We start from the raw sequence: 576,716 nt of genomic DNA on the forward strand, positions 1-576,716 counted from the left end.
GGAATGGAGAAGAGGGATGGACATGTACATGTTGAGGGGAAAAGACAACATACAAAGCAATGGGGTTTCCCCAAACAATTTGGAAAATATGGAAGCCATGGCTGACCTACTATGGCCTGACTCTCACGGACTCGCAGTAGATCTGGGGGCCTGGGGGATACCGGGGAGAAAGGGAGAGATGAAGAGAGATCCCATTGACAGATGTTACCCGTTATTGCTGATTATTTCGTTACCAATATTTTTTTACCTTGCTGTACGTGTAATGAACAAAGAAACAAGATGCCTTGTGTATCAGGTGTGGTTTTGCAATATGAATAAGAAAATGCAAATACATACATTCCCCAAAAAAAAGAATGAATAACGAGAAGAATAAGCAGAGAGAACGTGAAATGGGAGAAATAGAGTTGGAAGAATATAAAGAGAAAATGTATAATAACTCAAAAAGACAAAGTAAGAAAGATACTAAAGTTCAAGCTTTAACAAAAGAAAAGAACCTGAAACATGTTTTTAGAAATTTAGGTGGGATGATTTGTGGTGATAAAATCACGAAAGGGGGAGTTGATGGAGCAGGGGAGAGACACAAAATGTTGTGTACCCCTTGTAAAGTCCTTCTCTCATAACTGTAATCATAATAATTTTGTGAAGCATGGCAACTAATCAACCAAGTGCACATAAAGTAGGCACAACACGTGGGAAAACTAATTGCTGTTTTGCTAAATATTAATTTGCTAATAAAAACAATGAGTCATACAAATATAGAGCTGTGGATATAATTGAATAAACGTGTGTATTTTATGCTTACACTAGAAGTTTTGTGGCAAAAAGAATGCAGATGGTGAGTAATGACGCATATTTGTGTGCTTTTGCTAGGTAACAATTAACAGGGAAAAATTCTATATCTAATTTCTGTTGTGTTTGTTTTCATATTAGTTCTCATTGAGGCCTGCGCGGCCTAGTCTGAAAGTGGCTGTTTAAACGAGACAATGAAATTCGATTCCGAAAGATGGCTCCCAGGCATGTGTGGAGTAAATGAGAAGTATGAGTGAAACGGCCCATGCTCGGAGCAACAGATGAGATGTGCCAAAGGATGCTTGCATTTAAAAGCCTGGGAAAGGAAGGAGTTGAAACGTTATTATGTATAAAAGATGCAAGAAGTGCAACAAGTACAAATTTGAACATTAAGTCATGAGAAAAAGCCTTGGGAATGACAGGGCAAAATCATGAACTGGTTTAAACAAGGAGGACATGAGGTGATCATCACCACCCCTCTAATTGACCAATGAGAAATGAGTGCGAAACCCTAAAAGTTTCAATTTTGGGTTAGATAATTAGTGAAAAGGGTATAAAAGAGCATGCGTGATTGAGGGAAAAGAGGTTGGGTTCCGTGGACTTTATTGCGCACCACGACATGCTGTCGGTTTGAACAATTTTTATCGTGCAAAAGACTTATTAATATTTTGGACTTTAAACTTTTGATTGGGCAAAGAAAAGAGATCGGTCGTGGAGACTTTATGTCAGGAGGGAGACATCGAGGAGGCTAGAAAGACAGTCAGCTTGGGAACCGGTTCTATGCAGTTCTGTCATCTTCCTATGACAGATTGGTAATATGCTTTCTAATTTTTCATTTCTTAAATGTATTAATTAAATGTTAAAATTGTTTTTGTCTAAAGAATATGCTATTTTCCTTACCTAATGAATTTTGTAAAATATAAACTTGAGTCTGTTTTCTATTAGAATAAAAGTCATGACAAATTAAATGCTGGGAAGTTATGGGAATATTGTGATTGAGTTGGACTTAATCGCCATCAACTGATTCCTACTAGTTGGTCCATCGACCAAATAGCGGAGTACCTTGATGTTTTATTCCTCCTGACTGTTGAGTATTTTTGAAATGTACATAATGTATAAAATATAGACTTTAGGTTGATGAGGTACCCCGCTTATCCAGCAGCTTGCCTTCTTTTTACTGATTCAGGGGCAGTGTGAATTGGTGTGTGTATGTGTGTCTCGCGGTGCTATGGGCCCCACCGACGAGTAAAATAAGTTGCTCCTGGGTTAGTGGGATGAGTTTGAGGGTTGGTTGGAAGCCGCGCTGCGTCAGATTTCTTGGTAGCAGAGGTCTGGTTACTATGGGTCAGTTTGGAGATTATTGATGTTTTACGTTTAACACTATGGGCCAGATGTAGGTAGCCAAATCGGTAACGGCCGAAATTACAGAATTTCGGCCGTTACCGACCGGTATTTGGACATTGAGATGTAGGGCTCCCAAAAACTACAGAATCAGTAAATTTTCCGATTCGGTAGATTTACTGAATCGGTAAACATTCCGGATCGGTAAACATTCCGAATCGGTAAATATTCAGATTCGGTAGGTTTACCGAATCGGTAAATATTCCGAATCGGTACATTTTCCGAATCTGTAAATTTACCGAATCGGAAAATAAGAAATGAAAAATAAGACTCTTGAGATGTAGGTGACCCCATAAATACCGAATTTGCTTCAAATTCGGTATTTCAGAGTCGGTATTTAGCATTGATTGAAAGCAGGTGGTAACCAGGTACAGGCTTTAAAATAGGGCCCCAAAATGCAATAGTGTAACCAGAATGGCGGCATTATACGTCATAGCAAGGCGGCTACGGCTACAGGCAGCAGGAGAGAGGGAATGGAGAAGGGAGCAGCAGGTCTACAGGCAGAGGATCACACTCTTCCAACTGACTGAGCCAGAGATACTGCAAAGGTACAGACTGCACCCCCAAACCATCCTGGACCTGATCAGGGACCTGCACCCACTCTTGGAGCACCCAACACCAAGGGCGCACGCCATCCCACCCCATGTGCAGGTGCTCTGTAGCATACACATGCTTGCATCTGGGAGTTACCAGAGTGTTGTTGCTGCGGTAGGTGGGGTGTCCCAGAGCTGCCTGTCCCGTTTCTTCAGGAAGTTCCTGGATGCCATGATGCAAAGAATGGAGCATTACATCCGCTTCCCGGACACTGATGCGGACCTGCTCAGGACTAAGACTGACTTTTACCTAATGGCACATTTCCCACACGTGATTGGCTGCATTGATGGCACCCACATCCCAATATTCCCACCTGCTGCCTCTGAGTACATGTACAGGAACAGGAAGCCATCCCACACAATAAATGTACAAGTAATCTGTGATGCCAAGTACATGATCACGGACATAGTGGCCAGGTACCCAGGAAGCACCCACGACTCCTACATCTTCCAAAACAGTGGGATCTACACCCGCCTAACAGCCGGGGAATTTGGTGAAGGATTACCTTGCCCCGTTTGTCCCCACCACAGCCGAGCAGGCGCTGCCGGGGTCCAGCTTTTAATTCACCATCTTGAGTGAGGAGCAGGCGAGCGGTTTAGTGCTCGGCCCCTCCCACCCGCGCTCCCATAAAAATCACCAAGCTCACTCGCGAGCACCGATTGAGAGTGTGTGTACGCGAATGTGAGTGTCCTGAGGCGGAAAGCCGGGACGGGTTGTGTGCGAGGAAGCATCAGTGATTGCTATTTTAAAATTGCACCTGTATCTTTCTTTTTGCACTTTCTTTGTTTTTTAATTACTTATTGAGCTTACTAAGGCCATTGCACTGATTACTAGGTTTTGGCCACCTTGTTCTTACCTTGCCCCGTTTGTCCCCACCGCAGCCGAGCAGGCGCTGCCGGGGGTCCAGCTTTGAATTCACCATCTTGGGTGAGGAGCAGGCGAGCGGTCTAGTTCTCGGCCCCTCCCACCCGCGCTCCCATAAAAATCACCAAGCTCACTCGCGAGCACCGATTGAGAGTGTGTGTACGCGAATGTGAGTGTCCTGAGGCGGAAAGCCGGGACGGATTGTGTGCGAGGAAGCATCAGTGATTGCTATTTTAAAATTGCACCTGTATCTTTCTTTTTGCACTTTCTTTGTTTTTTAATTACTTATTGAGCTTACTACGGCCATTGCACTGATTACTAGGTTTTGGCCACCTTGTTCTTACCTTGCCCCGTTTATCCCCACCGCAGCCGAGCAGGCGCTGCCGGGGTCCAGTTTTTAATTCACCATCTTAGGTGAGGAGCAGGCGAGCGGTCTAGTGCTCGGCCCCTCCCACCCGCGCTCCCATAAAAATCACCAAGCTCACTCACGAGCACCGATTGAGAGTGTGTGTACGCGAATGTGAGTGTCCTGAGGTGGAAAGCCGGGACGGATTGTGTGCGAGGAAGCATCAGTAATTGCTATTTTAAAATTGCACCTGTATCTTTCTTTTTGCACTTCTTTGTTTTTTAATTACTTATTGAGCTTACTACGGCCATTGCACTGATTACTAGGTTTTGGCCACCTTGTTCTTACCTTGCCCCGTTTGTCCCCACCGCAGCCGAGCAGGCGCTGCCGGGGTCCAGCTTTTAAGTCACCATCTTGGGTGAGGAGCAGGCGAGCGGTCTAGTGCTCGGCCCCACCCACCCGCGCTCCCATAAAATGATACCTCCACCCAGGAAGCGCAGTGGACGAGCGCAGCGGGCGCGCCGGCAGCGCGCCGAAGGCGCACCAAAGGCAAGCCCATCTGCGTGCGGCCGGCTGGGGCCAGGGGCCACCACCCCTGCATCACTCCCTCCACATACAAGGTATTACAGCTCTGAGTCCCTTCTTAGCATGAGGACTATTGGTGAAGTAGGCTGCATGCACTTATTTCAAGTTCTGGAGCTGCCCGCAGTATGTCCCCTTTGCAAATATAAGCTGAACACTTCTCAGCAACATGATGGTAAGCAGGATTATAACATGCTACTCTTAAACTGTAGGTCCTTACCTAAACACAGGACGGAAGTGGCCTTGTTGCTGGAGGACCATATGCCAGATGCAGTCTTCTTAACAGAAACCTGGCTGACGCCAGACTCCGACCCTGACATAGTATCAGCACTGCCCCCGGGCTTCCAAATTATATGGAAGGACCGGGTTGCAGGGAGAGGAGGGGGCGTGGCAATAATATATAAAGAACAGTATTTATGTCGATGCTCCTCTGATTCCATTCCAGACTGCGAGAGTCTCGCATTCAGCATTGAATTCTCCCCCAATAACTGCTTCTCAGGTACCCTCATATATCGGCCGCCGGGCCCCCCAAAGCAGTTTCATAAGGCCCTTCCATCGATTATGGCCGAGTCGGTCACAATCTCCTCCAATTACACGCTGCTAGGCGATCTTAACTTTCATTTTGACGCTGCCTATGACCACGCTGCAACGGAGCTGGCGGATGATCTGGCGGCTTTACAACTGGATCAACTGGTCGACTCTGCCACCCACATTAAGGGCCATCTTTTGGACCCAGTTTTTAGTAACTGCTCCGAGCTCAAGGTGGGGCCCCCCATAAGTCTTCCCTGGACCGACCACTCACTTGTCCCCCTTACATGGTCTATATGCAAGGCCCCCCACTTAACCCCCACTGTGAGGAACTCCAGAGACTGGTCTAGACTCTCAGTAGAACCTTGGTCTAACAGTCTTCTGACCTCCAGACCCCCCTGTAATGGGGACCCTTGTGCAGCCAATCGAGAATATGAAGAGTGGATCTTGAATTCTCTTGAGGCCACACTCCCCCTCCGCAAAACCACTATGAAGCGGTCACAAAAAAACGCCCCCTGGTACTCCGGGGAACTCAGGGGAAAAAAACGGCTCTGTAGGAAGATAGAAAGAAGGTGGCGCTTGGATTATTCCACGGACGAGAAAATCCTATACAGAGAGCCTATAAATATGAGGTAAAAACTGCTCAATCAACTTACTTCTCAAAACAAATTATGAGGGCAAAATCCAAACCCAAAGAAATCTTTCAGATAGTAAAGAGCCTAATTAAACCTCCCCCTCCATCCATGTCCATGTATAAAACTACGGCCCATTGCAATGACCTGGCAGAATTCTTCCATCAAAAAGTGTACAAAATCTACGCCTCCTTTCCTGTCATGGACCCAGATCTCACTGCTCAGGCCCGGTCTAGTCCGGCGGAAACCTTTTCTCAGTCCCCTGCAACCTTGGATCATTTTCCATTGTTAGAACAGGATTCCCTGGAATCCCTAGCACGTCAAGTAAAGTCAGGGTCTCCATGTGACCCACCCCACCTGAGGCAATGGTCTCGGTAATTCATGTTGTTCTCCCCACCATCATGAACCTCCTTAACTCCTCCATTACCTCTGGCACAGTCCCGCCCCCTTGGAAGCAGGCCATGGTGCGTGCGCTCTTGAAGAAACCGAATCTGGACCCTGGTGACTTCGGCAGCTCCTGCCCCATCTCCCTGCTCCCCTGGGTGAGCAAAATTCTTGAGAAGCACATCAATATACATCTGATGGATTTTCTCGAGAACAACCAGTTGCTGGATGCCACCCAAACGGGCTTTCGACCCAGACACGGGACTGAGACCGCCCTACTGGCAGTCACCGAGGAAACCAGAAGGATTCTGGATCGAGGGGGATCAGTGGCAGTGGTGCTCCTCGATCTGAGCGCAGTATTCGACACGGTTAATCACGATATGCTGCTGTGCCGCCTCTCTGCCGTTGTCGTATCAGGCAGGGCACTGCTCTGGTTCAAATCCTTCCTGAACAATAGGTCCTTTCAGATCTTCGAGGGAGACACGTTATCCTCCAGCAAACCTCTGAGCTGTGGGGGGCCGCAGGGTTCTTCCTTGAGCCCTGCGCTATTTATCGTCTATATGAGACCCCTAGCTGAGGTTGTTCGTCCATTTGGCATTAAGATCATTTCATATGCGGACGACACTCAGCTAGTGGTCTCCCTAGCGCAGGAGGACGGCCAATCAGCACAAATGGGGTTAATGAAATGCTTGGAGGAAGTGAAAAGCTGGATGACGACATCCTCCCTTAAGCTTAACGGGGACAAAACGGAACTGATGCTCCTGGGTCCCGTCGGTTTAAAGAACATTGACTCCCTATGGCCTCCAAGCCTAGGCACTCCACCCGTACCTAAGGATAACATGAAAAGCCTGGGGGTATGGCTGGATAAAGCCTTGACTTTTAACACTCAGGCCATTAAGCTCTCGGCGACTTGTTTTGGCCTCCTCAGGATGCTGAAAAAAGTCATCTCACTCTTACCTATGGAAGCCAAGCAAGTCGCCGTGCAAGACCTGATCCAGTCCCGACTGGACTTCAGTAACGTCCTGTATCTAGGCGCCCCCAATTACACACTGCGTAAGCTGCAGATTATGCAAAACTGTGCGGCTCGTACACTGCTTCAGTTGCCACGCAGATTGTCAGCCAAACCTGGGCTGAAGAGCCTACACTGGCTCCCGGTGCGGCAACGAATTTCTTTTAAGGCAATGTATATATCCCACCAAGCTTTTTGGCAAAAAGGCCCGGTAATCAGCCGTGAGCTGATTACACAATACCATCCGAGAAAACACCTCCGCTCCAGTCAGGCCTTTTTAGCCACAGTTCCCAGAATCAAGAGAGCTAGAGCCGGCGGCAGGATGTTCTCCTACAATGCCGCTAGACTGTGGAACTCGCTCCCTCTTCAAGTCAGGGCCAACCCTAACCTGCTCTCTTTTCATAAGCAATTAAAGACTTTTCTCTTCAACACTCACAACTAGTCCCCCAAGTTGACTGTTTCTGACAAAGAGAGCCACTTTCTTGCAGCGCTTGGACGCCCCAGGGCAGCAATCACGCTTTATAAGTCCACCTTTCATTTCATTTCATACCTGCTAGGTAAATTACTGTGTGACACTCCCTTGATAGATAATGCACACGTATGTTTATGTGTGCCTGTGAGTAATGTTTTTCTCATTCCACATTAGGGTATGGTGCATATGACCTCCGTTCCTTCGTCCTGACACCCTACCTCAACCCCACGGCCCCCAGCCAGCGAAGATAAAATGTGGCACATAAATCAACCAGGAACATCATGGAGCGCACCTTTGGCCTTCTGAAGAGCAGGTTCCGCTGCCTCCACAAAAGTAGAGGGGCACGGCAGTACTCACCAGTCATATGCTGTAAGATTATTGCAACTTGTGCAATGTTGCACAACCTCGCTACTAAGAAGGGCACCGAGGTGGAATTGAGTGACTATGAAGACCATGACGATGACCAGGCACTACCTGCAGCCAACACAGTAGGAGTACCAACACCGACAGACGGCAGACAGAGACGAGCAGAGATCACACACAACTACTTTTGAGTAAGTAGAGAGACACAGCAAGGGTTTAAATGCAATAAATCCAGTTTAAATGGCACTACGGTAAATGTCTGAGGACACATTTGTTACATCCTAAGTGTGCCTAGCAGAACTGGGCGGACAAGGGTTACCTCACCCTCACATGTCCACTCGAATTTGGCAGCCTTACTGCCTGCGCCCATGCACTGCACTGCGTGATGCCTGTGGTTGGGTTTGATCATTGTCTGCTGTGCCAGCGCCTGTACTCTGGCGTCTACTGCTCCTCCGAATTTTCGGGATAGGGGTGCTGTTCCTGCTACGGTTTTGTCTGTGTCCCCTAAACCTTCACCTCCTGTGGTGGCTGACTGGTTAGTCAGCAGCACTTCCATTGCTGTAGTGACTCTCTCCATCCCCCTTTTGAGATCTGTGCAGCAGTGCACCAGCCCCTCCTGCATTGCAACAGAACGGCGACACAGCAGTGAAGTTGCCGTTGCAAGACGGTGCATGCCCCTTGTCTGCTGTTGCATGCACTGCCTCTCCCTGCGCCTTTGTGCGCGGTCCTCATGGAGTTCGTCACAAAGTGACATCACACACTGTGACATGTCCCAGACCCCATCGGCCATGTCCCTCATGCTGTCCGCCATTGATGTAAATGTAAATGTAGCCGTACTTGTAAAGCGCACTGATACTCCTGAGTGTCCTGGCGCTGTACTCATACCGCTAGGGAATCCTTCCTGGTTTTTCCCCGTGAAATGTCCACTCCTGGGCATCCCCAGGGTGCAACTAGGCATCCCTAGCACTGTAGGGGGCCGTTGTGGAGACTAAGCAAGCTATTGCCCAGAGTTGCAGCGTGGGACCCATGCTTAGAGTAGGCACCTAGGCGAGAAATCAGGTCCGAGGAATTATGAGCCCAAGATCTGCCGAGACCAGCCAAGGCAGGAATTGAACCCTGGTCTCTGGCCAGACCTCTGCATCAGGGTCTGCCGCTCTAACCATTGAGCCACACTTCTCCATGATGTGATCCCCCGGTTCATGGTGTCAATGTTTTTGTTCATATGGCGCATTTTTCTGTGCACTGCACTAATTGCTTTCGCCTGCAGGCGCTGCTCCTTGACCATTGTTGTCTCGAGGCCACGGAAGACACCGTCATCATGCCCACTCAAGCTTGCCTCCCGGACCCTACGGCGTCTTGTGCCTCCGGATACAGTGACAGTAGTGGACGGAAGACCAGCTGTATTTTCTGCCATTGACTCTATTGGGATCTCACCCTCCCTTTCCTCATCAGAGGATGTTTGTAAGATTCTTAGCGGGGGAACGTCATGCCTCCTGGGCCTGCAGATTTCTGACACCTCTGAGTCTGCTGGTGTGGCAAGTTGTTGTGGCTCATGTTGTGGTGAGTCAAGGAGCAGATGAGATGATGGCAGTTGCATGGTGGCTGCCTCTGGTGTGGCAGCTGCTTGTGTGCAGGGTGCTGGAGGTGTTGCAGTGATGGGCCCTGCATCCCTGGCTTCTTCCTCACTCCTCTCACTTTGGGGTGGCCTCTTCTCCCTCTCCTGCATTGTCTTGCGCAAAGTATCTCCTGTGGACAGATATGGACAGTGGCTTAGTGGTGCTTTCACCGTGTATTTCTATAATAAATCACATATCATTTTCACTATTTCCTGGTCCTCCCCTGTCTCTAATTGTATTGTGTGGCATGCCTGACATTCTTTCATGTTGCCTGCTCTGATGTGAATTCTTATGACTACCACTCCCATAATGCATTGCAGGTGGATAAAGAAGCCTGTACTGGAGTTCCTCAACACACAGCCACATTGGGGGAGGGAGACAGGCAAGGAGTGAGGAATGATGGACATGTCCCTCACCTTTCTTTGATGCAGCTCGGGCTGAGATGTCTGCATCACCAATTCCTACAATGCTCTCTGGCTCCAGTGTGGACTCCACGAGCTCTTCCAGATCCATGAGAGCAGGTGCCCTGTTCTTTCCTCCACCTGTAGCATTGGCCTCTTTCCTTCTTGCCGCCAATTTCTTTTTGGTAATGATCCTCAGATCATACCATCTCTTCTTCAGATCGTCCACTTCCCTGGTTGTCACTCCAATTGCGTTCACTTTGGACTGGATCTCCAGCCAGGTGTTCCTCTTCACAGCCTCTGCTACCTGCAGAGACTGCTTTCCAAAAAGCAAAATAGTGCTTTACCACCTCCTCCACCAGCACCTGAAGTTCACCTGTGCTGAACTTCATCTTCCTCTTCCTCTCTGCACCTTTCCTCTGGGAGTCTTGGGAATCCATTTGTAACTCCTGCACAGCTCAGCTTCACAACAGCCTGTCAGTGTGTAACTGCTCTCCTGGGTGATCAGTTACTCTGCACCTGCATGGGTGTGGCCACTTCCTGGTTGTGTGGTGGGGTGGATGCACAGGATTGGTTTATTGCTCTGTTGGTTGGCTGAGGGGCGGGGTGGAGGCACGTGATTGGTTGGTAGCTCAACTGCTTGCTTTTTTGTATACCGAGTCGGTATTTACCGAATCGGTATTTACCGATTCGGTAAATACCGATTCGGTAAATCCCATTCATTCCTATGGGCATCCAGGCCCATAGGAATGAATGGGATTTGCCGAATCGGTATTTGCCGATTCGGTGAATACCGACTCGGGGATTCCGATTTTTACCGAATCGGTATTTTTTACCGATTTTTTTCCTACATCTCATTTCCCTTTTCTAAAATACCGAATCGGTAAAATTCGGTATTTTAGAATCGGTAAAAATGAGTTACCTACATCTGGCCCTATATGTTGAGTTTGTATTACGGTATATGTAGTTGGAATTTTGAAGCTTCCGGGAAGTAGGGAGTGGATATATGTAACAAGGTAGTTACATGGAATTGTGCATTGTCTAGTTTCAAGTTCATAACCCAGGAAGGTGTTATGTTAGGGAATTCTTGTGTGAGTCACGTTGAGTGAATCGCATTAGGTATTCTTCTGAAACTCTGGAGCCCGATTTTTTAGAAACAACAGGGCTAACTGATGGTTGGAGATTGAGACATCCAGGCGAGATACACTACACACACACATCGGCTGCTCACAACACCCTATCCAGGATAGATTATGTATTGATACCAGCGGCTCAGGTAGCAACGGTCCGAGAGGTTCGGCATTTGGGTAGGGGAATCTCTGACCATTCGCCGATATGGCTCCGAATTGAGATTGACCAACATGACGTAGGCAGAATAGCCCCCATAAACGCATGGCACCTAAGGGACCCCACCACCAAGAAAGAAATCGTCACATGCACAGAGAGGTACTTTCACGAGAATGCAGAGTCTGTCGATTCGGCTCTGACCTTGTGGGAGGCATACAAGACAGTCGTCAGAGGAGAGGCCTTGTCTTTAATTGCAGGGAAAAAAAGGAAAAGTCGGGTAGAAGTAGACCGAGTGGAGGCGGAGGTAACTAGGATGGAGACTGAGGTATCCAAGGACGTGACCCCTGAGGGCACACACCGGTTGCGACTCCTTCGGGATGAATACAGGAATCTAGCTAGAGATAGGGCCAAATCCCAGCACGCGGACAGCCAAAGCAGGATATACGAACACGGAGATAGGGCGGACAAATTGATAGCGTGGCTCGAGAGGGGAGAGTAGGCGTTTAGATTGGTGCCGGAACTGCGGAAAGGGGACTCCGAAAGGGTAACTGACCCGCAACTTATAGCTAATGAATTCTCAGAGTATTATGGTGAAGTGTATACCTCCACTGGAGGATTCACAGAGGCAGAAAATGCGGCCATGATACATGATATTCGTATGCCCACACTATCAGAGGAGGACCAGAAATACCTTGATTTCCCTCTCACGAACGATTAAGTGCATTCCAGGAAAGCTACTGGCCCAAACGGCATTCCTGTAGAACTGTACAAACTGAGTGCGAACAGGCTGGCTCCGTTTCTCCGTGCTATGTTTGCTGAGAGTAAAGAGGGGGGTCAGCTCTCCTACGGTCAACGGGTAGCTAATATCGTTGTTATTCATTAACCAGGGAAGCCTAAGTCACACTGCTCGTCCTACAGGCCCATTTCGCTGCTAAATGAGGAGCCTAAAATTCTGGCGAAACTTCTGGCGACGAGATTGGCCAAAGTCATTACTACCCGGGTTCACCCAGATCAGTCTGGCTTTATGCCACGTCGGAGCATGGCCCTCAACCTGCAAAGGCTGCACGGGATATTGGGAGGTGCCCCAAAGATTCAGGAGCCGGCGGTGCTGGTGTCTGTGGATGTCACCATGGCCTTTTACAGGGTCGAGGGGCCCTACTTATTTGCAGTTTTGGGGAAGATGGGCTTCGTCCCGGAATTCATTGGCTGGGTCCGTCTCCTATATGCAAACCCTCTCGCCAGGGTGGTGGTGAATAATCAAAAGTCCGCTGACTTTTCTCTGGGCAGGGGCACGAGACAGGGGTGTCCCCTGTCCCCACTATTATTTGCCCTGGCACTTGAGCCGTTGGCGGCGTGGGTCCGGTGGGACCGGTCGATCAGAGGACTGCGTTGGACACTGGAGTGGGAGGATAAAATTTCACTTTACGCCAATGACATCCTGCTATATCTCACCACCCCTAGGGAATCCCTGATCTGCTTTTTTGACGTGCTTGCTATATTCGGGAGATACTCCGGCTTCGCGATTAACTGGTTGAAGTCAGTGCTTTTTGTCCTTAGGGGAGATTTATTTATTTAAGAAGTTTTATATAACGCTAGCCTAACCGGAGGGTATCGGAGCGCTTCACATCGGTTACATACCATAAGAAAAGATAGCAGCACAAAGTACAGTAAGGCAAGACAGTTCAGCAATAAGAGTCACAGTGCCAAAGCGGTGGAGGGTCCATATCAAGATCCTGACTGACTTCGGATCCGGGGAGGGAAGTGTGAATCTCCAGGCTCCAGCTGCTCCTATCTGTTCGTCAGGGATCGGTCAAGAAAAAGGATTTTGAGTTGTCTTTTGAATTTGGCAAAGGATGGAATAGTTCTGATGTGCGGGGGAATAGAGTTCCAGATTTTAGGTGCTTTGCCGGCGGTTTTCTGTTTTCGTGATTTTTGCGGGATGAGGAGTAAGGTGTTGGAGCTTCTGAGGGTCCTGTTCTGGCCAGCTTTTTTGAGTTTGGCCGCCAGATATTCGGGTTTGCCTGTGTGAAGGGCTTTGTGGGTGAGGCAGGCTGTTCTGAAGTTCGCCCGCAGTTCTATAGGGAGCCACTTGAGTTCTTTGAGAGCAGGAGAGATATGATCAAAGTTCTTAACTCCAGTGACCATCCTGGCAGCCGCATTGAGAGTTGTTTTCAGGGGAGCAAGGTGTGTTTCAGCTATTCAGGAAAGGACTGCGTTTCCATAGTCTAGTCTTGACAGCACCAATGCTTGGGTGGCTTGCTTAAGATCTTTGGGCGGGATAAAAGGTTTTATTTTGTTTAGAAGCTTAAGGTTAAGGAAGGCACTCTTCGCTGAGATCTTAATGTGCTTGGTCATGTCCAGTTTTGAGTCTAGAGTAATGCCTAAGGATTTAACAGAATCGGCCAGGGTGAAGTTCCCGTTGAGCGCATCAATGGCTTTTATCCACTCGACCATTTGTGGATTATCTTCTTTGTTCGAAATGAGGAGGAGTTCGGTTTTGTCCGGGTTTAGTTTTAAGTGATTATTGGACAGCCATACTTGCACTTCTCTTAGTGACTCGTTAAGTCTCTGGATGTCTTTGGCTGACGAGATTTCCAAGTAAATTTGAGTATCGTCTGCATATAGATGGAAAGGGATGTTTGCTTTTCTCAGAAGGGTGGTGAGGGGTTCCATGTAGATGTTGAAGAGTTGAGGGGAGAGCACTGATCCTTGGGGAACTCCCCTGTTGACGGGATGGATGTCGGACTCAAAGCTTCTGATTTTGATTCTTTGGAAGCGGTTGTGGAGGAATGAGGAGAACTATTTGAGGACCACCTCGTCTAGACCAGCCCTCTCTTCGAGGGCCGTGGGGAGAAGTTTGTGGTCTACCGTGTCGAATGCTGCTGATAGGTCTAGGAGAATATGTAGGCAGCATTGGTCTGAGTCCAGTGATTTGTGAATGTCATCTATTATGTTAAGGATTGCGGTTTCAGTGCTGCAACCTTTCCTGAATCCCGACGGATGAGAGTCAAGAAGATTGGTGTTGTCCAGGTGTTGTGTTAGTTGTTGGAGTACACATTTTTCTAAGATCTTGGAGAGAAGAGGAAGGTTGGAGACGGGTCTGAAGTTGTTTAAGTCATTTATGTCTAGGCCTGTTTTTTTTAGCAGTGGGGTGACTTGTCCCACTTTCAGACAATCCGGGGCAATACCAGTTTTAAGAGAGCTATTAATAATCCTGCACCAGAGAGGGGCTAGGGAGAGATTCAGCTTTTTAGTGAGTTGAGCCGGAAGGGGTTCTAGGGCGTGTGATGAGGGTTTGGAGGTGGAGATGAGTTTAACTATCTCTTCTTCTGGGATGGACTGGAAAAGAGACCAGGTTTTAGAGGTAAGAGAGGGAGCATTACCCAACACCTCACCCTGGCTGCTTATAGGGAAGTGAGGTGTGATTGGTGACGAGGGATCGTTCGATCTTGGAGATCTTATCATTGAAAAAGTTGAAGAAGTTATCGCACCGTTCTTTGGAAGCCGGCCCTAGGGACGTATCAGGTTTGGAGATTTGGCGTCTGATGATATTAAAGAGCTCCTTCGGTCTGTTTTTTGGGCTATCAAGAGCGGAGCAGAAATACACGGATTTTTAATTCTTGATACGTCTGTTGTAATTCTTCCGGACTGTTCTAAGTTGATCGTGATGAGTGGTTCTGGGCATGGTCCTCCACCATCTTTCTGTGGCTCTTAGTAGTCTCCTTTCATCGCTGATGTCTGAATCGAACCATGATCTGGACAGAATAGGACGACTTTTTTTTATTTCAGGGGAGCAAGTTGGTCAAGCAAGGTTACCATGTTCGCCTTATAGAGCGAGATGAGCAAAGTTGTGAGGAGCTCCGTGTCACTAGGTAGGAGCAGATTTAGCCTCTCTTCCATGACATCCAGGGGAATCTGGGAGAGATTTCTGGACCATTCGAGGGGGTTCAAGGATCGGTGACAGGGATAAAAGTCTTTGATTAATGTGGAATAGGATAAAGTGGTAGTCTGAACAGTCCACTGGAAGAATATTGTCAATCGTAATTGCAACCTGGTGGGCGATGATGGCATCCAGAGTTGCACCTTTGTAGTGCGTTTCTTCTGAGCAGTGTTGTGAAAGATTATTGTCACAGAGGAGGTTGTTGAGAGATTGAATTAGAGAGTTGCTGGTCTCATTCCAACGTAGGTTGAGATTACCCAGGATTAGGAGATCCCCCGGTGCTCCCAAGTACCTGCCCGATACAGATTGAGCCGGTGGGATTCCGATACCTCGGGGTTTATGTGACGCTGGACCCGCGGTTGCGATATGTTAACAACCTAGACCCCCCACTGAATCGGCTCAGGAGGGACGTGGTGAGATGGAAAGCACTACCGCTCTCTCTCATGGGTAGGGCGGTGCTCTTCAAGATGATGGCCCTCCCCTGATTCCTGTATATGCTTCAGAACGTGATAGATCCGGTGCCGGCGTCCTATTTTGGGGAAATTGAGGCCCTTCAACGACAGCTTCTTTGGGAAGGCAAACCGCGCATTGCCTTCTCTAAACTCTCCCTTCCCTGGTATGATGGTGGAATTGGCTTGCCAGATCTGCGGAAGTACTATTGGGCCTCCCAGCTGGCGGCAGTGAACCACGCTTTCTACGGGTCTCCCGGTGACCCCGGGTATGCTATGGACCATGGAATGGCACCAGGGGGCGACTTCACCAGGGCGTTATATGCCAGGGTTGGCCGATTTCCACTCATCGGACCGTCGGCTCATGCAGTACGTGTCTGGCACGCAGCTAATCGACATCTTAAATGGGATGGAAAACTCACACTGGCCACCCCACTATGAAGCTCGTAGAAACAACTGGGCAGCTTGTGGAAAACAAAGGGATTTGATAAATGGGATCTCATCTGGATTATGCAGATTAGGGATGTCTGGGGCAATGACGCAATTCTTACATTTGGTGCCCTTCAGGGAAAATACCATCTACGGGAGAGTGATCATTATTGCTACCTCCAGGTTCGGCATGCACTGCTTACTCATGTCCCCAGAGGCACTACACTCCCAGAAGCCTCCCCCCTGGAGGATCGAGTGTTAGACGGTCACCTCCCGGAAAAGACCATTTAATTAATATATAAAAAACTCGTCAATAACATGGAAGACCCGCTGGTAATTATTAGGGCACAATGGGGTGCCGATGGCATGGAATTAGATGACGAGGACTGGAGGGAGGCAGTCTCCTCACCAAAGGTAGTGGCTATTTAGATGAGACTCCGACTAGTCCAGTTAAAGATCTTACATAGGTCATACGTCACGGGGCCCCAGGTGTTGCGTATGGGTCGGGCGGAGGGGGGGGAGTGCCTGAGAGGGTGCGGGGAGCTTGGAAGCTTCATGCATATATTGTGGCACTGTGCAGCGATACAGGATTATTGGAGTAAAATGCATGGTACGATGCTAGAGGTGTTGGGGGTGAAGATGGCACTGGAGCCTCGAGGATGTGTTTTAAATGTCTGAGAACCCACGGATCTGAGTGTGAATGAGAGACAGTGGGCAACCCTGGCATGTATGATTGCCAAGCGTAACATTGCCCAGTTGTGGGGTGCTGGTCAACCACCACAGGTCGAGAAATGAGTGGAGGACCTGGATTGGTGCATGTACAGGGAGAGGTCGGTCTACGTTGCTAGGGGCTGTCCTGCGAAGTGGGGGAATGTTTGGGGAGCCTGGAATAGGTATCGTGGTAATATTTGTGCTCCTCCAGTTGTTCGGGACGAAGCGGTAGCACAGGAGTCCCCGTGAACCCCAAAAAGTTATTCTGTATGTATTATCCTGTGGTATGGAAAAGTATATAAGACAAATGTGAAGCGATATATGTCACCTGATGTTTTTGTTTGTGGTTTTTGTTAATAAAAAGATTTATAAAAAAAATAGACATGGAGGAACTGATTATCAGAACCATTGGGACAGAAAGGCTAAAAACATATCAGCATGATGAGCTGATGTTCATGTGTAAAAGTATAACTTGGAGAGCTAAGAATCTACATGATAAACTAGAAGAAACAACAAACGAATTAGGGATAGAATGTGCAAAAATAAAATTATTACAGAAACCTTACAGAGTGGATTTCACTGAAAAAGATATAGATAATTTGAACACAGCAGGAAGATTGACCCTGATAAAAGAACTAATTGTATTACTGAGTAAATGGGGAGATGTAGACTGATGGAGAAGCAGGTGGATAAAGAAAAAGGAAGTGGCCAACGATAAAACATCCTTAGCTTTCCCCGTTAAGGAAAAGGAACCAGTAGTAACAGAATATCCCATGAGAGAAATACCAGGAGGAGGTTATGTACCGTGAACTAGACAGGATATATTATCATTTACAAATGATTTTCCAAGATTACGAGAGAAACCTGTAGAATGGTATAGACAAGTGGATAGGTTTGTGAAAGTTTCAAAGGTGTTGTAGGAAGACTTAGATGGATTGTTTGACATAGTTGTACCTGCAGATTTATGGACAGAATGTAAAATTACACTTGATTGGCCAAAAGAGTAATATCCAAGAGATACAAAAACAGGTGCTCCAGGTCCGGAGGTAATGAGGAAATATGACCAAGTCATAACATTTTTTTAAAATAAAATTACCCCAAAGGTAAAAGATTGGGTAAAGATTGATAGAACTACTCAAGAGCCTAAATAATCTTGAGTGAGAAGGATATGAGTCATTTTGTATATCGGTTTGTGTTTGGTTTGAGACCTGAAATAGGTGACATGATAAAACATCACATGATGTGTTGGCTATCCAGTTCAGTTGAAGAAGTCTTGAGGCATGCAACATATTGTAGTGATGCTATAGAAGCTAGGCAGCATAAGCTTAAGGAAAAGGCTACGTGGACACAAGTAAAAGTTGCAGAACGACAAGAAGCACAATTGACTAATCAAACTAATTAAGTGGGTCAAGCAAAAATGAAAGGTAATATTAATAAAGGGAAAGGGCAAATGAATATAGATGAGGCTAAAAAGCAATGGCCATGTCATAATTGTGGAAAGATAGGGCATTGGAAGAACGAGTGTAAGTTACCCCCAAAGGTTAATCCTGAAAATAAATCCTTGAATCCACAGGTGCAGAATGAGGTAAATAAACAATCACCACCACAGCAACAGGTAGTTATTCAACAGAGTCAGGTGCCACTACCACCTCTCCCACAGAGTGTTAATCTTCAGAAATACAGGGCAGAGACAGGATTCTACGGAGGAGAGCAGGTAAAAAGATCGTTGCGTGCAGCTGCTGTACCGCAGTATTCGTTGAGACCGGATGGAAATGAGCGATGAGAGTTATTGACGGTGCCTAGCAGAGGAAGTGGAGTGCGTGCTTGGCCCAACTCTGGAGGTAGATCAGTCTGGTCCTTTTGTGAATGGAAATGTGAATGGTGTAAACGTTACTTTCCTAGTGGACACAGGTGCTACCCATTCTACAGTTAGATCAGTAGAAATTCAAAACCTTCCTCTCTCAGGAGAACATATCCAAGTTGTAGGTGTAACTAACAGGCAGATTAAAACCCCACTCACACAACCCGTGGAAGTGGAAATTGGCTCTTTCAAAGAAATGCATCGCTTTGTAGTATGTGATAGCAGTCCTGTAAATTTGCTTGGATGCGACATACTCTGTAAAATGAATTGGGCCATTTACTGTTCACCAGATGGCATTGCTTTTCAAACAGCAGATGATGATATTCTGTATAAAATAACAATGTCGATAATACATTCAGAAAAGAGTGAAACGTTCCCTGTATTTGACAAAGAGAAAATTCCAATTGAATTAAAAGAAACAGCAGGAAGTGAGACAATTGCAAGAAGAGGCAAGTGATGCGGAAAAAGATAAATGGATAAAAGCAGGTTGTAGACAAAGAGAGGAAGATTACATTTGGGTATACAGAGATGAAAGACTAGTCATGCCTGATAGCATGGTCTCTAACATGACCCGAATGTACCATGGACAGGCACACATTGGTAGGGATGCAATGATTAGACTTTTCAGACAGATTTGATATAACCCCAAGTTTTGTATGATAGCTGAGAGCTTATGTCAGAGATGTCTAATATGTCAACAATTGAATCAAGGAAGAAAAACTGTTGTAAGTCTGGGAACCATAGAACGGGAGGGAGGTCCTTTTACCAGAATGCAGTTAGATTTCATTGAAATGCTACCATGCAATCGATTACGTTATGTTCTTGTGATCATTTGCTTGTTTTCACAATGGGTGGAGGCATACCCAACCAGGAGGAATGATGGAGTTACTGTAGCAAAACTCCTTTTAAGAGAAGTCATCCCAAGATATGTATTTCCAGTAACAATTGAAACAGACAGAGTAAGTCACTTCCAAAATGAGATCATACAATTGATATGTGAAGCATTGGACATTCAACAGAGATTGCATTGTGCTTACAGAACAGAGGCTTCTGAGGTAGTCGAACAAGTAAATGGAACAATCAAAAACAGATTGGGAAAAATGTGGTTGGCCACGGGACTTAAATGGCCTGATGCTTTGCCACTTGTTCTAATGACCTTAAGGAGCATACCAGACAGAGAAACAGGTTTGAGTTCTCATGAAATACTGATGGGACGCGTAATGAGACAAGCATTTGTACCTGTCAACAAACTGCTGACTATAAATGATGATATCATACTGGATTATTGCAAGGGATTGTCTGACGTGGTGACTTCTGTGTTTCACCAGGTTGGAACTGATGCGAGTACTCAGGAAAAACATCCAGCTCATGATCTGAGTCCTGGAGATTGGGTTCGAATAAAGGTGCACAGAAGAAAAAACGGCCTAGTTCCGCTCTGGGACAAACCACGCCAAGTGATCCTGGTCAGCACCACAGCAGTGAAGTGCGCGGGTGTGAAAAGGTGGGTTCACGCCAGCCACACAATTCGAGTTCCAGAACCTGAAGATCGACATGTGAGTCGACATCTGGAAGAGGTAAATACTAGTTCAGACTCAGAAAGTGAATCAGACAAAACTCCAGATCCGGAAGTTCGACCTGTGAGGCAACATCTGGAGATATCAGATACAAGTTCAGCATCAGAAGCAGAGATCGAAATAGTTGAAAGCACAGATCTTGAAGATCGACCTGTAAGTTGACATCTGGAAGTATTAAATACCAGTTTGGACACTGAAAAGGAACAAAGTTAAACTGGTGAAAACGAGAACTCTGCAAATCAAACAGAGAATTCTGAGAATAGGAACGTTAATCTTGAAACTGGTGAAAAGGAAATAACTCACGATGAGGATGAGACTCCAAGCACCAGTCATGGAAAAGTTCCTTGTAAAAGAACTGAATTAACAAAAGAAAAGCAAGATTTAGTTGTGGAACCTGAAATCATAAAGTTCAAAATAGGAGGAAGTGAAATAAGGTCTGAACCAGAGTCTGATGAAAGTGAACGAGAAACAGCTCTAAGAAAAAGTCTTAGAAAAAGAGCTTGGAAAATTGAACGTGGGATAATAGAGCCTGAAATTTAAAATCCAAGAAAAGGAGATAATTGGCCTAAAGAGATTAAAGGACTGAAGTTCAAATTGATAAATGTGAATAGAAATCAAGAGGAACAAGTAAATGAGATAACCAGTCAAAAGGATCAAATAAAAATAAAGACATTTTGCAAAGGCCAAAAAGAATGAAGAGACCAAACCTGAAATATAAATCACCTGAATGGACCTATGTTGCACTGCCTGATATAGAGGAAGTTGAAAGCAGTCAAGAGATCCAAGGTAACTTTGGTGAGTGAAAAAGGTAATCAGAAATAAACTGTGTTTGTACTGGAAACCAAAGGATGACAAATTAAAGAAAGGTCGATAACATAGAACGTTTTTGAAACATTATATAAGAAAAGGATTTTAAAGGACACATTTTTTCATGTGCAAAGAAGTGAAAGAGACCTTACAAAAGAGAAGGATTTAGAGATTAGATTAGAATACTTGTAAAGCGCATGGCTGCCTCGACAAAGAGGCGTCCCAGCGCTGATGCAAGGCAAAGTGAGGGACAGGGAGGGATTAGAGTTGAGAGTACAACCAAGTCTTCACAAGGCGTCTGAAGACCTTGTGATCAGAGATGCAGCGGATGTGTAGAGGAAGGGAATTCCATAAGGTAGGGGCCAGTCGCCTAAAGGAGCGGCCCCAGATCTGGTCCTTCGAAAGCGTAGGATTCGCGCAAGATTAAGATTAGCCGAGCGCAGACACATATTTTAGTGTGGAAAAGACTTTAGTTATTGTCTGGAAAAAAATGTCTGAAAATGGTAATAGAAGATCTAAATGTGCTATTTTTCGTAAATGGTGTAGAATGTGGTTGATTTGCACAGGTTTAATAATGCTTATATGGCTCATTTTAGCAATAACCATTCCTTTAACATGGAGAACAAAACAACAAGAGTGAAAAGGTACATGATTTGAAGAGTGAGGTGAAATTTGTAGATAATACTGAGCTTCATAAAGACAGATCAATTCATGATTTTTCAAAGAATGTTTTTACTAGATTATTGTATGAATATGTTGAAACCATGGACATTCGTGACTGCTACGTCTGCATGCAGTTACCAGCATCTGTATCAGAGGGAGTAGCATATCATCACCTTCCTTTGACTTATGGAATACCTTGTAGTGTATTAGCTATTTTTTTTTTACAAAACTAGAAAATTAGAATATTGTTATTTAGATTTAGATTAGATTTTTGCCACACTTACAATAACACATGGATTGAACAAAATGAAAGCTGGTAAAGTTTGTGGTGAATATTTTCTGGAAACAAAAGATATGACTTTAGAATATGCTTTTAAATATAACCTAACATGCAAAATGCGTAAAGAAGAAAAGGTATTTTTAGATATGGTTGAGGAGAGGAGAATTAGATATCAAAGAAAAGCAACTGAGAGTAAATCGAAAACACCAATGTGGAATTTTGAAGATGAAAACCTTGAGAAAAGTAATATTAATGTAGCAATAGGTTTAGATTCACCAAAACAAGGGAAATTGTGTATTGGTAGAGATAACACTATGTATGATAATTATTTTGTGGATGCAAGTGAACGTAAAGATACATACATAATCCAAGAGGTATAGGGATTTAAAGGTGGAAATGATCCTGTTTTTCCTGGAATTTACTTTATATGTGGAAACAAACAGATCACTGGTATGAGACATGTTATGTAGGTCTGGTCTGTCCCAAAATAGTCCATGTAGATAGAGGAACTAAAGGAGTTCAAGAGATAGGTAAACCATTAACACATAGAAGAAGGGAAGGTTTTATAGAAATAATAGGTGATATTTTTGGAGCATTGATACCAGCAGTGGGTATATCATTGAATGCAAATAAAATTCGGTAATTATCAACTATAGTAGATAATTTATCAACAAGTACTGCCGGAGGAATTTTAATGGTAAATAATCGAAATGGTTGCCATGAGAGCGATGGTAATGCAAAATCGGCTTGCTCTTGACATTCTGTTAGCAAAAGAAGGAGGAGTTTGCGGAGTATTGAAAGTGCAACATTGTTGTACATACATTCCTGACAAAAGTCACAGTCAAAGATATATTAAGAATATTACTGAATTACATGAAGAAATTACTCCACTGGAGGTTGATGGTGTTCTAGAGAAACTTGGTAAGAGTTGTTCTGCTGTAAAGAAATGGTTTGCAGAAATAGGTAGTTCATTGGTAGGGAAAGTACTAATACCAGTAACAATGGTAATATTGATAGCATTAATATTTAGATTAGGGAGTATATGTATTAGAAAAAGAAAAACAGAAAAACAGATAAGAATGAATAACGGGGGGCATGGCTAAGCTGCATGGCGGACTAGACGTGTCCTGCCGTAGCTCTCTCAGCCCACGAGAAATACTGCCTTTATCCTGAGCCACCGGACGGCCCATGGAAGTGCACCCCTGTGGAAGGTGGGGGAGCACCGTGTGGGATGAGAATCGGGTCATGGGGGCCCCGTTTGAGGCAACTCTGGCCATAAATCCAGGAGAGGAGCGGACGTCATGAGGTGATAATATGGCGGCGGAGGGGGAGGCGTAGTTATGCGCCCGGGCAGAAAGACACCGAGGAGACTGAGGAGCCTCACCGTGTTCCCTCAGAGGGGCTGTTAAGTAGAGGAGTGATCGGGTGGCTGGCGGAACCGTGCCAATTTCTTTCCCTCCCGCCCCACACACGCCGAACTGCCGAGGGCACAGGAGAGAGCTACAGAGAGCGAATGGTTGCGGTGAGGCGGCGGCCGTCGTCCCGGGAGGGGTGGACAATGTGTCATTGTGCTAGCACCCAGCCCCTCTTGTCTACCTGAAGATCGGAGGCCTCCGTTGAGGAGTGCGGCCAGAGACAGTGAGTACAGGTGATCCTGGGATGACCGAGGTGCCGGGGGAGGGTGCGGAGACCTCCAATCCTCTTTCCTCTCCAGCCCCCCCTCCTTTGGCAGGAGCAATACCAGTGTTTAGGGCCACGGAGGAGGAGTGAAGGAAATCCTTGGGGATCTGTGAGTGTGGAGGGTCTCTGGAGCTGTGTCCTCTGCTCCCCCTCCCCCATTACCCCCTCCCTCTCGCCTTTCAAGATAGCTGGGCAGCAGAGACACCTGTGAACAGTGCCGGAAGTGGAGGCCAGAGGCGAGGCAGTCCGGCCAGCTGAGGTTTGACCGGGTGGTGCTCCTGGGCCATTGAAGGAGAGGACAAAGGACGGGTGCCAGGACTGAGATACTGGAGGCCTGAGGAATGCGATCTGGCAACGCGTCAGGAAGAGTGAGCCAGCAAAAGACGGTGCCTGTATAAGGCTAGTGGACACGAGGAGGTGGTGGGGCTGACCCGCAATCCAGGACAGTGGTGCTAATGCCAGTCGTCGTGGGAGTGTCTGTCATTGGCTAGGGCGCCACTGGACAACGTGGGGCGGTCCATACAGGACACCGGAGGTGAGGAACGTGAAGCAGGCAGGTTCGTGCACACGGCCGACGAGTCCTGATCGCCAGGGGCGGGTGGATGAGGACAGTCCACGCGAGGTGAGGGGGCATAGGAGCTGAAGGTAGGGGTGGCACCGGTGCAGGTGCACAAGAGGGGAAATACATCACGAGGTGGCCGGAGAGTCACTGCAAACCCCTTAACATTTGGGGAAGTAAAGCCTGCGGTTCAGCCTAAGACATACTGGCACCTAGGAGAGAGATCACCAATGGCGCGGGACAAGGACACTAAAACGCAGAAGCAGGGCAAATAGGATACATTTGCTAGGTACCTACAGTGGATGGAGCCCCCTGCAGTGACCATCACGGAGGCGCCGGACAATTATGTTCTCCTTCAAGCTTTCCGCTCCTCCAAGGAGGCCCTCGAAGGTAAAATCGACGGTATCAAGATTGATGTCAATTTGCTCCGTCAAGATCTACGAAATGTGTCAGAAAAAGTCACGCAGGCAGAGCAAAGAATATCGGTGGTGGAGGACACTACGCACACCCTCAGAAAGGTTACAGAACTGAAAGCGGCCATGAAGGAGGTACTATGGAAGGCGGACGATGCGGAAAATAGGGCAAAGAGGAATAACCTCTGCTTTATCGATTTTATGGAAAACATCGAGGGGGTGTCTTCCTGACAAGTGGATACTAGACACCCTACCTAACACACACTTCTCACCATGCTTCATCAATCATTGAGAGGGCTCACCGGATTCCGGGGGCAAGGCCCCCAGTGGGGTTGACGCCAAGACCATTGATTGCGAAGTTTCTAAACTATCAAGACCGGGATCTCATCCTTCAGGGGATTCGGAAGAAAAGGGAAATCAAGATTCACAATGCCAAAATCATGGTGTTTCCGGATTATTCACGGGAAGTCCAGAAACAGCGCAAATTGTTTGACTCGGTCAAGGACAAGTTGAGGCAGATGCAAATTACAAACATGCTTCTTTTCAAGATAAAACTGAAGGTGATATGAAAGGCCAAGACAATGTTTTTTATGACACCAGAAGAAGCATGGCACTGGATTGAGGCACGTCCGATGCTTAGAATCTGCGGACTCAGCGATCGCCCAGTGGGAGGGCCCCAAACAGACGTAGCAGCCGTCCCCGGACACAGAGGACTGAATGGAGACCTGGTGGGACATCTCAGAGAGTCCCTAACAGAACGACTTCATATGGCAACAGATTGGGCCTTGGGGAGGACCCCAAGAGCGTCGGATTCTGAGAGCATCTCGCTGAGGGGCCGGCACCACAGGAGTCGTGTGGGAGATGATGCAGCCCAGCGGAGGTCGGCTGGCTGTACTGACCAGGACATCACCACAGATTCGGAAGGGGAACATCCCCTCAAGCAAGACATTAACCTCCTTGAAAACCAGGGGGGGTTGGATATGGTGGCTGGACGGGAGGCGCAAACTGAATATGGAGAGGTGGTCGAATGATGTGCCAAGATGGGCTGGGAGAGTGATGCGGACAGTAAGCAGCGAGAGGAGCTTCCTTGCTTCCCTTTTTGTGTACAGTTTTCTTTGTGTGTGCTTACGAGTAATTTAATTTGAAGGTTTCCTAGTTGGGGGGTGTGGGTGACAGATCTCTCCTGATCCAAGCGACAAAGTTGGTCACGTTGACCTGTGGGGGAGTCATTTGGGTGGGGGTTGAGAGTGGGGCGGGGGAGGTGGAAGGGAGGACGGGGTGAGTTTGACATGGTTTTCTGTAACAAAAACAAAAAAAAGGAATGTCTCATGTAGTTAAATATTTGTTGGAGCCACTCACGGGGGAACAGGGGGAGGGCACGATACAGGGGAGGCGCAGGGGGAATGCGGACATGACAAGAATGACAGTTAATTTTACTCCCCATACTCAGTTTTATCATGGAATGTCAACGGAATGGGAAACAAGGTCAAGCGGGGGTTGGTAGCGGCATATTGTAAAAGGCTGAAACCGGAGGTGCTACTCTTATAGGAAACGTACTTTAAGGGTACGAGATGCAATTTCCTGGGCAGAAGACCGTACATAACACTGGCACACGCAGGTTTCTCCACTGGGGCATGAGGGTTCGCAATACTGATTAAGAAAAATCCACCATTCAGGGTAGAACGCACCTGGAGCGACCCCAATGGGACATATGTGGCAGTACAGGGGCTATGGGACAGGAGACACATTACACTTATCAGCATATATGCGCCTCCTAGGCTACAGAAGCAGACGATGGATAGACTGGCAGCCATTCTTCTTGAGGCGAGTTCTAACACCCACATTATAGGGGGAGATTTTAATGATGTGATAGATCCTACATGGGATCGCACATCGGTCCATCAAGGGGGCCCCAGAGAAACCCCACTCAAACAGTTCGTAGGCACATTGACACTCACTGAATTGTGGTGGAAACAGCACCCCCAACTAAAGCATACTCCTTTTATTCTGGGGCTCATAAGACATTCTCGAGAATAGATTATATATTCACCCTGGCAGGAGAAGTAGGGGAAATACAAAGAATCGAGTACCTAGCGAAGGGTCTCTCAGATCATTCGCCTATATGGTTAACAGTTGGTGCGCAGTCACAACACAACCCCAGGGACTGGAAACTGAATTAGTGGAAGTACGAGACCTGCAGGTGTCCCTTGATCTTAGCGTAGACACAGAGTTATACTTCAAGGAAAATGTGGGATCGGTGGACTCAGCTATTACACTGTGGGAAGCCTACAAAGCAGTCCTCCAAGACAAGGTGTTATAATCTCCCTACTTGTTACACTCCTTTTCCCCCCCGCTCCCAGTTTTCCCTTTGGTTTACCCTTAGAACCTTCAGGTGAAGGCTGCTGTAGAATGTTGGGGCTTTGTGAGATTACCTTGGCACTGGCAAGCTGAGGGTACTGCTTTTCTTTTACTGCTAATAGAGAAGTTATTACATACCTCAAGCATGGATGTTTACTACATTTCTGGCGACGAGGACGGCATGCTGTGTCAGGGACAGCGCTGTGCCCTTCCCTGATGCTGTTTCGCTTTGCTGGTAGCCTGTAGGACAGGGGTGCTGGTCCAGTCAAGCTGACGATCGTCATCGGAAGAACCCTTTCTTCGCCTTCCTTTAAGCCGTGAGGTACTTGTCGTCCTACATCAACATTATTCTAGTCACCAGTCCCCTGCAAGATTTCGTCAAGGCCCTCTTTGAGCCCCCGGGCTTTTTGCCATCCTGAAGTCCTGCTGCTGCTGGTGGGCATCCTGGGGCTTCGCCTGTGCTGGTGTTGCTTGTGGAGGCGTAGTATCGCGGGGAGACCCATTCAGGTCAGAGCGGCATTTGGGGAGACGAGGTTCCGTTTTTCCAAGGAGCCAATTGACTGTTAAACTGCTAGGTGGGGGTCCAGCGCCGCAACGGAGAGGTACAGGGAAGTCCCTCCGCAAGTCTTTGAAGGCAGCGTGGAGTCCAACGGGTCAAGTTAGCGTCAAGCTCCGTGATTCTAGGGTTGGCAGTCAGAAATCTGGCAGCGTATCGGCTCCGAACTCGCAGAGCAAACGCTGCGAGGGGCGCGAGCGGACGAGCACTCCAGGGAGCCCTGTCAGTGCGTCGGGAGTTGGCCTTGCCATCTAGCGGTCTCGGCTGTCGTGCGAGGATCCACTGCAAGCCTAGTGGTTTAGACAGCCCTTCAGCAAGTAACAAGCAGGGATTTTCAAGCTTAGCCACACGTCTGGACTTTTGAGGTGCTCCAGCCTTCGGCATTTCTTCAATATAAATTTTCAGTCAGAGTCTTCACCTCACAGGAAGTTCCCGCCTCTAACATTACCCCTTCCTTTCAACGAAGGGAGAATCAGTAGCATAGAAAGAGGACTGTCTCCCTAATAGAAAAAAACAAAGTGGATTTCCAGCATTTTCTGTATTCTAGTCACTATTACACAATGCCAGTCTTATTTTATTGCTGAGCTCATAAGGGGTATAAATTGCTAAAGACTATTGTGAAACTCCTAAGTACCGAGCAGGGGTGCAGTAGCTGTATTTTTACATCATTTTTCAGGTATAGCAGCAAGTAGACTATGGCAGGTGCAGGGATGAGTCAGCCCCCCCTTTTCTGAATGAGTTAGGAGAGCCTGACATACCATGAAGGAGGTGGGAAGGAATTTTTAAGTCCTACTTAATTGCCATAGGGGGAGGTAACTTCTCAAATGTTAGAAAACAACACATACTTCAGCACAACCTGGGAATTCAAGGGAAGAAAATGTTTAAGTAGATAACGGGAAGATTAATAGAGGATGAACACAATGAGGAAGAGGAAGGGGCAGATGTGTGTGAATATACGTTGAGGAAATTGGAGGCTCACTTTAGAGTTAAGTTGAATGTGGTTCTAGAAAGGCACAAGTCCTTCAAAAGGGTCCGGAGGAAGGATGAGAAAGCAGCGTCATATGTGGCGGTGTTAAGGGGCCTATCTGCAACATGCGAATTTGGGGCCTTAACAAACTCCCTAATCAGGGACCAACTAGTGAGATGCACAAATGATCTCAAGGTTCAGGAAGAATTACTAACAAGAAGTCCTGACCTTGAAGAAGCCATAAGCATAGCTAACGGATTAGCACATACGGCTCTGTGTATGAGGGAGATGAAAATTCATGAGGGGGTCAGCAAGGAAAAATGTGAGACTAAGAGCTCTTCCAATGAGGAGCCAGTGTGTAAGGTTGTGGATAAAGTCAAAGAAGCTCAACGTACTAAGACAGAAGGCTTCTGTGTGTCAGATGTTGAAGTCCAAACCATCTGGCTAACAATTGGAAGTGCGCCGCTAGGAATGTAATGTGCAGAAAATGTAACACAAGGGGGCATTTTTCAAAAGTATGCAAAGTGTACAGTCCCAAAATACATGCCATAGAAAATGTGGAGAGAGAGGAGGAGGAAGAGAAAACGTATGTGTTTCAAATTGATGATGTGAATGTGGATGAAGATACTAATTATCCTACGTGTGGAAAAGTTCCAAGTGTATGCAGATTCATGCTCCCCGTTTACCCTGGTTGACAAGAGTATTTTTGAGGAGAAGTTCTCAAAACATAATTTAAAGTTAGAAAAAGCAGGTGTATGTCCAACTGGATACAATAGGGAACCCATTCCGTTAGAAGGAATGGCCAGAATGAGAATTTCGTTTAAGAACATACAGTGGGAAAGGTGCATGTTACCACACAGGGGTCAAGCTTGCTTGGGTGGAAACATCAGAAGGAGTTAGGGATCACCTTAGACCCCAATAATAGAGAGCAAGTCTTACTGGTGGAACCTCCCAGGGTCTGTGCCAATTTCACAAATGAATTTCCAGATGTATTTAATGACATTGGTGCACAAAACTCGTTCTATTCCTCTGCTCATGAGAGAACCGTTGAAACTGGAGCTAGAGAAACTGGTCAACCAAGGGGTCATCAAGGAAATTGAAAGTGCTGCATGGTTGGAGCCCGTAGTTATTACAACCAAGGACAGCGGGCGGAATATAAGACTATGTGTGGACTTGAGAGATTTAAATGCCAACATCCTAGTAGACAGATATCCTTTACCTAGAATTCATGAGATGCTGAGCACAATTCAAGGAGCAAAATTATTTAGTGTACTCGACCTTTCATCGGCCTATTACCAAATAAAGCTCCATTCGGAGTCACAGCCTTTGACAGCGTTCACCACACCTTTTGGCAATTATAAATTCTTGAGGATGCCTTTTGGGTTGGCGTCTGCCGCCTCGGCCTTCCAACGGGTGATGCAACATGTCCTAAAAGACTGCTCGAAGACAATGTGCTTCCAGGACGATATTCTGATTTATGGTACTAGCGAAACAGAACACAACAACAACGCCACGAAGGTTCTCAAGAAACTCAGGGAAGTGGGGTTTACCACTAAAGAGAGCAAATGCAAACTAGGAGTAAGCTCGGTTGACTATCTGGGGCACACGATCTCAGAGGAAGGCATCAAACCAAAGATTGACCTGGTAAATGCTGTGAGAGATGCGCCCACTCCCTCATGCAAAGAAGACATTTTATCATTTCTAGGGCTGGCTGAATACATGGCAAAATATATTAAGGACTTTGCACTGATGTCACAACCCCTTGGAGATATGATCAAAAAAGACAACGTGTTCGTCTGGGGCAAAGAGCAAGAGATGGCGTTGGCCAGCATAAAAGAAGCAATCATCAAAGCACCATTCATAGGAAATTTCAATGTGGAGAAAGACACTATAATTTCAACGGATGCGAGCAATAAAGGCATTGGGGTCACTCTAGCACAAAGGATAGACAATAAAGTAAAGGTGGTAGCCTTTGCATCCAGAACGCTAACGGGAGCTGAGACCAATTATTCAACGGTGGAAAAGGAGGCGTTAGCAGTCTTTTGGGCCATAAAACATTTCAGTTTCTATGTATGGGGGGTGCCATTTGAAGTACACACAGACCACAAACCATAGTTGTCTTTGTTCTCAAAAAAAGATATGGAAAGCATGACCCACCGTATCGCTAAATGGGTACTTGGCCTTCAAGGGTTCACCTTCAAAATGTTGTATATTCCTGGGCCACAAAACAAAGTTGCAGACTACTTATCCAGGGCTCCAGTGGAGGGAGCTGATGAGGAAAGAATAAACATCGAAAAAGTTTTAGAAGTAAAACTGGCAGCGGTCTCGAAAGATCAATGGGACTCACATATGGAGCAGGACGAAATGTTAAAGAAATTCAAGTCCTACATAATAAAGGGGTGGCCCAGCAAATGCAAGGACCTCAACTCGGACATTCAACCCTATTGGAACGTGAGAGAGGACCTGCTGTCGGTTGACGGGAGGTTTCTCCTTAAGTCAGGGAAGTTGGTTCCACCGGAAGGGCTAAGGAACCATATAACTGAGATGACACATGAAGGACACTTGGGGCGCAGTCTCAGCAAAGCCAGATTTAGAGCTGAGTATTGGTTTCCGACAATGGATCGACAAATGGAAGACAAAATGCGTGACTGTTACGCATGCAACTTAAGCGGCAAGTCAAAAATAACAAGACCCGCACCTCTCATACCTGTCGAAGTTCCCAGTGTCCCTTGGGACAAGCTCGGGTTCGACATAGCAGGCGCTATACATGCGAGAAGTCCTCAGGAATGGTACCTTTTGGTGCTCATTGATTACTACTCAAACTGGATTACACAGAAATTTGTTAACAACATCAACACAAAGTCCCTGATTGCGTTCTTAAGTGATGTATTTTCGAGAGAAGGCATCCCCTCTACTATGATCACCGATAATGGAGCACAGTTGGTCTCGGAGGAAATGAAAGAGTTTCTAAAAGACAGTTCTATAACCCATGTCCGAACACCTCTGTATTGTCCCAAGGCTAATGGGAAGGTGGAAAGAGCAAACCGAATGTTAAAAGAATGAATTCAACTGGCGGTCAAATCGGGGAAAAACATGAAGGAGGCCAGCAGAGACATGTTATAGTCATACCATACCACACCCAATTTAACTACAGGTCACTCGCCCTTTGAGTTGTTAAGGGGAAGAAAGGCGGGATCAAAGTTGTCTCCCAACTGGATGGGTCAAAAGGATTTGGTGGTGGTTGATCAGGAAGAGACCAGTAAGAAGATTGAATACAAACAAAAGAATTACAAAGAATGGTACGACAAGAAATGGGGTACCAAGTATAGGAACTTTAGACAGGGGCAAAGAGTCTACATCCGAAACCCTTTCAAGTTAGGTAGCAAAGGTGACAAATACTTTGCTCCAAAGAAAATCAGGTATGTTAAAAAGAATGTGGTCATTCTGGAAGATGGTAAAATGTGGAGCCAAAATCAAGTAGGCCAGGAAGAGCACGCAAACCAGGAGGTGGGGATGTCCTCCGACCCGGGTTTCAGGAGGGAGGAGTGTCAAGTTAGAAGAGGGACAAGAACCAGATGCTCACCGAACTGGCACAAAGAGTACAGAATGGTGTGATCATTTCAAAATCCTCTTCCTCTTGCAATGCATAGGGGTCTTCTGCGCAAGACCAAGGAACCGTTATTATCTGGTTTCCCCTTCTTTTGTTTACCCTCTGCCTTTTCATCTCTCTCTCTCTCTCTTGCATTCATCTTCACTCTTACCCTTGCTCTCCCCTCCCCGTTTTCCCTCTCTTTGTTTTCCCTAGTGAGGATGATGTGTTATAATCTCCCTACTTGGTACACTCCTTTCACCCCCCCGGCTCCCAGGTTGCCCTTTGGTTTACCCTTAGAACCTTCAGGTGAAGGCTGCTGTAGAATGTTGGGGCTTTGTGAGACTACGTTGGCACTGGCAAGCTGAGGGTACAGCTTTTCTTTTACTGCTAATAAAGAAGTAATTACAATTCCCAAGCGTGGATGTTTACTACACAAGGCTCAAAACATCATCGCACATAAGAAACGTAAAGAGACAGAGGAGGTAGAGAGGCTGGAAACGCAGCTCCTACATGTCGAATCTCAAGCCAGCACAGGAGACGATGTCTTCAGGTTAAGAAGACTGAAACTCCTGCAGAGTGAATACCTTGCGCTGGCCAAAAAAGACGTGTGACATGTAATACAAGCCATGCACAGGAGACTATATGATGCCAGTGATAAAACTGGTAGACTGCTGGCCTGGCTCAGCCGGGAAGAGATGGAAAGCAGGTGGGTGGTGAGAATACAGATGGAGGGAGATCAGGTCCATCAGACTCCAGAGGCGATAGAGCAAGGGTACTAAGAAAAGGCCTCTGGCAGACACCGATCAGATACACGCATATTTACAATCTGTGCAGCTCCCTAGATTAGAGTCCAGTGACGCACAAGCGATGGAGGCAAAATTGACAAAAGAAGAAATTCTAGAAGCCATAGGCCAGATGAAAACAGGGAAATCCACGGGTCCTAATGGACTTCCGCCTGAATTTTTTAAGCAGCATGGAGCGCTCTTTAGCACACATCTACTACAGATGTATCTGGAGGCACAGGAGAGGGGCGCATTCCCTGAAGATTTGAGGATGGCGACTATTGTGGTGATACAAAAAGAGGGGCGTCCGCCACAGAACTGCGGTTTGTATAGACCCATCTCCCTCATAAATATGGAGATGAAGATTTTGGCTAGAATTCTGGCCAACAGACTAACTAAAGTTATAACAGGACTTATCCATAAGGACCAGACGGGTTTTATGCCTCACAGGTCAACAAGACTCAATCTTAGACGGATTGCCAAGTGGTTGGAAGTGGTGCAACATAGGACTGACCCACACCTTATATTGTCCTTAGATGCCGAGAAGGCATTCAACACGGTCCATTGGCTGTTTCTTATGGCTGTACTGCACAATTTAGGATTTGGTCCTGAGTTCAGGAGATGGGTAGCCCTTCTGTATGAGAGACCATTAGCTAGGGTTAGAATCAATGGGGTAACGTCCTGGAAATTTTCAATCGAAAGGGGCACCAGACAGGCAACTGGCACTGGAGAGGAACCTGTATAAGGTATTGGGGGATTTCCGTTTAGATGCGGACTGTTGGGCATCCCTACCCCTAACACTGCCCGGAAGAGCAGTGCTCTTCAAAATGATAACCCTCCCTAAGTTTCTGTATGTTCTGCAGAATACCTACCAGACAATCACAGAAGAGGAATTCACTAAAATTGATGATATCCTGAGGAAATTCCTCTGTGGAGGGAAGCCCCCGAGGGTGGCGCTAGGGAAGCTGCAATGTAACCATTATATTGGTAGCATTTCCCTGCCGGACATACGGGCCTATTATTGGGTCGCCCACTTGATAGTAATCAACAAATGGGCCTTTGGAGAGAGGGATCAGCCAGCATATGCGCTTGAGCATACTCAGTTCTTCTATAGGTCATACTCTCACTATCTTTACGGAGGCAAGAGTGTTACAAAATTGTTACCGGCCACACAAATAGCGATTATGGCATGTAAAAAGGCGGAGAGGCGCACAAAATGGGAAGATCGGGTGACCAAGGAAACGCCGCTTTGGGTGGGAACGCGACTTAAGGAATATGCCAAGCTGAAAGGCTTTCAGAAGTGGGATCTGGTTGGTATTACCCAGCTTAAGGACATAATATATCGAAAAGAGCTGGTGATGTTACTGCACCTCCAGCTAGAATATGACATGAATAAGACGCAGCATTTTAAGTATCTGCAACTGAGGCACGCATGGGGGGCACAGCAGATTGATATGGAGGGCCTCCCGGAGTATGCCCCGTTAGAAGGGCGACTTTTGATGGGAGACATCGGAGAGAAAGCAGTGTTGTGGACTTATCGGACAATCATGAATAACACACCTGACCCAATGCGGAAACTGAGACTACAATGGGAGGCGGATCTGGGAGACATAGAAGATCTAGATTGGGAAATGGCCCTGATGCACCCAAGGGAGGTGGCCATTACATCGCGGCTGCGATTGATTCAGTTGAAATATTTGCACAGAATGTATTATGACAGAGCCCGACTGCATAAGATGGGTAGAGCGGAGTCTCCCAACTGCCTGAAATGTAAGAACCTGGAAGGGATCTTCTTTCACACCATTTGGGGAAGCACACATGCATAGCTATACTGGGGCACACTTCTGAAGGAATTGGAACTTATATTGAATGAATCCATACCCCCAAACCCTGTGTTTATTCTGCTGGGCATACCCACGGAGATTGATCTCCACAAAGTAAAGCTGATACTGCTCCAGCTGGGTCTGGTAGTATCCAAGAGAGACATGGCGACGGCCTGGTGGGCGGATACTAACCCGACACTGGAGGAATGGAGAAGAGGGATGGACATGTACATGTTGGGGGGAAAAGACAACATACAAAGCAATGGGGTTTCCCCAAACAATTTGGAAAATATGGAAGCCATGGCTGACCTACTATGGCCTGACTCTCACGGACTCGCAGTAGATCTGGGGGCCTGGTGGATACCGGGGAGAAAGGGAGAGATGAAGAGAGATCCCATTGACAGATGTTACCCGCTATTGCTGATTATTTCTGTACCAATATTTTTTTACCTTGCTGTACCTGTAATGAACAAAGAAACAAGATGCCTTGTGGATCAGATGTGGTTTTGCAATGTGAATAAGAAAATGCAAATACATACATTCCCCAAAAAAAAGAATGAATAACGAGAAGAATAAGCAGAGAGAACATGAAATGGGAGAAATAGAGTTGGAAGAATATAAAGAGAAAATGTATAATAACTCAAAAAGACAAAGTATGAAAGATACTAAAGTTCAAGCTATAACAAAAGAAAAGAACCTGAAACATGTTTTTAGAAATTTAGGTGGGATGATTTGTGGTGATAAAATCACGAAAGGGGGAGTTGTTGGAGCAGGGGAGAGACAAAAAATGTTGTGTACCCCTTGTAAAGTCCTTCTCTCATAACTGTAATCATAATAATTTTGTGAAGCATGGCAACTAATCAACCAAGTGCACATAAAGTAGGCACAACACGTGGGAAAACTAATTGCTGTTTTGCTAAATATTAATTTGCTAATAAAAACAATGAGTCATACAAATATAGAGCTGTGGATATAATTGAATAAACGTGTGTATTTTATGCTTACACTAGAAGTTTTGTGGCAAAAAGAATGCAGATGGTTTGTAATGACGCTTATTTGTGTGCTTTTGCTAGGTAACAATTAACAGGGAAAAATTAGAATGGTGGGAGATAAAAAGAAGGGCTAAAATTCTATATCTAATTTCTGTTGTGTTTGTTTTCATATTAGTTCTCATTGAGGCCTGCGCGGCCTAGTCTGAAAGTGGCTGTTTAAATGAGACAATGAAATTCGATTCCGAAAGATGGCTCCCAGGCATGTGTGGAGTAAATGAGAAGTATGAGTTAAACGGCCCATGCTCGGAGCAACAGATGTCAAGGCCAGCTTGGCCTATGAATGGGAGATGTGCCAAAGGATGCTTGCATTTAAAAGCCTGGGAAAGGAAGGAGTTGAAACGTTATTATGTATAAAAGATACAAGAAGTGTGACAACTACAAATCTGAACATTAAGTCATGAGAAAAAGCCTTGGAAATGACAGGGCAAAATCATGAACTGGTTTGAACAAGGAGGACATGAGGTGATCATCACAACCCCTCTAATGGACCAATGAGAAATGAGTGCGAAACCCTAAAAGATTCAATTTTGGGTCAGATAGTTAGTGAAAAGGGTAAAAAAGAGCATGCGTGAATGAGGGAAAAGAGGTTGGGTTCCGTGGACTTTATTGCGCACCACGACATGCTGGCGGTTTGAAAAAATTTTCTTGTGCAAAAGACTTATTAATATTTTGGACTTTAAACTTTTGATAGGGCAAAGAAAAGAGATCAGTCGCGGAGACTTTATGTCAGGAGGGAGACATCGAGGAGGCTAGAAAGACAGTCAGCTTGGGAACCTGTTCTATGCAGTTCTGTCATCTTCCTATGACAGATTGGTAATATGCTTTCTAATTTTTCATTTCTTAAATATATTAAATAAATGTTTAAAGTGTGTTTGTCTAAAGAATATGCTATTTTCCTTTCCTAAAATTTTGTAAAATATGAACTTGAGTCTGTTTTCTATTAGAATAAAAGTCATGACAAATTAAATGCTGGAAAGTTATGGGAATATTGTGATTGAGCTGGACGTAATCGCCATCAACTGATTCCCACTAGTTGGTCCATCAACCAAATAGCGGAGTACCTTGATGTTTTGTTCCTCATGACTGTTGAGTATTTTTAAATGTACATAATGTATACAATATAGACTTTAGGTTAATGAGGTACCCCACTTATCCAGCAGCTAGCCTTCTTTTCACTGTTTCAGGGGCAGTGTGAATTGGTGTGTGTGTCTGTGTCTCGCTGTGCTATGGGCCCCACCAACGAGTAAAATAAGTTGCTCCTGGGTTAGTGGGATGAGTTTGAGGGTTGGTTGGAAGCCGCGCTGCATCAGCGCTGTACGCCCGGCCGCTATTAGCTTTAGGACCGCTCCCTCAAAGCCTTCAGTGCCATGACCCGGCAATCGGAGCACGACTTCTTGTTATGATCGTGCTCCAGGCACCAAATACACACCACATGGGGTCCATGACTGACGTGGTGCGGTGACTGTTGGCGAAGAAAGAAAAGAACTGGCATCAGCTTGCCCGGGTGGAGCTTGTATAGACGACAGGAACGTCATGATGACGATGAACTTGACGCCTATGACGTCACACGGAGTTGGCTGACACCACCTATCGGTGTGCAGGGGTACTGCTATCAAAAATCTTACAGATCCAGCCTGATGCCTGGACATTCACAGGTAAGGAATCTGCGGCTAGATGTCTCTTTCAGATCTAGATGTACTTACCAGCCGGCTAGATTATATGAAACAGAGAGCAGACAAACATGACACCAGATTGGAGAAGAAAACCGAGTCTCCAATGCGGAGGATGGTCAAGCGGAAACCAAAGAACACATGCTGTGAAAGGATAAAATCGTGGATCTAATAAAAGCCAAGAATGAGGACCTCGAAGTGCGCTCACAGTGCAACAACCTCTGGATCACCGGAATCCCCGAATCGCCACCTGTCACCACCATGGATAACTTTGTGGAAACTCTTCTCCGGGAGATCTTTGAAGAGGCTCTGTCGCAAGTATTTATTGTGGAAAGGATTCACAGCTCTTTGTGTCCAGAGCCCCCACTGGGCGCTCTGCCATGGCCCATTATGGCATATTTGCTTAACTAGATGGACAGAGACACTGTTTTGGGCCTAGCCCGTGAGCGTCAAACTATTAATCACCAAGGTAACTCAATATCCTTCAACCCCGACTTCACCATGACTGTTCAAAATGCCAGAAGAGAGTGCATACTGTTTAAGAGACTCCTTCAGAAAGCGGAAATTCCACATGTACTCCTCTACCCTACCAAATTGCGTATCATTCAAGATGGAAAACCACATTTTCACGGATGCCAAGTAAGCCCTTAGGTTCACAAAGCAAATTACCGGGAGGCAACGCTCCTCAACTTGTTCACTGAACCACTCCAGTGCCAACTCCATAAATGACAATGACTGACCTTCTTACAAATATGGAGTTGCTGCTCCTCCGGGGAGCATGTGGCGTGCCCCAGGCAGCTCCAGGCACAGAGATGTAACCGCCTATGCATTATTAGTTATGGCCTCATGTTTTTCAATGTTAATACTGTTTGCCTAATGTTACTGTGTTGTGTAATAGGGACGATGTCCCATCTGATCACCCAGCCTGATATGGTGGGGGAGTTTGTTCGGCTCTGTCCTGCCTCCTGGGATGTTCCCAATTAAATAATTCTGGGCCTGTTCCTCGGTCAGGGTGGGGAGAGGGTTTGTGGGTCTCAACCATTGTCTAGGGTTGGTGTGGGTGGGCTTCTTTCTAACTGTATTCCTATCATCTCTGTTTCTAGTTTCCTTCATTCCCACTGGTGTTGTATTGCGGCACACATTGCACACAGTACTTCATGTAAAACACTGCAGCCCTCAACGAGCATCACACATCCCCAGAAGCAATCTGTAAGATGACATTAAATGCCTCACTTGGAACATTCGGGGCCTTAATGATTACTGCAAATTCGGCATGTTTTCTGGTTTGCCAACAGAGCGACATAGGCATCCTCCAGGAGTTCCATCTTACTATATGGGCTGCACCTGGATTGAGGGCCAGATGGTGTGGTGAAGCATACACATCACTCTACTTTTACTATGCCAGAGGGGTAGCTATTCTCATTTGTAAAGGTTTGCCATGGCGCTGTACCAATAGCGTCATAGACAGGGACGGCTGATATATGATAGTCACAGGTGAACTATATAGACAGCCAGTAACTTTGGTGATGGTTTATGGGCCAAACACAGAAACACAGGATTTTTTTGCGAGTAGTGGAGATTGGTGGCCAACACTGGGACCGGGGCTGTGATCTGGGCGGGGGACTTAAATGTTGCACTTGACGATCGACAAGACAGATGTGGGATGTCGCGCAGGCCCCACCCCATTGAACCTTCAGTACTCAACACTCTCATACACAATAATAGTTTACTGGCTATCTGGAAGCTGACACATGAAGGGCAGAAGGAGGGTGCCTGCTTCTCTTCCTATCATAACACTTGGTCTAGAATTGACAACTGACTGGTACTAGGGATGTTAACACATGAGGGGCTGAATCTACACACTTGGCCTGCATGCTGTCGGATCACACTCCGGGGCTGCTGTCATTTACGATCCCTCAGGTTCCCCCCCAGGGCCTTCTCCTGGCAGCTTCTGCCCGGGGCATACACATTGAAATCTGTATAAGGTCTGTGGTGCATGAGTAGAATGCCTTTGCTGATATTGTATTTGGATGTTGGCTGATGTGGAGGGCTTAAGGTGGTAGCTTGTAAGTGAAAATTGTGCAGCATCTCTGGCCCTAGGCCCGAACAGGCAACTGCCCTTGTCCTCTCAGCCCAGCCCTTACCGGCAACTGCCCTTGTCCTGTCCACCCTTAGCCTCTCTGAGCAGACTGAGACGATGCGAGGGCTGTGGCTGCAGAGTTGCTTCAGCAAAGCGTGCCTTCCTGGAGACATGTGGATGGGGGAATCACGAAAAAAGAAACGAACTCAGAGAATACAGCACACTAGGCACTATGTAAGCGCTGCACTGCCAGCAATCGTGGAGAATTAGCTCCCAGTTTTGTTTATCAAGCGCACTGCACAGAGACCTTAAATGACGAAGCAATCACCTATACAACGGCATAGTATGGCCTGACCATGGTAACTTAACGTAACAAGCATGGGTAAAGTCAATACATCCCCCAAAGCAAGAGCTATTACCTTTACCAACTCCTTGTAGAAGAGCAAACGATAATGTATGGGCAGAGCAGAGTGGGTGGGACTACAACTCGGGCCATGAGAGGGAGTTTTAAGGTTGGCTCATAAAAGCCCCTCCAAGTGTGAAGGAAGCCCGTAACCTACAACTCACTGACCAAACGACATAGGGGCAAGTGAAAAGTCAGACCCGCAAGCCAAAGGGGGGACCCACAAGCATCAATGAAGCTAATACGAACTTGTACAAATTTGAGGAGAGCAAGCCAAGAAATTAACAGTGCGAGCCAAGCCAGAGTCGAGCCAAGAGCCTAGCTAATATCTTAGAGCCGGGGCACGAACCGAACACTGAAAATATTCGCCATGTAAATCATACAACAAACATCACGTAATATGATAGCCTCTTAAAATTCAGTGTATTTCTTTAACACATGTAACACGACATTAATTTGTCAGATTATAGCACTGAAAAGTACTAGTTTCTATACATCGACTAAAAAAAACATTCCTGGTCCCTTTAGCCCACCCTAGCGGCAGTGCCATTGGTGAACTTGATGGCAAAACAGCTTTCGCAACCTCTGTGCACGGCCTAGAATAATATAGAACATTCTTATAATCTATCAACACAATACGTTTCGGAACGGCTGATATTTTGAACTCATATTTCAAAGTGCTTTCATATCAAATATAAAGAAAAATGAGTGCTGATGAAATAAAATATTTGCCTAAGATCACATAAATTACGTAGGGACGCCGCGGTTTAGCCATGATTTCAAGTTTCACTTTACTTTCTACAAATCAGCCTCTGAGTATCTATCCGTCTCTTCTTTTTAGGTCTTAGACAAGCCCTTTGATTAAAAAATATATATTTTTCATATTTAAAGGGGCTTTAAGCCATTCGTCTTCATCTATTGATGTGTTGACATGTCATTCTCACTTTGCTTCCACCCACAACAACATACAGCATGGGGCAGGAGGTAAGCCCATTTCAGCCACTTGACAACTTCCTGTTGAAGGACTGCATTTTGCTCTTACACAAGAAGCACATCCACTCACGATGTAGCTCTTTTCAGTGCTAGTATTTATTCTTACTTTACTTCTTTCGTGCTGCCCTTGTGTTTAGAGTATGAAGAGAGAGAAAGCGTCCTGCTAACAGCTTTTCCATATTAATTTGTGCCTAGGGCACATTTCAGCGTTATCAGTTCCAGTCTCCTGCTGCTGCTGGTGTAAATTCCCTTTGGAGTGGTCTTTTTATTGTTTCTCTGACTGCTGCTGTTAATCAACATAACAAAATTGTGTTCATTTGAGACTGTTGTTCATGATGTTGTCATTTATTTTCATTTGTATGCATGCAATAAAGTGCTTTTCTAACTGCATCCCTATATGTCATGCGTGTATATATTTTAATTGAGGGGTGCAGTTTTATTTACAAACCATTTAAGTCTGCATGTTAATCTTGTATAGCCTTGTAGCTTTCTTTCTGTGCTTGTCTGTCTCTATATCCGTAACCCAATTTCGTTTTTTTGTCCTGCTAATATGACTTTCTAGACTGCTTTCTGTGCTCTTTTATGTTATGCTTATACAGGATTTTAAACTTTTAGATTACTCATTTTAACTCAGTTGTTTATTCCAATTTATTTTCCAGCCCGGGCATTTTAAATACCTTCTCCCCTCTCAGCATTGAGAAAGTACTAAGCCTAACCAAGTCTACTAAGCCAAGATCCCCTCGAGACCGGTTTCCACAGGTTATACATCTTGGGCCAGATGTACGTCCCTATTTGCATGCGTAAACGGGTTTGCGACCCGTTTGCGCATGCAAAATCTAATAGGGCCATGTACAATCCCTATTTACATAGTCCCAATTTGTTTGCGACTTGCTAAATAGGAATTGCAAGTCAATATTAGGAAGGGGCGTTTCAAGGGCATCCCTTCCTAATAGCGAGTCAGAGGCCTTTGTCAGAATGTTTTGCGATGCAAATTGCGTTTGCAAAACACTTGCAATTTACCGCCCTCTGCAAGAGGGTGGTAAAGCACTCACAAATGGGAAGAAGTCCCCAAGGGATCCCTTCCCCTTTGGGAATGCAGGGGAAAATATTTTTTAGGGGCAGGCAGTGGTGCCAGGGACCACTACCTGCCCCTAAAAAATGAAACAAAAACGCTTCATTTTTCGTTTTTTAAATGGCTCCCATTTTCCTTTAAGGAAGACCGGCTGCATTCTTTTAAAAAATTGCTTTATTTAAAAGCCTTACCAGACATGGAGGTCTGTTGAGTCCTGTAGGCCACCATACCTGGGAGGGCCAGCCATTCCTAATGGGGTCGCAAATTGAGACTGCCTCATTTATATGCATGAGGCATGCAATTTGCGACCCCATTAGGAATCGCTAACAGTGACTCTGACACTGTTGTACATGTCATTTAGCAACTCGCAATTGGGCGCAATTTGCGAGTCGCTAAATGACATGGTCGTACATCTGGCCCCTTGTCCCTGAGATCAAAAGCAATCATCTTGTTGGAATCTCCAATGAGATAACCAATACAGGCTACTTTCTTGTAGGATAGAAAAGAGCCTCCATTCTTCTACTCTTAATAAAAAATACTCAGTCTTAATCCACAAGATCCTAGCAGTTACAGACCAATCTCTTTGTTACCTTTTCTGGCTAAAATTATGAAAAAGGCAAATAATCTGGAACTAACCTCTTTCATAGATGTTAATAATATTTTGGCCCCAAACTATTTGGATTCAGAGGTGCTCACAGCACCGAATCGCTATTGTTTGCTGCCTCAAAAGAACTGAGGGCTGCATGGATTAAAGGCATTGTATGAATCTAGAAGGGTCTAGACACAGAATAATTATTAAAAGACCTGCTTGAAATTCTACTAGAGAAGGTTACCCCCAACAACAGACAGCTGACCGCCTTCCTCGAGACGAACGGATCCCTCGACCCCTCGCAGTCCGGCTTCAGAGCCAACCACAGCACCGAGACCGCCCTCATCGCAGCCACCGACGACATCCGGACCCTGCTCGACAAGGGGGAAACAGTGGCCCTCATCCTCCTGGACCTCTCCGCTGCGTTCGACACCGTCTGCCACCGCACCCTAGTCCAGCACCTCAGCAACATCGGTATCCAAGAGAAGGCACTGGAGTGGATCATTTCGTTCCTCGCCGGAAGAACACAAAGAGTCCGCCTCCCCCCGTTTTGCTCCGAGGCCACCGAAGTCATCTGCGGCGTCCCGCAAGGATCTTCACTCAGCCCCACCCTCTTCAACATCTACATGAAACCTCTCGCAGCCATCGCATGCCAGCACAACCTCAACATCATCTCTTACGCTGACGACACCCAGATGATCCTCTCCCTCACCAGAGACCCCGACACCGCCAGAACCTGCCTACACGAAGGGATGAAAGACGTCGCCGAGTGGATGAAGGACAGCCGCCTGAAACTGAACTCGGACAAGACGGAAGTCCTCATCCTGGGATCTTTGCCCTCCGCCTGGGATGACTCCTGGTGGCCCCCAGCCCTGGGCACCGCACCCAAGCCAACCGACCACGCACGCAACCTGGGCTTCATCCTGACCACTCCCTCTCGATGGCCAGACAAGTCAACGCCGTCTCCTCATCGTGCTTCAACACCCTGCGTATGCTTCGCAAGATCTTCCGCTGGATCCCGACCGAGACCAGGAAGACTGTCACCCAGGCACTCGTCACCAGCCGACTGGACTACGGAAACGCCCTCTACGCCAGAACCACAGCCAAGCTACAGAAAAGACTCCAGCGCATCCAGAACGCCTCCGCCCGACTCATCCTGGATGTCCCCCGACGCAGCCACATCTCCAGCCACCTGAGGAACCTGCACTGGCTCCCCGTCGACAAGAGGATCACGTTCCGGCTCCTCACCCACGCACACAAGTCTCTCTACGACCTGGGCCCCAAGTACCTCAACGACCGCCTGACCTTCTACATGCCCACCCGCCAGCTACGGTCCACCAGCCTCGCCCTCGCAGCCGTACCACGCATCCGAAGAGCCACGGCCGGAGTAAGATCCTTCTCTTACCTGGCTGCCAAGACTTGGAACTCCCTCCCCATCCACCTTCGGCTGACCCAGGACCATCTCGCCTTCAGGAAACAACTCAAGACCTGGCTGTTCGAGCAGTAGCATACCCCTCCCCCCAAGCGCCTTGAGACCCTCCCGGGTGAGTAGTGCGCTATACAAATGGCATGATTGATTGATTGATTGATAACAGTCAGGCCAGCATGCACGCCCAGATACTTATCCACTCTACTAAACTTAATTCTGGGGCAACCTATAGTAGTGACGAAGGCTCATTGTTTGACATTTTTATGCTTTTATTTCTGGTTGTGTTTAAGGGCTGACCATATCATCTCTATAACTGCCTTTTGCATTATAGAGTGAGAACATTGTATACCACTGATACTAACTACTGTACTTACTCCTGAATCATATTTGTGGGTATTCTGGTATGTACTGCTATAAATCTCAATAAAGACGGTTACAAAACTTTAAGGCCTTTTTGTTAGTTCATGTGGCAGTCAGTGATTACTGAACTGTTCTTAGTTGGATTATTTACAATGGGAAGTAATGAGGGTTAGTGACTTATATACTGTATAATACAAGTGGAACATCAATAAAGGACACTATACAGGTAGAGCTATACCCTAAACTATATGGGTCAAACTTTAGAAGAAAAGCATTGTAAATTCTCAGCTGCTCATGGCTGTGCAGCCTCTGGTTCTTATTCAATGATAAGGAAGCCAGAAATGCCTTACGTTGTACAGGTAAGCATTACTTGGTGCTGAATGCAATGTGCCCTTGTAAAAGACACCACTCATAATGCACACATTCGCAATACACACTATCCACATGTACAATCATACAAGAAAGATCAGGATAAATGAAGGGTTCCTGTTATGGGTGTCTGTGCACATTTAATGAGGGAGGTCATCAAAAACCTGCCTCTTGCTGAATCAACTGCCACTACCAATTACTCTGCCCCTAGCCTCATGAGAAGACCAGAAGGAGGTCGCTTTGACGAGACAAAAACACCAAGGGGCGTCCCGCAGACCGAGACTTGCTCTCGCGGTCAAGGTGATTTTCAGCTTATCGACCTGACCTTCGTGGAAGCTGTGTGTCTCAACTGGGGCTTTTCGGTTGGCATTTTGGAGGTGATCTATTGATCAGAGGATCGGCAGGTGGGAATTGGAGTACTACGATCAGGTAGGATCTAATTGGTTTTCTTTTATGGGGTGTGTGTTAGTAAAAAGGCCATTCACAAATGTCTTTGGCAGATAATGTGAGAACTTTTTCTCGTCTTTTGCTTTTGATATAAGAGTCTCTTCCCGTTATTGTTAAAAAGTATTTGGTAAACATTCCTGTTGTGAGCACCTTTCGTGCATTATGTTGTTGCAACAAGAATAGAGTTGTGGAAGAAAGCCCTCTAGAAGGCACTCTGAATTGTGAAATGTACATTAAATATGATATTTCTTCCATACTGTTTAGCACATTGTGGAACAAATATTTGAAGGCAGATGCCAGTTTACGGTGGCCACTTAAATGGTACCTTTGATTTAAATAAACTGAAATATGTAGAAGAGCAGCTCTTTAAGGGAAAAAGTAGGCAGAGTATATTTGATGCAGTAGGGTTATGGAGAAAACAATTTTAAACAAAAACAGATTAAAGATGTAAAGGATAGGAAGAAATTTGAAGAACAGAGTATTATACAGAAAATTAAAGAATTACAATTAAAAGCACAAGAAGAGAGTGTAGAAAGTGATGAGAGAAGGGTTAAACTTTAAATGGAAAAAGTATATGTGGCCAGGGCACTCCCTGATTGCCTGAAGGCTGTGGCAGCAACTGCCATTTCAATCAGACAATCAGCAGGACTTGTACTAGATCATACATTGATGGTTTGTTCTCCATTCAGTTGATGTATTATTGAATCAAACTAAGACACATTTGATGAGTGCTCGTCTTACTGGGTACGAACTCACTTTGTTAGCACCACACATTACACTTAAACGCAGCCTTACCTTGAATTCAGCTACTTTGTAGCCATTGCCCTCTGAGCAGTACAGTGATATACATGACTGTATTTTTACCACTGAAGAACAAACAAAGGGTTGAGTGGACCTAACTGACATGCCCTGCCTGATGCTCAGGGTGAATTGTATGTAGATGGCTCCTGTTTTAAGCTACCAGATGGCACCACAACTGCAGCTTATGCTATTACCACACTGCATACAATGGTGGAGACAGCATGGAGAGTTAGTTCAAAATTTGCTGACTGCATTAACACTAACCAAGCGAGTGGCTATTGTCAAGTGTAGTGCGCACCAAAAAGTATTAGATGATGTTAATTATCACATTCCTGATGAGGATGTACATTTTAAAATTGCCCAACAAGAGACAGCTATAGCAGAAATGACAGTTGAAAAATTACATTCTGAATTGAAAGAAATAATAAACACAGAATTAAGGGAGTTCACAGAGAAAGATGTCAGATTAATAAAACATGCAGAACATGTCTTTTTCGAATTAGAACCAGATGATGTGCGTTCAAGAACACCATCAGTTGCAGAAATGTTACTAATAATTGGAGATAAACGGAGTAAAGTATTTTTTTTGATTGAATTGATTGAAAGTTTATGTAACTTTCTGATCAGAGGTTCACAGAAACTGAATGAAAAGAACAGAATAATGCAGGAGAGTAGCAGTATAACATTTCTAGGTTGTCCTATTGTACCGAATCCAGCTAATATATATTTTTTCACATTCCATGTGCTGAAGAATGGCTTACTGGTATTGATTTTGTCAAGTTCATGTCACAGTGCTATTGCATGAGAATAGTCAGGAATACTTTCAAAAAGAAGATGAGTGTCTGGGACACATAATTGGAAAAGGAGATAGAAAGGTGTCACCTAAGAGAGTTGAAATAATTCATCAGATAATTCCACCTCAAATTCAGAAAGAAGTCAGGATGTTTTGGGGAATGGATGGCTGCTGTAGTGAGTGGTTACCAAACCTTTTCCTAGTGGCTAACCCTCTACTGAGGATGACACACAAGGATGTGTCTGATCCGCTTCCATTGGACAACAATTGCACAAAAGCATTGCCAGAGTTGAAAGAGAAAAAGTGTTGCGCCCCGGTACTAGGAGTGCAAGTTTATTGAAAAGAAAATACACCAATTTGTAGTGAGATGGAGGGCTGCGCCCTCTCAGTGCCTGTTCAGAAACATGTGACGTATTTCCCAATGACCCTTGACCCCAACGTCACAGAAATGTCCAGCTGCCTTAATTTAGTAGCTATGGTAAATGTCACTCACAAGAAATGTCTGAATTCATATGCATTGAGCTTACAGCCAACAAATGAAATTGTTGTGATGAAACTGAACCTGAATGTCTAGGTGTCATGAATCTATGTATAAAGCCAAGGTTAGACTTTAAGGATAAACGTCTGATTGAGGCCAACAATGTCCATTTTGTAGATTGCCTAGGTTTGAAAGGTAACAATGACATATTAGGAGCAGCACACACTGTGCTCCCTATATATTATGTTGTCAAAGCTTCATGGCTTTCAGTAGTTACATCAGCCCAAAATTCGAAATTGATTGCCCTTACCATAACAAGCAGTAGAACTGCTCAAATGAGAGTCATTATTGTCATGAGAGAAACAAATGCTAATTCAGTTGTAAATATTGTGTCCTGTTAGCATATACATTCAATGGAATTTTCACAGGTAAATTTGAAAAGGATACTGTTTATTTAATGCTGATGTTAATGACTTAAAGGTCTAGAAGAGGTACAAGAAATGGTTTTAAAAGCAGAACAACAAGGTTGTATCAGAACAGAATCTGAGAAAAAGGACAACTGTGTAGTAGCAAATGTGTTATTGCAAAAACTGATGCCCAGGTATAGATTGCCAGTTTCTTTGAAATCAGATCATAACGAGGTCTCAAAGATGATGTGTACAGAACCACAGATTGGACAAAGATTAGATTGTAGCTATCTGCCTGAAGTTTCAAGCACAATAAAGCAACACAAAGACAGAACAGAGTTACACTTTGCAAAAGACTGTGTTTCAACATCACTGAAGTGGCTTGAATATGTACATGCAAATGCACTTGTGAAAAACACTGATGAACAGACTAGCCATTGCTGTGAAGGTCTGGCTGATGTGGAGTGTGCAGTTTCTCACCAGATTACAGCGGCTCCACAGGATCGGCATAAAAGTTGGTGTCAAAACGTTTATCTGAGAGATGCTGTGAAATGGAAAGGCCTGTTCCAAATGATCCTGCGAAAAACTGTTGTGAAATGTGGTGGCCTTCCAAATTGGGTGTATGCCTCTCACACACTATTGCCCACATGCATCAAGGGTTTTTGCATTCGCAAACGGTGCGAATCGCAAAAATCGTCCGTTTACGAATGCAAATCCCTTTTTTGGGATGCATTAAGGTTTTGGCATTTTTCGCAATTTGAGAAATCACAATTTATTTGCGATTTCCGAAATTGCGATACCATTTAAGAAATCGCAATTTTGCGATTTCTTAAATGCAATGCATGATTTTTTTTAAATTGCGAAATCGCAAATTGGAAGTGATAAATTACCATGAAGTTAACCTTCATGGTAATTTACGAAAAATTTCATAAATGCACTATAGTGCATTTTTGAAAGTTTCATTTTAACCCCTTCCATGCGTCGGACGGCCGGCGGCCGTCCGACGTCACGGTGGGCGTGTGCGGAGGACGGCCGGGGGCCGTCCGAACCACGCCCACGCCATAAATCACCCGCACCGCGGCGGAATTTTCGCCGCGGTCAAGGGGTTAAACACACACATGCCCTTTGGGCATGTGTGTGGGAAAAAAGCACTTTAAGGTACATTTCAGGGGTGCAGGGGGGGTCCTTTGGACCCCCCCTGCACCCTTGAAATTGCATTCTCATTTTGAGATTCCTTAATTGCGAATCGCAAAATGAGAATGCCTTCACATTCATTCCTATGGGCCTCTAGGCCCATAGGAATCAATGGAAAGGGATTCCTTAATTGCGATTCGCAAATTGTGAATCGGAATTAAGGAAAATTAAGGAATCGCAAAAAAAAATTTGATTTTTTCATGCATAGCCGTTTGCGAATTCTTAATTGCGATTCCTTCATTTTCGCAATAAAGAATTCGCAAACGGGAACATTGATGCATGTGGCCGTTAGGTCCTGTGTCCCCCTGATAAAACAACTCCTCTTCAAGAAAAGATGCCAGCAGTGATCAAAAGCCAATAGAAGAGTGTCAGTCAAGCTGTAAGGGAACACACACAGTCTGAAGCAGCACTAAAGTAAACTGCACTGGAAAAGCAAAAAGTGAAAACTGACTCAGATGAAAGCAGTGTCAAAGAGGTGAATGAGTCAGGTGCAGCCTTTGAAGGAAAAATAGTGCTGTGGGCCTACGAGTGGAGGTAGGAAAAAGCTGGCTGAAAGGGTAGCCAAGATGTTTGCAGTGTTCCCTTGAAAAATAATTCGCACCCATAGCTGAAACGTCTGAAACTGATCCAAGTGAAAATAAATGTAAAAAGCTTGGATTGAAATCGTGCAAAGGATTGATGGTGCTCTATCGGAGTTTTTCAGCACCTGAGTGATCAAATTGCATGGAAAAAGTTTAGAATGTCACATTGAAATGAACAGGTGTAATGTGACGCTTGAACTGTATGAGCCACCCTGATGGCAAGCTGATAACAAAGAGTCAAGAAATGCTGAAATAAATAACTGAGAACTGTCAAGAGCTGAAGAGAAAGGAATCAATGAATGGAAATAAGAAGATTTGTGGTGCAGAAAACTGCTGACACTATCCGTGTGTGCATTACTTGGCTTTGTCCAGGATTGAAAATAGAATCTGAACTTTCCACCAGTTGGCCCAGAAATATTCTTTTTTTTAAAAGCAATCTCTTTAACAATCCTTCAGGCTGTTGCAGATGAATTTGTGGATGACCTTCTTTGAAGTACTTGTTACACTGATTTTTCATTGCTACAGTTATCAATGAACTGCAAGTCTTCAACAATTTTTCTTTTTACTTTTTTTACTTTTTTAGCATAGACTTTGTTGAGGTGAAAATGTTGTTTGATTGTTTCAAATGTTTGCTTTCTTTCTGAAATTCCTCATTGACTGATAAATGCATTGGACATAAACTATAAATACTCTGAAAAGGAACATTTTTGCAGCGTTTATTTAGAGACAATACAGTTAAAGACATTGTTGATTTTTGGATTCCAAACATAGAGGAAGAACGCCTGGATATTCAACACCCTACGTCAAGAGAGACTAAACATAAATGGACATTAATTTGTTTGGCGGAAAGTTTATCTAGTGTTATGAGTATTTGTGTAAAAGCTTGGTTCCTACATGTGAAATGTTCTATGCATACACTTGTATGCCCAACACCTACACCTGAACATTATTAATTTACTCTTTCACTGTTAGATGAGAAACATAGGTTTTCTTACCAGAAAAATTCATTTATTCGAATGTTGCATTATGCGCATAGTAATGCTAATATTTTCGATTGTTGGGTTTGTGGATTGTTGCCTGCACACCAGGAAAAAGGGGGACCACTTCTCAAACAACTCCCATTATCCCACAATGGCTCTTTGATGGCTTGGTTTGGAGTCTTGTGGGAAGCACATGCAAATAAGATTTTTAGCTTTGATATAGGAGGTCTTATTAACGAGCTGAATATAGCATGTTATCCAGATGATGATGGTAACCCATAGGCAAAAAGATCAGATTTAGAAGTGGAGGAATATGGTGGTCATGGTGATTATATCACTAAGTATGTTAATTTGTTCTTTTTTAGGCTTTCTGTATTCATGACGTTTTCTGTATCTGGAATATATAATTTTTATTATTTAATTAGACAAAATGTGTTTAGTAGAGTCTAAAAGGAGGAACTGTTCAACGGTAAAAAATGTATTCTGTTAAGTTAGCCACTACTCCTCTTCCATTTTTGTCTACCAGCTCCCATTTTGTGTTTCTGTGGGGCCTCTTTTTGCAAAGTCAGAAGTTATATGTTCACTGAAAGCTGGTTGTGCTGATAATGTTTACGTGCCAGAGTAGAGGCAAGTGGCCGGCGCCGGGGCAGCGCCCCACAAAAGAAACTGCACACAGCAGTTCGGGCAACAGGAATGTAAGAAGACGAATTGACAGCTTTCACACAATTCGTCTGTTTACATTTCCGGGCCGGCCTGAGCCTCCAGCGCATGTCAACGCACAGCGCACGCAGGTGAGAGCTAGAGTCCAAGATGGTCTGACTGCGCATGTGAGAGAGGAGCGTTGCTCCTCACTCACATTCACAAACCATTAGGCATGCTGTGCCTGCCTAGAGTACTACAGGCATCTGAAGATAGGCTTCTGCTTGGGCGGTGATGGGTTTTTCGCAAAGTCGCCCCATGCCCTATCAGATGCCAGGATACACAGTAAATAAGGGTCAGCCGCCCGTCCCCCGTCCCATCCAGTCTCCTAATTTGGCAGTATTTCCTGTTGAGCAGCAAAAGAAAAGAGTGGGGAGAAGTAAGTTCCACAGTGCAGAATAGACGTGATGCGACGCGGGACCGCAGGAGATGCCTGGTAAGTTTTAGTCATTAAATGAACCCCCACGACCCCTCCCCGCATGTACCCCACCCCCCAGTCATGCCGGCCGCGACTGCTCTGATGACACTTGAAGCACTAGAGCGGGCATTAATACTCTGACGACACTTGAAGCACACCAGAGCGGGCATTAATACTCTGACGACACTTGAACCACACCAGAGCGGGCATTAATACTCTGAAAACACTTGAAGCACACCAGAGCGGAGAGCGCGGGCATTAATACTCTGACAACACTTGAAGCACACCAGAGCGGGCATTAATAGTCTGCTAGCAGCACCTTCAAGCTGGACTCTTAAAGGATGGTGCTCTTTTAAACACGGCAAACAAATCAGTACATGTAGACATGAGGCCGGTGTGTGTGGGAAGCTGTCATGCGTCTGTTCAAAATGCCATGTCCTCGCTCAATCACACGGTGTGATCATAGGCCCCCGTGCACTGATCAACCAGCAACAGCTGGGAGTACTTAGATCCAAGCACAACGCTACTGGTGTGCAACGCTATCTATTTCACACTGTAGAGAGCCACCCGGCCTCTAACACACAATGTATCCACCGATGCACGCATCCCCACACCCTCGGGCGGGCTCGCCTCGAGGTATAAAATAAACAAGTGGAAGACCGCTCGGGGTCTTTCCAGCATACCGGCCAGCTGTGTGTGTCCTTGTGTATTTGCTGCTGCTAGTGACCACGTGCGAGGCCCTGACCTCGCCCCGTAACATTGGTGACGAGGCCGGTACCGTCCTCGCGTGTGCCCCGCCACCTGCTGTGGACATCGGCCATCCTCCGCGGGCGCCGCTCCAAGCGTGCCGCCTGCACTGCCCAGATTTGGCCGCGGAGCCCGCCCGCTGGGGCCGCTCATCTATTCCTGGCCTGCCTCCTGTGTCCCCAGCCTGCGTATTGGCTCGAAGCCCGCCCACGCGCCTCCTCCGCAGGAGCGTGTTCAGCCGGCGGGTTCGCCTCACGCGAAGACCGGGTGAGTGCTCCCGCTGTGGCCCCGCCCGCGCGGCGTGCCTGCGGCCTAGTCGAGGCCCCCCCGCGCTGCGCGCACTCTGGGCCTGCCTCTCACCTCCCAACCCCAGGCGCGTAGCCCTTGCGTGCCGCATCGCGCGCGCTGCCCCGGAGGGGGAGGGGTGAAGAGGAGCGACGGTGCACGTCGGCTCCGAGCCTGTTTTGGCCATCCAGCCTGCCCCGCTCAACGTGAGACGCGGATCCACGGCTCTCCCTCTCTCTCTGCTTTGACTGCTCTACTGTCAGCATCACCGCGCTGTGGTCTTTCCCCGGAGTCACGGCCCAAAAGGCATCAAGCATTGGACAATCCAGGAGACATTCAGGTTCAGTCACGGTCCAGATAAAGCAACAAGCATTGGCTAACCCAAGTGACCTCCTTTTCCACCCTACTGCCTGCTACGCGAACCCTGTTTGGCCCCTGCGTATCAACACACGGCCATCAGTGGGGTGCACCACCTGCCATCCCTGTTTCTGGAGGTGGAGTAACACGTGCACACGACCGACTAAATGACGGACCCCGCACAAGGAGGCGCGGCAGCAGCGCCCGCGACAGGCTCAGCGCCACCGGGTTCCGCTGGTCTGCCCCAGAACCGCGCCACCGGCCCACAGCTGATTGGACATGCCCACACAGGGGTCGCCCCCCTTCCCCCTTTCAGCGAGTCAGCTGACCCGGCGACCCCGGCACTGCGGTGGAAAGCGTGGCTTGGCCGTCTTAATCTGTATTTTAAAGGCACCCGTGAGACGGATGGCACGGTCAAGAGATCTCTCCTGATCCTCTATGGAGGCCCCGAAATATATGACCTCTTTGAGACCCTCCCGGAAACAGGAGGCGAAGATGACTATGACGCGGCGGTCGACGCACTCAACGCTCACTTTGACCCCCAACTGAACAATGACTATGAGAAATTTAAGTTCAAGAGGGCTTGGCAGACGGAAGCTGAATCTGTTGACATGTACTATGCCAGACTGCGCCAGCTGGCCAGTAGCTGTCCGTTCGCTAACCCGAGGGAAGAGATCAGAGACCAAATTATCGTGGGGTGCCGGTCAAAGTTGCTCAGAAAACTCATCATCAGACAGCCAGGGATTACTCTAGACGAAATACTCGTCCTCGCTCGTTCCCACGAACGGTCGGATTCAAGGGCCGATGAGATGGAAACGGCACTACGCTCACCCATGGCCCCGCCAGCCTCTCCCAAGATGGCGCCAATCAAAGAAGAAAGGGTGGACGCGTTGCAGAGAAGGCCGCAAGGCAATCGCCCACGCCAATGGCAGTCCCGAGACGCCCAGTGCGCATACTGCGGTGGAGACCATCCGACGACAGCGACATGTAGCGCCAAAGGAAAAACGTGCTCAAAGTGTGGCAGACTTAACCACTTTGCAGCAGTATGCCAAGGAGGGAGATACAGACCTAATGCCCCAGGTCGCGTGGAGGATATGGACCCAAGTCCTTCACTCAAAGAGTGAGGCAGCTGTCGCTGGAGCTGGAACATCCGCCACCCGATAGCCAAGCTCAAGAAAGAAGGCCGTGCTACGAAGATGACGATGATGACGAAGTATACGTAATATCATACATCAGCAGAATATCCACGAAGAGAAGACCACCACCCATGTGCACGATCTCGGTAGAAGGTACAGAAATGCGAGCGCTCATAGACACCGGGGCGTCGGTGAATGTGATGGACTCCGAACAATACGAACAAATGTCACCCAGGCCCACGCTTGCTCCCTCGAGCACGCGCATCTACACCTACGGTGGCACTGACCCACTACCACTGCGAGGGGTCATCAGCACCACCATCGTCAATGGTGAATATTCAACGGAAGCTCGATTCCATATCACCGACTTACTTTTTTAGCATAGACTTTGTTGAGGTGAAAATGTTGTTTGATTGTTTCAAATGTTTGCTTTCTTTCTGAAATTCCTCATTGACTGATAAATGCATTGGACATAAACTATAAATACTCTGAAAAGGAACATTTTTGCAGCGTTTATTTAGAGACAATACAGTTAAAGACATTGTTGATTTTTGGATTCCAAACATAGAGGAAGAACGCCTGGATATTCAACACCCTACGTCAAGAGAGACTAAACATAAATGGACATTAATTTGTTTGGTGGAAAGTTTATCTAGTGTTATGAGTATTTGTGTAAAAGCTTGGTTCCTACATGTGAAATGTTCTATGCATACACTTGTATGCCCAACACCTACACCTGAACATTATTAATTTACTCTTTCACTGTTAGATGAGAAACATAGGTTTTCTTACCAGAAAAATTCATTTATTCGAATGTTGCATTATGCGCATAGTAATGCTAATATTTTCGATTGTTGGGTTTGTGGATTGTTGCCTGCACACCAGGAAAAAGGGGGACCACTTCTCAAACAACTCCCATTATCCCACAATGGCTCTTTGATGGCTTGGTTTGGAGTCTTGTGGGAAGCACATGCAAATAAGATTTTTAGCTTTGATATAGGAGGTCTTATTAACGAGCTGAATATAGCATGTTATCCAGATGATGATGGTAACCCATAGGCAAAAAGATCAGATTTAGAAGTGGAGGAATATGGTGGTCATGGTGATTATATCACTAAGTATGTTAATTTGTTCTTTTTTAGGCTTTCTGTATTCATGACGTTTTCTGTATCTGGAATATATAATTTTTATTATTTAATTAGACAAAATGTGTTTAGTAGAGTCTAAAAGGAGGAACTGTTCAACGGTAAAAAATGTATTCTGTTAAGTTAGCCACTACTACTCTTCCATTTTGTCTACCAGCTCCCATTTTGTGTTTCTGTGGGGCCTCTTTTTGCAAAGTCAGAAGTTATATGTTCACTGAAAGCTGGTTGTGCTGATAATGTTTACGTGCCAGAGTAGAGGCAAGTGGCCGGCGCCGGGGCAGCGCCCCACAAAAGAAACTGCACACAGCAGTTCGGGCAACAGGAATGTAAGAAGACGAATTGACAGCTTTCACACAATTCGTCTGTTTACATTTCCGGGCCGGCCTGGGCCTCACAGCGCATGTCAACGCACAGCGCACGCAGGTGAGAGCTAGAGTCCAAGATGGTCTGACTGCGCATGTTGCTCCTCACTCACATTCACAAACCATTAGGCATGCTGCGCCTGCCTAGAGTACTACAGGCATCTGAAGATAGGCTTCTGCTTGGGCGGTGATGGGTTTTTCGCAAAGTCGCCCCATGCCCTATCAGATGCCAGGATACACAGTAAATAAGGGTCAGCCGCCCGTCCCCCGTCCCATCCAGTCTCCTAATTTGGCAGTATTTCCTGTTGAGCAGCAAAAGAAAAGAGTGGGGAGAAGTAAGTTCCACAGTGCAGAATAGACGTGATGCGACGCGGGACCGCAGGAGATGCCTGGTAAGTTTTAGTCATTAAATGAACCCCCACGACCCCTCCCCGCATGTACCCCACCCCCCAGTCATGCCGGCCGCGACTGCTCTGATGACACTTGAAGCACTAGAGCGGGCATTAATACTCTGACGACACTTGAAGCACACCAGAGCGGGCATTAATACTCTGACGACACTTGAACCACACCAGAGCGGGCATTAATACTCTGAAAACACTTGAAGCACACCAGAGCGGAGAGCGCTGGCATTAATACTCTGACAACACTTGAAGCACACCAGAGCGGGCATTAATAGTCTGCTAGCAGCACCTTCAAGCTGGACTCTTAAAGGATGGTGCTCTTTTAAACACGGCAAACAAATCAGTACATGTAGACATGAGGCCGGTGTGTGTGGGAAGCTGTCATGCGTCTGTTCAAAATGCCATGTCCTCGCTCAATCACACGGTGTGATCATAGGCCTCCGTGCACTGATCAACCAGCAACAGCTGGGAGTACTTAGATCCAAGCACAACGCTACTGGTGTGCAACGCTATCTATTTCACACTGTAGAGAGCCACCCGGCCTCTAACACACAATGTATCCACCGATGCACGCATCCCCACACCCTCGGGGCGGGCTCGCCTCGAGGTATAAAATAAACAAGTGGAAGACCGCTCGGGGTCTTTCCAGCATACCGGCCAGCTGTGTGTGTCCTTGTGTATTTGCTGCTGCTAGTGACCAGGTGCGAGGCCCTGACCTCGCCCCGTAACATTGGTGACGAGGCCGGTACCGTCCTCGCGCGTGCCCCGCCACCTGCTGTGGACATCGGCCATCCTCCGCGGGCGCCGCTCCAAGCGTGCCGCCTGCACTGCCCAGATTTGGCCGCGGAGCCCGCCCGCTGGGGCCGCTCATCTATTCCTGGCCTGCCTCCTGTGTCCCCAGCCTGCGTATTGGCTCGAGGCCCGCCCACGCGCCTCCTCCGCAGGAGCGTGTTCAGCCGGCGGGTTCGCCTCACGCGAAGACCGGGTGAGTGCTCCCGCTGTGGCCCCGCCCGCGCGGCGTGCCTGCGGCCTAGTTGAGGCCCCCCCCGCGCTGCGCGCACTCTGGGCCTGCCTCTCACCTCCCAACCCCAGGCGCGTAGCCCTTGCGTGCCGCATCGCGCGCGCTGCCCCGGAGGGGGAGGGGTGAAGAGGAGCGACGGTGCACGTCGGCTCCGAGCCTGTTTTGGCCATCCAGCCTGCCCCGCTCAACGTGAGACGCGGATCCACGGCTCTCCCTCTCTCTCTGCTTTGACTGCTCTACTGTCAGCATCACCGCGCTGTGGTCTTTCCCCGGAGTCACGGCCCAAAAGGCATCAAGCATTGGACAATCCAGGAGACATTCAGGTTCAGTCACGGTCCAGATAAAGCAACAAGCATTGGCTAACCCAAGTGACCTCCTTTTCCACCCTACTGCCTGCTACGCGAACCCTGTTTGGCCCCTGCGTATCAACACACGGCCATCAGTGGGGTGCACCACCTGCCATCCCTGTTTCTGGAGGTGGAGTAACACGTGCACACGACCGACTAAATGACGGACCCCGCACAAGGAGGCGCGGCAGCAGCGCCCGTGACAGGCTCAGCGCCACCGGGTTCCGCTGGTCTGCCCCAGAACCGCGCCACCGGCCCACAGCTGATTGGACATGCCCACACAGGGGTCGCCCCCCTTCCCCCTTTCAGCGAGTCAGCTGACCCGGCGACCCCGGCACCGCGGTGGAAAGCGTGGCTTGGCCGTCTTAATCTGTATTTTAAAGGCACCCGTGAGACGGATGGCACGGTCAAGAGATCTCTCCTGATCCTCTATGGAGGCCCCGAAATATATGACCTCTTTGAGACCCTCCCGGAAACAGGAGGCGAAGATGACTATGACGCGGCGGTCGACGCACTCAACGCTCACTTTGACCCCCAACTGAACAATGACTATGAGAAATTTAAGTTCAAGAGGGCTTGGCAGACGGAAGCTGAATCTGTTGACATGTACTATGCCAGACTGCGCCAGCTGGCCAGTAGCTGTCCGTTCGCTAACCCGAGGGAAGAGATCAGAGACCAAATTATCGTGGGGTGCCGGTCAAAGTTGCTCAGAAAACTCATCCTCAGACAGCCAGGGATTACTCTAGACGAAATACTCGTCCTCGCTCTTTCCCACGAACTGTCGGATTCAAGGGCCGATGAGATGGAAACGGCACTACGCTCACCCATGGCCCCGCCAGCCACTCCCAAGATGGCGCCAATCAAAGAAGAAAGGGTGGACGCGTTGCAGAGAAGGCCGCAAGGCAATCGCCCGCGCCAATGGCAGTCCCGAGACGCCCAGTGCGCATACTGCGGTGGAGACCATCCGACGACAGCGACATGTAGCGCCAAAGGAAAAACGTGCTCAAAGTGTGGCAGACTTAACCACTTTGCAGCAGTATGCCAAGGAGGGAGATACAGACCTAATGCCCCCAGGTCGCGTGGAGGATATGGACCCAAGTCCTTCACTCAAAGATTGAGACAGCTGTCGCTGGAGCTGGAACATCCGCCACCCGATAGCCAAGCTCAAGAAAGAAGGCCGTGCTACGAAGATGACGATGATGACGAAGTATACGTAATATCATACATCAGCAGAATATCCACGAAGAGAAGACCACCACCCATGTGCACGATCTCGGTAGAAGGTACAGAAATGCGAGCGCTCATAGACACCGGGGCGTCGGTGAATGTGATGGACTCCGAACAATACGAACAAATGTCACCCAGGCCCACGCTTGCTCCCTCGAGCACGCGCATCTACACCTACGGTGGCACTGACCCACTACCACTGCGAGGGGTCATCAGCACCACCATCGTCAATGGTGAATATTCAACGGAAGCTCGATTCCATATCACCGAGGGGAAGAAAGGCACACTCCTCAGCTGTCACACGGCCGAAGTCCTGGGACTAGTATTCTTCGCAAACCAAGTCCACCAATCACACGCAGACAGCATGTTACAAGAATTTCCAGCGCTTTTCAGTGGCCTAGGGAAGCTCAAAGGAAAGAAGGTTCGACTACACATCGACACCTCTGTACGCCCAGTCGCCCTGAGACACCGGAGGGTACCCTTTAATCTCCGACCGCAAGTAGAGGCTGAGCTCAAAAGACTAGAAGATCTAGGTGTTATTGAGAAGGTGTCCGGACCGACTCCCTGGGTATCCCCACTGGTCGTAGCGCCCAAACCCAAGCAGCCTGGCGCCATCAGGCTGTGCGTCGACATGAGGCTCCCCAATGCCGCTGTGAAGAGAGAGCGCCATATCACCCCGACGATGAATGACATTGCCACCGACCTGAACGGAGCAAAGTGGTTCTCCAAGCTCGATCTCAACGCAGGGTACCACCAGCTGGAGCTTGAACCCGAAAGTCGATACATAACAACTTTTTCGACTCACGTCGGACTCTGACGATACAAGAGGCTGAGCTTCGGCGTGTCATCTGCCGCCGAAGTGTTCCAGAACGCGATAAGAGAGGTCCTGTCGGGGCTGAGCGGGGTAGTCAACCTGAGCGATGACATCCTCATATATTCCAACACGCTGGAGGAACATCACGCCCACCTGAGAGCCACGCTGCAAAGACTGGAAGAGCATGGACTGACCCTGCACAGAGCGAAGTGCTCTTTCTACCAAGAAGCTGTCGACTTCTTCGGATACACATTCACGCGGGAGGGTCTAAAAGTAGACCCGAAGAAGGCAGAGGCAATCCGGACCGCGAGCACTCCACGGAACCCATCCGAACTGCGGAGTTTCCTCAGAATGGCCACCTACTGTGGCCGGTTCATCCCCAATTTAGCGGCCCTGGCAGAACCATTGAGGGTGCTCACGCGCCACGATCAGGAGTGGGAATGGACATGCTCAGCGAATCAAGCATTCCAGGACATCAAAGCAAGCCTTCTAGACAAGGCGGTAATGGCATACTTTCACCCACGCCGGAAGACAGAACTAATTGTGGACGCTAGCCCGGTGGGCCTGGGAGCTGTGTTACTACAAGAGTACGGCCGAGAGGAATGGAAACCCGTTGCTTATGCAAGCAAAGCCCTAACCGACACAGAGACTCGATATGCCCAGATCGAGCGAGAAGCCCTGGCCATTAAGTGGGTGTGCCAACACTTTCATCTATACCTGTGTGGGCAGGAGTTCACCATCGTGACCGACCACAAACCACTACTGCCACTCTTCACCGGTTCCTCCAGGCTTGCACCGCCACGGACCGAGCGGTGGGCCGTTCAACTGCAGGGCTACAATTTCAACTTGGTGTTCCGTCCGGGAGCACACAACCCGGCGGACTATCTGTCTCGACACCCAGATGTGACGAGGAAGGCGCTCCCGCTCGCGGATGGACAAGGAAGAATTCGTCCACATGGTATCCCTTGCAGCATGCCCGGACACTCTGACTTTGCAGGAGATAGGAGAGGCCACTGCCGCTGACGAGACGCTGACTCGAGTCAAAAGGGCCCTCGAAGACAATAGCTGGACTCGATTCCTCGACGGAGTCCAAGGTTTGAGACCGGAAGTGAGCCACACACGACAACAGATCTGGCAGATCCGAAATGAATTAAGCGTGGGAGATGAAGGGGTCGTGCTTCGAGGACACCTTATTGTTGTGCCCGAGAGCCTCCAACGCCACATGCTAACCATTGCACACGTGGGCCACCAAGGGATGGCCAAGACGAAGGCCAGGCTGAGGAACAAGGTATGGTTCCCCGCCATGGACAGCATGGTAGATGAGATGGTACGCTCCTGTCACGCTTGCACCATCACAGGACTAGAACCGGCGCCAGCCCCGATCATCACGGAAGAAGCACCTCAAACCCCGTGGACCCACCTGAGCGTCGACTTCGGGAGCTTCCCGGATGGCAGACACACACTCATGGTGATAGACTTGTTTTCAAAATTCCCTGTGGTAGAAGTCATCCCGTCAGTAGCATTTCCCCAAGTCGGAAAGGCACTTTATCACAACTTCCCCACGATAAAGTCCGACAATGGGCCGCCATTTCAAGGAAGAGACTTTCAGGCTTATCTAGACAACCTCCGGATACGGCACAGGAAAATAACACCGTTATGGCCCCAAGCTAATGGGGAAGTAGAACAACTTATGCGGACCCTTAACAGAGCCCTCCGGATCGCGGTTGACAGTGGGAACGACCCGGAGGCTGCCCTAGATCAATTTCTAAGTGCGTACAGACAGACCCCACACAGCACCACAAAATGTGCCCCAGCACATGTCCTGTTCAAAAAAGCACCACGAGGCAATATACCGACAGCACCCACCTGGACACCAGAGACAAGGAACAGCAAAGAAATCCAGTCGCGGAGGCTCCTAACTAACCAGAAGGCGAGCGCTGCTCGGCACGCGAAACAACCCGGAATACGAGGAGACGGCGTGGTGGTTCAAGACCGCCATCCAGGGTGGAAATTCCGGACCCCTTTCGAACCAGAGAGGTGGACAGTTGAGAGGGTTCAGGGAACCATGGTGACAGCACGCCGAGGCCGTCAGACTGTCACCCGCAACATATCCTGTTTCAAAAAAAGTAGGAGGGCCGGCAGGCATTCCAGCCAACACCGCGGAAGCATCGGGCACCGAGCCAGACAGCCAAGACGGAGACGGACCGTGGGCCGAAGACCCCGCCCCGAGACCGAGCCAGGAAGGGCCTGACGAAGGGGCCAGCCAGCCGGACACATCTCAAGATAATCTGTTAGGCCCTCCGTCTCCAGTGCGGAGTGCTGAGGCGATCCCGGCTGGGGTCGCCGGCTCCCCCGCATGCAGAAGCCGCCGATACCATCTGAGGCCCAATCCAGGTCCAAGCCAGAGACTAAGAGATTTTGCCTGGACCTCACCATAGAAGAAATGTTTCTAGAAACGAACTGAATTGAAGGAGGGATGTAGAGAGCCACCCGGCCTCTAACACACAATGTATCCACCGATGCACGCATCCCCACACCCTCGGGGCGGGCTCGCCTCGAGGTATAAAATAAACAAGCGGAAGACCGCTCGGGGTCTTTCCGGCATACCTGCCAACTGTGTGTGTCCTTGTGTATTTGCTGCTGCTTGTGACCACGTGCGAGGCCCTGACCTCGCCCCGTAACACACACGTAGCTAATCTTCATTCTGGAGTGCACCACTGTTCTTGTGCCTTGTACAGGGCGTGTGGTGCGCACAGATCCCACACTTCATGCCCACATGCGGTGTACCTGCACGCAAGTTATGTGACTCAGTCTGGCCAGCTGCCGGCTTGTTTTGATATTCATTATGCTCGTGCTAATGCTGGAGGTCAGTAACAGAGAGGCATTGGGGAGAAAGTGGTTAATTAGAGGGTACAGATAATGATTGTATCAGTTGTTCGCTGCAGTTCTGCCGTCCCGGGTTCAAAGTCACTTACGGGCTTTAGCGAGTCAGCAGCTCGCGAGACTTATGCAGGGGATTTTCTCTGAAATTTGAGCAGTAGAGAAGTGGATTATCCAATAGCAATAAAGCTGCTTGAAACAGGGGGTGGGCGCCACCCAGTCAGAATGTGCATCACTGAACTCGTTACTGTGCTCGTAACAGCAGAGCCGGGGTTATGCCTGATTATCTTGGCTTGTGGGTGCACAAACGAGGGAGGGCAGGGGCCGTCTCCACCTGTTTTCATTTTCTGTGACATCATGCTCCTTTTAATGAAACTTTTCACGTTGTTCTTTTAAATCAAATGTACATCACTAAAAACCAGTTTGTAAGTGTATCCATAGAAATCATAAGCACTTGAAAACACTATTTCTGTACTGTACAGTAATCATTCTGTAGCCTTCCAGTGATAATGTTTTTAGGGCTCGGCCTACGCCCACGAAGAGGGAGGAGTTTCGAGCTCCTAATGTTAAAGAGAAAAAAAAAGGATCTCTAGGGCTTTGGCGAGACACATTCCTTAGTGTGTTATGTAATCTGGCCAGTGATTCGTCTTCGCTGTGGTGTCTTTTTAATAGCCTTGAAGTGATAGGCTAAATGTCGTTTTCGTCGGGCATGTGTAGCATTTTTCGTGCGTGTGCGCGCAAAGAAGTACATTAATTATAATTAGGAGCTGTCAGGGTGCCTCCGTAAGTGAATCCAGATGGCCGGGCGCGTTCACCATTCAGCAGCGCTCAGCGCGCAGCTGCTGCATGCCAGGCCGGGAAAGGGCTTCATTAGTTCAAGAACAAGAGTCTGACGTTCTGTCATGGGCTGTTCTTTTAATCTCAGTTTCATTTTTTTTCTGGAATGGTCCGTGGCCGGTGTGAATGGAATTGTTCTCTCGAGTTTATTATGTTTTTCTTTGCAGCAGCTTTTGTTTTCGGAGCTGAGGTAATGAATTGCAAGCTGGCAGGCAGCACCTTTTAGAACTGTTTGCTTTCTGGGCAGAGTCCTGCAGCGGTGTTGAACTTCAGCATAGTCTGACAGCCTGCTGTATTGTTTGTATTTTCCCATACTGCCTGCGTCAACTTTTTTCCACACACGAATTTCCAACAGTTTTGTTCTCTCTGAATAATGCGCCTTGTTACTTCCTTCAGACAGCAAGCAGAGTTTTAAAGGAATGATTCAAGGAGCCCGTCAGTTGTTGACACAACGAAAGGTGAGGTAACTGTTTGCTTGCAGTTACGGACCTTCGTTTGGGGTTTTTATTGGTATTGTTTTTCCTAATGGGATTGGTGTTTGCGAGAAAATTGACTGCCCACAGCTGCGCTTGTAAGACGCGCCTGGCAAAGCGTGTCACGAGGGCTGCGTGGGGCTGATACAGATGCTCGCGCCCTATCAACATTGGGGACTGTATATTGACCGTCGTGCTGAAAGGCGGAGCAACAGAAGTAGGTTTCCGTTCTTGACTTAAATTCTATTCTTCCGAGCTCTGGGAGAAACCCCGAATGGAATCTAGGTATCCTGCTAGTTGCAGCGTTTGCGCGATGGCAAAAGAGGAAGTGTGCTAAGTTTTATTTTTTTTATTTTTTATAAAGTAAAGAACATTGGTAGGAAAGTTTGTAGAACTCCCCAAGTCTAGCAACTCGGAACACATACTTTGATTATGTCGTTTTTAGAACAGTCTGCCAAAGAATTCATTTCACAACTTGTAATAATGTCATGCCTTTTATTAGGCATCACCTAACTCGTGTTTTAGTCATCACAGGAAAATTGTATTATTTTGTTAGTGGGTCCAAAAAAACAACCACGCGCCTTCTACACACAAACTCATTGCACGAGTCTTCTTGAATAGATGCAAATGTTTTTCCCAAACGTTCTCAGAAGAATTTCTGTGACGTCTAACTGTCTGATGTTGCTTCCTTCCTTCCTTTATTCATTGCATATTAATGTTTTCTTATGAGCTATGTACAGACCAGAGCCGTGCAGTGGAAAGTTCGTTGTGTGGACTTCTGTTGACATTTAATACTAACAACCAACCCTCCAGACCCTCTTTTTTTTCATGCCTTTCCATTCTGCTGATGTTTTTCTAGTTTTTTTATCCGATCCAGCGACTATCGTTAAAAAGAAATGTTAACAGTTTTTTAAACTTTGTTCATAACTTTTTGTCAAGACGCAGTTGAGTGCATAGTAACTTAATTAAGGCTATTGAATTACTATTTCTTTCAGTACTGCTTCACATTCTATTTTTTTTAACGCAGCATTGGTTTTCGAGAACAATTATTGTTTTTGTGACATTCGATTACACCCAAGAGCTTTTCCTACACAATACGGAACTCCCACCCGCCTTTCACAATTCCAATCCCAAACACAAGTGCACAAGTTCTTGCTGCTGAATTTTGAAAAGGCACGTGAAGTGGGAATCAGAGTGCAGAATCAGAGTGCAGTTTGAGAGTGCAGAATGCAGTTTGAGAGTTGAGACTGCAGTTTAAGAGTGCAGTTTGAGAGTTGAGAGTGCAGTTTGAGAGTGCAGAGTGCAGTTTGAGAGTGCAGAATCAGAGTGCAGTTTGAGAGTGCAGTTTGAGAGTGCAGAGTGCAGATTGAGAGTGCAGTTTGAGAGTGCAGATTGAGAGTGCAGATTGAGTGCAGTTTGAGAGTGCAGAGTGCAGATTGAGAGTGCAGTTTGAGAGTGCAGATTGAGAGTGCAGATTGCAGATTGAGAGTTGAGAGTGCACGTTGAGAGTGCACATTGAGAGTTGAGAGTGCAGTTTGAGAGTTGAGAGTGCAGTTTGAGAGTTGAGAGTGCAGTTTCAGAGTTGAGAGTGCAGTTACAGAGTGCAGCATGAGAGTTGTGAGTACAGTTTGAGAGTGCAGTTTGAGAGTGCAGTTTGAGAGTGCAGTTTGAGAGTGCAGTTTGAGAGTGGTGTTTGAGAGTGCAGAGTGCAGTTTGAGAGTGCAGAGTGCAGTTTGAGAGTGCAGATTGAGAGTGCAGTTTGAGAGTGCAGTTTGAGAGTGCAGTTTGAGAGTGCAGTTTGAGAGTGCAGTTATAGAGTGCAGTTTGAGAGTGCAGTTTGAGAGTTGAGAGTGCAGATTGAGAGTTGAGAGTGCAGTTTGAGAGTGCAGATTGAGAGTGCAGATTGAGAGTGCAGTTTGAGAGTGCAGTTTGAGAGTGCAGTTTGAGAGTGCAGTTTGAGAGTGCAGTTTGAGAGTGCAGTTTGAGAGTGCAGTATGAGAGTGCAGTATGAGAGTTGAGAGTGCAGATTGAGAGTGCAGTTTGAGAGTGCAGATTGAGAGTGCAGTTTGAGAGTGCAGAATCAGAGTGCAGATTGCAGTTTGAGAGTGCCGTTTGAGAGTGCAGTTTGAGAGTGCATAGTGCAGTTTGAGAGTGGAGAGTGCAGATTGAGAGTGCAGATTGAGAGTGCATTTTTAGAGTGCAGTTTGAGAGTGCAGAGTGGCAGTGAGTGCAGACTGAGTGCAGAGTGACAGTGAGTGCAGACTGAGTGCAGAGTGACAGTGAGTGCAGACTGAGTGCAGAGTGACAGTGAGTGCAGAGTGACAGTGAGTGCAGAGTGAGTCCAGAGTGAGTGCAGAGTGAGTGCAGAGTGAGTGCAGAGTGACAGTGAGTGCAGAGTGACAGTGAGTGCAGAGTGACAGTGAGTGCAGAGTGACAGTGAGTGCAGAGTGGCAGTGAGTGCAGAGTGGCAGTGAGTGCAGAGTGGCAGTGAGTGCAGAGTGGCAGTGAGTGCAGAGTGACAGTGAGTGCAGAGTGACTGTAGAGTGAGTGCAGAGTGAGTGCAGAGTGACAGTGAATGCAGAGTGAGTGCAGAGTGACAGTGAGTGCAGAGTGACAGTGAGTGCAGAGTGACAGTGAGTGCAGAGTGACTGTAGAGTGCAGAGTGACAGTGAGTGCAGAGTGACAGTGAGTGCAGAGTGACAGTGAGTGCAGAGTGACTGTAGAGTGCAGAGTGACAGTGAGTGCAGAGTGACAGTGAGTGCAGAGTGACAGTGAGTGCAGAGTGACAGTGAGTGCAGAGTGACAGCAGAGTAACAGTGAGTGCAGAGTGACAGTGAGTGCAGAGTGACAGCAGAGTGACAGTGAGTGCAGAGTGACAGTGAGTGCAGAGTGACAGCAGAGTGACAGTGAGTGCAGAGTGACAGTGAGTGCAGAGTGACAGTGAGTGCAGAGTGACAGCAGAGTGACAGTGATTGCAGAGTGACAGTGAGTGCAGAGTGACAGCAGAGTGACAGTGAGTGCAGAGTGACAGTGAGTGCAGAGTGACAGTGAGTGCAGAGTGACAGTGAGTGCAGAGTGACTGCAGAGACAGTGTGTCAGGGTGCACATTGTGTGAGTGTGCAGAATGAGTGTGCTGGGTAAACAGTGTGTGACTATGCAGGGTGACATTGGGAGTGTGCGGGTGAGCAGTGTGTGAATGTGTAGGGGCAGTGTGTGAGTGTGCAGAAAACACCACACACACATACACCACACACACATAACGCACACACAAACCACACACCTCAGTCTCTCAACACCACACACTTGTCACCACTCAACACAACACACTCACCACCACACTCACTCCCCAGGCTCACCCCCACAGACTCACCACCACACACTCACCAGCACACAGAAAACAACACACACAACAACACACCCCCAGCCGTCAATGAATGCTTTCACCATGCACAAACACCAACAACCATCATCCATCTGTGCACGCTTTTACCAAGCACACACCCACCAGCCGTCAGTGCACCCTTCCACCAGGCACACACACCTCCAGCCGGCAGTGCACTTTTCCACCAAGCAATCGCAGTATGGTACACTTTACTTTTAAACATATTCATATAAAGCACAGCATGCCACCATTGGTAAAATTACAATTCAACCAACATACTTCCACTACACACCACATGCACACACTCCATAACACATGGCAAAAAGACATTGGCATTTACAATGCCATTAGCTCAAACTCAAATAAATCCGAGCCCGATTGCATTTCTAATGCTTGTTTTATTCAGCTAACATGTCTAAGAGAGCCCACTCCCAATGTCGGACGTAACAGGGTCAGCTCGAGTTACCTATTCAGTATTTTATTTTTGACACAGTAATCTTTGTAAGTTTGTGAAACCTTGATAGGTATGGTGGCTGCGGGGGGAGGTTTGGGGGTGTATTGGGCAGCTGTTGGTGTACAGCATGCAGCGACTTATCGCCGTTTTTGCTTCACTTCTGTCAGTGAAAGTATGCAAGTTCATATTTTTGTTATTCATTTTGAACTTTGCTGCAAAGTATATTCTAGTCAGATTTTGCAAAGATCTTTATTTACTTCATTTGAGCTGATAAGCGCTGACTCTCGCATAGTGGCAGCCTCATTCACTGTGACCAGGAGGGCTATTTGTACATCCAGGGGAAACAATTGATCCTCACATGCCCTCAATAAACACCATTTCGAGACAGAAACTCTAAATACTGGACTTTAGATAAGAGCAGGTCCGAATTACCTCTGCTAGCACCGTCATCGATTCAACACGTTAAAGAGGTAGACAAGACAGAAAGGACGTTCAAACGGACATGACAAGTGGAGACAAGTATCCCCCTCTTTAACGTGTGTGTCACCGATGATGGTGATAGAGCCCCCTGGTCACAGTGAAAGAGGCTGCTGCTGTGGGAAGCGCAATGCTCTTTCTCGGGACAGGACTTACTTTTAATCATCAGACTTTATCAGAGAACGAGAGTGAGTGAGAAAAGCAGCAATATGTGACAGCAGGAAGTCAAAGACAGCAAAATAGTGGAAAATGGAGAATGCAGGGATGAAAAGTACTTCTACAAGGATGGGAGGGTCAGAAAGAATACATTGGTGGATGAAAAGCGGACATGAGGTGAAAAAAGTATAGACAGCCTTTGTATTCAGCACCTTGGCTGTCAGTGTGTGGGTCACAGAACACAAGTGAGGGTTATTGAGTGCACTTCGGAAGCACACCCCCATTAGTGCAGGTTAGTAGGCCGTGTCCTGAGCTTACTGTGGAAGCTCACACCATGTCTTTGTGGTGTGTCCCCTGGCTGACAGTGTATGGGTCACAGAGTGTATGTGAGGGCTTAGTGAGTGAACTTCACAAGCACACCCACCATTAGTGCAGGTTATTAGGCCGTGTCCTGACCTCACTGTGGCAGCTCACACCATGACAGTATTTTTGTGGTGAGCTCCCTGGCTGATAGTGTGTACGCCTCTGTATCACTCTCTACTTCAAAAACATAACAATAGAAATTGTTCTGTCGCCAGCCCCTGCATGGCACTGGCAGGGCCTAGCTTCAGAAACATTTCTATCTACATGTTGTTATATGACATCCCTTTATTAATGTAATAACTGCATTTTCACAATTGCTTTATTAACTTTCCTGCGTCTCACATTTGCTTGAAAATGCACCATTTACCCTCCTTAAGATGTTCGGGCTCGCTCGCCACGGTGCACTCTGACAAAGTTTACGCCTCACCACTTTCAAATCTCATCAGCCACCACTGGTAGAGGCCCTTGTAGGAGAGTAGGGCCTGCTTTCCTATGGTCACCCCATTTTTTGCTTTTTGCTTCACTGGTTTTCGACTTAATGTGGCTGTGGGCCTGCTAATCAGACCCACAGCCCTGCTGTTCTCTCTCTAAATTTCACACCATGTACTTTAGGTATATCACCAATTGGATATTGGATCACCTTATAAGCCCCGTACAGTGTACTATAGGTACCCAGGGCACAGGTGCATCCAAGGCCTACCAGGGGCTGCAGCATATCTTTTGCCACCCCTGGCTGGCCATCCAAACTGACACAACTGGCTGATCACTCAGCTGGGGCAAGGTCGTGTAATCACCCCTTGCTTAGGTATAGTATTCCTATATCTACCCTTATATCTAGACACATGTACACCTATAAGTCACTCCTATGGCAGGCCTTAACAATCCTAGAGGCAGAGTGCTTGGTTTTATGTGAGATGAGGCTCTAGCATGAGCTGAGCCTGTCAGCAGCTTTCGGAACCATGTCCTTATAGCTGTTCTAGGATATTGCCATACCATATACTCTTTAGAGCATTATGAACCTCGCAATTAAATGCTAACTTTGGTTTGGCTTTATCAAAACAGGTCGTGTAAGGTGTCATACGCTTTGGAATACTACCCCCTCACCAGTTCTGGCGACGGGGGTAGCATTCCACCCTTCTAGAGGGAGAACACATGTTACTTCCCACTAATCCCGGTTAAAGTTAACCAGAGCCTCAGCATCATAAAATGGATGCTGCTGCCACAGACACAAGTCTGACCTCCTGCTGCTGGGAGTCCTTCCAGCGAAGGAGGCTTGGACAATAGGTTTCCTGTCTTGGTGGTGCTAGCACCTCCCAAGACAGGCTATAGTGTATTGGGGCAGGGATGGCTGAATGAAATGAGACACTGCCTGGGGCACACAAGGTGTCCCATGCATAGTCCAGTTCAAACCGGTGCTGGGGCACTCCAGCCCCAGCTCTGGCGCGAAACTGGACAAAGGGAAAAGGGTGTAACCACCCCCTTCCTGGGTCCCACCCATAGGAGGGACCTAGCAGGTAATCCAGCCCCTAAATTTGGTATATAGGTAGGAGCTGAGTCCCAAGACTTTAGATTTATCCTGACTGAAACTCTGATACGAAACTCTGGACCTTCAACATCCTACTCGACGTAGAAGACTGAAGAATCTCCCTTGTGGTCAAGGAGTGACCACCCTGCACAAGCAGGCACCATCAAGCGATCAACGGTTTGCTTTGTCGACGCTCCTGCCGGAGCCCGAGCACAGAGCCTGACAAGACCCGGACTTCCAGACTTCCTTCAGCCCGATCCACAGCCACAGCAAAGCTGAGACCCGTGGAGGCGACGCGAGACCGTCCATCTTGGAAAGCCAGCAAATTGCTTTCCATGCAACTTCTGAGGCACCCTCGAAGTTGTGCATTGGGGATTCAGAAGCCCCAGCCCTGAGCACCAACTGCACCGAAGATCAGCCCTCCACACTCCACGAGTTCTGCGTGGGGCCCTTTTGCATTTTCCTGCTCGACGTGTCTGTCCGGTCACGTGCCCGTTGGCTAGTGGCCTCTGTGACGATGAAACCTTTGATTTACAACGCTGGTGTGGTTGCTCCAGACTGGCCCTTGCTCCCCTGAAAAGGAGCAGCCCATCAGACCTTGCTGGTCAGATTAAGAAGCCATCTTCCTTTTCTGCATGGGTTGCCTTTGCCAAGGCTTGTTGACTCCAATCCGGAAGCCGACACCGCCGACAGCTAGATCCTTCGTTGGACAGTCCGTGCCCAGCTCCTGGTCGTCGTCGACACCTAATTTTTTTTTTTTTAAATATATTTTTATTGCAGATATGTAATTACCCATGTATGCCATTCAGCAACTTTGTAACCAACGTTTGTGGTCCTTGTAACAGAAACATTTGAAGTACACAGCCATTCAGCCCACAACCCAGGGGTCGGGCGGCACTTTTCAAAGTCTTAACGCATGCAAACGTTTCACAGTAATAGAACCAGATCTGGCTAATATATGGAGGACTGCACCTGCTTTTCTTTTCTCCCTCCAAATTCCTAACAAACAAGCTAAAACTACCCCCGGAGTTGCCACTAACCGTTCTACTTTGTTGCTCCCTGCAGCTCTCCTTTCCCTCCCGGTTCCCTCCCCCTGGACATGAGTAGTGGTGTGGGCGCTTACCAATCCGCTTGATATAACTCAACTGATTTGTCACTGGGTCAGCAGGAGCTACGCTATAATGGCAACCATCACGCAGATGTGAAACCTACACTTCCTCCTCTGTCAACTGGCTGTCCTTCAAGGATTGGACCATGGCCTCCCAAGACCGAGCTACCTCCAACGCCTTCTCGTGACCTGAGCGGGTAGCCTTCTGGAGCTGCACCACACCCTTGCAACTAGCCCACTTGCAGAACTCCCCTCTCCATCCCTCAAAGGACGGGCCCTCCTTCGCCTTCCAATGCCAAGTAATTTCGCGCTTCGCCAGCAGAAGCCCTAAGTCAATAAATTTGCTGGTTACCTTGGTCTTGGCCGTATGTGGGAACCAGTGCAGCAAGCAGGTGGCCATGTCATACTCTATGTGTCTGTCTGTGATCATGTTCAAAAGCTCCCCCACTTCCTCCCAGTAGCCCCCCACGCGTGGGCAAAGCCATAGCATATGTTCTAGCTCAGCACCCTCCTCTTGACATCGCGGGCATGCTGCATCCTGGACTTGGAAGTATTTCCGGACCTTCCCCGGCGTTAGGTATGCCCTATGCAATATACAGTACTAAATTAGTTGGAAACGCGCGTTCCTCGTGCCTTTCCATGCCCGTTGAAGGATTTGGGCCCAAGCGGTATCCGGTATCTGTCGACCTATATTTGTTTCCCATTTCGCTTTAAGGGCATCCAAAGGATGCATGCCTTCCCGGAGCAACCGGGATTGGAGGCAGGTCACCGCCTTAACCGTGCCCGCCGCCATCACTACATATTGGCAAGCAAGGGTTTCCACTGGTTCCATTTTCCCGGATTTCCAGTGCTTTTGAATCGCAGTCGTGACCGCAGCATGAAGCAAGAAGTCCCCCTCTGGCAGTCCAAACGTTTCCTGCAGCACCGAGAAAGGCACCAACTCCTGGTTCACATACAGGTTCCCCACCACCTGGACCCCCATCTGTTCCCGGCCTGCCAGCGGGGTCCAGTCCCCACCATGCGGCAGTGCTGTCAGCATGCCCAATGATATCTCCGGTGCGTATGGGTGGGAAGTCCTTGCTCGTTTTTGCATCCTATTCCAGCAAAGTCTGAGGGTCTGTTCTTCCCTCAGGTCCAGCTTTTGCTGCAGAACTATGTAGGCTTGCACATAACGAGGGATTCCCTTTCCCCATCCACTCTCCGGGCCTCGATATTCCCTCGCCACATTTTGCTTTAAAACCTGCAATTGGGCCGCCAAATAATAGAGTTCAAAGTCCGGCACCGCCAGGCCCCCTTCCGATCTGGGCCGCATCAGTGTTGCCAGAGCTATGCGCTGCCTACCGCTGCCCCACATGAAACCCCCCATCAACGACCTCAGTTCCCTGAAGATTCTCGTTGGGATCCAGATCGGGAGTGTACGAAAACAGTACAAGAGTCTGGGGAGCGCCACCATCTTAAGCAGTGCAATTCTGCCCAGAACCGACAGAGGAAGTGTCGCCCAGAACTCCATGCAGTTTTTCAGACCTCTAATACCCCGGCCCACATTACCCTCCAGTATATCTTGGTCTACGTGATAAATTCGGACCCCCAAGTACGTGATACATGCTGGTTCCCACTTAATGGTACCCAGTGCAGCCGGTGGAGAAAGGCTCCGTCGCACAGGAAAGAGGCATGTCTTGGACCAGTTCACGTTAAGACCGGAGACCCTCCCAAAGCTGGATAACATAGAGGTCGCCCCTTGTAAGTCCTCCTCGGGCGCCCGGAGAAATAAAAGCAGATCATCAGCATACAACGAGATGTAGTGCGGGTCCCCCCGATGCATCAGTCCATTATAGGATCGCCCCATCCTTGCCCGTGCCGCCAGGGGTTCAAACGCCAATGCAAACAACAGGGGCGACAGCGAGCATCCCTGTCTTGTGCCTCTCTGAATCGAGTATTGGTCCGAGATCACCTCGCCCAGTCTCACCCTAGCTGTGGCCGAGGTGTACAACACCTTCGTCCATTTTACAAATCCGTCACCCAGTCCGAATCCATCCAAGACTTTACAAAGGAAGGCCCACTCCAGGCTGTCAAACGCCTTCTCTATGTCCACCAAGAGCACCGCCGCCAAGCTCTCATCGGTCTGGTTATCAGCCATGACTCGAAGAAGACGGCGAATGTTCGAGGCTGTGCATCTCTTGGGGATAAAGCCCGCTCGGTCCGTGTGGACCAGCGACGCCATGTGTGGTAATAACCGGGACGCCAGTATACGGCTCAGGATTTTGTAATCCACCGACAGAATGGATAGAGGCCGATATGAGGCCACATCTGCTTCCAGCCGTCCGGGCTTCAGAAGTGGGACTATCAGGGCCTCGCGCATCGATCCCGGTAGGCGACCATCTGTCATCGCTTCTTGATAAACCTCCAACAGGGCGGGGGCCAGTACATCAACATATTGAGCATAGAATTCGACAGGTAGCCCATCAGGCCCCGGTGTCTTGTTCTAGGCCATGTGCTTAATTGCCACCCGTATTTCAGTCAGTGTGATGTCTCGACCCAGCCCACTGGCGTCATCTTTCTCTAAGCGCGGCAGGCGGAGTTCCTCTAGATACTCCTCTATGTCCGCGATTGCTTCCCCTCTCCTGCTGCTATATAGAGCTTCATAATAAGTGGCAAAGCGAGACAGCACCACCTCCTGGGAGTGGGTCAGGGTACCATCTTCCAGTGCTATCTGCATGACTGGCCCATTTCGCTGCGCCGGGTCGGCCAATTTAGCCAACAGCGCGCCAACCTTATCCCCCTCCGCAAGCACTCTCGCCAGGTACTCTCTCTGGTCGAAACATCGCAACCGTTCCGTTTCAGCAGCCACTTTCTCTTTGGCCTCAAATAGTTGCTCCTGTAGGGATGGCAACTCGGGCCTCCTCTGCTCCAGTCCTCTCAGGGTTTCATCCGCCTTTGTTACAGCATCTATTACCGATTTCCTGGCTCCCGAGTACTTACTAATGCACAGCCCCCTGACAACCACCTTAAAGGCATCCCATTCCACTGCCCTCGAGCTTGCTGTGCCCCAATTTTCCCGAAAGTAGTTGCCAATACCCTCACCCACCTCTGTCCGAAACACCAGGTCTTCCCAGAGTCTCAGGGCGTAGGCGCCCTGTCGGGATCGCTGTTCTCATCCTCTGCCAATCCATTGACATCAGGAGCGGGTTGTGTTCCCAGATAGTTCGAGCAAGGTACTCAGTGCGTACTGCCAAATGAGCTAACAGGGGGGAGCATAGAATAGCATCAATCCGGAACATGTAGGTCATGCACAGAAGAGAAGAATGAATAGTCCCTATCATGAGGGTGCAGAGCCCGCCATACATCAATAAATCCCCAATGGTCATGCCAATCGGATCTAGCTTTAGCTAATGCCTGAGCCGGTGCAGTCGACAGAGGAGGGTGTGACCTATCCATGTCTACATCCGAGATAGCATTGAAATCCCCTCCCACAATGGCCGGGCCAGCCAGCATGGGCGCCAGCGTTTCAGAGAGTGTATCCAGGAAACGAGCCTGCTCAGTGTTCGGGGCATATATACTGCACAATACAACATCTCTTCCATACAGCCTGCCCTCTACAGCTACAAAGTGGCCGTCCTGATCTAATACCGGTTTAGTGACCTGGAAAGGGATCCCTGCCCATATCCATATGAGTACCCCCCTGGCAAACGCAGAGTAAGCTGCACTAAAGACTTGGCGTCTCCATCTCCGTTGCAATGCCTGGCCCTCCACCTTGGTGAGATGGGTCTCCTGCAACAGACCGATGTGCACCCCCCTTCGCAATAAGTAAGCATGGACTTTATGCCGTCTAGACATAGTGTGTACGCCTCTCACATTCCAAGTGATGCATTTCAACTCATGTAACGTCCCCATCACTGTAGGTCCGCCCGCCCTTCCCAACCAAAATAGCAGCGCCCACACCATTGTCAACCCCCAAGAACTCAACACCCCATAACGTCCCCTCTACCCACCCCCCCAGGACAGGACCCAAAAACTCAGACCCCATCCAAACAGTCACAACAAACACACTGCGATACCCTGCAGTAGTCACTACAGGTTGCCTTAAGGGCAATAGGAATATGGTTCAGCTCCGATGGGCAGCAACTCCGGCCCCCGCCTCCGGCCCTACAAACCCCAAACAGCAGCATGTGCGGTTATAGCAGTCTGATACATTACCAGGGGTTCCCTCCCCTCAGAATGCAGGACCTAGACATATTGTGAAATGGTTCGTCTACAAATCATCCGCCGATCTTGGAGTCACTTCCGGTCCCATGGTGCTGTCTACATCCGATAATTCAGCTCCCGATTGTCGTTTATCCGCATCCGAGTCGGAACCTCTGGTCGAGTCCTCTCCTTGCGATCCTGTTATTGCCGCCGTTGCCGCCAGCGCACCTTGCTTGTCCGCCGCCAGCTGCGCCTGTAGAAGGGCCTGTTGATTTTTGTTCATTTTCCGTATACGTTGCGATTTGCGTACCCTTGGCGGCTTCTGTTGACCTCGGTCCCCCCTGCCCCTGTCCCTGCGATCAGTGCCCGCCCTGTACGTTTCCAGCCACGTCCAGGCTTCGTCAGGGGTCAGGAAGAAGTGGGTCGACCCATCCAGGATGATTCGCAGTTTGGCTGGGAACAACAGCGAGTATTGGATGCCTTCGTCTCTTAGTTCCTTCTTTATGGTTAGAAAAGATGCCCTATGACGTTGTACGTCCTGTGTATAATCCGGGAAAAGCGTGACAGTGCCATTTTCCACCCGAAAGGGCCCTGTCAAGCATGCGTTCTGAATCAGTAAGTCCCTATCTTTAAAATGAAGGACTCTAGCAACCACAGGTCGAGGTGGGCGGCCCTGCAAGGGTGGCTTGGTCGGGACCCTGTGCGCTTGTTCTAGCGTGAAAAAAGGGGAAAGGCCCTCCGGGGCAACCTGCGTTTGGAACCAGTTCTCCAAGTATGCCGCCATGTCCGTCCCTTCCACTTTCTCCGGTAAGCCGACCACTCGCATGTTGTTCCGTCGATTGCGACTTTCTGCATCCTCGGTCCTCTTCTCCAGTGTCGTCAGGCGCTGCAGGGCATCCTCCAATTTGCGCTCCACTGTCACCACTGCCGGCTTCAGGTCTTGAGTCACCAACTCCGTCTCTTTCACCCTGTCCACCAACTTCGAGTGGTCGGATCTCAGGAGTCCCAGCCCCGCAGCAACCTGTGATATGTCATTATGTAAGGACTCCTTGGATGCCGTGATCGCCTCCAGGATTTTATCCAACCGTGCATTCAGCCTACGTTCCACTCCTGAGCCTTCATCGCTCCCTCCACTGGCTTGTGCGTCAGCTTGAGCACCAGTATCGCCCGCTCCAGCCGTCGGTTTCATTATGGTCTATAAAGTCCGTTCACTCCTCATGAAAGAGCTGCCCACGCTCCCAGGAGCACCCGGCGATCGTCCGGGCTTACACAGTCAGTAGCGACTTTCAGTCTCTGTCAGGGCGCATAGTCCCGAGCCCACCAGCGACCCACTTCAGGTCAGCTGTATCTGCAGCCTCCAGGGCCCCCAGTTATCTCGCCCCGGCACAGGTATATGGGCAAGAAATCCTCTGGTACCACTTGGCCGTGCCCACCCTGTTGGCAATGCGCTCAGGTCCCTGCGGACACCCTGCGTTCTCTCCAGTGGTCGACTTCGCCTCTCGTCACCACTCGGCTGTATCCTGCCACAGGGGCTCACGTGCAGGGGAGCTCACAGTTCAAATGGGCCCCGCGGGTCCACCATCAGCCCTCAAATCGAATGCTTTCAATGACCTCTCAATGTGGCCTTCGCTCATCAGGGCACGGGGGCAGGGCGCGGGTATCGTCACCGCAAAAAATCGGCTCCACCACAGTGTCTACGCTATCGTGCGGGTCCCACCGCACCGTCCGCCACCAGCCGCGTAAATACAATGTTCAGAGGGCACCGCCCACACGAGCGCTGCGGGGCTTCAGATGGTTATCGACTGGTCCTCGGTCGCCCTCCTAGGTGCCATACCATGGGTCACCCTTCCAACATCAGCCCGTGTAGTAGTAGGCACGGCACCCCAGTGTCCTCCCACACTCTATGCACACCGCCTTGAAGTCACCCTCGCTGCGCATACAGCACTGTATGCCCGTTCCAGCCCTCACCGGTAGTATTCCCGGTGCAGGTCCCCGTTCACTCACTCACCGGGGCACAGGAGCCTCCAGGATCAACCGGCACGTCCCACAATGCAGTTGTCCATTCCAGGTCGCTGCAGGGCGCAAGTGCCGATCAAGCGGGCGGCCCGCGGCGATATCCTGGCCGTGCTCGACCCCCTGGGCTGTGTTCCAACTCTCCGTCCGCGCCGGGGCAAGCGTCGCACCACCACCGCGCCGTGCACAGTAACAGGAGCGTCCAGCCTCCTACAGCCGCAGAGCCCTCCGGAATAGGTGCTCAGGGCCGTACCTCCAAGCCGATCCCGCAGCTGGCCGCCATCTTGAGTTCACTCTCAAGCCGTCCGCTCCTCGGCACTCTCTGGTTCCCCACATTCAGCTGGGGCAGTCCCCCAGTGCCGGCAGCCAGGTTTCCGGTCATTCGTCGAGTCAGATGGCCAGCACCCCTCGTGTCTTGGGCCCTGGGTCCTCGGCTGCTGGCTCTCCGGCCCCGGGTCACTGCCGTCCTCCGATACCGTCCGCCATCTTGCGGATCGTCACAGTCGTCCCCGGCACTTCGCCCGACTCCGGTAGCTCAGTAAAGCCCTCCGCCGAGGTCACGAGTAGCCGGGGATGTTCCCCTGGTGTTCCTACACGTCCACCAGTGTTGTGAGTTGCGGGAAGGATGATTATGAGGATAAATGGTGGGTTCGGGCACGGAACTCCCGGCTCACTCCGCCGTCCCCATCAGCGCCGAAACCACGCCCCCCCCCCTCGTCGACACCTCATGAGGCAAGCTTCACAACATCACCTGATTGCTTCGCGACATCGCCTGGTTCCTTCCTGGTCACTGGCTAGTGACCCAAACTCTGTCCCCTCTGCTTCACTTCTCTCCTGGTTGCCTGCAGCATCTTTCTCCAAGGCTCCATGGGAATCAGCGACGAAACCCGACACTTTGTCACCTACACACCCACTTCCTGTGGGTGAGGTAACGCGAGTATTTCGGTACTCCTGTGGGTATTGACTATCCTAGTGTCCTAGTTTAAGTAGCTTTTCCCTAGTCCATCCGGAAGTGTCCTAAAAGAACTAGTTTCCATTTCTTTCGTTCCCATTCTAACTCTATGGTAACTTGCGTGCATGTAAAGACACTGCACGCGCATCCCGTGGGGCTCCTGCTCTCTATCCATTGGTAGTACAGTGTAGCCCCAGCGATTCTCCAGGCCCTAGGCCTTTCCTTTGTTCGTGACGTGGTTCTTATACCACTATTTTAGAATATGGTTCGAAGTGCCCCTAGGGCATTACTGTATTTTGTGCAACTTATTGTATTTTAATTAAGTATCTTGTTATGTGCTGGTGCCTCTGACCTCATAAAGAGTTCAGAGGATTGTGTTAGAAATAAATACATATATATTTTGATATACAACCTGTGGGGTGTCCTTTCACTTGGTATTAAAGGGATTGCATATGGTAAAACAGCTGGCTTCACATGCCCTCTTGAGTTTAGCCTAAGACTGCTTTGTCCATGCTACCACTAGGATAGCTGGTCTATAAGATTGACTTTACAATCATCACCATAAGGGTTGTTTGGACTGGTGCAAGGTGCTCACTAGAATAGTGAACATCATATACCAAGCAACTTCTCACAGCCCTGCCCTGCCGAAAGGCCCGAGCATGCAGATGTTCCTATCTACAAGCCCACCGATGCCTGTAGCTACCCCTGCCTATCTATAAAAGTGGCACGGAAGGGGGTTTATCAGGATTCAACAGTTCAGCATGTACGCATTATGCAAAAATTCCAAAAGGGGTTGTGTAAACATTATGTAACAATGACAAAGGGGTTTTAGTGCTCGTCTTACTGTACCAAAATGTATAAATACTGTGTTTTAACCTGAACTTGTCAGCCCCTTCCGTTGAGCACTTGAAGTGACTGAATGATGGGACTCCTCTCATGAGTGAAATAAACTTGTATTTTGTTCCCACTCCAGTGTTGATCCTCACTTTCTGAACTCGTAGACAAAGGGTGTCACTGCACCATTGAGACTGATAGAAATCTCACTTCTACACTGTGGTGTACTGATATAACCAGGGCCACTGGAATTATGCAGCAGTGGAGGGACAAATTATGCAGCACAGTGGAGTAAATAATTCGGCAAGAAAAGGAAATTATGTGGCATATTGTGGCACATTTTATGACAGTATTACTTCAGCATTTTGAATTTTTTACTATTGTTAACAGTGTGTGTGCATTGGCTGCACCTCATTAATACCAGTTTAACCCTCAAAAATAGAAATAAGCAACAGAAAGGTGAGCTGTCAAGCATTGCAAAGGGCCTTCTACTGCACAGCAACATTTGTTGCTGCGTTTTACGTAAGTTTTGAACCATTTCAGCTATAAGCAATTTTTTTCATTCAAACCTGCTGATTATGGAGGGGATGGTGAAATGTGTGGCAAATGCTGCAAATTTAGATGCAAAAAAACGATGCAGCCACAGAATCATATTATGGCCATAGATTAAATTTATAAGCTACATTATGGATAGTACCAACCTAATTATTCCTTTTTCTGAGAAAAATGGATCATGGTATTTAAAACACCTGTTAGGTACAATGCTATGAAATGATAGAACATTCAGTGGAATGCACTATGTAACAATGCAAGATGCATGCACATTTCCTTTCTTTTTCCTGCTTCTTTCAGCAACACTCTGCCTTTTGACTCTGTTGGACCAATGTCTGTGGCTCACTTTATTTGTCCTCACTGAACACATCACCATAATTTTATCAAATCAACAACATGGTGTTTAATTTGTGCAGTTCGTTGGTAGTGGTTGGCACAAGCACTCAGTTTTGGACACCAGGGGTTACTTTTTAACGTGAGAATTTGACCAGTGCAATTGAAAGAAAGACAGAAAACGAGGGGAACAGAGTCATAGGAAAGCACAGACAAAGGGAAAAATGAGAGCGGAAAATAAACTTGCAAGAGTGAAATAAAGAAACAAGAAGAGTAGTATGGAGGAATAAAGTGGAAAAGGGTGAAACCAAGTGTTCCCTGCCTCGGTACTGAGCAGCCTTGAGTTCGACAACTCCAACAAAGAGCTCCTTAAAGAAAATCTCAACTACACACACATATAATGTGTGTGTAGATCAACACATTTTGTTTGTGTTGGAGGTTTGTCTCCTCCACTACACAGCCCATGTTAAGGGCCTACTTCTAGCCATTTGTCCATGTTGGGGATCTGTCTCTGTCACAGAGCATTCACAAATAGTGTTTCTTTCTTGATTTCCAGAGGCCATGACCAGAGTTTGCCTTTTTTGTCTTTTTTCCAGGATAACAGTCTGGGCCCTTTTACTATTACAACTGGGCAAGTCTTTGCATCTAGAGAGTATCTTACCACGCTCCGTCAAATCTAATTTCAACATTGATACCGCTCTCATCATTACTTCTCCACTGATGCCTTCATCCCCACAATTTCAACTACATAAATGTCTATCATCCATCATTAAAAGGAAAAGAATCACTGATAGCATCTCATCTTTATTGCTCTATATACAAATACAATCCATGCAAATTTAAAAGTCTCTGGCTATTTACATTTTCATCATTGTTTTCTATCAAATACCATTTAATACACTGCGTATCTATGAAAATATTTTTACAAGTAAAATACTATTCCAGGTACCCCTTCTGATTCACACATATCTACCGAATGAGTCCTGGTAAAGGAAATTCATATACTTCCAAGATAATTTTTTTTGCAGATTTAGATATAGCGCAAACTCGACCCGAAAGTATTGGAGCGCTTTACATGAGCATCAGTTACATTACACAAGGACACATTCGTTATTGTGGTAGGCACGGGGAGATTAACAGCCTGATTCATCATTCTCCCGTTTTGTGAGCCCCTAATAGCGATTCATAAGGAATCGCTATTAAGGACTTGCAAAACGGGATTCATGTAGGAATTGCAAAAAATATTGCGATTCCTACATGTTCCTTATTTGCGATTAGCAAATTGCTAATCGCAAATAAGGAATAACTCCCCATGCATTCCTATGGGCCTACAGGCCCATAGGAATGAATGGGGAGTTATTCCTTATTTGCGATTAGCAATTAGCTAATCGCAAATAAGGATGCGATTTCAAGGGTGCAGGGGGTGTCCAAAGGACACCCTGTAGCATCCCTGAAATGTAATCTACATTGGTGTTGCGCAAACACATGTCCAAAGGACATGTGTGTGTGTAACATGCAACTTAGAAAAATGCATTTAAATGCATTTTTCTAAGTTTTTGCTATTTACCACGAGGTCTGACCTCTCGGTAAATAGCGGCCCAAAATTGCAATTTCGCAATTTTAAAATGATTCATTAATTGCATTTAAGGAATCTCAAATAGAGATTCCTTAAATGCAATTCTTCGCAAATGTGCGAAATCTTTAATAGCGAATTTTGCATTTGGGATGATGAATCCCAAATGCAAATATTGCACTCGCAAAAGGCAAGATTCTGAGAATCTTGCCCTTTGCTAGTGCAATTTAGCTTGATGAATCAGGCAGTAAGGCCCACATGCATCATTGTTACATTTTGCACTTCCTAATTTGCGAAAAATAAGAAATCGCAAATTAAGAAGTGCAAAATGCTATGCATCATTATTTTCGGTATTCATTTGGGATTCGGTAAAAATCGCAATTTTTACCGAATCCCAAACGAATACCGATTTCTTAAGTAAATTTTCGCAATTCCCATTGATTCCTATGGGCCAAAAGGCCCATAGGAGTCAATGCAAATTGCGAGTGGCACTTAGAAAATTTCATGGGTGCAGGGGGGGGTCCAAAGGACCCCCCCATGCACCCCTGAAATGTATTTTTCGCATCATGTTTCACACACACATGTCCTAAAGACATGTGTGTGTTAAACATGAATGTTGAAAAAAATACTTTTTCACCATTTTAAACACTTTTTCCAAATTTACCGAGTGGTTCAACCACTCGGTAAATTTGGCACCCTAATTGCAAATTTCCACTTGTCAAAGTAATGATGCATTGCTTTTAAGAAGTCGCACATCTGCGACTTCTTAAAAGCACCCGCAATTTTAGAACTCGCAAAAATATTACGAATTCTAAAATTGCTTCATGCATCCCAAAAAGCACTTTTGCATTCGCAAACGGACGATTTTAAGGAATCGCACCGTTTGCGACTACAAAAATGCTTGATGCATGTGGGCCTAAGTGATTTGCCCAGAAGCACAGGATGTGGAGTCGACCCAGAGGCTCGAATTTGGTTTCCCAGCTCCAAACTCGGTAGTCTAGCCGTGAGACCACATCATCTCCCCAAAGATGAGCATCAGAAGAGTGAGTGAGATTCAGGGGAATAATGACATTTGTTAGTCCTGACCAGTCTTACTGGCGTTCCTAATAAGCAATACAAGGCTTTGGTTTTCTATAACGTTAACCTAAAAGCATCCTCCTCATACAAAAAAAAATCTATGCTTCACAAAAAGTTGCACTTTTGAAAATGTGAGCAACTTTTTTTTTTTGGGGGGGGGGGGGGGGGGGGGGGGTTAAGGGGGGGGGATGCTGCCCGGGTTTATTTTTGGTCCCAAACCGACCCTGGAGTCGTTGGGTCGCCATAAAACCAGCGTTTGTGCCAGGTCAGGTGACTTAAGTCGAGCAGTGGAGTGTGTTGACCGAAACTAGCTTTCTGGGCTAAGAAGAACACGCTTAACAATCAAAAGGCAAGAAAACTGACCCGAGGCCCCAGGCGTGGTGCGTTTCCTTTGTTTTTAACTTAACTACGCGTCACCTGACGTCGTCATGTGAGGAACACGCTCAGGAGGAGGAACCGGTCCCGAGACCAGGAACACAAAACTGAGGGCACCCGACACAACGAAAATTTCGACACTACCGACGGGGATCCGGCGCTGACTGCGTCTGCTGCAGTAAGAATGGGATTATCTGCACGGTATATCCCTCCGCCTACCGCGGTTCTTCTCGCGCTGCTACTGTCGGCCTCGCTGGCCGGTGGAGACAGCTACGAGCCTACATGGGAATCTCTAGACTCCAGACCCCTCCCGAGCTGGTATGACGAAGCCAAGTTCGGGATCTTCATCCACTGGGGAGTGTTCTCTGTACCCAGCTTCGGAAGCGAATGGTTCTGGTAAGACGACCCCATATGCATCATGGGAAGTGTAGTCCGTATTGTGCTTGTGTGGCACAGTCGCAATAGTGACGTGTAATATATTTCCCCTGACGTCAGTGGTAAAACGCTCTGGATATTCGTTAGAAAGTGTAGTGTGAGTACACTTTGTGCATAGTTAAGTAACTCATTATTGAATTGAATTAAACAGCCCGCTGTTATGCCTCAGGCGCTAGCTTGACACGTCCGAGTATGGATTGGTGGAGGCTGATGGGAGCGTCATCACGCCTGACAATGCTTGGGATACATGTTGGATACATTTCCAGTATACTGGAAAGGAAGCTAGGGCTGGTGTTGGTTAGCGTTGTCCCTTATCTTTCTCATAGCATTCCATCAGTGCTTTTAGTGCTTTTGGGGAGGGCAGCATGAATTAGGCTGTAAAAGAAGCAACGGTAGGGTGACGAGAATTTTAAATACCAAAACCGGGACATTTCATAAAAAATAGAAGGATTACAATTTTACTTCAACTGAGTACACAGAATGACCGTGCTTTTCAGCAGAGTATTACAGAAGAGGCAGTAAGAACATAAATAAAATGCACGTTTTAAAATCAATAGCATGTCTGTTAATTAAATTACTTTCTTTATAATATCTGATAACTATGCCTGATTTGGAAAACATAAAATGGCACCGCCCACCGTTTTTAGTCGACCCTCTCTAAAAACTGGGTCATGAGCAAAATTTCCTAAAATCTGCCGGGACAGCTGGTGAAAAACCCGGACTGCCCCGGCTAATCTGGGACGCCTGGTCACCCTAAGCAAAAGGCACAAGCAGGCCAAAGGAAAAGAAGTAATAAAAACAGGCATTATTGAGTGTCCTGTTTCCAAATGGTGTTATTTTGAGCCTCATGCTAGATTAAATTGAAAGCACGCAAGGAAAACAGGCATTTGCAATGCAATAGGTTTTGCATTTGTTAAAGTTAAAGCTGTTGGTGTTGAAATTAACAATGTTTTTTACTTTTGTTTTTAGGTCAGGCCTAGCGACCACGCGCATGCTCTGCGAGGCATGCTGTTCTAGATTATGCAGTAGAAGCCCCGTCCACTCTCCGCCCATATTTGTCATTGGCTTGTGCCAGTGTCCGTCTTAAATGCAGGCTTCTGATTCATAAATAGACTTCTTAGTCCCTCCTTGCGCCCCGCCTTGTCTGCATTTGTTACCGCCCGTAACAACTGGACCTTTTACTTGGCTTGTTACATGGTCTGCATTGTAAGTTGGTGAGCTTTATTTTGTTTATTGACACTGATGGGGACATTGGCGGCTGCTTTTTTTTGTATTTACACGCTGAGCGTGGCGCCCGCTTTAGGGACACTGCGCTCAGTTTAAATCTTATTTTTAAAACTTTGATGTAGCGCGCGGCACACGCTCTCTTTATTTTTTTTTTTAACTTTAATACTGAGCGCCGCACCCACTTTCAGGCACACCGCACTCGGTTTAGCTATTTAAAAAAAATATAATTATGAGTGCGGCGCTCGCTTCACGGACACCGCGTTCTGCAATACAATGGATATTGTTTTTGCAAAACTTTGAACTATTGGTATTGTAAATAACAATGCCTTTTAATTTTGTATTAAATGCATTGCCATTTACAATGCCGATAGCTCAAAAAATCTCAATTGCAAGACCTATTGCATTGTAACTGCTTATTATATTTGCAGTGGAAGTAATATATTTGCATAGCACTGTTGCCAATGATATAAGAAAGCAAAAGTAGAAAACATTGTCATTTTTAAGGCCAACAGTTCTAACTTTAAGAAATGCTAGAGCTATGGCATTGGAATTGCAGGCAGTCTTGCATTTGTTGGAGTTGGAGTTGGAGTTATTGGCATTCTAAATGGCAATGTTTTTTACCTAGCCATGTTGCATGGTGCAGTACCATATGTGGCCAAAAGAGGTGCCATTGCACCACTTTTGGTCACATATGGTACTGCACCCTGCAGAAGATATGGCAAATCCACCCTACCCATAATGCATTGAATGCAAGACAATACCACAAGTACATTCAAATAGCTATGTCCATATATACAATTAGTAGCTTTGAAAGAATTATTATATTAAATCTGGATTAGGTTATACTCTGTGTGGAGCTGATAAAGGGAAATGTATAGAAGGTCTCATATAAATGTGAGATGTGCTTGTGAGTAAAGTAACCACTTCCAGCCTTGCTTAGGTCCAAGAGCGTGTTCTGCCTGAAGCCCTTTAAGAAAATAGTGCCATGAGACTGTTATTAAAACCTAGGGAGTAACAACACATAACGGGGTGTCCACATGGGAGGTTTCAATAAGAGACAAGGCGGTATTAAGGAAGGACTACTAAGCCTATTGACCAATGAAAAGCCACCATTTACTGAGGACAGGTACCAGGAACCTATTAAAAACATGAGCGGAAAGTGGGGGAGCTTCATGCCCATATCCTAAATACTGGTATATAAAACAAGGGAACCCGTATAGGTAGCGAAGGACCTCGGGTAATTAGAATTATAAAGCTAACAAAGGTCCAAGGCTTATTTTGAATATCATGCAGAATAATAAGCACAGGCTTCGAATAAGAACTGTGTCTTTACCTCCAATGTCCAGCCGGACAAGGACATTGGAGGTAAAGACACAGTTCTTACTCGAAGCCTGTGCTTATTATTCTGCATGATATTCAAAATAAGCCTTGGACCTTTGTTAGCTACATATCCTAAATACAGCATGACTCGAAGAGACAGCGCAAGCGCTGTCTAGGAGAGACCTGAAAATGAACGCTATCTTTTTACATTTTTTTAAATCCACATCTATTTATTAAAAATAAATGTAAGATAAACTCATTCTAAATGCTTTTATGATGCAGCATCTAAATTAAAACTAAGTTTATTCATTTTTTTAAATATTTCTTTTTATTGAAACAAACATCAGCAATAAGTTACATTACAGAGGATAAGGCACGGTAGCTGAGTACACTCCATGGGGCCAAAGTAAAGAAAATATCCAAAAACATGTCAGAATTTCACGGGGAGGGGGTTTCATCTGGGATTGCGTTTACTGGTGGCGTACAGATGTCTCCCTGGAACTGTTCTGTGACTCCCAAATCAATGACCGTTTCTGAGGGCGTCCCCTCGCTAAATATGTAGTTTTCTCCCTGAACATACACCAGTCCAAGTTGTTTTCCCACTCTACCAATGAGGGGGGCTGTACTGCCCCTCACAGCTGGGCTATATTCCTTTTGGCAATCATATACCCCAGCGTGACCCACTGCGTCTGTGAGTTGTTTAGGTCCGTAGGCTCCCATATATTAAGCAAACACCTTCGTGCCTCCGGTAAGAGGGAAACTCCAAGTACTCTGCATATAGTGTTATGTATATTGCGCCAGTATGTGGTGACCTGCTCACATTCCCAAATAATATGCATAAATGTACCAACCAGCCCACATCCCCTTTTACAAAGCCCTGAGTCTGAAAGTCCCATATGTACTAGCCTTGGTCCTGTAAGGTAAATCCTATGTAAAATCTTAAGTTGTACAAGCCTCAGGCGAGATGGGATCGCGACCTCCCTAGGGGAAGACACCGCTGTCTGCCAGTCTTCCTCGTCTAGCTCTATTCTGTCTTGCAACCACTTATCTCTAAGCGCCTCTAGGGAGTCAGTTCTGCGATTAATCAACTTTTTATATGTTAGAGAGATTGTTTTATCCGGAAGGTGGCCGTCAAATATCCTATCCTCCAGAGGGGAAGCCTCTGAAGGTTCTGCCTCTCCAGGCAGCCATGACAGAAGGGCATGCCGTACCTGACCATACCGAAAGTACTCCGATGGGGCAAGTTTATACTCCGCCTGCAATTCCTGGAATGATTTAATCTTCCCCTTCCTCCAAATATCCTTAACCACAGAAATGCCTATGAGGTCCCACCTATCGAAGCCCTCAGTCTTCCACAGCTTACCAAGCATTTCAGAGTCCCAGAGCGGAGTGGCCATTGTCAATCTATTTCTCCATCCCAAGGAGGCCGTAGCCGCATGCCAGACATTCACAGAGTGCTTAATGGGACTGTCAATGGCACTCCGTTGGGGCGGGAGTATAAGGCCCTATTGTAATTGTTTCCTGGGAGAAGCAGTTTATCCATGGCGTATCCTGGGTCATAAACCCGGCCATAGGTGCCGTGGTTAATTGCTGCTAGGTGGGCTGCCCAATAATATCTTTTAATATCAGGGAGGGCGATACCTCCATTGTACCAGGAAAGAGTCAATTTGTGTAAGGCAATGCAAGGTCTCCCCTCCCACAGCAAACTACGTTGCAAACTCTCAACTTCACAGAAGTAACTAGAGGGCACCACATCCAAGGAATTTTGCAAAGCATAAATAAAGCACGGGAAAAGCCATCATCTTGAACAATGCCGCTCTACCCAATAAAGAAAGAGGAAGCTTCTTCCAGTTGGATATATCCCTCCTGAGCCTATCAAGAGGAGGCAGGAGATTCCAAGAATACCTAATTGAGGGGTCCAGAGACACAAAGATCCCCAGGTATTTAAACCCTTTTAAACTGACTTGTATAGGGCAGTTCCTGGGAGGTACCGGAGGGTCACCCCGCAAAACAAACAAGACAGACTTACTCCAGTTGATCGATAGGCCAGAGTTCCTCCCAAAGGAGGCAAGAACGTCAAAGACCACAATCAAGGATGTACGAGGGGAGGCCAAATAAAGTAAAATACATCAGCATATAAGGAGATACGGTCCTCCCACTCTGGAGACCACCACAGACCCTTGATCGAAGGCTCCCATCGCAACCAGGCGGCCAACGGCTCCATAGCCAGTGCGAAGAGAAGGGGGGACAGCGGGCAACCCTGTCGGGTTCCCCTTCCCAGCAGAAAGGCAGATGATACCTTGTTATTCACTACCACTTGTACGAGGGGCTCCGAATACAACAGCCGATGAATCCAGGGCCAAACCCAAACTTAGCCAATACCGCCCACAAATAAGGCCATTCAATCGTGTCAAATGCCATAGTTGCGTCCAATGACGTAATTATAGCCGGCTCTCGCAGTGCTTGGGCCCTAGCCAAAACTCCATGTAACCTACGCAAATTCAAGGCCGTATTTCTGTGGGGCATAAATCCTGACTGGTCGGCATGCACCAGCTCAGTAATAACCTTAATCAACCTATTCGCCAATACTTTGGCCAAAATCTTTGGCTCTCCATTAAGCAGTGAAATGGGTCTATATGAGGCACAGCTGGTCTTGACCTTACCCTCCTTGTGTATCACTACTATCGATGCGACCCTCTGATCTCTTGGGAGAGCCCCTACCTCACGGGACTCCACAAACATTTTCCTCAAATAGGGCGCAAGGCGATCCGGTCTAAGCTTGTAAAGCTCCATAGGGAGACCATTAGGGCCTGATGCCTTGCTGGAGTTCAGTGAGCGGATAGCTAAAGCAATCTCGTCTGTCGTTAGGTCACTATCCATAAAACTTTTATCCTCTGTGGAAAGATGCGGGAGTTGAATATCTCGAAGTAGCAGATGAGAACCAGACTCCGGGTAAGGAGAGATCGAAGTATACACCGTCTGGAAGTGTTTGGCAAATTCATCCACAATACTCTGTGGGTCTATAAGCTTTTCCCCCTCCACCGTCAACAACTCAGGGACCAGTCGACTAGCCCAGTCCTTCTTATCCAGCCAAGCAAGGAGTTTTCCAGCCTTATCTCCCAAATCATAGAGCCTACCCTGCTGCTCTCTGCCAAGCTGCTTCGCTCTATCTGTGACCAAATTTTAGTAGTCGTGCTGTTTTTGACGCAACTGGTGAAGTTTACTTTGCGTCCCCTCCAGTTCAAGTCCATTTCCAACCCTTCAATCTCAGTCTCCAACTCAACCACCTCCTTCTGTTTCTCCCTCTTGACTCCATCTATTAATGATAACGCCTGGCCCCTAACAACCATTTTCAAAGCCTCCCATAGGGACAGCGAGGAGGAGACCGAACCCTCATTTGTGACAAAATATTCTTCTATTTGGCCATGGGTTTATAGGGGCCACTCGCCCCGCGGAACTACTATTCACCACTACGTGAATCCAAAGTGGAGAATGGTCCGATATCCCTCTAGCCAGATGATCGACTCTCATTACATAAGCAGCCTGGGCCGCCGGCACCAGACAATAGTCCAGGCGCGAGAGACTGTTATGGACTCCAGACTGAAAGGTATACTGCATACTATCAGGATGTAACAGCCTCCAGCAGTCAACCAGACCCATTGCGTCCATAAAATCAGGCAACCACCGCATCGTTCCCCCAATCTCTCGAGGAGGATGTCTGTCCGCCATACCAGAGACGACCACGTTAAAGTCGCCTCCCAACAATAAAAGGCCGTCTGGGAGCGAAAGGAGGACCGACCCCAAGTCCGTAAAGGTTGTACTATGAAGCCCTGGTGGGACATAGACGGAAAGGAAAGTCACGAGGTGACCCTCCCACCTACCCGTGACCCCGCTGTATCTACCCCTACCGTCCTCCCAAACAGAGGTAATTGACAATGGGAATATCTTGCGGACCAACACCCCCACCCCTCTAGAACCTGTTGTAAACTCCGAATGTGCGATCAATTTATAACCCATTCTATGCAGTGCGTTGCATAAGTTGCCAACTAGATGCGTCTCCTGCAGTAGAACCACGTCTGGCCCCTGCCTTTTAAGAAATTAGAGAACAACACTCCGCTTGATTTTTATCCCCCAAACCGTTAACGTTCCAATTCAATACTTTTATATCCCTACCCCCCATCGTCCACCCAGCGCCACCTTCCACCCTCTTCATGCCATGTGTACAGGAAAGACATAATGCTGATGAACACTACAAACCTGAAAACATAAAAAACTAACGTTCCCCCCCGATTCCCCTCCACCCAGCTGCCCTGCCCATTGGGCTCAAAACTGCCCGCTGAAAACTACAGAGTGCCTGTCGCCCCTAACACTTCAAAGAAAGAAAAAATTGGAAGAGGATCTTGTTTTGCCACCCCGGCCCCGAACCCCTAATACAACAGCAACACCCCCGTGCCCATAGGTGCATCAAAGAGCAGCAACATCACGGCAGGTTTTTCAGAATCTACTCGGACCCCAATACATTACTATACGTAAATTGCACCATAAGGATCAGAGGCCTTCTCATTCCTGTTCCCTCTCCGCATCCCCCTCCGCTCGAACCGGCGAGTCGGTGCCATCCCGAGGGAGGGTGTCCAACCAATCAGTCACGATATCTGGATTGTCAAAAAACCAAACCTTCCCACGTACCTCCACCCTCAACCGTGCAGGAAACATCATGGCATATTTCAACCTTCTATCCCTCAGTTTCTTTTTACCTGCTAAAAAGTGCAACGCAGTTTCTGCACTGTCTACGTGAAGTCCGGGGAAAAGGAAAGAGTAGAGTTCTCAAACTGGACGGGGCCTCCGATTCTTGCCGTCTGTAGGATAAGATCTCTGTCTCTAAAGTTGAGAATTCTGGCAATCATAGGTCGGGGTGGGGCCCCGTGCCGCGGCCTCCCCCCGGGCACCCTGTGCGCACGCTCAATAGTGAAAAAATTATTGAGGCCTTTAGGTTGAAGATGTTTAAGGATAATGGTCTCCACGAATAAATCGGGGGAAGGCTCCTCCGACCTCTCAGGCACCCCCAAAATGCGGATGTTGTTTCGCCGGGCCCTACTTCCATACTCATCCAGCTTGCGTTCCGTCAATTCCTGAAAAGATTTAAGCATACGCACATCCTGCTGGAGCTGGGACACATCCTCCACCAGACTGGTGGCTTTAACATCAAGCGACTTGACCTTTTCATTGACTTTCGTTAGGTCAGCTCGTATGAGGTTCACTTCAATCGACACAGTGTCCAATTTAGCATCAAGTGTCACCATTTGTTGTCCCAGTGAGGATTTAACCCCATCTATGGCTCCCATAACATCATGTAGCGTAATTTCACTCCCTCGGTCCGACAGCACACCCACCGTCGCGGTAGGTGAACCCATTACGGATGGGGAGCTTTTACCGGTCCAACTTGTTGGATTGCACTGGCTTCGAGGCCCTCTGTCCCCTGGGGGAATGTTTCTCTCCGTCCTGCCTGGCAGCCATCGCACGTACCCAGCGGTCCCCAAGTACAGTGTCCCTCTCCGGCAGTTCACACCGACTCCTCCACTCCACAGATTGCAGGCCTCGTTTCCTTTAGACCATATCCAATGCAAAACCCCCGTCACGGGGGAGGGGGGGGCGGTCTCCCCTTGACACTTCCTCTATAACTCAGTCAGTCCTGCAATTCTACACCCCGCCAGACTCATACACCTGGGTCCCGCAACAGACAATGCCTGCGCAATCTCTTCTCACCTGGCGGGCCGATCTCTCACACTATTCAATGCCAGGGAGTTCACGCTCGTGGGCAAGCGCAGCGACCTCCTCTCACTGTTCAGCGCTGAGCCCCCCAGAGCATCACCAAATGTCCAGCAGCACAAACGTCTTCTCAGAGAGAACCGAGGCGGGTGGAAGCCACCACAACTCCCCAGCTCATCCCCACTACACCTCACAGCTGCGGGCCTTCCTTGGCGTCAGAGCAATGTCCCATTCAGAGCCCACACACAGCAGGACCGCCACCATTCACGAGGGGGAGGCCCACACTGCAAAGCCCGACCCCCACTCACCTCCCCAACCAGCTCAGGCTCCAATGTAGCGGCTCTCCCATTTCCAAGGTCCCAGGGCCCTGTTCTCACAATGGGCCGTCCTAGAACCACAGCCAGATGAGAGGGAGGGCCGCAGTGTTGAACCCGCCCGCGTGCCCCCCTTCACGCAGTGACCACACCGGTAATAAGGCGTCCAGGAGACCCCAATCCGCAACTCCTGATGCGGGCCGAGGCTCCAATTTGCATGAGCCCGGCACTTCCCCACACCACAAGCTGCTCTCGCTCCACGGTCGGTGGGGGGGGGCTCAAGGGTCTCCACTGCACACATGCAGGCACTCAAGGCTGCCTCCGCTCCTGCGAGCCGCGCTCTTAGCGGATCCAACCAGCGACCTCTACGACAGGCTGCTGCTGTTGTTGCACTCCGGGGCGGGTGCAGCAAGCACTCAAGTCCCCGGTCTCCCCCCTCCGCAGGCCGGAATTTAAACTTGGCTCAGTTTCATCACAGCGCGGCCCCGGACTCCCAGAATCGGCCCCATCCGCACCGCTCGGTCTCAGCTATTGCGTCCTGGGCAGGATATGTCTCAGGATATCCGGGCCGGCTGACGGACTCGGCGGAGCCGAGAGTCTACGCAGCCATCTTGGGTCGTGTCGTAGCTCCTCCCAATGAACACTATCTTAATGTACGATGATTGCAGCGGAAAGAGTAAAAACGATTAAATGCATAAGGCTAAACAAAATCTAGATAAATGTTCAAATATGTTAAAACCGGTCTTCTGCTGTCCGTGACTAAAGATTATGTCTAACAGGGGTTTATGGTGTTTGGCATAGCATTGTTCCATGATCTCGCTGAAACAATATGCCTCCTGTGCAGATGCCTTCCTGCCATCTCTTGCACTTACATGATGAACTCCTAATATAGACCTTGAATTTGCTCTGTACACTGGGCTCATCTCTTTGTGCACTATCTTGTTAGAATTTCCACAATATTCTTTGCTCCTTGGGGCATGTCTTTATTATAAAATGCTTCATAATTGTATAATATGTTAGACCTTCTTAAACTGTGAATAGGTAAAAATGCTAATAATTCACAATCATTCAACCTGTTGCTGTAAGGAAGGGTCACCACTCTAAGCCTCTGGAATGAGAATGCAGAGGTGCTGCTATGGCTGGGAGCAGGAGACTTGTACCACTAAATAATACACTGATGTATGCATACATGTCAATGCCAATAGACCCAATTCAGGCTGACTCCCTCTTGAAATTGCCTCTGCTTCAAAAGGCATTTTTAAAAAGAAATTTAAATTGTACAAATTGCTTGGGAGTCCCCGGCTTCCAGTAGTGATACAGTGGTGGTCCTCAGGAGTCAAAAGTTTGGGAACCACTTGTTTAGGAGATACACATTACACTCATCTTAGACACTCTTTAACCGCATGCGTGCGGGCGGAATTCCGCTCGCACGCTGAGAATTTGTAAAGCGCATGTTACATGACGAGCTGGGCTCGTCATGAGCGTGCGAGGAGGCTACCTCATGACGAGCCCAGCTCGTCATGAGCGTGGAAGGGGTTAATCATCCCAAATGCTATTGAGCTGCATGGAAGCATTGCTTGACCTCTTTCTCTATAGTGAGTAAAAGGCTAGTCCTGGGGACCCTTTGGCTTGCACTACCTTACTCTGGTGTTTGACTGCCTTCAGTTTCAGAAGAACCCTTTTGAAGTAAGATATTTGCAAATATTTGCTCCAGTTAAATCTGGTGTGCTCAAAAAGACAAAACATTATACAATACAAGGCCCACGGTGCAATGCAAGACCAATGCTATTACAGCCCAGGTGCAGACATGATCGTCTTGATACTGCTTTGTTGGATTATTTTCAAAACATCTTTTTGCTAGCGTCATTGTTCGTTTCCCTGATGTGTTTAAATTGGTAACAAGACTGTTTCAGTATCTGAAGGGAGTGCTCCAGATCTGCTTAGCCAGTCCAAGCTTTTTGACAGCAACCCCTTGATGTCTGGGATTTGAGGTTTAACGTTTCGAGATTATTGCTAATTTGTGCATACAGTTAATGGAACTGTATAGTTTTGATTTTTAAGTACCTCCTATCACACAGTTCAAGCTGTCTGTTGGCAAAAAGGCATAATGTCAGCTTGGAGTAGGCTTATAGCCTGTCCATTGGATACTATTGGTTGGCTTTACTGTCACCCAATTGCTTGCTTCTCATTTATTAGCTGTGTAGGCTTTTCTTCCTCATCTTGAGTTTGTCTATCCCCTAGAGCATGGACACATTTCTTTCTCATTCCTGTGCTTCTCCCCACCCATTCCACGTTGCGGTCTCTTACCTGTTGCTGCTCCCTTTCCACCCTCACCCTCCATGTTGCTCCTGTCCCACCCGCACCCTTTGTGATACTTCCCCGTCTTTTGTGAAGCTTCCCCCCACCTGCACCCTGCGTGTTGCTCCCCCCGCACTTTTAATAAAAGTGCTTGCAGTGCTTGTTTTTTTATTTACCAATCCAACTCGGTAAATAAAAAAAGGGGGTGTTGGCGTCATTTTGTAGACATGCGCATGCATGGTGTGCTCAGCTACAAAATTACATAACGACTGCATCATAGTGCCTTTTTAGGTCTCGGCTAGCCGCGCGAAGCGCGTCTCCGCCGAGCCCCTTTTGTCGGCATGTGTGCTTCCCAGGAGACAGTCCTGGCTGCGCGCATCGCCTTGGAGGCGATTTGAAAGTGACACGCGCACGCGAACGAGCGCTGCGGCCAGGCGCTGGCTCCTGGGAAGCACACACGCATGCGCATACACACACAAGCGGCCACATACATACAGAGATTCCCCCTCCCACACACATACACACGCGCACGCACACAGACACACGAGTGCTGCCCCCCCACCCCCCCTCGCACACAGACACACACACGTGGGCGCCCCGCCCGTAACGCCTCAGCTAGAGACGCCTTCACGGGCCGGACAGAGCCCCACCGGAGGAGAGCCGCCAGATTGCCCCAGGAGCCCCGCCTACGCCCGGACAACAGACAGCACCCCCGACGGCCCGCAGAGCCCCTCGGAGGCCCCGCTCCAGCGCCGCATCTCTTCAACGCTGCCACGAGCCGGACCTACCTCCGGGCCTCTGCTGAGCCCTGCCGGTCCACAGCTGTTCCCCGCATTGTCCGCGGCATCCCGGACCCAGGTACTGTTTAGTGTGTGCTCGAGGGCGCCGTCACGGACTCGAAGGTCCGCCCCTCATGAGATCTGTTTGCAGTTAACCCCTTGCAGGGCACACACGGAGCTCAACACTTCGCCTCAGCAGGAAAAATGAACAGCACATTTTAGTTAAGCCCTAAATCTAATTTACAGTAGAAAATATTTAGGCACAAAATAGTTTGTCACCTCCCGCATATGCACTTCCTGTAAGGAAGCTGATATAGTAGTGGACTGGTTTTCCCTATCCTAGATGAAGAGCCGTATGTTATTCACTTGCCTAATAAATAGTTTAGGCAGCGGCAGGCAGTCACCTTAGTCCTTTCTTTATTTCCATAATACTTGTATCGTGGGTACTCGCTCTTAACTAATACATTCTAGGTCGGCACATCGAAAGCGAACAGGAAGTTTATCTCCCCAAAGTACCCCCAACACGGCAAACTCGTCACTACTACAGTTCAAAACCAGTATTCTGCCTGGCTGTACAATGTCCCCTGACCAGATCTATGCCTAATTCGTGCACGATGATTGTGCCTGATTGATATATGGCCGCGGATTTCTTTAGAGATGATAGGCGCCAGCTGCTATATATATATTTGTTTGCCGTTTTATGTAGGAGAACGCGACCCGAATGTATTGGGGCGATTTACATGAGCACCAGTTACAGTACACAAGGACACGGTCATGTTTTTTGTTGTTAAATTGTTAGTATGTTCCTCAGCTAAACATGGGAAAGAAAGATACCCGATCGTTGGGTATGCAAACTTAGCTGAGTGCAGACGCGGAGACTCGCTCTTTGCCCAAAAAGGATCTATCGTATAACACACTCCTTTCACTTATACATACAGCACACACACACACTCCTATCACTTACACACACTCACAGTCCACACACACACACGCATACACTCTCCTATCATTTAGACATACAGCACACACACATTCACACAAAATAACCCACCCATTATGTTTTGGGAAACTGAAGGCAGTGCATTAAGCTGCAAGTGTGGCTTTGAAAAAAAGATGGCTGCTTGTCGATGGGAGGTACTAAGCCTTGTCGTCTTCAACCTTTAGTAACACCAATACAGACTTAGCTAAAAATGTAATGCAACCCATTGTCATATACAATGCCAATAACTCAAACTTTAATGCTGCGAGACCTATTGCATTGCAAATGCTTGTTGTTGCTTGTTTATTACAGCCTTGCTGCACTACATCGGCAGGCCTTGAAAAATAAAAATCTTGCTAGACCTGCTGGTCTAGTAACTTGAATATTCAACTCATCTTAACTGTAATGCGCTTGACTCATATTCTGGTCTCAAAAAGTGTGATCCTAGGCAAACTTTTTGTTTCAGTAAATTGTCTTTTTCTTCATTATCACATTTGAGAGTACTTTCAAATATGTGAGAACAGCATGTCTGCTGTACAATAAACTATTTTGTTTAGTTTAACAGACTAAACATTGCTCCATGTATAATAAGAATTTAGTTCCCATATGGGGTAAGATGAACCCTCACTTGCTCTTAGTTCAGTAATAGCATTGTCATCAGGGTGGGGGCAGAATTGTTTATCAGTTGACATTTAGCTGCTTCGCCGCAGTGCACAAACCGCCGCGGTGCTGGCGAATTTGTCGCATGCGCAGATCGGACGGCCCCAGCTGTCCGACGCACACGCCGACCGTGACGTCGGACAGCCGGGGGCCGTCCGCATGGAAGCGGTTAAAAACTTAGATTTTTAATAAATGTTTTACAAAAGCAAGATGTGGTAGGACACTTTCTTTAATGGACAGCACATTTTCCAGTGAAATGGCCACAAACCGTACCACTGACATGTAGTTTTTCTGATAAAACTATATATCGATAATGTGTGGAAATTGGGTTACAGCAAATATTTATCATTTGCACATCACAAAGTGAAATGTTCTGAATTGTTTTCGTCCTATTCTAGTATTTGTTTCCATCATACTTCCGAATAACAAAAAAGGCTTCCCTAAGTGTGGATATATTTTGAAATATTTGTACAGTACATTTACAATTTACTTAAATGTTGTGTGTATGAAGCAAACACCTTACGGCCTTTAATTTCACAATCCCTGTACCCCAGCACGATTATCGGACAGTTCACTTTACAAAATCCTCTAACTTTGCAGTCTGAGAAAGAAAAGTAAAAACCAGTCTTCACGATAAAATAAGCATCAATTTGTAAGAAGACATACGTTGACATTTGATCTCTGTCTGAAAACCCAGCAAATGTAACAAGATAAAAAAACTATATTTGAATGCATCTTTTATTTCCCCTTCACTTTCTGAATGAGCATAACACCTGTACCTTTCCAGCTCCTGCCCTCTCGTCCTCAAAATAGCTCGCCCTGACAAAATCTGACTCGCCATAGCGACTGGGAGAGTAGATTTGTTGAGGCCTGTTCGTAGGTGCTCTACAGCATAGCTAAAAACTGTTGCCAACGCCAATAGGTCCCAAAGGTGTGACCATTTGGTTTTGTCAGTGTTTGTTGAGGTGATGATTGCTGTCTGATTTGTGACTTTTGATAAAATACTAAGCTTTGTAATAGTTTCCAACATTGGTATTCGAGGTGGGGTAGCCACTGAAGGCCTGAGCTAGGCTTGAGCCAAATGCATGGCTTTTGCTTAGCGTGAGGTCCTCTTGGACCCTCAACCACAAAATGAGCTGAGCCTTCGTTTGACTTCTGCCTGCCACCTGTGCTCTCACCTCATGCGCAAGCAAATAAAGAAAAAGCATTGTTTTTTTTTAATGTAAAACCAGTGAGAAAGAGACGCCCATCTAGAGGCTAAATTGCACTAGATGGGATGAATTCTGCCTGCCACCAAACGATGTGATCCTAGACAAATATTTTATTGCATCATGCCCCCTTTTTCTTCATTATCGGTAATGAGAGTATCTTGAAATTTATGAGTTCTGGATGTGTGCTGTACAAAAACCTCTTTTGCATTTAATTTAATCAAATATAAAGTAAAGTAAAGTCCACATTTGTAAAGCGCACAATCACCCGTAAGGGTCTCTAGGCGCTGGGGGCCGTCGGGAAGATTAAGCGAGCTATTGCCCAGAGTCACATGGTGCTGGGCTAACCTGCCGCCGGAGCCGGGGATCGAACCGTGGTCCCCAGATTCCAGTGTCAGTCGCCCTGGCCGCGGCACCACACCTCTTCCATTATAGAGTATCTTCCAATATAGTGTTTCTCCTTGTATAATAATTACATATGCCACATATAACGCGTGACTTGCCTCTTAGTTCAATAAAGCATTTTCAATAGGTTGAGGGAGGGAATGTTTCTAAGTTCATGTTTAATAACTTTTACTAAATTCTTCTCAATGCAGTGATATAATCTGATATACTCCGGTGTAATCCAAACACTCGTTAAAGAAATGCACTTTCTTTTAATTTTGAAGAGGCTTTACCACATTTTTAGGTCTCGCCAGAGAGACCTATTGTCAGCGTGATGCCTCCCAAGGGAGACAGACCGGGGCACGAGCTGATTGTGGTCTGTGGACGCGCACGTCCAGCCACGCGCACATCTCCTGTCCCGAGGCAAAAGCATGCAGTTTCACTTTCGCGTCGACACTGCACTTACACCAGGCTTTTAGTGGACACGTAAACAACACAGCATTCAACATTTAAGTCTTTAAATGTTTTAAATGTAGATATACCCCACTTACCAGCAATTGTGGTGACTTTGCGCTGGTCTCGTGTCTTCATCGGCATACTGCAGCACCGCGAGGGCCTCAGTCTTGATCACAGGAGCCCCCTAAAGTCTGCATCGCCGCCACTGTGCACGAGCCGCAGATCCAGGAACAGCGCATGCGCGAGCAGCCCTCGCGCTCCTATCCCCCCTCTGTCTCCTCCTCGGCCCGGATGTGGAGCACAGGTGCCGTGATGCTTGTTTCCATTCCACCTAAAGCCCTGTTCCGCTCCGGTGAGACACGCCGGGCAACTTTTCACTGCCGCTTCTGGGAGGAATACAGAGACGCATAATAAACAGATGGGGAAGAAAAATAGGATAGATTGTGAAAGAGTCAAGGTGACCGAGGGAGTGAGAAAGAAAGAGGCAAAGAGAGAGGGAATGACAGAAAGTAAAAGAAAATGCACGAGTGAGATGGGAAAGCCTGTGTGAGAGAGAGAGCGAGGGTGCGTGTGTTAGAGAGAGCGAGCGGGGAGAGGCACTCGTAGTAGCCAGGAAGGAGGGGACTGCTCAGTGTCCTCTGATCCTACTGAGCAGTTTGGCAGACTGCATCAGGGAGGTGGAACCGCGATGGATGCGTTGGGGCTGGCCGTGGGGGCCGCTACTGTGCTGGTAATTCTGCTCATAACCCAGTTTATGACACTCCGACGTGCTGCAAGCAAACTGCCTCCGGGGCCGACCCCTCTCCCCATCCTGGGGAACCTGTGGACGCTGAACTTTACCCTGCATCATGAGACCCTCCTGCAGGTACGTGGAAGCCTCAAGGTGAGCCGAGAGAGCGCACTACGAATGCCTTTCTTACATGGTGAAGTACTAACCCCATCTGTTGCACTGAGGGGTTAGAGACGAACTGAGCTGACGACTGAGATCCTGTATAGGAGCACTGAGCTCCATGGAAACGTCCAATCTCCTTTTAACCTCTAGTAGTTGGTATTTGTGGTGTGGTGTGGTGAGATTATGGCCGCAAATACGCAGATTCGGAGTTAGCGACCCTAAGAATTCGTTGTTTTATGTATGAATCCTGGGCTTTAAGTGGGTCGGTTCCCGTCGGTGCTGAGCGGTCCTCAGCATGCCCTACGCGAGCCGACACTTCGGGTCACCAATTCTAAAGCAGACAAATTACCCACCACACAACGCCTTCTGGGCAAATTGAATAACCAATAGCAAACACTGCACTGTGACAATCCTTTTTGTGAGGATAGGGTTCAGGGTGTCTATTAGGATGAAGATAGAGCACCATAAACTCCGTTCCTAAAGAAGATACCTGCATTCCTAACCAGAGCAGACAGTTGCAGATCTGCAAATCTCAACAGAATAACCCCATGTCTTCTTACGTTTGTTTTTCCAAGATGCTGGGATGGCTGAATGGGGCAAGCTGCATTTAGTATGTCAAATGTACAGAGCATGGCCAAGGTTAATACGTGAGGGTTTAATGTGCTAATGCATGTAAACAGCATGAATGTGTCAGCACATTAACACCAGACCAATTGGCTTTGCCAATGCCATTGCTTCTTTACTGCAGATCCATGGCACTTCGTAATGGGGCCAGACTAAGAGCCCCTGCAGCCTCCTTTGGGTTGTCCCATGGCCCTTCACCAGCTTAGCTTCAATCATCACGTTAGCCGTTAATTGGCAATTCAACCGAAGACCCTGCAGACGGCCTTCACCCCTTCTCCAGCGCATGGATGCCCCTAGGCTCGTAAATCGCGCTTTACAATTCCCAATAACATACCATAACATTCACCGCGGCAAGTCAGAACAGTGCCATGTCACTCTCCTGTGTGTATTCAGCAACATTCTGTATTTTTTCCAGTATGTTTTCTACAAAACATTTACAGTAGTGTTATCTGTAACCTTATCTTAAAGGTGCAACAATTCTGATGGTATTAAAATAATGTATGCAATATGAGAAAGTGTCACATTGTAAGTTATCTTGTGCATCCTCCCTCCCCCCCACACGCACACAACGGAAACAACTTGAACTGCATTATGGTAACTAGTTTAGGCGTGTATTTTTGCAGACGTAGGCAGTGTTGCAATATCTGTGTTTTTTGCGGCTGCCAGTGCTCTGGCACACCGCTTTTTATCTTTGGCCAAATACCTGAGAGGATTCAGATTTTTGGTGACTTACTTTTCAACAGGAAAGAAGCATACGTCTCCCAAGAATGCCTGAATGGAAGGGGCCTATCAGCGGCTGGCAGCACCTTGCAGCACGACTCACCCAGCAAGATACGAAACCGCCCACAACGGGTGCTTTTCAGAGGCAATAGAAACATGCTGCTTGCTTTTATTGTGATTTACATGGGAAGCAGTTACATTACAACAAGCTCAGACTCATTGTTGGGAGAGTAAGTGATTTGCCCAGAATCACAGATTGTTGAGCAGGGGCCAGAGCTCGAACCTGGTTCTCCAGTTCGAAGGTCGGCGGCTGGGTGGGCAAAGTATTTAATTTAAATGCAAATAGAGCTGAACCACGCCCCTTTTTAGCTGGTTTTCTGTTTCACCACGCCAAACCCTCACCACTGGAAGATCTCAATCTGTTTACCCTGCTCAAGATGCTGAAAATGGAAGTACACATGGCAAGACATGGGAACCTTTTCTTAACTTGCCTTTTGCCCCCCCTGGTTTTTAGGTCGACTAATTTTAATTACTCGAAGCCTATTATATCTGAACCAAAGTCTCTTGAACCAGCGGATTTCCTGCAATGCATGTGGTGCATTCGAGCATGAAGCTTCCCCATGTGGTGCATTCGAGCATGAAGCTTCCCCAGGCGCGCGACTGGCCTCGCACACCACCATCAAAGGCTTCTGCTCCCCCTCACTCACACCCCATCCCCATATGCTCCTTTCCTCCCTCCCACTCGCTCTCTCCCCCGCCCCCCACCCGACTTGTTTGTTGTTCTTTGCGGCCCGGCCGCGCAGCCAATGCTTGTTTTTTTCCCTTCTCTCCCAGAGAGTCTAAATGAGGTGATTTATGGTAGTTATCCGTCTTAAGGGTCATCCATCAACTTTTAGTTGCTAGTCAATCAAAGCAGCAGCGGTTTGCTTTGAATCTAGCTGAAACGTTGTCAGTCATCGCATGCAGGTATGATCTTTTGTGGTAAAAAACATTATCTCGCGCGCAGAGTTAAAGGAGCAGGCTCCGTTTTTTTTTTTTTTGTTTTTTTTTTTGATGACCAGGGTACATTGTGTATCCTATGAGGATGCGAACAAAATTGTAAAGTAAACATTTCCTTTGCATTTTTGACCTGCTTAGTAAAATGCCCTCGGGAGGGCACATAGAGGCCTGTAAGAAGATCTGTGCGGTGCCACATTTTAGAGAACTAAATCTCAGTTACGGTCAATAGTCTGTGTGGCTATCATACGTGGCCTGGTGAAGTTCTCTGGTGGTGGGCGCTTGCTTTCTGCACGTGCTCATTTCAGTAGGAGACTTGAGTCGGTGCCTGCAAACATTTCTTCTAAGCAATCTTCTTGGTGGATAAAGACTGGCACAAATAAACACATTTCCTTCAGAAAGTGTGCTGTGTTAGTAAGACAGTTACCAAACTGCATTTTCTTTCAAGAATGACAATTTTGAAGACAACAACGACCGAGATGTCTGTGTAACTCGCCCCTTCATCCTAGTGGCTTTGCTTGTGGGTTTGTCAGAAGGCTTCGTAGTCATACCACTTTCAACTTTTGGGGAGATTTTAAAAAGTGCCTTTTAGCAAATTTACATAAAGTAAGCCATCGGATACATATATTTAGTTGTCAAACATGATCTGGAAACCGAGAAAAGTGCTCAACTGGTTAAGTCCTGCCCCCAAACCTCATAACATGGGGTCTAATCCCTTTTTTCTATTTAGAAAAAAAAACATGATTCTCTGAAAACTTCCCTGTTTTCCTTTCGCTCCGATTGTAAATGTGTATTTTTTGTACTCGGCACCACCACAGCACCACTCAGCGCCACCACAGCATCACTCAGCGCCACCACAGCATCACTCAGCACCACCACAGCACGACTCAGCACCACCACAGCACGACTCGGCACCACCACAGCATCACTCGGCACCACCCCAGCATCACTCAGCACCACCACATTATCATTCAGCACCACCACATTATCATTCAGCACCACTCAGCACCACCACAGCACCACTCGGCACCACCACAGCACCACCACAGCACCACTCAGCACCACCACAGCACCACTTAGCACCACCACAGCACCACTCAGCACCACCACAGCACCACTCAGCACCACCACCACAGCATCACTCAGCACCACCACAGCATCACTCAGCACCACCACAGCATCACTCAGCAGCACCACTCAGCACCACCACAGCACCACTCAGCACCACCACAGCACCACTCAGCACCACCACAGCATCACTCAGCACCACCTCAGCACCACCCCAGCACCACTCAGCGCCACCCCAGCACCACTCAGCGCCACCCCAGCACCACTCAGCGCCACCCCAGCACCACTCAGCGCCACCCCAGCACCACTCAGCACTACCACAGCACCACTCAGCACTACCACAGAATCACTCAGCACCACCACAGCACCACTCAGCACCACCACAGCACCACTCAGCACAACCACAGCACCACTCAACACCACCACAGCATCACTCGGCACCACCACAGCTCCACTCAGCACCACCACATTATCACTCAGCACCACCACAGCACCACTCCGCACCACCACAGCACCACTCAGCACCACCACAGCACCACTCGGCACCACCACAGCACCACTCAGCACCACCACAGCACCACTCAGCACCACCACAGCATCACTCAGCACCACCACAGCATCACTCAGCACCACCACAGCATCACTCAGCACTACCACAGCACTACTCAGCACCACTCAGCACCACCTCAGCATCACTCGGCACCACTCGGCACCACCACAGCACCACTCGGCACCACCACAGCACCACCACAGCACCACTCAGCACCACCACAGCACCACCACAGCACCACTCAGCACCACCACAGCACCACTCAGCACCACCACAGCATCACTCAGCACCACCACAGCATCACTCAGCACCACCACAGCATCACTCAGCACCACCACAGCACCACTCAGCACCACCACAGCACCACTCAGCACCACCACAGCATCACTCAGCACCGCTCAGCACCACCACAGCACCACTCAGCACCACTAGGCACCAACACAGCATCACACAGCACCACACAGCACCACTCAGCACCACCACAGCACCATTCAGCACCACTCAGCACTACCACAGCATCACTCAGCATCACCACAGTACCACTCAGCACCACTCAGCACCACCCAGCACCACCACAGCACCACTCAGCACCACCACATTATCACTCAGCACCACCACAGCACCACTCAGCACCACCACAGCACCACTCAGCACCACCACAGCACCACTCAGCACCACCACAGCATCACTCAGCAGCACCACTCAGCACCACCACAGCACCACTCAGCACCACCACAGCACCACTCAGCACCACCACAGCATCACTCAGCACCACCTCAGCACCACCCCAGCACCACTCAGCGCCACCCCAGCACCACTCAGCGCCACCCCAGCACCACTCAGCGCCACCCCAGCACCACTCAGCGCCACCCCAGCACCACTCAGCACTACCACAGCACCACTCAGCACTACCACAGAATCACTCAGCACCACCACAGCACCACCACAGCACCACTCAGCACAACCACAGCACCACTCAACACCACCACAGCATCACTCGGCACCACCACAGCTCCACTCAGCACCACCACATTATCACTCAGCACCACCACAGCACCACTCCGCACCACCACAGCACCACTCAGCACCACCACAGCACCACTCGGCACCACCACAGCACCACTCAGCACCACCACAGCACCACTCAGCACCACCACAGCACCACTCAGCACCACCACAGCATCACTCAGCACCACCACAGCATCACTCAGCACCACCACAGCATCACTCAGCACTACCACAGCACTACTCAGCACCACTCAGCACCACCTCAGCATCACTCGGCACCACTCGGCACCACCACAGCACCACTCGGCACCACCACAGCACCACCACAGCACCACTCAGCACCACCACAGCACCACCACAGCACCACTCAGCACCACCACAGCACCACTCAGCACCACCACAGCATCACTCAGCACCACCACAGCATCACTCAGCACCACCACAGCATCACTCAGCACCACCACAGCACCACTCAGCACCACCACAGCACCACTCAGCACCACCACAGCATCACTCAGCACCGCTCAGCACCACCACAGCACCACTCAGCACCACTAGGCACCAACACAGCATCACACAGCACCACACAGCACCACTCAGCACCACCACAGCACCATTCAGCACCACTCAGCACTACCACAGCATCACTCAGCATCACCACAGTACCACTCAGCACCACTCAGCACCACCCAGCACCACCACAGCACCACTCAGCACCACCACATTATCACTCAGCACCACCACAGCACCACTCAGCACCACCACAGCACCACTCAGCACCACCACAGCACCACTCAGCACCACTCAGCACCAACACAGCACCGCTCAGCACCACCACAGCACCACTCAGCACCACCACAGCACCACTCAGCACCACCATAGCACCACTCAGCATCACCACAGCACCACTCAGCACCACCACAACACCACTCGGCACTCCCACAGCACCACTCAGCACCACCACAGCATCACTCAGCACCACCACAGCATCACTCAGCACCACCACAGCATCACTCAGCACCACCACAGCATCACTCAGCACCACCACAGCCTCACTCAGAACCACCACAGCCTCACTCAGCACCACCACAGCCTCACTCAGCACCACCACAGCCTCACTCAGCACCACCACAGCATCACTCGGCACCACCACAGCACCACTCGGCACCACCACAGCACCACTCGGCACCACCACAGCATCACTCCACACCACCACAGCATCACTCCGCACCACCACAGCACCACTCAGCACCACCACATTATCACTCAGCACCACCACAGCACCACTCAGCACCACCACAGAATCACTCAGCATCACTCAGCACCACCACAGCACCACTCGGCACCACCACAGCACCACTCGGTACCACCACAGTACCACCACAGCATCACTCAGCACCACCACATTATCTCTCAGCACCACCACAGCACCACCACAACACCACTCCGCACCACCACAGCACCACTGAGCATCACCACATCATCATCACTCAGCGCTACCCCAGCATCACTCAGCACCACCACATTATCACTCAGCACCACCACATTATCACTCAGCACCACCACAGCACCATTCAGCACCACCACAGCACCATTCAGCACCACCACAGCACCACTCAGCACCACCACAGAATCACTCAGCACCACCACAGCATCACTCAGCACCACCACAGCACCACTCAGCACCACCACAGAATCACTCAGCACCACCACAGCATCACTCAGCACCACTCAGCACCACCACAGCACCACTCGGCACCACCACAGCACCACTCGGCACTACCACAGTACCACCACAGCATCACTCAGCACCACCACATTATCTCTCAGCACCACCACAGCACCACCACAGCACCACTCAGCACCACCACAGCACCACTGAGCATCACCACATCATCATCACTCAGCGCTACCCCAGCATCACTCAGCACCACCACATTATCACTCAGCACCACCACAGCACCATTCAACACCACCACAGCACCACTCAGCACCACCACAGCACCACTCAGCACCACCACAGAATCACTCAGCACCACCACAGAATCACTCAGCACCACCACAGCATCACTCAGCACCACTCAGCACCACCACAGCACCACTCGGCACCACCACAGCACCACTCGGGACCACCATAGTACCACCACAGCATCACTCAGCACCACCACATTATCTCTCAGCACCACCACAGCACCACCACAGCACCACTCAGCACCACCACAGCACCACTCAGCACCACCACAGCACCACTGAGCATCACCACATCATCATCACTCAGCGCTACCCCAGCATCACTCAGCACCACCACATTATCACTCAGCACCACCACAGCACCATTCAGCACCACCACAGCACCACTCAGCAGCACCACTCAGCAGCACCACCACAGCACCACCACAGCACCACCACAGCACCACTCAGCACCACCACAGCACCACTCAGCACCACCACAGCACCACTCAGTGCCACCCCAGCACCACTCAGAGCAACCCCAGCATCACTCAGCACCACCACAGCATCACTCACCGCCACCACAGCATCAATCTGTGCAACCATTCAACAACTGGTTCAAATATATTCTCTCAATGTTTCAAGCTTTATTACAAATGTCACAAAAAGATGTTAATATTTCACTTCTGTTCTTGGATTTTCATCACAATAAAATACACTGAACATAATCTTCACAAAAGTTATTTACCAAAGTATAAGCTATTGCCATTATAAATTACAATCACTTTTATTTAAGTATTGATTATTTAAAAAAATTAAAAGCCATTGTTATTTGTAATATCAATACATCTAAGTCACGTAAATACAAAACATGTTGCATTACAAATGCTATAGGTGTCACATTTGCGAAAGTTTTAACTATTGGCATTGTAAATGACAAAGCTATTAATTTAGCTATTTTCAAAACCAACACATAAATAAAAAAATTGTCATTTACAAGACCAATAGCTCAAACTTTCATAATGCGAGACCTATTGCATTGCAAATGCTTGTTATATTATGTTTGTTGCATGATTTGCAAGGCAAACCTTTTCATGGCTTGGCCCTTGCACAGGCTCTTAGAACCAAGTCAGACCCATTGCTTGCCTCTCTCTTTTAATTAGTTGGCTCATCCACCTCTTTTTCGCATAACTACTTCTCATTATTGGTCTGTATGCAGTGTGAAGTGAAAAAATTCACATTGAAGAATATTCAGCTCTCGTCATAGTGAAGAGAAGCCCAGAAAGTATTACATCGAAAGAAGATTTTAAATTTTAAACTTTGTTTGAAAAACATTTACTTTCAATGATATGATATTTGAAAAAAATAGTCTGAATAATGTTAGGAAAATTCTAAAATTGTATGAATAATGCATCATTAGGTTTAGGTGAACAAAAATAAAAAAGAATATTTAAAAAAAAGAATTAAAGGTTAAGGAGCACTTTGAATTGGGATTGTTTTATGTTTAGGAAGTGCACTTGCTTATCAATCGTGTGCGGTTTTCCTAAAAAATTTGTGAAACCATATTGCCATTTGTCAACCAATCATGTAAAACCTTACTCAAGACTGCCCCAGCCATGGATCTGCTGGGACATACCTGACCAGATGAATGTCGTCCCTGCTTCATCAAATAAGTCTGGAAAGAGTGGACCGATCTTCATCCTGTCTGAGTGGTGACCAGGCATGGGTGCCCCAATTGAAAGACATAAGGGGGATTACCACCCTGGCTGACCCATGGATCCTGGGTGGAGATAGCCTTGAGCATTATAGTCCTCGATATTTATCAGAGGTCAAATGAAGCCTAGATAACTGTGGGATAACATAACTTAATCAGTTTCTAGAATCATACAGAGTTTACGGAGAATGGACTGGTTAAAACAAGTCCCCTATTTTTGCCTAACCTAATCAGGTTGATTTGGCATTCTATATTAAGATGCTGGTGGTATACTCGTGGCTTTTGGATAGATCTCAATTTCAAAGGGGACCAAGGTGCATTCCATCCCAGTATCTTTAGATTTCCTACACATAAGAACTTCCTCTGTGACCAGGTTTACAAATATAACACCTTTTCATGTGGTAATTAGTCTGTTGAAGGATAACCTTCGTGTGAAATGGCAAATGACTATCCTGTTGGGAGCACCAACAGCATGCCAACCCAATCCTTTTGAATACAGATAGGTGCCAGTTCGAATATTGGTGGTGTTTAGTTCCATACTATTGTTTCACAGAACTGAGATATTTTGACTGCGTGAAAGGATGTGTCAGACCACATTCAGGAGACCACAGGCCAGGACATGGCTACTGGTTCACAACTGTGGGGGTTGAGGCCTTATACAACTTCTGTTCTTAAGCCAGTTTTGCTATTGCTATCGCTCTCCAAACTGGACCAAGTTTCCACATTTTCCACACTTGTCACTCAGAAGAAGCATAGTTAAGCAGTCACAGACTTAGGGAGATTAGTATGGGGGTCATTCAGGCTTAGGAATAAATGCCACCTCCACCAACAGCGCATTCAGATCAATGCCTAGTCTAGTCCTTCTCTTTGTACATAAGACTATTACTTTATAACATAAAAAACATAGATTTCCGTAACACATTCAATAATACACGAAATTCCGGACTCACAGGTGTGAGTCTTTATGCTCTTAGTGGCCTCTGCTTATTAGGCTTTTACTGTCTCTAGTGGGTCCTGACCTTGTAGCACTTAGTCTCCTGGGCCTAGGTCCATTCAGCCTCTCATCAAATTTGTAGTAGCAGTGCAGAGCAATGTTTGCCCCCCCCTGCAGTAGCAGGATATCACCAACTTCAGTCGGGAGCCTCCACGCGGCACACAGCAGCCAATTGGCATTGCAGCCCTGCGTTTTGCCTTTTCGCTGCAGCCGGATTTCCCCAGCAGCAAGCAGGAGGCTCCAGGAGGCCTACAGCAGTCCTTTTAGAGGCTTCACGGCAGCCAGCTGCACTGCTCCATCAGTTGAAGGGGCTGCTGCAGGAGCAGAGACTTCTAATGGCTCACTTGTGGGTGACGACAGCAGATCAATTAAAAAAGAACAATTGACGGACAGAATGCTGATCAATGTCATACATTCACCCCAGTACAGAGAGCTGGGCCTAAATCCATCGTTATTTTGCTCACCAGGCCATTCCAGTTTGGACCCAGCCATATGCAAACCAGTCTTGACCCGTTGCCCAATGGGAACAGTCCAGCCCAAACTGCCAGGCCAGGTTCTCCATGGACTGGAAACAAGCATCATAGGACCGGTTTCGGGCTTTCATTTGTTTGCGTAGCACTTTTCACCCTAAGTGGGATGGGTATGCCGAGACGTGGGTCCCTTGCTGACTGTGCCACTGGATTCAAGATAACCTGCCTGATGAAGGGTAATAGCCAGAAACCGGTCCCAGGATGCTTGTTTGCGGTCCAGCGAAAACTTGGCTTGACCTGGACTGTTCCCATGAAGCACAGGGTCAAGACTGATGTGCAAATGCCTGGGTCTAAACTGGGGTGGCATGGTGAGCAAAAGAACAATGAATTTAACCCAGATCTCTTGACTGGGGGTAAATGTATGATTTATTCACCTGTTTGGACAGCAGATCTAGGCTTGATTCAGCACTCCAGTCGATACTTGACTCATGTTGCAGCTCCCTTGACTTTTTCTTCTTGGATGGGCCGGCCGCACATCCACAAATGGTAGTTCCTCTGTGCTTTGAACTTCGCTATCTTCGGCCCCCAGTGCCTAGAGGTGACAACCTCAGTTCTTCATGGGGCACCCCAAGGTACCTCTTGTATCACTTAGTCTTCAGAATTGGTCTGACCTAACAAAAAACTTGGCAGTTTTATGATCACACAGTCCACTTATAGGGCACACAGGCCACCCACCAGCAGACGTTTATCACAACTTTAGTCGAGTCCATCTCACAGACTCGCCACTCTGGGACCTGATGTCTACAACAGGGTTAGTCAAAGAAGATCGCACTGTTCAATCCGGCAATTCAGCGAGTCCTTCTGCACTTTTGCTTAGTTGGGTCTCTGTGAGATGGACCCTACACCAGGGTCAATTAAAGCAGTTCTTCCACGATCTGCTCCTCCTACAGGTCTCCTTGCTCGCAGCTAAAATGTCTTGCCACTCTGGACAGTCAGTAATTGATTCTTAAGGTCAGAGTTCAGGTGAAGTTCTCTTGTCTCAGGGGAGTTGGCTGTCAGTTTGACACCAACCCTTTGGCTGTATAGTAAGCAGTCTCTCAATACTCTGTGGTGTATTCTGTCTTCATTAGAAGAGACCACAACAACGAGCAACAGTGGTTCTTGAGCTTCCATCTTTATACCACCTCTGTAGGTGGCGAACGTTGGAGGTGTCCTGGCCAAGCCACCTTCAAGGCCTGGCCTTTTTCTGCAAAGATGCTCTGCCAGCCCACCTCTTCTCCAGGTAGAAGTACAAAGCGGTGAGAACAGGTTGCGCCCAGCTATTTATGACCCCCCTTTCAGATAGATCAGGAAGCGAGACAAGAATGTTGGCCCCTTCTGATAACTCCTTTCCTTAACAACAGATAATGCAGGCCTCACCTTGTACCCCCTTCCCTCTACCTAATGTCAGCTGCAGTCAATTACAGCCCCTTGTATCAGAAATGGCCCTGGAACTTCTAAAGAAAGCCTGTCACCTCTTTCTTCACCTTTGCATCTGGGTTGCCACTTCCTTCTAGGAGATGCCAGCAATACACTTGTACTGTCTGGAGAAAGCAACTTCGCCTCCATCTTGTACTGTGGTCCAGGCTCTGAGCTTTCAGAATGGAGCCCGCAGGCCTGTATCTCATTTGCGCAGCTTACTACTAACTCCTGCACACACGCAAACTGACAACAGACAGGATGTCACATTAATAATGTTGTGTTCATTAGGAGCTGCAGAATGTTTAGATGAATGGGCCAGTAGGTGTGTATTCATGTCTCACTGGTTAAAAAGCCTGTTACTATAATGTATTCCCACAGTATACTGCCACCTCCATACTCCACACCACTGAGGGTGCACTTGGTGTGCCCCTCCTAGTTATTGATTATGTCTGGAGCCTATCATTTTCAAAGATTGGGGCTAGGTCAGTGAGTGCATATAGGTTTAGTGTGTGGCATGACCAAAATAAAAAAACAAAGAACAACTGAATGCAGTTTGTGCACACATGACCGGGAGCATGACTGCGTATCGTGCCAGGGGCATTCTCGTCCCAACAATAAGTAATTTCTATCTTTGCCTCTCTAACCTTGTGGAAAACACACACTGTCTTTCAATAACATTAACTTGTAATTTGTTGTTTTATACAAACCTTCATATTGCATTTCTGTTGTTGCTATCAATAACAGATGTTACTCTTATCCAATTATTGGTACTGAATTTACTGACCTTGGAAGGATGGAAAGCTGGGACTGCCTTGCTGGTATTCGAAGTTGTGGCTGCTACTCTGTTCGTTGATCTTGGTTGCTAGAAGATGGGGTATAGTGTGGCATGTATGGGGTGAGATTTAGTGTTGTGCAGGAGTGAAGAGCGTTGAGAGATACAGTCATATTAGCTGATACTTGTAATTGTTATCCTTGGTTGGAAGAGTGTTAGTTTATAGTATGGCTTGTGTGGAAAGAGGTTTGCATTCCTCTTCAAGATCCAGTGTGGTGCTCCGATTATATCCTGAGAAAATTGTATCTGTGGTTAATTGTTGAGGGAAGCATTGGGGGGAAGAGTGTAATAATAATATAAACAATAGCCACCCATAGATAGTATCAAATCAATACCTTAGTTCAGCTAATAAAATAATTTCTTTACTAGCTTTTGTGACTGAAGATCATTTAATGTGGAGTGTAAAATCGAGGTTTGAAAACAACTGTGTTCAACTTATACCTCAACAAATCTTAGCTCTGTTCCTCTGAGCTCCCGTAAACTACAGGTAGAAATTAGAGTTGGGTAGTTGACTGCCATAGGGTGGGGGCAGAAGTGCTTCAGCTTGAAGGTGTTTAATTCCTCCATATACCTTCACATGCACCAGGCAGTGTTATGAATAACTTTTCTATTGAAGACTTTAACAGGTGTACATTTTAAGCGAAAACCCAGATAACTGGATGGAGGACATAGGAGTATTTTTCCATTACCCCCCTGATACAAGTTGATAACTAGTGGTTTACAACATCAACAACGCACAAAATTCCGTCTCTTGGATTTTCTTTCAATGCTTAACCTATGTTTGTTAAAAGACAAAAGGTAAAGCTTTAGCGGGGAAAATCTATCACAAATTTTCCATCAACAATAACACCTCAATTGCTATTGGATATATTCAAAATTTTACGTACAATACTGTTGTAATCTCTTTTCCTGTACTTGGTACATCAGTTATGTTTAACCCTGTAATGTTGGGGAGGTGTGCTGTAATCTCTTTTCCTGTACTTGGTACGTCCCGTCCACCCCTGCCCCTGTACCCCAGTGGACTTTCCATTGTAAGTCTACCTTAGAATGTTGGGAGTCCACAGAGATGGGTCGGAGAGTGGATGGCTAATAAAGAGTTCCAGAAAACTTACCTGGTCTGGTCACCTTTACTTTTCAACAAATACTTATGTATAGATACCTTCTACTGAACACCTCATTAAATCAAAATATGCGATGTGTATAGTACATATACTTTAAGACACATTTATTTTATAAAATGTAATATGACAAACTCCCAAAACCTTTCAAAAGAGCTATACACCATCCTTGTGTAAAGTATGTAGTTGTATCAAAAGATGGTCATTATATGATTATTCGAATGTGATCCTTATAGAGCTAGTGCACTGTAGCGGAGAGCATTGATTAACTTGTGTATAAGACATCTGATTGGATTTAGATAGCATTCCACAAATCTTCCTTTTTAATTCTTTGCCGCTGACTTCTCATATTATGTGGTCAAAACTTAACTTAGAGCCCATACTTACCACATACCTTAGTAGACCCCATTCAAAGTTTCACACTTCACTACATAAATTGTAAGACCAATCTAAATATGGTATTAACATTTTCCTAATGTCAGGTGGTTCCAGTTCATGACTCACTGTATGTGTCAGGCATGGATAATGCATTGCATTGTTGTATTGTACAGAAGTATTGATAAAACATTTCATACCCTGGTCAAAACTGCAAACTCCACCAATCGTCAGGGCGCCGCCCCTTTTGTGGTGCATGGTTGGAAGACCTTTGGATGTTGTATCACCTGTATGGGAGATGGTCAATGGGGTGCAATGAGATGTTTCAAGCACGGTGTGGAAAAAAATGTAGTGTCATCAGGAATCCTAGATTGTTTTTTGTTTATTTTTTTAATTTATGAAGGGATCAAGTTCCATAGCTAAGCCAAGTGAATTAATAAGAAACTGTGCCAGATCGCACATTTTTGAAGAGTGAGACTATCAAAAGTCCTTCAGAGAAACTGTAACTATAAGGCACACCTCTCGAGGAGTGTGTTTAGTAGGACACTCGATGCAGGAGATATTAATTGTGTCACCTTAAGGCCTCCTCAAAAGCTTGCTTCATTTTGAGCTGATCACTGACAGTACTGACCAAAGGTTAAGTCATGGTGAGGAGTGAATCATGTGACGAAGCATTCTACCTTAAGTGGGTGGGGGGTTTCATTCTTTTAACCCATGTTTCTAAGGCCCAGATGCATGAAAGGAAAATCTGGTCGCAAAGGGGCAGATTCTCAGAATCTGCCCCTTTGCGACCGGTATTTTTGCATTTGGGATGCATCATCCCAAATGCAAAAATCGCAATTTAAGGAATCTCTAAATTGGGATTTCTTAAATTGCGATTACATTTAAGGAATCGCAACTTGAGATTCCTTAATTGCAATGCAACAAAGTAAAAAAAATAGCGATTTCACTAATAGGGGGAGCAAATTACCATTTGCAAAATGGTAATTTGCAAAAACTTTGAAATATGCACTTTTGTGCATTTTTCAAAGTTTCATGTTGCGCGCACACACATGCCCTTAGGGCATGTGTGTGTGCAACATATGTGCACAGATTAATTTCAGGGGTGCAACAGGGTGTCCTTTGGACACCCCTGCACCCTTAAAATTGCATTCTCAATTTGCGATTCGCTAATTGCTAATCGCAAATTGAGAATGTCTTCCCATTCATTCCTATGGGCCTCAAGGCCCATAGGAATGAATGGGGAGGTATTCCTTAATTGCGATTCGCAATTTGCGAGTCGCAATTAAGGAATTTTAAGAAATTGCAATTTTTTTAGCGATTTCTTCATGCATAGCATTTTGCTATTCCTTATTAGCGAATCCTTATTTTTCGCTAATAAGGAATCGCAAAATGGATGCTTGATGCATCTAGGGGTAAGTTCCTTGCGTAGAAAGGCTTCGATAACCACACATGTAAATTGAAATATGGATCTGCCCTGGTAATTTGTAAATAAAACTTAACTACCATTATTTTGTACGGATATAAGAGAGGATAACCATTTAGTTTCTAACTCATCAATACTTCTGCAGACCTTTAAGCATGTGGAATATAATGCATATGACTGAATGGTTAGACTAACTACAATATGTAAAACACAATGTAGAACTACTGTTTCTAGGCTCTGTTCAATGTATAGCTTGCAGTGATTGAACGGTATCAGCAAGAATGATCATCAACTGGCCATTTAGCACACAAGGCAACATCGGACGGATTTTCAGGCAGTCAGTATAGTTATGGCAGGTTAAATGATAACGTGATGGCATTTAGGAGAGCAAGGTAAACACTGAGCAAGAGAAGAGCAACCTCTGAGGTTTCGGGCAGTCCAGCTTTAAATCTGAATACCTCTGAGGAGAAGGTCAGTGAGTTAAGCAGTCTGCCATTGAGGTAGAAGGCAATCCATTTTAGAGCAGTTATTGAACACCTATGTGCTCTTCCCTCTGTGGGAAGAATGATGATGAACCGTTTCAAAGGCCAGTGGGCGATGAAGTAGTAGTATCCCACTCCATTTGAGTCAAGGATAGTTTTATCATCCCAAGTTGTTAACAGCATGGCTTCAGTACCACAGGCAGGTGAAATCCAATTTGATAATCGGAGACTAGGGCTTTTTTGTCCAATAAATACTGATATTTGATTGTAAGTTGATCTTTCAATGTGTGCTTAAACATGGCTCATTAGTTATCATTGGTATTTGGAAAGATAGGTAAGATGTTTTCAAAACCGGTTTCGTGTAAGTAATTTTTATTTTTGATTAAAAATGTTCTAGCCACTAATGAGAGATGGATATTGGCTCCAGCCGGTATTTGAATTGGATGTTCTCGCGTGCATAAGCAAGTGATCCAGATGAGCCATGAGCTTTTTAGGGTTCACAACTTCTTCAGAGATTTCGTGGTTAAAACAAACTACTTTGGACCTTAATTTGTTTTGTGAGTTAGAGGATATGTACTTAAGGGAGTTTGTTTGCCCTCCTTTTATATATGTGTCTAGGTCGTTCTTTAGTAACAGCATTAGATTCTCTGACTTCCTGGGAGTGTGTTTCTCTCGAGTTGAGGCATTCAGGTTTCTGGAATAAATTCATTAATTATTTTATGCAGTTCTCGTACTAGGCAAGAGGTTTTTGAGAAAAGGTGGGAGTAAAGGCATATTTTGCTTTTTTGATGGTGGTTTTTATCAATCTGTCACTCAATTAATTTCTAGAGTGCATGGCTACTCCTAAAAGAGTGTTTCCCAGTGCTGTCCATAAAAGCAGGGACAACAGTAAGCTCAGAACCACCAGGTTTTCAGTAGTTTTCGAAACTACAACTGCAAAGAACACCTACAAAAGTTCAAGGTGAGAACATTCTACAAAGTAGGACCCGGAACAGCAAAATATATAGATTCTGAAATTGTGTTGCAGTGCCAGTTCGTTGTTACTGCTGTTAAAAAGCACAGGAAAGACCTGCAAGAAATGCATTTTATTTTCTTTCAGGTGTCATCCATCCAGAGTTCAGATTCATTGATCTAGCATTAAGGAGCATGCAGGAGAGGAAGTGAATAGATTTCAGTGGCCCTTTGTTAGTGTGTGATAGATAAACTAGGGTTCAGGGGAAAAAGAGGAAGCTAATGCAAGAGCATTATCAAACACAAGAAAGCTTAATAAAGATTCTACATGGTTTGAGGGAGAAGCAGATGAGGTTGAGTCAGGGCAGGTAGTTTAGGGTACGGTTTACGAAGGAGTGGATACATGAGGAAGAGTTGAAAGGGCCAGCATGCGGAGAAGAATGAGATGAGAGGGTTGTGGTGATGGAAATGAGGAGTTAAGGAAGAAATTGTCTTGGAGTCGGGAGAACCTTTAGGGTGAATGCAGGTACTGATGTGCTGGAGAGTGAGGGTATGAGTGAATGTGGAAGTTAGATTCTTTGATTGCCGATTTGCACTGTGGGATAATGTTAAAGAGTAAGGTATGTGCAGGGTGCAGAGATTGGAGAACTGGGGAGAAGAATGGGTTCGTTAAAGAGGATTAAAGCTGAGAATAGTGAAAGGACAATTGGAATGGTGCTTAATGGGATGGGGCCGTGAGGAAGTGGTTGGCAAGGGTTAGTGTAGCTTAAAGTAGTAAATTGGAAGAGCAGGCAAGGGTGTTAGGTGTGTTGAAAAGTGAGGGTGATGGTACTGTTGAAAGCACAGGATGGGGTATGGAGTAGATGTGCATCCTAGGAGGTGAGAGTGATAGTTTTTGGCACTGTTTCTGTCTGGATGTTAACATAGTGCCAGTTTGTTTGTTAACGTGGAGATTAAGTCTGAAGCTACAGACAGTAAGCTACAGGAGAGTACTTGTGTCAGTGGGTATGTTTGGGCCAGTGGATCTCAGCCACCATATTCTACCTGTGATAATTAAATGTGTTGTTTTAAGAAGGAGAAGTAGATGCTTGGCTTCCAAGGCACCACTGTTGTTGCAGCGTAATTCTGTAGCAGTGGAAACTTTGCCACCAGATCCGACTTGCATTATTAAGCTGCATTGTTGTAGTTTGTTGTAGCAGAAGCTCAGATTCCAAAGACTAGATGTTGGTGGTGGTTCTGGAATAGTGGGTGTTCAACCACCATGTTCCATTTGGACAGCTATGGGGTTAACCACAGTAGCTGATCTATGTGCTTCACTCAAATACAGAGGCGTTGCTACCCAGGGGGATAGCAGAAATAAATCTCTGGGGTTCATACAAAGTTGAGAGGTTTCAAGCCAGGATAGCCAGAGACAACCGCATTAGGTTGTCTGTGATGTCTACCCAGAATCTGACATCTTGTAACAAAGGTTCATCACTGATAAACACTGTTTTAGGTCTATGGGATCTACCTAAAAGTGAACATGTTGCCAACAAGGATAACCATAGACAACCACAGTAGTAGATCTAAGGGATTTAGGCAGAAGCAAATATGTTGCCACCCACTATAACTATTGGCAACCAAAGAGGCAGGTCGAAAGTGTCCACCCAGAAGTAGCATGTTACAGCCCAGAGGGGTGAATTGTGCTCCCAGACAAGATGCATAAGCTTGAAAAAAGCAGGGCATGCATTTCTGCAGGTGACAGCGTACACCTTCATGGTTACCTCACCTCATCTCTCAATCTTGGGGAGTGGGGGGGAATACATTTAACAATGGACTCCGTAATAGATAGATTTGGGCCCCAACTGCAGGCTCCTCCAAATCTCTCATGTGCTTATGAATTTGCCCAATCCTTGGGTCTGTGTGACATTTGACAACATTTTCACCATGATAAATAGAGCTACACCTCCTTCTCAGGGGGTGCGTAATCCTTTTCTCAACATGATTATGTCTTAGTTCCAGTGGCAAAGGTATGAGCGATTGCAGATGGCCACATGCTCACGAGGATACCATCGAACAGCCTCCACTTGAAACCAAGATGCATGGGGCAACCCAGTGGAGACGCACATCTGCTGATTTTTTTTTTTTTAATATATTTTATTAGTTTTTCAGCATTTATATTCAGTACACAATTATGCAGTGAGCAAAAAGAAATGACACACTTATTCCATATAGCTATGTAACGACAGTATAGTACAGTGATAATACACAGCAGGGTATTGAACACGTATCACATTTCTTGCAGTAAATTTGATGGAACTGTATGTGTAGAAATGGAGGCTGTAGAGAATAAGATGTCGCTCGGTACCGATATTGGTGCGCTCTGGGGTATGGGGATGAGATGTGATGCGAGGCGGCATGTTCTGGCAATTGCTCGCCTTCCCCGGATCTCTCCCGACAGTCAGTGTGTGATGTGTCACTTAGTATATTGTTGTATCGGGAATGCTGAGGGCTAGATGGTTATCGACAACCAATACAATATACACAATTTTGTAGCAGTCGTGCCGATGGTAGAACTACCAGGACATCGTAACTTAACCATTAGGAAAGAGATGAAATGGTATGGGACAAAACGGGGAGGAGAAAAAACCTCTCCAACATTATGAGGTGGTGGGGGTGGAGACTGATATACAAAAAAATAATAACATGAGGAGAATGGGATGAGGTTACATGGCTAGTGGGTCGTGAAGTGTGTCAATGTATGTCTGTGGAGGTAAACCTCCTAGTCCGTGACTAGGGTATTGGGCGATAATTGTCCTGTGGGGCATGGGTTCCTCTCAGGGGAGGGGGAGAGGGGCTTAGCAGTGTCTAACAGGCACCAGGGTACCGGTGCCAGGAGCATGGAGGTTCTAAGCGGTTATCGCATTACAGCTCTGCAGCGATACCTCCCTGCATGGGTATATGTTGCGTCTTACACCATATTCAAAATGAGGGGGTGGTGATGTGGGCGTGAGGCTTTCGTCTCACCCGGTGTCCAGGGCCGGCTCAAAAAAAAGGGGGGCCTCATCTAGGTGATTCCCTGGTCCAAACTTGCCTGCTGGAAGGATTTCAAGGTATCATCCCAGAGTTGTGCAATGGGGAATTTTCTCAGGCCCGCTGTCTCTTTCCGGTGCAGTGTGGCGCTTTCCGCTCTCGCCCAGTTATCAAAGGAGGCATACCAGTACTTGGCATGTGGGGGTTCATTCTTTTTCCAACGTTTGGTGAGCAAGCGTTTGGCCGTGACGAGCCCCAGGTCCCAGAACCTAGCCGGCACCCTATTGAGTTTAGTCCTCCTGTACAACCTCAGGATACAGGCCTCCCATGTTATATGTTATGTTATATGTTATGTTATATTTATTTTTTATATAGCGCGCGGTGACTCAAAAAGAGTATCCCGGCGCTTTAGCAGTGAGACCTACGACGAGATAACATAACACAGCAGTAAAACAAAAAGGGGGAGCTCAATAAAGAAAAAGGGGAAAAAAGCCTATAGAGTAAATAACCAGGTCTTTAGACCTTTCCTAAAAGCAAGTAGGCTGGTGGCACCCCGAAGTGTCAGCAGCAGAGAGTTCCACAGCTGTGGTGCCAACAGTCCAAAGGAGCGGCCTCCAATGCGAGCTCTTTTCACACGTGGCCCCACCGCCAAAAACTGTGACTCCGATCTGAGAGCGCGGGCCGGATGGTAGAAAGCCAGTCTCCTGTGGAGGTACTTCGCTCCCCCAGCATGGAGGGCTTTATAGGCCAGAGTCAGCGCTTTAAAGATGATCCGCTTGCGGATAGGCAGCCAATGTAGGGCCTGCAAGAGACCCGCAACACTGGCACGCCTATTTAAGCCATAAATGGCTCTCGCCGCAGCGTTCTGCGCAACCTGAAGCCGCTGCAGCAGATACTCTGGCAGGCCCAGGTAAAGGACATTCGCGTAATCCAGCCTGGACCCGATCAAAGCCTGCACGGTCAGTCTCCGATGTTCTTCCGATAAAAGGGGTAAAAACTTCCTCAGCACCTTGAGGAGGCCAAAGCAGGTGCCCGTCACCCCAAGGATCTGGGCTCTCATCGTCAGGCCCTTGTCCATCTTGACCCCCAGGTTCTTAGCAACTAAAGATGGACGGGATGGTGGGAACATGTTGGTAGGCCACCAAGTTTGCCAGTCAGGATCCGACGCACACCCAAAGAAGAGAGCTTCAGACTTCTCAGAATTGCACTTGAGGCCACTCAGATGAAACCATCTAAAGACAGCCTCAAGGCAATCCCGGATGCTCTCTCCATTAAAATCTCCTCCACTCTTACAAGAGAAGAGGAGCTGTGTGTCGTCAGCATAGGACACGATCCGGGCCCCAAAAGACTCCGTCAATGCCGCCAAAGGGGTCATAAAGATATTAAAGAGGGTCGGGCTCAGAATAGAGCCCTGCGGGACCCCGACACCCAAAGGCGGCATCACAGCGGAGTCCGGGGAGGCCCAGACCGTTTGTCGGCGGTCAGCTAGAAATGATGAAAACCAGCTGACCACCGTCCCCCTTAGGCCAACCTCATAGCGTCTAGCGAGAAGGCCCTCCTGGGGAACGGTGTCGAAGGCCGCCGACAAGTCTAACATGACCAGCATGGCCTTACCCCCAGAGTCCAGGACCCCTTTAATGTCTTCCGACACCTCCAGGAGCGCTGTCTCTGTGCTGAGGTTAGGGCGGAAGCCAGATTGAGTGGCATGCAGAATCTCGTGCATTTCCAGAAAATTGGAGAGCACCGTATGTATGTGCTTCTCCAGAATTTTCATAAGAGCTGGCAGGAGAGAAATCGGTCTGTAATTGACCAATGCCTCAGGGTCGAGGCCAGGCTTCTTCAGCAGGGGAATAACCATTGCCTGCTTTCATGCTAGCGGAACCAGACCCTGGCTCAACGAGAGGTTCAAAAGTGGATTGGCCAGTGGGTTTAAAACTTCCGCCATTTTTGATAGAAACTTAGCTGGGCAGGGGTCCAAGGGCGACCCAGTTTTAAGAGTGCCCATAAGCCCTAAGGAAGCAGAGGCTGAAATGGGGGGGAAGATTGCCAGCATCGGGCCCGATGACACCGCCGGACGCGAGCCGTCCTCGGTGCAGATAGACCCTACAGGCGCCACCAGATGAAAAGAGTCCTGGATAAGCTTTATCTTGCTGGTGAAGAAGTTAGCAAGATCCGCAGCCCAGGACTTAGGGGGCAAGTCTCGGGAAGCATTGGAGCGGGGAGCTGTGAATTCTCTCACTATGGAAAAGATTTCCTTACAGGAGTTGGAGGCAGCCTCTATTCTCCCAGCAAGATAAACCTTTTTACCAAGGCGAATGTCCCGCTGATATGCCTTAACCGCTGTTTTATAGAACAGTTTTGCTTTAGGATCATATTGAGAGCGCCAAGCTCTTTCCGCCACCTTGCAAGACTGTCGGGCGGTCGACAATGCCGCAGTGAACCAAGGGGCCGATACCCGTTTCGGTGTTGAGCGGGGGGCCATCACTGGGGCGAGGTCATTAAGCCTGTCCAACAGCCAGACCTGCAGGGATTCAAGGTCCTTCTCCAGATCTCCTGAGAAGGGGCACGGATGATCCAGCGCAGCCTGAGCGAGCATCGCCGGGGTCACAGAATGATAGGCCCGGAGGGCACGGCACTGTTGCTGAGATACGGGATTGGCAGATCTCATTATGCCTTTAACCAAGAATTTGGCTAACCTGTGCTCTGACCAGAGCACCGGAATAATCTCCTTAACCTCCAAAGGAGATGACGAAAAGACCTGGTCAAGGGTATGTCCCTTGTCATGAGTGGGTCCCAAAAGATACGGGATCAAGCCCAAGGGGGCAGTGGCCTCCAGAAATTTGGTGGTGTCCGGGTCTAATAAGTCATCCATGCGGAAGTTAAAGTCTCCATCGACAATACATTGTTCCGTTTTCAGAACCAGCCCTGATAGGACAGACTCGAACTCTTCAAAGAATGTTCCAGATGGACCGGGTGGTCTGTAGACTAATAGACCTTTGAAGGATTGGTGAGGAGCCAAGGTGATGGAGAAAGCAAGGGACTCAGAGCCGCGGATGTCATCTACAGGCAGAATGGAGCAGGCCACACTTTTCTTCACCACCAGAGCCACTCCCCCACCCCTGCCCTTGAGTCTGTCCTGCCTAAAGACATTATAGTCAGAAGGAATGGCGGCAGCCACATCGGGATTTGAGAATTCCCCCAGCCATGTCTCAGTTAACATGAGGCAAAGAGGCTTTTCCATGTCTAGGAGATCATAAATATCCTGCGCATGTCTAGCCACAGATCTAGTATTGAGCAACATACAGAGATGCCCAGCGTGGTCAATCTTTTTGTTGGGGGGCAGAAACACAGCACAGCTAGGGCGCCATCCGCAACCAGGGCAGCAGCACTTACCCCTATAACGACCAGGGAAAACAGTACAACAATCACCCGAAGAAGGTTGGGAAGGGCGTAATAAACGTAGCTCACATGGTGTATATCGGAGCTGAGGGGGCCCTGGGGCTAAAACGCCCAATGGCTGAGCCCAGCCCGCCGCCCCGCTCGCCTCCGGGACCCTGACGGGCGCAGACGGGCTGGACTCTGGCGTGACTCCGGCGATGGTCCGGCGTATCCGCTGCGCGTAAGCATGACTCCCTTATGAGGAGGCCGTCGCCTGAGCCACTAGACCGTGCAGCCCGCGCCCCTCACCCAATATGGCCGCCACAGAAGCACTGTACTCCTACAACCAGCCCACAGGAACCGGGACCCGCAAAGCGCGGTGAACTACACAATTATGGTGCAAGTAAGGGCGCTAGAAGCTAAAAACAGGGAATATGTAAATAAACAATAAAGCAAATATCCAAAGTTTTTTTTTAAAAGAACGCCGCCAAATTGCAAATACAGCGCGCGTCAGGTCAGCAGAGCGCCATGTAGCGCTCAGGTAGGTCTCGCGTCCGCTCGTACATCAGCGGAGCCATATGTGTGGCAGATCTGCGCCAACGCTCTGTGTCAGCAGGGTTGTCCCCGTGTTCCAGTATGCTTGTATAGTGGGACATGTCCAGAGCATATGCAGGAGGTCCGCTCCAACCAGGGAGCATCTTGGACACCCAGTGGTAGCCATCGAAAAGTACCTGTTGATCTTATCTGGCGATAGGTATGCGCGGTGCAGAATATAAAATTGTATGATTTTGAAGCGGGAGTTGCGTGGGACATTAACAGGGCTGGCTAGCACCATTGCCCATTATTTGTCCGTCCATTCCCTCCCCCTATCCGCCGCCCATTTGTTCCGCAGCTGTTGGGTGGAATGTTGTGTGTGCATCAGGAGGGCCTGTGCTAGCCAATGGACTATGTGGGAGCCATTGCCCATAACATGGAGGTATTGCACGAAGTGGTGTGCTTGCAGCTCCTCGGATATGTCTCCCCAGGGGTTCGCAAATGTGCGTATTATAGACGCATGGAGGAGAAACTGTCCAGCTGGTTGGCCTGTGTCTCTGATCAGCTCTTCAAAGGGGAGCAGGACGCCGTCCGCATATAAATTTCCCAATGTTTCCACTCCAGCCTGCACCCATCTCTCCAACTCAGCCTCCGTTACCACCCTGCCCTCTCTGGGGGTGCCTAGCAGGGGGAGCACTGGGGCATAAGGCCTCACCTCTCGAGTTAGTTTCAGGCTACGCAGGAAACCTCTGCGAGCCACCGCCACGTGCAGCTGCGATGGGCAGGGAACCCTGGTCAGGGGTGGAACAATGTACAGATCCGTGTGAGGGTCCAGGTGATGGCATCTGTGGCAGTATCACCTGAGACGCACATCTGCTGATGCAGTGCTTTGTGATTGATGAAAGCTGTGGTCAGATAAATGTTACAGGAAGAAACCACAGACTACTTCAGGACAAATATGTAGTCAGTTGACTTCCCCATTGCCGTTTGGAATGTGTACAAGGCAGAGACGAAGGGTATTATCAGCATAGGCTCACATTGAAAGAAAATGTAGGCTGAGACACTGGCCCACATGGAAGTGTCTGTGTCCGAATTGTAGGATAAGTATCAGGAGGCGGATTCAGATAGGAATCTCCCACTCCCCCTAAAAAGTTAAACATGTGAGACTCCAACTCCAACTGCAAAATCTAAGTTTCTCGTAGATGAATCTAAAAAAGTATGGCTAGCAGCCATAGCAGAATATACAATCAAGGTGACAAAGCATGTAAACTATTGTACTGGTTGAGTCGCAGTGAGGGAGAAGCTAGGCACACCAGTAACCTCACAAAAAGCAAATAGTGCAGCCAACAGATTGTCCAGGGGTTTTCCCAATACTTCCAAACCCTATGTGGTTCAGGGTTGGTCCAGCCTCCAGATGCTCTGGGCACTTTTTGTTCTTCCCTCCCACTGTCATGCCTCACACAAGATGGCACAGCTCTGCTGGCTGAGGCTATGACGATTAAAAAAATGTTTGGAAGCCATTTCCCACTGTCATCTGGTAAAATGCCGGGACCAAATGGTTTAAGTGCTAAGCAGGCTTACTAGCCTATGCCCAGTTGTTTCTATTTGGGGTTGTGAGGGAAAAAGAGAAAGGGGGACACGATCAATAAAAAGCAAGGACGCACTAAAAAAGGGACTCTTGCTGGATATGTTGGGAAGATGCCAAAGTCAAACAGAAGGTAGTGGGCGATAGTTGTGTTGATATAGTTCCGCACCTTCCAAGATCTTGTAGATCTATGATAAACTGTTGGAGATGTACCTTTTTAGGGGTACACTGGTGGTCACCCTCTCGTCCACGGGTTCCAAAGACTAACAAAAAGAGATTGGCACTGGAGTTGAAATAAAATAACAAGTTTATTAATTACTCATGAGTGGGCCCACATCCACACAACACTCTCAAGTGCTGCAGGAGGTAGTACACTGAATTCACAAACCAGGTGCACTGGCAGCTACAAATCCCCAGCACATACATTGCTTAGCTATGTCAGGAGGTCAACTACAATACATGCCACAAGCAGAGTGAAAAGGCAAATTGCAGAGTACGAAAGAATTACTAAGGAAACAAAATGGAGACCACAGCCAAAATGGCTGTAGCTTATGCTAAGTAAAATATTACACGTTTCCACAGATGACCCGTTTAGCATAAGAGAAGACATTTTCTTATGCTTTAAAAGGGGTACGATAAATATCATGGATGTCAATTGGCATCATACCATACATTTCTCGTTCCATTGCTGAACGTGCATTTACATTTTGGACATTCGTTTAGATGGTACACAAGTAGTACAAGTGGAAATACAGGGGTAGCAGAGCATTAGTCCACATTGTATGCACAAACAACAAGAGAAGACAACTACAATAATTATGAATAAGGCCGACAATATTTTCAGGCCCCATACAGAAAATAAGTTCCAGAACCATCCAGTCCACGTCCATGTTCCTGAGTCTTGATGTATCTCAGTGGCTATTTTATGCATTTTGGAAATGGCATCATTCCACATACCCAGCAGTTGGTAGTGTTCGCAGCATTATGAGTATGATGCAACATTTGTATGAAAGTTATTAAAATATGACATTCGGTGCTTCTTTTTATGATAGGGAAGAGTGAAGTAATAATGTTCTGTGGGGACAGGAGTAGTAGCATAACTAACTACACTTCTGAATGGCCGATAGCTTTGAAAGGTTTCTAATATGGCCGCCATGAATCTGCTAGTCCTCTTTCTCGCTCCAAACACCTTTAAAAGCTTGATACAGTCGTCCTTGCAACCGTATGCACATTTTTGTGCTGCACGGACGTGGCCATGCGGCTAACATAGGAAGTCTCCACCAAGTTTGGTAGCTTATTTCACTCTAAATTATATATTATCATGATTTATTTCAGATACTATATCGAATGCAATATTAAGAACAGGCCACAGAATTGCAGGGCTCACCGTTCAATCACTCCGTTACTCACTACGGGGGTAAAACACTGTCCAAGAACAAGGTGACTAAAATGTTAAATTGCTTATAGTTCTAGCATTTTTTTACAAAAAGTCCCAATAATTTCAATTGTATATTTTCTATATCTATTATAGCCGGCAGTTCAACTGCATTACCATGATCTGACTAGAGTAACGCTGGTCTTACCATGAAATAACCCGGCTGGGTTAAAACGCCTGAATACGAACAAGGTAACCAAGATGTGATATTAATCATAAACTTAGCACTAGTTGAAATAGAGAACCATTTTGTTGGGATTTATAACTTGCATTATACAACATGTTCAGTTGCCAATAAATATAAGCGGTGAATATGTCTGGCTTATAGCGATAGAGAAATGCAAGTACCTCTTACGACTAGATATAAAAACAACCACGCAGGCGAAATGAATAACTCTTGATGTCACCTTTATGAAAATAGAACATTCAATTATCGATTTATGAATAATAACTGCGGCCGTGTAGACCTGCTTGAATTCACTAACTCCCCTTCTTTGCAGAATTATAGATATCATTACAAAGACTAGTGTTGTTCACATTCCTTTTTAATCATTTAAATCGACAGATTGTGAAACGTCTTTTTGTCTGCGCCACTTTCGTGCTTCCTCCATTCATTGAAGCTGAAGCAACATTGTTCAGAAAGATTAAATTGTAAACGCTTTCTTGCTGCCTCATCAAGGTAAAATGCATCTAAAATATTTATGATTGAAAACAAGGGCAAAAATAGATACAGATGAATTTATGGAATAATTTTAATTGTCCTCACGTATAAATTAAAGCTAGTCAGGTCAAGAATAGAGTACGATATCTATTAAAACCTCAACATTGAGGTATGATAACTATCGAGGAGGAGTGCTGAATCAACATGACTAGTTCCTTATATTCTCTATTTGAGCTTGCGATAAAATCTATGCATCAAGTTAATGTGAGAGAACCAAAAACATATATATATGGTCAATTGGATCTTTTGACTTTATTTTGGCTTATTAGTCCATTTGCCAAAGAAAGACATAGGGCCAATGCATGCCTGAATTTGTAAATAAACTCGACCTGTGTAAGTGACCAACAGGTAAACACAAGATTAATCTAGACTCAAATATGACTGTCCAGAATTTGTTTCAATATCAATTAATGGTCCTTATTTGAGTATATAGAAGGTGATTGTTCACTTTTAGAAGTTATATCTTTAATCAGAGCTGCGAAATGTTTTCATTTTGTATTTAACGTTAGAGGGCTGAATCAGGACACAGTACTGTGCTGTGTGGTGGGTTCGGTCACCGCATATCTTAAAACTTGTAATTCCTTGCATAATTGTATTTTTCTCTGCACTTATTTGTTGCACGGAACGTGCTTTTAAAAACGGCATTTGTGCTTTTAAATGTGTTCCCAGTTGTAGTGGGCTTTCAACTTCCTCAGCGCTAACGCGGTGTCTGTAAACAGACCCGCCTGAAGAGTAGCGCTGGGGTTGGAGACGCTCTAGCTTTTCTCGCAGCGCCAGCGTCTAGGTCTCCTCCCTCCCTCACTTCCTACATTAGGACGGAAGTGATGCTGGCCTCGACACTAGAGGGCTGAATCAGGACACAGTACTGTGCTGTGTGGTGGGTTCGGTCACCGCATATCTTAAAACTTGTAATTCCTTGCATAATTGTATTTTTCTCTGCACTTATTTGTTGCACGGAACGTGCTTTTAAAAACGGTATTTGTGCTTTTAAATGTGTTCCCAGTTGTAGTGGGCTTTCAACTTCCTCAGCGCTAACGCGGTGTCTGTAAACAGACCCGCCTGAAGAGTAGCGCTGGGGTTGGAGACGCTCTAGCTTTTCTCGCAGCGCCAGAGTCGAGGTCTCCTCCCTCCTCCCTCCCTCACTTCCTACATTAGGCAGCATGGTGAGTCAGCGCAGCGGACGTGCGCAGCGGGCGCGCCGGCGGCGCGCCAGAGGCAAGCCCGTCTGCGCCCGTCCGCAACCAGCCGCGACCAGGGGCCACCCCCCCTTGCCCCCGGTATAGCTATTCCGCTATGGCTTTAAGGTCCTTGGCATCGGGAGACTATGACTTGAATGAGCGGATCCTTGAGAATCTTTTGGAACATTGGCTATTGAGAGATGAGTTTGTGGTTAAGCGGGAACTTGCTGCGCCGATTCCCTCCTTTGATAAATCATGTGGACTTAATATTAGACTCCTGAATACCCGCTCCCTGCAAAAACATAATTTAGAGGTGTTTACCCTGCTCCATATGAGTGATATTGACATCTTCGCTCTCACAGAGACCTGGTTAGGGGATTCCTCTACCTCGGACATTATTGCGGCCCTTCCAGAAGGCTACGAGGCCTTTTGGCATAATAGACAGGGAAATGCAAGAGGAGGTGGTGTGGGTATTATCTTCAAGAAACAGTACAGGTTCACTAAGGTCCTGGCTGAACATCTTGAGGGGACAGACCTACTGGGGGGTAAAATCCTGTTTCAAAACTCCTGTCTACTGCTTATGGTTGTGTATCGTCCCCCACAGTCCCCCCCTACTTTCATTGACCTTTTCATTGAGGTTGTTATGGATTTATGCACCCGTTATAAAAGGGTACTAATAGTAGGTGACTTTAATTTTCATTGGGACAATCCTCAAAAAGATCCCTTAGCACGCCAGTTGGACTCTGCCATGAAAGCACTCGACCTTTGTCAGCTGGTAGATTGCCCCACACACACTAAAGGTCATATTTTCGACCTAATTTGGTCATCACAGCCATTAGCCACACAGATAAAAGTCGACCCTTGTATCTGGTCTGACCATTTTCTAGTTAGTTGCTGGGTCCCAAGCAAAAGTCTGCCATTGCAGTTACCATCCGATTGGAGATTAACGCGTGACTGGAAAAAGGTTGAAGCCAGTCATCTGGCTTCCGCCTTGGGCGCAGTCACTGGCACTAACCTCCATTTTAGCAACCTGGCACAGGTGTATGATCAATTTACGGCGAGCCTTCACTCTGCCTTTGATGAAATTGCGCCAGTGAGAAAGGTAAAAATTAGAGCCCATGGTTATGGCGCTCCCTGGTTTAATGATAATCTCCGGGACTTGAGGAAAAAGCTCCGCCAAGCCGAGAGGAGGTGGCGGTTAAATTACAAACCAGAGGACCATAATTCATATAAAATCCTATTCTCCTCCTATAAATCTGCCATCATGGAAAGGAAGACAGAATTTTATGAGGGCAGAATTCAGCAGGCCACAAACAAGCAAAAAGAAACTTTTAAAATCTTGAAAGAGCTCAGCCACAACACGGGGGCAAAATCATCAGCCCCCCTGTTTGATTGTGACACCTTTCAGGCGTTCTTTCTTGCTAAGGTTGATAAAATCCTTATGGAGATAAAAAACTCCTCAATCAGCCGTGGCTTTACTCCGCAATCTATAGCCCCTTCTCCTCTGGAAGGCCGCCTTGTGAAATTCCCCCCACTGGATGCTCAATCTCTCCTTCCTCTTGTGTGTCGGGTGAAATCAGGCTCACCAGCAGATCCATGCCCCCCAAGAATTTTCCAACTGGCTCTTCCCAGTTTGGAAGGCCCAATTCTCACTCTATTGAATTCCTCTCTGGAAACTGGATCTCTCCCTCCCGCGCTGAAAGAGGCAAGAGTCACCCTCCTACTTAAAAAAGCCAGTGCGGATGCCTCTGCCCTTTAAAACTACAGGCCAATCTCCCAGCTCCCGTACTTAGCCAAAGTGCTGGAACAACATGTCCTCAAAACATTTTCCATCTTTCTTGAGGAACATAGTCTATTACATCCTAGACAAGCTGGCTTCAGAGCCCATCCTAGCAAGGAGCTGGTGATGCTATCCGTTCTGGATGAGATGAGGGTCATGGCAGACAAGAAAGTATCGAGTGCCCTGATTTTATTAGACCTGTCAGCGGCATTCGATACGGTCAACCACAAAATCCTCTTGTCTCGTCTTGCTAATGTGGGTATAGTGGGATCTGCACACCAGTGGCTCGAATCCTTCTTGACCAACCGGACTCAGAGGGTACAGTTAGGGGATCTGGTCTCGATCGCCGGCCCTCTGGTTTGTGGTGTCCCGCAGGGCTCGGCGCCGTCACCCTTGCTTTTTAATCTCTACCTCCAACCATTGGTGGAGACCTTGGCTAAATTGGACTGCCAGGTCTTCAATTATGCAGACGATACTCAGCTGCTTGTACGGATTAACAACTCCAGTGCCTCTCAGGCACACGTACAAGAGGTGCTGCGTTTCACAGCAGGTTGGATGACCGATAACTCTCTTAAAATAAATCCTGATAAGACGGAGATCCTGGCCGTTCCTTACATCAATAGTCCCTGGTGTGACCTGTTCTGGCCGCCGGAACTGGGAGTCATCCCTAATCCAGTTCCAGTGGTCAGAAGCCTGGGCATTAAAATCGATGCCGACCTCTCTATGAGCAATCAAGTGTCGGCGGTGGTTGGCATCTGCACAGGGATATTGAGGTGTTTGCGAAAACTTGTCCTCTCCTCACTACCAACTCCCTTAAGGTCATTGTTTCCGCCACAATTCTATCTCGGTTGGACTATGGGAATGCCCTGTACATTGGCCTCCCTTGGAAATTAACAAGGAGATTGCAGGTGGTGCAGAACGACGCGGCACTGTAAAAACAGGGTCAGGGACAATCAATATTTGCCCGGCGGTATCGCCTCTTTAACCCACAAAATCTTAATCAATGAAGAGGCAGGCGCTGGAGACTGGAAGGCAGGAAACAAGGTTTATTTTCTCCGGAGGAGAACACATCAGTTCAGACAGCCAGTATCGTCACGAGGTGCTCTAACCGCATCTCTGAGGCCTGGCCTCTTATACACAGTTTATGAATTTTATTGCAGGTAACACATTCTTGTAATGCTTTGAAGTATGAAAGGACATCCTCGGAATCTCCCCTTCAGGCCCGTTCCCACACGCATTTACAGTTGAAGTCCCTACCCCGGTTACAATAGGTGATGATTATCGCGCAGCTGGACATTCCGCCGATTCACGGAATGTGTGGGGTTGATCGGATATCATAGGGTGGGGGCTTTTGATCAATTCGAGGGTCCTTTAATTGGGGGAAGCTTCCTACTGTACGGGGGGGCAATAAACAGTATCCGCAGAGCTAGGTGACGGCCTGGGAACGAGGAAGACAAACGGGCACACAGGAAAGGGGGTTTGTATCAAAGGGCCTGGGACCATGAAAGGAATGAAGGGAGGTGTCGCGCTGGGAACAGGATGGGGTACTGAGGCAGAGCTGCGCTGAAGAGGGGTTTATGACCCAAGGCATGCGAGAGCGGGGGGGGGGGGGTTTGTGAGGGCGAAGGGCTGTGCTGGGGGCCAGCGGCGTGCAGAGGGTGGTTCTGATTGAGGCACCTAAAATGGTGGGTGCGCACGACAAAAAGTGTGGCATCAGGGGAAAAGGCAAGATGGCGCAGATAATGTTTACCAAACCGTACTAATTTTCCACAGTCCTCCCTTTAACATATCCAAGACATCTTGCTGGCCTATTTCCTATCCCTGTCTACTGTGGCGGTCATAAGTAAAGAAGTAGGAACCTAGGTGGAGGAGCTATAAACATTACATTTAAAATCTTTCGTCTTAGGAGGCGGGTCTATCGATAAACTCGTTTGCAGGAAAGTCATAGTAATGCAATATCGGACAAAAAAACGATTCTGTAGTGAGAGCATTGAGTACATTTCATAGATGCTTATAGTCATTCGGAATGTGAACTGATAGGTTATTACATATGTAAGTTCTGTTCATATTTGGTTGGAGCATAATCAATACAATGGTGGCTGGGAGAGAAATGAGACGTAGGAAAAAAACAATAATCAGGGGTGTCATTGTTCGAAGGGGAGGTCCTATTGTCATGGACCATTATTAGTGAGTTCTCAGCATTCTTTGTCGTCTTCTGTTGGCACGGTGGAGCTATGTGTCCAGCTCTATTCTAGGTCCCGCGTTGCAGGGCATGACCTTTTCCTCGCTTTCCTGGTCTAAAAGGTCCTTTTCGCCCTGTGTCCTTTTGAGTCGATTGTCAAAAAGTTCAGGTGGAAGAAGTGTGTGTGTGAGTAGTCCTTAGGGTAGGTCGGAGAAAAAGGGATGGAGCAGGGCCAGATCGGGAACAGACCAGAGGGACGGAAAATTTTGGTAGGCGGGCCCATGACCGAGTTCAGAGAGCGAGGACTTTTCGGCACATGTTGATCGTCGAGCAGGGGCATCAGGTCAGCCCTTTCCTCTCATTTTGTCGGAAACAGTGCCTCGTCCTGCAAATCCTTACTGTCGCGGTCTCGCCTTGGCCAATGTCGCAGATGTTCCACGATCTGTAGTCAGGCCGCGTGCTCCCACATCCGGTCTCTCTCTCCACCGACAGTGGTACCCTTAAATGAGTTTGAAAAGACAGTCTTTAGAGAATTGGCAGAGGAAGGTAATCACATAAGTCTATTTCTCTCCCAGCTCCAAGTAAATGAGAAACATCCGTTATTTTGGGGTTCACAACCAACATATAAATAATTGATGATGGGCTTGCTGGATTTACTATAACTTTCCTTCGTAACTATTTCTTTGGTGTTTGTTGGTGTTACATTCATTGTCGTGGTACGAGATCTGGTACCTATTCATTGCATTTTGTTTATTACAATTACTTCTGGCAGAGACCCACTTTCCTAGTACGAGCCTTACGAAGCTATACCGTTCTCCAGGGCTTTATATTTTACGAAAAAAAAGTGCAACGTGCTATCACCATGGTCTGATAGGTATCTTAATGAGGAACGAACATAGGCTAAACAATTTTCCATTCGATCAATGCATCCTACCTTTCAGCTAAACATTTTACTTCTAACAGGGTTTATTGCTACAATTTTCTTCATTTTGGTCTAATCTTAACTTTGCAAACATCATTCTAATTCCTACATGGTCTCTTACAACCTGACTACTTCATTAAAAAACCGAGGTCTTATGGAAAACAACTAGGAACATAGCAAACTGTGGTGAGGGACTATCGTCTTGCTTTGTGTCATGAGGGCGTTATCTAGCAGAAGGCCACAGTTCAGTTGGTAAGCGTTCAGTGACATTTCTCGAATTCTAAACTCTGTAGCTTGCTCATCAACAAATCATTTCTAGGAACAACGGCTGGCCTGTGTTAGTCATAAGACGACCCATCTCTTACAACCGGGGGTGAGGGACATTTTAAAAACTCTCGTCCGGGGCAGCTGATACAAAACCGAGGGCGTTCTGGGAAGATGGGGATGTTTCGGTCACTTTTACTGTCTGGGTATTGAGACAATTCGGGACGGGGAAGGTCGCGTTATCTGAGGCATTTTTGTTTATCATAGAAGCCACTGACATGTAGTTCCCTTATTACGGGTCAGATTAGGGAACCTCAGTCGTCTTACCTGTCCTTTCCTTTTTGGCCAATTCTAGGTTTCATCAATATTTAGTAGAAAGGAGAGGTAGTGACACGGCATCAAGGTGATTTTTATTTAAGACAAATTTTCGCAAATACTTGCGGTAGCTGGAGCCAATTGGGTGGTGCACCAGGGGTGGCGGTTTTGCCAATTAGGTGCTAGTCGTTCAGGAGAGTGAGAGGGTGGAGGAGAGGGAGAGAGAGAGAGAGAGAGAGAGAGAGAGAGAGAGAGATGTGCAACAATAGGCTAAATAGTACACGTGCGACATAGGGAGTGGTCGTGTATTAAGATAGGCTATTCAACGCATTACACAACATGAGACATTACGGGTCTGTGTTAGAATTTTGAAAGCATGCAGTTTGGGACGGACGAGCATTAGGCCGGGTACAGGGGACATGCATTGAGTAAAAAGGCACCGTTGTGTCGCACTTCTCGCACTCTCGGTCCTTTGACCAGTTAAGTCAACGCTTCAGTCACTCAAAAACATTCTCTCATAGTTTCAGACATACGTGACATGTGCCCATTCACGCAACACGGATTAGGGGGTGATCGTGTTTCATCATGTCATACAACTTATTGGCTCTTTTGTTACAAGAGTAGTTTGTGGGCGTGTTTTGGTGCCACCTTGCAGCGTTAGTCCACTTCATGTTTCAGACATGGCGAGGCTTCAGATCTTCACCATACCTCAGTCGTGATTCCAATGTAACCTGTAGAGGGAGGAAAAGAGGGGAAAGGAGGGGGACAACATTCGAGCATATCAAATGCATGGGCACGAAAGTCCTTTACTTACCACATACTCGTCTTATCTCCTCGGGATAGAATCCCTGGGGTCTTGGTTTCTGAAGCCAGGGGGGGGGGGGGCAGTGTGTCCTTGTAGGCCGTGTGTAGGGAAACGTTAAAAAAATCGGAGGCACTTAGTGCGAGGCATCTAGTTGGTAGATGTATCTAGCTGTCTGGGTCCTTAAATCTTTTTCAACGCTGTGATGTTCTAAGGCATATCAGCTCTTCGGCCAACTCTGCTCCCTAGTACCTTTGAGTGCCGTACCTTTATAACATTCTATCATTTACACCGCTTCACTTTACCCGTCCTCAGAAGTCGAGGTCCTTCTCCATGCGTTAGTTCCTGTGCCAGTCGCATACTTGGAGGCAGAGTATCGTGTCTTAGATTCGATCCTCCATCTGGGGCTGAGCAACCATCTTCTAATAACCTTAAAAAAAGAGAACAAAGCAGGGTGCACAAAAAACTCTCCCGCTGATCCCACATTTTAAAAAAAAAATGCAATACCTGTTCATAGTTTGGAAAACCTTTATTTGCACAATCGTTCAGCATGTAGATATGAGAGTGTAATCGTATTTGGCCGGACACGGCGATGGCTGAAGCACGTACAGTAAGGGGGGTATTTTGCAGCCTTGAGAACATTAAAAAGGGTTTATGTAGTCATTTGCAGGAAACTAAAAAGGTCTATCGATAGGTGAGGGATCAAGGAGCATTCATTTCATAATTGGAAGCACAGTCAGGCTAGTTGTAATCAAATTTCCTATATGCATACCGTGGGCGTGTCACAAGCGAGGTTATGTATCGGCTACAATAATATCATAATAAATCGTACATTGAAAACAACATTTTTCACGAGGTCCTTTTACATGTTCGTCGAGTGAACCCTCCCTCGTTTTCGTCAAGTGTACAAAGGATCATATATATCTCAGAACATCGAGTCTTTTTAGCTAAAAACACCACGAGGTGTTCGTAAGTTCTCATTGATACCGGCGCCATTTTGGGCGGGGCCGGGTTAGTCCGGAAGTAGCATCAGGGAAAAAAATGTTTCCTACAACCGGCGGTTGGACCAGAGTCCCTTTCGGCAGTTCAAAAATTCATGCTAACAGAAGGGGTGGCTACGTCGTGGTTATTTCGTTAGCGACCAAGGCAGTTGTTCCTCACCGGAAGCCGGCAGGGGCCGAGGGCTCCTGGGACTTTTGTAGAATCTTCAAGGCTGTGGGGATGCTGTCGGAGGTGGGGGCTCGTGCCCCGGTGGGCAAGCGTCCGGGTTACATTGCTGGTCAGAGTTACTTTAGTGGCCTAGACCCGACTTCCAGGGGGCCCAGACGCCATTTTGAGGCCCTGCAGCAGCCGCCCTTCGTCGAGTCTGCAAGAGTGGAAGAGGCCCTTAGGGGTGAAAGAAATGGAAGACCGTGCCGTAGGAGCAGGACCTTCGGCTAGGGTGCAGCTGTGGTGCCCCCACCTGGGGGGGCGAGGGAGACTCGTTCGCGCCGTCTCCCTCTCCCAGTGCACCCCACGCCGCTCCTTCTCACGGGCATACATGATGGCCACTCCACATCCCGTGCTCCACAAGTACTCTTGAGGGCCATCGTATGTCTTGTGCTGCGCAAGTATGGCCGCCGTTGCATGTCCGGTGCTGCGCAAGTATGGGCACCGTTGCATGTTCGGTGCTGCGCAAGTATGGGCACCGTTGCATGTTCGGTGCTGCGCAAGTATGGGCACCGCTCGGCTGGAGGATTTCGGTGCCGGGCCGGGGGCTGGGAAACCTCCTATCCGAGGAGGTGGGAGAGGCCCGTCCGCGTCGCCTCTCCCTCCCAGCCCACCCTGTACCAATTTCAGCAGAGGTATTTGTGATGGCCGGACCGGGGCTGGGAAACCTCCTATCCGAGGAGGTGGGAGAGGCTCGTTCGCGTCGCCTCTCCCTCCCAGCCCACTCCACGAAGAAGAGGATGGGACAGCCATTTCATGCCGGGCCCGTGGTGCCTCCTGGACATTCCACTGGCGATTCGATCGATGGCTGTCGGCAGGCCCCGCCCCACACGTGCTGTGTGTTTCACCTTCCGGATGGGCGTGACCGGTGACCTGCGGCATTTCGGGAACTTCCGGAGTGGGGGTAGGTATTTTGTTTGGACAGGCATGTCTGGGTAATGGGGGGTTGTCTATGCTGGCCTGTAATTGCTCCCTTTTTTTTTTCAGAGTGGGGGGGGGCAGCAGAGAGTAATCAGTCCCATTGCACTCGAAGTTTGAGCTCATTAATGGAATGTATACTAATCTGTCCGAGACTACTCTGTGTATTGTTTCTGTAGGTTATCCGAAAAGGGTGGCTTTTTGTGTTAGGGAACAGTAGCGGTAGTACGGGGTTTGTCACCGGGTAACTTAGAGCTAGACTGGGTTTCCCGTCTTAGCGTTGTTCGATCTATGAGGACTCGAACATGTCGCTGAAATCGGTCTGGCGAAATCTGTGCCATCGGGCATAATCAAACGTGGTGGTTCTATCTGGCCTGTCCGTGTCAGTCTGATTCATCTTTGTCTCGCGCCTTTTCCCTTTCTGCCGGGCTGTTATTCCTGTCGGCCCTCTGCTCCTACCCTTGTTCAGTAGAGTCGGGCATTGGGCTTTCCAGTGCCCGGAACATTTACAAAAAGCACATTGGTTTTTCCCTAAGTCTGGTCGTCCTGTGCGTAGTGTCGGGAGATTACTTTCGGGTCGTTGTGTCTTGGGGTTGTCCTGTCGATATATTCCTTTATCTACTCTGACTTCGTCTCTTTTCTTTCGTTGCATTGCTTCTTTGCGCCACATACCGAGACTGTCGAGCATAATAGGCGTTGTCTTATTACTACAAAGGGCTATTTCTAACGTTTCTATTTTATCAAGATCGAAGGATCCTATCAGTGGCCACTGTTTCTCTTGATTTTCTTTGGTATACCTGTGCCACAGCTTACTATAGGCTATGGTAACTAATCCATAGTTTGTGAACATGTCTTTATTAGGGGTGCCTTCCAGCGGAGCTAGATGGTCCACCTCTAATAAACGGTCCGGGCTGAACCAACTACCAATCAGTGGGGAGAAGACAGACATGACAGCTCACAACGAGGACAAAAAGTCAGCACTGCCTATCTTATCACTGCGTGCAAAGACTAGACAGAATATTTCTATTCTACGTTGTTTGCAGGCAGTGAATACCTCATGAACCAATATCAAATAGTCAATAAACAACCAGTGGGGAGAATAAGTAGGCCCGCAAAAGGTCTGCGTCCTCTACCCTTTCACTATCTGCAAAGAGGAACCTGTTCTTTCCTGTTTGTAGACAGAGAATCTCCAGAAAACAATCCACGAACAGTAGTTCGGGGAAAAAAACAATTAATCAGTGTGGGAGAGGGAAATCTCCCGAAAACAATCCGTGAACAAATAACCAATCAGTGGGGGAGAAAGATAGACACGCTGGCTGCGTTACCTATCCTTCACTGTTTGCAAAGAGAAAGAGCCTGTTGTTTCTCCGTGTGCAGACAGTGAATCTCCAAATAAGTCAACAAAGAGTAATACTAGTATTTTCCGAACCATTAAACAATCATTTCGCAATTCGTCGTGTTTACACGACCTTACCCGGACCGTATGGACAGTTTCTTGTCTTCCGAATCCAGCGCCCGATCGTCCTCTTTTCCTCGTATTCCTCGCGGCACTCCTGATGGTTCCCAGTCAGGACCGTAGATCACTCGAGAGAGGTCTGTTCGGAACCAGTGAAGTTCGGATGATCGGCTGCCAGACGAGGGTCTATTGGGCAAGAGCTCTCCCGATCGTTGCAGTCGTTCACTCTGTCGTCAGGACCTCTCCCACTGGATCCACGTGTCGCTGATGGGCCCCATGCTTGGGACGCCAATTGTAAAAACAGGGTCAGGGACAATCAATATTTGCCCGGCGGTATCGCCTCTTTAACCCACAAAATCTTAATCAATGAAGAGGCAGGCGCTGGAGACTGGAAGGCAGGAAACAAGGTTTATTTTCTCCGGAGGAGAACACATCAGTTCAGACAGCCAGTATCGTCACGAGGTGCTCTAACCGCATCTCTGAGGCCTGGCCTCTTATACACAGTTTATGAATTTTATTGCAGGTAACACATTCTTGTAATGCTTTGAAGTATGAAAGGACATCCTCGGAATCTCCCCTTCAGGCCCGTTCCCACACGCATTTACAGTTGAAGTCCCTACCCCGGTTACAATAGGTGATGATTATCGCGCAGCTGGACATTCCGCCGATTCACGGAATGTGTGGGGTTGATCGGATATCATAGGGTGGGGGCTTTTGATCAATTCGAGGGTCCTTTAATTGGGGGAAGCTTCCTACTGTACGGGGGGGGGCAATAAACAGTATCCGCAGAGCTAGGTGACGGCCTGGGAACGAGGAAGACAAACGGGCACACAGGAAAGGGGGTTTGTATCAAAGGGCCTGGGACCATGAAAGGAATGAAGGGAGGTGTCGCGCTGGGAACAGGATGGGGTACTGAGGCAGAGCTGCGCTGAAGAGGGGTTTATGACCCAAGGCATGCGAGAGCGGGGGGGGGGGTTTGTGAGGGCGAAGGGCTGTGCTGGGGGCCAGCGGCGTGCAGAGGGTGGTTCTGATCGAGGCACCTAAAATGGCGGGTGCGCACGACAAAAAGTGTGGCATCAGGGGAAAAGGCAAGATGGCGCAGATAATGTTTACCAAACCGTACTAATTTTCCACAGCACGTCTGGTTTTTGACCAACCCAGACGGACTCATGCTTCCCCCCCTGCTGGCTAAATTACACTGGCTACCCATCAGGCAACGAGCCTCATTTAAGGGCCTTAGTGTAGCCCACAAGGCCATCTACGGTCGAGCTCCAGCTTATATTAACGATCGGGTGACAAGCTATATTCCGGCTCGGACCCTACGCTCTTCCGTAGCTTGTCGTTTGGTCAATCCCCGGTTCCACTTGGCCCGTAAAGGCGGCATTGCCTTCTCCACCTTGATTCCATTGCTTTGGAATGATTTACCTGACGGTCTGCGTAAGGAATCTGCCATCCTTCCCTTTAGGAAAAAACTTAAGACTATCTTGTTCCTGGAGGCACTGACCACGAAATAACTCATTCACTTCAGTCCCGCACATTGTCTGTTGTAATTCTGTCCTTTAGAAGCGCGAAGAGACCGGATGGTGAGCCAGCGCTATACAAAAACTAACTAACAAGATAACAAGATGGGTGATATACTGTAATTATATTGCAACTAGTTTGATATGTTTTTTACGAATAAAGAGTAATTACTTTTTGTTCTACATTGTAATAGGGGTCAACATTAACAAATATTACTGTCCTGAAGATGGTCTCATGTATGGCAACGTAGAGACCAAAACGTCGATCTACACCTTCTCTTCCATAATTTGTTGTTATTTTTAGCAAGAAGCAAGGTGTCCACAAATGTTACAGTGAAGGCTCTTAATTGATATTGTTACCTCTCTGTCACATTGTTTGTATAATGTTTACAAAAGTACCCTTTTTTGAGTAAGATAAAACTGAATATTTTTCTATATACACCCTCTCATTGTTTTTATTTGCTCTATTTACTTCTACATTGATGATTTGGATCATACATGAAAAGTTATGATCTTTTGATTTGTTATCACCATTAGACTAAGGTAGCTGGAATTAACCACCACCTAAGGTAATCATTCATTTGACCTTACAAACTTAGTACATTCATATTCTAAACTAGAATACGTGAATAAATCCCTTGAAGGCACCTGTACCCTATCATCAGGAGTAGTAGCAGGCAGTAAATTTCGAGCCGGAGTTACTTCCGCCACAACCCACTTTATTGTAGCAATGATGATAGCAGTCCAGCCCAGTTATGAACATTGTATATTTGCTACAGATTTTCGCAGCACTCGATTTCTTCTCCTTAGGCATGTTCAGCTTGTCGGCAAACAACAAAACAGATGACGCCCTAAGGTCCTGGGCGGGTGTTGGTTTCTTCACTAATGTTGAGACAAGTAGTCACTAAAAGGCTACCGCCCTTTGTAGTCAGTCTTTAACCACCCAGAACAGTGACTCAAACAGTCTCTTTCTGTGATGAATTCTCTTTCTTCCAGGATCGAAGCTGATATCTAGATGCACCAGGGGTATTGTGGTCCGGGAAGACTTCCTCAGGTCCTTCAGATGACGCTGCTCGTCCTCTCTCAGTGACCAGGATGTTGCGGTGATCTATCAACGCAGCAGGGCTTACCATGGCATGTGGCATGGAATTGCCAGGCCACAGATCGTGGCCTTCACCCTGCGACCTGTCTGGAAGGGCTTCCCGTACCTGCTGATAAATAGGAGACACGCTGTCAGTTAAATGGGACAAATAGTCACTCATCAATATGTGGGGAACATCATGTATAGGGTGAGGCTTAGGGACCCCCAAATATTCATGGGCCTGCCAAAGACGATCTCATATGGCGTAAGGCCAGATCGTGTATGTGGTATCGATCTGGTAGGAAGCAGAGCTGGGGCAGTGCATCAGGCCATTTCAAAGATGTGGAAGCCTGTATTTTAGCCAACTTCAATTTCAGGGTGGAGTTGTAACATTCCACCAGGCCTGCTGATTGTAGGTGAAAAGCGCATGCAATTTCTACATAATCCCTAGCCTTTTCATGGCATATTCTAGATCTTTCCCAATTAAATGAGGTCCGTTGTCCATTTGCAGGACCTCAAAAGGTGCAGTTGTTGTCGCAAACCCTCCTGTTGGAGTTCGTGTTTCCTTTCCAGGATTATACTGGAGACAGACCAGACAAGACTGGACTATATTTTTAGCAGTGCCAGCAATATCAGGATGATCCCAAACTTGCATAAGTTGTTTTGCCATTGAGGAAGCACCAACATGTGCCGGCCCATGTGCCATGTGAATCAGGGGGTATAAGTATGCTATAGGTAACTTCCATTTGGTCAGATCTTTATTCCTCCAGTAGCCCTCATCATCCAGTGTTCCCTCCTTAGACCATCGGTCTAGTTCTTCAGCAGAGGCAGATTGTTGCATGTCCAGCACTTCCTGTCTGGCATCATGTCAACGTTCAGCTTGTGACTTCACCACATACATGGATGTGGTGCTTCGCTGCATTGCGATCTCACGGGCTGTGTGATCTACAAAGGAGTTACCTGCTTCTATTTTATCAGTCACTTTCTTGTGTGCACTACACTTAACAATTGCCACTTTCTTAGGATAGGTTTGGGCAGTAAGAAGATTATGCACTAATTCTCATGCACTATCTGTGTCCCATGTGAGGTGAGGAAGCCCCTTTCTTTCCACAAGCGATCAAAATTGTGTGCCACCCGTAATGTGTGGTGGCTGTCGGTAAAAATATTGACAAGTAAGTCTGTACTAAGCTCACATGCTCTCATCAGTGCAATCAGCTCGGCCGCTTGGCCCGACTTCTGTGGGATGCGAGCTGTCTCAACTACTGTCTGAAGTGTTCTAATAGCACAGGCAGCAAATGTAGTGCCATCGGGTAATTTCAGACATGAGCCATCATCCCATAACTCCCCATCAACACTAGAGAGAGGTGTATCTTGTATGTCAACACAACCCTTTGTTTGCTCTTCAGTGAGGAATATACAATCATGTAACTCTGTGACTGAGGCTGAGTAGCTGGAAATGGTAGTAGTGTAGCAGGGTTTAATGTCAAACATCTTTTCAATGCGATATGAGGTGCTAAAAGTGTCAATTCTTATCCTGTCAAGCGAGCACTAGTCAAATTCTGTGTTTTCGTTTGATTTAGCAAAGAATCAACTGAATGGGGTACTAACACAAGCAGTTTATGCGACAAAACTATTCCTTCACTCTGACGTATAGATACAGCCATTGCTGCAACCTCTCACAAACATCCAGACAGTGCATGAGCGACTGGGTCAAGGACAGCTGAGAAATATGCAGAAGGACGTTTATCACCGTACATCTGTGTTAAAACCGAGAGTGCACAGCCTTCCCTCCCCTGTACATAGAGTGTGAAAGTCTTGGTGTAGTCTGGAGTTCCTAATACTGGTGCAGAACAAAGGGCTTGGCGTAATTGTTGTAAGGCATTCTGACATTCAGTAGTACATGGGAGGGGCATCGGAGTCACTTTAGTCAAAAGGGCCAACAAAGATTTAACAATGTGCGAAAAACTGGGGATCCACTGCCTACAAAAAGAAGTACTGCCAATCAGTGCATGGACATCCTACTGAGTACGGGGCACAGGAGTATCTAAAATGATCTGAATGCGATCTGGTGTGAGTGCATGTCCCTCCTTAGACAGGAGGTGACCCAAATAGGTAACCTGCTGTCTACAAAATTGCAATTTCTTTCTAGAGACTTTGTGATTATGTGATGCAAGAAATGATAACAATAACAGTGTTCCTTCATTACACTGCTCCGGGGTATCTGCAGTTAACAAGATGTCATCGACATATTGGATAAGAACCACCCCTTTTGGTACAGGAAAGGAATCAAGTTGTCTTTTTAATGCTTGACTGTAAATGCTAGGACTCTCTGTGGAGCTCTACAGAACCGGAATTATCTATTTTTCAACGTAAACCCGAAATTATAATCTTTTTGTTTAAATTTCTTTATTGGGAGTATTACATTTCATGATACATAGTTACACATCAATATTAACACATGTTGATAGGAGAGTGCAGGCAGTTGAATGGTATCATTGCATCACAGAACAACCATCCCATCTTATATTTTACATCACGTGTAAGGAACAGCCAAATGAAATGGGAATTACACTTCAGGTGGACTATCCCGTGCATTGGTAGGTTGCCTGGTGCCTGCATACGTGGGTTTCCCCGAGGAGTGGGTTGGTGTTCAGTCCGCAGCTCTATCCCCGCAAACCTTCTTATATAGTGTCCATGATTGCGTTCCCAATACGGATATGCCAACTACGTGGGTGTCGGGGGAGGAGGGGACTTAGAACGGTTAACTGAGGGGGGAAGTGAGGGGGAAGGAGGGGTCGGAGAGCCTACGGATAGTATCTTGGTAGTTGCCTATTTCATGGCTGATTATGGTTTCCTCGTTAATGTGCTGTGGTGTCGATAGCGGGGGAGAGAGGAGATGGGGGGGGGTTGCGTCTCCCATCAGGGACCGGGATGTTAGTCCGAAGGAGCCGTAGTACACAGTCGGCTCTACTCTTCACACGAGTGCTTCGTATTAGTGTTTGTTTGCACCATGGGGGACAGGGGTGAAGTTTGGGATTGTGTGGCCATGGGAGATTCCACTGGTGTTGCCTCTTGAACAAATTGGAACAGGAGTTGTGCCCATTCCACAGAGTTTACGCATCCCCTTCACCTCCTCGTCTCTCAGCGTCTCCTCCTCTGCTGCCCCACACTTTTTCACGGTGCCTATCCAGGCTGCTTCTGAGGGTCCTGTCGGGGCCCTCCAATGCATAACTATTCCACGTTTCGCTAAAAGAATAGCTAGGAATGCAAACCTACATTGCACCTTTTCTTTCTTCCACCCTGTCTGCCGCAGGGATCCTCACTGAGCCCTATGCTCTTTAACATCTATGTGAGGCCCCTGGCAACCATTGTGGAAGACGCTGGTCTTTCCCTCTACTCATATGCAGATGATACTCAGATTATTTTCTCCCTCTTCTCGGCTGAATCAAATACTTCATCTGTTCTTAAACAAGGACTCAGCCGAGTGGCAGAGTGGATGCAGGCGAACCTCCTGAAATTGAATGGAGACAAGACAGAGGTGGTCATTCTGGGCAAGCATAAGCACCTTTGGAGCCCCTAACATTGGCCGCCGGAAATGGGTTCTCCACTCCTTCCAGTTACGCAGGTACGCAATCTTGGCTTTGTTCTGGATGACTCGCTCTCCATGCGGCAACATGTGGACAAGGTGGTGCCCACCTGTTTTTCCATCTTAGGGTGGCTCCGGAAAATCCTCTGGATGCTCCCAGTTTCGACAAGGCGCACTGTGGTCCAGGCTTTGGTCACCTCTCGCCTGGACTACGGTAATGTGCTTTATCTTGGAGTTACCTTGGAGATTCAGAGGAAACTTCAACTTGTCCAGAACTCGGCTGCTCGCCTCCTTTGTACGGTCCCGCGGAGATCCTCTATCTCCCCCTTTCTTAAGGACCTTCACTGGCTCCGTATTGAAAGCCAAGTCAAATTTAAAGCCCTCTGCTTTATGCATAAGATCAAGCAAGGACTGGCTCCAGCCTACCTACAGTCTCTCGTCCAACAATATTCCCCATCTCGCCTTCTCAGATCTTCATCTCAAGGAAACATTTTGATCCCGCGTTTCAAATTGATGAGAATGGGTGGACATTCCTTCTCTTGTGTGGCTCCTAGGCTGTGGAACTCTCTCCCGGTCACACTGAAACTTGAACCATCCCTGATGAAATTCCGCAGAGACCTTAAAATCTGGCTCTTCCCTCAATAATTAACTGCTAGTTTTAGCGCTATTTCAACCGGCGCCGGGAGACCCCATGTGGGTAGCTGTGCGTCTTATAAATTCAACTACAAATACAAAATTCAAATACACCTGCGGAAGACACCCAGGGCGCATGCCACCCACATAGAAATGTTCATGAGGTTGACTGTCGCCCTGAGTGTCTGATGTACCCTATCCCAATACTGTTGAATTGTGGGATAGTCCCAGAACATGTGCTTAAAATTCGCCTCGGGCGTCTCGCATCTGGGGCATGCAAAATGTGTATCAGGGTAAAAACGGTGGAGCCGGTGAGGTGTTAAGTATGCACGATGTAAAATATTGAATTGAATGTTTTTGAAGCGTGCGTTCCTAGAAACCTTTTTTGGGTACTCCAGTGCCTTATTCCATTCTTTGTCATGGAACACTCGTCCTATCTTGTCCTCCCATTTCTGGCATAGGGCTTGTAAGGCCACCCTGCGTCTACCACCCCCCCACTTTAACGTTGTAAGAGGTGTGTCTAGTTCTTGAAAAAAGGAGCAAGGGGGTATCACTGAGAGATTGGTAAAGGAGTAGAGCAGTCTGTGTACCATAATCATCTTAGCTAGCGCTACATGCCCTATGGGGGCCAAGGGCAGGGTCTTCCAGAAGATGACCGCCGTACGTAGCCCGGCCAATTTCTTACGATGGTTCCCCTCGTAGAGGCTCTCAAGTGAGTGATACAGCCTCACTCCCAGATGTCGGGGTGCCACAGCATTCCAACCAAGTGTCTGGATTTCTATTGTTACCTCCGAGGGAGCTAGGTGGGGGCTTAGTGTAAAAAAAGATTTTCCCCAATTGACTTTAAGTCCGGAGGCCTCTGGGAAGCCTTGTAATATTGTCCATATCGGTTTACGGTTGCTTGTGATATCTCGTACATAGATCAAGAGATCATCGGTGTATAGCGATATGCAATGTACTGTCTGCAATTGGAATGCCCCAGGCCTCACCCCCCTGATGCATGTGAATGGTCCGGGGCTCCACTGCCAGGGCGAACAGGAGGGGAGGCAGGGGACCTTCCCTGCCTCGTTCCCCGCTCCACCGGGAACTGGGTTGAAATGTACCTTCCCACTCTCACTGAAGCCGTGAGGCCCTTATAGAGGAGTTGTGTGTATGCTAACCGGGTTGGACCGACATGAAATTACAGAGGACAGCAAATAGGTATGGCCATAGTAGTGTATCGAAGGCCTTTTTGAGGTCCAGAATTAGGCATGCGGCGTGTGGGAAGTGATCTTTTGCTCTATCCTGTATATGGAAGAGTCTGCGTATATTCTGGGACACGTTGCGTCTGGGGAGAAAACTGCTTTGGTTTGGGTGGATCAACTGTGGGAGGACTTGGATGTACCGGTCCCCCCAAATTTTCCCTAAAATTTTACAGTCCGCGTTGAGGAGGGTTATGGGTCTGTATGAGGACGGGAGTGTGGTTTGAGGAATGTTACCAGGGTAGATTCCCTGAGCAAACCTGGAAGTTCACCTCTTTGTAACGCGTCTTCATACATGGATACAAGCCGTGGGGTCAGTTGGCCTAAGAAGGTGGTATAGTATTCGAGGGGAAAGCCATCCATTCCTGGCGCCTTACGTCGTGCCAGTGCCCTGATTGCGGGGGTTACTTCTGGGGATTTTATCTTTGTCTCTAACGCCTTCCCATCCGCAGACGGGATGCTAGGTAGAGGCAATGAGTGGAAGAACGGGGACAACACTGGTCATGATGACTGTGGTGGAGCCCGATAGATTCCTGTGTAATAGTCGTTGAAAATGCGTAGTATGTCTACTTTTGACTGTTTAGGGGTATCCGTCGTGTCTATCAATTCTATGATTGGTCTCTCCCCTGACATATGCTTTTTAACTGAAACTTGGCTTAATGCCACCAGTATTCTAGCCATTAACCTTGCTATGCCCACAGAGTATAAATTCATTCAACTCGATAGGCTGGGAGGAGGTATTGGAATTGCTTTTAAAGCCCATCTTAATGTCTTATGGACCTCCTCTATCAGCAATGATACAATGGAACTGGGTATCTTTAAAGCATCTGTGTCTCCAACAACCTCCTGGGATGGGGCCCTGCTTTATAGACCACCTGGTCCCAAATCTAAACTCAATTTTACCATGGCCCTCACGGAGTTTATTGCCATGCAGGCCATAGCTTCAAGTAACTTTATTCTCCTGGGAGATTTTAATTTTCACGGAGAGGAAGTGGAAAATCCTGATGTAACGAGGCTTTTTTCCAACCTGAGCGACATTGGGCTCAAACAGATGGTGTCCGGCCCGACACATACGGCCGGCCACACTCTCGATCTTATCTTTACCAGTTCAGAACAGCTGGAAGTATCACAGCCGCTCCCTCTTGTCTGGTCTGATCACTACATGATCCACTTTTCCATTCAAATGTAATTAGAATCTGAATGTAGGCCCAATCCTACGTTTAAAAATGGCAAAAACAAACAGCCATGGCATAATCTTACTCTGGACAGCTTCAAGGAAACCTTTCCACTTGATACTAAGTTGAATGACCAAGATCCCACAGCCATGCTATCCAGCTTGAACGCGGCCCTAACAAAAACATTTGACATAGTGATCCCGCTAAAAAACGGAAATCCTCCGCATAGACGACTCTCAGCACCCTGGTATTCAGGTGAATTAAAAACTCTGAAATCCAAGTGTAAAGCACATGAAAGGAGATGGAGAAAGGATAAGCTACCGGAAGATAGGGAAATCTATAAGGCTTCCTTATCCCACTATCATCGAGCAATAAAAACAGCTCGCTGTTCATATATGCACTTGAAAATTTACCAATCCAGGAATTCCACCACGGCTTTGTTTGACATTGTCAAGGATTTCTCCTCCCCTTTAGCCTGCAAACAAACTCCACTTGAATCCCAATCATTATGTGATTCCATAGCATCTTTCTTTCATGATAAAATTGCCAAAATTTACGATAACTTCCCTATTAGTCACTCTAACATCTCCTGCTTAAATCTGAACTTGGTAAACCCCCCTATTCCTACCAAGGGTACTCTCAATCAGTTCAAGTCCATTTCACTCGCAGAAATAGATAACCTATTGTCAACAGCAAAATCTGGCTCACCAAGAGACATCTGTCCACTGAGCGTAATGGCTCTCCTATCCCCAATTTGCGCCCCCATCATCCAAAACATTTTTAATTCTTCTATTTCTACCGGCGTTATTCCAACTACCTGGAAAGAGGCCTCTGTCCGCCCCATACTGAAAAAAACATCTGCAGACCCCCATGAGCTGAATAACTATAGACCAATATCCCTGTTAACACCACTAGGGAAATTATTAGAATCCTCAATAAACACCCAGCTCAGTCAATATTTGGAGGCCAATAACATACTGGATCCCTCCCAATCAGGATTACGTACTGGTTTCAGTACAGAAACAGCAATCCTGGCTGTTACTGACTCGCTGAGGTGGACCCTCGATGCTGGGGGATCCGCGATCCTGATTCTTTTAGATCTCTCCGCTGCGTTTGATACGATATCTCATCAACGGCTAGCGGAGAGACTGACGGAGTGTGGCATCGGGGGTAAAGCTTTTCAGTGGCTGACTAACTTCCTAATAGACAGATGGCAGACTACCTCGCTTGGATCATTTGTTTCAAAAAACAAATTCCTGCTGGACAAGGGAGTACCACAGGGCTCCTGCCTGAGCCCTACCCTTTTTAACATGTACGTAGCCCCCTTAGCAAAAATTGCTCAATCTTTCGGCTTTGAGATAGTCTTGTATGCCGATGACACGCAGCTACTATTTCCCATAGGAAAAAACATCATGGACGAGAAACTCCGTTCCTCGGGTGGTATGCTAGCGATTGCTAATTGGATGAAAGAACGGTGCCTACAACTGAACCCCGGGAAGACAGAGCTCATGCTCTTAGGGAAGGATGGCCGATTCTGGACGTCGGAATGGGGCCCCCCCCAGTTGGGAGAAGCGCCTACACCCTCCCCTTCAGTGAAAAGCCTGGGAATCCAGCTGGATGCCCTGCTAAACATGAAAGATAATGTTAAAAACATAGCAGGGACATGCTACCATAACCTACGCCTTCTACGTAGAATCATCCCCTATCTTCCTTTAGAACATCGCCGTACTGTGGTATAGGCCATGGTAGTGAGCAGGCTAGACTACGGCAATGCTTTGCTGGCGGAAATAGGTACCACCACTCTTGCAAAACTGCAAGTTATACAGAACACCGCTGCCAGAATGGTTTTGAATGCGCTGGCTGGATCTCCCTCCCTTCCTCTGTTAGGCAGTTACACTGTGGCTCCCTGTCCAAAAGAGATCTGTTTTTAAGGTATGCTGCCTCTCCTTTAAAGCATGTAGAGGTGAGGGGCCAGCATATCTTTATAATAAACTTTTTAAACAAGTACATGAACGTAACCTAAGATCTAATGACCTAGCCCTCCTGAAGACTTCGCGTATCAGGCTAACCCGTACAGGCGGCAGAGCCTTTTCATACATCGCCCCTAAATATTGGAACTCCTTACCGATTGCTCTGCGGCAATCTAGCTCCTATATGATCTTCAGGAAACAACTAAAAACATTCTTATTTAAACTCAGTCATGATATATTACGTTCTGTTTATGTCTGCCGGATTTCCATTGGTAAAGCGCTGAGATGCCCCTGGGTGAGTCATGCGCTATAAAAGAACACAATAACATAACATTGGTTTCATGTCCGTATCCTGTTTGGCAAGCCAGGCTAGGAGTGTTCCCGCCCTGTTTCCCTCCCGATGTACCCGGGCGGCATAAACTCTGAAGTAATATTTGCGAAGGTCTCTCATAGTCTCCGCATATGATGTTTTAGCTGTCACCACTTGCTCCCGGGTAGCTGCCCCTTTATCCATGCTTTTTGTTAGGGCCGCCAATCTTGTTTCCGCAGTTTGCAGTGACTGCTCTAGTGTTTTTCGCACTGCTACTATTTGTTGGATGCAGTGTCCCCTCGCCTCGACCTTAAACGCGCCCCATTCTATCAATCTAGATGTGGCTGTGCCTGCATTTAGTACGTAGTATTCCTGAATGTGGTCGCCATGCGTGCTACAGAACGTCTGAACAGTGAGGCACTCCCTCAGCAATTTCCACGTGGGTACGGGGGTGGGCTGTCTCCATCTGAGGATCACTGTATGTGCGTCATGGTCTGACAGTACTCTGCCCAGGTAGTCAGTGTGTTGTATTTGGGGGAGCAGTGCTGCGGAGCAGAGGAATCTATCTAGTCTCACCCTTAGATTGTGTGAGGCGGAGTAAAAGGAGTACATCTTGATGTTTGGGTTCTTTTCTCGCCAGGCGTCTACTAGTGTCCAGTGGGTCACCCAGTTTTGAACTTGCTCTGTCTGTTTCAGTGCGGGGGACTGCGCCGGAGGGGGATGAGATCTATCCACACTGATGTCTAGGGTACAGTTATAGTCCCCTCCCAACAACCATGGCATTGATGTGTATTACTGGCTCCAGTAAGGCCGTTTCAATATTGATCCTGCTCCACATTGGGGCATATTTGCTTCCGAACAGTATTTCTCTACCCTCGTAGAGTCCCGCTAGCAGGGAGTACCGACCTTCTTTGTCTACTACTCTTGATTGTTCTCTGAAGGGGATCCCAGGTCGAATCCAAATCAGGGCACCCCTGGCGAATGCGGAGTATACTGTGGTGCAAATAATACCTTGCCATTTTTTACACAGGCAATCCACCTCTGTCGCCGTCAGGTGTGTCTCCTGTAGGAGAGCTATTTGTGCCTGCTGCCGTTTAATGTATGTGTAAATCGCGTATCTTTTGTTTGCTGTGTGCATGCCCCTGACATTTAATGTAATGACTTTCAGATCTTAGACGCCATTTCGACTAGCGTCTAGGTGGTGTTTCTCTTGGCTTAGTGCCCCCTTCGTCCCTCGTGCCCTCCATCCGCCTAGAATGCCTGCCACTTGTATATGAACCATATTTCTCTATTCCATGTATATACTCGCTCCCCTGTGAGCATTGGAGGGGATGTGGAATGAGGGAAAATTAAGGTGAACCAACGGGAAACAGTCCCAACTCATAGGACCTATCGCTCGAGGCTATACGTCTAAACTGCACTTTTGGCGCAGGATGCATTTAACTGCTAAGAAGGTGTCCCTTTGTTGTTGAACAGCCCGTGAGTAATTTGGGAATAGCATAACCTGTTTGTCCTCCACTCAGACTGTTCCCTGTTGTCTTGCGGCGCGGAGGATAGTGTCTTAATCCTGGTAACGTAGCAGTTTTAGGAAAAATGGTCGGGCGGTGATCCTGCTGGTGGTTTTCAGGCCGGTACCCGGTGTGCCCTTTTTATGGAGAAGAAGGGGGTCAGATCCCCTGCCGGTGTGAACGTCGCGATCCATGTGGTGATGTATCTGAGAGGGTTAGTCCCTTCCACTCCCTCCGGCAGATTGAGGATGCGAATGTTGCTTCTGCGGGATCGTCCTTCTAAATCATCCGTTTTGTTCTCCAGGATCTTCACCTGTGATTGCAGATCTTTCAAGGTGTCTTTTTGTTGCTGTATTTGCGGTTCCAGAGTATGCAGCGTTTTCTCTCCTTGTTTAACTTTATCTGCCAGCTTCCTGTGGTCATCCCGGAGCAGGTTAAGGTCTGTGGCCAGTTCTCCGAACTTATGCTCCATGGTTACTCTCGAGTGTTCGATTGCAGCTAGGACTTTGTCCAATTTGTTCAACATGGACTCTGAGTTTGAGGGCTCCTCTCCCAGTTTTGTGGTGTTGCGGGTCGTGGATGTTGTTCTCGGGGGCCCTTGGGTCTGTGAAGTACCCGTTATGCGTGGGCGCCCCCTGGTGGTCGTGTCCCTCGCCGATGGTCACTGGTGGATGCTTGTGTCACTCTCCTTCTGCGGAGGCCCAGAGGCTTGTGGTCAGTTGTGGCCTATGTTTCTTCCCGTGTTTTCCCCTCTCTTGTTCCGGTGATTTCTCTCAGCAGTCCCCCGGTCACTGATGGGCGATGCTCGCCGACCCTCCTGGCATGCGCCATGCGCCCTGCCCTGTATTGTAAGGGATTTCTTCCACTACCCCCACTTTAATCAAATCCTGAACAATGTGTGCTAATGCTTCTTCACCTTCTCTGGATATATTTTGTATTGGGGCAGTCAAGGCAATAAAACACCTTCCTTTACTTGGAATAACCATTTGACCCACATCAGTATCTGATCTAGCCCACAAAGTACAAGGTAGGGACGCCAGAGCGGCATCCTCATTGATAAGACAGGATCTCTCAACCATTGGATAATTGTCATTTAAAATAACACACACACCTTCCAGAGAACAACGTATTGTAGCACGAAAATATTTAAGCATATCGATACCCACAATGTTGTCCAGTGTGTTAGGGGAAAGCAAAAATGGACATGCTGCACTGAATTTGTCAAGTCTGAATTCAAGTGGCTGAGAAAGCGGGCTAGGTGTAGGTGTTCCATCGCATTCTATCGATATTATCATTGTGCCGGACAGGGGAGCACTAGGAACCAATCTTTTAGACAGAGCGCTACGGGTAGCCCTCCTGTCAACCAGAAACCGATCAGTAGATCCGAAGACATTTGCGTCAACATAAGGACCCATTTGATCTACTGGCACCACAACCGGTTCCTTACCCCATCCTAGGCATCCCTATGTGTAATCGGAATCTGCAAGTGCACCAGCAAAATAATCAGACATTTGATATTGATTTTGTCTATCAAGAGTAATTTCGTCCTTGTTCAACTGCCTCAAACCTGGGACGAGCTCCTGTACCTTCCCTGTTTCCTGAATTCCCTGGGCGTCCTCTCATACTACCCCTTCCCCGCTGGCACTGCTGAGCTCGCAAACGGGGGCACTCAGAACGCCAATGTCCAGTCTCTTTACAATAAGCACACTGATCAGGGGACAAATTTGCTTGAGGAAGAGGTGGCACCCCAGGTGTATACAGTACACGTCCAGCTCTTCCATCTCCCCTAAATGGTGGACCATATTCTTGGGCCAATATAACTTTTGTCTTTAATTCTTTAACCTTCTTATCCTCCCTGCCTTTTGCTTCCTGTTCCTGTCGCGCATAATATTGGGCCATGGTCAAAAGGGAAACTGGGGAAGACGTGGTCCAAGAACTCTCACTAGCCTTTAAGCGTCTAGCTATTTCCGGTAACATATACAAATGCTTACCCATATCATTGGCCAATGACTGGCCGCTAAAATCATGGAATGTCTCCTCAAATCTTGAAAAGAAATCAGAAACAAACTCATCCTTTTTCTGTTTACAGGACGCTAACCTAGTCCAGTCTATTTTCTTCGGGGGTATGAGAGTCTTCAACTTGTCACAATAGCTTTAGAAAGATCTAATATCTCCTGCTGAGGTTTCTGCGCAGGCTCTCTTTCCACATCCTTTTTTTCTAAATGTTCCCAGGTATCGCCAAATGCCACATTCCCATCTATTGTACATATTGTTCTCCAACAACCAGGGGGCAGAATAAGCCCAAAGAACATATCAATATCTGGCAAGGTCATAGTGCAGGAGCTGATGGCTCCTTCCACCTCCTCATAGAAGGCGGCAGGATTTTTCCTGGATCAGGTAAAGCAGCCTTAAGAGCCATAACATCTGCTTTGCTTCAAGGAGTGTAGACCCAATTATGGGGCCCATTCCGGGTCAGAAGGGCACCTAACGCGATCTGGCCGGAAAAACTACTAGCTGTACGCGTGTTTTCCGCCCACTCGTACAGCTGAACGACCGAGCCAGTATGATGCGAGCTACGTGAAAATCGACGACCGAGTCGTTTTCGAGTCCGTACCGGACCGTACGTCTCGGTGGTAAGCTAACCGTGGCGTGCAATGGATGCGATTTACGACCGAGCCAGTATGATGCACGCGTCGGACAGCCGGTGTGAGCCAAAGTGTACGGCTCGCAAAACGTCCGGGAAGTCGCCTTTGGGGGTCCGCGTCAGACCCCCTGTCACCCGCAGCCCTACGACTTGGACACATCTCCCCAACACAGGCATGTATGGTGTGGATGGCACCGACGCGTACCCACTGTATGGGGCGCCCTTGCACGAAACGTAGCCATTCAGTAAATGTAAGCCCATGTACGCGTCGTACGACCGGCTACCATTGACTTCTATGGGAGTCCAACCGAACCGAGTCCGGCAGCATATGGCCGCATCGTACTCGCTCGGTCGGACTGCAGGACTCCGGCTCGGTCGGAAAACACCCCGGTTCTGGCTCGGTCGGAGAGCTTTCTGACCCAGATCGGATTCGGCCCCGTAATGTAAAATATCCCTTTGCATCATCCGATGTTTTATCATCATTTTTTCACGCACCTTTCGGAGGAACATACAGGGGTGCATCTTCACGCATTGGTCTCATAGCAGAATCACTACTGTTGGGATCATTCGCATCCACCGGAGTACCCGTCTCCTCTGTCTGAGATTCTGTTGTCTCAACGCCTGCTTGTTGCTTTTTAGCTAATTCTTTTTCCTTTTGCATTTGTAATGTATCATCCCGTAATTTAATTGCTTGTCTAATTGTGTCAGATATTTTTTTGAAAGGGTAAGTCCCATCTCTTAACTGCCTATATTCTGTCTTCAAATCATTTGGGCCTGATTCATCAGAGATATGTTGCCAATTATATAATATCTCCCAACAAAACTTTTCTACGAAATATAACTGGTCTTTATCTTTCCAAGGTTGAACCATATTTGTGAAGATCGTCGCTGTAGTAGTCCGACGAGCTTCCTCTTTAGCAGCAGTTTTTAATGTATCTTTTTCTCCTTTAGTCAAAGTAGAGCGGGTATGTCGCCCAGATTGCCTGTCTTTATCTTTATCCTCTGAAGAAAAATGCTACTTGTCAGAAACATCATCCTCAGGGGCCCTTGGAGTGGGAAATTTATACGGGGTGGGGGTCGTTCTAATAGGATGCAATCATCCTGAGGCGTATTAAGTAGTGGATAGATAGGGCGCCTAATAGGATACTGGCCATTGACCTCTAATCGACATTCTCTATCTTCCTTTTCTATTTTTCTCTTCATTTCTTTGTTTTTTAATTCCAGTGCTTTTTAGATATCGTTTACCGCTGCTCTTTTTCTGCTACAGCTTCTGCTCTCTTCGCTCTCTCTCACACTTCTTTATCCCACATACGTACACAATCAAACATATCCTGTCTACTCTTTCTTTGAAATAAACAATGCTCTACATATTGAAGCTTTTTAGAATCGAATGACCCATTCACTGGCCATTGTAAATCCGACTCTATATTTGTCTATTTGTTCCACCATGAACCATACATTATGGGAGAAATACCGTATTTAATATATATATCTCTCTGTTGGGCATCCTTCTGGAGGAGCCCACTGGCTTTGCTCTAAATTTTTCTTGGTACCACAAGAGCAGCAACACTACTTACGGAGTGTGCTGAGAACAGGCATGTTTTTACAAGTATATGTAAAATATTACTACTCCAAACAAATATTCCAAAAGGAGAAAAATCTCCACATTGCCTGCCTTCAGTCCTTGCAAAGAATGAATTCCAAACAAAAAACCAAACCAAGCAAATCAAAAGTGCCGCTTTAGCGACCTTACCAAACAAAAGTCTCCCAACTCCCACCTGCTGATCTCTGGTCGACCTAATAGTCACCGCAAAAAGTACACCAAAGAAAGCCCCAGTCGAGACCGGCCACCACCTTGAGGGTCAAATCGGGAAAACCGGAAAAGTCATATTGGCCTGCAAAGACCAGAGTCTCCTCATGCAGTGCGCATCCTACGGAATATTTCGATCCTCCTTCGAGACCACTCCTTCGGATGGCCGCTTCTCCGATGGGGCCCCACATATCGGGCGCCAACTGTTGGAGATGTACCTTTTTAGGGGTACACTGGTGCAGGGTCACCCTCACGTCCACAGGTTCCAAAGACTAACAATAAGAGATCGGCACTGGAGTTGAAATAAAATAACAAGTTTATTAATCACTCATGAGTGGGACCACGCCCACACAAGACTCTCAAGTGCTGCAGGAGGTAGTACACTGAATTCACAAACCATCGTCCCTTTTATACCATTTTGTTGCAATGTAAGCATGTGAACAGAAATGGAAAGAACAAGTTTAGAAATAGCTATCAGCAAACCAGGGCAGATGAATGACTACGTGGTCAGCAGAGTGGGAGGGGGGAGTAGGAATGCTTATGGCAGCCGTAAATGGTCAACAGTTAACATCTGAGACCAGGTGCACTGGCAGCTACAAACCCCCAGCACGTACATTGCTTAGCCATGTCAGGAAGTCAACTAAAATAGATGCCACAAGCAGAGTGAAAAGGCAAACAGCAGAGTACAAAAGAATTACGAAGGAAACGAAATGGACACCACAGCCAAAGTGGCTGTAGCTTATGCTAAGTAAAATATTACACGTTTCCACAAAACAACTATAGTGACACGAACAGGTATTCTCTATTTAACAATCAAATTGATATCTAGTCTTGGAACTTAGCGGGCTGCTCCAAAAGTGTAGAGAACATTTTGTTTCTTGCCCCTATAAACCCCCACACAATAGGTATACAAGAGATATAACTACCACATTCGAAGTGGGATATTATTTTGTTGTTGTTAGCCCTGCAAAGAAGTATAGAAAAGGGCACGCTAGTGGTGGCATAGCCAAATTATTGAGCTTAATTTATTCATGTTCTTCTAAAGTGTTCTATCACCCTTCTTCAGTGCTTACTTTTTTGTAAAAATATAGGGCGAGATTATTCCATGCCCCAGTTATTTTGGCGAATATGTATATACCGCCTGGTAAAAAGAATGACACATTCCTAAAAGATGGTTTTTATTTTGTCAAAGAAATTGCAGAGTAGAAGAGACCAGTAATATAATTGTGGTTGGTGACCTAAATGCCACTATCTCCAATCATGCGATAAGAATTTTTACTGATGATGATGAAAGAGAGTAAGCAATGTATATTCCAAGGGTGCCCTTTCCATTGGGAACGAGAGTACGTAAGAGAGGGTTGCCACTGCTGGAATCATATAGGGAGTTAAATGCCATCACTGTGAATGATAGAATAGAGACTGATAGTCCGGCCTGTTCGACCCATAGAACGTCTTGTGGTTCCACGATAACTGATTACATCATAAGAACTTATTCTGCCTTTTCCCATATTTATAAAGGCTGTGGCAGTAATTGATAATAATTGGAGTGACTATGATATTCTTTCTTTTCCCCATTATGGGTAAACCCGAGGGTATCTCGCACTGGCAGATTGGAGATGAAGTGGAGGTATAGTTAAAGGTCACTAATGGTAGGGTATCCAGGAATTCAGCAAATAAACGTACCATATGTAGTGATCTAAGTTGGGCAGTAGATGCAGTTCCTGCACAAGGTTTGATTTCAGCAGGTTCTTTTATTAAACAAATGGAAACATTTGTAAGGGCTAACTCGAGAACCCAGAGAAAGCCTGCATTGAACCCCAGATGCAAGGGAAGAGTCTCAATACGGGTTTTACTCTTAATAGGTTGATAAATAAACTGCGAAGACACAGACTTATTTTTCATTCCAAGAAACGTAATAAAATCATTAACTGTCTTAGAGGGAGGAGAACTGAATGGATGGTAACACAAAAAAGGAAAGTAGCTGGAAAACAAAAAAATTGTAGGTCCTTCTGGAGTATTATTGGGGAATGCCGTAGAAGCACATATAAGCCGAAAATTATCATCTTGAATGTTGATTAGAATAAGTATATCTTGGCCTTGTATTCCTCAAATAGTTCTGGGGCCCTTTTAAGGGATCAGAACCTGTCAAAATCCAGTACTATAGAAATGGGGTTGAGGCAATCCCTCTCTGTTCATCTAAGCTACAAATGAAAAATATTATTTTGGGCGCAAGATGTACAGGGGCAAGAGGGCCTGATCAGTTGCCTATCACTGTGATTAAGTTAGAGGATGATTTATGGGCGACCTATGTGGCTGCTTAGTTTAAATTATGTTACATATCTGGGGATATTCCGAACTCCCGGCGGGGTAGTATTATATTTCCATTATATAAAGAAGGCCCTAATAATATACCTAGAAATTATAGACAAATTGCGCTTTTAGACGCAACTAGGAAAATCTTTGCAAAATCTGTATTAATTCGTCTACAGGAGTGGGTAAAAGAAAAGCAAATCTTGCCCTCGGAACAGGCTGGTTTTCGACACAATTGCTTGACCCTACATAATATTTCCATGCGTCACCTCAAAATGGAAAAGTATATCCTGAATCGGGGTATGCCAGTCTACGCGGCATTTATTGATTTTTCTGCTGCCTTTGTCTGAGTGGACAGGCATACCCTGTAGAGGAAACTTATGGATCTGGTTATTCCAGGAGGTATTTTAGACTAACAGGAGCCTTGCATACAGGACACATGGTGCCAAGTAATGTTGGGGGCATTACGCCCATGATTGGAGCAAAAAATGGTTTAAAAGAAGGCTGTTTGTTTGCGCCTCGTCTTTTCTCACTATACCTGCCTGATTTGCCATGGCAGATGGACCGTGTAGGAGGAGACTCCCCCAGTGGTTGGGTCCTACCCGATAGTGATTCTCCTATACGCAGATGATATATTATTTGACTTGACACCCAGAGGGTTTGACTTGACACCCAGAGGGTTGCAGAAGCATCTTCATTGTTTAGCAGCCTTTGCGTATCGTCCTTACTTTAAAGTTAATGTAAATAAAAGTAAAGTAATTAAATTCCAGAGGAAGGGAGCCCATCGGAGTACAAGCTATATATGGTTCTTAGGTTCTGTCCTTATAGAAAGAGTTCAATCTTATCCATACCTAGGGAAAATTGTATCAGAACATCTGAGCGAGAGAGAACATATTGTCTATTTGACAAACAAGACTTTATCTCTTGCAAACCCACTTTCGGCATTCTACAGCACTACTGGCCGAAGGCACTTTATTCACTTGCTGACTGTTAACAAGACACAAACTCCCCCTACACAATTATATGGAGTGGAATCTACACAACTAAGCTCTGGCACTTTATGAACAAAGTAGAAGGAAATACTTTGCGATCAATTCGTAATAAAAACACTCTGGCACAAAGAGGCACTATGTAGCAATTTTATTGTATCAAGTTTTATCTGTTGGAATTGTACTGTTGGTCTCGTTGTCAATCAAAACTTTAACACCTTCAATGCTACAGGAGATTTTTCTCCTGTGCTGCAAATGGATATTTACCATTGTTCATGACAAGGTCAGCTCGTCATAAGCACAGGTCCAGTAAACTGCATGACGAGCTGACCTTGTCATGAGCATGGAACAGGTTAAGAAAATGTTGATCTTGGGGAAAAGTCCATCAAGCATCCTGCCAGCAATCAATGTGGTACTAAACACGTGATTTGCGGTCCGTTCCCAATTTGAGTAGGTGTGTAAACTCACAGGGGAAACCCTTTTATGGATAGGCATTCAGCCCACATGTGTCTGCCCGTCAGGGTTTTGGAGGATGGGATCACCTTGGAAAATCCATGGTATGACCACTAGTATCCTCAGCACAGGCTAAGATGTTTGTGGAACTCCAAGAGGAATTCAGCCTGCTGCACATACAGTTCTACCGATACCTGCAACTCAGACACTCTTCCATTCTGTACCTGACAAATGTGTTGGAAATATCTGCCTTCGGTGCTCTAAAGGCCAAGCTAACAATGTCACGGGTGTCAGTGGGAGGGAAAATCTCCAAATTATACAGGCTGCATCAGACATGGGCGACAGACCTGGGTCCCTTAGAGGACAAGGAATGAACTATTTGATTTATGGCACCAAGAGAGCCATTTCAGCTAAATATCAATTTGCACCGATTAAATATCTGAAATATTGAATATACTAAACTTCCCAGAGTGTTTGTCACATTCATTGAGCATCTTCTGCCTGCCTACCTCAGGTGCCAGATCGAGGAGACTTCCTTCACTCATGGTAAATTATACATCCCTTTTGAGGAGGGAACAGCGAAGGTAGATCAGCAAGTCCTGGTCCAGACTTTAGAGTTTATCCAAAAGCCTGTGATGCCGGACATTTTTGCGAATTTGGACTTTCCCAAGCCAGAGAAAACCCTAATGGGATTGGGTCTAGTGCTAGCGAAGCTAGACATCTGACAACACCGAGAACAATCAATCAATCATGACTTGTAAAGCACAGCTAATCACCAGTGAGGGTATCTAGATGTTGAGAAACCTCTGAGAATTGTGCATCTTTGGGAATTGCTAGAAGGCTGGGTTAGATGTATGGTGCCTGTGTTCACTCCCAATACATGAAGCTGGAATTGTCTAAAAAGAAAATACCAAAATATATGGCAAAAATTGGACTTGATACAGGATTTTTGGAAAAGGGGAAGAATAAATGCCCTGTGGTCCATTGGGAAAACTGGAAGCATGACGGTAGTGGGACTAATGCTTAGTAACTATTCCTGTTGAATTAAAAATGGAAGTTTGTCAAGCAATCTGTTGTCATCTACCTGTGGTGTTTTATCTTTTGAGATGTATTTTCTTGATGAAATGGCAATTAAAAGAGTCTTAAAAACAGCCCTGTTGGAGAAATGTAGCTAGGTTTGCAGAGGATGAAAAGAAGGAGTCTGCAGGGCGAGCTAATGGGCAGGAGTTCAGGCCAAAGGACATTTTCATTTCCCAGCCGGCCTTAACAGGGAAGTTGCCACGGGGAAGGACCCTTTAATCACTCTGTACTTTTGCTGGGCACCTGGACTGAATGCCCTGGGTAAAAGGTTAATTGAAGAAGATTGAGTGAACAGGTTGAGTAGCAGAACATGGCTCATGCACTGATAGAAGGGACAGAGACCTGGGGCAGAGTGTAGCAGTACATCAGGATCTGTGATAAATGTGGCCTAGAGGCAATCTCCTTGGCTTTGTGATTGGGTGGCCTAATTACTCCTGTAGGCGGAGGGAACGATAAACTAAAGCAAAGGTCATATAGGAGTGCTAAAATGCATGCATTTGTGCACGTTGTTGGAATGTTATCTAAAAATCTGTTTTATTCAAATAACAATATGAGCACTCGTACACTTAAAGGCATTAACAACATGGTGTGGTCTACAATTTAGTTAAATACCTGAGGATTAATCCTCCACACGGTTCATTCTGCGGTTTAGCCTGAGAAATGGGCAGCATCTGGGGTCAGTGGTCAAACAGTGGTGTATCTTCTATGATGATAGAACACAAGTTGGAGTATCCACTTGATGTGTGGAGCCTCACAGGGACGGATCCCGTTGTTATCTGTCCTAGTATGCATGTGGAATGTGTGGTACTGAGATCAGGAAATACAAAGATTAGGCATGGCACACAAGTGTGCCACAAATTCCATGTACCAAATGTACGTGCTAATAGTTATAGACACTTTTAACATTAGATCATACAACTATATCCACGAATGGTCTCTCATATATTGTATTCTGCCAGTTTGATCTAAACTTTAAAATTTGTGCTTCAAGTTCTTCTACTAAACATGCAACGATTTGAAAAACAAAGACCTAATTTTAGGGGAATTTTGAATCAGATGTACTAAGAGATTTTGTGATCGCAACCCAGTAACTCGCAAAATTACAAGATTTGCAACCACAAAATTCCCTTTTCCTATTGCCTTATTCTGATTTTGATGAGCTGTAAAATGGGGTTAGCAAACTGAAATAAACCACAATTTTGAAGTCGCATAAAAGGGGTTTTCCTTACAAATTATGAATTGCTATGGTATGTATCAATGGTTTGAGACAGCAATTCCTGTCGCAAACCATTGATTGGTTACCGACTGGTTTGCAAAGGAGAATGGGTCCTATTTGGATTCATTTCTGTTTGTGAATCAGGGTGGCAGCTTTGGAAGAAATAGGTAGTGGCCCAGGGGTGCTCCCCAGAAGTTTTCCAGAACATATTTTCCCTTGCAGACGATAATCCCTGTGATTGCAGCCAATCCAAATGATTGCAGCCAATCAAAGGTTGGTCACAAACTGCCACCCGCCCAATGAATATTAATTAAGGAAGTTATTCTGCAGCTCGCAGCAATTTGTTATGCCGTGAACCAACCTATTAGTACATAGGTCAGTTCTCAAAATCCGATTCCATTCATAAAAAGTCGGTGTTCAATTTGAGACCACTTTATGCAGATGGAATAATAGTGCATCAGACCCAAAGTATGCAGATTTATTGAGAGACGTTATTACTGTTTTTTCCTAGCTCATATTCTGCAATGTGGAACAAGAAAAAATCACTAAGAATATCCTGATTATTTTTTTTTGTGTCTAGGTTAAATTCTGTTTGATTCACTTTTGGACAGGTGCATGGGAGAGTAATAAATCTTCATATGAGTACAATTTGACAACATTTACTTATGCCCATTTAGTATGTGTTCCACCTGTCCAACTAAAAGTAGCTATGTTTTTTGACAAAATCCGATTAGAATATTGGTTTATATAAAGATTCTTGTCTGATGAAATAATTATCTAGAATAATAATCTTTGCATTCAATTTAGAGGGTACATTTTTGAGTTCCTAAAGTGTATGTTTTAAAGTTGTTTTGCGGTCTAAGGCTGTGCATATGTATTATTTGCTTCGGGCTGGCGGATACTGTAAGCCGCTTACTATTCCCATATCTGCCCTAGATTTTGAATTCGGGCACTCGGAGGCATTCTTGGAAGTTACATTTGTTTAAGAGATGTGATTTTAGGCACTTTTAAAATTACTTTTGTTTTCCTTTATAATAGGTACTATTGGCAAGGACAAAAAGCAAAGGCATATGTGGAATTTATGCAAATGAACTACAGGCCAGATTTCACCTACGAAGACTTCGGTCCGATGTTCACAGCAGAGTTCTATGATGCTGACGAGTGGGCAGATCTCTTCAAGGCTTCTGGTGCTAAATACATTGTCCTGACTTCAAAGCATCATGAAGGTAAATTATATATTTGTGACGAAGCCTATTAGGTACTAACCATTACTGATCATGGCTTCCCCTTTATAGCTGAGAATAGTACTTCATTTAGTTGCCATTTGTAAAGCACAGTGGGGGCATACACAAGTCTGTGTAGCTGAAATCTTTGACATCAACTTAAAGACTGTTTCAAAACCAGTGTATTGCTACGGTACTTCTGAATCACTGATATACTAAGAACTAGTTAGTTGGAAATCACTGGTCCGTGTTTGGCAAACCAGCTTATCTTCTAATAGGTCGGTTCGCCAAATATCGAGTCGCAGTAGGTCGCAATTTGACCTACCTCATGAATATTCATGAAATATATCACAAATTGCAACTTAGTATGATTCACAGCCATCACGGAAATAGTGGCCTGCTGGGGTCGGACCATGTCTTTAATTGCTTTATTACAAAAAGTAGAAACAAATGTTTATTACACTTTTAATCTTCATTTTTACATATATTATAATACGCTACACATTATCACAAAAAAAATTAAGCTAGTGCCATTATACATTAGTGAAATTATTATGTAATTATTAATTATTTATAAAAAATAAAACCCATTACAATTTGTCATATCAATACATGTACGTTAGGTAAATACTAAACATGTATATTTAATAATGCTATAGGTGTCACATTTGCAATTTTTAAAAAAAAATCCCATTTATAATAACAAAATGAATGCATTTGAAATTATAAAAACATAAACAAAAATTAAAAAATGTTTACATTTACAAGACCAATAACTCACACTTTTCTAATGCGAGACCTATTGCATTTCCAATGCTTGTTTTATTTGTTGCTACAATGCATGATTGCTACAAGGTAACCTGCTATTAATAACATTTGAATTTGGCTAAGATGAAATAAGTAAGATGGAATGAAAAAAAAAGAAAAACTAAAGCCAAGGGGAGTAGAAGTAGGTTTCATTTTGATTTCTTTATGGTCGATTTAATTATCTAAACTCAGCCAGAGGCGCTCAGTTTTGCTGCTTTTACCCCCTTTACCCCCCCCCCATTCTAACTTTGCTTGGTCACTTGCATCCAGGTATTCCTATACCAGAGTGTGTTTTTCTTTTTCTTTTTTTTTCTTTTTTATTGACAAACAAGCCAAGGTGGTTAACAATCTCATTTTGCAGAAATATAATGCAGATACATAACAATATACAAAAGAAAAAACAAACTATTAACATTTCCTATAATCATTATTTAGCCACAATTGAGCCCCAAATGACAAGAGAGAAAGAAAAAAAGGCTCGTAACCCTGGCTGGTTGGTAAAAACATCATCCCCTCAAAACATACATAGTCTGTAGCACTTGCAAATTTTACCGAAAATTATCCCAGATCTTAACAAACTTCGCCATTGCTTTCGTTCCTCTAATCTTGGCAAGTGAGCCTTCCATAGTATGGATTTCATTAACAAGAGCCCATCACTCCATCATATGAGGAGGATTCTGAGAGATCCAAGCTCTTGCTATAACCAATCTAGCACATGACAGGAGAATATTTAACAGATCTTTATTAGTACTGTTGGTGGAATGTATAGCCCATAGAATAGAAACTGCAGATATTGCAGAGTTGATCACTTGTTTTTGAAGTAAGATTATTTTCTATTGCAGACCAGTACTTAGTTAATGATGGGCAAGAATAAATCATATGTATGAGGTCTGCTGCCACCAGGCCACATTTAGGACATTTAGTGCGATCACTACCTAAGTGATTTTGTGACCATTTGGAAATTCTTAATGGAGTATAATATAGGTGACATATAGTCTTGTAAGATTGAAGCTTTAAGCTTGAAGAGTGAACCGCTTTCTTAATGTTCACTAAAGCAGCCGAAATATTCTGGGCTGTTACATTACATCCTAATCTAGTAGTCCATTTTAAAGCAAGTTTAGGACAATCATCCGTTCTATTTTGGCTAAGACACTTCTATCCCACACTAATTAATGATTTCCTATTCACCGACCAAAAACAGGTCCATATATCTGAACCACTCACTTCTTTCAAACTCATCTTACGTATTAAATAATCCTTTATTTGAATGAATTTATATCGCATAGTTTCTGGTAATTTTATACAAGAGTTTCAGTGTTTCAAATTGTAAAAAGCCAACTGTGCCATATAAGTCTCCTAGTGTCTTGATACCGTAATTAGCCCAGTCACGCCCGGATTTATCACTGAAAATACCACGAAGCCCTGGATTGTCCCAAAGTGGCAGATCACTATGAAAGAAAGAAGTACCGCAGTTGGTCAGTATCAAATTCCATATACGTACTGCGTCCCTCGCAGTCTTAAATTTAACACGTTTAAAATAGTTCGGATCTTGCTCTGCCAAGCATAAATTGGTGAAAAATATATTGATTATTAACAGCATACAGACTTCGGAGCGACCCAAAAAAGAAGCAAAAAAATACGCTCTGAAATTTAAGACCGCCCTTATCGGGTGGAAGTTTTAATATTGACATTGATCTTTGGGACTTTCTATAGCCCAAAATGAAACTGCTAAGAATGCCATCTAGTTTTTTAAAAAACAAATTATTAACGCGAAAAGGAATAGACCGAAAAAGGTATAACATTTCGGCAAGATGTTCATCCTCATTAAGTTTATTCGTCCGAGAATATTAAGCGGGATCTTATGCCATTTTTTCAAAAGGACGGCCACTTCTTTTAATAGAGGATCATAATTTAGTACATTTGTTTCCGTACTCTCAGAGGATCTCTTTACCCCTCAGTATACAGCAGCCTGACAAAGTCCCTGCACTGTAGAGTTAGGCTGGTAATTCATAATAACTTGAGTTTTGTTAATATTTAGTTTATAGCGAGAAAGGGCCCCTAAGTTGTTAGCTTCCTCCGTAATCCCTACCAGTGCATCCACCACATTTGTGGTATAAATAGCCAAGTCATCAGCATATGCTGTGATTTTAAGAATTTTATCTTCGTGCCGGATAGGTATAATCTTAGTTTGAATTTGAAGGGCATTAATAAATGGCTCCATAGAAAGAGCGAAGAGCAGGGGTGACAACGGGCATCCCTGCCGGGTTCCCCTTAAGATTGAAAAATTTGATGACAATGTCCCAGCATAGCTTATTTTAGCATTAGGGTCCCTGTACAATGCCTGTATACTTCTCAAGAAAAGACCTCTTAGGCCGAATTGCTTCATGACCTCCCCCAAATAATCCCACCCCACTCGGTCGAACGCCTTCTCTGCGTCTAAAAGAATCATACCGAGTGTGGTGAGCTTAGTTGCGGCTACATCAAAGGCGGTTAAAGCCATGTTGACATGAGTGGTGGTATCCCTCCCGACAACAAAGCCGTGTTGTTGATCATTACAAGCAGTGGCATAAGTGGGGCTAATCGCATTGCGATAAGTTTAGAGTAAGCTTTTGCATCGGCGTTAATCAGGGATATAGGTCTGTAGGATCCACACTCTGTAAGTGGTTATTTTATTTTTTTTAAACATAATTTTGGCTGTCTTCCAGGAATCCGGAGCCTTCCCTGTAGTACCGATTAAGTTGATAACTAGGCAGAGAAGTGGTAGAATTTCATCCGCACAAATTTTATAGAGTTCTATAGGGAGTGTATCCTCACCTGCCGCCTTATTAGAAGGGAGAGAAGTGACAGCAAGGCGCAGCTCCGTAAGTGTAACCTCTTCCTCTAATTGATCAATTCATTCCTGATCTAGATACTCTCCTGCAGGCAAATTCTTATCGATATATGTTTGTATTTGAGCCTAGGTACAACTACTCTCAGGGGTATACAGTTTTTCATAGTATGAAACAAACTGTCCCAGTATTTGTGCTGGTTGAGTGAACGAGGTATCATTAGGGCCCTTAATAGATTTAATTAGTGGTGTTGCGCAATCGTCTGCAACTTTATAAGCCAGGACCTTCCCAACTTTATCCCCGCATTCATACTGGGACAGTTTGTATTTATGTATTTTAAAACTATTTCTTTCCCTAAGCGAGCTTTTTAATGCCGCACGTGAAGTAACTAATTTAGTTTCTAGTAAGCCAATGTTTTGCGAGCTTTGCCCGCCAGTTCTAAGGTTATCAGCGAGTTGTTTTTCGAGTAACAGAATATTCGCTGTGGCCATCTTGTGCTCCTTTTTACGCACTGCATTTTGTTTAAATACGTATTGTTGGGCGAGTCCCCTAATAGAGGCCTTGCAGGCATCCCATACCGATAGGAGTGAGGCGGTGTTGATATTAATTTCAATAAATTCTTTAATATGTTCCTTAAGTTTTGCTACAAATACTAAATCTGCTAATAAATATCTTGAGGAACGTAAAAGGTCTAAATTCCGGTACCCTTTGGACTATGCTAAATGAAAGAAGTATGGGATTATGATCTGACGATACCCTTGGGCAGATCTCCATGTACCCTGAGTCAATAACTTTATCCGATGCCCATGCTAGATCGATTCGTGAGCACAATCTGTGTACTGTAGCCGCCACCAGCATTAGGGGCAACAATGTTGCTACACCAGCAAGAACTCAGTTAAAAGGTGATACTTTGGGGAGTAAGCTGCGTAATGGTGGAGCTAACCAGCATAAAGACACTGTGTTTGAGGACCCTCCTGGTGGTAACAGGGGTGAGTCTTTGAGCAACGCACTTGAGAGCACTGTACTCGAGGTTCCCGCAGCTGGGGAGCAGGAGCAAGGGGGCATGGAGCAGGGATTAAGTAGTACTGATAAGGACATTGCTATAGGCGCTGAAAATCCCCAAGCATTGGTTACTGTCAACCTGGAGTCTGACAATCTGGAGCAGAGTGGTGCGACACGGGAAATATACGACGACAGCAGTGATGGTGTAAATACTACTGCGGAGCATGTTTCTGGGAGCACGGAAAGAACCGAAGAGCTCTCTAACGATGAATATGAGGAAATTGTCGAAGAGGTAGAAGAGGGGGTAGAAGAGTCTCCTACAGATGCGGCAAAGCAGATACCTAGGAGAAAAGGAAGGGCAAAAGCTAAAGGCAAAGTCAAGAACAAAAAAAACATTAACCCTTCCACTCTTTCAACGGTTATTTCATTCTAAAATACGAGAGGTAAACCCATCATAGACGAGAGCCCATTGCGAAAGTGGATTCGGGCTAAGGTAGGGGTCAAAACTATGGCACTTCGACTATCAGGTACTAGCCCGACTGATACAGCTCTCCCACTCCAAGAGGTAAGCGGCAAATCTACCTTTCCCGATGGCTCTCTGGCGGCCAGAATTCTGGATACAACTTCTGCAGATGGGGGATATTTATAAGCTGAATCAAATGTGGCAATACTTGGGGCAGAAGGGACTAGTAATACTGATCTTACTCAAACTACCATCGCAACCCCTTCTACGATTTATCCAAGGGTTGAGGCGAGCGGAGAACATCTAATGGGAGTGCATACTTCCCCAAATTTACTCTCTAATTCCTCACCCAGCATTAACAATCCGTTAGGCTCTGCTCAATCTGAGAGCTCTTCTCTGGAGGGGGAGGGGCAAAAAGTAGAAAAGGACAAGACAAGCTTCAGGGTGGTTAACGTTGTAGATGATAGAGTGGTTACGATGTTGAATTTACTGAACGGTGCAGAACGTTTAGACGTATCAATTTATTTACAATGCTGCAAATTAGATGCTTAGCCTGGAATGTTTCAGGCCTGAATAATAAAAATAAAAGGCGTTTGGTTTACGAGGTGCTGAAAATGTACGATCCACATCTGGCTATGTTAACGGAAACACATATCTGCTTCAAGGATAAGAAATTATTGGGCCAACTGGGGTATGATGTGGTGGTATGCACTACTTAAAATGCTCCTATATGGGGCGTGGCGATTTTGAAGAAAAGGCAATTACGGGGGGAAGTGATTAAAACAGCTTCGGACAATGGCGGCCGATGGGCTATCGTTCAAATGGAGGTGGAAAATTGCAAATATGTTTTTTGTGCTTTTTATGGGCCTAATACTGATGAACCACGCATTTTTGACTGGCTGAATATTGAATTACTTGCTTGGGAGGGGGAACTGATTTTGATGGGGGATTTTAATTGTGTGATGAACTATGACCAAGATGTAACTAAGAGAGGCTTATTTCGACGTATGCGTAAAACTAGGGCCGCGATTCTGGAATTAGCACGGATACATAATGTCAAAGATGTGTGGAGGAATTTACATCCCGGCATACCTGGTTACACGTATTATTCCCCTCCACCCAGAGTGTATTTTTCATGTTTGCAGATTAACTTGAGGCCTATCTAAAAAGAATCACGTTGAATAAGGTTTTGTTTCTGCAAAATCAGAGCTGACTGTGATAAGTGCCTTGAAACATCCAGAATTCTTAAAGCAATCAGTGATTTTGCATTGCTTCCATCCAACTATCGATGGACCGGGTATGGAGCTCATTAAAATGTTTGCAGTACCACTGACTCTGAAATTGCTAGGATTGTTCCTAGCATAATAGGAGAAAGCTGTATTGGCCTTGCTTACCCTCTCCATCCCAGACTGCATGAAACATGTATTTGGGTGTTGCATGCCCCAAACAAAATCCTAAAAATTGTTGTTCAGATGATTCACCTTTTCTTATAAAAAACCAACACAAACATTCTTGCAACGATATTGGCCACTTGCATATCTAGAGTTATGGCTAAACTGGTTTACCCAAATCAATTGGGTTAATTTCAAGAAGATCACAGCTTGCCTTATCCATCAATTATGTAATATGACAGCGGTTGGTGAAGACCATGCTGAATTGTGAAAAAGGTATGAATTCAATATCCTGGGTCTACATACTTCACCTTCTGTGACTCTGCGACGTTGGCCCACATTTTGTGAGCTTAGCAGTACTATTATATGAGCTGATAGGCTGAAGGTGAACATACTTAATTTCTGCTAATTCAGCTGCAGCCTGGCACAATGCAGAAGGAGGACCATTTTGTTCCTAAGGAAAGGAAATGTCTGTCAGCACCTCATTTGGCGAGGAAGGATAACATGGCAGACCTGCTGAGCAGGCTCTCCTTGATAAACCACCAAAGGAAGTTTCGTCAGAAGATCGAGAAACTTTTCTTTCACACATAGAGAAGCCCAGAGATGGGCCTATTTGTAACGTGCTAGAAAAAGAAGAGATTGATATTTCGCTTTCTTGAACATCCGTCTCTGAGAATTGGAAATTCAGAGACACAGTTAAGTCATGCAACCGAATGGCCTACGTTATTTGGGACCATACTGTTATCTTGAACTTGCCTTTGGTAATGCTGTTTCTGAGGGATGCAACAGTTTCCTGAGATTCCTTACCAGCCTTCCTCATACCCTCTTGATGAACTATTGTCTGTGCTTATTTTCTTATCAATCTTTTGGCTCTACCCTCTGCATTGGCGCTGAGGGCGGTGTGCAGGAACAATGGGTGGAACTGAAGTCACTTGCTCCTGAGCTAGATTATGTGGCCCATCGGCATGGCTTTGGTTTAAGTTGTGTAAATTGTCAAGCAGCACCACGTAGTACAATGGCATGTTGTTGCTGGAAATCTTCAAGTGCCTGAGAAGAAATTTTATAGAAGAAATTTGCAAGAAGCAATGTGATTTACATCAAAAAGAACTTTACTAGGTCTGACCCAGCATATGCGGTGGAGCAGCAGCACATGGGGACGAACACTCTTCACACTATTCTATATTCGGCCCCCATGCATAAGGCCCCTGCCATCCGCTACTAGGGTGGTTTTTCAGGTGTGGCTGCAGGCTCTGCGAAAGATGGGGTAGTTGCGCAGGTTGTCAATTTGGCGGGCTTTCGAGATTGGGATTATATTGGGATCTCTAACCTGGGAGACGTGATGCGTGGTACGGTCCTCAAGTCTTTCCAGGATCTCCAAAGTGAATTCCAGATGCCAAAAATGCAATTTTTCAAATACCTGCAGTTTAGGCACGCTGTCCTCCCTAGTGTTATGGTTTTGAAGTCCCTCCCTGACTTTAGTCCCATCGAGGCTAAGTTGTTTATGGGCGACCTCCAAGACCACACAATTTCTAAGATCTACCAGTCCCTGGTGACAAACTAGCCCACTACACTGGATAAACTCAGGGTGACATGGGAGGAAGACCTTGGTCCTCTGGAAGGAGAGGACTGGACTGAGGCACTGGCTGCCCCTCGGGGTGCGGCAATAGCAATGCGCCTCTGGCTGATCCAATTCAATTATTTGCACCAGGTATATCATACTCGGGTCAGATTGTGGAGGGCGGTTCTGGTAGCTTCCCCACTCTGCCTGAGATGTAGTCAGGAGAATGGCACTTTGTTTCATACGGTCTGGCAGTGCACAGTGCTTACGAAGTTCTGGCAGGGTGTTCTGGCCTGCCTTGCTGAGGTTCTGGGGTGGGAGCTTCCCTCTTCACCTAAATTGGTGCTGCTACATATAATGAAGGGGGTGGGGGGAAACATTTATAAGCGCCATTTGATGTTATTGGGTCTCACGTTAGCCTAACGAGATATTGCAAGGCAATGGAAGGCGGCGGCCCCCTTCCCTGTCGGCATGGAAACATGGCGTAGATTTCAATATGGGCTTGGAGGCTCCCATTTTTAAGGCTCGGGGGTGTCCGCAAAAGCATTTTAAGATCTGGAAGAGGTGGGCGGACTATAGAGGCCTCTACATTGAGCCCATTTCTACGGGAGATGCTGCTATTTTGGGTTAATTGAGCAGGACACTGGTCCAGGGATCTAGAGATTCAGCCGGATGTGTCATCAGGGCGGTGGGCGGGTATTTGTTGCTTCATGTGTGCTGGAAAGTCAGTGCATGGGGGAGTTTTGTTTATGTATCTATTTATTTTTGCACAGTACATATATTAAATGTCAAAGAACCTTTTACTTTTTTTTCTGCTTATTGTATTATAAAATGTAGCAGTCCGCCTCTGGGTCACAGAGCTCTGCATGGTATTTGTACTTTGACGCAATAAAAATAAAAAAATAAAAAAAATAAAAGAACTTTAGTATAGGTAAGTAAATTGCTTTTAAAGACTACTCCCCAAAATTAAGTGGTGCTGTCCCAGTTTGTTGACTGTCTGTCAGGCTAGTGGAGTATCCTAAGCTATTACATGGAGTAGGTAGTAAACAAAATCCGCCCGTTGTTTTCAGTTTGCCTGCAAGGCAAGCCTGGCATATAAAGACCCCAAAATTCACTCCTCAGGCGTAGCAGAGAAACAGGGGATTTCTCAGTTTTCCATTTCTCGTGGTTCTTCTTGCAAAATGAGATCCAGAGAGAACCAAAGAACTTCCCATGAGCCTGGCAGTTGCCTAGTTCATGCCCTTTTCAAAACTGCCCCTGCTCCATTGTCGATTAGTGGACTTTTTTGGGTTTCGCCTGCCGAAAGGCTGCGCTCTGCGCAGCCTTTCAGCGCAGGTGAAATCCTATGTCGACACTAAGCAGTTCGGGATCGTCCCCCGGCTCTCATTGGCTAGCTCCATAAATGGAGGCTAGCCATTGAGTGCCGGATCTGTCCGTCAAGGCCGGACCAGATTCGGGGGCGTTCCCGAGATTTTTTCCCAGGGCGGAGTTACGTTTTTTCCTGTTCCCTCCCCTTTCCCGCCGTCCGTGTCCTCTCCCGCCCCCTCCCGTCGTCCGTGTCCTCTCCTGCCCCCCTCCCGTCGTCCGTGTCCCCTCCCGTCGTCCGTGTTCTCTCCCGCCCCCCTCCCGTCGTCCGTGTTCTCTCCCGCCCCCCTCCCGTTCGTGCAACCTTCTTCCTCAGTAGCGCAACGCCTCATCGCCTGAATGCCACTCCTTTGGTACCCGCCCACACTGACTAGCAGTGCTGAAAGTAACTGCTCACCATTTCCTGCTGCCTGCAACCCCTGCCAGATTTGCCAGACTTCGATGGATGCTCCTTGACGCTTCCGGGTCTCTCGAATATGACGTTACCAAAGAAGCGCTCCTCTCCCGCCCCCCTCCCGTCGTCCGTGTTCTCTCCCGCCCCCCTCCCGTTCGTGCAACCTTCTTCCTCAGTAGCGCAACGCCTCATCGCCTGAATGCCACTCCTTTGGTACCCGCCCACACTGACTAGCAGTGCTGAAAGTCCCTGCTCACCATTACCTGCTGCCTGCAACCCCTGCCAGATTTGCCAGACTTCGATGGATGCTCCTTGACGCTTCCGGGTCTCTCGAATATGACGTTACCAAAGAAGCGCTCCGGAGCCATACACAAAGCTTCCTGATAATCCCATGGTTAGTTGTCAGTTGATAGGAATACTAAAGACCTGTTCAGTAGGCATGGAAACAAAGGAAGTACAGTAAACCAAGCAATGAGTAAACGAAGCGGCCATCTTGGAGTGGGAGGATCTGACTGTAGTTTTAGCCAACGTATTGTACTTTCTACAACGGGATTATTCCACCGCATTAAATCCAAGATAGCGTTTCTATTTCACCCACGTTACCAGACTCGAGCGTGCCCCGACTAACATTGTAATGCACCACCCCGTCTTGCCCTTTAGTTATACGTATTGACGTCGGCGATGCTGAACTTGCCAATATACAACTAATTTGAATTCATATCTTTACAGTATCTTTAGCATAATTGCCACACTGTGGAAGGTTTCTAATAAAACCGCCTGTATCACGGCACACCTTAAACATCTTCGTCAACAATTGGCATTCCAACATGGCGGCATGCATAGTACTTCAACTTGGAAATGTGTTCCAACATGACGACTTAGACGGATCCCAACCTTAGTAACCAGACCACTCTAAAATGGCATATCAAACCTTCGCTTCCGTTCTTGTTTGTTTCCGGCTACGTCATGGGTGAGCGACCCGAAAAGTGCGGTGTGGCTAGGCTTCAACCGGCTTCGAAATCGGAGAGGTAGAGCGTGCTGTGTGTGGTCTTGTCCTGCTTGGCCTTGAATCTGTTGCGTTTTGCCCTCGGGGCCTTGAGCGAAACGGCGATAGTAGCTCAAGGCCCCGGACGACGGAGTTTGAGCAACGGTGGAATGGGGAAGATGAACAAACTACCTGAAAGGTAAGTTCAGTTTAACCCGTCGGGACGATGTATAGGAATGGAGTTATTCGGATCTAAAGGCGAGCGGTTAAAATGTAGATGGGTGTAGAGATGAAAGGGGTGTTACCAGATGGACATTATGCCACAGTCATGGATTTTTCATTTTCATGTCTTAATTTTCAACTTTGTTATATTCCCTGAAGTTAAAAAGTATTGCTACTCGTCCGCTGCAAACATGCGCCTTTCCAGTCTTCAACGCGCTACACGGTGGGTTTGGTCGAAGAGTCAGCACATTAATTCTAAGAACTGCAGACTTATGGGTTGGTTGAGGCTGTCTTCCTAGAAGCTAGACCCGACATCTCCGGTCATGTAAATGGAGGTCACTGCTGGGGGAAGGAAGCTGGGAGTTGCCCAGTCTCGGACTGATGTTCTAAAGGTGATTTTTTTTTAAAGTGATGTCTTTCCTGAACTTGGGGTGGGTCTAGCTGGTTCCAGAGATGGGTCTGTTTCAAATCCGGTAGGGTTTGCAAGTGGTTGTAGATTGCCTTCTCCATGCCCAAGTATGGAGACCAAAGATCACCTTTATTTGAACTCTCAAATGGTGGCCATGTTCCTTTTCTCTGCTGAGCCTACACCATAGATTTTACATTGATGCCTCTGTGGGTCGGACTGCAGACCTGAAGCGGACATTTGCAGCACAGAAGCAAATGTAACACAAGGCAATAGTCTCTTCTTCATACTTGTGTTATCTGAGGATCCTTCTTCAGTGTCGTATCATAACCCTAAGGGATTCATTGTTTCAGTGTCCTGTCACAGGCTGACACATTTAAAGGTATCTGCCTCAGGCTGTGTGTTAGAACTGTGAACGGTGTGTATCCTGCCCAAAGCTCTGCTGCTCACCATCTTTGTGGTGTTCTTTCACCACAGTCTACAGGCATGAACACATCACACGATTCTCTTACAAAATCAGCTACGGACCTGGCCCCTGCAGTTATGCAATTTTGTGGCATAGGCATTTCCCACATAATTATTGATTGCCGCTTTTGCCACATAATCCATTGTCTGCTGCATATTTCAGCAGAGTACCACAACAAATGTTGTTTCTAGCTCAGACACACCAAAAGTTCCTGAAAATGCAACATGTGTTTCCATACAGTGTCAAGCCTTTCGCACAGGTTTACTGCTCACCTTTCTGTTGCTCGTTTCTGTATTTGGCTGTTAAAGTGGTGCTAATGAGGTGAAACCTTTGCCCAGATAGAGTTAACGTGTTACATTTCCTGAATAATGAGGTAATACTGACAGAAAATATGCTACATTGTGCTGCATAATTTTGTGTCCCAAGGCAAGTCTTGAAGCTTTTCAAGCATAGGTAAAATATCACTTGTGTGCCAATCTGAGTATCCTCAAGATACTGATGTTTGCCAGATTGTGATACGTCATTTTTTTGCCTAGAAGTTGCACATAACATGGTTGAGAGTTCTGGGCCCTGAGATACAACCTCAAAACTAATAGGGAGTTTATATACGGATGGAAGAGTTGAAAACTGTACAAAACTTTAGCTTAGGTTTCTTTAAAAGTTCCACATAGCCAGTGCCACTGGAATTATGCCGCAGAGAAGGAACAACTTATATAGTAGAGTTGCCGAAATTATGTGGTAAGAAGACACAAATTATGAATGACTCCTTTCACTAAAGTACCCCGCGCCCCCAAAGACTGAATGGCAGGTACTCTGTAACTCAGATGGGAATCACAGACAGAAGAGAGAGACTGAACAATGACAATTATGAGAAAAGCAACATTGCCATTGCAAGCACATCATTCCTGGTAGGAAAATTAAACATTTCTCAGCTCTGCTCCACATGATCATCGACTTAATGGTTGAGTAGATGTAACATGGATCTAGCTAGGCGACCAAAAGTACAAAAGGCTTAAATAAAAAAAAATGCACAAAAGGCTCTTTGAACACTTTTGTAGTCAATTCTACCAGACCGGTGTCTGAAGTAAAAAGAAAGTGTAGGGTTTTCATGCCCATCTTCATTGAAAACTATTGGCTTCCATTACAGGGGAGGAAGATTAATGTACTCCAAATCATTACGCATGAAGCACTCTACAGGGAGTTCCCTGCTTAACCAGCTAAAAAAGAGGCGTGCAAAGCACACCCACAGAAGCATAAGCCTAGATCATTTTACTATACATATTATGCTACTTTCCATGTTTATAGTGGAAAGCGTATTCAACACCGCTCCTCTCGTGTTACATACTTGAGCCTGTATAATGCATTAGATGCCCTGTTCCACACTGCAGTCTCCCTAAACTGGGTGTGCTAGGTGCCACTGGGACAGTACTCCCTTCTACAGTCCAGGCACATCCTTACCCCTCCCTCTCTTCCTGCACGACTGACCAGCGTATTAGTGACTGGGGTACTAGCCCCTTGGTGGCTCTGGTCAGCCTTTCACTGCCATCCTGAGTTTGAAAGAGGGGGCAGTGATTCCCACGGCAAGCAGGTATTGTCAGTGAGTCAGTGCGTGCACACGACTGAGGGTCCTTGGGAACTCCTTGCATCCTTCAAAGCCCTCGGGAGTGCACTGGCCAGCTCTCTTTGGCTCACAATCATTGCACCAGTGCCCGAGAGTTCTCATTTCCATGGGCCCATGCCTACAAACTCATGAGGGAAGCACATTTGTAATCATGCTGTGCATATTGCTGTTACTGCACCTATTATCTCCTCAAATGGTTACAGTAATATGTGCTTTGTGGGGCTCGCAGTGTGTGGGGGGCTCGCAATGTTTGTGGGGGGCTCTGTGTGGGTGTGTGGGGGGCTCGCAGTGTGAGGGGGGCTCTGTGTGGGTGTGTGGGGGGCCTGTGTGTGGGGGGGCCTCTGTGTGGGTGTGTGGGGGGGCTCTGTGTGGGTGTGTGGGGGGGCTCTGTGTGGGTGTGTGGGGGGGCTCTGTGTTGTTGTGTGTGTGGGGGGCTCTGGGTGTGTGTGTGTGTGTGTGTGTGTGGCTCTGGGTGTGTGTGTGTGTGGCTCTGGGTGTGTGTGTGTGTGGCTCTGGGTGTGTGTGTGTGTGGCTCTGGGTGTGTGGCTCTGGGTGTGTGTGTGGCTCTGGGTGTGTGTGTGTGGTAGTAATTGCTGTCTGCTGAGCTCATCCGTAGGGTACAATCGGTGTCACATTTGCGAGAGATAAAGCTAATGGCAATGTAAATAACAATACCATGTATTTATCTGTTTTCAAAAACAACACATAAATACAAATTTTGTCATTTACAATGCAGATAGCTCAAACTTTTCCAAAGGCGAAACCATTGCATTGTAAATGCTTGTTTCTTCTGGTACAGGTTGAACGGAATTTCGTGAACTTTTATTGAAATTCACTTCAATGGAATACAAAAATAAAGTTGCCCAGCACTACAGACTAATTAAATGTCGTATTCAGCCCCAGTGTATGAGGTCCCTCCACCCTCTTGTGCTGCAACCCTAGTTCTGCCCCTTAAGGTAAACAGATCACTCTGAGCTTATGATTAAAATTACTTTTTCCTCGGATATTTCATTCATCTCATAGGCCTAAAAACATCTGGGAAGACTCATGAATTACATGTCCATATTTAGGTCAGAGACCTGAAGAGGAAAATCAGGCGACAAGTGGGGAGAATGCATGAGCCCCCCTCAATAATGAATCCCTCTCAACTATGTTTCATCAATTGGTTATGCATATGTAGCACTGCTTTTATTATATTTCTGCTATTTTTTTTTATCTTCTTGATTGAGGTGTAGCCACTTACCACATTGTGTTGCGGTAAAATTTTGTTTGGCTTTTTATTATGTTTATAAATTGTCAAAAAAGAATAAAATCATGAATAAAAGATATTTCATTATCTACTCGGCTACCCCGTTCACTACAGATTGTTATACTAAAAGTTCACTTTCAGAAGTCTCCGCAACAGAAAGGCGGTTGCTTATTTGTTTGTTTACAGAAGCCGTGTGATGTGATGTCCAATTTCAGTTGGTGTTTGGTTGGACCGGTGATCCTAGTAGCTTTGCAAGAGTATTTTATGAGAATAAATGCCCAGATTTTCTAGGTAATAAGTGCTTATATCCTATTAAAAGTCTTGAAGCCTGACTTTGGATCGCCATGTATCAAAAAGTTTCCTCCCTGCCATCATTCCTTACGGAAGGCATCAAGCGTCTGCACTTGTATTTTGTGTAACCTAAATGGGGTTGGGGGTGCATCTGGCAACCTAATTGACCGGTATGCTCTGTCCATATGTTGAACACAGAAATAAGAACTGGGTATCCCACACCATATGCTTAATTCAACTTTATTAATGACTGAGAATGATTAGGGAAGCCCTTCCTTAGCGGAAGCCAGAGCAGTCCTCAGGATAGCGCTTACCTCTGCGACACCAACATAGTGAAGTGCTTTGTCTTGCTGAGTGAGTTACTCGAACCTTATCTTTTTTGGTTGCAGAACTCTCTTGTATATGTGAACCATGTTCTCTGTAGACGCTGATAACGGGTGCTTTGTTTACCCAAATGGTTGACACTATCAACCTCTGAAGGATGTAACACTAAATAACCTTACTGAATCCAAACGGAGACTTTCAGGTTATACACAGATGATCAGCTCTGAAGTCCATTGTATGAGCATTCTTCGCTGTCTTGTCTGCTCTACGGTGAGTGAGTGGCAATGTCCTTTGGCAGGAGGTGTCGGTCCACAGGTTGATCTGGGTCCATGAAAGCGGCATCATCCATGCCTACGGTCCCTTTCTCACAGGTTGGGTAGAGAGTTGTAACAAGGGTGCCAAAGACCCCGAAAGGGTAGTGACATAATGGGGCCCCCTACAAGAAGCAAGGCCAATTCTAACAAAGTAAAACAATCGCAGAGGGGCTTGGGACGTTTCCTCCACAGACCGGATGTGCATGTTGGCCCCCCGGGCTGGTGCGTGAACATAAAAGACCCAGACCATGTCTAATCGTGTATTTGTAGTTTTCGGTTTTGGTTTCTGATGTGTTGCCTGCGAGTAGCACCTTGTTGAGTGATGCTACATTGCTGTACCCACCTAAGGAGAGGAAAGATGGCTTGTTATATTTTTTTTGTTTTTAGAATGAACGGTTTATTGCTTCAGGACGAATGTATAAAAGCTGCCTCAGTTATACATATATTTGGTAAACAACTAAGCTTTGCCAATAAAGCAGTACTCCACTGTACCAAGGCATCACGCTAAAAAGTGCAGAGGGTGTGTTATTATGGTTTTTGTGTAGAATTTTGCAGACATAAGAACTGGTTGTGGGTGGCTTCCTTTTCAAGTACCTTTCTAAACAGTTGCAGACATAGCTTAAAGAGGTGTAAACTGTCTGCCCCTGGCTGGGCACAGGCCCAAGATAGTGATCAGAAAAGAGACAAATGGGTGACTTTATCTAAAAGACCCTTCTCACTCTGATCAACAAACTGCAGCCCCCTTTACCGCCAACCATCCACCAAGTGGCAGTACCACAGGAAGGGCCTAATTGAATTTCTATAGGAGCCTTGCCTCCTTTCTCCTCCCTTCACTGTCTAGGTGTCCTCCCTCCTGCACCCTGATACAATTCCACTGTCGAGGAAAACAACAACAGCCTCCGCTTGTGCACAGGAATAGGCCAAGAACATCCAAACTGAAACCCACAGGCCTTCGTCACTCTCCTTTGCTTATCCATACAATGCATATACTACATTAGCCATATACACTACACAAATGCACACATCCTACACTTGTATGGGTTTAGATCACAAAATGACTACTCATTGGTGAGACACTTTCAGCCAGTGTAAAATAATTCATTTTAGTGAGTGAAAAACCTTTTGTTTACAAAATATTGAGAGGAGATCTTTAACCCCTTCCATCCTCATGACGGAACGGTTCCGTCATGAGCGTCGGTTGAGCTGTGCTCATGACGGAACCGTTCCGCCATGAGCCCATAGGCTCATTAGAACCTTCAGCACAGCGCGAAAATTCGAGCCGCCCTGAAGGGGTTAAATGACACATTTTCATTTCTGCACAAAATGCCTCTTGTGCAGTGTAGGTTGGGATACTCCAGACTGTGTTTAAAAGAGCTGGTACAGGCTTGGCACACAGGCAAGCGCTGTTAATGTTTAAATTATGTGTACACTTGGAATCACATGTTTAAGCTGCCTGTCCCAGATCTGACGCACGAGGTGTAATGTTTCTTTTTACAGCTTACATTCTCTGATTGTGTGCTATCTAAGAAAGCCTTCTCCCACTATACTCCTAAGACCCTGCATGAAAATGACATACTTTCTTTTGTCAGAGTGACCATCTTCTTACCTTCCATCCTCTCCATACCTCTATCTCTGAGTATAGCCTCCTCTCAGTCTTATGGCTGTTTGCCTTAATATTTCTTATAGTAGTTCTGCAATTGGCTGATACCTATCTTTTGTGTATCACAAACTCTCCTCTTTAAAACTCTATCCCTGTATCCTAACATTGCCTAACCTCCACCAGCCTATTTATCAAACCAGGCATTCACTTGAAACCACATAGCCCCCACTAATGATCTCACCTACCTGGTATTATATAATCTATCACAAAAAACTGGAATAAATGCATGCAATTTTTTCCTTCTTGAAAGTACATGACTAATTCACAATAACCAACAATAACTACTGTTTTAACCTTGGGTTCCAGAGTAGCGTGCTACTCACCGTAAAATGCTTCCATGCCTTGTCGGGGGTAGTAAGCACTATATAAATCCAATTTCTGTTTGTTTAAGAGATTTGTGTTTGTGAATACGTTCAATAATATTGAAAAGTTGTTTGTTGTCACTTTAGCGAATGGCCAAGGCAACAACATTGTGCATTTCTTGTTCCCTATGCTTGACTTTCTCTTTGAGAATAGATGTATTGCTTTCACCTTAAGGGATCTTAGATGTCATCTCTGCTATACTGTGCTGTGACTAGAACAAGATCTTCTTTGAGAGAAAGTCAAAGTCAAAATTTGCTTTATTCGGTTAAAATGTAAAACCATCAAAGCACAGGACATTATTTCATAATGTAAACAATCCCAATACAAGGCACAATATGATGTTTACGACCTATTACAAGATATACAACACGTGGCATATAAATATACAATTTAAAAAGTTTGTCGCCTTTCGAGGGCTCCTTTTAAAATCCAGTAATTCATCATATAAGTCGTCACACCACAAATTCCTATCAAAATCACAACAGATAAAAAGGACGGGGACGGTTGCAATTATGACTGTACTTTGTTTCTTCGCCTAATGGCCCCGGTGATGTAACTGGCTACCCCAAAGCACACCACTGATGATCCAAGCATTTGCAAGTAGGCCAACGCTGGTCTAACTTGCTCGAAGTTACGGCCCCTTAACAATGGCAAAATAAATTTCTTGCGCAGGGTAACATAAAAATTGCAGAAGAAAACCATATGTAGCGTATTCTGCTCAGAAAAGTTATCACAGGGGCAAGGCCCCAAAGCCCCTTCTTTAGAAAAACCTTTCGGGAATGATAATAACCATGAGAGCATGTTATACTTGAACCTCAATCAAACAAAAAGATGGTATGGCTTGTTTATATAGGTCAAGTATGGCTGGATTCCTCTTCCTATGCTCAATATTACAAAACTCCTAACTGAGGGTTTTACCAATTCCGCTTCCTCCCTTTTTAACATTGCCATGTTCAGGAACTGAGACTTTACGGCCTTGATAGCCATCTTAGCTAGTGCACTAGGGTTCGTAAACAAATCAGGGTTGCCAAGTGAATCCATTTGGGTCTTAATATAACGGATCCACGGGATAGCAAGGGTCCTATCTAAAGACATACAGTCTTGAATAATTCGTTGGTTTAAATTTGGAGGCTGCTGTGCTCAGATTCTCAGCCAACCCAGTAAAGGGGCAACAGCAATCTGATCTGAAATATAACCCGCCCCAAGGTCCTCGTGAATATTAAAAGTAGCAGCAGAAGGGGGGAGCGACAACACTTTTCTTAGGAAAACATTTTCTGCTATTTGGATTTCGCTCACATCTGCGTAGCCCCAAACCTCACTCCCATATAGTACAATTGGAACACATTTTGCATTATAAATTTTCATGTGGGCCGGGAGTGGTTTGCAGCCTAGTCGCTTTGCAAACCCTAACACCCTGTTGCCCTGGCAAGGGTATTCTTTTTATGGGCGCCCTGCATGACCCATGACCTTCTGTCATCAAAAAGAATCCCCAAATAAGGGAAGCCTGGGACTTTAATAAGCTCCTGCCCTTTGCAGAAAATTTTTGCCGTTTTTGCCCATCCTCCACCTAATGACATTGAGTGTGACTTTTTAAAATTAGTGACCAAGTCTAAAGAATCCATAAAATTTATAAAACAATCTAAAAGCGATTGTAGCCCTCTTGGCGTTCTAGCCACTAAGACTGCATCGTCTGCGTATAACAATGCGGGGATCATTTTTGAGCCAGCTCTTGGGATATCTTTACAAGATGAAATTAATTGATCTCCCAAGTTGTTAATATAAAGGGTAAACAGCAAGGGTGCAAGAATACATCCTTGCCTTACCCCTCGCTTAACTGGCCAAGCATCTGTCAAGCTCCCGTTCTCGTTATATCGGACCGCTGCCGTAGTATTTTCATGGATATAAGCCAAAAAAGATATCAATACAGGGTCCAATCCTAGGCCATATAGGGAAACCCAGAGCTTATCCCTGTTCACAAGGTCGAAAGCAGTGGAGAAATCCATAAAAGCTAGATGGATATCCCCCTGCTTTGCGACCGTGTATTTCCCTATCACCAGATGTAAATTAAGGCATTGGCCCGTTGTATCCCTTCCCTGTCTGAACCGATAAGTTTACCTTAAATACAGAGATCTCATTTAAAGATGTTTGCTTCATGGAACGGCTCAAAGAGGAAAGTCTTAGAATTGTAAAATATGATAATAAAATTGTCGACAAACATGGACAACTTAAATGAACCCTTCCCTAATTGGTTTTCTATTTATCTCTTTACCATCATGAGTTTGATTGGTAAATGGCTCGAAAATTATCAGACCCTGAGGATTCTTCTCTCATACCCATCTCAAGGAACATTCTCAGTGATGGAAACATGTTTTGTTTTCACACAAAAGGATTAGCACATAACAATATTATCATTCACAAAGGTTTAGTCCCATACCCTCCATGTTAAAGCCAATATTTACAACAAGCCCAATTGAAGGCAGCTGTGACAGCCAAGACTTATTTTTACATTTTACAGTATCCACTAGGTAATCAATTTTCTTGATGTTGTCAGACATTTGCTTGTGTGGCACAAAATAGGCCTGCCCTTGGTGAAGCATTAGCAGAAGCTAAGGGCCAAACACAGCATGGAGAATCCTTGTGCATGCTTTGACATCATTGGTTAATGCAATAGACGTGGAAGGGTGCACTTCCTAGTCTCTGACGCATTCATTGATAGTTGCAAAGTTATAAACCGCAGACTGTGGTGCCCACAGATACAGGATGAGGTTTAGGTGGCAGCCCAGCAGACGGTGCAGCTGTCTGGTTTGCTAAAGACATCTTGAGTGCATTCAGAAAGCTGACCTAGGAATGCATTCTGCCCATTACTTGCCATTGGCTTTGTGGTTTGTAACTTACAGTTTGAGGCATGTGAGCAGTAGATCACATGCTTTGCATACTCCTGCTATCTTGTGTTGGGTCCGGATGTTTGCAAGTTGTTTTTCTTCGAAGAAGTCTTTCCAGTCACGTGGTAAGGTGACTACTCCTTTCGGTGATAGTGCGCATGGGCATCAACTCCATTGTTTGTTTGTTTTTTTCCGACATTGGGTTTGGACTTGTATTGCTGCGCTCTGGTTTGAAACTGTTTTCGGGTTCATCTTGGTGCGTAATCCACTCTACCCGCGTCGGTATTGTTTTGTACGCGTAACCCACTTCTCTGTGTATCATATCGGGTGAAGAACATTTCTATTTCGATCAGAAAAATCCGTTGGCCTAACCGCGTCGGTCCACCTTGCAATCGATGGATCGGACTCCATTCAAATTCTGTCCTCGGTGCCACGCAACGTATCCGCACACTGACTCACACAAAGTGTGCAACTTGTGCTTATCTCCGGAGCACAACGAACAGGACTACGACACATGCAGATCATTTCAATCGTAGAAAACGCTCCACGATTGTTGGGCTCGAATTCGTGAAATGTAAAGCCAGAACATCAAATACACGCTGGACATCTCCGGTGAAGGATCGAAACAAAAAGAATTTGATGCACAAGGGGCTGAAGAGGAACAGGAAGAACATGTATCTATTTCAGGATCGGACTCTGAGAAGGAAGACAACATATTGAAAGGCCAACGTGCCGCGAGTTCTGAACACCCCTTGTCCCAAAATCCAATTCAAACAAAAGGCTTCGGTACCACCTCTGCCTTCCGGCCACGGTCCACAGCAAGAAGATGTTTCTAATGCCCCGCACCGAAACACATTGCTAAGCCTTTTGGCTTGGGATCGAGTCGGCCAAAATCAGGCACTGAGCGGAAACCTTAGGGTTCGAAGCCGAAAACTGCTTCGGAGCCGAAATCCTCGACGCTGAAATCTAAAACTGCATCGGAGCAGGAACCTTCTGCACCAAAAAGTCATTCCCCCCCAGCACCGAGGTCCTAAGTACCGAAACTGAAAAATGTTCCTCCGAAGCTGCAGGGTCTGATTTTTGATGCCACACTGCCTAAATCGGACCCAAAACAAAAGGAACTTTAAATTAATCCTGATGCAGGACATCTTCTTACTGAAACCACCTCAGAAGCGCAAACCTGATTCAGAGGACATACATGATACGATTCCTTTGAAGAGGAAAAATGTCAGTACATCCCATTCTCCTCCTCCTCCCACCTTCCCCTACACCACCTTAGAACACCAACTAACTCTCCACCACCACAGTCTGAGGATGATGATGATGATGGAGAGGGAGATATTCCTTTACCTGTAGATCCATGGAAAGACTACAGTTCTGATGCACCTACAGACAATGACCCAGACCTTTATCCTGCAAAGCCTTCCCCTCCTGACCACAATGTAGGGTATTTGGAATTACTTGCTAGAGCTGCAGAATATCACGGGGACAGCTACAAAAAGAATCCCTAGAAGAGGATATCTTGTTCGAAACTCTCAGTAGTACACATAGATCCAGTCATACTCTCCCTATGCTCTAAGGCATGATAAGACATGCCGAAGATATATTTAAGGACCCTGTTGGTGCTCGTATTCTCACTCCCAGAATAGACCAAAAATATAAGCCTGCTCCGTCGGATCCAGTCTTTATTAAGGGGAAGTAACCACTTGACTCACTGGTTGTCTCTAATGCCTGTAAACGGGCCAATTCACAAATCTCAGGGATGCACCCGACAAGGAGTCAAAATTATTGGACACTTCTGGTAAGCGAGCAGCCGCCCAGGCAGCAAATCATTGGCGCATAGCCAGCACCCAGGCCCTATTAGCCAGTTATGATAGGGCGCACTGGAACGAAATGGAGCAATTGCTCCAATATCTCCCAGATGGGCACAAAGCTAAAGCTCGGGATTTAGTACAAGAAGGAAAGCTCATCTCAAATTCATCTATTAGATGTGCTTTAGATGCTGCTGACACCGCAGCTAGAGAGATTAACACTAGTGTGTTACTTAGGAGGCACGCCTGGTTAAGGATTTCTGGGTTAAAACTGAAGTCCAACAATCCATTTTAAATACTCCATTTGATAAAAAGCATCTCTTCAGGCCCAGAGTAGATCAGGCATTGGAGAAAATGAAAAAAGACACTGAGGTAGCTAAATCAATGGGAGCCCTATAGTCTCCTTCAAATAGTTTCTCCTTTCGTCGTTCCTTCTACTGTGGGGGGTCCAAGACTGCATCCTCAGACAATACTGCTGTCTCGTACAAAGGTAATAATCAGTCTTCCTCCTCAAGGAGCTTCTTTAGAGAAGGATACAGGGGTAACAAGGGCAAAGGTAGGGGCAAGGGTTCCACACCATGTAATTCGCCTTCCCCTAACAAGCATTTAACACCTGTCGGGGGACGTCTTTTGCAATTCCTCCCCATTTGGCAATCCATAATTACAGACAAACGGGTGTTTAGAATTATCCAACATGGTTATTGACTGGAGTTTACCACCAATCCTTCAAACATTCCACCTCGTTCTCACAAAATGTCACCAGAACATCTACACCTGGTCAACAGGAAGCCCAGTCTCTCTTGCTATAAGGAGCCATGGAGCCTGTACCGTTAAAATATCAAGGGTCAGGCGTGTACTCCCTGTATTTTCTAATTCCCAAAAAGGACCGCTCCTTGAGACCTATTCTGGACCTCAGAGAACTAAACCACTACATAGTGTCAGAACATTTCCACGTGGTGACACTTCAACAAGTGCTCCCATTTCTACAGCAGGGCAACTTTATATCTACTCTAGAGTAGACTTAAAGGACGCATATTTCCACATTCCATTTCGTCCTACTCGTCGCAAATATCTCAGATTTGTGTTAGCTGGTCACCATTACCAATTCAAAGTACTACCGTTTGGAGTCCCCACTGCTCCCAGAGTATTTGCCAAATGCCTGGCAGTAGTCGCAGCTCATCTGAGAAGACAGCACATCCATGTCTTCCCATATCTGGACAACTGGCTCATCAAAGCCAGCACTTACCAGAAATGTCTCCAACACACTCAAGCCACAATTCACTTACTACACCAACTAGGGTTTACAGTGAATGCCTTGGAAGTCTCATCTGCAGCCCTCCAACATACAAACTTACCTGGTAGGCACCATAGACACTCAAAGAGCTCTAGCCTCTCCCAATGCAGCCAGAATTCTCAGTATTCAATCTCTTCACACTCAGTTTCACAAACCCACAAAATGTATCCAAAGGGTGGCCCTTCATATACCCTGTTCCACGGACAGTGCTAACAGCAGATGCATCGTTCATTGGTTGGGGTGCTCACTTATATGATCACACAATCCAAGGTTTGTGGAGTCTAAAGCCCAAAAGTCTCCATATAAATCACCTAGAAATACTATCAGTGTTTCTAGCGCTCAGAGCTTTTTAAATTCACCTCATGGGCAAAGCTGTCCTAGTCAGCACAGACAACATGACAGCTATGTACAATATACAAAAATGGGGGACACACTCTCTCCAACTGTCACGCCTAGCACAAGCCATTTGGAAATGGGCTTTACACCACAAGATTTATTTCTTGCCCGAGAATCTTCCAGGAGTAAACCATCAGATTGCTGACCTTCTCAGTAGACAGAGGCAGTAAATCCATGAGTGGTAACTTCATCTCCAAACTCTCCTCCCCTACTTTCAGGAATGGTGATTTCCTCACATAGACCTGTTCGCCACAGCACAAAATGCAAAATGCCCAGGCTTCGCCTCCAGGTTCCCACACCAGCTCTCCAAAGGCAATGCCCTATGGATGAACTGGTCAGAGTTATTTGCTTACGCTTTTACGCCTCTCCCACTCATTCCGCTGGTAGTTCGGAAGCTCTGGCAAACATACCTCACACTGATTATCATAGCTCCAACATGGGAACGTCAACCCTTGTTTACCACCCTGCTGGAGCTGTCAGTAGTTCCACACCAAAAGCTGCATCTCACCTCCAGTCTCCTCACTCAGAGCCATGGAAAAATCAGGCATCCAAATCCCAAAGAACTAAACCTAGCTATCTGGCTCCTGAAGTTTGGTTATTTACAATTACCACCAGACTGTATGAATATCCTAAAAGAGGCTAGAAAGCCTACTACTAGGGCATGTTATGCAGCAAAATGGAAACGGTTTGTTCTCTATTGTAACCATAACAATATCAATCCTCTTGATGCCTCTGTGCAGAACATCATCTGTTACATTTACAGCAATCTGGACTAGCCTATTCATCCATTTGCTTACATCTGGCAGCAGTAGCTATATACTTACACAACAGACAACACTTCTCTCTATTCAGAGTACCAGTGATTAAAGCCTTTATGGAAGGATTAAAAAGCTTGATACCACCAAGAGTCCCGCCTGAACCAGTATTGAACTTAAGCATAGTCCCTACAAGGCTAATGGGTCCACTATTTCAAGCAATGCACAGGTGTAAATTACAATTCCTCTCATGGAAGGTTGCTTTTCTCATCGCAATCACTTCACTAAGGAGAGTTGGAGAATTCCAGACATTAACTATACCAGAGCCTTTCTTTCAGCTTCACAAATACCGAGTGGTTCTTCGAACCAATCCTAAATTTCTTCCTAAAATAGTTTCTGCTTTTCATGTCAATCAATCATTTGAGTTACCTGTGTTTTTTCCTCAACCCGATTCTGTAGCAGAACGAGATCTACACACAATTGATGTTAGAAGAAATATACCATATTATGTGGAAAGAACAAAACAATTTCACGAAACAAAGCAGCTTTTTGTTGCTTTTTCGCAATCACACAAAGGCAATCCCATATGTAAATCAGGCATTGCAAGATTGATTGTGACATGTATCCAGAAATGTTATGTGATAGGGAAAAAAACTTTGATACTACCCCCTAGAGCACATTCCACTCGCAAAATAGGGGCTTCTATGGCCTTCTTAGGGAATATTCCCTTAGCTGACATCTGTAAGGCAGCAACATGGTCTACACCGCACACATTCACCAAACACTATTCTGTAGATATGTTAGCGAGGCAACAAGCTAACGTAGGCCAGGCAATACTTAAAAAACTGTTTCAAACAACTGCAACAACTACATGTTAGGCACCGCTTTGGGAGTATACTGCTGTATAGTCTATGCAAAGCATGTGATCTACAGCTCACATGTCTTAAACAGATAATGTTAATTACCCAGTAAGCACTTGTTCTTGGCATGTAGAGCTGTAGATTCATATGTGCCCATCCGCCTCCCCAGGTACGTGTGGTTGTTACAGTTCTCACTTTAAATACATACGCATAGACATCCCTATTCTACACTTACTAACTCCATATTCACACTCTGCGGGAAAACAATTTAACAATGGAGTCGATGCCCATGACTGGAAAGCCTCCTTCGGAAAAAAAAACAACTTGCAAACATCCAAACTCAACACTAGATGGCAGGAGTATGCAAAGCATATGAATCTACAGCTGTACATGCCAAGAACAGATACCTACTGGGTAAGTAACCAAAAGACACACAATTGATGGACGGAATGCAGAACAAATCAAAACATTCACCCCCCAGTCAAGAGATCTGGGTTAAATCCATCACGCTTTTGCTCACCATGCCACCCCAGTCAAGACCTGTCCATATGCAAATCAGTCTTGACCCTGTGCCTCATGGGAACAGTCCAGCCCGAACTGCCAAGCCAGGTCGACCCTGGACCGGAAACAAGCATCCTTAGGACCAGTTTCGGGGTTTCACCCCATATCAGCCAGGATAGCTTGATTCCAGTGGCACAGCGTACTGGGTAAGTAATATTATCCTTTTCTTGCTTTCCATTTGCTTGTTTTATTTGTTTTAGGCTATTCAGCTTGAGTTCGTACTTTCCCATGCCCAAATCTCATTTACAGTGTCCTTTCGAGGGCTCCCTTTTTGTAAACGGGCCTATAAATCGCTTTCTTATCTCGTCACATTTGCAGTGCATTCAAAGACCCAGGTCAAATGTCAGGTGTTGTCTTCCAAGGGTGCTTGTTTACTTTTCTTTCTCTGTCTACAAAGTGTGAGGAGTCATGTGACAATCTTGCTGGATACTGGTGGGTAGGAAAGCGCTTTTTCTACCACATGACAACATTTAACTAAACTGTGTAAGTATTTCAGAATATATTAGAATTAGGAACATAAACAAAACACATTTTTTGTTTGAAACAAATACTTAAATATTATCAGAACAAATCATTACACTAGGTGATGCAATTTCCACACATTCTCATCTGTTCACAATATAGTTTGATTAGTAAAACTGTATGTGCAAATGTAATGGTCATTTCAATTAAAAATGTGTTGTCTATAAAGCCAGTGTGCTACCACACCATGCATACTCCTCTCTACGTCACTCCACTCTACTTTGCACCACTCCATACCACTGCGCTCTATTCTGCGCCACTCCACTTGACACCACTCCACGCCACTGCACTCTGCACCAATCTACTCTGTGCCACTGCCCTCTGTGCCTCTTTACTCTACCCTGTACAACTATACCAGTACCATATGCCAATGCACTCTTAGCCCCTCTACTGTACTCTTTGCCTCTGCACTCTACACCACTCCTTCCAATCTACGCCACACCAATTTACTCTGCACCACTCTGCTCTTTGCCACTGTACTCTACTCCATTCTGCAATTTTTAGGAAGGGGATAGTATGTTTTCCATTTTTATGTACATATTGTTTTAAGGTTGAATCCTGTAATCATGAATTCAAGATGCCACTCTAATGATAAGGTCGCTCCAGTTTTAGAAAAGACAGAATTTTATTGGTGCAACAGGACTTTCTTGCAACATACGGCACCTCTGTGAAGACGCGTTCGATCATAGGAGATTTACCTCCAAATTGAAATACTCCAGAAATTTGTTCTGTCGCATATCCATTACGATGCAAAGTAGAGAACCTAACAGAATGTACAAACGAAATTGAAACTAGCCTTGAGAAAGCCCTGGCGCAAATCGCCACAGAGGGCGAAGCACGTGTCGGCTGTCAATGCTCAAATTTGCACCAATAAAATTCTGTCTTTTCTAAAACAGGAGCGACCTTATCATTTGAGTGGCATCTTGAATTCATGATTACAGGATTCAACCGTAAAACAATATGTACATAAAAATGGAAAACATACTCTCCCCTTCCTAAAAATTGTTTACATTTTAAAAACTCTAAAGGTCCAGAGTTTTGAGTATGTTTCCTCCGCCTTCGTAAGATTTTGTGAAAACAGATATAGCTCTGGAATCCTTGGACCTTCCCTTCTTATTTGTTATCTACTCCATTCTGCAACTGCGCTCTAGGCTAATAGGCTGATTTCAATGCACTTTACTCTGTAACACTCCACTCTATGCACCTGCACTCTACACCGCCTCTCCACTCTATGCCACTCTACTCTTAACCACTACACAACTGCACTCTGCTACTGCATTCTATGCCACTACACTTTACTCTGCACCACTGTACTCTATGCCACTGCTCTCTATGCCACTCTAAACCACTGCACTGTGAAACTCTACTCTACAACACTGCACTCTCCGCTTCTGAACTCAATGCCACTCTACTGTGCACTACTCCACTCTACTGCACTAAACTCCACTCTACATCACTCTATGGTACTCTGCTGTCCACCACTCTTTGCCGCTGCACTGTGTGCCACTCTTCTCTGTACTCTACGCCACTGCACTCTATGCCACTCGACTCTACTCAGCACCACTGCCCTCTGCATAGCTCAAATCTATGCCACTCCACTCCGTACCGCACCCCACCAGTTGATGCCACTGGACTCTGTTCACTGGGCTCTGCCACTGTGTGCCAGTCCACTTTTCACCACTCCACGCTTCTCCACTGCACTGTGCACCACTGCACTCTACTATGTGCCACTCTAATCTATGCCACTGCATTCTACAATGCTGCATTGTACGCCGCTGAATTCAATGCCACTACACTGTATGGCACTATACTCTATATCACTCTACGCTTATGTACGCTACACCAGTCAACTCTACTCTATGCCACTCTAGTGTATGCATGCCACACTGTGCCAGTGCTATTCACAACACTCTCGGCCACTCCATTCTACAACGCTCTTCACCATTCCACTCTACTACACTCCAGGCCACTCTCCTCTATCCCACTAACATTTAGCTATGCTCAACAGCAGCCACACTGGTGTGCAACATGGCTAAAAACACGTTGGCAAAGCCAATAATTCTTGCATAGGCGAGGCCTTTTACATGGAAAGGACACCTGACTCGTCTGTGCACTGTACTGATTTCAGAGAGCTGCAGTGCTTTGAGTGTGATCCAGCGATCTGGGACTAATACATTTCTACAGTCAAGGCCCAATTTCATTACCCAACAAGTCCCTTCACGCTGGGTTCAGTGAATTTTCAAACTAATGCCAATCTTACCAATATCCCATTTGTATCTTCATTTCTTGTATTTAAAATATGGTGAGGCAATCTTTTTATAGTTGACAGGGTTTGTCAAACTAATACTTGGTTCTAAAAATACTCATTAAACAAGAATAAACACCTCTAACAAAGACAGACTAATTTGTATATTTATAATGTTATCTAAGTAATGTGAAATGAATGCTCATCAATACCAACATACAGCATGAATCATAGTTCATCACAAGGTAACAATATCAGTAAAAGATAATGACAAACTCATATCACATTGACAGTGCTTAAAGGAGAGGAAAGGCGAAGAGACACAAGGTTCAAAGAAAAAATACATTTGTAAATTTGGCCATCTGTCTCACACAAATCCACAGCTGGATGAGTGATTCATCATTAAAATTAAATGGGTCTAAGACGGAAGTGATGCTCCTGGGAAAACAATGGGCGACCATACCCCCAACAGTCTGGCCTGACGTGTACGGAGAAATCCCTTCTCCGAAGCGTGAAATCAAAACCCTTGGAGTGTGGCTAGAACCTGAGCTCACCATGAAGACGCAAGCGGCCAAAACTGCGGGTACCTGTTTTGGGCTCATGCGTACTACCCGTAAGATTCTCCCCTTATTACCACCTGCTTCCAGGAAACTCCTTATCCAGGGACTAGTATTGTCCCATCTGGATTATAGCAATATGGTCTACCTGAGAGCCCCAGAGGCCACATTGACGAGACTGCAGCGGACACAGAACGCTGCGGCACGTCTGCTCATGAACCTTCCCTCGAGAGTGTCAGCAAAACCAGCCCTCAAGGCCCTGCACTGGCTCCCTGTGCGCCAAAGGGTGGAATTCAAAGCCATGTGCACGACACACAAACTAATCAACGGATCTGGCCCTGCGATCCTCAGCAGCTTGGTCACCCCCTACAAAGCCTTCAGATCCCTCCGTTCGGAGAATGAGCACTTAGCCAACATCCCCAAATTCAAAAGGACACGCACAGGAGGACGACGATTCTCGGTTCAAGCGGCCATGGGATGGAACTCCCTCCCACGCACCCTCAGACTGGAATCCAGTTACCTGGTTTTTCGCAAAAAACTGAAAACGCACCTATTCCCGAAATAAATGTCCCTCCTCCCTTTCCTTCCCTCAATGGATATCAGCCTTTTTACAGCGCGGGGATGCCCTTGGGTCACCAGGCGCTATACAAATCGCTAAATAAATAAATAAATAAATAATAATTATGCAAATTCAGTTTTCTGTCAATACTAACCCAATTAGAAATAGAAACTCTACTCTCTGGCCATGAGAGCAGCAAAGCCCCTCAAGAAGAGTTGAAGAGGCAAACGCTAAGTCAGGAATCAGCAGACAGGAAGAATCGGAGGCAGCAACGAGGCCTCTCATCGCACAGGTAGGAAAGCAAGCGACCAACCAACTTCAACCCCTCCCACCAGGAACCTCAATTATACCCTAAAACCCAGATGTCCAACCCACACTTGTATCAGAAAAAACAATTTCTCTACACATGATTGGTAAAGGAATGGGGTGTACTATCACACCACTCTCACCATGTTCATCTCGTTCAATGTCGTATTGTTTTTTTTCCATTTTCTCAACTTCAAGCCCAGGAAATACAAATCGGAGCCACTGTCGTACTCATTTCCCTTCATCCCGGTCATGTAGCAAATTCTGTGTCACATTCGTCCGCTAGTGCCGCATTCAGAGGAAATGTTCCTCTACTCTATAAATAATTGTTTCTTCATGCAAGCTCTTGGCAGGCACACTAGATTTGTGAAGGACACTTGTCTTCCACCTTCCCGTTCAGAATTATATTCACATTTTATTTTGCATTTTCATTAATCCAAAAGTTTCCTGCTGAGCAGAAAACCATGCTTCTACGGAAAACAAACACAGGCATTATTAATCACTTATAATGCTTTCCATTACGCTCCCACCCAGTGCTGCATCTGTCCATTCGCAAGCTGAGTTAATATTGTTTTTCCTAACAAACATTAATAAAGTGCACAAAAGTAGTATTAGTCCTTTTATTTTAATTAGTCAGAAGCATGTGCGGTCTACTCCATTGCTTTTAGTACGTGCTTGCGTAGTAGCATTTTCCCACGTTAGGCTCTTTTCCGCATACGTTTTCACCACACACTGTTAATAAATGTTATCGAGGGTTCAATTTGAGCAGGTTTTATTTCATGAAAACCCTACTCCATCAATTCCCCCTTAGATGGCGTTTTTGAGCCCTCACCAAAATACCCACCAATACAATTGACCACTTTCAGAAAGCAGTTCTCTCTTGTTTTACCATTATTCCAACTAAATCCTTCATGATTTCATAGCATTTTCCCTCATGTTAGGCTCTTTTCCGCATACGTTTTCACCACACACTGTTAATAAATGTTATCAAGGGTTCAATTTGAGCAGGTTTTATTTCATGAAAACCCTACTCCATCAATTCCCCCTTAGATGGCGTTTTTGAGCCCTCACCAAAATACCCACCAATACAATTGACCACTTTCAGAAAGCAGTTCTCTCTTGTTTTACCATTATTCCAACTAAATCCTTCATGATTTCATAGTCATTTCCTTTCCTGTCCTCTAATTATATCTCTTCTCTGTTTCTCTTTCTTGCTCTTTGTTTAACATCAGATGTCTCCTTCTTGCATTTACACCACTTATAGATCAGAAAAATCATTAGTATCACTGTAGCCACTGTAATAATAGGTGTTAGTATTCTCCCTAATAACAATTCCCAAAGGTAGAAAACCAATTACCCATAGAGGAAAAACTCTTATCAAGTTATTCCCAAGCACCGTCAACCTTCAATTCGGCCAAATCTTCTTGTAGATTTGTAATGTTCTTGATATACCTCTCCAGACTCTTACTCTTATCAGCGATATATGTGCAATATTGTTGTATTTTCAACATATTGCAGACTCCACCCTCTTTAGCCAATAACACATCAAGGGCAAGCTTATTTTGTTAAACCATAGACCTAATCGCAACCATTTCAATATCAATCGTCACAAATCCACCAGCAGTGTCTGTTGATAAACAATCAACAACTGTGGACAATTTTCTAAATGTATGTGAATTTAGAATAACTTCAACTGAAGATATCAATGCTCCAAAAATATCTCCTACTATTGCTGAAAAACTTGCTCCTATCGTTATGTATTGATCTATTCTTTACTTCATTGATTCTATCATTCTTATCCAAATGATACACTTTGGGGAATACTATCCCCATATAACAACTTCCATACCAGTGTGCAGGCAACCTATAGTAGGCGTTTTTACCACACACATAATAGATTCCTGGAAAAACAGGATCAGTTCCTACTTTTATTCCCCATCCTCCTGTAATTGAAAAAGTATGATCATATTCACTAGAACCAATGAAATAATTGTTATAATCAGTTTTTAGGTCTCTCAGACCTGCGTTGCAGCGCGCATGAGCTGCTCGCTCTGCGAGGCTTCTTGTAATCTGGATATTTCAGAAGTGGAGTTTAAGCCCCGCCCATGATTTTCATTGCCTGGCGTCATCATTCATACTAAACACTGGCTATTGATTGTAAATGAGGCTTCTTTGTTACCGCCCTGTCTCCTTCTGCGACGGCCCATCCGGAGTCAATCATTTACTTGCGGCGTTACACGGTCTCCTTTATTAGCCAGTAGGCACTATGTTTTTTTCATTCTGCTTTGGCAATGGCGACAGCTTGTTTTATAAAGCGCATACGGCGGCCGTGCAACTTTATTATCGTGCGCGCCACCAAAATGCAGCGCTTTATATAAGCACCAGTTCTCTAGCTATAGAGTGGGCTCTTTTAGTTCATTGTGGGCTCGCCCAACACAGTGTTTATTGTTTTAAATGTCAAGCTTTAGCTCTATCAAAGGCGGTCGCAGGTCTTTTCTTATGTAGCGCGCGCCCGCCTAACTCGGCGCTTGTGACTGTACGGCATCCACTGTGAGCTCCGCACTGAGCCACGGCACAAAACAATTAAAAACTACAGCACAGCAAGGACACCATCGTCACAGGCACAAGGCTTGCACCACCCGTGAGGCAAGGACAGATAGCCCTCAGCCGCCTAACTCAACTCCTGTGACTGTATGGCTCCGCACTGATGTATGTATTTGTTTAGTTGTATAAAGTTTTTATTTTTGTCTTCACCACAGCATTCGTTCAACTCCTGTAATTACGCACATAGCCTTGATGCACACATCAATGGATATGCTTCTTGCAAGTCATTCAGTAATGGAAACTTTGCACATGCTGTTTGTGTAGTGCTAGGCACCGACCCTGACGGACATTGTAAACATCCTACCACGGGTGAGCGTGTAGCTAAGGACCTCCTCTCAGATGTTTTGAGGTGAGGAGAACAAAAGCTGGTGCAGGTCCTGTTCTTTGAGTATCTCACTCCCTCACCCGTACTCGGTTTCTTCTCGCTCCCCCACTACTTTATTATTATTATAATTTTTTTTAATGGCTGACCGGTCCAGCCATACATTAGGAGTGCTATTGTTTTAATAAGTTGCGAGTTTATAAATGTTTTTGTTCATCGTGTTCCGCCTGGCTCCTGTTAGCCACATTCATTGGTAATGCCTAAACGCCTCTCGCTGCTTATTTTTTGGGGGGCAGTTTTGTATAGTGTCCCCTCACCCCCGCCCCCCTGTTTTTGCTCTCACATACAACCACCCTTCTTCTCTCATCGTTGTCCCCTCCCCCATCGGTTCTTGCACCAGCAGCATGCCTCCAAGACAAGAGACGCAGCAGATCTTGGATTTTGGCAGCACATTAATCATGTGCATCAGATGGCTTAGTGCGATAAGCTGAAAAAACAGGTACCTGTGTGCTTGTGTAGGGTCTGGACGTTGTTGATATTTAATTTCCGCTAGGGAAGGTTGTTGACAAAGTTATTGGAGTTGGCAATTGTTACTAGCCACATTATGAGTTTTCCTCAGCATCTGTCATCTAGAAATTGTTATTTCAAATGTGACTTAATCCAGCACTGCTTTTGAAGTGCTAGTGCTGTCCTGTTTAAAGCATAATAACGGTGCTAAAAAATGCCACACGTTACATTAAAAGTAAAGTGTCACCCGCTACTTGTGCCATGGAAGTATAGCGAGCGAGCTGTGAACTGCTGCATTGCCAAATTAAAGGCACCGAACTCCGGCCCACCCCAGGTACTGGGGCAGGAACGGCTTTAGGGGGGTGCGTGCACTGATTTTGGTGTGGGTGCTATCTTTAACAAGTATTTGCAATGCAATAGGTCTCGCATTGACGTGAGTTTAAGCTATTGGCATTGTAAATAGCAATGCCTTTTATTTATGTTTTAAAAATAGAAACAAAAATAAAAGGCATTGTCATTTGCAATGTGAATAGCTCAAACTCACCTAAATGCGAGACCTATTGCATTGCAAATGCTTGTTAATCTAAGCAAGCATAGCTTCCCTCTATGATGCCAGTCCAGGGTCATGGCAGCGTATGTCTCACCCTTTTTGTAATCTCCTTCCCCAAAAGCCCATGGAGGTACATGAGACTTTTTCTCAGCAGCTTTTCTCATAAAATGTTGCCTTCTATCTTCTACCCTGTTAATGAATTCTATTTATTCAAACCACAAACTACAGATTAGGTTGTGTCTGTGGGCATATATTGTATCTATTGTCTTTGTCGTATGAAAATATTCTCCCATATATTCTGCATTTTTAACACTACTTGTTCTATTCATGTTCTTTCTAATGGGTATTTCTGAAAACACGAAATCCATGTTAGAATAATAACATTATAAGCTACCCTTCTCGTAAAATAGACTAGTTAAAACACTGCAAGACACTACATATGTTAAAGGTAGGTGATGGTAAGTCACCCCCTCTGAGACAGACGATGGTAATTGCATGCACACATAACAATCTCTCGCATCCATTGTATCCACATATTCATACAACAACTTAGTAAAAACATTTAACTAAAAGTCATTAATTGATTTATCTTGATGATAAATGCTATCATCTTCCATCTTTTCTATATTAGTATGTGAGACTTCTTTAAAACTTATAGAATCTGCTTTCTCACCCATCACACCATTAGTATTATTTTTCTGATTAGTTACCATTAAGACCGGCACAATAACAATTAGTGTTAACTACACCAACATTGGTAATAAAACACTAAATAAGCAAGCATTAATACATCTACGTTTAAAACTATGATATTGATATTCAGTCTATGCTGTATTTACCATTTTAGGGAAATTGTATAAATTCAAAAAAACAAAACACATTTTTTTTTTTAACTAAGAAAAACTAAAATATCTATTCAACTTTCCAAAGTAGTGTAGCCTTACACTTTAAGCCTTCCTTCTTTAAACCTTTTTATATATTTTTTTTAATATATATTCTCCTTCTTGTTCTTCAGTTCTATGCAATTCTTTGAATGAACTCTTACATTTTTGCACTTTGATTTACACAGTTCTTTTAAGGTGGTTTAAAACCATTTGCCTCACTTTGCTCTGTATCAACGTTTTCTTTCCTCTGATCTATGTGCTTAATTTCTTCCAACACCCCATATGTTGATTCTGGAGTTGTGTATTTCTTGTTCGGAACTCTTACTCTTTTCGTTTTCCGAACTGATTCTTCTTCTGACTCACTTTGCTCAGTTTGGCTTGATACTTCAATTATCGTGTCTGGTGATTTCTTTTTCAGAGTGTATTTCAGTCTTTTCACTCCTTTTGGCCACACATCACCTTTTCTTGCTTCCCCTACTTGCACAGTTTCTTCTGCTTCAGTGCCAAGTTCGCAAGTTCTTTTACTCAGTTTTTTTCTCTGATGCACTTGCTCTTGATTCTCATTTTACACTTCTCCATCATCACCTTTTACAGCAGTCGTATGAGACCCAGTAGCCGGTGCCCACTTTATTCGACTTTTTCCTTGTTCAGCCTCTTATTCAACACTTGCAGAATCTGTAGCTTCAGATTCTATGGTTTCAGATTCTACAGCTTCTGGCTTTTCTCTACTCTCTGCCAGTCGCTGCTCTTCTTTTTCTTGTCTTTCCAGTGGACTTGGGACTATTCTTGTATGACTTGCGTGTATCCAATTCGGCAAGCCACCACACTTCACTGCTGTCGTGGTCACTAGTATTAACTGGTATGGGCCATGCCAACATGGTTCCAGACACAATTTTCTCACATGCTTCTTCACCAGGATCCACTCTCCTGGACTTAAATCATGTGCTTGCTCTTTGTTTGTTTTGGTTGCAATTTCTCCAACCGGATGATACACAGAACACACCACATCAGCCAATCATTTGTAATAATCAAGCACTAGATCATCAGTAATGTTCATCAGTTGATTTGCTGGTACAATCGGCTGTCTCATTGTTCTCCCCTTTATAACTTCATGAGGGGATAGTCCAGTGTTTTTTATCAGGAATGCTTCTCAGACTCATCAATACCAGTGGTAAAGCATCAGGCCATTCCAGTGCTGTGAATGCACACACCTTTGACAGTCTGGATTTAATAGTGCCAATAATTTGCTCGACCACACCTGAGGCTTCTGGTCGATAGGCACAATGCAGCTTTTGTTCAATTTGTAATGCTGCACAAATCATCCAAATTATTTCATTATTAAAATCTATAACTCTATCCGTTTCTAAAGAGACTGGAAATCCAAATCTAATCTCTCTCAAAAGCAAGTCAGCAACTGTTAAACTATCATTTCTTCTTGTTGGATATGCTTCCACCCAAAGAGAAAACAGGCAAACAACAACCAACACATATTTTTGCCTGTTACAAGGAAGCAGCTCAATCAAATCAGCTTGTAATTGAGTAAGTGGTCCTGCTGCTTTTCCAACCCGTCTACAACTAACAACAGTCTTTCTACCTGGATTCTGCTGCTGGCACACTACACATCTCTGGAAAGACTCTCTGCAATAACCCTAAACCTAGGATTGGATGTATGATGATACAACACAAATATTTACAAAGCATGCCTTTACAACACAGTTTTTGCATCACAACATCCATTACAACGCATGATTTTATATTACATGCCATCACAATGCATTTTTAGAAACTACATTTACAACGCATTCCATTACAATGCATTCCATTACAATGCATTCCATTACAACGCATTCCATTACAATGCATACCATTACAACGCATACCATTACAACGCATATTATTTTTAGGGTAAGTGTTGGATAGTGTCGGGGTAAAAATTTGTATTCCCACTCCAGTGAGTGCAACAGTAGGGTAAGTGTTGGATAGGAAAGGGGAAAAAATTACTATTCCCCATTGCTTACCTTGTATGGCGTCGTAATGGCAGGCGTTGTAGTGAGATGCGTTGTAGTGGCAAGCGTTGTAGTGACATGTGATGTAATGGCTGCGTTGTAATGGCATGCGATGTAAAGGATGTTGCGTTGTAATGACTGCGTTGTAAAGGTAGTGCGATGTAATGACTGCATTGTAAAGTTAATTTCCCCCTAGGATTGTACCATGACTGTTTGAAGAGTCTAATCATAGCATCTCTTCCCACATGTTACTCCATGGTACATCCTTGCCATTTAAGAAAGTAAACAGTCTGGTATTACTGGCCTACCATCCACATACACCCACACTTCATCTTCAGGTCTCCTTGTACAACCTGATTTAATCCAAATCTCTTTTTCTTCTTCACTGGCTTCTTCCTGCAACTGTCTAATTTCTTCCCATGTCTCTATCAAAGAAAACATCAAGTGACAATTTGTATTCTATTTTTCTGTTCCTTTATTAATTGATAATGAATTGTTTGCAAAGAAACTAGCCACTTGGTTTGCGTATCTGTTCCCACTGGACACATCATTATTTTCTGATTTATGTGCTGGACATTTGACCACTGCAATTTCTTTGGGCAATTGTAGTGCTGATCCTGAAGAAGTCAGAAATCCACATTGCATCCACAATTGACCAAAATCATGCACCACCCCAAAACCATATTGACTGTCAATAAACATGGTTACTCTCAAATTTTTGCCAATTATGCAAGCCCTGGTCAAAGTGACCAATTCCTAAATTTGGGCTGAATGTATCCCTCTTAGACAAGATGCTTCAAGAACCATAGCCACTGTACATACTGCGTATGAAGCACGCAAAGCACCTCTTTCGTCTGTCAGACAGGAACCATCTACAAACATCACACAATCTGACTGACAGTGGTGTATCTTTTTAGTCAGGCCTTGGTTTCGTACACAACTTTGTCACATCCAAACAATCATGATCTGCTTCATCTTTTACTTCTTCACAACTTGAACTCGGCAACAAAGTAGCTGGGTTCAGTGTTGTGCATCTTGTTACTATCACATTCTCGGCACCCAAGATCACTCTCTCATACCTAGTCAAACGACTACTCGTCAAATGCTGAGTTCTCATTCTTGTCAGCAAAATCTAAACAGAATGTGACACATACACTCTCACTGGATGTCCCATCACAATTGATTCACTCTGCTCCAAACTCACACAAGTAGCAGCCACTACTTCCAAACAACGTGGCAATACTGCAGCCACTGAGTCTAAAGTAGCAGTGAAATATGCCACTGGACGACACGCCATTCTATTTGTTTGCATCAAGACTAAAAGTGCACATCCATCCTTCTCACAACAGAATAAGGCAAAATGTTTTCAATACTCTGGCATTCCTAATGCAGGTGCTTGCCAAAGACTATCTCACAACTCAACAAAAGCCTCCATGCTTTCTTCATCCAATTGGATTGGATTGACTACATCTTTGAGAGTCAATCTCTGTAATGGCTTGGCTATCCGTGAAAAAGCCCTGATCCACTGTCTGCAGTATCCAACCATGCCCAGAAACATTTGAACTTCTTTCTGTTTTCTGGGAGGACCTATTTGCAAGATCACAGCAATTCGATCTTGTGATACTTTCCTGACTCCTTTTTCAATTTTGTGTCCTAAATATTGAACCTCTTTTTGACAAAACTGCAATTTTGCTGGTGACACTTTATGCCCACCTACTGCCAAATGGTTCAGTAGAGCAATTGTATCTGTTACACATGCTTCTCGTGTCTTTAATGCCACTAATATGTCATCAATGTATTGTACTTATACAGAGTCCTCTGGCATAACCAATGACTCCAGACACTTTTTTCAGAATTTGATTGAAAATTGAAGGATTCTCTGTATACTTTTGAGGAACTCAAGCACCATGCCAAAACACGATCTCTGAACCGGAAAGCAAAAAGAATATGGCTATCCGGATGCCAGAGTATCGAGTAAAATGCTTGGCACAAATCAATCACAGTCAACCATTCTGTATCCCAGGAAATTTGGTAAAAAATCACTGCTGGGTTTGGCACTATCGGACAACAATGTACACCAATCTTGTTAATCTTTCTCAAATCTTGCACAATTCTATACTTGCCGCTCTGTTTCTTAATTCCCATAATAGGTGAATTACAAGGACTATCTAGTATCTCTTTCAGAACACCCTGTTCAATCATTTGCTCAATTACAGGAGTAACTCCTGCAATGGTCTCAGGACTCATTTTATACTGCAGTGTTTTGGGAAATTCTGCACCCTGTTAGACCAAACTTTGGATCGGATCAACACCCTTCATCAATCCAATGTCTTTCCCTGTAAAATCCCACACATCAGTCGTCACTGTATCTCTCAATTCAACAGGCAAATCCTTTGATGTAAATAAAGGATATAAATCATTCACTTCTGACCCTTGCTTTGCTAACATCACTTTGAAAGTAACATCCTCATCTGGTGTTTGAAAAGCAATGCCATCTGGTGTACAATAGAAGGTACAATTCATTTTACACAGTTTGGGTCAGATGCAACAAGCATTTTTTCCCTCACAAACGGGCCGATTCGCAGAATCGGCCCATTTGCGATCGCAAAAAATGGTTTTGCGATGCATCAAACCCAATTGTGTGATTCAGTAACCTGTTAGCGAATCGCAAAATGGGTTTGTGATTCGCTATTTGGAAGGGGCATGTTTAGGGCGTCCCATCCAAATAGCAAATCCTAACAGTATGCACGAATGTTTTGTGAAAGTGAATGCGGTTGCAAAACATTCGCATCTTACCACCTACTTCAAGTAGGTGGTAAGACATTTGCAAATGGGAAGGGGTCCCCAAGGGACCCCTTCTACTTTGTGGATGTTTGTAAAAACATTTGTAAGAGCAGGCAGTGGTCCCACAGACCACTGCCTGCTCTTAAAAAATGAAAAGAAAACTTTTCATTTTTCCTAGGGGGTCGTAAAATGCGACCTACCTCATTAATATTCACGACCCCTTAGGAATCGCAGAAAGTGTACTGCACACTTTCATGCATAACGTTTTGCGATTCCCTAATTGCGAATAACAAATATTCGCAATTAGGGAATAGCAAAACATATTGTTTTGATGCACCTGGCCCTAAGTCCCTACCTAAAAGGTTCACTGGACTTGCATCACACACCACAAACCGATGCAAATCTCTAAACTTTCCAATATGAACCTCCATTGGTTTGGTCACTGGAGTCTTAATATGCTTATTTGAGACTCCTACAACTTGGATAGTTTCTCCTGAGAGGGGTAGGTTTAGAATTTCTGCTGTTCTCACAGTAGAATGGGTAGCACCAGTGTCCACAAGGAATGTAATATCATTACATTCCCCTTTCCCATCCACAAAAGGACCTGACTGATCTACCTCTAGAAATGCTCCAAGCACGCACTCTTCCTCCCCCCTCAGGCACTGTCATTGAGATGAATCTAAATCGCACGGAGGGCACTGTAACCAATATTGCGAAACCATTTGTACATTTTGATTCTTACCAACTTGTTCACCCACATGAAAACCAGAATCCGCACTGTATCTCTGTACCTGAGCATTCACATTATTAGGCATAGGAGCTTGCGGCACTTGTACCTGTTGTACTTGCTGTGCAACTACCTGTTTTTGTTGTTGCTGCAGCTGTTGTTGATTCGCAAGCACCTCATTCTGCATCTGTGAATTGAAATTTTGAACCATTCCATTATTTCCTAACAAGAACTTGCACTTCTTCCAATGTCCTATCCTTCCGCAAGCATGACAAGGAAATTTCTTTTTCATCTCTTCTTTATTATTTCTACCTCTACCTTTTCCCGATAATTGCACTTGAACACCACCATTCAGTACAACATTTATACCAGGTACCCGACCATTTTGAAAATTCTGATTCTACCCTTTAATCTGGAAACCTGTTTGAGGACAATCAACAAAATTCCCATTTTTCTGCTGTGCCACTTTCATTTGCGCCCACATCATTTTCTCTTTCAATTTCTTATGTCTTGATTCAATATCATCATTACAATATGTTGCATACCTCAGAATTTCATCCACTGTCTTGTTTTGCCTACAAATCATATGCTGCTGAATCATATTACTAATTTCAGGTTTCAATCCAAACACAAACTTATACACAAAATGTCCCATATCTTTGTCAGTTATTTTTTTCGAAACCACTATATTGTTTGAACACTTGTAAAAGTCTCTCATAATAGGCATGTACTGCTTCTTTTGACTCCTGTGTCGTCCTATCAATCTTAACCCAATTTGTTTCTTTTGGGGAAATCTTACTCTTCAAGTAAGTAATTACTTGATTATATTTCCTCATCACCTCTTCTGAAGGCGCTCCAGTTTTAACATCTCTAGGATATTCCTCTTTTGGCCAATCAACTGCAATCTTACACTCAGTCCATAAATCAGCTGGAACTACAATATCGAATAGACCATCCAAAACTTTCAACAAGACAGTTGAAACTTTTACAAATCTCTCTACCTGATTGTACCACTCGACAGGCTTTTCTCTCAACCTGGGAAATTCATTAGTAAAAGACAATATGCCCTGTCTTGACGAAGCAATGTGAACATATCCACCACCTGGATCTTTTCTCATTGGATATATCATTTCAGCAGGTTCTTTCTCTCTTAATGGAAGTGTTAGACATGGCACCATTGGCGTGGGTCTCACTTCCATTTATTTGCTGTTACCTCTTATGTTTTTGCTGGTTTTAGATGCTTTAGGGCACTGTGCCACTGCTGTTCAATGCCACATTGCAAGTGCTCCATATGGTAAATTGATGTATGGATTAGTGACTCCATGGTTGACTTCTTTGGTTTACTGTCAGACCCTAGTACAGTGCACTGCGTGTGCCCAGGGCTTGTAAATCAAATGCTACTGGTGGGCTTGCAGCACTGATTGTGCCTCCCACCGGAGCAGCTTGTAAAGTGTCTCAGGCCTGCCATTGCAGAGCCTGTGTGCAGTCTGGTACTGCCATGTGGACTGGGCAAGTGCACCCTCTTGCCAGTCCCTAAACCTTCCCTTTTATACATATTAGTCACCCCTAAGGTAGGCCCAAGGGCAGGGTGCATTATAGTTAAAAGGTAGGACATGCCTTGATGTGTGTGGCATGTCCTGATAGTGAATTACAGCCATTTTCGTTTTTCACTATTGCAAGGCTACCTGTTCCCCATAGGCTAGAATGGGCAGTTTGATTATAACATCTTATAATCCTAACTCTCTCAGGGAACCAGGTAGAAAGTCGAGTTTAGTATGTCTGAACTCAGAATGATAGAATACATCTTTTAGTGAAGTTGGTTTTAACATTCTGTGTTTGAAAATACCACTTTTAGAAAGTAGGTATTTTCTTGCCTAAATATCTGCTAGGTTGTGTATTCCTTGGCTTGAGTTTGAGTGACAGGGGCTGGGGGATTCCAGAAGACAGGGTGAGACCGCACAGGGCTGAATTGAGAGCTACATGTAGATGGGTGGGAGGAGTTGCACCTGGGACCTGAATAGGGCTGTGCCTTCCCTCCACAATGCTGGCTCCACCTCCTGTGGTGCGTTTGATGCCTCTGCTCTGCACTGTGAAAGGAAAGAAGGAGAAAAGTAAACAAAGTGCCTCAGGACTGACCAGAACTGGTTTGGACTAGGCAAAGGCCTCTCTGCCTTCAGAGACAAAGGATTTTGGTGTATAAAAGAGGGGACCCAGAACTTTCAATCACTTCTGGGAATCAAGACAGACCTTTGCTGAGGAGAAGAACAAGGAAGCTGAAGGAGGAGACTTCCCCTGTGCTGTGTGTTTGGGGGTTGGCCTGCAGTGGTTGCTTCATTGCCAAAGAAAGGAGAAAAGGGCTGAGTGTACTTTCTATCAACTTAAAGAAGAATCTCCAAGGGCTTGAACTAGAGCTTGCCTCCTGCCTGAAGTCTCAGGGATACAAGACTTCACCAACCAGCTTCCCCTGAATTCCCTTGCTGGGAATCAAAGTGCCTGCTGTTGTGATGGGCCTTCTGAGAGACTGCATGTTGCCAGGAGCTGGAAGCGCGACGCAACAACGAGAAGCGTGTTGCCGCCGCAGCTGCTGTCGTCGCATCGCTGAAGAAGCGAGCCACCGCTGTCGTCATCGCATCGCCAAAGGGCGGCGCATCACTGGAGAAGCAGGACGCCGCCACAGAGGTCACATCACCGGAGAATTGCGTTGCAGGGCTTGTCGCGGCTCCAAAGATCATCAAGTCGCCGCACGGCCGTCGGGCGTGCACGCATCACACCAACGTCGCATCATAACCAAGACGCCATTTTGTCGCATCGCACCGGAGTAGAGTATCGCATCGAAGTGCCATCTCGTCGCATCGCACCAGAGAGCAGTAAGAAACAGACTCATCACCTCCCCACACAGTAAGGAAGCGAGCATCAACTCCCCTGCGCAGCAGTAAGGAACCAACGCATCCACTCCCCTTAGTGTAAGGAACCGACGCATCAACTTCCCTGTGACCCTTTTGTTTTCCTTGCGTTGCCCATCAAAGGTACATTTAGAGTAAAGTGTCGCATTTACAACTTGAGAGAACTGAGCTATTTCATAACATTTTAAAGTCTATTTTTGGGTACAGTATTGTGGATTTTTGTTGTTTGGTCTTGTGTTAAGTCTATATAAAAATATGTATTTTTATAATACAACCTGTGTGGTGTCCATCTGTAGTGTTGTCACTGTATTACTGTATGTGTTCACAAATGCTTTACACACTGCCTCTGAGATAAGCCTGCCTGCTCGTGCCAAGCTACCAAGGGGGCAAGGAGTTTACCCGCTTACCCTGACTAGACACAAGGGTCCCTATTTGGTCAAAGGTACCTACCTCTGCCAACTAGAGACCCCCAAATCTAACATGAAGCAAAGAAGATGCAGTCACACCCTTACTTGATAGAATTTCTTCTTGCTTTTTCGTCCTTCTACCTTTCCATCGTTCCAGTTCACCCAACCTTTTCAGAGTATTAATCAACTCCTTTATTTGCAATCGTTTACCAGATGCCTTCAAGTTCTCCAAATCCTTAACACTAAAATCCAACCTATACGTATTTTGTAAAGCTTTAGATTTTTCAATATTCACTCCATATTCCTGTGCAGCTTCTGCCAACTTTTCATGCACGTGTTTCGCTTTCAATGAAATATTCTTACACAAAAATACCAACTCATCATCCTGATATTTACTCAGTCTCTCAGGACTTATTGTTCCAATAATCATTTCTTCCAGATCTACTCTTAATCTACCTATATCTATACTTGGTTTAGATTTACTAGGTGCCATTCCTCTTATTCAATCATCCAACTCCTCTGGCGAAGGTCCCACTGAACCCCCTGATACTGTAGTAATTTCTCTCACATTCGACATTAATTTTCTATGTTCTATCTGTACACTCCTTTTTAGCATTTCAGTCACATTTCCATTCACTGGAATGTCAATGAATGACATACCCATCTCATTTGAGTATGGTCCACTAACATTCCTAGCACCATTCAATGCATGCACTCTCTAAATATTTTGGCCCTCACTATACAATGGGACTATAGGACCAATTGTCACCGGAACTGACAACGCTTCTGTATTTAAACTCATCTGATTAATTTTCGGAGTCAATTCTTCCTAGTCTCGAGATTTCTCTCCTGTGAAACCCGAGTTGTCTGGGAAGACTGTAAAGCTAATGGAACTTGTGAAGCTTGTGAAACCTGTGGAACTTCTATTTCAATTAATGGTGCACTTGGAGTAATCCCATCAGGACTCTCCCGATATGGTGGAGGTCTCTTTAATAACATCTCATCTAATAACTTATCATCATGGTTGCAGGTAAGAGGGAGGGCAGCCTCCAACCCAAAGCCGTCGAGGCGGACCGCCCCACCTTGGTACGCCACTGATGCTGCCATATTTACAGCACCTTTACAGCACCTTAGGTCTAATGGAGAACGTACAGGCAATTAATAGCCTTTAAATCAGAAATGTAATGACGCAGGTATCTTGATGTGAATGAATGTTATTAGCGGCTGTCCTGTTTCTTAGTTGTTTGTTTTAAATGGCTGCGTTGTTTGCATAAATTGTTATTTTGAAATGTTTGTGTTGTGCAGGTGCATTAATGGCAGCAAACAAACGGCAATGAATAATATGTAGGAGCGCCATTCTAACACTGCTTACGTTTTTAATACGTAACCTTTGGGAGCATTTCTAAAATGTTTGTTTAAAAGAGCCTTTTTTATTTTGACTTCAGGTTTCACCTTGTGGCGGTCCAGATACTCTTGGAATTGGAATTCCTTTGATATGGGATCAAGACGAGATCTGGTGGGCGAATTGGCAACTGCAATTCGAACGAAGACAGATTTGCACTTTGGGCTTTATCACTCTCTTTTTGAGTGGTTTAACCCTCTTTTTGCCATAGATAAAGAAAATCAATTTAAGACAAGGCTGTTCCCCAAATCCAAGTCGATACCAGAGCTGTATGAACTTGTGAAACTATACAAGCCAGACATCCTGTGGTCAGATGGCAATGGTGGTGCACCTGACACCTACTGGAACAGCACTGACTTTTTAGCCTGGCTCTATAATGACAGGTATTTATCTACTATTTCTAATTTATAAATTGAAAACTTGCACTTTCTAATTATTATTCTTGTTGCCTCTCTTGCACTTGTTAGCCCAAAGCGAGGTAACATTACGTTGTTTGAATATCGTACGGTTGTTACATAATAACCTCCCAGGCCAAACTTTATGTAAAAAGTCAGTGTCAATGTGCTCTAGTTAGACTTTTCTGCCAAATAATATTTTCGCAGATTATCGAATGTGAGTAGGTTCTCAGCTGTTTACTACACCTTTAGCAACAGTCAGTCTGAAAGTTCCATATGGTACTTTTCTGGGATACCACATTTTCAGCTCAATTAATATATATTTTGGGATTATCTGACATGAGTCTGAACCATTGCATTTCGGGGATAAAGATGGGACGTTCAATTCTTCCTGGCACATTACTAATATTTCTTATCTGTGTGCTTTTAACATTTTGATTAACTGTTCTAGTGTCCGACACTTTAGATTACAATGCACGATGGTCACTTTTTACATTGTCCTTTGGACTGAAATCCATGTCCTTTGGTCTGAAGTCCACTTATTCATCATGGAAATCATCTTCAATAAATCTTTAGTCATACAGAATTCCCGAATTCTTCTTGTGAGACATCAAATAGTGCATACAATGTTCTTAAAAAATGTGTTTTTCAAGATGTAAACTACGATGAAAAAACTTGCACTAGCCACTCTTTCTGCCAGATTTTTTTTTCGTGCTCGGAGACCTGTGTTACAATTTGGACACACATAGGCAAGCACTACTTAGGAAACTTTAAGTGCCCCATGTCTGTTAAGGAAATATTTAGTCCCTATGTCCACCATACATTTTAAAAACGTCTTACGGTAGACACCCTTTTTTGAGATTTAGTTTGTAAATATTTATGTAGGAGTGTTTCTTAATTTTGGTATAAACTCTCAGCTTTTTGGAAGTTTAACTCAACCAATTTTAGTAGAAGACCTATTTCCGAGTCTTTGTCAGGCCAAACTTCCCTTCCAAGTGAAAATCTTTGAGATGGGTGTTTATATCCAACTCATGTCCGACTTCTCTGTAAAATCAAGACCAACAAACATCTCAACAAAAAAAAACACAAGCATTTGCAATGCAATAGGTCTTGCATTAATTAAGTTTGAGCTATTGGCATTGCTAAATATTGCAACACCAATTACAACATAAGTCTATAAATTGTAGGCCAAAAAAATGTGTATTTATTTTTGTAGCAATGGTGGCATGCTGCGCTTTAGATGAATATGTTTAAAAGTAAAGTGCGCCATACTGCGATTGCTACAATAGTGAATTGTGGATGCGTTAACAATTGATGTGTGCACTGATGGCTGGTGTATGCCTGTAGAAATTGATGGCTGGTGGAGTGTCTGTGCCTGGTGAAATGATGCACTGACGTCTGGTGGTGCGTGCCTGGTGGAAGCGTGCACTGACGGCTGGTAGTGTTTGTGCCCGGTGAAAGCGTGCACTGACAGCTGGTGGTGTTTGTGCCCGGTGAAAGCGTGCACTGACAACTGATGGTGTCTGTGCCTGGTGAAAGTGTGCACTGACGGTGTGGTTGTGTGTGTGTGTGGTTAAGTGTATGTGTGGTTGGGTGTGTGTGTGGTTGGGCGTGTGTGTGGTTGTGTGTGTGGTTGTGTGTGGTTGTATGTGCGGTTGGGTGTGTGTGTGGTTGTGTGTGTGGCTGTGTGTGTGGTGTGTATGTGTGTAGTTGTGTGTGTGCTTGTGTGCTTGTGTGTGTGTGTGGCTGTGTGTGTGTGTGTGGTTTTGTGTGTTGCTGTGTGTGTGGTTGTGTGTGGTTGGGTGTGTGTGGCTGTGTGTGGTTGGGTGTGTGGTTGTGTGTGTGTGTGGTTGTGTGTGTGGTTGTGGTTGTGTGTGTGTGGTTGGGTGTGTGCATGGTCGTGTGGGTGGTTGTGTGTGGTTGTGTCTGCGTGTGTGGTTGTATGTGTGGTTGTATGTGTGGTTGTGTGTGTGGTTGTGTGTGTGGCTATGTGTGTGTGTGCTTGTGTGTGTGTGTGTGCTTGTGTGTGCGTGGTTGTGTGTGTGGTTGTTGTGTGTGTGGCTGTGTGTGTGGTTGTGTGTATGTGTGTGATTATGTGTGTTGCTGTGTGTGTGGTGTGTGTGGCTGTGTGGTTGTGTGTGTGAGGTTGTGTGTGTTGTGTGTGGTTGTGTGTGTGAGGTTGTGTGTGTGGTTGTGTGTGTGGTGTGTGCGGCTGTGTGTGGTTGGGTGTGTGAGGTGTGTGGTTGTGTGTGTGTGGTTGTGTGTGTGTGGTGTGTGTGGTTGTGGTTGTGTGTGTGTGGTTGGGTGTGTGTGTGGTTGGGTGTGTGTGTGGTTGGGTGTGCGTGGTTGTGTGGGTGGTTGTGTGTGGTTGTGTCTGCGTGTGTGGTTGTATGTGTGGTTGTATGTGTGGTTGTATGTGCGGTTGTGTGTGTGGTTGTGTGTGTGGTTGTGTGTGTGGTTGTCTCTGTGGCTGTGTGGCTGTGGCTGTGTGTGTGTGTGCTTGTGTATGTGTGCTTGTGTGTGCATGGTTGTGTGTGTGGTTGTGTGTGTGGCTGTGGCTGTGTGTGGTTGTGTGTATGTGTGTGATTTTGTGTGTGTTGCTGTGTGTGTGTGGTGTGTGTGGCTGTGTGGTTGTGTGTGTGAGGTTGTGTGTGGTGTGTGTGGTTGTGTGTGTGGTTGTGTGTGTGTGTGGTTGTGTGTGTGGTTGTGTGTGTGTGGTTGTTTGTGTGTGGTTGGGTGTGTGTGTGGTTGGGTGTGCATGGTTGTGTGGGTGGTTGTGTGTGGTTGTGTCTGCGTGTGTGGTTGTATGTGCGGTTGTATGTGTGGTTGTATGTGCAGTTGTGTGTGTGGTTGTGTGTGTGGTTGTGTGTGTGGTTGTGTGTGTGGTTGTGTGCGTGGCTGTGTGTATGTGTGTGATTGTGTGTGTTGCTGTGTGAGTGGTCTGTGTGGCTGTGTGTGGTTGTGTGTGAGGTTGTGTGTGGTGTGTGTGTTTGTGGTTGTGGTTGTGTGTGTGGTTGTGTGTGTGTGGTTGTGTGGTTGTGGTTGTGTGTTTGTGTGTGTGTTTCTGTGTGGTTGGTTGTGTGGTTGTGTGTGTGGTTGTGTGGGTGTGTGTTTGTGATTGTGTGTGTGGTTGTGTGTGTGGTTGTGTGTGTGGTTGTGTGTGTGGTTGTGTGTGTGTCTGGTTGTGGTTGTGTGTGTCTGGTTGTGTGTGTGCTCGTTGTGTGGTTGTGTGTGGTTGTGTGTGTGCTGGTTGTGTGGTTGTGTGTGGTTGTGTGTTTGCGGTTGTGTGTGTGTGTGGTTGTGTGTGGTTTTATGTGTGTGGTTGTGTGTGTGGTTTGGTTGTGTGTGAGGTTTGGTTGTGTGTGTGGTTGTGTGTGTCGTATGTGTGTGTGTGGTTGTGTGTGTGTGGTTGTGTGTGTGTGTGGTTGTGCGTGTGGTTGTGTGTGTGGTTGTGATGTGGTTGTGTGTGTGGGGTTGTGTGTGGCTGTTGCTGTGTGTGTGTGGTTGTGTGTATGTGTGTAGTGTGTGGGGGTGTGGTTGTATGTGTGGTGTGTGTGGGTATGGTTGTGTGCGTGTGGTTGTGTGTGTGGTAGTGGTTCTCTGTAAAATCAAGACCAACAAACATCTCAACAAAAAAAACAAGCATTTGCAATGCAACAGGTCTCGCATTAATTAACTGTAAGCTATTGGCATTGCTAAATATTGCAACACCAATTGCAACAAAAGTCTATAAATTGTAGGTCAAAAAAATGTGTATTTATTTTTGTAGCAATGGTGGCATGCTGCGCTTTAGATGAATATATTTAAAAGTAAAGTGCGCCATACTGCGATTTCTACAATAGTTAATTGTGGATGCGTTAACAATTGATGTGTGAACTGATGGCTGGTGGTGTGTGTGCCTGTAGAAATTGTGCACTGATGGCTGGTGGTGTGTGTGCCTGGTGGAAGTGTGCACTGCCGGCTGGTGGTGTGTGTGCCTGGTGGAAGCATGCACTGATGGCTGGTGGTGTGTGTGCCTGGTGAAAGCGTGCAATGACAGCTGGTGGAGCGTGTGTGATGGAAGTGTGCACTGATGACTGATGGTGTCTGTGCCTGGTGAAAGTGTGAACTGACGGTGTGGTTGTGTGGTTGTGTGGTTGTGTGTGGTTGTGTGTGGTTGTGTGTGTGTGGTTGTGTGTAGTTGTGTGTGTGGTTGTTTTTTTTTTAGTCCTCATCACGCAAAGTTTTGAATACTGAAGTGTTTTCGCAACTTGGCCACCTAATAAGAGCCTTTTTGACTAACTGTACCTTCTGTAGCCCTTCCCCGGCACGTAGATTATTTCTAATCCACGTGGGGGTATCCTATCGGCTTTTAGGCGTCTCTTAAACAGCATGCCCACTCCCCAGAGGTTGTTTTCTGTAACCAAAACTTCAAAACTGAAATGTGCGCTTAATCATAGGACCTCGTGAGACAATACGCTCTATGTATAGTAAACAAGAAGTTTTTTTCAAGGGTGCAGATTTAATCACATCCCCACATGCAGCCACAGATACTTGCCATAGAGCCGATACATCCTGCGACGGCAGCGCCTTTCCCCATATTTCATTCAGTAGGCTGAAATCCTCTCCGCCCTCATCGATAAGTGCCCAATACCAGTAGGCTACTTCCTTCCTCTGGAATGATTGCGTTATCTTCCCCTCCAATTCTGCATTACCTGCCCCGTCCTTTCCCAGAGCTTTGGCCCAGCTAATTAGCTGGTAGTACTTTAGTTTGGACAGCCGTCCGCCTGTTAACTCTTGACAGCTATTCCCAGTCAATAATGCAAGCGCCACTCAGAATTTGCCCCCATTCCACAATCCCATTTTCCTTCAGTGGAGTTGATAACGCGTCCCTTAAGCAGTCTGGAGTGCCCGGTGAGTCCCAGATTGGGGCGTGTTGACTATAATAGGGGATCTTCCTTAGGCGCCTCAACTGAACCCATAGTTTGATGGCTGCTCCTAAAATTTGTAGCCTTATCTTTTTGAAAAATTTTGAATGTCCGAATTTGTACAAGAAGTAGTCTCCTCTTGGTCCAACCATCGCTTGCAAATAAGCTGGGAAGTTCTTAAGGTCTTTACATAGCACCCTGATATTCTTAAAGTGGAACGCCCTGTAGTACTGTAAAAGATCAGGGGTGGCTATCCCTCCATGTTCCAATTTCCTTCTCATCTTTTTCAAGGAGATTCTGATCCCCTTGGAGGCCCATATAAAGCTACTGATATCCCCCTGTGCCTTGACTATTGCTTTTTTAAATTCTAATGATATCGAGTTAAAAAGGAAAGTACATTTAGGTGGTTGTGTGTGTGTGGTTGTGTGTAGTTGTGTGTCATTGTGGTGGTGTGTGTGGTTGTGGTTGTGTGTGTGTGGTTGTGTGTGTGGCTGTGGTTGTGTGTGTGGTTGTGGTTGTTTGTGTAGTTGTGTGTGTGTGTGGCTGTGGTTGTGTGTGTGGTTGTGGTCGTTTATGTGGTTGTGTGTGTGTATGTGTGGTTGTGTGTGTGGTTGTGTGTGTGTGGTTGTGTGTGGTTGTGTGTGGTTGTGTGTGTGGCTGTGGTTGTGTGTGTGGTTGTGGTTGTGTCTGTGGCTGTGTGTGTGTATGTGTGGTTGTGTGTGTGGTTGTGTGTATGTGTGGTTGTGTGTGTGGTTGTGTGTGTGGTTGTGTGGTGTGTGTGTTGTGTGTGGTTGTGTGTTGTGTTGTGTGTGTGGTTGTGTGTGTGCTTGTGTGTGGGGGGTGTGTGTGTGGTGTGTGTGTGGTTGTGTGTGTGGTTGTGTGTGTGTGGGGTTGTGGTTGTGTGTGTGGTTGTTAGTGTGGTTGTGTGTGTGTGTTTGGTTGTGGTTGTGTGTGTGCTTGTGTGTGTGCTTGTGTGTGGTGTGTGTGTGGTTGTGTGTGTGTGTGGTTGTGTGTGTGGGGGTGTGGTTGTGTGTGTGTGTGTGTGGTTGTGTGTGTGTGTGTGGTTGTGTGTGTATGTAATTGGGTTGTGTGTGGGGTTGTGTGTGTGGTTTTGTGTGTGTTTGTGGTTGTGTGTGTGTGGTTGTGTGTGTGTGGTTGTGTGTGTGGTTGTGTGTGTGTTGTGTGTGTGGGTGTGGTTGTGTGCGTGCTTGTGTGTGTGTGCAGTTGTGTGTGTGCTTGTGTGTGTGGGGTTGTGGTTGTGTGTGTGGTTGTGTGTGTATGTGTGGTTGGTTGTGTGTATGTGTGGTTGTGTGGTGTGTGGTTGTGTGTGTGGTTGTGTGGTGTGTGTTTTGTGTGTGGTTGTGTGTTGTGTTGTGTGTGTGGTTGTGTGTGTGCTTGTGTGTGGGGTGTGTGTGTGGTGTGTGTGTGGTTGTGTGTGTGGTTGTGTGTGTGGGGTTGTGGTTGTGTGTGTGGTTGTTAGTGTGGTTGTGGTTGTGTGTGTGCTTGTGTGTGTGCTTGTGTGTGGTGTGTGTGTGGTTGTGTGTGTGTGGTTGTGTGTGTGGGGGTGTGGTTGTGTGTGTGTGTGTGTGGTTGTGTGAGTGTGTGTGGTTGTGTGTGTATGTAATTGGGTTGTGTGTGGGGTTGTGTGTGTGGTGTGTGGTTTTGTGTGTGTTTGTGGTTGTGTGTGTGTGGTTGTGTGTGTGTGGTTGTGTGTGTGGTTGTGTGTGTGTTGTGGGTGTGGTTGTGTGCGTGCTTGTGTGTGTGTGCGGTTGTGTGTGTGCTTGTGTGTGTGGGGTTGTGGTTGTGTGTGTGGTTGTGTGTGTGTGTTTGGTTGTGTGGTTGTGTGTGCGTGTGGTTTGTTTGTGTGTGGGGTTGTGTGTGGGTGTGTGGTTGTGTGTGTGTGGTTTTGTGTGTGTGGTTGTGTGGTGTGGTTGTGTGTGTGGTTGGGTGGTTGTGTGTGTGTGTGGTTGTGCATGTGGTTGTGTGTGTGTCTGTGGCTGTGTGTGTGGTTGTGTGTGTGGTTGTTTTGTGTGTATGTGTGTAGTTGTGTGTGTGGTTGTGTGGTTGTGGTTGTGTGTGTGGTAGTGGTTGTGTGTGTGGTTGTGTGTGTGACAGCAATACTAAAAGCATCTCAAAATAAAGGAACACAAACATCGAGTTTGTGGAAAGAGAAAGCACATTGTAAGTCAAACGGGTGCAGCAAAGCATTAACACAACAACATGTTCTTTGATGTTTGACGTTCTTTGAACAAGAACATCAAAGGGGCGCTGCGAAAGTGATCGCGGGCGAAAGTGATCGCGGGCGCTTAATGAGTATGATGAGGTTTGCCATTTTGCACCTCGGCTCCTAATCGCGCGCCCGTGCACATGCACTGTAGCTCTAGGCTGGCCAAGCTGGCCATAGTAGCATTTTCTGAGCCCTCACTAAATGGCTCGCCAGAACAGCGAATGCGCTGGGTCAGGCGAGACCTTAAAACTTTGTGGAAAAACTAATCAGCTGGTAGTGTTCCTTCCTTCTCAGACTGAACTCAAGGACGACTACATGTTCACCCTCATCAGTCTACTCTGCCAAATTATTAGACTTCATCATTAATCGAAACCTAACTGTGATCCCTCACATTGTGAAACTTCCCAAACCGCTTCCTTCCACTACCTCTAGTCAAGAAGCTCAAACCTTACATTCCTTTCTCCGAAGTCAGGACAACATTACAATCATTGGTGCTTTCGCATTTACACAATGGCAATACCTTGCTGATTTGCTTTCCAAAGTGTACCCAGACCTGCCGCAAAACCTTCCTTATCACAGCTTTTCGGCTCATCTCAGGTGTCAAGAAGTCCGCTGAAGTCGCTATCATCCTGAAAACTCAATTGGCTTACCCATGAAGCAACACTTTTTTAAAACACTTTATTTAAAGGTTTTATGACACCAATCAGGATCGCTTAATATACCATCTCCATATTAGAGTGACAGAGAAATGAGAACAAGCAGTAATAAACATCGCACTCATACTGCTTGCTCAGTACAGCCTAGTAGAAATGCATAAACCAACCGTAACAGTGCAACAGCTGTAACCACTCTTCCTCCTATCCCAATTAGTCAGACGTTTCACTAGAGTCTTTTTCCAATTCTCTGTTTCCTGGTCTTCTGAAATATGTGATCCATAAGCTGCAAGTTACTCAAAACTTGACAGCTAGATTTGTCCTAGGTCTTAGACGTAAAAATAGGATTTAGGATCAGCTATACAAACTGCACTGGCTCCTCACAGATAAAAGAAGCTCATACCGAGCTTTAAGTCTTTGTCATAATGCAGTTTATAGTGACAAGATAACTACATGAAAGGCATGTTCTCCAGACACAGGCCCTCTCGAAGGTTGAGATCCTCATTTCAAGTTCTGCTGGACGTGCCCACTCTTGAAAAGACTAGAATTGGTGGACAGTGATAATACCCACTGCCTGGAATAAAATGTCTATTCAGTTGAGCTCTCAAACAGATATGACATTGTTTCAAAAAGGTTTTGAAGCATCTTTGTTTAATCTCATAATGTAGCATTGCATCTTTTTGAGGTATGTATGGTTCACTACATAAGAACAAACTTAACATTCTAGCTGTTATAATTAGTATGGGCTGGGGTGGCCTTGCCTCCCCTGTCCTTAGTGATGCATAAGAAAGGGGGACCAATTCTTTCGAATGTTAGCACCTTACCTCTAAGTATTGCAGTCAACTTTTCCATGTCATAGGGAGTCCATCTCTAAGACCACTCCAATCTCAGCGTTGAAAGATCAGGAGCTTTACATTTCTGATCTACGATCAATCTGGCCACAAGGCAGAAGTTGGGATGCGAGTCTGCCAGCCAGGGCTGATAGTAGGTATAATCCTTCATCACCCACCTCTCCCAACAGATCCACTAATGGTCTTCCTGGTGATGTCTTTACAACTTGCTTTCAAAATCACTTGGTGCGGCCTCATGTCCACCACATATGAATATAGAAACCTGTTTCGTCACACCCTCTCCAGCAGAGTCTGAGCCCCCATACATTGTTCCTAATCGAACTGCTGTTACTGACTTACACATACAAAGCCCGACACAACATTGGACCAACATACCTTTAGCAACCTCATACACTTTCACCAGCCAACCAGACATCTATGCTTTACCTCACTCTAGCTCTCATACTAACCCCAGAGTCACAAATACAAAGCATGAGGTTGCTAGTTTTCATACATCGAACCCAAAACATAGAATGACATCCCTCAGCACATGAGGGCCTTCTCCTCACTTCTGGAGTTCCACAAGACGTTTGAGACATGGCTCTTTGAATAACTCTGCTGAAATCATACCCCCACTCAGCTGCTCAAGAACCTAGAAACCCTCATGACTGATTAGTGTGCTTTGAAAATCAACACACCACTGAAGCATTGTTTTGTAAGCAGTGTCTTTATACTTGGCACAAATAGATGATTTTACTCCTCCAAATTAATATCTGTGAACTCTCAGGAATTTATAAGTGTATAGTCTCTGTCCATTTTGCAACCCTTAGCATTCATTAAAATTCCTGGATAGGCCCATAGGGCCTCAGTTTACTCCAGTTGATCCTAAAGTTGTTATGGTTGTTGTAATGATAGGTGTTAAAGATGGAGAAGTGCATACACTTTTTTCCTGCACCTGATTATAACTGCATTTTGTAATCAATTTGAGATGCTTTTGGTTAATTGAAGTTACAAATCGATGTGAGCTCAATTAGTGCTAAAATTGCAATCAGTGCAGCACGTAGTGGGCACGAAAAGCCTTAGCAACCGTTTTTAGCATGGCTTATGCCTCTAAGTGAGGCCCATAGAATTTTAACGTGGAAAAAAAAATTGTGCTACCATGGCACTATGCCATTTGGTCGTTTTGACCTCTGAAGAAATCTAGTTATCCGGCTGTTTAATAGGACGGTCAACAAAGGCCCCTCAAATTTGGTCACTCTGTAAATGTGAGGACTATCACTGAACTGATGTCCTGCGATCTTAGGGATACTTAGTTTAACCCTGTGATGACATCCACAGCCTGAAGGCAGAAATTAATTGTTGAGAGAACAAGGTTTTGACCATTATCTAGCCATACCAGTATCTGAATTTCATCTAGAGGCATGCTGGTTTTAGTTCAGTAATAGCTTTGCCTTGGTTCAAACTATAGGCTGCTTTCTCGAGTCTTCTCTGAGAAGGGTGATCAAAATGTGTTTTCTTCGGGGGAACTAGTATAATGAGTAAAAACACAGTCTTTCTATCACAAGTTATGCTCAAGAGCTTCAGATGTATTTGACATGCAGTAAAGTGAGCTGTCTAAATCCTGGCTGAATCATAAATATTGTGCTTTGAGTTAGTGGGAATACTTTGATTCACCAATGAGCTGCCCCGGAAGGGGGGAGGGTTATGAAGTAATCTGAATTCCTTGGTTCATGTTGTGTGTCAAACCAGTTTGAACCTCTTTTAGTAATATTAAGGTATAAACATGTTCATGTATTTGGTGCCACAGGTTGACATGCTTCATAAACCAGTTAGTTCCACTTTAACTCTGAGAAAGACAGCAACACCGAGTGATTGAAAAAGACAAAGTGACCGTGTATGTGTTATTGATAGACATGGGCGCTGTGTTGGTGATGAGCAGTGGTTGGTTAGTAGTGAGCATAGTGGTGGTGAGTTGAGTAGAGGAATTTGGTGTTGGTAAGCTGTGCAACGCCCTGTACCTTAACATCAATGCAGTATCACTGAATAAGCTCGAGGTGGTACAGAACGCAGCAGCCAGACTGATTCTAAACATTCCCAAACATCAGTCCACCAGAGAGGGGATCCGTACCTTACACTGGCTCCCTATCAGGAAGCGTATCTCCATCCAGGTCCTGAGCACGGTATACAAGGCCAATCATAGTAAAGGTTCGCCCCAGCTCAAATCCATGTTTCAATGGTACACTCCAGGTAGGACCTTGAGATCATACACACAGAAAAAACAGGTCTTGCCCAGATTTCGCAGATCCAGATGGGGTGGGCGCTCCTTCTCAGCTGCTGTGGCCAAGCTCGGGAATTCACTGCCCCCTTACAATGCCAACGCAGGCTCTCTCTCAGTCTTCAGGAAACATCTGAAAACATGGCTATCTCCTCTTAATCAGCTGATTGCGCTTCTCTTTTTGCTTTTTTCTGCCCAAAGCCCTGACAACTTCGAGTATAGTGCGCTTTACAAATACCACCCTATCCTATCCTTATGATATGACTGAGGCAAGTGGTTGAGGTGGAGCTGTCAGGCTTGGTACTTTAGTGGAGGTAACTAGAGTATCAGTGTGGTGGAGGTGACTGATGTACAATGCAAGTGAATGGTGTGGCTGATGTCAAGAATGTATTTTCCAGGGAGAGTGGACTGGCAGCATGGCTAACAGGACACTTTTCTGCAGCGCTCCTCTTCAGTCCCCGTTCTTTCTGCATTATCCGGAAGTCAAGGGCTGTCAAACCCTCCTGAGGGTATGACCAGTGGCATGGAGAGTGGCACTGTTAACCTGCTCTGAAGATTCCTACCCCACAACAGTTTGAGAATGGCAGTGTGTCATCTCAGTACTCGCTTGCCAGGCTGTTGAGTTGGTGACCACTGGGCCTTAGAGGCTGTACATAAGCTGCATGAAGAACGCTATACCTAATAGAAAATCCACATTGCTTTAAAAAAATAAATAAATAATGCTGTTACCCTGAAGGTGGCCTTTTGCCAAACAAACCAAAGGAAGATGGCTGACCGGGTTGGCACTACTGAGTAAGAATGCACTGTTTGTCTATAAGTGGTACTCACATATGTGAGTGTCGTCTTTGTAGATTCATGGTATGTTTCATTGCAGGAACTACTGTGGTGTGATTTTATGGTAACACCCCAGACTGGGGCAGACCTCAGCCTACCGACAAATACAGGTAGGATAATCGGGGCTTTATGGGGTCTGTAGTGCTGACCAAGGCAGAGAGACTCTTGTGGGCAACAGATAATGGCTGAAACATGTCGAAAATTTCACAGAAAGGAGGGATGCAGGGATAATAACTGTCCCTATCATCACTGTCCTGTAGTTTTTAATCCTGGCCAGGAAATTCAAGAATAATTGCTGTTGGGGATATTCCAGAGCCAGTTTTAACCACATTTACAATTAGTCTCTGCATGTAAAGATCCCTCAAACTTTTATGTTTATATTGTCTTCCCCTTCCTTATACTCCATCCCAGGCGTTGTTTTGAGCAGGGATGTTGTTAGCAAGCCCAATGATGAAGCATGCCACTATTAGCTTGTGAGGGGACTTTTAACAAACTTTGCAGTTTTTGTTTGCACTGCACTCATCTTTCTATGTTTTTCTTTCCTCCTATTCCTTTTTGTGTGTGGAAGGTTGTTCAATTTGGAGGTTGTTTTAGGAAGGTACCTCCTACCCCTGTAATTTGTGTGTTATATGTGAAAGGCTTTGACTGATATCTTAAGTTCAGTGCTGAAGATTTAGCAGGAAGGGCGAGGGCAAGTAGTATCTGGGTGGTGGAACTCTCAGCGTGCATGGAAGGAATTGATACATCAGCATTTCTTGAGAACTGTTTTTTCATAGAGATAGGCTCACAAACAGGTTTTCACAGTTGGGGGACCATAGCTACCATCATATACCGCCCTGGCCCTGCCCCAGGATATACACCTTTGGTTGGGGGATTTAGTGTATGGTGGTATCCTACAGGCCTCTAGCTAACTCAAGGCTTACCTCTATTTCCTGATGTAGTACTTCTGAGGGGATCTTACCCACATCTTCCCAACAGACCTGTAGTTGGGGGCACCGCTGAAACATGTGGATATCGTCTGCTCTCTCCTCCATATTTGGGTCCATTTGTCACCTCTCCTCTTCTCGATTTGGACAATTTCTTTGGTGTCCAATAGGCTCTATGCAATGCGAACAAATGATTCTTTTTGAGAGGTGCAGAACAGATTATATACCAACATGTAGACATTGATACTTGCCATAGATTCAGAACTTCCAGCGTTGGCAGGTCTTTCCCCCAGATCTCTGTGGGTAGCCTAAATTCCTCCTCTCCTGCTGATATGAACGACCAGTACCAATGTGCTATTTCTTTCTTCATTGCTTCCCCTTAAATATTCGTCTCTAGGTCCCTATTTTCCTGTACCGTCCTTCCCTAGAGTATTCATCCAGCTCATCAATTGATAATATTTAAACTTAGAGAGTGCCCTATTAGTCCGTAATGATAGTTGGTCTCAACCGGCTATTGAATTCTCTGTTATTAGTTGATCCCACTTTGTTATCCCCCCTTCTCTCAGTGGAGTTCATAGTGTATCTTCTAAACATTCTGGCGTTCCTGGTGAATTCCAGATTGGGGCATTATCACTATAGTAAGGGATTTTCCACAAGAGTCTGGTTTGATACCATAATCTAGCGGCGGACCCTAATTTCTTTAGTTTTACTTTTAAAAAAAAAATTGAGATGACCAAATTTGTAAGAAAATAACTTCTTTCTGAGATTGGCATGGCTTGCAGGTAAGGTGGATATAGCTGATGTTCTTTGAATAACACTCTGATGTTTTAAAATGAAAAGCCCTGTAATATTGTAACAGATCCGGGCTGGCAATCAGGGCGTGTTCTTTCTTCCTCCTTATCTTCTTCCAAGCAATTCTAACTCCTTTTAAGGCCCAGATAAAACTGCTGATGTCTCCCTGTACTCTATTAAACCACTCTCTCCAGGGGTATGGAATTGAAGATATAGGTGAATTTAGGGAGTATCATCATCTTCACTATATTGGAGCGGCCCAGGAAAGATAACGGGAGGCTTTTCCATGCATTAAGAAGTTTTCGAGTTTCTGTTAAAACTTTGTTAAAATTTACTTGAGTGATTTTCCCTATCTCTCCCACTCGGTCTTTGTTGCTGATGCAGAATCACACAGGCTCTGTTACCGTGAATGCTTGCTGATTGCCTGACGTCACACGCCGACAGGGAGAACCCGCTGCAGCAGATCACACACCGCGGACCGTGGAGCCGGGAAACGAGAAACTTTCACCCAACCGCGGCGGTTTTTCACCGGATCCCACTGCCATCCGAAGTCCGGTACCCGCCTGCATCCCCCCCGCTCGAGAATCCGCTCCAGCAGGGGCTTCTGGGGGCTGTCAGTGAGCCGCGGGTCCAAGCGGCGGCTCCAGGCTAACCACGCCGCTCCAGCCGCCTCAGCCCGCCCCAGGCCGTTCTGGTCCCGGCCCGCCCACCCTGGAAAAAGTGACTACAACGCCGAGGGTAGCCAGGAGCTGCGGGCGCAGGGGCTACAGGGCTGTTCTGATCAAAGCCCAGTTCTCAGGTTCTCAGCCAGTCCTCTACCTATGCCTCTCCCTATGCCAAGGGCAAAAAAAAGGCTGGAAAAAAGGCTGAGAGCATCGTAAGGCTGAGAGATTCGGGAGATCAAGCGAGCAAGTAGCAAGTGAGGAGTGAGTCTGGACGAGCAAGGAGCAGAGAGGTGAGCGGGGGCTGCGGGGGCAGCAGTTGCTTTGCTGTCTTCGCCGGTATCACCTGGGGGGTCTTCGCCGCTCTTCTCTGCTCGCTACAAGCCCCGCAATTCAGGTCCTTTTGCTCATTTGCCCGGTACCGAGGAGAAGAAGAGAAGAGGCGGAGCGGGGGTAAAAAGTGAGGCTGCACACCTGGAATCTTTTCTACTTATCCTCTCTCACCTTAATCGATCATCGACCATCGGCGAGGCACAAGGTCTCCCGGGGGAAGGCGAACCTACAAGCGCGAGCGCAGCTGCCGGTAGAGGCGGCCGCTAAGTAAGAGCCCGGGGGGTCTGACAGGCAGTCCGACTAGGTCTGACGGACCTACGCCCCTTTGCATGCTCCGCTCAGCTTAAAACGCAGCCAGCTCATATCCAGCCAACTTACGGACAGAAAACTAGCAAGCCAACCATCATCGCCACCAACGACATGAGGTCAGGTAAGGCCAGGGGGCCCCTGGAAGTCAAACCAAAGCCCACAGCAAAAACGAACGAAAAACAGGGAAATGGGAAAGGGCACAAGAAAAAGAAAAGGAAAATGAGCGCAAACTCGACTACCAGCACGGAGCTGAACCTCTCCACATCAGAGCAGGCACTGGGGCTGAGCTACAATACAACAGAGCAAGGATCCCTAACGGTCCTGATACCAGAGACCGTAGTAAGCGCAGCACAAACTGCTAAAAAAACTCTATCAGCCTAAAATATACACAAAGTTTGAATTCCTAAAGGACGCGGGCGCAGCGATATTCTCGAGTAACAGGCACTTGTCCGGACCGCAAACACCACTGCTTCCCGCTGTCTTGGGATTAGCACGCTCTCCGCCACCACTGCTTGTACCCGAAGGCCCGTTGGCGCAAGGGGGCTCTTCGTCGGATCCTGCGCAGGGCAGCACCTCGGGGCACGGTAATGCTAGCACTCCTCTGGAGACCTCAAGCGAAAGAGGGAAGTCTTCTAACTCCGCTGCCTACAACCAGAAGATTCTGCACGCACACCCAGCTGGCTTGGTCCTTTGCAGCCGGGAAAACATCTTATCACCCCCACTAGATGACCATAAAGTCAACCTGAATGAGAAACTCATTTTAGTCCAAATACCAGCTGACAAACTAGACAGCTGCCCCACTGAAAGGGCTCCTGGAGCAGGCCTACAGACATCAGCACCGGTTCCAGCAAAAGAAACCGCACCATGTCCGGAGCTGGACTTGCAATCGAAGAGCCTTACTCATAGTACACCCATCAAGTCTCACCCAATGGCTGAACGCGCTCTATCAACCACAGATCAGGAAACCCACAACTCAGCAAGAAGCGCCTCTGGTAGGGAGGCTGCAAGTTCTCACGACTCCAGTAGCAAAGCCGAAGCAAGAGCACTAGTGTCCTATCTCAACACACAAGAATGGGAAGATATGCTAGCCACTCACACACCTGATCCCAAAGGGACTCATGCCCCTGACTCACCTTTGGCAGCCAAAAACCTAAACATGCCCGGCAACGACTTTAACATCGGAACGTGAATTCACTGCTAAATACAATCCAACTAGCAGTAGATACCCTGCAATACCAATCAGAGAAAATGGAGCTTCAACTTAATCTTCTCAATACACTGGCAGTCTTTACAGCTGGCATCGACGACAAGCTAGGCAATCTAAACAACCTGATTCTGAGAGCACAATCAAACACCTATCTGAGCTGCAATTGCAGTCAGGCATTAGACAAAGTAGCCTCACTGCCCTCAATGCTAACTGACCTAATAGGAGATATAAATACTCTACAGCAGGAGACATCAGGAGTGAAGCATCTAGAACCGCAGCAGAGCCAACCACCCATTCCGCGCCCGCAAACGAAGAGACAACCCTAACGGGATAGGAGCTCTTGCAAAAACTCCACGCCAAACAGCGACGTCAACAAAAAAGAAAAGGGCGTAAGCAAAAAACAGAAACACCCACGTCTAAATATTTCCCCATCTTCTATGACACAAAGGAGAGATCTTGGGATAACACACACAATGCCAACCCCACAGATAGCGAATACCACTTGCCCCTAGGCACAAATCAGGAGCAGCACAAAACAAATAGTAGCCAGCCGAAACAAGAAGGGCAAGGGTCCCAAGGACCACGGGTAAGAGACCAATCGGAACAAATAGTCGGAGTAAGAGAGGCTGCGGCAAAGATCAATCACCTTATACTGCCAAACTGTGCTAAGAACAATACAGCAAGGGCCTCTGAGGATTAAGCGGGAGTCTCAACACTGCAAAGCAAGGAGCCTCCTCTCCAAATGGAAAGGGGAACATCAGAACTAATTATCAATCAAGACTCGTCAACAATAAATGTTAGCAACCACCCTCACAGGTTAAATGCTGAGGTGGGGGACAGGAACGGAAAACTTGGACCATCGCTAAGCCAAATTTACGGAGCCCATGTCACAGACACATCGGACTTCACTAATCACCCTATTTCTAACCAAACTGAGCGTCCCCAAGCAAAACGGCCATCCGAAACACGAATAATATCAAAGCAAATGACTTCATTCAAAGCATCAACCATCACCGCCAACATGCCAGGTGAAGGCTCAACCTCGGTACCTCGCGAAACTCATACAGGCCATGCATCACTAGCTCAAGCACATCACTCACAATACAAGGAGGTAGGAAGGACCAAACAAACAACAGAGATGTTGGGTTTTTTTCCGGAATATAAGTCACAAGGGCAGCATGACACGCTCAACCGTGGCAACATTCTTAAACTAATGGGACATATTCCCAGCCTGGAGGGGATAAGTACCAAGGACTTAATCTCGGTTGAATTCTTGCCCGCCGCCAATCCAAATAGCCCAGAGGGGACCAAGACTACCTGGTCTTCCAACAATGTCGCGGAGTCTATTGTAGCAGAAGCAGAGCAATTTAAGACCTGGGGCATCAAGCTAGACCCAATAATAAAACCAGCCTACCCCTCACCCCTTCAAAGGCGGACAAGCTCAAAATTGGAGGCAAGACAGGCAAACACCCTTCGCGTCCTTAAAGGCGCCTTGGGAAGCTCGCACAAAAAAAAGAGAGAACTAACACTGGCAGTGTCCGGAAGACAGGCCGAGGGCGGTAGTGGGCTCTGAACTAGCACTCACATCAAGCGGGAGAAGTCCAGTGCAAAAGCACCATCAGATTCGCACTCCCATCATGACTAAGCCCCATGAGAGGAAGTCCGCCAATTAAAAACACACGCAGCCCTCTGGGATGGACAGAAGCAAGCACAGGGGGGGGCGCTACCGCAAAATCGAGCACTAACAAGAGAAATTCTCTCTCGAACGATCTTCATACGTCCTGAAGAGGACTGATGCCACCAACAAATGAGAGATGGCATAAAGGGCAGTGTACCATCCATAGGCGTCTGTTCTTGGAATATAAACGGCCTAATCTCGAAAATGGATGACCCAGACTTCCAAAAGTACATCTCTCTATTTGATATAGTAATGCTGCAGGAAACCTGGCTCACATCTACACAACACATCACGGGCTTCACTTGCTTCTCAACAGCAGCAGTTAGAACCAACAGAGTTGGCCACCAGTCAGGAGGTCTGGCTACATATATATCCAACACAACAATATCGTCGGCAGTTCTCATGAACTCGTCCACATCCTCAACCTTAACAGTAAAAATAAAACTGAAGCTCTGTAACAAAGAAGAAGAGATATGCCTTGTCAATACATACGTCCACCCTAAACACAGAGGTAAAGACTCCAACACAATTTTTAATCAACTCACGGAGTATATCTCCCAGATGGAAAAGCCACTCTTTCTCCTGTCAGGGGACTTCAACCAAAACCTCTTTGGCTCATATGCAGAGGAAAAGGTCCTGGCTCTGAATAAAATTTACACCATACCACCACAAAGATCCCCGCAAAACAGGAGAAAGCACCAATACAATTCCTTTCTCAAAGACTTAGAACATTTAAATCTCCGGGCATTAAATGGTAGATTCATGACAGATCGTCCTCCAGTAGAAACATTCTACTCACAAACAGCCAGCTCCATCTTGGACTATACATTTGTCAGTCTGGCACTTTTTCCCTACATCTTGGAATTCAGAATGGGGGACAAGGGAGAAAGTGACCATCGTCCCCAGGAATGTCATCTGACATTAAAGTCGCCTATTACAATCAGGCCAGACAAAACATTAGGGGCGATCTATACCATCAATCGAAAAAGGATCAAATGCACACCAACTAATCTAACAACTTTGGCCGATACTGCCCTTCAACGATATAACACACACAAACCAAATTCAGTTGGGCATATCCCACACTGGGAGCAATACACAGGATCTTTGCTAAAAGAACTGGCAATCAAGACCCGCCAAAAATTTACTTGCACAATGTGAGCAGTAAAACCAACTCAAAAAAAGGACCGAGAGCAGAATTAAGGCAGCATAAAAGATCAGTAAATTCGACCTTAGGAATGCTAAAATCAGCCCCCGACAACGCACAGCTTCGGACAGTGTTGAAGAAACAAAGAAATGAGCTCAAAAGCATAAAATGGAACATAAAGAAAGACGCTGAAAATGAGACCTGGGCAAAATTATTACACAACAGCAAAAGTAGTAACAGCGCACGCTTTTGGCAATCAGCAAACAAGATCCTACGACCACAGCATAAAGAACTAGGTTCGCACATTCTGGAAGAGTCATGGATTAACTACCTCTCTAGCCACTTCAATGACCAGCCGGAACACGCAGGAGTGCAAAAAACAAACACCAAAGAGCCTAACTCCACAATGTTTGCGCTGAAGGCCCTGACCAAGAGAGAGCAAAGCCTACCCAAAAACATCTCGGATACAACAACCGGCCAGCAAATAGCAATCATAAAAAAACAGATTCGCAAGGGCAGGAAGGAAGGTGCTCCAGGGCCAAACGGTATTCCGCCAGCCCTATTTAAGGAAAAGATCACAGAATGGGCTACCAACATGCAACCGCTATTCTCGGAAGTAAGACTCTTAAACAAAATCCCAGAATCTTGGAGAGGGTCGACGATTGTCCCCATATTAAAAAAAGGCGACAAAACGGACCCTAACAACTACCGACTAGTAGCCCTCCTCGATAATGAGGCGAAATATTTTGCGGGAACTGTCTTAGAGGAAATTGCGCTATGGGCGGATTCAAATCAGATCATACCATTGAACCAGACCGGTTTCCGGATAAATACTGGAACAGCTACCAATATTCTGGCCATCTCTCTAATGATCGATGCAGCAAAAACGAAAAAACTGCCGCTGCATATGTGCTGCATCGATTTCAGTGTAGCGTTTGACAACATCGAGAGAGGCAGACTTTGGGGGAAACTGGCACAATGGGGAATACCGCAGCCGATTCTAAGCATGCTGAAGCTTCTACACTCTGATACCTGGGTGGAGGTGAAGCTAGGAGGCGGCACACACCTGTCATCTAAAGTTCATACCACCAAAGGCCTGAAGCAAGGGTGCGTGCTTGCCCCAATACTATTCATTCTGTTTATGGCAGATTTATCAGACTCACTCAACACATGCAACTCCCATTCCCCGAGGCTGGGGGGGAAAACCTTGAGCAACCTGCTGTATGCGGATGATGTTGTGCTACTTAGCCATACCTACACCGGCCTCCAGCAGCTTCTGATCCAAATGCACAGCTACGCCACGGAAAACAAACTTAAAATAAATCTGAGCAAGACACGCACCATGTCGATCAACACCAAGAAGAAGCCTCAGAAGTCATGGGCACTAGGCGGTCAAAAAATAGAGTCGGCACTTGTTTACAAATACCTGGGAGTTCTCTTTGACAGAGATGGCACCTTTGCACTACAAAAGCAGGAAGCAAAAAGGAGAGGAGCGTGCATCGCCGTTACACTAAAAAACATAGCCAATCAACTGATGGGGCCAATTCTAACCCCCTATCTGAGAGTTATCCAGGCTAAGCTACTCCCCTCTATCTGTTATGGCAGCGAGGCGCTTCGTGGGAGAGACTCCAAGAACCTGGACACAATCCAGACAAAAGCCTATAGAACAATGTTTTCCCTTCCGTCCTACACATCGCCGGCCCAACTTAGGCTGGAATTTGGATTGCAAAAGCAAGCCCTTGCCAGACAGGGAGCGTACATCAACTGCTGCCACAAACTCCGTTTGGCCCCCACCAACACTCTAAACTCGCTGCTATGGCAAGACATTCAAAATCGGGATATATCTCAGGCAAGATCCTACCTGAAGACAGCTCTGGTGGCTACTAATTTAATTGCGATTTGGGACATGCAACTTGGGCACAACCCATTCAAAAAACTAGTTTGGAAAACTGTTAAAACACTATCCTTACTAGAGGACAAGGCCATATTCACCAAAAGAAATCATGCCTGGATGTCATTAAACTCTTATAAAACGCTGACACCACAACCTTACTTCAGCCAGGGTTATCCTAAGACAACAAAACTGAAGTTCTTGAAATACAGACTAGGGGTTTTGCCCAGCAGAGAGTATCTTCCACCATGGCTCAGGAGTAATGGCCACGAGGTTTGTCCGTTTTGTAACACAGACAAGGGCGATATACTTCATCTGACCTGCCTTTGCGAAGAGCTACGGCCAGCCCGCCAACAGCTCTTAAAGGCCCAGCTTAAGCAGCTAGGGACTTGCACGAGAAGGCAAGCGGTCCTCGCCTGCCTGAACCCTTCGAACACGAAACTGAATTGCAGGTATGTTAAGTTCCTTGCAATGATCAAGCAAAAACTGTCAAAATAAAAAAACTTCCGAACATTGACACAGACAACATGTAGGCGGCCTACAGGACTCACGGGAATACGCTGCCCCGCCATAAAGACAATTGCTCCTAGCTATTCAGACTGGGTTCCTCTGTGCATGCTTTTTAATTATAACAATGTACAAATTTTAATGATATTTTAAAGTCCATTTTCTACTGTTTTGTACTACGTTTTGCACTGGTTTTAATTAACTATGCACAATAAACTTACTTACTTACTTACTTACTATCTCTCCCACTATCTGGATGCCCAGGTGCCTTATCTGTTGCTTTACCATAGTATTGTTACTCTGGGTGTTCCACTCCAAAATCTCAGTCTTCTGTTGGTTTATCTGATAACCTGAAATTTTCCCAAACTGCTCGAGTGACTCTATTATTCTTGTAAGTGAACCTATCAGATCGACCGTAAATAGCATGAAATCATCTATTGAGAGTGTGACCTTCTTATCCAATTCCTCAACTTGAAAGAAGTTATCTTGGGAATTTACCTCATGGCATTAGCTGGGGGCTCAATATAAAGGTTGAACAACAATGAGGAGACAGAGCACCCCTGTCTAGTACCCCTTCCGATGTTTATCTTCTCAGTGAGAATTCCATTTACTAATACACTCGCAGAGGGGTTTTTATATAAGGATATACGGATTTTGCTGCCCCTGCAAAGGTACTTCCCAAGTTGTACGCTTCTATTGGGGAACAGCGTTTACAACGCAACTTTTACAACAAAGTACCTTTACGACGCAACCATTACAACGCAACTTTTACAACGACTTGCGCTGGGGGGCGCTCTAGGATAGGGAATGGTTTTAATTTACTATCCAACACCTTCACTACTATCCACGGGGACTCTAGTTGGAATAGTAAATTAAACTATTCACTATCCAGCGCCCCCCAACGCAAGTCGTTGTAAAGCTTGCGTCGTAAAGGCATGCGTTGTAAAAGCATGCGTTGTAACGACGTACATCCGCTTCTATTGCTTTATGTAAAAAGGTCCAGCTGACCCTAGCAAACGCCTTTGCAGTGTCAAAGGTGATTACAGACAAGGAGATCCTCTCCTGAGGAGCCACATCTATTGCTCCCACCAAATTATGTGTTAACTCTTGGATCTGTCTGCCCCTTATGAAACCTTTCTGATGCTCGTGAATTAAACTACCAGCCACCTTGCCCAATCTTCTCGCCAATATTTGAGTGTATATCTTATAATCGCTATTTAAAATTGATATTGGCCTGTATGATTCGCACCGCTTTGGGTCCTTCCCTGGTTTTAATAAATGCATATTGTTGCCTCTTCCCAGGATTGCAGTAGCTCCTGTCCCTTTTTGAATAACTCGTTAAATAACTCGGTCAGCCGGGGCACAAGCTCTTCTTTCAAGGATATATATATCTCATTTGGTAATGCGTCTGGGCCTGCTGCCTTTTTTAACTGTTTTACCACCCCCATTACTTCTTTCTCTGTTATTTTCGAGTTTAGCTCACCTCTGTGCTTTTCTGATAGGGTATGCTTTATCCGAGTCTTAAGATAGTCTTCTATTTGTTATTCAGTGGCCCGTGTGTCCTTGGTATGTAGATCTTTAAAAAAACTATTAAAAAATCAATCCTCGACAAGTGACCCCGTTTTCTATTCTTAAAGGTACATTTTTTGAGTTTCTGCTCCTATTTCTCGCCATATATCTAATGAGGTTTAAGATTACAAGCTACTTGAGCACATGCCCATACAAAATTAAAAATGACTTAACTGCTTCAGTCCAAGGTCCGAATGGCATGTTTATCAAGGTAAAACAGAGTTTAAGAGGGGCCCAGATTAAATATGTGATATGCTTTGTATGGTGGCACTAGTTCCTGTAATGTTAAAAGGCTCCAGGGGTGTTGGGGGCATATGCCATGCACAAACCTACATCTTGATTCATCAGAATCTGCTGTGGTACTGGAGACATGGGCCCTTGCTGAGAACTGTAGATAGATCAGGTGATATTATATGGTTCACTCATGCAACTCTTATAAAATATATACCCGGAATGATTGAGTTACTACATCCCTAGCATGCATAGAAAAAAGTATGCACACGTCAAGAGAAGGGGGCTCAAATAGATTTCCAAAATGAAACCCACATATCACAGGCAGTAATTGCAAGTTTACAGGAAAGGAAGGGTTTACACAACAAGGTACTCTGCCTTAGCCAGAACTGCATTGATTTGGGTGAAAGTGAATGTCCTGTTCCTAGAAAGGAAGATGTTGATAGATTCCTCTTGCAGATAAGTGTTGGTTGAGGAGGATCTAGGCGGGTCTGCTGTTCGAAGGATTTGTGTATCTACCCCAAATATTGCACTAGTGAACTGGCTACAATGTATTTCACTTAACCTTATGAATGATGATCCATGTTGTAACACATGGGGTGGAGACTTGTGTGGCCAATATAATTGGGACATATCCTTCCCACCAATGAGTAATACAATGAGTGCTATGAATGCCAACGCTATGGCACAGTGGGTGGGCATCTGGAATCTAAAAGATATATGGAGCACATTGTACCCAGATTCTAGTATATTTTTTATTTAACAACCCTGTCTATGCCCTCCACATCCGAACAATCAGATAAAGGTAAGTAGCAAGCGAGGGCAATGCAATGATTGCATTGCTTAAATTACCGGTCCTGAATTATTACAGTGCATGCAGAGGAGGACAAATCCAGTGCACTTCTGGCCATGCTGCTCTGGAAAGACCAGTATGGACTTGTGCTTTTCTCTATGTGCAACAACGCTGAAGATGTAGTTTACACTGAAAATTAGATAAGCAAGTCTTTGAGAACTGTTATAGTTAATTAATCACAGATAGTTGCTCTGAGTGTGTCCTTGTAAAGTAACATTTGTCAGTGGGCAATGCGCAACCTCCCCCCATGGAGTGGAGAAAGGTGTTGAAACAGCCAATACAAGAGATGAAGTGTGCAAAGCTAAAAGTGCAATGTGTAAAAATAAAGCTTCCCTCTTTGATGGTCTGCAATTGGATTTTTCAGGCGCTCGCTGACCAGTTGTGTGATTGTCTCGTTGAATAGCATTATAGCAAGAATAGAGGTCTGCTCCTGAAATCATTGCGAGGCTCTAATTGTGGTCTTTCCCAAGCAGAGTAGGGAACTCATAGAGAAAGCAGCTTACAGACCGCTATCGCTGTCTAATGCAGATTATAAGATATTGAGTAAAGTAGTGGCTGGGAGATTGCCTCCTATTTTACCGACTAGGATGCATACAGATCAGAGCAGCTTTGCGCCTAGGTAAAGTACGTTTCCAAACTGAAGACGGATCTTTCATGTACTAAGAGAGGATCCTGAAGACCACCTGAGGTTGTCAATGGCTGCCTTTGACATTAAAAATGGCTTCAATCACCTGGGATGGCGTTTCCTGCATGCTGTATTATAGCCAAACGAGGTGGATCAGGCATTTCTATTTAGAGCCAGTAGCTAGGGTACTGCTTGCCCAGGTTACATGATGGAGTTTAAAATAGAGAGGGGAATTAGGCTAGGGTCCATTATACACCTTGCTTTTTGCTTTAGCTATTAGGCCTATATCTGTACCATTTAGACCCTGTAGGGTGAAACTGCGCTGAGGTAGCTGGCTCGGGGCATGTCATTTTTGTAGAAAATGGGGTTACTGTTTGAAACCCTACTCAAGCATTAACTACAATTCTTATGAGAGGGAAGTCACGAGCAACTCCAAATTAACCTGTGCTTAACTATCTGGTAGCTTGACACGAAAGCAGTCAGGCTTAACTTGTATACAATGTATAAAATATTTATGCAGCACTTCAAATAGTAATAAAGTGAAAATACAACAAAAAAATCCCTCACCAGTTTAGAAAAATAGACTAAAATGTAATAAGTTGAGATCAAAATGACAAAAATCCAATCAGTAGAACCCAAGGGGCCGATTACGATGGCGGGAAGTCCGCCACCGCTGGGCCGGCAGTGAGGACCTCCGGCCCAGCGGTGGCGGACTTCCCGCCATCACCCTGAATATTCCCAGTGTCAAATTAGGATGGCAGTGGGAATGGGAAAGGTACCCCGGCGGACGGAAAGACCGTCCACCGTGGTTCCTGCAAGGCGGGCCTTTTCCGCCCGCCTTACGGGACCAGGTACAATGGGGCAATGGCGGCGGTGCCGTGCAGGCAACGCTGTGGGCATTAGGGTGCCTGTCTTTTTTGGCAGAGATGCCGCCGCAAAAAGACAGGCGGTGAAAGCCTTTGGGGGCCTATTGTGGGCCCCCAGGGGTGGGGGGGGGGGGTGGGTGCTGCATGTGGTGGGTTCTTATGGTACCCCACTGCATTTGCCTGTACAAGGTGACAGGCACCGCACAGTGCCTGTCACGTTATACATCGAAAAGCACAACATGTTCTTAACATTGTGGCGGGTGCTGCCACCCGCCGCAATGTTAAAATACAGGATGCGCCCGCCAGTGTGGCTGGCACATACTAATTCATATGGCGGGACCGCGGTACCTATGGCAGGCGGTCCCTTTTGCAGCTGCGATGTCCACCCGCCATCATAATGGGTCCCTAAGTTATACAATTTTAAAGATTTAAGTGAAAATAATGGCTAAAAGCACAAAGTGCCAACTGTGGTGATCTGGTTGTGCTTGACAGGGACACAGTCATGAGTTCAGACCTACCACGATGGAGTGTGGGCTGGATACAGGGACCAAGGTAGCCCTGCTGAACAAACAACCATAAATCTTGGTTGTGGAGAGTTGCGAGATCCGGCATTGAGGATGTATCGCATACCGGCAGTTCCAATGAGCTATGGACAGGGATTCAAGGTCCCGTGTTGAGGATGCATCGTGCAGCGGTGGTTATGATGAAGCTGTCGACGAGGCTTGCAATGCGAGGTTCTGCATCACTCATGCCGTCGACTAAGGCTTTCGATGCTAAATCCTACTGCGGATCTGCAAGGAGATGTGTTGCGCTGCATTGGTTCTGCCTAAAAGACCACAGCTGGGCTGGCAGAGCACATTCAGGCCCACTTCCAAGGGTGCAGGAGTGGCACCACTTGGGGAACAAGACACACAGCAAGTTCTGGGGTCAAGCGGCTTGGAGCCTTTTCTGTCCTTGGAGCTCTGATCAGGAGGGCTGCCATCTAGCCCTTGGAGTCACTCTGGTGCTATTGGGTTCAGGATGCAGGTCCAGTCCATTTCACTCAGGCAGCAGGGTAGCACAGCCATCCTTCTGAGTTTTCCAGAGGTCCAGAGGTGTACTGAAGAGTTGAGTTTAAGGGTCCAATAGTTATACTTGGTGGCAGCTTTGAAGTAGGAGAAGGTTGTGGAGGTCACCACCACCGGAGGTGTTTGGAATTTCCCGCCTCCCTGTCCTGGCCCCTGCTTGTCTGGGGGCAAAGAAGACTAGTGTGAAATCCTTTGTGAGTGTGCGGAGGCAGAGCCTATGTAATGTACAAGTGTAGTAGGTGACAACTCATCCCCCTCATCAAGTCAGAGATGGCCCATCCTGCCACACCTAGCCCTCTCCTTTGTCTCACTGTCTGAGAACAATACACAAAGACCAACTGCCAGCTACACCTAGTCACGTGATACAGGATACAGGTTGCAGGCACCAAAAGCTTGGCACAAGAAAATTCCAACTTTCTAAAAGTTGATTTTTCAGAATTCTGGCAAAAAATTCAACTTTATATAAAAATTTCTTCAGAAGTTTTTTTGTTGCTTCATGGGCCAAGACAATGACTTTGCGACAGCTGCTTTCCGTTGAGAATTAAATCGCATTCCCCCCTCATGGTTGGCTGCAGATATAATCCTCATCTATAAGAAGGGAGACAGAGCATCCCCAAGTAATCACAGCAGAGCAATCAGTCTAATTGATAACCAGTTTTTTCTGCCATCATATTTTATCTAGGTTGCATGAGAAGATGAGTCTGTCTCCCTTTCAAGCGGTGTTTCGCTAAAAGTTAAGCACCATTGACCAGCCCTTTCATTTGAATCTTATAAGATGGAAATACTTGGCCCTCTCTAAAGTCCATCTTTACGTTACTTTGTCGATTTGCAGGCTGCGTTCGACCCAGTCCCAAGATGTCAGCTGTGGCTCGCCTTGTCTAGAATGGGCATTGACCCTTGCCTGTTGAACATTCTTAAAAGACTATATGAGGGGGCTTATGCACAGGTGAGATGGGGGACCAGTGAGACTCTAACTAAACACATACCCATCGCATGCGGAGTGCGCTAGGGGTCCATTCATGCCCCAACCCTGTTTTCATTCTATATTAATGACCTGGGGGGTCACCTGTCCAATTGCAACCGTGACTGGCCCAGGTTGGGGGTTAACAACACCCTCATTATTATTTGTGGATGACACTGTGTTGCTCTCCCGAACTTCCATGGGGCTGCGGAACCTGCTGAATAGCTTTGTATGGTACTGTGCTTCTAGAGGCTTGGAAGTTAATACATCCAAAACCAAGATTCTGTCCCTAAATCTCCACAAATCTTACCAGATGGAAGCAAGACAAAATGGACACCATCAGTGTGAGAGAAAGATGGAGATTGATAGGACACTCATCAGAAAAGAGCAAGACTCTTACGAGTATTACTCAGTGCTGGTGAGGGGATGGATCTGGAGAACCACGCTCCCGAGTAGCCACAGGTGACGCCGCTGCTCCACCCCCAGCAATGGAGAATCGTACCTGGCTGGCGTTCTGGTGATCCTGCCGGGGGGAGTTTTCTGCTCCTAGAGTGCCCGCAGACCCTGAAAGACGGCGAGGACGTGAAGCACCTGCCGGGCGCAGGAGCTGATTTCCTTTTTGCACTGAAAATGCGAGGCAGCCTCTGGAAGTAGATGCTGATGTTGAGTGCCGGTAGTGGAGGCGGGCAGCAGCCTCTGCTTTTAATCAGCAATGAAATCTCTCGAGCGCTGTTGCACTGCCATCCTGCGGCTTTTGCTATGCATTGCCTGCGGCACCAGTATTGCATAGAGCTGAGGCCATTTAAATTCCAGCTTGTCTTCCCTTGAACTTGCTGGTCCCTTGACGGTCTGGCGCTATGGAGCTGAGTGCTGGTATCATATCAGACCACAAAGGACAGTTACAGAGTATGATTGGACGGAACCCTGGAGCACTGTGAAGACCTTCTTGATAGAGTGCACAATTCAAGGTACGGAGGATATAAAGGGCGTCACCGAGAGTTAAGAGGGAGAAGGGGGACACTAGAAAGGAAAACAAATGGGCAAACCTCTGATAATGTAGTCGCCAAAGTCGACTCTGCGGCCCGCCTCAAGGCTAAAACACGCTTAGCCCAGGCAAAAGAAGCTGCACGACTGGCCAATGAGGAAAACACCACCAACTCCTATGGTTTGGATAGCACCCTCGAGAGCGCTCGGTGGAGGAGGTGCCCCCTACTGCCTCCCCGGAACGTGAGGTACTGGTGGTAGACCAGACAAACGCTGCATCAAATCTGATAGAAGTCGCAGATTTGACGTCTAAATTACAGCAGGACAACTCTTTACTCGATGGCCTTAAATATGGATTAAAGGGGCAAAGGAATTCCCTTTGGTTTCAAAAGAAAGCAACTTTACAACCCCTCTTTTTAAGTCCAACTACAAAAACATCAAAAGGCCCATCAATGGCACCAGTGCTACCCGTATCATTAGAGGATTTAGCTTCAAAAGACCAGGAGAGACCACAGTGCCATCTGGAACCTGACAAGACTCAATCACTATCTACAAGAGATGATTTGGCAGTTCTGGAGTCAGATCAAGGACAAGGTCAAGGTCAAGACCAAGTGGTCTCGCCAACACCATCAAGTATAGTAGAAATTACTGTTTCCAGTACAATCCACTCAAAGCTACTTGGAACTTCAGATGAAGGCAATAAGACACCAGTAAATGTCTCTTTAAATCCCATGGTACCCCCAATCTAAACTTCATCCTCAACTCCAACCGTTGTCTCAGGGTCAATTATTGTCACAGGGCTTATTGGTTCAGGAAGATACTATGGTTGGAAATCCGAATCTGGGCATTCTGACATTGCAAAGTAACCCCAGCCAAAGATCGGAAATATCAGAAGCTTATCAGTTGGACATTTGAGACATGCTGAACTTAATACTGCATGCGGTTCGGGAAATGAAAAAACAAAAAACTGTAAATCGCCTCTTTGCACCTACGGCTAGGGAAAATTGTAGAAGTAATGACATGCTTCCCCATTAAACTCCAGGAAGTGGAAGCTAGAATTTCGGCACTAGAAGATCAAATGAATACGGTTATTGGGGAAGCGAAAGAGGCAGTAAAAAACAAAAGCTATCTGGAGAACAAACTTGAGGATCTCGAGAACCATTCTCGGAGGTCAAACCTTCGAATAAGTGGGGTCCCAGAAGGTATCAAAGGTTCTCAAACTCTGCAATGGGCCAACTCCTTTATTAAGCAGAAAGTTCTTCTGGAATTCGAAGGAGAACTTACTATTACCAGGGCACATCGAGTCCCAGCACATCCCTTCCCCAACTCTACGATACCACGAACAATTTTGATGAATTTTGCAGACTTTCGTATAAAGGAGAGAAGCCTAACAAAGGCGATTCAGCAGAAGCAGTTTTTTGTAAACGAAACCACTAAATGTCGCATATTTTCTGATATGACTGCTTGTGCTGCTCGCAGAAGATAATAATTTGTTAAGATTCTTCCTTTGTTCAAAGCCCATGGCGCCCAAGCATCAATTGCTCAACAATCTAAACTGCGAGTTTTAGTTTAAGGGGAAGTTTTTCATGTTTTCTGATTTGGAAGAAGCGTAGGCATTACTAAAAGAGATCTTGTGTGGATCCTGATCTTAAGGGAATAGTAGAAAATACCCTGGTTCGTCATATGTGAAAAAGAGGCTTCGCCCACTTTTGGCGCTAAGTGTGTTTGCTAGTTAAGTCATTTTGATGGTTTCTTTTTCTTTGCTGGGGTCAGTGGGGTCACCCAGAGTGTAGTCACATGACACCCAGGAGACGAGATGGGTGGGGCGAAATGTGGCTAGCGTTTTTTTTCCTACATTTTGATGGGTGGGTTTTTTCTTCTGGGGTGGGAACGGGGGTAGGAGAAAGGGTTCACGGCAGGAAAAAGATCAGGACCAGAAGGTACAGATATCAAGAAATTTAGAGACTCGTTATTGAGTAAGCCAGGAGTTTACTCTAAAAATAGAAATACCAATAGAAACGAGTAAATGCAAGATCCTATCAGTCAATGCTAATGGAATTTTAAATAAATGAAAATATGGCACTCTGATTAGATGGCTGATATCATTCAACCCCCAAGTTTTGTTTTTTCAGGAGACACATTTAAAATCTAATTCCCCTAAATTATTTTTACCCAGGGTTTTTTCTAATGTCTTTTTTGCGTCCGCAGGCCTCACAATGAGAGAGGTTGACATCTATTTCTTTAAAAAACTACCCTGGGAATTTGTACAAATTCACAGGGATCCACAGGGGAGGTGGATATGGGTGGTAACAAGGTTACAGGGGAGGACCTTGAATTCCCTAAATTATTATGGCCCTGTTTCGGATGACTCTCGGGGCTGGTTAAAATCAATGAGCTTCTGAGGGGAGCCCCTGGCCAGATTATTGTAGGAGGGGATTTTAACTTTATACAGGATTTAAGAAAAGACACTTCAAATAAAAAACAACTTAAACCCAATACTAAAAAATGGTGGAGGCCATTAAACAAGAATATCAATTAATAGATCCTTGGCGAAATATAAATCCTGATAAAAATAATTTTACCTGCTACTCGCACTGTTTTCAAACCGTGTCCCGAATTGATTTTTTTCTCACATCTAGATCTCTTCAGGTTTTAAAGGCAGCTATCGGGTGTAACCCCTTTTCTGGCCTCGCATATATTGGGCTTGAACTCGTACTTGGCGGGGGGAGCAGAGAGCGGCCCAGGTGGCAGCTGGACTGCCTCCTACTCCAAGACCAGGATTGGGTAAAAAGCTTTAGCGAGTGGATCTCCAAATACTTTAAGATTAATGATAACACCGCAGAACCTTTCTCTGTGATCGGCGGGTTCAAGGCGGCAGCTTGTGGACAAATAATTGCCTATTAGGCTGCCCAGTCAAATGCTCGGAGGCTCAAAATAGCTGAATTACAAACAGCGGTCGAAAAGGAGTATGCCCTCAAGATTCAGCTGCACCCCAACCAACTTGAGCAGGCAAGAACAGCTCTGACGGATTTTTTTGGTTTTAGAAGAGATCTGTCACTCTCATTTGTATCAACAAAGGGTCTATGAAGATAGCCAGCTAGTTGGTAAACCTTTGGCTAACTCGACAAGAAAAAAACAAGAAGCAGCTATAATATTAAAAGCGCTTGACCCTAGGACCGCACAAGAAGTTGTCAATGGCAACGAGATCCCACAGATCTTCTTAGAACATTTCCAGCAACTCTACACTACCGAATATTCGGTGGGGGAGGAGTCGATCCAGGGTTATTTCACAAATGGGAATATTCCCAGACTCTCAGCTGGATGAATCAATTAGGATCTGATGTGGAACCCGCTGAGATTTTGGCATCCATTAAAGCAACAGCCAGGGCCAAAGCTTGTGGGGAGGATGGCTTCCCCATCAACTTTTATAAAACTTTTTTAAAAGAACTAACCTCACCTCTGGAAAAATTATTTAATTATATTAAAAAGGGCGGTCTGGTACCCGCATTTTTTAAAGAGGCGATAATTGTGTCCTTTGTTAAAAAAGATAAAAATCCTATGGACGTTAATTCCTATAGGCCTATTAGTCTCTTAAATTCAGATTATAAGATTTTATTGAAAGTATGGGCTGAGCGCTTTTTATTTGCTGCCCAAGAGACAATCCATAGAGACCAGACCGGTTTTATAGCAGGTAGATTTATGGTGGCCAATACTGAGTTTTTAATACAGGCCTTGGACTACTTTAACACTAATTTTATTCCGGAATGTATTATGATGGTCGATGCTGAGAAAGCATTTGACTTGGGGAATTGGAGAACTCTTTTTTTTCCCCCCTGTCAATTTGGTGTTCCTCCCCAGGTCATTACCATGTTACGTAACATCTATCAGGGGTCTTTGGCTCTGGTAGTAATAAACTTGAAATGTGCAGGTATCGTAAAAATAAACCGGGGGACAAGACAAGGCTGTCTGCTTTCGCCATTGCTTTTTACCTTTTTTATAGAATCTTTGTTAATTAAAATGCAAAATAATGCTGCTATTCAACCCCCAATTTCTAACATGGCAAAGCTGAAAGTTTTTGCGGACGATATATTATATTTGATGCCCAATAAAGATAATTTAGAAATGGTATTGTAGTGTAGTTCCTATCATCCCAATAGGCTCTGCGCATTGGAATAATATCTTCAATAGTATAGACCTAGGGCAGAGGTAAACTAGGTCTTCTACCGACGATATTAGACTTAAAGTTTTGTGTTTGCCAGCTAGCTCAGAGTTCACTAGAAACTTTCTCGAATAGGCAAGGAGGATTTTAACCTCCCTGGATAGACAAGAAGGGATTTAGTTTCTGACAACCATAGAACATTACAACTTTGCTCTCCCCTAATCAAGAGTGTATCTCTAGAGTCGTGTGAAAACAAAAGACAACTTATTTTACTCAGTCAGTTCAGTGCATTCTTAGTTTCACCAGATTGTAGAGAAAAGGAAGAGACGGGCGTGTTCAATAAAAGATGGTATTTATTGATCAGTCTCTTTTCTCGTACAAGAGAAATGAATCGCTATTATTGCAATACTTATAGTTAAGTAAAGTGCATACAGTAAAGACAGAATTATAAAATAATACTGAAAAAGCATTGATATGGTTTCTGAGCCATATGATACTTTAAAATGGATAAAATAGATACATACATATATACATTTGACTAATCGTACTCAACTGGTGCTTCTAACCACGCCTACCCCAGTGTACCTGACCTAAGCCTAATACGTGGGCGGGAGTAGATAAGTAGCAGTTTAAGTTAAGTTTGTTTTGCCAAGGGACTGACTCAAGAATTCTCTGCAAGGGGTTATTTAGTTCTGTACCTGAGATCTAGAATGGTGGAGGGCTGGTATCTCTTATCCCAGGTCTTGATATTCCAGCTGCCTGCGAGGGCTGCTTGGAAGCGCCGGAGCTGGATTTCTCGGCAGGAGAAAGGCAACGTCTCGTTCTCAGCGCGTCAGGAAGGCGGGGCAGCGCCTGTGGGCTTCGCTCTCTGCTGGGCTCCTCGGCAAGTCTCGCTGCTCCAATCTCGTCACCACCGCGTGTGTTTGCTTAAGGCAATGTCGGTAATATTTATACCTTAAAGGTGCCGAGATTGACGTAAGGATGGACATATATACGTCAATAAGAATGTCATACGAACGGGTTCGTTCGCACATTCTTTTACTGAAGTTCTCGGTGAAATCAAAACAATGGCTACGGGAATTATCCAGGTCGCTGTAGGTTTGATTTGTTTTGCGAACTCCGTATTCCTTATCAGGGGCTGGAGGAATATCGCTTGTCTAATTCGATGGCATGTGTTATGACCTAATCAGATAACGCGCTTCTGTGCCGTGGTGTGGCTTAATCAGATAACGGTTTTTGCACCGTTGGATGGCTGCTAGTTAATTATTAACCAAACCAGGGTCAGGAATAGGGGAATCGATACAGTACCTATAGAAATACATCACACCCACTCCACGTAGACTATGTCCATATTTACAAATCTAGGCATAGTGAAACTAGTAGCGTTTGTGTATACCGTACCACCCCAAAATACATTCATATGCATTCTGAAAATTTGGAATTATGAAATATACGAAACACAATCACATGTACTGTATGCATAAGCAGTATAATAATGCTAAACATATAACACATATTTCAAACTCAGCATGAATAAATGCGAAAACTACACATGAAATGGCTCTTAATACAGAAGAAAAGTGCGAGACCATTTCATCACAATCATAAAGTTTTGTATGAAAATGCTAGAGGGTAGCTAATGTCTCTTGACTACCTAAAATAGAAATTCAGTTCTCTAAGAATAATGTCTACTTTAAGCAGAAGATAAGTGTCCCAAAAAATTGTAAATATTTTGGAATTGAGGGAGGTGAGAGGAAAAAAAAATTGTTCCATTTCATTGCTCTACTTTTAAAGTTGAAGGCCAAATTCAAGTCTGCAGGGAACTCCGTGTGCTAGCTCGCTCAAAGTCATTCCTTCTGCTCTGGTGAAAACATCATATCATTTAGACTGCTGAAAAAACTGTCAACAGCTTCTTGCGAAAGTTCCACTAAGTCTGAAAAAGTTGTTACCATGCATTCATGAGCATGATTGCCTTCATTGATGTTTTGATCAGCATAGCTGACTGAAGGTCGTACCTGATCGATGCTGCTTTCATCTCGTACTTCACTACCCCTCAATCGTAGTGGTGAAGTCTCCACAAATGCCGTCATCAGGATAGGTAGCCGCTGGGGCAGCACAATGCATGAGCCGTTACCGGACCCAACAAGGTTTCTGCGTCCAATGGCACATCCGATTGTAGTGTCAAACAGGTGTCCAACACGCATTCTTCGCCGCATAGCAAGCACCTTAATACAGGCATAACACAACGTTGCCACATTGGTCTAAATGAAAGAAACCAAGTCATGTTCAAGTCCCGTAGCCGTGCTAGTCCAAGGACTCTAGTTATGCGGTCCCGGTAGCCAATGGCTAGGATCGTTTCTTCCCTTGTCGCAGGTGTTTTGTCTGTGACATGGTTTGCCATAGCGAAATAACAGGATCAAAAATAGGATGCCTGCCACTAGTCCCAAAAGGAGAGGAAGTCCGCCAAAGATGGAATGGACAAAGTCTGGAAAAATACCCAGGATGGCTTTGAATGGTGTCAAAATTCCTGAAAACACTGTCTTAAATACACTTGAGACACCACTGGTATCAGAAATATTTAAGATTTCGTTCAGTATTTCTGCGAAATGTATGGGGGAATTTGTTGATAACAATAAATGAATCTCTGCCGTTGTCCTTGCAACTTGGAGATCATACGTTTCTTTTGATGACGTTAGCCTGGTCGGCGTCTGTAGGAGCACTGTCTTCATTCTGCTTAAAGTATCAATTCGAATAGAAGCAATTTTCAAATCGGGCCATAACCTTGCCTCCCTGTCTGGGGAATCGTTCGGGAACAATACCCGTTCACAGCACATGACCTTCCTAGTCACGGTTATGAGATAAGGTTTTCCGGGCAGCAAACTACAACATCTGCGATCTACTATTAGAATGTAACTCCCGTTCGAGAGTCTCCTAAAGAATGGTTCTATTTGTGTTGCAGGTGTGCCTAGCTGGTAACATGAAAGGTTATTTGAAGTCCCTTCACAGGCTCCATGCAAGCTAATACCCTGACACAGAAGTGTACCGCTTAGTGATCTTGCACAATTATCGCCACTAAGAAACACTTTCTGGCCTTTATTACTGACACATTCGTGTGTATAGGGCAAGTTCCATGTTGACTTAATGTACCCTTTACCCAACCTTTCATACTGGCCTGCCTGTATATATTTTTGGCAGTATTGAAACTGGAAAGTAGTTATCGGAATATTTATTATTCCATGTATTATCCATTCAATGACAGGTCGTTCTGACATTGTCAATGGTAATCTCTCAAGTTTTTCAATGCTCAGAATTGTATAGTCAGCACCCTTCTGTGCCAAACTGATTTGTTTATCAGTAAGGTTAAAGATGTAAAATAATGACGTTGTGTTGATTAAAACGCCAAGGCACATAGCCTGAACGCAGATTTTGTAACGTCCAGCCAAGCTGTACAATAGAACGCAACTGGGACTGACCGTGTTGTAACAACAGTAAGTCTTGCGATATTATATCGATTGCTGAAGACACAATGCTGTCCAGAGAATATATTCTGGAGGACAGAGTCATTAACCCATTGTCCACCACAGAAAGTGATTTTTCCAAATTAATACGGTCAATTTCCTGTATTTTCTCTGCTGTCTCAATTTGAGTTTCTTTCCAGGCTTCGTTATAAGCTGCATATATAGAGGCCGCTATGAAACGTTTTTGACGCTGTTTGCGTGGTCCCATAATGAAATCACGCAAGTCAGCACCTTCTGTAAGTAAAGTTAGGTGTTGCTTAATTTCTGCCAGTGTGGACGTTTGCAGCCATTGAAGGCAGAGCTTGCCCACGCTGTAGGTGGTTACTATCCCTGGATTTTGTCTTTGGGAATATCTAGGGTCTGGCCTGGTCAATGTGAACCCCTGTATTTTGTTCAGGAATCTGTCTTGACAGTTATTTGTATCTGTGGGCCAGATCAACCATTGTTTCCATTCAGGATGTGTTCTGTTTTGGTTTAGTATATGGTTTACGTCTATCTCAACGTCTATAGAGCTATTATCGTTCACTGCTGGCTTTGGAATAGACGGTTTGTTTAAATCTTTGATTTTGGCTAAGCCAAGACAGGTAGTTTGTTGAATAGTGTCATTCAAAAATATAATTTGTTCTGGGATCATACAGGCTCTAAACAATGATTCTATACCTTGTACTTGCCAATCTCTTGTACCCCAAACAGTTTTTGCTTCAATATTATTGTTCCAGAAATCAAAACCAAATGTATTCATTCGCTCAAAAAATGAATCTGAATATATCAATTTTGTGTTTGTAAGCATGGTCTTCATACCTGTCTTATTTGACAATTTGAAATAAAATGGTTCTGCATTACTTGTGTTAAACCCTGAAAAGTATGAATATTTATCATAAAATGTTTTCGAGCTACCTTTTGGAGGAGTAGCACAATGTTCCCATTGGTTATAATTTAAAACATTTCTAGGTTGTGCAGATTTGTGTAGATAATGGTTACCATAGTAGTTGTAGCAGAACATTTGATCATAATTAGACGAACCCTGCAAATAATCATGTTCTGTAAATTTAGCAGACATCACAAGATCAGACATCATATCATTAATACTTTCAAAGTCCCAATCATCAGCAAATGTGCTTGGTTTTACAAAGTCACTCAATGAGATCTTGAATTGGTGTGGATACTTCAGGATTTCAACCGGACCATAGATTTCATAATCAGTTTTGTCCCATGCTACACCGCCTGGTATAGGATTGGCTGTGAAGTTCACTGAAGAAAGTTCTCTTTTCTCGACGTGTGAAGATGTGTGTGGTTTAAGGACCAAGTTGATTTTCTGGCTTGCTGTGTCCATTTTAGCATATTTTCCTTCAATGAAATGTCCCAAGCATAGTACCATGATGAGCCAAAGTATGAGGATAAATGCACCTAAGGCCACCCAAAATTCAATCCATGGGGAAATCAGATAGGTTTCTTTCAGCTGTTGAAAAAGTTCCTTAGCTTTATCTTTAAAAGTTTTTGTTGATGGCTGTTTCTTAGATTCACTCAGATCTTCAGATGAATCATCGAAGTTGATGAAGTAGCCGGATGCTGTTCTGTCAATTGTTCCAATTGCTTCTGGATTACTTTTTGTTCTAGAAGTTTCCTTTGTTTTATCAGCATACTCATATGTTACTTCATTGTAGGTTGGTGTGTCTCGACTAAATGTTTTTACTTGGGTTTTTAGAGGTTCAAGTTCCATTGCTTTGTTGCATATTCCTTGTTGATGTTCTGTGGGCATTTCGAATGTGATTAGCCTCTTAGTTTGAACCTCTGGATTTGTAGCAAGCATCGGTGTTCTACTACTTCTTGGGAGTCCACTTGGCCTACTGTTTGTTATCGGCCACATGATTGTGGTTTTACAAAGTCGATGGATACAACTCTGTTCTCCTTTTTACCAGCAAGGGGCGGTAGTACTACTGATCTTGTCCCGTTGATAGACAAGACTGGAACTGCTTTCCTGTAAGAAGGCCCAAATTCCTTCTTTACCGCGATCTTCTCTCTGACTAGATCCCCGACTTTTGGAATCCAGACAGGTCTTGCTGGGACAGGTGGTTTCTCTTCAGTGGTTGTTGGCTGTTGTTTCAACTTTATGTTGCTCAGGTCTTTTCTTGTTTCATTTAAGTCCTGCAAAATAGCCAAACGATCTTTGATGTCAAAGCATTTATCTTTAACCACTGAAGTCTGACTGTCAAGATCTTGGATCATCATTCTAGTCCCGAACAGTAGTTCGTACGGACTGAATCCCCTCAGAGAATCTCTTGGCAGGTTATATAGACTACGTTGGACACTTATTGGATGTGTGACCCACCCAGCTCCCGAACCTAATACCTTTTCCATTATAGATAGCTTTATGCCTTGGTTTTTTCTTTACACCATCCCGTATCCCTCAGGAAGGAAGTGAGAAGAGTCCCGCTATGCAATGCTCATTTGGCCATGCTTCCCCATAAGCTTCAGGGCTAAAGGGAAATTTATTAGTCAAAACGTAGCATGCTCCTAGCGTATATGCCATTATAGATTTGCTAATCTTTTTATAACAGTCCAGACGTCAGCCGAGCGCTGGGGTCTACATTATAAGTGAAAGTTAGTCTTTTTATGTTAATCTGACGCTTTTTTTTTTTTTTATATATATTCTTTTTTGTTGGTTTTATTGACTATTGTCTAGCCCGTCTGGAGTGAAACGCCATGGTAATACACCGTTTCTCTCGCCGCTGCGATCTCTGTTGCAGTCTGGGCAGTTTTTTACAAAAATGTGGTGATGCAGGCTCATACCTGGCCACCAGTACACTGATTGTAATTCTTCCAGAGAATCTTTAAGCTTGAGGTGACTAAGACCCTCACCCATGTGTGCGTCCGCTATTAACAAGCTTCTCCTTTCCGTGTTTGGAATTACTCTATCCCCCACTCCAGGGATTTGAGCAAAAGGAACGGAGTTTGCATCGATTATGTATGTATAGTTGAGTGGGTAATTGATCGGTAGCGCTGAGCAGTCGCCCTTTGATGACGTTTTCACCGCCAGCACTGTTTCACCGTCAATGTTTTTTACTGTACGCTTTTTTGTAGCTACGGAAGCCGGTTTAGTTGCTCCCGCTGTGGCTGTCTCAGCCAATGAATTCCCTGCAACGTGAACGCCATCACGCTGATGACTCACTGAATGTATCACGTGAGTTTTTGGTAGTTCTTTCTTTAAAAGAACTACTTGTTCCCAAAGCGCTTTCTGCTTTATTGTGGCACCTGTGTCATCTTTGTAACCATTCAGAATCCATTTCTGCAAATCGTTATTGTATGATTTGACGCAGTAATGCGAATCGGACACTATAAGTGTCGGGAATTCGCGATCGGCATTATCTAGCGCCATTTTTAATGCTATTATTTCAGTCTGTTGTTCTGAATTAGTTTCTACTGAGTGTGTTTTTATTAATAGAGGTCTCAGTTTTCCTCCACGCCATACTTCTTTTGTAATTTCACATGTGGGGTTGTACGCTTGTTCTCCCCACCCAGGTGGTTGAGCATGGCCGTCTGTATAAATTACACAGGCGTACTGTTGTAAGGGCAGAATGTTGATTGGCAGAGGGTATTGTCTCTCATATTCTAGATATTTTAATTCTTTCAGTTCTGGATCAAAATAGTATTTTATTTTGTCCGTAGCAATTGAATTTACCCATTGTATCCATTCTGGATTCAATGCTGTAGTCGGTAAATTACATGGGGTTGTTAATGCCTCAAAGGCTGATTCTGCTGTTCTGACTGTAATACGTCTACCGTCAGCTTTGTCTTTTTATCTTGCTACAGCCGTTTGAACCGCATGAACAATGTTTTCTTTTATGCTGAACGTTTTTTCAGCTTCTGTGTACAAGTGTGATTTGTATGCAATTGGTACCTTTTCTCCCTCATTAGAGGTCAGGTATGTGAATCCGCATCTTCCTGGGATGACTCGAATCACAAGGTTGCGTGTGTTATCACGTGTTTGTAATTTTGTTTTAATTAACATGTCTGTTTGTAAAGATCTCAAAATTTCTGTGTGTTTTTGAGTCCAATTGATTCTTTTAAAATCTGGTTTTATTAGATCATAAAGGGGTTTGACCCTTTCTGCGTAATTTATAATGTAAGTTCTTCCGAAATTTAGGAAGCCTAGAATTGATTGTAGGTTTTTTAGTGTTCTAGGTGCTTGGATTACAGCACATTTCTCTAGGAAATTGTCAGCCAGGCTTTTGCCTTCACTTGATAGTTCATATCCTAAAAACAGGACTGTTAGATGGGCAATTCTTGATTTTTTAAAGTTGAATTTGTAACCCTCTGCTGCGAACCCAAGTATTATGGTGTTCACTCTCTTCAAGTGAGTATCCAAGTCATCGTCTGTTAGATAGATGTCGTCGACATAAGATAATGCCTCGTCATCATATGTTTGTAGTAATTCTGTTACTCTCGCTGAGAATAATCCTGGGCTATTCTTGAACCCCTGGGGCAAACGACAGAAATTTTTTTGCGCGCCATTTATTGAGAACGCGGTCAAATATCTGCTTTCTGGTGCTATATTCTGACAAAAGAATCCATTAGAGATGTCTAATGTTGTTTTGTATTTTTTGCGCACTATGTTATTCATTAGTGCAGCACTATGCGAGTTTTGTACTGCAAAGGTTTTGCAACATGAGTTCAGGTGTCTGTAGTCCAAAACAAGACAATATGAATTGTCTGGTTTGGAGACAGGAAACAAAGGGTTGTTCATTTGTGAGGTGCAAGTTTCAATCACCCCCTGGTATTCAAGTTGATCTAGGATCTCTTTTACCTGTTTTTTAGCTTCTTGCTTAATCGGGTACTGCCTCTGTGCAGTAGGTTGTGATTTTAACTGGATTTTGTGAGGAGGAGAGTCCTCATCCCATCCCACATGATTTTTATATAAAGCAGGAGCTTGAGCTACTGCCCACTTTCTTGCAAGTGTATATTTTTTATGAATTGGGATATGATTTGAGAAGGCAGGCATAATTATTTCTTCGCCATGTGGGCACTCCCTGACAAACTCGGGTGGCCAGTCTCGTTCAGCTAGAAGGTTGTCATAGCCCTCGGAGAGATTATCCCAAAATAGACCCCTTATTTTTCTAGTCTTATCCCCCTCTATACGTAATGTTATTTCATATATTTTATGAGGTTTGCTAACTCTGGTATCGGCAGTTTCCACCTGAATGTATTCATTCGTGTCCACTGTCTCCAGATGATTCATAAGGACTTTGCGAGCTATGCTCACTTCTGCTGCGCTGTCTAGCATTGTCTGAGCCCATTCTCCGTTTTTCAGCTGTGTCCTCAGTATTCTCGGCATTGTTGATTACTTTAATACTGGCTACCTTCTTTTTTGGAAATTGTAATTTTTTATTCAGATGAGCAGGTTCCTTGTCCTTGGACTTGACGTGCTCTTCCCTGTGTTCTGATCGTCCTTTTCTTTCCGATTTCTGCGAGGAAGTCTGAAAAGATTGAGAGGGACGTGTATCAATATCTTGATATCTATCAGGTTTTTTTATATTATCCCTATTTCTAAGGTTGTATTTTTTCACAGAGGGCTCCCTCTGGGGAGACTTGCGTCCTTGGTCCGGAGATCTTTCTCTCCGCCGAGGAGACCTTCCTCTGGACTGGAATCTTTTTTCTTTAGGATTGGATTGTTTATTTCCATCCCAGCTCTTTTTTTGAGTGTTCAGATTATTTTTGATAAATACCTTTTCAGGACTTTCAACTAGTTGGGGTTTCACTGGTATTCCACCCAAACTATCTCTTCCTAGTTCTTCATAGGATTTTTCTATGATTCTGGCAATTTCAGATGGTTGGTCTGCTATATTTGTCTCTTTTAACCTCTGGCGGATCGCCACATTTGCTGCTTCTCCCTTTATGTTGGCTAGTAATATTGCCGAGACCTGCTTTAAGTCTTTCAGTAATTTCATACCGAGAGTTAAAGCGGGTTCTGGACCATATTCATCTTGAATTTGTTTTAGCACATCTGGAATTACTGACATGGATGGTACACCATGTGTTTTTGTGTAAATGGAAGCAAAGACTGTTCCCCAAGTGTCACAGTCCTCCACGTGTGGTGCGATTCCCATTGGAAGACAAATAGTCAGAATCCTGTGTTTCTCAACAGAGGTGGTATCTGGGAACACAGCCTCTATTTGAGTGATTTTTTGTGCTAGCCAGAAAGGTATTTGTTCCCGTTTTGCGGGTACTTTACCTAGACAGGACTGTATGTTCTGTGGTGTAATTTTATTTGTGTTCCCCTGAGTAGGGGTCAGCTGTGGAATTTTAATTGCTGGTTGGACTGTTGAAGTCCGCATTACATATTGGACTAATTGTCTATGTATTTTAATTAGTTGTTTTAGTTGTGCTAAAAGATCTGGTGCAGGCATTTCTTCAATGTCTGGATGTGGTGTGTATCCGGCTAGGACCGGCCACGTTGCTCCTGGTCTACCTAGTGGACCGAGCCTGGTGATGTGATTATTATGTTTTAGGGCGCCATTAAACAAGAGCAGGTGCTCTTGGAATTTGAGTGGTATTTCCACCTCCTCAAAAGGAATGTACTCATCCGGAGGTTCCTCTGTTTTGTAATAGTGGAAGACCTTTGTTACAGCGTTTGCTGCTGGAAAATTTATCCATGAATAGAATACCTCTGTCTGCCGATATTCGTGTGCCTCAATTACGAATATGACTGTACCACCTCTCGATGTCAGTCCATTTTCTATAAGTTTTAAAGTTATAGATTTTCTTATGTTGACCGGGATGAGTATTATATCCGGGTCATTTCCCTGCATAGTAGTATCAGCTGCTAGTAGTTCAGCTGCTATTCTAACTGTCTCTCTTTCTTCTTCACTGTCTGTCATTTTACCGACAGGAAGGTTCTTCTGTTTGTTTACAGATCAGGTTTCTACGGAAACAAAGATTAGATGCACAATATTTTGGAACAGTGTATCCTTCAACGTTGAATTAACCAAGAATCATACATAGGAGTCTCCTCCTGCGAAGTTTGGCGGATATGACCTTTCACCCACTCCAGACGTCTTTGGAGTATTATGGGAAAAAAGGGGCTCTGTGTGAAAAAGCACGACTGAGTTACTCTAATGTCTTGCGTTAGTTTTATCGCCTATCCAAACCGTTGGGCGCCATGTAGTGTAGTTCCTATCATCCCAATAGGCTCTGCGCATTGGAATAATATCTTCAATAGTATAGACCTAGGGCAGAGGTTAACTAGGTCTTCTACCGACGATATTAGACTTAAAGTTTTGTGTTTGCCAGCTAGCTCAGAGTTCACTAGAAACTTTCTCGAATAGGCAAGGAGGATTTTAACCTCCCTGGATAGACAAGAAGGGATTTAGTTTTTGACAACCATAGAACATGACAACTTTGCTCTCCCCTAATCAAGAGTGTATCTCTAGAGTCGTGTGAAAACAAAAGACAACTAGTTTTACTCAGTCAGTTCAGTGCATTCTTAGTTTCACCAGATTGTAGAGAAAAGGAAGAGACGGGCGTGTTCAATAAAAGATGGTATTTATTGATCAGTCTCTTTTCTCGTACAAGAGAAATGAATCGCTATTATTGCAATACTTATAGTTAAGTAAAGTGCATACAGTAAAGACAGAATTATAAAATAATACTGAAAAAGCATTGATATGGTTTCTGAGCCATATGATACTTTAAAATGGATAAAATAGATACATACATATATACATTTGACTAATCGTACTCAACTGGTGCTTCTAACCACGCCTACCCCAGTGTACCTGACCTAAGCCTAATACGTGGGCGGGAGTAGATAAGTAGCAGTTTAAGTTAAGTTTGTTTTGCCAAGGGACTGACTCAAGAATTCTCTGCAAGGGGTTATTCAGTTCTGTACCTGAGATCTAGAATGGTGGAGGGCTGGTATCTCTTATCCCAGGTCTTGATATTCCAGCTGCCTGCGAGGGCTGCTTGGAAGCGCCGGAGCTGGATTTCTCGGCAGGAGAAAGGCAGCGTCTCGTTCTCAGCGCGTCAGGAAGGCGGGGCAACGCCTGTGGGCTTCGCTCTCTGCTGGGCTCCTCGGCAAGTCTCGCTGCTCCAATCTCGTCACCACCGCGTGTGTTTGCTTAAGGCAATGTCGGTAATATTTATACCTTAAAGGTGCCGAGATTGACGTAAGGATGGACATATATACGTCAATAAGGATGTCATACGAACGGGTTCGTTCGCACATTCTTTTACTGAAGTTCTCGGTGAAATCAAAACAATGGCTACGGGAATTTCCCAGGTCGCTGTAGGTTTGATTTGTTTTGAGAACTCCGTATTCCTTATCAGGGGCTGGAGGAATATCGCTTGTCTAATTAGATGGCATGCGTTATGACCTAATCAGATAACGCGCTTCTGTGCCGTGTTGTGGCTTAATCAGATAACGGTTTTTGCACCGTTGGATGGCTGCTAGTTAATTATTAACCAAACCAGGGTCAGGAATAGGGGAATCGATACAGTACCTATAGAAATACATCACAGTATTCAGGGAATTTAGGAATTTTTAGCTAATTGGCGGCTATAAAATAAACTCTAACAAAACTGAAGTTCTAGCCCTCAATACAGATTTAAAAATTTTCTCCATCTTGCCTGAGGGCACAAGCCGCAAAGTCAGATCCAATTAGATATCTGGGGATTTACGTGTCCAACCAATACCAACAGTTATATTAATTGAATTACTTAAGGATGAAAGAAAACATCAAGAGACTTTTGGAACAGTGGCTTTTACTCCCTTTATCATTGGGGGGATGAGTTTCATTAATTAAAATGTCCATACTTCCGTTACTTATATTTCTTTTTATTAATGTCTCAACAAAGAAGAGGGATAGAGGGGGGGATTTTTAGAGAGGTCCAAGGTCCGTGCCCACCTGCATCATGCTCAGCAAAACGGTATGGAGCTGTTCCTCTAGAAAAGGGACCATCCACCAGTCAAGTTTAGTGGTGGTTGGTTGGGTGTCATAGAGACTAGTAAGGAGGAGGAAGTGGGATGGGGGGGATCCCGCTTTTGAGGAACTAGGGTCCTCACACACCCAGCAAGCTAGGTGTCATGCTTCATCATTTGGACCTGCTCCTCGTTGGACCGGCGCTGCAATGTCCAACGGGCACCCGCGAAGGGGCTCTTTATCGGAGATCTTTTGTTCCTTTGCCGTATGATGAAGTGGGGGTGTGTGGCCCGTGGGAGTGTAGATACTAGGTGGTGCAGTGAGTGCGTGAATAGTTAAAAAAGGTTGGATATTCCAAGTAAATACATTTATTCCGGATGGTAATCCACCTTGTTAAAAACGATTTAGAGTGGCAGTTCCCTTAGGGCAGGGTAGTCATTTGCTATACTGCTCTGCTCTCTGGTCCAACATGTTTCTTGCCCTAATGGTTAACAAAATACCTTGGCAATTCTTCAGGACCGGAGGGTGTAAAAACAGTGAAAGTGATGTATAATATCTACACTGAATGGTGCTTCTAATGATATGCTACCAATCAGTAGTTACTACAAGTCAAAAGTCATGTAGTCTCTGTAAAAGTACATGTGGAGACAAGGAATGTGGAGAAAAAGCTCAATTGTCAACTGTTAGAACGCTGTCTTAAATGTGACTCCAAGTTAAATACATTCGCCACCCAAGTGGTCCACACCTCCTCAATGTGATACAAACAATGTGATCATTTGTAAAATTAAAACTTTAAAACTCTGGGGGGTGAACTCAGTCGTACTCCATTCTAAAGTATAGTAACTGTTGCTGGTATAGAGCCACTCTATGTATGTGGGTAAAAAATATAGCCCTAAGGCAGGGGAGAGGTGTGGCGCCGCGGCCGGGGCGACTGACGCTGGAATCTGGGGACCACGGTTCGATCCCCGGCTCCGGCGGCAGGTTAGCCCAGCACCATGTGACTCTGGGCAATAGCTCGCTTAATCTTCCCGACGGCCCCCAGCGCCTAGAGACCCTAACAGGTGATTGTGCGCTTTACAAATGTGGACTTTTTTTTTTTAAGCATTCTCTTAAATATGGCTCATATCGCGTAGAGACTCACCTCCCTTCTTGGTGAGAGGTGCCTCAACAGGGGCAGACAGGTCATGCAGGCGCCTCAAAAGTAGGTGCCCTGCGTTGATGGGAGGGAAAAGGGGCAAGCGTTAGGAGAACCATTCCCTTCCCAAAGAATTGGTAGGAGTCAGCAGGACTCCCGGCATCCCAGTGGAGGCTAGCGCTAGTCAAGGCCACCCGCGGTCGGTGGTCGCACACGTGCAGACCACCTGTCGCCGGCGGTGACCGAGACAGCGCGCCCTCCTGCCGGTGTCGGGAGCAAGTCGCCCCCTTCAGCTCAATGGTGGAGAAAGTTGGGTGAGGCGGTCCTGTCCTACCTCGTGAACGGGAAAGCCTAAGACTTACTTGAATGTCATGGAGTCCGCGTGGTCAGACCTACCCACGCTTTCCGTCCCTGGACCGCTGGTAACGCCACCATGTTGGTGTGGCCATAAGAAGGCAACAGTAGCGTGCGTCTTGGTCGGGCGTGCGCGTCGGTGGGGGCGTGGCCTCAGACGGGCACTTTTGGTGTGGTGTGCCAGACAACAGTAAGCCCCGCTAATGGCCCATTTAGGCGGCCGTCTTACAGTGTGTTAATAGATCGGGGATTGATAAGTTGGTGCTATGATTTGGAGATAGAATATAAATACAACTATCTATATATATTCTCGGGTTTACTATAGGGCACAGATGGTACCTCAGCGCGGAGTTGCATGGACACAAAAAAATGTTTGTGGTCCATAATACTGTTGTGCTCTGATGACTCGGGGGCCATCATGGGTAGTAGTTGTAGTACATGCACAGAGTTGTACTGGATTAGTACAGGAATATCTATGCGGGCCACGTCCATAGTGCAACCTCTGCCCTAATCTAGAGGGGCACTTCCCGTGGATGTCAGTTGCGAGGTGTTGTACCAATGTATCAATTTAAATTGCAGAATTGATAGCTGTTCAATCTATATGATGCCCTATTTCAGATAGACGTGTGGTGAGGGCACTGTAGTGTCTAAGTGTACCGCTCTCAGTAGGCAAATTCTATTCTGCGGGCCCAGGTGTGTTGGCACCAGTAAATCCGGTGTACTGGTCTGGGTGGGACCAATGGTCTGGAAATGAAGTGTATAAACTAATTCAGGCGGTGGTGGGTATCAGTCAATCAATAGTCTGTGGTAACTGGTTACTCTCACCATCCATACCTATGCATACTTGTCTGAAACAGATGGTGGTACATACGGTTCATCTGTTGTTCAATGATGCCCAAGGTATGTCGTCATTAAGCCCTTTGTTGGATGTTGACAAACGATGTATCCAACGCTGTTCAGTTCTGAAAGGTGTTTGTTGTGTGCTACCCGGGAGGTGTGTTCTAGGACCAACCATTTAAGTGAATCTGGGTTGTGCCTTTTTTCGTGATAGTGTGTGTACATCTTGGTTGTCAGCTTGTGGCACCTGATATTACTTTTGTGTTCTGTGATACGTGTCTTGACCTGTCTCTTCGTCATTCCAATGTACATATCACCACACGGGCATGTAATCAGATGGATGCATCTAGAGGTGTTGCAGATCGTGTGATTCTTTATTGTCCAGGTAAATGTGTCTGCCAATGTGATGGTTTTAACCACTTGCGTCTGTTTACAAACAGCACATCCACCGCAGGGAAAGTGTCCCTTGACAGCAGGCAGGCCCCCGAGGGTTTGTTGTGGGTTACTATGTTGGACTTTTGGTCTAGTGTGTATCATCACATCTTTCAGGTTTTGTGTCCGTCTAAAGGCAAATCTTGGCATTGGAAGGTCTAGTGTACCAGTATTGAGTATCCCCCAGTGTTTTTTGATTATCCCTTTAATAGACGTGGAGTTGGGGCTGTAAGCAGTCACACATGTTAGTGCCTCATTCTCCTCTTGATGTGTCTTCTGCAGGAGTGTTTCTCTCGGATTATTGAGGGCCCTTTTGGATGAATCCCCTAATCAGTTTGGTAGGGTAACCTCTATTCTTGAGGTTGTGTTCTAGGGTTTTGGCCTCTGTCTTGTACTCATTCGTGGAGCTGCAGTTTCGCCTTAGGCGCAAAAACTGCCCGAATAATAAGTTGTCCTTGAGTGTTTTAGGGTGATAGCTCTGGTAAAGTAACAGACTATTTCTATCTGTTGGTTTACGATAGAGGGAGGTGGTGAGACCTCTTCTGACAGTTGTATGTTGAGGTCAAGAAAGGGTATGCTGGTTTCTGAGATGGTTTGTGTGAACCTGAGATGTTGGTTCGGAGTGTTCACCCATGCACAGAATGATTCACAAGTGGTACGGTCACCCCTCCAGAAAATCAGGATGTCGTCAATAAATCGTCTCCATAAAGTGATGTTATTGATAAATGGGTTGTTGTTATCCCTTATCACCTGTTCTTCGAAGTGGGCCATGTAGAGGCAGGCCACACTTGGAGCGAAAGTGCTCCCCATTGATGTCCCCTGGGATTGGTGGAATAGCTGTTTTTGGTATTCAAAAAAGTTCTCTGTCAGGGCAATGGTGGCACATCCCATGATGAATGAGATTGGTGTTGGGGAATCCCAATCCTCATTCCTTAACCAGCTTTCTACTAAATCCAGTGTCTCTCTCTGGGGTATGTTAGTGTATAGTTGTTCTACGTCTAGATTGACTAGTAGATTGATGTTGGATATGTCCGTTGTCCCCTCTATGACGCATAGAATGTCAGTGGTATCTCGTATGTAAGCTGGTGTTTTTGTCACTATAGGTTGTAGAAAGTGGTCACAGAACCTGGATAGTGGCTCGAGTAGAGACCCTATTCCAGACACGATCGGTCTCCCTGGTACTGGGGTGGTACCCTTGTGGATCTTGGGGAGCGTGTAGAAATAGGGTGTCTTGGGGTCTTTGGTGATCAGAAACTCAGCCTCTTTCTTGGATATCCACCCATTTGCTTCAGCCTCTGTCACCATACTTGTGATCTCAATTTTGAGTCTGTGTGTAGGGTCAGCATGGATGGGGTTGTAGTATCTGATGTTACTCAGCTGGCGTCTACACTCCTGGTCATAATTGTCGGTTGACTGGATAACCATAGCTCCCCCTTTGTCTGCTCGTTTGATGGTGATACTAGTATCTTCCGCTAGGGATTTAGCTACTGCTCGCTCTGCTTTAGAAAGGTTGTCGAAAGGCCGTGTTTTGGGCAACCCCCCTAGTTCTTTGAGGACTGCTTTCTCAAACGTTAGTACTTCTGGGGGTACCATCCCATTGTGTGGGGTAAAGGTAGAGGGATTCCTCAGACCAGAGTCATTATTTTCGTCAGGAGGGGAATCACAGAAGAAAGCCTTCAGGCAGATCTTTCTGAGAAATTCCTGAATTTCACAATTGTCCCTGAATACGTCGATTCTAGGAGTGGGAACATAGCCCATCCCTTTCTCTAGGACACTTGTCTCGGTGTCCGTCAGAGTTCTGGATGAGAGATTGACCACCAGTGTCTTCAATTCCTTTTCCCCCTGGATCGGCTCCTGGTTTCCATCGGTGGAGCGGTCTGCTCTTGCCACTGTACCCCTTTGGGATTTCCTCTGTTGCGCCCTCTTCCTCTGCCCCAGCCTCTGCCTAAAAAGGGGGGTTCTCAAAAGGATAGTATTATGGGGAGCATTGGGGGTACATGGGCATTTGCCAAAAGGGGGGGGGCCTGCATAGGTATTTGCGGTCCCAGATATTGTGGTGTATTAGTGTAGTTGGGGTCGGGATGGTAGCGGTTCCTTTTCTGGTTATTATTCCCTCTACTGTCAGAGCTGGAGTTGCTGTCACTAGAGCCTCTCCTACTCCCATCTGTACCTTCATCCGATGAGTATCCTCTATTGGATGAGGTGTAGTCATCTTTGAGATATGGGAATACTGTTTCTTTGTTGAATTTCTGGATGCCTTTTTAGAGTTTGGTTACCTTCCGTTTGAGTAGATACTCTTTATTTTCTGCGATCTCGTTGTTGATCTCCGCAAGTTTAGACCTGAAAGGGGTAGATTGTACCGCTGACTTAAGTGCAGCCTTGGCTGCCTGTATCTTAAGTAACAAGGCATCTGCTAGCCTCTGCGCAGTATTTATGATTAGGACTAGGAGATCCCTGGTACACTTCCAGGAGACCATACACCAGTCTTTTCTGAAAGCGGGGTCCTCCAGAAAGATCCTGGGTATTATGTTGACTAGCAACCCATTAGTGGCTATATTAGCCCTCAGGTATTCAGTCATCATAGCCCCGTGCAGGGTTATCTTGAGCCACTCTTTTTTGAGGGAAGTAAGTGATGCCCATTCTTCCCTTTGTGACCCTGAGGCCACATTGGTTGGTGTTCACAGTAAAGAGGGTGCCCTCTGTAGGATGTTAGCCACTGCTTCATCATCGAAGCGGAGGCCTTGATTGTCTTCAATGGTGGAGTTGGGCCGGTGAGAGAGAGGAGGTGGGGGGAGAAAGAAATGGTCCAGTAAGTGCTGATTGGCACTATTTGGTAACCCAATGTCCCACGGGACGTACCCGTGCAATATATCTCAACAAAGAAGAGGGATAGAGGGGGGGCTTTTTAGAGAGGTCCAAGGTCCGTGCCCACCTGCATCATGCTCAACAAAACGGTAGGGAGCTGTTCCTCTAGAAAAGGGACCATCCACCAGTCCAGCTTAGTGGTGGTTGGATGGGTGTCATAGGGACTAGTAAGGATGAGGAAGTGGGATGGGGGGATCCCGCTTTTGTGGAACTAGGGTCCTCACACACTCGGCAAGCTAGGTGTCATGCTTCATCATCTGGACCTGCTCCTCGTTGGACCGGCGCTGCAATGTCCAACGGGCACACGCGAAGGGGCTCTTTATCGGAGATCTTTTTTTCCTTTGCCATATGATGAAGTGGGGGTGTGTGGCCCGTGGGAGTGTAGATACTAGGTGGTGCAGTGAGTGCGTGAATAGTTAAAAAAGGTTCGATATTCCAAGTAAATTCATTTATACCGGCTGGTAATCCACCTTGTTAAAAACGATTTAGAGTGGCAGTTCCCTTAGGGCGGGGTAGTCCGTTGCTATACTGCTCTGCTCTCTGGGTCAACATGTTTCTTGCCCTATTGGTTAACAAAATACCGTGGCAATTCTTCAGGAACAGAGGGTGTAAAAACAGTGAAAGTGATGTATAATATCTACACTGAATGGTGCTTCTAATCATATGCTACCAATCAGTAGTTACTACAAGTCAAAAGTCATGTAGTCTCTGTAAAAGTACCTGTGGAGACAAGGAATGTGGAGAAAAAGCGCAATTGTCAACTGTTAGAAATAAAAATAAACGTCTTTTTTTAAAGAAATGGAAACTCTGTTTGGAGAATTCGTCTGGGGGAAGAAAGTGCCAAGGCTTAAATTGACAGTGGTGCAATTATCGACCTAGTGGTGGGCTTGATGGGATCTAAGGGTATTAGAGATAGCTTCTTTATTGACAAAATGGCAAAAGAAATAGGATCTCAAATTCGAGTGTTTTTAAAAACCTTCAAACTTCCCCAAAAAAGTAGATATAAGACCTTAAAGGACTATTCTTTAAGACTTCAGTCCTTTTTTAAAAAGACGGGCTCCTCAGGTCTGCAGTACTTGAGATTGGGAGAATGTACAGTCTCGGCCTCCAGATTCGAGTAAGCCATATGAATAATTGGGAAGGCTGTGGGCTACGGGAGCTAAGCATTTTATTATTCAAAATAGGGTGATCTCCTGGCAAGAGGTAATGGCAAGGGCTGAGATTCTAAGAAAACCTGCCTTTTTTGAATATTTACAAGTTGTTCATTTCTTAAAAATTACTATTGGCATTCTTGATGCTCCGAACAAACTCGTGGTAGCTCTCTACGGGGCCAAAGTTAATGGTGAGGGAATTGGTACTGGTTGCTACATCATCAGGGTCAAGTACCCTTGATAGAGAGTCATCTGGCAAGAATCGTCCGTGAGACACAATGTATTGTCTCCCTTAATGAATGGGAAGCCTTATGCCACCTAGGAAGTAAATCCCTGAATGCAGCTTACTTTAAAAGGATGGCCTTCCTATCACAATGGCTCTTCTACTTAACTCCGGAAGCACAGGAAAAAAGATATCCGGCTGTTGAAAATAAGTGCTTCCGCTGCCAGGCTGATGGAGAGGGGGGCTGGCACCATATTTTCTTTGCATGTCCACGGTTGAGGCCCTTTTGGGAGGCAATCTTTTCAGACTTAGAGCAGGCAATTGGGAAGAGAGTTGCGCTTGAAGATAAGGCCGCTCTATTTGGACTATGTAGAGACAGAATGATTTTAACAGAGGCCGAATAAGTTTCCCTATTTATTTCTTGTACTGTAGCCCGTTCTTTAATTCTTCAGAATTGGATATCCAGGGATGTTCCCCCTCATCTGAAGTGGTTTAATAAAATGAAAAGGGCACGAGATTTTGAAGAAGCCTATGCGAGACGGGTGGGAGCCACTAGGAAATTTGAAAAAAAATTGACGTTTAAGGAGGAATATTAACACTCGTTATTGATGTAGAAGTATTAGCAGTTTTTGTGATAAAAAGCACTAGCACTTTCCTTGCCATTGCACTTTATTACATGTTTTGCACATTGCTATTTTGTAACTACTGTTGATTTTATTAGCTGCTACAGCCATACCCTTTTAAATGTTGTTATGGAAACCAGAAACTATTGTATCCGTGTAAAAATGTTTTTTATGACTGTTTAAATCATAATATGTATATCATGTTCTTAATGCTCTGCTCAATAAAAAAAATTTAGAAAAGAGCAAGACTCCATCACAAGAACATCTCTGCACTGGACCCCAGAAGAGAAATGAAAGAGGCAGGCCAAAGTACACCTGGAGGCTAACAGTGGAAATAGAATTGAAGACCCTGGACCACAGCTAGGGCACCATACAGAAATGTGTCCAAGACATACAAAAATGAAGGTTCTGTATTGCTGTCCTACATGCCAGTGGGTATAACGGGCAGTTCGTAAATAAGGAAGGAGGCGTAACAGTGACAAGAGTTATCTTTTCACCTACTGGAAATCTCATTTCAAGTCTTGCAACCAGACTGGAAACCAGCTACCTGAGAACATTGGGATCAATCAAATTTACTTATGCTTCATAAAACATTAACTTGCTTGTTCAGGATCACCCTATCGGACTAATGTGCTGCCCTCCAAGTCCTCGCATTACTGAACATTAAAGCACTTTTCGTTTTTGGATGTTTCCCTGGGACCACTGCCTGCCCCTAGAAAATAATTTGCCCTGCATTTGCAAAGGAGAAGGGGTAGGTGAATTGTGAGTGTTTTGCGACTGCAATTGCAGTCGCAAAACATTCATACATGGGGTGGAGAGTCGCTATTAGGAGGGGATGCCCTTAAAACGTCCCTTCCTAATAGCAAGTCACAATTCCTATTTAGCGAGTCGCAAAAAATTGCAACTCGCTAAATAGGAATTGTACATGGCCCTATTCTCTTTTGCATGTGCCAACAGGTCACTAACCCATTTGCGCATGCAATTTAGGGTAGTACATCTGGCCCCTTAATCAATCAAAGACACTTGAGCCAGTGAAAAGGAAAATGTAAACAGGCTTCTGCTGTTGTAGCCTCTTCTTCACCGTAGTGGAGCCAACTTCATGACACCGAATAATCCTTAAATGTGATCCATGTTTAAGAGGACATGTGGTGTACGCATAGAAATGCGGGTACATCCCCCCAATGAGGCATTCCGTGAGGGGTCAAACAAATTGATTCCAAAGTTTTTTTTAGAAGGTTGAAGAATTTATTATTCCATGGTAGTAACGTCAAAGTTCTCATAGATATTCACATCATATCAATAGTGAAAGTTCAATGCATATATAATCACTGGTGAATACAAACTCCAATGCATTTCGGGCGGAACGCCCTTTGTCAAGGAGAGCTGAAAAAAGAAAAAATGAGCCTGTGTTAGGGTGGGGAATCGGGTGAAAGAGATGCCAAATTAATGTTAAGTGCCGATCAAATGAGTGTGGTAAACAAACGTTCCGTAAATGGATGTGAATAATAAATCGGGTCGTGATGACGGAGGGTTGGGCAAAGTTAAGGTGACGAAGGGTGAAGAGGGGTGATGGGGGTTTAACGCAATCGTGAAGGGAATACGCGGGAAGCGCTAAAATTCAAGCCGCCCAGCGGGTCGACAAAAAGCTTACTTCAGGGGAGTGGCGGGGAGACTCGCCGCTCCGGTCCGTGGGTCTAGGGATCCCAGTATGTTTAACGTTCGTGTGTGTGGGGAAGTTAAATGTGGAAAAGGGATGTAACAAAAATCGAAAAAGGACTATCGTGACCTGTACAGAAGGAAAACATAGAGGACTCGGGCGGGGGCCATCTTGGAATGGATAAGTGCTCAAGGCTGTGAAAGGAAGGATAAGGAAGGATGAGGAAAAATAAAGAGGGGAGAATAAAGAGCAATGAGGTACACAATTGGCATATGATAGTTATAAATAACAACTATATTCGACACGATCATTGAGACCATGTGGTTTTAGTGTCTGTAGACGATAAATCCATTCGAGTTCTCTTTTCAGTAGTAGCTTGCGATTGTCAATGCCTTCTGTGGAAATAATGAGTTCCAGTACGATGAATTGAAGTTGTGCAACAGTATGATGGAACTCATGAAAATGCATGGCAACATTAGATTTCTCCTGTTTTGTACGGATGTTTGATTTGTGCTCATTCATACGTGCTTTAATTTTTCTCTCAGTCTTACCGATGTACATTTTTCCGCAAGGGCATTTCAGCGCATAGATCAGGTTCTTGGAGTCACATGTAGCACTGACTTGTAGTTTGATGGGATGGCCTTTCATTGGGTGTCTTATAGTGTTGCCCTTGATGACACAATTGCAATTGTTACAGTTTAAGCATGGCTGTGTACCTTTATACATTTTGATATTGGGTGTTGGTTTTGCGAGAATTTCCTTTATGTTCTTACTACGGGTGTAAGCAAACAGTGGAGGAGTTTGAAAAATGTCCCGAAAGTCAGGTTCCATTTGTAGCATCGGCCAATGTTTAAGGATGATTTTCTTGTATTTTATGCTAGCCGTGGAAAATTTAGATACCAAAACCATGCGTTCTTCTGATTGTTTTTTTTTTTTTAAAGGCTTTCTTGTCTAGTGGTGCTTGCCACTCGAGTATGAGCTTCCTTGAGGGTTTTTTCAGGGTACCCTGTGTTTAGGAAACGATTATGCATTTCCTGGATTCTGGTGTTGAAAGTTTGTTCTTCTGATACAATGCGTCTGATGCGTAGCATTTGGGAGAATGGCAAATGCTTCTTGAGAGATACCTGGTGGAAGCTAGTGAAGTGTAGTGTGTTATTGCGGTCAGTTGTTTTCCGATGTAGGTCAGTGCTGAATCCTTTTTCAGTGATCTTGATGTGAACATCAAGAAAAGAAATCTCTGTGTCGCTTATTACCCAGGTGAGTTTGATGCGTTCGTCTTTGGTGTTCAATTCCATCAGGGAATTCATGAGTGCTTCTTTGGTATCGGTCCATATAAGGAACAAATCGTCGATGTATCTGACATACATTTTGATTTTATCACGGAAGGTATTGTTGGCGTATATGTGCACGTTTTCAAAGTTTTCCATGTAAATATTGGCGTATGTCAACGCCTCACTGAACATATAGAGGATACCACCATCTATATGCAACTTGACAAAAATCCCACTCAGGATTTTCAAAATATTTTGAAAGATATCGTATGGAAAGCTCACCAAACTGGGATCATGGAAGATCGCACTAAAAATTATCTCTTGCAAGAACATCCTAAGAGTCCCACAATCTACATGAGCCCAAAAATACACAAGAACCTTCATAACCCACCTTTCAGGCCTATTGTTTCCACCAAAGGATCAATACACGAACCCACTGGCAAATTCATTGATAAATATCTTCAACCACTGGTCATGAAAACCAAAAGCTACATCAAAGACCCCACAGAATTCTTACTCAAACTGGCGGAGATTCAATTCAACAACAGTGACTCACTGATACTCTGCACCGCAGACGTCAGTTCGTTATACACCTCTATACCCCACCAAGGAAGAATAGAAGCCATTGAACAAGCCCTTCTCAACAGTGATATTGACATATCCATGCAGTCATTCATCATGGAACTTATGGTGTACACGTTGTACCATAGTTATTTTCAAGTGGATAAGAAATGGTACCTTCAACTATCCGGAATGGCAATGGGAAACTGCGCAGCTCCGACAAACGCCAATATTTACATGGAAAACTTTGAAAACGTGCACATATACGCCAACAATACTTTCCGTGATAAAATCAAAATGTATGTCAGATACATTGACGATTTGTTCATTATATGGACCGATACCAAAGAAGCACTCATGAATGCCCTGATGGAATTGAACACCAAAGACGAACGCATCAAACTCACCTGGGTAATAAGCGACACAGAGATTTCTTTTCTTGATGTTCACATCAAGATCACTGAAAAAGGATTCAGCACTGACCTACATCGGAAAACAACTGACCGCAATAACACACTACACTTCACTAGTTTCCACCAGGGATCTCTCAAGAAGCATTTGCCATTCTCCCAAATGCTACGCATCAGACGCATTGTATCAGAAGAACAAACTTTCAACACCAGAATCCAGGAAATGCATAATCGTTTCCTAAACACAGGGTACCCTGAAAAAACCCTCAAGGAAGCTCATACTCGAGTGGCAAGCACCACTAGACAAGAAAGCCTTTAAAAAAAAAAAAAAACAATCAGAAGAACGCATGGTTTTGGTATCTAAATTTTCCACGGCTAGCATAAAATACAAGAAAATCATCCTTAAACATTGGCCGATGCTACAAATGGAACATGACTTTCGGGACATTTTTCAAACTCCTCCACTGTTTGCTTACACCCGTAGTAAGAACATAAAGGAAATTCTTGCAAAACCAACACCCAATATCAAAATGTATAAAGGTACACCGCCATGCTTAAACTGTAACAATTGCAATTGTGTCATCAAGGGCAACACTATAAGACACCCAATGAAAGGCAATCCCATCAAACTACAAGTCAGTGCTACATGTGACTCCAAGAACCTGATCTATGCGCTGAAATGCCCTTGCGGAAAAATGTACATCGGTAAGACTGAGAGAAAAATTAAAACACGTATGAATGAGCACAAATCAAACATCCGTACAAAACAGGAGAAATCTAATGTTGCCATGCATTTTCATGAGTTCCATCATACTGTTGCACAACTTCAATTCATCGTACTGGAACTCATTATTTCCACAGAAGGCATTGACAATCGCAAGCTACTACTGAAAAGAGAACTCGAATGGATTTATCGTCTACAGACACTAAAACCACATGGTCTCAATGATCGTGTCGAATATAGTTGTTATTTATAACTATCATATGCCAATTGTGTACCTCATTGCTCTTTATTCTCCCCTCCTTATTTTTCCTCATCCTTCCTTATCCTTCCTTTCACAGCCTTGAGCACTTATCCATTCCAAGATGGCCCCCGCCCGAGTCCTCTATGTTTTCCTTCTGTACAGGTCACGATAGTCCTTTTTCGATTTTTGTTACATCCCTTTTCCACATTTAACTTCCCCACACACATGAACGTTAAACATACTGGGATCCCTAGACCCACGGACCGGAGCGGCGAGTCTCCCCGCCACTCCTCTGAAGTAAGCTTTTTGTCGACCCGCTGGGCGGCTTGAATTTTAGCGCTTCCCGCGTATTCCCTTCACGATTGCGTTAAACCCCCATCACCCCTCTTCACCCTTCGTCACCTTAACTTTGCCCAACCCTCCGTCATCACGACCCGATTTATTATTCACATCCATTTACGGAACGTTTGTTTACCACACTCATTTGATCGGCACTTAACATTAATTTGGCATCTCTTTCACCCGATTCCCCACCCTAACACGGGCTAATTTTTTCTTTTTTCAGCTCTCCTTGACAAAGGGCGTTCCGCCCGAAATGCATTGGAGTTTGTATTCACCAGTGATTATTTTTTTTTTTTTTTATTATTGTTGACAGGCTGACGAGGAATAAGTACATTAAAGCATAAATACATAGATTAACATACATAAATTTGATCAAATAAAGCATACAATAAAGAAAGTGGATCATGAAGTATTATTGGAAGGGAAAAAAGAAAAGGGGAGGATAAGCAAACAAAAGAGTAGTAGCAATTTCTTTTCAACAGTCATACAAGTTATATTGTCCAGCAAATTTCCTTCCCCCCTCCCCCGTCACTAAATTCAAAAGAAAATAGAGTATAGCATCATCGTTATACAAAAGTTCCCCAATTTTTTTCATGCTTTTTCAGTGTACGTATGCCCCTGATGTTTGCTACAGCTAATTCCATTGAGTGTATCTCGGTTACCAATGCCCACCAGTCCCAAACCTTAGGTGTTTCTGAGCTGGTCCAAGCTCTGGCCAGAGTTAGCTTAGCGCAAGACATAAGTACCGTGGCCAGGGCAGCCTGCGGAAAAGAGACAGGGTAGGTGTCTAGCAGAACAGAGGTAGCCGTGAACGTAGGCAGCTGAATCGGTTTCATTTTCAAAACATTTTCAATATCACACCAGAAAGTCTTAAGGTTCGGACAAGAAAATAACATATGTACCAGATCAGCTGCTTCAGTAGAGCATTTGGGGCATTTTGTACGATCACTGTAGATGTTATTAGAGGACCATTTAGAAATTCTTTCCGGGGTGTAATATAGCATACAGGTTGTTCTGAATTGTTGTAATCTTAGACTAGATGACCGTACTCGTTTATTAATGTTTGTGAAGGAGCTCTCTATCTGTTTAGATGTTATATTTGAGCCCAATATTCTGCTCCATTTGCCGGCCAGCTTGATACAATCGTTTGATTTAAATCCAACAAAAAGTCTATATGCTTCGCTTATTACAGACTTGTTTTTTGATGAATATAAACAGGTCCAAATATCACATTCAGTAACCTCCAATATTTATTTTTTGTTGATCAAATAGTCATGTATCTGTAGATATTTGTACCTCATGTTTTCAGGTAGGTCATATAGTAACTTGAGAGTGTTGAAGTCTAAAAATCCTTGTATGCCATATAAGTCCCCTAAAACAGCAATTCCTGATCTAAGCCAACAACGTGTAGTACTATCGTTAAAAATGCTTGGAAGGCCCGGATTACCCCATAACGGAAGCTTTGAATGGAAAAAGCTAGTATTACAGAAAGAAAGTATATTGCCCCAGATCTTTGTTAAGTCTCTTGCGGTCTTAAATCTAACCCTTTTATAGTAGTTGGGATCGTTAGTTCTAAACAAAAACATATTCGAATCAGATTTTAGCATAAAGGAATGGAAGAACAAAGCCCTTCTTTCATTAAGTAAGGAGCGGAGGCGGATAACAAAAGCGGACCAAAAATACAATTTGAAATCAGGAAAATTAAGCCCTCCTTCATTCGTGCTGTTTTTCATAAAGTCCAATGATCTTCTTGCTTTTTTATACCCCCAGATAAAACTGCTGAATACTCCATCAAGTTTCTTGAAAAATTGGTTATTTAGCGCTAGTGGTATAGATCGAAATAAGTACACATATTTGGGCAATACCTTCTGCCGATTAAATTCAGAGGTAGTCTATGCCATTTTTTTAATAGTGTGCTGGTAGATTTAGTTAGTTCGTTGTAGTTTATATTGTTAATTTCTTGTAATTTGGCCGTTATTTTGACCCCAAGATAAGTAGCAGTGTGGCAGATCTCAGGCACGACCACAGGTGGGGTGTAATTAGCTATTACTTGCGTTTTTTGTAGATTTAGTTTGTAGCCCGCCACCTTCCCATATTTTCCGGCCTCTAATGCTATTCCCTTTAGTGCTTCGACGACATCTTCTGTATATACCGCGATGTCGTCGGCATATGCAGTTATTTTTAGTTCTTGTGGTCCCGATCTAAAAGGTGCAATCTGGGTTTGAGATTGAAGGGCAAACAGAAAAGGCTCCAGTGAGAGGGCAAATAAAAGAGGTGATAGGGGGCAGCCCTGACGGGTACCTCGTTGGATCAAAAAGTCTGAGCATGCCAGCCCCCCATAACTGGTATAAGCTATTGGGTTATCATACAATGCTTGTATACTCCGCAAAAATTGTCCCCCGAACCCTATTTTAGACAATACGCACCAGAGAAAGTCCCACCCCACTCGGTCGAAAGCTTTTTCAGCGTCTAATAAGATCATACCGAGTGGGGTGGATTCGGTCTCTGCTACATCAAATGCTGTAATAGCCATATTAACATGTATGGTAGTATCTCTCCCAGTTATGAAGCCATGTTGTTGTGGGTTGATGATCTGGGGCATAATAGGAGCCAATCTTAGTGCTAGAATTTTAGCAAAAATGTTTGCGTCTGTATTTATTAAAGAGATAGGGCGGTATGACCCTCTCTCTTCCTTTGGTTTGTCTTTCTTCAAAAAAAATATTATTTTTGCCCTATTCCAGGACTTAGGTGTTTTTCCATCTGAGCCTACAGATTGGATAACTTTCAGCAGTAATTGTTCAAGCTCTTTTAAGCATAATTTATATATTTCTAAGGGTATGGTGTCTTCCCCTGACGCTTTTCCTACAGGTAATAGAGCTATGGCTTGGTGTAGTTCAGCCATTGTTATATCATCAGACAATGAATCTATCTCTGGACTGTTCTGAGTATCCACAGTATGGTCTTCAATATATTTGTGTATGTCATCTAATTTAGACTTCACTTCTGGGGTATATAAAGTTCTGTAAAAATCGGCGAATCGTTCTAAGATATCTTGTGGTTGGGTATAGATTTTATTGCCAGCCCCCGTATATTTGTAATTATAGAATTAGCTCTGTCCTCGGCGGCTTTATAAGCCAAAATGTTCCCAATTTTGCCCCCCCCCTCATATTGTGTTATTTTAAATTTGTGTAAGCTGTTTGTACTTTTCTGGATAAATTTGGTCTTTGGTTTCATTTTTAAGTGAGCAAAGTTTGAGGCCAATTTCTATGCTCGTTGTTAGATTAGACCGGAGTGCTGATGATAATAGTTCTTCTTGAGTGGTTATTTTTGACATCAATATATCGTTATTTTTTTATGTTCTAAATTTTGTCTGATCACGTAAGCCTGAGTAAAACCCCTGATACTTGCCTTGCAAGCATCCCATACCATAGCAGGTGAAGCTGAGTTTGTATTTATATCTATGAATTCAATAAGGTGTAACTTTAGTTGCGTCGTATAGCATGTATCTGAAATCAAATGTCTAGGAAAAGAGAATGGTCTGGGAGTAGTTCTAATATTTGTTGTTTGAAATATCAGTATTATAGCATTGTGATCAGAAGAGATTCGAGGGCATAGAACCATGGAGCTATTTTTCAATAGATTGTCACTTATTAATGCCATGTCTAACCTTGAGCATAATTTGTGAGGTGCGGAATAGTAAGTATACCCCGGTTTATTAGCGTATAGATGTCGCCAGGCGTCTTTGATGTTGTGTACGCGGCATAGGTCAAGAATAGATGACCTGGTTTTGTGCATCCTTTGATGGCTACCAGATCTAGTTATATATATTCTGTAGTCCATAATACAATTAAAATCCCCCATGACAATGAGTTCTCCCTCCCAATCCAAAAGTTTAATATTCAATTGGTCGAAAAGAGTAGGCTCATCTGTATTGCAACCGTAAACCACACATAGAACATATTTAACATTCTCATAGCTTATCTGCGCTATTGCCCATCTGCCATCCTTGCCACAAGAAGTTTGTATTGTTTCGGCCCTGAAACGTCTATCCTTGAGAATAGCAACACCTCTTATAGATTGCCCAAATGTGGAGCGAACTATAATATCGTACCCCAAGTGATTAAGTAGTTTTTTATCCTTCCCCGCAATATGTGTTTCAGATAACAAGGCAACATGGGGGTTATACATTTTCAATTTTTCTTTTATCAAGCACCTTTTGTTCTCGCTATTTAGCCCTGCTACATTCCAGGCTAAGCATTTTATTTCATACATCTAAAAAGTAAGAGAAAGAAAAAGATAGGAGCCTTACATTTTAAGCTTATCTCAGATTGCCCAAGGTAATGTTCATGATATCCACATCTCCTCATACATTGCCTACTTCTAGTGCCGTTAATATGCAAAAAATTCTAATTTCATTCTATAGATCCACCCCCTCAGCCTGTAAACGATTTTTCCTGGTTTTTCCCTCCCCCCCCCCCTCAACCCCCCATTGTGCGGAGAAACCCCACCCCCCCCCACCCCCCTCCCCCCTAGCTCTTACCCCAGCCGGGGAAGAGCCGTCCCTCTGCATCTGCTGCCGCTGAAGGGGCAGCTTACGTGGCAGGTCGCCTTGAGAGGCCCCCACCCTCCCTTTACTTATTATTTTAGCAGTTTATCAACAGGTGCATAAAAGATAAACTAAGCATTTTACTATTGTATAATGATGTATATAGCATAAAGCTAAAGTGAAAATTAAACAGACCCCCCGTATAGCCAATGTTGCTTGGTAATAAAGATTTCTAATAAAGGTTGGTCTACCGGTGAGGCCAGTGTTTTGAATTAAACTAAGTCTTAGTCTTACTCTTGCCCACGCCGATATCAGCTAAGTAAGCTTCTGCTTCTTTTACATCAGTGAAAATATGAGTGCGTCCATCTTTGATAACCTTAAGGCGTGCTGGTTCTTGAAGAAACGCCTGACCTCCGCTAGATTTAATTGGGTCTATTAATTTACGTAACATCCATCGTCTGTCCATTGTTTCTTTGCTATGGTCGGAGCGAGCAAAGATTGAGAGATCGCCAATGGCTACAGGGGTGTTAGGGCGAGCTCTCTGCCAAATAGCCTGGCGTAGTAAAAAGTTTCCAAAGAAGATTAGAAAGGGGCGTGGGAATTGATTCTCCCTGTTTCTCTGTATCAAAGGAAGGCGATGAGCTCGCTGGATTTGTGAATCCCAGTCCCAGTCAGCTAGGTCAGGGAATGCTTTCTGAAACAGACCCACTAGGTAAGCCCTCGGATCAGATCCTTCTGCACCCTCCGGTATGCCAAAAAGTCTTAAGTTTGATAGTCTCTGACGATTCTCCAAATCTTCAATCTTTTGTTGGAGTATCACAAGCTGAGCCTCATGCTTGTCAGATGCAAATGTTGTTTTTGTGCTTGTTTCTTCCAACAAAACCACCCGTTGTTGCAATTCCACAATGTCTTGTGAGAACCCCCCAAATTTAGTAGTAAGTTCTTGTAAGGATGATTGTACTTTGCTGTTATCCTCCCTCAACTGTAAGTAATGTTCCTGTGCTTCCGCCCGTTGATTGCCCAATAGTTGCAATATTATATCTAGTGAAGAGGGATCAGCTGACTCTTGGCTTTGATTTAATCTCTCCTTAGAGATATTTATGTTTTTGTTTGACTCCGGTCTGGTATAAGGAGGTGAAGATTCAAAAGGGGGGCCTCCAAGAGAGGGGGGAGTGACGATAATCGCTGTTGCTGCGATAGGAATTGCATGAGATTGTGACATATCAGCTTCTTTTATAGGTGATTCTGCAATAAAGTCATACGTCACCAATGGTGCTTGATCGGGCAGACTGTCCGATGGTATATTAGGTATATTAGGTATATTAGGTGATGGATTGGGTGAAATATTTAGGGAGCAGCTATCTAAATTAGCAGAGCTGGTGGTGTTAGGCAAGTCTTCTTTACTAGATATGGGTTCTGTGGGGCTTGCCCCTGAAAGTCTCTGTGTCATATTTTTAGCTAAGCCTTTTGCTTCAATCCATCTTCTTAGGGGACTTTGGTTCTGTAAAGCCTTTATTGATATTTGACTGTTGCCTGCAATGTATTTGTTTAACAAAGCACCAGCCTTGCCACATTTCTTTGCTCTAGGTTTATTTTTCTGTTTTCGCCCTTTTTTAGCACGTATTTTTGTTGCATTGCTTAAACAGTCATCCTTTTCCCCCTTCTCTCCCGATTCATCCTCTGTTTCTACATCAATGTCTTCAAAGGAGCCTTGCTCTGTCTGGTCAGTGAGCTCCACCCCTAGCCCGTCAGCCTCTGTCACAACCATTGGGGCAGTAGTGTCTGATTCAGTGGGGGGGGATGGGCCCATAGTGTCAGTGCACATCCCTCTGGAGAAAATCTGGTTATCTATGTTCAAATTAGGGCATGGCCTGTCTGGCGTTTCGACCTCTTCAAAAACAGTTAGTTCCTTGGTCATTGGCTGCTCACCAGTGATTATATATGCATTGAACTTTCACTATTGATATGATGTGAATATCTATGAGAACTTTGACGTTACTACCATGGAATAATAAATTCTTCAACCTTCTAAAAAAAACTTTGGAATCAATTTGTTTGACCCCTCACGGAGTGCCTCATTGGGGGATGTACCCGCATTTCTATGCGTACACCACATGTTCTATTAAGTAAGGCGTCTGACGGTAACGCCACCCTGGAGTGCACCCACACTTCTTACCTTCATTTAAAACGCTTAAACCGAGCAGTGCACCACCGACATTCTTCTTATTGCCATGTTTAAGAGGACTCATTGAAGTTTATATTTAAATAATGAATTAATATACATGTATTTTATATTAGTAACTTGTTCTTACTAGATATGTTTCTTTTTTTTTTGTTAGTCCAGTTAAAGATGTTGTGGTGACCAACGACCGCTGGGGATCTGGAACTGCATGCAAGCACGGTGGCTTCTACACTTGCGATGACCGCTTCAACCCAGGGCACCTTCTGCCCCATAAATGGGAAAACTGCATGACTATAGACAAGTATTCCTGGGGTTACCGAAGGAATGCCAATTTGTGCGATTATCTTACGATTAAAGAGCTCATACAGGTACTATGCATTGCTTTATAAAGAGCATTGTTCAAGTTAAGTATAATAATATGTTGTAGCTATTAAATTGCATTTAATATTCTTGATGAGTCCACAAAGTGCTGTGATTCACATAAGGTTCTAGGTACCTTTTTGCAGTGTATGTTTGGAAGAGTTTTTGTTACACTCCGCCCTGTGTGAAGCTAATGGGTGAAGTGGGTAAAGCTCCATGATGCACTCCAAACAAGGCACAAAAAACTAGTATCTGGGGCATAAGTACGACGTTATGCAGAAAATTGTGAGAATAGATGTGGTTACACATGTAGATATTTAATATCGCTTTTGTTTTTGAGTGACTTTTATCATACTATTAAGCAGAAGGGAAAAGACAGGTATTTATTGCTCTCCAAAATCGCAGAAGTGCTGTGACAAGAGATGAGATGCAGGAAGTGACAGGAGAAGGAGAAACAAAGTGGTAGATCAGATTATATATTGAATATTAGGAAGGTGTAAGTGAAACAATGAGAGAGGTTTAAGAATAGAGACCGAGTGACAGAGGTGAACAGTAATGGGAGAGTGTGGAACAGTGACTTGAAAATGGGCAGGGACCGGAGAGGGGGACACACTCACAGTACTAGGGAGAAGAATTGAAGGGTTGGACAGTGACAGGGGAGATGTGGACAATGACGGACGAGTGGTGGACAGCAAGGAGAAAGTAGGGAAGTGACAGCAAGAGGTGGTCAGTAACAGGAGAGGTGGATAATGTTGGGAGAGAGGGGCCATTTTGGGAGGTTTGTTTACCGACCTGATTAGTAACAGGAGAGATTTGCCATGATGCCACATGAGGCTGTGACGGGAGCAAGGCCAATGATGGGCATTTGATATGAGGAAGATAGTGGCATTGAAATGAGGAATGGTGCAGTCCTATATCCATCATGCTCCTGTTCAAGCCCAGCTGTGCAAAAAATGTTTCTGTGTCTCAAAATCATCAGTGCTGTCCGTCATTTTAGCCTGTTACTCCTGCGTGTCAGAGTTGAGTAGAAGGGGGGTGGTCTTAGCATTACAAAGCTTGAAGACCCTTAACTTTATGAATGCTGGTATCCACATTTTTGCAGGGCTTAGCCTGAGGTGATTACGGTGCATCCATAAATCAAACACTTACCGTCAGTATTCCATAATCAAGAGTCAAGATCGGATGGATTTTCAAGCTCTAGTAGAATTTGTCTGCCATTAGCGTAGTTGTAGAAGATGAGATTAAAGGAGAGGTTGAGGTCAGGGTCAAGGTAAACATTGAGAAAAGAGAGGAGTTGTAGTGGAGCTTTAAGGGACAACAATTGTGGAGGGTAATAGTGCCAAGTAGAAGGACAGTTGTAATATAAACAGGGATCGGTCACTGAGGAAGAAGGCAATCCATTTGACAGCAGTTACTTTAATTCTTATGTTGTCAAATCTGTAGTAATGTAGGGTGATAAATGGTATAAGAGGCAGGTGAAATATTGAGAAAAAGAAGCTCTTTGACTCAATTTGAGTCAACAGTAGTTTACATGTAATCATCCCTGTGATCAAGACTGCTTTTGGGCTATGGCAAGGATAGAATTCAGTTTGGCATTCCAAGAGAAAGCTGTTTTTTCTATGTGTGCTAATCTATGACTGAAGGTCTGACTTATCAGTATGTTTGCCTAGTAAAGGGCCATTGGATACTGGCCAATAGTTAGAGGGATCAGTTGGGGCAAGGAATATTATGTTTTAAAATAGGTTTGATGTAGGAGTTTTTAAGCTTCCTTCTGAAAATTCTGGAACCCAGATGTGGATGGAGAGCTGCTAGGAATGTAGACTTGAATATAGGTTCCAGGAATCGGTTCGTGGTTGATCCTACTGATACACATGCTTTAGTGGTGGTGGTGAAATCATTTTGAGATAGGGAGGTAATGATGAGGAATTGTTTCCCTTTTTGATTTCTAGTGGTTGAATTGACAAGGTTATCATCTTTAGTTTTCCTGTTACTGTATTTTTCCAGATCATTGGCTTTTAGGATGAAGTGTTCTGCTAGAGTAGTGTAAATTAGCTTTTGGAAGAGAATGCCTATGGAGTCTGCATTCCAGGTTCTAAAGTTCAGTAATACCTTGTGAAGTTCCCTTGATTGGTCAATAGCTTTTGAGATGTGGTGTTTTTGCTATTTTGATAGTGACTTTATACGTTCTGAAATGGTGACGCAGCACCGGTTTCTCGGCATTGTTTTAAATCTCCTTTTAATGTCTTTCAAAGAACATTTTTTGTTTTTACAGATTTTATTTCAAAGGTCAACAAGCTGGGATTTTGTTGCCATTGAGTATTTGAAGTGAGCTTGGATGGAATTTAATGGCTATAAGTGGGATTTCATGGCCAGATGGAAATGCTGAACTGTTGTCATCTGGCTGGTATGTAAGAATGTGGATTATTGAGGGTGGACACGTCAAGTTTTATTTCTCCAAGGTGGCTCTTATGTTTATGGCATAGCAATTTTCAGTGATGGCAGAATAGAGAAGATGCGGTAAATCACATGGAGGTAAGTACAAGTCACATGTTGGATTTTAGTCGCCAGAATGATGTTTTGAGGATCAATTATTGCAATACATATGTGTCTGCCTCGATGAGTAGAACCAGAGAGCAATTGTTGAAAGTGAATAGATCCCAGGTTAGTGAAGATGCATTTGGTCTGCAAGTGCAGAGGTGCCTCAGAATGCAGAGATTAGGATTCTGTAAGGTGATCTCAGAAATGAAATCTCGGAAGGTCTCAGCAAATGTAGGGTTGTGTAGGGAGAGGTCTGTATATCAGAAGGAATAAAGATGGGAAGTTGGTGAGCTTTGGAAAAATAGAGATTGAATTCTGGAGCCTAGATTAATTTTGTGAAAGGGGAGATTTTGTAGATAATGGGTAGACCTCTGATTTTTGTATGCGAGTGTTTCTGGAAAAGTATTTTAAAACCTACTTTGTGTGGATATGTGCTGCATCATCAATTGACCAGTGTCTGCGATAAACAACAAATCAGGGCTTGAGGCAGTTATCAGTTCATGAATGTTCAGACAGTTCTTGATCACTGATCTTGCATTTAGCTGAATTATAAAATGGTGAGGAAAGGGCGAGCAGGGAGGGGCATTGTCAAACCATACAAAGAATGTGATCATTTGTCAGATAAACCAGATATGTTTGGAGACAGTAGGGGCCTTAGAAAAACACTATTGTATATATAGAATGAGAAAGCCTTACCCACACTTTTGTAGCATGCTTCTTCATAGGTTAACTTGTCCCAGCCAAGTGTGATACTGCCAGGGTGCCCTCAACCTCTGTGTGAGAGTTCAATATAAATGTTCCTTGGTAAATAAGGAATCCAGAATATTTTTTAAACTGCCTCTAAGTATACCCAAACAAATCTCCAAATATCATTTGAGGGAGGGAGAAGTAGAGATTCGTTCAGATTCCAGGGTAGCTACCTTTTAATCAGAGGGGAATTAATCACTAATATCTTCCAATCAGAGTCTCAAGCAAATTGTATCAGTGACACTCAACCGCACAGTCTGCAGTATATATTTTCTCCGCTCGTGTGGTCAGGTGGATAGTTGCATCATCGGGTCAATACCACTTGACTGTTCGGTTCTCCGAGTGGTAAATCGGCCTCCACCCAAAGGGAGACTGTCTGTATAGTGGCAGTCATGACAAGTGATTTAAAAAATGGCTCTTATTCTGTAGGTTTTAATGACCAGGATAGGGTTATGATTAATAATTGTGGTGGTGCTTTGGTGGATTAGCTACTGGTCCACCGTACCTGGTGAAAAGGTCAACATGTTTCAGCAGTAGGTGCTTCATTGAGTCAAGCTGCCTTTGTCAGGACCACGAGGTGGGACACAGGTATTATTTATCCTGAGAATATTCAACATTCATGGGGGTAAGCGAGTTCACTCACCCTTCTTCTTCATTGAGTGCGACAGCTGCTGAACTGTCATGGTCATAGTGCAGCCTTGTTTCTATGACTAAAAAGAGAGAAAGAGCAAAAGGAAGCACATAGACAAAAATTGCAACATAGTGATATATACATTGTGTGGGTTCTTTTCTTCCTCAAAGAAATCACAAATATGATGGCCTCAGTTTGATTCTTAGAGACTCTAACAAACTATATTCCTCGTTTAGTTAATAAAGATTATTAAGACATTTGGACAATTGAAAACAGAGTCATATGGAGAAAGTGAAGTGTCTCTCATGTCTGCCATGTGCAGTTATTTAAGAATGACTATACAGGGACTATATGAATTGGTGTGCCCCTTTTTTTTCAGGAACTAACTGCAGGTGACGATTGAGTAACTTCATAAATTTTAAGAGTAAATTGGTTTCAGAATAGTTTATATAAAAACAGGGAGAATTGTGCAAGCCTGTGTAGTAAAAAATGGAGTGCTTATATATCCTTTAAGGGGACAGAGAGTAGAATGAAAATTTAGAAAAGCCATGAAACACAAGAGTTTATATCTCAGTCATCCTATCAGGTGCTAACATGTTTCCGCCCTTGCAACAGCCCATAAAGGGTCTCTGGCTTCCATCAGAGTGGATAGGATCCCTAACTCTAATACTACATGGATTCACAAATGTTTCACTAATTTGTTACGAGACAATAGGGTCTGCTTGTTGTCTGGGTATTATGCATGCATCAGTGGATATAGTGAATAAGCAGGTTTATTGGTTAAACGTCACCTGCTTACTATCCCTATAGAAGAAAAGGTAAGAAAATGGACTCCTACCTTTATACATATACATACATTGTATTAGAGTTAGGGATCCTGTCTGTCTAGATGAAAACCCAAGATCATTTATGGGCTGTTGCAAGGGCTGAAACATATTGGCACCTGAGAGGATGACTGATGCATAAACTCTCATTGTTTCATCCTTTTTTTAAACTTAAATCCTGCCCTGTGTACCCTTAAATATATTGAATACGTTTGGGTATAGAAAGAGGTGGTTTTAAATGTACTCTAGATCCCCTATTTATCCAGTAACATTTACCTTGAACTCCTTCACACTGAGGTTGAGGACACTCTGATAGTACCACCTTATAGGGTAGGACCACGGAGGTGTTTGTGAGGCTTTTTCTGTCCCATATATACACACTAGTGTTTTACAACAGCTCCTACTGTCTCAAATATAGCTGGTTTACCCAACACATGATCACATATTTGGTGTAGCTGATGAATGTTATGGGGAAGAGTGCTAGTGGAATTAATCCTGTTTGTCTCTCAGATTGGGGTACACAGGGTTATTGTCTAACTCAAGTCTGTTATGTAGACATTTTGCAGGGGTTGTGAAATGTGGGAGAGAGGTACCTGAAGAGCATGGTTGAGAAATTATGAGTAGATTTAGTATAGTAATGGAATCAGGGAAGGTGATAACACAAGATGAAGAGCAAAGAGTAGAATGAAACAAGCAAGGGAAGCAGAAGGAGAGGACTGCAGAAGTAGATAAATAAAGAATTAGAGAAGAGTGGAAATAGGGTGTAGGAGCAAGATGGTGTTTTAAATTTAGTATCAATATGTGCAGGTGTAGGTGGCAGGAGGAGGAGGCAGGGCAGCATTAGAATTAGGTCAGTGCTGAGTGCATGTGCAGAGTTTGTTGTGGTGATGTAAGGGAGGTTAGTGGACAATGGATTAGATTGGTGAGAAGGTAAGAAAGAAGGTAGTGGGAGAAGAGTAGAAAGGGATTGGTTGGGATAGATAGGGTTTGGTTTGGAGAGAACCATGAATATGTGGAGAAGATGTTGGTAGAGGAGTTGGTAGATAGCTGCAAAGAAAAAGAAAGAATCTTAAGTGGTGCTGAAGGGTAGGCAGATGGTGAGTTTGAAAGTTATAAAAACAGTGATAAATTAGGTTGGAAATAGTTTCCCATTGCAAGTGTGTGGTAAGCATGATTGCAGCAATTTTTGGTGTTTGTGTCTGGATGTTCAACTACTTATCTTTTCTTACTCGTTAATGCTCAGATTATGGTAGTAGAAATATTATATGGTTATGGAATGTACGAAAAGGGTAGCAAGTTGAGCTCACTACAAGCATAGGTGTTTTTTTGTTTTTTTAAACTTTTTTATTGGTATTTCATTTGCATAGATTCACATACATCAATAAACATTAATCGTCTCCAGTTGTGATTACGTAGCACATTACATATTCCACTGCGTACATGACAATTTTCCGTGACATATATGTTGCATAGCCTAACAGGTGACACCATTCCCGCAGTGTCCCTCCCACTGTACTATGTTCGAGTTTTTAGTGTAAACAGTTCACCAGGCCCCATCTCTATTCATGGGCTAGCTTCAGGGGTTGACGTCGCTTGCGGTGATTCACAGACATTCCCCCGGGATTCATTCCACTTCCCCCATATTCTGGACCATTTTTTGGGACATCCCCTGTGGGTGTAAACCGCTCTTTCAGCCACCATAGCGGCATCCATGTCATTACCCCACTGCTGCTGTTTAGGCACCACCCGGAGCCCCAGTTCCTGGCTATATTTTGCTTGGCCATCGTCATCCCAAGCGTTGCCCAATTCTGCAGTTCCAGATTAAGGTCAGTAGGCTGCCAAATATTTAATAGGCAGCATCCAGGATCTCGCTGGACCTCCACCCCACCCACCTCTGAGATCTCACTTAATACTTGTTCCCAGTAGGCTTGTATCTTTGGACATTCCCATATTATATGAAAGAAGGATCCTATTTACCCACACCCCCTGAGGCATAGTGGATCGAGCGTGTGCCCAAGCTTATGGAGTGTGGTGCAAGGGTAATATATGCGATGTAGCACTTTAAGTTGTATACGTTTTAGCCACGAGGGGATCGCCGCATCCCTGGCTGACGCTAGTGCGTCCATCCAGTCTGAGTCCTCAATGTCTCCTATTTCTGCGTGCCATTTGTCTCTCAAGACTACCATAGGGTCTGGTTGATTATTCACTAGCTTACAGTAGGTCTGCGATATGGCTTTTTTGTCCATGTAGTCTTTGAGGAGTCTGTCTTCAAGGGGTCAAGAGTCAACTAATTTAGTGCCTAGGGGGATGGCACCCTCGAGGGCGTGTCTGATTTAGACATAGCCATATAGTTCAGTTTCTGCCATCCCATACTTTTCTTGCAGAGTTGCAAATGGAAGGATCTCTCCTCTCACCCAAAGATCGCCGATTTTCGTAATGCCAATGAGGTCCCATTGCCGGATTCCTTTAGTATTCGCCAGGGTGCCCAGGCATCTAGTCTCCCAGAGTGGGGTAGCCAGTGTCAGCACTCCCTCCCAACCCAGCGCTCTTTGTGCAGTGTGCCAGATTTTAATTGTGTGGGCCGTGGGACCTGTGAGTGCATGTCGTCGCTTGTTAGTGTAGAGGGCCTTCATCAAGTGGTCTACGGGTAGCATATTTCTGTCTAACCTGAATGCGGGGTTGTCCTGCGGGACATGTAGCCATTGATTTCTGATCGTCAGTTGTGCGGCCCAGTAATATAATTTAACGCTTGGCAAGGCAATTCCCCCATCATAGCAGCTACGCAATAATTTATGTTGCGCTATCCGGGCTGGTTTCCCGTCCCATAGTAAGGAGGACATTTCTGCGTCAATTGCTTTAAAATAGGAAAGGGGGACCGGGAAAGGGGTATTCTGGAGTGCATAGAGGAACCTGGGGAGTGCCAGCATTTTGAATAGTGCTGCTCTTCCCAAAAGCGTTAATGGGAGGGATCTCCAGTGTTTAACGTCTGCTCTAAGTCTTGCTAGGAGTCTCATTAGGTTTTCTTCCATAAATATAGTGTCTTGTGGGGTAACAGATATTCCTAAGTATTTAAATCCCCTGGTCGCAATTTGTAATGCGCAACTCGGAGGTAGCCTGGGAACAGGGCCATGCAGTACGTATAGCAATGATTTCATCCAATTGATAGTATATCCTGATATTGCTCCGTATGCTGTAAGGATGTCCAGCAGGACCCCCAGGGACTCTGTAGGGGACGTCAAATATATTAGTACGTAATCCGCATAAAGCGAGATGCGGTCTTCCCAATCTGCCTCCCATTTTATTCCATTGAGCGACGATTCCTGCCGTATCCATGCAGCCAGCGGTTCTAATATTAGAGCGAAGAGGAGCGGGGACAGTGGGCAGCCTTGTCTCTTCCCTCTCCCAATGCGAACTCCCTTGATATACGTCCATTTGCTACCACGTGAGCTAGGGGCGCTGTGTACAATAGTTTGATCCACCCACAGAATTTGGGCCCAAATCCCATCTTCCGGAGTACTGCGAATAGGAACGGCCATTCCACGAGGTCAAACGCCATTGTGGCGTCTAATAAGCGGATGGCCGCATCTTCTTGGATCATCGGCGTCCGGGCCATTACACCATGAAGTCGCCTTAGGTTAAGGGAGGTGTTTCGCCCAGGCATGAAGCCAGACTGGTCTGGGTGGACCAGTGTCTGAAGGTGTGGTTGCAGTCGGAGCACCAGTGCTTTAGCCAAATCTTGGCCACTACGTTGATTAGGGATATCGGGCGATAAGAAGAGGGGGTCTCTGGGGGTTTCCCGGGTTTGTGTATCGCCACAATCGTAGCTAACCTTTGATGTCTGGGTAGGGTCCCTTGCACTAGACAGTCGTTATACATGCTGAGTACATGGGGCGCGACTATCCCTGTAACCTTTTTATATAGCTCTACTGGTAGGCCGTTAGGTCCCATTGCCTTCCCCGTGTGAAGTGCTGCCAGTGCCTTCCCCACTTCCTCAGCCGTAAAGTCTGCTTCCAGTGTATGCATGTCTTCTAGTGGCAGCGTGGGCATTGGTATCTCGTGTAGGAATTGTACGCTTTCATCCACTATAGCTGTGGCGCACGGTGTGTACACCTTTTCATAGTATGCTGCCAGCTCCTCCACTATCAGTTGGGGATGTGTGGTGGTAGTATCGTCCTCTAACGTTATCTGGGCTATCCATCTGTCTGCCTTCTCCCTCTTCTCTAGCCATGCTAGCATTTTCCCTGTCTTATCTCCCAGTTCGTATATTCTATGTAGAGTGTCAGTGTGCCTAGTTTTTGCCATTTCCTCTGCATAAGCTCTAAATTTTTGGGATGCTAGTGCCAGGGCTTGTGCTGTGGTTTCCGTGGGGTGCATGGAGTGGGCTACCTCTGCCTTCTGTACTGCTTCTTCTAGGGTATCAAGGTTCCTTCTGTGTTCTTGTTTGTGTCGGGTAATAGTCGAGATAGTGAAGTACCGGGTTATTTAGAACCCAGCGGTGCCAGGGGACACACCCAAAGACTTTGGATTCTCCTGTCTCAGACTACAGAAACGCAGAGACTTCTTGGTGACGTCAAAGATCAAATTTTATTGGCTGCAACCAGTAACAGATATCCTAGAAGTACAACACGGTGTATGTTCTCAGGAGACTGCTCACTCTAACAAAGTCAGTCGACCCTTTTTATACAAAATATTACGCTTCAGGCAAACATTCCTTATTTACAGTAGACCATTCTCATGTGTACAATAAAAGCATTGCATGACAAGCCCATATTTCATTGTCCAGCCCACTATCAATTACCCGGCAAGACCCAACACTCTTCATCAGATAAATCGGCTGCACCCCTAATAAAAACGGGCACCTCCTCATCGTAAAACAGGTCATAAAGAACGGATCAGAGACAGGTGTGTGTAAGATTAGACATAGTTGTGTGCAATAAAGGGTTTATGGTATGCTGTGCCTTAATCCCTAATTTCGGCCGGCCACTGGGAAAGGAACAGGCCGAACAGGTTTGGCCTCGGGCAGTGGAGTCAGCTTGCCCAGGTCACACAGAAGTCAGCTGAACGTGTACGTGTCCCTAAGACTCGTTCGGCCTATGTGAGGGCAACCATAAAATGGCTGCCATGCACAAAATGGAACCCGAGGGTTCAGAATGGAATCTCTGATTTCATGGTGATCACATCACTCGAACGGGACGAAAACATTCGTATATATTATACTCGCCATTTTCGGTCTGCTGATACCAAAATCGTCATGATATGATGATGTTTATGACACGGGTCCAGAATTCACGGAACCTCAGACCCTCCTTTTGCCCTTACATAGGCAAATAACCTATACTCATGCTAATCTGAGTCCAGGTCTATATTCATAAAGTCATTGAGAGGTTGCTGTAGCATCATCCTATTACTTAGCTCATCTCTCGATACAGGTTTCCTTACACACGATGTAGCACAGAGGCCGCATATAGTAGGAGCACACTGTACACAAAGACAGAACAGGAAAAGAATGGCTAAGATCATCCCAATGACCATCAGAATCTTCCATCCCCAGGCGGATAACAGCTCCCAAAACCATCCCATCAACAACCAATCTCCTTTATCCACGTGTATAGATTCGGAGATCTTATGCAGCTTGGAAATAGCCTGGTACACTGTTGGAGCATTGTCTGGAATGAAAACACAGCAACTTGATTGGATCACTTTACATACCCCACCTCGGTCTGCAAGTATGACATCTAACGCAACTCTGTTCTGAAGAGTCATAAGACGATCCGACTGGAGCTCAGCAGTCAAGTTACTAAGGGCACCGGCAGTTTCAACTACGGTGGACTCAACCACCCTCGTCAATTGCTGTATGTTCCTGCTGTTAACCATAGGTCCCCAAAACAGCAGAAAACCCTTAAGAAAATCTCCCAATTCTTGTCCTGCAGTATCTTCCTTACTGAAGACACCTCTAACTACTCTTGTCTTGTGGTAATCTGCCGCAGCTGTGTAGGTGGGAGGCAACAGGAATGAGACAAAACATGTGCCCGAGAAATCAGGGGGCAACCATGTGTATGCTCTATCGTAACAGATGAAATAGGTACCCTTAGCTGCCAGGAACGAAGGGGAAGTCTGAGACGCAAAGACATAAGTCTCATTGCAGATACTCTTCCCTAGCTGAGCACTCGGATTCTTGCCATTACCCTGCAGACAGTAGTGACCCTGATGGGGTACAACCCACATCGAGGAGAATCTTTTCGCTCGCTGGTTCTCACTCAGACTAACTCCATACCCGGTTATGTTCCATCCAATATATGCTAGTGTCTCATCTCTCGGGATAGTCTCATAAGAGATAGTTCCTCTAATCATATCGACTATACCCTTAACTAGAGCGCTATTCTTTGGATTGTCCTTCACAGAACGTAGGGGGTGAGCTTCACGGGCATAAATGAACATTGTTCTGTATGCCCACACGGAACCATTGTAGCTGAATGGTAGGACCAGATAAGGAATACCTTTATCAGTAGTATGAGGCATAAGACCACACACCCAACAGTTAGTCGTGTTCACTACTAGCTGATGTTGGTGCAGAAGCTGAACAAAAGAGTTATTAGCGAATTCTAATCTTCTCATAGATTCATGTTCAGGCAGAGGGTGAAAAGAATGCGAAGAAGCAGTAGAAGGTAGTATGGGCTGTGTAGTGGGTGCAAACGTCACTTGCAAAGAGAATAAAACATATCCTATTAAAAACATCATTACGCTAAACAACATAAAAGGGCATAATATCAGAAAACGTTTTCTAGTCATCATTGTACACATTTTGGCTCTTAAATTCATCTCTTTGGCAGGTCTCTCCATCTCGAAAATCTCCATCCTCTAACCTTGCTGCTCGCGGAGGTAGGGTGTTCCGTGCTAAGGAATGCGCCTGTCAGTCCAGGGAAACTCCCAAGGACCAACCAGAACCGTCGACCTTGTGTCTTCGGCTTGCACTCCAAAGACTTGACGCCGTGACCCTACAGCTGAACCCGGATGGTGGTTCGAAAAACAAAAATCAAAATAGTTTCTCAGATGAGAGAGCTGCACTTTTTAAAAACTGTAAAAAGAATTTTTATTTGTCCATGATTCTTGGTCTCAAATTATAACGGCTTTTTCCAGGTAACGTCTGGTCTTGGAATAAGAGTTCAGGCTCGGTAGTGTCCAATCGAACTGAAGATGGCACGGCTTCTTGCAGAAGATCGTCGCTTTCACGTTCAGAATTTGTCCCTTTTACACGTGCATCGCTGAAAGGCAGAAAACGAGGCACAGTCTCAGTTTCAGAACCTGCAATACCCTCCTGGACCCACCGGTCGTACGGTAAAGGCAAAGGGACCCTCTTACAGTGTACGCCGTGGATCCAGTTCTTCTTTCCTTGCACTCGCACTGCAGTTCTTGTGGACAAAAGCACTAGGTATGGGCCGGTCCAGCGGGGCTGATCGTTCTTTGTCCGCTGGAAGTTCTTTATTAGAACCCACGAGCCAGGATCGATGACATGTCCTGGATCTGCAGAAGCCTGAGGTAGAGTATCGTGAACCTGTTGGTGTAAAACACGCAATTTAGCCGTCAAATCATGCAAGTAATCAAGCAGTACAGGGTGTTCAATCTCGCTGTATTTTGTCGGCCTCGGCACTCCCCATATGTTTGCCGGGCGACCGAACACGATCTCATATGGACTAAGTCCCACTCGTGAATGCACAGTCATTCTTGTCGATAAAAGTGCTAAAGGCAAAGCATCAGGCCATTTGAGACCAGAGCTCGCTTGTATCTTGGCCAACTTCAATTTGAGGGTGCCATTATAGCATTCTACTAATCCAGCTGATTGGGGGTGATTTGCAGCGTGAAATTTTTGCCGGATTCCTAGCCCTTCACATACTCTCTTCATCACTTGACCCACAAATTCACTCCCATTATCACTCCAGACCATTCTCGGCAAATCAAACCTAGGGAAAAATTCTTTGATAAGGGCTTTAGCTGTGGATAAGGCAGTGTTATCTTTCAGGGGCTATGCTTCTACCCATCTCGAAAAGGCACAAACAACAACGAGTACGTATTTCAAATTGTTGCACCTCTCCATGTGGATGAAATCTAGCTGCAAAACCTCGAACGGATACGTTGGAGGTGCAAAATGACCAGCTGGAGTTCCCTTACCAGGATTGTACCTCAGACAAACCATACAATTCTTGACCACATGCTCTGCACACTTAGGAATTCCAGCATTTTGCCATAGTGGAGCCAACAACTTACAGATCCCTTTCATACTGATATGAGCCATTCCGTGCGCCATCGTAACCACTGCAAGCATGTACGCATCGGGTAACAACCATCGCTGATGCTCTGACAATTCAACCCAACAACCATTTGCATCTAATTTACCCGTACTCTCTCTGCACACACTCAACTCTTTCTCTGTAGCTTCAGCTTGAATAGACTTCACACTCTCTATCGTATCTTCCTACATTCCAACGTCACCAATCCATCTTGCAGGGCCCGCAACATACATTCGACTCATCACATCTCTTGCCGTTTCTTTTGCAACTTCATCAGCAAACGCATTACCGCGACCAACGTCGTCAGTAACCTTCTTATGTGCACTGCATTTCACAATCGCGACTTGCAACGGCAAAGTAAGTGATTCAAGGAGCTCATTCACCAATTGACCATGCTGAATCTTAGTTCCATGAGACGTGAGGAACCCACGCTCCTTCCACAATCGTCCAAAACTATGAGCTACACCAAACGCATACTGGCTGTCAGTATATATGGTCACTTTCATTCCTTTTGATAATACACACGCTCTCGTAAGTGCAATCAACTCTGCTGCTTGCGCTGAATTATGTGGGATTCGTGCAGCTTCAACAATCGTATGCAAAGTCGTAACAGCATATGCCGCAGTCGTATCACCATTCGGAAGCTTGAAGCATGAACCATCCACCCATAAGGTACCATCACACTTCACAAGAGGAGTGTCCCTTAGATCTACTCTCCCTTTCGTTTCCGCTTCTGTCTTGAGAAAGCAATCATGTTGTTCAGAAACATCTGTCTCTGCTACAATCGGCAACAACGTAGCTGGATTCAACGTGTTGCATCTCTTTATGTGCACATGACTCGCTAAAAGTGCCAACTCATAACCTGACAATCGAGCACTAGTTAAGTGCTGTGTCTTGGTCCTGTTTAACAGTGTATCCACTGCATGTGGAACCATTACAATCAACGTATTATTCATTACCAAACCAGCAGACTGTCGAATAGAAACAGCTGCTGCCGCAGTGGCTCTCAAACAACTTGGCAACGCTCTAGCTACCGGATCCAAAGTCGACGAGAAATATGCACATGGACGCTGCTTGTCCCCAAAAGGTTGTGTCAACACTCAATGCACATCCTTCTCTCTCATGGACATACAGTGTAAAGGGCTTACTGTAGTCGGGGGTACCCAACACAGGAGCCAAACACAATGCATTGCGCAATTCGGAAAAACTTCTCTGACAATCTTCAGACCACGGGAGGGGGTTTGGTGTGTCTTTACAAGTTAATGCCACTAAAGGTTTGGCCAGTAGAGAAAAATTCGGTATCCATTGTCTGCAATATGACGTGATACCCAAAAAGGCACGCACTTCTCTCTGCGTAACTGGCACACTCAGTTTTGCAATCGCTTGAATTCTTTCTGGGGTCAATTTTCTTCCCTCCTTCGATAAGAGATGACCTAAGTAGGTCACTTCTTGTCGACAATACTGTAACTTCGAAAGAGACACCTTGTGATGAAAATCAGACAAATGACGCAACAATGATAAAGTAGCTTTCTTACAAATTTCCTCTGTATCGGCGGCCACTAACAAAAATCGTCAATGTACTGAAGAAGAGTAGCACCATCAGGTAAAACAATCGCATCAAGTTGTGTTTTCAATGTCTGACTATAGATTGACGGACTCTCACAATAGCCTTGAGGAGCGCGTTTGAACCGGAAGCTTCGACCTCCTAAAGAGAAGCCGAAAATATCCCTACTCTCCTCGGCAATCGGGATGCTGAAGAAAGCATTCTTCAAATCGATCACTGAGAACCACGTGGCTGAAGCTGGAATCATAGTCAATAAAGCAGTGATATCAGGAACAACTGGAAACTGTGGCACAACTATCTTATTCACCTCTCTAAGATCAATCACAAACCTGTAAACAGGTGGCTGAGAAGAGTCAGTACGTTTCAGAACAGGCAGAACAGGACTATTGCAAACGTTACCTCTTGTTTCCTCAATTACATCTTTTTCAATCAGATCATAAATGATCTCTAGCAACGCCCTTTCACCTTCACTAGAGATCTTATATTGGGGAATGCGTGGCATTTTAACATTTACTTTCAGCGTCACAACATATGGCGGTATCTCCAAAAGACCCACATCATTAGGACCAGTAGCCCAAATGGAATCAGGAAGAGAAGACAATTCCGTTGGAAGTTTATCCTTCGACAAATACATTGAGGAGACCACTTTATTACCCAGGGTAAGTTGTACTCCCGAGGGAGAACAATACAATGTCGCATACAATCTTTTCAACAGATCTAATCCCAACAAGTTCTCACCAACAACCTGTCGTCAGAATAAGGGGTGCTTCGAATTCACAAGGTCCAACAGAAAGAGACATAGGACTAGAAATCGGGTTCCTAACCGGGGCGCCAGAAAAACCTACTAAAACATTCGTCTCGCCAGACAAAGGTGCGCCAGGGAGTTTAGAGTGCATAATAGAACTCTTTGTAGCACCAGTATCCAACAGAAAAGGTTCTGACACACCTGATGTAATCACCTCAACATAAGGTCCACTCTGATCTACTGGAACTGAAACAACTCCCTCTCTCTGTCTATGGCTGTCCTAGCAATCATCACCTTCCATATTCTCACCTTCCGCATAGTAGTCATCGGCATAGTACTGAGTCGTCCTACCAGACGCGTTATTCTGCTGATCAAAACTATTCATTGAATTCTGAGGAGGAAAGGGACGCACGTTCTGGGGCAAAAATGTCCACATCCTATCCCTCTAGGTGCTTGTGGAACACCTCGACCTCTTGCGCTAGAGACACCATTCATATGCTGTAACAAAGCAGGGCAGCTACTTTTAAAATGACCCTCTTTTTTGCAATATGCACATTGATTAGGGCCTACAGGAAAACATGGTTGAGAAGACTCGAACCTTTGCGAGTTTCTCTGAAACTGCTGAGGTTGCTGATAATCACGCTGGTTACTACGGAGTGGATACGCCTGCTGTAGAAGAACCTTCGTCTTTAGCTCTTTTGTCTTCTTGTCTGCTCTATCCTTCTCATCCTTATCCCTATTTTCATAGTACTGTGCGGTAGCCAATATCTGTGCTGAAGAGGAAACGGCCCAAGAACTCTCTGAATCCTTCAATTTCTTACACAACTCGGGAAGCAAATTGTGCACAAATTTGTCAACGAACAACCGTTGACCACCTTCTGTACTCATATCTTGACCACTGTGGTCGATAAATGTTTCTTCAAACCTAGTGAGGAAATCAGACACGGTTTCCTCTTTCTTCTGCTTACATGCAGACAATTTATCCAAATTTACACGCATCGCAGGTATTAAAGTCTTCATATAAGTAACGATCTTACCAGGGAGTTCTGCTACTAAAGGCTCAGGTTTAGCACCGCCTACTTGTCTGTCATTCGCAGCACTAATATTAGCCCATGTGTCACCTAACTCCTGCGCATGATCCGTATGGCGAATCAATCCCCATAAAGGCTGCGGAACAACATTCCCAAACAACATGTCTATATCAGCTAAATTCATAATACATGAGTCTGCGGTCTGTGACAATTCCTTATAATACCCTGCAGGATTTTTACGCGGGTCAGGCAAAGTGTGCTTAAGAGCCAAAACTTCTGCTCGTTTCCACGGGACATGTACCCAAACACGTTGAAAATGTGCTGGTACAGCATCAATGTGATTGGCGACATCAGCCGCAACGGCATCCTTCCATACCGGAGGAACTTCCCTCATTGGGTACTTTCTCACTTTCCTCCTAACAGAGAGATCAGGCTCAAACAACGACCGAGAAATAGTTTCACTCCTAAACGACAGCAGTGTCGCAACTGCTCTCTTAACATCGGAACCCACAATCGTGCCCTTCGCAAACTCGAACCGTACACGGCACAACTCAGGCGGATTGGATTCCAAATCATTTTCCTCCAATTCTTCACAAAGAAAAGCACACATTTTGTCAAAAACATATCTCTGCTTCGGTGCTTCCCATTGACGGAAGACATCCATAACAGATTCTAACTCATATCTTGTTGGGTCAGTGACCCATTTATGCGCCAAATGATCCAATATTTCCCGCTCTCCAGAATCAGGCAATTGACTACGCAACTGTTTACGTGTTGCTACAGGGGTCATACTAGATGGCCCAAAGAAAGGAGATAGAAGACTGGCAACAGTATCAGTCGTTCTCTGTCGAACAGAAGGAGAAGTCGATAAAAGAACAGGAGAAAAAACAGAAGGAGACAAAGCAGACGCAGAGTCAGTATCAGAAGGAACATCGGAAAATGTAGTCAATACAGGAGGCAAAGTCGTAGAAAGTAAAGGCGGAACAGGTAGCAAAGTCGGCGGCCCTTGAGGAGGTTGCGCCATAGCAGTAGGAGCCAACTGAAGAGGGGCTGGCGGTTGTGGGAGAACCTGAGGCAAAACAACCGGAGGTTGTACAACTAAAAGTTGCGGAGGTGCTGTAGCACTCTGCGCATAGGGGGGTGGTGAACTCAATAAATGTGACATTAAAGGATCTTTCTCAAGTTCCTTTGCTGCGTCTTGCTGGAGAGGTGGCAAAACTGGATAGCATTTATCAATCGCCATTTTACGTTGCCTGTGCACCTGTTCACTCGCTTGTTCTTCTTCGTTATCTTTATACTGAATAGCAGCTCGCATTATCGAGATACCCTTTTCTCTTTTATTTCTCTTTGCTAATTTAATTTCTTTCTGTTTGGCTTCCTTTCGCCATAGGCGGAAAGAGTCAAACATCGCCGGCCGGGCTTTCTTCTTAAAGAGTTTAACCTCTAAATTATCCAGAACTTCCGTGTCAAAACTACCATATTGGGGCCATTTTAGGACACCATCTTTCCTAGTGTACCTAACCCATACTTCATTATACGTGATAGGGCCCACGCCATGCTTTACGTAGAGCTCATAGGTTGGAGTTCCAATCGGAGGAACCGGACACGAGTCCTCCAATCGGGAATCCCTATTTCGACCACAACAAAACAAATTTCCAAGTCTGCTAAGACCAGGCATCTTCGCTCACTATCTAGCTTCAAACTTCAAAGGATTATCGAAATACGATAGTCTCGTGAATACACGAGTCCCTCGCTTTGGTACTTGCAAGTTCCAAATCAAAGATCCTAACAAATCAAAGATCCCATGGGATACCCAAAAACTAAGAACCAAGACTAAGGACTGGGAGACGCTCCACTCATACTTAACTGAGGTATCGATGACGTCACCAGAAGACCCGTCTATCGTCTCGCTCTACAAATCACCAAAGGGTCCAAGACAGGGCGATAGTCAGGGCAGCAGTCCTTCGTAGCCGTCGGAAAGCGGGGAACCTCGCAGCAAAGACTTTCGGACCACGACGACATACAGGGGTCGATGAAGTGGCTGGCCTTCCTCCAGAATTTTCACACGAAGCTCCTCACGATCATCAGGCTTGGACCGGTACCGCTGAAATCGCCCCACGTTGGGCGCCAAATGAAGTACCGGGTTATTTAGAACCCAGCGGTGCCAGGGGACACACCCAAAGACTCCGGATTCTCCTGTCTCAGACTACAGAAACGCAGAGACTTCTTGGTGACGTCAAAGATCAAATTTTAGTGGCTGCAACCAGTAACAGATATCCTAGAAGTACAACACGGTGTATGTTCTCAGGAGACTGCTCACTCTAACAAAGTCAGTCGACCTTTTTTATACAAAATATTACGCTTCAGGCAAACATTCCTTATTTACAGTAGACCATTCTCATGTGTACAATAAAAGCATTGCATGACAAGCCCATATTTCATTGTCCAGCCCACTATCAATTACCCGGCAAGACCCAACACTCTTCATCAGATAAATCGGCTGGACCCCTAATAAAAACGGGCACCTCCTCATCGTAAAACAGGTCATAAAGAACGGATCAGAGACGGGTGTGTGTAAGATTAGACATAGTTGTGGGCAATAAAGGGTTTATGGTATGCTGTGCCTTAATCCCTAATTTCGGCCGGCCACTGGGAAAGGAACAGGCCGAACAGGTTTGGCTTCGGGCAGTGGAGTCAGCTTGCCCAGGTCACACAGAAGTCAGCTGAACGTGTACGTGTCCCTAAGACTCTTTCGCCTATGTGAGGGCAACCATAAAATGGCTGCCGTGCACAAAATGGAACCCGATGGTTCAGAACGGAATCTCTGATTTCATGGTGATCACATCACTCGAACGGGACGAAAACACTTGTATATATTATACTCGCCATTTTCGGTCTGCTGATACCAAAATCGTCATGATACGATGATGTTTATGACACGGGTCCAGAATTCACGGAACCTCAATAGCTTGACCCCTAATTACTGACTTATATGCCTATCATAAAGTGCACGGTGAGTCTACGGACAGCATATTCTCCGTAAAGTACTGTTCAGTAGATTTACCTAGAGACTAGGCAATCTTATGATTCTTTAGGTATCCTGGGTAGAGTGGGTAGATTCTCTGCCTTCTGGGGAGCTGTGTTGCGTACGTAAGTTGGATAGGGGAGTGGTCGGAAATACCTCTCGGTAAGTGTTCGACCGCACTAATTCGTTCCGGGGTTATCGCTAATGTCAATATGTGATCTATGCGAGACAGACTGTTATGTGACCCTGAGTGAAAGCTGTATTGGTGTTCAGTAGGGTGTTTAAGTCTCCAAATGTCAGTCAGTCCCATAGCGTCTATGAATTCCGTAAGGGCTTGGTTGGATCTGGTTGCCTCTCTGGGCGGTTTACGGTCCATAGTCACGTCTATTGCTGTGTTGAGATCCCCACCTATAATCAATTCTCCCTCAGGAAGGTCAAGTAGGAGTTTCCCAAAGTCCTGGAAGGCTGCCTGGTGGAGCATCGGCGGGACATACACTGAGACCATGTTGTACATTCGTTCCTCCCATTGTCAGGTCATTGCAGTGAATCGACCCTGGTTGTCTGCCCAAGTTTTCTTGATCACCATCGGAGAGCTCTTATGTATCAGGATGCCTACCCCGCGGGATCCCGATGTGAACTCAGCGTGGGGAACCATTTTGAACCCCCAGCGGTCAAGTGCTTTGCAGGTTGTTCCCGTTAAATGTGTTTCCTGAAGTAGAGCAACCGTGGGGCCCTTTCGCTTTAAATATTGCAGGACCAATCCCCTTTTAATTTTGTGCCCCAGCCCGTTGACGTTCCAAGAGATGACGGACAGAGGAGGGCCTAGCAATCGTGGGGCCTGGGAACTATTACCTTGGTCTTCATGTCCTGACATATTGTGTGTGGTATGACATCAGCAGTATACATGCACTTCCTGTAGTGTCTAAGTTAAAGTGTGCGCCATGTGCATGGATGCATTCCAGCATTACTAAAAACTTCCCTTTGTGTGCGTGTACTTTCTGTATAGTTGTCAGTAATCTTCCCTGGAGAGACTGTGGAACCTTAAGCTCATAACATAACCTAGTAAACTTCCCAATACCCAAAATCCCTACCCCCCACCCTGCCTCCCTGCCCGGCGGATCCAGAACCGTTCACCTCCCCAACTGAGCAGAGCGCTTACAATCCCTTGCAAACTTCATAACACGTGAGGGTGAGTCTTCTGTGACCATTATAAAACCCCCTCTCCAGTACCGTCCATTCAGTGCTGCTTAAACTCGGTAGATCCTACCTGCGGGAGTCCCCGTTCCCCACATCGGCACCTCTCGCCGAATTTTGCTGCAGTCTATGCGATCATTGTTCCAACCCATCCCCTTTTTTAGGGCCTCAACATGGGCCACGTACCATTGCAATGCCTCCGAGATATATGCTTGGACAGTTGATCTGCATTGTGGAGATATATAGTACTGGAAGTTCAGCTATAGTCCTCATTTCTCTGTGTTTCGCCTTTCTCCACCTTGATTGTTGTGCGCTGTGTCTCGGTTACTGGGTCCTCTAGCCGTTCTCCAGCCCTCTAGCCAGTCTCTAGCGTCCCCTGGTGACTCGAAAAACCAAGTTTTCCCCTCTGACTCAATGCGCAGTCTTGCTGGGAAGATCATGGAGTATTTAATTTCTCTGACGCGGAGTTCCTTCTTTACCTCAGTGAAACTACGCCGTTGTTGTTCGACTGCCGCTGTATAGTCAGGGTAGAAGGTGAGCATAGGTGTTTTTTTTTATAGAATGACTTGCTAAGGTTGGAGTGGTGGGTGGTCACTGTATTACGCATTGCATTATTTCTGCATTACGAACTACCTGTTTGTTGCATTACGCATTGCGTTAGTTTGCATTACGAACTACCTGATTGTTACGGTACGCATTGCACTATTTTGGCATTACGAACTGCTTGATTGTTGCATAACGAACTGCATTATTTTTACATTGCAAAGTGCCTGATGCTTGCATTACAAACTGCATAGCATTGTATTAGGACTTCAGTGGATCATTTAGAATTACTCATTAATATCGCCAGAACTTACAAGGGCTGGCTGGCCTAATAACCGGCCAAGAGGAATATTACAAATACGCATGTTTTGGATTTATATCGTGTGGTCTCATCGTATATCTTTTTTATATACATTTATACTTGTTTTTATTAAACTCATGCGGAGTCCATTTGTAGTGTCATCATTGGGTTACTGAGAGCGTGGTTGCAAATACTTTACACACTTGCCTTGAAGATAAGCCTGGCTGCTTGTGCCAAGCTACCAAGGTGGTGAGCGGGGGCTATCTGAGAAGGTGTCCTTCTGTAGTAGGGGATCTCTGTGTATAGTCATAATCTAGTGAATAGTCCCGCCCATGTGCGAGGACCCCGGCAATCAAAAATAATCTCTTAAGTTGTCAGAAAATTGCAGAACTGCAAAGACACTTAAGAGAAATTTTAAAGACAAATAATGCAGCCTATATCCACAGGCTACACTGTCCAGTACTTCAACTAGAAAGTTCCACCAAAAATCCACAAACAACAAAGCCTGTCCAGATTTCCCTTGCTTTTGCTGCAAAAGCCCTCAGAAATGATAGAGAGGAAGGCATGGACAGACAAGCCCCATAGGCTGCCATTATGTGGCTTAAATAGGATACTGTGCCTTTAAGAGAACCTTCCAGAAGCTTCTCCCAGTATCCCAGAATGCATAGCAGGTCCAACTTACTTCAGTTCTTTTTTCCGGCTCCTGCTTACAGGACCCTGTGCATTGTTTAAGGGTTTATTGGAGTTTTTGTACACTTTTTGGATTTAAAAGTGTTCTCATTTGATTCTTGGTGTTTCCTTTTTCACTTCTGTGTGTTTGTCCAGGCTTTTAGGGATCTAAAATGCCTGCTTTATTCGACAAGTGCCCAGCATGTGGAAGGAAGAAGGCCAAGTCGGATCCACACGACGTCTGCATCATTTGCCTCCCTGAAGAGCATGTCCCTGAGGATTGTGACATCTGACAGACCTTTTCTACCAGGACCCTGAGAGAAAGGCTGAAGATTAGGCTCCAAGGCCTAGAAGAGAGGCGACTGCAGGCTGCAGGTGGGTCTGGGCAGGCTGGGAAGGCTCCCTCTGCCCCTGCTGAGGCCTCTGGGGGGCTCCCCAGAGGCAGGAAGACCAGCAAGAGATCCCGGTCTCCGTCGACGTCGATGGCATCGACGACGACGTCGAGAGGGATGACGGCGGTGTGCTCCCCTTCTCCCCGGGGCTCCGGGTCGAGACAGCGTGGAAGATCGACGTCGAGAGGCCTGGGTAGGCCGCCGTCGAGATCACCGCCGACGGCGTCGTCGACGTCGTCGACGTCGGAGTCGAGGCATCACCGTCGACGAAGGAGACACCGGCACTCGCCGTTGAAGCGACACCGCCGGTCGACGTCGAACAGATCGCCGTCGAGGGGATCCTCGACGTCGAGAAAACGGTCGACGAAGAGGAAGAGTCGACGCTCGCCGTCGAAGTCTGACCGTTCGTCGTCGAGGGAACGGCGATCGGCGTCGAGGAAGAAGCACTCTAAGTCGAGGAGACGTCGTTCGACGCCAGAGTCGAAACGCTCGACGTCGAGCAGGAAGAGATCGGCGTCCTCGAGGGTTTCAACCTCCCCTAAGCGGCGCAGGAGAGATTCTGGCGCCAAAAGTCACGCTGGATCAGGAGATGGACGTCGGAGGCGTCGCTCACGCTCTGGAGGATCTGGGTCACAGGTCCCTCCCCCGAAGAAGTCACCGGGCTCGGTGTACTCAGTGGTATATACACCGCCTCGGCCTACGACGCCTCCGCCTCTGCCGAAGGAGGCTCCTCCGGTTACTCCACCTCTACCGCCACTTCCTCCGCTTCCGCCTGCAGGGCAACCTCCGCCGCCGGTCCCACCTCATGGACCAGCGCCTTTGCCAGAGAGGCCTCCTGTCAGGCCACCGAGGTCGGTGTCACTGCCTCTGCTTCCGACACCTCCCAAGGGGACTCCGACCCCGAAGCCCCGGGATAGGCCACGGAAGACGCCTCCACGGAAACCGGTGGAGCGTCCACGTACGGGGAGGTCGCGCTCCCGTTCCAGAAGAAGGGAACGTTCGCGCCACAGGTCCTCCACACGATCTAGACGGCGCCACAGGCAGCACAGGTCTCGTTCACGGACCAGGTCGTCAGGGACCAGGGATTACTCCCCGACCTTGTCGGATTCGCCAGATACGAGGGTTTCACCGATTGACGATCTGGTGTCATTCCAGGACGTGCTGTTACGTGGTGCGGCGAAATTGGGCATTACTTTGACAGTGCCCACTCCCAAGACTTCTGTCATCTTCGAGACGCTACGCCAGAAGCTTTTGTCTCGGCCGCTATTGCCACTGGTGCCGGGTCTGGAAGAACCGGCCACGGATCTTTTTCTCACCCCAGCGGTGACTAGGGCGGCCCCCTCTAGGCTACAGAAGAAGTACCGGGCTCCGGACTCGGATCCGGCCTTTCTGAGGGTGGAACCCCCTCCAGATTCAGTGATTGTGACGGCGGCGCGCAAGCAGCACTCCACCACGCCTTCCTCCACGGTTCCGCCAGATAAAGAATCTAGGTGGTTGGATTCATCTGGGAGAAAAGTTTGTGGGATTTCTGCGACCTCAATGAAGGCTGCTAGTGCCACCGCCTTGTTGGGTCGGTATGACAGAGCCCTTTGGGAATCCCTGCAGCAATTTGTGGAACCTCTACCGCGGGACAAGCGGGAAGACTTTCAGGAGGTGCTGAATGAAGGGATGTTGGTGGCGAATCAAGTCATCAGCGCTGCAGCTGACTCTTCACTACTGGCGGCGCATGGTTTCTGCCATGGCATCAACCAACGGAGACATGCGTGGCTGCGTCTCACGTCTCTAAAACCGGACGCTCAACAGAGGGTTGCCAACCTTCCATTCTCTGGCGAGACCCTGTTCGGGAAGCACGCTGACGACGAAATGGCCCGCATGAAGGCGGAGGCCGAAACTCTCACAGCGGTGGGTTTGGAGAAACCCAAGGAGACAAAGAAAACGTACCGTCCGTTCCAACGACGGTTCGGTGGCCAGGGCAGAGGACGTGGCCAGTCTTCTGGGCAACAGCAGCAACAACAGCAGCAGCAGTTCAGAAGACCGTTCCAAAAACGCCAGAGGGGCAGAGGCGGCCATCAGTCGACCCCAGCGACTAAAGGCCAGGCCGGGTCTAGTTCCTGAGCACTTACTTCCCCTGCGACTGTTACCCGCTCCGGTGGGGGGAAGCATTCAATCTTTTCTGGCAGAGTGGAGAAAAATTACTCAGGACAAGTGGGTGCTGAATATTGTTTGCAATGGATACAGTCTTCAGTTCACCAGCCCGCCTCCATCGATTCCTCCGGTCGGCTCGCAGTATCAACTGCGAGAGCTCCAGGCGGAGGCCGATATCCTGTTAAGGGAAAGGGCGATAGAAGACGTACCTCTGTCTCAAAGAGGAAGAGGTCTGTACTCCAGGTTCTTTCTGGTTCGCAAAAGGGAAAAGAACGAGTTCAGGCCCATTCTGGATTTGCGACAGGCAAACAAATGGATTCGCAGAGAAAAATTTCGCATGCTGTCGTTGCATCAGATTTATCCTCAGCTGCAACGGGGAGACTGGCTGTGTGCCATAGACCTCTAGGATGCGTACTTCCATGTGCCCATTGCACACAAACACAGGAAGTTCCTGCGGTTCCAAGTCGGCGCCAATCACTATCAATACACAGTACTGCCATTCGGACTGAAGTCTGCGCCGAGGACATTCTCAAAGTGCATGGCAGTGGTAGCCGCACACCTAAGGAAGAACAAGGTGTTTGTCTACCCGTACCTGGACGACTGGTTGATCAAGGCCTCCTCCTTCAAGGAAGCGCAAGCACACTTCCGGAAGACGTGCGTTCTTATGAACAAGCTGGGGTTGCACATCAACATGTCCAAGTCTGTCCCGACTCAGGTCCAGTGCATTCAGTACTTGGGTGCCTCCATCGATACGCTGTTGGCAAGCGTGTCTCCTTCGGAAGAGCGACGGTTATCACTGCTTCGGAAGGCTCAGGCTCTGATGGCCTCTCCATCCACGACAGTGAGGACGGTGTCTTCCCTTCTGGGATCGATGGCCTCTTGCATCTTCCTGACGCCCCATGCGCGGCTGCACATGAGACCGCTACAGGAGTGCTTGGAGGATCAATGGGATCAGAAGAGAGGATCTTGGGACAACAAGATACGACTGTCTCTGCATGCCATTCAGTCTCTGAAGTGGTGGTGTTCAGCGGAGAATCTCCTCAGAGGGGTTCCCTTCCACAAGGACATTCCCAATCAGACTATCGTGACGGATGCTTCTCTCCAGGGCTGGGGAGCGCACTCCGGAGACTTACAGATACAGGGAACGTGGTCCCCGATGGAGTCCACGTACCACATCAATTTCCTGGAACTCAGAGCTGTTCACTTGGCACTGAAGGCCTTTCATCCGTCCTTCCAGACCGACTCTCTGCTTGTACAGACGGACAACACGACCACGATGTATTACCTCAACAAGCAGGGGGGCTCGAGATCGCGCACTCTGTCGCAGGAGGCGCAGGCGATCTGGCGATGGCTTCTGGCTCGAGGACTGACGATAACGGCTAGACATCTGCCAGGTGTGCAGAATGTTCAGGCAGACGCACTGAGCAGACTGATTCAGGAAAACCATGAATGGGTCATAAACGACGAAGTACTAGGAGAAGTCTTCGCAAGGTGGGGGACTCCAGACGTAGATCTGTTCGCCACCGCCGAAAACAGCAAATGCCGAGACTTCGCCTCAAGGTACTACCAGCCGGGGACGCTGGGGAATGCGTTATGGATCAACTGGTCGAACAGCTTTCTGTACGCTTTTCCGCCCATTCCCCTGATTCCGACGGTTCTCATCAAGCTGTCCCAGTCCAGGGCGCGGATGATACTGATTGCCCCGGAATGGCCCAGACAGTGGTGGTTCACGGACCTGCTTCACCGGTCTCACCTTCCTCACATGCGGCTGCCGTGCAGGCCGGACCTTCTCACGAAGTTCGGGGGGCTGATGTTGCACCCCAACCTCTCGTCGTTGAGTTTGGCAGCATGGCTCCTGAGATAGTACAATATGGTCATTTGAATCTCCCTGCAGATTGTATGGACATACTGAAGGAGTCTAAGAGACCTTCCACTAGGACTTCTTATGCGTACAAGTGGAAGAGATTTTATGTCTGGTGCAAGTCCAAGAAGTATGATCCAACGACATGTAAGGAGGATGTCATCCTTCCTTATCTTCTACAGCTGGCGCAGTCTGGCCTTAATGTCCATTCCATTAAGGTTCATCTTGCTGCTTTGACTGCCTACAGGAAATGCCCTTCACAGACTTCCTTCTTCCAGATCCCTGTGATCAAAGATTTTTTGGAAGGCTTGAAGAAAGTGTTTCCTCCTGTCAGGCTTCCTTCGCCTTCATGGGAATTGAATGTGGTGCTGTCCAGATTGATGAAGGAACCTTTTGAACCTATTCATAAGGCTTCGTTGCAGCATCTGTCCTGGAAGGCGGCGTTCCTCGTGGCCATTACATCGGCCCGCAGGGTGAGTGAAATTCAGGCGTTGTGTTGCCAAGAACCTTATACTGTGTTTCATGCTGCTAAGGTGGTTATGCGTACTCACCCTAAGTTCCTTCCCAAGGTTATTTCTGATTTTCATGTTAACCAGACTATAACTTTACCTACGTTTTTTCAGAACCCTTCATCTCCAGCGGAAAGGTCGTTACATTCCCTGGATGTTAGGAGGGTATTGAAATGTTATCTGGATAAGACTAAGGATATTCGTAGGTCTGACCAATTGTTTATCAATTATGGATCTGTCAGGACGGGTCTTGCGACCTCTAAGCAGTCTATCTCTAGGTGGATTGTGTCCTGCATACAGCTATGTTACCAAAAAGCTAATAAGACCTTAGGAGGTAAGCCTAAGGCTCATTCCACCAGGGGCAAGGCCGCCACGACAGCCTTGCTCCGTAATGTTCCGATTGCAGAAATCTGCAAGGCGGCCACTTGGAAGTCGGTTCATACCTTTGCTAAGCATTACTGTCTGGACACTGATGCCAGGGCAGATGCTCAGGTTGGACAGGCTTCGCTGCGAAATCTGTTCGCACAATAGTGGTGTTAATTCTCTTTTTTCCACCGCCGCTTTGGTGTGGGGATGGGCTTGCCATTCTATTCACTAGATTATGACTATACACAGAGATCCCCTACTACAGAAGGAGTAGTTTCTGTCCTGTAACTCCAGTTCTGTAGGAGGGGTATCTCTGTTATAGTCATAAGCGCCCTCCCGCCTCCCCGGTGGAGAGAGATATGTTCCTTGTAGGAATGCGACAGGTCTGGCGTGTTACGCCTTCAAAAAGAACTGAAGTAAGTTGGACCTGCTATGCATTCTGGGATACTGGGAGAAGCTTCTGGAAGGTTCTCTTAAAGGCACAGTATCCTATTTAAGCCACATAATGGCAGCCTATGGGGCTTGTCTGTCCATGCCTTCCTCTCTATCATTTCTGAGGGCTTTTGCAGCAAAAGCAAGGGAAATCTGGACAGGCTTTGTTGTTTGTGGATTTTTGGTGGAACTTTCTAGTTGAAGTACAGGACAGTGTAGCCTGTGGATATAGGCTGCATTATTTGTCTTTAAATGTTCTCTTAAGTGTCTTTGCAGTTCTGCAATTTTCTGACAACTTAAGAGATTATTTTTGATTGCCGGGGTCCTCGCACATGGGCGGGACTATTCACTAGATTATGACTATAACAGAGATACCCCTACTACAGAACTGGAGTTACAGGACAGAAACTACTCCTTCCTTTCCCTGACGTGGAAGCAAGGGTCCCTATTTGGCCTAAAGTGCCTACCTCAGCCAACTAGCGACCCCCGGGTCTAACAGTCACCTTTCAGGATCATTTGTATCCTTTCAAAGTATCCGTCTTGTGGACTGCAGAGTCCTGGAATTTGAATGGTTAGTTAATTTAGCCCTGAAGCGACAGAAGCTCAGCTATCAATGCTTCTTGTATTGTTGTTGTGCATCATTTGGGTGAAGTTTACTGTTATTTGTGCAAGAACAGCATGTTTAACACTGCAGTGGCAGAAGCTCATTTACCAAAAAGACTTGCATTCTTTGTACTTTTCCAGCCAGTTGGAGTTTCTGTCATTTGTGTGACTCTGAAGCATCAGAAGCTGAGCTACCAAGAACACATGTATTCTATATTATGAGTTGGTCCTATTTGATTGTATAGGATTGTGCTTGTTAACTCTTGAGTGGCAGGAGCTAAACCCCTAGGAAACAACTTGTTTTGCTAGATTTGAGCCCCAATATGATACCTGAACTTGGTGTTGTCTTAAGGAAAATAAGAATATAGACAGCGGTGACTCTCAGACCGCACACCTTGTTGGTTTTAACACCTTGGCTGCTAGGGAGATTATCCTGCTGTGCTGGACCCTAATGTAAATGGGTGTGGTCATGACTAGCTCAGCTCGTCATAAGCACACGACCAGTGTACTGCATGACGAGCTGAGCTCGTCATGAGCAGCGAAGGGGTTAATAAGTGTATAAATGCACAAGTGTTTTTTCTATCTGTGCAAATCTAATCAAAAGCATCCCACTGACTGTGGGTGTTGAAGACCAAGTCAGTTATGGAATTCAACTTACAATTTCTATGAAATGATTAGTTGCATTCAAACTTTAGCAAATCAACAGGCCTAAACAACGTATTTTAAAGGGGAATGGCTTTGCCCAAGCAACATTTTGGATGTTGTTTTTCCATTCTTTTCATGTGTATGCATGCAACATATGACACCTGCTTCATTCTGGAGTGGCAGAAGCTCATCTTTTAGGAACCACCTGCATTGCTGGTTGTATGTCCTTTTGATATCCTCTGCTATTATTGAACACTCATAGCGGCGCATGCTCTGCTTTTAGAAACCACGTTTTGAGTTTAGATCTCAGGCCTGATGAAATACAAGCGACATTTGAACGCTACCCATTGCTGGATTGCTACTGCCTGTTGAAGATGGGCAATCCCTCCGAAACATGTGTTCAGGAATGCAGAAGAATATCAGCAGTGGCAAATGATGGCTAACTCTTGCTTATTTGTGAGTTACTGAAAATATGAACTGCATTTACTACAGTGCAGCGGAGAAGATTTGCTGATAAGCCATCAGTGTGTTTTCTCCCCTCCAGTATAGCCTAGGTCTTGGTAGGATGGGGTTGGGAAGAGAGTCCCTTCAATTTATTGGAAATACATTTTCTAAACGGGTTGGTGGGAACTGGGCTTTGGAAATGACGCTACTATTGATTAGTTAGGCGGTCAACAATAGAGAACATGTGTTTTTCTACTTTCCCAGAGTGGCAGAGAAGTGACATGGAGGAGGAATCAAATAATCCGCTGTGCTGAATGGTAAATTGTGTTAATCCATGAGTGACCGAAGAACAACCCAGACAACGAGCATGGGAACCAATATTGTTGGTCGTCTGTGGGCTTTAACTAGGAATGAAAGGTTAGCACCCTCAGGAGGAATGGAAACATTCACAGATATTTGCTAAATTTAGTCTACTCAGGAACATCAGGGGAACAACTTGCAGTTAATGGAGACAAGCTAGTAGTGTAAGTGATCTATGGATTCCATCCATAAATGATATGATGCAAACAGTGAACACAGCTATGAGAGTATGTTAAATAGGTGCTGTATGCAGTCTAGTTAGGAGCAGAAGGGGAGTAATCTAATGAGGAATGCATTAAGGGTCTTTGATATTTGCTAAGGTCTACCAAGGAGTGTAAAGGAGTATTCAGAGAACCTGGTTGTATAGTTGTCAGTATGAAGGAATTTCTTTAAGGGGAAGAGGTTGGGATAAGAAGGTTGTATGGGGGGACTCTGAGTAGCTCAGATGCGGCCCAATAACCTATACATGGGCAAGCTGAAGTGCCATTACTGACGGGTGCAAATGAAAGAGGGCTCAAAGGTTAGATGCCAGTCATCTTGAAATACTCACTACATGTTGGTTATAAGCAGACAAAACATGATGGTTGCAAGGAGTACAGTGCCCTGTTGTCACTCCTCTCAACCGACTACATCTTTGTGAAGAGCACGTTTGCGGTTTGAGAAGACACAATTCCATAGAGTTACTCTAGATCATATTGTGAAGCTAGTGCATTGAGTGATCCACAGCTACCTACTTGGAGACTTAATCAAGAAAAGGCTTTGGACGTACTTTTGGTATGACATTAGAGGTCAGCAATGTTGGTACAGATTTATTCTTTTGAGCCTCAACTCTGCTCAGGTGTTTTAGCCATGATGCTCTTTGTAATGGCATCCCGTCTTCATATGTAGGAAGATCAGCTTAACTGCTACTTTGACAACTAGCTGCAAGGTCTCTCCCTAGAAGACATAGCCAAAACCCATCAGTAGGTCTTTGATATTTATCTTAATTACAGTCATAAAGTCCTAGATAGTCCCTTGTCACAATGTACTTTTCATTGCAGCCAAATTCAGTACTTCTCTGTGGATGGCATATCTTCTATAAGAGTGTTGAGTCCTTGAAATAATCATACATTTTTAATCAAGGAGTCAGACACTGCTGTATTGGGTTAAGAGATTAAAGGACCGTCTTAATTTATGTAGTTTTTCTTGATGAACTGACCAGGAGAGCTGCACAACTTATCTGGCTATACATTGGACCCACATTCATAATAAGAGTCAATGTGGATCATCATTTTAAAAATGTGGTTTTCTGGCTCTTGTAGTGGCTTCAGGAGAAGACTCTCCCCAAAGGTGCACTACTCCAGATGCCTATTACTTGGGTAACACTGAAGTCTAACTCTTGGTATGACTGGGCAGCTCACTGATATAACCTGAGCATCCATGGGAACCAGTCAGTCCCAGTGGAGTAGCAAAGGTGGTGTCATGGGCCCTAATGCTAGAAACAAAAGTAAGCCCTCCTACCACCCACCAGGCAGCAACTACTGCACTGATGATAACTAAGACTCAAGATTCAAAGTCTCTGAAATCCTCGCTATGCATGTTTTTCCCCTTTCCTTTCTATCTCCAACCCTCTCTTGTCTTTTTACTTCCTTCCTCATTCTCTCCTCCCTGTTAACTTCTGTTTCTCTCTCTTCACTTTCCTCTTTCATCTCTTTTGAGTCCTGCTCTTCTCTCTCCCTGACACCAATTTAATCTTCCTCCCCTCTTTATATCCCATTTCATTTGCACTCTATATTTTGTCGTCTTCCTCTCTCTCCATTTCATTCCTCCTGTCTTTCCAGCATCCTTATTTCTACACTCCTTTTCCCTAACTATTGCCTCTTGCTGGTTCTTATCTAATTTCTCTTTCTTCATCTCTCATCCTTATCTTCTTCTCTCTTTTCTCACTCTTGCATCTCCGTGCTGCCACTCGCCTTTCCCTGCCTTACATTTCCTTCTCTATTTCTCTACTACCCTTGCATCCCTTTTACATCTTCTCCCTTCTTTCAACTCCATAGCTTGGCTTTTCTCTCTCTTTCTGTCCTGACCTCTGCATTTCTGCCCCCGTACTCTCTAGATTCAACTTCTCCTCTCCACTTCTCCTCCATATCTCATTCCTTTCTTCCTCTCCCCACTTATTTATAGGCTTCAAATATTTCTGTTCTTTTATTTTTTCTCGATTCCTCAACCACCCCTTCTCTTTACTTCTGCTTTCTCTACTTACTATCGCCTCTCTTATTTTCTGTCTACTCTCATTTCTCTATTTCTATAATCTGTCCCTCCTATCCTCTTGGTCTTTTTTTCCTCCCCTTCTTAGCATTTCTTTCATACTCTCTCCTTTGTATCTCTGGTGTCCTTTTTATTACCCTCTTTACAATTTCCATACTTTTTAGGTCTCGCCTGTCGATGCGCATGCGCATCGAGCAAGGCGAGAGTATTGGCACTTATCCGCTCTTTATCCACACTGCAAGGAATCGTGGCGATTCCTTGCAGTGCACGATAAATTTAAGCTCAATGCGCATGCGCATTGAGCTTAAATGCGCGTGCACATGCACCCAGCCGCCTACTCTCTCTCTCAGCCTTCCCACAACTCCGCCCCCTCACTACTTGATTGCACGGCCGCTAGGCCGTGCCTCCCCTACTCTCCTCCCCCCTCCTCCTCTCCTCCCATGCCTGCCTGCCTCAACTCTCCGCCTCCCGCCCCCTCCCCCTAGCACCCCCAGCCCGAGGCAGCTTCCCCTGCACAGACCTGCTCTCGGAGGTTCACGACGAAACCATAATGTTATTTGTTCCTTTACACATACTCTCCTCCCCCCTCCTCCTCTCCTCCCATGCCTGCCTGCCTCAACTCTCCGCCTCCCGCCCCCTCCCCCTAGCACCCCCAGCCCGAGGCAGCTTCCCCTGCACAGACCTGCTCTCGGAGGTTCACGACGAAACTAACACAGGTACGTGAAAAAACCAAAAATTTACTTAACGCTACCCATTCGACAATCAGACGGAGCAACTTGGGCATTAGAACGGCAAAAGTATGGATCGCTTCTTCAATTCTCCTCATCCACCCCCACCCTAGCCCCTTGCCTTGATAAAGCGGACTATTTCTGCCAATATTTCTGAAGATGATAGAAGCTGCGGCCAGAGTTCGCCACAGGTCTATTTTCTCCCTTTCTCCTGCCCTCTCTCTCTCTCCCCCTCCCCATCCCCCCCCCCCCCCCCCACCAGCACCACCTGCTGCTCTGTGCTCCGGTAAGGTCACCCCAATGCAATGTAACACCCAATGCAATTTAACAGGTGCGCTCGTCATGCAGACGAATTAATGGCTGCATGCTTATGAACAGCTCTAATGTCTCACACCCCCTATTCTTTCTCCCCCCTCTTATTTTCAACAACCCCCCTTTCCTTTGCCCATTACTGCGTACTCCGTGTGGAGAGGCATGTAATGGCTGCAGGTTTATGAATCTCTCTCCTCACCGTATTCCCCTTTGTCACCCCCCCCCCCCCCTGCCCCCAGTAATGCCTCCATGACAGGTGCTCTTGGTGGAATGATTAAAGCGGCGGCTGGTTTAACCAATGCACTTTCCGGATGGTTAAGTTAACGAGCCTTGAGAAGATACATCTCCTGGCCTGAAAGCTTCTATTAAATAAAGAGATTTATGCACATAACATGCAGCTATAAAGGTTTATCATGGGGTGAGCAGTGGAGGGCAGAGATAGACATAGCACTCCAGTGCTCCATGTGGGAGGATTGCACACACTAGCTTCGATTTATTGTGTTTATATTGCACCAAGTTGTAGCCTTATGGTCCCTCTCGTGTACCATGCAAACAGTTGAGTAACAGCCTTGGCAAATACACTCTCACCCTCACTCACCCAAAACCCCTCACCCTCACTCACCCTCACCCTCACTCACACTCACCCTCACTCACCCTCAACACCTCACTCACCCTCACTCACCCTCAACCCCTCACCCTCACTCACCCTCACTCACCCTCAACCCCTCACCCTCACTCACCCTCACTCACCCTCACTCACCCACCCTCACTCACCCTCACTCACCCTCACTCACCCCCTCAACCCCTCACCCTCACTCAGCCTCAACCCCTCACCCTCACTCACTCACCCTCACTCACCCTCAACCCCTCCCCCTCAACCCCTCACCCTAACCCTCACTCACCCTCCCTCACCCTCAACCCCTCACTCACCCTCAACCCCTCACCCTCAACCCCTCACTCACCCTCAACCCCTCACCCTCACCCTCACTCACCCTCAACCCCTCACCCTCACTCACTCACCCTCAACCCCTCACCCTCAACCCCTCACTCACCCTCACTCACCCTCACTCAGCCTCAACTACTCACCCTCACTCACCCAAAACCCCTCACCCTCACTCACCCTCACCCTCACTCACACTCACCCTCACTCACCCTCAACACCTCACTCACCCTCACTCACCCTCACTCACCCTCAACCCCTCACCCTCAACCCCTCACCCTCACTCACCCACCCTCACTCACCCTCACTCACCCTCACTCACCCCCACTCACCCTCACTCACCCCCACTCACCCCCACTCACCCCCACTCCATCACCCTCACTCCATCACCCTCACTCCATCACCCTCACTCCATCACCCTCACTCCATCACCCTCACTCCATCACCCTCACTCCATCACCCTCACTCCATCACCCTCACTCCATCACCCTCACTCACCCTCACTCACCCTCACTCACCCTCACTCACCCTCACTCACCCTCACTCACCCTCACTCACCCTCACTCACCCTCACCCTCCCTCACTCACCCTCACCCTCCCTCACACAGTGCAATAGTTCTCAGACCATTTCAGTTAGAGCTTTTAGAAATGTTTATGGCTTTTTTTATTTGTAATACTTTACCATTGGCTACAGGAAACAAAAATGCTAAACATTTACAAAAAAAACCCATAAACAATTCTAAAAGCACTAACTCTAATGGTGCGAGACCTATTGCATTTCCAATGCTTGTTATGTCTTCTCTGTATATCATCTTTCTTTATCTTTTTCTTAGTTCGCATCTTTTGCTTCTCACCTTCTGGCCTAATTTCCTTCCCCTCCGTCAACTTTCTCCCTTCTCGCTATTCTCTTTTTCTTTATATCTACTGCTTTCCTCCTTTTTTACCCCACTCCTGAATGTCCTGCCTTTTCCTTTGCTTTATCGCCTTTATCGCCTTTTTTCTTTTTTTTCTGTTTCTCTTTGTCTTCCTTCTTTCCCTTTTATTGCCTTCTGCCTTGTCTCATTCCCCCTTTGAGCTCTCCTTTGTCTTTTCACTTCTTTTTGCTCTTGCTTTCTCTCACTTCTTTTTTTCCTTCATCTATGTTTCGCCCCAGCAATTCATCCATGCCTCTCAAGTTTCTCAGTTGCCCAAAAGACCAGTCTGCCCTGTGTCTCAGATGCTCTGCTTTACTACACTGACCGTCCCAAAGTTCACCTCCCGCCCCAGGTAAGAGTAATTGTAGACCCAGGCCAGGTACTCACAAAATAAAAACTTGATCAGGCAGTCTGTTAAATAAACTATAACCTGTGCAAGGCATGCTGGGTCCCTCACGCCCGTGGGACGCTGTACTATTCCACAGGTTGCATCACTGACAGCTATGCCCCTGGTCAGCCCAGGAAATGTCACTCAACGCAAACCATATGTCGTTGAAAGCCATCTTCTTATGGCTGAAATATTTTGTTCCACTTCTAATGATAAAAATTGGTCAGAGTTCCCACAGGCAACCTAGGCAACTTTGGGCCAGCGGTACAAACATTAGGAATACCAATTTTCTAATTGCAATTCTCTCTGAATTGGTATTCCTAACGTATGAATCTCATTGAGCTTCATTTAAGTATTCCTTGTGGGTCACAAATCGACCTACCTCATGAATATTAATGACGTAGGTCGCAGTTTGTGACCCATTAGGAATCACAGCCATCACAGGGATGGTGGCTTGCTTAGGTCGGCAGACCACCATGTCTGTGATTACTTTTTAATAAACTTATTTTAATTTTTTTTTAAATGCATTCCATTTTCCTAAAAGGAAAACCGGATGTGTGTAAAAAAAATATTTGTATTTGAATTCCCAAAGGGGAAGGGGTGCCTTGGGGAACCCTTCCTCTTTGTGAATGGGTTACCACTAGTTTTAAACTGCTAGTAAAGTATTACCGTTGTGCGACCGTTATTCGGTCACAAAAAACAATAACACATGCCATACCAATTTGGTATTTAGAAGGGACGCCCTAAACACGCCCTATCCAAATACCGAATTGCAAATGCAACAAGTTAATGAATTGCGTTTTACATTTTATACACTTATAAAAAAAACATTCTGGTCGCAAACAGCAGAATTATGCGAATCAAACGGTTGCGACCAGAAAAATGCTTTGTATAGGCCCATGGCTCATTCCTTTTATCAACTGGCTGGGCAGCTGTGGACAGGGGAATTAAATAAATTATCGTTCCCATGAGTTCTTCCCTGAAAAGGATTGGCAACATTTAAGTGGACACCGGTAACAGATTATGCCACACTCTTCTGTTTTCAGTGGTGTGTTTCCTCAGATCGACCTGTTGGTAACACATGCAAATCACTTTTGCGCCTTTTTTATTTACGTCCTACCTCTGAGCGGGAAAAAAAACCCTAAGGGATGCTCTTCTGCATCAGTAAGAAAGATTCCTCTATGCCTTTGCTCTTATTTCAAACATCCACAGGACTCTTAACGGGATGAATACACCCTGAAATGTGGAGATGATCCTCATTCTTCCATTTTGACTGAGACAGATTATTTTTTCAGATCTCATTCGCCTCATAAACAAGATGTTGGAATGCCCTTAGATATCAGATCTCTTGAAAGAGAAGCGCGAGAGGATTATCAACTCCTCGTTTCCATTGTGGACAGAGAGCGTTTGACTCCTGAAAGAACGATCGGGCATGCTTAGGTTTGCCACAGTGTATGATTATTTATTCAGCTGAAGACTCCATTCTGTGTCAGTAGAAGACCAAATGGTTGTCTTTGTCATTTGTGGGCTGTTTACAGTCCAAGTTGTGTGATATCTCAATTGCATAACTTATTAACAAATCCCTGTTCATTCCTGCAAATGTTCCTTCTTGGCTATTCGTGCCTTTCTTACTAGGGCAAAAGACATCTCTCTCCCGAAGGAAAAGGCGGTATAAAGGTACTTTTATACTTTATTGCATTTAGACCCACTAGGAGAAGAAGGAGAAGATATCTTTGTTTGGTTAATTAAAACCTTTACAAAGACATAAAACATTTGCATAGCAGCTAGTGTTTAAAATCTCATGGCTAAAGTAAAACCATACACTAATGAGAAGTAATTTTTTTAAAGAATTGGCCATAATGATGTTTTTGGTCAGCTAGAGTTCAAGGGTCTGCTTAAAAACCATCTAATTGCAGGGGCCAAAATGATTCGTGTGACATATCACCTCTTTTTGTGGGAAATGCATTGTAGTTAAATGAAGGTGGAACTGTTGTGAGAAAGTGCCATCTTTCTTGCATTTGTATGCCCCCACTTTTTTCTGAACTGCTGATGTACTTTGACTGAGTGTGCCCTGGGTTCCTGCCAACCAGGTACCCAGGGTCTGTGTTCCTTCCCCAAAACTGTGTTGAAACTAAAAACCCAATTGGCATCTCTGGCCACCTGTCAGCCCTAGTAAATGGTACCCTATGTACCCAGGGCATGGTGACCAGAGAAGACCCCTGAGGGCTGCAGCACCTATTGTGCCACCCTCAGGGGCCCTGTACCCTGGCACCCACACACTGCCTTTGCAGGCTGAGTGCCTAAGTACAGAACTAAACAAAGAGTCGACATGGCACACATCCCTGTGTGCCATGCCCACAGAACCCACTGCCCTGGCATACTTCAGTCACCCCTCTAGCTGGGTGCCCTATGCCAGAGGTGTGGGCACAGGTGCAGGCGCCCTGTGCCCCTACAGTACCCAGGACCATTCCTGGGCACTGTAAGTGCAGTGATGCCATTAAGAGTATATGGTGCTGGGAGGTTGTCATTACGAACTCCACAGCACCATAATGGCTACACTGAAGACTGACAAGTTTGGTACCAAACTTCTCAGCACATTAAACCCGCACTGATGCCAGGGTGGGATTTAATGTAAAATGCACCAGAGGGCATCTTAGAGATGCCCCCTGAAACCCTAACCTACATTCCACGTCTGGGCTGAGTGGCTGCAGAGGCTGTCACACAGCAAACATGTTGCTGGACCCCTGGGTGGAGAGCCCCCACTCTCCTGGGCCTGCAACAATGCACATCCTGGAGGAGGTGGTAGGTCTCCTCCCCCAGGATGGGCAGGGGGAAGCTTCAAGGGCATGCCGCCTCTGTGTGCTTCTCCAGACCATCTGCTGTACCCAGCAACTGGCCCCCACCAGTCCTGACCCCCACTCTGGCGGGAAGACTGGCGGGAAAAACTACGACAGGAAGGGGGGTGTGCCACCCTGTGCCAACCCCACCCCTCAGGTGGGGGAGACAATGTGAAGCACAACCCCGGGCTCCGGCCATCTTGTAGATGGGGAGCCCTGCCCAATCACAGCTAGGCTCCTGCCCCCCTCCCACAGGAGAGGAGCAGGCTAGGGGGTGTACCCACCCCAGGACAGGGACCTATTGGTCCCTAACCGTGCCCTACCTGTAACGCCCCTAAATTCAGTATTTAGAGGCTCCCTGAACCTTCCTTCCTTAGATCCAGATAAGAAAAGAAGAAAGAAGATCAAGAAGCAGAAGACCCGCTGTGCAGCTGCTAACAACAGGATGACAACAACTGACTTGGCCCCAGCCCTACCGGCCAGTCGATCCTGGAATCTGCTTCTGCCTAATCCTGGCGACTCCTGCAGACAGCAACCTTGGGACACCCAGAGGACCTGCCTGCCTTGACCCTCTTAAAGCCTTGGACTCCCATCAGCAGAGGCTCTGCTGCAACAACACACCTGGTGCCAGCCAGGAAGCTCCGGACCAACACACTCTGCATCCGCCAAGCCCGGCCCGTGCCCGATTGATCCAGGACCAGGAGGACGTCCCCCCGGCGACTGGGACCCGAAGTACAGTGCCCAAAGACCCTCCTCGACGACCCCGATGACACCTGCAGCCTCAGGACAGAGGACCCCTCCAACCGCGACCAGCAGGGGGTAAGATTTGCCGACCACAAAAGACATCCCTGCACCCGGCGCCCCACAGCCCCCTGTGCCCAACTCCTGGGTGCCTACCTATCCTCCAAGATCCCAACTTACCCCTCGAAGTGTTGGTCGCTCCAGAAGATCCTTCGTCCCCCAGCCTGCAGCCTTTGTTCCCCTTTCAAGTTCCTCATTGAATAACATTGATCGCCCGACGGCTCAAAAGAACCCTGCACCCAGCCACCCGAGTGCCCCTGGCAGTGCAACCTGTACCCTATCCTACTTCCCCATTTGCCCTGAGCAAGTGACCAGGAGCCCAGCTCCCACAGCCGCGTGGCCTGCTAGCCAGCAGCAACCAACCGGAGGCCCCCTTTCCCACATTGGATAACATTGGGCCTAACTACCTCTGCACCCGGCTGCCCATGTGCCGCTGGGGGTGAACCAACTGTACTTACCTGATCCTGGGGGACCCCTGAGTCTATGCCCAGAACCCTAACTTCACCAGCCAAGTACTCACCTGGAAACCGATAACTCACTTACCTGCCATTGGATAACATTGACTGGTTTGACTCGAAAAATCTTTTACGTGTGAAGTTTTGGAAACTAAAAATATTCATATAAAATCACCCGAATTCCGAAGTACTCACCTGTGATCAATCAATCAATCAAAGCATTTATAAAGCGCGCTACTCACCCGGAGGGTCTCAAGGCGCTGGGGGGGGGGGGGGGGGGGGGGTCCGCTACTGCTCGAACAGCCAGGTCTTGAGCTGCTTCCTGAAGGCGAGGTGGTCTTGGGTCAGGCGGAGGCGGGTCGGAAGGGAGTTCCAAGTCTTGGCGGCCAGGTAGGAAAAGGACCTTCCTCCTGTGGTGGCTCTTCGGATGCGGGGGACGGCGGCGAGGGCGTGGCTGGTCGATCGAAGCTGGCGTTTGGGAGCGTAGAAGTTGAGGCGGCTGTTGAGGTATCCTGGGCCTTGGTTGTGTAGGGCTTTGTGTGCGTGGGTGAGGAGCCGGAAGGTGATTCTCTTGTTGACCGGGAGCCAGTGCAGGTCTCTCAGGTGTCCGGAGATGTGGCCGCGGCGGGGGATGTCCAGGATGAGTCGTGCTGATGTGTTCTGGATCCGCTGGAGTCTCTTCTGGAGTTTGGCGGTGGTTCCGGCGTAGAGGGAGTTGCCGTAGTCCAGACGGCTGGTGACGAGGGCCTGGGTGACCGTCTTCCTGGTCTTGGAGGGGATCCATCGGAAGATCTTGCGTAGCATGCGCAGGATGTTGAAGCACGACGAGGAGACGGCGTTGACTTGTCTGGTCATGGAGAGGGAGGAGTCCAGGATGAAGCCCAGGTTGCGTGCGTGGTCTGTTGGTTTGGGTGTGCTGCCCAGGGCGGGGGGCCACCAGGAGTCGTCCCAGGCGGAGGGTGAGGATCCTAGGATGAGGACTTCCGTCTTGTCTGAGTTCAGTTTCAGGCGGCTGTTCGTCATCCATTTGGCCACGTCTGTCATCCCTTCGTGCAGGTTGGCTCTGGCGGTGGTGGGGTCGTTGGTGAGGGAGAGGATCAGCTGGGTGTCCTCGGCGTAGGAGATGATGTTGAGGTTGTGCTGGCGTGCGATGGCTGCGAGAAGGCTCATGTAGACGTTGAAGAGTGTTGGGCTGAGCGAGGAGCCTTGAGGAACGCCGCAGATGACTTCGGTGGCCTCCGATCTGAACGGGGGGAGGCGGACTCTCTGTGTCCTTCCGGCGAGGAAGGAGATGATCCACTCCAGTGCCTTCTCCAGTGGCCTTCTCCTGGATTCCGACGTTGCTGAGGCGCTGTACTGCGATCAGGGCGGTCTCGGTGCTGTGGTTGGCCCGGAAGCCAGACTGCGAGAGGTCGAGGGAGCCGTTCGTCTCGAGGAAGGCGGCCAGTTGCTTGTTGACAGTCTTCTCGATGACTTTGGCCGGAAACGGGAGCAGCGAGATGGGGCGGTAGTTCTTGAGGTCGGTGGGGTCGGCTGATGGTTTCTTGAGTAGAGCGCTGAGTTCGGCGTGCTTCCAGCTCTCCGGGAAGGTGGCGGTGTCGAAGGAGGAGTTGATGATGTCCCGCAGGTGGGGTGCGATGACAGTGTCGGCCTTGTTGAAGACGTGGTGAGGGCAGGGGTCTGTCGGAGATCCGGAGTGGATGGAGTTCATCGTGCGGATGGTGTCTTCGGTGCTGATCGGAGTCCAGGCGCGGAGGGTGGTGGTGGGGGGCGGTGGTTCGGTCGTGGCGTGCGCCGGTTGAGTGCTGAAGCTGTTATGGATGTCCGTGATCTTGTTGTGGAAGTAGGAGGCGAGGGAGTTGCAGAGGTCTGTCGTTGTTTCCGGCGTTGGGGTTGGAGAGCTCTTTCACGATGTTGAAGAGTTCCTTGCTGTTGTGTGCGTTGTTGTCCAGTCGTTCCTTGAATGTGGTTTTCTTGGTGGCGTGGATCAGTTGGTGTTTTCGGGTGGCGAGCTTGAGGGCAGTCATGTTGTCCGGTGTTGGGTCTCTGCGCCAGGTTTTCTCGAGTCCTCTGCAGTTCTTCTTGGAGCTCTTGAGTTCGTCGTTAAACCATGGGGCTTTCTTGCTGCCGGGTCTGCTCGGTGGGGTCTTCAGAGGGGCGAGGTCGTCTGCGCAGTCGCTGATCCATTTCGTGAGGTTGGTGGCGGCTTGGCTGGGGTTTGTTGTGCTGGTGGGAGGCTTCTTGCTCGGGGAAGACGCGAGCTGGTAGGCTGTGATCTTGTTCCAGCTTCTGCGGGGGACCTGTTGTTGGTGATGGTGGAGCGTGGTCCTTTTGAAGCTGAAGTGGACGCAGCTGTGGTCCGTCCAGTGGAGTCCCGTGGCGTGGCTGAAGGCGATGTCCTTGCTGGATGAGAAGACTGGGTCGAGTGTGTTTCCGGCGTAGTGGGTGGGGGTGGTTACCAGTTGCTTGAGTCCGAGGTTGGCGAGGTTGTCCAGCAGGGTGGTGGTGTTGCGGTCGTTGTTGTTCTCCAGGTGGAAGTTGAGGTCCCCGAGGAGGATGTAGTCAGCGGAGAGGAGTGCGTGCGGGCTGATGAAGTCGGCGATGTCTTCGCTGAATTGTGTGCGTGGTCCCGGGGGTCTGTAGATGAGGGTGCCTCTGAGGGTTGTCTTGGGGTTGATGTGGATCTGGAAGTGCAGGTGTTCGGCGGGTCGTCGGTGTTGGTCGTGATGCGGATGGTGTTCCTGTGGATGATGGCGATGCCTCCTCCTGTCTGGTTGACGCGGTCCCTCCGGATGATCTTGTAGCCGTCCGGGATGGCGATGGCGATGGCGATGTCGGGTGCTGAGGAGGCGTTCATCCAGGTTTCCGTGAGGAAGGCGACGTCTGGGGCTGTGGTGTCGAGCAGGTTCCAGAGCTCGACGGCGTGTCTGTGGACGGAGCGGGTGTTGAGCAGGATGCACTTCAGGTGGGTGCTGCTGGTGTTCGGCTTGGTGGGTGCTGGTGTGGCTTGGGTCCGGTTGCAGGTGAACTTGCAGGAGTGGCAGCTGAAGGGTCCGTGGGTGCGTCTCGGTGTGGCTCGGTAGCAACCCGGGGACCTGCCAGTGTTGAGTGCGATGAGTTCGGTGGCGTCGTAGATTCGTCGGGTCGGCTTCCGTCAGTGGGGGCCAGGGGTCCTGGCACTGGGCGCGGACGGGCGCAGACGGGCTTACCTTTGGCGCACCTTCGGCGCTCATTCGGTGCTCCCGCTGCGCGCGTCCGCTGCGCGGTCGCTGAGGGGGTGTCATAAGAAGGGGCCGTGAGGGAGGGTCGGCCGGGAGGCGGGAGGGCCAATGGGAGAGCAGGGGAGGCGGAGCTACGGGTCAGCGGCGGGAATCACGGAGGTGACCGGGCCGGTGAGGAGCGGGGGCAGAGGCGGCAAGCTGCGGGCAGAAGGCGAGCCCGAGGAAGAAGCGGAGGGCAGCGGCGTGGGGGAGGTGAGCAGAGGTCTCAGCGATCAAGGGAGCGGCCAGGCAGCAGCTGAGACCTCAGGCAGGCGAGCGAGCGGCAGAGCAGCAGGTAGGCAGGCAGGCGAGCAGCAGCAGCGAGGAGGGAGCGACCGCCTGCGAGGGCACAGGGGTCACAGTGAATGACCCGGCAGGGACCCCTTAAGAAGGGGCCGTGAGGGAGGGTCGGCTGGGAGGCGGGAGGCGGGAGGGCCAATGGGAGAGTAGGGGAGGCGGAGCTACGGGTCAGCGGCGGGAATCACGGAGGTGACCGGGCCGGTGAGGAGCGGGGGCAGAGGCGGCAAGCTGCGGGCAGAAGGCGAGCCCGAGGAAGAAGCGGAGGGCAGCGGCGTTGGGGAGGTGAGCAGAGGTCTCGGCGATCAAGGGAGCGGCCAGGCAGCAGCTGAGACCTCAGGCAGGCAGGGGAGAAGCCAGTACTGTACCTTGTAGCCCAGTACTGAACCGCCAAAGTAATCCTTACCAGGTTTACTAGTAATCTGTATTTTCTCCATAGGAATCCATTGTCTGCTTTTCTATGAAATTTCTTCTGTCTACTTTTGAAAACTTGAAATATTCTTTAAAAATCATACGAAATACTGAAACGCAATTACCTACCTGTTTTAAGTTGAGACCCCAGTGCTGGACTTAGGAGCCCAGTACTGGATTACAAAAGTAACGAGATTGTACTTTACCTGCAACCTGAATTTTCTCCCATTGGATAACATTGTCAGATTTACATTGAAAAGTTTTTAAGTGTGAACTTTTAAAATAGCTTTTAATTCATGAAAATTCACTACAGTAACTAAAACGTTTTTACTAAATTGGTTTCAGTTTAGACCCAGGACTGAATCTAGGATCTAGTCCTGGAACTACTAAAGTAATCTGTATAGTAATCAACTGTACTTGTATGTTGAAAACCCATTGAGCTCAATGCTAAAGTGTGTCTAGAATTGTGTTGCCTTCTGCAACCCCTGTATCTATTGTGTTCACAAACGTTATTGCTTCCTGGCAAAGTAATTACATGAGAGTACTCATATTGAGAAAAGTATATTTTTATGACTGTTGGTTCTAAAAATAAAACCACTATATCTTTTGATATAACAACAATTGGCCTGGAGTTCAGTCTTTTGAGTGTGTGAAATCCTTTGCTGACTGAGTGTGTACAGCAAATGCTTTACACTGTCCTCTGGTACTGCCTTACTGTTGGTACTTTTGAGAGTAAGGTCAGTCCTGACTTTAACCTCTGTTACACCTCTGGGATTTGTGGACTCTATACACACTGTACCTCATTCTGGTCCAGTATATACAGAGCCACTTTCTCACATTGGTGGCAGCAGTGGGATACAAACTTGCATTTGTTGGACTACTTGTTTACCATCTTCTCACAAGACAGATCTCATAAATTTCCTTTAGAATTCTGAAATTGGTTTTTCCAAAATACTAAAAGACTGGTAGGGCCTTGTTTAAGTCCCATTAGGATTTTAGAAAAATAAAAGTCACTATAGTCAGGGTAGAGGGTTAGAACTATCAGGTTAGAATGTCTCAACCACCCCCAACTATTAGTGAGGATAATATTGCCCAGGACCTGGTGGAGGAGCTCGACCTCACACCTTACTTACACTTAAATTTCAGAGAAGTAAGGTCCTTATGCAAATTGAAAAATATACCAGTGGGCCTGCGTCCAACCAAAGTAGGGCTCCAGAAGCTCTTGGCTGAGTATGCTAAAGGCCCCCCTCTGAACAGGGTGATGACCGGTCAGAGGAAGAAGAGGTGCTAGAGGAGGAGGAGACACCCCCCCCCATCATCTCTAGGGAGACGAGGGGCCCTGTACCCTTAACTCCAAGAATAACACTCTGAGACCCTAGGACCTACACAGGTGGGCCAGGGCCCAGAGAAAACATTGGGACTAGTCCCAGTGAAGAGGACAACTTGTTAGCCATGTTGGCCAAGAGATTAGATCTAGAGTCCAGACTCCTGGCTCTGGAAAAAGAAAGGAAAGAGATGGGCTTAGCCCCCATCTCTGGTGACAGCAATACCAATAATAAGGATAAAGAGCAATCTTATGATCCTAAAATCCCAAAAGGGATTTTCCCTAAATTTGAGGAAGGTGATGATATCAACAAGTGGTTCACAGTCTGTGAGAGGGCTTGTGATATCAGAAGACTAAAGAAACCTCTCTGGGGGACACTCCTGTGGGAACTGTTCTCTGGTAACTGCAGAGACAGGCTTCTTACCCTCTCTGGGGCAGATGCAGGGTCTTATGACCTCATGAAGAAAACTCTGCTTGAGGGATTTGGACTCACTACTGAGGAGTACAGAATTAGGTTCAGGGGGGCTCAGAAAACCCAGACCCAATCCTGGATAGATTGTGTAGACTACTCAGTAAGGACACTGGATGGTTGGTTAACTGGACACAATGTGCATGACTTTACTGGACTTTATAATTTGTTTATGAAGGAACACATTTAGAGGAATTGCACAAATGAAAAGTTGCATCAGCATTTGGTAGACCTGGGTCTAATTTCTCCCCAAGCATTGGGAAAGAAGGCAGACCACTGGGTCAAGACTAGGGTGACAAGGACAGCCACTGGAGGTGACCAAAAGAAGGCGGTTACAAAACCTCCCCGGGGGAAAGGTGGTGAGAACCCCCAAGATAAAAGGTCTGAGTCTTCCAAAGGGCCCCAAAGACCTGTACAGGTGGGTGGGTCCCAAACTACTCCCTTTGTGCCTCAGCCCTATAAGGGGAAGAACTTTGATCCTAACAAGGCCTATGGTAACAACTGTGAGAAGTTGGGACATTTAACTGTAGACAAGAACTGCCCCTACAATAAATCCCCTAAGGCACCCAGTACAGCTACTCCAGGGACAGTGAATCTACAGATGGGATCAGAGGAGTGCCCAGAGCAAATCTGGGAATACACTCAAGCTAGTCTAGTCTCCTTGGGGGAAATGGAGTTTGCCACTGGAGCTGGTTGGCCACCCAACTGTAAAACATATTGGCAATACCTCTCCATTAATGGATGGAACTAGAGTAGAAGCCCTGAGGGATACAGGTGCCAGCATCACTATGGTGAAGGAAATGCTGGTTTCCCCAGAGCAATACTTGATTGGGAAAACTTACCCAGTCACCAGTGCTGACCACATTACCGCCCTATGGCCATGGTGACATTAGGTTGGGGGGAGGTTACTGGCCTGAAACTGGTAGTGGTCTCTCCACAATTGCCAGCTGACTGTCTGCTTGGAAATGAGCTGGAAACCTCAGCCTGGGCTGAGGTTGAGCAAGTAACCCATGCAGCCATGCTGGGTATCCCTAGACTGGTGTGTGTGCGCAAACCAGGGCACAGAGCAAAAAGCAGGGTGAGCAAGTAGGGTTGGAGCCTGAAAGTATGGCCCAACCAACCCAGAGAAAAAGCAAGAAGACTGGGGGACCAGCTTCTACCCAGCAAGCCTCTCAGGATCCCTCTCCTCAGGGAGAGGACTTGGAAACCCTAGAGGGAACTGAGCCCATGGAGCTTGAGCCTTACCAGGTTGGACTCCTGGGCCCAGAGGGACCCACTAGGGAAGAGCTGTGCCAAGGGCAGCGAGACTGCCCCACTCTTGAAAGCCTGAGGCAGAAAGCTGTTTCAGAAGCCCTGGGAGATGTCCGTGGTACACACAGAGCTTATTGGGAAGAGGGATTACTGTATGCTGAAGCAAGAAACCCCAATCCTGGAGCTACCAGGAGGGTGGTAGTGCCACAGAAGTACAGGGAGTTCCTCCTAACTTTAGCTCATGACAACCCCCTAGCTGGACATCTGGGGCAGACCAAAACTTGGGAAAGGCTAGTTAGCCACTTCTACTGTCCCCAGATGAACCAAAAGGTGATGGAGTTTGTGAGCTCCTGTGTTACCTGTCAGGCCCGTGGCAAAACAGGTTGCAAACCAAAGGCCCACCTGATACCACTGCCAGTGGTGGGGGTACCCTTTGAAAGGGTAGGTGTGGACATTGTGGGTCCACTTGAACCTCCCACAGCCTCAGGGAACAAATTAATTCTAGTAGTAGTGGATCATGCTACTAGGTACCCTGAAGCAATTCCCCTTAGGGTGACTATAGCTCCTGCAGTTGCCAAGGCCCTCCTGGGTGTCTTCACCAGGGTAGGGTTTCCGAAGGAGGTGGTTTCAGACAGAGGTTCCAACTTCATATCTTTTTACCTGAAACACATGTGGAAGGAGTGTGGTGTACAGTACAAGTTTACTACCCCATACCACCCACAAACCAATGGTCTTGTTGAAAGGTTCAACAAGACATTGAAAGGTATGATCATGGGACTCCCTGAAAAACTCAAAAGGAAATGGGATGTCCTATTGCCATTCCTGCTTTTTCGCTTATAGGGAAGTGCCTCAGAAAGAAGTGGGGTTTTCACCCTTTGAGCTTCTGTTTGGCCACCCTGTAAGGGGACCACTGCGTCTTGTAAAAGAGGGTTGGGAGAGGCCTCTCCAAGAACCCAAACAAGACATTGTGGACTATGTGCTTGGCCTAAGGTCCAGAATGGCTGAGTACATGGACAAGGCATCCAAGAATCTTGAGGCCAGCCAGGAGCTGCAGAAGCACTGGTATGACCAAAAAGCTGCCATGGTTGAATTTCAACCTGGACAACAGGTGTGGGTTTTGGAGCCAGTGGCACCAAGGGCAGTCCAAGACAGATTGAGTGGCCCTTACCCTATCCTGGAGAAAAAGAGTGAGGTCACTTACTTAGTGGACCTGGGCACCAGCAGGACACCCAAAAGGGTTATCCATGTGAACCGCCTTAAACTCTACTATGACAGGGCTGACCTCACCTTGCTGATGGTGACTGATGAGGAACAGGAAGCAGAGAGTGAACCTCTCCCTGATCTCCTTTCTTCCAGCCCAAAAGATGGGTCAGTGGATGGAGTAGCCTTTTCAGACACCCTCTCTCCCCAACAGCAGGCTGACTGCAAGCAAGTCTTGCAACTGTTTGCTAGCCTCTTTTCCTTGACTCCTGGTCTGACCAGCTGGTGTACCCATGATGTGGACACTGGTGACAGTAACCCTGTCAAAAGCAAAATCTATCGACAATCAGACCAAGCCAAGGAAAGCATCAGAGCTGAAGTCCGCAAGATGCTGGAACTAGGGGTGATTGAACCCTCTGAGAGCCCCTGGGCTAGCCCAGTGGTTCCGGTCCCCAAACCTCATCAACAGGGTGGAAAGAGAGAGATGAGGTTCTGTGTGGACTATAGAGGGTCCAACTCTGTCACCAAGACAGATGCTCACCCCATTCCAAGAGCAGATGAGTTGATAGACAAGCTAGGGGCAGCCAAATTCCTCAGTACCTTTGACTTAACTGCAGGGTACTGGCAGATTGGCATGGTCCCAGGAGCCAAAGAAAAGACCGCTTTCTCCACCCCTGCTGGGCACTATCAGTTCACTCTAATGCCTTTTGGGTTAAAGAATGCCCCTGCCACCTTCCAGAGGTTGGTGAACCAAGTCCTGACAGGATTGTAGTCCTGTAGTGCAGCTTATCTTGATGATATTGCTGTCTTCAGCTCCACCTGGCAGGATCACCTGATCCACCTTGGGAAGGTTCTACAAGCCCTGCAATCTGCAGGACTGACTATCAAAGCATCCAAATGCCAGATAGGGCAGGGCACTGTGGTGTACTTGGACCACCTTGTTTGTGGAGGCCAGGTCCAACCCTTACAGCCCAAGATCCAGAGCATCATGGACTGGGCAGCTCCAACCACCCAGACCCAAGTCAGGGCATTCCTTGGCTTGACTGGGTACAACAGGAAGTTTGTGAAGGGATATGGGTCCATTGCGACTCCCCCCACAGAACTCGAATCCAATAAAATTCCCAAGAAAGTAAACTGTACTGTTAGCTGCCAAAAGGCTTTTGACACCCTGAAAGAAGCAATGTGCTCAGCACCCATTCTAAAAGCACCAGACTACTCCAAGCAGTTCATAGTGCAGACTGATGCCTCAGAGCTGGGGATATGAGCAGTCCTCTCCCAGATCAATGAGAAAGGCCAAGACCAAACTGTTGCTTTTATAAGCAGGAGGCTACACCCCAGAGAGCAGCGTTGGAGTGCCATTGAGAGGGAGGCCTTTGCTGTGGTTTGGTCCCTGAAGAAGTTGAGGCTCTACTTGTTTGGAACTCACTTCATGGTTCAAACTGACCACAGACCTCTCAGATGGCTAATGCAGATGAAAGGGGAAAATCCAAAACTGTTGAGATGGTCCATTCCCCTACAGGGTATGGACTTTGAAGTGGAACACCGACCAGGGACTGCCCATGCCAATGCAGTCCAGGTTCTTCCACTTAGACAATAAAGACTCCCTAGGGCAAGGTTAGTCTCATCACCTTTCGTTTGGGGGGCGGGGGAAGTTTGAGACAGTGCCATCTTTCTTGCATTGGTATGCCCCCACTTTTTTCTGAACTGCTGATGTACTTTGACTGAGTGTGCCCTGGGTTTCTGCCAACCAGGTCCCAGGGCCTGTGTTCCTTCCCTAAAACTGTGTTGAAACTAAAAACCCAATTGGCATCTCTGACCACCTGTCAGCCCCTAGTAAATGGTACCCTAGGTACCCAGGGCATGGTGAGCAGAGAAGACCCCTGAGGGCTGCAGCACCTATTGTGCCACCCTCAGGGGCCATGTACCCTGGCACCCACACACTGCCTTTGCAGGCTGAGTGCCTAAGTACAGAACTAAACAAAGAGTCGACATGGCACACATCCCTGTGTGCCAAGCCCACAGAACCCACTGCCCCAGCATACTTCAGTCACCCCTCTAGCTGGGTGTCCTATGCCAGATGAGTGGGAACAGGTGCAGGAGCCCTGTGCCCCTACAGTACCCAGGACCATTCCTGGGCACTGTAAGTGCAGTGAAGCCTTTAAGAGTATATGGTTCTAGGAGGTTGTCATTACGAACTCCACAGCACCATAATGGCTACACTGAAGACTGACAAGTTTTGTACCAAACTTCTCAGCACATTAAACCCGCACTGATGCCAGGGTGGTATTTAATGTACAATGCACCAGAGGGCATCTTAGAGATGCCCCCTGAAACCCTAACCTACAATCCAAGTCTGGGCTGAGTGGCTGCAGAGGCTGCCACACAGCAGACATGTTGCTGGACACCTGGGTGGAAAGCCCCCCGCTCTCCTGGGCCTGCAACAATGCACATCCTGGGTGAGGTGCTAGGTCTCCTCCCCAGGATGGGCAGGGGGAAGCTTCAAAGGCATGCCGCCTCTGTGAGCTTCTCCAGACCATTTTCTGTACCCAGCAAATGGCCCCCACCAGTCCTGACCCCCACTCTGGCGGGAAGACTGGTGGGAAAAACTACGTCAGGAAGGGGGGGTGCCAGCCTGTGCCAACCCCACCCCTCAGGTGGGGTTGACGAGGTAAAGCACAACCCCAGGCTCCGGCCATCTTGTAGATGGGGAGCCCTGCCCAATCACAGCTAGGCTACTGCCCCCCTCCCACAGGAGAGGAGCAGGCCAGTGGGTGTACCCACCCGAGGACAGGGACCTATTGGTCCCTGTCCTTGCCCTACCTGTAACGCCCCTAAATTCAGTATTTAGGGGCTGCCTGAACCTTCCTTCCTTAGATCCCGATAAGAAAAGAAGAAAGAAGATCAAGAAGAAGAAGACCCGCCGTGCAGCTGCTAACAGGACAACAACAACTGACTTGACCCCAGCCCTACCGGCCTGTCGATCCTGGAACTTGCTCCTGCCTAATCCCGGCGACTCCTGCGGACAGCAACCGTGGGACACCCAGAGGACCTGCCTGCCTTGACCCTCTTAAAGCCTGGGACTCCCATCAGCAGAGGCTCTGCTGCAACAACACCCCTGGTGCCAGCCAAGAAGCTCCGGACCAGCCGACTCTGCACACGCCGAGCCCGGCCCGTGCCCGAGTAATCCAGGACCACGAGGACGTCCCCCCGGTGACTGGGACCCGAAGTACAGTGCCCAAAGACCCTCCTCGACGACCCCGACGACGCCTGCAGCCTCAGGACAGAGGACCCCTCCGATCGCGACCAGCAGGGGGTAAGATTTCCCAACCTCAAAAGACACCCCTGCACCCGGCGCCCCACGGCCCCCTGTGCCCAACTCCTGGGTGCCTACCTATCCTCCAAGATCCCAACTTACCCCTCGAAGTGTTGGTCGCTCAAGAAGATCCTTCGTCCCCGACCCTGCAGCCTTTGTTCCCTTTTCAAGTTCCTCATTGAATAACATTGAGCGCTCGACGGCTCAAAAGCACCCTGCACCCAGCCACCTGAGTGCCCCTGGCAGTACAACCTGTACCCTATCCTACTTCCCCATTTGCCCTGAGCAAGTGACCAGGAGCCCAGCTCCCACAGCCGCGTGGCCTGCTAGCCAGCAGCCACCAACCGGAGGCCCCCTTTCCCTCGTTGGATAACATTGGGCCTAACTACCTCTGCACCTGGCCGCCCCTGTGCCGCTGGGGGTGAACCAACTGTGCTTACCTGATCCTGGGGGACCTCTGAGTCTATGCCCAGAACCCTAACTTCACCAGCCAAGTACTCACCTGGAAAACAATAACTCACTTACCTGCCATTGGATAACATTGACTGGTTTGACTCGAAAAATCTTTTAAGTGTGAAGTTTTGGAAACTAAAAATATTCATATAAAATCACCCGAATTCTGAAGTACTCACCTGTGATCAGGGGAGAAGCCAGTACTGTACCTTGTAGCCCAGTACTGAACCGCCAAAGTAATCCTTGCCTCGTTTACTAGTAATCTGTATTTTCTCCATAGCAATCCATTGTCTGCTTTTCTATGAAATGTGTTCTAAGTGTCTACTTTTAAAACATGAAATCTTCTTTAAAAATCATTTGAAATACTGAAGCCCGGTACTGGATTACAAAAGTAACGAGATTGTACTTTACCTGCAACCTGAATTTTCTCCCATTGGATAACATTGTCAGATTTACATTGAAAAGTTTCTAAGTGTGAACTTTTAAAACAGCTTTTAATTCATGAAAATTCACTACAGTAACTAAAACGTTTTTAATGAATCTAGGATCTAGTCCTGGAACTACTAAAGTAATTTGTATAGTAATCAACTGTACTTATATGTTGAATACCCATTGAGCTCAATGCTAAAGTGTGTCTAGAATTGTGTTGCCTTCTGCAACCCCTGTATCTATTGTGTTCACACACTTTATTGCTTCCTGGCAAAGTAATTGCATGGGAGTACTCATATTGGGAAAAGTATATTTTTATGCCTGTTGGTTCTAAAAATAAAACCACTATATCTTTTGATATAACAACAATTGGCCTGGAGTTCAGTCTTTTGAGTGTGTGAAATCCTTTGCTGACTGAGTGTGTACAACAAATGCTTTACACTGTCCTCTGGTACTGCCTTACTACTCGACCAAGCTACCACTTTTGAGAGTAAGGTCAGTCCTGACTTTAACCTCTGTTATACCTCTGGGGTTTGTGGACTCTATACACACTGTACCTCATTCTGGTCCAGTATATATAGAGCCACTTTCTCACAACTGTCCCACACAGTTGAGTATGGTTCACATCAGGGGAGTCATTTAAAGTTTGATTTGTCACAGTGCCCTTGTCTAGACCTTTCAAGAGCTGTGCATTTACATATAGCTTGGTTAGTCACCCCATCAGCTCTACTTTATGTATGACCTCATGTCGGGTTCGACCTTGTGCACTTTTGACCGAATTGAGGGGTTTGAAAGTTTCCAGTTGTTATTGGTGTACCATTGAGGCTCAGTTGAATATGGTTTTAATTTTAGATTCCTTTCTGTGGGCCTTACTGGCACTGTCAGACTTCTCGCTCTTCACCCGCTGGGTTTGCAGCTGTTTATTTACTAGCTGGAGAAACTCTGTTGCCCTACAAGCAAGCGGCAGTGACTGGCTGCTCAAGAGTGCTACACAAACAAATGATGGACGGAATGCTGAATAAATCATACATTCACCCCCAGTCAAGAAATCTGGGTTAAATGCATCGTTCTTTTGCTCACCATGCCACCCCTATTTAGACCCATCCATATGCAAATCAGTCTTGACCCTGTGCCTCATGGACCAGTCCAGACTGAACTGTCAAGCCAGGTCCTCCCTGGACCGTAAACAAGCATCCTGGGACCGGTTTCTAGGTATTACCCTTCATCAGCCAGGCTAGCTTGAATCCAGTGGTACAGTGAGCAAGGGACCCACATCTGGGCATACCCATCCCACTTAGGGAGAAAAGTGCTACGGAAACAAATGATGGACAGAATGCTGAATAAATAATACATTCACCCCAGTCAAGAGATCTGTGTGAAAGCCCGAAACCAGTCCTAGGATGATTGTTTCCAGTCCAGGGAGGACCTGGCAGTTCGGGCTGGACTGTTACCATTGGGTGCAGGGTCAAGACTGATTTGCATATGGCTGGGTCCAAACTGGAATGGCATGGTGAGCAAAGAAACTATGGATTTAAGCCCAGATCTCTGTACTGGGGTGAATGTATGACATTGTTCTGCATTCTGTCAATCAGTTGTTCTTTTGGCTGTTCAAGAGTTTCCTCACGGCTGGGCGGCAGGATCCTATCTGGAGAGACCGGTGTGCTGGTAATAGTAATTGCTGTCTAAGCGGGCCGACTGCAGGGCAGGTGCACAAGAGCTGTAATCTAGTTTCTTCGGAAGTGCCTTATAGCCTGAAAAGGAGGATTGACCATGTTTGTTTCCAAGATGGGACCTGGTCTTTTGTTGAAAAAGCTCCCTGATGAATAAGGAGAAGAGAATGCTGTATTCATGGAGATATATGGCTTATGATGTAGGGTTGTGGGCATCAACTCTCGTATGATTGTAATACCATCCATCCGTTGGTTTTCCTTGCCAATTCGGCTTTATTGAGTAACTAGGATTGTGTTTTAAATGCTTTGTTGGCGGTTTTTTCAAAGGCAGCAAAACTGATGTTAAGGTCCCATGCTTCATTGAATATATGATTTTTCAACGATTTCAAGTTCCACGCATGGCATAACCACGCGAATTTTACATCGCAAGTGGCTTTACCACGCTGGAATTTACAACGAAGGATTGTACCACGTCTTACCTGCACGTCTTTCTCCAGCAGCCCTTACTTCCATCTACCATGGAAACAAGCGTCAAAACACGTCTTCCAAAATAAATAAAGGACTTCTTTTTTGACGTACACTGCACGTCTTTTTAAAAGGCTCTTTCCTTTTACTTCATTAATACCACAGAGCGTTTTTTTTTTTTAAATCTAACTCGCTCCTTAATTGTTGTTATTTTTTTGGGGGGAGACCCCCCCAGCCCCCCCAGCCCCCCTCCCAACCCTCCCCCAGCCCCCCCAGCACGACTGGACGGAATACCACGTCTCCCCCCAACCCACGCTGAACGTACTTTCGTGGTATAGACGGTCGTGGAAGGCACCCACGTTGAAAAAACGTTTGCGTGGTAAGTGTACCGTGGTAAACGTTATGCGTGGGGATGCCTTCGTAGTAAATGATGTTTCCCGCTTCATTCAGTCTGAGGGAGGTTAGCGCCTGTTGAGTGGCTATCAATCTCCAGCACAGTTTGATGAGTGCGGCCTTCCCAGTCGAAGATTGATAAAATAGGTCAAATTCCAGTCGCACCTTTGCCTGAGAGATGAATCTTGTGAAGCGGAAGATGCATTTAGACAGGGCAGATTTTTGTTTATTCAAAGTAGTCACGTCTATTCTCTTTAAAAGTTCTGAACCGTAGGTAAGCATTGGTAGAAACTTGGCTGCAATTACTTGTAAGAGGTGTACATGGGACAGGCACCCTAACTTTGTTCGTAGTGTGTTAAGTGCAAATCGAAGTTTGTTGGCCTGGGCCCGCCTATGTGCTAGATGTTCTTTGTATTTTAATCTAGGATCCAGAACCACCCCTAGATATTTGTAGGTTCTGAACTGGTCTAATTTTTCCCTGCTGCCATCCACTTGAATTTCACGTTGTGGGTGTGTCCACTTGCAGAAAAACAGATTACTATTGTTTTAATATAGTTTAATTTCAAACCAAGCTTCTCCTTGTATTTGTGTAATTTGTGTATCAAGCGCTGGAGACCGATTGATTTCTGGCTGCATAGGACTATGTCGTCCACATTGTGTAAGCATCTCTCTGGACGATTTGCTAGCTTGGGCAGGCGGCTTTGAGGTTCTTACAGCCGATCATCTAGGTCCGCAATGTAGATATTAAATAGGCTCGGGCAAGAACACACCCTTGTTTTAGACCTATGTAGGTAGGGATCTTCCCCGTGGTTCTGTTGCCTTTGCCTAGTTTGACGCGGACCCATGACTCCAAATAAATATTGACTATGGCCTCGAGTAGCTTGGGCGAATGCCCATTTGACCATCTTTGACCAAAGAAACTCTCTGGGGACCAAATCGAAAGCGCTTTCAAATGGAGGAAGCAGGTGTACAGTTTGGTAGCTTTATGGAATGCTTTTTCGACAAGAAGGGTGAGGCCCAAAGGTTACTCATTGTGCTGGTACACGGTCTGAAGCCAGTTTGTGTAATTAGAATGATGTTCTTTTCCATCGCCCATGACTCGAGGCCCGAGAGGAGATTAGAGGCATACAGTTTGGCTTCGGCGTCAATGAGAGCAATCAGATGGTAGTTTGCGGGATCTGATCTACTACCTTCTTTGAAGACTGGGTGAAGGATTCTACCTCTCCATGATTCAGGTATGTTGTTAGTTATGAAGGCGTGGTTAAACAAAGGGGTAAGGTACTTGGCCCATAATGGTTGATCGAGTTTAAATAGGGCGTTAGGGAGCTCGTTTGGGCCGGTAGCCCAGTCTGCTCTCAGTTTTATTAAGGTGTTTCGGACTTGTGATTCATTTAGCCATTGTTCCTCAGGTTGAGTCTCATGATAAGTGTTTATCTGAGTTTTACCACCTTGGAATTCTTTGACGGTTGGTGCTTGTGAGTTAGAAGATTCAAGGTGCATTGTTCAGTCTGCCTCCGAGATTTTTGCATTATGATGACGGAAACTGCCGTTGGCTACGATGTTAATTTCTGCCCAAAATTGTTTGTTGTTGTTTGTTTTGATTGTGTGCAGCAACTTTATACAAATGTTTATAGAGGCCCCTAATGTTTTAATTTGTTGTTGCAAGTCTGAACAAAGTATTGGGTCTTGTTTCCGACATTTTATAATCTCCCTGTTTAGTTTCCTTTTTTTTTCCTAGTAGCGATTTGGTGAACCAGGGGCATCTTTCCTGAGATTATTCTGAAGGTGAAAGCGGTGAGCTGAAAAATTATCAATAAGGTGTATTATTGTGAATTCCCATTTTTGCCATGGAGGCTGTGATTGGTTGTCAGGTGTGCCTATAGTATGCCTGATGATGAACTCCATTATTGTGGATACATCTGTGGCATTCCAAGTGAGCTTTTTCAGATTTCTATGCACTTGGGAGAACCCTTAAATCGTTGCTTCGTGGGGCTCTTAACGGATGGATGGTAATCTCAACGAGTTGAGGAAAATGGTCACTCTCTAGTCTTGGTTTTATTTGATAACTTCCGATCATCTGGAACAGCTCGATATCCACGAGAGTGTAATCTATAATGCAGCTGGAATGGTTTGAAAATCTAGTAGTGGTTGCGGGTTGGTCTTGGGGCAAACGGCCATTAAGGGTAAACAAGCCTATACTCATTAGTGCTTCAATGCTAGTTCTGCCTTAGCGATCAGTTCTGCAATAATTGCTATTACTGGGGGAATGCTGTTTTCTGCTGGAAGCGTGGATTGGGCATGATGAATCATATCCGTTTGAAGTAGTGACATGTTGAGATCACCTGACAAGACAATGGCGGCATGCAAATAAGTGAACTGCAGTCATTTAATTAGAGAGATGAGACCCGATTTTCCCTGCTTTTTGCCGCATGGAAGGATGGATGTACACATTGCAAAATAAATAGGTGACATTATCAGATTTATTTGGATGGTTTGGGTCTTGCTGGACTGAGAGTTTGAAGCATTGAACCCATGTCTGACCAAGGTAATTGAATCTTGTTGGCACCTTAGGTCGGATGCAATGAAAGTTGATAAACCACCGGAGGCTCTGCCTTGTTTTCTGGTTTTGGTCGCTTGTAGGTGGTGCGGCTTAAAGCCTGTGATTGGCGTTTGAAGCACGGTCCAATTTTCCTGCAATAATAAGATGTCAAACTCTTGTCATCCACCTTGGAGCTGAGGCCGTTTATATTCCAGGAGCATAGTTTTACATTTCTATGGCTTGAGATCGTGTGTTGATATGATCATGTAACTCTCTTTGGTGGTGCCTGCATTTAGACCTACTAATCGGTAATCCTACTTCTCAATTAACTTGATTTTTGCCTTCTTACCCCAAAATTAATTTGAGCCCTTATCATCTTGTGAGATTGATTTTCTTGTAGTACATACTACACCTTTAGTTGTAGTCACACCTACATAGAGGATTGTGGGTTTGTGTTCTTTCCGTGAGGGATACATATGTAATTTTCCACAAAGATAAGGATAGGTCAGCCCTATATTTTATTCCCTGTAAGATACCGCCTCTCTGTAAAGTGTAGTAAAATTAAGTACACTATGTAGAAAGTGCAAGAAATCTCCAGAGGAAGATAGAGGCAATAAGTAGCTCATACTAACTCTCTATTTGTGGTAGTGTGGGCGAGCAGTTAGGCTTATCTGAGGAAAGTGTTAAGCATTTGTTGCACTCAAAGAGGCAGTAAATGAGACACACACTCGAGAATAAATCCGGGACCAATGTTGTATTAAAAAACAAGATTCTTTATATATATTTGAGAAGCAAGACTTCAAATCGGAAATGTACTCTGTACACTTTCAATATTCAAATAAACACTTGGAAGGTGCTTTAAATATCGAAGGAAATGTTATGCAGTTCAAAGTATGCAGTACTTTCAGTATCTACCCACTTGGCGGTCAATACCGTCAAATATTTACCTTCTTGGATGGCGGTGAAGCAGTAGAGCGTATAGCTTTCAATGGAGTTCAGTCGACCTCTAACATAGTTATTATCGCTGGTAGCAGGTCACTGTAAGTCAATGGAATCGGAACCCCGCCAACCCTGCAGTGTGGTTGCTGGATGATGGTGTAGATTCAGATGGTGGAGGACCGCCAACTCAGTTATCCTTGCGGTCGCTGGAAGGAGGACTCTACCGCAGAGTTGTGGAAGACCCTGGTCCAGTGGAAGGGCAGAAGTCCTCTTAACCTGAGGGATGAAGGTCTTTGGGGGCCCAGGATTCAGGTACAGCAGGCACACCGGTCGTACCTGGGTCAGGAGTACCGGAGGTCGTGGTAGCTGGCTTCGAAGGTCACCAGCAGCAGTCGGGCCACAGGTGAGATGCAGGGTAGACCGTCACAGAGGAGGAGGGCATGCCAACGTTGCTGCTTTATGCCGTTGAAGTCATTGGCAAGAGGGTACGGGCTCTGGGCTCTCAGGAATGGGGCTGTTTCCAGCATTGATCGTTATGCTAAGAGGATCCCTAGAGTTGATGAAGGCGTGCAGGAGTCCATTTCACCGTACTGATGAACCAACAAGTCTTGGCTGCTGCAACATTCATTCTTTAGTGGTGAGATGCGTCAATACTACTGAGTGTGCTCGTCCTCAACCACTGTGGTTTCTTTGCTGGCAGATGCCGGGGACTAGAACCTCTAGCCCAAGGGAAGCTTCTTGGCAATTTGCAGAGGGCTCCGGGGTTTCTTGGAGGCTTCGCAGGTTTCAGGAGAGACAACTGGTGCAAAGGTAGAGTCCTTGGCAGCAGCGGGGGTTTGTGCCAGTTTCTTCTGCGTCGGATCTCAGTTTTTGAACCGCAGCGGTCTTCTTCCATCGTCGTCTTGTGTCTGTCAAATCTGAAGGCCGGTTCTCAGGGTGCCACCTAAATACTGAATTTAGGGGCGTTTTTAGGGGAGGCCAGGAAGTAGCCAATGGGCTTCCTACCTGTAGGGTGCCTACACTTACTTTATGCTCGTCCCACTTAGGGGGTGGGCATACCCTGACTCCTAATGCGCTACTATCCCCATCCTCAAGAGGGCGAATAGTGAAAAGTGAGGTCTACCTTGTCTGTCCCACCTGAGAGGTGGTACAGGGTGAAGGTACACCCACCTCCTACTTTACCTAATTTTCCCACCAGTCCTCCTGCCAAAAGTGGAGCTAGACTAGGGGGGTCACCATCTGCTTCTAACAGCAGGGTTAAAAATCGGCATGTCCTTTGAAGTTCTTGCTTCTGCCGAGGCAGAACCTGCAAGGGGGAAGTGTGAACACCTCCGAGCATAGTAGGCATTGTCTTCAGATCCAGAGAGCTCTGGCTCTCTACCTAGGTATCCAGAATGTCTGGTGATGACAGGCTGGCTGTAACTAGACAGGGTCAACACCAGTGTTTAGTAGGTTTTAGGGTACCCTTTAGCAGGGTCTCCTGTGTGAATTTATTAATAAATCCAATACTGGCATCAGCAAGGATTTATTAAGACAAGATGTTTGATACCAAACATCTTATAAAGCATTGAAGCCATCATGGAGCTAAGAAACTCGTATTGACGAGTATCCAGCCCATGTACTCTTTAAGGCGTCCCTGTTCACTTACCATACCCAGAATGGACTGGATGTTGTAGGGACCCATCTGCTCTTCCTGATAGGACCTCACAAAGGATATAATGCACCCTGTCTCAGGGCTAAAGTCCTGCAGTAGGGGTGTCACGGCAACAGGGATGTGTGCCATGTCGACATTTCTGTTTGTCCTGCACCTACACACGTGTCCTGCGATAGCAGCACCACCTGATTCAGGTGAGGGGTACTTGGGGGACCTCTTTCTTTCCCCATGCCTTGGGTACCAGGGGTGCCATTTACTGGGGCTTACAGAGGAAACAGAAGTTGTGCCTATCGGGGTACCGTTTTAGGGAAAGAAGATCTGACACTGGGAACCTGGTTAGCATGGACTTGGTGCACTTACTGTTTTTAATTACATCAGACATCCAGCCAAAGGGGGGGGGGCTAACCATGTCAAAAGAGGCACTTTCCTACATTCCCTCTTAACCAATAAATAGATTTTGTGGGGTTTTTTCAACCATGAACTTATGTTTCCTTGGCTGAGTAAACTCTTTACAACCTAGATGTTTCCAGGATTCTTAGCTTTTACTTTAAACCTATTACTGCTTTAAGGTAATCGAATCATCCCGGTTTTACTTTTGGTGGTCCCACCCATGGCCAGTAGAGCGCAAAATCTGTTCTATTATTGTCAGGTGAATAGATCCATGTAGATCAAAGCCTATGACACGAATGGGGTCCATTCTTCTCAAGACTTCATGCTCATTCCACTAGAGCTATGGCAGTACCAGCTACCTTTTAAAAGTCATTATTGAAAGACATCAGGCAGCTGCTGGAACTACTCCTCGTGGCTTCCGTTCTGAAGGCACTACGTTTTGGATGCATTGTCCCAAACAGATGCAGCTTTTGTCTATGAAGTTCTCTGCAACCTGTTAGCTTAAAGCACAGTATACCACACATTGCTTCCACTCTCAACATTCTGTGGCTCTTAAATCAGGGTTCTAACCAGTTAGGATGGAGTGCCAGAACAAGAAAGTTATACATTTGACCTTCAGAGTGACCACCTAGTCATTCCACTCTATGACATGGAAGGAAAAAAGTGGGGCCGACCAGTGATGGTTGATGATGTGCAGGAATGGGTGGGGGCTGCGCATAAGTAGGAGGATGCATGCAGTGGGCCACCAGGCAAAATATTAAAGTGATAGCATCTCTTTGAGAAGGGTTTTCTGATCCAAATTGGATTATAGGCATTTCCCAACTGGCTGTAAAAGAAAGGGAGATACAACTAAGAGTAACAAAATCATTATCAAGATAGTTTTTCCTGAACGTACTCTTCTATATGTTACCTGGAGTATACCAACACTGGCGATATTTATGTTAGATGGAGGAGGGACAGCAAAGTACTTTGTTCTTCAAAGCAATAAATACATCTGGTAAGGTTGTTAGTGTAAATAAATGTTGATGGTTTTTAAATGAAAGAAATTGTCATATGAAAACCGTTAATTATGCATTCTAATTGTTTCAGACACTGGTGGAGACAGTATCATGTGGTGGAAACCTTTTGATGAATATTGGACCTACCCATGAAGGGCACATCATTCCCATTTTTGAAGAGCGGCTAAGGCAGATGGGCGACTGGCTTGGAGTTAATGGGGAGGCCATTTATGCAAGCAAACCATGGCGAGCACAAAATGACAGTACAACCGAAGGATTATGGTAAGGAAGTTGCACTAAAAGAAAGTCCCCTTATCTCTTGCCACGAGCATATGTTTTTTTTAGTACCTGGTTTGTACCTCAAACCATGACTTCTGAATTTTCTAAATTGCTATGCGTTGTATGCCATGCATCTACCTGCCTCCATTGTGATGCACTGGGTGCCTAAAGACTTTCAACTGCATAGTGGGTGCAAAAATGCTTAAAAGTAAAAACAAAAATGCCTGACAATGACTCCACACTGCATTAATCAGTCATACACATATATTATTCTGCATTACTAAACTTACCCTTTTAAGCCTCACCAGTGTGGATATTACATTTATGATCATATACCAACCTAGAGTACACGATTATTGCATTTTATACTGTCGCAATATGATCTGCACTACTGAAACATAGAATCACCCTTTCATGTTCCCCTCCCTTATCTTTAGCCTTCAAGTGACTTTTTAAAGTCTTCAGTGATTGAGTGCACTTTAATCCCTTAATGCATTTTTGCTGACTGATAATGTAGCAATTATTGGCTCAGTATGTCATTTTACTGAATGATGTGAAATACAGATTGATTCTAAGACGAGCCAAAAGATCCATAACTGAGTAATTGAATGTGTGGTATTTATCAGGCGTTTTATTGATACTGTGTAGTATAAGACTTGTATTTTCTGAACTGCCTGAATGGAAAGATCCCTGAGCTAGGTTCACCTATTGCTTGCAGAGTCTATACTACCTATTTATTTTTATTTTATTTATTCAATTTATATAGCACAATTATCACCAATAGGTCTCTAAGCGCTTGTAGTGTGAAAACTGATCAGTACCAAAGAATAGGTACCCAAATTAGATCAAGCCCCAAGCTTCTCGGAAGAGGATCGTTTTTAGCTTCCGCCTAAAAGGCAATAGATTCGGTTCTTTCCGTAGGCAGAGAGGTAATTTATTCCAAGCTGCCGGTAAAGTAGTTGAAAAGGCACGTCCACCACAGGTAGCCATGCGATAGCGAGGGCAGATCAAAAGCGAATCCTCGGATGAGCGCAAAGTTCTTTTTGGAGAATATTGTACCAGCCTAGCTTTAATATAACTGGGAGCATTGCCATAGACTGCCTTATGCGCAATGCACATACCTTTGAATAAAATCCTCTGCCTAATTGGAAGCCAATGTAGTTGGCATAGGAGAGGAGAGGCATGTGCTCTTCTAGACTTTCCAAAAATCAATCTCGCTGCATCATTCATCACAATTTGCAGTCTTGAAAGTTGTTGCTGGGGGAGTCCTACATAAAGAGAATTTCCGTAGTCGAGACGGCCTAGAATTGTTGCAGACACCACAGTTCTTAGGGTAGAAAAGGACAACATCTGCGAGATTTTGCGCAACTGCCTAAGGAGGCCAACACGTACCCACCACCGACGACACCTGATTTTTCATGGAAAGATTACCATCAATGTGGATGCCCAGGCTTTTCACCACCGCAGCTGGTACCGGGGTCCTGCCCAACTCCTTTGGCCAGAAGCGATCGTTCCACAGGTTACCCGAGCTGGTGATGGGCAACACTTCGGTCTTCTCTGGGTTGATTTTTAAGGAGTTGGTGGACATCCAGTTGCTTGTGAACTTTAAGATGTTATGCAACCTAGCCTGGGCTTCAGATTTATCCTCAATTTGTATGATAATCTGAGTGTCGTCGGCGTAGTTGTAAATCTGACAGTCCATGTGGTTAAGAGCGAAAATCAGTGGCTGAAGATATATATTAAAAAGGAGCGGTGAGAGAGCTGAACCCTGCGGAACTCCACAAGTTATGGCTGCTGCAGTAGATACAGAGTCTGACAGCTGGACCCTCTGCGATCTTCCCTGCAGGAATGAAGTTAGCCAGCCTAACGCGGTCCCCCCGATGCCCAGATCTCTCAAACGTTTCAACAGTAGATTATGACACACCGTATCAAACGCGGCAGAGAGATCTAAGAGCACCAGGGCTGGAAACTGTCATTTTAGAGATCAGATTAATGCCAGTGTTAAAGATGTTCATAATGGTTGTATGGGGACAAGACTGTTTTTTTTTTCTTGGAAATTACAGTGCTACTCCTTTTCTCGACTTTTAAAAGAAAGTGCCATCTTGTGATGAGGTAATCAAGTGGTGTCAAGACCATTTTAGAAATTAAGTTCCCCATGCCTCCATATACTTATGTTTGAATGGCCGATTCACATCCAGCATTTTGTATAGATTGGAAATACCTTTCGATATACTGGAGTCGAAAACAGTTTTTTGACAGGTGTCCGGTCTCTATTATCTCAGTCTTTGCTCCTTCTATGTCACCTTCAATTACAAGGACAATTTCATAGAGTCTGTCAGGGGGAGCCACTCTAGTTTCAGCTGTCTCAACTACAACTAAGGTGTCAGTCGCTGTCACCTTCAGTAGTGGACGCAGCGCCTCTCGAATTATGGTAATCTCCGCGGCACTGTCCAGCAGCGTCAGCGCCCATGTCAGATTCCAAAGCTGCGTTCTTACTATCTGTGGCATATCTCGCTGTTACTGCAGCAACTTTCTTCTTCTGAAACTGGGGCCTTGAACTCGGTGTCTCGTCCTGCTTGCCTTCTCCGTCAGCCTTACGAGGCTGTTCACGGCTCTGTTGGGCACCTTGACCTCTGCCGCCGCCTCCTTCACCGGTGGTTGTTACGATGTTTCCTGCAAAGAGCGAGGAGAACGTTGTTCAGGAACCTGAAATCTTTCAGGTGACTTAATAGTACTGCAGTCGCGCAACTCATATGTACGCTCAACAGGGGCAGGTGTAGGTGAAGCGGGACGGGATCCCTGTTTCTGCTGCTTCCCATGTTTTTTGTTCTTATTCCAATTTTGTTTCTGAACCTTTGGGCGATCATCTTTATCAGATGACGCTTGTTGAGTTTGCTGTTGTTTTTCTTTCTTAGCGAAAGGCTTAACACTTAAACTATTACGGCCAACGGTCTTATAAGCCTCTGTAATAATTTTCGGTAACTGATGGGGTTTGTCTGCGTCGGGGACATCGCGCAAAGCATTAGAGACCTGGAAACTTACCGCATTCCCCATAACATTAGCAAGGACGAGATCGCGTACCATCTCAAACGCTCACACGAGTCGCATTCCCAACTCCACAGCCGCCTCTGGTCCATGCTCATCCAGAACACGCTTGATCACAGAGGGCAGGACAGTCATTGACGGGGTGCCAAATTACCTAGTATAGACTGCCGCAAAAATCACACCCCAAGTTGTACACTCATTTACGCCTGGCACTAAGTCTTTCTGCAAACTAACTATGAGTATCTTGTGTTTCTCCACAGGGCTAGTATTTGGGAATACAGCTTCCAGTTTGTCGAATTTCTCGGCAAGCCAAGAAGGCATCTCCTCTTTATCCTGGGGACGCTTGCCCATGACCGCATTAACCATGACGGGACTAAGCTTCAGCCCGCCACCACCAACTGTATGCGCCGCACCACCCGGGCCCCACCCGGGAGGTTGCGGGTAATGTAATGAACCAGACCCCTAATAACTGCTACTGCAGAGGCATACAGGGGTCTCAGTTGTATGGCTGATAGCTGCCCCGCCTCAGGATGCGGGGTGTAAGCAGCTAAAACAGACCAAGTAGCGCCTGGAATCGACAACGGCCCTTGTCTGACCGCTGTAATAATGTGTGGGAGGGCGCCAATAAACCAAACAGCATGCAGCCAAGCAGAAATCGGAATTTCCACTGTCCGATATGGAGCATACGAGCAGGAGCATCAGCAGGGGTGTAAGTGTGGAATACAACAGTACCAGCATCTACTGCGGGAAACGTAAACCATGAGTAATACAACTCAAATGGGTACGCCGCGTCAGCTGAAACAACAAAAACCACTGCCTGTCCCTCTAAAGAAACAAGGTATTCCGGCAAATGATTGCGCACAGCCACACGACTGTGTGCTGGGATATCAACTGCAGCCATATCGAAACAGTAATAGAGCAGTACAATGCAATAAAATAAGGCACAACTGGGTCGTAATTCAAACAGAAAACCGTTTTAAATTATCAAGCTTGAAGAAACCTATGTAACTATAGGTAAGTTTTATCCGTCACTACTGTCAACCGGAAACAATAGTGAGGGGGTCGTAGACTGATATAAGCACTACTCAGGGGTCTCACAATAAGACCACACTCGTTGGCGGCGCCATGTTGCAAGGCTTTCTGCTCATACACAGAACTGTGGACAGAGACCTAGGACATTAGTGAATTGTGGTGTACCAGAAACTCACCTCAGTACCTAGAAATCCCAACCAGCTAGCAATCAGTATCACATTAGCTCTTCGTCCTATAGCAAAGTAACCAATGATTAGACAACCTAGAACATGTGACTTAGGACCATCTCAGGAATGGTGGGAAGTGAGAACACTCTTTTGTTAAACTCTCATACCAGTCCACAACAGGAGTAAAATATGAGACACGGTAAGGTTAAAATATTTATTTTAACGACGTGATCTCATGCGCAGTATTTTAGTCAACATAAGCAGACATATGATTAAAAATAACATGGTGAGCATGGTTACAACTCCATACAATACAAAAGGAGGAATCATATTACAATGATAGTGCAAACAGGTGATATAGCGCCTAGTTTTAACACCCTCCCTATATAGGAACTATGCATTATAAACTATAGAAGGTCTCTTGAGCTTGTTTTGGGGGACCCCCTTACCTTTCTGCTCAGTAAGTGTAAATTACATCTGGATCAGCAAGTCTCTCTGCATCCCTGGAATCTTCCAAGTGTCTGAAATTATGGCAAGTGTGCTATGATAAAGGCGCCAGAATCTTGCTCGACTCGCAGCTGCGAAAATGTTGTGTCTAGAATGTGTTACACGGACATACAGATGAACAGGCTCACATGTTATGACAACCTTGGCGGCTCAGCACTCACTGTACAGACCGGGGGCACGATGCATGTCTAGAGATGTCGAAAAACAAACCCTTTCTCATGTATAGACCTTCGTGAAAGCTAACTTGCAAAAACAGCTAAGCAGTGTTGTGTGCAAAAAGCAGCAAAAGGTAAAATGGCGTTTAAACTTCTAATAAGCCATGCTAACATAACATGCACGCAAAAAGAGGCCCTAAACCATACTACAGGGTCACAGCCCCTACATTTATACACCCCTTTCCTTAGTGACCCTCACAGGGCTGGGGGAAAAACCAGATGCAATTGGTTTGGGGGAGCTTTGGAGCACTGTGTTGTGCTAAGCTCCTCTCTTCTTTGTTAGTTGGGGGCTAGGTGCTCAGATACACCAGAGGGAGCGGAGCCAGCATTGTGGAGGGAAGGCACAGCCCTATTCAGGTCCCAGGTGAACTCCTCCCTCCCATCTACATGCAAATCTCCCTATTCACCACTGGGCAGCTTCATCCTGGCTCCTGGAGCCAACCACCCCATCCAGCACCTGTCAATCACAAGCCAGACATGCATTCCACATCAGGCAGGCAGACACACAGCACACAGAAATGCCAACTACTAAAAGTGGCACTTCTCCGCCAGTCACAATAAATCTGCGCACACCATCGCATACCCTTTACACTGGGTCACAGTGCTAAAGTGCGCTGAGGCCAAAAACTACTAACATCAGGTCACATAAAAGGCAAAAAGTTTAGGGGTGAACCTGCCAAAAGGGCCAAGTCCAATAGCAGTCACTCAGTTGTATTGTCCTCTTCCAAAGTTGGGCACATCACTCAATCGCACTGCTACATCTGTCTTCTGTCCACCCCATGGCACCGTCCCACCTCACCTCCTATGTGGATGCAGAAGGCTGCATCACATTTCAGGTGGTCTACTCATGGAATCACTCCTGCTTCTCCTACTCTGTTTTCAATGGGCAGAAGCTTGCATACTCCACAGTGCCACATCTCTCTCTTCCTCTAGACTTTGGATGGCTCGGCTCCTGATCAGTGCAGTGGATGCAACCATCTACCTCAAGGCCTTCCTCCAGCCTCAGTGACCTCAACTGTGGCCATTTTGGGATTTACCCACCCTAGTGAGAAACAGGGAAGTGGGTTGATTCCATTGCCCGTCCCTGAAAAGTGCAGCCAGTTCCAAGCCAAAACGTATTGTCTCTAGGCAAGCATCACTTCCGATTCTACATTTCGGTAAAAGTGGTCATTTGGTACTATTGCCTCACTACAAACCTATACAGGGCACCCAGGCTCTTAGCTCAACAATGAAGTGTCTTGCTGGGTTCCTTCTCTGGGCCACCCTCCCCCTCCTAATGTTAACTGTGAGATAAACTTTGAAGCAAGATGGTGGACAGGAGGAAGTTGCACAGAACTCTGTCATCCCAGAGGAATCATATGAAATCCTTGTCAGCAAACAGGAGAAATCCAATGTCCACTGCCCCCTGGTTGATACCTCTGATTTGCCTGCTATGACAAGCGGTTGGCTGGCACTCCATGTGGCCCACTGAGCTGCGGGATGGTGAGAGGCCTGCTGCTAGCGAGGAGAAGTGGGAGCCTGACAGTGTGAGAGATGGCAGGGGCCGCAGGTCATACAGTAAATAGACAAATACCAGGCCCCTGCTAACCACTATGGGGAGCCCACTTGGCTTGCCTGAGTCCTCTGGTGGATGGGCGGGGCCTGGGTGGCCTTCGGACGACAGGCTGGAAGGCGGCCTGTATGGCAACGCAGGCATATTGGGCGGGGTGAGGTCTGCTGCTGGCGAAGAAGAGCGGAAGCATGACCGCAAGAGAGAAGGCAGCAGCTGGCAAAAGATTGACTGTTGTGTTTGAGGATTTGTCTGTTGCTTTATCACAGTGCTTTAGTGACACAGTAGTCGTACTTTCGGTTATGCGAACATTAACTTTTCTTTATGTTGAAACCAAATCTTCTTTTTATCGCTTGGAATATATTCGTTTTTAGGGGCCGCAACCCAGGAACATTGTGAAACTGCGTGGAATCTAAGAAACTTTAATATTGCTGCTTTGGACCCTGCTGGTTGTTTTGAGGCCCTGTGCTTCTAATGTGGGAGAACCCTGCGGCAGCAAGAAGGGTGAAAAGACCTTGGCGCTGAGGTGGCAGTGGTTGCCCCAATCCCCAGAGTTGAGAGGGCACTGAGGAGACCATGAGATCTGCTGGCTCCTAATGGGGACCAACTAGGGGGTGGCCCACAGACTACAGAAGAGCTGGAGGGCAGTACTGGGAGCAAACAGTGCACAGATTGGGTCCCAATCAGTGACAACTATGGTGGCCAGAGGGGGCCCAGCTGGAAGAGGGTATGAGCAGCTGACCACCTGGACTGCAGGCAGACTTCACAAAGAGGTGGGGGCGTGCCCCATTTTGTTGTAGGAACTGCTGCACATGGAGAGGTGCCTTGTGGGGTGGACACTCCTAAGTGAGTGGGTAGTTCTATCTTTCCCCCACCCACCCCACCTCCTCTCCACCTCTTCTTTATTCTACTGCAGTGGAAGGCACAGGTGAATGGTAGGTGCCTACTTTGGATCTAAAGGCAACTACACAACCTACCGGGCTCTATTTGGGAACCGTATGCTGGGCAGACTCACTAAATGGCAGGATGGGCAAAGACAAAACTAACAACCTTTACCCAGTGTACCACACCATCCGTCGCAGAGAACTACACAAGAAACAGAGCACTTGGATTTACAGCAGTGCACCAGCAGGTTCAGAGAGCCCATCAGAGCGGATCTGATGGCGACCATACAGGGGTCACTATGGCCCTAGAGTGCACAATTGATGTGGTTGCCATAGATGTAAACCTTGTACAGGCGGACCTCAGGAAGGTGGTGGAGAGGGCTTACACAATAAAAAGATTCAGTCTCTGGACTCCAGACAGAACTGAAAGCCCTGAAGGCACAGCTGGCGAAGTTGACTACGCCCATGCAAGTTCTTGAAGACAGGGTGTAGGAGACCGAGAACTGCTCTTGTTGTAATAACTTGTGCTTTGTGGGGTTTCCAGAATGAGTGGAGGGAGGCAGTATGGAGCTGTTCTTGGAGACATAGATTCGGGAAGTGTTGGGGCCTATGGGGATAACTAGCCTGTTTGCAGTGGAAAGAGCCCACAGGGCACTGACGGCCCGGCCTCCAGCAGGGTCGTCCCCATTGCCCGTATCTCTGGCAGCTGCAATTGGGACACAAATTTGCTCCTTTGAAAATCATAACATTGCTATATTTCCAGACTACAATAGGAAAGTACAGGGGCAGTGCATATCATACGCAGAAGAAAAGCGAAAACTGAAAGCCCAAGAACTCCGCTACATGCTCCTTTTCCCAGCCCGCCTAAAGGTGATTACCCAGGGTAAGAGCCACTTATTCGATACACCTGAAGATGTGTCACCATGGATGGAGATGTGGGACGAGGGGAGTGTGTGCCAACGAGGGGAGATGACAGCCAGCAGTCTGCCCTGGAATGAACAGAGGTCGGGAGGTGGTAGCAGCCCCTAAGGGGCAGTGGCAAAATCAGCATGAGGCGGGCAATCCCGATACCAAAGGAGGGCACGATTGCTAGGGCAGACGACTCAGCAGTGGAGAACCAGGAAGTGATGGTTGTGTCTCCAACTTCAAAGATGCACGGGGACATTGGAGAGGTCCGAGACCAATTGCCACAAGTGAAGTTACCCAACGAGGAATACTATATAACCCCTTGTGGGTAGGGATGTCCTTGCAGCAGCTGCCCTTGTTGGTCGGATGAGCAGGGAGATGCTCTCCAAAAAAGGGGGGTGGGCTCAAAATGCAATTGTGAATGTCGAAGCTGGGGCTGGTCAAAAGGCATATAGCGATCCATTGGAAGGCAGCCAGTGCTCCAGCGAGGGGGCTTGGCAGGCGGATTTGCTAGAGTGGGCACTGGTGGATGTGCAGCACATAAAGCTCACCCACAAGGATGACAAGGTAGGGGAGGATATGGAAGTATGTTGAGGAATGTTTGAGAAACTACTGGATCCGGGGACTGAAGGGACAGGATGAGGGGGACGGAGGGGAGACCCTAGCTAAAGTGTTTATGACTACAACGTCAAGTATACTTGTGTTTCTAAATGATCTAAATCCTGTTATTATTATTGTGCTTTATTAATTAGACTGTAAAAAACCACTTTAAAAAAACAACTTTGAGATATAATTAAAAACTGAGCCTCTAATGAGTATATGCCAGTACGCTATGCATAATTGTACACTGTCTCTATAAGACAGACTCACAAAAAAAGAAGTTTTTTTTTTAATAAGGGCTTTTCCCACTTAATAATGAATGTATTTATTAATTTGCAGAGTTTTATATAGCGCTGGCTAGACCTGGAGGTATCAGAGCGCTTTACATGAGGGTCAGCGAGTTAAAAGTTATAAAATTACATAAGTTACAGGAGCCAAGTATAACATAGGAGAAAAACAGTGAATACACAATAACATGGGTTATCAGTGCATAGCATACCCGGGGCTTGGCTTGGGAGCGGATGCGGATGGCGGTGTGAGCGCTGAGCTCCGCCACAGGTACCCGCATTTCTCCTGTTTGAGCACAATCTCGGACCCCCTGTCTGAGCAGCAAGGCGTGGGAAAGGGGGGGCCCTACGCTGCAGTGGACCCGGCACTGACCGACGCGGGAATCGCGGAGGTACGGGCGGTTTCTCGGCCCGGGGAGATCGAGGGTGGCGCCCGCAAAATGGCGGCCGTCCCGGAGAACAAAGAGCCGGAGATTGCCGAGGGCTGCACAGACGCCTGCTAGCCGAGGGGAGGACCGCTGGATCTGCCCAGACTTCGGGGACGGTGAGGGCCCCCCTTGTGTGCTGACCCCGGTGCAGCTGAGTGGAGGGGTGCGGACGGGCCAGACTGGGGCTGAGGAGATCGTCTGAGCCCAGGACTGGTGGCAGGGACAGACGGCGGCTGAGCCGGAGAGAACGGGAGACCCAAGGCCGGCCGGGGCTGAGCTGCGCCACCAAGGAACGGTTGAATAGGCTGGAGGGACACCAGAACGGCGACACCTGACCAGGCACTGGTGAGTGGGTTGTGGCGCGCATTGGGGCGGCAGCGCCCCCGGGGCCCCGTATCCGCGGCCCGCGAACCGGGGCAGGGCAGAGGGTGCTCACGAGCAGTGGAGAGCTGGCTCCTGTCGAGCGGGCAGGCACAAGACCGCAGGAGCGCCCGGGTACTGGAACAGACAAACATCAGGGGCATTGTGACGGTGGTGAGCCGGGGAGCACAACGGGGCAGTTGGGGGGCCCCCCTCCTGGATTTTAGCGGATCAGAACGCTGAGGTATGAGCTGGATCCATACCGTGACCTGCGCATCTGCATGCAGGAGTCGGCTTTGCCTGCAGTGACAGACAAACAAATACTCTCCTAAATCCGGTTCTCTATAGGGACAGGATTGGGATGGAGCATTGCCTTACTTAGGAACCTGCACTAATACAAACTGGGAGCTACCTGAGGAAGTCATTGGATGTGCTCGAGATATTCAGCACCAGCAGGCGAATAGGGCAGGGGGGAACATCTGAACGTCAGGTCGAGGAACCAGGGCGGATCTAGGTGTAATACAGGGACTCCCTGGACGCCTGCCCTCTGCTACTAAAGTGACTATAGCGGGTTGAGACAATATTCCCACTTGCACCATGACGAGAGGAGGGCCTTGACGATCCAGGCGGAGCGCTGGGGGCGTTTACCTGAATCCCCGGACCTGGGGGAAGGCACTTGGGATACCACGGGGCGCGTCGAGGGACCCTGCGCAGCGGAATTGGAGTGTTCTAACGATCGCGGCCATGGGCAAGCCTGAGGGGCTGAAGGAGGAAGACCCGCCACCCTCTGATACCGAACCCCGGCCTCAGGAGGAAGGGGTTGCGCAGGACATGCCGCACACCCCGGGGCTCCAACTCCAACTGGATCAAATACTGGCTACCATTGCGGACTCTCGTACCGCCCTCCAGCAGGACATTGCGCAGGTGGCGACGGGGCTGGGCCTACTACGGGCTGATCACTCAAAGCTGTCTGATCGGGTGAAACAAGTGGAAACTAAGATCCAGTTGATTGACTCTGCGCAGACCGCGCTGACCGCGACGGTGGCGAATGCCCTGGATCGACTGGCGGTGCCGGAGCGGCGAGCGGAAGACGCAGAAGGGAGGAATAGGCAGAACAACATCCGAGTGGTGGGACTGCCAGAAAAGATAGAAGGCCCGGACATGGTGAGTTAACCTGGAAAATTGGCTTAAAACGGCGGTGGCCCCAAATGGACTGTCGGCCTTTTACACCCTGGAACGGGCGCACTGCGTGCCTGCTAGGCCTCCGCTGCAGGGACGCCCTCCGCTGCCAGTGGTGGCGCGGCTGCTACACTTTAGGGACCGTGACTTGCTCCTTCAGAGGGCCCGTAGAGATGGCCCTTTCCAGGTTGATAATAGCAGTGTTACTCTTTCCCGGACTATTCGCTCGACACCCAGAGGCGCCGCATGTCCTTTCAAGCTATTAAGAAAGAACTGCGAGCAGAGGGGATCCAGTATTCATTGTTCTTCCCGCCCAAGTTGCGCATCGCACTGGATGGGCAAACCTGTTTCCATGATACTCCAGAGGAAGCATGGGCCTGGCTGGAGACTGACAGGGCTGGCAAAGATGATCGGGAGATGGAAGCGCAGGAGCTAGCCATAGATTCACAACCTCGCAGATCGCAAAGAATACGGTGCCGACGGCGGGGTTTACGGAAGCCATCGATATCGCAGATGGCAGTGGAGCGCAGGGGAGCGCTGGATGCAGTGACGGCGATCTCTGGAGACTTACAGAGTACCTCGACGGCGGGCTCCGACCTGGGAAGCGACAAGGGCCAATCGGAGGCAGAGTCCTCTGCATCGGACAGTGTACATTTGTCGCTAGTTACGCCCGGCACGGCGGATGGACTGCTGGATGAGTAGACTTTGAGCTTTATTTGGGGCTGGGTTTTCTGCTGTGATTTGAAGTATTGCAATGATTATCCCCATTGGGGGGGTTTCTCTGGGACGCTGGCTGTGCGTAGGCATGGGACTTTGAACTGTTCTTGCATAATGTAGGGGAACCAGCAGTGAAGGTGGGGGGTCCCGGGGGATTACGTTTCTAGGGGGACCTGGGGTGGATAATGGGTGCGATTTTAGTTCTTCGTGGGTTATCTACCAGGCTCTCGCCAACCCCCACCGGATGGTACCCGTTAGTTTGCCTTAGTGTAGTCTGAGGTGTAAAGTTGGGATAGTTTGGATAGGATTCACTATGTTGGTGCCTGGGGGGGGAGGGCGTTGTAGTGGGTGGGGCGGGATTGTTGGGGGAGGGGATTGTTTTGTCTGGGGGATACTGCCTGCCGGCGCGTCTAATTGGGAATGCGGAGCTCCTAAGTATTGTGCATCCGTATTGCGGACCTGCTTCCTGGGAACCAGGGGGTGGAGACCGATTAGTGTGTTTTTTGCCGTACCGACATGGGTCCATTACCTGATGTGAAATGTGTGACCTGGAATGTTCGGGGATTGCACTCTATGCAGCGTAGATACAAAATTCACTCCTATCTGGCGAGTAGGGGCGCGCAAATAGATTTCTTACAGGAGACCCATTTGACTAGGACAGAGGGGCTGGCACTGCAGCGTAGATGGCGGGGCCAGCTTTATTACACCACTTACTCAGCCTTTGCACAGGGGGTGTTGATCTGGATTAGGGCCGGGTCCCCTTTCAGGCGACTGATCAATTGGTGGATTCCGAGGGCCGTTACGTTGTGGTTAGAGGACGCCTTTATGGGCGGGAGGTGACCCTTTGTAGCATCTACGCCCCTAATGTGGAACAGGCGCCCTTCTTGGAGGCTTTGTCTACCGCCCTGGCAGACTATTTCACGAATCCAGTATTGATGGGGGGAGACTTTAACTCAGTTGCAGATGTGACTATGGATAGGTCCCATCCTCCCTGTGTGTGTCACGCCGGTAGAGCCTACCTCCAGCTTATCGAGGCTCCTCTGAGGCGTGCAGCTTGTTCCCCAGGACCGAGGGGCGGCCGGGCTTTGCTCCGCCGCTGCAGCGCACCATCCTGCACTTCCGGCTGGCCGGGCTTGGCTCCGCCGGTCGGGAGCTCCCGATACTACAGCCCCCAGCAGCCCTGTGGCCAGGTCACCTCCCCCATCGTCAGCACGCAGCGCCAGGAGGCGCATAAAGCAACAACTACCCCCGAGGACCGAGTGGCAGTCCCTGTGTGTGTCACGCCGGTAGAGCCTACCTCCAGCCTATTGAGGCTCCTCTGAGGCGTGCAGCTTGTTCCCCAGGACCGAGGGGCGGCCGGGCTTTGCTCCGCCGCTGCAGCGCACCATCCTGCACTTCCGGCTGGCCGGGCTTGGCTCCGCCGGTCGGGAGCTCCCGATACTACAGCCCCCAGCAGCCCTGTGGCCAGGTCACCTCCCCCATCGTCAGCACGCAGCGCCAGGAGGCGCATAAAGCAACAACTACTGCCGAGGATCGAGTGGCAGTCCCTGTGTGTCACGCCGGTAGAGCCTACCTCCAGCTTATCGAGGCTCCTCTGAGGCGTGCAGCTTGTTCCCCAGGACCGAGGGGCGGCCAGGCTTTGCTCCGCCGCTGCAGCGCACCATCCTGCACTTCCGGCTGGCCGGGCTTGGCTCCGCCGGTCGGGAGCTCCTGATACTACAGCCCCCAGCAGCCCTGTGGCCAGGTCACCTCCCCCATCGTCAGCACGCAGCGCTAGGAGGCGCATAAAGCAACAACTACTGCCGAGGACCGAGTGGCAGTCCCTGTGTGTGTCACGCCGGTAGAGCCTACCTCCAGCTTATCGAGGCTCCTCTGAGGCGTGCAGCTTGTTCCCCAGGACCGAGGGGCGGCCGGGCTTTGCTCCGCCGCTGCAGCGCGCCATCCTGCACTTCCGGCTGGCCGGGCTTGGCTCCGCCGGTCGGGAGCTCCCGATACTACAGCCCCCAGCAGCCCTGTGGCCAGGTCACCGCCCCCATCGTCAGCACGCAGCGCCAGGAGGCGCATAACTGGCATCGAACTTTGCGGATGGTTTGAGGGCCGTTGCTAGTTGGCTTACGGCCAACTGCTTACAACTCAACGCCCTCAAAACTGAGGTGATGGTGCTGGGGAAACATCCTGATCTGTGGGGTGCTAGCTGGTGGCCTAAGGAGCTGGGACCTCCCCCAAAACCTGTCTCTGAACTCAAAAATCTTGGCGTCTGGTTGGATTCCAAACTAACCTTCTCGTTCCACACTAAGAAGGTGGCATCCATGTGCTTCGGCATTTTGCGTGGCTTGAGGCCTATCCTCAAATTTTTTGATGCCCCCACCCGCCAGATGGTGATCCAAGCTAGCGTACTATCGAGGCTCGATTACGCGAGCTCACTGTTCTTGGGCGTCAACCAGGCGGAAGTCCTGCGACTTCAACGGGTGCAGAATGCGGCAGCTAGGGCCCTGGTGGGCCTGCCGCGTTTCTGCTCAGCCCGTAGCACAATCTTCAATCTGCACTGGCTGCCAGTAATCAGGCGCATAGAGTTCAAGGCCCTCTGCTTTGCGTTCAAAATTCTTAAATCTGACACCCCTATCATCCTTCAGCACCTTCTGTCTTTGTACACCCCTTTGCGCAGCCTTCGTTCTGCCGGCCAAAATTTGGCACTTGTCCCCCGTTTTCAAAAATGTAGATTGGGTGGCCGATCGTTTACGGTCTTAGCCTCTAAACTATGGAACGCACTTCCTGCCTACATTCGCTCTTTGGATGACCTTCTTGCTTTCAGAAAAGCTGTCAAAACTCATTTCTTTCCTCTGTCTTATTAATCACTCCCTACTTTTTCTGTGTTGTTAGTTATGTTACCTTTTCCAGATACAGCGCCGGGACGCCCCTTAGCTGGGGCAGCTGTGCGCTTAAAAAATCCAAATAACATAACATAACATAAAGCAACAACTACTTCCTCGTCCCGCGAGGACGCGCGCGGGACGCGCCGGGCGAAGCCCGGGCAAAGGGCGGGCCCTCTGAGGCCCTCAGAGACCGGGCCGGGCCACCCCTCTCGACTTTGCCTTCCTCTGTATACCTAAGGTAATCCCTTACTGAGCTTGACTATAGAGAGTAACAGTTTGTAACAGCCCTGATGGAGGGTAAAAGTAAAAGTAGAGCTGTGGTAAGAAATACTCCTATGCACACACGTTCCGCTACAAGAAAACAAACATTGGTGCCAACCCCTCTACCCACCCTAACCGCAATCGACAGAATGCTGCAGCAAACAATTGGGGTTGTTGTTAACGCTATTGAAAACACAGAAAGGAGGCTCTCTTTACCAGCTAGTATGTGTTTAATAACCCAATCGCCAAAAGTTGCCAATACACATGTTAGCATCACTAATGAAACAACGATGTCACATGACTCACTTTTGTTACAATCTTTTGCAGGTTTGCCAAGGTATGACCTAATTCCATCTGATGTACCACAACCGTTAGAACCCACTGTGTTCTGTACTAGGGAGAGCAGACTGTCAATAACACCTGACCTGTCGCTAGTGCAATACCGCAGCCCATAACACGGAATGACGTATCTAATGACACAGGGGAACTGGATGGTTGTGACACTAACGGCATTATTCCCATTGTAGAAACTAGTGACATCAGTTTGTTAAGTAGTGACATCGATTGTGGCGCTGTCTCGCCTAAAAGGAAATCTACTTATAATAGGAAAAGGCTGATAATAAATAAGCAGGGTAAAACATATAGAAGGAAAAGGAAGAGAGTAGTACAAATCCCAGCAGCATATGAGAGGGAGGGTGAGATACACCAATGTAGCAGAAGCACCCACCCAAAGGATACAGACCCAAAGGAAATATTAATTCCAACTAATGTCGAGGTACTGGTAAAATATCTGGACAAAACGATAAAATCCTATATTACACCAGTGATGGAATCTCTAGAGAGCCTAAGTAACAAGCATTTACAATGCAATGGTTTTGCCTTTGTTAAAGTTAGAGCTATTGGCATTGCTCTTGACATTATTTTTATTTATGTTTTTTTAACATAAATAAATGGCATTGTCATTTACAATGCCACTAGCTTTATCTCTCGCAAATGACACACACAAACACACACAGAGCCCCCCCACACACACACCCACACAGAGCCCCCCACACACACAGCCACACAGAGCCCCCCACACACACACAGCCACACAAAGCCCCCCCCACACACAGCCACACAAAGCTCCCCACACACACAGCCACACAGAGCCCTCCACACACCCACACAGAGCCTTCCACACACACCCACACAGCACAAGCAGGCAACAGGGGCACACGGAGGCACAAGCAGGCAACAGGGGCACACGGAGGCACAAGCAGGCAACAGGGGCACACGGAGGCACAAGCAGGCAACAGGGGCACACGGAAGCACAAGCAGGCAACAGGGGCACACGGAAGCACAAGCAGGCAACAGGGGCACGAAAACGGAGGCACAAGCAGGCAACAGGGGCACACGGAGGCACAAGCAGGCAACAGGGGCACACGGAGGCACAAGCAGGCAACAGGGGCACCCGGAGGCACAAGCAGGCAACAGGGGCACCCGGAGGCACAAGCAGGCAACAGGGGCACCCGGAGGCACAAGCAGGCAACAGGGGCACCCGGAGGCACAAGCAGGCAACAGGGGCACACGGAGGCACAAGCAGGCAACAGGGGCACACGGAGGCACAAGCAGGCAACAGGGGCACACGGAGGCACAAGCAGGCAACAGGGGCACGAAAACTGAGGCACAAGCCGGCGACAGGGGCACGAAAACGGCGGCACAAGCAGGCAACAGGGCCACACGGAGGCACAAGCAGGCAACAGGGGCACACGGAGGCACAAGCAGGCAACAGGGGCACACGGAGGCACAAGCAGGCAACAGGGTCACGAAAACAAGCACAAGCAGGCAAAAGGGTCACAAGCAGGAATTGTAATTTAGACGGGGCTGAAGTGGAGAACGGTCAGTAGGGAAGTAGTGCGGCTGGTGCAGTGGTACCAGGCCGAAAGGTGAGCGGGGCGGTCTGCACCCCAGTTTGGACAGTTTCCACTACCTAACAGGGATTGGTGGGAGGGGGGCGTACTTCTTGCTTGCTTTAGGGCTGTTACTTCGGGGACGCAGTGCACGCTCTTGCCTGCTGCCTGCTGCCACCGGACACGACAACAGGCAGGGGAGGACAGGCTGGGAGAGGGCAGGGAGGGGACAGGCTGGGAGATGGCAGGCTGGGAGAGGGCAGGGAGGGGACAGGCTGGGAGAGGGCAGGTTGGGAGCGGGCAGGCTGGAAGTGGACAAGCTGGGAGAGGACAGGCTGGGGAAGGTCATGGAGGGGACAGGCTGGGAGAGGGCAGGCTGGAAGTGGACAGGCTGGAAGAGGACAGGCTGAAAAAGGGCAGGGAGGGGACAGGCTGGGAGAGGGCAGGCTGGGAGTGGGCAGGCCGGGAGAGGACAGGCTGCGAGAGGACAGGCTGCGAGAGGACAGGCTGGGAGAGGGCAGGCTGGGAGAGGGCAGGCTGGGAGAGGGCAGGCTGGGAGAGGGCAGGCTGGGAGAGGGCAGGCTGCGAGAGGACAGGCTGCGAGAGGGCAGGCTGGGAGTGGGCAGGCTGGGAGTGGGCAGGCTGGGAGTGGGCAGGCTGCGAGAGGACAGGCTGCGAGAGGACAGGCTGCGAGAGGGCAGGCTGCGAGAGGGCAGGCTGCGAGAGGGCAGGCTGCCAGAGGACAGGCTGCGAGAGGACAGGCTGGGAGAGGGCAGGCTGGGAGAGGGCAGGCTGGGTGACGACAGGCTGGGAGAGGACAGGCTGGGAAGCAGAGAGGGTCTTACCTGAGAAGTCTGCCAGCGCGGAGCTCTCCGGGGCGCAGAGCAGCAGCAGGGCCCAGCAGAGCAGGGCGGGGGGCGGCAGGGGCTCGCAGAGGTGTCTCCTGGGGCAGCCGCCCAGGTCCACCATGGTGCGGCTCCGAGCCCCAAGCAGAGCAGCAGCAGGGCCCAGCAGAGCAGGGCGGGGGGCGGCAGGGGCTCGCAGAGGTGTCTCCTGGGGCAGCCGCCCAGGTCCACCATGGTGCGGCTCCGAGCCCCAAGCCTCTGGTGGTGGTGCTGCTGCGCTCGGTAGCCCATTTAACTTACCGGGCACTCTGGCGGGGGCTCCTTGCGATGGCGGCAATCTCTTGGGCACTTCTCCGGTCTCCCTCTTCGGCATGGGAGACCGGCAACGTCCTCCGCTTCTCCCGGGGCTCCCTCCAGGCCACGGGAGCCCCGCGTGGGCCGCCATACTTCTTCTCCTGGGCTGCCGTCTTCCTTCTTCCCCCGGGCTGCGGGGGGGCGGGCACTTCCGGCCGGCCGCGCTAGGATTGGCCGGCCGGCTAGTCACTTCCGGGTCGCCGCGGGCAGCGCGGCGGCCCGCCTCAGCTACTGCAGGCGGGGAGTGAATTCACCGAGGGGTGGGCTCCCTCGAGGTGAAAGAAACAATAGCGGCAAGGTCCCTGGGCGCCTGCCAGGGGACAATTAAATAACAAATAAGCGAGGTGGGCACTCGCTAGGGCAGAAAAGCGCTATGAAGCGCTCGGGGGAGAAATATAAGCGCGTCCAGCGCTATGCAGGCACAAATAAAGCGCAATGGGGTTCGGGGGCGTTCCCGAGAATTGGCTTTCGGCTGACGTAGCGTGACGTAGCCAAAAGCCAAAAATTCTCGGGAACGCCCCCGAATCTGGTCCGGCATTGACGGACAGGCCCGTCTTCCAATGGCTAGCCTCCATTTATGGAGCTAGCCAATGAAAGACGGGGGCCGTTCCTGTCTCCCCTACTATACTCATTAGGTTTTCGCCTGCGCGAAAAAGCTGCGCAGAGCGCAGCTTTCGCCAGGCAAAACCTAAAAAAGTAGAGAATCTAGAAAAAATGGGTATAGCTAACTTGGATGTCCTAGAACATCTGGGCACGCAAGCCAGATCTCCTATAACCAATGTACCTTCTGGGAGATTGAGCAAAATACATCAAGTATAGCAACTCCAACTCCAAGTGTGTCCACTACGGAGGTGAATTCGGTAGTAACCACAAGTAGAACGCATAGGCCAGCAATCACCTCCACTAATTTAATAACAGGGCAGAAAGCCGTCGGGGGCCAGAGGAATACAGCCGATTCCGTTTAGAACAATAAGAACCTGCCAATACCAAGGCGCCACACTAACAACATCATCCCAGCCACAATTAATTTACCACCGGAATGTAGACCATATGTAGCGATTCTCGCTAATGTTCCCAAATTGTTGCCCACCCAATTCGAAAATCAGGAAACTCTAAAAAATAAAACCCTGCATTGGTTGGTGAAAAATTGTGGTTTCCCAATACGAGGGGCTAGTGAGATTATTACTACACAGAGGGTAGGTTGGGTGGGACCAAATAAAAAGGAGATAAATGGGGACTGCATAGTTATAAATTTCAGGACTACTGAATGGGCCAGAGATTCGATTTTACATGCACCCATGCCATCGAATCATGAATATAACATCACGCTGTTCCCACTTGATTATTTTTATAGGAATCAGTCAGGAAGACAAATTACTACATATTCCTTCCAGCATCCAAGAGCTGCCCATATCAACCATCCTAATGCTCCCCCATTTCTTCTCCTTTATTGTTTAATATATATGACAATTTTACGGTCCCAATTTCCAACAGATTTCAGTTGTTCAACTCATTAGAGGAGAATGACTGACTAATTGTATTACCTATGGCCTCTCATTCCGAAATTGTTGTAGCAGGTGATATAGCAATCATGGAAAAAGAGTTGGGGGGCCAAAGCTGTGTAAAACTCGTAACTGAGCCAAATTTAAACTTGTCAAGTATTGAGTTATCCGAAGATAATGTTGTAATTATGACAAATGTTAATGTCACGCATGAGATTAATATGACAGTGAGCCTAGAAACATCTCCCTTGACTAACCACCCTGAGGCTACAGGAGGCAGGCATGCCGACTCTCTTGTAATTACCACCTGGAACGCAGCGGGAATTGCTGCAAAATGATGTACCCGGTTCTGGGACAATTTTATTATATGTGGTTATGATATAATATGTCTACAAGAGACGTGGCATAGAGAACAAATACAAGTTCAAGGTTACACCTCCTATAGTGTGGCAGCAGTAGCATCTAAGGCTGGTAGAGCAAAGGGTGGCCTACTGACTCTGGTTTCCACAAAATTAACGGAATTTAATGCCGGGGGATATGCAGTAGTGTGTCAGCATGCGTCAGTCTTGCGTTTAACACACAGTCAAGGCAGGGATCTAATTATCGTAAATTTTTATAATAATATTGTGGGTCCCAACCGGGATAAGATCGTTCCGGATGTCGAGTGTGCAATCGAGGCAGCAATTGCACTTTCAAAAAATAGCTTTGTAATACTCTGGACAGGAGATTTTATCATCCAAGCTTGTAGTCACGCCCGGAAGGGGATTTGTGGACACCGTGAAGAGTATCCGGGGGGGTGACAATTTCTTTTTTAACCACTTTCCACACAGTAATTATGGTAGTGCACTGAATAATCTGGTAGCCAAATTAAATCTGGAGCTACTAGAATGCACAAAGAATAAAAACAATGAAAAGTGCCCCACATTTAGAGGGAGGGATGCCCACTCCAATATTGATCATATTTTGGTGTCTAATGGCTCTGTTTACTCCAACGTTTGGGTAATAGAGCAGCCTGTGAGTGACCACAATAGTATTTCAGTGGAACTAATGGGTTGGGGCCCAAAAACAACTACGTATGGCAGGCCTGTTCAGGGGATCACGGCTGTGAGACCGAATGGCATGAGAATCAAATGGATTAAAATAGACCCTAATAAACTGACGAAGGATATCATCTGTAAATGTATTAGTGAGGTTGATTAATGCCTAGCACCAAAAGTGACAGCGCCCGCCTTACTCTCTAACTTTTTGAAAATTACGAGTACTGTTGAGAATTCTTTGGCCGTAAGAAATAGAAAGCCTAAAAGAAATAAAACTGTGTGGTTTGATAAACACTGTTCCCAGACTCTAAAAAAGCTAAAAAGAGTACTTAATGACAAACCAAGAGACGGAGAAAGAGTTAGAGAAGTACGAATTAATTATAAGTTGGCTCTAGCAACCAGGAAAAAAGAGTTGCAAAACGATGCCTGGAACAAACTTGATATGGCTGCTGTAACAAAAAACAATAAACTATTCTGGGAAACTATCAACGGCCCCTTCCTAAAGAATGATAACATTCCAGAAGTTAGTTCCCATGTCAGCTGCCATGCATGGATTGCACATTTTTCAGAGATTTTTAATTCTGATTTTAGTCTAGATGGGTCTACTTTTAATACAGACACAGTATCATGTTTTAAATGGCAGAAAATGCAGTTGTTTTTAACTCTGGATGAAGTCACAGAGGCAATTAAAAATAGTAAGGGGGGCAAAGCGCCCAGGCCTGATGGGGTACCCATGGATTTCTACAAACATAAAATGACCCTATGGGCCCCAATTTTAACACGTTATTTTAATGCTGCGGTGGAAGATAGTTTACCACTGACATGGGGTCAGTCAATTATTGTACCCCTCTACAAAAAAGGATCTAGGTCGGAGGCCCGAAATTACCGTCCAATCTCACTTTTGGACTCGACAGTTAAAATCCTTAGCCGAGCCCTATTAGTGAGATTGGAAGCCTGGGCTGAGGAAAAAAACATCTTATCCCCAGTCCAGTATGGGTTCCGTAGGGGAATGGGTACAATGGAGCAGTGTGTGAAACTGGAACTCATAGTCGGCAAGTATACCAAAGCTAAAACTGGTAATCTTTACCTGTGCTTTGCCGACTTGAGTTCAGCATTCGATCTGGTGGAACACGCACTGCTCTGGCCTACTCTATTGGCAATGGGTGCCCCTACTGAAATTATCCATCTGCTTGCCCGACTGTACAATAATTTATCCAGTAAAGTTAGATTCGGAACAGATGGTGAGTGCACCCCTTTTTTTAAAGTTAGGAGAGGCATCCGCCAAGGATGCGTACTTGCCCCCCTACTGTTTTCTCTTTTTATAAATCAGGTTGATCAAACTCTAAGACAGACTAATGTAGATGCCCCTAATATTAATGGTAACCCGATCCCAATCCTCTTATACGCGGATGACGCGGTCCTCCTTTCTAGGACCCATAATGGACTGCAACATTTAATTAATCAATTCCACGTATTTATTGAAGGTAGGAAGTTGAAAATTAATAAAGGGAAGACGGTTACAATGACATGCGGTAAGAGACCACGAAAATGCAAGCCCTTTTTTTTAGATGGGGAGAGATTAGAATCTGTCAGTAGCTTTTGTTATTTAGGTATTACCTTTTCAGGAGACGGGAGATGGGTCAATGAACAAAAAAGTGTCCTTTTTAAAATGGTTAGGAACTCAAGTTGTATTTTTAGATTCGCAGCCAAATTAGGGGGACGTAGAATTCACGAAATGTTAGCCATATTTAATGCAAGATGTATTTCCTCAGCCATATATGGGGCCGAGGTTTGGGGGTATGATGCCCAGAGTGCCAAACTGGTTCAGCGCGAGGAGAATGTGTTTTTAAGACGATTAATCAGTGCCCCGGCTACGGCTTCAACTGAGTTAATACATAGGGAACTAGATATGTACCATGTTAATGACTTAATTGTTCTCCGTCCTCTGTCCCTATGGCGCTCAATTGGGGCAAAGGAGGAGACAAAGTTTACGCAGGATGTAATTACCGATTGTATTAAACTTGACCGCCGATCGAATATCCTTTGGCTGAGCCATATACAACACTGGTACAAAACATTGTGTGGCTCAAATATTTTTAAAGATCCAACAATAGGTTCTACACTATCGAAGCGGGAGTTGAAAGTCTCATTCCTTAAATATACAGCCGGGAATAGAATGGAAAGATATGCAAAACAAAGTACATTCAATCTCTACCTGGAATATAACATCAATGAAGGCTTCCAAACATACCTTGCTGTTGTTAGTATTAATTCCCACCGTTTTGTATTGACCCGCCTCCGTCTAGGAATTGTTCATCACCTAGTGGCTTTTCCCGTGGTTAAGAAACCCAGCACTGGTCTGTGTCCTTGTGATGATAAATCTAAACAGAGCACCTGTCACTTTATGCTATTTTGCAACTTTTATACTTCTTTTAGGAAATTTTATTTGAAACCCATCTTTTTAAAATATAACACGCGTGGTATACAAACAGCGATGCAACTGTTGTTTAATCTAGAGACTCCAGATGTATGTTTTCATGTGGCCACTTATATTTTAAAATGTATCTGTGTAAGAAAATCAATTATTGTATGAATTCCTTTTTTCCGGTTTCGAGCTGCTAAAACGCTTTCTGCACTTTGGGAAAGATGGTACTGACACTCGCACTTTATCATGCTAATTTGCACATATATGAATGCTGTATAATTGCTGCTATTGTATATTGTGCACTGATAGAATGGTATAGCACTTGCACTTTGTTTTACTCTATTGTACGTAGTTAGACTATTCTTTTGAAAATATTTGACTCAGTGCTGCTAAATGCATATTGCACTTTAGGAAGGATGGTATTAAATTTGTGTATTTTATCAAGCTAATTTGCACATATATCAATACGGTACTGACACTTTGCACTTTATCAGCGTATTTGCACATATACGAACGTTGTATAATTGCTGCTACTGTAAATTGTGCATTGTGAGAATGGTATAGCGCTTGTACTCTGCTTTACCTTTTAAATATTCGACTCGGTGCTGCTAAATACATATTGCACTCTGGGAAGGATGGTACTGAATTTTTTTCCATGTCATCAGGTCAATTTGCAGATGTATTAATACTTCCCAAATGCTGCTATTGTATATTGTACACAGAAATAATTGTATAGTGTTTTGTGCTTTATTCTGATACATTATGAACATATTTTAGTGGAAGTATGTTTTAAAATACCAATTTTTCATATGTTGTTCACTATGTCTGTTGCTATATGGTTGTATTTTTACATACCGAATAAAGCATAAAAAAAAACTAAAAAAAACTCAGTTGCAGATGTGACTATGGATAGGTCCCATCCTCCATTACCCACAGCTCCAGGTCATACTCTAGCCAAAGTTAGGACCCAATGGCAGGATAATTGGGGATTATTGACGTATGGCGGGCGCAGCACCCGGAGGATAGGGATTATTCATATTTCTCGGCTTTGCATAGTTTGCATGTACGACTTGACGCGATCTTATGTTGCCCCGGCCTGGTTTCCCTGTCGGTCGGCAGCGAGTACTTATCACGCACCATCTCGGATCATAACCCATTGTTGGTGAGCTTCTGTTGGGTTGCGGAGCGCCGTATAGTACCGACCTGGAAGTTGCGCCCAGAGATGCAGGAGGATCAAGCCTTTCGCCCGGAGCTAGGGGAAGGAGTGGAGCGATACTTCGTTGAGAATGCGAGCACTGCCACGTCGACGGCCCTGGAATGGGAGGCCTTTAAAGTGGTGGTCCGTGGGATCTGTATCGCCAAGTGGTGGGGGTATGGAAACTGCTATTGCAAGAAATCGATGCGGGCGAGCTGGCCCTGAGGAAAGCTGAGAGGGCTCACTCTGAGGGCTCTGAGACGCGTGATACGGTCTTATCCCGAAAGGAAGAGGTAGCAGTGATAGTGGCGCTCGCAGCAGGATTCAGGAGCTTGCTTTTTCCCTTGGAGTTCTTTGGCCCCTTTGCCGTTTCCCTTGCTGTGGCTGTTTTGGAGGCGATCGATAGCGGAGGACCCTGATAACGAGGACCCGCTGCGGGAGCCCGGGACTGCGAGGACCAGCATTGCTGTGATCACCTACAGCTGGTGCCTCTTCCCGGGCGTGCCCCGCCTCCTTCCACCATTTCACTGACACTTTCAACGCGCATCGCGGGACTCAGCACGGGGCTAAGCCTGGGCAAAGGGCGGGCCCTCTGAGGCACTCCGAGGCCAGAGGAGGCAGGGCTGGGCCCTTCTTCTTGCTCCTTGTGCTGTGTCCCTGCAGGCAACATCAGTACGAAATGTACTACCTCGGCGCCACCTTTTCATCTTGTGTATCTAACCATTATATTGTTTTTATGCTTTTATAGTTGGTTATAGGGATTATACCATTCTTCACTGTCAGCACGTCATAGTCCAAATCTTATTCTTATCGCAGGATGACTTCACCCATCCCCAAATCTTTAGCAGAGGGAGGTGCTAAGCGGGGCACTCTGGATAGTTTTGTAATCAGGGCGGTCTCTACGGTCGATAGGGATTTAACCCTAGCTGAGCGACGCGCGGAAAGGCGCCGCTCTATTGAGCATATTAAGAGTAAAAGGTCTTCGTTGGGCCCCATTCTTCCAGGTATGCCTCTGTCAAATGACAGTTCAGAGGGTCCAGTGAACCCAGAACCTCCGCTTGATTCCAGTATCCCACTATTACTTCAGGATAGAGCTACTTCCTCAGAATGCTTGGTAGCCTCTAATTCGGTCATTAATCTTTCCGCCTCGCTGGGCAGTATCATTGATGAGGTGGAATTAATGACAGATACCCTGTTAGTAACGGCTGAGCCAGCTTCCAAGCTCAACGCACAGGCTGTAGCTGTGGAGGAATACCGATGTCAAGGTCCTCCCCCTAAGAAAAGGAGAAGAAAGGGGCATGGTACACCCAGAAATAAGGCTACTCCCTCTACTCGTACTAAGAAGATTGACCAATTACCCTTAGGATTAACCTCACAGGTTGGTACTTCCTCCCAATCCTCCCATTCTTTAGATAAGCAGGGACCAGATGTATTGGGGAATATAGAAAAACTGATTAGATCACTTACCTTACCACTGGTTGAGAGACTCAAGAGGATAACTGCCCAGTTGGGAGATTTAGAGAAATCTTTTAAGGCTTCTTTTGTGAGTCACAAGGGCTTAGCCGGGTTACCCTCAGTCCCTACATCTACTACCGTACCTCTGGTTCATGCTCCTCGGATCCTGGATAAATCTAAAAATCAATCTAAAAATACCACGTCACGGGCTACAGTAGACTCAAGGCAAGACAGCAATGGGCTGGACAAGGTTGCTACGGGGTGTGCGACATCTAACTGCCCATTGTCTAAACCTATTGTTGCAGATGCTATTGTAAGATCTCATATTCCCAAAAGCCAAATGGTTAATTTGCCCCCTGAAGCGGCCCCTTTTGTGGTAATTCTTACCGGAGTTCCTGCATTGGAGGCGGGTAAGAGGGAAGACCAAGTTCAGCTTAAAAACAAGGCTATATATTGGCTAAGACAGAACCGGCCTTTACCCCTCTATTTAGACGGGGAAATACTAATGGTCCGGTGACTTGCGTGGCTGGGGCCTACTATAAAAAGTATTTCGGGGGATATTGTTATAATTAGCTTCAGAGATAAAAGGGCGGTCAGTCATATCTTAAATTGGTCCTCCCCTAAAAACAGTAGCTCTATTACACCCCGTGAACTGCCTTACTTTTACCCTAGAAGTATGTTAAGTCCAGTGGAAAATTCTGGGATGTGGGCACCCGCCTTGGATAATTCAACCAGGCCACTGCTGCATCCGCAGGTCAATTGTTTGAGGACCCAGCGTTTTCACCCTGAGGGCCATCATCGTGTCTATAGACCTCCATTTGCTTTACAGTTGGAAAATTTTGCCTATCCTGGTCCTTGGACTCAGCATATAATTGATCGTCGTGCTCCAGCTGACCTCTGGTCATCTGATCGGTTCCAAATCCCTCTTTATAATCGTTATGAAGGCTTAAGAGATTTAGAGGGCGTGGACTGACTGTGCTGTAAATCTGTTGCACCAGTTCTTTCGATATATTCTACTCCTACTGCATGCAATGTCAGTGGCCCTGTCACCGATCTTAGGCCGCTCAATGTCACTGGCCCAGCTACTATCCGTAGTTTAGGCTCTGATCTTCGTGAAGTCCGTGAACCTAGTAGTGCAAGGCAGATCTGTGATCTTCCTGATGGATATAGTAATAATATATCAGCTGTTAAACATAGGTTCCATGGGAAGATTGAGTTTCTATTTTGGAACATTTCAGGGATTAAGGATAGGGTTTCAGATCCTTCTTGGCTGGAGTTTGTAAGTCCCTTTGGCTTTTTGTGTCTCCAAGAAACCTGGTCCGTTGAGCCTGTTCACTTAAATGGGTACAGAACTTTTCATGCTGCAGCTTTACACTCTAAACGCGGGAGGAATATGGGAGGGCTTTGTATTTATATTTCGAATCTGATGGGTGTCGAGGATATCAAGATAGTTAAGATGGGAATTTGCTATCAGATCTTACTAATTTGGATGGTCTCCAAGGTTGACATCATTTTGATTAATATCTACAACAACTTGCATGAACGCTGTGTCTCAGAAATGGTCTCTTCCATGATTAATGAAATTCACGGGATTACTACCCCGAAAGAGAGGGATTTTATTATTATTTGTGGGGGGATTTCAATCACAATCTGTGCGGTCAAGAGCGGGGGTGGATTTATAGGGGCGGGTGCGGAAGTCACGTCCCCACACTTCTCCCATCTGGACGGGGGTGAATCTTTGAATGATATGCTGGCATCTTTTAACTTAGATTTTGTTAACAGGTTGTGCTCCCCCTGTGTAGAGTTTAGTGCAACCTTTGTGGGGAGAGGGCTAGGCACTATTATTGATTTCATTGTTGCTTCTGAAAGTCATGCCACTTGGTTTGCGGATTATACCACTCATTCTGTAGGATTCAGTGATCATCTTCCCCTCTCTTTTGCCATTATCTTACTACAGGCTGAGCACAGTTCACTGATTGAAAGACTGTCTTGGTTAAAAATTTGTGAGATGCCCAGACAAAACGGCTATGCTATTAAATGGAGCCAGAATGATCCGGAGGTAACGTATGCCAAGATAGTCAGGGGATCCCTTGCCTCAATCGAAAGGTGTCTTGACGCAGAGACCTCACATGAGGATACTTTGTCAGCTTTTGAGGATATTACCCGGACCATTCGAGACAGTTTGTCCCGTCCGGGGAGAGGTCATACTTCTGGGTCGACTACTAACTCTTGGTTCGATGCTGCCTGTTCTAGGGCGCATTCTTGCCTCAAAGCTGCATTACACAATAGGGTAAGGATACCCGGTAGAGGTGGCTACTTGTAGGAGAGTCTATCGCCTAGCACTGATTAATTGTAAGAATAATATCAAATCCGAGGCTTGGAATAATCTGGCTAATGCCGCACAATCCAAGGACAGTGCCCTATTCTGGCGCGCAGTTACTGCACCATTTTTTAATGCACCATTTTTTAATGAAGCCAGCAATGCAAGGGTAGAGGTTGCTATCAGTGAAAACTCCTGGATCGACTTTTTTTCAGAAGTCTATAATCCGGAGGGGATCTTTAAGCTAGCTGTAATAGAGGATATGGACAAGGAGGCATCTCGGACCTTTCGCCAAGTTAACTTGGGTATCTCAATTGGTGAAATGTCTGCTGCTATCAAGCAGAGTAGGGGAGGTAAAGCCCCAGGTTTAGATGGGGTTCCTATCGATATTTTTAAATATTCAGTTGACTTATGGTCCCCCATCTTGAAGAGAGTCCTTGGCGCAAGCTGTGAGCGGGGGTTTCCCAAGACCTGGTCCGATTCTATCATCATTCCCATTTTCAAGAAGGGAGATAGGGAGAGTCCCTCTTGTTATCGCCCTATCTCTCTTCTTGATTCTTTTATGAAGATCACAGGGAGGGTTGTTCTGAACCGGTTACTATCTTGGGTAGAAGAAGCAGGAGTGTTGTCCCCGGTTCAGTACGGCTTCCGTGAGGGGATGGGCACCGTTGAACAGGTCCTGAACTTTACACTACTTCAAGGGAAATACGTTCAGGCTAAGGCGGGTAAACTTTATGCAGCATTCGTCGACCTGAGTGCTGCTTTCGACTGCGTTAAGCACGAGCGTCTGTGGAAGGTGTTGGAAGAACTTAAAGTGGAGGAGGCTATTATCTCTTTTTTAAGGCAACTCTATGCTGGGGCAAGGGCCAGGGTGAGATTTGGAACCGGAGGAGAGTGCACCAAGCCCTTCCACGTGAAGCGTGGTGTGAGGCAAGGGTGCGTTCTCGCGCCTCTTCTGTTCAACTTATACACCAATGACTTAGAAGATGTTTTGGTGTCTAAAGTCATTGACTCGCCCAGAATTAATCTTAAACAAGTGGTGTCCCTATTATATGCGGATGATGCCGTCATCATGGCCAGGACAGAGAGAGGCCTCCAGACAGCCTTAGATGCCTATATCAATTTCATGGACTCTAGGGGTCTGAAACTGAATGTGAAAAAAACTTTCGTGATGACGTGCGCCAGGGGTAAAACAAAAACCTGTAAGCGGTTTGCACGCAGTGAGAAAGTGCAGGTAACCAAATCCTTTTCATACTTAGGAGTAGTTCTTGAGGGTGGGGGGCACTGGGGTCCGGCCATTAGGAGTAGGACCTTGTCCTTCAAAAAAGCGACTGCAGCACTCATGGCTTTTTCACGAAAGATGGGCAAAAGACCCCCTGAAATTTTACTTAAAATTTACATGGCCAAATGTGTAAGTACGGCCATATATGGTGCTGGTGTTTGGGGTATCCAAGACAACAGGGAATTACAAATAGTAGAAAATGCTTTTCTAAGGTTTATTTTAGCTGTACCTCTTAGTTTATCTGTGTATAATTGTCATGCCGAGCTGGGTGTTCGTCATATCAGTGATCTGATGGCGATGCAACCACTGTTACTTTGGCACAGGGTTTGGACTGCAGCTGACTTCGAACTGAACAGAGAGATTATCCGTGATGTTATGGCCCTGGATAATTCAAACAAAATAGCATGGCTAACCTATATTCGAAAGTTTTGCCAAGATATGGGGAAACCTGAGTTCTTTTTTGTTCCAGAGGGGCTGTGTAAGATCACGAGGAAAGACCTAAAGAACAATTGTTGGTACCATCTGGAATCCCTGCGGCTCGGGGTTGAGCTCAATAAGGGCTCGGTCGTGCGGCACCAAATGTCGCTAGTATCTGGTAATATGCAACCCTACTTGAACTGGTGCACCAAGGGATTCGATAGGTTTTTACTCACAAGGTTTAGATTCGACATCTTCTTTCGCCTTGTTTCATTTCCAAAAACCAATGATTGGACCAAAATACTCCGTAAGTGCCCATGTGATGGGGTGGCCGAACAATCAACCCTTCATGTGATTTGCTTTTGTGGATATTAAGGTAAAGAGAGAGCCCGATGGATTAAACCTTTTTTGAAAAATAGCGGAACATGGTATCAGTGCCGCCCAGCCTTACTGTATCTCCAGTTGTTACATGATGAACTGTGTGTGGCCACTATGGTCGGTTTCTTAAAGAGTGTATTCAGAAAAAGGAAAAGTTTAACGTGTTTTTAAAATTACTGTAGCTACAGTTAATTTTTAAACCTAATGATATATATGTGACAAGTTTTGCTTTTCTATGCACAATATGTATTGATTTTCTGTGTTGCTGCTTTTATGATTTTAAAATTTTGCTAAAATCGAATAAAGCTTTTCTACTACTACTAGTGGAGCGTTAACGATGTTTTGACCATAGAGCCTACTTAACCCGTGCGCATGCGGAACGGGATAAAGTGGGCACGCTGCTGGCCTGGCTGGCTGACCCCGCTCCTAGATGCCTATACCATTTATACCAATATTGGCTTTAGCCTCGGCCTCGGGACGCTTGGAATATAAGCAACATCAAATAAATGACCGATTCTGCTCCTTCTATGCCAACCTTTACACCAGTCAATTGCAGACTGGGGAGATGGATGTTCAAGCGTTTTTAGAAGGCCTGGAGCTGCCTTCGCTTGAGGCGGAGGAAGCGGTGGCCCTTGGTCAGGACGTTACACTACCCGAAATTTGCTGCGCCATTAAGCAGTTGGCGTGCAACAAAACCCCGGGAAGTGATGCCTTACCTATCGAATTCTACTTAACGTATATTGACCTTTTGGCTCCCAGACTACTGGCGATCTATAAGGAGGCTAAGCAGCGGGGGGTTTTACCGGCCTCCGCTAGAGAGGCTATCATTGTTCCTCTTCTCAAACCGGGGAAATCTCCGACTGATCCGACTGCATAAAGACCTCTGTCTATGCTCACCACTGATTATAAAATATTGAGCCGAGTGCTGGCCACTAGACTCCTCCCCTTTATGACGCGGTTGGTTCATCCAGATCAGGTCGGTTTTATCCCGACTCGTAATACCGCCAGTAGCATACGTCGGCTGATCGGTATATTGGACGGAGACTATGGAGTAGAGGGGCAGGTGATGATCCTGTCGGTTGATATTGCTAAGGCATTCGACAGCCTGGAATGGCCCTATCTGTTCTCAGTCATGAAAGCATTAGGACTTGGTGATGGATATGTCCGTTGGACTGAGATACTGTACTCGTTGTCCACTGCTAGGGTTCGGGTTGGCAGAGTTGTTTCCTCCTCTTATCCTGTGGGGCGGGGCACCAGACAGGATTGCCCGCTCTCTCCGCTGTTGTTTGCCCTGGTGGTGGAGCCCTTAGCGGTGTGCAGTAGGATGGGGAGTGCGTTCCAAAGGCTTGCGACTTAACAACCAGTTGCACTATATCTCGCTGTATGCGGACGACCTCCTATTATTTTTGAGAAACGCGGGGGAGGCCTTGGAGGGGGCGTGCTCCCTCCTGGGTTGTTTCGGAGACATCTCGGGACTGCTGGTTAACTGGGCAAAGACCTGCATGTTCCCGGTGACTAGAGCATGTGACCCGCCCATATTGCCACCCGACTTGGCATGGGAACCTAGATGCCTCCCCTATTTGGGGACACACGTGTACCATACTTAGGAGGATCTCCTTGACGGCAACTTCGACAGGGCACTGAGGGGCCTGAAGGGTAGCATGCGGTTCTGGGGGACTCTGCCGTTGTCGGTGGCGGGCCGCGTGGCACTGCTGAAGATGGTGGCCCTTCCTCGGCTCTTATATTTTTTCCGAACCCTACCGTTTAGGATACCTGTTGCTCTCTTTCGACTACTCCGCTCTGCGGTGGGGAGTTTTATCTGGGGTACGGGGAGGCGCAGAGTAGCATTGGATACTCTGATGCGGCCGAGAGCTGAGGGGGGCCTTGCTGTCCCGGATTTTGAGTTATACTATCTAGCTGCGCAGTTCCAACATCTTACTCAGGCAGTGGCGTTGGAGTTTGGAGGGCCAGACAGGGAGTCTGAACCTGCTGTGCCGCGGCATGTATTGTCCTTCGTGGTTCTACAGCAGCGTCTGAAGACTACTGAGTTGTCGATGGTGGGAGGTGTCCTGAGGCATTGCTGGAAACGGTTCCACAGTAGAATTGGGGTGCAGCGTCCGTACGCCCCTGAAATACCGCTGGGCATGTGCATGGCATTGCCACATGGTGGGGATTGGTCCGCCCTCGCGGAATGGGAGGAGCTGGGCCTACATATGGTGGGCGATCTGCATGCAAATGATGTGTTATTGCCCTATGGTACATTGCAAGAGACTTTTGGCCTCCCGCGCGGTCATTTCCTGCTGCATGCGGCACTGGTTGCCGCTATCCAAAGACATTGGGGCACCGCCCTCTCAGAGCCGCCAACGAGCGAAGCATGCCAATACGTGGTGATGGCAGCGGGCACGTATAAAGCGGTCACATGCTTATATAAACGTATGCTGGGTGAAGGGCTGAACCCGTTGCAGAAAGTACGGGAGCAATGGGCGACGGACTTAGATAAGGAAATACCTGACACGGCCTGGTCGCAAATAATTAAAAGAGCATGGAAGAGCACTAGGAATGCTAGGTTCCAGTTGATCCAATTTTTTATCCTCCACAGGGCATATCTCACACCAGCTAAAATTAACCAGTATTTCCGGGTAGACACCGCATCATGCCCCCGGTGCAAACTAGAGGGTGCGGATTTGAGCCATATGCTGTGGGATTATCCGCAATTGGCCACTTATTGGGAGGAGGTAACTGATTTGCTTAATAGAGTAACCGGGCGACAGATCACTCTGGATAGGGGGACTTGCCTTTTACACTGGTTTCCTCACACTAATAAAACTTAAAGTTGACTAGAAAATTTGTAGACCTTGGATTTATTCTGGCCAAGAGGGAGATTACATCACACAGTAAGGCAGTGGTAGGCCCTAGCTACGTTAGATGGAAGGTGGCATTGCTGGTGTGGGCGAGCAGCGAGAGCACAGTTAGATTGCAGCAGGCTCATAGGTCCAACAATGACATGACGCTGGAGGCGGTGCGGGCCTGGGAGGCCTTGATGTTAGCGTTACGGGTATCGGACCTAGACACTGACTCAGAATCCAGTGCGCCGACGGAGGACTGACCCAATCTTGATGTAGGCAAGCGAGGCGATCCCTGACTCCTGTGGTACTCAAGCTATTTAATGGTGATGTTGATGTGGTGGTGCACACGGAGATTGCACACTAGGGTAGTATTCTGCTAGCACTTACTCTTTGGGTTACAGCACTGGCGGCAGGGGGTGGGGGGTAGGGGTGGTTAGACGGGAGGGAGGACCTGCATATGGTATTGACCGGAGACCCAGAGCCCAGAACTTCTGTAGTTGTGGAATATTGAATGGGGGGGACTTGACGCTGTTGCTGTAGGCATGGCACGGGGACCTTGTGACATTGATCGGGATTTCGTGATTGATTTGTTTGATTGCTGGACTAGTGCTGGTGCTTCCTTTCTTGCTGAATGTCGGGCTCTATGTAACTCTGATGGCCCTTCCCAATGTCTGTTTATGTTTTCTAACAATAAAAAGATTTAAAAATAAATAAATAAATCAGTGCATAGCATAGCCAAGACACACGTCAAATGGGGCATGGAAGGTAGGTGGGAATGGTAAAAAGGGGTAAGGAATGCCTAATCGGGTCAGACAGACCGGCAAGAGGGAAATTACTTACAAAACAGTCACAGTAAAAGACATACAAACTGTCTGGGGACCAACAATCATAAACATCCAGCGAATCGGTGATAGCATAAGTTGGGAGGGGAGTAGGAGACCAAAGAGGGGGGACGACTTGAGGAAATGAACAGGCAGGCGAACAAGGAGCGGTCCAGCAACAATGAGGGTAGGTCGAAACTCCCAACATCAACCAAAAATGGCAGAACACACAAAAATCCAACACGAAAATCACAAGGCAGCAGACTCGAAGGCTTCACACAAGGTCAGATGGGGGAGGCAGCCACATAACCACGGAGGGAGGAGGGCAGGACACCGCCGATCACAAAGCGGGTCGTCGACGTACACAAACCCAGGGCTCCAAGGGCAGCAGCATCATAATTCAGAATGCCACAAAGACAGGGAAAAGTCAGATTTAGGTGCCAGGAAACAGCCCCGGAGAGGTGGAGGCTGCAGCGAGGACCAGGAGGGCGCGCCTCCCCAAAACTCAAGAAGCAAAACAAGCTCGGGGGCACTGTTTAGCAGCGCCGCAGTACTCACCGTCACTGAACCCACGCCGGGAGAAGCAAGACTCGTGTATCTCCGTCGTCGCTAGGGAGGCGGTGCAAGAGGACAGGCAACCGCAGCAAAACCCGGAGGGTAGAGGATGGCCAGGAGGGGAGATCCCCAGCCGATCCCCTACCCAGGTATACCCCACCGGTCATCAGCTGCTGAAATTGGCTCTGCCACCAGCAGATCCTTGGCAACTCGTCAGAAGTCGTGGGAGGAGACGAAAACACAGTGGAAAGATGAGGACAACCCATGTCCAATGTCTGGCAGCGTAGGTGACGGCTGAGGGGGAGAGCCAGAACCAATCTCCTCTATAGCTGCCTAAACAGCTCCACCGGGCACTTAAATACATGCTTAGTAGATGTTCAGTTTTCCTCCCTTCCAGTTTTTGTGAACATTGGAACGAAATAATAAAAAAGCAGCATGGCTCGAAACCCAATGATGCATAAGTGAGTGGGCTTTCTGCTGACCAAATAAAGCTCTTTCCACAGAACGTCATAGAGCACAGGAGAAATGGAAAAAGACAAAAGGGCTTTCATTTCCCCAAGTTTGGCAGGCGTCACAGCTGGAGGTTAAAAAACCCCACCTCCTCTACTTTTTTCAAGCAGCTGGGTGAAATTGTGGACACCTTGTGTAAAATAGAATCCCTCTGCTTTACTCAGGGTGAGAGAGTGTCACTTTGCGGTCCCCTCGTCCTTTCCACAGCTGAGGGAGAGAGTTAAAAATAAAAAAATGCCCACCATGGATTGGGGAGATATCGTGCCCCCACCCCAACGTCTCCTTAACCAAGAGCGTATAGAAAGTTATACCCTGCCAGGTGGAGTGTACTTGCCACACCCACTTGCTACATGGTGGACAGAATTCTGTTCACTCCCTGCCCTTTCCAAATGCAGAGAAAGTATAAATGCCCCAAAGCCCACCCTCACCTTGCCAAAGGCTGAAAAGGTTATTTAAACTATGTAAAAGATTTAGTACAGCTGACAGCTGTCTCCTGGATGTCTTCAGAACTTAACAGCTATGAGCAGCCCCAGGTCAGAGCAGCTGGGAGCTGTCCTGAGCCTCCTTTGCATGGGCATGGCCAAGCAACATAGCCAACAGGACTTGGTCAAGCAACATGGCCAACAGGACATGAGCACCGGAGCTCCGGGCTAACCAACGACACAATCCTCCATAAATCCTGCTGCTTACCCTACATCGAAACCCAAGACAACACCTACAATTGAATTAGGTCCACCCCGTATTCACCGATTTGAATGATCTCAAAGCGACCCGCGGAGGACAAGGACTCCAATAGCTCTTCAACAGATGATCTCTGGGCCTCAATTGTACTTGAAATTCTTCTATCTGCGATCTTTGCAAACCGAGCTTGGACACTATTCTTACTCTGATTTCTAAACTCAGCAAACAGAACCTGCACTTTACCTACCTCTAGTTAGGGATTGGGACCTGTATAAGCAGCAAACCAAAAACTACTCCAATCTCTGGGTTTTAACTGCATTGGAAAACCTTTCATCTGTGAACTTGGCACACAGCACTTTACTCCCTTCTGGATCAGTGTTTTTTTACACATAGAACTGGCTCCCGACCTCAACCAAGCATTCGATCTCTGGGTTTTAACTGCGCTGAAAATTCCTTCATCTGAGAACTTGGCACACAGAACTTGCACTTTCTCTTCCAGGGGATCCTCATCAATAGTCATAAGCATTAGCATTAGAATATTCCCGCCCATGCGCGGGAATATTCTAATGCTAATGCTTATGACTTTGATGAGGATAACCCTGGAAGAGAACTAGGATTACAGGTAAGTAACTAATCCTTACTCCCTTCCGGATCAACCATTTTTTTGTACATAGAACTCGATCCGGATCTCATCCAAGCCAGGGATTTGGAGGCATAACACATTACCAATGTTACTTAGAACTTTTTTTTCAACCACTCTTTTGAATTTCGTATGGGAACTAAGGTGCATGTAAAACTGATTATCTGAAATCCTGCTCACTTACCCATGTTTTTTTTAATGTATATTGTTGCAATGATTTTAATTAATCATGCAAATAAAGCATCTTATCTTACATCGAAACCAAAATAAGCACAGGGAACACCCACGGAGCTCATGTAAGTGATATCCGGGACAATAAGAGTAAAATCCGTGCTTCTGACGCAAAATGGGTCGCTGCGTTCCTGGTCGAGCTGGTCCCCGAGCCGCGGACGGATTTGCCTGGTGCAGTATACCGAGGCGTGTACCTGGCCTGATTCTGCTGCGGCAGCCCAACCCAGCGGCGGTGGAGAGTGCCCGGCCCCCAAATGCCTGAGGCTGCGGTGCATCGCGCAGTGACGCCCAAAACTCCTGCGAGGAGGTGGATCTGACCTGGTAAGCAGCCCGCTAGGCCCGCAAAGAAGCATCAGCCTCTGCACTGGCCTTCTTTTCGCGATGTTTCCTGAGTGACGGAGGCGGCAGGGGCGGTGGCCCCGATCTGTATTCCATGACACGGCTGCTCACCAGACACAAACACCTCATCTGATGATGGTCATCCACTCGGAGTGCTGGCTACCTGATGTGCAGTGAGAGTCGCGAGCCTAGAATGAATTATCGGTGGGTGGGGGCGAGACCGGAGGAGCGTCGGGCCTCCTGCTCCAAATGAAATGGGGCAGAGTACAAAGCCACCCGGGCCAGGAAGACGGTGAGGGAAGCACTACATTCCCTCGAACCGTGGAGGGCCTCATACTGCTAAATTGATCAAATAGCTAGCCAGTATACGGCAACCACATATCATTTGACCTTCAATGGGATACTGGAAGACTCCTGACGCACCACAAATGGCTAGTGCACCACACCCGCCTAACAGGTGACCTATGCTGGTGCACGGGGGCCGACTGGGGAACCGGGTGGGGGCCACTGGACTGCGAGTGCTGGCTTGGACTTGCCCCTCCACTGTGGCGGACCAGCCTGGAGATTCCTAGTTGAACACAGCAGACTGGGCGATCAGGGAGATCTAGCTGACCGCCGTAGCACCATGGGGAAGGACCGGGCTCCGGACCCTCAATCAACAAAAATGATTACCAAGAACACTACTCCACTGCAACAACCTCACAGACTCACGAGACAAGGGGGTCAGGACACAGAAATACAGACACCTGACGAGGGACTGGAGCCATCCAGGGTGGAGATCCTAGCTGCAATTCACAGCTCCCAGATGGCCCTAGAGAATAAAATAGGGGCAGTTTATATTAACGTTCAACCCCTTACGCGTAGACCTGGGAAACGTAGCTGACAAACTACAAACAACAGAAGGAAATATCATGGAACTCCAGGGTGAAGGAACCGCACTAAAACAACAGCTTCCCCAATGTCTGCCCCTACAGCGAATCTAGAATGCAGGGTGGAAGATGCAGAGGAACGCTCGAGGAGGAGTAACATCCGCTTACTGGGATTTCCCCAAAAAGTGGAAGGCACCACACATGAGATAGTCCTAGAAACATGGGTACGCAAGATTCTACAGCCACAGGGTCTCTTGGGATTCTTCGTAGTGGAGCAGGCACATATGGCTCTGGCTCCTCCTCCACCGCCTGGCGCGCCACCGCCTGGCGCGCCACCGCCTGGCGCTCCCCGAGCCCTAATAGCCAAAATCCTTAATTATAGAGACTGAATACTCTGAGCCATCCAGGAAAACCCTGCTATTCAGTTTGAAGGAGCTCGCATATCCATCTATCCTGACTACACAAAGCAGGTATATGAACAGTGTAAATCTTTCAATGGAGCTAAGCAATAGCTCTGCTCCTTAAACCTCATCTATCTGCTGTTACATCTGGTGAAGCTCATGGTCCTGTTTAGAGGAAAGTCACACTTCTTCGATCAGCCAGAGGAGGTCTGGAACTGGCTAGACATGAATGACATAATACCTATGACCCGTTCGGGGTCTGGCCAGGGAGGATTCTAGTCCTTCCGTAACAGAGGGAAAGGAAGGGGTGACAAGAACAATAACAACAATACTCCTCATGCTGGCTCCAGCGGAGAGCCTGTGGGCTCACAGAGAATCACAATCAGTAAAGATGGCACTATGCACATGCAGAACACCCCAAAAGTTGCTCTGGGAGTGGAGGGGACCGCCCCTCTGACAAACCTTGGCTCAGCGGAGAATGTGGCAGATTCACAATTGGACTTTGTGCCGGACACTGTCATAGAGATGGTTCCAACAATGGAGGAGTCATGAGGTCACAACCAGCTGTATCCTTCTTATTTAGTGGTCTGGGAAACCAGCACGGTGCAATGCAGGAATTAAGAGATTCTAGAGGGTGAGTCGATGAGTCACCTTTGGTCTGGGCACCGTGAGGGAGATATTGATGTTTCAATCATGCAAAATTACTAACAGTAGCTGCAGCCATGGGGTGGGTCCGAAGCCCACGGTTTGTACATCCTTTTTAGGGGGAATTTTCCTGTCCCTGTTGGACGGTGAGGGATGATGTGCGAGTCCTGGCACATACAGTGGGTGGACGCAGATAGGACGCTTGTTACTCTATACGTCCCCGTGGGTGGGAGGGGGGTGATTATTACAACTGTTTTGGTTGCCTTGTTGGAAGCTCTGTTGTATGGGAGGAGATGACACTGCTGCACTCCATGGATCATGGGAAGAACCTATAGATTCCTGACCTGGAATGTCAGGGGCCAGGCTCATATAAAAAGCGCTTTAGGGTGGTGTAATTCCTCAGAAGACATAGAATAAATATCTCACTCCTATAAGAAAGCCATCTAGATGAGGAAAGGGCAGCATACCTTCAGAAGAAATGGCGTGGCCAACTCTACCACTCCTCATATTCCACTTACACCACTGGGAAACTGATATGGGTGGCTCCAGGTGTTCCCTTCTCAATTACTTATCTGGAGGCAAATGTGGGAGGGCGATATGTCCTATTGTAGGGCTCCCTTGACGGGAAGCCAATCACACTCCACAATACCTGTGCCCCTAACAATGATGACCCCTCATTCTTCCAAACAATCCAGGATTTAATAATCCAGGAGGCGTATACCCCCGTATTATGGATGGGAGACTTCAATTGTATACTGGATGGAGACCTTAATCGCCCCCTAGACAAAACACTAAATCGCTCATGACAGCCACACTACAAGACAGTAGATTAAATAGAGTGTTGTTCTTTAATCAAATCATACTAGATGATGTGATAGTAACATACCTGGGGCCATGCTTTTCTGACCATTCACCCGTCAGCTGTGAGTGGAGTTGGGGAGGACCGCAACAGGGCGACAGATCGTTGGAGGTTACAGCTGGACGTACTCGCAGACCCCATAGGGCGGGACACGCTACCACAAGCTATGTCATCATATTTGACAATAAATTGGGGATCCACAGCATGCAGAGCTACAGACAGGCAAGCCCTAAAAGCAGTACTAAAAGTAATATGTATGGGGCTCTCGTGTGTGGTACGTCGACAACTACAAACGGATTTATGCACTTAAGAAATACAACTAGCCACTCTCCAAAAAAGGGCGATGTCATCCCCGAATGCACAGCAGGCAGAGCAAGACCTACGTAGGCATATGGAGGAACTCTGGCTCAGGCTGTACAAATACACTTTAAAACTGTACCGCCAGAGGCTACACAGGGAGAGGGACAAACGGGACTCCTTTTGGCATGGATACTGCAAAGGGAATCCCCCACCCTGAAATGATATCACACTTAATTACCCCAGAGGGCACGCATGTAGGCACAGAGCAATGCATAGCGGATACATTCAAATCCTACCTCAAGATAGTTTATTCTCCAGACCCTAAGATCACCCCATCTAGATATATCCTATTAGTGGAGAGCCTATCCATCCCACATTTAAAAGACGAGGCTGCCGTGGAGCTCGAAGCTCCCCTATCTCTCGAGGAATTGCATGCAGCTCTGGGCATGCTACCACACTCGAAGACCCCTGGGGGAGACTGGTTTTCCGCCTCATTCTATCAGTTACCAGGCGGAGGCGACCACTTGCTTGCTAGAAGTATTTAATGAGGCCAATGAAATACGGCCCCTTCCACCAACCATTCGGGAAGGTTAAATATTTATGCTTCTGAAACCTGGGGGCGAGGGGTTGAGCCCAGCAGCATATCGTCCATTAACAATTATAAACTCCGGCATTAAAATCTTAAGTAAAGCATTAGCAAATCGTCTGGCCCCTCATATGCCAACCTAATCCATGAGGACCAATGCAGATTTATTCCAGGCAGACTCACAGGCATGAATCTCAGACGACCTATGCACATACTACATGAAACCCGGGATGAAAAAACAGAGATTGCTTTGGTGTTGGTTGATCTAGATAAAGCATTTGACACAGTGGACTGGGAATACCTCTTGGAGGTTTCCAAGGGGGTGGTTGTGGTCCATGATACAGAGCATGGATCAATATCCTATACACAAATCCCATTGCCAGAGTCCGGGTGGGATGGATTCATTTGGATCCTTGGATCTTAGGCAGCTGCACCATACAGGGTTGTCTGCTGTCACCATTATAATTCGCCCTAGCGATTGAGCCTATTGGACAACCGAGCCACATGCCCACGGAGTCCCTACAGTATATACTTAGGTAACGTTCACCATGTCATATCTCTGTATCCAGATGATGCCTTATTTTATATCTCCTCACCCCGCCTCGCCCAGGCAGAGCTCCTGAACCTATGGAGGAATTTGGAGATACATCAGGCCTACGCATTAATTACACCAAATCACTAATTTCCCCGTTCGCTTCACTCGCTGAGACTTCTCCCACTCACCTCCCATCCCTGGGCCTCTGCTGGGAATTTGACCTTGTTTAGGTACCTGGGCATCCGCATAGCACATGATGGGAACAACAATTGCTACTTAATCTGGGTAAAATCGTAGAAGCCCTCAAGATGTCAGTCTCTTTTTGAAACACACTCCCACTGTCCTTGATGGGTAGGCTAGCCTTCTCGAAGATGGTTCTACTGCCGAGATGCTTATACAGACTGCAAAACACAATATATGCCCCATTCTTACCTCAATGTTTCATCAGTTAAACTTGCTTCTTATCCCACTCTTGTGGGCAGGCAATCGCAGTAGAGTGGCGTTAACCACACTGTCCAGATGGGTGAATTGGTGGCCCCCCACCTGGATCTCTATTATGCGGCTCAACATCAACACGCAGCTAGATGGCTCTACACGACCCCCAACTGGGGACTTGGTTGCTGGGGGGGGGAGGGGGGCAAGCTGCAGCGGGACATCTCCCTGAGCTACTAATGGAGGGAAATCACACACCAGAAGATATCCCTTATGTAGTGAGACAAACCGCCTTGGCCTGGCAGTGGTTCGAGGTGGCAGTTCTCAGCCGCACTCCATTCCATTGAGAACTCCTGATATGGATTCCCAAGCCAGTCAGACAGATGTCACTCAATATGTCTTTTCGGGAATGGAGGGAGGGAAAAATGTCATCACCTTTGAGGACGATCGAACAGAGTTTAAATTGGGCCATGGGCAATTCTTTCAACATGCTGGGCTGGCGGAGGTGACTTAACATGAATGGCCAAGCTACTCTGCAGCCTCGCTGCCCTCCCACACCCTCGGGATCCTTCTTACATGCGACACGAGCAGGCACTTGATTACACTTTCATACAAAGCTATGCGCTCGGACACAAAAGCAGCTCCTCAACGAGATCTGACAGCCTGGAATCTCGATGTAGAAACCCTGATAAAAGAAATTGACTGGGAGCGCGCCTGAGTTTACACACACTGTGTCTGGTAATGCCTGTTTTAAGCTCATATACTACAGCTTTTTACAGAGAACATATTTAACACCAGTGCAACTTCATAAAATAGATTCAGCCTGCCCAGATAGATGCCCACGGTGCAATTCCGGCAGAGAAGACCTCCTACACCTGGAATGGTCTTACGGTGCCGTGTACTCCTTCTGGCAACTAGTAATTGAGGAACTAAAATGAGCTACTCGGTTACATGTTGAAGTACTCCCCAATGCTGCCTACTAGAACTGTTCAAATTTCCATGGAAACAGAAGATGATATATAAATTTGGCCTGTTGGCGATGGTCTTGGCCCTGGCGCACTGTGGCCATTACATGGCACACTTTGCGTTCTCCAACAATACACATGTGGCGGGATGGGCCCTACCAGAGGAAATACACATACGTTTAAGTAGGAAACATGACAAACTCGAAGCCACAATAAACACCTGGTGAACAATGTCAATCTCCTAGTCCTCCCCCCACTCCTCTGGCGAAGACTCAGACACGGAATCAGCCTCAGGGATGGGCAGGACCATCCAAAATGACACTGGGAGGGCACAAGTGGGGAGTAATCCCAATAACTCAATCTAGAGAATGGCAGAATGAATTGAAAGGTGGAAACAACGCAGGGATAGTTAGGGAAAGGGGAGTGAGATTAAAGGTCGGTAGGGAAACTTTAACCTATCTCCACAAGCCTTGCACTGATATGAAACTCAGCGGCAGCCATTTGGACACTCTTAGGGAGGAGAATGGGCACTTTCTCCTCATCCAGTAAATCCGCAAATCATGCTTGACGAACCTGACTTGTTATGCTGAACATCCAGGCCAGTGGGAGGGAAAGTGTGAGAAAATGCCCCTTTTTGCATGGTCACCCCCACACCATTTTTTTGCCAAATGTTATTGTTAGCTTTTAGACTCTGCATATTTGGGCGCTGTCCCTCTAAGTCCGTTGTACGTGCTCTGATCCCTTAAATATGTAACAGTGGCTTGTTCCTGATTGGCATATTTAACTGTCCTGAAAGAATCTACAGCCATGGCATCGAAAGTTAGATATCCTCTTTGAACTGCAGCATATTTTGTGTCAGCCACTATTGTGAGAAGGAAAACATGGCTACCGGCATTCCAATGTAGCCTGACTGCTGTAGTTTTGAACCTGCAGTCCAAACTTTCAATACAAGCCCTTTTAAATATTAACAGGTCACCCATACATAGGCCATGTTAACCACAAGGTAGGGTGTTTGGTATTTCAAATGGGGACATGTAGAAATGGAATTTTACCATTTCCCTAAAGTGGCAAGACCTCAAGAGGGTTTTTGACTGGGGAACACTAGAGATTAAAACATTAATTCTACTAATTTGGGGTTTAGACAAGCTAGAGAAAAAAATCAACCACTATTTTAATATTTACTAAAAATCAATTTCAATGGTGAAGTTAGATTTTTAATAAATATTTAGGAAAAGGAACTTGTAGAAAGTTACGGTAACACCAAGGGCCACATACCTGAATTTCCAGGTGTACTGCGAAAGCGAATATCTTCCTCCACTTCCCCTCGATGTTACTCCTTAGTATCAGGGGAGATAACAGATACCTCTGACTAATCCTGGAGGGAGGAGGGTTGGGGAAAGAGAAAGTAATGGTTCTGGTATACCTGGTGCTCCTGTGAAAAGAATGGCTTGTCGGTATATTAATCCTTCTGAGTTGGACCATAGATGTTCTACCTGCAAGGCGCACGCCTTCAGTCAGGAGAAGTACGCTGCTAAGATGAATCCAAAATCTTTATCTGTCCTTAAAGTTGTATTACATTTCACAACTTTTTCTTTAGCTAAAGAATTCTTAATCAAACTCAGACTGCATTGGTGTCCTTGAAGAGAAAAGGGTATAATAAAAACTAGAAGCACCCAGTTAGTACCCTAACCTGAGCGCCATGTAATGAGCCGTAATCGCTGGAGCATTGAACGCCGGTGAATGAATGATGGTCAAGGTGATAGGGACACAATGGTGCTGGTTTAATAACCAGATTCCAGGGTTCAAGATAGTTGGAAGCTATCATGAAGGGGCAGAGCTCCATGTGGGGCCTACTGATCCCCAGTTTCCAAGCAAAGATTTCCAGGATACTCTTGTCACAGGCTGTGGAGCTTAGAACCAAAAGACAGCAATTACGAGAGACAAAGATCCCTTTTCAGAGAGACTGACTAAGTCAAGCGGGGGGACTATGTTTGAAAGCTATATTTATAAATTGCTGGACTAGTGCTTATCTAGAGTCTTTTAGGAAATTACTGACTGTTTGCTGTCAATTAGAAGGTTGTCTCCAGTGGCAGACTGGGGAAGGAAATTGAAGGTGGAGTAGACAAAAATATTAAGCACAGGAACCTTCCTGAAGATTGAGTGTTTCATGTCATTTAGAATGCTGTCTATGGCTGGCTACTTGGGCACATATTTGAGGATATTAATTAGATGAAGGACAGCTGAACAAATAAACAACTAGCAAGCATACCAGATTACCTTGAGGTCAGCATGAAACAGAGGCTGTTAACTAATTCACCTGTTAGGGCCGTTGAACAAATAAACAACAGACAAGCATTTCAGGCAAACTTGAGGTCAACAGGAAACAGAAGCTTTTAACTTGATCAACATCGCCTGTTTGTACTAGCTCTTAGGTAAACAGATCTTTAAATGGTGCATAGCACTGTGCAGAGTGAAAGACACCTATCCAACTGAAAAAGGTTATAATAAAGGAGAACAAACAGCACAGGCACATTGGCCTCTAATAATGACTAGCTGATTGTGAAAGGACCACGCTGGACAAACCTTGCTGCCTTGCCTCGGAGAAGGATTCCAACTTCTGTTTCAGAGACTAAGTCAGAAGGTAAAATCTTTGACCGGGACGAACCTGTTTGGAGTATCTTTCCCACGTTTCGTCGCGGTGAGCCTGAAGTGGTTCATAGGTCCTATGTAAACAACAAACAGTGCCTACTGTTTGCCGCTTTACTTTTTTTCAGTACTGTTTACCTTAAAAAAAAAATGAATATCTCTGATACCTCTTATTGAATTTTTGTCTTTTTGGTGTCATTTTGTTTATTTTTATACATTGGAACAGGATTTTTACTGTGTTGGATTATTGACTTTTTAATTGTTTTGGTACTTCTAAATGCTTTATACATTTCCTATAAGTTGAGCCTGTCTGCTCACTGCCATATCTTCTAATGGTTGAGCTCAGGTTTATATTATTTGAACCTTTGTCTGGACCTAACATGTTAGTACCTTTTTTATACTTGTGATGGCCTACCATACACCCCAATTAATAATTAATTTTCTTACTGAATGTATGGGCATACTTTCCAGGTTGGCATCTTATAATATCGGACTGCTGGCCTCTCAACGTTATCTGGCATGATCACACTATAGAATACATTTTTTAATCACCTATGCCACCACAAAAAGGAGTCCCATTTACATCTGGGAACTCTGCATGCAGGTGGAGATTACATTTCTACAGAAAGTGGCCATTGTACCAGTGCATAAGCCCCAGTGCAGTCATGGGTTTTATCAAAGGTTCTTCCAGGTGCAGAAACGATCTGGTCAATTGTGTCCTATTTTGAACCTGAGGGTGCTCAACAAGTTCGTAATGAAGAAAGTCCCTCAGAATGGTCTTCCTTGACATACCTCAATAGATCAGCAGAGTGATTTCCTAGTGTACTTAGAACTGGAGGCTGCTTCTTTCTAATTCCAGTTAATTTCAAATGCAGGAACATTCGGTTCATGGTCAGCTGACAATATCAGTTCAGGGCACTACTTTTTGGACTTCATTTGGCAAAACAGAGTCTTCAACAGATGTCTAGCCCCGTGACAGCATACCTGCAGAGGCAGTGAGTAAGGGTGTTTCCCTAGTTAGACAACAGACTCATCAAAGGACTGTCGCCTGAATGCACAAGTCAAGCAGTAAACTCCTAAGGAGATGGGGGTCTCACCTTCAACAAAAAAGTCAGTGCTAACACCACACCAACAAATCATATTCCTGGGCTCTTACATTTGCACTGCTTCCCTCAAAGGTTATCCATCACAGGCAAGAGGCGACGCACTAATGTCTTTGGTCCATGATCTCAACAAGCAGAAATGACTATCAGAATGCAAATCCAAAACCATGCTGGGAATAATGTCATTTTGTATCCCTCTTCTCCCTCAGTGGTGCATATGAATCCACCCCCTCCAAAACAATTGGATGTTCAGTAGAAACAAATGATAGGCCATTGAGACCACTTTTTCTTGTTGACTTTCAAAGTCAACCAGGCACTGATGCGGTGGACCAACCTATGCAACATCTTTGTGGGTCAGAACTGGATTTATAATTGGAAAATCCTTTGTTTTATCTTACAGTGGAGGCATCCCTGTTTGGCTAGAAAGCTCATCTTCAAGGCTTTTCCACCAAGGACCTTTGGATGACAGAAGAGATGTGCTTTGTCATTACAGCCTTGGAATTAAGGGTGGTGAGATTGCCTCTGAAAATTTTGCTGCTCTGGACTGCTGATCAGCGAGTACTTATAAGAGCAAACAGCATCACAACCCTTTATTATTAAAAAAGTAAGGTAGAACATGATCACATGTTTTATCTCAAGAAGCTCAAGCTCGTTGGCATTGGGTTCTTCTGCACAATATCGAGCTGACAGTGGAGCATAGCATGGAGCAGAACAATGATGGATGCCTTGGGCAGGTGCAACTGGGAATGTCATTAGTTTGAGTTTGATATGAGACAACTGTAACTAGTTTTCAACTAGTGGATTGCTCCCGACCGAATCTCTACTCGAGATAGTGTCAACTGTCCACTTTATGCAAGCAGGTGGTGGTATACAGGGTCTCAAGGAAAATCCCTTTCAATTCCTTGATCAGAAACTTTTACATACACTTACCCTACAGCCCTTCACATTCTGAAAGTACTACAAAAACTAAAGATCTCTGCGAGCTGATCCTCTTACCCCCAACATGGGCCAGGCAGTTTTGGTATACAGATCTGTGGAACCTTTGGTTGTGCCTATTCAATTCAGGGTGGACCCTTATCTATTGATAAAAAATGGTGGTTATGTTCTAACACGCAACCCACAATAACTTTGCCTGGCTGCTACCTTAAACTTGGAATGTGGATCTCCCAACATCCAGCCTAAATGTTCAACCATCCTAACTGTGTCAAGAGCAGCTTCAACAACCAAGACATACTCCTTGAAATGCAAACGATTTAGTATTTGGGAGATAGATCATAATGTACATCCTTTACTCATGCATCCCAATGATGTTTTGCATTATCTACTGCATTCGGAACTCTAGATTGACATATGGTTTAGTCTGTGTTCATTTGGCCACAGTCTCAAGGAACCCCAACAGCACCATCCCATCAGATTGGTGAAGGAGTTTGAGATGTTTATTCAGAATATTCCCACGATAACAAAATAACCATTTGTCTGGGAACTAGGGCTGCTCTTGAAAAGTCCCTTTGAACTCATTCACTGTGCTACTCTGCAGATGTTGCCTTGGAAAACAGACTATTTTCTAGCCTATCTATTCATCCACCATGTTTCAGGTTCGAGAAGTCTAGCGATACACTGACAACGAAGTAGCATTTCATGCCAAAATTACCATCATCCTTCCCTTTAACCTAAAAGAGCCCTCTTTCAACTTTCGCCCCAAAGCCAACTACTCTGGCTTAGAGATCTCTGCGTTCATTTGACTTGAAACTTGCCCGTCCGCTGATTGCTGATATCTGTAAAGTTGCAAGTAAGTCTTTAATGCACACCTTTGTGAAGCACTACTGTCTCGATGTCCAGATGACATCTGAGACAGCAAGGGCTCAAGTGGTACAGTGCAATTCGTTTAATTAATGTAAGCCTAAATACTACTTCTTTCTTGTTTGTATTACATTTTTATGCTTTGTAAGTCTGCTTTGCAAGTTAAAGATACTTTATTCGGCCACTAAAAGGCCATAAAAGCAAACATATAAAACATGTAAGAATGAGTTTGACTAGGGCTATATACACAAACAGATAAAAATAAAACTCATCATTAAAAACTGATACAGAGGGCCGCTTTAAAAAATAAAATACAAAAGATAAAGTGCAAAAGTAGTAAGGCATTAACTTGGTAAACTGCCTGCATAATCACACCATATCAAGCACAAAAACGGGCACATATATTTCCTAAAAAGCATTAGACGAGTACAGCCTAGCTACTGCATAAACATCCTCTTCCTGAGTCTTAAGGCCCCTCTAAAAAAAATGTGCAACCCCAAAACAAACCATGGGGGGGAAAGCATGTGTAGGTATAATAATGCAGGCCTTACTTGAACCAATTGGCCGGATCTAAGGGGCAGGAGAATACATTTATTACACAGGGGGTCATAATATCAGCAGAAAAAAGTAAAATGTAAAGTGTCTTGTTCAGAGAAATTGTCACAAAGACTTGCTGTGGTAATCATTATTCAGACACAGGAATCTATGAAAGATCCAGTGCTGGAGAAGAGTTATGTATTTAGCTGTCACTAAAGCTCTTCAAATTTGGTATCATACATTGAGTCACATACGACCCGCTTTTCTCCCCAGGAATGAGGCTTTCTTCTCTGCAGTGTGTTGCCTGGCAGTGAAAATGAGAGGAGTTAAGCCTCTGTGGGGAGTTGGAACTTTCCCTTCATTGGCCTGAGTCACATAATGAAGTGAGTGGACTATATGTAGTCTATTTCTGTTTCAATAGTATTTGAGTGTATGTTGTCACTGCTGTGTTAACATTTCCTGCAGAGAATTCCCAGCCTGATAGCTAAGAATATTCAGGCATGTGAATCCAATAAAGATACCAAAGTTGGAGAACTGTATTTGCAAGTAAGTCACATGTTTTATTACTTCTGGTGGCAAAGAGTTACAGCTTAAATCTTGCCATTTGTGTGAAGCTCTGGTCCTGGAACTTGGAGGACCTGAAAAGACCCTGTGTTACTCTATGGTGTCAACTCCAAAGCAAATAACACTCAAGTCCCAATACAGCATCCATTTTGTGGAATCGGTTTGTAGCATATTTTGGAAGATGTTGTTTGCCTGCTGACTCAGACAAAGGTTGCACCTCATATAAGAGAGCTAAGTGCTGAGAGGTTCAAAGGAATGACATATTATCTCATCTAACTGTCAATAAAAATGATTTGATCTTGCTTGGAGTGGGTAGGGAGAAATAGTGCAACAGCTCCAGTTATCCATTTATGCAGTGGAGAGCATATTGTCTTTAATTTTATGGGATGTGTTGCCTCCCATCCACCACAATTTAGAAATGTACATGCTGCTAGATGGATGTCTTCATGCAAAGCTTTGACCATGAGTTCCAAGCTAATGCCTTATTTTAGGGTCTCTTTCCAAGATCATAATAAAAGCCAAAGATTCTGCGTAACTATAATCCCAACTATAACAGGGACTTTTGGTACAGACTGTTTAAGCCATTGCAATGTACCATGTGAGAATCCGAATACATTTGTATGGCTGCTGAGGAAGTTGGCAACTATGGCCCTCATTATGATGTCGGGTGGACGCCACACATTTGTATGGCTCCTTGAGGAAGTTGGCAACTATGGCCCTCATTATGATGTTGGATGGATCACCACCGACAGGCCGTTGGTGGCGGTCCACCTGACATCCAAGCCATCGGTCAAACCGCCAAATTACAATACCAGCTGTCGGAGAAATGATATCGGGGGACAGACTGCTGCCTCTGACAGGCTCAAAGAGCACGTCGGGTCAGCGTCGGACTCTAATCCCTACAATGGAGTCGATGCCGTAGGGATGAGGATGTTCCTTTCTGACTGCCTTTTCAAGGCTGTCCCAATGCCATTAAAAGGCAGATGGAAACAGACTTTGGGAGCCCCATTCAAGGCTGTCGTCTCTGGTGGGCCGCTGCTAAGTAGCCAGTGGGGCAAATGTGGTGCCTCCCACACATCCATGCACCATGTGCCAGGCACCACATGGTGCCTGGGATACGCTGCATGAATGTTTGAAAAGTGCCTTTTTGTACTGCGTCTTGTGTTGTAGCCCTTTTCCGCAGTAGAAAAAGGAATTTCACGACCACCTGCACGGCGGTCATATCGTAATAGAGCGGGCGGGACCACCGACTCATTATCGGACGGTCACCTGCTCGCAAAGATGGCGGTTGGACGGTCATTCGGCACCATCATAATGGGGCCCTTTGTCTTTTCCATTTTGTAAAATAACTTCCCTCCCTTGTGAGAGTAAGTGTCTGATTAAGCAAAAGGTACAACCTATAAAATTTTAAGAATCTCTCCTAATCTTTGAAATGGATCCAAAGCGCTTTAGCTTGCCTTGAGGAAGTTCAAACTCATGTTTCTGCTTGTAGGCCTCATAGCAGAAGAGCTCTAAAGTCAGGGTTCCTGCTCTTCCTATTTCTCCCAAAGGAACATTTTAAGAAGCCAATCAATAACAGTTGTCATAGAATTTAAAGATGGTTGCTTTAGTCCAGGTTCTGGATTCCATTAGGAAGGGGGTTTAGCTGTCTTGGGTGGACTTACACGATGCATACATTTACATCCCTATTTTGGAGGGCTACAGATAACCACCTCATTAGTCTGGAGAGAGGTGTGGCACCACGGCCAGGGCGACTGCCGCTGGATGCTGGGGATCACGGTTTGATCCCCGGCTCCGGCAGCAGGGATCTGCCCAGCACCATGCGACTCTGGGCAATAGCTTGCTTAATCTTCCCAACGGCCTCCAGCGCCTGGAGACCCCTTCGGGGGTGACTTGTGAGCTATACAAGTACTGGAGTTAGTAATAACAGACCAGCGCTATCATTAAAAACTCTACCTTTTTTAAATATGGTTCCTCGCCCCTTAGATAAACGTCCCCTTCCACTTATATCCATGTATTTCCCTAACAGGCTGGTTTTGAAGACAGCTTAGATGCTGTTCAGAAGGCTTCCAAGGTCAGTGAGTTGAATTCATATTTATATGATGCTCCTTTCAGCCCTGTTTTGAAAGGGAATCTTTATTTTCCAAGCTCACCACCAAGAGATTCTTTGATATTTGTCTGCTAGGTTTGTTTGATAGTTCAATGAATTCACCACCAGAATGTTTGTCTGATGGACACCATTATCACTGATGGTTTACAAAACACCTTTTTTCAATAAACGTATATACTGTGCCAAGAAGTGCACAATGAGCTTTGGTCGTGTGTCACAGAAAGAGAGTCTAAAATCTGAATCGGAAAAGAAGAAGATGCCATTAAAGATATTTATTTTTTCCCTACTGAAGCACAGAAGAGCTTACTAATAAAATAGTGATGGACAAGGGTTTAAGCCAAGCTGTAACACAAATGGACTTGTGATCCATTTTCTGCCCCTGGAAGCTATTCCACACACCATTCGTGATCCATTCTGCGAGACGTTAACCCTTTTCTTCAGCAAAAACATTCCCAGTGGTATGGTTGCTGATGGAAATGGAGTACATCTTTGTTTAGCCTCAGCTTGATGAAAAACAGCAAGCCTCTCACCCATTCACATAGGCAAAACAAGATGGGTCTGCACTGACCTATGCTGGTGCAATCTGAACCTGAATGCTGGTGGTAAATGTGTGTAGTCCAGTGGTGCTGGGTTAAAAAAATATCATTCAGTGTGAGTAGAATGGTGAGCGAGGCTGATGGGCATTTTCTCATAACATCTTAAAACCCCCAGAGTAAATTGGGTTAAGTAATTGGAACAGGTGTGAGTACTGGCTGCAGAAGAACTCAGGAACTGTTTCCCTGAATTAGGTGAGCTATGGCACTACATTTGAGGGTTGCTATAACTCAATGGATCATAGAATGTCTGGAGCTTTAATTTGAGTTCAGACATAGGCTTTTAGCATTTTGTTGATGTGGTGATTGCGATGGATCAGTCAGAGCACCTACCCCTTCTGCTTCATCCTCTGCACCAGTAGCGCCAGCTCCTTATTAAGTGTTGATGGCCAAAACACAAGGTAAATACAATAGACAGAGATGGGACTTCTTCAGGCCCAAGACCGCTCTTGGCATTGGGCCACAATGGAGGGGAGCTCTGAGGAGCAATCTCCAGATTATATCACAATAAGCGTAGTAAGTTCTATTGAGACCGTGCAACATAAAGTGGATGATGGGATCTGAATATAGATCTTGTTGAATTCAAGCTGGAGGGTTTCTCTAACAGGGTTGAAGTAGTGATGAAAGCTCCTGTTCTGCACTGTAACTTCCGTGTGAAGCCATGAGAACAAAGCAGAGTCTGCAGAACGCTGTTAGGGTATCCAACATTTAAATCCTGGGGATGCCTGCGCTGGAGCAAAGTCAAGATGTCCAAACCGGAGTTCAAAAATCATGGACATGGTGACAGACCCTACCAGATGGAATATCAGGCTGCCCCAGAGAACAAAAAAAGGATGGGACTGAAATAGTAATAGAGGATAACAAGCATTGGCATAGCCAATAGGTCTCGCCTTTGGGATATTATAAGTGTTTAGCCATGCAACAGTTGATGTTGCACCAAGGATATTGCGTTGCATGATTAAATACTTATAAGGTCCCAAAGGCGAGACCTATTGGCTATGCCAATGCTTGTTGCATTAGTATTTGAGCACTAGAGAAGGTGAAGTAAATGCAGACATGCACATGGAGACATTACAATAGGAAATCCATCTAATTTCATAACAATGTACGCAATGTCATCTTCTTGTATACAAAGAACCAGAGGTCATGGTCCCACAGATATGTGACACAATGGAAGAGGCAGGGCAGTACTCTGGGTTTGCCCTGAAAAGAACAAAATCTGTGGTATGTCCAATAAACCAACAGGGAAGGATAAATATTCCTATTTATACCAAACCATTCACTTTTTGGGGGGTATATATGAGCAGATACCCAATGGAGACCCATCAGGTAAATGTGATTCCCATGTTGGCTAGACTGCAAGACTCCGTATATAGGCGGCTTAATTACTGTACATCCTTGATGGGGCGAATTGACCTGCCAAGAATGAGTGTGACCCCCTTCCCACTATACATAAAACACACTATGCTAATGTTAATGCCAGTATCATGGTTTAGAAGTTGTGCAATTGACACTTAAAATGCTACTGTTTTCATGGGAGCAGGGTGGCATTTGAGTACCAGATTACCATGAATGCTATGTTGCCACACCGTCTCATAACATGGTTCCATAGCTTGCTGAGGTGCAACAAAATGTAACTGCAAGATTGGTTGCAGATTTATTTCACTCTATAAAATGAACTACCCCGCTACTGTTGTTCAAATCCGAGATGAGACCTTGTGGCAACGATAAGTAAAATATGGTAGAAAGCCACCAAAATGAACGATTACCGAATGATGCCACAACTGCCTAATGGCAAACCGCATTTCTATCCGATTTAAGGATGGAGAGACCCCTACAAAACTAGGGGATGTGGACCAAAGTGGCAGATTAATGATCTGTGCAGTGTTCTGCACTCACTGGAAATAGGTAATACAAGTTTTCTGGAATATGCACAACTAACTGCGAATATTAGAACAACCTGAATGAATGATGTTGCCATCAGAACCAATCGTACACCTTTTAAACATATATGTGTTAACTAAGGGCGAAGTTTCATTTCTGAGCTATATTGCCACAGTAGATGCTGGAATGAACGGAACTTTTTTGAAGGCGGATATGCTCCTTGTGAAACGGATGTATGACATCACTCACAGTGATGTTAACCAATGGCTGAAGTGGACTGAGCCATTGCACCATGCTGTGTGCTGCAGTGCCAGGGAGGGAGAAAAATGTGAATGACACATCAAGAGAACAATGGATGAAGAGGGCTGGTTGAAAGCCCCTATAAGAATAATATATAAATTAGCAAAATCAGAAGGTATTGTTTAATAATAGTGGTAACCAGATCATAAAATGCATAGCAGTCAGGCTGGTACTGGCAAAGTGGGGCATTACAACAGGATGGAAACACCCACTGACCCGGTGCTTCCTCCATGGATCGATGGTATATGATTGAATGGTGTAAGGTAGAGAGTTAAAACAGACGTTCAAGGAAGCAAATACTGTGTAGCGCCAGGAAGCAGATGTATGAGATATGGCCGTCTGCTGCCCAGAAGTGTCTAATGATACAATGCAGTGAAAAATGTATATGTCACGCTGAGATTTAGTAAATTCCTTTTATGAGTAATGGAAGCAAGTTAATAATCTTTTCACATTTAAGCTGCAAAAATACTGCTGGCTTTGCGTTCATGGTCTATAAACGGGCGGCTCCTGACCATGGCAGTATTTCAGCCATAATATTTAAGTGACGCCGGTAATTCACAAATCTTAGAACATGTGCCAGTAAACATTTTTATATGACATTGTTATTGCGGCGAAGAAACCAGCCAGGCAATAATATAAACAAATGTTTCCTTCAACCATCTCCGTGACGAGGGGCTTGTGCCCTTATATCACTCCTTTTAAAGATGTGTGGTAATAAGGGTGCACACGACCCCTGGTTTTGAGCTGGGTGAAGACAGTTATGGATGCCGTCCTACGCATTCTATAAATACAAATAATACAGCACGGTAGTTCACTGGTAGAACTCTAGAGAAGTTATCGGCAAACCCCGCCCGTGAATCTATCTATAAAAATAAAAATGTAAATTTTCAAAATCGTAAATCTCGTAAAGTTCTTCACCGATTGCTTTGAAATTTTGACATAACGTTGGATTCGAATACGCGCGTGTTTTTATATACACAACGTTGGATTTGGATACGCGTGTGTCGAATACGCACATGTTTTTAATCGAAAGCCCGAACAGACACATAAAAATTTCAATGTTCGTTTGTTCAAAATCCTAAATCTCCGAAACTTCTTCACTGATTGATTTGAAATTTTGACACAACGTTTTATTCGATTAAGCGCGTGTTTATATATACACAACGTTGAATTCGAATACGCACATGTCCAATAAGCGGGTGTTTCTAACCGAAAGGCCGAACAGACCTTACTGATTTGGTTGCTGCGCAACAACTACAAGGGACGCATAGAGAGAATAGACTACATATATTGGGATGGACAGTTGGTGTCAGTATGGCAGACCGGGAAGTGGGTGGAGGGAGGGGGGAGGAGTTGGTTCACTTTGCAACATTAAGAATGGACGCATAGAGACAATAGTCTACATATATTAGGATGGACAGTTGGTGTCAGGATGGCAGACCGGGAAGTGGGTGGAGGGAGGGTGGAGGAGTTGATTCACTTTGCAACATTAGCTCGTGTTTATATATACTATGATAATCAAGAAGAAAAGGACACTGGTATCTACTATAACCATTGGTTATATTTTGACAACCCTCATAGGGGCTTAAGATTATAACGATGCGGTGTATTTGTTTCTCAGCCCCTCATCTAGCGTCATGGCATAGTCATTGGTTCGTCAAAAATGTGGTATGCCTGCCTCCCCGAGGCAACCTCTGGCAAGAGTAGAAGTGTCCAGAAATATTGTGACACCTACAGAGGTATGATGTCTGAAGCAAACTTAGAGGGTGGGTTAAAAAACAGTTTCTCACCGAATAAGGGATTTTATTAAAAAAGGTGGATCCTGTTAATAAAATGATTCGGTATATTCGATAATCGTGTTACTAGATTATCATATGTGACTTTATAGAACGGTCGACATGTTTCAGCTCCTATGGGCCCAGCCGGGTCTAAAGAGCTTTCGTCAGGACAAAACAAAAAGTGGTACTCACGCAACTTGTGTAGTATTCTTGTACGTAATGGAATTCACATACTAGTATTCCTGAATATTGGAAATAAGAACAGAACATAATACCATTCACTTAGGCATACATCACATATAAATCATTATTAATGATTCTCAGAACCATAAGCCATCATTGTTAGATGGGTGCTTATTTTATGGAGCACGACAATGAGTGCTATCAAGCTTAACAGGGCAGTAAAGAGAGGGGCAACAGGGTCAAGGTCTATACCGAAAGTAAACACTCCAAATATTACAGAGCAGTATAGTTTGTGATAAAAATCCACAGTGTGTTATAATGAATTAGAACTTCTTGGTTCGACACCTATAATTCACATGGTAGGCTACAGTTGAACGCGCTATCGTGCAACAGAATTAAGGTACATACATAATAATTAACATTATCATAACTCCTACCAAGCATATCGTGATCGTATTACCACGCTTTCAATACCTTAGTGTTTGTAAAAACGCTAAAATACCTTCGTGTCTGGAAAATTTTCCTCTTCAGGGTGCGAAGAGTCGCTATAATGGTAGTACATACTGCAGCAGAGGAAAAGTAAAACAATATGTAAATACCTTCAAAAAGCAGTAAGGCGCGGCTCCAGTAAGGAGCCCGAGACGCCATTCTTACCCACGAGGAGTCTTTGTGATCCTGTGCTGACTCTGCCCCTGGATACATGGGCGCGGTCAGTTCGCCTCGTCTATAGTCTCACACGTAGACATAGAAGAGGTCGTTCTTGAAGAGAAAAGACTATTGTGAAGTAGATTTGCATGGTACCCTAAGCTTTTGGAAAGTACTAAATACAAACAATTTAATTGCGAAAGGAACAAATGCAGATATTCCAGGGCTATTGTGCATAAATACAAATAATTTTCATTTCGAAAGGAACGAATGCTGATATTACAGGGCTATTATGTATGGAGTAAACAGTTATCCTCCAGGCACAGATCAAGTGGCCGAAGTGTTCTTTTCGAGATGACAACTAGGAGAAGATGTTAATCATAATACAAATGAGCCCATTTGGTTATAATGACCGTCTTCTCAATGTACAGATAATAGTAACCATACTACGTGGATAAAAATGGGGTAAATGGAGAATTAATAGAAATGGTGCCAGGGGATGTTATCGTTCATTCCTGTCACGTGTGTTTTAAGACGATTCACCCATCTTTGTTCCTTTTCGAACAAAATTTGTTCAGCATTGTTATTTTTATCATAAAGCATCTCAAGCACAGTCCACCTGAGATCGTCACAAGTGTGTCCTGCTTCCACAAAGTGTGTGCAAAGTTTCGTTGTGCTCTTTTTTAATCAATCATTTCTTCTGTGCTCACCTATACGGGTTTTGATCTTTCTGCAGGTCATACCTATGTATTGCTGTTGGCAAGGACAGGTTATTAGATATACCACATGTGTGGAATTACAGTTTGTATGCTGTCGTTGAGTCCAAAGTAATTGTTCCGTAAGTTGCAATGATTTGGTGCTGCTAGTAAATTTACAAACCCCACACATTCCACACGGGTAATGGCCAGTCACTGGGGCCATATTTACATCTCTGATGGTTGTTGGTATGAATTTACTTTTTGGACGTGTATGGACTAGAACATCTCTGAGGTTCTTGGTCCTCCTGTTGGCAAATCTCGGCTTAGGCCAATTGAATGCGCCCGAAGTGATAATTGGCCAATTTTTTCTTATCAATTTTTGAACCTCATAGGTTGCTGGGCAAAAGGTCGTAATGCAGGTCACAAGATCTTTAATTGGTTCTTTTTTGTGAGTTTGTATATATACACCAAGTTGGATTCGAATACGCGTGTGTCCAATTCGTGCATGTTTTTAATCATCGAACGGCCGAACAGACCCTATCGATTTGGTTGCTGCGCAACAACTACAAGGGACGCATAGAGACAATAGTCTACATATATTAGGATGGACAGTTGGTGTCATGATGGCAGACCGGGAAGTGGGTGGAGGGAGGGCTGAGGAGTTGGTTCACTTTGCAACATTAAGAAGGGACGCATAGAGACAATAGTCTACATATATTAGGATGGTCAGTTGGTGTCAGGATCGCAGACCGGGAAGTGGGTGGAGGGAGGGGGGAGGAGTTGGTTCACTTTGCAACATTAGCGCGTGTTGATATATATACACAACGTTGGATTCGAATACGCGGGTGTCCAATACTCGCATGTTTTTAAGCGAAAGGCCGAACAGGCCCTATTGATTTGCTTGCTGCACTACAACTACAAGGGACGCATAGAGACAATAGTCACAAAAACATATTGTATACCCACAAGCATTGTGAAATTAAACATATTAGAAACGTGCCCTTACTCTTTTCTTTCTCCTCCTTTTAACCAGACTGAGCCACAGCAGCGCGTGGCCGGGTACAGCTAGTAAACAAAATTAAAATCACCTGCAGCACCATGAGCACACGCGGAAAAAAGTGAGAATACTTCAAAAATATATGTTCTCAGCTCATAACATTACAGCACAACCCAGAGCACACAGCTAGCAGGAGAATGGCCCGATTTGCTGCATTAACACAGAGGAGGGACTACAGCACCGTACTACGAATCCATTTCCGGTATTCTCAGGCAGGTTCGGCTCTTCTCTATAGATCAGTCAGTGATTTGCCCCGTGGATTTCCTATCTACCATATCCACGCTTCCATCCGATATGAGTGGAAGTGAAGAGCCGGAGCTCGACTCAGTTGGCACCTTCTTACCTTCAAAGCTGGGCACCAAAGAAGAGTGAGTATTTGCGCATGCGCAAGACTTACTGCGCACTGCCATGATGGAGCAGGCTAATAAAGCTGAAGTTATAGAAAATAAGCAGCGTGTGTATCTTGAACGCGTTCCTCTACCTTACACACAGCGCGTGTGTCCGAGCGAACAGAACCACAAGGCATGTATAGTATGTTGCAGGATCAGTGATATTTAACTCTGCAAGTGCATTATTTTCAGCCTAACACTTTCTGATAAAATGCCATAAAATATGAAAATGGGCTGGCAATGATGCAAGATAATGGAATGAAAGGGGTCCGCCAAGTGGCGGCAAAAGTAAAAGCAGCTGGTGGCCAAGTGGCGGAAAACGTGAAAGCAGCTGCAGCGTCCCGAGAGTGGTACGCGCGCGCGCTTTAGAGAGCAGTCTTCACTTTTCGAGCACTTCACTCGTGCTTGTGGCCCGCCGCTGCTCGCTCCCGCAAGGCGGATGCCGCCACAAGCACGAGTGCAGTGCTTGAAAAGTGAAGACCGATGGCTAAAGGCCCTCCTAGAGCAGCGCATGGGCGCTGAATAGGCAAGACCTAAAAATGAGGCCTATCACAGGGATGAAGTTCTAAAAGCAGCCTTATCGCGCAAGATGTTCACCTACAGTGGATAGAGACGTCTGCTTATTCCCTAATCTTAGCCTGGAGTCTGTACACAAAAGGGAAAAGCTGCAAGCCAGTCAGTACAAAAGTACTCCTCGGTGTCAGTATTCAGTCAGTATGTCCAGCGTGCTGAGCCCAGAGTTCAACATGATCTAAAAGTGTTTCTGTACTCGGGTCTGGCAAGCTGCTGGTGCCCCCCTTAGGGAGCTTATGCTATCCCAGTGGCCTTTGCCATACTGCTGCTCTGAGCTCTACTTTTCCCCTAGTTGCCATTATTATTACTGGTTGTGTTTGCTGCATTGCCTCTGTTCATGTATGCACAGTATGATCTGTAGCGGCTCTTCTTTGGCATTTGATTGATTCTCTGCTTTGGATGGCGCTTCGGAAGATTTGCTGAACGAGCTAGCACTCGGTGTCTGGTAACGTTGGTACATACACTCATTGAGATTGTAATGGTGGGATCTCACATCTCAGCTGTTAGATCTTGAAGTTGTCATGGCTCGGGATTTGAGATTATATTTCTTTGGGGTTACCACCATGTGACTAGGTTTGAAAATGCTGGTTTTTGGGTACTATTTTCGAATTGGAATATTTGGTTTGTTCATTTTTTTGTTGAAATAAATGCCAATACAGCGTATTTGCAATAAAGTAGTGATGGATGTGTGTGCTTTATTGCAAAAATATGTTTTTAACGTGCTAACAATAATGACGAAGGGCATACTTTGACTGCAAGATTAAAAATCGACACTTTTTTTTTTTTAAATTAAAATTGCTTCTTGAATAATTTACGTTTTTGAATTTGACGAGCAACTTTCCGAATTTGCAAACAGAGTGGTGTTCAGTTGATCTGCATGCACGCGAGCCGTGAGTGCTGTCCTCGTGGAGCCTTGCTGACCCTGTGCAAAACTAAGGCGTGCAAAGGCTTTCTCATCCCTTCTTCTCCCCCTGTATATCCGCAAGTTAGTAATCTTGTCCACTAGGCAAAAAAAAAACTCAAGTTAATAACGTGAGTAAAATGTTTTTTTTTCATGATTTGCTTCCCTAAAGGCGTAAGTAAACTTTAGTAAAATATTCCTCAGAATCATGTTAGGATCACTTGCGAAGTTGAATATTTATTAATTAATTTATTTGCAGAGTTTTATATAGCGCTGGCTAGACCTGGAGGTATCAGAGCTCTTTACATAAGGATCAGCGGGTTAATAGTTACAAATTACATCAGTTACAGGACCCAAGTATAACATCGGAGAAAAACAGTGCATACACAATAACATAGGTTATTAGCGCATAGCATAGCCAATGCACATGTCAAATGGGTTATGGAAGGTAGGGGGGAATGGATATTTGACAAAGCAATTATTTCCTTGTTATTGTATTGTATCTGCTATCCATATACTGTAGAATATGCCCGCGCGGTTGTGGGATTCCCAGAACATATTTAGACATAGTTTTTCTTTTAAAAAAAAAACACTTTTAAATAAAGAAACCGGTCAAAATAGGCTACTTTCTCTTATTTTTTGTGCTTGAAAAGTACATCCAACCAAATTGAATGAAATTTATATTTGGCTGAACACACCACTGTTTTGAACCCTTTTTGAAAGCAAAACATATAGGTAACATGTCGTTTTCAATGCTTACTGTGGAAAAATAACACAGTACCTTTACGATTCTAGTCTTGCCAGTCTTCCTATCATGCAGTTCAGGGTTAGTGTGGCAATTTGTTTTGAGGTAGTACTACTCTTACAGCACTTCCGCTCATGCTTCAGGAATCAGGAGGCAGAAAGATGGATTCAGAGAGAATACCGATGACAGGGAGAGAGTTACAGTCATGGAACGTTTCCTTCTTTATCATGGCTTTCATTTTGATATCCACAGACAGTAAATTACAGTAGCACGCTCAATAAAACTCGCTCCAGAAGAGAGACCAGAGAAATGGGTGAAAAGAAAAAATTCTGTCTGTGAAACTAAATTACGCACGTAGCCTGATTCACACAGTGGCAGCTCCCCCGCTAAGCCGGAGGATCATCGCCCCACTGCCCTCAGGACAGTGAAAAAAGGAAAAAATAAAGTGATAACTAACAACGTTATAATAATTTTATTTTTACTACGGGCCAGGTTAGGGCGGGGCTCAGGTAGCAAGGAGGAAAGTAGGAAAAGTGGTTGGTGCACCGTAAGTGTGCATGACAATTTGGCCGGCCGTCTTGGGCCATTCAAACAATCATGCGCACTGAGCATTTCTCATGGAGAACAGTCCCAAGGATCCCAGGCACTGTCTGAGTGACCAAACTTGCCGCTCAGACCAACCACAACGCTGCTGCGGCGTGATTGGCTTAGGGGAGCCTGTTTGCTGCCGGGAGCCAGGAAGAAAAGAGAACAGAGAGGAAGTTGCGGCTGTAATCGGGTGAGTGATATTTATTATTTTTGTAAACCCCCCCCCCCCCCCACCTACCACTGTTCCGTAGCAGCCGCCGCTGGATTCACGAGGGTATCTGTTTTGGAGTTGGATCTAATACAATAGAATTTAGCAAATGTGTAAACTAATCTCAAGTTTGTTGCTCAACAAATGTCTGGTATAATATATTTGTCAGATTTTGGAAAAGGGTGATGGACAGAGTTTCTGAATAATGCAGAATACTCTTACCAAGTCAATAGATCATGGTTTTAATCCATCACCGTTTTTTAGCTCACTGCACCATCCCAGCTCAGAACTTGGCTATATGCAAATTAGTCTGTTCCTGTCCCAGTGCATGATGGGAACAGGGCAAACCAAACTACCAAGCCAATTCTTATACTGGGAAGGAAACAAGCTTCCGGGGACCGGTTTCTGGCATCACAGCCTTCTTCGGCCCGGCTTGCTTGAATCCTGATGGTGCAATGAGCAAGGGACTCACGTCTGAGTATACCCTCCCACACATAGTGTGGATAAAAACGATTTTGGAAAAGGGTGATGGACAGAGTTTCTGAATAAGGCAGAATACTCTTACCAAGTCAATAGATCATGGTTTTAATCCATCACCGTTTTTTAGCTCACTGCACCATCCCAGCTCAGAACTTGGCTATATGCAAATTAGTCTGTTCCTGTCCCAGTGCATGATGGGAACAGGGCAAACCAAACTACCAAGCCAATTCTTATACTGGGAAGGAAACAAGCTTCCGGGGACCGGTTTCTGGCATCACAGCCTTCTTCGGCCCGGCTTGCTTGAATCCTGATGGTGCAATGAGCAAGGGACTCACGTCTGAGTATACCCTCCCACACATAGGGGCCGATTAGGATGGCGGTTTTTCCGCATCCTCCGGGCCGGCGGAAGTGTCCGCCGGCCTGGAGGATGCGGAAAAACCGCTGCGGAGCCTCCAAAGACCCACCGCCAAATTAGGATGGCTGGTGGGTCTGGAATTCCGTCCGCCGCTTTTCCGCCGCGGTCGGCTTCCGACCGTGGCGGAAAAGCTATAACATGGCAGGCGGTGTCTATGAGACACCGTCCGCCATATTAGGATGTTCGTAAATACATGCTTTTCCACGGCGGCTTTTCCGCCATGGAAAAGCATACGGACATTCACTTTGGGGGCCCGTTGCGGGCCCCCTGGGTGAATGGGGGGTGGGGGGTGCACATGGGGGGTACCTATGGTACCCCCCTGCATTTGCGTGCACAAAGCAGCAGGCACCGTGCGGTGCCGGCCGCTTTGTGCATGTAAATGTAAAACATGCTTTTTTAACATTGCGGCGGGTGCAGCTTGAAGCTGCACCCGCCGCAATGTTAAATATAGAGGATGTGACCGCCACCCTGGCGGTCACATCCTAATCAGCACGGAGGGAACGCCGCAGCCCCTGCGGACGTTCCCTCCTCCTCAAGGGTGGCGGACGGACGCAAGTCCGTCCGCCATCCTAATCGGCCCCTAAGTGTGGATAAAACCGATTTTGGAAAAGGGTGATGGACAGAGTTTCTGAATAATGCAGAATACTCTTACCAAGTCAATAGATCATGGTTTTAATCCATCACCGTTTTTTAGCTCACTGCACCATCCCAGCTCAGAACTTGGCTATATGCAAATTAGTCTGTTCCTGTCCCAGTGCATGATGGGAACAGGGCAAACCAAACTACCAAGCCAATTCTTATACTGGGAAGGAAACAAGCTTCCGGGGACCGGTTTCTGGCATCACAGCCTTCTTCGGCCCGGCTTGCTTGAATCCTGATGGTGCAATGAGCAAGGGACTCACGTCTGAGTATACCCTCCCACACATAGTGTGGATAAAACCGATTTTGGAAAAGGGTGATGGACAGAGTTTCTGAATAATGCAGAATACTCTTACCAAGTCAATAGATCATGGTTTTAATCCATCACCGTTTTTTAGCTCACTGCACCATCCCAGCTCAGAACTTGGCTATATGCAAATTAGTCTGTTCCTGTCCCAGTGCATGATGGGAACAGGGCAAACCAAACTACCAAGCCAATTCTTATACTGGGAAGGAAACAAGCTTCCGGGGACCGGTTTCTGGCATCACAGCCTTCTTCGGCCCGGCTTGCTTGAATCCTGATGGTGCAATGAGCAAGGGACTCACGTCTGAGTATACCCTCCCACACATAGTGTGGATAAAACCGATTTTGGAAAAGGGTGATGGACAGAGTTTCTGAATAATGCAGAATACTCTTACCAAGTCAATAGATCATGGTTTTAATCCATCACCGTTTTTTAGCTCACTGCACCATCCCAGCTCAGAACTTGGCTATATGCAAATTAGTCTGTTCCTGTCCCAGTGCATGATGGGAACAGGGCAAACCAAACTACCAAGCCAATTCTTATACTGGGAAGGAAACAAGCTTCCTTGGACCGGTTTCTGGCATCACAGCCTTCTTCGGCCCGGCTTGCTTGAATCCTGATGGTGCAATGAGCAAGGGACTCACGTCTGAGTATACCCTCCCACACATAGTGTGGATAAAACCGATTTTGGAAAAGGGTGATGGACAGAGTTTCTGAATAATGCAGAATACTCTTACCAAGTCAATAGATCATGGTTTTAATCCATCACCGTTTTTTAGCTCACTGCACCATCCCAGCTCAGAACTTGGCTATATGCAAATTAGTCTGTTCCTGTCCCAGTGCATGATGGGAACAGGGCAAACCAAACTACCAAGCCAATTCTTATACTGGGAAGGAAACAAGCTTCTGGGGACCGGTTTCTGGCATCACAGCCTTCTTCGGCCCGGCTTGCTTGAATCCTGATGGTGCAATGAGCAAGGGACTCACGTCTGAGTATACCCTCCCACACATAGTGTGGATAAAACCGATTTTGGAAAAGGGTGATGGACAGAGTTTCTGAATAATGCAGAATACTCTTACCAAGTCAATAGATCATGGTTTTAATCCATCACCGTTTTTTAGCTCACTGCACCATCCCAGCTCAGAACTTGGCTATATGCAAATTAGTCTGTTCCTGTCCCAGGGCATGATGGGAACAGGGCAAACCAAACTACCAAGCCAATTCTTATACTGGGAAGGAAACAAGCTTCCGGGGACCGGTTTCTGGCATCACAGCCTTCTTCGGCCCGGCTGGCTTGAATCCTGATGGTGCAATGAGCAAGGGACTCACGTCTGAGTATACCCACACATAGTGTGGATAAAACCGATTTTGGAAAAGGGTGATGGACAGAGTTTCTGAATAATGCAGAATACTCTTACCAAGTCAATAGATCATGGTTTTAATCCATCACCGTTTTTTAGCTCACTGCACCATCCCAGCTCAGAACTTGGCTATATGCAAATTAGTCTGTTCCTGTCCCAGTGCATGATGGGAACAGGGCAAACCAAACTACCAAGCCAATTCTTATACTGGGAAGGAAACAAGCTTCCGGGGACCGGTTTCTGGCATCACAGCCTTCTTCGGCCCGGCTTGCTTGAATCCTGATGGTGCAATGAGCAAGGGACTCACGTCTGAGTATACCCTCCCACACATAGTGTGGATAAAACCGATTTTGGAAAAGGGTGATGGACAGAGTTTCTGAATAATGCAGAATACTCTTACCAAGTCAATAGATCATGGTTTTAATCCATCACCGTTTTTTAGCTCACTGCACCATCCCAGCTCAGAACTTGGCTATATGCAAATTAGTCTGTTCCTGTCCCAGTGCATGATGGGAACAGGGCAAACCAAACTACCAAGCCAATTCTTATACTGGGAAGGAAACAAGCTTCCGGGGACCGGTTTCTGGCATCACAGCCTTCTTCGGCCCGGCTTGCTTGAATCCTGATGGTGCAATGAGCAAGGGACTCACGTCTGAGTATACCCTCCCACACATAGTGTGGATAAAACCGATTTTGGAAAAGGGTGATGGACAGAGTTTCTGAATAATGCAGAATACTCTTACCAAGTCAATAGATCATGGTTTTAATCCATCACCGTTTTTTAGCTCACTGCACCATCCCAGCTCAGAACTTGGCTATATGCAAATTAGTCTGTTCCTGTCCCAGTGCATGATGGGAACAGGGCAAACCAAACTACCAAGCCAATTCTTATACTGGGAAGGAAACAAGCTTCCGGGGACCGGTTTCTGGCATCACAGCCTTCTTCGGCCCGGCTTGCTTGAATCCTGATGGTGCAATGAGCAAGGGACTCACGTCTGAGTATACCCTCCCACACATAGTGTGGATAAAACCGATTTTGGAAAAGGGTGATGGACAGAGTTTCTGAATAATGCAGAATACTCTTACCAAGTCAATAGATCATGGTTTTAATCCATCACAGTTTTTTAGCTCACTGCACCATCCCAGCTCAGAACTTGGCTATATGCAAATTAGTCTGTTCCTGTCCCAGTGCATGATGGGAACAGGGCAAACCAAACTACCAAGCCAATTCTTATACTGGGAAGGAAACAAGCTTCCGGGGACAGGTTTCTGGCATCACAGCCTTCTTCGGCCCGGCTTGCTTGAATCCTGATGGTGCAATGAGCAAGGGACTCACGTCTGAGTATACCCTCCCACACATAGTGTGGATAAAACCGATTTTGGAAAAGGGTGATGGACAGAGTTTCTGAATAATGCAGAAGTCAATAGATCATGGTTTTAATCCATCACCGTTTTTTAGCTCACTGCACCATCCCAGCTCAGAACTTGGCTATATGCAAATTAGTCTGTTCCTGTCCCAGTGCATGATGGGAACAGGGCAAACCAAACTACCAAGCCAATTCTTATACTGGGAAGGAAACAAGCTTCCGGGGACCGGTTTCTGGCATCACAGCCTTCTTCGGCCCGGCTTGCTTGAATCCTGATGGTGCAATGAGCAAGGGACTCACGTCTGAGTATACCCTCCCACACATAGTGTGGATAAAACCGATTTTGGAAATAATATATTTGTCAGTACAGCATCAGCAGCTTTCCTTTAAGTGTAATGTGTATTAGGTTTGTGAAGGAAATACTTGTTAGGTTTCTGGTATCATGTAATGATGCACATGACCACCCTTTTAGCTATGTTTTGCTTGGAATAAACCAGGCTAATGGAAACAGCTCCATAATTGCTAGATATGCCTGATCCCCTTAGTCTTATCTAGCTACTATTTCAAAGCCCATTTCAAATATGACGCATGTAAGGCCCTTTCTACCACGGAGGAATTGTCCGGAAAATGGTCTGATTAACATAGGAAACTGAAATGACTTTGGTGAGTAAAGAAGAGTATATTTCTAAGGAGACTTTAATGCGAAAGAAAACATTAGGATTCACCCGCACACAGAGCTTGAAGCATAATCACTGCCCTGGAAATTGGTATTTCCACAGGAAATCCCACTTTTAGTCAAACATATATTGTAGGTCTGCACAGAGGCTGCTTTTTATTAGAGGTTACTGTAGGTTTTATTTTCAAAAAGCAAGCAAAACTGCATTGTTCTCAGTCTTGTGTATTTTTCATTCAGTTAGGGTTTTGTTGCTGTAATTTTCAACACCAAAAAAGAAAGCTTAAGAGATTTTTGTGTTTTGTAGACACCATTTTTTAATTGCAAATTGTGTTTTTTAAAAAAAAAAAGTGGCTTAATGTGTTCTGATGATTCCACATGGGTGTGCGGGTATTCTACTATTTATAGATTCAGAAGGAATACCCATGACCGTGAAGTAGCATTAGAGGTAAGTGTCTTTTCCTTATTTGGTTGCCAATTTATTGTTGAATCTTTGCTTCTTTGTTTGTTTCTAGGTACACAATGAATCATGGAGACATTGTTTATGCCATCTTCTTTGATTGGCCATTATCAGGGACTATATTACTTGGAGAGCCTGTTGCTTTAGTTGGGCAGACAGAAGTAAGTCAGCTACTCATTTTCCACAGCATTCATTTTTTATTGGATATCTTGAAAAGTATGTGTAAATTGCATTCTTACTTTCATGACAAATGTAAATGTCTTTAACACAGTGGATTAAGGGCACCTCTTCCCCATTTTAATATCCCACATAGAGATATTGGGAAATGCTCCAGATTGTTTCCATCATCTCCGTCCATCATCTCCTTATGTTTGCTTTGTTCGCCGTAAGTTGGCAGGGTGTGCCCAGACGTGGGCCCCTTGTTCACTTTGCAACTGGATTCAAGCTAGCCTGGTGTTACCCCAAAACTGGTCCCAGGACGCTTGTTTCCGGCCCAGGGAAGACACGGCTTGGCAGTTCGGGCTGGACTATTCCCATGAGGCACATGATCAAGATTGATTTGCATATAGCCGTGTCTAAACTGTGATGGCGAAGTGAGCTAAAGAATGATGATGCATTCACCCAGATCTGTGACTGGGGATGAGTGTCTGAAAAGTTTCGGCACGAGACGTAGGTCCCTTGCTCACTTTGCCACTGGATTCAAAATAGTCTGGCTGATGAGGGGTGTTACCCCCGAAACCGGTCCCTGGATGCTTGTTTCCAGTCCAGGGAAGACACGACTTGGCAGTTCGGGCTGGACTGTTTTCATGAGGCGCAGGGTCAAGACTGATTTGCATTTAGCCGTATCTGAACTGGGGTGGCGAAGTGAGCTAAAGAATGATAATGGATTCAATCCAGATCTGTGACTGGGGGCGAATGTCTGAAAAGTTTCAGCACTCCATCCATCATCTCCCTGTGTTTGCCTAGATTGTTTCACAGCACATCTTCCAATTCATATGCAGTTTGTAAAGTTCTAATCCACACCCAGTTCCCATGTTTGGGGTGGTAGAGGGGTCTATCCTGTTTTCAACAAGTACAAGGAACTGCCCGATCTCTACATAGTGGTACAGGATTTACTATACAAAACTACCACATTGACACCAAACTCTACCTCGGACTGACCATATGGTAGCATTTATTGCCTGGTGAGGCGCCTCAACACATATGAGGAGCTACCCTATCTTTACATAGGGGTACAGGATTTCCTATACAAACTACACCATTGACACCAAACTCTACCTGAAACTGTGATGATCTGGTAGCACTTTTTTCCTGGTAGGGTGCCTCAATGCTATCCAGAGTTGGATATCTTATCCCTTCCTCAAACTCAGTCCATACAACCCAAGGTTCATGTTAATGCTCGTCCTCTCCATTATGCCCACCTCTAAGTGTTCTCTCCCCTCTACTCTAAACACCTTATCCCCTGTCTATAGAACTATGGAATATCTGGGGTTCATCTCTAACACTTTTCTTTCTTTAACTACTCACATCAGAAAACTTGACATTCTGTCCCTCTGCCTGTGCACTCATAAAAAAGCAGACCCTCTCTCCAAACCTCTGACTTCTGCTCCAAGGAACAGTCACGTGACCTCTTTCGCCTGGTTGACTCAAATGCACTACCCTCCAGACTCACAAAAGACTTCTCTCTCCTTCCTTTCAAAGCTGTTCTCCAAATGGCTGCTCAGTTGGTCTTGTGGTTTGGCAATTTTTGACCATATTTCTCTCTTTCAGCTCCCCCCCCCAGTATTTGCAGTGGTTGCTCACTTTCAGAATGTCCTACTTTACTTTTAAAGCACTAATCCTGGGTCACCCCAAATATCTAACAGAGAAACTGAAGAGTTCTCGCAGCTCAAGAAAGCCAGAAGGTGTCCGACCCACCTGCATGTCTCGCGTGTCCTTTTTGAGAGCTGAACCTTTATTAGCTTCCTTGATTTGTCACCTCCCCAGTCTTTCTTTTTTAATATTTTTACAAAATCTTTCCATCAATATAACACAACAATTTAATAAAAATAGCCACTAACCCCTTCGCTGCTGCACCTCCCCCTCCCCCCCTCCACCTGTGCGAAGTCTTTTTTGGGGGCCATTTGGAGTAGTTCATGCTTAGGCCCCTGTAACTTTTGTACACATTAGGTATCTACGCCAAATTTGCGTCCTTTTCTTCCAACACATTGAGAATTCTATAGGTACCCAGTGCTTGTGGATTTCCCTTGAGTGGACCGATAAATTGGCCAAAATACAGCTAATGTTTTATTCTTTTTCGGAAAAATTGGAAAAAAGTGATGCGGAATAAAGCATCTGTTTTTTTTCCCTGCAAAAGGTATCAACAAAGGGTTTCTTGTACTAAAACCACCATCTTCCCAGCTTTCAGGAACAGGCAGACTTTTGTCAGAAAACCAAACATTTCTTCTCAGTTTTGGCATTTTACTGGACCATAGTCTATTTTTCATATTTTTTATGTTTTCAATGTCCTTCCAGTTAGTGGTAGAAATGGGTATGAAAGCAATAATGCATCCCGGAAATCTATACATTTCTGAAAAGTAAATTCTAAATTTAACAAGGTGTCATTTGTGAAGATCCTTCAAGGTTTTTCTATATAGAAACTAACAATTGAAATAAAAAAATATTGAAGTTGGAAAAAAAAAGCCATTTGTGTCAACGTTTTCACCTGTAACTTCTTCTAAGTATGGTATATTTATGAAAGCAATACACCATTACGTCCACTGAACTCTTCTGGTTGCGGGGATATAAAAGACTTGTAGGTTCACCAAGAACCCGAGGTACCTAGATCCATTAACTGAGCTGCGTCTGCCAATGTTTTTTCATTGTGTAACGGGTATGTAGCAATTCATTTGGTAAAATATATAGAGGGGGGGCTTGGCCTAGCGAGTCATCATGGCGGTCGCACTGTAGGCGAGCTCTGCTGAGCCTGTCATTAAAATCCTTCAATTATCCTGCTTTGACGACTTTTGCCGCCGTGGAAGGATTGCGGGGGGGGGGACTGAGTGCCGCGGGTAATCAGCAGCAGTGTTCTTGACCAGCCCCGGGCATGTTCCAGCCAGTTCTGACGAGGTGCGTGGCCGGAGGGCCCTGTGTTGAGCCTGAGGCGGTGTGGCGCAGCTGAGCTGGACTCGGTGGTGATTGGAGCCAAACGCTGCCCTGCCCTGGGACCGACAACGTGTTCCGGCTGTGTGTCCCTATCTGCGGAGAGGCGGCAACCAGTGCAGTGCAGATATCCTGATGCGGAGAGGCTGGGGAGGCCTGGTGAGTTGACGGAGAAACCCTCCCCCCTGCGTTTCTACTGAGCCCTGCTTTTCTTGAGGCCCGTGGGTCAACAGCTCCGACGAAGCTCCTGAGGTGGTGTCCGAACCCCGTGCATTGCCCTGCCCCTGCTCCGGTGGTCGGATCTGGCCACGAGCAGGGAGGGAGAGAGTGGCAGTGCTGTGAGGGGACGCACTAAATTTGGTGGTTGTGGGTGACACTCAATTGTCACCTTTGTGGGCAGCACATTTTGGGTGAACCCCTTGCCGTGGGAGTCTAAGTACTTCTCACTGTTGGGGTTGTGTTTGTGAGAAGGCTTCTTGGTTTTGAGATTCTCTTGCCTACCATTTCTTTTGTGATTGTGGGTTGACATACTTTGTCACCTTTGATGTTGGAGATTTCTTTACCACCTTTCTGTGGTAGGTAGGTGTACTTTTCCGCCACCCCTAGCTTTGGCATTGTTTTTGAGGTCTGTTGTATGCTTGTTCCCCTTTCTTTAATCACATGTCAGATCGGAGTTCCTTCTTAGTTTGGACAAGTCTTTTCTGTGGTGTGTTTGCTTTGCACCGTTGGGGTTTGGTCCTCTTTGTGTTCACGTAATTTCGGCCTGGCCATTTGGAATGTTTGTTCCCTTGGGGTTGGGTGGATTTTGCCTAGTGCAGTCTGCTGATTTGTATGTTTGTGTAGAAAGGGAGTGGGTGTGTGAAGGAGTTTATCTTCCTGTATCAAGATTCTTGTTTGTATGTACATGGGTGGGGATTGTCGTTTTTATCTATTGCTTTGCCTTTTGTTGACATTCATGCATATTGCCATTTTTCTCCTGTGCTTTCTTGCATTTTTGGATGTTAACTTGCAAGCCCACTATACTGTGTTTTCCTGACTTTCAATTCTTTCTGGTTTGCCCTCAACCATTCTCAGGTCTTTGCAATGGTACCTTTTCAGATTTGTGTGCATGTTATTTTCTCTTTGATGTGCTTTTCACTTGTATCATTGCATTGTAGTTTTGTTTGATATGAGGAAAGGAGAAGTGTTGTACCTGCTGCTCAGCCAGTGTGAATGTGGTATGGAATGTTGGTGTGGATGATGCTGTGGCATGTTGGGTGAGTGGAGGTTGTCAGTTGGGAGATTGAGCTGAGCAGCAGAAGGCTGCTCAGGGTGGGGCTCTCTGTAACTTTATCTTGAACCATCTATCTTAATAAATACCATTCTGAATTTACCATGGAACCGGACCCCGTCTTCATTACCACACACTGCAAGAAAGCAGAAGGCAGGGGCGGGTGGGTGGGTTAATGCCTGATTGGGGGTTGACAGGTTGGGGAGCAGTGGTGTGCACCATTCTGAGTACCCTGACTGTTTGGTCGGCCCTTGGTCGGCCCTCTGGGTAATAGTACCTCGATGGGCTTGGACCTGAGCTTCTTAATAAAACAAACAGCATTTGCAATGCAATTGGTCTCCCCTTTGGGACCTTATTTTTTTTGTTAAATCTGTTTATTGGCATTTTTGAATAAATACATCACCTTTCATGAGACATTTCAACATCGAATGCACAGTAAGCGGTCATATCAGGCTGTCCTCACATGTCCATACACCTTACACGTAGGCAGTCTAGCCACTGGTTTAAAACAAGAGAGAAATTGTCCCGCACATTACTGGCAGATCATCAATTGTCAGGCAACCGCCTCAGGGCGAGTCCATGCCTGTCCACACGCTAAGCTGGTGTACGTTTAGCAAAATAGGAGGTGGATCTTCCCTACACCAGGGCTGTGCACATCATTGACAGTTATATAACAACTTTAACTCAACAAGAAAGAAAGCACAAATGAAACAATGGCGGCATGAGTAATGGCACCGATGCTATGTAGTACAGTTCCCACCTCCCCCCTCAAAGGCCCCCCACCCCCGCACACGTGCAACCACCCCGGCCACTGCTAGACCCACTCTCTGGGCCAGTGTATCCATAGTGAAGAGTGACAATGGTAATTGGAACGGCTAAATAGGAGTTTACTGCACTGCACACCCCATCCTTAGAGGTTGCCAATTAGGCTTCCACCCCTCCCGTGTCCTCGGCCTCGCCCGCCGGCCGCAAGGCTCTGAGCATGCCTTCCCAGCGTTCCGCCATGGGTTCCATACGGAGCCCCACAGTTTCCTCCCTGCGCAAGGCCGTCCACTCCGCTCGGGCCCATGCCCGAAAAGAGGAGGTCCACGCCTGCACGCTTGGCGGATCGCTCGCCTTCCAGCGCTTCGTGAGCAGGCGTGTAGCCACCACCATCCCTAGGTCCAGAAATCTGGATGTCGCCTTATCGTTAGGCGGCCTCCGGAATGAGTGTAGAATGTACTCTGGCCAGTCGAGGGGTATAATGCGCCCTGTACACTCAAGGAGCCGCTCACCAATTACGCTCCAGTAGGAGCCCAGCTTGGAGCAGCTCTACAGAATATGAAGGATCCCCCACATATAGCTCCCCGCATCTAGGGCAGGACGCATCCGCTCGCTGGAAATATCTGTTTATGAGCTCAGGTGTGAGGTAGGCTTTGTGGACCACATAGAGTTGTATCTGGCAGAAGCGCAGGCTTCTGGGGATGCATACCGGGCTCTTAAGAATGCGTTCCCACTCCTTATCTGACAGTTGCCTGCCCATGTCATGCTCCCATTTATCCCGCAACAGGGCCAAGCTAATCAGCGTGTGCACCATTAACGACCCCGCAAACCAACGTACCAAATGCCTACCCCTACCCATGATGTACAAGTATTGCATCGTTAAGTGCTGTGTAGGTTCCTAAGATATGTTCCCCTAGCGGCCGTCATCTTTGCCACCATGGCTCGATGTAGCAGGAATCCCCCGGGTGGGAGCCCATCTTCTACAACCAGTGTCTCATACTCCCCCAACACTCCATCCCTAAAGAGGTCTCCCACTGTCTGGATGTCCGCCTCTTTCCAGTGCTCTAGCATCGGCCTCGCGAGGACTCCCTCTCCGGCCATAAAAGCCTCCAGAGGCACCGCGGGTGCATATGTGAGAACCCGTCAGGTGAGGAAGAGGGCCCTATGGTAACATTTGTACGCTACTGTCAGCAGCAGCGGGGTAGGTCTTACGGGCGTCTCCAAGGGCTGAAAGAGCCTAGTGACTCTCTCCAGCGAATACGGCGGCTCCGCTGTGGCGGTGTCCTCTCTACCCCTGTCAGCTAACCAGCGAGCGATCCATTGTAGCTGCGCGGCTAGGTAATAGTGCTCAAAGCATGAAGCGGCCAGCCCACCACTGTCCGTTGGTAGGTACAGTTTTGCAAGCGCCAGTGGATGCCGGGACCCGCCCCAGATAAAATCTCGCAACATTGCATGGAGCGGCGAGAAGAAGGAGGGCGGCACATAAGGCGGTAGGTTAGCAAAATAGTACAGTAGGCGGGGAAGCATGATCATTTTGGCAAGGGCCACCGACCCGTTGTGGTCAGAGTAAGAGAGGTCCAAAAACGTATCTGGGACCTAAGCGCTGTCACCGCTTTGCCCAGATTTCCGTCAAGGAGATTGCCGGCTGCCTATAGATCTGAATACCCAGATACCTGAAGGTGTCAACCTTCCATTGGACCTTTGTGCCGCCCAGACAATACCCCGGGTCTTCGACTTCTGCACTGAAGGCATAGAGAACAGACTTGCTCGCGTTCGCCCGTAGCCCCGAGACAACTGCGAATTGCTCCAGCAACTGGGCCAAGCGCTCTGGAATGCCCGCCACGTCTTGAACGAACACCAGCAGATCGTCCGCGTAAAGCGAGACCTGATGAGTCGCATTTCCCAGGGGTATACCTGCCCCCAGAGTCTGCCGCATGGCCGCCGCCAACGGTTCCACAGCCAGCGCCAACAACAGCGGGGACAAGGGACAACCCTGGCAAATGCCCCGGCCCACCGCCACCAATGTATGGACCCAGCCGCACTCTGACCAACCTGTTCTGATCAGGGTGCACGAGATGAGGGACCACCTGCGCAAGGCGCTCCGCGAGTATTTTTGGCAAAGATGTTATAGTCCGTATTGAGCATCGCCAGTGGCCGGTAGGAGCCTAGAGCCGTGTGGTCTCTGTCAGGTTTAGGCAGAGAGACCAGGAACGCTTCCCGCATGGATGGGGGGAACGAGCCTTCATCAATGGCGGCGTTGTACAGCTGAAGGAGTAGGGGCGCCAGTATGTCTCGGTTCGCTTTGTAGTATTCAGCAGGTAGGCCATCCAGCCCAGGAGTTTTCCCAGTCCCCATGTCTCTAATTGCATCACCCACCTCCTTCAATGTGAGCGGGGCATTCAATGCGTCTCCGCACTCTTCAGACACCACAGACAGGGTAACTGTATCCAGGAACGCATCTAGCGCTTGCCGCGAGCCCGTGCCTCGAGACTTGTACAGTTGCCTATAATCATCTGTCACGGCTCGATGGATCTCCCGTTGCGTGTATACCATTTCCCCACCCATTGTCCGCAGCGCGCCTATGGGGAGTCCGCGTCCTTCCCTCTGTATCAGCCAGACAAGTAGCCGGCCTGCTCTATCTGCCTTGGCGTGGGTTTTGGCTGTGTGCGCTGCATAGTTGTGACATCGCAGCTGTTCCATAAGTGTTGCATGTTTATCGTGCAGGGCATTGAGTGTACGCGCATGCTCACCCATCCCTTCACCGTCCCGTTCGTAGCGGAGGAGTTCCAGCTCCAGCCCTTTCAAAGAGGCCTCCAGCCTCTTGCGTATATTCCATGTGGCCCCCATGCAGTGCCCACGGATGGCTGCCTTGTGCGCCTCCCACTCCACCAGTGCGCTGCTCGCCGTATCTGCGTTAGTTTCAAAATAGCCTAGTATGGCCGTGCCCAACGAGGATCTGAACTCAGCATCTTCGAGCGCAGCAGGCTGCAGCCTCCACGTGTGCACTGGCGGTCGATCTGCCCCCCAGCTGAGCTTAAACCATAGGGGATTGTGATCAGAGTGTGTCCGCCCGAGGTATTCTGTCTGGGTAGGAGTGGAAGCAGCGACTGGGTGCCTATTATGCGATCCAAGCGGACATGTAAATCGTGAACTGGGGAATAGTAGGAGTAGATTCTGTCCGCAGGGTGCTGCAGGCGCCAGAGGTTGCACACCCCCCAGTGCACAAGCCAATCCCTGAACGCTTGCGCTGTGGACGCTACAATAGTGGCTTGAAGAGGGGGGTCTAGCACCATGTTAAAGTCCCCACAACTAGCCAGGGGAGTCCAGCATATGGGTACAATAGTTGATTCAAGCTCTCTAAATAGGCCGGTTGATCTGTGTTCGGGGCATTAAGGGATCCCAGCAGGAGTTCCTGCCCATTTAATTGCCCCCGCACCAGGGTATACCTGCCCGCAGGGTCTACCAGCGTTTCCATACACTTGAAGGGGACACCCGCCCTCACCCAAATCAGTGTGCCGCACGCGTGGGCTGAGAAGGTGGTTCTAAATAGCTGTCCCCTCCAACGCTTGCGCATGTGCGTCTCCTGGAGAAGGGCAACCCCCACCCCATGCCACTGGAGGTAGGCGAACACTGAGTAGCGACGGGACGGGGTGTGCATGCCCCGAATATTCCATGTCACTATGTTAGTGTGCATCGTAAGTCTGTTCTGCGCGCGCGCGGGATCAAGGGAGTGCCCCAGGTGGGGCCCTAGGAACAGCAATGCAGGGGGGAAAGTCAGTGTGCCGCATTAGAAACATGTGAACTAACTCAACCAATAGAACCAGAAGGGCGCATCCTAAACGAGGCATACGTCCAAACTTTAACTAGATCCACCTCACGAAAGTGGGTTAACTCAGCGTGTTTGCTGTCTGGGTATGCGCGCTGCAAGATAGGCCATTACTCTGCCCCCCTAACGTGGTGCGCCTGGCTGCGCAAGAGGTGTTGCTGGGTAGGTAAAGCCCTACGAACGAGCTAGGCTGGCGTGGGATGCCCGCAGGAGAGCCTACTAAGGAGATAATCGCGCAGCGCCTGCCAGGTGCGCCCCGGAGGCCGCATTCCCCATCCAAGCGCCTCCCGACACCCCCCGTCAGGGCCCTTAGAGATGGATTAGAGGCAGCTATGCACAGCAGCACGGGCATCAGTGAAAGAAGCAGCACCCTCCCACCCGGTGCCAAGACCTATGTGCATTTCTTAGCGCGCTCGCAGCAGTGTGCCCTACATAAGGAAATCAGCAGTTTGTGGTGTCACTACAGGCATGACCACATCTTCAGAGTTCACAGTTGATGGGGATGACGGGCTGCTCATGTCCGGTTCACTGCGCATCTGCGAGGTCGGTCGGCCTGTGATGACCCCAAGTTTATCACTGCGTCAAGAGCTTGTTGCCGCTCACGACGCATGTTCTCCAGGCTGGGTGCCGCTGAGCCAATGCTCCGACCTCGACGGGCACCTCGTTTCCTGCGCCTTCTTGACTTCTGCAGTTGCCATTCGCCGTCTCCCTCCACAGTTTCAGGTCGGGCGCCCTTTCATTGCCCCGTTTCCTCCAGCCAGTCCCACTCATCCGACGGCGTGTCAAAGAAGCGGGCCCCGTCCTTGGAGATCACTCGGAGCCTGGAGGGGAACAGCAAGGAGTATGGCAGTCCCAATTCCCGTAGCTGCCTCTTCACTGCTAGGTACGTGCTCCTCCGCCGCTGCACTGTTGCCGTGTAATCTGGAAAGAACATCACCCTGCTATTCCCCACCGTCAGATTGTCCAGCTTCACTCTACGCGCTCTTTCTACGACAAAGTAGGAGGACAGCACCTCTGGGGGCAGGAGGCTTCTCAGCCAGGATTCGGTGTATCTCTCCGGGTCCTTCCCTTCTTCGCCTTCCGGCAATCCAACCACCCGGACATTGTTGTATCGGGAGCACCCTTCCGCATCGTCCACGCGTCCTCCAGCACCTGAACCCTGTCTGGGACGTCTTGGAGCGCCGCGGTATGTTGGTGCACCACCGGCTGCAGCTACTGACTCGGCCAGGTTGCGGTGGTCGGCGTGGAGTAGAGTGAAGTCTTACCTTGTCGATGCGAGCCTCGAGGGAGGTTCTTGTCAGCTCCAGCGTGCTACCGATGCGCTCCACCGCCGCCAACACCGTGTCCATCTTAGCCGCAAGGGCCGCCATCAGGCCTTGACTATCGCCGCGCGACCCATGTGGCGAGCCCAGGCCCTCTGCTGGCTGCTGGCTGCTGCTTCTGTTGGGATTTATCCCGAAGTCTGCCCATGGCGAGGTGCTGCGCAGAAGGCATCCACTCCTGCTTCTGTCTGCCCGTCACCTGGCGGCAGGCCCCCACCAAAGTCCCGACGGACCGGGCACTCCACCAGCCCAGTGCCTCCCACTGCAGCCAGGGGAGCCCCCAAGTCAGGTCAAATATCAGCAAAGACAAGGCCCCAGAGCGCCGCAGGCCGCGCTCCTCACATGTGTGCCCTCAGCAGTGGACCAACCGGCACCTCGCAGTCCAGTAGGGTGCACCCGTCGGACCCTCCAGAGGCCTTCTCCCCCCATCCAGATGCTTCCAGTGGTCCAAGTTCCCTTCCGGCGGCGGAGGCCACAACCATTTGACAGGGTCGTCTGTTCCCCCCTCGACTGTTCCGGGCTCTCATCGGCGTCTCCTATCGGGGCGTCGGGCGTTCTCCTGATGTGGCCGCCCAGGTAGCACCCACGGTGAAGATGGCGCCCACGCTAACAACAAAGTGGCGCCCTAGTCTCACCGCAACAGGATGCGAACGCACAGGCTTGCTCCAGCGGCCGCAACCCAGGGTCCTAATGAGGGCCACCCATTCTACCACAAGCTCCAAACAGCTCCACGGTGTGCTCGGGCCAGTGTCTCTCCTCGCATGCACTGTGCAGGCCTCAGCTCGCCTTTTGGGCCTCCAGGCTTCGGGTCCGCCTCTAGTCTCCTCCAACCACCCCCGTTCTCTCCTCTCACCTCGGTGGGGGAATGCGCCCTGTAGTTGTTCCAGCAGGTGCTAGCTCCAGAATGGCACTCTGTGCCCGGCTGCCACTTCCGACTCAGAGGGGCGGAGGAGTCTCTCTTAGCGCTCAGGGGATGCTGCCAAACCCCGTCCTGCGCGGACTAGGGCGGCCACCGCAGCCCTCAGCCGGTCAATACACACCACCTGCCGTCGCAGTCTGTTCCATCTGGTACACCTCAGGCAGCGCCAGCCACATTCACTGTCCTCCGGAGCGGCGATAGGCGCACACCAGGCACTTGGCACCCAGAAAGCGGCCTCAGCGAAATGGGCGCCAACGTCTGCCACAAAATGGCGCCCGGTGCTCGCTGCGCCCGGTTCAGGCGCACAGTCCGGTCACAATGCTCCCGGCCCAGGGTCGTCAAGGATGGCCACCTGAACAGCTTCAATCACTGCCCGGCTCTTCAAGGAGGCGCCCAGCCCCTGGTTGGAGCCAGTCCTCCAGTCACTAAGTGTGGCCTCTCGTCCGAAGCCCTGCTCGCTGCTATGACAGGCCGGACCCCAGGTGCTGGTCGCACCCGCGCTGTGTATGCAGGAGCAGCTCGGCTCCCCAGGCACCCAGAGCCAGTCCCTCCTCCACTTTCCCACGTTGCGCTCTCCTCAGCCCCCTCCCGGGGCCTCCAGGCCATGTCACGTCTGCTGGGCTCCTCCCGTGCCTCCCGGGTCCTGCTCCTCACCGTTTGGGGCCACTTTACTGTCGCCAAAGCCGGCGCCCACGCCGGAACTCCACTTGCCGTCCGTTCGCCTCCGCCGTCGCAGATAGGCGGGGAGGCCTCGTCCAGCCCCCGGGTGTCAGACTGCGGCCCCCAACTTCGCCCAGCTAGGCCTCAGTGTCTGCCGCTGCCCCGGGTCTCTTTGCGGACCGTGCCAGCTGCTCCGACCCGCTGTGCCGTCTCCTTCTGTGCTTCTCGGCGTCGATGTTCCTACGTCGCTTGCAGGAACCCCGGGGCTCAGGGCAGTGTCCCGCAGCCACGTGTCCCGTCAGCCGTTGGCGCCACTCTGTCACAGGCCGTGTCTCCGCCCGTCACCAGCCGCCTGCTGCTCCGCGGCCCCGGAGCGGAATCCACTTAGCTCCCGAGGCTCCCACCACGTCTGCGCACCGGTCCTCAGCAGCTCAGGCCCAGTGAACGCCTCTCACAGGTAAAAGGACAGGATAATAGGGGGCCTTGGGACGGAGCTTCACTCAAGTGCGTCTGCCATGTTCGCAGGCTAGCCACGCCCCCCTCCCCTTTGGGACCTTATATGTATTTAGCTATGCAGCACATTACATATTACAAACCAAAATCAAACTAAACAATAGATGCATGATTGAACCAACTATAATCACCTAAATATTTTCTGGTCACCTTGCACTGCTCATAAATATCAGCTTATACAATCCAAATACATATACATATCGATTTGTTGGTCAGAACGATAAAAGCTATAAAACACCTAAAAACATTTCACAGATATAAAGAGTTCCATGCCAACTTACATGTTCATACCTATATCTGATATGGTATGCAAATAATGGTTATATGTTGATAATACGTAAATGTTGCACTATACCACAATTGGATAATGAACAGTTAAACAACCACACAATGAGTGCAGTACCACCGTTCCATGATCAGATTACATGATATTTCTTCTAAACGACAAACCATAATACCAGGTTACCGATACGCTGCTTTGCCCACGACAGGGGTAGTAGTACCGGATTAGTTTCCAGCCAAACCACTGCCATAGAACTGCATGGGAGCAGAACCATTTGTTCCAGTTTATCTTTTATCCTGAGAATGCCCCAAAATACCACTACCTCCAAAGCGTAGTTATAATTGACAAGGATCATTCTATTTAACCAGTATTATCTTCAAAAAGCGACACAATATCTTCCTTATTTCCCACAACTAGAACACAGCCCTACGGAAGTTCTGTCAACAGGCAAGTAATAGATTCTACAGACAGGGCAAAAGGGAACAGTATCTGCTTACAAGTCTGTCTTGTCCCACTCTCCAGTTTCCAGCAGCTAAACAAACCTTCCCCCTCCTCCTTCCCTAGTCCAGAAAAGGGCCATCAGGTTAGGGAATATAACTTTTATCAAGGCTGTGGCCTAGGATCGAAAGTAAAGTGTACTAACACTCTCAACATGAACATACAGCTTACAGTGTCAAATGTGTTTTGGCTACCAAGGAGCCCAACTCGCATTTAGGGTCCCTGTCAAATACCTCTGCAATAATATGCCACATTCTTTTGAATGTATTGGTTCAGGAAAATGCACGATTGTCCACAGATAGAGGACAGTAAGTCAATAATTCAGCAGTATTATTCTGGATTGTACGCTTAGGATTTGTGTGTAAAAAAATAGGAGGTTAAGTATTGTTTTGCAAGCTGAGCCCTTCCTTCTCTTGATCTAGAATTAGCAGATGGACCAAGCATTTAAGTATAATTGAAGCCTTCTCAGATGTTAAAACAGTTGGGACTCACTGGCTTCTGGCCAAGCTATTTATGTGATTTTATCAAGATGACTCTAGGGAAGTAAACGGCAAGATAACAGAAATATTGAGCACTCAATGAGGAATACACCATTGTTGGTCCGTGTGATTATACATTTTGTCTCCCTCTCTCTCTCTCTCTTGAACCATTAATTGATCATTTGCAAAGCTTCTTGATGTGTTTCCTTTTCTATGTAAGGCATAGTTTGGCAATTTTTCCAGATGAGGTAGTTGTTTTCAAAAGCAATCAAGAAACCGCTATACTGGCTATTAATGAACCTAGCATCAGAATTTGGCAAGGTGGTGGATTATTCTTTGAATGTCCCTAAAGGTCCAGTGTTGAGCAGTAATATCCCAGGGTGTCGCTCTCAATTATCTAAAAAATTTCACTTAGGTTTTCTTTGGTAGGTTATCTAGTGAACATTGTTTCTTGAAATTCAACCCGCTTTTTACAGGCAAGGAAGGAGAGGTTGTTGAAGTAGTCTAATTTGCTGCTCTGAAATGTAGGGTGTACTGGTGTTATCAAAATTGCTTATATTGCCTATCTTCCTCTTTCACTTAGGGCAGTAATGTCATATTACACAAAGATATTTTTATTTGACTAACTTTCAACTAGGGCAAATAACATTCAAGGTGGGCAAGGAAATGTCTAGTTTCCTGAATACATGAGGAGTCTTGGTCTACTGGATCTTCTTTTGTATTGCTTGATACTTTGGGCACGTGTTTGATGACAGCAATTAATATTCAGTCCCCACCTAGTCAACCATTCATAGAATGGCTCTTTGAGAAATATATTTGCGGATGCAATGTCCTCATCAAATTTTAACACCCACTGTTTGAATGTTGACTGAGACATTGATACCAATTTGGTTTAGCAGCATCAGCAACTTTGGTATCCCAGGGGTCTCAAAACACTCCTGATTGGGCAATAAATATCTCAAATTGTGAACGTTAGGGTCAAACTCAGAGAGGTTGTATAGCTTGGGAGCCAAACAGTGACTGATCGCTTCCAATCTAATTTGTTTTGGACCTTCGAAAATCTGCAATCAAGTTTTTCAATTTCCAGATATAATTTCTTTAAATATCTCAATTGAGGTCTAACTAACTTTGTGTGAATTTTTGGGGAAAACCTTCAGATAGAACAAGGGGTGGTGATATTTGTTCCATGCAACAGTTTTCTGGAGACTATCATAGTTGTTTGCTCCATCTGCTTTGGAGTGATGATTTGAATCAATTAATTGCCAATGGGCCGTTGAAAATTGATTATATAGTATTTACAGAGACCTTTCTTTTCATTCCAGTTTATGGGTCAGTACTTGAAACCGGCTGATCTCTGGTAGCAACTTTGTAACCCAAGTTGTAGACTTTGCATCTGGTCTCACACGATTACTAAATGGTGTCCCCTGAAACCACTAGTTGTCCAACTGTAGTTTGATGGGAACAAACATTCTTTACATGCTTTTCACTTGTCCGGTACTGGCCACTTTTTGGAATCCCATGTTTACCCAAAGAAACTGGTTGTCCAGTCCAGTCCAGTCTGCATAATTCTAGTTTATGGTGTAACATCCCACCTCGTCCCCCACTATGAGTAATACAGATTTTCATGCGCCAGATGTACAGGATACTGAGGGACTGGAACCCCAATTTTGACCAATATCCGCACACCAGAATCCAGCTAAGTGAAACAGGCACTGGCAAAGCCAATTGGTCTCGCCTATGCAGGAGCTATTTTCTTTACCAATATGTGTTAGCAGTGTTGTACACTAGAGTGGCTGCTGTTTAGCATGGCTAAATGTTAGTAGGGAAATGGAGTGTCGTAAAGTGTAGTAGAGTAGAGTGGATTGGAGTGTTATGGAGTGGCATGGAGTGGCGTGGAGTGGCATACAGTAGAATTGAGTAGCGAGAAGAGGAGTGGTGTGTAATGGAATAGCGTACAGTGTTGTGGAGGCAGTAGAGTGTCATAGACTGAAAGGACGTAGAGTTGAGTGATTCAGAGTGGAGAACAGTGTCAAAGCTGAGGAAGGAGTCATAGAGTGGTGTAGAGCAAAGTGGACTGGCGTAGAGGGTGTTGCTTAGAGTGGGCGTATAGTGGAGTAATTTGTCGTGGAGTGACATAGAGTGGAGTAGTGTGTCATAGAATAGAGTGGGGTAAAGTGGCATAGAGGGAGTTGCATAGAATGGAGTAGTTTGGTAGAATGACATAGAGTAGAGTAAAGAGTTGTCTTTAACAAACCAGACAGCAGCGCTATCTGGTAGGCTCAAAAGAGTAGCCCGACACAGGGAATAACCTTCTTCCCCATTTTTGTTGATACTTTGCTATATTCTCAATGCCAAGGGAGGATGCTCTTTAGCGAATGCCACAATCATAGGCTGGGACAGGTATTTCAGGACCTGGAGAGGCTGCCTTACTACGGTGTACAGGCATGGGCTGTGTTGTGCGGATGTCTTCAGTTCACTTTTAGGCAAGGGCCTGTTTTTTTTTGGTGCAGCAGGTGCAGTATCACTGGCGGCCTAAGGGGTCCACTGAACTCTGAATATTGCTGTGGTTTCTAATTCAGGAAGCAGCCCTGGGTTCCATTTTGTTCCTTGCACTAGGGCCCATGACACACTGGCTACGCAACTGCTTACAGGGCTGCGGCCAGTGTTTTTGGGCCAGAAATTACCAGGTCAGGTATTTGCTACATTGTTAACCCTATTCTTTTCAGTGTAGCAGTTGCGAAGCTTACGCTAGCTGGGCTTGGATTGCTCATACTCGTTCCTCCAGTTCAAACTAGTGGACAAAGGTATTAACGTCTCATTTCATTGAACTATTATGATCAGCACTTTGACACTGTTGCCATAGATTTCAGCCCTTGTGGAAACTGTTAGCTGTTAGTTTTCTACTATATGTATTAGTTATATTCATTTTTCTGTGTTCTTTTTTTTATTATTTACGTTTTGACTCGAAAGAAAACAGTCATGTTCATGTACATAATGTATCACCATTGGGGGGGGATGGCGCACCGCGTAATCAGTATACATCCACATTACTTACATAAACGTAGCACCAGGGCCATCCAGTACACTTGTTATTGGTTCACAGTTATCAGCAAATGTAAAACATTTGTGCCCCAGTCCTTGATCCACTTGAGCGTATCAATTCTTCTGCATTGAAACTATAACTCCCCATGCAAACTCCCCACACCCACTTCACCATTAAGTGCCACGCGTAAGTTCTACATGTTAACTAAAGGCTATAATAATATTGGTTGCATCAACTTTATTTTCCCCCCAGTGTGGGGAGCGAGACTCTGTCGTCCAACTTGGAGTTTGAATCCCCATAGTAGGGGCATAGAGATCAACTTTTCGTCCTCCACCGGATCTGTGTCCCTCCCACCCGGGATGGGGGCCCTCATTTATCAACCTCCCAGCCCAGCAGACATTGTTGGTCTGTGGTTGACACCTCCCACCCAGCAGCCTCCTTAATATGAGACAGCACTTCTGCCCTAAAACACTGCTATGCCCGTACACCTGGAGGCATGCAGAGGATCTGCAAGGTTAAATAGTGTAGAGCCGTGGTGGAGACAGATGGGCTAAATGTACATCATTGTAGTGCAACAGTTTTAAAACGTGGGTTTATAGACACTGTTCGCACTGCCTCGTGAAGTTTGACCCAATCCCCTTTTGACAAGGGTACCTCACTCTCCTGTTCCCATGTTCCTTCCAACCTGAGTGGCTTCTCCTGGCGGTCAGCCCTGAGCACTCAGTAAAAGTGTGTTATATGTCTATGGCTTCCAGCTTGGGACAGAATTGTAACCAATGTAGATGAAATGTCAGCCATAGTTGTTGGGCCATTGCTACTATCTTTGAATATTGTAAAAATTGTCTGTGCCCAAGCGCAAATGTCTCTATGGCAGCCTGAAGCATGATGAATCAATCACTCCGATATAAATCAGACAGCATTATGCACTCCTCTTTTTTCCATTTGTTTGTTGACATATCACGCGCAATCAGAACAAAAGAGCACACTAACCACAAATCTAAGTGCGGAGCAAACTGGGCACGCCGCAAGACCCTCCATACCATCTGCTCCCAGATCCGACACAAAAGTCAAATTAAATGGGACAAAGACTCGGGGTCCCTCTACCCCCGCAACAACAGTTCGCCCAGTCGAAATCCTTAATGCATTCCCACCAGTAACGACCTTTCCCGGATGTTATCCAAGTCAAACCAATGGACAGCATGCTGTAGCTGGGTTGCCAAGTGGTACAGCTCCAAGTCTTGGACCTTCAGGCCTCCCTATCCCCACTCCCTTTTCAGGTTTTCCAACCCAATTCTGCTGCATTTAGTTGCCCATAATACGTGGGTCAAGAGACTTTCCAATTCCCTAAATACACTGTGAGGGACCTCATACATAGCACTCTGCAGCATATACGCCCATCTGGGTAACAATATCATTTTAGCAAGGGCTATGTTACCCGTGAGGGATCACTGCTGCGAATGCCAGAAGTCAATAGATGGACGAAGACCTTGAATCACCATCCCCAGATTCAGCTCATAAGTTTGCTGCTCTCTTTGAGTCACATATACACCCAGATACTTGACCGTATCTAGTTTCCATGGTATGGTTGTCCTCGGCAGTTGCTCTTAGGGCTGCTTCGACAACAGCCCGATCAGGAATAGGGCTGACTTGGCGCTATTAATGTATAGACCAGGATATTCGCCAAATTCCCACATGACATTCAGTAAGACCGGGATCAAGACGTCAGGCTGACGCACGTATAACATCGCATCATCAGCATACAGCGACACCACATGGGTGGTCTCGCCTACATGAATACCTCATCCTTGCATGACACTCCTAAGATGGTACACCAACGGCTCCATTGCCATGGCGAAGAGCATGGGGTGACTACAGGCATCATTGCCGGGTGCCCAGCTGCAGCTGTATCTCTGCTGAGACATACTGGCCAGTACACACCCTCGCCACTGGATGCGTGTACACTAATCAAACCATTTAATAAAGTTGTCTCCTAAACCCAACTCGGCGAGGATCTGCCAAACATAGTCCCAGCCAACTGAATCGAACGCCTGTTCTATGTCCAAAATGGCAAGTGCGTATGGATCATCTTCCAGGTGGAGGGCATGCAACACATGGGCCAAGTGCCTTAAATTATTTAGAGTGTTGCTGCGGGAAATAAAACCAGACTGATCTGGATGTATCAATTGAGGTACAAACTGCATTAATCTCGCCGTAAGCACGACTGAGTATTTTTTGGTCCACATTTAACATAGACAACGGGCGGTATGAGCCTTCCATGTTCTCTTTACTGGTATGTTTCATTAACTTTTTATTTTTATGTTTCTCTTGTATTGTAATGTTGCATTGTTTAATAGTGGAATAAAATAAGAATTAACGAATTCCAGAAGTCCTATTTGGAAATCAGTGACAATCGCAGATTCCGAGAACTACTTGTGGATTTGGTTGTGATTTGCTTGTTTACACTCCTATGTTACAATTTTAAATATATTGATCTAGAGCATTTTTTTATGAATGCGTAAATATGCTTAAGTCCCTATCGATTTTGTGGCTGTTTCTTCAACTTTACCACCCCGAATACATATTTACCCGTGGCCTTGAGAATGGAAACTGTCTCCAAACGTCTGTGAGTAACAACAATCTTGTGAGTTTACATGTGTTTTTTAAACTTGTTCCTACTCAGAATTGTTCACTCCCATACACTGTGAGCAGGTGTATTCCAATGTGATATTCATCCATAATTCTGTTATATTATGTGGGAGTTAAATGCATTATGGCTATAAATTCACATTCTGGCAATATAAAAATGAATTAACATCCTTAAATGCAGTGATGTGCATATTAGCTGTAAGGGCACAAATAACTTCGCGAATTAAGCCTATATTTTTCTTTGGAATGCTAAGATTTTTTTATAAAAATATAATGCTTCATATTTCCCTTTACCAAAGTCCCTAAACATGGATTTCGACCCAACTCTTTCTATGTTTCCTTTTAATGGGATCCACATATCTCAATAGTCTGGAACTAGTTAGGTATATCTTGAAACAAAATCAAGGATTTCAAACCCTTCTTCCTTGTGCTGAGTCTTCTACTGTGTGGGGTTGTGAAGTTCTGTCATGTAGGCATTTCCCTTGGTGGGGTATCCAGTTGTGTGTCTTTTCTCTAGAGCAGCAGTTAAGCAGAAGTCCCCCTTCTGATGTGCCCATCTGTACACATCCATTGGACACACCTTCCTTAAACGAAGGCTTAATTCCCCTGTGTTTTCATGGCAGTTCCCTTCCAGCAGGTGTTGGCTGTCCCATTCTCTGTTTATACTCCCCCTCCCCACAGCTCCATGCACGGTAATCTCCCAATGCCTGTCCTCCTGTCTGGGCCTCCCTGACCAATTTGAATGAAGACTCTCAACACTTGCTGGAGCTAACTGGGTCCAACTGGGTCCGACCTGACTGACTTGCCCGCACGTTCAGCTTCTGCTCCACAAGCTGCCATCATTGAGGTCCCATGTGCCACATCTAGGTATTGCAGTGATTGCCAGGGACGCCCTGGTCTGGGGCACCAGACTACCTTGTCAACTCTCAGCTGCGACGAACCTGCCAGTAAGTTTCACAAGGAGTCTGAGGATGTCTGTGGCTACTGCCATAGGCATTTCGCACCTCCTGAATGTCGTTGCTATGCAGGTGAGTTTGTCTGCGAGTGTTGAGATGCCCAGGCATCCTTCTGTAGGTTCGATGGCAATAAGCCCTTTCACATACATTTATTCATAGACAAAGGTTATTCCAAAACTGTAATAGACGAGAATTATTCTTTCAGAGATTAATCTGGGACCCTACCTTCAAATGTGCTAACTGTTAGGAAGACTTAATTGCATTAACTGTCTTGTGCTGGTGTTGTCTCATCCAGAGGGCAATGCCCAGTCATTGCATCTTACTTTTCAATTGAACGGTTATTATGGTACGTTGGGGATTTAAAAGTCAGCATTTGCTTCAGTGAATTAGGGAAAATCATTTTGTGACCACTGGTGTTTGTGGTGCATGCAGTCAAGTTCTTGGTGTGGCATGCAGCATGTTGGAAGATTGTGGCAATTCCTGTAAAATGGTTCCTTCAGGCGCAGTACGCCACTGTTTGGTACCATGCAGTTTGCATGAAGAAAGGGGGAGGAGGTATTTAGTCCTTTCCAATTTGAAGTTTGCATTCAGGGAGTGGTTTCCATGGCACATCTCAGGCTTTTGGTGAATTCCTGTGTTGTAGCTGGCTCAACAAAGCCACATTGTGAAACTGCGCTGCAAATCAGCTCACCATGATTGTATCTTTAGATCTTTTCTTTCACTCCTGGCAAAAGTTAATGATCGATGTTGTCTTGTGTTGGGATGAGGACCAACATGCTTCTTTAGTCTTGGCAGCACTCTATTCTTTAAGTAGTGATCTACATGCGAGAAACACAAGCAGGTGGGCATTGGTTCTTCAAACTGTTACGGAATGTTTTCAGTACACAGGGCAGTCTACCTTCTTCTGTCCTCCACTTCTCCGCAATATAGTAAACTAGGTATGTGGGAACAGCCAACCTTCTTGTCTCTGGGTACAAAACTTAAAGGTGAACACTTTCTGTGGTCCAGACGGCCAGCTTATATCCTCAGAGTAGCAGTTGGGGGACTCATTAAGTCAGTACACTTCGGGGAGATCCAATAATGAGTTACCTTTGCCTAAGGAAGCAAGATTCAACATGGATCTTTGTTACTTGAATTATGGGAATGTAGAGTCTCTTTTAGATCATTTTCCAGGCAATATAAACCTTACTTTCAGTAAGTGTATCCCTGAGGGCTGGCTGATTTGGGAAGCGTCCTTTTTTCCCTCACACAAGTATCTCATGGTGTCTCTTAAAAGGTATGGTCAAGGTCCTGCAATTGGCTAAGTGAAAAGGGAAACAGGGTGTCACTGTCCTTTTCATGGTTCAGGGTTGTCTCACCAACTACCTTGTCTTTTCTGGAGCCCACGCCCCTTTGGTATAACCCTCTACTTGCCTGTGAAAAGAGAAACAGGTTCTCCCTTTTATTTCTAATGTCCGCTGATTGTTCGCGTAAATGTCTGTGCCGTAATCATCTTTATATTGTTCCAGATCCTGTAAGCCCAACCCATTCCTGATCCTTTGAAGAGGATTCGTTTTGAGCATTTGAGCATTCTGTTAGGTATACCATAACTTCACTCCCTGCCTAGCCCTGTCCCCTTTACAATGTCACATCTCGTAGCTGCGATCCCTTTTTAAAAATGTCAATTGCAGTTTTTTATTACAGCTTTAAGTGCTCCCAGGTATAGCGAATCCCCATAGTCCAAAAGGTAAAGAATGAATGCTTGGACTAAAAGCTTTTTGGAAAGGAGGGGAGCAGGGGTAATATTTTGCTAAGCATTCTGAGAATGCCATAACAGCTGGTAGAGAGTTTGGTTTCCTGGACTTCCATACCTAATGATTTGTCCAGGCATACCCCTAGAAGTTTAATAACCGTGTTAGGGGCAGGGGAGGTGCCCAGGCAATCCATCCAACCTAGGTTCAGGTGGGGGTTTGTTGTTGCCTAATTCTGGAGCGTAATGTTATCCCCATTCAGTTTGAGGCAGGACTTGGCCATCCAACTTGCTGCTCTCTCCAGACAAGGTCCCAATCAAGGGGCTTGGGGGTCAAGTCCTGGATTTAGGAGGCAGGAAACAAACTGGCTCCGCTTAAGATCACTAACCATAGATCTTCCCCTTCAGCCCCATGGTACTACACCTGAACTCAGAGACTTTAAAAAGCGCTGTCGCCACACAAGAAAGGGTCTGGAGTAGCTACAACGCATCAGACGAAAAAACAAAATATAAACGACTTATCCAGGATTACAAAATTCTGATAATCGTGGAAAAAACTGAAACAGAAAATTAAGTCTGCCACAAACTCTTCTGTTTCAAACAGTACAGAGTTTAACCACTCCTCCTGCTGCAACCAAAACATCACCTACTCAACAAGTTAGCCAATTTGCTTTAGAAATAAGGTTGAGGCTGTCTATAATGATTTTAATCTGAGCAAGGGCACTGAATCACAAACCCAAGGTACCGCGCCGGTAGACCCCAGCACTCCAGCCCTCTGTGAATTTCCCACTTTCACAGCAGAACCTATGATCAAGCTAATTAGCTTAACTAAATCCGGAGCACAAAGGTGTTACAAGAGGTAGCTGATTTCATCACGCCTTCATTAGTTAATTTACTCAATAACATTCAGAAATCCAGCTGTTTTCCCTACAGAATGGAAAAAGGCCTCCATTCTGCCTTTATTAAAAAAGCCTCTCTCAACCCCTTAGAAGAAAAAAACTACCAACCCATTGCACAGCTTCCTATGATCGCCAAAAAATCTAGAAAGACAAAACATCTCTCTCTCAGAATTCCTGGACCAGAATAGCACCCTGGGGAAAGCCCAGTTTGGGTTTGGGAAATCCCTTAGCACTGAAACAGCGCTGGTAGCAGCCACTGAGGAGATTAGGGACATAATGGATAGGGGGGCAAGGCTACAGTGGTCCTTTTGAACCTATCCGCAGCCTTTGACAGAGTGAGTCATGTGTTTCAGAAGCAATGGTTCACCAAGAGCGTTATTCAAGGCTCAGCTTTTAACCTGCTAAGTTCCTTCCTAGATGGAAGGGAGCAACAGTCAACTTGGGAGAGTTCAGATCCGATCCTTATATCTTGCTTTGCGGCGTTCCACAAGGGTCCTCATTAAGCCCCACATTATTTATTATATATATTGCCCCCCCCCCTCCTTTCTGAATTTGATTAGATCACACGTTTCTTCCACTGTCTTATGATGACGACACCCAGATTGTGGTGTCCATGGATAGCAACCTAGATGAGGTGGCCTCCCATTTCAATACATGCATGAGTGCAATAGTCAACTGGATGAGCTCCCATGGTCTTAAACTAAAGTCTTAGAAGGCAGAGGTGCTCCTCTTTGGTCGAGACACCTCCTTTTGGAATAATGTCTACTGGCCGCAGTCCCTTGGGGCACTCCCCATCCCAGTATCAAAAGCTAGGAATCATAATCGACTCTAATCTTTCTTTCAGAGATCAGACTAACCAACTCAATCTTCTTGTTTCCTTGTGTTAAAAATTCTAAGGAAAATTCTTTCATTTCTACCTTTTGATTTACAGAAATCAGTTGTCACCTCGCTGGCTTTATTGAAACTAGGCCATTGTAACACCCTTTATGCTTGTGTACTACAGAGCATTTTCAAAAAGCTTCAAAGACTGCAAAATACCGCAGTCCTACTCCTGCTAAACATTAAGAAATTTGAACCAGTATCTAAAGCCATGAAAGAACTGTATTAGTTCTGTATATATTAAAAAAAGAGTAGCATTTAAAGCTCTCTGTATAGCACACAAAACGCTCAATATCTCGGGGCCTGCTTTCCTAAAACACAAAATCTCCTGGTGCAACCCCCCAGCAAACCACTTCTATCAACCACAGTCAGAAAAGTGTCAATGGTGTTAATTCACAAAGCCTCATAAGGTAGCAGAATTTTCTCTCATGTTACTTCTCATCTCTGGAATCAGATGCCATGGCATCAGAGTCACCAGCCCAATTTCCTTGCCTTCAGAAAATTGGTAAATACCTGGCTGTTCACCTCTCCCCTATAGGTTAGACACCAGGTAGACAGTGGGGACAGCTCTCTCTCCTTCAAGAAAAGGCAGCGCCAAGACACCCATGGGCAAATGTCATGCTTCACAAAATTTTAAACAAGATCAATCAAATCAAGTCCAGGAGTGAGGAAGAACACCAGTTGAGTGTTATTGGCATATGATACAATGGAAATACTGTATGATAATACCATATCTGCCAACGGGGCGCATGTATGTCTTAAAAAACATCAGACTCAGTGACAAGCCCTGAGGTGCTCCACACTACAAAGGGAAAATAACTGATGAGGCAGGATCTATCAAAGACTTTAAAGTTCCTGTTTTTCAGGAAACAAAGTAGCCATTTCAATGCAAGTCCTATTTTTTCTGCACTGGTGGTTCTTTTGATGAGGATGTAATGGTTCACCATACCAAATGCTGCCCTAAGGTCGAGGAGTATGATGACAGCCATACCTCCTCGATCAAGCAGCATTTTTGCTTCCTGCACAACTGCCAAGAGGATGGTTTTTGTGCTGTATTTAGAGGGAAATCCTGTCTGGGTGGGATTCAAGACATTGTTTGTTTCTAAAAACATTTAAATTTGAGATCTATTGCATTGCAAAAAAATGTATGTACCTTGTGCAGCACCTTCTGCTAATGTGATGGCAGCTGCGCTTTTTATTTGTTAAATGCGGCGCCAAACACGGCCACATGTCTTTTCTGTTTATTTACTGTTTATTTAGCCTCATGGCTCTGCCCTGTTCCAAGGCAAAAGGAATCCGTCTCTTTATTAAGAGCTGCTGTACAAATGGCAGCGCCCGCGCTTTATCTTTAAACATGTTAAACTAAAGTGCGGGTTCCGCATTTGCTTAAAAAGTAAAGAAATGGGGAAAACATGATTTTCTAATTATTTACTTTTAAAGCAATCTGGGCATCTGCGCTTTAGCTTAAGATGTTTAACGCTAAAGCGCGGGTACCGCCATTGTAACAAAAGTAAATAAATAGGGGAAAAAGAGTGCGGCTGCCATTTTTCTTTCTGTTTGCTTACTTTTGCTGTAATCGTGGCACCCACACTTTAGCCTTAAACATCTTAAGCTGAAGCGCGGGTGCCGCGATTGCTTCAAAAGTAAAGAAATAGGAAAAAAAAGTTTTTTCTGTCGCTTTACTTTTGAAGCAACACATGCGCTTCAGCTTAAGATGCTGAAGCCAAATAGCGAGTGCCACTATTGAAAATGAAGCTGAGGTCATTTTCACTAACCAGTACTTGGTAATCCCAGATGGACCTTGCATTCTAGGGCTAGACATTTCCATTTTTTTTTTGGGAAGGTTTTATATAGCGCGAACTCGGCCTGAAGGTATTGGAGCGCTTTACATGAGCATCAGTTATGTTACACAAGGACACATTCATTTTTGGTAGGCATGGGGGGATTAAGAGATTTGCCCAGAATCACAGGATGTTGAGCCCACGCCGAGGCTCGTATCTGGTTCTCCAGTTCCAAAGTCGGCAGCGCTAGCCGTAAGGCTTTTCTTTTCTTTCATTCATAAGGCTACCATTCCTACATGGTGCCATTTCTTTTCCTAACCTCCTCGCTGATCTTGCCTCCATCCTTTTCCCCTGGGGACAGATTTACACCTTCTCAAACCTATGAATGGTGAGTATCGGGTGCATTAGAAACATCAGGAGCTTTTGTAGTCCACAATTTCTACCATGGATGGGGCCAAGGCTAGAGCGACCACCTGAACAGAACCACTTTGTTTATATTTGAAAATGTTTGCCTGCCACCCTCGGGCACTAGTACTACACACAAATACAATATCTGAGCTTGAAGGACATCAAATGACACACCACGCTCCCCTCTTCATTTTTATTAATTTTGCAAGATGAAATAGTTGCACACTGTATCTGGCCTGCTCTCTTCTTTTAGTTTCTGAGGAATCCTGTGAAATATTATTTTAAATAACCACTGCAAAAAACCCGTTGGTCACCTTTCACAGGGCTGCACAGCTTTGCCAAAATGTAGTATTTAGAAGAGGACTCTATATCAAACTAGTGCAGGCCAATGAAGACTATTGTTCTAGCATTGATTTTTCATGTTCTTGTTTTTTCTTGTTTTCAGTGAAATCAGAGTGTTTCTGAAACATGCTTTCAAGGCATCCAAAGAAATATATGGTAATGAGGCCCATCCAGATATTTAAAAAAATGCTTTGAGAGAGTGCCTCCAGGTCACCAATTGTATGACACATAACAATATTGACTTATCCACCCTCAAGCGAGACTACTTACACCGAGGAAATGGAACTGTTGAAATAATTTTTCAGGCCATATAAATGGGTGATTGATCCAATAATTTTGAGATACAATACCCAAATCTATGTAGCTTACTGAATCTAAGACCAAGAAAAAATCAATGTAAGCTGACTGTTATACTTTTTACTAAAGGGGGCTTAGGTGACTACTTTCTGATGAGCTGTTCTTTATATACCTACCTGTCCATAGCTGTTTGGCAGTTCCCACATATTGGCAATTTTTTTATGAAGGGTTGTCTTGAAGGCAGGTATAGAGCGCCCATGCTATAGTGTGAGTATATTGTAATACCCCCGTATAATTATTACAGTGCGGGCACGGCAAACTCCAATATTAGCTCTTAAAGTGTCACAAACCATAGAATATGGACCATAATAGGTAACTGTTTTATACAGTTGGCCCTTGATTGCAGCCTGCATCCATTTACCAGTAGAATTTAGTGAGGTCCACTTAAGTTATGTGGTGATTCTTCCTAATGATGCAAGATAGTCCGCTTAACAGGTCTGGTAGTTTCTTGCATCCGCTTTAGTTTGTCCAAAAAGTCAAATCAGTCACTCCCTCTGGTTTAAAACCAAGTCACAGTAATAGAGAATGTTTTCATGGTTGCTATATAATTTTAGAGATAATACACTTAAATTCATTTGTACTTGCTTACTAAATTTCTTTCCCAAATACATTTTTTCTCTTTCTTTTATCTTTTCATACCCCAGTATCTTACCTCCTATCAGCAGACACCACAATTGTGCTCCTTACTCCTCTTTGCGCTTTTGCTTGGGTTGAGCCCTACATATATTCCCCCGCCAACTTTAATAGCACACCGATAATATTTATAAACTGAGAACTGAAGTGCAATATTTCCCATATTTTTTGTTAATATTCATTCTTACGTTATCCCCTACCCTCCATTAGCATCCCTTCTGGGGCATTTTTTCTGTACTTTAATGATTTCAACCTACCTATCTGCTGTTTTGTCTATGAACTTGAAGCACAATCATTTTCATTATTTTGAACTAATCTTATGTACGAAGGCCTGAATTTCTTCTGCTTCCTCAATCAAAACAGTTTCTTCTTTCAATAACTCTTTTAGCCTAGACTGCTGAATTATTTTAACCTGACCCCAGCAACCTTCAGAGCATAGATCAGATTGCACATCTTCCTTTCTTTGGAAAAACTCCCAACTAGTACCCGGTTGAGATTTTCAATGATTTCATTGCACAGGGTTTCTCCTGAACTTTCTTTTTTATTCTGGAATCTTGGAACGAGGCGATGATGGTATGAGCAGGGACCCTTTTCCTCTGTTTTATGAAATGTTATTCAGTGCACCTTGGATAACGTTCTCTCTCTCTGTTCTATAAGACCAAGAAGCATTGTTTTTTTAATGTAATTACTCACAAAAACTTTGCATTTTAATATTAGTGTATGACCCTTCCATTACCCCCAAAAAGTGCCACAGTTTTCGAAGTCTTCACTCTTCTCACGAGCTTCTTCAAGCTAAAACCGATGCCTCTCATTCTTATCTGACAATGCCTTTCTAACTATTAATCGTCTGCTCCACAGCAAAATTCCTTTAAGAAAAAGTCTAAATTGTTTCCTAGTTCTTCTCGCTGTCTTTTAATTTTACTCAATCTTTTTCAGTCATTTCCTGCATCTGTTTAGTTTGCTGGACTTCAGTAATATTGTGTAGAAGTTCCTTTTTTGTCTTAAATATTATGTGTTTCCACGTTGGCCCGGTGGCGCCTTAGAATATGATTGCGCAATGCAATCCTCATAGTCCCTAAAACTAGAAGAGGACAATTATTTAATATATGAATCCGTAGCAAATCAATACTTCTCTTTCTTTTCCTTTCCGAGACAGATTCTAATTCTGAGGACACTCCTGCTGATGATCTTTCAGCACAATTAGACCTAGAAGTCGTTCCACTGATTACACCTTTGAATAGTCAGAGCGGGAAATATGTGTTTTGCTAAGGATACTTCTGGCAGAACTTGGGAGTGTGTTGCACTCTCATAGGTATTTTCTAAATAACATCTTTGCCTTCTGGATTTGCTCTTGCACCTTTTGTCCCAGCCTCTTTCTCAATCTGTTTTCATTGATTAAGATGTGGGCTTATTCTGTCAAAGACAGCTGCAACACTACTCCTTTTCCCAGTTATCTATTATGTGAAGTAAATCTCCTTAGCTCCAACTTTTTCTATGTTCCCAGGAATCAGTTTATTCCTTCTTTTCTTTTCAAAAGGTTTGTGGTTTCAGTACCAACAGCTGGTTCTTTAATACCACTTGGGTATAGATCTTCAATAACTATTGATTCAGTAACATTTTCCTCTATGAAATAGTTTGAAACAGGAGCAGCGAAAGCTTTTGCACTTTCTCACTTGACTAAATTTCCCTGCCTCTCTCCCTGTTAAATTATCACCTCATTTCTCAATCCTCCTTCCGTTTCTCTTGTATGATAATTGCATGTGGGAGCTAGGTAGACTTAGGAATGGCGTTGTCCTTAAGATGGCCTTTCAGAGGGTCTTTAGGGTTCTGAACCAAATGCAGAAAAACTCAACAGGGACCCTGATGACCTGTTAAATGTATATCTTGGTGAGTTAGGCCCTAATTTGTTCTTTCAAAATTTATTTTTAGATTTTCGCAAGGAAGTCTCTCCACTCGCCCTCTCCCCACCCTTCTTCTTTAGAAACTAACTCTCCTTCCGTCAGAGTGCACCAACTTTGTAGTCTACAACCAGCAGGAGTGAAGTGTGTGTCACTCTTCTCCAAGCCCAGTGCCACACATACTCTGACTAATATGGTAGTTAGAAGTATACCCAGGTAAGAAGTATACCCGAGGAGAGTGGATTAGATAAAAGAGAGAAATAGATTTACTGGAAATCGACACTTTTGATGGTCACACACTTGGACACTGTCTTCAGCAGGAGGAGTGTTGATATCTAAAGACAAGAGGAAGTATTTAGTGAATTTATAATTTTTGCTATGGCACCTGATTCCTAGTATTGTATTTCTGACACTCCTTTAAACAATCTCTGTGTCTCCAACTCTCTAGCATCTGGAGAAATTACACCTTCCTAATGCTGAAAGACACGTACCATCCATGAAATATATTCGAGGCGTATTCACTGTTATTGTACACTGCTCACTAAAGTGATATTTCTTCTGTTATAAAAGCATACTCTCAATTTGAGCTATATATTCAAAGCATCAAGTTCACCAACTGCAACATAATAAATGCACATTAGTTTTATAGAGTTCGCCTGATAATAAGCAATCACTTTCCCATCTTGGCCTGATCAAAAATGACATTCCTTTTCCAATGTGTTTGTTGGTGGCTCCTCTGAAGGCATAGAGGTCTTCACCAGTCTAGCAGATATCTCTAAACAAGGGAGGCAGTCATCCACCGTGGTGGCTGAGGTTATGATCTCCGCCACCTGATAAACCACCCTCCAATCCCTATGTAAAAGACCCTACATTCACATATACAAGTATTTTCTGAATGGTTCTCTGCATCGTTGCCTTCCAAGAAGAACAAGAATCTGCAAAGTTTTAAAACTCTGGCTACAGGAATCTAAAGGCAGCAACTAGGTATCTCTAGTGCCTAGCAAAGATGCCTTGGACAATGAGGAGCTCATACTCTCGAGGGGTTCAAAATGGTTGCGTTAATTTGCAAGTCTTATGAGAGTCCTGTGGTGTTATGGGGTTTGTAGGTTTCCTTGACAGAACTCTTGTGGCTCACATTGCACAACCATTGGGGATGTGAAGTCTGTCACCTGGTGCCACTCCCACTCCATGTGTAGAAACAGTTTTTCCTGCTTCTGAAGGCCTGTATAGCCTGAAAGCTTGGAGCACGCACCTACGCACAAGTCCTGCATGAGTAAGTAAGAGCGGGCTACAGAACATGACATCTATACACCCAGCTCTGTACCCAACCCAACTGTTCCCTTTGATAGGTGGTGGGATATGGCAGTCTTGGAGCACATTAGGGCAGCATGATACCTAATCTTCTTACAGCCCTGGAATGTGCGTGCATTGAGTATACAATACGAAGACATCACTATTTCCCTGCATGAATAGGGCTGAACAGAGGAGTGACTGAGCTCAGAGCTGCAAGGAAGCTAGATAACGTGTCTCCCGTCTTGCTTTTCAGCTTCTCTTAAGCGCGTAAAACTAGCAGTTTGCTGGCAGTTCATCCAAGAGAGTACATTCTGATATTGTCAATAGTGTAAGTATGGCATCAGCATAGGGGCCATTGAGGGATGGGGGACAGAGTATCCAGGCCTAGCTGCACCGGAGGACATCTCCTTCTGCAGTGAAAGTATCATCGAGCGCAGACAGGATCACTTAGCCGCTCAAGGTGATGCACTGTGCTTATGCTGTCAGTTTCCTCAATAGCAATTACTGGAGAAGCTCAATGTCTTAGTGAGTGGTGTCAGCACAACCTTTGGAGCCCAGTAAAGACATCAATGAGTCTACACAGATGAGTGGAGCAGAGCTTCTGTTGAAAAGGAAGAATAAATCCATATTGCTCGCAGTTCGTAATAAAGAAAAAGTAGCCAAAGACAATACTATAGCCCGCTTTTCCAAGGGTGATAATCCTTACCAGAAGACAAAAGAAGTGAAGTGTGAGAGGGAAAGAAGCGAGTGTGAATGAAGAATCTGGATATCTGTCACATTGGGCCATGGTTTCTCTATTCTTCCATAAATCGCCTCCTAGGCCAACCCACTGTCACACACTCAAAACCTCATCAACCTTGATACCAGTTTCAAACTACTACAGAGTCAGAGCTCCCTCAGAATAGTCCTGACATAACTAATCACAAACTCTTCTCTCTCTCTAAAGTTTCTCTCCGATATCTTCTGCTTTATCCTTCATAGGTAATCTCAACAAGAAAGCTGTTGTAACATTCTGCACTCCCCTGCACATACTACAATCTATACACAGAGGTATGTCACTGCTGCTCCTTTACTATCCTTGGAGTCTATCAGCCAGCTCCTCTTGTGGTAAAAGGTAGCTTATTATTTTTGGGTGCGGTATACTCAATGCCCCACAAAAATGCTGTAATCCCCACTAGAATATTAAGGATTCTTTATCAATTACTGCATATTTTTTGACATTTTTCATGCAGGCCATATGCTTGAATGCTCTCTAAAGCTACTGGTGGCCCAAAGGCAATGTTGTGGTCTTGAAAAACATTTCCATCTTCTTTTATATAAGGTCAATATGGTGCGGCACATATAAGTCATCCGAACAGGTCCAGACTAATGTTGAGGACAAGGGAAATATCAAAGTAATTTCGTGAACAAAAGTGACTGAGGAGTCTGAGATTCATTATGGATAAATAAAAAATCAATGAACAAATTGACCGAGTTGCCCTTGCGCCATGCGAGGTGACGTAGGGTGATGAAAAACCTAGAATTAGATTTACCAAGCCACGCAAGGCCACCCAGCGTGGAGTGGAAAATCTGGGGTAACCAAGGCAGCGCAAGTGACTGCCTTGCGTTACATTGCGTGGTGAATGTCCTACATGGGTGGAGCATGGATGTTCCCACGCATCTACTCATGCATTCTGACGCATGCCCAGATGTATCAACACCGATAAACTTGGAAATGCATCGGAATTGTACACCTTGCAACCAGAGGCACAGCGAGGAGAAATATCTTTTTCTCCTTCTGTCCTCTAAGTGTACTACATTCTGCAGTACACTTATAAAGAGCAAATTGCCTCTGAGGATTGTTTTTGTGCAGGAAAGTGCAACTTGCTGCGTAATAATCCTGCATGTAAAGCAGGCACCCTTGCACCAAGTTGCAAGGGTGTCTACGGTGGGGTTAGGCTGCACTGAGTGTGCCAGCGCAAGGAGAGGACATAAATGCGCCACATCTTTATAGATATGACTTATTCCTGCCTTCTCCCTTTCATGCAGTTCAGGAAGGTGCTGCGTTGCGTGAAAAAAAATCTGTCCCCAAGTTGGAACTTTGTAAATACAATTCTTTAGGATCCCTAGATTTTGAGGATGTGTGTTTTCACTTCAAAGTTCAAATGAAACATTGAAACGATCTAAGGTGTATGATGTTAGGAAACCAGTGATAATTTGCCCCACTTCCTTTTGGGTTGCGACTGCTTGAAAGTTCCCAAGTGCATAGCACCAGTTGCGCTCACATATGTAGACTTGTGATATATGTGATTCAACCTAGAGCAGTAACTGGTGAAGGACCCATATAACATTATACATCATTTTACTTCCCCTTTCAGCTATTGAAGTAGCCATGTGTACCTTTCTTGTGTGCATTTGAAGATGAGCGTGTTCGTATTGACGTTGGCAGCCCTTTGGATACCAGATTTGCCACAAATGGCCTCAGACATCCATTTAATGGTGTATGTAAGCTTTTGTCAGTAACTAAGCATATGACCCTTCTGAGCCCATGTTCTCTTCAATATTGATGATCCCCTTCCGCAGGCTCAGAAGGATATTACTTTAAGCGGGGCGTAGCTTTTAGTTGACCCATGTTTCTGGGCTATGAAGTGGATACAATGATTCTTCAGACTGTACCTTCAGTATATATTGCATTATTTCACATTTTCCCATTGACACATCAATGCCTTTGTTTCATTTTTAAATGTGCCACATATTGCGTTACATTGCAGTTAAACAAAATGATGTGGTTACCACAAGCATGCTAATCACGTGGTAATCTTTTTCACACTCATGTTATATCAAAATATAGATTTATCTCAGTTCCCTTAATCTCCTTAGGGGTTCACATGCAGCTCATACGTACACGTCAGTTTTTTCTGTTGTTTATTGTAGTTTCAGTTGGGCAGAAAAGGCCAGGGAGTTTGTGGGTGGAGCTAGCAGTTCATCTCACTGTAAAGATGTGTGGCATTGGCCATGCACCTGGACAGATGTCTCATCTCTGACTTAAACAATCAGCAGATAAGGGGCTCAAAATAGCCCTGCCAACGGTGAGGGAGGGGGAGACCTCTGAGTATAGATTCAAACTTAACTTGAGGTGGAGTTTAGGATATAAGCGTCCTATGACCCTAAAATAACCATCAACATGTTTCAGCCCGTATTCTACCACGTCTCAGGTCCAGGGTTTTCGGTAGGAGTTTGCAAATTTGCTTGCCCTGGTACTACATTCATTTACATTTTTTTATAATAAAACCTAGGCTAAAACATGTTGACAGTTATTTTAGGGTCATAGGGCCATTATTTTCTAAACACCCTTCAAGATACGTTTTAACCTATACCCATCAGGCCATAAAAAGGAAAACCTTGGTCTGTTTGATTCTTTTTTATAATTTCACTGTATCCAGGTCACGGAAATATCAAAAGTTCTCCCTGGAATATGGTTAAGCCCATCCTGGTTTTTAGGGCCCAGGATGAGACTCGATGATTACGCATCCCACTACTAGAGTGGGTTAGGGTCTTGCAAAAAGAAAATGCTTCCTTTTTTTTCTTTATTGACTTGGCTTCCAGGTGAGAGAGGATTTTCTCCAGACAGGCATGGGATACCCCATGTTTGATTTAGTCTTATCTCTCACACCACCAGCTGACCTATGAGAACTGGGTTAGCCTAGAGAAGGTGAAGACAGAGAAACCTTTCAACTCAAATTGAAGGACATGTGAAGCTAAACTAGACACAAGCAGTATAGGGGGATATGCAGGAAAGTGCCTGCAGACCTCCGACTATCCCTAAAACTGGGAAGCACCCTTTAGAACTGCACATAGGCAGTATAGCGCGACCAATCTTTCCAAACAGAACCTCACACACCTCTTACACTCAAGGGCAAGCGTAAGACCCAGTTATGGGATGATCCATTGAGAGCCAGTAAACAAGCTTCCCAATGTGAGATGCAGAAAAAGGCCTGTTGTCCACAAATGTAGATATGCTGCCACCAATCGTTAGTCAAGTCATGGCCTGATTGTGTGAACAGGGATTACTCATGGTTAAAGGAGTACAGAGTACAGCTTGGCCGAATCTGGAACCATGTCGATCAACATGTGAAAACACAGACAATATCTGACAGGGCAATTGGGTCACGAGTATCCTGTATTTGAGAACATCCTTGTTGACCAGAATCATGAAACGAGGAGCAACATGGCAATTACGGACGGAAACTTTACCCTTTAGCCTGCCTAACTTGAAGAATTAGGGGAGAGGATGTAGCCTTACAGCTAGAGCAGTCGACCTCGAAGCTGAGGAACCGGGTTCGAGTCTCGGCAACGACACTCAACATCCTGTGATTCTGGCAAACCACTCAATCTTCCGTGCCTAGCAAAAACGAATGTGTCCATTTGTAACGAAACTGGTGCTCATGTAAAGCGCTCTGATACCCGATGTCTAGGGTCTAGTTTGCTCTATATAAAATTATCAATGTATCATTGTGATGAAGCCACTGGCCTGGGAAGACTGGAGGTAAAAGAATAGGGGCCATATTTATGAAAAAGTGGCGCAGCGGCACATTCCTGTCCTTTCCCCTGCGCTGGCCTACAGTGGACTGCCTAGCACCAACACAGGCACCCTTGCACCCATGGTGCAAAGGTACCTCTGCTGCATGCAAGATTGTTTTTGTGCAGGAAGGAGCAACTTCCTGCACAAAAACAATTTTAAGAGGATGTTTCCTCTTTCAGCCCACATAGAGGAAAAAACAAGGAGAAATATAGATATTTCTCCTTGTCACCTCTCCTGGGGAAGCGGCGTATATTTTTGGTTCCTTTCCAGGATTACCAGTTCTTGTAAATCTGGGAATGCGTCAAAATCCATGGATCTTTCGTGGAAACACCCACGCAATACCCATGGAAACACCTCCCTGGCGAAGAGTAATGCAACTCAGCAATTTGTGCTGCATTACATTACATGAGTTTTATGAAGCCACACAGGGCCACGGAAGGTTGCCTTGCATGGCTTCATAAATCTCATTTTTCTTTTGCAACACTCTTGCACCATGTTGCATGGTGCAAGAGCAATACAAAGGGGCTCATAAATATGCCCCCAGGTGTATTTTTGTGGTTATTACACACCCTTTCATTGTAATGAATGTATTGTTATGGACAATCTATATTACCTAGTACCTGTTTCTACATTTAAGCTTGATATGTAACAGCACTTGCGTCATTTATGCTAACAAGATTGTATTTATTTATTGTATGCCTGGTGCATGGTATTTTGGGTCTGCCCCCTTCATCTATTGCCTCTTTAGCTCAGAAATCACCAGTTATTGACTAAACACCTTGTTAGCCGAATTTTGGATGAGCCCACTGGAGAATTTGAGTTTGACCTGCTTTCTATTGGCTTTTAGGCGTATTTTTCTCCCTACATTAAAATAATTGAGGCACTGTTTTTACATCTGAAAAGTACATTCTGCTACACCACACTTGATTCTTTATCTCATCCGTCCTTTCAATAGAGAAGGCAACTCATGCTTTGTCAGTAATGGCTGCCTTGGACAGCACAGCCACCGAAAGACGTTCTCGGATCTTGCAAGCAGCTGTCACTTGTGAAGCCTAAGCCACTCCAACTGCTTGAAAAGCTTGCTTTGAACACACAAATCTCTTAGGTGCTTGCTCAGTACAGTAATCCCGCCTGTAGATGAAGTTTGCCGCTCCCATGATAAACAGTTGTACTGCGCATGCACACTGTCTGTATGAAGAGCAATGCACTGTCTTTCCACATTGACAGTCACCATGCCTTATATTGAAAGCATATATGCTACTGCATGCCCCTGACTTGGGAGGCGAGCTATGGAATCTGTTGGCGTTGGCCAGAATCCCATTGTAAGACCTAGCGTCTTGCGTCTCTTCCAATTGGACAAACGCTGCATGATTGGAATGGTCACTGGTACCTTGCGAGATCAATCCAGCCTGGAGTAGTAATGTTATTTAAGAGCAGCCCCTGGTCTTATATGCTTTTTTTGTCCATTGTATACATGGCCTATTCTTTGCCAGCAGTTTTCCTAGCTTCAGCCCACGGTGAAGGTATTTCTTCAGCTTATAGACAGGAATCCTGTCTTAAGTTCATGCAGTGCAGGGCGAGGGGGCTTTTAAATGATCACATATGCGAATACTGTGGTTATGCAGTTATAGCAGCATTTCTGTCACTATTACCTTGAGGGGTCAGAAAACTTGTGGTAAGGAATTAAGAGATAGAAAGCAGCCATCAGCTCCTCATGCCTTTTATTATATCCTTTTTTAATGTGGCCGCTATATCTCTTCGCAGCAAAGTAGTTAGTTGGCCCTGTCCATGAAATATATTACTAAATGAAATATTTGAAATCATATCTATCTATTTGAAGGGAAAAGACATTGAAGGTTAATCAAGCATTGGCAAAGACAGTAGGTCTGCCTGTAATGTGCTAACACATGCAAACAGGCATGTTCACATGCAGTTATTTGTCTTGTGTTTCTGTGCTGCCTGCCTCTTTGTAATGTAATGAAAGTAAAACCTATTGGCTATGCTAATCAGCAGTGGGACTATGCTGGTTCCCCTGAATGTTCTCTGTCTTTAAATTTGATGCAACAAGGCAAATATTGGTTTAGTCTATTCCTTTGATGCAGATCAGCCAACTGTGCCCCTCTGTTGCTTTCTGATACCGTATTGTAACTTGCAAATCTGTGGTTTGTAAAAGTGTTTAGGATAATGTTCTCTCACCATTTTAGCATTGTACTAAAATGAAACTTAAATGCCATATATTTGACTTGTAACTATTTACAGCCACCTCTTTCCTCTTTTAGGTGTACCTGGTTGGATGGGAGAAGTCGCTGCCGTGGTTGTCAACGGGGGAACAGGGAATAGCAGTGTCTTTGCCTCCACTAACCTACAGTGAGATGCCCTGCAAATGGGCATGGACTCTCAAACTGGTGTGGGTTGAATGAACAGCATAAAAAGAGACACCCATGAAATCTAAAGAATATTTTACTTTATCAATGCTGTGTGGTTATAAGGGAACATATTTCTGCAATGGTTCTATGGCATTCCTTCTTGGAACTAGCTACTAAATGGCAAAATTCAGCAATATCATGATTTTAGAAGAAAACAAACGTCATTCGGGAGCTTTGGTGTCATCTTTTTGTATCAAGTTTTAAGCTGGAATTTGTTTGCCAATGAAATTTTAAGTCTATCTTATTGTTTTACACTTGTGTTTCATTTTCTACCTGATTTGCCTTGTTGCCTTGAATAGTTTGCAATGCCGACACTTTCATCATCTAGACTGTACCCCCAAATTACAGTCAAATTTACTCGTAATTTGAGTGATGAAGAAAACTTCCACTGCCACTTAAGTAGCTGGCTGCCAGAACAAATCTAATCTAAGACCTTAAGGAGCATCGATATCCAGGAGCACTGATGTCACAGAGCTGCCGCATATTTTCTTATTTTTCCTGTTAAAAAGACACGCCTGGTTTTGTACAGGAGTTTTATGACTAGCATTGAGCTAGATGTATGAAGTGATTTTGTAAAATACTTTTTAGACACTAGAACTGCAAAAGCAGCTGTGTATGCAGCCCACAGACCATGAGCACTGCCTCTAATGCATAAACATAGTTACGGGCTGAGTATATGGCGAAACGGCCAGAGCTGCCATCTTTGAAACTGGGGAACCAGGTTTGAGTCTCGGCGTTGGCTCAACATCCTGTGATTCTGGGCAAATCACTTAATTTCTCCGTGCCTACCAAAAATTAATGTGTCCTTTTGTAATGTGTCCTGGTGCTCATATAAAGCTCTCCAATGCCTTTGGGTCGAGTTAATACTGTATAAAATTGCAACAGCAACAGGGTTTGGGGTACAGAGTTAACTTTAGGTATCAAAGCATGTTAAGTACAGCATATCTCCAATAATGCCTCGGAGAATGTTAATGTCAATTGTAGTTCCCACCCATTCTCCATTGAAGTGCCAAGCCATCAGTGTGACTTCAGGATAAGTGGGGCAATGGCCTCCAGGGAAAGTGCTGCAAAGATTCCATCTATGCAGTCGAGACCAATTCAGGTTCTGCTACAACTGAGGACCCGCAGCCTGTGGAAAGAACAATAGGCAGCTCTGGGTGAAGATGCTGGAAGATCAAGTCCTCATGTGCACACATTGTCACACCTAGGGCGTTGACTTGATTGGAGGTGATACACCTTGACAGTGGTCCTGGAACAGTGGGGGTGCTGCCTTCAAAGTGGCACCTCTGAAGTCAATGGGGTTGTGACAATTCCAAGTGTCACGCAAAGAATAAGTGAAGCAAAAGAGCCACACTCCTTCAGCAGGAGAGTGGGATGGGTGGAGTATGCAGCCAGTGTTATATTTTGGAGCACACCGTCACAAATATATTACTAACGCATGGTGTGATAGAACACTGTCATTTACAAACAGCACTGTATAGAGCGGAAATGTGTGGGATTTTAGTGAATATTTACCTTTTGGGCATTACCCAGTAAAGGGTCTTGATTATTTTTGATGCATTAAGATAATTGTTTACATTACAATTGTAAATTACAAACAAATGAGCTTCATTTGTATTTTCCTAACTGATATATTTTGAATTATTTGTTCAGGTAATTTGCAGTAGTTGACATTTGTTGTGTTTCAGAAAAACCCCCACATTTTACAGCCTTTATCTTAACACTCCCTGTACAACAGCAAGATGTAACATACTTCACTTTACAAAACCCTCTCACTTTGTAATCAGTGAAAGTAAACACCAGTCTCCAGGTTCAGGGAAGAAGCTGCAGTGTGTCAGAAGACACAGCCTGACATTTGACCTTGTTTTTGAACACACAGTAAATGTAATGAAAGAAAAAACAAAATTGAAATGCATCCTTGTGTCTCCTGTATCTTCTGAACTCCAGCATGGTTATTTTGGGGCACCTCAGTAGCCCCTGCACTCCTACTTCCGGGGCCTATGCCCCCGTTAGCATGAAGGAAAGTTTCAGTTCTATTAAGGACAATATGGTGAGGATTATGCATACTCCTACTCGGCAACCTTTCTAAAAGATTAACAAAAACTAAACACAACTACATTTCTTAGGATTCCAAACAGAAGACACAAAAACTGTGCAGGGATAACATAAGCCGGCACAGTCCACACATATAAAATGAGAAAGCTCCTAACGTCCTTTCTGTGAAAAAGACTTCTCTGAGATCTCCACTTTGTTCAGCTCTTACGTGCTGCGTTTACTCTATCCTGTCATAAAACAAGAAAACTCAGATGTAACATCCATTAACACATGCAATCCATAATTTCATAGTCAGTATGTATTATTATAGTTCAGCAATTAAATGATCTTCCTAGAAATCTCTTTTAGGAAAATAAAAATGAATATACTCAGGTCATAGGTGAAAGTTTTCAAACATTTCCTGGGAGGGCATTCAGTAATTCTGTTGTAATCTTCCTCTTTCCCCTTGGTACCTTCCTTCCTCCCCCCACCTTCCTTTCCCCTTTGGAACGTTCCCTTAGAGTTCACTGTAGAATGTTGAACAGCCTTGAGTTGCGGAGAGTGGATGACAGAATAAAGACGTTCTTACTTACATGCCTGAAGTGATCGTCTTCTTTTCAACACTGGCGACGATTTTGGCGAAGGGGGCCATCACTGTCATCTCCCCTTTCATTGCTCTCTCCTTCCTGCAATCCTGATTGATGATATTTCCGTCACCAGAGAGATGCCTCTCGTGAGTTGAGTAGAAGTCTCTTCCATCTTCCCTAGAAGTTCTCCTTCTGTGTTGCTGTGCCGGGACGTAGTAGTGTCATCCTGTTGCTGAAGATTCCTCTGTATTGATGTTGGAGCTATTCCTGGGTAATCGATTCAGAGGGGGTCCATCTACATTCTGACTCCAGCATCACTCTGGTCTTCCAGCATTTTGCCTCCGTGGCGGGATCTTTAGTATTTGTCCCCGCTTACCAGAAGTGCCCAGCAGCGTCCATCGCGTTCCCCGGAGGTGAGAGGAGGGAACCAGCAGTGTTTCGCGTCTCCTGCAGATCCTGGAGTGCTGCGTGAGTCCGCCATAGGCCACAGTGCCTGCAGTGCTTCACGTACATACCCGATGCTCACATCTGTGAAGATAATTGGAGCACTGTGTGAGTCCGCCTCAGTGCCACAGTGCCCAACTGTGCTTCATGTTTATTCCTGATCTGCTCACGTCGGTGAAGATATTGTAGCGCTGCGTGAGCCCGCCTCAGTGCCCAGCCGTGCTTCACGTTTATGCATTATCTGCCCACGTCTGTGAAGATTCTGGAGCGCTACGTGAGTCCTCCAATGTGCCACAGAGCCAGCAGTGCTACGAACATAGATCCCTAACATCTGTTCTTCTGGGAAGTACATTCGGGTCCTAACGGCCCCCTTCTGGTGATTGCCGACGCACGACTCCTTTCCATTATCCGACGGACAAGGTCTGCTCTTCCTTCTGGCATACAACCTCCCTTACTCTGCCTCAGAGCGATGCTCGCCAGTTTCCTCAGAGCCCAGCTCGTCAGTCTCCTGGCGCTCCAGTCTCTCAGCGCGCGGTGCATCAGTTCGTCAGTTCAGTTTTTTCAAAGAGCAGCTCGTCAGTCTCCTGGCGCTCCAGTCCCTCAGAGCGCAGCGCGCCAGTTCCTCTCAGAGCGCTCTTCGTCAGTTTCCCGGCGCTCCAGCAGCTTTAGAGACGGTCTATTCTCCGGTTTTCCCTCCTCTCTGTCTACAGTTTGCCCATTCCTACGATCATCACTTCCAGAGGACAGTTGCTCCGGCTGAGTTACATCTTGTGAAGCCTACAACGCTCCAAGTAAGATCTTACCTTTCTTCTCTCAGAGCTCAGTTGTTTCCTCAGTGACTCTCCCACCATTTCATGGCCACCATCCTGTTCAACCCTGTGTGTCTACCTCTGCGGTGATACACACACCATCCTCGCTCTGCATATCAAACATTCATTACCCACGGCGGGGACACACAGAAGAGTACTGCTCCTTCCAGTTACTCCTCCCCAAGCGTTCACAGCTCATGTGTTCTCCAGATACTTTCCTTCTCGGGCATACCACGGTGTGTGCACCTCTTCACGGTGACACGCACACCTTCTTCATTGGACATTAGACATTTGACGTGTAATGCACACCTCCACTTCTTCTTGTCTCCTATCTTCTTTACAGATCCGCTTCATCCCAGTACTTGAGTCTAATTGTTGTATTTCATAGCTGTGGTGTACATTTCTGGTTACTTCACAAGCAAGATTCCTTATACCTTCATTTCAATTGGAATCTCCTAAGTAAATCCTCTACCTATCTGTGCATACTGAGTACTGTTTTACGAGCATAGTCTTCCTGCATTAGTTTTTCAGTGTGTATACAAAATATTGTGCTTACGGAGTACGGCTTTACAAGTTAGTCTCCCTGCATTATTTATTATTATTGAGCGTGTGTTATAGTACAGTATAGGGATTGCTACCGTACATTGGTAGTTTCTCAATTGTCTTGCTTAATTGTGATTGCTACGCATTGTGGTTCCTTTCAGTGATCCCATTCTGAGTTCCCCTGTGGACTCCCCACGCACTGCGCACCTGGTTTCAACCTAGCATAGTGTGACCCTCCTGGCTATTGCTTTCCTACTGCAGCCTGCTAGGATAGCTTACCTCCTCGACTTTGGCAGGACAAGCCATGAGCCAACCCCCTCCATTCCTAAATGAAATCGGTGAACCAGAAATTCACTGGAAAGAATGGATACATTTGTTTGCCTCATACCTTATTGCCATAGGTGGCGAGAGGTATTCAGCACTTCGTAAACAACACATCTTATTGCATAACCTAGGCATACTGGACAGGAAGATATATGACACCTTACCTGAACCAGAGCTAGAAGAGGATGAGGTGGATGCGGATGAGTTTAAAGTCACACTCTTAAAATTAGAGGCGCATTTTGGTGACCGGGTAAATGTAGTTTTGGAGCGGCATAAGTTCTTCGCCCGCATACAAGGTAAAGAAGAATCTGTCATCTATTACATAGCAGCACTCAGAGGCCTGACTCAACTTTGTGACTTTGGCGAACTCACCGACTCACTTATCAGGGACCAACTGGTCAGGTGTATGAATAATAGCCGTATTCAAGAAAATCTTCTGGCTAAAAACCCTACCTTAAAAGAAGCTGTTAGCATAGCCGCCTCTGTAGAACACACAGCTAAGTGTATCAAAGAGATGAAGACCCCAAATGAGCTAGTTGCCAAGGTTCGTAGTAGCAGTGATGATCAGGATAATTGTATTGAAAATTAGGTATTCAAGATTAGACCCGACGAAGTCAAGCAAAACCATTCGGTCAGAGAGAAGGAAAGGTTAAAATGCTATAGATGTGGCAGCAGCAATCATCTTGCCAATGATGTGCGTTGCACTGCCGCAATGTCACGTGTGTCAAATGTAATAAGACGGGGCACCTGAGCAGAGTTTGCAAAAATAGTGAGAACAGTCAAGTCAAAGTTGTGTACAGTGAAGGGGACATGACCCCTAAGTACGTTTTTCAAATAAGAGCCAGGGACCACCAAACTTCTCAAATTCCCCTAGGGCATTCCAAAGACCACGGATCTAATGAACATCCAAAATGCACCATATTTGTGAATAATGTTCCCATAGTCGTGTTTGCTGATTTGTGTGCCCCGGTTACCTTACTTAACATGGATGGCATAAATAACATAATTGACACCTCCAATATGCTGGAACCTGACATTTCAGCTATTGGGTATGCTGATGAGAACATTCCATTGATAGGGATGATGATGGCAGCCATTAAATTCAAAGGGAGAACTACATGGGGCAAAGTGTATATGGTAAGCAAAGGTGCCAATCTTTTGGGTTGGTATCATCAAAGAGAGTTCGGGATGGTCCTTGATCCCAATAATAAAGATCAAGTTCTCTTAGCTGAGCGGGAGGAGGAAACCAGCAGTAATTTAAACATTCATCCTGAATCGTTCTCCAGATTTGACCAATACGTAAATGGTACTGCCGGTAGCGTAACTGCCACGGGAGTGAACACCATTACTAATCATAATGCTAAAACCCCAGTAGAAAAGGGGTTACCTCAGCTGTTTCATGCTGTATCAGGAACTGACGCGGTGGAAAGTTGGCCTGCAGAGAAAATTTGCACTTTGCCGGATAATCCCACAGCAGTCCCTGAGACACCATGGACAAAGTTGGCATTAGAAATAATCAGTCCCACGGGACAATTGGGTTTCCTGAAGAAATTTGTGATTGTATTTATAGACTACACTTCTCACTGGATCAAATATAAGTTGGTTCAATGTGTCTCGACTAAAACTCTCATTGACTTTCTAAAAGACTCTTTTGCATGCGAAGGTGTGCCAGCTTGCATAGTCACCAACAATAATATCAAATTCTCTTCTATGGAAATGAAGGCATTCCTTAATGAGCTGAGCATCAAGCATGAGGTATCCACCTTACAAGACCACGAGGACAATGACCCTATTTTGATGTTAATTCTCCAAATCAAAAGTATCACACATCTAGCTGGTGCCAACAATATGGATGTAGACAAAACGAGATAGCGTTTGGGCATAGCACACCTCTTCCGTCTTGGTAACGGGAGTAACCCCTTTCGCTTCCATCAGGGGAAGAGATCTGATTGCCAAATCTAGTATTCCCAGTTTTAGGTACCTAACGCCCTCATCGTAATGTCTCCTGTTCCAGCTTCTTTCTACTTGGCTGTAGTGTTTTCGCCTCGCTTTCTAGCCACAGATGTTCCCTGTAACTGAAATGTAATTGTGTTATCCTGGCTCATCTTCCTTCCGTTCCTTCCCCCACCGTAAGGAGATGTGTTGTAATCTTCCTCTTTGCCCTTCCTTCCTCCCCCGCCTTCCTTTCCCCTTTGGAACGTTCACTTAGAGTTCACTTTAGAATGTTCAACAGTGTGGACTTGCGGAGAGTGGATGACAGAATAAAGACGTTCTTACTTACATGCCTGAAGTGATCGTCTTCTTTTCAACAAATTCTTTACTACGGAATCTGCTAATGCACACCTTGGTGTCCTTAATAGACAAATAAATGATTCTTCACACTAGCTAGGAAACTACATTCTGTGCCAAGACCGGAGGTAAACATTATTTTTGTTCAAAGCTGCCTCATTAACAGGAAGATTATACATCCCACCAGCCTAAAGTAAAACATTTTGAAAGTTAAAATATTTAACCAGTTAGCAGCTCCTTGGACATCTTCAAGCATGCTTTCTAATTAAAAAGGCTTGGGATGTCCTAGTACCCCTTGCAGAGTGAACACTATACCTCGAATTATTAGTAGTGGCCTCTACCATCATCCAAAGTACCTACCTTGCTATTGTTGGTAAGGATACTGTAGCAAACAGTTTCCTAATAGAGACGAAGAGTTGTCTGTCCCCTTTGGGTGTTACTTCTCATGTCATTTCTCATAATCCTTTATAAATCCGACTGCACATAACTTCGGTACATTCGGGAATGCAAGGATAGAGATCATTCGGGTATTAAACTTGGTCCTCCTGGCAACATTAGAAGTTATCACTTCCAGGGTCAACGCTCTGCTCAACAAATCTAATGCCTTCACGTCCGATACCTCCTTAAGGAGGACAGACATAGTGGTATAGTCAATTTAGAGGACAACTTCTTACGGCAACAAAATTACTTCTGCACCCTTGACCACTGATAGCAGCAAGTTAAGGACCACATTAAGGTCCCACAGGTGGGAGTATTTTGTTTCCATTGGTCGCAAAAACGATGCTTCCATGGGGAGCCTGCAAACCACAGGGTGCTCCCCAAGTGAAGCAAACTCAAAAGGGCCATAACCAGGAGGAAATTGTAGACTAAAATGAATTCATGCATTCACATGTCCTATCTGAACTTGCAAGTTTGTTTTTTATTTTTATTTTTATTTTTTCCATTATTAGCACACTTTGTACATTATACATTTATACCTTCACATTTCTTTGCTTCATATCAATTTATACATACATACGCAATACATTTCCATAGATAATCCCGCATCCTCAATTACCACTCCATTGAACACATGAATTCATCAGTTCCTTTCCTCAACTATGATGTATCCCCAGTCCCTCCTTCCATCTCTTTATGGGCTCCCAGATTCTCAAACCTAGGATCCTTCCTCTCCTGCCTTTTCGAGCATAAATATTCTTCTCCATATTATATGCAGCCAGCAGGTTAGCCAACCAGACTTGCATTACCGGCGGGTTCTTGTCTAACCACGCCCTAGCTATGGTTAGTCTGTACACTGCCATGACAACAAACAAAAATTCCCAATACCCCCCAATCTCATCCGGGCCTACCCCTAGAAGGATCCAAGATGGAGTAAGTGCTATTTAGAGCCCCAGTGACCTCATAAAAAAACCTCTATGTCCCTAACCAGTGTATGCAATTGGGGGCAGGTAGCAAATATATGCACACTATCAGCCTCCAAGGAGTTACAGCGGGGACAATTAATCCCTGCAGTACCACCCCACTTTGCTATCCTAGCAGGGGTAAAATAAAGCGAATATAATGTTTTGTAGTGTTGGGACTGCAAGGGGGATGAACACAGTATTGTTTGCCCTAAATCCAGTGATTCTTGAAACCTCACACTTTCCCCACCCAATTTCTCCTCCCATTTGTTACTGTGTTTTTCCAAGTCATCAGATTTTTCCTTTACCAGGCTTGCGTAAAAAGACCGGATTGTGCGGTCCCCCATAAGCCTTACTTTCTCCAAAATCTCGTTCTTACCAAAACCCACTGGCCCTCCCACTTTGTTATTTAGAAAACTCCTAATCTGGAGATACTTAAAGAAACCTCTATTATCAATACCATATGCATTTCTTATGTCTGCAAACTGTACAATTCCCTCAGAGTTGAGTAGGTCACCAATTTGTCGAATCCCCCTTGCCGCCCATTCTGACATTGTTTGATCTGCAAATACTGCTGCAGGAAATGATCTATTATTATACAACCCAACATATCTGTCATATCTCCCCATTCTAGACTTCTTTAAAAAAGCATTCCAGATTTTTACAGCAGCCGCAATTGTCTTGAACCTTGTTCTCTTGAAGTACCCAAAATCAATGCAGTTTAAAAAACAATTGCCAACCTCCGCCCCACATACTACCGCATAGACCTCTGTAGAGAAATTGCTAACCCTTTGATCAAGGTTGGCCCCTCCTATCAGCCCCTGCATATATTGCAGAGCTGCTGCCATGTAATAGAGTCTGAAGAGTCTGGGGCTCCCCACCCACCCCTCTCTCGTGGGAGTGAGATAAACCTGTAAGCCCTGCGAGTCTTACCCTGTGCCCAGATAAATCTATTGCACATTGCCTCCAACGCATTAAACCAGCTGGCTTCAAAGAACAGGGGGATGGACCTAAATAAATAGAGAAACTTGGGGAGGATCACCATTTTAATAGCATTAGTGCATCCCACCAGCGACAGATGTAAGTTATTCATCCTCTCCAAATCTGCCTTTACACGTGATATTAAAGGGGCCATGTTGTTTCCTACCACCGTGCCTAACCTTGCTGATATCGCCACTCCCAAGTATATCGCCGACCCCACAACTCTAGGATCGTTACAGGTGGAGTAGGTGTTTTCCACTATTTGCGTCTTAGAGTTATTCAGAATATACCCCGCAATCTGTCCAAAACATTGAGCCTCTACTTCCACCGCCCTGATCGCGACTGTGGGATTGGGTGTCAAAATGGCCACGTCATCTGCGTATGCCAGCGTTTTTATCAAACAACCATTTATATTCATAGCTGGAATCCCTAAGTTTCCTTCTATTCTGCGTAGATACGGGTCAAGATATAACGCCAATAACAGGGGAGATGATGGGCACCCCTGCCTGGTCCCTCTGTAGATGTTAACTGCTGCTGAGTGTCCCCTGTTTACCCTGATCTTAGCTGTTGGGTTTTTATATAGAGTCTGTTTGGCCTTTATAAAGCCCTCTCCTATGCCATTCCATCTCACAACTGACCATAGATAGCCCCAGGAGACCCTGTCAAATGCCTTTTCAGCATCAAGAAAAAGCGCTGCCATAGGGTCTCCCAGGGTACCTGCTGCATCAAACATCGTGATCACCTGCCTGATGTGTTGTGTCGTCCCTTTGCCTGGGATAAATCCATGTTGGGAGGGGCTGACCAGGGACTCAATCACCCGTGATAATCTTTTAGCAAGCATTTTCGAGTACACCTTTACATCAGCATTCATCAGCGTAATCGGACGGTATGAGCCTGGGGCCGTTAGAGGTTTGCCTTTCTTTGGTATTACAACTATATCCGCCCCTCCCCAGGACTCCGGAATTGAATCCCCCTTTTGTGCCAACAACATAGTATTAAACATATCCTCTACCAGCACTGTTTGAAATACCTTAAAAAACTTCACTGGGATCTGATCCGGGCCTGCTGCCTTCCCTGACGGTAGGCTGCCCAGAGCCAAGACCAATTCCTCTAACTGAAATGCAGCTTCCAACCCTGCCTTGCGCACCACTGAGAGTTCTGGGGGCCTCACCTCTCTTAAATAACTATCTATTTCCCTCTCATCACCAGGGTTATCTTCTGAATAGAGAGCAGAGTAAAATTGTCTGAACACTTCCCTCACCCGAACTGCTTCTGTAATCACACTACCCTGAACATCCGTGATTTCCTTAATATCAGACATCGCTCTCTTTTGCCTGGTCTGAATAGCTAAAATGTGACCCACTCTCTCACTAAGCTCGTAGGCGTTCTACTTCTTAACCAAATACTTCTCAACTGCTTTTTTAGCCGTACCTTCCAGGGCGTCTGCTTTAAGTGCAACAACTCTGTTAATGTTAATGTTATGGGTGTCTTATATAGCGCTCGGCTACTCCGAAGAGTGTCCCGGCGCTTTCTAACCCACAGCAGACTTACAGAGGACAGACTGAAAGAAGAGAAGAAACAAGCAGATCATTGTCCATAGAGCCACGTCTTCAGACCCTTTCTAAAGGCCAGCAAGTTTGAGGTACAGCGGAGTGACAAAGGGAGGGCGTTCCATAACTTGGGAGCCAAGTGTCTGAAAGAGCGACCTCCCACCCTTGCTTTCCTAACAGCAGGGACAATGGCAAGACCAAGAGATTCCGATCTGAGGGATCTAGTTGGCTTGTAGAAAGCGAGACGTTTCTGAATATATTCAGCTCCCACAGCGTGGAGTGCCTTATGCGCCAGCGTAAGTGTTTTAAAAACAATCCGCTTACGAATAGGGAGCCAGTGTAGGGAATGTAAAAGGTCCGAGGCTCTCGCGCGACGAGGTAGGCCAAAAACTGCCCATGCCGCCCAGTTCTGGACCACCTGAAGTTTTTGTAATAGGTAGTCCGGAAGACCCAAATATAAAACATTTGAGTAGTCCAGCCTAGAACAAATAAGAGCCTGGACAGTAGTCTTCCTATGCACAAGCGGGAGCAGGGGAAGGAACTTGCGTAACATTTTGAGGAGACCATAACAAGTGCCAGTCAGTCCAAGGATCTGGGTCTTAAGCGATAAGCTGTTGTCAATTTTGACCCCCAAGTTCTTAGCAACCAGAGAGGAGGACGTGGGCGGGGACATGTTCACAGGCCACCAATCCTGCCAAATCGGGTCAGCCTGACACCCGAAGAAAAGCACCTCTGATTTTTCAGGGTTGCATTTGAGGCTGTTTCGCTGAAACCATTCGAAAACAGCCTCAAGACACCCACGGATGCTCTCTCCGTTAAACTCAGCCCCCTTCCTACAAGTGAAAAGGAGCTGAGTGTCATCGGCGTTTGACACGATCTGAGCCCCAAAGGACTCTGCCAGCACCGCCAAAGGGGTCATAAAGATGTTAAAAAGAGTCGGACTAAGCACCGACCCTTGAGGGACTCCGACCTCCAAAGGCGGCCCTTCGGCTGAGTATGGGGGGGGCCCAAACCACCTGTCGGCGACCAGCTAAATAAGATCTAAACCAGCTCAACACCGTCCCTCTCAGACCGATCTCATGGAGTCTGCTGAGGAGACCCTCATGAGGAAAGGTGTCGAAAGCCGCCGACAGGTCTAACATTATCAACATGGCACTTCCTCCCACGTCCAACACTTCCTTGATGGCCTCATTAACCTCCAAAAGTGCCGTCTCGGTGCTTAGATTGGATCGGAAGCCCGACTGGGTGGAGTGCAACAAGCTATGAGTCTCAAGAAAAGTGGAGAGCACAGTATGAACATGCTTTTCCACTGTCTTTGCGAGAGTAGGCAGGAGAGAAATCGGCCTATAGTTGGCAAGGATCTCGGGGTCAAGACCAGACTTTTTAAGGAGTGGGACAACCATCGCTTGTTTTCAAACCATAGGGACCACACCACTTGTCAGAGACAAATTGAGAATGGGGTTGATTAATGGATTCAGAACCTCCGCAGCCCTAGCTACAAAACTAGCAGGGCAGGGGTCAGAAGGTGAACCTGACTTAAGTTTAGAAAGGAGGTCCTGGGAGACGGAATCAGAAATAGATGGAAACTTAAAGAGAAAGGGTCCGGGTTCAGTTGTCAAAATCAGCTGGTCCCTCGGGATGGTAACAACACTAGGATCCAAGAAGGATCTAAGAGTCTTGAATCCGCTTAATTTTAGTAGTAAAAAAACTAGCTATCGAGATCACCCATGGCTCAGAAAACTCATGATGTGATGCACTGGCCTTCGGGGTTACAAACTCCTTAACAATAGTAAAAATTTCCCTTCAGGAACTTGAAGCAGTCTCAATTCTCGCAGAAAAATAGTTCTTTTTTTCGGCCAAAATGTCCGCATGGTAGACCTTAATAGTAGCCCTATAGGCAGCCTTGGCCCCAGGGTCATATTGCTGGCGCCAGAGCCTCTCTGCTACCTTGCAATTACGCCTGGACAATGCAAGAGATTCCGTGAACCAAGGCGCAGAAATCCGCCTTGCGGTAGTCCGGGGCGCAATGGGCGGAGCAAGCTCATCTAACCGCTCCACTAACCACTTCTGTAGGAGGTCGAGATCCCTCTCAAGATCACCTGATAGAGGGCAGGGATGCTCCAAACAGGCCTGAGCCAGGCTCTCAGGGGTCACCCGATGGTATGCCCGACTAGTATGCCTACCATGACTAGAGATTGCACAGAGGGGTTTGCTGGTACCCTGAATCTGGAAACTAATCAGAAAATGGTCCGACCAGAGAACAGGGACGGGACTGGCCATGACAAGAGGAATGGTAGAAAACACCTGATCAAGCGTGTGGCCCCTATTATGAGTGGGAACAGACAGATAGGGAATAAGGCCCAGGGGGGCGGTGACATCTTTGATTTTAATCGTATCACCGTCCAGCCCAGCCTCCATGTGTATGTTAAAATCCCCTAGCACAATACAGTGTTCTGTTTTTAAGCAGAGTGCCGTGGTTAGTGCCTGCAGCTCCTCATAAAAGGACCCTAGCTGACCTGGTGGCCTGTAGACCAGGAGCCCGGAAAAGGATTGATGAAAAGATAGGGCAATAGAGAAAGCCAAGGACTCGCAACCGGAGATGGGCGCCATAGGAGTAACTACACATGTGGCAGATCTCCGGACCACAATCGCCACCCCTCCACCCCTCCCGATAGGTCTATCATGTCTAAAAATAACATAATCAAGAGGGATAGCAGTCGCAATATCAGGGTTGGAGGACTCACCCAACCATGTTTCAGTGAGCATTAAACAAACAGGTTTTTCAACAGTTAGCAGCTCGTAAATATCGAGAGCATGTCTGCCCAAAGAGCGCGTATTAAGTAAAAGACATTTATAGTTAGCAATGGACTTGGGGCTGGAAGCCCCGCGCGCCGAGGAATTGCCTGGGAGCCATCCACACCCAGGACACATGCGTTTGCCTCTGCACCGCCCCGGAAAGACCACGCGACACGAGGCCATATCTTTCCTCAGTGTCAGAAAATCAGACGACGAGTAGGAGAGCCTAGCTCCAACAACACCCGGCCCGCCGCCCGCCTCCGTGACGCGGACGGGCGCAGACGGGCAGGACTCTGGCACGACTCCGGCGCAGGTCCGGCGCGTCCGCTGCGCGGAGTCGTAGCCATCTTATTTAAGCGCTGCTAGAGCGCATCACCCGCCTGACCCTCACCCAATATGGCCACCAAAGAACCGGGAACCGGCCCTCGGCGTCGATACTCGGCCGAGAGCGGTCCGGAGGCAGAGGGAGGGGGGAAATGGACACAGAGCGCAAGGAAGTGCTAAAGGAAGTCTCCAAATGCTTATTAAGTCAAGCGATTAAAATACACTCTGAGCATACACTGTTCGAGCGGGGAGTGCTGCCGAATAGCTATAGCTAATTCTTCTTCTGCTTTCATAAGGGTTTTCCGTATCTCTTCTACCCTAAGCTTCTCCTTCTTTTGAGTGGATAGTACAAAACTCAATGTCTCCCCTCTAACCCCAGCCTTGAAGGTATCCCATACTACCCCTGGTGGAGCTGTCCCTCTATTTATGTCCCAAAAATCGCTAATCCATTTCATCATGTAAACCCGGTATTCCTGATCCTGCAGTAGTGCTCTTTCAAAAGTCCACTGCATGTCTTCCCTCTGAACCTGTCCCATTCTTAATGTCAGTATTAATGGACTGTGGTCCGAAATAATACGGGGTTGTTATTCAATTCTTGACCTATCGAGCATATTTCTTGAGATTAAAAAATAATCGAGTCTAACCAGCACCTGGTGGGGGGGTGAGAAAAAGGTGCTTCCAGCTAGATTCGGGTGCTACTTAACCCAAGGATCTTCCAGAGAGTTATGCGACGCCATATTTGAAAGGGCTCTATAAGTTTTCTTTTTCCTCCCTGAATACAGCCTCCCTGAATGCAAGAAAGAGCTATCAGGATCGTGCAAGTTAAAATCGCCACAACAAAAAATTGGGTCCGGCCATTGTGCTAATTCTGCATCCAAATACTGAAAAACATCCGGGTCATCATCTGTGGATCCATAAATTGAGGCTAGAGTAATAATCTCCCTTTAAACAATATTTCCAACAAGACCCATCTCCCCCATTGATCTTCTTTTTTCCTTCTAACCAGTGCATCCCTCCGCCTCCCGAGTACTGCCACCCCTCTCATTTTGGTCCCCTGGTTGGATTTTGCTAACACTTCAAACCCCATCTGCTCCATCACGTATGATTTGTTACCTTCTATGTGGGTTTCCTGTAAGCAAACCAGATCCAGATGTAGTGTTTTGACAAGTGCAGCCACTCTGAGTCTTTTATTTATCTCATTGAGCCCACAGACGTTTATCGAGGCTATTCTACACGTCTTGTAAATACATACTGCATCCGACAGATAATAGTACTGCTAACTTGTTAGTACCTTGTGCCTTATCCTTTACCCTAGTGTGCTGTTCCTTCACCCAATCACCATGCCTTTGTGTACCGTTTCCTCCCTCTCCCCCTATACCTCCCCCACCCCCCCCTCCTAACTCTGCCCCTCCCCCCCCCTCTTACAGGCAAATAGGTCGTGAGACCTATGTGTGGTCGCCTTGAGTTGTGCGAATCGCTTCCCTCCCCCGCCTCCCACCATGCTGTCCTGTGTGCCCCCCAATTCTAATACCCTGATAGATAACGCTCTTTGAATCAACAACTCAACCACACCCTCAAGCTTCAGCCCCTTATCCGCCCTTCTGCTTCTTCATTTCTTCCAAAAATTGCTGGGCTTTAATTTCTTAGGAAAACATCCACACTTTTCCTTTCACTACTGCCTTAAGCCTAGCCGGAAAGAGGAGATAAGCTTCACAGCCTAGGGCCTGAAAAGGTGCTATCATCTGTCTTAAGTTTCCATCTGCGCTCGACGGTGACGTGACAGAAGTCAGGCCTAGCGAAGAACGTGGTATCTTCAAATGTGCGTCTACTATCTGGCCTTGCCTTGTCCATGATCTCCTCTCTTAGCAAGAAATTCCCTATATTAACAAGGATTGCCCCGGGTAGCGTGCCACCCGTACCCTGACCACGACCTTTCTTCAGAGTAAAGGGAAACCGATGCGCCCTCTGTACCTCTCTATCCCACTGCCACTGAGATTCTGGAAAGGCCCCCTTAAGCAGATTTACTACAAACTGTCTGATGTTTTGTCCCTCTGTCCCTTCTGCCACACCCAAAAATCTGACATTGTTCCGTCTCTGCCTGTTTTCGGAATCCACCATCTTCCAGCTGATATCCTCCGCCAATTTCTGATGCTCTGTCTTGAACGCCTGCCAATTTCCAATGTCGTCCTCCAGTTTGCCTGTGCGCTCCTCTACTTCTGTTACTCTGCACTCAACTTCTTTAAACAGATTGTTTACTTTCCTCAGTGAGCCCTGGATATTTTTTGAGGCCTGCCTAGCTCTGCGACTCTGTTCTCGCCTCTGCTTGCATTTGTTTGAGGGTACTAAATAGTATTTCAAATGAATCGCGTCGGGGTAGAGGCTCCGGAACCGGGCCCCCATTACTACCATTATCCTGGTAAACCTGAGAGGTAGCCGAATAATCCCATAGTAATCGCCTATCATGCTGGGACGGAGACCCGGACGTACACCTCCTTGTCTTTGAAGTTCTTTTCCTTTGCGAGGACTCTTTACCAGAGGTGCTGGACCCAGAGCCTGTATCCTCCTCATCATCCTCTTCTTCTAGACTGCCTTCAGACGATAATACTGACTCTGAGTCCTCGTTAAGTGAGAAAAACACTCCCCTTCAATTGAGCCTCCATCTCCCTTTTCCGTGCAGTGCTTAGTCTTGCTCATTTCTTTAATGCCCTTATCTGCCAGGCTTTCCCTGCTGCCCCAGGTACTTCTTGGCTGTCTTTGAGCACTTTCTGCGTTCATTTCAACCTCCATTAACATCAGAGCCCCCAACATGTCAGTATCTTCCAAGGAGGTGTCTAACTGCCCCTCCTTGCCTCTTCCTACCGACATTTGCACCGGCATGAGGTCAGCTCCCGCTGTGGCCGCCGCCGCCACCCCGTTAGCCTCTGCGGCTTCTGCACATTCTGCCTCTTGGCTGAGTTCAGGCTGTTGCTTAGCAACTAGATTCTCCATGGCGTCTGCTGCTCCCGCAGCGTCCTCGAGGACGCACTTTACCGACTCCAGCGTCTTCGGTGAACCATCAGGCTGTCCCGAACCTTTCGCCGCGAAAACCTCCGTTAAGGTAGGCTGCCGCATCGCTGTGTCTTTGCCTGCGTCTTTGGGTTTTATCGCATCACCTCCTTTCGGCATTAGATCTGCCGCGTTAGAACTCCTCGGCACTGTACGATTCTCCGTATCAATTTTAAGAGGCCCGGCTGCTTTTCCTCGGGGCTCTGTCTTCTTTTTTACTGGCAGTACAGAGACCTTACGGATCGCACCAAGCGGTTTACCGACACTTGTCTCTCCCGCTGCCGTTCCTTTAGCCGCCAAGTCCACCACCTCTTTCGGCTTATCCTGCGGTTGCGGGCGCGGGGCATCTTGATTGCTGATATCTCCTCGCAGCTTATCACTCTCAGCAGTCCGAAGAGATTGTTCCTTAACCAGACCCAAGTCTGCCTAAGTTCCTGTAGCTGGCTCTTAATCCGGCAATATTCTATGAGAGTCCTCCTTGCCATAAGCGCACAAAGGCCATTTAGGGGTAACACAGCATCCTATTTCCCAAAATCCAGTATTGAGCAGGAGAGGGAAAATGTGCTCCACTGAATTCAGACCCTGTCCCAAAGACCAACTATACCACCCTCCCTATGTTAACCTGTATCATTTGACCGGCCCATCTGCCCACACTCTGAGGATAAACTCCTCATCCTACAACAGAAGTCCAGGGACTGTCTATCCGCTCCTGAAATCCTCCAGGCCATGAGACAAACTTCCCCTTTCTTAGCTGTTGGTGCACTTAACACAGATTGTCAGCATTGCTTGGGACTGGGAAAGCCGGATTGGAAAGACCTGTGAGTTCCTTGAAAATGGAAAACTATGCTTGGGCTCTCAAAAGTGGTGTGACTAAAATGTTGTACGCCGGTTGTCTCCTTAATTGGGCTGCTACCCATTTGAACCTCACAAAGAGTGGAAATGCATAGATTTGGTCTTTCTCTCTCTCTCATAATGCAAAACGTAGAATGTCCACCTTGCACGAGCCTCACCTCGCCATGAAGTCCTAAAAGACCCGCAGTTTTGGCTTCTAATCGTTGGCCACTGTCAGACACAAAGAATTCCAGATGGCTATCGAGTTCCTCCAGCCAGGCTCCAGACACAGACCTCTCTGTGTGAGAGAGAACCCTCCTCGCGACCTTGATTGGGTGATTTTTGTTGACCTGCAATATTCATATTTTTATGCTGTAGCGACAGAGACACAGTGCAAATGTCTCTGCTTCAAAGTAGGGGTGCAACACTGTCAAAATGAGAACCATCCACTTGTCAAGAAGTCAAACTCTTGACTGTCTCCAGGTGCAAGGAGGTAGTAGCTGCACATCTAAGATGCCTGTAAATTATCGACTACCTTCAATAGATGATGGGTTGAATAAGCACTCAACATCTTAAAAGTGTCACAAGATCTCCAGACAATGGCAGTGGTCCAGCACAATCTGCATTGCAAACTAAAGAGTGTCTGGGAGCGGTTTTGGACCCAATAAAAGCGAATGTTATATCTTTGGTGCCGTACCAACAGCACAAGTCCCTGCAGACTAAATCCACCATCACACGCTCAACGGTGTATTGTTATGGAAATCACACGGACAACTTGCACACCTATGGTACTGGTCTTTAAATTATCTAATGACGAACTTCCCCATGCAAAATATTTTTGAGTCAGCCTCACCTGAAGCTCAAAAATGCACAGTGTTTCTGATTAAACATTCGGAATGTGGATGTTGTTGTCTTTGAGGATTGTACTGGCGCATGAAGAGTACAGATCTTGGGACCACATGTATCATTTTTGGAAATAACAATTACTTAATTGTGTTTTTCTGCAAATTGAAATTAGGAAATCGCTATTCCTAATATATGAAACTCTTTTGAGTTTCATTAGCGACTCCTGATGGGTCACAAATAAACCTACCTCATGCATATTAATGAGGTAGGTCGAAATTTGTGACCCATTGAGGTCAGCAGACCACCATGTCTGTGACTGCTTTTAAATAAAGCATGTTTTTTTTTTATAGATGCAGCCCGCTTTCTTTAAACTACACAGTTTCAGTTTTAGGTCTCGTATAGGCAGTGCTTGCGCGGACTCTTCGAGACATGCTGTATTCAGGTATGGACTTTAAGCTCCGCCCACTCTCCGCCCATCTTTTTAATAGGCTCCTGTCAATGTCCTTTGTAAAAGTTGGCTTTTGATTAGTTAATAGGCTTATTAGTCCCTCCTTAGTACCTCCGTCCCTTCTGATGTTACCTCCCATGAGGACAAGCCCATTTACACGTGTTGTTACTCAGTATACTTTAATGACTGTTCCTGGGCACTATTTTATGAGTTAATGTATTTTTCGATATTGCTGTAGCAGGCATGGCACGTTGCTCTGTTCTGGTTTTAAAGTGCATTGTAACGCTGCTTTCACTTTAAATTTAACTAGCGGCATATCAGTGCACCTTGCTTTAGTTCTTTTCCAGAGGTGAGCACTGCGCTTTACCACACAGCCTGGCCTCTTACCTTTATTATTTATTTGTGAACTGCACTGCTTTCACTTTAAGCACACCTTTAATTGTTTGTGAATAGCGCAGCTTTCACTTTGTGAACAATTACGCTTTCACTTTAAGTGCGTCTCTTTCCTCCACAAACCACTACCGGGAATTTTAACTTCTACTATTTAAGGAGCAACCGTCTTTTCCAAAACATGGCCTCTCCAGACAACCTTATTTTTTTTTTTATTCAAATCATTTTTATTGAGAAAAGGAACAGAAATACAGTACAGTAAGGCTTCAGATGCAGAGATTGAGACAAATGCATTATTCGATAACAATACAATACAAAACTGAAAGAGAATCAAAATCACAATTGTCTGGTAATGCCCAGAACAGGCCTACATGGGGATATGCAACAAAATACATAAAGAATTATTAGAAATAGAAAGTGCAGTTGCATGAAATTCCAAGCTATCAGTACTCCGGTCAGACACAGGACTACTCAATGTACAGGCGCGCTATAGAGAAATACAGCAATCAGTGTTACATCATCACGGGGGATCAAAATGAAATGAGGACTTATCAAGTGACTTCCAGAGTCTCTTATTGGACGCTCTCTATGTGGCAGATTGCAGCGCCGGATTGTCCGCACCCCTCAGGAAGGAAAGCCATTCCTGCCAGATTTTAAAATTAACTTCTGACGTGTTTTTCCATTTACATAGAACCACCTTACATGCCAATATGAGCATCAAGTCTAAGAGTTGGCGATCCTGAGCATTTGGCAAGCGTGGTTCCAGGGCCCCTAATATGACATATACAAATTCCCTCACCGGGTTTAGATGATAAACATGGTGTAGGGAGGGGCAGTGAAAGAGCATATGTGCTAGATCACCATTCCCAGACTGGCAATTCCAGCAAGTGGGAGTATCTCTCAACTGGCATTTGAATAGTCTTTCGGGGGTCCAGAACGTCCTGTTTATTAACATGTATTTCGTCTGGGAGAGGATTGGTGAAACCTTACTAGATAAAGCGGTTCTATGGATTATGTCCCAGTCGAACTTAATACCTGTGGAGTTGGACTCTGTTTCCCACTTGAGCTCAACTTGTCTGTGGGATTTCCTTGGCAGAGGAAGTAGTAGTTTATATACTCTAGATACGAAGTGGCCCGCGTGTATGAGACGTGGTAAGTGGGTCACCAGCCAGGATATAGAAGGATTAGGGCCGCGGGCAGATATGATGGCTTTCAGTTTCAAGAACTCGTAAAAGTCCATGGGTGTTAAATCATATGCTGCCTGCAGCGTAGAGAAAGGAAAAGGTTGCGCACCCTCATAGAGGTCTGTTACCATATTAATGCCTTTTTTGGACCATGATTCCCAGTAGAGGGTTTTACTGTCAGATTTAATGTAAGGGTTCTTCCATAATGATATGTACCTGGACTTCCTGATTGGTAGATTGGTTTTATGGGCCTGGTCGAGTCTTAACAGAGCACGTCTGGTATTCAGCATAATATATTTGGAGTGAGGCAAGTGAGATAGGTCCATGGTGAGTAAGGCTGGAAGTGGTAAGTGTGCAATGATAGATTTATCAATAGTTATCCACACTGGGACATAAGATGGGTTGTTGATCAGCCATTGCGCCCCCTGTTTGCAGAGGAACGCTGTCTGGTAGTTCCTATAAGAGGGAAGGCCCAGGCCGCCTTTTTCCTTTGCTAGTTGCAACTTTTTCAGTGATATCCTGGCTCTCTTACCCTGCCATAGGAAACCGCCAAACAATTTGTCCACCTTATTAATGAAATCATCAGTGAATGTCATGGGGAGCATGCTGGCCAGGTAGTTTACCAATGGGGTAGTCATCATTTTAAGGGTTTCCGCCCTGCCCCACCAGGAAAGAAATTTGGGTGACCATCCTTCCAGTAACGTGGATATCTTTTTAAGTGTTAATGTTTCATTGATTTTTAAAGTGGAGAGCAGATCTCCGTCAAAGTCCAGACCTAGATACTTAAAACTGTGTGGTTACCAGATGAGACCCAAGTCGCCCAGGATATCTCTATTGCCTATATGATTAAGTAATTTAACCTCCGTCTTGTCCTTGTTCAGTTTGTACCTCGAAACCCGGGAAAAATCATCGATAGTTGCCATGAGTGCGGGGATGGCCTCACCTGCTCTCTCTGACATAATTAGCACATCATCTGCGTATGCTGTGAGTTTTATATTACAATCCTGAAATGGAATACCAGCAATTGCTTCGTTATTTCTTATATGATAGAGAAATGGCTCGATCGCCAATAAAAACAGAGAGGGAGATAATGGGCACCCTTGTCTCGTCCCCTGTTGTACATGGAACGAAGAAGAGAAAGAACCGCCTGCTCTAACCTTCGCCGTGGGACATGAATATAGGGACATCACTAAGTTCGTAATTGTTACCCCCAAATTAAATTTATGTAAGACTGCTTCTAGGAATGCCCAGTCAACTTTGTGGAAAGCTTTTTCGGCGTCTAGGGTTATAGCCGCCGTGGGCGTGTCCAGGAGTTTCGCTTTTTCCAGAACATGCGCCAACACCCTGGTATTGTCACTGGACAATCTATTTTTTAAGAACCCTGCTTGCGAGGGATGGATTAGTTGAGGGAGTACTCGCTGGAGGCGAGCAGAGAGGATCATGGCCAAAATTTTACAATCAAGATTAATGAGGGAGATGGGTCTATAATTTTTTGGCAGAGAAGGGTCTTTACCATCTTTTGGAAGGACTGCAATTATGGCTTCAGACAGTGTACCTTTAACTTTCCCTGTGCTGTTTATTTCCTGGAAAAGGTGGAGAAGAGGTTCCACCAGCAGAGAGGTAAAGGTTTTGTACTATTTAGCCGTGAACCCATCGGGGCCGGGGGCCTTTCCGCATTTTAATGATTTAATGGCCTGCTCTATTTCAGACGTCTCGATCGGAGCATTAAGGATTAGTTGCTCTTCTGTTGGAAGCCTTGGGAGGTCACATTCATTTAAATAGTCCTGAATCTTGTTCTCCTCCACTGATACATTCTTGGCATATAAGGCTTCATAAACGTCTTTAAACACCTCAGCTATTTTATCCGGTTCCGAATGGACATCCCCTGATGCGTCTTCAATGATATTAATTGTATTCCTCTGCACTTTAAATTTTAAATATGCTGCCAGGCTCTTACCCGCTTTATTCGACTCACAGAGTTTAAAACTCCGACTCTTATCTAACCACACTCCAGCCCTTTCGCTCACTATTTTATTATGTTCATACTTCTTGTTAGCCAATGCATTCAGTGTCATGTCATCCCTATCCCTCTGATGTTTGCCTTCTAGGGTCAATATATCACGTTCTAAATCTTATAATTTTTTATTGTGGTCCCTGTTCATCGCTGAACGAATCTTGATGCACACCCCCCTAACAGTGCTTTTAAGGGCTTCCCACCGAATACTTTCGGAAGTATCTCCCCTCTTATTAAGGTCCAAATATGATTCAATAGCAGACTGTATAGCAGCCCGGTGTTGTTCCTTATCTAATATTTCGTCATTCAGCCGCCAAGACCTCTGTCTGGAGGAGGGTTTCACATTGGTGATTGACAAGGAAATGCATGAGTGGTCAGACATAACTCTTGGCTCTATTGACGTTTCATCTATTCTTGGGACCCCATTTTGAGTTATAAGAAGATAGTCGATCCGAGAATAAGAGTCATGCCGGGAAGAATAGAATGTGTAATCCCTGACCATTGGGTTTTGTAGTCTCCACGAGTCGACAAGATGGAAGCGATTGCATAGATTAATAAATGCTTTGTGGGATTTGTTTGTCCTAAAAGAGCATCGCGAATCTCTATCAAGGGTTGGGTCCATGGGGAGATTAAAGTCCCCTGCTACTAGGTGAACGGCTGAGTCTGGAATGGTGTCAATCTGTTTAGTTAGATCCGCCCAGAATTTTGGGTTGCAAGTATTCGGGGCATAAATGTTCGTGACATAGAATTCTGTGTTGTCTTTGGTTAGTTTAGTTGTAACCCACCTTCCCTTATCATCTGCAGAGGATGAAAGCAATTCAACCTTTGATTTTTTCGCTATTAACACTAGAACCCCGTTCTTCTTCCCCACAGCCGCAGCTCCCACCACCTCGGAGAAGTATTTATTCCTTAACGTGTAAAACTGTTTAGCGTCAAGTTTAGTAACAGTACAATATCCCCTTTCTGTCTGCGTAAATAGTCTAGTATCTTCTGTCTCTTGACAGGTTGATTCAAGCCTTTTACATTCAGGGAGAGTATTTTCAATGTGTCCACATTGGACACGCCAAGTGGTGTATTAATAGTGGAATGCGCCATCTGGAGGTGTCGCCATCTTTACATAACTCACAAGTCTCCTGGCTGGGCCTACGTATATCAAGAGCCTCAACAACCCAAGCCAATGACCAAGCCAACATTGAATTCCCAAGCCCCTAACCACTTGACAAGTAGTCGCATTAGCTCGTGAATATGACATGCAACAGTCGAACAATGTCAGGATATAAAGCAAAAGAAGAAAAAGACAAATAACACACAGGCCCCCCTCTAACCCCTTACTCCCCCCACCCCGCCCTCCCCAACAGTAAGAAGTAGGCATGGTGACTTAAGAAAAACCGCAGCGTTTTCCTCCCATAGTTATACTAACATCATATAAACATTGGAACTATTTCGTCAAGTAAACTTTTGTCAATTACAACATGAGATGTATACTAACATCAGAATCTCAGACACATGAAAGTAGAGGCCTGGGCTCCTTCATGTAACAAGTATGAGGCGAACTTGTGCCTAGGGTTACCTCAGTGTACAGACTTGTACTCTGCACCCCAATCAGAGAGCAGTTTAACTCTAGACCTGAAAGGTTTGTGTGCAGGATGAGCTTTCCGTCCAACCCAATCATTCTGGAACAAGGGCAATATGTCAAATATAGATTGTAACACAACGCCTGAAGGCCAATGACTCCCTCCAACATTCACAATTGGACATGCAGTTATCAGAAGCAATTATATGTAACGTGCAATACAATAGTTGGACAGGTCAACATGGTGCACTGAGTCCGTCATGAACATGAAGAAAATAGGCAAAACACGAATGTAGCATGGTGACTAATTCACCGTTTTGAGTGCCAAGAGGAAAGTAGCAAGGCACCAACAGATATTCAACAGATTGTCAGTAGTACCATCAGGCCACACAATGAACAGTGTCACTGCCAACGCCCATGTCTATTAAAAGACCTACTAGTGACCATAGCATAACAAAATACCAGAAAGCATGTCTATACACAGAAAGTTTGTAATCAAAGGATACTCATTTGTCGCCAGAAGCTGAGGCTGCCATGTTGCCTGGACCATTGGTATCCATATCTTGTTCCTCGGGACCATCCAGCAACCGTTTGAGCTTCATAGGGTCCAAAACGATATGGGGGGAACCCTGTATGATCACTCTGTTGTTCGCTGGCCCTATGAAACCATACTGATACCCCATCAATTTAAGCCGTGGACGAAGCGCTAGAAATGCCTTCCTTACATCCACCGTGTCCTTGCTGTAGTCCTGTGATGTGTATATTTTGGCGTTCTTCCATAAGATGTGGTTGTTTTTCCGAACAAAGGCAAGGATCTGTTCTACGTGCTGGTATCGTAGTGGCTTGCAGACGATGGACCTTTCTGGGTTTTAGTGATCCTACCCGGGACTCTATGAGCCCTGTCAAATTCTAGGGGTTGGTGGAAAGACATGTTGGTGGCTTGTGTGAACCATGACTCCAGGAACGGTACACAGGAGCCCTGCGAATCCTCGGCCCCTCCGGTATGCCAAAAATGCGGAGGTTCCCCCTCCGATTTCTGTCCTCTAACTCAGCCAGCCTCCTTGTTACTTGCTCTGAAGATATGGTCAGACGCTTGAGCGCTCCGCATGTTTTGATTTCTGTATCTTCCAATCGGCTGATCCTTGATTCCGTTTCTGTTAGCCTTGCATTGGTATCCCGTATATCTTGTCGAATTGCCACTACCTCTTCCTTAGTTGATTTGGCCAAGTCTTTCACCTCGTCCAGCCTGCTTAAGATAATTTCTATCGCTTCATTAGTGTCTTTCTTGCCTTTAATGGACGAGCTTGGGTTTGAGTGGTCAGCTTTGACCCTTTTCTGGTTTCTTGTTTGCTCCTTGTTCTCCATAGTGCTGCTTCTGGGCTAACACCGACCAAGCATGGAGCGATTATCTAATCTGCAACAGCAAGTGCGTGGAACACCAGAAACTGACGTATGTGCTATCTTTTCGTTCGCTCTGAGAGGTATTACTGCGTGGCTAGCTAGCCGACAGAGTTGTAGAGACAAGATCACAATATCACAAGCTGTGGTTGGGCATCAGCACGAATCCAGCTGGTGCTGCGCACTTACAGGAGACGGGAACATGTTAAGGTGTCGCAGACAGGCGCAAAGGATATTGCCCAGAGTACGTTCGCTCAGGTCAGTTCTGACTATATAGATATCTGCTCCACAGCATTGGCATATACCGCGTTGCAGGTAGCGTGCGCATTCCAATCAGAGACGGTCACCCATGATTATTGCCGGTATACTTGTGCCTTCCCTCAACTTGGCTTGACCAGACTGATTTATATTGTACATTATAGGACTTGACTGAGTTACAATGCGACTTGTGCGCTCTTCTGCTTATAAGTGAGCTGGATTGAGTTTGACTGGACTGGTTCATATGACGCAGTGCAGGGCTTGATTAGTCGCTCCCCTGATTATGAGAGCTCGCGCCCGCCATTTTATGAGCGATCCCTTCCATCCATGTCAAACAAGCTGTAATGGCGGTGCCTAACGTATGTAAGCTACGTAGTGAACTACGCAGTGAACATACAATTACAAGCCCCAGTGCATAGGACCCATGTCAGTGCTGGTGTGACAGCGGCGGTGGTGGATCCTGCTAATGCGTGTGAGAATGAGTGTCTCTAGACCGCGTCGGGAAGCGATGTGCCCACGCACATATCCGGTGACAAATGCGTTACTCGGGGCCAGTCGTGTACATGCACTCCAGGGGTTCCTCTGCCCTAACTGCCCGCTTTGGTACAGAGATAGCGCAATTTCACTCTTTCAGACACTTTGCCAAGTCCGATTCACGAATACCAACAATTGCGCCCGCCATCTTGGAAATACTCCTCTCGTGTAATATGTTCTGAGCGGGTCGGCCAAATGGTGGCAGGTGCACTAGCAGAGGTACTCACTCATGGGGAATAGATGTCCAGACGCTCGCCACAGTCTCTAGAGGACCAGATCGTCTGAGGTCCCTGTGCTTGGACAGATTGCTCGGTCTCCGTCGGAAGTCTGCTGAGGCTGCCGTGCGCTCGCGCTCCCACCGAAGTCAGATGCGGGAGCGCTCAGATGCTTGCCAATTATGTTGCTCCTCGGTCACCTCCACACTTGGGAGTCAGCTCATTCTATGCCCCTCACATTCCGATCCACTGATTTGGTTATGGGACCGATGACGGATCGATGAAAGAGGTTCCAATCTCATAAGTAAAGCCTCGGTACGGGATGAGAAAAACCTTAGACCGCCATTTCTCTCGGCGTCCAAACCACGCCCCTGACAACCTTATTTTTTAGAGTAATTTGTAGAGAGAAACAAATGTCTCTCTCCTCTATACACAGGAGGTCAAACTAGCAAACACGGGCCACTTTCAATATAGCAGGCATGCACGCTGTCCCATTCTCGTTTTAAAATGCATTGTAACTTGTTATAACTACTTACTATTATTGAAAAACAAACCAATTTAATCGTGCATCCCAAAACGTGCCTGCTTGTTTTTCAAGCATTTTTGTTTATTTTGGAAAAGCATGCACACGCTTCACGAAGCATTATATAGGTCTCGCCTGTGGTGTGCGAGGTCAGGGCCTCGCACGCAGCAGAAGTACATAAATGATGGACACACACACTGTGGATGGAGGTATGCCGGAAAGACCCCGAGCGGTCTTCCGCGCTTTTATTATATACCTCGGGGCGTGCCCGTCCCGAGGGTGAATGCGTGCATGGGTGCATTCGATACATTGTTGTCCAGAGGCCGGGTGGCTCTCTACATCCCTCCTTCAATTTAGTTCATCTGACTGGTTGTTCTTTCTTTAGTTATGGAGAGTTCCACACAAAGTCTCGTAGCTTCTGACTGGGCCCGGGATTGGGCCGTAGGTGATATCGGTGATTGTGGCGGACGGGGGACTCAACAGCCCCGGCCGGGGTTGTATCACCATCCCGATCGGAGGGTGCATGCTCAGATGTTTCTCTTCGAGGACTGATGGGTTGACGTCTGACTTCGCCGGACCTGTCAGGGTTCGGGTGAAATACTGACTCTGGGTCCCTCGGTCCTACGTCGCCCTGACGGTCTGGCTCGACCTCGGTTGGTTCTTCAGTGTCTCTGGGATTACCCTCCGGTCTCCTTATCCTTTTGAAACACGACACATTGCGGGTGACAGTCTGTTGGCCGAGGCGGGCGGTCACCATCGTTCCTCGAATCTTCTCAACGATCCATCTATCCGGCTCAAAAGGTGTCCTGAACTTCCACCCTGGGTGGCGGTCTTGTACCACCACAGTGTCTCCTTCCTGCAACTGTGGTAGTCTGGCATGTCGTTCCTCGCTTGCCTTTTGATTTGTCCTGGTTCTCCTCAATTGAATCGCCTCACTGTCTCTTACCTCCGGTGTCCAGGTGGGGGACGTGGGAATGTTTCCTCTCGGGGCTCTTTTGAACAGGACGTGTGCGGGTGCACATTGTGTGGTACTATGCGGAGTCTGCCGGTATGCACTTAGGAATTGGTCCAAGGCGGCTTCTGGGTCTTTTCCATCGTTGACGGCGATAAGGAGGGCCCTATTGAGGGTCCGCATGAGTCTTTCCACTTCGCCGTTCGCTTGCGGCCACAAAGGAGTGATTCTCCTGTGTTTGATCCGTAGACCTTCCAGATACGCTTGGAACTCTCTCCCTTGAAAAGGCGGTCCGTTGTCCGATTTCACTTCATCTGGGAGCCCCATTGTGGCGAAAATGTGATCCAGCGCTTTTTTGACCTGCCCGAACGCTGTGGACGTGAGCAGTTCTACGACAGGGAACTTAGAAAATGAGTCCACCACCACCAAGGTGTGTCGGCCATCCAGGAAGCTCCCGAAGTCAATGCTTAGCTGAGTCCAGGGTGTCGTCACTGCCTCTTCCGTGATGACCGGGGCCGGAGCAGGATCCGCGCCCGTGATGGTGCATGCATGACAGGATCGCACCAGGTCGTCCACCATGCGATCCATGGCGGGAAACCACACTTTGTTACGCAACCGGGCTTTTGTTTTGGCCATCCTTTGGTGGCCTGCGTGTGCTATCGTGAGCATGTGTTGCTGAAGGCTCTCGGGCACAACGATGAGGTGTCCTCGCAGCACGATACCTTCATCTCCTATGCTTAACTCATGACGGATCTGCCACAGCTGTTGTCGGGCGTGACTTACTTCCGGTCGTAGCCCTTGTATTCCATAGAGGAATCGAGTCCAGCTTCCATGTTCTAGAGCTTTCTTGACTTTGGCCAGAGTCTCGTCGACAGCCGTGGCTTCCCCTATTTCTGGCAGGGTGAGTGTGTCCGGGCATGCAGCCATGGACACCATGTGTACAAACTCTTCTACGACCGGCCCATCTGCAAGCGGGAGTGCCTTTCGGGTCACGTCTGGGTGTCTGGACAGATATATAGAAACAATGGAGAGAGCAAGGAATATGTTCACCAGAGTGAACAGGGAGTACTCCTGTACCCCTGAATACAACTATAGAAAAACAAATGAAGGAGTACCACCAGTGAGAATTCACAAGTTGCTGTAGGGGTGGACGGGTTTTTCAAAAAGGGAGGAAATCTCCTTTTATTAGAAACCCCTCACTCATCACCTAGTGATGACATGCTTCATCATCGGGGTCCACCCTAATGACCTAGCGTCATCAGGGTGTGCTTCAACACCTGATTGCAGTGGAGCAGGTTGTGAGTGATGGTGCGTGAAAAAAAGGGTAAGTGTGTTAAAAATTGTCCTGGTTTGAACTTGAAAAAATAAAGACTTTTTATTGGCAAGCAACTGGACAATGTTAAAATCGTGGCGAGATAAAGTGAGGGCAGTGATGAGCCCGTGTATCTCTTTTATGTGTTGGGTCTACATGTTTCAACCTTAGTGGTTATGTTGAACCAGGTTTTCGTCAGGACCTAAAACCAAGATGGTGGATGGTCTGCGTCCCCTAAAAGGGGCGGTGCAGGCAGTAGGTTGCAAGCTGCAATCCTCGGCGAAAACTAATACGTTTATTCACGAGGGTAACCTCCCCTGCCCTATGAAGTCCGCGAACACTCCACTGAGAGTGTTTTGATTTTTACAGCTCACCCACTGTGGAGCGAGCATATACCACGGGCACATTTTTGCCATCCAGTGGTCCCATGTGGTAGGATCGGGTGCGTCTTTTAGGGGACGCAGACCATCCACCATCTTGGTTTTAGGTCCTGACGAAAACCTGGTTCAGCATAACCACTAAGGTTGAAACATGTAGACCCAACACATAAAAGAGATACACGGGCTCATCACTGCCCTCACTTTATCTCGCCACGATTTTAACATTGTCCAGTTGCTTGCCAATAAAAAGTCTTTATTTTTTCAAGTTCAAACCAGGACAATTTTTAACACACTTACCCTTTTTTTCACGCACCATCACTCACAACCTGCTCCACTGCAATCAGGTGTTGAAGCACACCCTGATGACGCTAGGTCATTAGGGTGGACCCCGATGATGAAGCATGTCATCACTAGGTGATGAGTGAGGGGTTTCTAATAAAAGGAGATTTCCTCCCTTTTTGAAAAACCCGTCCACCCCTACAGCAACTTGTGAATTCTCACTGGTGGTACTCCTTCATTTGTTTGTCTGGACAGATAGTCAGCCGGGTTGTGGGCGCCTGGCCGAAAAATCAGGGTAAAGTTGTAGCCTTGTAGCTGGACTGCCCAGCGCTCAATTCGCGGGGGAGCGAGTCTGGAGGATCCCGTGAATAGTGGTAAGAGTGGCTTGTGGTCGGTTACAACGGTGAAGTTTTGTCCGCAGAGGTATAAGTGGAAGTGTTGACAGGCCCACTTGATGGCTAGCGCCTCTCGCTCAATCTGGGCGTACCGAGTTTCAGTGTCGGTGAGGGCTTTGCTCGCATACGCCACAGGTCTCCACTCGTCCCGGACGTGTTCTTGCAGCAGGACTGCGCCGAGGCCTACTGGGCTGGCGTCTACTATTAACTCAGTTTTCCTGCGCGGTTGAAAATAGGCCATTGTGGCTTTATCCAGAAGGCTTGCCTTGATTTCCTGGAAAGCCTGGTTCGCTGTGCATGTCCATTCCCACTCCTGGTCCTGTTTCGTGAGTGTTCGGAGAGGCTCGGCCAGATCTGCTAAGTTGGGTATGAATCGGCCACAGTACGTGGCCATCCCGAGGAAACTTCTTACTTCAGATGGGTTTCTGGGCGTGCTTGCATTCTGGATGGCTTCTGCTTTCTTCGGGTCAATCCGAAGCCCTTCGCGCGTGAACCTGTAGCCAAAGAAGTCGACGGCTTCCTGATAGAATGAGCATTTCGCTCGGTGGAGAGTCAACCCGTGTTCTTGGAGTCTCTGTAGGGTGGCTCTCAGGTGGGCATGGTGCTCTTCCAGCGTGTTTGAGTAGATGAGGATGTCATCACTTAGATTGATGACTCCATTTAGTTCGGACAGAACTTCCCTAATCGCGTTCTGAAATACCTCGGCGGCCGATGATACTCCGAAGCTCAGCCTCTTGTACCGTCGGAGTCCGACATGGGTAGAGAACGTTGTGATATACCGGCTGCTCGGCTCAAGTTCTAATTGGTGGTATCCCGCGTTGAGGTCGAGTTTAGAAAACCATTTCTCCCCGTTGAGGTCGGCGATGATGTCATCCATGGTGGGCGTGATATGACGTTCCCTCTTCACGGCGGCGTTCGGCAGCCTCATGTCGACACACAGCCGGATGGCGCCCGGCTGTTTTGGTTTTGGGGCCACTACCAGCGGGGACACCCAGGGGGTTGGTCCCGAAACCTTCTCGATGACATCTAGGTCCTCAAGCCTCTTCAGCTCCTCTTCTACCTGAGGGCGGAGGTTGAACGGTACTCTTCGGCGTCTTAGCGCGACAGGACGAATGGAGGTGTCTATGTGCAGCTTGACTTTCTTGCCTTTGAGCTTTCCAAGGCCACTGAATAGTGCGGGGAACTCCTGTAGTATGCTGTCAGCATGTGATTGGTGGACTTGGTTGGCGAAGAAAACTAGTCCCAGATCTTCGGCTGTGTTGCAGCTGAGCAGTGTGCCTTTCTTCCCCTCAGTAATGTGGAACTTTGCCTCGGTGGTGTATTCTCCATTGCTAATGGTGGTACTAATGACTCCGCGTAGCGGCAGGGGTTCCGTGCCCCCATAGGTGTAAATCCAGGCATTCGACGGGGCGAGTGAAGGTTTGGGCGTCATTTGTTCATACTGATCAGAGTCCATGACATTCACGGAGGCGCCAGTGTCAATGAGAGCCCTGATTTCCGATCCTTCGACAGATATCGTGCACATGGGGGGTGGTCTTTTCCTGGTAGAGACCCGGCTTACGTACGATATCACATATACTTCGTCGTCGTCCTCATCTTCATAGTGTGGCCTCCTGTCTTGGGCATGCGTGTCGGGAGGTGGGTGTTCCGGTTCCAGCGATAGTTGTCTCACCCTTGAGGTCATCGACCGAGGCCCGTACCCACCCCGCGACCTCGGGGCATTGGGCCTGTATCTCCCTCCTTGGCACACGGCGGCAAAGTGATTAAGCCTGCCACACTTCGAGCAGATCTTCCCTTTTGCGTTGCATACAGCTGTCGCTGCGTGATCTCCGCCGCAGTATGCGCATTGAGCTTCTCGGGGTTGCTACTGACGTGTGCGTCCACCCGCTGGTCTTCTGTGTATCGCGTCAACGGTTTCTTCCTTGACGGGCGCCATTTTAGGTATGGCTGGCGGGGCTATGGGGGACCGGAGCGCCAGTTCCATCTCGTCTGCTCTTGAGTCCGACAGTTCATGGGAGCGAGCAAGGACTAAGATGGCGTCCAACGTGATGCCGGGCTGTCTTAGGATGAGCTTTCTGAGTAATTTCGACCGGCACCCCACAATGATTTGGTCCCTTATCTCCTCCCGCGGGTCGGTGAATGGGCAGCTGCTGGCCAGCCGGCGCAGCCTGGCGTAGTACATGTCCACCGATTCCGCATCAGTCTGCCACGCCCGCTTAAATTTGAACTTTTCATAGTCGGTGTTCACTTGGGGGTCAAAATGCTATTCAGCGCGGCCACCGCCGCATCATAGTTATCTTCCTCTCCCGTGTTCGGGAGGGACTCGAAGAGGTCATAAATTTCCGGGCTCCCATAGAGGATCAAGAGCGATCTCTTCACCGTGTCGTCCGTTTCTCGGGTCCCTTTGAAGTATAGATTTAGACGCCCGAGCCACGCCTTCCACCGCGGTGCCGCAGTTGCGGGGTCTGCTGTTTCACTGAAAGGTGGAATGGGGGCCACGCCGGTATGAGCGTGAGTAATTACATGCGTGTCGGCGTCGCGACGTTGAGGAGGGCCTGCGGGTCCTGGTTGAATGGCATTGTTGACCGGCGCTGCGGGCGCGCCTCCAGTGGTGTTGTCATTCATGTTGACGTCCCTTCTCTGACCTCACTTCTCCCTGGCCCTGAATGTAGTCTCTGATTGTGGCAGGGGTAGTGCCCTGGCAGGCTGCTTGTGTACGCAGCTGGCAGTCAGCCCCTTAAGATGACCTTAGGTACTGTTGGTTGTGCCAGTGCTTTATTATTCCTATTGTTTACTTTATATTGTTTTGGTTTTTTTTCAAAACATGGGCAGGAGCATATAACGTGCAGGAATAGATCGTACTCCCCTCCGTGGACCCAGACTGGGAGACAGACGGCGCGTGAGGGCGCAGGGCAGGGCTGGCGTTGGAGGCTCCACGTGTCTGAGCCTCGGGGATGACGTGCAGCGTCTCCCCTCTTCACCCCTCCCCCACCGGGGCTGCGCACTAGGGAAAGAGCGCGCGCACACACGCGCCACACGCTGGGGCGGAGGGCGAGCCCCCCGGCAATGGCACGCGCCGCGCGCGGGGGCCACAGCCGGGCCGCAGGGACAGCACACTCACCCGGCAGCAAGAAGAAAACCGGCACAGCTCCCGCCAGCTGAACACGCTCCACTGCCGGAGACGCGTGGGCGGGAGCCGACAGTGAGCCAAGGCAGCAGGCCGGCGGACAAGCTCCGCGGCTGGGGACGTCACTGGCAGCTTCAGCCTGTAGGAAGCAGCAGGTAGGGAGCGGGCGGCTCCGACAAGAGGCAGGGCACGCGTGGGTTCGGATCCCATCCTCGTCGCCAGTGTGGTGTGCGAGGTCAGGGCCTCGCACGCAGCAGAAGTACAGAAATGATGGACACACACACTGTGGATGGAGGTATGCCGGAAAGACCCCGAGCGGTCTTCCGCGCTTTTATTATATACCTCGGGGCGTGCCCGTCCCGAGGGTGAATGCGTGCGTGGGTGCATTCGATACATTGTTGTCCAGAGGCCGGGTGGCTCTCTACATCGCCTAGAAAGGCTTCCAAACACTGCGAGACTGCTCCCCCCCCCCCCCCATCTTCTCTCTCCACCCCCACAGAAGTTGACCAGCCCCAGAGCAAATGCATTGCACAAATGCTTGTATTGGAAAGGGTTTCGAGGGTTGGAAAGGGAGTGTGTGTGGACACATTGGTTAGTTAGTTTCTCGTCTGGGAAGAGAGACACGGTACCAGCAGGAGTGAGGGGTTGCAGAAGAGGGCGGAATAGTTTCTTGTTGTTTTGTGAAAGGAGAGGCATAGCTGTAAAGACTGCTATCACCCTCCTGAATTGCATTTGGGAACATCAACATTCAGCGGGTTTCCATAAATGACAGTATGGGAAGCTTCCTACTGAGACGTGACCCTACTTTACAAGCTGCAATCAAGTTTGGTATTTATAAACCGACATCTCGCGTTTTTTGTGTACATTTTAGTCTCTCGGACATCAGAAGTTACTGTGTAATAGAAAAAAATTAAACGTGATGCATGTTTAATGTAAAAGTTTAAGTAAACAAGCAGGTACTTTTAGCAAAGGCACAAATGCGACGTTGAATGAAAAGAGTGTATCTGCTTGTATTTTTAAACTCACATTTTCCAGATCATTTGTGCAAATTGAAAGGCAGCGATACTCGGTATAAACGCGATCTCGAACGTGTTATCGGTGACTTTGTGCAAGTTAAAATGCAGGGTGTCTTAGTGTTTGCTAAACTTTTACAGCCTTTGCATTCTAAGTCAAGTTTATACTTAATGAAAAGGTATCGGCTTATTTTTTTTAACTTTCACGTTTATATGTGCAATTTTGCGCAGTGAAAGGCTGTGTGTCTCTCTCTTATTGTGTTTTTGAGAATGTGCTTTACGGCGCATCTGAAAAGCAGCGTGTCTTCGTCCTTATTTAAATTTTTAAATTGCAAACCATACATATGTAGGCATAATGTTTAAAAAAGGTGTTTAGTTACAGACGCAAGGTTTGCCATTTGAAAATGTAAATAAGAACAACAAGCATTTGCAATGCAATAGGTCTTGCGTTAATGACAGTTTGAGCTATTGGCATTGCAAGTAAAAACAAGCATTTACAATGAAATAAAAGTGAAATGAAATTTGATTTATAAAGCGCATGGCTGCCCAAGAGCGTCCCAGCGCTGCAGAACAAAGCGCAAAACTGAAGAGGGTACCGTTAATTAGGGCTCATTGGGAAAGAGAAAAGTTTTAAGAAGCTTCCGAAACTTCAGATAGCTAGGTTCAGTTCGAATCATGACAGGAAGGGCATTCCAAAGTGTTGCCGCATTAACCAAGAATTGACGTCCCCCAGCGCGCGCCTTCCTCACTCTGGGGACAGTGGCCAAGTTTCCAAGGTCAGAACGGAGAGTCCGCGAGGACTTGTAGGGTCGGATCAGATTCCTAAGGATAGGGGGTCCCCTCCCCTGAAGTGACTTGTGGGTTATGCAAAGAGATTTAAATGTTATTCTTTCACGAATCGGCAGCCAGTGAAGAGATCTCAGTGCCGGCTTGGCCGAAGATCTTATTGAGGAGCCGGTGAGCAGCCTGGCTCCTGAATTCTGAACACGTTGGAGCGTGTTGATGGTAGCTTCGGGTGCCGCCAGAAACAAGGCATTGCTGTAATCCAGTCTAGATAATATTAGCCCCTGGATTAACAGCTTCCTGGACTGAAATGGCAGGAGTGGGAGAACCTTCCGCACAGACCGGAGAAGGCCATAGCATATACCTGCTGTTTTCTTTGCTTGCGTCCTGAAAGTCAGGTCTCGCTCGAACCATACCCCTAGGCTTTTAATTTCATCTTTCGGTGCTGGAACATCAGCCAGGCAGGGAGGCCAGATGGATTTAGGTTAGGATGTTAGTTGGTGGCCCAGGAGCATGAGCTCTGTTTTGGCTCCATTCAGTTTGAGCCGAGAGTTGGTCATCCAGGAATGTATTCCCGAAAGGCAGGCAAATAGATTTTCCGAGCACCTCTCTTGTTGGGATAGCGAGACGACTAGTTGGGTGTCATCCGCGTAGGTAACTATTTTAATCCCAAAAGGATTAACCACATCCTCCAGTGGGGCCATATAAACGTTGAAAAGGGTAGGGCTCAGTGAAGAGCCCTGAGGCACTCCACACTGGAGGGGGATAGATTTAGAGAGTGTGCAGCCTTCCCAGATCTGAAAAGATCGATTGCTCAAAAAAGATGAGAGCCATTGCAAGGCCATGCCTGTTACTCCCAATCTAGCGAGGCGCTGAATTAAAATTCCATGGTCCACCGTGTCGAAAGCTGCACTTAGATCCAGGAGGATCGCGACAGCAGATCCCCCTGAATCCAAGATGCATCTTGCTTCTTCCGCCACCGCGATCAGGGCAGAGTCGGTGCCCTGACCCGGCCGAAAGCCCGTTTGGGAATTACGCAGCAGTTTGTTGTTTTCCAGAAAGGAGGAGAGCTGCTGGCTGACCTTTTTCTCCGTGATTTTACTGAGGCCTGGTAACAACGATATTGGGCGGAAGTTGGCCAGATCAGAAGGATCAAGCCCTGACTTTTTTAGGAGGGCCTTTACCCTGGCCTGCTTCCAGCTAGGGGGGACCACATCACGGGTAAGGGAGGCATTTACAAGTTCAGTTGCTAAGGGGGCAATTGCATCTGAAATCCGCTTGAGAATATACATAGGCGCGGGATCAGACGGGGAGCCACTTTTCATAGAGGACAGGACTTTGCAGAAATCTTCCCTGGATATATGGGTAAAGGAATCCAGGAAAGGTACAGGAATAGGGGCAGAGTGGTCATCAGAATCTGGAATTGGCACACTATGTGGTAGACTGTCTAAAATATTTTGAATTTTAGTGTCAAAAAAGTCAGCTAATTGGTTACATCTTGCTTCTGAGCTCTCCTGTCTAATTGGGGGGAGGGTACCTTAAGGAGTTCTTTAACTATTTTGAAGGTTTCCCCGGATGAGTTGGAAGAAGTTTTAATTCTCTCTTCGAAGAAAGCCGCCTGGGCCTTTTTCAGTGCGGCTTTATAAAGCCTCATAGCGGATCGGTATGCCGCTTTATTGTTGGACGCCCAGTCTTTTCGCCATATGCGTTCTAGTTTTTTGCATGTTTTTCTGAGGTTTCTGAGTTCCATTGTGTACCATGGTGATTTAAAGACACTACTCTTCTTTGTTAAACTTTTTTTGGGTGGTACCACATCTAGGGAATTATTCAGCCAACTTCGGAAATTTGTATCCGCCACTAATGGATCTGGCTCCGGCAGGGGAGCTGTTTGTTCAAGTGTCCGGGTCAGGCTCTCCAAGGATAGCTTGGACCAAGCCCTCTCTAAGGTGCGAGATAGTGGAACACGTGGTGGGTCCGTACAAGTTTTCCATACAAACGGGACTAAAAGATGATCGGACCATGGGAGAGGGAGAGGGGGGCTGGAATCCAACTGTAAGATATTAGAAAATATTGGGTCAAGTAAGTGTCCTTTGGCGTGAGTGGCCTCTTTATTTATAAGATTCAGCTCGAAAGATTTAAGAGCGAGCTTGAGATTAGCTGCCACCTTGTCATCGGGGTCATCAAAATGTAAATTAAGATCTCCTAATGTAATCAAATTAGGTGCAGACGCAGCTGCGGCTATAGTAGTATCAAGAAGGGATCCTATGAATTGTTTTATACAGCCCGGAGGACGATAAATGAGGAGACCTGACGGAGAGTTATTAGGGGTGATTTGAATGATGAAATGACTACTTTCTAAGTCAGCTATGCAACTATTTTCAATCCTACAGGTAAACCTGTCTTTATAGACTATGGCAAGCCCACCTCCCTTCCCATGCAACCTATGTTGGCATTGAATAAGGAAGCCATCCGGAAGAGCGCTAGCAATATCGAAATCCGAGTTGGGCGATAGCCATGTCTCTGTTAGAAACAGTATATCAAAATTCCCATCCTGGATCATCAGGTTAAGTTCTACGGCGTGCTTAGGTAGTGACCTGCAATTAAGAAGTGCCATACTAAGGTGACTCAAAGCCTGTTTACCAGTTTTCTTTACCCGGGTGATTTTAGGACACAACTTACATTGCCTGAATTGGCTGTCAGACCTCTCAAGCTGACCACACAGCGGGCCTACCTTTTGTCTTAGCTGTAAGAGCTCGTCCCTGGGGTATATCTTGCGGTGTTTAAGGGGGACGGGCAGAGTTTTTGGCCCTAGGCCCGGTCTGGCGCGGACGGGCGCAGACGGGCTTGCCTCCGGCACGCGCCCGCCCGCTACGCGGACAGGAAGTGACGTTCATTTTATAGTGACTGGGCCGTCAATCGACCGAGCACTAGTGCGCTAAACGTCTGCCTCTTCTAAGATGGCGCCCGAAGTCTGCGCCCGTTGGGTAGCTGCCGGAGACCGAGCAGAGCCCTAAATCGGCCCCCGGTTCCCAAGTAAGCAAAGAGGAGGTACCCACAAATTCGGAGGACAAGCTAGTCTAAGCACAATAAATGATTTTTAAAATAAAGTAAAAGCACCCAAATGCGTGAATTAAAATTATAAGCAGCCAAGGAGTTGGAGCAAGGTGTGTACGCGTGTGTGTGCCCTGACTCCCGGCTTCCGCCTCAGGAGCCCTAAGTTCTCAATGCAACGGTCTCGCCTTTGCAAAAGTTAGAGCTATTGGCATTGTAAATGACAACATTTTTATTTATGTGTTGGCTTTGAAAACAGATAAAGAAATGGCATTGTCATTTACAATGCCAATAGCTTAATCTCTCGCAAATGCGAGACCTATTGCATAGGTCGCGTATTTAAGCGAGTTTGAGCTATTGATATTGCAAACAACAATGCGTTTTATTTATGTTTCAAAAACCAAAACAAATAAAAGGTTTCTCACACTGAGGTCTCTCACACACTGCTGTCTCTCACACACCATGCTCTCCCACACACCATGCTCTCCCTAGAACACTCACACTGTTGTCTCTCTCACACTGCTGTCTCTCTCACTCACAGCCACACACACACATACAGAGAGCCTCACATACACACACACAGAGCCACACACACACACATACAGAGAGCCACAGCCACACACACACTAGAGAGCCACACACACACACATACAGAGAGCCACACACACAGCCACACACACACACACACACACACACACACACACAGCCACACACACATACAGAGCCACATAACGCCGGAATGGCTGAGGTTGAATTAGAATGCAGCTGCCTTGCTTCGGCTGCTGCTTTGCATCTCTCTGGCAAACACTGCGTTCCCATCTCATCATCGCTTAAATGAACTGCAACAATTTACCACGAACAGCACCACACGCAGCCCTTTGAATTCATCACTACACACGCACCTAGTAGCTGCACGCCGGATCCAGGCCCGTCATGCTTCCACCGTGTCTAAAGACACAAGTGCGGTTTGGCCCGGCTGGCAGTAAGCGAGTAGCACTCAATAAGCTGGGATAGGAAACATAAGATGAGTTCAATGCGGATCACATGCATGACACACACACACACTGCATTTAAAGAGATCCATTTTTACATACTAAGGGGTTGGTTTGTTTACATTCCATTCTCCAGACGTGGCTTGTGTGCGACAGCAATGCAGGTGAAAAGCAAAATGCCCAAGGACAGCAGAGGTATTATGCGAAACAGGAAATAACAGCAGCTTTTAAAAACAAATTGGGAAAATTGAACAATCAGAGCTCTTGCTTTCATAAAAATACATAACCTGCAAGTGCCCTGACTCTAGCCGTGATCGAGGAAACATGTCTATCGGTGCATTTTTTTTAACATATTGAATAAAAGGCTAGACACTGCCTTTTGTCAGCAGTCAGTATTTTGCAAGATTCTTAGGAGGTCTGCAGTCGGAAAAGAGGTGCAGCCTGAGCATCTAACCCGCCCCTCCAAGAGAGGAAGGTAAGATCGGAACAGTGAGGGCAGCACACGTCTGCTTTCAGGCTGACTCCATCGTCGTCGAGTCACAAACACTGGCATAGGGAGAAGTAACAACACACATGCAGGTGAAGGGGGGTCACAAGATGCTATACGCAAGTATTTTAGGTGCCGGTATCGGGCACTAAACCATCCAGCAAAGAGCCTGTTAAGTTAACCAAATCTGCAAACCTCACTCGCTCAACACACCATCCTCGAATACAACACCTAGGGCTAGCAATACCACCCAATGTCACGTGACTGGAGCTTGCATGCGGAACCTCTTCGGACCCTGCACCATAGAAAATGTGCAGAAGCTCGCGCGTGACGCCTTTTAACAGCACCGTGTGATGGATTCAAGGGGCGCCCGCGGATGGCGGAGGTGCCAGTAAAGGCACCGTGCGGCGCGCTCTTTCCTCTCATGAATCTGAGCCCCTTCTCGCACACCCCCACACATATCTGACAAACTATGGACTTCCTGTTTTTGTTGTGAGTATAATCGTAGGGAGTAAAATTGTCCAAAATGGTTCTTATATAAACGTCTTTGTAGGTCATTTAAACAAATTGAGATCTCAAGTTTCTTGAGTTCTTGCATGCCTAGATGAGCAAATCCTGGATTTTGCTTTGCATTCTGGGACTCGTAGTCTTGATTTTAATTGTAGAGGAAACAGGACTACAAAGCCAAGAATGTTAAAATAAAAATGAGCTATTTTAGAATTGTACTGGAAAACGTGAGACCTCCGATTTAAGCAGCATGGAATAATGCATTCCTTAGTTCCTGTTCCACATCCTCATAAGCCGACTGACTCACTCTACCAGTAAAGAGAGGACCGTGGCCTGCCAGAGATGCCCGTAGCAGAGGAGGGTGAGGCGGCCGCTGGTGTGGCCCCTGAGGAGGCAGCCCCAGTTCTGCCAGGGCCCGCACCTCTGTGGCCAGTCCGATGCATCTTCTTATCTAGGTTCACAGAAGCATAACACAACCAGATGCCCCCTGGCTGACCAAAATAACCGCGATGGCACCCACAGAAACTGCCCCACAGATGCCATTAGAAAAACAAGTAATGGAAAAGCTACAATCTCGGCTCCCCCACTTCTACACATTGCGTGATCCTGAGAGCACCGCAAGCTCAAAAACAAACTAAAGGACGATTTGTACATGTTATGTAAACAATGGGCGCTATTGTGCCGGAGAACTTCTTTATTGTCTAAAAAAAAAGTAATACTATCCACTATCAACATAACTGTATTCTATTTCGCTTATTTTGGAAAGTTCCCGATTTCGGCATCCCGAAGCTGGCAAGAGAGTAGGCGCTGTCTGTTGGAGTAGAGCGGGTTATGCAAACCTTGTAGTGCGAGTGCCCGAGAATCCAGCGTGGCCAACCTCTGTGCATAAACGTAAAAGCTACTCGCAGGCAAAGATAAGAGGAGCCCCGCTACGGTGTCCAGGAGCCGGGGAGAGGCGGCAGCAGCGCTCCGTCCGTCTATCTCCAGTTACAGAGCAGGGCTCGGGCCGGTGCGGGCTGCGCCACTCGCCCGGGCGGTGTCACCAATCGGGAGGGGAGCGGCTGTGCAAGGCCTCCCCCCAGCGGGATTAAGAAGCTTTCAGGAGTTTAAAGGGCCGAAAGCAGCTGGGCGCAGCCACAGAGCGGGAAGTCACTCGGTGCGGTGCGTTTGTACAGTGACTGGAATTACGACCCGCCCGCCCCAGCTCCATGAAAAAAATGGCGGCCGCAAACATCATGAACCAAAAAAAAAAGGAAACACCCATCTCTTCATGACGAGGCAAAGGGGGCGGAGCTTAAAAAACACAGGAACGCCCACGAATCTGCTCCGAGAATGATTGCCACATCTCTCTTCCAATGGCTAGCCTCCATTTATGGAGCTAGCCAATGGAAGAGAGAGGCGGGTTAAAGCCCCATAGTGGAGATCAAAGTTTCTCGCCTGCGCGACACTGCTTGTGCAGTGAACGCCAGGCTTCGACCTAAACATTATATGAGGGCTGCAGGAGACTGGTGATACTTGCAGATTGTTCACACTATCAAATACCATTAGCTGAGGTAAATGCTCTCAAATCATCATTATGAACCAGGACCTTCCCTTTGTTCAAACAGATGACACTTTTTGTGCTTCTAAACGCAAACTAGATGAGCAAAAAGTGTGGTGAATTCCTATTTGAATGTGTGCTGCGTTTGTTGCACACGTTCTACATTTCATACAGTAACCCAAATTGCTGTGTAACCAAAAGAAAACAATTTTGAAGTAAATGGACTGTAATAGAAGAAAAAAAAAAGAATGTGTTCATTTGCAATCTGCTCTGCCAAATTTCAGAAAGTTAATTCCCAAGAATGTGTTTTTTTTGTCCTCATTAGCCTCTTTAATGGAAAGAAAAAACAATGACGTTCTTCCACTTGCACATTTTTGATGGGCCGAAGGAGACCTGAAATCATGTATATTTTAAACAGGTTGGAAATAGAGACAGAGATCATAGCTCTATTCGGCCCCCGGACTTAACCTCCGTCTTCCTTGTTTTTGTTTTTTTATCTGTCGCAGCCCTCTCACTTTCCAACCAGGAGACTAGACAAAGAAAACCTAACCAAAACCTGATGAGGCTGAGAAGGCTTAATCATAGGACCTCTGAATTACTCCCGTTAATATTTAAGACATCACACCATCCGAAAAAAGGGAGCCAGAAGTCGTGATTTCTTGAACTCTTTGGGGCAGATTTATGAAGGCCTTGCGCCGCCGGTGCGTCACTTTTAACATGGGCAAAAGTGACGCACCAGCGGCGCAAGGCCTTCATAAATCTGCCCCTTTATATCTAAAGTGGCTATATGTTTAATATAAGCTACCAGCTATCCAAGCTGGGGGACGGGCCGCATCGACCCACAACATACCTCTCTCTGCGCCAGTAGTTTACCATAAAAAATAAGCTTTGCCTGTTTTTTAGTCGTTTTGACTACTGATTCCACATGTCCAAAAATAACAAGCATTACGCTTACCTAGATATTGAGCTCAAGCATTTCAGACAATGTCCTACTCACTTCTATACAGAATACCTGTAATTCCAGGCATTCTACAAACATGTGGACATCATCCTTTTTCATCCTCCACACTTCGGGCAGGCAACATCACCTCCTCTCCCAAACTTTGACATCTTCTGGGGAGACCAGTAGGCTCTGTGAATGGAAAAGAGATGATTTCTCCTCAGGTATTACTATTTTAAATAGCGTAGTCATAGATACTTGCCAATGGTGTTCCAACGATGGCTCTGGCAATTATTTCCCCCAGAGTTCCGCAGGCAAAGTAAAACCTCCATCCTTGATTTCAATCATTACCCAATAGATAATAGCTATATCCTTGTGAGCTGTCTCTTGTTTAACTCGTGTTTCCAGGTAATTTTGTTCACCCATCTTTGTTGCCGGGTCTTGGAACCAGCTTCGCATATGGAGGTATTTAAATCTGGATAGGTGGGAGCCAGCTTGTTGGCTACACTCTGCGCATAAAATGAGCTTCCCATCCACTATTATCTGCTCCCATCGTAAGAACCCCACCTCTGACAGTGGTTTTGCAAGAGCGCCTTTTGACCATTCCGGGGAACCCGGTCCATCCCAAATAGGAGCCAAATAACTGTGGTATGGAATTTTTAGGACTTTTCTAACCTTGTACTATGTCTCTGCAAGCCCACTCAATATATCTAACCTGACCTTTTAAAAAAAAATTGGGTTGGCGTATTTGAAGAGAAAACCCTCTTTCCCTCCTGATTCCTGACTTGAGCCCCCCATCTTTGTTTGGCTAGGTGAGTTGAATAAATACCTCCAGTTTTTTAAAAGAAAAGCCCAAGAGTAGAAGAGCAAGTCAGGCAGAGCTAAGCCCCCTTTCTCCACCCTCCTTCTTAGCTTTTTCCAAGCTATTCTTGGTCCTTTATTTGCCCAAATAAAAGTGCAGAAATCGCTTTGCAACTTCTTTAACCATTCCTTACTAAAGTGCCAGGGAAAGGGTCAAATAAAAAGGTTAGCTTTGGGAAGGCTATGAATCTTACTAAGTTACTATGACCAAGAAGAGATAACTGAAGATGAGACGACATTTTGAGAAGTTTACTGATCTCTTTACTGGCTTTCTCAACGTTGAGTTTAGCTATTTGTTGATATCCTGTGCTAGCATAGCTCCCATTCTCCCCCTTGATGTTCCAAGTCATGATTTCAGTCTTGCCACTGGTAATTTCGTAGCCCGAGATCTTGCCAAAGTCTGATGTTAAAGTCATTACACGAGGCAGGGTTTTTTGTAAGTTTGTAGTATATATCAAAATATCATCTGCGTACCGCCCCAATTTCTTATTCCAATCGAAGAATTTGAAAGGTAACATTTCCGGATCCTTTCTAATTTTTCTAGCAAAGGCTCAATATAGTGGTTAAATAGAAGGGGCGACAGAGGGCAACCCTGCCTCATCCCTCTGTATATAGCCACAGGCTTAGTTAAAGATCCATTAACTAGCACTCTAGCTTCTGGAGCTCGATAGAAACCTGCCAGTGCCTTACAAAAATGTGTTCCTAAGTTCAGTGATACTGCCACAGCTTTCAAATAGATCCAGCTCACTCGGTCAAAGGCCTTGGTGCCATCCAAGGCCACCACGGCCAAGGGAAGGCTGTAAGAGGTAGCCAGATCTATTTCACCTATTAATGTAAAGGTCAGTTCTTTCAAAGACCTTCCCTGAATTAACCCTTTCTGGTTGTCTTCTACCAGCTCAGCCAATAGACTGTTCAATCTGTCAGCCAAAATTTTAGCGTAGATCTTATAATCGCTATTTAGTACCGAAATTGGCCGATAGGAGTCGCATTTTGTGGGGAATTTTTCTGGCTTTAAAATTAGCGAGATTGTAGCTTCCTTCCAAGAGGCAGGCAGTACCCATTGATAAAGAAATCATTGAAGAAATTCACTAAGATGGGAGTCAGTGTACTTGCCAAGATTTTTAGACCTCTTGGGGTATACAGTCGAGCCCGAGGGTTTCCCCTTCTTGAGCTGATTAATTGTCTTTTCGACCTCACTCCTATCGATTTCTCTATTTAACTGTCCAGAAAATTTCTGGTGTGAGAGGGGTTATGAGACTTCGGTAAAGTAATTATAAAACGTTTGCTTTATCCCAAGGTCCCAGTTTGTTCACATAAAACCCCCTCAATTCTGCTTCTTTTTTTTTTTTTTACCTTTATTGACATTTCAACCAAATACAAGCATGGGCCTACAACCCCCGGGGCTGGCCGCTAAGCAGTTAGATTAACAGAGAGCAATTTTTAATCACATGCAGCACCTCGGGGAGCAGAATCACCATGCTAGCGTACTCTTGGTCACCGAACAGCACAATTAGAAAAACAGGATGTAAAAGGTTTTCATTTTATAATATAGGATGGAAGGATCAGGTGCCGAACAATTTCCCAGCTGCGAAAAACGGCAGGCAGAATAGTAAACATGTCAACAGTAAACAGTAATCGGTCAAATCAATGGCGCTGGAACAGGCGGTTCAGGATGTGGGGGAATATTACGGTCAATTCGCGCCTGCTAGTCACCTGCCCTAAGACCCAGAGAACACCACGAAAATTGAGGCACAGATGAAAAAGCAGTGATTGATACCAAAGGAAACCCACTGCACTGACCCAGAAAAAGACAAAGAAAGATAAGAGAAGAGAAAAAAGGCCATAGAAACAAAAATAAAAACGAAAAATCCCCTCCCCCAACCCCCACCCTGCACCCCTGCAGATGACTACGGCCCCCCCCCCAGCAGTGTGCCTGTCGCCCGAGAACCAAACCCGAAATATAGAAGAAACAGAGAAAAAGGAGAAAGAAAGGAAACCCCACCCAACGGGGAAGTGGAGGAGGGCGATAGTCTATGCGCTCCCGGTCTCTCCCCCCCGCCCTAACAAAGGGGGCCCTCCTAAGCCAGCACGAATAAAGTTGTCCACCATACAAAAATGCCCCGGGGGAGACCACAAACCCCCTGCCCCGGAATCCGTCTGTTAATGAAGCAGCCCCGTTACCAATAGATCCATTGTAAACAATTCAACCCACAATATCAGCCTTGGCCCCGTCTATCAAAGTTGCCGAGTCCCTCGGATAAGTAAAGCCCCATCCCCGGGAAGTCAAAAGTCACACAGAAGCAGCCGGAGCTTGGGCCAGCAAACGGGAGAGGAAGAGCAGATCCCAACGCACACTGCTTGCACAAACGATGTCCCTCCCCGTCTCCGAAGTCAAGCATCGTTACATCCGCCATGTTGGGAGACCGATTGGGGAGGGGGTGCGACTCGTTCCGATACAGATTATAGTGTGGGCCAACAGTGTCCAGGATGAGGTAAGCAGTGAAATGTTCTGATAACTGTAGGACCGATGTTTCTGAGAACGTAAGAGAGTCACCAATCTCAGCACACACAATGAGTTCCATGTCTTCGGGGGCAGGCACAGCTTCCAGCACCGGGTCCAAACGCGCTTCTAGGGCGCCCAACAGGAGGCAGGTCGGCTGCCAGGTCTCAAAAATCAAGTCAGGGCTTGCTCCCGGTCTTATGATCCCATCTGCTGCCGACAGTAAATGATCGACCTGGGCCCTCACCGTCGCGTGAAGCGCCGCAAGTTCCGCCATTACCATCCGCAAGGAAGGGCTACATTGGGTCCGTTCCGCCAAGTTCCATACGTCCGCAGACATAACGATCCCCACGGAGAGGCCTTCTCCGGGGCAGGATACGCCGGAGCAGAAACAAGCCGTGAGGTACGGGCCAGTAGCACGCAGCAACGCGCGGCAGGACCCCCACCCCGGGGCACCAGCGGTGCTAGTGCCGGGCCTCCGGGCCGGGGCCCCCCGCGACGCAGCACCGCGCGCCACCCGTCACCTCACCTCAGGTACAGCACCAGGCAGCAGATGGTTGCAAAGTAGTCCAGAGAAATTTTCAAAAGTTCCAAGGACCGGACCCAACCACTCTCCTCAGTCCGTTGTTGTTCACTTTGGACCCGGGTAGACCAGCAATCGAGTCCCCTGCTTCCAGTCTGGGTTAGGCCTCAAAACATTTTCGATGTTACTTCACCCCAGAACATCAGAAAAATTCCGTGGTCACACCATCGGGGTGCCGACTAGTTCACCCACACGAATCCGGGGCAGGAGATCAGGATATTCGACAGGATAAGCGAGCGTAGGACGGAGGTCAGCGGAGCCGGGAGACTATGCGGCCATCTTGGTTGGTGTCGTAGCTCCTCCTCAATTCTGCTTCTTACTTGCTCCTTCTTGGCCTTCCAGGCCAGCAGTTTACTACAGCCTTCGCTGTATTCAAAATGAGCCATCCGGCTGGCCTCCCATCTCTTCCTGACCCTATCTTGCAATACAATTGCTAAGCTTGATTTTGCCTGTGACACTTCTTGCAACAACCCCGCCCAGCCCGCCTCTCCTAATCTTGGGTCAATTAAATTTTTACCACTCTTTCCTCCTGTATAGCCACCTCTTTGTAATAACATCTCCTCGTCTCCACAGCCAAAGCCCCTAGTCAACCCCTTAAAAAGGCCTTATACGCATCCCAGACCACTCCTGAAGCTGTGGGTCCCAAATTTTGCTCAACAAAAATCTTCTGTCTCTCTATTGAGTATCTCAATGACTCCCTCGTCCTGCAATATCGTGCGATCGAGAGTCCATCTCAATTGAATGACTGCCTTGCTGATCTTTAATTGAAGCATCACTGCCGAGTGGTCGGACAGGTGAACTCCTACATGGTCAATCTGTTGTACATTGTCTTTTTTTTTGCCGTCAATGAGGAAGTAATCTATCCTAGACTGATGTCGATATGTTTTATTGTAAAAGGTGAAACCTTTTTGTGAACCTGCTTTTTGCCACCAACGATCATGCAGACCTAGTTATTCCATAATTTGTTTTATTAATCCAAACATTTTAGGGTTAACCAGTGCTCTGCTGTGCGAAGGCTTATCTGAAGCGTAATTTAACACCACATTAAAGTCTCCGGCTAAAATGATTGGGTCGGAAGAATTTAAAAGTTCGGCCATCAATTCACCTAAAGGCTTCGTTTTGTCCTGATTTGGGCCATAGTAACCTGAGAGTGTGTAGGGATGGGCTAAAATGTTTACTTTAGCTACTATCCACATACCCGCTCTGTCTGATATAAAGGAGTCTAGGTTCACTTGCAGCCCTTGTTTGAATAAGATCGCTCCCCCTTTTGTTACGGCTGCCTGAGCTGTGTATGCCACCTGGGCAATCCATTTCTTTGACTTAAACAGCTCCGTTGCCTCCTTCTCCGTAAGATGTGTCTCCTGAAATATTATGATTTGGGCTGGGCAGTCTTTGAGATACTGTTGTATTTTCTCCCTCCTTCCACTAACCCTAAGACCATTTAAATTCCATGACAGAATTTTAATAGTTTGGTGAATTTCTATTTGAATGTGTGCTACGTTTGTTGCACACGTTCTACATTTCATACAGTAACCCAAATTGCTGTGTGACCAAAAGAAAACAGTTTTGAAGTAAATGGACTGTAATAAAATAGGAAAAAAAGAATATGTTCATTTGCAATCTGCTCTGCCAAATTTCAGAAAGTTAATTCCCAAGAATGTGTTTGGAATGTGAACTTGGAGCTATTGGAGGATTGTAATGAAACAAATAGGCGTCTGTAATAACTGCTCTTAGTATATCCAGTATATCTACTTTAGGTGTACTTGACTGCTAAATAGGTAGTCTTCTTCAGCAGAACTCGTTTGGAAATAACAAGGTTTGAAACGCATGTTTGTTTGCAAAACCGGTTTTGAGAAACACTCCTTTGTGCATAACAGGGTTGAGCAGACGACGTACATGAGTTCAACATATCTCCTTCCCTTCCAGAAAGCCACATTAAGAGCGAGAAGTGTGCTTCTTCCAACATTACAACGTAACACACAGGAAGTGGAAACAATTGGGAAATGTCCTCCAGGAGCTGTGCCACCTCACAGTCACACCCAATGCCCTTCAGTTGTTCCTCGTCAGAAACGTTAAAGAATGTAAGGGGGGCGTCTGCAGCCAGGTGGGCAGGGAGAGGATTTAATTAACAAAGTTCAATTTTCTGCCAAATATATCCTCCAGTAGTGACACCAACTTAACCTGCACACGTGGGAGGTATGTGCTATATTTAAAGTGCTAACTAAACACTGCAATATTTTATTATGAATTTTCATGTCGCAATTAATTTTTTTATACGCTATCCTTTTTGCCACAGTGGAATGTTCCATTTTCTTTAATAATTACTAATTTCCTAGGCAGAGGACGACGACGATTCGTCGATTCCAAGCACAGGCCTTACATGGAATTTTGTACAAAGGAGAGTTGTAGACACACCCCGAGGGTGGCATTGTGAGCAAAGAAAACACAGACTCTGCCACTCACGTAGGAAACTAATGTTAACTTTTATTGCTGAGGCAGGAGCCACGCCAGAGGCACCAGCAGTAAAAAGTGAAGATGAGCCAGACTCATGCAAGCAGGTGTGCATGAAGCCTTTGGTAAGTTTATAACCCCTCCAACGGAACCGCTCCGTCACGCCCCTCGGGTGGGCTGTGCTGGTGACAGAGCGGTTTCGTCACGGCCCGCTCGCCGCGCCTGCGCGGCGTTGATTTCACACCTGCGCGGCACGTTCTATTGAGCGGGCGGCCCGTGACGGGACCGCTCCGTCACAAGCACAGCCCACCCGAGGGGCGTGACGGAGCGGTTCCGTCACCAGCGTCGGAGCACCGCGCGGCCCCCCCCCCCCGCCCCTCAGCGCTGCGAAAAGGTTAAAGAAGTGCAGCGTACAGTAAACAAACGCCACGGGCTTTAAATGTTTTTAAATGTAGCACACATGAAGCTGTGAATCCTGTAATGTGGTGCACAAATCCGTCTAATTGCTGTATAACCAAGCCAAAGACTACCATGCGTTTCCTTGTAATTTTCCCCAGCACACAGAAAAGGCCTGCTACAGTGTTTAGACAATAAACAAACAAGCAGCCCTGGTTTATCAGGACATGTAAAAACTTTTCTGTCTGGCTGCTAATGGCAGGTCTGGGGACAGGCGGTATTTATTGAAATGTAACTGCCGCTCTGCAAGAAACAAAGTGGAAACCCCGTTGGGGGAAAATAAAGCCACAAGAAGGGAATGGATGCGAGAGGGAGGGGGAACAATGACGCAGAGAGGAAGCGTCTGCACGAGGGAAGGGGGAACAAACTTGGAGCATATTTAAAAGTTATAGCACGACCCCCATAAAGCGGGTGCCGAACCAAGTTGGAAAAACAAGACAGAAGGGAGCGGATAAGTGTTTGCAATACCCGCGCCGCCTAAATGAAAGTAAACAAATAAAAAAATTTTTTATAACGCAACGTCCATAAAGCGGGTGCCGCGCTGAAGACAGTAGGAAGCGGGATAGAGTTTACAATACCCGTGCGCCCAAAGAAAAGTAAACACATAAAAAACATTATAGCTCGAATACTGCTTCTCCGTAAAGGAAAGTAAACAAATCTACAAAAACAAAATGTGTGCCGGGAGCCACAAATAAGAAAAGTAAGGGGGGAGGTGGGTGGACACCTTGTTAAAGCGCTGCTTTAAGGAGGCAGTGCTGTGTCTGGCTGGATATAAAAGAAGAGATGAAACAACATGTCGTACCTGCTTCAGCAAGGAGTTAATTAGGTAAATAGTTCTGCTGAAGAGCTAATGAAAGCTAAAAAAGTAAGGACACACGTAGCAGGGGCTGTCCTTATGGGAGGCAAGGCAACGACAGGAGACAGGGAGGTACTAAGGAGGGACTACTAAGTCTAGTGACTAATTAAAAGCCATCATTTGCAAAGGGCAGGAAGAGGAGCCAGTTGTAAAGATGGGGGGAACATGGGCAGAGCTTAATGCACATATCCAGAATACTTACAAAAAGGTGGTGGTGATGGACAGAGTATCTGAGTTAATCAGAACACTCCTACCCAGTCAACAGATCAGGGCTTGATCCATCACCGTTTTTTAGCTCACTGCACCATCCCAGTTCAGAACCTGGCTATATGCAAATTAGTCTGTCCCTGGCCCAGTGCATCATGGGAACAGGGCAGACCAAACTACCAAGCCAATTCTTCACTGGAAAGGAAACAAGCTTCCGGGGACCGGTTTCTGGCATTACAGCCGTCTTCGGCCCGGCTTGCTTGAATCCTGATGGTGCAATGAGCAAGGGACTCATGTCTGAGCATACCCTTCCACACTCATGGTGGCCAAAATAATTACAAAAAGGGGGTGGTGATGGACAGAGTATCTGAGTTAATCAGAACACTCCTACCCAGTCAACAGATCAGGGCTTGATCCATCACCGTTTTTTAGCTCACTGCACCATCCCAGTTCAGAACCTGGCTATATGCAAATTAGTCTGTCCCTGGCCCAGTGCATCATGGGAACAGGGCAGACCAAACTACCAAGCCAATTCTTCACTGGAAAGGAAACAAGCTTCCGGGGACCGGTTTCTGGCATTACAGCCGTCTTCGGCCCGGCTTACTTGAATCCTGATGGTGCAATGAGCAAGGGACTCATGTCTGAGCATACCCTTCCACACTCATGGTGGCCAAAATAATTACAAAAAGGGGGTGGTGATGGACAGAGTATCTGAGTTAATCAGAACACTCCTACCCAGTCAACAGATCAGGGCTTGATCCATCACCGTTTTTTAGCTCACTGCACCATCCCAGTTCAGAACCTGGCTATATGCAAATTAGTCTGTCCCTGGCCCAGTGCATCATGGGAACAGGGCAGACCAAACTACCAAGCCAATTCTTCACTGGAAAGGAAACCAGCTTCCGGGGACCGGTTTCTGGCATTACAGCCGTCTTCGGCCCGGCTTGCTTGAATCCTGATGGTGCAATGAGCAAGGGACTCATGTCTGAGCATACCCTTCCACACTCATGGTGGCCAAAATAATTACAAAAAGGGGGTGGTGATGGACAGAGTATCTGAGTTAATCAGAACACTCCTACCCAGTCAACAGATCAGGGCTTGATCCATCACCGTTTTTTAGCTCACTGCACCATCCCAGTTCAGAACCTGGCTATATGCAAATTAGTCTGTCCCTGGCCCAGTGCATCATGGGAACAGGGCAGACCAAACTACCAAGCCAATTCTTCACTGGAAAGGAAACAAGCTTCCGGGGACCGGTTTCTGGCATTACAGCCGTCTTCGGCCCGGCTTGCTTGAATCCTGATGGTGCAATGAGCAAGGGACTCATGTCTGAGCATACCCTTCCACACTCATGGTGGCCAAAATAATTACAAAAAGGGGGTGGTGATGGACAGAGTATCTGAGTTAATCAGAACACTCCTACCCAGTCAACAGATCAGGGCTTGATCCATCACCGTTTTTTAGCTCACTGCACCATCCCAGTTCAGAACCTGGCTCTATGCAAATTAGTCTGTCCCTGGCCCAGTGCATCATGGGAACAGGGCAGACCAAACTACCAAGCCAATTCTTCACTGGAAAGGAAACAAGCTTCCGGGGACCGGTTTCTGGCATTACAGCCGTCTTCGGCCCGGCTTGCTTGAATCCTGATGGTGCAATGAGCAAGGGACTCATGTCTGAGCATACCCTTCCACACTCATGGTGGCCAAAATAATTACAAAAAGGGGGGGTGGTGATGGACAGAGTATCTGAGTTAATCAGAACACTCCTACCCAGTCAACAGATCAGGGCTTGATCCATCACCGTTTTTTAGCTCACTGCACCATCCCAGTTCAGAACCTGGCTATATGCAAATTAGTCTGTCCCTGGCCGTGGAAGGGTATACTCAGATGTGAGTCCCTTGCTCATTGCACCATCAGGATTCAAGCAAGCCGGGCCGACGACGGCTGAAATACCAGAAACCGGTCCCCGGAAGCTTGTTTCCTTCCCAGTGTAAGAATTGGCTTGGTAGTTTGGTTTGCCCTGTTCCCATCATGCACTGGGAAAGGAACAGACTAATTTGCATATAGCCAGGTTCTGAACTGGGATGGTGCAGTGAGCTAAAAAACGGTGTTGGATCTAGCCCTGATCTCTTGACTGGGTGAGAGTATTCTGCTTAATTCAGAAACTCTGTCCATCACCACCCCTTGTTGTTAAATATTTTATCCACCCTAAGCGTGGAAGGGTATACTCAGATGTGAGTCCCTTGCTCATTGCACCATCAGGATTCAAGCAAGCCGGGCCGACGACGGCTGAAATGCCAGAAACCGGTCCCCGGAAGCTTGTTTCCTTCCCAGTGTAAGAATTGGCTTGGTAGTTTGGTTTGCCCTGTTCCCATCATGCACTGGGAAAGGAACAGACTAATTTGCATATAGCCAGGTTCTGAACTGGGATGGTGCAGTGAGCTAAAAAACGGTGTTGGATCTAGCCCTGATCTCTTGACTGGGTGAGAGTATTCTGCTTAATTCAGAAACTCTGTCCATCACCACCCCTTGTTGTTAAATATTTTGTCCACCCTAAGCGTGGAAGGGTATACTCAGATGTGAGTCCCTTGCTCATTGCACCATCAGGATTCAAGCAAGCCGGGCCGACGACGGCTGAAATGTCAGAAACCGGTCCCCGGAAGCTTGTTTCCTTCCCAGTGTAAGAATTGGCTTGGTAGTTTGGTTTGCCCTGTTCCAATCATGCACTGGGAAAGGAACAGACTAATTTGCATATAGCCAGGTTCTGAACTGGGATGGTGCAGTGAGCTAAAAAACGGTGTTGGATCTAGCCCTGATCTCTTGACTGGGTGAGAGTATTCTGCTTAATTCAGAAACTCTGTCCATCACCACCCCTTGTTGTTAAATATTTTGTCCACCCTAAGCGTGGAAGGGTATACTCAGATGTGAGTCCCTTGCTCATTGCACCATCAGGATTCAAGCAAGCCGGGCCGACGACGGCTGAAATGCCAGAAACCGGTCCCCGGAAGCTTGTTTCCTTCCCAGTGTAAGAATTGGCTTGGTAGTTTGGTTTGCCCTGTTCCCATCATGCACTGGGAAAGGAACAGACTAATTTGCATATAGCCAGGTTCTGAACTGGGATGGTGCAGTGAGCTAAAAAACGGTGTTGGATCTAGCCCTGATCTCTTGACTGGGTGAGAGTATTCTGCTTAATTCAGAAACTCTGTCCATCACCACCCCTTGTTGTTAAATATTTTGTCCACCCTAAGCGTGGAAGGGTATACTCAGATATGAGTCCCTTGCTCATTGCACCATCAGGATTCAAGCAAGCCAGGCCGACGACGGCTGAAATGCCAGAAACCGGTCCCCGGAAGCTTGTTTCCTTCCCAGTGTAAGAATTGGCTTGGTAGTTTGGTTTGCCCTGTTCCCATCATGCACTGGGAAAGGAACAGACTAATTTGCATATAGCCAGGTTCTGAACTGGGATGGTGCAGTGAGCTAAAAAACGGTGTTGGATCTAGCCCTGATCTCTTGACTGGGTGAGAGTATTCTGCTTAATTCAGAAACTCTGTCCATCACCACCCCTTGTTGTTAAACATATCCAGAATACAGCATGTCTTGAAGAGTCAGCGCAAGCGCTGCCTGGGCGAGACCTAAAACGACAAGCAGCTTTTCAAATGCTCCTAAAACACATTCCCAAAAAAACAATTAGAAGAGAGAGACACAGCCTTTCAACTGACATCATTCATTTAGCCATTGGGCAACCGGGTTAGAGCTGTACAAAAGAACATGAATAAATAATATAAATGAAATGAGTTTACTTTAACCAGCATAGCTACATGTGTGTAGATTGGGCAGTCCGTAAACCCTAGCTTTGAAACATCTGGTTTGAAATTTTGGCCTTACATCTATTCTCCCTTTTTTCTATCTAGACTGTGAATTAGGGGCAACAAATCGCCTGCCTTATGCTGCGTGTTTTACCTAATCACCATATGGCATCTGTGATTCACATCCTGTTTAAATATACCTATCAAGGGGCAAGTGCCATACATTTTTCTGTTTTTTTGTAACAGACTTTTAAAAAGTGTTCTAGAAAAGTAAGTAAATATGTTATTTTAACATATTGTTTAAAGGCCTAGGCTCAATATTAGCAGTAACATGCTCCTTCAAATGGGGGTCTCGCACCATTCGCAACAAGCTAACCCCCCTCTTTCATTCACACCTACCAACTCGAGTTGAGTGAATAGAGGGTACCAAACAAGACATTGCTGTGCACAATAATAAGCGCATAGCTTGTATTGTCTTGCTTATTTGAACTTGCGGGCAACTCACTTAAATACTTTAAAAAATAATTGTCACACCTGCGCCAAACAGGTTGTGTGTTTGGTGTTCAAAGTTTTGCTTGTGTACTCTTGCGCTATACACTAGAGGTGAAAGGCAAAAAGTGATATTTGCTCACGTGCGTCTGCTCTGTAACATTAGTGCTCTCCCAGGCGTGCACCAGCATTGACTGTACTATGGAGTCACCTGCAAACGTACTGGCAAGGCGCTATACATAAAGACAAACTATAACATCGGAACATACTAATAACAAGCGGTGCGTAAACACGCACTTTGTACTTATAGTCATTGCTTACGAGAAACAAGACTGGCAGTAACTGCACCTCTTTTACCCACCGCTTGCAGGTATTCTAAACAGTCAAAAGAGGAGAAGTTACCCCTGTATTTTGTGTCAGGGAAGGGGTTACCAAACCAAAGGACTGAAGACCCTGTTATGAGGTGACCTTTAATACACCTCTTCTTTTTGGAATGCTATCACTCCTAAACATCTCACTCGATTCACTTAACAATGTTGTCAGTCTCACAGTGTACTAAAAATCACATCTAGAATAAAGTATAAAACACTTTTATTTGAATCAGGACCTCCCAGTGGGTTACAATCTAAAATAGTCTCTAATCTATAATCATTTAAAAACTTGAATTCATAAAAAACAGTTGACGCGGCATTTCGCTGTACAGTTAGTCTTTTTCCATCTTCATCAGGATGAATTGTTTTTTTAAAATCTAGACCAAAACATAAAACAACATTTTAGATACCTAGTACAGTCTGTGGACCCTATTATTACTCTGTACAACATTGGACTATAGATAATTATTTATATCCTATTCATTGTGCCAGCCCTCTTATTAATTTCATTAATGGCACACATAGTAATCATAAACTCCTTTTTATAAACTCTCCTTCATCAGATACAGAGTTACCCCACATGGTTCTCTGTTTATCTATAACGGGGATAAAATTGTTTTCACTGCCGTGACATTGGGATTCATGAGAATTTATCTCTATGTAAACAAATTATTACCTGGTAAAATTATTACGGAATTTGATTTTTCAATTTCAAAACTCCTTGGATATTCGATTTATTTTCTGGCTATTGTAATAAAGCCTTGAAAGTAAATAAATATTGGTCGTGTTATTCACTATTTATTAAACCAAGCATGGGGCTATATGGATATACAACATGCGCTCTCTGGTACACACCAAATTTTGAGAAATAAATGCTCAAGGAACAGAGTTGTGCGATCAAGTGATTGTATTGTACATTTTACAACACAATTCATACATTTGGTATCTGAATTAGAATAATTCAAGAAAAACATTCAATGCATGAAATGACCGTCCGAAAAAAGTGCAATATCGTGACTTTTTTAATGAGTAGTGCTCAATGAGTGAAAGAATATATATACAGTTTAACAAGAGTTCCTATGTACAACTATATACAGGTGTTTCATTGGCCAGATGCCGATTTCCAACCAAGGGTTCCTAGTGTTCCTATCAGGATCCTGGTTGTTCTGGACCTAAGATATGCGTCGACGTTTTGACCCTCATGCGCCTCGATGGGTGGTCGCGGCGGGTCTTTCTCAAGACAAGGTGAGGACAGTCTCAAAAGTAACAGAGACTGTGTGTCAGACAGGCTGAGGGTGCAGTCTGGGTTGCACCTAGGGGGTGTGCGAAGAATTAAATCAATGTACTCACTTCGGTTTCAGACCTGCAAGTCACGGCCTGAATCAACGCGGCGCAATGGCCAGTCGTATCTGTGAATGAGGGGTCATTTGTTCAGTAAAGAACCTGGTTAACATGATTAGGGCTGTAAAAATGTCGCTTGGATCAAACACAACGGGAGTCCAGAAGTGTGTCTAATCATGCGGTGACTGGCGAAAAATTAAACTAAACAGAAGTGGGCAACGAACACTGGTCTCATGCAAAACACTGTCTCTGTGTTATCCTCCAAGTCCTCGGGATCAGCCGGATGATGTAATAAGGCCACCTCCTGATCTATCCGAACCCCGAAAGCTGTTATAGCCAGGGCCCAAGAAGGATCAGGTGAGGGCAGAGAAAAAATAATAAACAGGAAGGAAAGGATGGGGACAGCAGGGAGGGAGAACTGTAATGACAAAACAAACAAAGTGATCGTCTCAATTCTGAGGGCATACAACACAACAATGCTCTATAATCAATGTGACCAGTACCTGTAAATAAACTAAGAATAGACCCTGAAGATACGTCTCTTCCCTTCTATCTGATCCGACAAACAGGTTTGTAACATAGAGCACACCACCTGCAATACACAATCATATAAGGGTGTTGGTGAAAGCGTGTAACACTATCCTGACCAACTCATAGGAAAGCTTGCTTAGTACATACCATGCTACTCTGAGGGCGTCTCTAATATCAGATCCCTTTTTGCACGGACCAAAACACCAAAGTACCATGTAAATATAATATCGATAGAATAACAGGTTACGTCACCCAAAATAAAGTATGGTCTACAGTACCTGATATGAAGTCTCAGATCTGTGTATGTTTAACTCTGTGCACCCTGCATGAGCCGATGCAAGAAGGCTCTGCCAACAGGGGCACCATAGGAAAAGGAAACGGAGCGCACCCTGCACGAGCCGGTGCAAAAAGGCTCAGCCAACAGGGGTGCGCAACACGGAAGGAAAGCAACTAGGCGTTCCCCGCATGAGCCGATGCAAGAAGGCTCTGCCAACGGGGGACGCCGCCGAGAACAACACGGACTAAAGAAAAGTCCACAAGGCGTTCCCCGCATGAGCCGATGAAAGAAGGCTCAGCCAACGGGGAAACGCCGCCGAGAATAACACGGACTGCAGTAATGTAGCGCACCCTGCACGAGCCAACGACCTGAGACTCAGCCAACAGGGGCACTGAATTGTGACTTCCCAAAACGAAACAAAAGAAGCACCTTGTTACTAGCACAAGGTAAAACCGAACAGCGTCTCACCGCAATCAGACGTCAGTAGCAGACTCCGCCTCCGACCTCCGCTGGACAGTGAAGAGATCTCAGCCAAGGAACAAACGGTGCAAACAGGAACTCCAAAACACGAACGCCTAACTCCCGGTCCGGAACCAAAATATCCGACGCCCCCACGTTGTCGACTTCCTCCCTTTATACTCCGCCCACAACTCCGGGGATTCTGGGATATGTAGTCTTAGTGAACTGAATAGTATTTGCCGGCGCTCTTCAGGGTGTACATCCGCACATGACACTCTGTTACTGAAACAGCGGTCCAGGGGCTACAACCCTCAGAAGAGTTGCAGGATCGTCACTTGCAGCAACAATAAGGCAAGAAGACAGGGTCAGAGTGCCCGATAGTGTAGTGCCCCCCCTTTATGGGGAGAAAATGACTATCAAATGTGCAATTGTACTCGCGGTGCAATACCAGCGTGTGATCGCCGGTGTGATTAACAACCGTTGGGGAGTTTGCCTGCCAGAAGATATAAACATCAAACAATGACGGCTGTGGAAAGTTAATGCGAGGCAGCACGGAGTCGCTGTACAACTGAGTTAAAACCGCGTTGGGGTTGACTGCAGAGTGCGGAGACTTTGTAACCCGGCATGCGGTATCCTAAGTGAAAGGGAACAGACTTAACGCGGTGACATCTATACACACGGGGATGCTCAAGGTTGACGGGGAAAAGAGGCTAGATAAGTCGCTTATCGCCTACCTGGTTACGCGAAATCAATCTGCGGGTACGGAGGTGCTTAGTCCCTCCCGTCAGCTGCATCAGTTCGTAACTGACAGCTCGCGGTTCGCTGTGCGCATATAGGCGGCTCCGCTGTGGCGTGCACGTAGACCGCGTTCGTTGCCGAGGAACGACGCAATACCCTTTACTGTCTCACGCGGCGTGCGTGGTCAGTTTCAGAAAAAGAGATCCATTGCAGAAGGGACCTGTGTCAAGTTCGGTCTGTATGATGTTTGGACAAACAGTGAATAGGAAGGAATGTGAGCGTGATTCTATTGGTTGTGAGGACTAAGTGCAGTATGAGATTACTAACATCTCGCAAGTGGCGTACATCAATCATTGGTTAGCAAAGCCCTCTACACGCATGAGGAGGACAAAGAAATAACGAAATAACAATGCCATGGGGGAATTAGTGATACATAGTACATGGTGGTGTGATATACTTCACATATTGTAACATATTGGAAACATTACATTACTGACAATGGGGATGCATGTATATTTACAAGTTGTGACCGTCTTGTAAGTCGGGCAAGTTAGGATTAACGCATAACAATGCATATTACGGTTTTGGCACCAGATAAGACTATATCAATTAACTCAAAGATGCCCAAAAATCAAATCAAAATTCAAGCACACAAGGAGCAGTGAGTGGGGTAAAATAGAAATGTTACACAGATTTATATCGTCTAATGAGGGATATGTGATGTAGACAATATTGCTGGTCCAATTGAAAAGGTGGATATTCAGAAATGCACAGAACTAGCAAATGCTAAAGTGGAGTCAATATATATATTGCTGGTATAATTTGACATGGTACATAGATTTAGATAGTTTAACAAGGGATATGCGATGTAGACAATATTGTTGGTACAATTTAAATGGGTGAGATTAAAAAACACAGAACTAGCAATGGCAGAAGTAGAGTCAATCTATATTGCTGGTACAATTTGAAATGTCAGTGGCATTGAGGTTGGGTTTAAAGAGTGCACAAAACTAGCAATGGCTGAGGTGGAGTCAATATACAAAGAGAATACTTATAACAGACCCATTTGTTTGGATATTTCCTCATGCTCATTTAGACCCGCTGCCACAGAGTTCAGAATGTGTATCCACTTACACTCCTTCCTATTGAGTGCAGATGTCATGGACCCACCCCTTGGATTGACATTGATTTTTTCAACAACCCTCCAGTGTATGTTCTCAGGACTGTGGTTTAGGCTAGTGAAATGTTCCACTAAGGGTGCACCTTGTGTTTTACATCTGATCTTGCTCATGTGTTGCAAGATTCTCATTTTCACCTTTTGTGTCGTCTGCCCAAATATATGGCAAGTTACAAGGACATAGGATAATGTAAATGACATTGTTGGCATTGCAGTTTGTCAGGGAAGGCAATTTGTGCGTTTTGGTTTTGTGTGTGAGCGATGGGCCTTCTATGCTGAGGGGACATACTTTGCATGTCCCACTTTTGAAGTGGCCAAGGATTGGTGGGTGTCCTAATTGGTCTCGTAAGTTGGGTGGTTTCGGAGGTTCAAGGAAGGCCTTAACAACACTGTATTTTACATTGCGACCTCTCTTAAAGGCAAACAAGGGGTTTTCTTCCATTTTAAGTTCTGGTGCAACCAAGTTCAAGTATTTCATCACAGTCTTTTTTACCATGTTGCTTTTTGAGTGGAAGGTGGTAACACATACTATGTTGTTGGTTGCTGGTTTCTTGTCCTTAGGGTCTAGAAGTTGTTCTCTAGGGCAGTACCAAGCCCTCTTCTTGGCACGTTTGAGTAGTCCCAGGGGATAGCCCCGGTCACGTAGGTGTTTAGTCAGTACTTCACTTTCTTTAAAGTAGTCACACCTTCTGGTACAGTTTCTTCTCATTCGTAGATATTGGCCATAAGGCAGATTGTCTCGTAGGTTTCGTGGGTGGTGCGAGTCATATTTGAGCAGCTTGTTCCTCTCTGTAGCCTTTCTGTAGAGGTCACAATAGATCAAGTCATTATCTACCTGGAATGAAAGATCTAAGAAGGCTATGGTATTGCGATCGTAGGTTATGGTAAACTGAATGTCGTTGCTTCTTTCATTGAGCCACTCAAAAAACTTTTTTTAGGTTTGCTTCTGTGCCAGTCCAGATCATAATGACATTGTCAATATACCTTTTCCAGACAGTTATTGAGTCAATGTATGGATTCTCATGCGTGTATAAGTGCTCCTCCTCGTAGCTGTCCATATATATATTTGCCAGGCTGGGTGCATAGGTCGCGCCCATAGTTACTCCTTTGCATTGGAAGTAGAATTGCTGTTTAAAGATTAAATAATTCTTTTTCATGGCAATCTCTAGGAGGGTAATCAAGAAACGTGTTGGAATCCAGTGGGGAGCTGGTCGTTTGACCAATGTGGTTCGGATTACATCAATGGCCTTGTCCTGGGGTATGGAGGTGTAGAGCGAGGAGACGTCCAATGTTACCATGAATTGTGTGGTATTGTCATATGGTTGATTTTACAATAGTTGAATGATATGCATGGAATCACGAACATATAACTTAGTTTGGGGGACCAGTGGTTGCAAGAAGTGGTCTATAAATTGGTTTACAGGTTCCAGCACTGAACCGCAACCAGATATGATTGGTCTGCCGGGCGGGTTTATCAGGCTTTTATGGACTTTCGGCAGCGTGTATATGGTTGGGATGCGTGGCTCCTTGCTGATCAGGAATTCTTTTTCAGGGGTACTTAGGAATCCTTTGTTGACACCATCTTCTGCAAGAATCTCAATGAGTGATTTTATGCTCGAAGTTGGGTCCCTGGGGGTTGGTTGGTAGCTTTCTCTAACCCCAAGTTGCTGCTTGATTTCCTTCACGTAGTCCTGGGTATTTTGTAACACCACTACACCCCCCTTATCAGCCGCCTTCACTATGATGGAGTGATTTTCACCCAATTCCTACAAGGCAATTTTTTCTTCTTTGGTGACATTGTGTTTAATGTATTGCTTTTCTTCAAGGGATTCCATTACTTCTTGCATCACAACCTGCTCAAATGCCAACATGCGTTGACTCATACAGTATGATCCGGGCGTGAAAGAGGAGGGGGGTTTGAAGGGTGTTGCTGTCTGTTTTGGCGTATATTCATTATTCCCAAAGTAATATCTCAGCCTCCCTTTGCGGAAAATTGTTTGCAGCTCCAGCTTAGTTGTGAATGAGTCTGGTTTCCGTGGGGACAAAGGAGAGCCCCTTGCTTAGGTCTTCTCTTTCCGCAATTGTTATGACATGGTCCGAAAGGTTGATGATAGGGTCCGTCAGATCCATTCTTGGTCGGGAACTCAGTGCCTGGTCGGTTACCTCACCCTCAATGGTGGGTTGGTTGAGTACTCCATGTGTGGTGTTGTGTTTGATGCAAGCGACATTTTTACAGCACTAATCATGTTAACCAGGTTATTTACTGAATAAATGACCCCTCATTCACAGATACGACTGGCCATTGCGCCGCGTTGATTCAGGCCGTGACTTGCAGGTCTGAAACCGAAGTGAGTACATTGATTTAATTCTTCGCACACCCCCTAGGTGCAACCCACACTGCACCCTCAGCCTCTCTGACGCACAGTCTGTTACTTTTCAGACTGTCCTCACCTTGTCTTGAGAAAGACCCGCCGCAACCTGCCATCGGGGTGCATTAGGGTCGAAACGTCGATGCATATCTTAGGTCCAGAACAACCAGGATCCTGATAAGAACACTAGGAACCCTTGGTTGGAAATAGGCATCTGGCCAATGAATAACCTGTATATAGTTGTACATAGGAACTCTTGTTACACTGTATATATATTCTTTCACTCATTGAGCACTACTCACTAAAAAAGTCACGATATTGCACTTTCTTCTGACTGTCATTTCATGCATTGAATGTTTTTCTTGAATTATTCTAATTCAGATACCAAATGAATGAATTGTGTTGTAAAATGTACAATACAATCACTTGATCGCACAAATCTGTTCCTTGAGAATTTATTTCTCAAAATTTGGTGTGTACCAGAGAGCGCTTGTTGTAAATTGCATTTATAAGCATGTTTCAAAGTAATTGTTCTTACCCAACAGAACCATTCTTTATTTAAACATAAATACCCAGGTTCTGAGGGACACAGGGTTACCCCTTTTTCTTGAATTGCTATATGGATATAGTTATACCTCTTGAGATAAATATATTTACCTTATTTGTTAATTTTCTTTAGGGTAAATTAATTACCGCTGGACGTTTGGAGCCACACACTTGCGTGTTCAATTTCAAATGGGGGCGAGTTCTCTGTCTATAAATGATCTGCTGAAAAAAATATATATAAACCATTCTTATAATGGGCTCCCTCATTTATGTTTTCCTCAACGAATAGATTACATATCTATTAAACTTACCCCTAGATCCTCATATTACCTGTGTACTGCATATGCTTCTTGAATATTTGTAAGCTGGGCAGCGTATAAATATATTGTTTATGAAACGCAGTGTTCAGTGGCAATAGCATAATTTTATATTGCTCTGAATTGAGCTGACTGAAATATGGAGAAGCCTGCGGCAGAAATCACATTAACACACATTCAAGCCAGGCAGCTTGTAATGATTTTAAGACTGTAAAAGTATATAGCAGGTGTAAAGAGCAGTAATATTTAAGAATATAGACCGTAACATTGACGATTATGGTAGAGTTGATAGAAATAATAATGACAACCGTTCATATTTAAATCCTAGATCCTGAAAATATACCTAAAACAAAGGGGATTGCCGAACAACAATATACAAATATTCAAGAAGCATATGCAGTGCACAGGCAATATGAGAATCTAGGGGTAAGTTTAATAGATATGTAATCTATTCGTTGAGGAAAACATAAATGAGGGAGCACATTATAAGAATGGCTTATATATATATTTTTTTCAGCAGACCATTTATAGACAGAGAACTCGCCCCCATTTGAAATTGAACACGCAAGTGTGTGCCTCCAAACGTCCAGCAGCAATTAATTTACCCTAAAGAAAATTAACAAATAACGTAAATATATTTATCTCAAGAGGTATAACTATATCCATATAGCCCCATGCTTGGTTTAATAAATAGTGAATAACACGACCAATATTTATTTACTTTAAAGGCTTTATTACAATAGCCAGAAAATACATCGAATATCCAAGGAGTTTTGAAATTGAAGAATCAAATTCCGTAATTATTTTACCAGGTAATAATTTGTTTACATAGAGATATATTCTCATAAATCCCAATGTCACGGCAGTGAAAACAATTTTATCTCCGTTATATATAAACAATGAACCATGTGAGGTTAACTCTGTATCTGATGAAGGTATTCTAAACATTAATAAATGGTATTGTCATTTACAATGCCAATAGCTGAAACTCTCGCCGCAAATGCGAGACCTATTTCATTGCAAATGCTTGTTTTAAGAGTAGGCAGTGATCCGTGGGACCTCTGCCTTCTCATAAAAAATATTTGTTTTCCATTCTCAAAGGGGAAGGGGCCCCCCGGAGACTCCTTCCCATTTGCAAATGGGTTAACATCTCCTTCAAGAAGTCAGTAATATGTGAATGTTTTGTGACTGTAATTCGGTCACAGAACATTCATGCATCCCATTCAGATTCAGTATTTGGAAGGGACGACCTAAACACGCTCCTTCAATATACCGAATCGCAAACACAAAATGCGATTCGGTAACGTGTTACAGAATCGCAATTTGTGTTTCACACACATGTAAAAGCAATTTTACGGTCAGAAACGGACCGATCGGCCAATTCCGACCGCAAAAATACTTAATACATGTGGCCATTGGTCCTTTCTCTTGTTTGACTCTTATTACCAGTGCGTTCTATTTTCTTTGCCCATTTGTTTCTTTAAAGCTATCCACTGTGAGTAAATAGTTCCCAGAAGGAATCTGAAAAGTTTTTCCTCCAGTGAGGCTGCCCTTTTCTCTCTGGAAGTTAAACTTAGCTTTGTTAAATTTAAAGTGGCTGCTATTTGGCCTCAGCCTAAGGAAGAGTTTCAGCTCTTCTTGTGGAACGCAGCTGGGATAGTTTCATTAAGAACCTCTTTGTTGTTTCTCACCAAAATCTTTTCAGATTTTCATATTAATTACCTTTATAGTTCTAAAGCTCGCCTCTTCAATTGGGAGGTTTCTGCTTACTATGGATGTTAATGGGATCTTAGATGTAATAATCATTTGTGAGGTGGCTAGTATCCTGCATGAAAACCTTCTCCCTAAGGCAAACAGCCGCTGCCCACATGAACACATAGAACACACTTTGCACAGTGGCGGCTCCTCCGCTATGGTGGAGGAGCGTCATCCCCAGCCAGCGCTTTCAGAAATGTGAAAAATAAAACAAGTTTAAAACCCATTTTCTTATTTATCACGTGCAGAGTTTTGGGGGAGGGCCAGGGTGGTGATAGGCTGGAGGGGGAGTGGTGGGCACTGCCTTCACTGCGCATATGGGCTTGGCCGGCCGTCTGAGGCCGGCCAAACACACATGCGCAGTGAAACTCTCTCCAACGCCAGCTGCATTGCTGGAGTTGGCGAGAGCAGGCTCACACTCCCAGTCTGTCCTGGAGCGCAAATCATCGGCACTCAAGCCAATCCTCAAGCAGCTTGAGGATTGGTCACTGGGCAGGCTGGGAGCCTGTGCCTGCCTGCAGCCAGAAGAGAGGAGCAAAAGAGCACTATGCGATGCTGGAGGGCGGCAGGTAAGTTCTTTTTAATTTTTCTTCTATTTGGCTCTATCGTACCCCATTCCCCCACCTCCCCGACCTCCTACCTGCCTCTTTTTCTCGACACGTGCCACTCCTAATTCTGCATTGGGTAAAACAATCACAGAAGCGCTCATGAGTAATGCACCCCTCTCAGACACGTACAATGGCTACTAGGAGATCATTACACACCTTTACCAAAGCATTACTGCACTGACTGTGAATTTCCCGCCTCCATTTGTTCAGGATGGGCTTGATGCTCTATTTTACTGTTGGAATATTAAAGGAAAACCTTGTTCGCCATCATGCGCTCTTACTTTGAATTCTTAAACATTCTGACGTCTTGAACGTAAACCACTTGAAGAAAGATTGTGGTCAGGATGCAAAGCAAGATGGGACAGTGCTGCTCCTTCATGATGCAAGGTCAGATGTTTATCTGTGTATTAAACAATGTAAACTACACAGTGTCATCCTTGTGTTACTGTTGTTGGAGAGGTTACATTTGTTTTCTCAGAAAGATGTTATTAGTACAATTAGATAAAAAGAGTAAGGACATGTTGCCTCTTTTGTATGCATAGTTCCTTTACAGAAGTATTATAAGAAATAAAAAATCTACATTTTAACATTAGCTGGGTATTCCACAAGTGGGTATCGATTTTCAATGTATAGGAATTTTAAAATAAATGATGGAGAACTAGAATTGCAAGTAAGTCAGTCAGTCAGTCAAAATACTTTATTTCGATAATTCAATATCATAAAAAGACGGTGACACATTTTATATACATTATATATACAATATATACACATTAAAAATATATTACAATAAATATATTAAAAAAGAAAACCGTTTTAAAACACATCACAAGTAATTTGCCTCCTTATAACATTTCCCAGTAAAAATGATATTTACAATACAAATGTCCAGCTTCATATGAGTGCAGTTAATCACAATTTAACATTTTCCTCTTCCTAAGCCGAACAGCTCCCACCAAATAACTAGCCACATGAAAAATAACCCTAGGGTTATTTAATAATTGCAGGTATAGGAGAGCGGGCTTAACTTGAAAAAATCCTGCCTCCTTTAGGATAGGAACAAGGAACTTTCTCCTTACTGCCGTGTAATGGCCACAAAACATCAAAAAATGCATTGTGTCCTGCTTTGAGAAATTATCGCAGGTGCACGGCAGTGCCTGTTCAGGGGTGCTCCAATCTGGAAAATGACCTAAGATCAAATGAATCATATTGAGACGAAAACGAGTTAAAAGAAACCTGTGATAAGAACGATTAACTAAAATAAGGTAAAGTTCAGGTCCAGTGGGATTTGCAACAATAAAATTATACCTTACCGTGGATTTTCTGAGCTCAATTTCCTCTCTGTCTAAGGACAACCTCTGTAACATAGCCTCCTTAATTTGAGCAGTGTCCTTGCGGGTTATTGTTTCTGGTGAGGAAAAGAGCTCCAGTCTCCCAAGTTTGTAAAAACACTGTTTAACGTAAGACAACCACTGGATTTTATTTACGTTGTCTAGTAAGAGGCAATCTTTAAGAATAAGATGATTCAAGGAAAGTTCATCATTCAACCAGGTTTTCAGCCAGGATATTAAGGGGGCCACTCTTAACGTGTCCGTAATAAAACCTGCCCCTAGCTCTGAATGAATCGAATATGAGGGAGTGGACTGTGGCACTGATAAAACCAATCTCATAAATTTATTTTCAGTGACTTGGAGACAGTCTATAACACTATATCCCCATTACGAGCAGCCATATGTGGCTACCGCCAGGCACTTAGCTTTATTGATGTTCATCAGAGCTGTTATAGGCCTAGCCCCCAATTTTTTACTAAAACCCATGATTGCTGAGGAGGTTCTGGCAAAATCACTATTTCTATTTTTAATCTGCGGTCCCCAGTTTCCCTTTTCTTCGAAGATGATTCCCAAATACGGGAATGTGGGGACTCTGCTAAGTTCCTCCTCACCACAAAGAAAGGTCTTCAACTTTTTCATTCTTGAACCCTTCTCCATGATCATAATATGTGATTTCTTTACATTTATTTTGAGGTCCAGGGAATTCATAAAATGCCCAAAAGCATCTAACAAACGTTGAAGCCCGACCCCTGTCCGTGACAGAAGGACCGCGTCATCCGCGTATAGGAGAACCGGTATACCAAGTTCCCCTATACGCGGTATGTCGTGCGTGGCCTCCCTAAGTACAGGTTCAAGGACTTTTATGTAGATTGTAAACAGAAGGGGGCCATAATGCACCCCTGCCTGACCCCCCTTTCTGATTTAAAATGACTAGAACACCGCCCCTCTGCATTCACCCTGACAGAGGCCAAGAGACCCGAATGTAGGTCCGCCAGAAGGTTTACCAGGGTACAATCAAGACCCAAATTAATTAAAATCTGCCAAAGCTTTGTGCGATTTACAAGGTCAAAAGCCGAGGAAAGGTCCATGAACCCCAGGTACATTGACCCATCCTTGGCCTTAGTATATTTATCCACCAACAGTTGTAAATTAAGGCACTGATCCAAAGTGCTCCGTTTGGATCTAAATCCATATTGCATATTTGACAGTATCCCTCTGTCATCAAGCCAGTCTTGTAATTTGTGCAGGATGACCCGTCCCAGGATTTTAACCAATGAATCTATTAGGGAGATCGGTCGATAACAAGTTGGATCTACCCTATCTCCCTTTTTAAAAACCGGGATGATAATGGATTCTTTCCAAGATGCTGGGATGTTGTTATGGTTCAATGCATTAAAGACCTTACACAAAACCTTTGACCAAAATTTTGGGGCACATTTAAAAATGTCGGCGAGGACCCCATGCGGGCCAGGTGCCTTGTTTTTCAGGGTCTGATTTATCGCCATTTCAACTTCTAGGGCCTCAAAGGTAACACATGGGCCCTCCATACTATAAGGGGTACAATTTAATAGGTCCTCAGAGGAAGTACTAGAGTATATATTCCCAAAGTGTTTAATCCAAGCATTGTCAGGAATGTTGGACTCGAGGGAGTGATTCTCCTCATTAGAAAAAAGTGGCTGATTTACTACTTTCCAGAACTGGCCGCTATTTCTTAATGTCTCTGGATCAAGTAGCTGTGACCAGGCCTTTTCTTTTAACTCGTTCTTCCTGGTCTGTATAGCTTTTTTATAAGCTGATCTTAACTTGGCTATTTGGGCACGATCTTTTGGGCTAGCCTTCAGGGCTTCAAGTAAATCCACATGCGCCCTTGAGCATGAGTGATCAAACCATCTCTTTTCAAAGTGTCTGGAGGGTCTCTTTTCCATAGTTAAGCTCTGCTTGATCTGTTTACATATGTTATCAAAGGCGATGACTACTTGTGTACACAAAGCCCGTATGTCTAAACAAATAGCTACATCGTCCTCCACCCTGTCCAAAACATCCTGTAATACCACTTCGGGAATTACGCTCGACCTTTTTAGTCTGCGTCCTTGATCTTTCACGATCACATTTTGGCCACCCTTGTGAGACACTGGGTTCAAAGTTAAAAAACCCTTGGACAATACCTCTACTAGCACCGGGTTGTGGTCACTGAAGACCGAGACCACTGTGTTGTACCTTAACACTTTACCTAATATATAAGAAGACATAAAAACATAGTCAATACTTGTACAGTCACCGGTTCCTTTAAATGTAGGAGTCTTCTTTTCACCCTCCCCGCAACTTGATTCATACAAATTCCATGCTGCCAAGAAAGCTTCAAGGGCCTCCCCTCTTTTTGAGTGTTCAAAGTGGGTAACTATAGAGTATGGTGGCCCATCTTCTACTATATTGGCACATGGCTGGTTACAGGGGTGGATGTTAAAATCACCTAAAAGAATTATCTCAAAGCAATTTACTTTGGTTCTGTAGACTGACAAAAATGTATCCAATTGGTCCAGATTATAACTGGTACTTTCATTTGCATTAGAATTATAAAAATCAATAAACAAAATCTTGGGGGTATCAGGGGAATTCAGTTCAACAATTAGACAGTTTTGACAACCTGAATCATGCTGGGTTAACACTCCTTTTAGGTCAAGTTTAAACAAGCTTACTAAACCTCCTTTAGGTCTACCTGCCATGCTACTTGTGGCTGGAATACAAAAATGTCTATAACCATCAAGGGAAAAGCTGTTTGTAGAGTCCCAGGTCTCCTGGAATGCCAAGATCTCAAAGGATTTCACAAAATTAATCCATATTTAATTCCCAACTTTGGCCCTAATCCCAGCGATGTTCCAGGTCATAATTCTGCAAGGTTGTACATGGGTCAGGGAGTTTTTTAACAGTCAATCATTTTCCTCCAATGAAGCTAAGGGAGAAAACCGATTAGACAATGGTAACATTTGTTCGACTTGATGATTTGGCCTGCACAAACTATAACAGTAAGGATCCAGAGGCATCGAGTCTTGATACCCAATTTGAACACGTGGCACAAGGCCCTGCCTTGGTAAAGATGATAGTGAACTTGGTTGAGCAACCTGTGATTTAGAGATGTTACTAAGGTGATTGTAGAAAAACCCAAGAGGGCGAGCACATATAAGATCGTCTGTGGTTGGTAAAGAAACAGCCCTTAGCAAGACGGTGGCAACATGCTGTGGGTGCTTGAAGTTTATAATAATGCAGTCCCCCCCGCTCGATTTTCTAGAATTACCTATCCAGCACACTCTACGTGTTGATATTATATCATTGCGGAAAGCAACAGGAAACCCACAGTATTTACTCAGCCAATACTTTATAGTTCAGCGAGTCAATCGTTTCCCCCAGCGCATCATTTAGTCGTGAGTCCACCCCAGGAAAGTTAGTTAGTACCACTATGTACGGTGCACAATCTGGAGGGAGATTGACTGGGGGTCCTCGCTTCCCTTCCCGTCGCCCCAGGTTGTTATTATGTCCTGCAGCGTTAGGTTGTATACTGGCCCTCGCAATGGGTGGGTGAGTGACGTGATTATTTGGAGGCTGAGCAGGTGTTATAACTGGCGCTATGTATGTCGGCCTGTGCCCTTCATTACAAGAAATTACAGCCCCCTCATTTTCAATGGTGCCCATATTGTTACTCTGATTTAGATGAGGATAAATGGGAAGATAAAAGACCACCCAGTCTAAATACCTCTTTTGAAACCTGTTCTAATTTGTCCTCATCCCCTTTACTAGAGGCCACAGCGCCCTTGGTCACTCTGGTGCTCATGTTAGAATTTTTAGAATTCTGTAATGTGGGTAGGTGGGATGATAAAAGGCCTCCCAATCTCGAAACCTCTTTTGTAACCTGTTCCACTCTATCCACTAGGGGTCTGATCATAAGTTCCATTTTCGACATAAGCATATTGACCATAGTCAATTTGGTCATTATTCATTATTCAGTTTAATCATGTCAGCCTCATTAGGTGTATCAGAATTGGCCCCTAAGTTTTTAGAAGGAGTACATACTTTCTTAGCTCTCCTATTCCCTCCCCGTTTACTCAATAGCTTTCTACAAGCCCTCACTGTTCTTCGTGCCGACGAGGGATCCGGAGTAGATGTTTGTGAAGGTTGTGGAGCAGATAACAGGGAGTTGTCATGTGTCACCACAATAGATGGTGAAGTAGCAGGTATGTCTGTGTCTGCTTCTCTTTCAACACCATGGATGTCCCCTAAAGCTAGATCGAGGGTCTCTGGAAAGACTGGCCCATTTGTAGGTAAAAGAGGGGGACTAGTCAGATTTAGTGAACGACGACGTTCTGAATTAATTTTACTGACTACTTTTACCATATAATTATCTATGGGACCAGACAATAGAGGTGTTTTGGACGATCGTAATTTAGCCATTTTATTCTGACTGATATACCCGCCTATAAAATAACACCCAAATATAAACACTCACTGGTCATAAATATGTCCAAAGGCAGCATCGCAAAGTCCGTGGCCCAGCCCAGCCACGTACAGTCTCGGACGGGCTCAGACGGGCCCGCCCTTGGCCCGGGCTTCGCCCGGCGTCCCGCGAGGCGGGGGTCGCGCTGTTTAAATGCGCCTCCTGGCGCTCTTCGGGTGTGGGAGTGAGGCGCCGCCGCTTGGCCCGCCGGGAAATGCAGTCCCGGGGCCGCGGTACAAGTAGTTCAGCCCCCGGTGACTCTTGGCGGTGTCGGCGTGTCAAACTGCAGCCCCCAAATGCAGGTAAGAAAGAGCCCCCACCCGCTCAGCCGGGGTCGGGCTGTTTAAATGCGCCTTCTGGCGCTCTTCGGGTGTGGGAGGGAGGCGCCGCCGCTTGGCCCGCTGGGAAATGCAGTCCCGGGGCCGCGGTACAAGTAGTTCAGCCCCCGGTGACTCTTGGCGGTATCGGCGTGTCAAACTGCAGCCCCCAAATGCAGGTAAGAAAGAGTCATTTTTCCTTCTGGTAAATTATTAGCATCCACTTACCAAGCAGGGTTGAAATAGGTGGGATACGCTGGGCTGTTCCTCACATAATATTAGTATCATACCATGTCCAGGCACCATCTAATATTTACAAAGGCAGTAGCTATATCATTAATTCCTGGCACAGGTTCATATGTCCTATTTCTGTTAAGAACCAAATACAAGCTCAGATATAGTGCACCAGCTTCATGTCATGCCACTTCCAACATCACTTTGGATCATCAAGCTTGGTACCTGTTCCAGCTGGTCTTATATCAGAGTCATAAGTGAACGGAGCTTCTTTTCACATCTTGCCCTCACTGTAAAGCCCGAATACCTTATCCTCATCATGTCTTGTTCAAATAGCTTTGATATTCATGTGCAAAATCATTCAAGTCCTTGAGTTAATTGTGACCACCTAAGCTTCCAGTGACTAATTCAGGATTGCCCTGTTTGTTCCATCATATTCTCTCTAGCACTGATTTTCTCTTTAACAGTTCCCAAGTACTCTTCTTGGCCTCTGCCTGGTCAGTACCCAGCCTCCAATACCATATGTCAATGCAGCAGTAATAACCTCCTTTTGTAGCCTGAAGGCTTTCTGCAGAATCTTTTCTTTACTAGTCTTGCCTCTCAAATAAGATGCAGTCAAGCTATTCAATCCAGCTGGATTAAATAAACAGTATCTGAGTGAGTACTATTTGTTTTTCAGCCATTTCCATAAGTACCTAAAGGTGCCTGGAACTTGTTTTTTTTAACTAAGGTATGCACAGAGTTGGGGTTTTTTACCCGTAAGTGTAAGTCCACAGTCAAAATGCTTATCTTTGAAATAAAGGTTGATTTTGGGGAAAAACATTTTTATAGTCATATCAAAACATTTGCAGTTGGTGGGTACAGGCCTCGATTTAGTTTGTACAAAAAGAGAAAGAAAATGAACATTTTTTGGACACCTGTGCAGAACCTTCCATAAACAAATGATCAAGTTCAATCTCACCTCTCTTGGCTTGCACCTATCTGCCTCTTTGTTGCCTATTAAGGTAACCGAAGAAAAGCAGTGCTATAACTGGATATCTGATAGAGACTGTTAGTTGTAGATTCCTAACCTTAGAATTCCCCCCAGGCATCAGTCTGAATCTGGAAATGTTTTCTGCAGCAGTACCCCTGCGTGTTGTTAGGTTGCGTTGGTCAGCACCGCGTCCGTCGTTGGCATCCTTGGTGGCAGGATGATGTTGCTGTACCTACATAGACGCCGCCCATGTGCCCTGATGTCTTCTTTCTTTTTCTGCGCCAGCCTAGCGGAGAACCAGAGAGAGCTACACCAAGCCACTTTTTTGCTAACTTTTTTTTACTTTTTGTCGACGTTTTTTTCGAGTCGTAGACTTCTGGTGCGTTGAGGATGTCCCAGCAAAGGACCAACTTCAAGCCCTACGGTTCTGCCAACGGATGATGTCCGTGAGGAATCCGCACCTCATGTGCTGTTTGTGTCTGGAGAGTGACCACGACTCAAAGTCGTGCTCTGAGTGCCAGGCCATGAACCCAAAGGCTTTGTGTGAGTGGTCCTGAAAGCTGCTGGAGGCTTGGCTCTGCGTCGCTCCTGGGGGGGGGACGGTGGCGGGGGACGCTTGCCGGGGAAGACCGTCTCGAAAACGGTCATGGAGCCCACACTCTTCTCAATCCAAGTAGTCAGGGAGAACTTCAGGTAAGTCAGTAAAGTACAAAAAGAAGTCAAAGAAGCACAGGCGTTCTTCAACTTCTCCTCGTCTGTCGGCCAACGCAGCACAGGATCCCCAGCGTAGTCGTTCGAAGGCTGCATTTCTCTAGCCTACTTCTGAGACGGCTCTGCGCCTCTCTCCCTTTCTCGGAGCTGAAACGTCTCCTAACCAAATCCAGAAGTTCTATGAGGCCTTGAACCTCATATTTGGGCAGCCTGGCTTCACCGGCGCACCTTCGGGCCCATGAAGTTGGTTGAGGGCCCTGGGACTTTGACGCCGGCGGCTCTGAAGGGTCCCTGTAGATCCAGACCGTGGATCCAGACCTGGATCCGTATTGACGCCGGTCGATCTCAGTCGACCTTCCCCAACGTAGATCTTGATGACGACACTTCCAGCGTCGACCGTGCCCCCGGTCAGAGCTGGCCCCATCCTCATCCCCGAAGTGGACACGGTGCCGGACCGACATAGATTCTGATGCCGGAAGGGATTTTCGTCCCTGTGTTCATTCCTGGTGTTCCTTTTCGGCCAGAAGGTGAGGAAAAGGACTGGGAGGGGCCGCTGGACCCTTTAACTGACCAGCTGGAGGAACCGGACTGGAGATTGGACCTGGGTGATGCCAGTGGTTTGGACACTTTCCCTGACACTGACCACCTTTCTCCCTGTACCGTGTCTACAGAGGAGGCACGGTAGGGAGCTTCCTATGCTGTGGTGGTGGTGGAGGGCAGCCGAGGTCCCCGGCCTCGAGCTCCGTACTATGGCAGTCAGGACTAACCTATTGAAAGAGGTACTTCTGCCTGCGGCTTCCTTTTCTGAACCATTTTCACTGTTCAATAAAGCCCTCACGGTCTTCCTTCTGGGCACTTGGTCCAAGCCCAGCAAAGGGGCTCCTGTGGATAGAACGATTGCCCGCTGCCACCACCCCGCTCTGGGCGATCAGCGTTCCTGACCAAACAGCCTCCCCTTGGTAGTCCAAGCCTCTTCATCAAAAGGTGCATTCCCTACTGCTCTCCAAGATAGAGTATCCAAGAAGTTGGATCATCTTGGGAAGAAGATGTTTTCTTTCTCCAGCTTGGCATTGCGGTCGGTGAATATCGCATGCCACTTGGGCCGATACTCACAGGGATACGGTCACGCAGGTGCTGCCTCAGTTCCTAGAGGAGGCCGGGCAGTTCTCTTTCAAGCAGTTGCAGACTGGAGAAATGCAGCCAAATTTACCATACAATGTGGACTGGATACCACTGACTCCCTGGGCAGAACGATTGCCATGCGGGTAGCTGTTTGACGCTATGCCTGGTTGAGTACATATGGCTTCTCAGGGGATGCCCAGTCTTCCTTGATGGACATGCCCTTTGATGGTACTCGCCTTTTTGGCGACAAGGAAGACTCCGTGCTTGAGCACTTCAAGAATTCTCGAGCTACGGCCAGATCCTTGGGCCTTGCGGCTATCTCACATCCACCAGCCTTTCGTCCCTTTTGTGGCTATGGAAGGGGTGCCCAGCCATGTCCCATCCAGCTTAGCCACAGAGTGATGCAAACTGTCAAGCATCTGCGTGGCCACGGACGTGGGATCCAGCGTCCTCTTGGGTCAGGGAGCCAGCGGACGGCAAGACCACTCTTTGCCCCCCGCCACAGCTTGAAAACCTTCCCAGTCTGATGTTTCAGGCCCATCAACGGCCAGTTGGATGCAGGATCTGCCATCACCTCCTCCACTGACAATCCATCAAGTCGACAGTTGGGTTCTGCAAATAGTTTGAAGGGGCTACTCCCTCCTCTTTGAAACTACCCCTCCCCCCATGCCACCTTCTTATAATTGCATGACGGAAGATCATTTGGCACTTCTCTGCTAGGAAATACCAGCCTTCTTGGCCAAGGGAGCTATAGAGAGAATCCTATCTTTAACCTCCGGGCGCTCAACTTTTTCCTCCAGAAGGAGAAGTTCAAAGTGCTCACCCTAGCCCACGTTCTGTCTGCACTCGACCCATTAGTCTGGCTGGTGGCGTTGGGCTTGCAGGACGCTTATTTTCATATCCCCGTCCTGCCGGCCCACAGACGTTACCTTTAGTTCATAGTGAGCCATGAGCACTTTCAGTTCACCGTGCTCCCCTTTGGCCTTACCAGTGCCCCTCGGGTGTTCACAAAGGTGATGGCGGTGGTCGCAGCTCAGCTGCACAGATCAGCGGTTCCAGTCTTCCCCTATCTCAACGAATGGTTGTTGAAGGCAGGTTCGCCCCCGGCTGTCATCTCCCACCTCCAGACTACGGAGGACCTCCGGCATTCGCTGGGGTTCACTATCAACATGCCGAAGTCCCACCTGACTCCGCAGATGCTCCCTTTCATCAGGGTGGTTCTGGACACAGTGTAGTTTCGGGTCTATTCTCCTGAGCAGCGAGTCCAGGATATTCGGGCTATGATACCGATGTTTCAGACTCTATCCCGGATTTCGGTGAGAATGACTCTTAAGGCTGCTGGGCCTCATGGCCTCCTGCATCTTGCTGGTGGATCATGCCAGATGGCATGTGCAGGCTTGCAGTTGGACCTGAAGTTCCAGTGGGCGGAGCTTCAAGGGAATCTTTCTGACTACGTCCAGATTTCAGAGAGAACTGCTCACCAATTGCAGTGGTGGCTACCGAACCAAGATTGGGTCAAAGGCAGATCCCTCTCCCTTCCCCAACCAGATCTAACAGTGGTGAAGGATGCATCACTTCTGGGATGGGGCAGCGCAACGTGGAAGAGGCGGACATCAGAGGCGTCTGGTCTCCGGCAGAGTTCGGCCTCCATATCAACCTTTTGGAGCTCCAGGCAGTCAGAATGGCACTGAAAGCTTTCCTTCCCTCTCTCAGGGGGAAAGAGGTGCAGGTGTTCACCGACAACACCACCACCGTGTAGTACTTCAACAAACAGGGCGGAGTGGGGTCATGGACCCTTTGTCAAGAGGCTCTCTACCTCTGGACGTGGCTGGAACATCAGGACATGTCCCTGGGGGTTCAACACCTGGCGGGCTCCCTGAATGCCAGGGCGGACAAACTCAGCTGTTAGTGACTAGTCGATCATGAATGGTGTCTCCATTCGGAGATGGTGCAAAGTCTTTTTCAGTAGTGGGTTGAACCTTGGTTAGATCTGTCAGCAGTTTTGTGCATTGGAGTTTCCAAGGCTGAGCTCGCTTGGTGACAATTTTCATTGCGAGTGGAGCTTTAGCCGCCTGTACACCTTTCTGCCTATATCACTTTGCCACAGAGTGTTCCAGAAGCGCAACCAGGATCAAGTCATTCTTGTAGCTTCGGACCGGGCACAAAGAGTCTGGTACCCCGACCTGAGCATGGCCATTGATCCTCTGATCAGACTACCCCTTTGGGATAATCTTCTGTCGCAGCAGCAGGTGAGGGTTCTTTATCTGAACCTGTCCAGTCTCCACCTCTTTGCTTGGAGATTGAGCACCGGCAGTTGACAGCTTTCGACCTTCCACCCGAAGTCTGAGATGTTATCTTGGCAGCCAGGCGTTCCTCCACAAACAGGGTATACGCCTGTAGATGGAACAAGTTTGTGGCATGGTGCACAGCAAAGGCAGGTGATTCCTTTCCTGCTCCTCTGTAACGACCTGGCGGTCCCGGGATCGGGGACAGACACCCACAGAACACAAGACAACGTGGGAGTCACCCAGCCGGGCTCTCTACCACTAGTTCTGACGGGAGGACAGGGAGCAGCCGCTTCACCTGGTCCTCTAGAAGCTGGCCCCTCTGCAAAGCCCCACTGCACGGAGACGCAGCAAACACCTCCTTGGTGTGCGTCTTCTGTGCCCTGAGACTGAACCCCAAAGCCAACAATGCATAAGAGTGGGGCCGAGAGCAGCCGCTCGATCGCACCTCCTACCTCTTCTGAACTCTTTCGCTGAGACGCGGCAAACACCTCCCGGTGTGCGTCTCAGCGTAACGGCAAGTACAAACAAAGTACGTGGGCTGAGAGCGTCCGCTCCCACCAGCCTCCGCCTGGACCCTGTTCAGAACCGCGCTGACTCGTCCGAGTCGGAAGCGCAACCGGCAGTGTTTCCGGCTATAGGACGGGTTTGAAGACACGGGGCAGAGAGCGAGCGCTCCAATCTTACCTCCGTTCTTCGTTAGTTCCTCAATAGCCGCAAGGTTCCTGACGAGAAGCACTCAGCTGCAGGGTACGTCGGTATAGAATCCGAATATCCGATGCAGCGTCCTTCCAGTCTCCTCCTTATATAGGCGGTCCTACAGCGCTATGCAAGCGTGATATCCAGTGATATATAATCGCGTGTCCCACTATACCTTATGGGATCTGTAGTCCGCGCCGCTTGCGGCACGCTGAATACGGCGATTTTCCCTCGGGGGAGGGGATTCTTGACAGTACATCCTCCCTCCATCAACTCCCCCCAACAGGGCCAGCACATGAAGGGAAACGGCAATGAAAGGAAGACACCAATCGAGGCGCGTGAACCCCAGCAGCCGGATCCCACGACTGCTCCTCCGGGCCATACCCTTTCCTCTCCACGAGGTACCACAGCTTGCCCCGACGCCACTTGGAACCCAGGATGCCCGCTACCTCGTATTCTACCTCTGAATCTACGCTCACCGGCACAGGTGACACCAACTTAGTAGAGGTCGAGGGTTTCAACAAAGAAACGTGGAAAACGGGATGGATCCGTAAGGACTGGGGCAAGCGCACTTTCACGTTCACAGGGCCGATGCACTTGGTGATACGATAAGGGCCCATGAATCTGGGATGGAACACGCTACGTTTTCTGAATCGCACGTTCCTCGTAGAGATCCAGACATAGTCTCCCACCTGGTACACAGGCCCAGGCCTTCTCCTCCTATCTGCCATTGCTTTGTACCGTATCTTGGCCTCTTCCAGAGAAGCACAGGAACGTATCAAGGTTTCCTTGATATGAGCCACTCTCTCGGCGGTTGCGGGTAACTTATCTTCCTTGATAGGGTGGGCAAACGGCAAGAACCTGGGGTGGTGTCCGTAGTTGCCATAGAAGGGGGAAGCCTTGGTGGAACTGTGTGTGGCGTTGTTGTAGGCTATTTCCGCAATCCACAGCATGTCCACCCATTCGTCTTTCCCCTGGTCGACAAAACAGCGCAGATACTGTTTGAGCGACTGGTTCAGGCGTTCCGTTTGGCCGTCCGTCTGGGGGTGATAGCTCGTGGATAGGGCTGACTTGACGTGCAACGCCGAACACCATGTCCTCCAGAACTGGGCTGTGAACTGTGAGCCCCTATCGGACACGATCACGCTGGGCAGGCCGTGCAGTCTCACGATGTTCCTCAACAACAACGACGTCAGCTCTCCTGCCGAAGGGACCTGCTTAGAAGCGATGAAATGCCCCATCTTGGTGAGGTAGTCCACCACCACCAGGATAGCCGTTTTCCCTTGATCTGCTGGCAGACCCACAATGAAATCCAGGGAGATGTTCTCCCACGGTCTGCTGGGCATGGGAAGGGGTTGGAGGAGCCCTTGCGAACGTCTGTGATCGGCTTTCATGGAGGCACAGATGGAACAGGCCGAACCCCATTTCTGAACGTCCGCTCTCATTGCTGGCCACCAGAATTGCCTTCCCAGGCTAGCCACAGTTTTCTCAAACCCCAGATGACCCGCACATGGTGATACATGGCACCAATCGAAGGCCTGTCTCTGGAGGCTAGGCGTGGGTAGTAACATGCAGCGGCCTTTCACGGGAATTCCATCCGTCAACCGCCATTCCCTGTGACTGAGGAGCCACCTCCTCCATGTGAATGAACGGATCCCTCTCTGGATGCCCCTGAGGAACGTATCTGGTTGTATAACCCCCAAGACCACCTGGGGGAATGATGGAGTGCTCCGTGACAGGCCTTGGGCCCTTGGTGTCCGACTGCCTTGACAGCGCATCCGCTTTCCTGTTCTCGGATCCAGGCCGATATGTAATGTGGAATTTGAATCCAGAGAAAAATATCATCCACCTCAACTGACGGGGAGAAAGGTGTCGGGTTGCCGTCATGAACTGCAGGTTTCTGTGGTCCGTATACACCGTGACCACGTGTCGGGCTCCCATCAGCAGATGCCGCCACTCAGTGAAGGCGTCTTTGATTGCTAGGAGTTCTTTCTCCGCGATATGGTAGTTACGCTCCGCGTCGTTCAGTTTCCTGGACATATACGCCACGGGATGGAGCAACCCCGTTCCTGGATTCCGTTGGGACAGTATGGCACCCAGTGCCACTTCAGATGCGTCCGCCTCCACCACGTAGGGAAGTACTGGATCTGGGTGAGCCAACACCGGGGCTGTACCGAAGGCCTTCTTCAGGGCAACAAAGGCGTTTTGCGCATCCTAGTTCCACACGAACGTCTGGGATTTCCTTAGTAGCTGAGTGATCGGTGCCACTAATCCCGAAAACCCCTCGATAAAACGCCTATAAAAGTTGGCGAAGCCTATGAAGCTTTGGACGTCCTTTACACCCCTTGGGACCAGCCATTCCTCCACCGCTCTGATCTTGCGTTCAGCCATCTCCTGTCCATCTGGGCTCAGCATCACCCCAAGGAACTCCACTGATGTGACGTGGAAGTCGCATTTGCTGAGTTTGCAGTACAGCATGTTCTCCCTTAGCTTCTGGAGCACCGATGAGACGTGTCGCACATGGTCCTCGTCTGTGTCCGAGTAGATGAGGATATCATCGATGTATACGACTACCTACATGTCTAACACATCCCGGAATACCTCGTTGAGGAAGAACTGGAAGGCCGCAGGGGCGTTGCAGAGCCCGAACGGCATGACGAGGTACTCAAAGAGGCCGAACCCGGTCTTAAAGGCGGTCTTCCACTCGTCGCCATCCCTCATGCGCACAAGATGGTATGCCCCCTTGAGATCAAGCTTAGTGTACACCCGGGACTTTTCCACCTGTTCCAGGAGAAGGCTTATGAGAGGTAGGGGGTATCTGTTTTTGATGGTTATCGCGTTCAATGCCCTAAAGTCTACACACGCCCTCAATTCTCTGTTGGCTTTTGGGATGAAAAAGAGGGGCGATGCGGCCGGGGACTTGGATGGTCTGATGAAGCCTAGCCCTAGGAGTTTGTCCAGATAAGAACGCAGATGTATGTTTTCGGGCTCGGTCAGGGCATACAGTCTGCCGCTGGGAACACTTGCCCCTGGAACCAAGTCCATCTGGCAATCATATACCCTGTGTGGGGGAAGCACCTCCGCCCGTACTTCGTCAAAGACATCCTCATAGCTGTGGTAGACGCTGGGAAGTGTAACGGATTTCTCGGCTGCTGTAGCAACAGTATGACTTCCATTCAGATGGGTGTCGTGGGGTTCTTGACGCATACCGCACCGTTGTCTACAAAACGGTGAAGACATCTCGATGTTGTGTGCTGTCCAAACCTCCGAAGGGTTATGCTTTTGGAGCCATGGCAGACCCAATATGACTCCGTACTGAGGGGCTCTGATGATGCTGAAATCGATCGTTTCATTATGCCATTTTCCGAACTTCACCGGCAGCTTTCCAGTATGATGCCCGATAGGTCCGGTCACTAGACGTCTCCCGTCTACTGCATATACGTCTTCGGGTCTTAGTTTGGGAAGGAGAGTGATTCCCAATCTCCGCGCTTCATTATGGTCCATAAAGAGGCCTGTGGCCCCTGAATCCACCATGGCCACCACAGGGATCCATTGGTCCTGGACCCCCATGTGCACCGTGATGAACAAATGCCGTTTCCCCTTTCGATCCGTGCTAGACAGGGAAGGGATGTAGGTGTGACTCCAAGAGGCCCCTTACATGTTCCTGGAGTCCGTCAGTTTTCTGCCGGTACGTCCACTACGGCCGTCACGGACCTGTTGTTCCGGTACCGACTGGTCTTTGGCTTGACAGGACACTCGCGGACGTAATGTCCCTTCTTTCCGCAGTATAGGCAAAGACCCTGTTTACGGCGTGATTCTTTCTCTGAGGCAGTAAGGCTAGCCCTGATGGCTCCTATGTCCATGGGCTCTGTCTTGGCGGCGGAGCTGGTTTCTGGGCTTCCCATCGAGACATATGAAGGCAGAGGCTTCCCTTTCTTCTTGTGGTCTCCTTTTCTCTCGCCCAGCCTGTGGTCCAGACGCAGCACCAGACTGATGAGACCTTCACAGGTCTTGGGTTGGGGGTCTATTTGAGCCACTACGTCCTTGAGCTCATTGCACAGTCCCTGGTGAAAGAGAGCAGTTTGTTTGGCGATAGGCCACTTGGTTTCAGCCACCAACCTTCGGAACGCATTGAGGTATTGTAACAAGTCGTTGTTACCCTGTTTCAGCTCTAGCATCTCTTGGTCAGCAGTGTACGAGTCCGCCCTACGGTCGAATACTCTGAGGAATTCCTCGCGGAATGCCCCCCAGTCACACAAAAGGGGGTCATCCCTGCTCACCAGAGGGACTGCCCATTGCGCCGCGTCTCTGGCCAAATGCGAAAGAAGAAAGGCCACCCTAGCTTGGCTGGTAGGAAAGGCCTTTGGTTTGCATGATAGATGCAGTGCTACCTGCGTAAGGAACACCTGCACCGTGTTGGGGTCTCCACTGTACCTCTCGGGTGTTGCCAACGGGATGGAGACAGGCATCTCTACCACCACTGCAGGGGCTTGGGGCGTGGTGGTAGGACCAGGCATCAAAGGGTCTCTCTGCAGTGCGTCCAGCCTAGCCCTCACATCAGCGGTGTCCTGCCTAGATGCCGTTAGCTCGATTTGTATCGTAGCCAAGGCCGCCATCACCTCATCCAATATAGCCATGACTGTCACCCGACCAGGGGATAGTTAAAGTTTGTAGTTGGTCGGATATTCTGTAACGACCTGGCGGTCCCGGGATCGGGGACAGACACCCACAGAACACAAGACCACCGGATAAATGTAGGGTATTTAATGGCGAGGTTAGGCAAAATAAAGAAAGTAACTCAAAACAACGTAGCTGGAACCTCCAGTCAAAATACAATACCCAATCACAGCTCCGGAGGCTCTCACCGTCCTCCGCATGTACACCAGTCCCGATGCACTCCAACGGAGGGCACTGTGCTAAATAGCGGCCGACAATGCCGCTCGACAGCCGTGATGGGTTATCTAGTCTTGGTGGCAGTGTATGGGTCTTGAGGGACGTGGGAGTCACCCAGCCAGGCTCTCTACCACTAGTTCTGACGGGAGGACAGGGAGCAGCCGCTTCACCTGGTCCTCTAGAAGCTGGCCCCTCTGCAAAGCCCCACTGCACGGAGACGCAGCAAACACCTCCTTGGTGTGCGTCTTCTGTGCCCTGAGACTGAACCCCAAAGCCAACAATGCATAAGAGTGGGGCTGAGAGCAGTCCCACCTGACTCCGCAGATGCTCCCTTTCATCAGGGTGGTTCTGGACACAGTGTAGTTTCGGGTCTATTCTCCTGAGCAGCGAGTCCAGGATATTCGGGCTATGATACCAATGTTTCAGACTCTATCCCGGATTTCGGTGAGAATGACTCTAAGGCTGCTGGGCCTCATGGCCTCCTGCATCTTGCTGGTGGATCATGCCAGATGGCATGTGCAGGCTTGCAGTTGGACCTGAAGTTCCAGTGGGCGGAGCTTCAAGGGAATCTTTCTGACTACGTCCAGATTTCAGAGAGAACTGCTCACCAATTGCAGTGGTGGCTACCGAACCAAGATTGGGTCAAAGGCAGATCCCTCTCCCTTCCCCAACCAGATCTAACAGAGGTGAAGGATGCATCACTTCTGGGATGGGGCGGCGCAACGTGGAAGAGGCGGACATCAGAGGCGTCTGGTCTCCGGCAGAGTTCGGCCTCCATATCAACCTTTTGGAGCTCCAGGCAGTCAGAATGGCACTGAAAGCTTTCCTTCCCTCTCTCAGGGGGAAAGAGGTGCAGGTGTTCACCGACAACACCACCACCGTGTAGTACTTCAACAAACAGGGCGGAGTGGGGTCATGGACCCTTTGTCAAGAGGCTCTCTACCTCTGGATGTGGCTGGAACATCAGGACATGTCCCTGGGGGTTCAACACCTGGCGGGCTCCCTGAATGCCAGGGCGGACAAACTCAGCTGTTAGTGACTAGTCGATCATGAATGGTGTCTCCATTCGGAGATGGTGCAAAGTCTTTTTCAGTAGTGGGTTGAACCTTGGTTAGATCTGTCAGCAGTTTTGTGCATTGGAGTTTCCAAGGCTGAGCTCGCTTGGTGACAATTTTCATTGCGAGTGGAGCTTTAGCCGCCTGTACACCTTTCTGCCTATATCACTTTGCCACAGAGTGTTCCAGAAGCGCAACCAGGATCAAGTCATTCTTGTAGCTTCGGACCGGGCACGAAGAGTCTGGTACCCCGACCTGAGCATGGCCATTGATCCTCTGATCAGACTACCCCTTTGGGATAATCTTCTGTCGCAGCAGCAGGTGAGGGTTCTTTATCTGAACCTGTCCAGTCTCCACCTCTTTGCTTGGAGATTGAGCACCGGCAGTTGACAGCTTTCGACCTTCCACCCGAAGTCTGAGATGTTATCTTGGCAGCCAGGCGTTCCTCCACAAACAGGGTATACGCCTGTAGATGGAACAAGTTTGTGGCATGGTGCACAGCAAAGGCAGGTGATTCCTTTCCTGCTCCTCTGTAACGACCTGGCGGTCCCGGGATCGGGGACAGACACCCACAGAACACAAGACAACGTGGGAGTCACCCAGCCGGGCTCTCTACCACTAGTTCTGACGGGAGGACAGGGAGCAGCCGCTTCACCTGGTCCTCTAGAAGCTGGCCCCTCTGCAAAGCCCCACTGCACGGAGACGCAGCAAACACCTCCTTGGTGTGCGTCTTCTGTGCCCTGAGACTGAACCCCAAAGCCAACAATGCATAAGAGTGGGGCCGAGAGCAGCCGCTCGATCGCACCTCCTACCTCTTCTGAACTCTTTCGCTGAGACGCGGCAAACACCTCCCGGTGTGCGTCTCAGCGTAACGGCAAGTACAAACAAAGTACGTGGGCTGAGAGCGTCCGCTCCCACCAGCCTCCGTCTGGACCCTGTTCAGAACCGCGCTGACTCGTCCGAGTCGGAAGCGCAACCGGCAGTGTTTCCGGCTATAGGACGGGTTTGAAGACACGGGGCAGAGAGCGAGCGCTCCAATCTTACCTCCGTTCTCCGTTAGTTCCTCAATAGCCACAAGGTTCCTGACGAGAAGCACTCAGCTGCAGGGTACGTCGGTATAGAATCCGAATATCCGACGCAGCGTCCTTCCAGTCTCCTCCTTATATAGGCGGTCCTACAGCGTTATGCAAGCGTGATATCCAGTGTTATATAATCGCGTGTCCTGCTATGCCTTATGGGATCTGTAGTCCGCGCCGCTTGCGGCACGCTGAATATGGCGGTTTTCCCTCGGGGGAGGGGATTCTTGACATCCTCTTTCAGAGGTTCTATTGTACATACTTTCTTTGGCCCAGCAGGCATCGGCCCCTGGCACTCTTAATGGATATCTTACAGACATCTCTGTATTTTCTTCGGCTGCCAGATCAGCCTTCTTTATTCAAATCTCCTATCGCTAACAGATTCTTAAGGGCCTTACCCATCTGTTCCCTCCAACTCCTTTTGTAATGTCTCAATGGGACTTAAATCTGGTTCTCATCTTTCTTATGTGTGCTTCCTTTGAGACTCTTCATAACTGTCCCCTCAGGTTGCTGACTCTCAAAACTGCCTTTCTTGTTTCCATCACCTCTGCTCACAGGGTGAGCGAGCTGCAGGCTTTATCTTCTCAGCCCCCTTTTCTCCCTGTCTATCCAGATATAGTCGTGCTTCAGACCTAGCCTTCATTCCATCCTAAGGTCGTTACGCCTTTTCATGTGGAACAATCTATCACTCTGCCCACCTTTTATCCACCCCACGTCCATCCAAGGAAGAGGAGAGACTCCACCGTCTGGACCCAAAAAGTGCATTGTCGTTTTATCTTTATCGCACAAAAGACTTCTGGGTGGATGATAAACTCTTCATTGGCTATGTGAGTGCCAAAAAAGGTTGAGCTGTTCAAAAATGGACCATCTCTTGATGGGTTGTCTTTTGCATCATAATCTGCTATGCTTTAGCGAAAAAAGGACCCTCCTGTGTGGGTTGCATGCTCATTCCACTAGAGCAACGGCGGCAACCACAGCATTTGTACGTGGAGTTCTAGTCCTTCACATCTATCAGACATCAAAGTGGGCATCCCTGCACAAGTTTACCCAACACTACTACCTAGATAGCCAAGTCCGGAGGGATGGGTACTTTGCCCGTTCAGTCCTCCAGGACTTTCTGGTTTGATCTTGGGTTTCAGACCCTCCTCCGGGGATGGTATTGCTGGGGTATTTATTCTAAGGTAATGTATCTACAATTAACAGTCTCTATTAGATGAACAAGTTACTTACCTTCGGTAACGTTATATCAGGTTCATCATAGGCGTCTATCCACACCCAGGTAAGATGGTACTACCTGGCCGGACTCAACCAAAGATGTAATGAGAGTTCTTAAATAAAGCAAGTACTGGTTATGCAGGGAACCAGAGAAGTGATAGTAAAAATACCTTCAGGTATACCCAAACAATGTGTTTGTTTGGAGGGTACCTGGGGCATGGTTAAAAAATTGCAGTTTTCTGAGTATACTTGTTCAGTTGTACCCCTTTCCAAATACCAACATGTTTCGGCCCGCACTAGGAGCTCACGTGGGTCTGGCCCTTCGTCAGGGCTATTTATGTACTACTTAATGTCCCTGCTTCTGACAAGTGCACACATTCCATGCCCTACAGTAAGGCCTAATGCGCTCACCTGTCTTCACTGTGTTCGCAGTAGAATTTCTACTGGATGTTTATGTTAGATAACATGCGGATCAGGCGATTGGTGCTGCCTTATAGTCACACATTCGTCAAAGTGCTAGTACCACTCGTATGCTTACATGCCTCGCTCTGTCTGGCTCCTAAAGGACCCTAGTTTTGACGCACCAGTGGTCTGTGCGTTTCATGGTTCTGCGCTTCTGGAGTGGAAAGTCGTGTTGAGCACTGACGTCAACACGCACTTGCGGCGTCTATGTAGGTCCCGCAACGTCATCCCGGTGCCCTAGATGACGGACGGGGAGCCAACCAACGCCACCTAACAACACGCAGGGGTACTGCTGAAGAAAAAATCTACGGATCCGGGCTGACCCCTCCTGAAAATTCCAAGGAAAGGAATCTACAACTAACATATGTCTCTTCCAGATACATCGGAACTGAAGATAAGTAACTTGTTCAACTAGCACCTTCAGCATACTGATACAGCTCCAGTCAAAGGCACTTCTATGGTACCAAATCCAAGGGATATGCAGATGCCGGCATGAAAAACACCTGAAACCATCTAAGGAGGCATTCAATCTTTTCTTAAGCTGCATGCAACTAGTAGATTTCCTTATGTCCAGAGGGGGATAATTCTAGCAGCAAAAGCTATGCATTAATTTTCCAACAAAGGTACTCCTTTTAAAAGTGAAGACCTCTAATTGCTCTTTCTCTGATAATTCAAGGGGTCTATAGGATTTACACACTCTAAACATGCCTTTCCATAGAAATACTGTAGGCATTATAAGACTTGCCCAATTTAGTGGGAATAGCTGTGGGACCCACCAGCAGCAATTCAAGGCCTCCTCATGCCGAAACCAGCAACCAAGGACCCCTGACTCAACTCAAGCATTTGTGCTACTAGGCCTACATGCCCTACCCAATACGTGCTTGGGGGCATATTCTCAAGGAGCTACAGCCGAGTTACCGGCACTGTATCGCAGCCAAAGTCGCGATAAATTTATCGCCCCATTCACAAGCTGGTGCTAACAGGCCATAGCACCAGTTTACCTGCAATAGCAGCCGCAAAAAACATCGTCACAGATGAGCCCAGTAACTATCGCTAATGAGATGCAGAATAGGCGTTCCTGAGCAAAAAGAAGCAACAACACCACTCCGCAACATTCTCAACGACCAGCCAGATCGGCGATATGATCACAAAACAGGCGATAAGGCGTGTTAGCAGCAGGAAACTAACACCTACTCTGACCTGGTGTAAAGTCGGACCACAGCCTGCACCACAAAAGGGAGCCCAGCCCAGAGCCATACCTGAAAAACAAAAGATGCCATGGAGCCACTGAACATGCAGCTCAGAGCCCCAAGAGGGCCACAACACCCACCGCCACCACCCCAGGACTACCCCCCACCCCCGGACCCCTACCGCCCCGACCAACACCGAGGCAGCGCAGACAAAGTCAGCGATCCTCCCAAAATGCTCCAAGCTCACAGAGCCAACACCAGAGAATGTCATAGCCCATCCCAGGCACAAAAGATCAACCCATCTCTGCATCCTGACCACCATTGCACACAGGCTAACGGTACCAACACAGTGGACAACCAAAATCTCACTGCAGACCAAGCTGCTGGCCGTGATGCACCTGTTGGCCACTGGTACCCTCCAACCAACATCCCCACGAGTCGGAGGAGTCACACAGCCAGGCCAATCCAAGTCCCTCACAACGGTCATAGGTGACACCATCAGCCTGTTACCCCACCATCTAAACCTCCCCCACACTGCGCAGGGACAGCTGGAGACCAAGTAAGGCATCAATGCCACAGTTGTCTTTCTGCATGTGTCAGGGGGCAATTGAATGCACACATGTCCTACTTGTGCCCCCTGGCAGAACTGCACACAATAAGCGCAACAGAAAGCGTACGTATCCCACAAGTGTCCAGGCAATATTGGAGCACCGAGGAATCGCCGCCAATGTCGAAACCAACCCCCAGGCAGTGTGCATGAGCCCTACACCTGCCGACAGTCCATCCTCAACCTGCGCTACCAGAATGGCACCCACGGAAATGCACAGCTCGTTGGCCAATACCAAATGAACACACCACACACCTCAACTCCACAATCATGCAACTCCCAACACTGAAAATGCACACGTCACAAGCTCACATACAACATGCACACCCACCAGACACGACAGAACAACTTAGTGTGGGAACCTGGGCCAGCCATGTACATTAGCCATCAACGGCATGGCACCTCAGCCACACAATAGCAGGATGTGAGAAGAGGTGGGGACCAGGCATGTGCGAAGGAGACAAGTGACCCAGGAATAAGAATGTACACAATGCCAAGTTTGGCGTGGATCTGATGGCCACACTGCAGTATACAGACCACACACATATCCATGTCGACACACACCGCTGGTGTATGGAGTGTATTGGACAGGGGATGCAACCATGTCGCCCCCATCCAGTGGGGAGGAACTCGGAAATGTAGCTTGTTATGTCCCCCCTGTAAGCGTAAGATGATTGGGCTGTCCAGGCATATGCCAGGCCAGCATAGGGGTGTGAATAAAAGGCACATAGCTCCGGGCGTGGTTCTCTTCCAGAATGCCCAACGTCTCTGCCAGGGCGGCACCTCTCACCCCGCCACGAGGCCAAGGCTGTCGCCATGAGCGGAGTTGCCTGCAATCCTGTGCGCCTGCTGCACCCCAGGACGCTGGTCCCCGAACCAGGACTGCCCGCCCCAGCGCACCTAGGCCTCAATGCCCACCTGCCGACACCGGTGTGTGTTGATGAGGGCCCACCATGTGTCAGTGCAAGCTCGAGGCCCGTGACCCTGGCAACCTCGACACAGGCCCGCAGTACTCCTTTGTTGTTGATGTACTCTACCGGCTGACACAGCGGACTAGTAGGTCACATATTTGGAGATGAGTCTTGATTGCACCATGGCAAAGAACATTAATTATGGCAGAGTTTAAATCACTATACTCCCTTTGCTGTGGTGCCACCAAGTCTGTGCATAGCATTACAACCACACGTGTCTGTGGGCCCATGCGGACTACTGCTCCAGGGCCACACTAAGCTCGAGTAGGACACACATTTGGAGCTGAGTCTTGATCATGCAATGGCCGGGTACACATGGCAATGCAGACTTTAACTTGGCAAGAGAAGAGACTTTAAGGGCTGGTTAGGGAGGTCCAGCATACATGCCCTATCAAACTCTAGTAACAATAGGTATGCAGTTCCTCAAGGCGGATAAAATAATCAGGTGGGAGAAAGGTGATCCTCACACACCCAGCAAGCTAGGTGTCATGCTTCATCATATGGACCTGCTCCTCGTCTGGTCGGCGCTGCAATACCCGACGGGTACCCGTAAAGGGGCTCTGTAGCAGAGATTTTTTGTTCCATGCCGTATGGTGCTGTGGGTGTGAGGGGTCTAGGTGGTGTAGATGTGGTGAAAATGAGTGGTATTAAAAAAGGTTGGATAGTCCAATTAAGACTTTTAGTCAGGCTGGATATCCACCTTATTAAAAGCAATTAGAGTGGCCGCTCTCTGACTTTATGGTCCAGTGGAGCTAGGCTCTCATCTTGTGGTTGACATGTTTCATGCTCAATGGTCGGATGTGATCCGTGGCATTTCTTCAGGACCTAGTGGGTGCACTAGTGGGTACACAAAGTGGTTGGTAAAATTCTTACCTACCAAGTATCATGAATGCGAGCACATGTCCCGCAGTTTCAAGTGGTGACCTATCTGTAAGGAGAGTGGCACTCCATTCGGTGTTCGGCGGGAAATCTAGGGGCATATTATCAAGGAGGTTTATCTCCGCTTTTTTGGCTTTAAAAGCCAAGAAAGCGGAGATAAAATGATCTCCCTATTACCAAGCTGTCGGTAACACCAGTTAGCGACAGCTAATAGGAGATAGCGACCATCTTGGGACCCGCTTTGCATGTCAGTGATATTTATCACTAATGACATGCAAAGTGGGCGTGCCAAGATGTTAGCGACTGGAAACAGTCGCTAACATCGCTATCTCCTATTACCAACTTTTGGAGATATTCGCGCTAAGCGCGAATATCTCCAAAAGCTAACACCTGCCCTGAGCAGTTCTTAGCCATGTTAACCAATGGGAGGTGGATAACATGGCTAAGAGCATTTGCTCGATAATGCATGAATATCGCTGACTTTTCAGCGATATTCATGCATTGCGGCCGTTTTTTATCGCATTTGCGATAAACCTTGCTAATAGCAAGGTTTATCTGCGATAAAAATCGGCGATGTGCGGCGATAATTTTTGTCTCTAAACAAGTTAGAGACAAAAATTATCTCTATTGGTTGGTAATATGCCCCCTAGACACCAAAAACATGGTGTCCACCACATCTACACCACACAGACCCCTCACCCACAGAACCATACGGCAAGGAACAAAAGATCTCCACTAAAGAGCCCCTTTACGGGTGCTCGTCGGGTATTGCAGTGCCGACCCGACAAGGAGCAGGTCCATATGATGAAGCATGACAACTAGATTGCTGGGGGTGTGAGGACTCTAGGTCCGACAAGGAGGATCATCTTCCTCCCACCTCTTGATTGTTTTATCCGCCTTGAGGAACTGCATACCTATTGTTACTAATGCAGACTTTAAATCACTATACTCTCTTCAAAGTGGTGACACCATGTCTGTGTATCGCATCACAACCACATGTTTCTGTGGCTCCTTGCTGGAAACGTCTACCGCCTACACAGCAGTCGAGTTAGTCGCACAATTGGAACTGAGCATCGATTTTTCAATGGCAGAGTACATATTGCACTCAAGGAGAGGTGTAAGAGGATCACGCTTTGCAGTCCGGAGCACAAAAGGATCATTGTTAAGGAGGTGATCAAACACTACTGACAACTGCCCTGGTGTCACTAACTCTGTGCATCGCGAGCCAACGACACGTGGCTGTGGGCCCCTGCTGGCCGCTGACGGCCACTGCCTACAGGCCACACTGCTGTCCAGTAGGTCACAGAGTCTTGATTTAGCAATGGCGGAGTTCATATCAGTGTACCGGCATCATCGCAGACTGCATCCCCTCTCAGCCCTGGTGCCACTAAGTCTGTTCCCCGACATTCATGGACACTCACTGGTCATACATCGGTGGCGTCTGAGTCAATGGACTAGGGGGTAGTTTCATCCTCATGTAGCTTATACCGAATTGGTCCTGGCAATGAGGCTGTCTCATTCCACTCCACCATTTGCTGCTTCTGATAAGATTAAACCTTCCACATCATGCCCTGGAGGACACCTTCCACTGTCCCCCGTAACACTCTGCCACATTCACCTTCGACATAGATGAGGACCCGCCCAGTCGGCGTGGCCCTACCTTAGTGCACCACAAGTCAACGTCCCGTGGCAGGGTGCCTGTGCGGCCGCTGTGCATCCGGGGCAACTAACTCTGTGCTGGTCAGGTCCGGAACCCCTTCTTCTGAGGCATTGGATGGCCTCTGAGGCTATGGCCTTGGGGTCATCAAGGCCATGTGTCTGTGGCCCTCCGCTGTCCGCTGCCTCTGGCCTCAACTGCGGCCCACCAGGGCTCACACATCAAATCGGGTCCTGAAAGGCCCGGACGTCGCATCACCCCAGTAGGCACATGCCACCACCGCCAGGACCACCTCCAATCGCCATCTGCCAGAGTCGAAACGGTGGCACTGGCAGACAGACGGAGTTGCTCGCACCTGTTGTGGATGCCATCTTCTGCCTGATCCCCTGCTCAGCACTCCAGGTGCCACTGACTCAGTGCACCACAACCCATGGACCTTTACTGATGGAGTTTTGAGGATGTTGCGCAGCAATGTCACCTCAAGCAGTGTGGGAGACCTGGGACGTTGATGAGGGAGATGATGCAGATCTAACGCACCCCACTGCATCTGCATCCGGAATATCTCGAAGGGACATAATCCTAGGCTTCTTCTTCACATGAGCACCCTCAGCTCTAGTGCCCCAACCTCAGTGCACTGCAACTCACGGACACTTCTGTTTTCATATTGGGTGACCTCTGTACTTGCTCTGGCTACCTCCATGTTGCTCAGCAGTTGACCCTGTTATGCTTGTGTTTTCTGTTTCCGTCTCAATGATGTTCACTGTTCAAGTTGTTACCAGCACCAACCACTCGGTGCGAGCTGGCTTACACTCACCCCACACACATCCAGCACAGGCGTCAGTGTACATGTGGCCTGGCCAATAAAGGGGAGGGGCGCACGTGCCCATAGTCAGTTCATCCTAATATTTGCGTGTGTCCCTGTGGTCTTGTTGTATGCATGAGGGCCCTGGGCCATACAACATTACATTGTGCTGTGTACAGCGGACGCAGACATGTCACCACAGGCAGGGGGTTGGAGCTTGGACATGTAGCTTTGTCGTCACCCACTCAATTCGTAAGGGGAGTGGCCTGGGCCATCGTACGCAGAGCTAACGTGGGTGTGTGACTGCTATTTGCGTGCCCCTGGGTGTGGTTCTGTACTGTGAATGTGCATCTGCATGTGCCTCTATGGCAGTGTGGGTCTCCTTTGTGGGGTGTAGGTGGTCCCTTAAGGATAATAGACACCAACGTATGTGACCTAGTTAGTCTTCCATGGGTTTGGACTCCATCCACACCTGTTCGGCCAGCTCCTTTTGGCGTGCTGACACCTGGCATTGGGGTGCCATGTGTGGGCGGGTAAAGTGTTGTGCACCAGCTGTGCTTGCGGGTGCTTCCTGCTGTATGTTCTATTGCAGGGTCTGTGTTCTCCTCTAAGTAGTTTGGTTGCCCGGGTCCTGGTGGTGGGTTGCGTGGGATGTCCAAGGGCTGTTGTAGGGTGTCGGTGTCATAGGTGTGGTGGTCCTCTCCGGCATCACAGATGTGTTGTCTTCTGTGCTCTGCTGGAGGTGTTGTGTGCCCCTCTGCAATGTAAAGGGGAGATGCATGTTGACATTGTGTTGACATGTATGTTGGTGAATTGTTCTTGTTTACATGCAGACTGTATGACAATGTACATTGTGACTGTTTGGGGGTGCTGAATATTGCTGCGGGAGAGTGTACATTTGGACTACATGACGGATGTGAGGTTGTACGCGTACATTTCCATTTCACAGTTTCCAGCTCTGTCAGATGTAGTAGTGTGAGAAGTTGGCCTGGTATGTGATGTTCACTATTCTAGTGAGCACCGTGCACCAGTCCAAACGACCCTTATGGTGATTGGTTGTAAGTCAACATTATAGACCAGCTATCCTAGGGGTAGCATGGACAAAAGCAGTCTTAGGCTAAACTCAAGAGGGCATATGAAGCCAGCTGTTTTACCATATGCAATCCTTTGAATACCAAATGATAGGCCACCACACAAGTTATAGATTATAAAATATATGTATTTATTACTAGAATAATCCCCTGTACTCTTTATGAGTACAGAAGCACAAGCGTTAAACAAAGAACTTCATATAACATACAAAAGTTGCACAAATATGGATAGGCCCTGGTGGCCCTTAAAACCATATACTAAAATAGTGGTATAAGAACCACGTCATGAACAATGGTAAGGCCTAGGGCCTTGGAAATCGCTGGGGCTACACTGGACTAACAGCAGTAAGGACGTGGGAGGCCCACAGGATGCTGGTGCAGTGTCTAATTGCGCACGCGTGCACCAATAGAAGTCAATGGTGCGTAAAAGTTACAAAGTTACTGTTTTGGAAGTCTTCCGACTGGACTAGAACTTAACCACTTAAAACTAGGACAGTAGGGATGTAAATCTCTACAGGAGCACCGTAGTGCTGGTGTTACCTCACCCACAGGAAGCGGGTGCATAGGTGTCAAAGTGTGTCGGGTTTCGTCGTGGAGTTCTATGGAGCCTTGGAGAAAAGATGCTGCAGGCGTCCAGGAGGGAAGAGTCCGGTTGGATCCAAGGGTGGATCGAAGATGTAGAGTACCTGAAAGCAGAGGGGACAGAGTCTAGGTCACTAGCCAGTGACCAGGAAGGAACTAGGAAGGAACCAGGCGATGTCGGGTTGCGATCAGGTGATGTCGTGAAGCTTGTCTCCGCTGCCACGTGGACCAGGAGGTGTTGACGACAACCAGGCGCTGAGCACGGACTGTCCCACAAAGGCTCTCGCTGTTGGCGGTGTCGGCTTCCGGATTGGAGTCAACAGGCCTTGGCAAATGTAACCCACGCAGAAATCAAAGATGGCTTCTGGATCAGACCAGCAAGGTCTGATGGGCTGCTCCTTTTCAGGGGAGCAAGGGCCAGTCTGGAGCAACCAGACCAGCGTTGTAAATTCGAAGCTTCGTCGTCACAGAGGCCACTAGCCAATGGACAAGTGACCGGACAGACGCGTCGAGCAGGAAAATGCAAAAGGGCCCCACGCAGCACTCGGTTAGTGTGGAGAGGTGATCTTCGGTGCAAATGATGCTCGGGGCTGGGGCTTCTCAATCCCCAATGCACAGCTTTAAGGGTGCCTCAGGAGCTGCACAGAAAGCACTTTGCTGGCTTTCCAAGATGGCCGGTCCCACGTCTCACGTCGCCTCCACGGGTCTCAGCTTTGCTGTGGCTGTGGATCGGGCTGTCAAATGTCTGGAAGTCCGGTTCTTGTTGGTCTCTGTTGTTCGAGCTCTGGCAGGAGCAACAACAAAGCAAACCTTTGAGCGCTTGATGGTGCCTGCTTGCACAGGGTGGTCACTCCTTGACCACAAGGGAGATTCTTCAGTCTTCTACGTCGAGTAGGATGTCGAAGGGTCCAGAGTTATGTATCAAAGTTTCAGTCAGGATTATCTGATGTCTTAGGACGCAGCTCCTACCTTTATTCCAAATCAAGGGGCTGGATTACTTGCTAGGTACCTCCTATGGGTGGGACCCAGGAAGGGGGTGGTTACACCCCTTTCCCTTTGTCCAGTTTCGGGCCAGAGCTGGGGCTGGAGTGCCCCAGCACCGGTTTGAACTGGGCTATGCATGGGACACCTTGTGTGCCCCAGGCAGTGTCTAGTTTCATTCAGCCCTCCCTGCCCCAATCCACTATCTCCTGTCTGGGGTGGTGCTAGCACCTCCCTGTGACAGGAAACCTTTTGTCCGGGCCTCCCCTGCCGCAGTTTCGGTCAGCAGCAGGAAGCCAGACTTGTGTCTGTGGCAGCAGCATCCATTTTGTGATGTTGAGGCTCTGGTTAGTTTTAACCGTGTTTAAGGAAAGTAACATGTCTTCTCCCTCTAGAAGGGTGGAATGCTACCCCCGTCGCCAGGACTGGCGAGGGGGTAGTATTCCAAAGCGTATGACACCTTACACAACATGTTTCGATAAAGCCAAACCCAAGATAGCATTTAACCATGAGATTCATAATGCACTTAAGAGTATATGGTATGGCAATATCATAGAACAGCTATAAGAACTTGGTTCCGAAAGCTGCAGACAGGCTCAGCTCATGCTAGGGCACCATCTCACATAAAACCAAGCACTCTGCCTCCAGGATTGTTAAGGCCTGCCATAGGAGTGACGTATAGGTGCATATGTGTCTATATGTAAAGGTAGATATAGGAATACTATATCTAAGCAAGGGGTTATTACACCACCTTGCCCCAGCTGAGTGATCAGCCAGTTGTGTCAAATTGGAAGGCCAGCCAGGGGTGGCAAAAGATATGCTGCAGCCCCTGGTAGGCCTGGGGTGTCTCTATGCCCTGGGTGCCTATGGCACACTGTACAGGGGCTCACAAGAGTGACCCAAATACCAATTGGTGATGTACCTAAAGTACATGGTGTTGAATTTAGAGAGAGAACAGCAGGGCTGTGGGTCTGATTAGTAGGCCCACAGCCACATTAAGTCGAAAACCAGTGAAGCAAAAAGTGGGGTGACCATAGGAAAGCAGACCCTACTCTCCTACAAGTAGGCATGTTACTGTGAGTGTGCAGAGCCACTTGTGTCCTCTGTTCTGCAGTGTCAGGTTTGCGCATCGTGCCACGTTGTTGTCAATGTGGGTGTGCTGTTCTAGCTAAGTGTGTGTGCTACAGTGTACCAAGGGGATCAGGGACGTGATCCAGGGTCATTGAGGGTGTGCAGTGTGCTACACCTCGTTGTGCATGTGTGCCATTGTGTCCATCACCCCCCGTCCCCCCAGTTCCTGGTCGTTACTCACCCTGTTGATGTTGTGTCAGGTCTTCTCAAGCTGTGACGTACTCCCTACTCCTTGCACAGTCTCCACACTGATGACTATGGCCTCCATTTCCTCCAGCTCCTCCTGTGGTGCTGGACTCCCACCTCCTGTCACCGTTGCAGCCTTCCTGTTGCCAGCGTGTTTGTTCCTGGTTTAGGTTGTCACATCTTGCCAGCGCCTCTTGGTCTCCTCGGCACTCCAACTGCATTCCAGGTGGTCTACTTGTGGGTCATTTAACCCCTTCGACGCTCATGACGAGCTCAGCTCGTCATGAGTTACGCCTGTCGTACGCTCATGACGAGCTGAGCTCGTCATGAACCGCTGTTTTTTTTAAAAGTCAGCGCAGAGCGGGAAAACCCGCAGCGCGCATGGAGTTAATGGTAGTGTTCTATCACCTCCGTGTCGCTGATCTGGTTTTGCTGCGGACTGCACCCCATCTTTCTCTCCACCTTCTCCTTGGCCGTCCCCCGTTGTTCCTTGCTGGTGGTCTGTGGGGTTGTGGGGTTAGCGTCGGCCTCTGCGCTCGGTCAGGGTGCATCCATGTTGCTACGCGCTTTGGATTGTTTCTGGTGTGTTTTTTCTGTCGTTTTTATGGTGCATTATCCCACAAGACGCATAGGATTTGTAGGCCTGTCGCTGGTTTTCGCTGCTTTTTGTAACGCGATGGGCCTCATCACAAGATTTGTTGTGTTCGCATTTCGCATTTTTGTGGCGTGGAGTTGATTTTAACGCGGACATTTGACACGTTATGTGGAGACTATCACATGGTACCACCATGTTGAGAATGCTTGGTTAACACGGCGTAATTTTCCCACGATAGACTGCAATGTTGGAAGTTGCGTTAAGTAACATTTTGCGATTGTTATCACACGTTCTTGAGAATATGCTCCTATGAACATTTTTTAATGCTATGTTACATAGCATAACCAAAGTCAGAGAATATAGTGAATTAAAATTCACCAGCTAAAAGAACTTCCTGTATTGTGATTCTTCAGAATTGGAAAACATTCACCCCATCAGTGATATATATCTATCTAACAAGCAAGGTTACTGTTGGAATGGAAATGTCCCTTGCATGGTAATGGACGTGCACCTCTGTCATGAGTGCCCCAGTTATGGTGATATCTTTATCCTTGGTAACAATGTTTGGTCATCATGTGTGTATGCCCATTGATCTAGGCCTGTCTCATGAATTGCTGTCTTGCTTAGACCGAGAGAGGCACCCAAAGCACTATCTTCAGGTGGTGGAAGGCTACTGCCTCTGCCTTGAGTTAAGCAGCACAAGCATGTGGTGGCAGCATTTTTACCTGTGTCCCATGAGTAGAACTTTCTGGCCCACTTGTGCGAAGTTCCACTGCTGTGTGCTTAAGTCACCCTGGCTTGCACTGGGTTGTTTACAATGCCAATCAGTGTGCAAGAGTGCGTGTGCATGCAAGGATGTATATGTGCCTGTGAAGCGGTACAGTAAAGAGAGCCTGCACATGTGTAATTACATGTCGGCTCTAGGTGGTGTATGAAATTGTGAAGGGCACAAAACAGGTCTCTGCAATCCAATTCAGGAGACATGGGACCTGTTGTAGGAGCAAGTTGAGGTACAGTAACCTCCCAGATAGATTTGTGGATTGGATCATTTCTGGAAACTGATTTGGACACTCACTGGAGGAAGGAAACACCAGGCTCTTCAAGAACTTCAAAGTGACTCTGATCAAAAGAGAGGTCATTGGTCTAAGGAGCACCCAACACATCCCAGGAGGTATATAGGTCATGTGCACACGTTTCAGAGTGATAGGTTCTTATGTCCGAACCAAACAATTAGGTACAGTTCATTGGAAGAGCGTAATAAAAAGTCGAGATCCAGCGATGCATGAAGAGTGATTTATAGTTCAGTCTTGATCAGTACATGTGAAAGTAAAACAAGCCAACACGTGTTTCGTCACATCGTGTGACGGATGCTTGTCAACTACATGTCGCAGCCGGTTCTGTATTCCCGCCGGACCTGCGTCCCTTCATCTCAACATAGAGAACTTAAGCCCTGAAGAGTCACATTGTTCACACGATGTGCCGAAACACGTGTCGGCTTGTTTTACTTTCACATGTACTGATCAAGACTGAACTATAAATCACTCTTCATGCATCGCTGGATCTCGGCTTTTTATTACACTCTTCCAATGAACTGTACCTAATTGTTTGGTTCTGACATAAGAACCTATCACTCCGAAACGTGTGCACAGGACCTATATTCATATTGTTGGGGTATGGGACTTGTTCCTTTGCCTATACAGGGGCTGTTTTGTCTGGGTTTGTTCCCTTGACCTGTTTTGCACCGCTATACCTGTTAATACGAATCCAACCTATAATCGCACATGCCACAGCGCCAATTCTTCCTGTCCTCTACTCAAACCCAATCTCTTCTCACTACATCCCAGGAGGTAGATGGACTGAGGCGGGAATCAGTAGGGCTGGGTGGCCTTTATAACCTTTTGATACACATCACTGAGGCTGACATCCAAATGTGTTCCTCTCTGCGCTCCCATGTTCTGTGTTTGGGGCCAGCAGATTTGGAGACACTCCTGCTGTGACAGACTGCTCTCTCAAAGAAGAGCACAACAGAGGAATAGGCTGTTTAAAGTGGGCAACCCCCAGAACACGAACTTCAAGGACATAGATATGACATCACATTTTTGTCTGGAAATGGAATATAAATAGAGGAGCTTGAGACTCCCAAATTGTCAAACCGAAGCTGGACATCATTTACTGAGGCGTGTCAAGTCGGGCTCCCCAGCCGACATCTGCCCAGCTCGCATCCTCTGTCAGATCTTCACTGAATGCCCAGCCCCCGCCCTCACCCTTTTGAATAATTCCCTCACACTAGGCTCCGTCCCTGCTTCCTTTAAAACTGCCACAATTCTCCCAATACTAAAAAAAACGGGTGCCGATCCGTCCTCCCCGGCAAGCTATCGCCCCATATCCCTTCTCCTCCACCTGGGAAAGGTAGCTGAGTCCCACGTCACCCAGGTACTCAGCTCTTTTGTAGAGGACAGTGTGAGAAGTTGGCCTGATATATGATGTTTCCAATTCTGGAACCACCTTGTATCAGTCCAAACTATCCCTTATGGTGTCTGGTTGTAAGTCAACCTTGTAGACAAGCTATCTTAATGGTAGCATAGACTAAGCAGCCTTAAAGGCTAAACTCAAGAGGTCGTGTTAAGCGAGCTGTTTTACCACAGTCCTGTAATATCAAATGAAAGGACACCACACAAGTATATATTATAAAAATATATGTGTTTATTTCTAAAAATAATCCCCAGTACTCTTTATGAACAAAGGGGCACACGCGTTAAATCAAAAGCACAGTATAACATACAAAGTTGCACAATTATGGATGAGGGCGAGGGGCCACTCAGACCATAAACTAAGAAAGTGGTATAAGAGATACCAATCGAACAGTGGTTAGGCCTAGGGCCTAGGGAATCGCTGGGAGCAGTCGGGACAAGCAATGATGAAGTGGGTACACCCCTTTCCTTTGATCCAGGCCGTGCTGGGACGGGGGCTGGTGTGCCCCAGAACTGGTTTGGCCGGATTATGCAAGGGGCAGCCTTGTGCTCCCCATGCAGTGTCTGGTTTCTTTCAAACCTCCCTGCTACAATCCACTATCTCCTGTCTGGGGTGGTGTGACACCTCCCTGTGACAGGAAACCCTTTGTCCAGGCCCCCTTGGCTGAGTTTCGGTCAGCTGCAGGGGGTCAGACCCGTGTCTGTGGCAGAAGCATCCATTTTGTGGATCTGAGGCTCTTTTAAAAATCAACCGCATTTCAGTAAAGTAACATGTCTTCTCCCTCTAGAGGGGTGGAATGCTATCCCCATCGCCAGGACTGGCGAGGGGATAGTATTCCAAATCGTATGACACCTTACACAACATGTTTTGATAAAGCCAAACCAAAGTTGCTATATAACCGCGAGGATTATAAGGCACTTAATAGTATATGGTATGGCATTATCCCGGAACAGCTTAGGGAGTTGTTCCCGACAGCTGCAGACAGGCTCAGCTCATGCTAGAGCTCCATCTCACATTAAACCACGCACTCTGCCTCCAGGATTGATGAGGCCTTCCATAGGAGTGGCTCACAGGTTTATATGTGTCCAGATATAGGTTTAGATATAGGTATACTATATCTAAGCAAGAGGTGATTACACCATCTTGCCCCAGCTGAGTGATCAACCAGTTGTGTCAATTTAAGAACCAGCCAGGGGTGGCAAAAGATATGCTGCAGCCCCTGGTAGGGCTTGGTGGCCCCTATGCCCTGAGCACCTATAGTGCATAGTACAGGGGCTGACAAGGAGTCCATTTCCAATTGTGGTATGTACCTATAGCACATGTATCACTAATTTAGAGACAGAACAGCAGGCTGGGGGTCTGATTAGCAGGCCCACAGCCTCAGTAAGTCGAAAACCAGTGAAGCAAAAAGCAAAAATTTGGGGTGACCATAGGATAGCAGACCCTACTCTCCTACACAACCCCCCCCAAACGCAGGGACATTAAACTTAACCTTGACCAGATAAGTCTTCATGTTCTAAGTAGAAGTACCTGGAGAGACCATCTGCATTACCATGGTCAGTCCCTGGGCGGTGCTCCACTGTAAAGTCCATCCCCTGTAGGGAAATGGACCACCTGAGCAGTTTGGGATTTTCACCCTTCATCTATATTAGCCACAAGAGGGGCTTATGGTCTGTCTGAGCTAGGAAGTGAGTTCCAAACAAGTATGGCCTCAACTTCTTCAGGGCCCAAACCACAGCAAAGGCCTCCCTCTCAATAGCTGACCAACGTTTCTCCCTGGGGGTCAGCCTTCTGCTAATAAAAGCAATGGGCTGGTCTTGACCATCTTGATTAAGTTGTGAAAGCACAGCTCCCACCCCCAACTCAGAAGCATCTGTCTGTACAATGAACTGTTTGGAGTAGTCAGGACTCTTCAGGATAGGTGCAGAGCACATGGCCTTCTTCAGGTCATCAAATGCCTTTTGACAGCTAACTGTCCACTGAACCTTTTTTGGCATCTTCTTGGATGTCAAGTCATTTAATGGTGTCACAATGGACCGATAATTTTTCACAAACTTTCTGTAATACCCAGGCAGGCCCAAGAAGGCTCTGACTTGTGTCTGGGTAGTTGGAGGAGCCCAGTCCTGTATGGTCTGGATCTTGCTCTCCAGTGGCTGAACCTGACCCCCACCTACTAGGTGGCCCAGGTACACAACCTTGCTCTGCCCTATCTGGCACTTGGTAGCCTTGATAGTCAGGCCTGCCTTTTGCAGGGCCTCCAGAACTTTCTTCAGGTGGATCAGGTGATCCTCCCAGGTGGAGCTAAAGACAGCAATATCATCTAGATATGCTGCACAAAAAGTCATCCAACCCAGCAAGGACTTGGTTCACCAACCTTTGGAAAGTGGCAGGTGCATTCTTCAAACCAAAGGTCATTACCACAAACTGATAATGTCCACTAGGGGTAGAGAATGCTGTCTTGGATTTTGACTCTTCAGCTAGTCTGATTTGCCAGTAGCCAGCTGTCAAATCAAATGTGCTCAGAAACTTGGCAGAAGCCAATTTATCAATGAGCTCATCTGCTCTTGGAATGGGAAGTGCATCTGTCCTAGTGACAGCATTGAGACCTCTGTAGTCCACACAAAACCTAATTTCTCTCTTTCCATCTTGGGTTTGAGGTTTTGGCACAAGGACCACTGGGCTAGCCCATGGGCTCTCTGATGGCTCAATCACTCCAAGTTCCAACATCTTTTGCACCTCAGCCTTTATACAATCCCTGACATGGTCAGGTTGCCTGTAGATCTTATTCTTCACAGGCAGACTGTCACCAGTGTCCACCTCATGGGTTCACCAGTTAGTTTGACTGGGTGTGTGTGAAAACAAGTGTCTGTGGGCTTGCAAAACTTGTCTGCAGACCATCTGTTGCTGGTCAGTGAGGCTGCCTGCCAAGGCTACTCCATCAACTGAACCATCATCAGGGTTCTCGGAAAGCAGGTCTGGGAGAGGGTCACTCTCTTCCTCCTGTTCCCCATCTGTGGCCATGAGCAAGCTCATGTCCTCCCTGTCCACAAATGCTTTCAAACGATTTACATGGAGCACCCTGTGGGGGCTCCTAGGGGTTCCAAAGTCAACCAGATAGGTGACTTCTCCCTTTTTCTCAATAATAGGGTAGGGTCCAGTCCATTTGTCCTGGAGTGCTGCTGGGGCCACTGGCTCCAACACCCACACCTTCTGCCCTGGCTGGAACTCAACCAGAACAGCCATTTGGTCATGCCAAGCTTTCTGTAATTCTTGACTGGCCTCCAGGTTTTTGGATGCTCTCTCCATATACTCAGCCATCCTGGAGCAGAGACCAAGTACATAGTCCACAACATCTAGCTTAGGCTTTTTGAGAGGTAACTCCCATCCTTCCTTCACCAAACATAGTGGACCCCTCACAGGGTGGCCAAACAAAAGTTCAAAAGGCCTGTAGCCAACCCCCTTCTGTGGGACCTCTCTATAAGCAAAGATAAGCAGGGTAAAAGGATGTCTCATTTCCGCCTAAGCTTCTCTGGTAATCCTTTTATCATTCCCTTGAGGGTCTTGTTGAATCTCTCCACAAGCCCATTGCACTGTGGGTGATAGGGTGTGGTAAACTTGTAGTTTACTCCACACTCCTTCCACATTGCTTTTAGGTATCCAGACATGAAGTTGGTGCCTCTATCTGAAAGAACCTCCTTTGGAAAGCCCACTCTTGAGAAAACTGCAATGAGGGCTTTTGCCACCACAGGGGCTGTGGTGGTCCTCAGGGGAATTGCCTCTGGGTACCTGGTGGCATGATCCACTACCACCAGTATAAATCTGTGCCCAGATGCTGTTTGAGGATCCATGAGACCCACAATATCTATTCCAACTCTTTCATAGGGTACCCCCACCACAGGTAGTGGTATGGGGGGGGGGGGCTTTGTTGTGCCACCTGACTTACCACTGGCTTGGCAAGTGACACAGGAGCGACAAAACTCCTTGACATTTTCTGACATATGAGGCCAGTGAAAGCGAGGAACAAGCCTGTCCCAAGTCTTGTTCTGGCCTAAGTGTCCTGCAAGGGGAATGTCATGGGCCAAGGTGAGAAGGAAACCCCTAAACCTCAAAGGTATAACCAACCTCCTGGTGGTACCAGGTTTGGGGTCTCTAGCCTCTGAGTAAAAGAGTCCATCATCCCAATATACTTTATGGGCACCTTGAGCATTCCCTGCAGCTTCAGCAGCAGCTTGCTGTCTGAGGGGTTCAAGTGAAGGGCAATCTAATTGGGCCTGCCCCAGGTCTGCCCTTGAGGGTCCCACTGTCCCCAGAAACTCAACCTGGTCAGGCTCAAGTTCCTCAGAGACAGTCTCCTCTTGGACTGCAGAATCAGTTTCCTGCGAAATCTGATCCTCAACCTGGGGCAAGGGGGAAGACATAGCCTTTACCCTCTTGCTCTTTCTCTTGGGTTGTGGTTGGTCTATTGTTCCAAGATCCACCACTGGTTCAGGAAGGCACTTCTTAGCCTGAGTCCTTGTCACTGCAAGGACATGTGCTGAAATCCCTAGCATTTCTGCATGAGTCCTGTACTCCACTTCTGACCAAACTGAGCTTTTAAGATCATTGCCTAACAGACAGTCTACTGGGAGGTCTGCACTCACAACAACTTTCTTTAGGCCATCTACCCCTCCCCAGGAGAAGTTCACAACAGCCACACTATGTGAAGTAGTGGAGTTGCTTGCATTGGTCACTAGGTAACTTTCACCTAGTACAATCTGTCCAGGGTCAACAAAGTCAGGTGTCACCATAGTGACACTGGCACATGTGTCCCTGTAGGCCTGAGCCAGTTTCTCATTTATCAAAGGCGTCTGCCTATATTTGCCCAGGTTACTGGGACTCACTGTAGTGGACAAAGCTAAGTCCACATCATATAGGAGAACTGCCTGAGTAGGAACTCTGACTAGGCCAGATTCCATCTCAGTACCCAAGGTTAACCCTACTATACCCTTTGGTTGTGTACCACCACTGCTAACTGTACTAGGGGGTGCAGGTGCTTTAGGAGCTGCAGTGGTGGGGACTGGATTTTTCTTGGTGCATTCACTGCCCCAGTATGAAACTGATTTGCAGGTATTACACCAAGGTTTCTTTGGGCCATCATTCTTCTTTTTCTTGTTTCCATTTTGGGAACCACCCTCCTTATTACTAGTTTGGGGGCCTGAAGACTTCTGGTCCTTTTCTTTATCTTTGTGATTCCCACCCTTCTGGTATGTTTTCTTCTGGTCACCATCTTGGTTCTGGGGTTTCTGCTTAATCCTTGTTCTGACCCATTTGTCTGCCTTCTTTCCCAATTCTTGGGGAGAGGTCAGATCAGAGTCAATAAGGTATTGATGCAACAGCTGGTTCTGACAGTTATTAAGGATCTGCTCTCTCATTATAAGATTGTAAAATCCTGTATAGTCTGAGACTTTACTTCCCTGCAGCCAACCCTCCAGAGCCTTACTGGCACAACCAACAAAATCAGTCCAGTCCTGAGTCTGTGCTTTTTGGGTGTCTCTGAACAACAACCTGTATTGCTCAGTGGTTAGGCCAAACCCTTCAATAAGAGCACTCTTCAGGACAGAGTAGTTTTTGGCATCCTCAGGTCTAACTGTGAGGAGCCTATCCCTCCCTTTCTCAGAAAAGGAGTACCATAAAATTGCAGCCCACTGATCCTGAGGAACCTGCTGTACCATGGAGGCTCTCTCAAGAGCAGTCATCCATTTGTGGATGTCATCCCCTTCCTTGTAGGGGGGCACACTTTTTGTCAGGTTTCTATTATCATAGCTCCTGTCTTTCTCTCTAGGAATTATGCTGCCACCAGTGGCATCTAAGCCACTCAACTTCTGTTCTCTTGCTAAAGCAAGTCTAGATTGAGCTAGGGCTACCTCCTCCCTCTCTATCTGGAGTTTGACAGCCCTCATCCTTGCCTTATGCTCTAACTTCTGAGAGGGAGTCATTCCTCTCTGAGATTCTCTTGAGGCACTAGAAATATGAGAGTCCCCTGATGGAGATCTCACTCTTCTGTTGCCTGGGAGAATGAGGTTGTGGGATCTGGGGAGGTGCTGGCCCTCTCCATTCCCAAGTAGGTCTAAGTTGGCCTGGTTAAGCCTGGCAACTACAACCTGGTTACCCCTCTGATCCTGATCTTCAGGATCCTCCACTTCTGAGTCCTCCTCCTCCTCTTCTTCTTCCTCTGGAGGGGTCTCAGTCACAGGGGGGTTCACTCCATCCCCTAAGTCTAAGGGAGCTGCACTCGCCTTATCTAAGTCATCCTGTTCCAGAATGGCTATCAGGGTAGGACTGGTGGGACTTCTGCCCCTTTTTAGCCCCCTTGAAATGCACAAGGCAATCAAGTCTTTGTGGCTAAGTTTGTCATAGCTGGAAGTTGCCTTGGTAAGGTCAACTGTCACAGGCAGAGAGCTTGGAGCTTCACCTGTGCCAGACATGACTCTAGTGTGGTGTAAGTGATGCACCTACCTACACTAAGTGTTTACCTACTGTACCTTGCTAGTGAGTTGTAGTCAGGGTGTGCTACTCCCTTTAATCTACAACTACTAAGTTCAGTAGAACTTAAATATGCTAAGCTTTTGATTTATATGTACCTAAGGTACTTGATGTGATCTTTCAATTTGATAAAAAGATTGCAATGGTAAAACAACAGCAAGCTCAAATCCGCACCGCTGCGCACCAATGTGAGAAGTTGGCCTGATATATGATGTTTCCAATTCTGGAACCACCTTGTATCAGTCCAAACTATCCCTTATGGTGTCTGGTTGAAAGTCAACCTTGTAGACAAGCTATCTTAATGGTAGCATAGACTAAGCAGCCTTAAAGGCTAAACTCAAGAGGTCGTGTTAAGCGAGCTGTTTTACCAATCACAGTCCTGTAATATCAAATGAAAGGACACCACACAAGTATATATTATAAAAATATATGTGTTTATTTCTAAAAATAATCCCCAGTACTCTTTATGAACAAAGGGGCACAAGCGTTAAATCAAAAGCACAGTATAACATACAAAGTTGCACAATTATGGATGAGGGCGAGGGGCCACTCAGACCATATACTAAGAAAGTGGTATAAGAGATACCAATCGAACAGTGTTTAGGCCTAGGGCCTAGGGAATCGCTGGGAGCAGTCGGGACAAGCAATGCTGAAGTCTGGAAAAGCCCGCGGGATTCGGGTGCAGTGCTTAAAGCACACACATGCACCAATGTCAGTCAATGGTGCGTAAAAGTTACACAAACAGAGTTTTAGGATACTTCCGCTGATCCTAGAAGGAAAAAACTTTAGACACAGACCCTAGAGGTGTGTACCAGTGTGGGAACACCGGCGTTGCAATGTTACCTCACCCACAGGAAGCGGGTGCATAGGGTCGAAGTGGCGTCGGGTTTCGTCGTGCAGGTTCTGGGTGCTTGAAGCTGAAGATGCTGCAGGCGATGTGAAGGAGAAGTGTCCGGTGGGATCCAAGGGTGGATCCGGATAGAAAAGTACCTGAAAGCAGAGGGGACAGAGTCTGGGTCACTCAGCAGTGACCAGGGTGGAACCAGGACGGAACCAGGCAATGTCGGGCGCAATCAGGTCATTTTAGAGGAGCTTCTCTCCGCTGCCACGTGGGCTCTGGGGCATCTGCGACGTCCAGGAGCAGGTCACAAGCTGTCCCACATAGGCTCTCACCATCGGCACTGTCGGCTGCAAGATTGGAGCAAACAGGAACTGGAAGATTGCTTCTCACTCGGGCCAGGAGGGTCAGAGTGGGTACTCCTTTTCAGGGGAGCGGGTGCACATCTGGAGCAACCAGAATCACAAGTCGTATTTTGATTTTTGCCGGCACAGGGGCCACAAGCCAGCTGGCAAGTGACCGGGCCAACGCGTTGAGCCAAAGAAAGCAGAAGGGCCCCACGCAGCACTCGTCGAGTGTAGAGGAGTGAGCTTCGGTGCAAGAGTGGCTCAGGGTTGGGGCTTCTCAAACCCCGGTATACAGCTTCGAGGGTCACTCGTGGGCTGCACGGTCAGCATCTCATGGTCTTTTCAAGATGGCGTGCCCCACGCTTCTGGTCGCCTCCACGGGTCTCAGCTCTGCAGGGACTGTGGATCGGGCTGTAAGAAGGCAGGCAAGCTTGATCTCGTCGATCTCTGTCACTCGAGTTCCAGCGGGAACTGCAACAAAGCAGACGTCGAGGTGCTGGATGGTGCCTGTTTGCACAGGGTGGTCACTCCTTGACCACAAGGGAGATTCTTCAGTCTTCTACGTTGAGTAGGATGTCGAAGGGTCCAGAGTTTCGTTTCTTATGTTTCATCAGGATAATCTGAAGTGCATTGGCACTGCTCCCACTCCTATTCGAATCTAGGGGGCTGGATTACCTGCTAGGTCCCCTCCTATGGGTGGGACCCAGGAAGGAGGTGGGTACACCCCTTTCCTTTGATCCAGGCCGCGCTGGGACGGGGGCTGGTGTGCCCCAGAACTGGTTTGGTGGGATTATGCAAGGGGCAGCCTTGTGCTCCCCATGCAGTGTCTGGTTTCTTTCAAACCTCCCTGCTACAATCCACTATCTCCTGTCTGGGGTGGTGTGACACCTCCCTGTGACAGGAAACCCTTTGTCCAGGCCCCCTTGGCTGAGTTTCGGTCAGCTGCAGGGGGGTCAGACCCGTGTCTGTGGCAGAAGCATCCATTTTGTGGATCTGAGGCTCTTTTAAAAATCAACCGCATTTCAGTAAAGTAAAGTAAAAGTAAAGTAACATGTCTTCTCCCTCTAGAGGGGTGGAATGCTATCCCCGTCGCCAGGACTGGCGAGGGGATAGTATTCCAAATCGTATGACACCTTACACGACATGTTTTGATAAAGCCAAACCAAAGTTGCTATATAACCGCGAGGATTATAAGGCACTTAATAGTATATGGTATGGCATTATCCCGGAACAGCTTAGGGAGTTGTTCCCAACAGCTGCAGACAGGCTCAGCTCATGCTAGAGCTCCATCTCACATTAAACCACGCACTCTGCCTCCAGGATTGATGAGGCCTTCCATAGGAGTGGCTCACAGGTTTATATGTGTCCAGATATAGGTTTAGATATAGGTATACTATATCTAAGCAAGAGGTGATTACACCATCCTGCCCCAGCTGAGTGATCAGCCAGTTGTGTCAATTTAAGAACCAGCCAGGGGTGGCAAAAGATATGCTGCAGCCCCTGGTAGGTCTTGGTGGCCCCTATGCCCTGAGCACCTATAGTGCATAGTACAGGGGCTGACAAGGAGTCCATTTCCAATTGTGGTATGTACCTATAGCACATGTATTACTAATTTAGAGAGAGAACAGCAGGCTGGGGGTCTGATTAGCAGGCCCACAGCCTCAGTAAGTCGAAAACCAGTGAAGCAAAAAGCAAAAATTTGGGGGGACCATAGGATAGCAGACCCTACTCTCCTACAGACAGCAATTATCTCGCACCCTGCCAAGCCGGCTTTCGCCCCCGCCACTCCACCGAGAAGGTGGTTATCTCGGTCATGGACCAACTCAGGGAGGGACTTGACACTAACATCCCTCAGGCCCTGGTCCTCCTAGATTTGTCCGCCGCATTTGACACGGTGGACCATTCCATCCTTTTGTCCCGTGTCAAGGCGGCGGGCATGGGGGGACAGGTACTGACCTGGATAGGTTCCTTCCTGGCTGATCGCACTCAGGCAGTGCACCTGGCTGAATTCTTCGCCCCGCCCCGCAAGGTGAATTGTGGCGTTCCTCAGGGTTCTTCCCTTTCCCCCCTTTTATTCAACCTTTACATTCTCCCCCTTATTTTTGCACTGCAACAATTGGAGGTCACAGTTTACAATTATGCTGATGACCTCCAACTCATTTTTAATTTTTCTTCCCCCGCATCTGGCGCCTCTAGCCTCCAGTCTGTCATGCTGTTTATCCGGGATTGGATGAGCGCAAACCACCTCAAACTGAACCCGGACAAAACAGAACTGATTCTGACTGGAGACAGCGGCAGCCCTTGGTCTCCCTCTTTTTGGCCCCCTTCCCTTGGTTCTTCTCCCACCCCTTCCTTTTCAGTCAAAACCCTTGGTATCACTCTTAATCAGCATCTGACACTCCACTCACACATTAGCTCGGTTGTCTCTTCCTGCTTTTTCACCCTGCGCATTATCAGGAAAGTATCCCGGTTCTTTTCCCCTTCTGCACTCAAACTGATACTAATGACCATGGTCTTATCTAAGATCGACTACAGGAACATTGTCTACAATGGCGCTCCCGCCTATGCACTCTAGCGCCTCCAGATGGTGCAGAACCAGGCTGCCCGCCTGCACCTGGTCTATCTAAATACCATCACTCTTCACCCCTTCTTATCGCCCTTCACTGGCTACCCATTAAACAACGTGCCCTTTTAAACTTGGCTGCCTCACTTTTCAAGCTCGAGCAGGCACCGCCCCCACCTTCATTAATTCTGCAATCACTAGTTACTGCCCCTCCAGAGAGTTACGTTCCTCCTCTAAATCCCTATTAGTTATCCCCCGTTTTAAGAAAAAAAGATCGGGAGGCCAGAAATTCTCGGTTCTTGCACCCACTTTCTGGAACTCTCTCCCCCCCCTTCCTATCTCGAGTTCCGCAAAGCCCTCAAAACTTTCCTGTTCCAACAAGCTTTCAGCCTATAGCCCTTGTCTCCGCCTTAGCATAAGAACCTCTAGCGCCAAGAAACTGCACAGTGAACGTGCGCTTTATAAATTTTTTAAAATTCAAATTCAAATCAGAGTGGATGAGCTCAGCATGAGTTCTGCCTCCTTGGACCAGAACTGGGGACTAAGGGTCTACCAGTCGCTCTGCTGGATGAGGAAACATCACCATGGAGAATCAAGAGCACTTGCCCTGGAGCCTGGAGCTCTTGATTGCGTCTACCCAAGAGCAGAGGATTCTGAGAGGAACACAAGATTGTCTGGAGGAAGGCAGGTCCAGTGTGGATTCTGTCGAGTGGATCCCCAAAGCGGAGTATGATATTCTGGTCCATGTCGGGACACCCGCACCGATCGGGCAATCCACATGTGTGTAATGTTTCAAGGCAGAGGAGTCGATTGCTAGTCTGGAGTCTAAGGTTGTTTTTAACTCTGAAAGTTGAACTGACTGAATGGAGTCATCTGCATGTGATGTAGATATGTTCCCCTCATGACGTATAAATATAGGTTGCACAGGGAAGAAAATAGAGCTGTAGAAGGCTGGTTTTGCTTCTATAGAGGAAGGCAACGGGCCATTGCATACCTTGAATCTTTGGTCAAGCAGGTAAGATGTGGTGTATATAAATTGCAATTAAAGAGGTTTACAAGTCCTATTTACAGTCCCTCTATACACAACATAGAGCCCCAGAGATACTATTAAGTAGACTTCTAGAGGTTTTTGTGGAGTCCCGTGTTAGTGGTAGCCTCTCTGATGCAGTAAAGAAAGCAAAGGATGCAAAAATATTATGTGGAACTATAAAATTGCTTTAAGTGCATGTCAATAAATCTGGATTTATCCTTCGGTGAAGCACTATACAAATCCTACATCAGTCACCTTATGTAAAATGGATAGGGAAGATGGTGATTATGGGGTGGCCTCATTAGACATCAAACAGACCTTTGATATAGTGAGGTGGGAGTTTATTTCAGATTTGTGAAAATATAATATAGGTCCTTACCTAATTAGGTGGATTAGACTTCTTTATACACAGCCGAGGTGGAAACTTTGGACTGGGACAATTATTTCTGATAGTTGGATGGTGGGGCAATGCACCCAACAGGACTGTATGCTTTCCTACTCCTATTTACATTGCTCATGGAACCACAGTCTAGCATATTGAGAATTAATTTGGTAGACACAAATACAAATAATGGCCGTATTGGGTATACCTTGAAGTATTTGAGAAACCATGAATTTTCAGTTCTATCTATGGTGGAATGTTGGTGCTGTTAACATATTTCTATTAATTTGCCCCAGTTCCTGTTGGAAAATTTTGAACCCTATGCAATTGCTGACCTGCTGGACTTAGGTGTCCCATGACATGTCAGTGACTTGAAATATCTTGGAAATTGATTAGAACAGTATATAAATCTGATTGTTAGTAGTGACTGACATTCTGTTCTAAACTACTGTTCTCTATTACTGGAGGAGTAGCTATGATTAAGATTATAATTTTGCGAAATATTGGTCTGTGCCTGATCTTGAGTTAAACTAAACACCTTAAAAACCTCATATGAAAGGGACGAGTGGGTGTCGCTGACTTGGAGTGTTATGATTATGCCATGCCAGCTGCAACTTCTCTCTTGAATTTTTTGGACTGCTTCCCAATCAAGAACCGAATCTGTTGGCTTACTGCTATGGAGGCAAGGAGCTGAAGTTACAATTTTTAAACCCAATGGAGGAGCGCTGTGGCATCTCTCAATTATCCTGATATCTAGAATTTGGAACTGGGTGGCTAAAATGGTGTCAAAATGTACCCTTGCCAGTGGTGCCCCGTTATGGGAACTCAATAAGTTCTGCAAATTGGGCATAGCATATAGAGCATCTAAAACATAGCATCTAGTGCATCTGACTGGATAAGAAGGATCTAGACTTGATTATGATATTCATGAAATTGAGGGAAGCGTCCAAAATGCAGATGCGGATCCCATTTGGACAGTTCATGTTTTACAAATGGTTTCTGCCGCAGCATGCAACACATTGAAAGGGTTCCGAGGTAGACCACTTGAATTCAGACTGTTCTTAAAACATATTGGGTGACTCAGGAACGATTAAATTGCTGATTAGATCTAAGTGGTAAAGTGATTGTGGGATCCAAATCTCAGCTACTGACTGTACAAGCCTTGGTATACACTTGCAGGGCATACATATTAGTGGGATATCGCAGAGGAATTGAATATTGCCAGGTTGCTAAGGAGGTTGAACTGAGCAAATGGAGAGAGATGATTGGATCTTGAAGCTTCACCCAGTATGGGCTTGCTTGTGGTCCCTTTTGGAGGGAGCCTACCGGGCAGTTCGGGACTGATGGTCCCCGTGAGGAGCAGGGCTGGTACTGATTGGCATAAGCTGAGCCTTTGTGTAGAGTGGCATAGTGGTTGGAATAATGTCGACTGGAATGCAGTCTGAGTGATTGCCAGTGGCTGAGATTACTTTGAGCATTCATCCATCATCTTTTTGTTGCAGTGCGCTCTGAATGAGGTATGAGTTCTTTTGTTTTAGGGAGAATACTAGATCATTTGAAATAGTGGCTGTAGTTGTGAGGCTCTCAAAAACTGGGGTGAAGAAGAAGCTGTCTAGGTATGGGTAGACAAAGTTCCCTTGATGGCGCAGAAGAGCTAACAACACCTCCACCATTATTAGGAAAATCATGGGAGTTGATCCAAGCAAAAAGGAAGAACAGAAAGTTGAAAATATGGATCTCCTATTATAATTAGGGTGGTTTCTAACCCATGCAAATAACAGGTTATGGAAGTAAGCATCCTCGAGGTCTGGAGAAATTATACAGTCTGATTCTTGAAGAACGTGAAGGACCTGTTGCATAGTCAGTATCTTGAACTTCTCTTTTTTGGGGATCAAGACATACATGTAATCACACCTTCCTGATTTCTGCTGGTGATCAATTGATTTGTCCCTTTTGTAGCTGTTTAGCTATCTCTTTCATCAAGATGTTTGAATGGGGCAAGGGGACATCGTGGTGGGTCATGTGGGCTTCCAGAAGAAGGGCAGAGAAACTAGCTTGCGAACTCTTGAGAACCTTTTAGTATGTCCAAATGCCTGTTCTATAGGGCCAAATAACACTGATTGTGAAGCTAATCAGCAGATTGTCACAGTGGGGCAAACTGGTACTCTCATGGCCAAGGAATAAGTTTGATTTTGTTTGAATATTTAAAAGTTGTCATCTTAGTTGTTGAAAATGTGCTGACTCGAAGGGCATTTCTAGAGGCTGTGCTTGGACAGCCCCTGAAAAGCCTATAGTCCACCTGTAATCATGCTTGTATAATGCTATACTTGAGCTCACAAATCTGGCTACTGAATCTGCTCTGTCCAAGCCAAACTGCTTGTTCTGCTTTGATGTTGCTATGCCTTGAAAACATTGTCTGTAAGTACAGTTCTGATAGAGACCTCTAACCCCAGATTCATCAGATTAGAATATTCCACAGGCATCAGACTGGATCCGGAAAATCTTGAGCAGTACTTCTGCACGCCGATAGGCTCCCTGTCTGCATTGTCTGTGTTATAAGTGACATTGCAGTGTCCATGTATGTCCCCCGATGCACTGACATCAGTTCATTTCTTTCTGCAACAAAACCCGGCTCAGGAAAGCTACCTTTGCCATATTTTTTTACTAACCTTTTTGACTCTTATTTGAACTATTTTTGAGCATTTGCTCCCAGTGTGCTACGGACATGCCCCCTGCTAAACCTTCAGGGGTTTAAACTTGCGGGTAATGTCAGAGACAGGTGTCTGTGTCTGACTCCCACTTGGTCTGCCTCTGGTGCCTGGAGCGAGGCCACGACCCAAAAGCCTGCGTCAAGTGCAACTCAATGCACCCCAATGGGATTCAAGAGCGGGTGATGAAGCTCCTAACAGTGCAGAAGAAGAAAACTTAATGTCGTTCTCGGTTCCATTCCCATAGTAGATGTCGGCCCGTTCTTGGTGCCGTTCCCACTCCAAGGCTTCATTCTCCAAGTTGGGTAGGCCCAAGAAGCACAAAAGGAAGTCGTTGAAGCGTTTTTTGGCATCCCCATCCAAACGCCATGCTTCATGGCCTCACTCCCTCACTTCACCTGCACAGCTGTGGTCCAGACTGAACCCGGCATGGAGCTCTTGTGTGCCTCATGATCGCCCATCTGCACCGTCCCACCCCAGGATACCCAGCCTTCCTACCCCAGAATCCCTATCTGGAGAGCCCGGTAGCATAGTCCTCCACAGCCAAGGTCAACCCAAATGTGTTCCCTTCCACCTCAACGGATAGGGAATCCAAGAGGCTGAATTTCTTTAGAAAGATAATTTTGTTCTGCCAGTTCGACCTTGTCGTCAGTGAACACTGCATGCCTCTTAAGTTGATATTTCCATGCTGTATAGGATTTAGTTGTGCAGCTGCTACCCAAGCTTCTTGTCCTCTCTAGTCTGGTTTCACTACAGGAGGTGGAGACATCATTGTGCAGAGCAGACACAGCCTGGTGCTAGTGAAAACTCCTCCCACCACTCTAACTGCAGACAAGGTCTATTCAGCCTGGCTCTAGACACCCAGGAAAGGCAGGACACGCTTGAAACCCCCCTTGTGAGTCACTCCAAAACCAGATGGTGAATATACAAACAGGCAGAGGCACTCAGGATGGTTAAGTAAAAAAATGCCCACTTTCTAAAAGTGCCATTTTAAAACACACAATTTAAAAACCACCTTTACTGAAATAGGTTTTTATCAAATTCTGAGGTCAGAGAGCCTAAACTTCGTTTCTCTATCTTGTCCCTACTGAAAGTTACACATCTAAAATGTTACAGTGCAGCTCCAATGATAGCTTATGGAACAGAGAGCCTTTCAACAGTAAACAACGAAATACACCGTATTTCTCTATCAGGACATGTAACATGCACCAGTACTTGTCCTACCTTTCACATGCACTGCACCCTGCCCATAGGGGTATCTTAGGCCTACCTGAGGAGTGCCTTGCATGTAAGCAAAGAGAATGTTTGGCGCTCGTAAGTGGGTGTACTTGCCAGGTTGACCTGGTAGTAAAATACTGTGTGCAGACACTGCAATGGCAAGTCTGAGACACCTTTGAAAATCAATTTGTGTGGGTGGCACAACCAGTGCTGTAGGCCCACTAGTAGCATTTGATTTACAGGCCCTGGACACACGGAGTGCCCTGTATTAGGGACTTACTAGTAAATCAAATATGCCAATTATGGAAAACCAATCATAATACAATTTACAGTATGAGCACTTGCACTTTAGCACTGAATAGCAGTGAAAAAAGTGCGCAGAGACACTAAACCAGCAAAAACGAAGTCCGGCATACCATCAAAAACACGAGGTCAGAAAGCAAAAACACAGGGGGAACATTCCAAAAGATGCCAGGTCTAACACTGATTGCAACAAACAGAGGCAGCCCTGTACCTCAAACCTGGGGCCAATAAACAATATAAGCGCAACAATTGTAACACATAATGGTCTGATAAATGTAATACCCTTTAAATAAAAAATATAATGAAGTACTCACAAAACTTTATTAAGACATTTGTTAATAAATAAATACAAAATACACAAATACACAATAATACAATGGTGCTCACAAAGTTACAAAACCACATACAACTGAAAAAATATAAACTTAAGTGTGAACGAAAAGACAATGCAGAGGAGAAAATATAAAAACAAGTTTGTCAGATGACAAAAACAAAACACAATGGGGCTTATTTATGAGCCCTTGGGTCACTTTTGTGCCGCTGGTGCGTCACTTTTTGTGAAGCACCAGCGGTGTAAACAGTGAGCCTTGTTGCACCATATTTACAAAGTGACACATCTACCTAGATGCGTCACTTTGTAAACCCCTGCCTCACATTATACCAGCGCCAGGTATCATGTATGCGGGGGGGGGGGGGTCCGATGCAAGAAAGGGTCGTAGAAGTGACGCAGTGAAATTCATAAGATTTCACTGCGCCACTTCTAGGACCCAAATGCGTCAATATCTTACCCCTGATTCGTGGCAGGCGTAAGACTGGCGCAGGCACATTTCACATGGACTTGCCCCTGTGAAATGACCCATTGCTGGAGTTGCTTCACTTTTGTGACTCACTCCAGCAATGCATCATTTTTGCGCCTACAGATAATTCAGAAATACTGACATATCTGTAACTCTTTGCGACATGATGCGTCACACTGTAAATATGACGCATAATTGGGGTCGCAAGGAGGGCGCAATGAAAAGTGATGCATTGCTGTTTTCTCGCAGCGATGCGTCACTTTTCATAAATGAGGCCCAATATAGGCTTCCTCTTGATTTTTTGCCAAGGAAGGCGTTAATTGGGTTTCCCCCTTGCTAATTATCAGGTCATCATCAGGACATAATCAAACAGAGAGCAAACATCAATCATTCAATCTGTAAATGAGGATAATTACTTTAAAAAAAGGGTGTACTGAAAAGACGTTTTTGGTTTTTAGCTAATAAATGGAATCTTGACTCGAAAGCATTCAACTAAATGTCATGCATACTGTAGTAAAATGAAAAGCCATTGAGTGACCAAAGACCCATCACCAATTGTGAATATATTATATCCACCTGAAAGTGAAGATAATAAAGGTTGGAACAACGTCCACAGACACACACCTACAAGGTCGTATTTACCATATAACCTGGAATGATAGCCTAAACCATACAAGTAGGTGTGAACCATTGTACCAAGGAAATAACTACACAAAAGGGAAGCCAAAGCACCCAAAAAAATAATAGTAATAATTATATTTACCAACACTGATCCACTCTGAAACAAAAAACAATGAGAGTCCCACAATTGAATCAATCCAACTTTCTGAAACAAAATTACGTACTTAGATGAACTATCTCGTAGCTATTATTAAAATCTAAAAAATTGAAGGAAACAACAACCACTTATAATTGGCAAAAAGATGAGTCTAGCATAGGGTGGCATGAAGGGTTCCAAGGGAAATATCTCCAAATCACATCCTGGCTCCAAGTCCCTTATCAATTTTAGAGGCTGTCAAAGACAAAATCATAATGTAAGTAAAAAGAAAAATCTTAAAGATAGAGCTAAGTGGAGGCAAAAAAAGTATAATAAAACACTGCCTTAACCCAGAGAACCGAATACCTTGAATCACTGCCTACTCCTCTTGTCACTCTGTCCGGAAAGAAGTGCTTACAGACCAGAGCGACTTCGCATCTAAAATAGCACTGCTCTACAATGGAAATAGAAGAGAGGCCAAGTAAATCAAATCCTCTCTTCTCAACGAATAATTACTACACCTTGCGTGCTTCAAATAAGAGATTTAATTGCAAGGAAATAATTTAGAAAAAAATTGCTTCTGTATTGGGGTGGCCACCTGGGAGAGGCGGAGATCAGTGGACTTTGGTCTCTTGCAGAATCTAAGCTCCTCATCAATTTTCTGGAGCTGAGAGCTGTACACCTGACATTAAAAGCCGTCTTCCCATACATCAAAGGAAGGCTAGTTTAGGTGTTTTCAGACAACAACACCGCCATATGGTATTGCAACAAACAGGTTGTGCACCCTGTGCCAGGAGGCTCTGTGCCTCTGGACTCGACTGGAGGGCATCTTCTTGTTAGTGCAGCCCCTGGTGGGCTCACTGAATGCCAGGGTGGACATTCAGATGTCGATGCCTTGCAGAGCATGAATGGCGACTACATCCGGATGTGGCACAAGGTCTCTTCCAAGAATGGTGAAAACCTTGGCTCGACCTGTTCGCCACCGCTGAGATCACAAAGTGGCTCTTGCTCTGAGACGCATTTTTGCCTCAAGTGAATTTGGGACTCCTGTATGCCTTCCCCCAGTACCACTCCTCCCCTGCATTCTCAAGAAGATCATGACTGACCGGGCCCAAGTCATCCTACTGGCTCCGGATTGGGCACAGAGAGTATGGTATCCCGAACTCCTGAGCATGTGAATTGGTCCTCCAGTCAGGTTGTCCCTTCGAAGGATTTCCTGTTGCAAAAACAGGTGAGGGTCCTACACCCAAACTTGCACATTATCTACCTGCATGCATAGAGATTGAGCGTCGACAGTTGAGGGTTTTAGATTTGCCTCTCGAGGTCTGTGATGTCATCTTGGCAGCCAGGCATCCCTCCACTAAGGCTGTATATGCCTGCTGTTGGGGTAGGTTTGTGGCTTGGTGTTCCTCATGTCATGTAGACCCCCTTTCTGCATTGCTGTCAGAGGTGTTGCTGTTTGTTTTATCTTTAGCCCAGCAAAGTCTTGCCTGGGCACTCTTAAGGGTTACCTGTCAGCCATTTCGACTTTCCTGTGGTTGCCATATCAACCCCCTCTGTCCAAGTCACAAGTTGTGACGTGTTTCCTAGAAAGTTTCAAACATTTGTTCCCTCCTACCTCTTTTGTGATGCCCAAATGGAACCTCAATCTGATTCTCATATTTCTCATGTGTTCTCCCTTTAAGCCCCTACACAGCTGTTCTCTGAGGCTCTTGACCGTCAAGACGGTCTCCAAGTGGCCATTACTTCGAGCTTCAAGCTCTGTTGGCTCCCCCTCCATAGCCCAGCCTTTTCCCTGTCAAATTGGACCTGTGGAATCATGCTTCTTTCCTCCCAAAGGTGGTAAACCTTTGTTATGTCGATCAGAGCATCAAACTGCCTACATTTTTCACTCCACCTCATCCTTCTAAGGAGGAGGAGAGACTCCATTGCCTGGACCCAAAGAGAGCTCTCTCTTTTTACATGGATCAAACCAAAGTCCACCAGGTGTATGAACAGGTCTTCATTGGTTTCCCTGGTGGGAAGAAGCGAAAGGCCGTGCAGAAATGGACTATCTCACGATGGATTGTACTCTGCATTAAGATTTGCTACACATTATCTAAGAGCAGCCACCTGAGGTCTTGCCGGCCCATTCTACCAGGGCCAAGGCCGCTAGTACTGTGTTGGCATTTGAGTTACCTGTCCTGGACATCTGCCAAGCTGCTACTTGGGTGTCACTCCGCACGTGCATGAAGCACTACTGCTTGGATAGTCAGGTCTGTCAAGATGGGCATTGTGCCTGCTCAGTCCTCAAGGACTCTTTGGTTTTAGCCAGTTCGCAGAGCCTTATCCGAGGAAGTATTGCTTGGGCATCTATGTATCTATTCTAAGGAGAGGAATCTGTAGTTAGGAGTCTCCATCAGAAGAACAAGTTACTTACCTTCAGTAATACTTTTGCTGGTAGAGACACTAACCGCAGATTGCTCACCGATCCTTCCATCTTACCCGCTCTGGCAACTGTGCTCTTCAAATAAAAGATCCCATTAGACACTGCACACTGGTCCAACATTGTTTTTTTACGTGGCTCTGCCTTTTCGGCACAAAAATTATGAAAGAAACTGATGTCAGTGCGCTGGTGTGGCACATATATGGGCATCGCAATGTCACGTCCTTCGTGGATGACATTGATGCCGAGCCAATTGATGCCACCTATTTGATGCAGAGGTACAGCTAAATATTTTTGGGATCCAGCCTGACGCCGTGGGAATATTCTAAAGTGAGGAAGAAGCTTTTAGAAAAAGTGTTACCAAAGGTAAGTAACTTGTTCATTAGGTTTAGAATAGCGGAGGCGGCTATCTCACATAAACTATGGGTGTGTTTTGCCAAGAGGCAAATGGTGTTAGAAGCTTTTGGGTGCGGGTTGGCTGATGCAAGTACTTTCTTCCTCAAGGCACCAATTATTTTTGATTCCCGGCCTGGTGAAATAGTAGTGTGGCAATGAGTGGAAGGGCTTTATGAATGGGTCTGGTTCTGGAAAGAGATTGAGATTTCTCTCTGATAAAGGCCATCAGCAGCTTAGCTTTTCTCCCACGGACTATCTTGAGGTGGATGTGGGCAAACACATGAAATGATGAGGTATGTGATCTTTCAGGACACCAGGTGAGCACTTGTCGCTAACATGGCGATATCTGCTGGGCCTGAAGCTGGAAGATTTGGGAAAAGAGCTGCTCCTAAAATCTCCCCAAAAACGACAAACGTGTTGGAAAATAGTTGATAAATGTCAGCTCTGAAGAATCACACAAATACGGGACATGGTGAAAAAGAAACGGATATTACTCTTTCCTGTGGCACCGTATGTGCATCACTGATGTAACTTCTCCCTGTAAAGACGTCATCATTCAGTACCAACCAGACGCCAGTGACTAGCTAGTGCCGAAATAATTTTCGCCTCATACCTCACTGGGACGATGATTCACTCAAGGAATGTGTGGGAGAAAGCATCCATTAGAAAGCCGTTCATGAAGGCCATTTCACAGCAAATGTTTCCACCCTGAGGAGATGAGGGAAACGTCATTTCAAAATCATTCATGAGAAGCTAAAGAAAAACACAAATAAAGTAAATTCTGAAAGGTATGGCTCAACATCCTTGCGTAAAAGGTGCTGCACAAAACAATAAACTAGATAAGGTCGAAAAATGTACTTGCAAAACTTAATTAAAAATACATTGTACGTGGGCACACAGCATGTCCTATTAGCAAATAAACTGCAAGCAAGCAGGGAAGGCACCTTTGTTACTTATTGAAGAGATCAACAAGCATTGGCATAGCCAATAGGTCTCACCTTTGGGACCTTATAAGTGTTTAGCCATGAAGCACATTACCCCCACTCAGAAGCCCACACACTCCAACAACACATAGCACACTGTGACCAGTAGGGCCAATGTTATAAGAAGGTAAAGTGAACAGGCAAGGCCTACTCTTGTGGGTTACAAATATACCAGAACTGGAAGAATCGCATAATCAGACATGGATCAACTTAAATTCTAAGCAGTCTTCAGAAATAAAAACAGTCTAAAACTGTCAACAACCACAGAGGCTATTTGCCCTTTTGGTGCTAGTGTTGTGCAGTGAGGGGGAAAGATGCTAGAAGGGTAGCTAAATAGCAATTATAGTCATCATCATATATGGTAGCACACCATGCACGATTCAAAGATTATGTAACTTATTGATGATGTGGTTTTCTGTTTAGTTTATTTTGTTTTTTGCTTGTTTTGTTATTGAAAAAGACAGTGTTCAAGCGCAAAATTTACAGTGTGGACGCAGAGTTGAAGCCTTTCAGTGTGTCCTTGTGTAATGTAATACCTTCGTGTTCAGTTTGTGCTATATAAAACTACAAAGATTAAAAAAAATAAAAAGTATCTATCAGAGTAGGTGAGGTCTATGGATGAGTTTTACGATTAGACTACACAATTTCAGCAGAGGCGTAACTCAGACCCTGCAATACAATGGGAGGGGGAGGGGGGGAGAGGGGAGGGGGGAGGGGGACGTTGGTGGTCGGAACAAAAACTTCAGGGACCCCCAAGCCTGGGTTGGGGTGGGGGGGTGGGGACACTGCCAGCATAAGGCAAATAAATATCTGTGATATATGGGAGAATCAGGTGGCCCCTCATGACATTCAGAGGGGGGAGGTGGTATATCATTTTGTGCCACGCCACTGACAATTACAAAATGTTTGGGGCAAAAAAGGATATAGGTCACGGTCGGGCAATTTGAGTCCCTTTTCTATCCGTATAAGGAGGAAGAGGTGCTTAGGTCGGGGAGTGCTTTTGGAATAAGTATATAGACTGATCGCGATCAAAGGTGTCGAAGAAGTGTGTCTGTCATCTAAAGGACACGGCTAAATGCTCTTGAACAGCAGAATGGAGGGGCTGTAAAGGCATGTTTGATTTACGTAAAAGTGTTCGCTGATTGACACGACAGTCTTCCTGCTATATCTAGTTTCAAGAATTAATATTTAAAATGCATTAAAAAATAAATACATTTAGACATGCTTCTTTTGAAATCATGTGTATGTTTTTTCTATTATAAGTGAAAAGAACAAGTTACTTACCTTCGGTAACGCTTTTTCTGGTAGATACAATATCTGCCTGTGGATTCCTCACCTTGTGAATATCCCCTTGCGTCAGCAACATTCGGAAATTCTTTTTGTAGCTTCGCGCCGACGTGGACTTGGACGTCATAGAGACACGGCATCGCACGCGACTCCGCTGACGTCACCGACGCCTACAATAGGCCCACGCCGGCGTGATGACATCAGTTCCGCCCTTTTTTCCGTGTCTTCGAGGCACACGGACGGACCAATGACAGTAGACATATACACAGTATACGCAGTACAAATATCAAGGTAACACACACAGTGTGAAGCAAATGCAATAAAACATTTGAAATAAACAACTCCTTGACAATAAAATAAATACATTACAGAAACTCTGGTATAGAAGAGTGGACAACGGGGAGGCGGGTGGGTCAGTGAGGAATCCACAGGCAGATATTGTATCTACCAGAAAAAGCGTTACCGAAGGTAAGTAACTTGTTCTTCTGATAGATACATCTGCCGTGTGGATTCCTCACCTTGTGAATAGAGTCCCACAGCAGTCCCCACTCCCGAAGGGTGTCCACTCTTCTAAACCAGGAAATCCTGGAGGACAGAGCGCACAAAGTGGCCGTCCCTCCTCACTTCGGAATCCAAGCAGTAATGCTTCGCGAAAGTGTGGAGGGAAGACCAAGTCGCCGCCCTTCAAATATTCTCTACAGGAACACCTCTAGCCAATGCTGAGGTTGAAGACTTAGCTCTTGTAGAATGAGCTCTTAAACCCTCTGGTGGTTCCTTACCGGCCAAAGAGTAGCAGATCTTTATACAGAGGATGATCCATCTTGACAAAGTTCTTTTAAGGACCGCTCTTCCTCTTTTGCAGCCAGCAAACCCAATGAAGAGCTGGTCATCCAAACGATAGTCTTTAGATCTGTCCAAGTAAAAGGACACCGCCCTTTTGGGGTCCAGATGATGTAACCTCTCCTCCTCCTTGGAAGGGTGTGGGGGAGGATAAAGTGAAGGGAGGGTAATGGATTGACCAAGGTGGAAAGGAGTAACCACCTTTGGAAGAAAAGCAGCCCTGGTCCTAAGAACCACTCGATCAGCATGAATGGTCAAGAAAGGGGGCTTGGAACTAAGAGCTTGAAGCTCACTTACCCTCCTTGCAGAGGTTATTGCAACGAGGAAGACTGTCTTAAGAGTCAAAAGCCTCAAAGGACATTTGTGAAGAGGCTCAAAAGGAGCACCCATCAAAAAGGTCAAGACAAGATTTAAGTCCCACTGAGGCACAATAAAAGGAACAGGAGGGAACTTATTTGTGAGACCCTTCAAAAACCTTAAAACCATAGGAGATTTGAAAAGAGAAGGCTGATCAGGCAAACAGAGAAAAGCCGACAGCGCAGAAAGATAGCACTTAACTGTGGCAACAGCAAGCCCTTGCTGCGCCAGAGAAAGGGCAAACTGGAGAACATCAGACAAATGGGCTCTCAAAGGGTCAATAGATTTTCCTCCACACCATGTGACAAATTTTGACCATCTATAAGAATAGATGGACTTAGTGGAGTCACGCCTGGCCGACAAGATGACATCCACCACGTCAGGCGGGAGAGAAAAGGAATTCAGGTTGCCCCGTTCAATCTCCAGGCATGAAGGTGTAATGTCTGGAGGTGGGGGTGTAGAACCTGCCCCTCCATCTGAGAGAGGAGGTCTGCCCTGAGAGGGAGACGGAGCGGCGGGTGAGAGGAGAGGTGGAGAAGATCTGTATACCACACCCTTCTTGGCCAGTCCGGGGCGACCAATATGACTTGGGCCCGGTCTTGGCGAATCTTCCTCAGAATCCGAGGAATCAAGGGTATGGGAGGAAACGCGAAAAGGAGTTGATTTCCCCAACTCAACTGAAACGTGTCCCCCAAAGCTCCTTGCATCGGATACTGGAGACTGCAGAACGACAGGCAGTGAGCATTCTCGCGAGTGGCGAACAGGTCCACCTGAGGAGTCCCCCACATCTGAAAGATGTCGTGAACCACCTACGGGTGAAGCCTCCACTCGTGGTCGGCAGAAAACTGCAGACTGAGACTGTCTGCACGAACGTTCAGAACCCCGGCCAGATGATTTGCCATCAGACAAATCTGATGGTCCTGAACCCAGGACCAGAGACACAGAGCCTCTCTGCAGAGACACTGCGACCCCACTCAGCCCTGTTTGCTGATGTACCACATTGCGGTCGTGTTGTCCGTCAGGACCTGGACGACCGCGAAGGGAAGGGAGGAAGGCCTTGAGCGCCAAACGTATCGCCCGCAATTCTAGAAGGTTGATGTGAAGCAACCTTTCCTCTGGAGACCAAAGACCCTTGAAATCCAGATCCCCCAGATGAGCACCCCACCCTAGAGTGGATGCATCCGTTATCACTGTGGCCACCGGAGGAGGCAACTGAAAAGGCTTCCCCTGAGACAGGTTGCCTTCCACGCCCCACCAAGACAGATCCGCCGCAGCTTCTCTGGAGATCCTCACTGACTCCCTGAGATCCCCGTTGTGCTGATACCACTGCCTGCGGAGGCACCACTGGAGCACCCTCATGTGCCAGGGTGCATGGTTGACCAACAGAATGCATGAAGCCATCAGACCGAGCAGGCGAAGGACCTTCATGACTGGAACGGCCGCTCCATTATAAAATAAAGGAATCATTTCCTGTATGTCGCAAATCCTTTAAGGAGGAGGGAATGCACGACATACAGTTGTGTCCAGTACAGCACCTATGAACAGGTTGCGCTGGGAGGGCACCAGGTGAGACTTGGGTACATTTATCGAAAAACCCAACCTGTACAACAACTGGGTTGTCTCTCGCAGATGATGGAGCACTCTCTCTGACGACTCTGCTTTGATCAGCCAGTCGTCCAAATAAGGGAATACAGGAATCCCTGACCTTCTGAGATGCGCCGCCACCACTGCCATCAACTTGGTGAAGACTCGAGGCGCAGTAGTAAGCCCAAACGGAAGGACCGCAAACTGATAGTGCTGCGATCCCACCGTAAAACGGAGATACTTCCTGTGCGACTTCAGGATGGGGATGTGAAAGTACGCTTCCTGCAAGTCAAGCGACACCATCCAGTCTTCTTCCAGCAGCGCCTGAAGAACCTGAGCAAGGGTGAGCATCTTGAATTTCTCTTGTTTCAGATAGAGATTCAAGATCCTGAGATCCAGGATTCGACGAAGTCTGCCATCCTTCTTGGGAATCAGGAAATACCGGGAGTAGCATCCCTGACCCCTTTCCTGCTCTGGGACCACCTCTATCGCACCCTTTCTTAACAGAGTCTGAACTTCCTCCTGTAGGAGCAACAGATGTTCCTCTGAGCAATATCCCTGGCAAGGAGGGTAATTGGGAGGGGATTCCCGAAAGGGAAGGGCATACCCATTTTCTACAAGATTGAGAACCCAAAGATCTGATGTAACCGATTCCCAATCCCGTAGAAAGTGGGTAAGCCGACCCCCCACCGAACCCACATGATCCTGAATGGCGGATCTAGGGCTGCTTTTCTGTGGCTGGGGGGTTGGAGGAGGTGGAGGAGGAAGAGGCTTGTCGCCCTCGAGGACGTGCCCTTTGCTTTCCCCTGTATGACCTATACAAGGTATTTTGTTGTTACTGCTGCTGACCTTATCTATAGGTACGAAAAGAAGAGCGTCCAAAACCTCTGAACTTTCTGGTCGTTGAACCTCTTACTTGAAGACCAAGAGATCTAGCAGTTGCTCTGCTGTCTTTAAACCTCTCTAAGGCTATATCTGCCTTCTTGCCAAAGAGTCCAACTCCATCAAAAGGTAAATCTAATAGTGCAGACTGCACATCCGCAGAAAAATCCGAGGATTTCAGCCAAGCAGATCTTCTTGTGGCAACCGCAGTGCCCATGATCCGTGCCACAGAGTCTGCAGTATCTAGACCGCTCTGGATAACTTGACGAGCTGCCGCTTGAGTATCAGATAACACCTCCTCAAAGTCACCCCTGCAGTCCTCTGGAACCTTAGGAATCAACAAACGCATTGACTCCATAAGTGCGTGCACATACCTCCCCATGAGACAAGTGGCATTCGTTGACTTTAACGCCATACGTGCGGAAGAGAAAGTTTTCTTGGCCACTTGATCCTGCTTCTTGGCCTCCTTGTCACCAGGCACTTGGGGAAAAGCACCAACCGACTTTTTAGAGCACGCAGCCTGAATCACTAGGCTTTCAGGAGAAGGGTGAGATGATAAAAAGACAGGGTCTTCGGGAGCCACCATATATCTCCTCGCCACACTTTTTGAGACAGCAGGAGCAGAAAGAGGCTTTTTCCACACCTCCATAATAGGATCAGTTAACGCCTCATTAAATGGGAGTAACGGTTCCACAGCTGAGCTTGGTGAATGGAGAACTTCTGTAAGCAGATTTGACTTAAACTCAACAGTTGGTAATGTCAAACCTAAAAGTCCTGCAGCCTTCCTCATTACCACGTGATATGGCTGGACATCCTTCGAAGGCGTATCCGGACCTGATGGCAATTCCCACTCTGGGGAAAAATCAAGGCCACTAGCATCAGCCAGCTCTTCGAAACAATCCTCATCCAGTTCACCTTCTTCCAAGTCTGGGTGAGACTCGCAATATCTCCGTTCTTCCAGGAGGCGTTGAGCTTCCCTCCTGGACCTCTCCTTTAAACGGTTCGCAGTCGGATCCGCCACCGACTCCGACGGAGCCGGAGCCGACGTCGGTACAGAATCCGAAGGCTTAGATGGATGCTCCAAAGACCTGCTTGGAGCTGGCGAAGCCGGTACCGGAGTCGCAGACTTCGGTCGAGCCGGCGTCGACCTCGGCGGAGCCGGGTACTGCCACAGCGGAGTCGGGACTGGCATATACGGCATGAAAGGTGCCGGGGCAAAAGAGTGAGGAACACCCAAATTAAATGCCATTGGACCCATGGGACCCGAAGGTGCACCAGAGGGGTACCATGATCTCGAGAATACCCCATACATAGCGTTCAGGAACGCTGATGGATCTTGACCTGGTGCAGGAAAAGGTGGATGATCACCTTCAGGCTGATCTCGAGGCAGATTCGAATCCGGCTCTTCAACAGGCGCCGATTCTTCTTCTTCATTAGGAACTTCCTCCACCTCTTCTTGAGCCGGAGACGGCATCGGATTCGGATTGGAAACCGGAGCCGGAGATTGAACTTGTGACTCCGAAGGCGAGGCTTCATCTTCCCGATCCGAAACCTCTTGTGGTTGAATTACCTTCGATTTAACCTTCTTGGGCGATCTCGACTTCGAGCCCGACTTCTCACCCGAATGACGTCGAGACTCATGTCTCCTTTTCTTGTGCTTCTTATGCGACCTCGAAGCATGATCCGACGAAGACTTCGAAGCCGATGCCTCTCGAGATCTTGATCTTGACCTAGACTTCCTCGAGCGGGATCTTGAAGACTTCTTTCCTTTATCGGCTTTCAGTTTTGCCACAAGAAGTTTGGTCTCCCTCTCTCGCAGGGCCTTTGGGTTCATTTTTTGGCACGACGAACATCCATCTACGTCGTGGTCGGAGCTTAAACACCAAATACAGTCCTGGTGTGGGTCCGTAATGGACATCATTTTCTCGCACTCCCTGCAGGGTTTAAATCCAGTCTTCTTTGTCGACATTATAGGGAGACAAAGAGGCAAGAGAACAAAGAAACGAAGAAAAACAGTAACAGAGTTACCAAAAGCTACTGAGTATCCCGAAACCGGTAGCGTCGACGACGCAGAAAAAAGGGAACTGATGTCATCACGCCGGCGTGGGCCTATTGAAGGCGTCGGTGACGTCAGCGGAGTCGCGTGCGATGTCGTGTCTCTATGACGTCCAAGTCCACGTCGGCGCGAAGCTACAAAAAGAATTTCCGAATGTTGCTGACGCAAGGGGATATTCACAAGGTGAGGAATCCACACGGCAGATGTATCTATCAGAAGTTAACCATTACAAGATGGCCACCATGATCGTCTATTAAGTGCTCATCTCAAGTCTCAACCACCAACTTCAACTGCGGCCAATATCTACCCCAGCCTGGAAAGGTTAGATGAAGACTACATTTCCAATCAGGCCGAGGCGAGGACAGGGGGTGACTCTCTCCATAGTCAAGATGCAGTACTGGAGCCGCGTGTACTGTGTCCTGAGTTCGATGAGCAGAGAGACAGAGTCCCCAAATGTTTCTGGGAAGGGACACTGCCAGATGACAGTTATTGTGACCATGATTGTCCGCAAGCTTCCCGTGGGCCCACAAAGCTGACATTGGGAGGGTGCAGGGAGTGTTTAGATGTCCCCTTGTGCAGCCACATACGACACAGAGAAGACAATCTAACTTCGGTTGGCGTTCGCTGGACACAAAACTGATAAGAGAACTCATGCTAAATGTGATACAGCCATGCCTGAGATTTTAAAGATCTCTTTTGCTTATGAAACTTATAAATTTCTTTTTCTGCTTGTAAACACCGGTCTGTTCACCTCTGAGTGCATAGTGCTTTTTAATAAAAAGTAATGCGGCCGTAAAAGCAAAAGTGATCATTGGGACACGCCCTGTGGTGGGGGAGGAGCAGAGCGAAGCGCGCTGTAAGGATGCTGCGAGGAAAGCCAGATGGCGGCTGCGCGCGTGCTCATGCGCGTAACCGCAAGCTTGAGGCCAGCAAAAGCGTGTGGTAGCACTTTGAAAAGCACTCACTAAATGTCTCGCCAGAGCAGCGCATGCGCTGGCTCAGGTGAGACCTAAAAATGAGTGTCCCGCACAAAGGAGAAAGAAAATATAAAACAATTTGGGCCTTTCTACAGCTACTATATTAGAGTAATTATAATTATAATCAAGTGCTACAACCGAACCACAAACTCTGGCTTATTAAGTACAGGTAATAAGAAAGCATTTTTTTAAACTCTAAATAAAGAAAACGGGGAGATTCTGGAATCTATCATCACAAAGTGCTAATTAAAAGCCAGAATAGGGCACACTTGCCTAGACCAGAGGAGCTTTCTTCAAACTTAAATAAGCATTGTAGCCCGTGCATAATTTGATTTTTGATGGGTGTCATTAATGGCGTAACATAATTGCAAATGGTCACCTCTATAATTAGAATCAAATGCATTTAAGGCTGGGAAAACCCCAAGTATTCCAGTCCTTATAAGTCCATATCTCTGCTCAATGAAGATGCCAAATTGTTTACAAAAATGCTCACACTCAGACTAGACCATATGAAGACTTGACTGTGGCACCAGGCACAGGCAGGGTTCTTAATGGGATGCCAGATTGGACGTAATACCAAAAACATTTTTTTGGTGGTTTTACTTTTTTTATGGAACTTTTGTGGCAAATGGCCGCTTTCGACTTTTTATTTGTAAGTTTTTATTGATTCATTTTTTGTAGTACTCTATTTTCTTAGCCTATGCAGCGTATTTGCTCGAACACCATATATGGGATTTACACTCCATGCAGTAAGTAGAGTGAGAGGACTTGAAGTTTTGGATTTATTTTCTTCTATTTGCTTGTAGAGGATGCCTTCTCACACATATTGCGCTGTGTCTGTCTACTGTTATTCTGAATGGCCTCTCTCTCTCTCTCTCTGCCACCGTCAATACTCCTTTTCATCCTTAGATTTCCATATGGCTCTTCATCATCAATGTGTCAAAGGAATGGTGGCCTCATATTCCTCTGCTAAGCTTTTGGTTACAGATTTTGCAAGTGACTTTCTGTGCGTTTGGCATATATCCGTCCAGCATTTCTTTGCTGCTAGGCAGGAGTACACTTTGATATGGGAGTTAAAATGGGAAAACACATCCCACCCTCTTTCAGTGTTCTTTCTCCTGCATAGGAGTGCATGAAATGTGGATGCCAGTTATTTGATGAAATCACTAATAAATAGCCAAGGCAAATAAAAAAAAAAATAGGCTGAACCATAGCTACACATTAGTGACTGCCACTAGGGAGAGGGAGAGATTATATATGTAACAAAAAAAAACCACTGAGATTTGCCAGTTATACATCAGTGAACAAACTATAACCTGCGCTCCACCATTCATACTTTACATCGCTCATTACATGTTAAGTGGCATCACTGAAGACATAATCCAATGAATGTGACAGTGTGCTATATACTTTTCAAACTGCAAGGCAATCAGTAACTAGACCAAGACCCAATTTTCCATCACTTCTCTAGTGCTAATGGGTGTAACATTTCACAAACTGCAGGACATGAAGCATATCTGTGATATCACCCGTATTTAGAAGCTATTATTGCTCTTATTGTTTCCTGCTATTCAGTTGCGTAGGAAAGAAATGGCCCTGTAGACAGTGGTTGGTCATCATTTATCTTAAGTAGGTGTGTCTGTTACATACCTCATCTGACATACAATTTTAAGACAAAGGCTTCCTGTCTATGCAGTTGCCATTGATAAGGCCATGTACAACCAGGAAGTATGGCCAACCCTCTGTCATTTTTCAAAATACACTACACATATTCCAGAAACCAGAAAATGGTATTTACTATTAGAGCAAAACTTTAAATTCTACAGCAACTGAAACTGTAAGTCACACATACATTATACATGTGTCTACAATATATAATGTCTCAAAATGTTCAATCATCTTCTGGAAATAAATATCTGCACCTAATAATATCTGCATCTTCCTATAGTATCCTGCCTGTGGCAAAGGTCACAGTGAGTCTCAGGGGTGCAGGTTATAGGGGGTACCGTGACACAACTGGGCACGCTTGGGGGGGCATTTGCAGGTCCTTGTCGAGGCTACCTGCAGTGGGTGGTTGGCAGCCTTAGTGTGGCTTGTGGCCGAAACTCTGAGGAGGAACAACAAGAAATGGTGTATAGCCCCTCCCCCTTCCTTCACCTTTTGTGACCAATCGGTGATTAAGCGGAACCAGGACAATTTGAACGGAGCACACCTGGCAGGATAGAAGTGAAGGTATATAAAATCAAACAAAATGTGAGTGTAAGCACTACTTCCTACCCATGCAAAAGCTGAATGCCCTTTTAACTATCCCATTCAGCTGGTGCTTTAATAGTAACTACTGCCAGCACAGTGCTATGCCCAACTTCTGAGTGCCCATTCTTTTGAGCAGTAGAAACACCCACATGTTAACAAAGTCCTCTGCTCTCTGCCCAGAACTCTGTCGGCACTTGGCCGCCAACACAGCAAGGCTACTGCTGCACCACCACAAGCAGGAGGAGACACAATCCTAAACATCAGCTCGAGGAGGAGCTTTCAACGCTTCTCTAACCTAACGCAGCCCTGGTCAGGACTTGGCTCAGTTATGGTAAAACCACAGCGTCAAGCACATATCGGCAGTTATTTAACCAAACATAGCCAGTTGCTACCTCTCTAATTTAAGAGTATCTAGGAGTATTACAGAAGACGTGTAAAACACTTTGACTTTTGAAAGATGATCCTATAGACCTACAGGACTGATAAAATCTGAATCCGATCTGAAGCAATACGAACCCGAAGCCAGATAGTGCAAGCAGTGCATAATTTACCCCATTTATGTCAATTGGACCAAAGGAAAAACAGTGCCAAAGATTTGCGTAGACTTAAGATTGTCAGACAAACTTGGAAAAGCAGGAAAAAGGTGTTCCAATATCTTGGTGCACCAAAACCTGGTCGCCTATTTGTAGTCAATCAGGATCGACAGCGATTACCCTAACTCAAATCAGCCATACCAAAGTTAATACTGAAAACACAATTTTCAGTCATGTGCAACATTAATTCTTCTAACCTTAAGTACCAAAGGGTCAATAAAGATCCTAAAACTGGAGGAAAAAGCACGCAATCCGATTTATTGGCCCACAATGTGGTCCTGACTATCTACAAGCAGAGTCAATATTCTAGCAAGTCACTAATACATGCACCGGAGTCAAGCACAGAGATTGCGCTACCCAGCAACAAGAAGGTTTCCTTGCCAAACAACTATAGCAAGATCCATACGAAAAAGACATGCAACTTGAACCAACACCATAGGAGATACCAGATGAGGAACTACTAGCTGCCTCAATGGACGACCAAACAAGAGATTTCTGTTAGCAAAAGTGTGTCTTTATTTATAACAACTGTGACAGAATCCACAACTCAACAAATCTATGCAATAAAACGGACAATTGATGAGCCCTGAAGAAGTCCTTAAACAGGACGAAACGCATAGGCTACCTGCGAAGAAAAGAGAATAATATTCAAAGAATAAAGCAATGTGTAACAATTTCCTTTGGTGGAACTGATCCTTTGTCTTTAATGTGTACTGATCAATCATTTTTGTAGCCATGTAGAGCTGACTTAGCACCTACCCTCAAAAACAGCATGTGTAATAATGCGGACAAGCCCTCTTTCCCCCTACTGCGGACATGCAGACTGTTTTACTCGCTCTCCTTTTACAAATTCTGTGATATGCCCACATTAAGGGAGGTAAATTGTTACACATTTTCAATAATGCACCACATCGTAAAGTTATTAACTCCAGTGATATTGTACAAGTTGGGTCTGGCCTCTGCCCCAAGTCTTAGGAGTGGTGTTATAAAAGTCACTTTTGTATAAGAGAAGTTAGTACTGATATTGTTATGTTATGTTATACAGTTTATTAAGTGCATAGCTGTCCCAGCAAAGGGGCGTCCGGGCGCTAGTCCCAAGTGAAGAAATATAGCTGAGGTAGAGAAGAGATGGAGGACCACTATTTCTCCGGGAATAGGTGCGTTTTGATGGCTTGATACTGTCCATGTTATGGGTGGGACACAATTTGTCAGCAAGACTAAATCTATAAAAAAAAAACACAGCAAGGCCAGTGAGCGATCACATAATGAGAGGATGTATTTGCGTACCATATTTGCATCCATCCACTGATAAATGACAAGATGTTGTCCAGGAAGATACCAGTAATTGAGTTCTGGAGATTAAAAAAACGCTGTCACACTTGAGCACGATAAGATGTCCCTCAGGGAACCGAAAGCACTGTAATAAAGATTCCTTCCCTGGAGGTTGGGTTGAAGGCGATATGTAGCATGTACTAGCAGATGGGAGAACAATGCCCGCTTGCCTTCCAACTACTGTTTACTATCAGTGCTCCGGAATTCTGGCGAACAATCTGCTGGAATGGGGGAGTGTCCCTGAATTGCAGATGCCACTCTGAATAATACAGTGACACTAGCGTGGTTGACTGGGCGTGCAACGTGAACATATTAGTTACCTTCTGAACATTTCTGGAAGATAAATAATCTTGCAGAAGATACATGAATGCCACTCCAAGTGCCAGAGTTGTCCATAAACCTTTCCTACGTAATAGCCCTCCAGAACGCCAGGATTGCACTGCCATTTTCCCTTCTAGTAACTGGCATAACTTCCTTATGCCTCTTCCGTGCTCCAACTAGATGAGTGAGGAGTAACTGAGAAAGCGACGACGGCAAATAATGTATTTGCTTACCTTGGGATCTTATTATGCATTGCACTGCCTCACTGGGAAGGAAGAAGAGGCACGAGGAATCCGCAGGAAGATTATTTTCCGCACAAAATATTAATAAAGGAACATAATTTATAGCGGGCCAGTCCCAGTGGCTGAACTGGGCGGGATCTGAAGAGCACGAGGTGCCCATACTCTTGATTTAAGAAAAACAGTTCCTCTACTTTTTTTGAAAAGAGAACTCTCCAGGGACAGTTAATTTCAACAGGTGAGATGCTTCAACTGGAGGGTAAGGCAGGGAGTCTCCTGTGCTGTTAAATCAAGGGAGAGGAAGACAGCTAAACACGCCTTCTTGCCAGAGTGCCTGCATACCTGTGAAAGGCTGGGCCCATAAGTTCTGGACCTATTCTAGAATCACAATCCGATGGTTCTTTTTAGCAGCATGGAAGCGTTGAGGGGGGAAAAGTCATTATTAGTCAATTGAACAGGAAATTCTCTTGACACATAGTAACCACAGACAACTACATAAGGTTAGTTAATTTATTACAAAGCTACAAACAGCTGTACATAGAGAAACCTCAAAATGAGAGTGTAGAAATACATCGGATTAGCATAAAGCCAAACCTACGTATCAAGGTTGAGTGGTGTAATATAAGAAAGACGCCGAATTCAAGAAACAAAATGCAGAGGATCAGTAAGCATGAGTCCAAGTTTCCCGGCATTGAGGTTTGATGAATATAAAGCATCAATCTATCCCTACTCTAACACTACAATGCCATCCCTACTCAAGCGCTTTCTTGGACAAGAAATAAAAGTGCCAGTCCGTTGAGTCTCCCAAAGTAGTTTCTCCACAACAATAGGTCATGTAGCGTAAAGTTACCGAGACAGGGCCCGTTCTAAGATGCTCTCCCTCTGAAGTCGGAGAAGAAGTGGCCACTTTCCCTACTCTAACATGGCATTACTACAGGTATTTTTCCCAAGAGTCCTTGCAGGTCACGCCATCCACTCTGAACACGATCTCAAAGGTAATTTTCCATGGGATAGAGGTGTTCCTGAACTGCAACATGTTGACCTTGATTCCCAGGCCTTCTCCGGTGTGATAACACAACAATTTCCCTTATCGGCTTCAGTTTACGATGTATCTCCTTCTCTCCTTGCCTAACAACACAAAGACATTATTCTAGCTAACACGGGCACTTCTTCCACCTGCAACACAAAACGTGAGAAAGAACAAAATCCACAGCATACATGAATTCAGCTATTAATTCTAAAGCGAGAGTCTTCAGGGAAATGCAATTCAGGCCTACAAAATTCAGCTAACATAAGAGAAATTGCATAGGAAATAAAGCATATTCGATTACTACATTACCTATGTATGCAATGACACAATTAATAATGAATTTAATACATGAATGGAAATTAATACCAAAACACGAACTCTTAAAGTTAATATCTTCTGCTAGTTACATTTACTTTTCTACCTTAACCTCCCCTGTCATTATTTAACAGCCTAAACACATCACATTTCACGTTATTACATTTTGAATTCTAAAACCTTGCGTTATACAACAAAGGATTGTATGCAGGTACACTCTACACGTGTGATTATACTTGATTTCTGCTACATTACCTGAAAGAAATGTAAGTGTAAACAATGGGTTAATCTGCAAATGTATAGGGCGCTTGGAAGCCGGTATTGGCTTTAGATGATGGAAGCACTTGAAGCCTGATGACACAGATTTATTCTTTTTGACTATTATTGCAACGGAGTTAAGCTGTGAAGTGTGGGCTTTTAAAAGCCAATTATTAAAAAAATGCACTATGTACAGCCTGGGTATTACTAAAATCTCTATTTTGAAATCGCTTTTTAATCATTTTTTTGCGCATTTTGTAGCAGCCATTGTTATACTGTGTGCAATGCTAATCTAAAATAATGACTTGCATATTCATAGTGCTATCTGTCATAGACTGGGATCTCGTAGCACTAAACATACACAAGTCACTATTTTCCACTGCACCAACCAGGATTCAGTTCTGTTGCTCTCTGGTTATAGACACAAACTTCTGCAGTGCATTAAATTACCAGAGGTTTTATAATGACCGAAAGTACATTTCCAACTGGTTAACTCAACTTGCATTTATTTTTTATTTAAGATGTGCGCTATTTTATATGTAATTAACTGAAGTTTAAAGAACATAAAAGTTACAGAACATTTTGTTTTTTTTATCCACGCCTCTGACCACACCTCCACATTAATTCACCTCGAACCCCACTGTGCCCAGCATCACAGTGCCCATACTTTTCTTAATGCACTTCGACCATTGGAAACAGGTTCACTTTGCACCCCCCCACGGACTAGTAAAGCTCTCCTTGGACTATCATCCTGACATACAACCAAACTGAGACATAGGGTCGGATTACAACGGCGGTCGCACAAATGTCCGACCGCCATTTCAGCAGGAATGGAACCAGCCTACATGTAGTCGGCAGTTCCACCCACCCAATTACAATGCGACCACCATGTAGGTGGTCGGAAAAATGCTTTTTTCCACTGCAGATTGTACCGCGGCACGGAAATGGGCAGCAGCACAAGCCACAATAGAAAAAGGAATTTAGCGAAAATCCATACACCATGGGGTGTCTGGCACACGGTGCATGGATGTTTGGGGGCACCACATGTGCCCCCCCCCCCCCGGCCCCACAGTGGAGGCCCACGGGGATGGGGGCCCTGCTTGGGGTCCCAAAGTCCCTTTCAGCCTGCCTTTTCATGGCGGTTGCACAGGTAGGTAAAAGCACAGGGAAAATGGACATCTTAATCTCTACGGTGGTGCCTCCTCAGGCACCACCCCCATTGTTGGGATTACTGTCTGACCGACGACCCGATGGGTACCTTGAACCTGCCGGAGACGTCTGTCAGTCTCTCCGACCCCTGTGCTCTGACCGACTGCATCATTATGCAGCAGTCGGACAGCAGCCTCAGATGTTGAACGGACCACCACTAACTGCCTGTTGGTGGCGATCTGCCTGACATCATAATGAGTCCCATAGTTTGAGAGTGCCTTCCACTTCGACATTATTGGACCACGGTAATCTCCTGCATGGAGTGACTGGCTGGAATAATAGGCACATGAACTTGGGAAGCGGGAGCCCTTGTTATTTACACACGAACACGCAACAGCAAAGTGAAGACACAGTATCTAGACCTGGCCCTCATCATAGCCAAAAAACTAATCATGGCACGCTGGAAGCTTCCAACCCTACCCCACCTGGAACACTGGCAGAGTATCTTTACC

General features: G+C 46.4%; 1 protein-coding gene across 1 annotated transcript; it reads left to right on the top strand.

Moving 5' to 3' along the window:
- The first annotated feature begins 82,971 nt into the window (after positions 1-82,971).
- On the top strand, positions 82,972-439,906 carry FUCA2 (alpha-L-fucosidase 2). Its single transcript, XM_078648998.1, has 7 exons — positions 82,972-83,314; positions 162,631-162,818; positions 208,412-208,751; positions 273,401-273,611; positions 334,626-334,816; positions 402,199-402,304; positions 439,521-439,906. The coding sequence occupies exons 1-7, from the start codon at positions 83,103-83,105 to the stop codon at positions 439,659-439,661; spliced, it is 1,389 nt and encodes a 462-aa protein (XP_078505124.1). The 5' UTR covers positions 82,972-83,102; the 3' UTR covers positions 439,662-439,906.
- The last annotated feature ends 136,810 nt before the right edge of the window (positions 439,907-576,716 follow it).

This window comes from Lissotriton helveticus, chromosome 6 (genome assembly GCF_964261635.1).
Source record: "Lissotriton helveticus chromosome 6, aLisHel1.1, whole genome shotgun sequence".
Taxonomy (NCBI): Eukaryota; Metazoa; Chordata; class Amphibia; order Caudata; family Salamandridae; genus Lissotriton; species Lissotriton helveticus.

Excerpts from the sequence above, each read along its gene's own strand:
- FUCA2 (XM_078648998.1), top strand. The coding sequence starts at position 83,103 with ATGGGATTATCTGCACGGTATATCCCTCCGCCTACCGCGGTTCTTCTC. Across the intron at positions 83,315-162,630 it reads TTCGGAAGCGAATGGTTCTG|GTACTATTGGCAAGGACAAA; the intron begins GTAAGACGACCC and ends CCTTTATAATAG. Across the intron at positions 162,819-208,411 it reads GACTTCAAAGCATCATGAAG|GTTTCACCTTGTGGCGGTCC; the intron begins GTAAATTATATA and ends TTTTGACTTCAG.